This window comes from Delphinapterus leucas, chromosome 13 (genome assembly GCF_059928025.1).
Source record: "Delphinapterus leucas isolate spDelLeu-1000000601 "Yukka" chromosome 13, BTC_Dleu_Yukka2, whole genome shotgun sequence".
Classification (NCBI taxonomy): domain Eukaryota; kingdom Metazoa; phylum Chordata; class Mammalia; order Artiodactyla; family Monodontidae; genus Delphinapterus; species Delphinapterus leucas.
In genome coordinates, this window is record NC_143141.1 from 74,000,402 (window position 1) to 74,568,199 (window position 567,798).

Genomic DNA, 567,798 nt, shown 5'->3' on the forward strand with positions numbered 1-567,798 from the left:
TGTCACAGACAGCCTCAATTATATAAATAACAAACCTTTTTCATAGGTGTGGAAAAAAAGACACTCTCATTCACTGCTGGAAAGACACCCTTTAGGAAGACAGTATGCCAGTAGCAATAGTTTAAATAAGCATATGCACTGAGTAGGCAATCCCACTTAAAAGAATTATCCTTGAGAGATAACAGGTCTAGGCTATAGCCCCATGGGGCCAAAATTACATCAGTAATTTTTTAAAGTTTATCAGTCGCTAAACCCAGGCTGGTTGCCCCTGCCGAGTGTCAGGCCGGTGCTAGGTGTTTGAGGTTTGCATTTAGAAGGGAGGGGATAACTGCTACTGCGATCGATCGGAGAGCAGGGCATTAAGAGCACATTAAGCCAGAGAATTAGCCTGGGTTAAAATATGGGACATTTCCTCCCTCATCTTCTTTAAACCTGTTACTGAAAAAACTTTTAAATGCCCACTGCCAGAACTGGGAGATCAATTCTTATGTTAAAAAAATAGGAAATATTCTCCTCAGAAGCCATGTTAGAAAATATGAGTTTTCATAAGAGCTTATGGTTTGTTCATATACTAAGGTTGAGGTGTATTAAGTTCTTCTGGAATTAGCCTGGGGAATTAACAGCATACATCAACACTCTTTCTATGAAAGTTGAGGTGTATTAAGTTCTTCTGGAATTAGCCTGGGAATTAACAGCGTACATCAACACTCTTTCTATGAAAGTTGAGGTGTATTAAGTTCTTCTGGAATTAGCCTGGGAATTAACAGCGTACATCAACACTCTTTCTATGAAAGTTGAGGTGTATTAAGTTCTTCTGGAATTAGCCTGGGAATTAACAGCGTACATCAACACTCTTTCTGTGGGAAGATGTTTTTGAGTATGAACCAACCACCTTACAAGCTAATATAAGTGTGATCCAGTTACTGTGAGAACAATAAATATTGCACAGTACCCAGTTCTGAGAGAGTCAAGAGCAGTATATTATGAAAAGCTGTCACTGCCACGTTCCTAGTACTCTGCTCTCTGAAACAAGTCACAGGACTATAGAACACCCAGGAGCTGATCAAACCAAACAAAACCTTTTAATATTTTCCTCTAAATTAACCAATGATTCTCTGAGACAAGTGACTGGACATTATTTTTCTCCCCATAGCTCCCCTCCCCTTTTGCACCTGCCAAGGAAAAACAAAGAAGACAATGTGAAAACAATTAAAAGGATTTAAAAATCATTTTCTCTTTACTTTTATTACAATAAATATTTATCAGTAACAGAATTAAACAATTTTAAGTTAAAACCTACTGCATTACTTTTGTGTTTCACAGCAGCAGAAATAAAACACAAATCCAGTTGAAAGGGCAAGGCTTCCAGAATCCAGTGGCAAGAAACAGTCAAGGTCTTGATTATCTGGGCTAGCAACAGGATCACCGATGACACAATACTAATGGTGAAATGCACAGTTGTACTCTATTTGCACATCGAATTATCTAAGACTTCACAACATTCCAGCTAAGGAATTTAAGCAAACTGTGAAGCCCCATTTCCCATAAGAGCTAGATTTTCCCCCCCATCAAGCCCAAGAGCACAACTGCTCCAAGGGCTGCCCTCTGGCCAGGAATGGGCCCATCATCATTCAGACCCAGAAGCCTCAACTCTGGTGGAAGCAACCATCTTTCTCAAAAGCTTTCTGGCTCACACAGTCCCTGGTGAAAGGGAAGGGGAAAGTGACATATGTCAAGGGCCTTTCTTGGGGACTTAGATGAATGGAAAGTAGGAAAGACTATGGCTCCAGATAAGGAAGAGGCTTCACAGAGTTATGGGCTACATGCAGATTTAGTCAACATGAAGAAACAGTCTAGTGAAGGCTTACCATCTTGCTGATAATCAAGAGTAGACTGCATGTATATACGAATATATCATACATATATGTGCACAGAGAATATGTGTACATATTAAATATGCATATATACACACACCACACATAACCAGATAAAATAAATGCTACATTATTTGCTATGAACACAGCAAGTGCTAGACAGACCAGTTACTAACATGTTCAATTAAACTACCTGAAAGGGAAAATAAGACTTTGCGCTCCTTTCATCTTCTCTAATATATTCCACTTGTAGCAAACACATTCCAGTTACTTAAGTGGTATTGTTTCTAGGTACCTGAGAAGGGATGGAATCAGAATACTACAGAAAGCAACCCGCAACAGGACCAAGCTAAACAAATCAATAATTGATTCTGCCAGGATTCCTGCCGCCTATTCTTAGTCACAGGGCATGAAACCTTACTCAGAAAAGTATCGATTTCATTTCCTACAACTGGCTACAAACTTAATCTATTCTGTTAGATGGGAAGGGAAAGGGAGAAGGCAGGCAGCAGGGAGTTTACACCTCAGCAGTTGCTCGCTGCCTTCCCCTTTACCCACAGGAAATGCTACTTTAAAAAACAAAACTGAAATTTGGAGTTTAATACTGAATTCTGCTTTCTTGGCACATTCCAGAAAGAGGAAATGATTACACGTAGCCGGGTCTTTGTCTCCTGAATGGCTGCTCTAATGGGATAAGTTATATAAACAAAATAACCTATAAAAAATATTCATATTGTGGGCAGTCTTAATTAGTACTTATTAAACTAAGTCTGATACTGAATGATACCAGTAATTCAAACAGATTCATAATGCAGCATTCATAGATCTCGTAAAATAAAACAGGATCCTCCTATAACCTGATTAGTAACATCGAGTACTAAACTAAACATGCTTCTGGCCAAGAACTTACTCTTCAGGGATTAAAAAGTGCTTCTCAAGAATATCAGAATCTAGAATTCATGGTAAATTGTCTGCTTCAATAAAAAGCCAGAATCAATTCCTATTCTAATTATTACCCATAGAAACTTCTCAAGAGAAGCCCTTAGCCTAAGAGCCATAAGGCACCCACAGCATTTAGCCACTCCTTGCATCTTCACTACTGCCTCTAATTACAATGTAGCATTAGGTACACCATGGCCATGATCCAATTCACATGCTTTCAAAATAGCACTCCTCTGATTGAACCTAGCTTTCTACGAATGATTCTATGGAGAGCAAGACAATGTTAATGGCCTGTGGGAGACAACACTTCTGTTGTGTCCAAATGGACTCTCCTCAAGACAAGGCTTTGTTAAATTATTCTAGAATCACTCCACGTGCCATTTGCCAATTCTGGGGACCAGGCCTTTCTGACCAAATGCAACACAACCCCCTCACTCAGGCCACCTGTGAAAAAGGCTACAAACGGCAAAACTTCTTTTGCTACCCAAAATATTAGCTCATTTAAGATCTGTCTGTAAGAAGAGCACGTCTCTGCTTAAAAACAATCAATCAGCTAGATTACTATCTCTTGCATTTTTATTAAAAAGGAAAGCATTACTAGCATGTTTAAAAGGTTACGTTTATTTTGCACTGTAGAAACCCTGGAAATAAATTAGCCAGTAAATCCAATTCCCATGGCTTCACACAAAGGAAGAAGTAAACACATTGCCACTTTCTCTGGAAAAGTTAGACAACCACAATTTACCATATACCCTAAAGTAACTGCCTGCCAATAAGTCAGTCATTTGCACCACTGTCAAAGATGAAAAGTAAAATATACAAATCACATGGGTTACATAATTAATAAAGGAAAATCAGAAATTTACTTAAGCTTCCTAAAATGTACAGGGCATCACGCTTTCAAGTTTCACAGTGATTAATTTAACACCATTTTACTGTTAAAACTGTCACTTAAAATGTACATGTCAAAGTGCTTCAAATGCAGCACACTAGTTAAAATTCTTCCTGGAAGGTTCGACTACCGGCAGCTCACTTAAGGTTATTCACCCACAGGGTGTTCAAGAATGGGCATGCTGCCTTACAAGGACACCTCATAGGACAAAGAAAATTCTAGTCTGACTTCACAAATTTCCTATAGAGTGCTCAGGCAAGTCCAGAACTGAGGTCAAGATAAAGGCCACTCTGAACGTAAGAATCAACACAATCAAAGATTTCTGTATCTGTTTTTGGCTTATTTGGGGACCCGACATCAAATGTTCTAGTCCATCAGGTTTACTTTGTTCCCTCTGGCATGTTCCCAGTCCTTGACTAGTCAAGAGAGATAAGGCCGATCGAGGAGATGTGAATGTGGCGAGATCTAGGGGCGACAGAGCAAGTGGGCGTCTCTGTCCTAGACAGTGGCTAGTTAAAAACCCAGGTGAAGAATGAACAGGACGAGTTACAAATAGGCTTCTTGTTAAAATATAAAGGGGAAAAGTAGCCTTTGATTCAAACACCTTCAGGTTATCTTCTTATCCTCCATAACTTAGAGAATCAAAGTCTGCTTTGGAAAGCAAGGTACATTCCAAATGTTTTTAGACTGACTACAAAATAAAATAATTCTTTGAAAACTGAACACTTAGGAGTCTTTCAAATTCACATTTGAACCTGAAGTTAGTAATGACTAAGTTGTGACACTTTTAAACTGTGCACTGCAGTAGGATCATTGGGCACTAAAGTGATCTCTTCTTCCCCTTAAAGTGGATGCTATGCCTGCTTTCTCCTTTGCATGTTCCCCCAATGCCCAGGCTCTAGGTCATGACCAATATTCTTTTGGTAACTTTTGAGAATTTGGGCAACCCTAGACATACACTCCTCTTCCCAACAGCTCTATATTTAAAAAAATGAAATGCTGGTAATAGTACTATAACATTCTAGGCCATAATCAGCATTGAACCTTCTTTTAAAAATTACAATTAGAAGTAATTTAACCATGATATTATTAAAATGCCAGGGGAGACTATTTAGTTCTTTATGTGGAAGTTATTCACTCTATTACCCTTAAGACTAGAACCCATAAACTATGTCTACTACACATTAAGGGAGGAATGTTGGTTAAATTGTGGCAATTTTAAACTGTACATTACACTAGGATCATGAATGCTGTTGAAGGATCATAAAAGGCAGCATTAACATACTCAGGTATTTTTTAAGATTTTTCTAATCCATGCCCCCCTCAAATACAGGGGAATTACTTTCTGACAAGCATAAAGGACATTTTTCATACCAAAACCTGAAAAGAAACTTCTTACAGGTCTAGGTAATTTTGGTCAGAAGAAACACAAAGCAAACCTCTGGCCTGGCTAAGGCACTCTATTCTGAAATGTACAGAAAACATGCATGTATGACCAATCATGCCACTGCTCCCCAAAAGGCAGCTCAGCGTATGCTGGGAGAAAGGCTGGGGTGTGAACGCACTCCAAAATATCATGCATAAGCCTAAAAGATACTTTATACTTCGGAAATGTTATGATAATTGGCAATGATGTAAATTCACAAGAGCTCTTTGTAATGAAGTCCTGCTTCGGCTGCTGTATCACTACATAACAAATGGGGGCTTTTATGACGCACTTCAAGACAGCAGACTAAACCAAGAAAAAGGGTCAACGGTACACTAAAGATTCACAAGTCCACAGTATTCTGTAACAGTTAATTACTCACTTTTCATCTTTTATCTTCTTGACAGCCATCTTTCATCAAACGATGCCAATAAAACTGACTATAGCATAATTCTTAACCACCATTGGGAAATATGTTATAACGTATAGGCACAAAACAATTTTCAAATAAACCTGATGCAACAGAAAAAGAGCAGAAACACACTTTGAGGTAAAACAGCCCCAAAATTACAGGACATGACCCTATGCCAGAAGTAAAGGGTTTCTGTTGTTGTTGTTGTTGTTTTTACTATACTGTACATGGTAAAGAAAGCCTGTGGTCCACATCTGTCATTTTATAAATATTTATCAGTTCTTTTATAATACGGATTAACCTCATTTTTGTATACAAGGTCAACAAAACAATAAAATGATTAGCTCAGAACCTTAAAACAAAGCTTTGTTCCAGGCCCAAATTAACACTTTATCCAGTTCAATTTTACAGATGACACAGAACAAGGTATACAAAAAATAGTTACTTTTACTTAATTAGTTCATTCTCTGACCTCCATGACGGCAATTTATTAGCAAACATGAAATCACTACCCATATTTCCCTTCATCAATTTCTCACCTATTTTCAGAGTTCATTTTTGTCTCAGAGAAAGTCACCAAATATACCTCAACCTTTACAATTTTTTAAAATGAGTACAGAACCATGTGTTAGCTCCTTGATCCCTCATTTCTAATGACCTGAATGACAATGATTAGACTTTACACATTTAAAAACTGAAATATCAATTACATAGTTATTTTTACAAAGCAGCAGACTAAAATCCAACAGAGGAATACACTATAATTAAATTTGACGATGGTCACATTCATAGATAAATAATGATTATGGATTTAATTACATATCAACACAGTGGTGCCTATTTTATCCAAGTGCAATCCATCCAAAAAAAAGGGTTTAAGATACACTCTTCATTCAAGCACAAACTCCATTCAGTGGAAAATAAAAGAAAATCAGCCAGTAAACTTCATCACCACCAAATTAAATGGAGACAAAATAAAAAAAGAAATAGAATATCCACATTCATGAAAAGGTGTGATCATAAAACAACCATATTAAAGTCAAAGAGATTTTTATGTTTGTCAGTAAACCTAAAAAATTACTCCAAGTCACATAAAGGGAGCACATACTCAGTAAGGCATATATATCAAAAATTTTCTTCAAGTGGGGAAGTGAGCAAGTTGGGAAAGAGAGAATTTCTATTTCCTTATCCTGTATGAAATAAAAAACACAGCACTCTCTTCCACAGAAAAAGACAGAGGGAGAGAGGAAGGACAAATTAAATCAGAAAACTAATTTCATAGTGAGGTTCACAGTAGTAATTTCATAGTGAGGTTCATGAGATTCCTAACTCCTAAGAAAATTTTTCTTATAAGGAAGTTTATCTGTGTTCTTCACAAGTAATTACTGTAAGACTGGGACTGTCACATGCATTCATATGATCAGAGTTCATAGGCACCAAATCTCAGCAACTTGCAGCTGAGGGGGAAAAAATGCCACATTTAAACAACGAGCCATGCCAATGAGTGAGCTGTAATTACAATCCATTCTCTACTAAGTCCCAAGAGAATATTTTTCTTTAAAAGAAAATTAAACCATTTATCAAGATCCGTTCCATAACAAAGAGAGTCAGAATACTAGAGAATCTAAATAAATATATATATATATATATATACACATATATATATATATTTTTTTTCTTTTTTAGCTCTCTTAGCACATGAGGACAAAAGGCATTTCCATGGGAAAGAGAAACCAGTATTTGGCAACTGTATATTGTTTTGTAATCATTTGGCATCTCTTGCTGAAGGTGACTTGCTCTTATCTTTTCCCTATGTTGGATTTGGGCTATTGATAGCTTCCATAGCTAAAGACCTACTACTAGGTACCAAATATGAAAACATATTGGGTCTTCTGAATGTTATCAGTGTTCCTAAACAAATTTGGGGGTTTTAAAAATAAAAACCAAGGCATCTTTAACTCTGTATAAACCAAAACATTATGGACTCCTGAAGCTAAAATTACTAGGAACATTTTGCTGGTCTAATGTATATTATGTTTAACCAAAACATCACATATCTTTATAAAAAACAAAATAAAAGAAGCTGGGAGTTAGTAGGTCCAAAATTCCACAAGTTCAGATCATATGTATCACTCCTGCTGTCCAAGTACCACACACACTGAGTTCCCATGTCTGTTAAGCAGATCAATTTAGTTCAATGGTGATGGATGAAATATTTACAAGCATCTTATTTACAGTACTTCTTTCTGTAGATTACAGGCCAATATTCTTTTCTTCCATTCCTAGTCAATCCGAGTTTGGTTTCCTCAATGAGAAGGGGTAAATCTGAAAATGGTTGCTCAGCTGCTTTACCTACAGAAAACCAGAACATGAGGCAATGACAAATACATATGTAGTTTTTTAAAAAAAAGCATATAGAATTCACCCTCTGGAGACAACAATTTACCGGCATGGCAAAAATCATCAGAAATGAAGAGGTTTTCCTGGACTAGGATAGCTGCAGAGCTAGCTGGCTGAATGAGTACTAGAACTACCCTGGGAGAGTTAGGACTTAAACTTGGGTCTGCCCAACTCCAAAATCTAGTCTTTCCAGAACCCTCCAGACCACACAGCCTTACATTCAAATCTACTGAAAAATTATAGGGTTAGTTGACTTATAGTATCTATCAGATCAAATATTTACATATATGGTTAGAGTCAATGTTCACCTTCTTGTAACACTTGTAGGTAATCATTCCTAATCTGATGAAACAGTATAAAACTAGATCTGCAAATTTTTGACAGTTTAAGCCGTATTAGTTAGGGTATCCCTAGTGGGTAGGCAAAAGCAAGGTAATGTGCCAGTTAGCAAATATGGTTTATTTAATCCTTCTTATTTCCATTTTTCTTCTTAATATTTACATTTCAATAGTTCAAGTGAATGTTTTTGTGTGGTCTAACAAGTTTTATCTTCTGGTCAGAAGTTGTAGAAGTGTTAAGAGAGCAGAAAGACAGACCAAAAAAAGACGCTCCTGGAATTTTTTTCAGTTAGCTTGAGCTTATATTTATTTTCCAGATTTTTAACAATGAAAATGTACTGCTTTTGTAATTTAAATGTGTTTTGGTTTGGTTGGGAGTGTGTATATGGTTTTCTAAAGATATGCTTCTGAGGGTTATAAAAAGTTAAAACAATTATGAAAGACACTGGTTACTGTGCTCTACTTCATGCACATGACTGATGAAATATCAGAATAAAGGCCTCAGAGCGTTGATATAAAGCATATAACGTTAAATTTGCACAAACAAAAACATAAATGATTATGTCTTCATGTCACAATTCATAGACTTATCATGGTTTCTTTCACCTATTTTGTTCCAACAAATGTGGGCTACTTTGGGGAGAAACACTAAAGGAAGAAACATATGCAAGGTATAAGAAGTTGTTATCAAGCATGACAGGTGACCCCGTTTTAAAAATATGTCTGACAATACAGAAGTAAAGACATTTTGTTTCTCAAACTGATTCACAGCAGGGTTCCTTTCAAAACAAACATACCAAATAGAAGTATTTTTAAAGCCACAGAAATATGAATATCCTATCACATGACCCGATTGCTATGAAATTATCCTCAGGAAAAAAGCAAATGAAGGAAAAAAATATTATTCCAGATAGTTCACTTCAACTTTATTTATAATAGTGAAAATCTGGAAACAACCTAAATGATTAAAATAACTGAGTCATGGTTATTTAAGTAAACTGATAATTATTAAGTAATCTCCTCAATGGAATATTGTACAGCAATTCAAAATCATAGTTATGAGACCACGCTAAGATATGTAAAATAATTAGAAAAGAATGTCACAGTGTGAGGAAAAGGAAACTAAACTGCATGGTTCTGATTTTCATTTTATTATACCTATCTTAGTCCATTTGTCCTGAAACCCGTTTCTTATTTTAGAAGAGAATATTAAGGTTTGCAGAATACTTCTTAAATCTACTCTCTTCTATATTTTCCCTTATAAAAATGCCCCTGAAGCTAAAGAAGCAAGCATAGAAATAGATAAACAACAAATAAGATGATTTTGTCCTGTATATAATTAAAAGCACAAAAGAGTTTATAATTCTTTACCAAGAAAATGGTTTACATTTCTTCTCACTTATAAACAAGAACTAATTCCTCACAATAATTATCTAGCTTTGAAATTATTTGTAGTTACTACGACATATTAATTACAGAAATGATATATGGCATCACGCACCTGGATATTATCCAAAATTTAGAGAATATCCCAAAATTCTTCCAGCTACTATATTAAGCAAGTTTCTCCTGAAATTCTCCCTCACCTCACTATTTAAGAATCAAATGGAACCAATTTTGCTCTAGATTACTCACCACTCGTACTCCATAATGGATGTGCGCCAGAGTGAAAGCAGTTGTTAATGTAAACAGGAGAATGCTCTCGATGTAAGAGGCCACTCCTACATTTACCACTATGACAACCAAGAAGAGAGGAACCAGAAACCAATTCAAAGTTGGGCACCGGGTACTGCTCATTTGACAAACAATCAGCTGACACTTGAAGGTATTAAAAAAAAAAAAGAGAATGAAAATTTAATTAGCAAAGCACGAGTCACTCCAACATTTAAAAAGCATTCAAGTACCTGTACATTACATTATTATCAAATTCAGTAATTCTCAACTGCTCAGGAGCCCAACTGGACCTCTACCCCAACCTCCAAACCCGTGGACCCTCAGACTGTGTGTCAGAAGAGACTGGAAGATAATTTAGTAAGGATGCTACAGAAGGCATTCTTCTACCGGGTAACAGTTTGGATAAAAGAAATTTCTCCCAATTTTAAGATTCTATGATATACGACAACAATTTTCTCAGAACACCCTCCCACAGCACCACACAACTAAATTTCTTCATGGTGATGAGGAGATGCTACCTCCAATCCAGACATGTTATCAAACAACACCTCAAAGCCTCTTTGGCTCTCTTTACTTTCAACACCTTACTCAAATATAGTTTTATTCCTTCAGAGATACATTTTATATAATGCATTAATGTTTTCAGATCTTTAAACCCTATGAAATCAGTATGACTTGGGACAGTAAACACAAGTTACGCACATGGAAACATAAACTCAGTGGCTAAGTTAAAAAATAAAAACTTATTAAGGACCTGGCCTGAGCTAGAGCACAGGCTTCCTGGCTGTCAGGACTAACAGGGTCTTTTCTCAAGTCCTCCTGATTTTTCCTCCCTGTCTGCCCTCTTGCTGGGCCAGAGCAGAGAAGGATTTTTTAACGTATGTAGTATTTATTACAAAGTTTTTTATTCTATGTTATTAATTTAAAAATCAGTTGATTAAAAAACATGTGTGTGTGTGTGTGTGTGTCTGTTTCCTCCCTCAAAAACCCCTTCCAAGCTCCCTAAATTAAGCGTTAGATCTGCTGCCATTTCAACCACACTATAAATAATATTTAGAGTCTGAAGGGAATCATTCCATGAATTCTTCAGCAGGCAACCAAAACAAAAAATTTAAATTATGTCATGGTTCCAAAATACTACAGCAGTCCCCAAATCCTACTGGTTTCAAACAAAAAAATAAAATAACTTTCAGCATGTCTTTGAGGTTATTAATTATTCTTTCAAATTTCTGATATAAGATCTTTAAATTAAAATCTGCTTATTCTAATACTATATAAGGTTTCTCAAACTATTGAATTCTGTCAAATATTTCTTATATGTATTACGATTTTTGAAAGAAAAAATCTTACTGTGATATTGGCAAAGGCTGTTCCAACCATTAAGTAGAATACTCTAGGATGTAACTCTAAAATATCTGAAGGTGACCGGAGGATCCATGCTGTAGACAAAATGAATAGCAAACATGGAGAAAAGAAGGGAACCATAGCTTCATAGACTGAATTGTGTTTCAAGGTGTTATTTTTATAGCTTCTGAAAAAAAATCAAGTAATACAAAGAACATTATTACATATAAAAACACTGTACTTGTATTTCATAGTTTTCAAAGTACTTTCACACTTATTCTCTTATTTTTATTCACAATAACCCCATGGCACAGGTAGAACCAACATTATTAATCCCATTTTAGAGACAGGTTAAGTGAGGATGTGAGAATTTAAATTTACATAACTTGCTACCAAGTGGCAGGGCCAGGACTAGAATGGAAGTCTTCTGACCCTTAGTCTCACTTTTCCCTCTGGAATGTAAAGATGAATAAAACTTGGACTGTGTCCTATGAGATTATATTTTAATAGGAAAAATAAAATGAACACAAAACAATACTAGAAGAGTACCTCATGGTGCTACTATGATACACAACTTAAGAGTGAAAGACTCTGAAATGAGACAGTCCACAGCATATCTTACTGGCTCTGGGCACACAGGTGGTACTCTCATATATGTTTGCTCATCTGAACTGAACCCTCAAGCCTCATCCCGGTTCTGCCACTAATTACATAACCTTAGGCAAAATACTGCCCAATCAGGAAAGGACCTCAACTTTAGAAAAAGAGGAAGACATGACTCAAATCATCTCTAAGGCCTTCAGAGCTTTAAATTTTATGGCTTCTATGAATGACTGCCAGTGGCTGTAAAGAGGGAAGATTCATAGAGCTTGGCTTGACATGGATAGGACTGTGGAAGACACATTTGAGCACTGAAGGATGAAGTGGCAAGTACAAGAAAGTGTTCCAAGTAGAGGAGTAGAGGAAAGAGTGGGAGCAAAAGTACTGAGGAATGAAAGAACAAAATACATTCAGGTCACATAAATGGACTCAGTGTGGCTGAGCCAAAGTGGAGAAGTGCATACATAGATCAGAGAGATGCAACTCCACCAGGGCAACTCCCCTCCCAACCCCTACACACTCCTCAGGCCGGAATTTCCATACGGCGCTCTTTGAGAAGAGACGGCATAGGTCCAGGATTTGGTCCTCAACTACACAAGTTGAGAAGTTTTATTGCATGATCATGCTAACTAAACTTACACATAATCAATTTATAAAAACTTATAATCAATTTATAAAAAGAACGTAAACCTATCAATATTTGACAGGAACATACTCCCTCCTGATTCACTCACAAAAAAATGACAAATTAGAAGACTGTTTGGTGAGCCCAAAACTTTTACAAAAAAACTAGTAGTTCTGGGCTATGGTTGAATTGACTACGCAAGCCACCACAGACAAATTATCCTAACCTCATTCTAGATTCAAAATACAGGTTTCATGACCTTTTCAAAATGCCCAGATTCCAAAAGAAAGAAATCCTAAAATTCACCTAAATAACAATTTCTAAAGATTTTCATATTTCTTGCCCAATTAAAAAATTAAATACTTACCTGAAAAAGTTTAATAAACTCATTGGAAGAGTCACGCATAATGCACAACCTAAAAGGAAGAATATTTAAATTATCATGAATTATTATTCAAGAGTCATTTTTATAATAATCAAATACATACAAATTATGTAATATTTTTAGACCCAATAATTTTCAGGTTCAGGTTTACTTCTGTAATGAAATTAAACACATTTTTAAACAGCATTTACAACTGGAAAAGTGGCAGTACGGTTTGGTGATTCAGAGCAGAGACTCAAGGAGCCAGAGTGGGTTGAATCTCAGTTGTGTTACCAACTGGTCATGTGACTTCAGGCAACTTTTCAGTGCCTCAGTTTCCTCTTTTATAAAATAGAGATAATAGTAGTATCAACCCCGTAGGGTTTTGAGAATTAAATGAGTTATTACATGCAAAGACACCTGGAACAGTACCTGGTATATAGTAAATTGCACAGCCAGTATAAGTTATTTATTGGAAGAGGGGACAATTAATAAATCCTGCTGCTTCCTTTACACTTATCTTTACCTCCCTAGCATTCTTAATTTCTCCCCCTACCCTATACACTAATTCTTTTCCCTGAAACCTTAAAAGGACAGCCTTCCCAAGAAGGCTTACCATTGCTTCTGCTGCTCTCATTACCTACTTATCTTACTCTGCTATTTCCTATCACTCACCAGACTTTCCTGTTGCCTTCATTTCCTCAGCGCTCATTCATTCTGCCTCCCTTCTGCAGAAGCTGTACTCTTGAAATTTATCAAGCTCTCCTAATAGTCAAATTCAGTATCCTTTCTTCATTCCTGACTTCTAAGTAAGATGACTCCGCTGACTATCCACTAACTGAAATTCTTTCCTCCCTTGGCCTTCGTGATTCCATTCACCCAATGTTCCTGTTAGCCATCCAACCATTACATTTGGTGTCCTTTTTTGGTAATCTACCTCCTGCATATTCCTAACTGGATGTTTGACTGTGCATCTACACTCCCTCAGAGAATCTTCTCTTCAGCTTTAACCATAAGCTACCTGCAGATGACTCCAAAATCTAATTATGTATTCTTGGGCAAATCAGACAATCTCTCTGATCTTCAGATTCCACAGGTGTACCATGAGGATGGTTTAAATGATTTTCTAGTGACCCCTGAATCTGATTCTGTGATCTATAGAGATGTAAAGTTCTAATCTTTCTCTGTTTCAAACTCCAAGTCAATATATGTGGCAACTTTCTGGACACTTCATTTGGATATTTCCTTGTCACTCAACATATTAGTCCATTCTGGACTCCTGGTGACTAAACTTGGCTTGGGGGGGCAGGGGCAGTGGTCAATGCAGCTGTGACCTTAAGGATCAAAGACAGAAGAACATTCCTTCAAAACAATTCCTAAGGCATCTTGCTAAAAACAGATGAAAAGGGGCTTCCCTGCTGGCATAGTCGTTAAGAGTCTGTCTGCCAACGCAGGGGACATGGGTTCCATCCCTGCTCCGGGAAGGTCCCACATGCCACAGAGCAACTAAGCCTGTGAGCCACAACTACTGAGCCTGCGCGCCACAACTACTGAAGCCTGCGCGCCTGGAGCCCATGCACCGCAACAAGAAAAGCCACCCAATGAGAAGCCCATGTACCGCAACAAAGAGTAGCCCCCGCTCGCCGCAACTAGAGAAAGCCTGTGCACAGCAACGAAGACCCAATGCAGCCAAAAATAAATAAATAAATTTATTTAAAAAAAGATGAAAAAACTAGAATTCACCGAACAGAAATCTCATCTCAAAAGATGAATTACTCTACTACTTTCAAGCCCAAATGGAACAAAGTTCCCTGAGTTAAAAGATCTTAGAGGGAGTGGAAGAGAAGACAAGATGTCCTCAATGTCCTCAGAAATTTTTAGCAGCTCATTCCATGTCAAGCTGGGAAGCACACTGTTAGGGAGCCAGGGCTAAATGAATTAAGCCAGAATCATTTGTAGCTTTCAGGTGTTGAAAATAGGCTGAGAGAAACCTGCAAAAGATTTGGGACCAAGAATTTTTTAGTTTAAAACACCCTAAAATAGCTTTAGCTTAATTAAGTGCAGTAAGCGTGTAGAAAGCCTGAGCTCTATGTAGGCTGCCAAAGAGAAATACTGTATCTTCTATTTCTTCTCTAAATAACACTCGATGTACTTTCTACAAAGAATATTTAATTGTTAAATACTTGTCTATTAAACTCTATATAATGATAGTGATAGAACCCATACATATGTAGACCTGCTTTTCTTATTACCATAGGAAAGCCTAGACTTCATAATATAGGAAACAATAGCTATAGAAAAATCAGAATAGAATTTATAAAAAAGGATTGATTAGAATGAGATGAACACCAAGGATAACATGGTCACAACAAATATTTTGGTTCCTCATATTTCCAGGCTTAAATAAAAACTTCAATAAAAACCAAGACAAAAAATACTTTAACAAAAGTAAAAAAGACAAACAACAAACAAGGGGGAAAATGTCATTTATATCAAAACAAAGATTAATATATCTAATAGATAAAGAGCTTCTAAAAATAAAGGAAGTGGTTAACAATCATAATGCAAAAACTGACTAGAGATATAAAGAAAAAAGAAATATAAATGGCTCTCAAATACTAGAAAAGTTCATCCATAAGAGAAATGCAAATTAAAACTATATAGATATACCATTTCTTACCTATCACAGACTGGCAAAAATCCAAAAGTTTGACAACATACTACATTGGTAAAACTAAATAACAAGTACTTTCATTCATGGCTGATGGGAATTCAAAAATCAGATAACCCATACGGAAGGGAATATGGGAATATTTAGTGAAAATGCATACATTTGTCCTTACTAACAATTCTACTTCTAGAGACCTCTTCCAAAGTACCCTGGGAAAAATATGAACAGACATATATATGTACAAGACGATTTATTGCAGCAATTTGTACAACAGCAAAAGACCAGAAATAACACAAATGTCCATCAGTAGAAGGTTGTTTGAACAAACGATGGTACATCCACACAATGAAGTATTGTACCAGGCGGCTGTAAGAAGAAATGAGGAAGATCCCTAAACATCACTATGCAGTGATCTCTAAGATATACTATTATGTGGAGGGGGGAAAAAAAAGAAGCACGTGTAGTAAAATATGTATAGTGTGCTACCATTTATCTATGAAAGGGGGTGATAACCCCCCCACACACACACTTACTTATATTAAGAAAGAAACAATGAAAAGATAAACCAAAAAATTTAAAACTAAGAATAGTTAACTATGAGGGAAGAAAAGGCTAGGGTAGTGATAGAGACCAGACTTCTTTGACTATGTCTTGTTTTATATATAGATTTGACTTTGTAATCATGTGAATACGTTACATAATTATAAAGGAAAAATAAATTTTAAAAGAAAAAGTAATCCATAAATATCAAAAGTAAAATGAAACTAACTTAAATGTACATATCCACAGATGGTGGCATAACCACAGAATGGGGACTTTAGACTATAATAACCTGACTGGGCATTCTCTAGTGGGATAAACCATAGGGCAAATGGAACTGCAAAAAACCAAAATCTTCAACAATTTCCAGTAATCATATGTCACTGATTTTGGAACTACATTCTCAGACTGTTGTGGGTATTTTATGGAATAACACAAAGGTATAATTATTTTGTGTCGTTGAAAGCAAAGACTTTTGTCAGAGTTTAAAGGACATACAAATATAAGATCAACTAGGTTAAGTAAAAGATCTGTATCGTCAAATATGATTTGGAATTATCAGTATGAATTTATGAGGTACTTTATCAAAAAACAAACTTTATTCCCCTGGCTATCCACTGAATGAATGGATTCCTAAGCAATGATCACCAGCGACTGTTAGTACCACTAGGTGAAGAGTTGAGGCAGAACTTGGGAAGAGATGGAACAGATGTACAATACCTCATCCCTCTAGTCATTACTGATACCACAGACAGAAAGACAACCAGCTATCGTGTGCCCCCTAATGTGATGCAATAGGAAGTACCATTACCTAATAAGTATTGCTGCCAAAAATTATAAATTACAAAGAAACTTATATGCCTATTAAAGTACCCACTTAACATTCAAAAATATATCTCCTATGTCAGAGATTCCATTTTATCTTTAAATAAATATTTAAATGTAAAATGCAGCACACCCGCCACAGGACAAGCTGCATAAATCAGAAGATTCACTCATGAACGATAGGTGGAGATGAAAAATAGCTCGCCTTTTCAAGGTAAAGAAATCAGTTTATAGAGGCACCCAAAAATGAACATTTGTTAGATTACAGCAGGGTTCCTAAAACATCTGCAGTCCAGAGCCACAGAAAATCCCCAAACTACTCCTTTTCTGAAAGCCAGTGTTAATGCTCCATCTTCTCAGCTGTTTCTAAGCCTTCAATTCCCATTCTGTAACCAAGGTTCACAGACAGACGGAGGGAAGATTAATTTTTAGATAAGAGAACAGAGCAACAGCCAACAAGTTTTTTTCTTTTACTCTACAAAGGTCTTAGTGTCACTCCTGGTGCCCCAAATAACAACCCAGATTCCTCTTCCTCTCTGCCTCTCTCCATAAAAACACTCTCCCTCCACTCAATCATCCTGTACATATCCCCTTTGGCTAAAATCAAAAAGGAAACATTACCATGATCATTACCATGATAAAAACCTTTACCTAGCATTCAAAGGCTTAAGAAAAAGGTTATCTGAGAGGAACAGAAGCTCAATTTTTGGAGTGGATGTGTTATAAAGTAAACTCTGTGTTTTGTCATTCTATTTCCTCAAACTAACAATCTTCAATTTTGAGATAAGTACTGAAATCAATACCTAACGTCCAACTAAATGTGGATCCTCCAATACAGTCTAGATTAATTTGAATAGTTAGTTTACAGGGTTTGTGTGATCTATTTCGGTATTGCCTTCTGAATAGAAATAACTTGGTGCTGAACAAAAACAAAACAAAGCAAAACAAAGCAACCTTATTTTCCTTAAGGGTTTGGCTGAAACCCTACAGGGTTGCGGGGTTCTGCTTTTGCTGCAGGGCGTGAGGGCAGGCGGGGAAGTGCTGCTGGTTATAATCAAACACTGGCTTTGATAACAAAGCGATGTTACAACAGGCTTCAACATGGAGCTTCTTACCAATGATCATTGCAGTGAATAGGTCTCTATATAAGAAATTAAACAGGAAAGGTTCATACCAGGCCTCAACTCCCACAATCGCAGTCACTATGTAGACAAAGGAAATAGTCTGGAAGGAAAATGCAGACAAAAATATACAGAGCATTAACAGCTGGAAAGATCAGGGAGTCAATAACGCTTTATGCAGCATAAGTCTAGTAAACAGCTTTAGTAAAAGCAAGAAGTATGCTTAAATTTGATATGGTGGCAAGTCTTGCCTTTAAAAATAGTTTTTTCAGCCAACAACACCATAAAATAACTAACTTCTAGACAATGCAAACAACCGGCCTCATAAGGCACCTCGTAAATTGGTTTAGCCACACGATGTTCCAATTTGCCCACCCAATCATTTTCTTCAAACACACTCCAACTTCTGATTCTTTACTGGAGCCTTAGGTGTAGACGGGCAAAATGGCAACACAAAAAGCTGGGATTCTAAGGCAGGGAGAGTTCATAGCAAGCCTATAAAGTAAGAGGAAAACAAATCTCTCTACTCACTGAAAAGTTGGCAATGAAGACAAAAAGCCAACAATTTAATTATAAGCGCCTTTCTTTACAAAATCAACAGTTTCAATGAATGTTTGTTAAGAAACCGTTCATTTTTTGGTGTAATAATGGCATTGTAATTATGTTTTTTAAAAAGAACTCTTACCACTTAGAGATATATAGTAAAATATTTATCACATAATGCCAGGATTTTCCTTTAAAATAATTGGAAGGAGGGTGAGGAAGAGTACATGTGAAACTAGACTGGCCAAGTGTTAACTGCTCAAGCTAAGTAACAGGTACATAAGGGTTCACTATACTATTCTCTCTACTTTTGTACATATTGGAAATTTTCCATAAATAAGTAAAAATAATATAAAATAAAAAGGAAAAAAATGTCAAAGCACCCATCAGTTCTAACCAGAAAAGCAAAAGGTCAATAAAGAAGGAATAACAAAAACTTTCCCCAAAATTCATGGCAATGTTGAAAATTTAAGGAAGAACCCATACTTACCACCTGGCTAACGTCATATCCCCATGGCAGGAAAAGAATCCCTGTGTTATACTTTTCCCAGTGGGACAGGATGAAAGAAAATAAAACTACCCATAGCAGGAGATAAAGAACAAAAACAGTGACACCCGATGATCCTCGTCCAAAAATGGAATACACAGTTACAACAAAGTAAACACATGACCAACTATCCAGGCCATGGTCAAAAAGCTCCCCTAACGGGGTGCTGGAATTGGTTCTACGGGCTTGCTTTCCATCCACACCATCTGCAACAAAAAACACATTACCACAGGAATAGGTCAACAACTGCACCAGTCTGGAGAAAGTCTTCTTTAATAAAATGGAGAGAAACAAAACAAAACAGACGAGCATATCATAGGAATGTTAATTAACTAAATTATAACTATCAGACAGTACTGTAAAAATCCAACCTTTAGTTGCTACAATGCAAAGATTTCAGAAATAAAACCTGTAATTTCTCAAAGCTTAATCTAAAAATTAAAATGTTAAATCACATTGAATGGTGTCTATTTTAGATCTAAGGAAGAAGCATTCTAGTTGGACTCTGAATTCCTCCAAATCTGCGTAACAACTAACTGAGCTGTTCCACTAGCCGCAAATTCTTAACCCTCCAGAGAATATTCAATAGTTGTTCATTATAATTTATCTAACCATTCCTTGCTCTAAGATCCAAAAACACTCTGTTACTTCAGTCATAACACCTGTTTCATCTTGTTTGATATCACAGTTACTTCTTTACAGATTGACCACCTCCATAATTTTAAGTGCTTTCCAAAAAGGCTTTGCAACACAGTAGGTGTTGAGTAAATGTAAGAATAAATTTATTGGGCTTCCCTGGTGGCGCAGTGGTTGAGAGTCCACCTGCCGATGCAGGGGACACGGGTTCGTGCCCCAGTCCGGGAAGATCCCACATGCCGCAGAGCGGCTGGGCCCGTGAGCCATGGCCGCTGAGCCTGCGTGGCCGGAGCCTGTGCTCCGCAACGGAAGAGGCCACAACAGTGAGAGGCCCGCATACCGCAAAAAAAAAGAAAGAAAAAACGAATAAATTTATTGAATAAATTGAACTTATTGAATAAATTGTGAGATTGGGATTGACAGATATACACTAATATGTATAAAATGGATAATTAATAAGAACCTGCTGTATAAATAAATAAAATTCAAAAAAAATTTATTGAACTGTACAATGCACTATTTTTTAAATTAATTTTTATTGGGGTATAGTTGATTTACAATGTTGTGTTAATCTGCTGTATAGCAAAGTGAATCAGTTACACATGTACATATGTCCACTCTTTCTTAGATTCTTTTCCCATATAGGTCATTACAGGGTATTGAGTAGAGTTCCTGCGAAGCACTATTCTTGATGCTCTGAAGACTATAAAAAATCTTAGAATAAACTAAGTTTGTGCCCCCAAAGAGTTTACAATTGAGAACGGAGACAAAACATGACAGTTACAGATATGATGTATCACAAACCAGAGAAGAGTATAGAAAAGGGACGAGTTCTCTTCAGGCTAAGATAAGCTAGACTGGCTTTCCAGACAAGATGAAATCTGAGTGGGGACATAAAGAATGAGTTGGATTTCGGTAGACAGGAGATAAAGGAGTGTGTCATTTCAAGAGGAGGGAGTGCTATCGGCAAAAACACCGAGATGGAAAAGCACATGTGTGTGCAGAGAATGCCAAGTACTTTAATTTGACCAGAAACTAGTATGTGAAGATGGCAGTCTAAAGAGGCTAGAAGGAAGGTCTGAGCCAGTTTAAAGGTATCAGAGAGTCTGAGGAGCTACTACAATTACCTGAGTAGAGGATTACAAAGAGAAAAGCAATGCAGTGCTTCAGGAAGACCCACTTGATATTGGTGGGAAGGACAGGCTGGGAGAGGAACCCTACTTAGTAGGCCTAAATTGAGATGGAATGCAGTGGGCATAAAAAGCTGGAGGAAGGCGAGATATTAAGAAAATAAAAATGACAGTGCAACCAAAGAGGAGAGGTGAGGCCGAAGGACAAGAAGACCATCTCCAAAATCTCCCGTCTGTGTACCTAAGAGAGTGGTAGTATTAACAGAAATAAGAAAATCTGAAGGAGCAAGACTGATAGAAAAGAGCTGAGTACAGTTTTAGATGCTGAAATTGAAGTGTTAGCAGGACATCCATATGGTAATGTCGAACAACTCAACCTAAGGATACTTACTAGCAACTCAGAAGATAGATAAGGGCTAGATACTAACACGGGAGTCAACTCAATAGTGTTAAGGATCAGGATTACCAAGGGAATAAGGAAGGAGAAAGAGAAAGAGAAATCACGCTGGAACACCTTCACACAGGGGCACACCTTCACACAGGGGCGAAAACAGAGGAGCCGGAGGGGTAGGGGGGTGGGGGGAGAGGAAGAGAGAATGGTACAACCTAGTTAAAAAGGAAGAAGAGTCTGAATTATAAAAATTCCTCCTCCAAAGAAACAGTTTTGTTAATTAAGTGCATCAGAACTAGACTAACTGTAAAGATTCAGATTCAAGGAATTAAAAATTCCTTATCATTACTGTGTTTATCTTGCTCACAACAGTGTTATCCCCAGTGCCTAGCTCAGTTTGTGGCAAAGAGGGCCTTTAAAAATGTTGTTGAAGGAATATATGAAAGGATGAATCTCAAACTCTGGCCCAAACACTGTAGATCTCTGTTATATAGGATTGGGAACCTTTCTGCCCCCCAGTAGTTAAAATATATCCTAAAAGTCTTTTCTTATTATTTGCTGGCTTAATTTCCTATTCTCAGTGCAACTTCTGTGCAGTTATTACAAATATTATATTCATGAACTACATATTAATTAGGTTTTGTACGTCTTCTCACTGAACCCGTTCTAGCCCCATAAGTCTGGGGTCTAGATAAGTCTCACAATGTTTTTTCATAAGAAAGGCAATTCAGCGCATAACCTATATATTATGAAAAAGCCACCAGCAGAACCAACAGCAGCACCCTGTGATCAAACGCTGATATTTCTGCAGCAAAGCATAAGAATAGTCACACTAGTAGTATAAATGAAGGCTATAAATTGTTGCTTCAAGGCAGGTTTTGCAACAAACAGTTCATGTTAGATCAGGATTTTTGCCAGAATTGTGGAGACCTGAAACAGGTAGATGGTACAGTACTTCAAAAGACTCTTACGGGGACTTCCCTGGTGGTACAGTGGTTAAGAATCCGCCTGCCAATGCAGGGGACACGGGTTTGAGCCCTGGTTCGGGAAGATCCCACATGCCACGGAGCAACTAAGCCCATGCGCCACAACTACTGAGCCCGTGAGCCACAACGACTGAGCCTGCGTGCCACAACTACTGAAGCCCACACACCTAGAGCCTGTGCTCCGCAACAAGAGAAGCCACCTCGGGACTTCCCTGGTGGTGCAGTGGTTAGGAATCCGCCTGCCAGTGCAGGGGACACAGGTTCGAGCCCTGGTCCCGGAGGATCCCACATGCTGTGGAGCAACTAAGCCCGTGCGCCTCAACTAATGAGCCCATGTGCCATAAGTGCTGAAGCCCATGCGCTTAGGGGCTGTGCTCCGCAACAAGAGAAGCCACCGCTATGAGAAGCCCGCGCACCGCAACGTAGAGTAGCCCCCGCTCGCCGCAACTAGAGAAAGGCCACGCGCAGCAACAAAGACCCAATGCAGCCAAAGATTTAAAAAATAAATTAATTTAAAAAAAAAAGAGGGGCTTCCCTGATGGCGCAGTGGTTGAGAGTCCGCCTGCCGATGCAGGGGACACGGGTTCATGCCCCGGTCCGGGAAGATCCCACATGCCGCGGAGCGGCTGGGCCCATGAGCCATGGCCGCTGAGCCTGCGCAGCCGGAGCCTGTGCTCCGCAACGGGAGAGGCCACAACAGTGAGAGGCCCGCGTACCGCAAAAAAAAAAAAAGAGAAGCCACCTCAGTGAGAAGCCCACGCACCGCAACAAAGACCAACACAGCCAATAAATAAATTAATTAATTAAAAAAAAAAAAAAGACTCTTATGACATGCTGTTAAAAGCCAGAGAACACAGGCCTCTCTCCTTTTCCCTATTCCTCTTGCAGTCCTTGGCAACCAAATCCTGTAGCAAAAAAAAAAATTTTGTTTTTTTGGCCACACCGCACGGCATGTGGCATCTTAGTTCCCGTGCCCGCTGCAATGGAAGTGCGGAGTCTCAACCACTGGACCTCCAGGGAAGTCCCAGTAAAACCAACTCATCTTTAATAACAAATGCACAAAAGCCTCTGTCTAAATGTAGATCTTTTAACTAAGTTTTTGCCTAATTCTTCTTGATTTCATTCTCTTCCTTCCCCAAACTCTTGCAGCTCTGGTCATCCACCACATCAGCATTTAATCCTGTACCAAATTACCCTGGTTTTATGAATACAAGTCATTTTTATCTGAAGAGACCTAAGCAACTTTAAGTCAGGGTCTGCTACTTCACATTCATTTAAAAACCACATACTGAGTACCTCCTATGGAGCAGGCACTGTTCTTATAACACTGGGTACACAGCGAGCAAGATAAAGTACCCACCCTCAAGGAACTTACATTTTAGAGCAGACAACATACAAGGGGGTCATATGGTTTTAAGTGCTATGGAGAAAAATAAAGCAGGGAAGAATAGGAGAATGCAGGACAAGTCACACAGATGATCCCAACGAAACGCACCCTTGGCAGAATACATGGTGTAACCTTGCCCAGTGGACTTCCCTGACCACGCCCCCTCCACCAAATGAGAATTGATCACTTCTATATTTGTTCTCCCACTATGCTCTATTACAGCATCTCTCTCAGTATTCTGCAGTTATTTGATATGTCAGTACTGCTTCCCAAACTCATGGCAAAAATGATATCTTATTCCAGGGTTGGGAAATATTTCTTGTAAAGGGCCAAACAGTAAATATTTTAGGCACTGTGGGCCAAATGGCCTCTGTTACAGCTACTCAACTATGTCTCTGCTGCAGGAAAGCAGCCACAGACACGTAAAGGAATGAGCATAGCTGTGTTCCAGTAAAACTTCACTTACAAAAACAGACAACAGGCGCTTCCCTGGTGGCGCAGTGGTTGAGATGCAGGGGACAAGGGTTCGTGCCCCGGTCCGGGAAGATCCCATGTGCTGCGGAGCGGCTGGGCCCGTGAGCCATGGCCGCTGAGCCTGAGCGTCCGGAGCCTGTGCTCCACAACGGGAGAGGCCACAACAGTGAGAGGCCCGCGTACCGCAAAAAAAAAAACACAGAAAAACAGACAACAGGCCAGATTTGGCGTACAAGTGGTAGTTTGCCAACTCCTATCTTATTCTTTGAATTCCCAGCAAATGACAATATTTTTCACAGAGAAACTCAAGAACGTATTTACCAAACTGAACAGGGTATTAATAAACCCTAGTTAAAATGAATTAAGCACAGGAGAAAACGTTTGGTGCTATCCTTGCTGACAGTTTCACCAGCCACTGACTATTTGCCAATTTCTTACCTAGAGTGTAGGCTACGAAGTTGAGGATGCCCACCACAATCCAAACCCAATCAGGTACATGCTTGTGACCCGGTGCTGTAAAGGAAAGCAACTCAGATTATAACACAGTCTAAGTACCATTGTTCTTACCATAGCCCATACTGCCAATGAGAAATGTTTCTATTTATTAAACAGAAGCTGAAGTGCTTTACAATATATTTCGAATGCAGAACTAGGTAAATATTAGAATGTATCAGCAAACTCTGACAAAACAAAAGTAACTGCCCAACCCCTCATAAACAATAGGCATTTACTTTGAGCTTTAATCGTAACTCAAGACTGACTATCTTCACTTGAAAATTACTTATGTGCCTAGAATGAAAAATCGTGTTTTTGGAATTCAAAAAATGCTTGTGTTTAATCTGATCCTTGTTGTTTATGATTATACTACAAACATGTATTAAGCTTTCAACCTATACTCTCTCACTAAATTATTAATTAGCTGAACAAAAGACCTTTTGATTTGTGTCTAGGTAAATTACCTCAACTGGATGATTCTGGCAACAAAATCGTTCTGAAATGTCTGGACCTTACTTTTCCCCCCCCTAAGATAAAACAAGTGAGATTCAGCTCTGGGTTCTAGTCCTGGCTCTGTGACCAACGAGCAGTGTGGCCCTGAATATACCATTTAACCTTCCTGTCTTCCACTTCCCAAATATACTGGGACTAGATGGTTAATCTGGCCCTTCAAGTTGTATGACTTGGAGAAATACATATATTTACGTATTTTTAGTTCTCTTAGTGACTAAGTAAATAGTCTTATTTAGTCAGAGAAAATACTATTTCTAGTTTCAAAGATAAACTTTTGAGGCTGTTCTGAGGATTAAAATACAATTTTAAAAAACCCCACAATATCAAAACCATGCTTAATGAAATTTAAGCATGGTAATGGTAACGATCTTGAATTACCATTTTATTACATATACAGAAGCTATGGCTAAAATTTTCAGTTGATAAAGTCAGGCATAGGCAGAGTTTCAATATTCATAATTCCTATAATATCAAAAGTCATTAAGTGTTTGAAACTCCAAATTCTCCTACGAAAACAATGTTGTCAGTGATTGTTAATTTCTCTAGGTCAGTGCACAAACGTCTGCTGAACCCACAACACAGATGAATTACAGCAGCGGTCCCCAACCTTTTTGGCACCAGGGACCGGTTTCATGGAAGACAATCTTTCCGTGGATGGGGGAGGCGGTGCTGGTGTTTCAGGTGGTTAATGCGAGCGAGGGCGAGCGGCAGATGAAGCTTCGCTTGCCCGACCCTTGCTTACCTCCTGCCGTGCAGCCCGGTGGCTAACAGGCCGAGGACCGGTACCGGTCCGCAGCCCAGGGGTTGGGGACCCCGGAATTATAATACTAAAACTCCTGACTACATCATTTATAAGTATTCTTATTGGAAAGTATCTTCTAACTTAGAATACAAAAAATACTCATCTACCTCCATCTTTCTGTTCTTCTCAACTCCATCCACCAGCTGAGCAATAAGAATAAACTGTTTCCCACATATCCCCCCTCATCCCAGATGTGCTCCAGATTCTCTTGTCCAGCCGGGGCAGAAGCTGGGGTGTGGGAGGAAGTAAGGTAGCAGTGGGTCTGAAGAAAGCCGTTGGGAATAAGCTGAAAACTGCCTCCAAAGGCGCATTTTGCCTCCCATCCTCAGTAAGGGCCCAGACTTCTGTCAGTAAATATCTAAGGTCTAACAACCATTTTCAAAAGAAACTGGGAGTTATTAAAGGTACGTACAAGTGCTGAGCAGAGGAAAGAGAGACCACATTGCCTTTAGAAAAAGGGGATTTTTATTCCATACCTAGAAAAGGGAAAGGGATATTTCTGGAACTGGTAGGTATGCTGGGCCTTGCTTATACTCATTTTCAGGCAAAACTTCAGAGTCCTACTTTTCCATCTTCTTATAAATCCCATTACTCTTTATTTACAAAAACCTCATTGCTTTTTAGACGACATATCTAAATTCAATAGCCAAACTGGTTTCTAGAACTTATCAGAAACATACATAACAGATTGTGAAAACATAACTTAGCCTTTACACCCAATTCTAACATTTTACAACCCTTCTAATATTCAAAACTTTTCAGAAATGCAAGCATCTTAATAGAATCAGAAAATAACCATATCTCATTTTTTGCTATTTAGACATTTAAGATTTTATATTAAAGTAATAATCTTACCTGAAGCATAAAAGTCAGGATCAAAGTATGCCATAAGCAGAAAATTGAACACAACCAGCAGAAAGCCAGAAAAGGTTATCAGATTTGGAGCCAGCCAAGTAGGAAATACCTATTTGTTTCAAAATAATTACAGAATAATTAAAGTAGAGAAATCTCTCTGTCTACTACATACCACAACATGCAAATGTGTCAAAACAAAAACTATAAATTTGAAAGACCACATACACAGGAATTATATATATATATATCAAATTATAAACCGTAATCAGTTAATAGAAATAAGTCTATTTTCTATATTTTAAATAATTCTATAATCAACAAACTTTTATAATCATAACATTATATTTATTTTAGAAAAATTTAAGAAGCATTTTATAAATATGATAGATCTAGAGTATAAGCTTATACTTCAATGATGAGATAGATCAAAAGGTATGCGACTAAAGGAAAGGAGGATGGGAGAGGCAGTTTCTCTAAACGTCTTACTGAACTGACAGTTGGTCTGTAATACTCCATAAAATAGTTTAAAATATTTAAAACTTACTAAAACCTAAGTACATGCTTATTGATCATCTTACCTTCACTACAGTGTTCCAAAATGGATGCATGACATACAGAGAGAGGGGGTTGGTATCCACAGCACTGTACTGTTAAGAAATGAAAAAAAATATTCAGAGTTAGTCCTTGCATACCAGCAAGTATTTAGAACAATGTTTCTCAAATGAAGATAATAGCACAGGGACTTCCCTGGTGGCGCAGTGGTTAAGAATCCGCCTGCCAATGCAGGCGACACGGGTTCGATCCCTGGTCCGGGAAGATCCCACATGCCGCGGAGCAACTAAGCCCGTGCACCACAACTCCGCGGAGCAACTAAGCCCGTGCACCACAACTACTGAGCCTGCGTTCTAGAATCCGTGCACGCCAACTACTGAAGCCTGCGCACCTAGAGCCTGTGCTCCACAACAAGAGAAGCCACCGCAGTGAGAAGCCCGCGCACCGCGACAAAGAGTAGCCCCCGCTCGCTGCAGCTAGAGAAAGCCCGCGTGCAGCAACGAAGACCCAACACAGCCAAAAATATATAAATTTTTTTAAAAAAGAAAATAATAGTAAAAAAAAAATCTAGAGAATATATCTAGTTATACAATGTCCTCTTCTAAATAACAGAACTGGAGAAGCAATCTGAATGGGGCAAAGATGGCCAAGCACATCTTTGTATAATATTTATAATATTACAATGTTGCAGCAGAAAATTTTATATTGCTTTCAAGTGCTCACCTATTTGCGGGATAATGAGCACACTGTGTGCATTCACACACTGACTTTCTCAACCTCCTTCATCCCTCTCAACTAACGGGAATCTAGCTGTTTTACCCTTGACACCATTACTAATGCACTTATTAACGGTACAACCTTGGGTAAGTTACTTAACCTCTCTGTCTTAGTTGCTTCACCTGTAAAATGAGGATCACAGCATTTACCTCAAAGGATTGCCATAAGGATTAGATAAACTGATAACATACAGGAAGTGCTTAGAGCAGTACCTAGCCCACAGTTAGTGCTATATAAGCATTAGGTACCATTACTGTGTTTTGAGCACCAAAGGAATGACAGATCCCTTTACAGCTGGAAAATGGATTGCTTAAATAAGCAAAGGAAGAAAACAACAGGTTAGGGTGTTCAAATGTATTCCCCAATTGTTGAGCTATTTAGTAAAACTTCAGAGAAAATTTTAACAAAATATATGTATGTAATTATGTAATACTTTTAAGAGTCATGTTGATGACTTATTCATCAGAGACACAGACACACAAACACATACACACTGGAGTGCCTGGCACGTAGGAAGCATCCACTAGGTGTGGGGAAGAAGGGATACAAAATAGGTAAGGGACAACTTAATTCTCACCCTCAGGGAGTGGGAATACTACCTAATTCAACAAGCTGTCATTTAAAAGATGTCATACTAGTCAAATGCCTGAAAAAAGTTTCAGCTGTGCTTTGTATTTGTTTAGTATGAATATATTGGGTTGGCCAAAAAGTTCGTTCAGGTTTTTCTGTTACGGCCAACCCAAAAATAAGTAGTAAGCATCTGAGCAACTGATTTTTTAAAAAATCATAATTAAAGATCAATATTTCTTCCTGAATGTTTTATGGATATGCCGGAAATATTTCTCATCAGTGTTTCAAGATTTAAAAGTGTGATGGAGCAAAAAAGTAAATAAATAGAAATAATTTAAAATACTACTAGCAAAGAGAGTTAGCTAGTAAGTCAAATGTTTACTCAACAGAATCCATGGCTGAGTGCCTCCATTTCTCCAACTCATTCTGATGAAATGCGACATCCTGGACAAAAGATCTGAGACAGACAGTGGAAAGAAAATGGTGAAGGAGAACACTGGCCGGAGAAGCTCTGCAGCTGCATCCAGGCTCTCAGCTGGAGCCTCCTTAAATGAGTATTACTGTTCTTGCTAAAATCAACTTCTACGTGCATGGTTCTCTACAGCCTGCAAAGCTTTTCCACATGACAGATACCATGACACCTGAACCTCTGTAGAATGAAGGAGTCCCCAGTTGACAGGACTGCCTGAATTTAAGTTTTCAGACCTGAGGCCATGCAACCAATATGAACCCTGAAAAGCTGCCAATGACAAGGCGGGAGGGCCACGGCCTCCTCCATTTCACCAAAGTCCGAACCCAGACCCACATGACGTAGCCAGCAGGTCAGATAAACTGGAAAACCACACATTTCAAGTCCACCATCTACTGCAAAGTACAAAAGTTGTAAGAAGTCCAAATCAGAAGAAAACAATTTGACATCACACGAATAGTTAATACGATGTACAAAGTACAATGCTCTTAATTCAAATGTTTGCTGAATGACTCTCATTCAACAGCTTTCCATAATTTGAATTTACGTCTAAAAGAAGGTCATTTACTCATGGTATTTTGATTTGAAAAGCTGCTCTTTTTAAATTCTGAAGTTTTTTCTCTTTTTAAAATCTCTTTATTTCCACTATTATAACATTTCACCTTTTTTTTTTTTGGCCGTGTTGGGTCTTCGTTGCTGCATGCGGGCTTTCTCTAGTTGTGGCAAGCTGGGGCTACTCTTCGTTGTGGTGCACAGGCTTCTCATTGCGGTGGCTTCTCTTGTTGCAAAGCACAGGCTCTAGGCGCGTGGGCTTCAGTAGTTGTGGCTTGCAGGCTCTAAAGCACAGGCTTAGTAGTTGTGGTGCATGGGCTTAGTTGCTCCACGGCATGTGGGATCTTCCTGGACCAGGGATCGAACCTGTGTCCCCTGCATTGGCAGGCGGATTCTTAACCCCTGCGCCACCAGGGAAGTCCCCAAATTCTCAAGTTTTAACTCTAAATTTCTATTTCAGGAGACCAGTAGAAGTATGAAAAGATTATAGAACTCAATACAAATAGGTCAGTTTGCCTAACTGCATTTTTTACCTTTAATAATAATAGCAGATAAGCTTAAGTATAACAAGGAAATCTAATATGAGATTACAAAAGGTAGCAAACAGTAAACCTAAAGAGCACTCTGTGCTCTAGCCTTACACACTTGAGTATTTTTCAAGGTCACATATCACTTGGTATAAACAAAGAAACTTGAAACTGTCTTGTGAATCAATAGGAGGAAAGAAGAATGAGTCACACCTTCCACATGCCTGAAAAAATAAGTAAAATTTTAAAGGAGCTAAACTAAATTTAGTTAATGCCTGTTAAATATATTATTTTCTATTGGAATGATGTTTTGGTATACACCAGAATATCTGAACAAGGTAATAATCACCTGTTTAAGGCCTGCAGGACTTGCTTGATCTACAATCTGTTGGGCCAGACTAATCCAGTGCCCTGGAGAAAGGCTTGAGAACCACAACCTGAGTTTGAGAATCATTCCAAGGCAGAATCTCAGAACCACAAGAGTTCAGGAGATATCTAGTTCTCACGTGCCTGCCCCTCACCTATGTGAATAGGTAAAACAGTCATCTGGCCTCTTTTTTTCTTTAATTTATTTTATTTATTTATTTTTGGCTGCGTTGGGTCTTCGTTGCTATGCGCAGGGCTATCTCTAGTTGCGGCGAGTGGGGGCTACTCTTTGTTGTGGTGCGCGGGCTTCTCATTGCAGTGGCTTCTCTTGTTGCGGAGCACAGGCTCTAGGCGCGTGGGCTCAGTAGTTGTGGCACACGGGCTTCAGTAGTTGTGGCTCGCGGGCTCTAGAGCACAGGCCAGCAGTTGTGGCGCATGGGCTTAGTTGCTCTGCGGCATGTGGGACCTTCCCGAACCACGGCTCGAACCCATGTCGCCTGCATTGGCAGGCGGATTCTTAACCAGTGCGCCACCAGGGAAGTCCCTGGCCTCTTTATTTATTTTTTAATTTTTGGCTGCACTGCGCAGCATGCGGATCTTAGTTCCCCAACCAGGGATCAAACCAGCGTGCCCTGCAGTGGAAGCGTGGAGTCCCAACCACTGGACCGCCAGGGAAGTCCCTGGCCTCTTTTTAAATGCCTCTGGTTACCAAAAAACTCATTACTTCTAGAAATAGCCCAATCCAATGTTAAAACAACTTTTCTATATGCTAACAAAATCCTCCCCTCGCCCCATATTTCCTGTCATGTTTTCAATTTCCCTAACAAAGCTAAGCAGACAAGGGTCCAATTTTTTTCCAAACAATAATGCTTCAAACATTTGAAGATGGCTCTGCCTGTCACACCTAAATCCTCTCTTCACCTGGTTAAAAAATCTCATGTTCCTTTTGCTGTTACTCTCTTGCCAAAGTTTCACTCTCTTCATCATCTAGGTCTAATTCTCTAGACCAGAGGTTGGAAAGCTTTTTCTGGAAAATGCCAGAGAGCAAATATTTTAGGCTTTGCAGGCCAACTGGTCTCTGTAACAATACCCAAAACTGCCACTGAAGCAGAAAGAAGTCACAGAAAATAAGAAAACAAAGAGGCATGCTGTGTTCCAATAAAACTTTATTCACAAAACAGGTGTCCGGGGGCTTCAGTTTGACAACCAGTGCTCCAGACAATCCATTTTGTTGTTAAACCAAAATAAAAGTGTGATCCAGGGCAAAAGGAATATTTCAAGTGGTGCATGAGCACAAAGGAGAACATGACTATAAGGTCTTCTTCCTCAACAACTTATTTCTATAACAGATGCTCAACACAGTATTAATTTCCTGAGGCAACAAAGTCATACTGCAGACTTACACACACCTTCACAGCCACCTTACCCCCTCAGGCCTTTCTTATACAGACTGCAAAGCCACCTTTCTCTGCGTTAATATGACGCTGACTGTTGGAAACTAAGTGTAAGACCCTATATTTACCATTTTAACATTTCATCTTGCTAGAGTCCACTCATCTTTCTAGCTCCTCCGATCTCCTCAGGGTCAGACTCAGTTTTCCAAGGTACCAGCTCTGCCCCCAAACTCTCAGCATGTAAAGCTGTCATGCTAGCAATGCCTTCACATAAGTCTCTGTAAAAATGCTGATCAAGGTAGAACTTCTAAACATTCCCCTCAAGATTGCTATTAATACATTTAGTCATTTTTATTTGGGTGCAGAATTCCATACTGGCATCTATGGCAATTAGTCTATGTCACCCACGAGAAAAGATTTTCATAAAGTCTTAGTGAAATCCAGAATTATCTTAGATAATATTCTGTCAAATATTAGAAAGTTTCAAGGCTTTTTTATTTTTAACTTCAGTACAAGTCAGGAAATAAAGCAGAGTTCATTCTTCATTCATTCATTCAGTAAAGTCAACAAATAATTGTGACTGAGTGCCTATGATTGTGCCAGGCACTGTGCTAGGCCACCAGAAAGAGAATGGTGAACAAGACCAAAAAGTTTCCTATGTTCACCAAGTCCAGTCTAGGGTGAGACGGATGCTAAGCAAGAAAACAAGTCGTAATCACAAGATGTGACCAATACTGTGAAGACAATAAACAAGGTGTTTGTATCAGAGGACCAGGGGGCTGGGAATGTGCCTAGTCAGGGTGCTCAGAGAAAGCTTTTCAGGGGAGGGGACACTTAAGCTGAGTCCTAGAAGATGAGAAGACAGGTAAAGCATGTACAAGACAGAACAGTGAGTCAAACAAGGGAGATCCTAAAGAGAACACGCTGCTGGAGATTCCATTTATATGAAGTTCAAAATCAGACAAAATTAATTTATGGCAAAAAGAGGTCATAATAGCAGTCTGGTGAGAGGGACTAAATGGGGGCCCTCCGAGATGCTAAAAATAATTCTTTATCATGGTGGTGGTTACATACATATACAAAATTCATCAAATTGTGTACTTAAGATCTGTGCGTTTGTATATAATTTATACCTTAAAAAGGAGAAAGAAAATAAAGAATATATGTGTGGCAGTGTGCGTGTGTGTGTGTGTGGTGTGTGTGTGGTTTATAGGTGTTAGGAGGGGGGCGTGCGTGCCAGATGCCTTCTAAGCAGAGAACAAAATGTAGAAGGACCACAAAGTGGAGGGAGGCCAATGGAGCTACAGCGTAGTGAGTGAGCAAGGAAGAGTGGTATGAAATGACACTGGAGACATGGGCAGACACCACCCAAAGGTCCACAGTGAGTTTTATTTTATCACAAGCCCAGTGCATATCCTGATTTATATTATTAAAGGAGGCCACTGTTTACAGTGTAGAAAATGGACTGGAGGGGGGCAAAGGTACAAAATAGTTATGAGACTGTTACAGTATACCAGGCAAGAGACGATTACGGGTTAGGCCAGGAGCAGTACAATGACTCTAAATTACTTCCAAAATATGCTATAAAGTGCCCGTTTTTGAGAAGGGCATTAGAAATGTGCCTCCTCTTAATTTAAGAAGGAAATTGGCTCTAACAAAAGGAAAACTATGGAAGCACTTCCCTGGACCTAAAAGTGTTTCCCTTATACATGTACTTTAAATCCTTTCTATATACTGATAAGAAAACTGACTGAACTGACACACCCTTGCACTAAATACAGAGTTTTGGACAACTTATTAATTAGACTGAGGCTAGTATCCCATCTAATACTAATACAGATGGTAATACTCTAACATCTATAAACAGATGCAGGTTTCCCTTGCTTTGTCTTCTAATCAATATAAGGAGGATAAGTCTCCAACTATCAAATGATTTTTAATTCAAAGCCTGTCTTTACCCATTTGAAATATAAACTTTACACTTATAAAACATATTTTAGTTAACCACGGAAATCCATAAAGTATGGATTGAGTACAAGCTAATAATAGTTTATAAACAGCACTTATCGTTAATCATTTCAGATGTAAGCAAACTCAAAATGATGTTTCTGACTTTTTCAAATGATTCCCCAAATTCTTGAGTTCCAAATCATCCAGGTTTTTAGGAGTAAAAGGCAGGATAGTCACAAAGAACCAATTTTAGTTCACAACTGGGTTCACAGTATGAAGTTACTTATTGCTCATACCAACTTTGCAGACATAATGAAAGAAACACATCATCAACCTTTCTTAAGAACTCAGGAGAGAGAAAAGAAATGTCAACTCTCTTCTCTCCCCCTGCACAGTGAAGCTCAGTGTCTGGTGTGGTACTGGTATGGTATGGAGGTCAGTCCCTTGCTGACAGGTCTCATGACTCAATCATGTTTAGGCTTAAGTCTTTACAGGGGCAGGATCCATTGTGGCCAACATGTGCTCTACCACTCCTGGAGCAGAGTTCTTTAGCAATGGCATTCCAAGTCTCTGGGCCAGTCACTTAAGCAAAAAACATAAAACAAAAGATCCCAATTATTAGAAATTGTTATTTACGCAACAAATATCAAGGCAGTCAGAAGAGCTACCTTCACATACAAACGTGGGACTCACTGAGCACTGGTATTTAAAGAAGCAGTTAAGAGAACGAAGAAAGCTTCCCGACCTGATCCTTTCTGCCTCTGGCGCATAGTAGGAGTTCAGTAAACATATCTGAGTGTTTGCACATATGAATGAATAAATGCATGAACTACTCTGCATGTTTAATGGCAGTACAGAGTGACTCCCTCAGTGATGAGAGGAACTCTTTTCCCCCGGGAACTAGTCTACAGCAACTTTTCACTTCACAAGGGGAAGTTGCTCTTACTCTCCCCCTACTAATAACACCATGTCTACATGTGTATGTTTTATAGTTTCCAAAGTACAATAACATTTGTTCTCTTATTTGATATTGTAAAATAGATAAGGTAGATTATTCCTATTTTACAGATGAAGAAGCTATAAAATTCAGGGATTAACAGCTAATACACAGGAAGGTCTAAACTGTAAATCCTTTATGAATCATCTTGGAACATTTCTGCGAAATGGGTCACTTTGCTTTAATCCAGACTACCCGCTCCTGGCTCAAGTACAATCATGAGCTACCCAGATCCACTACACTGAAATTGTTATTGACACAGTATCCTCCAATACACATTCTTCTGTCTTCCAATTTGTGGCGGACACATCCTAAGGTAATCCCCAGAGAGTCAAGCCGTTTTATAATCAATCCCCTCCTATTGATGGTTCAGTCGTTCCCCTGAGGGTGGAACCTGTAACTTGCTTCTAACGAACAGAATATAGTGAAGGTGATCGATGTCACTGCCTTGACTGAGAGAACATTATAGGGCAAAGGTGATGAGATGTCCCTTCCATGATATAGTTCATTACCTAAGACTCCATCTTAACAGTTTGGAGAACAGTCTCCCATTGACCTTGAAGAAGCAAACAGCAATGTTATGAACTGCCTATGGTGAAGGCCATGTGGCCAGAAAAGTGGGCAACTACTAGGAGCCGAGAGCCTCAGCCCTACAACTGGAAAGAACTGAATTCTGCCAACAACCACATGAGCCTGGAGGAGGACCCCAAACTCCAGATGGGAGCACAGCCCAGCTGACACCTTCACTGCAGCCTGGCGAGACCTCAAGCAGAGGAGCCAGGTAACTGGTGCCCTGACTCACAGAAACTGTGAGACAATAAATGTGTGTTGTTTTATGCACCAAGTCTGTGGTAATTTGTTATCCAGCGATAGAAAACTAATATCCAATACTGAAAGCACTGCAACATCCTCTTTTCTAGTAAGAGATACCTTGAGGCTCCTATCCACAAAATCAAGACTACCTGATACTTGAGGGTTAATATATGAACATTACGGTAATATAGCTTCTTACTCCTTTACATTCGTTTCTTGGTTTTATTAACTGCTCTTCAATATAATGGAATACTTCTCTGATGAGGTGCTTCTCAAAATGTAGTTGCCAAACTGAGTGCAAATTCTTGGGCCCTACCCTAAATACACAGAATCAGACAGCCTGGAGGTAGGGCCCAGCAATCTGTCTTTTAACAAACGCCCCAGTTGATTCTGAGGCACCCTCAAGTCTGAGGGCCACTCCTCTGGTGAAAACAAATGTGAATGACACTCCTGCAAACTCCTCAGCTGAAGGAAAAGCCACACCATCAGCTTAGTGGTCAACACCTAAACCTCCTGATGGCAACTTCAAATACTGCACTGCGAGCAAGAGACCAGGTATAATAAAATTCAGCAGGTACTCACTAAATGCAAGGCACTGTGCTTGTAATAATCTACCAAGAAAGAAAAACACCAAATCGAACTGAAAATGAAAAAGGGGGGGCATTATATTAACCCTAAGACAGAAACTGAAAGTTTCTTAAAGTACTTTTTAATCAATACAAGACTTTAAGAACTACACCCACAGAGGACATGACTCAGTGGACAATGAGATCCCATTTCCGTGAATACTGTCATTTATATCTGCTAACGAATCAGAGGAGAGAAGGTGGTGAGAGACGACTGGAGAAGAACTAGAGCAGTAAGACAAGAACAAGCATGTCCTGATGACAAATGTTTGCTTGCTAGACTTAAACAACATATAATAAACTAACAAGAGATGAGAAGATAAGACAAAAGGAGGGGTCGTTTAGTGAAGGGACTTGAAATCCTTGCTGAGGAATCTCGACATCAAACACATGATAAATATGTGGGAGGTACTGCAGATTCATAAATAGGAAAGTGGTATTTGAAAAAATTTACTTACTCTTCCTTTGCTGAAACATCCTTTCTCTTGGTATAACGTCTTTGGGTGTGAGTATGTGTGTATATGTTATACGACAGTTAAACGTTCACCAGCAGAGAAGCACAAATGTCAAGTTTTATTTTTTATTTACTTAACACTAACACAGCACTAAGTGCCAGGCACTTTACAAATATTAACACATTCAATTTTGACAATGATCCTATGAGGCAGGTGCTACCCCATTTCACAGATGAGGAAACCCGGTTAGAGAGACTAAGTTATGCTCAAGACTGCAAAGCTAGGATGTGGGTTCTATTTAACTCAGTATCAGTCCCAAAGCTAATTAGTTAATCAAAAGCCATTTACCGCAATTAGACCTAATAGTGAATGAAATGTTCTTAATAGTCAACTAAATAGAAGACTAGCAAATACAAGCCCACTTGTCCCTACGAATAATTTAAAACTGGGGGAAGAGAAAACAAAGTCAGTTCTTCCTTTTTCACTGTACATTTTCCCCAACTGTAAACATTAGACACAAACCCAATTAAGCACGTCACTGAAGGTCTTTATTCTAATGTTTATATCTTTTGCACAAAACACCCAGTAACTACAAAGCAGAGTTTATACGTCATTCTTAGAATTGAGAGGCAACATAGCATGAAGAACATGGACTCCGGACACAGAATGCCTGGGTTCAAATCTCAGCTGTGGGACCTTGAGCAAGTTACTTAAACACTGTGTCTCAGTAAAATGGGGTAAATAATAGTACCTCTACCTCACAAAGCACTTGTGAATATTAAATGAGACAATATATGTAAAGCCCTTAAAGAACGCCTGGCATATAGTAAGTGCTATATAAATGTTTGCCATCATTATCATTATCACTATTGGGTATTTACAATGACGTTGCTCTTGCCATTGCAACCTCCCCTCATTGAGCTCATTAGGCTCGGCCTGGTGCCTCACACACCTTCCACTTCCTTGTGCCTCTAATTTAGCATGATCCGCCCAGGCTCTGTGCCTTGGCTCCCATCAGACTCTGACTGAAACATCTTTCCCCTCTCCCCCTTATGTGCCGGGCAAATTCTTATTCAGCAGAGAAGTTCTTGACATTTAAGCATTACAGCAGTTACAAAAGCAAGCCATCAGCAGTGAACTGATATTTCAGAAAGTAGTTTAAGAACCAATTCGTTTCTTCCAAATAGCACCTAGAAATGGAGTAACCTTCTACCTAACAATCTCTCTCTCTCTCACTCTGCAGAAGTTTCCCATCCATTTTCCTCTCACTTCTTCTGAAAGATTCCTGTCTCTGCCAACTGCAAAAATAATTCTTCTATGAGACATTTGTAAATCTATATCTAAGACAACTAAAATACTTTTCAAGCCTTACTAATGTACTTACAAGTGGGAGAGGCCAGTTTCCCACATCTACTCAAGGAGACCAAGGCACAGCTAAAGATAAGTTATGCTTGAGTTAACTGTAACATATCTAGCTAATGCCATAATTAACACATTATATCGTAGTCGGCCTGCAGTCATAACAAGTGAAAATCAAAAGATCAGGAATTTCTCATGTTTCCCCTGTGACTCTGGAGGAAACTAGACTCTGTTCTAGTCTTTGAAATCATTACAGAAACAGTCCTCTAATGGGGGACATTTCATCCACAAATGATATTTATCTAGAACATGAAATTTTCTTTGTTTTAATTCCAAGTCCAAAAACCACACCTTCCAAGAGAAGTCTACCCCATGGTCCTGTCCAAGAGAATTGCCCTGTGCAAAAGATTACTGTTATTCTGCCAGATTCAGCATCATTCATCATTTAAATTATAACTTTGCTTCTGTTCTGTAAGGACAAATCTCGTATGAGTTAGGTTACTGATGAGATATTAATAAAATACCTCCTCACTGAAATATCAAGAGGATTAACTCTTAGACTCAACAAATGCTGGGTGCCATTATTACCAATGAGTTAATGCTTCACAAAACCCCTATCTCAGTGACTCCACCCAATCATCCTACTAGAACCTGAGTCATCCCAGACTCCTCCGCATCTTTTACCTTCACCCCTTCCAGCTAGTCAGTTACTGCGTTCTGTCAATTTAAAATCTTAAATCAAGCATCACAATCAAATGTACATAGGGGGGAAAAATGTACATAGGGATCAGGCAGGTAAACTGAACAAAGCAGACCTGCGTGGAGCACAGGGACTGGTAGGGAAATGGCACACTAGAAAGCAAATACCCTTTTTTTTTTTTTAACATCTTTATTGGAGTATAATTGCTTTACAATGGTGTGTTAGTTTCTGCTGCATAACAAAGTGAATCAGCTATACATATACGTATATCCCCATATCTCCTCCCTCTTCTGTCTCCCTCCCACCCTCCCTATCCCACTCCTCTAGGTGGTCACAGACCACCGAGCTGATCTCCCTGTGCCATGCGGCTGCTTCCCACTAGCTATCTATTTTACATTTGGTAGTGTATATATGTCCACGCCACTCTCTCACTTTGTCACAGCTTACCCTTCCTCCTCCCCATATCCTCAAGTCCATTCTCTAGTAGGTCTGTGTCTTTATTCCTGTCTTACCCCTAGGTTCTTCATGACCTTTTTTTTTTCTTAGATTCCATATATATGTGTTAGCATATGGTATTTGTTTTTCTCTTTCTGACTTACTTCACTCTGTATGACAGATTCTAGGTCCATCCACCTCACTACAAATAACTCAATTTCGTTTCTTTTTATGGCTGAGTAATATTCCATTGTATATATGTGCCACATCTTCTTTATCCATTCATCCGATGATGGACACTTAGGTTGCTTCCATGTCCTGGCTATTGTAAATAGAGCTGCAATGAACATTTTGGTACATGACTCTTTTTGAATTATGGTTTTCTCAGGGTATATGCCCAATAGTGGGATTGCTGGGTCGTATGGTAGTTCTATCTGTAGTTTTTTAAGGAACCTCCACACTGTTCTCCATAGTGGCAGTATTACAAATACCCTTTTTGAAGAGGGCAAGCACTATTCAGCTTCAGGAGATTCTTGTCAGGAAGAAGTTCAGGGCCTATGTTATCCACTATTTTAGTTTTTCAAGAGAATCCAGAAATCTGGGCTTTTATGGGGAAGATACTAATTTTTGAAACAAAGTAGGTGTGAGCCAAATTAAATATATCTGCTAGCCAAATTCAGTGGGCAGGTTAACCAGTTCTGACCTCCTTTAGATTCCCATCTACCCTTCTATCCCCACTGCTTTGATTCAAGCCTTCCTCATTTCTGACCCAATTTTATTTGGGAGGATCCTAAAACGTCTCCAGATCACCCCTACCTCCCCTGCTCTCCATTCATTTTCTAGTTGCCAGGGTGAGCTTCCTAAAATTAAAATCTGATCCTGTTTAAAATTTGTAAGTGGCTCCCCAAACCTATAGCATTACCATGTACCTAAGAACCACCTGAGGTATGTGTCTAACATGAATATCACAGCAACCTACCCGATCTGAACCTCCCAAAATGGACCTAGAAATTGGCTAAACACTTTCCCCAGGTGATTCTAAAGCCAATAGTCCTTGGACCACAGAAACAATGATCTACAGGGTAAAATCCAGAAATCCTTTACATCAAATCATCTCCCTCTGAGGGGGCCCCGCCTCCCTCTCCAGTCTCTTCTCTGGACACTCCACCACTAAGTCCCAACACCTAACATCTTATGGTTCCCAGAAAATACTCTCAGGCCTCAACCCCTGTGCACTCACCCCACTGCTCTCCAGTCCTGGGATGCCTTTTCTCCCCTCTTCACCTGGTAAGAACTGGGGCCTACTCAGCTTCATCCTCTAGACTGAGCTCTGCCTTCCCCTCCATCCCCTCTCTGAAGCCTTTCTCAGCTTTAACCCTTACTCCCTGGAGCTGCTTCCTTCTCTCCCACAGCACCCAACACTTACCTAACTGTATTTATTAATTATTTATATCTGTTTATTTCTCTGCCCATATGCCACCAAACTGAGTTCCTTGAAGTCGGGAATTCTAGCTTAGCTTAATTTTGCAGCCCCAGTGCCATGTCTGACCCAGAGCAGGCCCTGAATAAATGCTCACTGAATAAACAAAATCAAACTGCATGAACCAGTAAGGGTGCAGGCCAGATTCCAGTTCTTTAGCGTTACCTTCAAGATGTATGCAGCCTCTCCTTCCCACCTAAATTCACAATTATCACAATTCCTGTAATCAGGCTATTGTTGACAGTCAAGTTAATTAACTACCATAAGAGCAGAAACCAATTCATCATAAAATTATATTCTTGAAACCAAACAAGACATTGCACAGAACACTTCCTCCCCGAAGCAAAATGATATGATACAATTTGAAACTAGCTGCTACGCTATCAATTAAAACTAAGCCTTCCTTAGGTCAGATTAGGTACCACAACAGAAGTTCCACCCTTAGATAAGTGGGGAAATCCTTCAACTGAAGATAGGGTAAGAAGAGAGGAGGAATGATAAGCCTCATGAGAGCGAAATCCCTCAACATAACTGTCTGAAGGTAGCTTAATAAGCAACAGAGAACAATGGCGGTTAAACTTTCTACATCTTCACATTCAAAATACAAAAGTATCCTTCGAATTTCCAGGAGGTGCACAGCTCCATTTTACCACACTTCCAAAATGGTTTTTATTCTTTTACACTTGCATTCCTTCAACAAATATTCGTCAAATGCCTACTCTGTTCATGTGCCAGACCTTGGTCACATTGAACAAGAGGGCTGTAGGATGTGCCCTCCCAGAGCTCATATCCTAACGGAGAGGGCAGACACTCAACTAATTATTCAACTGTTTGATAAGGCTGGGGTAACACAATGAAGAACACAAGTGTTTAGAGAGCATATAACACAGAATCCATCCCACGCTTTCTTCTATACTCAAAATCAATTGTCTTAACAGTTTCTTACTACAGAAACCTAATTACTACTCTATGTGTGCGCTCCTTTCAGGAGTTATTCTGAATAACCGCCAGGTTTCCAACTGTAGCTCCTCAGATGTACCTCTAGGGAAGATAAAGAAATTAAACTGGTTCAAAAGTAATTTTTCCACCAGCTGCTTTTATAGTACCAATTTTTCTCTACAACTCTTTGTTTTAATACACAGGGTCACATCAGGGAATAAAAATCTCTTTTGAGTGTTTTGGGTCTTTACCCATTTATGGGATGATCTTCCTCAAAAGCTGTTTTAATGCGATCAGCATTTACAAAGCACTCACTGTCGAAGCCCACATAATGGGAATGGGTGATCTTCAGGAAGCAAAGGTCTCTAGGTGCAATTCATGTTCCAGTTAAACTGACCACACAGACTTTTTTCCTTTGGACCTTTGGATTCATATTTTTTTAATATGAACGCAGTACTGAGTAAAGAACCTTCTACTAGAAGAAGTTTAGGTTATAAATTTGTGCCACACACCCCCACCCCCAGTTTTTTAAAGGAAGCCTCAATAAACTACGTTTTAGTGAACATTGGATGCTGGCTAAATTGACCTTTGTTTTCCAAGATGATAGGAAATCTGCTCTCAGACACAGGAAGTGAGTCAGATAACAGAAGAGGGAAAAATAGGAATGGAAAAATCACACTAAAATTTTCTGTAAATTAGGACACCTATCTAGTCGGAAATACAAATCTAGGAAAGACAGCTTATAAAAAAAAAAAAAAAAGAAGATTCCCTATTACAGACAATGCTGCAAATGAAACAGCTAGGCTATTGGCACCTACTAGAAAGCCAGATCCTAGTAAAGAAGAAAAAGTTTTATATTTATGTAAAAAGTTTTTTTACAATATTTACAGTGCAGAAGAGGTAACAGAAAGGTGGTAGAGCTTAAGGGAAAACAAGAGGTATCTAGGTTAACAACCTTCTTTAGTGAAAGCCCTGCACTGGGTTAAATTTCGACTTAAAATTTTCAGACAAGTCAGCACCTCAGTTCAAACTGGTATGGCACCACATTGCTTGAAAGCAGAGGAACGTACTATGTGACCTTGTAAGGTCTCTTAAAGTTATCCCAATTCCAGTTTGACAAGATCCACTATGACTCTTCTCAGTTATTCATTCATTCCACAAATGTTTACTGGATGCCTATGCACAGAAGCACTGTGCTCAGGTCATGGTGATCCATAAGACAAGTCTAACCACTTGGGTACTGCATCCTAATGGGGAGACACCTAAAGAACTAATTCCATAAAGGAGCAGAGGGTACTGTGAGAGCACACTTAAGGGAAATGAGATACTTAGGGAATGCTTCTCTGAGGAATATTTAAGATGTGAAGATGAACATAAATGGGCAGCTACATTCCTGGCAGACGTAACAACATTACTTGAAGATCTGAAAAAAAGGGGACGAGGGAGATGGCTGCTAATGTTGGGAGGGGCAGACAGTGAGCAGCATGACATGAAGCTGATGATACAGACAGACAAGGGCCAGGTCATTCAGAGCCATGCAGATCATGTTCTGGATTTTTGGACTTCATTCCAAGAGCAAAGGGAAGACAATGGAGGATTTTAAGCAAAGGAGTGATGTGACCAGATGTACATTTTTTTAAAAGATCACTACGAAGCATAGAGAAAGAACTGGAAGGGCAAAAGTGGATGTGCGCAAGCAACCATATCAAGTAGTATTGGATTATAATCCAAAGTGTAAAATAAATATCCATGAATTCATACTGATATAAATAAATCACTGAATAAATATACATTGGGAAGAAAAGATAAATCTTCCACGCAGAAATCCAAATAAATTATGTCAACACTCTGCCCTCAAGGAGGTGCAGCATAACTCTCCACTCCTTAAGTGAGGGCTGCGCATACTGACTTCCTTTCAAAGAGAAACCTGACAAACACTACCTCAGCAAGGTGATCAAAGTCAACATCAACAGTGGTAAGTCATGCCGATGACATGATGACATGTACTCTTCTCACAACGAGAAAGGCACTTCAACCCTGTGGTCTTTCCCCCCAAACCCCATGACCCTTGTCTAATCATGAGAAAAACATCAGACAAATCCCAATTGAGGGACATTCTACACAATACCTGACCAGAACTCCTCAAAACTGTCAAGGTTATCAAAAACAAGAAAAGTCTGAGAAATTGTCATAGCCAAGAGGAGCCTTGAGACATGATGAGTAAATGTGATGTGGTACTCTGGATGAGATCCCAGAACAGAAAAAGAACATCAGGTGAAAACTAAGGAGATCTGAATAAAGTATGCGCATGCGTTAATAATAATGTGTAAATATCGCTTCATTAATTGTGACAAATGTACCATAAGATGTTAATAACAGGGAAAACCGGGTGTGGAGTATATGGGAACTCTGTACGTACGATCTTCACAATTTTTCTGTAAATCTATTCTAAAATATTCTAGAACCATTCTAAAATTAAAAGATTAAAGTATATCTGGGGAGAGTGGTAATGGAACCATCTTCCTACTTCAGGCTAAAAATGACAGAACATACAGGACCTGGTGATTCACCGGCTGGTGGGTGGGGTAGAGGACTCAGTAGTGAAAGCGACTCAGGTAGCAAGGACGAAAGGTTACTGCCCAGATGTGGGGCTTGGGCAACTGACTGGACGGATAGTGGAGTCATTCACTGATAAGGGAGTCGTGGAGGAGAACCGTACGTGAAGGAAAGTGAACAACCAGCATTTACTGGAGGCCCATTATGTACTAGGCGCTTCTCCAATTCTCATAATCATTTTGCATCGTAGAGACTATTATTTGGCCCAAAGCCAAATAAAGAAATTAGATTCTGGTATCAGGTTCGGTATCAGGTTTATATGTACTCCAAAGCCCGCGCTCTTTCCACTACACAGTTCCAGTTCCTGCCTGTGCACACGTACTTCACTGGCCGCCCAGGCGCCTCTTTGCTGGGAGTGGAAGCGAGCGCATCAGCAGTTTGGCCCCAGCAGTCACTCTCCCTCCCCGGGCCTCATCTGCCAAATGATTCTCTCCATCTCCGGAGTTGAACGCAAGAGAGCCGAGTAGAAACTTCTTCATTAAAATGAAGACAATTAAGACACCACAGAAGGGAACTGCATCACCTCTCAGGGGACTAAAAATAATAATAATAACGAAGTAAAGAAGCGAAGGGAATTCTCTCGCTCCACTCTCGTCGACCGGTCTCCTAAGGAAAAGGCAATCCCCCGGGAGGGTACCGAGTCGGAGCGGCGGGCCTAGGATGCTCCCACGCTCCCCGACCCCAAAGCCCCAGCACTCGGCAGGACCCACGGAGAAACTCCCGCCAGCCTGCCCGGAGCCACGCGGCACAAGGTGACACGGACCGCGCCGGCCCCTTAGGCGCCTAGGAGAGGCCGGGACCAGCAGGGAGAGTGGCGTCCGCGGGGCCCGCGCTACCTTGTATTTATCAAAGCCGGCCAGCTGCTCCGGGCTCACGTATTCGTAACCAGCCATGACGACGCGAACACTAGCGCCCACTCGGCAGCGACGCTCCACGACGAGATGGGGAAACACGAGCACCACACCAGCTGGGCAAGACTGGGAAGACCTGGGCTGGCAAAGGAGCTGGAAAAGCCGTGCTCCGCCCACCGCGCACGCGTAACCACCCCAGCCACTTCCGCCGCCTCCCAGAGCGCAAGCGCAGCCCCCACTTCTCCCCGCCCACCGAGGGGGTGTAGCTAGCAGGCTCACGCGGTTCCCCCTTCGCGCAGTCGCAGTCCAATCAGCGTAGATCGGGAGCCACTAAGTTCCGCCTTCTAGGCTTCCTCGTCGCTTTATTAGCTAGCGTCAAAATTGGTGAGTTGAGGTAAGGCAAGAGGGGAGGTGAAAGGTCAGTTTCCCAGGAGGCCTTGCTCTTCGTCTTTGGGGTGTGCTGGCGGTGATGTGGCATCTGTGCCTGGGTAGAGATTTGGGGTTACCTTTTTAGTCTTGGGGGGGTGGGGTAGGGTGATTGCGTGCGAATCAGTTCAGCAGTACCTCAGGAAAGAGGGCTTAGTTCCCCCAAGCCGTGAAGTAAAAGCAGACAAAGCGTCTGTGCCCAGCCCGCTTACAGCTCCTGGCACAGTGCGCTGCACGCAGTAGCTTAGTGAACGTAATTTGCTGTAGAGAAGCCAGTGAGAGGCTTTTTGCAGTCGGTAAAGGGGCGTGAAAGAGCTTTGGAGACAAGCCCCTAGGGACAGCGTTGTTTGTGAACCTTGGGCACACTCCGCTCTATTTATTGCTCTGTTCCAAATGAAGATTGCCAGTGTCTCCCGACCAGATAAAAACACTGATCCCTGAGTCTCTAGGGGTCCTTAAATGCGTTTGCAAGAAGTGCGTTTACATAACTGGAGACAATTATGGAAAGAACACTAGATCTATGGCTAGTGTGTATCAGACTAATAATAAAATTGAATAATGGTAATAGTTGCCAGCATTTATTGATCGCCTTATAGGTGGGGAAATTTACATAGCGTATCACCAACCCCTGTAACAACACGGTGAGAAACGGAAGGCATTTTACCCACTTTGCAGATTAGGAAATCAAAACTCAGACTACCTAACCTGACCAGGATCACTTAATTACACAGCTCGGAAATGGTCAACCCAAACTTGGTCTCTGGTATGGAAAGCCACCACATAAGGGAGCCTCTCAATCTCTCTGGGACTCTGAAACAAGGGCAATTATTTTGAGATCTCTTATGTTCTTTGCATTCATTCATTCAACAAATACTAATTGAGGACTCAATATATGTCAAGTATATTATTGTTTCTGCATATGTCTTACCTTCTAAACTTTAAGATTCTCACGAGATAGGGACTTGCCTGGTGGCGCAGTGGTTAAGAATCCACCTGCCAATGCAGGGGACACGGGTTCGAGCCCTGGTCCGGGAAGATCCCACATGCCACGGAGCAACTAAGCCCGTGCACCACAACTACTGAGCCTGCACTCTGGAGCCTGAGAGCCACAACTACTGAGCCCGTGTGCCACAACTACTGAAGCCCACGCACCTAGAGCTCATGCTCCGCAACAAGAGAAGCCACCGCAATGAGAAGCCCGCACACCACAACAAAGAGCAGCCCCCACTCGCTGCAACTAGAGAAAACCCGTGCAGCAACGAAGACCCAACACAGCCAAAAATAAATAAAGATTCTTACGAGGTAATAGATATAAAACATCTATCATCATACTTGGGGCATGGTAGATGAGCAATAAATTTGGGTATTATTTTCCCTCACTTGCTCTAAGGGGAGGATTTGTATCTTATACAACCTAATTTTCCCCATGTCCCATCTCTTAGCAGCTTGCAAATGGTACATGGTCAACACATTCTGTTGAATGAGTGAGCAAAGATCTCTGATACACTGTGAAGTGCCCAGCTTTGAAAAGGACATTGGAAATGTGAACCTCCCTTTAAGAAGGAAGTTGGCTCTAATGAAAGGAAAACTATGAAACCACCTCCTTATAAAAGTATTTTCTTTGTGCAGGTACTGTATTTAAATCCTCTCTGTGTATTAATAAGAAAACTGAATTGGAATTTTAGACAAATCTGTTAATCAGACTGAAGCTATTCTCCCAAGTAATACACTATAGATTTCCTCTATTATGTGTTTCTTTTAATCGATATGGAGAGAGAAAATACTTGTATGATTTTTAATTTTTTTATAGAAATCCACTTTATTTTATTTTTGGCTGCGTTGGGTCTTCGTTGCTGCACACAGGCGTCCTCTAGTTGTGGGGAGCGGGGGGTACTCTTCATTGCAGTGCGCGGGCCTCTCATCGTGGTGGCCTCTTGCGGAACACAAGCTCTAGGCATGCGGGCTCTAGAGCGCAGGCTCAGTAGTTGTGGCGCACGAGCTCTAGAGCGCAGGCTCAGTAGTTGTGGCGCCCAGGCTTAGTTGCTCCGCAGCATGTGGGATCTTCCCGGACCAGGGCTCAAACCCCTGTCGTCTGTAGTGGCAGGCGAATTCTTAACCACTGCGCCACCAGGGAAGCCCTAAATGATTTTTAATGTAAGACCTGTGGTTACGGATCTGGCATATAAACTTCATACTTGTAAAAGATATTTAGTTAATTGTGAAAAGCCATAAAATGTGACTTGAGTACATGCACCTAATAGTAGCTCATAAACTGCAGTTATTGTTAATCACTTCAGATGAAGCAAATTCAAAGTGACACTTCTGATTTTGTAAAATTTTTTCCTACCTCTCTAACATTTTCTTCAAAAGCAGTGTTTTAAAAAGAGCAGCTTTTAATTTTGTGAAAGCAGTTACAATTTGCTGCCTCTCTTCTGCAGAAGATTGTAACAAGTTTGAATCAATTATGAGTCAGTCTGAGAATTTCTAAACTAAAACATAACACAGAACTTTGTTTATACTTTGACATCTGTTACATACTGGCTGTGTGATCCTAGACAGCTTACTTCACCTAAACGTGTTCTTTCTCTCTTTTTTTTTAAATCACATTGAGTATTTATTTATTTATTTATTTATTGGCTGCGTTGGGTCTTTGTTGTTGCGCGCGGGCTTTCTCTAGTTGCGGTGAGTGGGGGCTATTCTTTGTCACGGTGCGCGGGCTTCTCATTGTGGTGGCTTCTCTTGTTGCGGAGCACGGGCTCTAGGCGCACGGGCTTCAGTGGTTGTGGCTTGTGGGCTTTAGAGTCCAGGCTCAGTAGTTGTGGTGCATGGGCTTAGTTGCTCCGCGGCATGTGGGATCTTCCCGGACCAGGGCTCGAACCCGTGTCCCCTGCATTGGCAGGTGGATTCTTGACCACTGTGCCATCAGGGAAGTCACATAACATGTTCTCTTTTTTAAAGAGTGGGCATTAGACTAAATCTCTAAGATCCTATTTATCTCTGAAATTTAATTAAACTCTATCATTTAACTTCTCTAAGATGAAATCAACTGATCTGTAAAGTGATCATAATTCTTGTCCTACCTTATAGTTATTTCATAGAGCACGTGAAGTGGTATGGCGTAAGCCTGTTAAATTAAGCCCATACAAATATAAGATATTTTTCCAAAACCCCATGAATTCTGGACCTGGGTGAGTTTTACCAGGTACTCTCACCCAGGAAGAGAAAATTGTCGAGTAAACAAGTTTGCCTTTGCAAGTGAATCACCTTCCCGTCTCCTCTTTCCTGAATTCCATTCGAGGGCGTATTTATCCCTAAGGCAGCCCAGAGCTGCCAGGGACCACTTCATATTGGCCTGGCCAGTCCCTTCTATACCCCATGCTGTCTCTTCCTTCTGCACCACAGTACCGAGCACAGTTTGCTATTGCTTGCTTCCTTGGTCTGCCTCCTCATCCACTGAAGTTCCTCTCTTCTTTATCTCATACACTCAAGGTCAGGCTTTTTGCCTTCCAGAATAATGATCATAAAAGATATTTGTGCTAGAACAGTGTTATCAATTTCCTAATATAACCTGGGTTGGGGTGTGGGGGAAATGGCATAATTCCTACAATTCCTGTTTTACTTAGTCAGAAGTAAGACGGAGTCAGATAAATGGAGATATCTAGAAAATTGGGAGTTAGTTAAGGACTAATACAGTTAGTAACTCCAATATAAGTTATTAAAGACATAAAAATAGTCAAGACTTCCCAAGGAAGCTTGTAAAAAGATACTGATTGGGTTTTTATTTTTAAACAATGATAAAGCCTTATATTCATAAACTCAAAGCAGTTTGACATCTCATTAGATCATCCTAACAACCCTGCACCGTGGCTGGGTAGTTGTTCTAATTGTACAGAACAGAACAACAGAAGAATTACATTTGGGCAAGTTTTTGGGAAAACTTGCCCAAAAGTTTATGGTAAAACTGGAATAAGAGAACAGGTCATCAAACTTCTAGTTGAATAACTTTTCCACTGCACCATGCTTCTACGAGTTACCATGGTAAGATGTTTTAAAAAAGAAAATTCACAGGTTAGTTTTTAATCAAGTCTGGGGCGGGGGGGGAACTAGGAAAGAACCGAACAGAGTCATTATGTTGCTCGTTGTTTCTTAAAAATGAAATTCCCTGGCTAGCGTAAACCTTCTCAGGTTGGGTTTTGTCTGCCCGGTTTTTGCTGTGTTTTACATTTTTCAAAAATAATCCTACTAGATAAGAATGTACTGAGTACTGTATTTGAGTGGGACAATCAAATGCTTTATCACAGAAAAGGGCTGTGCAGTATACTGAGTTTCAGCATAAAGTACGGCTGCTCTGTACCTTCTACTTCCCATGTCAGTGGAGGAGGGTATTATCTCCATGATTCCGTGACTCATCATCCCACCCACCTCCATTGGTTCTCCAATGGTTCTCTGGCCATTTTTGTGCTCTTAACCTTTGAACACCACCAAGTCAGTGGTGTCAATAGTCACTCAAAACCAAAAGAAGCAGTGTAAAGATTCAGAGGGACCTGGAGGCCCAGTGTGATATGAGGTAAGAATAAAATCCAGACCCTCTATATACTTGCCATTCTTGTTTTGAAGATGAGTGATTATTTCTCTTGTAAATCCATTATTCATGAGCATGACTATTAAATAAAAGGAGAATTATTTTAAAAAACTGATCTCAGCAAAGTTTTACAGTGGGCAGAGTCTTATAGTCAGCATTCTCTGAAGTTCTGATAGTGACCCAACATCTGTATTTTCTGAGTAGAGAGATAATTGATACCTCTCCTACACACACATCCTCCTTCCCATTATTGCTACACTAAAATGGAAGTAAGAAATAAATAAATAAATATTTTTTAAAAATAAAATAAAATGGAAGCAGAACTCTAGGTAAACCAAGTACTAATCATTCAGATGGGTAGCCATAGTGGTTTCACCCCTGTCATGCCTCTCTCCTTATTCCTGTTTGCCTCATCTAAGGTCGGGCCTGTAAATATAACCAAATGTAACCACTATTCTTTGGTTTTTTTTTTTCTTTCTTTCTTTCTTCAATTTGAACATACAGCCAAGCAAGGGACTCCATTTTTGGGTAGGGATCATTTTTGTCCTCATGAAACTTTGAGATAATTGGAGTTGAGATGGATGGTTACTTAGTTTGGGTGGAAGAGAAAGATACTAGCAAAAACAAAACAAAACAAACAAACAAAAAACCCTAAGAGGAGCAAGTGAGTAGGAAAGTTTGCTGTGATCCATTTTCCTGTAAGAATCCTCAAAAACCTGGGGCAGGGATTGAGGTAATAGTTGCCAACATAGATTATCTACTACTGTAAAGCTTTGAAATCTTTCATGATATACCCAAGGCTGTGCAGCCTGCTTGACTAGAACTCTAGCAGAAGTTAGGGAACAAGACATACAAATATGAAACAATGTATAAAAATAGCAACTTCATTATCTCTTCATGTGTCCTTGTTGAACATTAGCTGTGCACCAAATCCAGATACCATGACATACCTTGGAGATAAAAAATTGGATAAAACATGGACCCCAGGCAAGGAGTATATTACTACATTCTGTGAATGGCTGGTCTTATCCAATGCCCTGGCTCTTCACAGATGCCCCCTTTCTTCCTTCCTCCTCTCACCCCTCCTCTCCTTTTTAAAAATTCGCTGTTAAAGTCTTGGACAGAGAATTGACTTGAAGACAGGAAACAAATGGTTGGAATCAAAAGAAAATTAGGTAAAGACTTTGAGATTTCGTAGGAATTGACTTTGTATTTTGATGGAGTGCAGAAAAAACTCTGAGTATACTAATGACACGTAGCCTTTCATAAGGAAATGTTGTATTGGTGGGCATAAGCTGCAAGAAAACACACTTTAAAAAATTGAGCAGGGAAATTCCCTGGCCGTCCAGTGGTTAGGACTCTGTGCTTTCACTGCCGAGGGCCCGGGTTCAATCCCTGGTCGGGGAACTAAGATCCCACAAGCCGCACAGCCCAGCCAAAAAAAATCTTTTAATTAAAAATTTTTTTTTGATTGAAAAAATTTGAGCAGATGCCAAAGTGATTTATTGCCACATAACAAATTGCTCAAAACTTAGTAGCCTATAATAACAACCATTTTATTTACTGATAATTCTGTGGGTGAGCAGTTTAGGCTGGGCTTAGCTGGGCAGTTCTGCTGGTCTTGCTGGACTTATTATTCCAAGAGGTTAGAAGTAGAAGCTACAAGGTTTTCAAGGCTGAGGCTCAGATGTCACACAGTGTTACTTCTGTCTCGTTGTACCGGACAAAGCAAATCACAAGGCCAACCCATATTAACGGTAAGGGAAATAGATTCCACCTCTTAATGGATGGAATGGCAAAGTTACCTGGTCCTGAGGCCTGCGCAGAAGGATGGGAGGAGTTATTGCGACCCTCTTTGCAAACAATCTACCACTTCAGATTAGCTGCTAAAAGACAAGACAGTAAATTTCATTAGGAAGAGATTTGGAAACCACTGAATGATGCTTGAATTATTTTAAGATACTCAGAAAAAGAATGACAAAAGAAATTAAATCAGTAGAACTCCTCGTCACAAGGCTTAGTCAAGCTGTCCCTTACTTCCAAACCTCCACTCATGGTTCAACCCTCTCCAGTCTGGTTTCCAAGCCCACCAGCTGCACTGAAATGGCTACTTCCAGGCTCCTCCACTTACTTGGTAAATCAAATGGGCACTTTCAGTCTTATTTGATTTTTCATCAGCTTACATTGCCTACTGTTATTTCCTTGAAACTTCCTCCTCCTTTGATTGCTTCGAATTACTCTTGTCCTTATTCTCTCTTTCTGACCCCTGACCCCTCCTCCCAACACACACACACACACACACACACACACACACACACACACACACTTGATCTCCCAGAAGTACAGGATTATTCATAAATCCTCAACCACTTCAGGCTGTACTTTTAAAGCTTCTGTTCCTTTGTTGATGCCTGGCTAACTCCCTGTCAGTCTTCAAGACTCACCTTAAGTTTCATTGCTTCCTTCCAGCCTACGCCTACCTCCCCTCACTAAAGACAATCCTGTTCCTCTGTGCTCCTACAGCATCCTGTGCATACCTCTTCCTTCATACTTACATGTTATGAAATTATCTGTTTTCTTATCTGTTTTACTGGACTATAAGTGCCTGGTGGGTAAGGACCACATCCGTATACTTCTGAACCTAGCATAATGCCTAGTCCTCAATAAGCCCTCAGTAAGCTTTTGTTGAATTAAATTGATGGAAGGAAATAAAGACATATTACGTTGCTTTTTTTATATTGTATAATTCCATTTATATGAAATGTCCAGAGTACGCAAATCTCTACAGACAGAAAATAAATTAGTGATAGCCAGGGAATGGGGGTGAGGAGGATTGGGAATAAGTACTAACAGGTATGGGGTTGCTTTTCGGGGTGATGAAAGTGTCCTGGACTTAGGTCATGGTGATGGCTGAATAACACTGTGAATGTATATGAAAAACCATTGAAATGTACCCTTTAGATGGTGAATTTTATGTTAAGTGAATTTCATCTCAAAAAAAAAGGCAAAGTGGATTATTGGTGTTATAATAAAAAGAAAAGCACAAAATAACACATACATACTTCTTTTACAACCAAGGGAAAGACAAAGGAATATCATGAATTCGGGATTTTTAATTAATGGGTTGTTATCATTTTAGGTAAAGCTCTTTCAAATTTAGTACTTTAAAAGGCATATCAGCCAGCACATTATAGCAAGTTGTACAAAGATAAAACTGTATAACTATAAAGTTCTAAAATATAGTATAAAACTATAAATTTCTACCATTTTATAAAGTAGGAGGGAACAGGCCGTTGTGTTACCAGCGTGGCTGTTAAGGATAAGCTGTGCTTTATTGGTGGGGAGATAATCATAAGGGTTTGGTCTAAGCATCATCACATTACTCATATTGGATTTCTCTTCCTAGTTTGGCATGAGAATAGGAATAGGAAAGGCTAAAGGGATAATTTGAGAAGCAAGTGCTTGAAGTAGCTGCCAGCAAGTTCCCTCTTGAAAGCAGTAGGCAGATAATCAGGAAAAAGTGAATTAACAGCTTCTCTAGAGAAATTGAAATAAAGAATGGTGGCATTAAGATGGACTCGAGAGCCCAAATTGCTGTGAAGGAATAAGCCTTGCAAATAAGAAAATAGGTAAAAACCAAAGGGAGGATTAAGTAGGATAAAACACTTCTTATAGGTAATTTTTTTAAATCCCATCTTTGTACAGGCACTGCCCTTTAAATTTTATAAATTGCTAGAAGTAAAGCCTTTTCTTTTAGAAATGAAAGCCTAGGTGTGTATTAGAAGACATACTTTTCTCATAAGAGAAGGCATCTGTGGCTGGGGTCCCTGAGGCGGCTGTCGCACTGTCCCCTCCCTGGAGAGGAATTGCTCTGGAAAGGTGCCTGAGAAGCTGAGGAGGAGCTGGACAGGGACAAGACAGGAGCGAGGTGAGGCCACATGGGAGACCATGGCTGACAGAGATGTTCCCCGAGAGGCTCCAGTCCAAGGCAGGAGCCTCTTTTCATTTCTCTCTCCTTGTGGCTCCAATAAAGTACAGGTTTTGCAGAGCAGCCTTGTGGGTTGAGGCCACTTCCTTCCTGATCTGGGCTTTTCCTGTTGTCTTCCAGACTGAAAAGATGCTTCTAGGGCCCATCACAGGGCTGTCAGGAGGAATGCCTGGAGCTCTACCTTCACTTCCTGGAAAGGTCTAGATTGTTACTGCTATATCTGAGGAGTCTTGGTAGGAAACATTTGAAATTCATTAGTGTTCAAATTGCTGATCATTTGGATTACTTTTATTTCTATTTTATATGTTGACACCTTGATCTCTCTAAACCTGGTGAGGAGAATTCTCCCTACTTTATCTCACTGAGCGCGTCCCAAGCTCATCTGTGCTCTCCACACTGTTCTGACCAATATCTTCTGTCCTCACTCTGACAACAGAGTGCAGACCAGTACTCCAGCCCTGGCCACCCACTCCTTTCACGGAATTGCTCCTAACCTGAAGATGTAGGGTAGGAGCTGGTACCAGCGGGAGGGATGTACTCTGCCCTTAATGACTCTTGGGTTTTTATTTTAGGATGGAGATGCTGGGGAGAGACATGCACACATTACGAAACAGACCAGATGCATTAGAGTTTAGCATAAATGAGCCACTGTGAACGGAGAGGAGGGTGGGCTGGCAGCAGTGTCGAACACCGGATGGGACTGTGGGGGACAGAGCAGGAGCTCATTTCCTACGTGCATTTTGGCTGTTAGACCTCTGTGCATGTGTTTTAAAAAAAAAGTAGAAAAATAATAGAAAAAATAGTCAGCATTCACTTTTTGTCTTTAAATATTAAAATGATTCAAACTGGAAGAAAAAAAGACATCTATGTGGGTTTTTGTTTTTGACACCTATGTGTTTTTAAAGACATATCGTATATTGCATCATATATTTATATATAATATATATATACATATATTTTAGCAGAAAAAGCGTAAGGATGAATCAAATGCTGTCTTAACAGTCAAGGTCAAGACCGGGAAAGGTTCCTCATCCCTCTGTCTAGCGTCATCATCTTCATCATTATCCATCTTAACTGTCACATATAGAGAGGAATATACTTGACATCCATACACCCACCACCAGTAATTAACACATGTTAATCTTTTGCCATATGTGCTTCATAGCTTTTTAAAAAATGTTTCAGCTAAAGCTCCAGCTCTGCACCATCTCTTTCCCATTTGTTCCCAGAGTTAGCCACTATCTTGTTGTTGTTTATTATTCCTATTCCTGTTTTATACTTCTATTACATATGTTCATATCCAGATTCAATATAGTACTGTTTTTTGTGCTTGTGTGTGTGTGTGTGTGTGTGTATGTATATACTTAAATAGTATCCCGCTGTTCCTAACCTCTTACAATATTTTTTACACTCAATATTGTTTTGAGGTTGATCTATATCAATACATATAGATCTAGTTCATTTTAATTTCTGTGTGGTTTTAAAGTATGGAAGTAAAGCTATCTACAGTTTGTTTATCCATTCTACTACTGACAGATATGAGGTTGTTTTCACTTCTTGGGCCATTCTTTAATACATTTCCTGTCTAAAATTTTGTTTGAATTCACAGACTCTCAAGAAAAACAATCTGAGAACCACGTTCAAGTAAAAAACAACTTCTTTGCATATTTCTTTTTGTGTGTATATTTGAGAGCAACATGAAAAGTTGAGGTCATTTCATTATTTTAAAAAAAAGGAAATCTAACACTTTTTCGGTAAACAACTCAAAAGCAAGGTATATAGTTTGGTTCATTTTATGACCAGAAAGGGAGCCATAAGTACTTTCAGTCTCTAAGTTACACATTTCTCAATTGTTTTACATTTTTTTTGACAAGCCAGCATTGCTCTGATAATCCAAAATCAGAGCCACTTTAATTTTCTTACGTTGTTCGTTTGCTTACTTTCATATACATATATATTATATATATAATTTTTTTTTTTGGCCGCGCTGTGCTGCTTGCAGGATCTTAGTACCCTGACCAGGGATCGAACCTGGGTCCACGGCAGTGAAAGCGTAGAGCCCTAACCACTGGACTGCCAGGGAATTTCCTTACTTTCATATATATTTTAAAATTTTATTTATTATTTATTTATTTACTTTTGGCTGCGTTGGGTCTTTGTTGCTGTGCGCAGCCTTTCTCTAGTTGGGGCGAGCAGGGGGCTACTCTTCGTTGTGGTGCGTGGGCTTCTCATTGTGGTGTCTCGTCTTTGTTGCAGAGCACGGGCTCTAGGCCCGTGGGCTTCAGTAGTTTTGGCATGCAGGCTCAGTAGTTGTGGCTCGTGGGCTCTAGAGCGCAGGCTCAGTAGCTGTGGTGCACGGTCTTAGTTGCTCCATGGCATGTGAGATCTTCCTGGACCAGGGCTTGACCCCGTGTCTCCTGCATTGGCAGGTTGATTCTTAACCACTACGCCACCAGGGAAGCCCTACTTTCATATTTTTAATGTAGATATTCTGCTGTTGCCCAAACACAGTAGGCTCTTAATTGAATACAGAATCCTATTTGGTAGGATTTTTCTTGAGCTCTGAGATAAAGGTCCAAACTAAATTCTACCCAAGATACAAGGAGAGAGAGTGGTACCCAACCTCACTTTTATTTGACTTGGGTATTGTGTGATTAATTTACTTCCCACTGGCAATTGTGACCCATGAAATGGCCTCCACCTAGCTCATTAAACCAATTAGACTTGAGGAGGCTGGATTTTATCCGGTAAAGAATATTTTAAAAGGGAATAACTTGGGGGCTTCCCTGGTGGTGCAGTGGTTGAGAGTCCACCTGCCGATGCAGCGGACACGGGTTCGTGCCCCGGTCCAGGAGGATCCCACATGCCGCTGAGCGGCTAGGCCCGTGAGCCATGGCCGCTGAGCCTGCGCTCCGCAACGGGAGAGGCCACAACAGTGAGAGGCCCGCGTACCACAAAAAGGGAATAACTTGAGTGTTCTAAGAATACTTGAGAATATTCTTAAACTTCTCTGTAATGCATTTAGAGAAGTGCTTTTTAAAACTGTAATAATAATGGTTATGAGTGCTACCCACATGCTACAAAAAGAACAGTGTTTTGTTTTTGTTTTGTTTTTTTTAACATCTTTATTGGAGTATAATTGCTTTACAATGGTGTGTTAGTTTCTGCTTTATAACAAAGTGAATCAGTTATACATATACATATGTTCCCATATCTCTTCCCTCTTGCGTCTCCCTCCCTCCCACCCTCCCTATCCCACCCCTCTAGGTGGTCACAGACCACGGAGCTGATCTCCCTGTGCTATGCGGCTGCTTCCCACTAGCTATCTATTTTACGTTTGGTAGTGTATATATGTCCATACCACTCTCTCACTTTGTCACAGCTTACCCTTCCCCCCTCCCCACATCCTCAAGTCCATTCTCTAGTAGGTCTGTGTCTTTATTCCCATCTTACCCCTAGGTTCGAGAACAGTGTTTTGAAGGAATGGATGTGGTTGCCATTCTCTATTTCATTTAAAGAAATGTTTAAAAACACATGTAATAAAGATGGATATAAGTGTGTTATGTGCATGCTACTTTGACAAGAGTATTATTTCAAGGGAACTGGAGTAACTTCAGAGAGAAGGAATTCAGGAAGATGACTCATAGAGTTTTATGAAATCCTGGGAGCTCTTCCAGTTGTATGTGCACAGATTTGACCTTAAACAGCATACCATAAACTTTGAGAACTGCACTAAGACGTAGACCATCACCCAGGTCCCAGACTGGCCACTGGGTGGCACATATATGCAGTAGATATGAATAGCATCACAAGCCTTTGAAAAAAGAACTGGTATTGAAAATACAATCCACAGTAGATTGGTCAGAACTTGTGACCTGAACCAAACTAGGTCAATTACCTGCTAAAACAAAAATATCAGTATTTTTCATAGGATTTAAACGAGATCCAGAGTGTCATAACATAATATTCAAATATTATGTTCAAATATTATATTCAAATATTATGTCAAATTATCCTATTTGGTAGGATACAATCCAAAATTACATGGCATATGAAGAACCAGGAAATCTCAATTCACATGGGAAAAAACAATCAACAGACATCAATGCTGAAATGACATAGATGTTGGAATTATCAGAAAAAGACATTGAAGCCACTATTATAAAAATGTCATGAGGGGGACTTCCCTGGCGGTCCAGTCGTTAAGACTCTGTGCTTCCAATGCAGGGGGTGTGGGTTTGATCCCTGGCCAGGGAACTAAAATCCCACATGCCAAAAAAAAAAGTCATGAATAAGTAGGAACACTCTTGAAATGAATGAAAAGATGAAAAGTCTCAGTGAAGAAACAGAAAGTTTAAAGAACCAAATGGAAATTTTAGAACTGAAAAATACAATAACCAAAAAATTTTTAAATGACTGGGCTTTGTATTAGTTTCTTATTGCTGCTGTAACAAATTACTACAACTGTAGTGGCTTAAAACAAAACAAACATAGTAACTTACAGTTCTGAGGGTCCGAAGTCTGAAATGAATCTTATAAAGTTAAAATCAAGGTGTCAGCAGGGCTGCAATTCTTCTGGGGACTCCAGGGAAAAATGCATTTTTTTTTTTTTTTTTTGCCTTTTCTACCTTCTAGAGGCTGCCTACATTTCTTGGCTTATGGCAGCCTTCATCTTCAAAGTGCATCCCTCCAACTTCTGCTTCTGCTGTAGATTTCCTGTTTTTTGTCTCTCACATTCCTGTTTCTGTTTTGTAAGGACCCTATGATTACATTGGTCCCACTCAGATAATTCAGAATAATCTCCCTATCTTAAGGTCTTTAATTTAATTAACATTTGCAAAATCCCTTTTTGCTGTTAAGGCTACATATTCACAGGTTCTTGGGATTAGGAAGTAGACATCTTTGGGTGGTCATTCTGTCTACCACAGGCTCAGTAGCAGAATAGAGATGACAGACGAAAGAGTCAGTAAACTTGAAGATAGATCAATAAAAAATTATCCAATCTAAACAACAGAGAGAAAAACAATTGGAAAGATGGGGGGGCAGGGGGAGTCTGTGGGAAAATCCAAAAAAAAGTCTAACATTTGTGTCATTAGAGTCCAAGAAAGAGAGGAGAAAGAATGTGATGCAGAAAAATATATATATTTGGAGAAATAATGGTTGAAATGCTCAAATTTGATGGAAGATATAAAAGGCTCAGTGAATCCAAAACAGGAGAAATTTAAAGAAATCCCAGTCTAGACACATGATAACAGCTAAAAACTAAAACAATGAAAAACATCTTGAAAGCAGCTGCAGAGAATATATTACTTACAAGGGAACAATGAATCAAATGACTGTGGATTTTGCATTAGAAACCATGAAAGCCAGATGGAAGTGGAACAACATTTTTTGAGTACTACAAAGATCATCTAATTTACCTCCTTCATTTTGTTGATGTGAAAACTGAGGTCTGGAAAGATGAAGTGGTTGTCTTGAATCTCAAGTCTCTTTGATCCCATATCTTAATATAATGACCATTTTTCCACTGTCACAGTTTTCCTGGCTTTTCTCATGTGTTAATCACAAAATTTAAAAACTTGCCTTAACTAGCTCAAGCAAAAAGAGAAATAATTAAAAGAAGTTGTGGTCTTTCAAGATCAGGAGTGCAAATAAGCATCAAGAATAAATTAAAGTTGAAACAATGGACCCGCTTCATGTTTGTCTTTGTTTTTATCTGCACGTTAGCTTCATTGTTCCTTTGAGCTCAGATCATTTTCCCAGTTCACATGACAGAAAACCAATAGCTGCTGAGTTTACATGTTGGAGGTCCAACCTCAGACTCTCCCTAGGTCCAACTTCCCAAACTACACTGGAAGAGAAAAGTTGTTGGTGTTAGATGTGCACCAAGGACTGTCCTGGTGGGGTGGGGTTTGGGGGGCTGGACACCATGACCTTGTATAAAATGACTACTTCCATAGTAAACCTGTGAATCAGGGTGGAGGACAGTTTCTAGGAATTGGTTCAGAAAATAAGTGGAATATAGCAGAAACAATAGGTTTTCAGTACAAGTACTGGCTAACTTTTGTTCTTGGCACACAGTTCTCTAGGGCTTCTAACAAAGTGTTCAAAAGTATTTTCTGGGTTTACTGACTTTATAAAATCTACTTATGCGTATATTTTGACATTAGTTAAATGAAGTTTTTCAGTTTTCTCTCACTAGATTATTGAAATAAATCTTTTTATAATCAGTACTGCATGGTGTTGGTGAGGAATGCTATTCCTTTCTTATCACATTTCCACAGAAATGGAGGGAACTTCCATTCCCCTTAAGGATATATAGTCTCTGTTTCCTCTCCCATTTCCCCAAGCAAAAAGTGACCTATCCGATGGGTAAGATGTGGAGAATAAGCTCTGAGTCCTCCCTCTTTTGGAGTGGCCAGTCCTCCAGACTCATTCTCAGCTCCCCCATCCCCACAAGGGAGACCTGGAGATGCCCCGCTGTGTCAGTGACTGGGTAAGTAAATTCTGTTCAAGGAGGATGTATTGGGAAGTGCATCTGGCTCACATCCAAACCACCATCTCCTACTCAGCTTTTCCAGTAATGAAGCTAATTTTGATCTCTAGCTGTCTGACTCCTATGTCTGCTTTTCCATTAGTTACCTCTTTGCAAATTTTAACATGTAGTTGTTCACTCAGAGAAAATTGTTCTTCTTTCACGGAGTAATATTACCACCTTGGAGCCTTTTGTGATTTATATAAGACATCTCGTATTTTTCACATTCAAATTGGACATCTTGTCCTATATGGTTTTAGGATTTCATTTCATGCTTAGGAAGGCCATCTATACCTCCAAGTTATAAAATGATGCTCATAGATGGGTCTAAATAGATAGGGCATGTGCTTAATAGATACTTAAATTTATTAACATTTTGATATCCTTAATTATACATTAAAATCAGCAGGCTCATGACTTAGAGGATTTGAAATTTTTTTATCTTTAGAAGAAAAAATTCTGTTCCACTCCAATGTCATAGTCCTCCCCATAGGTTTCTTCACACACGCACACACACACACACACGCACGCGCGCGCGCACACACACACACACACACACACACACCCCCACACACGTCGGCATAAAACTTCTCAGAAGCCTTGTAGGGCTCAAAGGTAGCATTGGAAATGCCACGAGTTTCTTCAGCTTCTTTAAGTTGTGCCCTTGAGCAAATACTTTTAACACAAATGCTGTAGCAGGGTTTTCTGAACTATCTCAGACAGCAAGTATGGGATCTCATTCTAGGATCTAAAGTTAGATGCTTAAATCATAGGAGATCCGAAATTATCACTACTCTTTCTGAATCACTTTATACCAACCACTTCTTAAAATTTTTTGATGTCAGAAATATCCTTTGTTTTTATGAAGACATATATAGCGCCTGGATTTTTGTTAAAATACTTCTTATTGTCATATATTTCACAGGTCATACATTTTATGGCATCAAACAATTTTAAACATACACTTTCTGTATTAGAGCTTTCTGCCTCAGCCAAGAATTAGCTGATTAGCTCTTACTGAAACGGTACTGCGTCAAGATTTCCAACTGGGTAAATAGCTGTACATTTTCCCCTCCTCTCTGCACACTGTCCCATGACATGCCCTGACACTGACCAAGGCTTGGTGGCAACCAGAAAAAATACTATATTCCATAATAACTATCATAGTCTTTGTGCCCAAATCTTATTTTGGCAAATGCACCAAGACACGTGTAGTCCACACCACCACTGAATCTCTAGGAACTAGCATAGCGTCTGACACCAGTGCTTAATAAGTATTCATTTAATGGATATATGAGCGAATGGATTCACAACAGAATTTCTTTAAATTTTCTGTACTCCTATGACATTGAAAATATAGTTCGATTTATTAAATGGGAGTTATACTATTTGTAAGGAACATATCCACAGACCCATAATCATGGCAGTTTCCCAAACTTAATTTCTGGACTACAAATTTGCCTCCAGACTAAGGTTTCAAATTCTTAATTGTGGTCTTCATGGCCCTTCACAATCTGACGCATTCCTGCCTTTCCAGCCTCATTGATCATTATATTCCTTCAAGAGACCTTCCCAGAAAAACCAAGTTTAAATGTCCCTCTTGGTGCTTTGTATCACCATGTTGTATATCCCTTATATTAATAATGTAAAATTTGACTTTTTTGTGTATAGTTTGAGACGGGGCCAAACAGGTATTTTTTGCATGTGGATATCCGGTTGTGCTATTCTCCCATTAAATTGTCTTGGCACCGTTGTCAAAAATCAATTGACCATAAATGTTCGAGTTTATGTCTGGACTCTCAGTTCTATTATATTGATCTACATTTCTATCCTTATGCAAACACTGTCTTCATTATTATAGCTTTGTAGTAAGTTTTGAAATTGGAAAGTCTAATTCCTCCAACTTCTTTCTTCATTTTCAATATTATTTTGGGTATTCTGAGTTCTTTGCATTTCCATATGAATTTTAGAATCAGCTTGTCAATTTCTGTGAAAAAAGCCAGCTGGGATTTTGATATGGAGATTGTGTTGAATCCATAGTTAATTTGGGGAGTATTGCTGTCTTAACAGTATTAAGTCTTCTGTTCCACCAACATGGAATGTCTTCCCACATATTTAAATTTTCTTTAATGTCTTTCAACAATATTTTCTTTTTTAGTTTTCAGTGTACAAATCTTGCACTTTTGTGTAATTTATTCCTAAATATTTTATTCTTTTCGATGCTATTGTCAATTGAATTGTTTTCTTAATTTCATTTTCAGATTGTTCACTGCTCGTGTATAGAAATACAATGGATTTTTGTATGTTGATCTTGTATCCTGCGACTTTGCCGAACTTGTTTAATTAGCTCTAATAGTTTTTTAGTGGATTCCTTAGGATTTTCTAGATATAAGATCATGCCCTCTGTGAATAAAGATAATTTTACTTTTCCTTTCCAATCTGGATGTCTTTTAGTTCTTCTCTCGCTAACGGCCCCAGCTAGAGCCACCAGTACAATATCTCTGTGATCTCTTTTGGCTGCTCACAGGTCTTCTTTAGTTCCTTGTAAATCTCAGCTGTGTTCCAAATGGTCACATTTGCTGAATTAAGGACTTCTAGATAAGTAAGGTATTCATGAGCTGGCTTTCCAAAGGACTGCTTGATTCTTATGCACGTACTTTCCACAAACACCTATTTTCACGTTATATGCATTTCCCCTCCTCCTCAGGAAAAGAAATATCCTTGAAGAACTGTCTTCCTTGTGGAATCAAATTCTATCTTATATTATTTTAAATTTATTTTTTTAGCCAGAAGGTCCTATTATTCTATATTTAAATTGACCTATCTTTTCCTCTCTATCTAGATTCCCTAGATTCAGAGTCAGAAGACCTGGCTTTGAGCTTCAGCTCTGCCATCAACGAGCTGTGTGACCTTTGGCAAGTCATTTCCCCCTTTGGCTCCTTTTCCTCTTCTGTAAAGTGAGAGTTGAAGTGGATGATATATAAATTCAGGTCCCTTCCCATTCTAATAAACTATCTTTTAATAGTTCTAATAATTTAGTGCCATGTCAGGTGGAAAGAGAACAAGAAATGAGGATTCAATTACTCAGCCATGAAAAGAAACTAAATTGAGCTATTTATAGTGAGGTGGATGGACCTAGAGTCTGTCATACAGAGTGAAGTAAGTCAGAAAGAGAAAAACATATACTGTATGCTAACATATATATATGGAATCTAAGGGGAAAAAAAGGTTCTGATGAACCTAGGGGCAGGACAGGAATAAAGACACATGTAGAGAATGGACTTGAGGACACGGGGAGGGGAAAGGGTAAACTGGGATGAAGTGAAAGAGTAGCATTTACATATATACACTACTGAATGTAAAAAAGATAGCTAGTGGGAAGCAGCTGCATCACACAGCAGATCAGCCAGAGCAGCTCGGTGCTTTGTGACCACCTAGAGGGGTGGGATAGGGAGGGTGGGAGGGAGACTCAAGAGGGAGGTGATATGGGGATATATGTATACATATAGCTGATTCACTTTGTCATACAGCAGAAACTAACACAACATTGTAAAGCAATTATACTCCAATAAAGATTTTTAAAAGGGCTTCCCTAAGACCTAAATAGACATTTCTCCAAAGAAGACATACAGATGGCCAAGAAGCACATGAAAAGCTGCTCAACATCACTAATTATTAGAGAAATGCAAATCAAAACTACAATGAGGTATCACCTCACACCAGTCAGAATGGGCATCATCAGAAAATCTACAAACAACAAATGCTGGAGAGTGTGTGGAGAAAAGGGAACCCTCTTGCACTGTTGGTGGGAATGTAAATTGATACAGCCACTATGGAGAACAGTATGGAGGTTCCTTAAAAAACTAAAAATAGAATCACCATATGACCCAGCAATCCCACTACTGGGCATACACCCAGAGAAAACCGTAATTCAAAAAGACACATGCACCCCAATGTTCATTGCAGCACTATTTACAATAACCAGGTCATGGAAGCAACCTAAATGCCCATCGACAGACAAATGGATAAAGAAGATGTGATACATATATACAATGGAATATTACTCAGCCATGAAAAGGAATGAAATTGGGTCATTTGTAGAGATGTGGATGGATCTAGAGACTGTAATACAGAGTGAAGTAAGTCAGAAAGAGAAAAACAAATATCGTATATTAACGCATATATGTGGAACCTAGAAAAATGGTACAGATGAACCAGTTTTCAGGGCAGAAATAGAGACACAGATGTAGAGAACAAACGTATGAACACCAAGGGGGGAAAGTGGCAAGGGTGGCGGTGGTGGTGTGATGAATTGGGAGATTGGGATTGACATGTATACACTAATATGTATAAAATGGATAACTAATAACCTCCTGTATAAAATAAATAAAATAAAATTCCAAAAACATTTTCAAAAATTAAAAAAAAAAAGGAAAAGGGCTTCCCTGGTGGCGCAGTGGTTAAGAATCCACCTGCCAATGCAGGGGACACGGGTTCGAGCCCTGGTCCAGGAAGATCCCACATGCTGCAGAGCAACTAAGCCCGTGCGCCACACCTACTGAGCCTGCATGCCACAACTACTGAAGCCCACGTGCCTAGAACCCGTGCTCTGCCACAAGAGAAGCCACCACAATGAGAAGCCCGCGCACTGCAATGAAGAGTAGCCCCTGCTCGCCGCAACTAGAGAAAGCCTGCACGCAGCAACGAAGACCCAACGCAGCCATAAATAAATAAATAAAATTTATATTAAAAAAAAGATTTAAAAAAAAGAAATAAGGATCATATGGGATAAAAGTCTAAGCTACATTTATTCTTTAGTAACCTATTAGTTTACATAGTAAAGGAAGTTTTAAGATAACCTGTTTGGATGCAGTTAAGAGAAGCCTAGACCTTTGTTACCAAAGACTCTATCGACATGGCCTGGAGGGCTCAAAACACAGAGGAATGGAAAGGGAAGTTCCTTTGCTCAGGGTACAAACTGGGACCTCAGAAAAGCTGCCAACAGAGATCAAAACTTACTGGTTTCAAATTAACATTCTGTATATAGAGGGATAAAGGCCAATAGCCTTATGGTTGACCTTGGATTTGGGAGTAAGCAGGTGGCAGCAATAAGTATCTGTTTGTCTGAATCCCACACTAGGTCTAAGCCTGTGGGTGCTTCCAGACAACCAGTGACACCTGGGCAAAACTGAAGGACTCTGTACCTGGTTGGTCCTTAAGAAAGGAGTTGAGACTGTAAGATTTGATTTTTTTATTAAGATATTTTACCATTAGAGAATACAAAATTTAAAAACACAGAAAAATAGAAAAAACATAGCAAATCCTACCATTTAGTGACAACTACTGTTAATGTCTTGGTGTGTTTTATCTATTTTTTTTTAAACATCTTTATTGGGGTATAATTGCTTTACAATGGTGTCTTAGTTTCTGCTTTATAACAAAGTGAATCAGTTATACATATACATATGTTCCCATATGTCTTCCCTCTGTTTTATCTATTGATTGATTCATTGAATATAAATATTACTTAAGGCCTGTGGTGAATGGTGCCAAGCCCTGGGGAGCACTGAGGTCAACACAACAGACACTTCGTTGATCTGCAGCATCTCCTTCCAGTCTCTTCCTGGGCATTTTTTTTGTACATGCAGAAACGATTCAAAGTTCTCTAAAGTTACAGGAACGGTCTAAAAATATTGTATAAGAAAACTCACTTCCTTAGTTCTGTTCGTTGTTTTATATACTTTGGACATCTCAACTTTCATTGAATCAGGAAGATGTTATCTCCCTTGTTGTTCTCACTTGTCATGAACTCAAAGGGGTTAAGATGAATAGGGTACCAATTAAGAAAAATTACGTTATGGGAGTAGAATCCTTAGGGGTCTCTCCATCTCCAGCTCCATCAACTTTCTAATGTTCTCTGAGTCACTTTTTCCTTCGGTGTTTCTGCTTCTAGGTGGAGCGTCTTCTCTCCAAGCAGTCTGTCCTTGCATCTCCTAACTGGAGGCCACCACTGCTCAGTCTCTGCCCAGCACAGAAGCGGCCCACCTCCAGGGGTCTCGATCCCACCTCTTTCTTCTGTCATTCCCGGTCCTCGAGAGGCCCTGTTGAGCACTGCCAGGCCCACCTGGCTCTCTGACTGACCCCCTTTGGCGACACTAGCAGATACTGTTGGTGTCCGTCTGAAACCACCTGCAGCTGCAGTAGACAGTTTCCAACTTGCTGATAGCGCCCCACCCCAAGCACCTGTGTCTTCTCTCTGTGGTTCTCAAAACAGATTCTTCACCATTTTCATGTTTTCGGAAATCAATTATTTACAAAGTCTTTGCTCCCATGCATGTATGTGCTCTATATGTTTGCTGTTCTTTCAGCAGTGACCTTAGCCAGGGGTGGTGGTGAAAGTGGAAATGTACTGAGGCTAGATTTCTACCCTAGGTGCTGTGTGTGTGTGTGTGTGTGTGTGTGTGTGTGTAAATCAGCTCTTTTTTTTTTTTTTTAATTTGGCCTCACTGCATGACATGTGGGATCTTAGTTCCCCAACCAGGGATTGAACCTAGGCCCCACAGTGAAAGCACCAAGTTCTAATCACTGGACCACCAGAGAATTCCCATCTTTCTTTTTTGAATTAAAAAAAAAAAGCACGCCTATGGTTAGAAAATATGTATATCAAACAGTACACAGACCCATTCAGACTCTTAGTCTCATTCCCAGAAGCAACAACTAGTGCCAGATTTCTGATGTATTCTTCCAGAAATATTCCAAGTATAAAAAGCACAAGTATCTAATATAGATTCTCTTTTTTTTACATAAAGGAGAGTATAACATACACTTTAAATTTCACCATATATATTGGGGTTCACTCCAAATAGATCTATTTTACTTTTTTTTCCATAAAAATGTTCTGTTGTTTGGAAATGCCATAATTTACTTAACCTATCCCTTTTGGACATTTGGGTTGTTTAACTCATTTGCTATCACAAACAACTCTGCTTTGAACATCCTTATATACATATTTTGTATAAATACACTTTTGTCAACACTGAAGATTATCAATATCTTGTCTTTTGATAACTGGTAGGTGACAAAGAATATTTTCTTATTTCAATTTGCATTTCTTATATCTTAAGTTGGATGTTTTTATATGTTTATCAAACTATTGATATTTCTTTTTCAGTAAACTGCCTGTGTTGCAGCAAAAATAGAAATGAAGTTTTCCCTCCTCTGAGAACAAGGAATATAAAGGGAACAGTGAACAGGCTAGAGAAGAAACATAACCTGGCCTGAAAGAGTTAATCACTCCTTGGTTTACTTTAACTGTCACTAATTTGTAGTAACTAGATTTGTACTTTACAAAGCTAACCTCACTCCCTGACACTATGTAATTTACATTCGTCACCTATCACCCCTAACTGTGTGAGTTACATCCAGTGCGACTCACTCCCTATTATGTCCTGGCACTTACATTCTATACGCCCCTCATAACAAATCACCCCCTATAATTTTCGCATTTCAGAAACAAAGTCACCGGCCGATAAACCAGAGGCAAACGGACACAATTACCAGACTGCTTGACCCCAATTACCAGGCGGCCTGACGCCAGCTATGACTGTTTTGAAATAATGCAAAGGAAAGGAAGAATGCAAGACCTTTGATCCTTACCATATACTCGGACTATGAGCCCCACACATAAAATCTTCCCTGTTTCCCAAGGAGTGGAGGCACAGCTCTTGAGGCGCTAGCCTGCTGTGTCTTCCCTTCTCCCTGGCAGAAAAATAAAGCCATCTCTCTCTTCCTCCAATATCTGTCTCCATATTTCTCTTCAGCCTTGGTGCACAGGAAAGCCGATATTTCGGCAACACCTTTTCCTGTTTTTGCCCATTTTCTTAATGATGTGTAAGATAAAAAATTCCTGTGTTAAGATTAGCCCTTTATTCAATCACCGTCCTACAAACATGTTGTCTTTTGCTTTTTTAACCCAACATTCTTTTCACCCCAAATTTAAAACTTTGTATACAGTCTAATTTATTTCCTTTCTGGCTTCTGGGTTTTGTGTTGTGTTTAGAAAAGCCTTCCTCACTTCAAAATTATTTTGATAATTTATCCCAGTATTTTTCCAGATTCTTTGTTACATTTAAGACTCCAGTCTATCTTGAAATTATTTTAGGATAGCAATCAGCTCTAATATTTGCCTTTTCTAACCTTGGCTCTTTGATCAATGACCCAGCTTCCTGGGAGTTCCAGAACAATCCAGATTTCCCAGATCCTTGGGGATGTGACTGTACCTGGCTTGATACATGGTTGGTTGTGACCTAGGGCCCCCAAGTCCTCTCCTGCTCACTGAGTGCTTGGCCCAGACCCCAGGAGGGAACCTGGGCAGGCCTCTCTCACTGGGGCATGTGGGCTCCAGGTGGTCCCACAGTGACCTGGACACCCATTTGACTGTAACATGGGCTGTAGCACTTCCTCTGTAAATTCCTCTGGCTCCCTTCCACTCTTCCCTCCCATCCCATCTGTGCAGGGCCCTGCCAGCTCTTCTCTGAGGAAATTTGCATCATGCAGCAGCGGGAGGCCCCTTGAAGACTGCTTCACTGAGCCATGGTCTGCTCGGCTGCCCCTGTGCTACTCTTGGCCATGACTCTCCCTCTGATGGGATCACCACTTGCCCGAGAGTCCCAGCCTGTGAGTAAGACTGGGGTGAGGGAAGACTCAGGGAAGATCTGCAGAGGTAACGACAGGGGCCTCTGGGTGTGAGAGGCAGCAAGATGTGGGATGAAAGGATGGATGGAGGCGAGAGGGTTGGAGGGAGAGGAAGTAATGTATTTTTAAAAGAGGCTGGTTTGTTATAAGATCTCCGAGAGTTCAGCCTTATTTTTCAGGGTGTGGGGATAGCTTTTGTTTCTTTATTTGAATTCCCATGAACACCAGCGATGCCTGCTGCACTTTGGATAAAGGCTCTTCCAGTCAGGCTTGCAATTTAAAAACGAAAATAAAAACTTTCCAAACTTGGGAACCATTGGCATAGAGGACAGGAGAGAATCTGAGGAAAGGCAGCAGAGTTAGTTTAGCACTTTATGATTTGTGTTTTCTCCCAGGTGGATATCTCTATCATCTCTATCTCTAGCCACATCCTTATCTAGATCAATATCTGTTTTTAGACTGATCTCCTCACCCACACACAGTTTTGAGAGAGGGAGGAGTTGGTGAGGAAATAATTTACAGGCACCAGAGACTAAGGTATTGCCTGCCACTCACCCTCATGGCAATGCCTATGGAGGGAATAAAGCCCCCAGGCCTCTGGGCCGCAGGCAGCTCTGCCCAGCGCCCCCAGCCCCCTCTGGAGCTCCAGACCCAGCCATTCAATTAGCCTGGAGGCATGGGGACAGGTACATTCAGGAAGGAATTAAGCAAAGCATGTTGACTCTCCAGGGTGTGCCTGGTTCCTGGGTTCAGGTGGGCTTTGCAGGCCTGGGCGGGATCCCTGGTGCTGCATCCCTGCACCTCCTACCAGAAGCCTGCTTTCCCCTCCTGAGGTGCCTGCTTGATTCCAGGCAAAAAGAGGAGCTTCAAAGAGACCAAGTCCTTCCAGATTAGCCAGGCTGGCCCCTGAGCAGCTTGGGGAAGAAGGTGTCCCCGGGAGAAATGCGGAGCCAGCTCTCCTCAGAGGTGTCTCCCCTGTGCTCTGCTCCAGGGACAGGGTCAGGCTGGAGGGGAATCAGGACAGCAATTGGACCAAGAACGTGGAGCAGGTGGTGAGTGGACAGACAGGAGGAGGAGGAGGGAGGGGGACGGGGAGCCTGGAACGAGGCAAGGAAAGAAAGAAAGGTCTGGAAGAGGGCACAACCGGGGGCTTAAGCGGTGTTAAGAGAGAGACTGGGTCTGGCGCTGGTCACACAGGTCTGAACGCAGTTCTCTAGCTGTGAGGCCTTGAGAAAATCCTTCCTTTTAGAGAGTCTTGCCCACGTAAGGGGGTCGTTGGGAGGGTGATATGAGACAGCGCGTGTGAAGGCACAGTAGCTGGGTGAGCAGTGACCACCTTCCTGGGTCCTGTCTGCACCTGGACAGGCTATGGGAGGTGCGATGTGCTCTGCTTCCTGGCGGGGACAGCGAGGTATGGGGCCCAAAGGCCACAGGCCCGTAGCTGCCTCTCCTCTCCAGCTGTCCCCTCTCTCCTGCAGAATCGGTCCTGGTCTCCGTCTATGTACAGCTATACTTTTCCAGTGAGCGCCGGCCGGTGGCACTCTCTGGGCCCCTGACTCTCCCCACCGCCTCGGCTTCCTCTGCCCCAGTAACTCTCACTGGCCTCAGCCTCACAGCCGGTGGGGTGGCGGGAATTCTACTGACCCCTGCTTCTCAGTGGCTCTTAGCTGTTTGCATGGGAAGGGGGTTCAGAGTGCAAGGAGCCCAGCCCTCCCGCAGCCCCCTCGTCTGAGATACTGTGAGCTCCTCCCTATTTCTTGGAGGGTCTGTGTGGCCCAGCTCCTTCCTCACCTCCCATCAGACAGACCTCCCCCTCCTGCCCCACGTCCCATCTTCTAAACTTTGGCAGAGGCCTAAGGGGCAGATGACCACGGGCCCGGGCTTCACCACTGCCACCTCTGATGCCTTTGCCCCACACGCGCCGCTGCTTTGAACTCAGGCTGAGAAGGCGATGCCTGTGACCTTGGGATTGCTCCCGACACCCAGGCTTAGAGCCTCACAGGCATCGTGCACTGGGCTTTCCCAGACAGCCTGCTCACTTCTTATCCCCCTTCCCTCTGTCACAGAGTGCGATGCCACCCACAAGGGGTGTAGCTACTGTGCTTGCCTCTCCGGGTACCAGTGGAACGCCAGCATCTGCTCCCATCACCGGCCCTGCCAAACCCCCGTCAAGCGCCGGCCTTGTGGCTGCCTTGTCTTCAGCCCTGCTGAAGCCGGGTACTGCCAGCTGCTGCCACCTGGTGAGGAGGGTTGGGAACGTGAAAACCAATGGCCCTGAGTGAAAGGAACCCTCTCTGTGTTTTTTCCTCTCTGATCCCCGTATCTCTGCCAGCTAGTGGCTCCTCTGGGTGAGAGAAAATGCCAGGCATCATAGCAGATCACAGGCCCTGGGCCTGGGACAGGAAGAGGGAGATTCCAATGAACAACAGGGCTCCGAGACAGGTGGACAAAGAGAGGAAGTTCCCTCCCTGGGGGAGGGGGAGTCCTAGGGCAAAAAGCTTCCCCGTTTGGTTCCCACTGACAGTTAGGGTCTTCCAGGCTGGATTGCGGCAGCCACAGTCCTCCAGGGACAAAAGAGAACAGAAAATGTTAGGTGGGGAGGAGGGAGGAGGGATGGGCTTCAGAAGACGGGGAAGGAGGGAGAGCTTAGCTGCCTCAAGGGCCACAAGTTTCTGCTCCGGGGGTCCTATCTTTTGCCTCCCGCAGTCCCCGCGGCCCTGAGCCTCGACTCCTGGCTGCAGACGCCTGGCGACACCCTGCACCTGACCCTCCTCACAAGCCAGGAGACCACCAAGCTGAACTGGTTCCTGTGGCCCACAGGGAGCCCCAGCCCCATCCTCCTGCGGGCAGGGTCACGTGAGTCCTTGACCTCCAGCTGGAACCGGGCTGTCCTCAGCATTGTCAACATCTCCCGTAAATGGGCAGGTAGCCCACCTGTCCTTCCCTCCTCTCTCCTCCCCTTCTGTTTTTCCTCCTCCCTCTCCTTCCTTCTTGTCTTGTCTTCTCTTCTTTTCCCTTATCTCCATTTATTCACTCTGGGGAAACTAAGGCTAACAGGCCCATTGATGTGAAGAATTATAATGAGAGAACGCTGAAAGCGTGGTCTCAATTTCAACTGAGAACAGATGCAGGTTTTTCTTCACGATGTTGAAATGGCAGCGGGGGGCGCAGGAAGGGCATCTACTGGGGGCAGAGGGGTTCACCTTAGGATGCATGGCTACAGGCTAATAACAAAGGGTCAGGATCTCGTCTTCCTCCTAGAAATCCTTTGGGGGACAGGGATCTTTCCTTCTGGGGTTAAGCTGAGGCTGGATGGAGAGGGCAGACCTAGGGTGTGGCTGGGGAAGCAGCAGAGACCCTGTGGCGCAGGTGGGGGCCAAGCGGCCGGGAGGTGCAGCAGGTGTGTGTCTGCAGGTGAGTACGTATGCTGCTTTGAGGCCCGGGGATTCAGGTGGGAGCTGCACCAGATGGTGAGGGTGCCCCTGCAGGTGACAGATGTGGCTGGGCTCCCAGACCAGCTCTCCATCTCCTGTGCCACCTCCCCTGGCTTCCAGCTGAGCTGCTGCATCCCCAGTGCCCACCTGGGCTACACGGCTTCCTGGAGCCCCAGAGACGGCAACGAAGGTATGGAAAGGGGCTGCTTGGCAGGGCTCAGGGGAGAGGGGGCAGCTAGTTGCCCCCAGGCAGCTGGCTCTCCAGCTCCCTGGAAGCAGAGGTTGCAGTTCAACCTGGGCGTTCAGGGTCCAAGTCCAAATCTGTTTTTACCTCAATTCTGTTCATACAACAATAAGCACACGTGTGTAGACAACTTTTGCATAATGCTTTCATTCACACGATCTCCGTGAACTCACACGATATTATTCTGTGAGGTTCATTTGATGATGGTCCCATTTTACAAACGAGTTCACTGTGGCTTCAGGGCCTGGAACTAGTAAGAGATGCCCAGGGAGGGTCCCCTTCCCCCCAAATCCAAGCTCTTCCTTCAGTAGTTTGATGCCCACATACAATTCAGCTCAGCTCCACTGCTTCATCCACTTCTGAAATTGCTAGAAAGACTGCCGAGGCACCTCTCAGACCCTGGGGTCTCGGTATGTCCCTGGCCCAGTGACCGTTCCCTTCTCTTGTCTCCCCCTCAGCCTCCTTATTCAACACGCCGGACTCCCAGTGCTTCGTGCTGGCTGTTCAGCGCTGCCCTGCAGCCAACACTACGTACACTTGTGGCCTGCAGGGCCCGGGACTGAGCCCTCTCGGGGTTGCCGTCTCTGTCACCGTCATCCAGGTACTTGGGGCTTGGGGTCCAGGTGGCTGACCTCTCACCTGCTCGTCCTGGGAGCTGCTTCCTGATGTCTCCCTGTGCTGGGCAACAGGGCCAGACCCCACACACTGCATGGGTTTCTGCCCAAGGAAAGGCTCGGGCTAGACTGGGTTGCTGAGCCTTCCCTGGTATCATTTCCAGGTGGAGACACCACCCGCCCTGAGGACTCTTCAACTATTGCCTGGAACGTCACCAAGACTGGCCATGTGGCACAGGCCCCGTGTCCCGGGAAGAGGAGGGGCATGGTGAAGAGGCCTTGTAGGCCTGAGGGGGTCTGGGGGCCCATCCATAGCAGCTGCACGGACACGGGGCTCCTGGCCTTGCTTCTTAGAGCCCGGGTAAAGCTTCTGACCCTGCTGCCCACATGCCCCATCCTCCACGACCTATCCCTTCCTCACTCAGGACCCAACTTTAGAGTCCTTTCCCCCAGAGACCCAGCCCGAAGGGTATTCAGGTTCTCTGAACTGGAGCCCTGGCAGAGCCAGGAAGCAGGTGTGGGCCCCTCAGAGCGGCCAGAGCTCTCATGGCAGGGAGGGTGCAGGTCCCAAGCCTTAATCCCAACAAGGGTCTGCTCCACAAAACTTGGTGTCAGTTTCTTCCACGTGGCTCGCTCCCCTCTCTGCTTCCTACTCCCCTGGGACAGGGCGCGGATCTGGGGAGAAAGGAGGTGGACTGGGGAGGAGGTGGCCCCTCCTTCTAGAGGGCTCGCCCACACCCACCCCCCCTGCTGTCTTATCTGCCTCAGCTGCTGAGGGCAGGCCAGGGCTGGCCTGTGGACGAGGTACCACAGATCTTGGCTCAGCTGCCGGAGCAGGCAGTGGTGGTGATCTCACCCACCAACTTATTGGCACTGGTGGCCACCATGACAATCCTGGCCAAGGTGGTGGCACATGCCAGAATACAGCTCAACGGCAGTGCCCTGGAGGTGAGATCCTTGAGCCACATCAGGGGCCATCTGGGTAGTGTGGGCTGGCAACTCTTCACCTCTGGGCATTTCTGTCCCTCTGACATCACCATGGGCTGTCAGATGGCAGACTCTTCTAGAGTCCAAGTGTCTGCTCCTCTGGTCCATTTCTCCTCTTGGATACCAGTCTCCAAGGCCACGGAGTGTGGAGGAGGCCTGATGCTGGGAACACATGGGAGGTCAGGGAAGGCAGGGAGGGGTGTGGAGACAGGAGTTCAGAGGCCTTCACGCACATGCAGATATGCGGATATGACGTGAATCCCCCCGTGCCCACACACAAGGTACCTATGTGGAGATACTCAAACGTACTTGGCTTTGCTGGACTCACCTAAACCAGCTCTCAGTATAGGCATCAGTTGCTGACCCAGAAGCTGCAACCAAAAGAATAATCAGGGACAATGACACTACACTGCACACCCTTTGTGTCTGGGAATATGCATCACATGGGGGCGCAGACATGCAGGTAGCCCTCTACTTCAGAACGCGTGCCCTCTACCTCTGGGCAGCATTCCTAGCTTTACGGACCTGTAGGGGTCCCCTTAGGACCTGGGTGGCCTCAAGGGATGGAAGGGGGAGAAGGGTCATCAGACGGAGGGGTGGGATGTGCATCAAGGGCCACATACTTGAAGATGCCCCAGCGGTTAGCTGAACAGCCCTCCATTCTTCCTGTCCAGAAAGCCTTCCCCAGAGGAGATGGGCACAGCTAGAAGCCAAGAGAAGACTGGGGTTTTAGGGCAAGCTCTCCAACAACAGAGAAAGCACCCCAGGCAGAGGACACATTCAGGTTCTTGGGCTCCTGATTATAACCTGGACTCCTGGTGACTCTGGATTGTCCCTTGTTTCTCCCTGAAAATCTGCCTCCAGTTAGCATTTGAAGGGAAAAGGTAGGATCGGAATGCACGGGAGTCACTGTAGCTGGGAGCAAAGTTCTTAGGATTTTTGCTGCCCGGGCAGGAGGGCAGGTGAAAATGTAAAAATGGATACAACCTCGTCAAAGGAGAGCTGGCAATAATAATAATTGCCCTGCAGTTGGGCCTTTCCACCCCTTCCTAGGCCACAAATGAAACCTACATCCCAGAACACAGCAAAGGAGGAAGTTAAGATGCCAGGTGAGAAAGAAGCATTCTTGGGAGCAGCGTGACCAGCGTGGAGTGAGGCCGAGTGTACAAAGGGCTTTCCAGCAAAGCTCTAAAAAGAAAACTCCTCTTCATATACCTGTCCCAACCTAAAGGGTGGAAAAAAGACTTCTCCAAGTAGACATTTCTAGAGGGGCTGAAGAAGGTGGAGGCCTCGGAAAGCAGATGGCATAGCTCCCACTGCTTTTCCCAGAAAGCTGAAGGGCATGTCACCACCACCAACCCTTGACTCAGTTCACTCTGAAAATTCCTTTTCACACTGTCGAATTTTTAATTACCCCGAAAAACCATTGTTTTGAAGGAACTGCCATTGGTGGGTCTGGTGTCCAGAGGAGAGGGTAGCTTGCAGAGGCTTTAGGGCGAGCTCTTTCATGTGGAAGACAGAAGCTCTGAGTGACCCACAGGCAGAGCCGTGTTCCTTCAAGGGTGTCGAGGGTGTGTCCTTGAATCCAGGGATGGGTCCTGGCCAATCCTCTGAACCCTTCCCGCCTCCCAGAGCTCAGCCCTTGGGAAAGATAGGCTTCTGTTTTCATTAGTCACGCTCATCTCTCTGGCAGCTTACCTGTTCCCCACCTGTGACTATCCAAGCAAGAAAAGTATGAAAAACTAACTAAAGCTACCTAATGAATAAGGCTGCCTTTGCTGTAAAAATAATCAACAGATATCAAAGTTCAAAATAATTACAAGTAAAACTGTCTCAACCAGTTTTTAACTAATCAACAGTTCATGTTACAGATATATTTGATAAAAATGATCTTATTTTAACTATTCAGTGATTTCTTGTCTGATTATTTCTTCTCTATAGATACAAAGAAAGGATAGCTTAATTGACAGGAACTCTGATCTTCTAAACATTGGAGGCCAAGGGGAGAATTTGGTTCATTTCTTTTCAAAATTTAGGAAAAGGTGAAGTTAATAGGTCCCTCTTTCTTTAATCTCTATAAAATGTAAGTTTCATAGACGTATGCATGTATACAAAAAGTCACTGATATGAGAACATTTGTAAGAATGTGGTATAAGTTTTAAAGTAGAGAGAAAGATAACACAGACTGCCAAGAATTAAGGAGAAAAGATGGCAAACACTGACATTTAAAAAATGACAGGATCAAGCTAAGACTAGATATAGAGAAGAAATATTTAAGAAAAGCCTTTAGAGGACACCAAGATATCTAGCTGAATTATCTTACAGAATCCACAAGAGGATGCTGACAGGACTCTGAAAATTTTTTAAAGTAAATAAATGAAAAAAATCTGACGAATGTTTGTTAATTTAAAAATTCATGGATATTTTTATAAAGTGGAATGAGGATGTTTTCTTTCGAAATAAAAAAGTGATATACTAACCACATGCCATTGAAAATATTTTTCTTACATACACTATATCTCCACTTAAGGATTTGTGTGAATATTTTAATTGTGTATAAACCAGCTCAAGTATTTCTCTAAATGGATTCAATCATTCTTTCAGATAGAACGTACCAACTCGCCAGGACAACTGCAATGTCTCTGCGCCTCATGCTTGTTCCAGCCCTCACCGGAAGCAGCAGCTACTGGAATCCCGTGGGGGCTTTGCCTTGCTAGTTTCCCTGGCAACAGAGTCAGGTCTCAATGCCACTTTCACTTTTTAAAATATTTATTTATTTTTAAATTAATTCATTTTTTATACAGCAGGTTATTAGTTATCTATTTCATACATATTAGTGTATATATACACTTTCACTTTATTAACAATTTACAGTCTTAATTGTTTTAATTATAAAAATTTTTTTTGAAAAATTCAAGTAATATAGAATAGAAACAGCAGATTCCTTTCCTGAGTATGCTTCTGTAGACATATGTGTTCTCGTTTTCCTCCTCAAATGATTGCACACACTCAGTGCATGCTCTGCTGCTAAAAGCACACCTGAGAATGGATCAATGAAATGACATTAAGCCTTTGTTCACTTGGCTCTCACCATAAAAAAAAAAAGGAATGAAAAAGAATGCTCTGGAGGTAAATACAAGAAGGTGAGATAGAGCAGCAATTCCATTTCTAAAAAGAAGGCTTAAAGAAATAAGTAAACAAGTGAACAGATAAATGTACAAAGGGTGTGCACTCTAGTGTGTTTACATCCTCAAAAAAGAGGCACTTGGTAAAACAAATTAGGATATATCCATACAAAGGAATGCTATGTGGTCATTAAAAATGATGACATATAGCTACACCCACTAATATGAAAAAATGCTACATAGCTAAGTAAAACAAAAGGGTTCCAGAACACCATTATACCAGGCAATTATGTTCTATATGTCCACATAAATACGTACACATTAAAAAGGAGAGATATCAAAATATAAACAGTGGGTATGTCTACTTGATTTTTCATTTTCTTCTTCTACTCTATATTGTTTGAATTTTTTACGATGAGCATCTCTTTTTATATTGGAAAAATGGTTTTCAAAAGGTTTTCCTAGGGGCTTCCCTGGTGGCACAGTGGTTAAGAATCTGCCTGCCAACGCAGGGGACACAGGTTCGAGCCCTGGTCTGGGACGATTCCACATGCCACGGAGCAACTAAGCCCGTGCACCACAACTACTGAGCCTCCAAGCCACAACTACTGAGCCCGAGTGCCACAACTACTGAAGCCAGTGCGCCTAGAGCCTGTGCTCCACAAGAGAAACCACCACAGTGAGAAGCCCGCGCACCACAATGAAGAGAACCCCCCCCCCGATGCAACTAGAGAAAGCCCGTGCACAGCAATGAAGACCCAACGCAGCCAAAAATAAAATAAATTTATTTAAAAAAATTTTCTTCCTGAACATTTTGCATATTTAAAAATAGAATATTGACAAGCAAAGAAACACAAACAAAATACGCCCTGGAATTTAAGTTTGTACAGAAGGATAGACTATATTAGGGGTTCCTGGGGAAGCTGTGAACTCCCTGTTTGGAGTTCTGCTTTGGGAATCAATTGATCACTGACGGTTCTTTAAGTGTGGAAGGGAAAAGGGCTCCAATTTGAGTATGACATTGAGTACAAACACTGTCAACATGTCTAAATGCTTCTTCTCTTTCACAATAATCTAGTTATTTTCAGAATAATATGTCTACTCACTATTTTTGTCCTCCAATCCCCACATTCTCCCATTTCCTCTCCATCAATGATCCCTCTTCATTGAGGAAGCACAATAAACCAGTTCAGAGTCCCCCCAAACCACAGCGGATATAGGCAGAGGGACTCTGAGTCATCCATTAAAATCTGAGAAAGCCCGGGAGACCCTGCTACCGCCTTTTACTCCTCAAGAAAGACCGGAACTTCAAAGGCCTTGAGAAATAAGCAAAACTGAGAAAGGATGGGGGAGAAGACAGGCGGAGAAGCAAACAGCTAGGGGCAGGGAAGAGTGGTGGGGAGAGGGTGGGGAGAAGTTGGGGAGCTGACCTTCTGAAATTTGAATGAAAGAAGATGAGGGCAAATAAAGGCTCCACTCTCAATTGGTTATTTGGTGGAACAGAGGGTCTAATTAAAGTTTTACATGAAAAGAGAGACACTTTTAAGTTGGGATCTTTAAAAACATAACCAGTTTAAGATATTTAAGAACAAACATCAAGAAGGTGTCTATAATCACCACAGCCAAGGATGATCTTTTGTAGCAGTCATGCTAATGAAAATAACGTGGCTCTCTCTATACATATAAAATGTTTTGAAATAGTACATAACTTTAACCTGTGTGCTCCTCTCCAATCCAATTCCACTGTCCCCTACCTAGAGGTAACTTCTGTTCTGAATGTTTTCCCTTACCTTAAAAAAATTTTTTTTTAATTGTGGTAAAATACACATAAAATGTTATCATTTTAATGATTTTTAAGTATACAGTTCAGTAGTGTTAAGTACATTCACACTGTAGTGCAACCAATCTTCAGAATTATTTTCATCTTCCAAAACAGAAATCCTATACCCATTAAACAACCCCTCATCCCCCCTCCCTCAAGCCCTGGCAACCACCATTCTACTGTCTTTATGAATTTGACTGTTTTAAATACCTGGGACAAGTAGAATCATACAGTATTTGTCTTTTTGTGACTGGCTTGTTTTACTTAGCATAATATCCTCAAGCTTCATCCATGTTGTAGCATGTGACAGGATTGCCTTCCTTTTTAAGGCTACATAGTATTCTATTGCATGTATATACACATTTTGTTTATCCATTGGTCCATCAGTGAACACCTGAGTTGTTTCCAAGTTTTAGTTATTGTGAATAATGCTGTTATGAACATGGGTGTATAAATATTTCTGAGACCCTGCTTTCAATGCTTTTGTATATATACTAGACCTGGAATTGCTGGATCATATGGTAATTCTATTGGGTTGGCCAAAACGTGCCTTTGGTTTTTAAGTAAAAATAGAAGACACATTTTTCCTTTTCACCAAGAACTTTATTCAACAATGTATTCACCCTTTTATTCCACTACCTTCTGCCATTTTTCAGGCAACTTCATAATTCCATCTCCCCAAAACTTTTTATCTTTTTGAGCAAAGAACTGTTCCAGGTGCCTTTTACAGTCTTCCAGGGAATTGAAATTTTTTCCATTAAGAGAATTTTGTAAAGACCGAAATAAATGGAAATCCGAAGGTGCGATGTCTAGTGAATACAGAGGATGAATCAGAACTTCCCAATCTTTGACAGTCTTCGCCTAGTCATCGAAGCAGCGTGCGGTCTTTCATTATCCTGATGGAAGATTATGCGTTTTCTGTTGACTAATTCTGGACGCTTTTTGTCAAGTGCTGTTTTCAGTTGGTCTCAATGGGAGAAGTGCTTGTTGGAATTAATCGTTTGGTTTTCCGGAAGGAGCTCATAATAGAGGACTCTCTTCCAATCCCACCATAAAAACATCTCATTCTTTGGATGAAGACTGGCCTTTGGTGTGGTTGGTGGTGGTTCATTTCGGTTGCCTGACAATCTCTTCCGTTCCAGATTTTCGTACAGTATCCACTTTTCATAACTCATCACAATTTGTTTTATTGATGAAAACAGAACGTTTTCATTACGTTTAAGTAGAAAATCCCATGCGGAAATATGGTCAAGAAGGTTTTTCTCACTTAACCTATGTGACACCCAAACATCAAAGTGATTAACATAATCAAGCTTGTGCAAATGATTTTCAGCACTTGATTTGGATATTTTGAGTATGTCGGCTATCTCCCGCGTGGTATTATGTTGATTGTTCTCAATTAATTTCTCGATTTAATTAATGTCTCAATTTGATCGCTATCAACTTTAACTGGTCTACTGACCATGGAGCATCATCCAGCAAGAAATCTCCAGCACGAAACTTCTCAAACCACTTTTGACATGTTTGATCAGTCACTGCACCTTCTCTGTACACTGAAATTTTTTTTTTTTTTTTTTTGCATTTCGGTTGTGTTTTTACCTTTCCTGAAATAAGCATAATATGCCGAAAATGTTGTTTTCTTCCATCTTCAATACTAAAATGGCTACACAAAAATTTACCAATTTTGATTTTTCTTAAATGCACGCTGATGTGACAGCTATCACGTACAATCTAACAAAATTGTTTTGAATGAAGTTAAAGACAACTAAGTGCTACTAGAGCCATCTTACAGAAGAAAACCAAACGAACCTTTTGGCCAACCCAATACCTTTAATTTTTTGAGGACCTGTTATACTATTTCCCATAGCATCTGCACAATTTTACATTCCCATCAACAGTGCACAAAGGTTTCAATTTCTCCATATCCTCACCACTTGTCATTTTCAGGTTTTGTAATAGCAGCCATCCTATTGGGTGTGAAGTAGCAGCTCATTGTAGTTTTGATTTGCCTTTCCTCAACAATCAGTGACGCTGAACATCTTTTCATGTGCTCCTTGTACATCTTCTTTAGAGAAATATCTAATTTTTTAAATAAATTTATTATTTTATTTATTGTTTCTGGCTGCGTTGGGTCTTCGTTGCTGAGCGCTGGCATTTCTCTGGTTGCGGCGAGTGGGGGCCACTCTTCATTGTGGTTCACGGGCTTCTCATTGTGGCAGCTCCTCTCGTTGTGGAGCACGGGCTCTAGGCGTGTGGGCCTCAGCAGCTGTGGCACGCAAACTCAGTAGTTGTGGCTCGTGGGCCCTAGAGCACAGGCTCAGCAGCTGCAGTGCATGGGCCTGCTCCGCAGCACGTGGGACCCTCCCGGACCAGGGATCGAACCCATGTCCCCTGCACTGGCAGGCCGACTCTCAATCACTGCGCCACCAGGAAAGCCCTTTTGTTCATTTTAAAATTGGGTTTTCTAGCTCTTGAGTTGCATAGTTCTTTATATATTCTGGATATTAACCCCTTATCAGATATGATTTATATTTTCCCCCATTCCATAGGTTGCTTTTCCACTGTGTCCTTTGATGTACAGAAGTTTTTAATTTTTATGAACTCCAACTTTTTTCTTTCCTGTTCTTTTGGTGTCATATCCAAGAAATCATTGCCAAATCCAGTATCATGAAGCTTTCCCTGTTTCCTTCTAAGAGTTTTATAATTTTGGCTTTTATGTTTAGGTCTTTGATCTGTTTTGAGTTAATTTCTGTATATGGTGTAATGCAGGGGTCCAACTTCATTATTTTGCATGTGGATATACAATTTTCCCAACACCATTTGTTGAAAAGACTGTCTTGGCACTCTCCTAGAAAATAATTTCACTATATGTGAATTTATATATGGGTTCCTTTTTAAACTATTAACTAAACCCCAGATTTCACCAGTTTTTTTTTTTATTAGTGTCCTTATTCCGTTTTAGAATCCAACTCAGGATACTACATTACATTCAGTTCTCATGTCTCTTTCACCTCCTTTGGTCTGTGACAGTTTCTCAGTATTCTTTTATTTTTCATGACTTTGATAGTTTTGAGTACTGGTGAAGAATTTTGTAGAATGTCCCTCAATTTAGTTTTGTCTGACGTTTTCTCATCAATCGACTAGGTTATGAGTACTTGGAAAGAATACCACTAAGGTGAAGGGCCTTTTTGATGACCTCATACCAGGAGGTCTGTGATATCCACATGACAGCACCGCTAACAACCTTGGTCATTTGGTTAAACTAGTGTTTGCCAGGTTTCTCCACTGTTAAGGTTGCCTTGTTTTCTGTCTTCACACTCTATTTACTGGAATTGAGTCACTAAGTCCAGCCCATACTCAAGGGGGGAAGAGCATGATCCACCTCCTGGAGCCTGGGGTCTACATATATTATTTGGCATTCTTCTGTAAGATTTCTTTTTTCTTAACTGTTTTGGAAAATATTTTCACCTTGTACACAGGCATTCTAGAAATGTACTTAGTTTTGCTTATTTTTAAAACTTTGCTGTGGATGAACATTCGTTATTTACAATATTTTGCTATTAGAGAGAGATGCTGCTATCAACACTCTTGTACATGTCTCCTGGTACTCATGTACAAGTTTCTCCAGGAAATATACCCAAGTGGAAAAGCTGGATTATAAACCATGTATCATATTCAAATGTACAAGATAATGCCAGACTGTTTTCCAAAGTGGTTGTATCAGTCTACACTCTCACCAGCAGTGTATAAAAAGTTCCTACTGTTCTACATCCTTACTCACACTTGGTATTCTCAGTCCTGTTCATTTTTGTCAGTCTAGTAGGTATAAAATAATACCTCATCATGATCTTGGTTTGGTTTTTCTTGATTACTAATGAGCATCTTTTCATGTTTATTCTGCATTTGTACATTATTTTCTAAAAAAATACTTGTTAATATCTTTTGCCATATTTTACGATGTTATCTTTCTTCTTCTTTCTTTTTTGGCCTCACTGCACGGCATGCGGGAGGGATCTTAGTTCCCCAACCAGGAACTGAACCCGAGCCCCCTGCAGTGGAAGCCCAGAGTCTTAACCACTGGATCACCAGGGAAGTCCCTATCTTTCTTCTTTTTGATTGACAGGAATTCTGTATACACCCTGGATCCTTTGTAAAATATATCTATATCATATATATCTTGTAAAGTATCTATCATATGTATGATAAGATATAAAAGATATATTTTTGATAAGATATATATATGTACATATATATGATATATATATGCACATCCTTTGTAAGTTATATCTGTATCTTCACCCCATTTGTGGCTTGTCTTTCCACTCTATCATATAAAGAACAAAGGTTCTTATTTCAACATAGGCCAATTTATAGATCTTTTCGTTTATGATAACACTTTAAATGTCTTATTTAAGAAATTCTCCCCACCCCAACCTAAGGGTCATAGTGGTATGTTTTTTTTCTAAATTTTAAAAAGTTTTTTTTTTTTTTTTTTTGCAGTATGCGGGCGTCTCACTGCCGTGGCCTCTCCCGTTGCGGAGCACAGGCCCCGGACGCACAGGCTCAGTGGCCATGGCCCACGGGCCCAGCCGCTCCGTGGCATGGGGAATCCTCCCAGACCTGGGCACGAAACCGTGTCCCCTGCATTGCAGGTGGACTCTCAACCACTGCACCACCAGGGAAGCCCCTTAAAAAGTTTTTTATCTTTTATATTTAACTTATCTAGAGTTAATACTTGTGATATGTAAATATAATGGTTTGCAGTATTAAAAACTCACATTAGGTGGAATTCACCAATGAAATCATGGGGAAATAAAGCTGGGACTCTCAAATAACCTTTTAAGAGGTTAGCACTTGCTCCCTTGCCCAATCTGTCCCTGAACTAGAGTATGATTCTGATTGCCAGTAACTTTCACAGACCTAAATGAAATTCACATGAACAGCTGCAACTGGGACTTCTGCTTCTGCAATGCACTAGCATACATGCTATTTAATGCAGTTCGGTTGTCAAAAAACTGAGAGGATTTTTAGTATGTTGACCAAATTTTTGAAATTTCTTTACATTTCATTAAACCCGGCAAACAGAAACATCTCCAAACGATAAAATAAATTTATTTCAATTGGGCACTGGGGAAAAAATGGTGTTATTCTAAAGCAGGACTTTCTTTATGATCCTAGCGGCTTCACGGGTGACTAAAATGGTTAGAAGTTACAAATGAGTAATCCAAGGCAAAATCTGTCCCTAAGCAAGAGAACCATCTTTTACCGCTAATAAAACAATGCAAATGGTTCTCTGATACTTCTCTACTTTATTAAGGTTAACCAACATGGTATTTATATATCTAAACATTTACTGTAAATTTTCAGTGATGTTTAGATTCTAAATTACCTTTCCATAATTAAGTTAAATTTAGGCACATTGGTATTTTATAAAAAACATTTATCTTTAGGTCACAAATAGGAATGAGCTATAATTTGCAAATGTTACAAAGGTGATTCCAAATCTCAGCTAAATTCTTTCCAAAATTGCAACCACTCATTCAGTCTTTCATAAAAATAGAGACCAAACACAATTGCTTAAACTTATCACTGTTGAGAGATTCTGGTAACTAAGAAATTCCTGAAAGAGTAATAAGCCGTGATTATTGGAAAGCTCAGAACACTGGCAAGGCTTAACTGCAAAGTACTTAACAGAAGGCCACAAATTTTGTTTTCCTAAGAGGAGCTAGGAACTACAGATGTCACTGAGTAGTGCATTGAAATGGCATTGCCTAGGGTGAGTGCTGCACAGAAACTCCAGGTCACCTCTTCTTGATCTATTATTTTGGATAAGCTTCCACTATCATAGCATGGCCCTGTAAAGGAAAAAAAGTTCAATTAGAGCAATCAAATGCAATGAATCCAGCCAGAACAATGGGAAAAATATAGGCTTTGGGACTTAATCCTGGCTCTGCCATTCAAATACTGTGCAATCCTGGGAAAGTTATTAGCCATTCTGAACCTCAACTTCCTCTCTAAAATGGGGTTCATGGTGCCCACTTCAAAGTGTTTTTGTGAGCATTAGATAGCATACAATGTATGTATACACACACACACACATACATGTATACACATGTGTATCAGGGTCTATCTAGAAGAGTCTGACTCCTAGTAGATGCTCCGTAAGTGGTTACTATTAAAATAAGCCAGAGGGGCTTTTTTAGCGGTATAAAAATAAACGCAATACAGTGAATCCAACAACAGCCTTCTCTCTCTCCTAGACAAGAAAACTGAGGCTTTGAGAGGTTAAGTTACTCAGCCAAATCCACAAAGCTATTAAGTAACAGGGTCAGGACTTGAAACCAGATGATTCCAAAACCTGGTCTCTTCTTTACTTCTCTATGCGGGTGAAGATGATGATTTGAGGTTCCACAAAGGCAAAAAGGTAGAAAATCCCTTTCCTAGTACTAGGCACAGTGCTATATCCAAGTTATCTCCCTAGGTGAAACCTAGTATAGAAATTAATGACTTCATGAGTCTAAATCCTATCTGATAATCATAGTCATTCTATCTTTTGGACTGCTATCAAACTAGTTAATAGCCTAACTAACCTCCCTGCTTCTAGATTCAATTCAATCCCCACAAATATTAAACAACTATTATTTATAAGGCACCAAGCTGAACACTGTGTGGGTATGAAGTTTTGCTACACGGTCTGTATCCTCAATCTAATATACACTGTAGTTCAAAACAAACTGCTAAATACCTTGATACAGGCACAAGCAAACAAAAGAATATGGATGGGAAGGATTGACTGACTTGGGGTTGTCCTAGAAGGGCCCATAATAAGGTAGAATATTCCTTCTTCTGTTTTATTTCAACTGTGTTGTTTTCATGTTCCAAATCTTTTATATTGCACTAGATCAGTGGTTCTCAACGGCACTGATTTTGCTCCCTCCCCTCCCCAGAGGACATTTAGCAATGTCTGGAGATATTTCTGGTTGTCCCAACTGTGTGTGTTGGCAGGGGGGCGGGGGTGGGGGTGGGGAGTGAGGGGGGTGGTTTGCTACTGGTATCTAGTGGGTAGAGACCATGTTAAACACCCTACAACACACAGCACAGTCCCCTCACCCGCAACAAAGAATTATCTGGCCCAAAATGTTACTAGTGCCAGAGCTCAGAAACCCTGATCCACAATGATGGATTCCTCCTTTGATCTAATCATGTTTGTAGCACGCATTTGGCTCTTGATGAAACAATGCCAAGTTTAATCTAGTTTCTAAGTTGTATCATCTCCTTCTTCACTATACTGTAAACTTCTAGAGGTAAGTAATAATACTGGATATTATTCTTTGTTCATCCACAAAAGCACCTAGTATTGTGTTATTAATCCTCTATGTGCTAGATTAAAAAATTAGGGAACAAACACTCAAACCCAAAGGACGTTAACCTATGTGGACTATGCACTGTGTACAATGCTATGCACTAGTTACCTCCCGCGTTTAAATTTGGCATAGAAAGATAAGAGGGAGGGCTCCAGTCCTGATTTACCATGGTGTTCTGTAAATGAAGTTACAACAGATTAGAAAATACTTCTGATTGTGAAGTCTAAAATATTCCAACCTAAAAATAACTGATCTCTTGCTTCTTCAAAGTCTCTGAGAAAAAGCCATAAATAAAGGCTTTTAAATGTAAGATGTTTATACTTTTACATCTGATTCATCTTGGTCGGCAACAGATAGTTTCTGTTATCTGGAGAAAAATCAAATCTGTTTCCATCAGGGTTGGAAAAAAAAAAAAAGATTACATCCAGCCTTCCTTTTGGATTTTATTCCCACGTGAAATGCTATAGCAGGTAGGAAGTTTCGTCAGTAACACAAGTAAAGCAGATAGAAAAAAAATCTGTAGAAAACCATAATTTTCCTCAGCTAAACAGCAATACGTTATCCAGAGGCAAATTAATTCTCCATTAAGGTATAGTTCAGTTCTCAAGAAAGACTTGGAGAGATTTTATGGATAACGTCTCATGGTGACTAGATAAATGGATAAAATTTTATTATTAAAGAAGAAAATATATCAAAGTGTGAATAATGATAGTGTCTGATGAGGGGATTATAAGTGATTATAATTTTATTTTCTAAATACTTTTTGTATTTTCATAATTTCCATAAGGAGCATATATAACTTTTTTAAACAAAAAACATAAACATTATTTTAGGGGAAAAAAATAACTTGGATTTAAATAGATTCTTCCTTTCAAAGTACTATCAGAATTAAAGTTGTACTCCCTCCCCACAAAAATGGGCTGCTTTTTTCCCAGTTGTCTGTCATCAGAAAAATCACTCTAAGACTGTTTCAAATTAAGCTAAATCAAACATTCTTGGATGAATTTGTTTTGTTTCCAAGAAAATGACTTTCTGGAAGCTCCTATGAAGCTTCTGTGACATACCTGCCCTCCAGCTGCACAGGCGGCAACTAACCCATACTGGCCTCCTTCCTTCTGTAATCTGTTGGCAGTTGCCATGACCAACCGACAGCCAGTGGCTCCAAACGGGTGCCCCAGGGAGAGTGATCCACCCCAGATGTTAAACTTCTCCAAAGGAGGCGATCCAACCTGGCTCCCACAAAAATGGACACAAATATAAAGATGAGTTTACTTAAGAATCAGACAAGGCTCGTAGTTAACAGGTAGTAATGGCAATAAAGGGAAGTAACTAACTTAAGACAAATCACAAGTTATTTTACTGCAAAAGAAAGAGATTCTAAATCAATTCTGAAAGCCAAGGGCCCACTTATTTTTCATCTAACATCAGAATGGATGAACAAAGACAACCTAAAATTTTGCCTTTATTTTATTTTTTGTTTTTTAACATCTTTATTGGAGTATAATTGCTTTCCAACGGTGTGTTAGTTTCTGCTGTATAACAAAGTGAATCAGCTATACATATACGTATATTCCCATATCTCCTCTCTCTTGAGTCTCGCTCCTACCCTCCCTATCCCACCCCTCTAGGTGGTCACAAAGCACCAAGCTGATCTCCCTGTGCTATGCAGCTGTTTCCCACTAGCTATTTTACATATGGTAGTGTATATATGTCAATGCCACTTTCTCACTTCGTCCCAGCTTACCCTTTCCCCTCCCCGTGTCAAGTCCATTCTCTAAGTCTGCATCTTTATTCCTGTCCTGCCCCTAGGTTCTTCAGAACCATTTTTTTTTTTTAGATTCCATATGTACGTGTTAGCATATGGTATTTGTTTTTCTCTTTCTGACTTACTTCACTCTGTATGACAGACTCTAGGTCCATCCACCTGACTACAAATAACTCAATTTTGTTTCTTTTTATGGCTGAGTAATATTCAATTGTATATATGTGCCACATCTTCTTTATCCTTGCTTTTATTTTTTTCTAAAGAATTTCCAGGAGGTATTTTTCAACTAAGAAATAAATATATGTAATGAAACACAAAATTCTTCATAAGCAGCAGCAGCTTTCCTCTTCATATATTTTTTTAAACCTCTTCATATTTTTATTAGCAGGTATTAAAGCTCCAAATATTAAAGTGCTTTGGAAACTCAAGCTGTGTTTTGGCTACGCTGCACAGCATGCAGGATCTTAGTTCCCCAACCAGGGATCGAACCCGTGCCCCCCTGCAGTGGAAGCACAGAGTCTTAACCACTGGACCACCAGGGAAGTTCCTCGAGCATATTTTTAACCAGAAACTTACCTTGGCTTTTCTACCCATGTAGTTTTGTGCAAACCAGTCAGAATCCATGGCTTTCAAATTAGCCAAAATCTGACCCTAGAAAGGAAAATAACTCAATAAGGACCTTGTTAGTAATGTCCCTCAAGGCGTTCTTTGAGTTTGTCTAACTTTAAAGCTAAGCAAATCTTTAAATCAGTTTTCAGTGAATATTTCCCAAAGAAACAATCTGGTACTTTTGAAGGGCCTCAAAGTGACAGCTTCAAAAGGTATGTTTTTTAGCACTGTGTGTGTAGCCCTGGATTCCTCCCATCATGCCCTTCCCAGCAGTGTAAGTCAGTACTTCAAATATAAAGCTCCACTCTTGTTTTACTCATATTAAATGATTATAGTCCTTTGATATGTGTCTTTAAAGTGACTTACTGAGAAAGCTTCATGAAATTCAAAAGCATCAATATCATTCATTGTTAATCCTGCCTTTTCTAAAACTTTTGGAGTAGCATATGTTGGTCTGAAAAGAAAAAAATAAGTGATACAATATTAAAACTTTAATTTTTAACCTAAGAGCTCCTTCATATTCCCCAAACTGAGTTCTACATAATTATCAGAGTGTCTTCCACTCACTCACTGATTCTACTGTACAAATATTAAGTGTTGGTGATACAATATTAAACTGAACAGACATGGCCTCTGCCCTTTGCAGTTGATATTCTGGACTCAGAGAAATAGATAATAAGCAAGTAAACAATTAATGAGAAGGACAAATTAATAATGTGAAGAGCTAGAAGAACACAGAGTTCAAAGGGCAGAGCATCAGAAGGGGCATGGCTAGTTAAAGGACATAATGGAGGCTAGTGAGGGTAGAGCCTCGTGAGGGAGGGAGAGGAGTCTAAACATTAGGAGGCTTTTATAAAAAGCTATTCTGAAGACTGTTGCAGAGTGTGTGGCAATATGAAAAAAATGCTTATGACATCTTAATGTAAAACAAGAATACAAAATTGTATATATATTGTAATTATAAGTAGAAAAGTATAGGAAAAAGTGGAAAAGACTCCAAAACTATAAAATGATAAAGCAACATAAAAGATTATTATTATTTAAAAAACCCAACTCACAAGCCAATTATGAACTCAGGGCTTAATGTACTTTAAAATCTATGTAAGAAACATTGGTAACCAAGTATTTTTCATTATAATCCTAGGATACACACTGCTACCTACCCAAGTAAAAGCTGATCTTTTGGATCCTGAGACACGTACACAAAATCCCTAGGTAAAAGAAGAGAGGAGTTAGCTTTAGTACTAAAATAAAGAAACCAGAGGTAATTTATTTGAACACTTACTTTACCTCAAATATGCCTTCGGTTTATAACCCATGGCCAGAGCTTTTTCCTCTGCCAAAATCAGCACTGCAGATGCACCATCGGTCTGAAATGTTGACCGGAACAAAAATGTTAAATTCTGCAGCCTCTCTGGTGGTCTTTATTCAGCCACCTTCTATGCCGTTCCTAAATCTACCAACCAGTGACACTTATACAGTGCCTCTATATAACAAAACCTTTCCATTTTATCCATCGTTAGGTCACAATTCAAACACACACACCGACCCACTTTTGGAAGACGAGGGTACAAGAGCCTATTCAGAAAGTACCGTAATTATCAAAATGGATGAGGAGAATAGGTAACTCTAGAAATATGTGTTCATGATAAACTAAAAGTTTTTTGCTTTTAGTGCAGAATATGAGGAATTTTATGAATTAAAACAATCTCCAAAAAAATCTCTTATTTACTGATTTATTTTTACACTTTCTGGACTGTTTCCCAGCTGCTTCCTGCCTGTGGCTTTGAGGTGATTTTCTTCTATTTATAGACTATAACAATCGGAGAAGAAGAAATAGGTAGATAGCTGAGAACATAAGAACCATGGCCTTCCCTCTCTGGACCTACCCCACGTGCTTTCTTCCAACTGACAACTGAGAAGTTGGGGGACAAAGAAGTACCACTCACAAAAGCCCTTTACCATTGCTTCAAAAAAAAGAGCTCAAAAAAAAAACAAACCCAAAATTCCAAAGGAAAGGAAACTACTCCCTAGAATTTGCAAAATCAAAACAATTTCTACCACATCAGACCATATTTTTACAACTCAGTAACTGTGAAGAGGCTATGTAGCCACTACTGATAGGCGGGCATAAAGTCTGGAAACACAGGTGACTATACATAATGATATCACATCAATAACATATTCAATGTGCAGTTGTGCAAAATTGCAGTGAATGTGGTGCGTTAACAAAACCTCTGAAAATCCATGTATTTGTGATGCATTACCTCTGACGATTCGTGTTTCTGACTTTTGATGAATAAACCTGAACCTTTTGCACACCCCACAAGTAATCAAGGGGGCTCAGATCTGCCAAGAGTGTAACCCATACCATATGGCCCTATCATCCAACTTGGTTTTGGAAATAATCACCTAACCAGCCCTTCACCACTCAGGCTTTACAGAGTGGTACATCATCCTGTTGGAACCACTTCAGGCACCCTTGCCCGAGCTCAAGAGCAGGCATTAAATCATCATTTACCAAAGTCAAATATGTCAAACATTTGCCTATGTTTCTAGACTGTATACCTGGGTAGAGGAGTTACACTGTCAAAGAAACATTGACCAGATGAACTCTATCCAGAAGACTACACCCAAGGTAGTAGGAGAAGGAAAACCACATCTCCCAAGCAGAAGCAGAATCAGCAGGGACATTCAATTGAGGAGAAGAAAAAAAACCCAAGCAAGGACATGAAGCTACCTGCATATAAGTAAAATAACAACAACAGAAAACGAGGGTAGATTTATTCCACGATGCTTATAGGAAAGTAATTTGGAGGCCGGCATAAAACATAATTTTCTAACAATCAGAGCTAGGAGATGTATCTCGTCACTCTCTCTGCCTACTTTCCAAGTCTTATGCGACTCCCTGAATTCATATCCTATGTTCCAACCAAGATTTTCCCCAAAAAGGTCCTTGCTCTCGTAACTAACTCCTGATTTTGCATTTGCTGTTCCTTTTGCCTAGAATGCCATTTATACACTACCTGAATTGGCTTGTACTCTTCCTTCAAGATTCTCTGAGCAAGGGTCACCTCCTCTAAGAAGCCTCTTTGACCCACCCATCTATGTATCTTCCCCAAGAGTCTATGCTTATAGCCTTCACAGCACTTTCTCACTACATTACAATAAACGGTTCTTTTTATCTCCAGTGCCTAGCACAGGCAGGCAAAGTTTTTTGACTGCTGAAGTGCCTGAAGAGAACAGCTTTTTTGTAACAGGATGGTGACTGGGTCAGGAGACTTCTATGGCTTTAAAAACTGTAATTCTATTTTAATATTATCTTTGTAATGAGGAAGTATATTTTTAAGTCTCTATTCATAATACACACAAATAACTCTATTTCAGGCTTTTCTATTGAGAGTACACAAATATAAAAGATCACTAGTAAACACATATACCACACATAGTTACCAGAAAAGAAGAATTTGCAGCTGTCACTGTGCCATAGGGCTTGATGAATGCAGGTTTTAGTTTGGCCATTTGCTCCAAGGAGGAAGGACGAATGCCATTATCTTGAGTAACTGTATCTTTTCCTATAAAAATATGAAGTTTTTAACTCTAAGGCACAGCAAGCATTATATATCTTCTCCAGAGAAATACACTTTAAAAATTACAAGAACAAATAAAATGTAAACCACAGATATTCACTAAAATGAAAGCCTTTTATAGTTATCAAGGTATTACCAAATTTGAAAATAAATTCTTAAGAATTTTGGGAAATAATCTAAATGATTTAACATTAGAAAGGATACCCTATTTTCTTAAGATATTCATTCACATTTGGCTCTTCTATACAGAAGAGATATGAATGAAGAATTTTAAAAACAGGCATGCACATAAGAACTAAAACATATCTGCAAGATCTAAAGGAGACATAAAAATTTCTCTTTTTAAAAGTTTTACCAGGGACTTCCCTGGTGGTCAAGTGGTAAAGAATCCACCTTCTAATGCAGGGGACACGCATTCCAGCCTTGGTCAGGGAACTAAGATCCTACGTGCCTTGGGACAACGAAGCCTGAGCACCACAACTACTTAGCTCGCGCGCCTCAACGAGAGAGCCTGTGTGCCGCAAACTACAGGGCCCATGCGCCCTGGAACCTGCGCCCCACAACTACAGAGCCCACACACCATGGAGCCCGTGCACCACAACTAGAGAGAAAAAACCTGCAGGCCACAACTAGAGATAAGCCTGCGCGCCGCAACGAGGAGCCCACATGCCTCAACAAAGATCCCGCATGCTGCAACTAAGACCTGACACAGCCAAAAATAAATACATAAATAAATAATAAAATAAAATCTTAAAAAAAAAAATGTTTACCTACTGTTACAACAAGGATTGAAACTTGAGCCCATGTTTAAGAATAAAGGCTGAGTGTCTTGGAAAGAGAACCATCATATTTACTGGAAAGTCACTCGGGGTCTTTGGAGTTTTAGAAGAAATTCAGAACTCCCTAACAAGTATCAAGAGCATTAAGAGCATTCTCCTCTACAAAGTGAAGCAAACTGTTTTACCTGGTACTTTGAAGGGCACGACATCAGAAAGGAGTCCTTCACCCTGTGCCTTTTTGGCCAGGCTGTGTGAGCGCAGTGCATACTCATCCTGTTCCAGCCGAGAAATAGCAAAGGCGGCAGCCAGTCGGTCCGCAGAGTGGCCCATGGTCTCATTGGTGGAGAACTCGGCCACTGCTGGAAGCTGGGAAAGGAGATATTCAGGACCAGGCACACTGTTAACAGGTGCTATACCACACCCAGGGTTACTTGGGAAAGTTAAAGTCTACTATCAATCAAGACTAAGACAAGGGAAGTTCTTTCTGAGCAGGGCATCTCTAAAAAGGCTTACAAATTCAAATCTTCGAACCACTATTTTTTCTTTCTTTCCATCTTGACCAAATAATTAACCCTTCCCTGTAACTAACAGGATCTGCAACTGCTAGAGCATAACTGAACCCATGCTGTCTCCCCTAAGTCTAAATCTCTGCAATGGGATGCTTCGGCAACACAAGTCTTTATGTAAGCGTTCACAATTCTCACCTCGGGTGACAGGAAATTCAATCTGAATTTAGAGATTAAAGACAGTCGCTGACCCAGAGTCTTGGCCTTACTGAGATCCAGCATCATCTTCCTCATTTTCCTTGAGTGGCGAATAGGGACGTCAGACATTAACTCTACACCGCCGGCCACGACCACGTCACACTGGCCGGAAGCAATCAAGCCGACAGCTACAGGGCACAGGGCACAGGTGCATGAGCATCTCTTGTATAGATAAACAGGCCACTGGTAATTTAAGCTGCTTTTCCTTTTTTTAAATTTAGGCTTCTTGATTTAAAAATTGTATGATAGTTACTAGCATTGTACAACATGTGTAATTAAGGTTTTTAACTCTTCAGAGGCATTAGGGTAAGTTTTTGAAATGACTAAAAATACATTCAACGCACTGGAGAAAAACAAGTTTCATTCAGGCTGTGTGGACATCAACTTCCGGAAGTATCCACCGGACCAACTCTCAAACAAATCGTGTTCTAAACCAGAACTTTGGGCATATTTTATATGCTCCCAGCTTTAGTTTCCATAATGACTTTTTTCCTATAAAGAGAATTTCAATTTCTACTAGAAGCTAGAGAAATTCTGGCTTTTAGATAGCAGACAGCCCCTTTCCCTCTTTATGGCCACTGGCAAGTACTGTGTCACTTTACCCAGAAGCGGTCCCATGCTGCGTGGAGTGGAGAATGCCCCCATCCCTGCCTCTGGCTTCATCCCCTGCCACCCCTTAGGTGGCAACCTGGACTTGATGTCACTAAGAGAGCACATGATGACCATATCTTTCATGTTTCCTGTCTTTTCACAATAAGGGTTGATGCTACAAAATGTCCCACAGATTTGCTACGTTTTTTAGGAGAATTTCTAACTAATTATAAAAATGCCTAGATGTTGGGAAAAAGTAGAGGAAAAGAGTTGTATCACCTAAAGCAGTGACTTATCACTGTGACAATGGTAGAGGGAGGAAGGCCACAATCTTCGTTGGGGAGTATCATTATTAGAATCACCTAACTAAAATCTAGCAGGTTATAAACTTCTCATGCCTCAAATCTGGAAGTATCCCTCCAATAAACAATCCCTGAGATAGCCAGCCACACTAGTGATGGAGAAACTACAAGAATGGTTGTGGTCCTCAGGTACGGAGGGCAGGAAAAAGGGTTGAGAACTACTGTCAAAAATCAAAAAATTTTGGGCTTCCCTGGTGGCACAGTGGTTGAGAGTCCGCCTGCCGATGCAGGGGACACGGGTTCGTGCCCCGGTCCGGGAAGATCCCACATGCCGCAGAGCGGCTGGGCCTGTGAGCCGTGGTCGCTGAGCCTGCGCGTCCAGAGCCTGTGCTCCGCAACGGGAGAGGCCACAACAGTGAGAGGCCCACGTACCGCAAAAAAAACAAAAACAAAAACAAAAACTTTAAACATTACCTTATTTTTTGAAACACACAGATCATTTATTTCTGTTAAGAGTAGTTTTTAATGATCATATAAAAGACAAAGGAGAACCAACATGTACCTTCTGCGGTCAAAAAAACATACCTGTGGTCATGGCTTGGTTGGAAGAGATGCAAGCCATGGTGACAGTGTGAGCAGGAGTCCTGTCAGAGAAGCCAGCTCCAAGGGCAGCCTTCAGGAAACAGAGTGAATGAAAGCATCACTTAGGAAGGCAGTGATTCATGTAAATGGCACTTTAAGCGATACTTCACTGTATGGTACATCAGGGAAGGATTTGAGGTCAATAATCCATAGAGTAATATTTAAAATAAAACTAAGCACATCACAGAAATGGTTTACTAATTTTTTGTCTAGCTATTAACTGACAAGCACTCTGCCAAGTTCCTTGTAGCCATTTTCTAGTGTGGTATACAAGCCTACAACAGTCTTGCAGTTCACCTAATTTCTTAGCAATGCTTTTCTCAGAGCTTTAAGGACATTAATATGTAATTTGATTTTAACTTGTTTAAATTTGCAAGTAAACCTAAAGTAAACCTGCTACACACAATTGAGGGAATGATGACCTATATCATGGTGTGGGGCTCTCATGATCTATGTTCCTGCAGTTATAAGGCTTAGTAGTAAAGCAAAGTCATCAAACATGAAAATCATTTCTGAAGAACTGACTCCTCATGAACAGATTCCCACACAGGTCCCTGCCTGCTTACACGCGTCTCTACTTTCACTGACTGCCTGACATTTCAGACAGCACACCGTGATCCAACGCAAAGAGGAATTGGAAAACACGCCAAACACGCAAGAGTTCAAGTTGATGAAAGAAATTTTGGAAAACTGCCTGAGCCTCAAGTGAACCTCTGATAAATAAGGGTTAACAGTTAACAACTGGAAATGAGAAAACTGGTCAGGATGATGACACAAGAGGTGCTTCAAAAGAGAGTAATTTGAGGGGCCTTGAGAAAAACTGAGGCCCTCCTTTAATCTAAAAATGGACATGAGGACATCTATTATTTTATTATACTATTTATTGAGTAAATTATGCTGCCAAAAAAACAATGAATGCCTGATTCCATTTTTGTTTATGTAAGTAACTAATGCATAGGTGCAAAAATAAAATACTTACTTTTATAATATTAAATTTTCACTTTAAAAACAAAGCTCTCAACAGCTCATCTCCCCCACCATCATTTACTATAAAATTCTGGTTCCTATTAAGGGAATTAATTTTTAGTGGCCTTTTTCTCAAACTATTTATCCTCAGAATACAAGATTTTCTATAATTTGGTAAGGTTAACATGTTTCCAAAGCTGGGATTAAAGGGTTCTGCTTCTTAACTGATTTTTGTCTTCATACTTATACTACCTATACTAGTTACTGCATTTACCACCATTCACCATAATCCACAGGGACAGAAATGTGTTACCGTAGTGTACATGCAACATGACCTTACTCTGGTCTTTCCAGTGAGGCCTGATACTAAGTGCCCAACACTCTGTTGAAAACTACCCGCTGGCAACTGCACCTCAGCCTCTCAATGTAAACCAACCCAGAAGGAAGAGAGAGGCAAGTCTCCAAGGGGAAGGGGAGGAGAGCTTCCCGGTGGGGCAAGTGTAAAGGGCACTGAGGTTGTAATGGCCTGATCCTCACGTGGTCCTTTCTAGCCTGTGTCACACCCTTGGCCCCAGATGACTCTCAAGATTGAAGGAACTTTAAATAGAAGTGGTTGATGGTGAACCTTGTCTACATGTTTCTGTTTAAAGTCTGAATAGCTCTCAAGGCAGGCTTAGGCTCTAGATACTACAATGAGGGGAAAGGAGGAAAATGCCTCTTAGTTAAGTTGGAGAGCAGGGAAGTATGCTGAGGCCTTTCAGTGAAGTCAGGTTCATGGGAACTCAGCAGCAGAAGCCTTTCAGGATTTCATTATTACACTATTAATACAGACAACAGGTGCTTAAAGTTTTCTAGCTGGAAGTCACAGTAGCCTTTAGGTTACAAAACAACTATAGAGAGACATACTTATAATATATCCCCTCAATTTAGCCTTTAGTATTAGTACAGGGCTGGGAGAAGAAATCTACCACATGTCAATCAATAGCTGAGATTTGCATATGGACATAAAATTTCCAGAAAAAAATTTAGAAAAAAAAAGCATTATGGCTTTAGCGTTGGGATAGAATAGAAATATAGAGAAAACTGAAACAAATTTAATATTTACTTTTTAAGCACTCTTACAAGAGTCACTTTGTTTTTTTCAGAATATAAAAGTTGAAAATGTTGATATACTCATGAAGTTGTCATATTTGATACATTTAGAAGTGTGAAGGTCCAGGAAAAACAAAAAAATCAGGACGGGAAAAAAAACCCTCTTCCTGTTCTTTTTTTTTTTTTTTCGCGGTACATGGGCCTCTCACTGTTGTGGCCTCTCCCGTTGTGGAGCACGGGCTCCGGACACGCAGGCTCAGCGGCCACGGCTCATGGGCTCAGCCGCTCCACGGCATGTGGGATCTTCCCGGACCGGGGCAAGAACCCGCGTCCCCTGCATCGGCAGGCAGACTCCCAACTACTGCGCCACCAGGGAAGCCCCTCTCTTCCTGTTCTTAATTCTTTCCTGCCTCCCTTACAATATACAGTAGCCGATTATGGCGGACTTCGGTAACACCAGGCCTTGAGCAGTCTTAACATATACTGATGAGTAAAAAGGGGGGACAAAACAAATACTTTCAGTCCTGCTCGTTTCCCCTTCTCTTGGCTGACAGTGGTGAAAGTTACTGACCTTCCAACTACACTGAACACAATAATATGGCAAGCACAAACCAGAAATAAAGAAAACGCTTAGCACACTGAAATGTGCTTTGGAGCCAACTTTACCCAAATAGCCACTTTTGAATTGAAACAAAGCCCAGAAAATGTTTCTGGACTATTCATTATGAAATGCCTGTAGAACATGCTGCAGAAGTTCTAAGGCCTGTCATATCTCAGCTGCCCAATAAACACTACATGGCACTTTGCCAACTAGGGTAAAAGTAAACACCTGTGAAATAGTTAAAAAAAGAAACTGCTCTATGTGCCATCTAGTCAAAGGGAAAAAATGAATAAGCAAGGCTACCTCCAACAAAAACCGTGTTATGAAATAAGTTCTTTGTAAAATGTTGAAATTTTAAGTTAGAGGCCACAATATCTAGCATTACTAAAAGTCACATCAACCATACTTTGTCAAAATCTCTATTTTCCTAAGAGAAAACAAACTAAAATATCACAAACCAGCTTAAATAATTGATTTGGTATATAGTATAAATATATTCTAGTATAGTGTACATCATTTGATTTATACTATAATTCTTTTAAATACAAAATAATTCAAGTAGTAAAATCACATTTAAGTCAAATATAACTTTAATGAATTTTAAAAACTTTTAAAGAGTAAATTCTATTAATTAAAACTCAAATTGATTCTCCTATCAATCTTTAAACAGTACAAAGTTTGTTTTACTCACCTCTCTAGCCACATTGCTTGTTTTCACTTCCTGTATAACTGTGCCGAAGATGATATAATCAACAACATCCTTTGGGACACTGGTCCGATGCAACAAACCCCTGCCAGCAGAAGTCCGAAGCAAAGAAACATTTCACACATTCAAGATAGTGCCATAGATCATCACATAAAGCACTACAGTTAACTTTGGTTAAAAGGTTAACTTTGGATTTAAGAGTAGAGATTGGATCTTTTCCTTAATTTGACAAGCGTGTGGCGCCTTAACAAAGAAATTAAAGTCTAATTTAAAAAGTCAACCTCTGATGCTCAATTTAAATAGGAAGAATCATAAATAATTTGGAATATAATCTATAAAAGTTTTAAATCACTATGTTGTACCCCTGAAACTAACATAAGATTATAAATCAACTATGCCCCAATAAAAAAATTTAAAAAAAATAATTTGAAATAGGATAAAACAGATACATAAACCAAAGTTTTCAGTCAAAAATCAAAGAGGGAGCTTCCCTGGTGGTGCAGTGGTTAGGACTCTGAGCTCCCAATGCAGCGGGCCCGGGTTCGATCCCTGGTCAGGAAACTAGATCCCACATGCGTGCTGCAACCAAGAGTTCGCATGCAACAACTAAGGAGCCCACCTGCTGTAACTAAGACCTGGTGCAACCAAATAAATAAATAAATATTTTTTAAAAAAAGAAGAAAAGAGAAACAAATAGAAAATTAAAGAGTAAAATCCCAGTTATGTTAAATTTGAAATATCAATATAAACACAATTTAAATAACATATATTTTTCTAGTTCTGATCACTGATAGAGACTAGAAGCAATAACACTCCAGTAGGAATGAGCACATCTTGAACTCAGACTTGGTTTCTAAATGCCATTTACTAGCAAAGGTATTAACCTTTTTTTTTAAATTAATTAATTAATTATTTTTGGTTGCATTGGGTCTCTGTTGCTGTGTGCGGGCTTTCTCTAGTTGTGGCGAGCAGGGGCTACTCTTTGTTGCGGTGCGGAGGCTTCTCACTGAGGTGGCTTCTCTTGTTGCAGAGCACGGGCTCTAGGCGCGCGGGCTTCAGTAGTTGTGGCTCGCGGGCTCTAGAGCGCAGGCTCAGTAGCTGTGGCACATGAGCCTTGCTGCTCCACAGCATGCGGGATCTTCCCAGACCAGGGCTCGAACCCGTGTCCCCTGCATTGGCAGGCGGGTTCTTAACCACTGTGCCACCACGGAAGCCCTAAAGGTATTAACTTTTTTAAAAATGACTGAGGCCAGGTCTAAGGCAAGAAAAGTACAAAGTGAACCTCTCTGATCTTTTTTGTGCCAAAAATAAGAAAGCACTCAAAGATTAATGGGACCATAGCAAAAACAGGACCAAGGGTGTACACATTTGACAAAATTCATAAAACTATACACTTAAAAATATGTGCATTTTATTGTATGCAAATTACACTCAAAAAACAATATTATACTAAAAAACAAAGGGGCCATAGAAGCCAACTTGAAGGAACTCCCACAGATAAACTATGGGATAATCTGAGCTTCAAAAAGAACAGTGACCAAGCTTGGCTTTAACACAATTAATAAATAAAAATTTATAAGTCCACATCACTTAAAAAAAAAAAAGGAAAGCTGTTCTTTACAGAAAAATAACAACCAATAAATACAGGAGGAATAAAAGAACGATCAAAGTCATAATTTTGTAATCTCTAATGTAATAACTAATCCAGGCAAAAATTATCAATGAATGCTAAGACCATTTGGTCAAAGGTTGTTGGGGAACAAGATGTTTACATGGTGTTAAGGTATCACTTTACAGGTGACTTACTAATTGCAGAGGAAAAAAATACACCTTTATAATCAAGAGATCTAGTGTCTGATCGCCATGGCCGAGTGATTAGATTTAACATTACACATCATGCGCCTCTTAACATGATGCAATACCCATGCACTTTACCTATGAAGCATTCTTCCCAAACAATGTTCAACCTGAATCTGATCAAGCTTAGAGATCTAACTTCCAGTTTACAGGAAATTCAGAGGAAAGTTAAATATTACTACGAAGAAACATCCAGAATGTGGGACATTCTACAGGCCAGCTGGCCTGGTCTTTTCAAAAAGTCACTCTCGTGGCGGGTAGAGTGGAGGGATATCCTAAATTAAAAGAGACCAAAGAGACATGTTCATTTGTAATATGAACTTTGACCAGGTCCTGGTTTGGAAAAAAAAAAATGAAAAGAAAGGGCATTCTTGGAACAAGTGTGGGGGATTTGACTATGAACTGGATACTAGAAGTTATCATACAATCATTATCATCTTAGCTATGGTAATGGTATTGTGGATAACAGAGAAGGTCCTCATCCTTAGGAGTACTAGCTGAAGAATTTAAGGCTGAAGTATCAAGATGCCTGAAACAATGTCAAATGCTTCAAACCATATAGCTATAGAAAATATGGCAAAATAATAACACTTATTAATGCTAAGTGAGGGGTATTTAGGTGTTCACTTTCAATTTTATTGTACAGTTGACATTTTTTAAGACAGAAAGTTGAGGAAAAACCTGTAAATCTCCAGCCTGGGACCATAATCAGAAACAGCACCATTATCAGGAATGGGAAAGTAAGCTGGCTTCAGGGAAAAGATAATTTTTATTTTTTACATGCTGAGCTTGAGATACCTAAGAAAACAGGTCAAATTTAGAGATTTGGAAGTCCTCTACATAAAAAAATAAAGATTAAGTAGATGAGATTTTTAGGGAAAAGCATGCACGCAGAGAAATGCAAAGTTCTAAGGACTAAAACTTACAAAATACCTTTAAAAACGAGATAGAAGAAGGGATCCAGTTTTTTAAGAAGTAGAAAAGAATCAGTCAGAAAATGGAAGGAAAACCGTAACGGCGTAACATGAAGTCAAAGGAAGACAGTTTCAAGTACAGCTGACAGTGTCAAATGCTACAGAAGACAAAGTCATTGAGGTCTGAGAAAACATTGGTGCGTTTAGTGATTACACAGTCATTATTAAGAGAAGCTTCCAAAGTAGTTACTGTAGAGCAATGGGAATGGAAGCAATTATGGGATTAAGGAGAATAAATGGATAGTCAGAAAAGAAAAGCAACTGCTGCTTTCATTCATTCTTAGAGGCTGGCAGGAAGAGGACAAACAGAACAAGATGGGCAAAAAGGTGCAAAGAAGGGTTTTTTCAAACTATGAAAGACCTGTAGCTGCTTAAGGACACACAGGCAAAGCATCAATGAATGATAATGCCTTACATGTTGACTCTCATCAAATTATTCTTCCATCTGAATCTCATGCAACCACATCTAATTTTACATTTTTATTTGGTTTGCACAGGAACCTTCAGGGCTCATTCTAGGCTTTTTTCTAGATAAATAACCACATCCCCATCCCCCCAGGGATACCAAAATCTGAGGATGCTCGTGTCCGTTAAATGAAATGGCAGAGTACAGTTGCTCCTCTGTATACACAGGTTCTGCATCTGTATTTGCATTATTTGTTCAGCTATCCTCGTACAGTATGAAGTTTCTAAGATAATCATCAAATATATGTATTGTATTGACTAGCCTGATCAATCTAGCCCCACATTGTTTACAACCGGCAGCTAGCTAGAGTACTCATTAAGGAATACTGTCATGCCAAGAAATAGTCACGCCTACAAAATAAAGGTCGCTGACATCCACCAGCTGCTTGAATTTGTGTAGCACATATGGCTAAAACGAAGAATAAATGAATCTGATAAAATCTACTGTTTTTTCTCACCACATAAAAGTTAACATATCTTAGATATGGAAATTCCATTAAGCATGCTATTTCAAGTGTAAAAACTGAAGAAGAGTACTTTTAATGAAGAACTAAAATGAAACTGCATTTACTTACGAAAGCGCTGCTCTAGCCAAATCATGTGGCATCAGGTCTTTATATCTGGGGAAAGAAAATAGTTTAAACCAAAAGCCTAGAGCTTTAATAAAAAATGTTTTTCATTCTGTTTGAAATACCTAAAGAAATAATCTAACATATGATGCTATAAATGCACTTAACATCATTCCAAATGAAGAAATAGTGTGACTTTGCTATTTGTCAGCCTTAAAAGTCTGGCAAGCCTTGACTCCTTTAGAGCTGGCTAAGAAGCGAACAAGAATCTTGCCTACTGTCGTATTGTTCAGCATGACACATGTTAAATATTTAACATTTAATATTTTATTTAATAAAATATTTTTATTTAAACCCCACCTTTTAAGTTCTCCTTTATTTTATTTTATTTATTTTTATTTTTTTTGCGGTACGCGGGCCTCTCACTGTTGTGGCCTCTCCCGTTGGCGAAACACAGGCTCCGGACGTGCAGGCTCAGCGGCCATGGCTCACGGGCCCAGCCGCTCCACGGCATGTGGGATCTTCCCAGACCGGGGCACGAACCCGCGTCCCCTGCATCGGCAGGTGGACTCTCAACCACTATGCCACCAGGGAAGCCCTCCTTTATTTTATTTTTTAAAAATTCATTATTTATTTTGTGATGCCTCAAGGGACATGAGCAATATATTAGGACTTTTAAGAAAATTTTGTTTTGAAGTAATTTGAGGTTTACAAAGAATTGGAAAGATAAAACAGAGTTCCTGTATACCCTTTACCCTGCTTCCTCTAAAGCTAATCTTACATAACCATGATGTACTTGTCAAAACTAAGAAATTAATACTGGCACAATACAATTCACTAAGCTACTAACTTTATCTGGACCTCACCAGTTTTTCCACTAATGCCCTTTTACTGGTCTGTTCCAGTAAAAGGGTATTATGCATTTTGTTGTCATGCTTCCTTAATCTATGCATTTTTTTGTCATGCTTCTATGCATTTTGTTGTCATGCTTCCTTAATCTCCTCCAATCAGTGAAGTTTCTCAGTATTTCCTTATCTTTCTTGACCTTGACACTTGGAAGACTAGGGTTATGGATATGAGGGAAGTGTATCACAGAGGTAAAGTGCGCTTCCCACTGCTTCTTATCAGAGTGTACGTGATAGCAACATGACTTATTACTGGTGATGTTAACTTGATCACTTGGTTAAAGTATGGTTTTCTTCACTCTTTTTCCCTTTCTGAACTCAATTTGTTAGAAATGAGTCACTACTCTGGCCCTTACTCAAGAGGAGAAGAATTAAGCTCTACTTCCTAGTGGAAAAAGTAACAAAGAAATTATGGACACATGTTAAAATCATCACAGTAGTTAATAAATGCTTGAGGGGAGAGAGTTGAGGCTATGCAAATAACTTGTTTCTTCTTAATATTTCTCACCCACTAATTTTAGCATTCATTCGTAGATCCTGGTTGCAGCAATTATTCCTGTGGTGTTCTAATGGTGATTTATTTATTTATTTTCCTCATTCCTTCTGCATGTATTAATTGAAATTATTCTTTAAGAAAGATTTGTCCTTTCTCTTTTATTTTTTATTCAATCATTTATTTATATCAGATTGAACTCATAGATATCTGATGTATTCTTTGGGTTATGGTATAATACCATGATAACTTATTAATTAAATTGTTCCAGGTTTTGTCATTGAAAGTTATTTTAGGTTGGTCCTGTCTCTATTTTTTTTTTTTTTTTGGCGGAGCCGCATGGCTTGCAGGATCTTAGTTGCCTGACCAGGGATTGAACCTGGGCCCCTGGCAACGGAAGCACCAAGTCCTAACCACTGGACTGCCAGGGGATTCCCGGTCCTGTGTCCTATTGACATGCTCCATTTTTTTTAAAATTAATTAATTAATTAATTTTTATTTTTGGCTGCGTTGGGTCTTCGTTTCTGTGCGAGGGCTTTCTCTAGTTGTGGCAAGCGGCGGCTACTCTTCATTGCAGTGCGCGGGCCTCTCTCTCACTATCGCAGCCTCTCTTGTTGCGGAGCACAGGCTCCAGACACACAGGCTCATTAGTTGTAGCTCACGGGGCTAGCTGCTCCATGGCATGTGGGATCCTCCCAGACCAGGGCTCGAACCCGTGTCCCCTACATTTGCAGGAAGACTCTCAACCACTGCGCCACCAGGGAAGCCCTATTTTTTTTAAGCACTTCTTTACTTTCTGGCACTCCAAAATGCTCCAGGTGCATCTTGTATTTTTTTTTGGCCCAGACCTAGTCATTCTTCTAGGAAGCCTGGTTCCTTCTACTGAAGAATGGGTATTTAGAAACCAAGATGTGGATGTGAACTCTGTTTGTCTATTTAAATTTAAAAAATAAATTCCCTTTATTTTATTTATTTATTTTTTTGCGCGGTACGCGGGCCTCTCACTGTTGTGGCCTCTCCCGTTGTGGAACACAGGCTCCGGACGTGCAGGCTCAGCAGCCATGGCTCACGGGCCCAGCCGCTCCGCGGCATGTGGGATCTTCCCGGCCCGGGGCACAAACCCGTGTCCCCTGCATCGGCAGGCGGACTCTCAACAACTGCCCTTTATTTTTAAGTCAAAGATTTAACCATTGGATTAAATAAGAATATTCATTCTTTAAATTCCTAAAAATTAAAACCTAAAAAATCCAAAAATGTTTTTATTTTTACTCTGAATCACAGAAGAATCATCGGTAGTTTTAAAAATCTTTCATAGGTAAAACCAGTTCCCTCAAATTTAGAGCAGAATAACTTGGGAAAAAGTTGTGTGTCAATTTTAAAATGTCTGAACCATAATTATTCAGCATTTTACAATCTTTATTCTCATGCTCCTATACCCCTCTCTACCAGGATGCCTGACAGACTCCCAAATGTCACTGCTGCAGTGTGCTCCTAAGAGTGCTTCCAAAGTGCTTCCTGCCTCTAAGAAAAACTTGGTCTTTCAAATATCACTCAAGTTGAAAGCAAACCTTCTTCAAATTAAACAGGAAAAGATCTTTTTCTACCTAGAAAATGATCTTCTATTATAGAAGACTCATTTGTCACCTCAATCATAAGATTAACAATATGACTTAACTATTTGTCTTCTTTATAAATTCTTCCTTCTATATTATTTTTTGGTCACTTTTGTTCTGTACATGAATATTACCTTAAAATTTTTATTCTTTCTTCTCTATTAATTATATTTTCTTACGTTACTCAATGCTCTTCTCTGTGTCACTAAATTACTCATGAACTTTATCTTCTTTCTCAATTAGGATCCTAAATTAAACTAAAACACAATAATAAAACACAACAAAAGGAATAAACCCTATGCTAATGTGCTGAATATCTCAAACTTCACGCAAATACCAATTATCAAAGCAAATGTTTAAATAATGTAAGTAAATATAGTTGAGCGTGTTTGTATTTTTTTTAACAGCTAGTAAAACAGTTGGAATCAAACTTCTACACAGTATACAAACAGCCCTTCCTAGCCAAGAACTTTCTTCTCTTGATGGAACTTTCTTTTCCTACCGTGTTACTGCTGAGTACAGGGAGGATCCCCTCTTATCACTTCCCTGCCGCTAAAGCTTCAGATTCTTACTCTTACTGCTGTTGTGTCAGTACAGGAAAGTTATAATACTATATTGAGAGAAGAGGGAGAATGAAGAAACTTCACCAGCATTCACTTATATAAGAAAAATACTCTCTAGGTTCTAAACCATCGTTTAAAAATGAATGTTTATCGTTTGTGTACGTATGCGCGTGCACACATACACACACACAGGTCTGTATCTTCCACAAATGGTGCCATTATACACACTGCTCTGAACCTCGCTTTTTACACCTAACATATCTTCAAGATCTTCCCATATTAGTACAGAAAGGTCTCGTTATTTTTAGCAGATGCCTGGCATTCCCTAGCAATATTTTTCAGTTAGTAACTGTTACTTCAAAATACAAACAATAGAACAATCTAAACAGAATAGAACCAATGTTTCATTTAGTTTGCACCTAGTTCCCAAAGTCCATCGTCAACTTTTGGACAGCCTGGGCCTCACTTGGGGACAAGAAAGGAGGAGAAAAGTCTAGGGAGAATAGCAGTTTGGTTCTGGGGAACCTGGGGGCTGGTCTAGGATCATTCTTATTCCATTTATTTGGGGTTGTGCTGTACCAGGGTTTGGACCAGTCCATCAACTCCAATTCTGACAATTTCCAGGAAACCAAAGCCACAGATTAAAGGCCCTTCAGAATGCCCATGGGCCCACATCCTCCATATTCAAACTTCTGAAGAGGCACAGAAACAACGTACAGTACTTCTCTTCAGATGAGGAAAGGATATCTCTGTTAGAAGCAAACTGTCTGGTCCCACACTAGGTGTTTAAAATATGACTGGTTCAGTCTAACACTACATGAGGCTTACTCAGCAGAATGGATAAAAAACAAATTTTGTCATTATTTCACCACTGGCTTGACTTATTCTGTATTAATTTCATGAAAATGTTTTTCATATATTAGTCCACTAGCAATAGTATTACCTACTGGGTTACACTGACAAAGATCCCTTTTGAAAGTGCCTTAAAAAAAGGAATAAATAAAGTACATGGGGTGATGGATGTGTTAATTAACTCAACTGTGGTAATCATTCCATAATGTATATACATATATATATATATATATATATATATAGTTTTTTGAATATGTATATATATACAGTTATTATTTGTTAACCACACCTCAATACAGCTGGAGAGAAAAAAGAAAAAGACAGAAAGAAAGAACATGTAGCAAAATCATTTCATACTTACGAAGTGCCTGACAGCAAAAATGGAGTGCGGACACCATCTACCACCACAATGTTCCTCATGTTGGGTTTGGCTAAGGTTTGCTTCGATTTCGCCTGGACAGCTTTAAGAGAAAGTTCAAAGAACAATTAACTAAAATATATGAAGTCAGGGATTTCCCTAGCAGTCCAGTGGTTAAGATTTCACCTTCCAATGCAGGGGGTGCGGGTTGGATCCCTGTCAGGGAGCTACGATCCCACATACCTCGGGGACAAAAAAAACACAAAAACATAAAACAGAAGCAGTATTGTTAACAAATTCGATAAACACTTTAAAAATGGTCCACATCAAAAAAATCTTAAAAAAATAAAATAAAATATATGAAGTCAAATGACTTTTTACATTTTTAAAGACAGACATTCTAAGAAGAATTGTATCATTCAATGCCAAGTTGCATTTATCATTTACCAAACCACTTCAACTAAAAAAAAAAAAAGATTAAGAAATTAACTAGCATTTACAAATTTCCAAAAAATATTTAAATACAGAGATTATACCTAATGATAAGGTTGTTTATGCCATTAACAAATTGTTTTTGGTTTTTTTTTTTTTTTTTTTTTTTTTGCGGTACTCTGGCCTCTCACTGTTGTGGCCTCTCCCGTTGCGGAGCACAGGCTCCGGATGCGCAGGCTCAGCGGCCATGGCTCACGGGCCCAGCCGCTCTGCGGCATGTGGGATCTTCCCGGACCGGGGCACGAACCCGTGTCCCCTGCATCGGCAGGCGGACTCTCAACCACTGCGCCACCAGGGAAGCCCTTTTGGGTTTTTTTTAATCAAATGTTTGACAATCTATTCCACTGAAAGCAACCAATTAAGTCTGCCCTTAATATTAGAAGTTACAATGACTGATATCGTTTAGTCTTCATATAGCTTAATATTCTTGCTTTTCTATGTAGAAATAAAGGCATTTGGTTGGTGACTACTGCCATTCTACAAAAACCCAGAATGCTTCCTGAATTCTGGCTCAATTTGTCTAGTTATTTTCTAACATCAAAAGAGCAACCTTGGGGCTTCCCTGGTGGCGCAGTGGTTAGGAATCCGCCTGCCAATGCATGGGACACGGGTTCGAGCCCTGGCCCGGGAAGATCCCACATGCCGCGAAGCAACTAAGCCCGTGCACCACAACTACTGAGCCCACACGCCTACAGCCCGCGAGCCGCAACTACTGAAGCCCGTGCTCTGCAATAAGAAGCCTGTGCACCACAACGAAGAGTAGCCCCCGCTCGCCACAACTAGAGAAAGCCCGTGTGCAGCAACAAAGACCCAACGCAGCCAAAAATAAATATATAAAATAAATTTTAAAAAAAGAGAGCAACCTTTCTCTAATGTTTTAATTAAAAAATAAAAACATGAACATATCCTGGTGGTTAAAAGAAGAGAAAGATAAACATAACTAAAATATGGAGAGTAAAACTAAAGTTCCCTCTTTATGTCCTCTGCTGCCATGTAATTTCCTTCCCAGAGGTAGATACTGCTAATTTGGTGTATATACTTTACCACTTTTTTTCTTTTTATGCATGTACATGCACACACTTGTGTATTATGTTTACTTTTCTGACTTAACAATATAGCTGGAAGATCTCTGTGTTTGTGTACCTACATGTGTCTCATTCTTTTCTTATTGCTGTTAATGTTGAAATTCATCTCCTATCACCATTCCTTCATTACCAGAGATAGAGAAAAATCCTAAAGAATTGGGAATAAAATTTTAACAATCACCTTACCACAACCACTTATGTCACAGAGAGCTACTTATGATAAATATCTACAACCAACTTTAAGAAAATAGTAGTGAAAGCTAAGAGTCATGATAAAATGGGGTACAAAGATTCTCCTCGCAGCTCTAATTGGTTGGTGAAGGAGATAAAGGCACGTGGAGATTATCAAGGAGACTGTAGCAAAAACAAGCATGTGGTGCTAATGGCCAAAATAAAGGCAGTATCATTGTGAATGGAAAGGAAGGGACCAATACAAGAGATTTTATAAAGGAAGACTATGTATTTTGGTGACCAATCAGATATGGAAAGAAAGGAAAACAGGATTATAAAGGAAGCTTAGAGACTAAGAAAACCTAGTTATTCTACACAGAGTAAGAACTGGTTTTGGAAGAAAAGTGACCTCAATTTTAAACATGCTAACTCTGAGGTGATGGAGAGACACCCAGGTGGATATGTACATTTGACAGAGAGCTAGAAATGCAAAACTAAAGCTCCAAAGAGAAGTGAGGTGTAGCTGGGAGAGCCATGATATATATGCATTTTAGAATACAGAAGAGGCAGATGCCCCCTTGGTCTTGCCTGCCACTCCCTTACGTTGTACTCAATAAATCTCGCTTTCTACCCTCACTTCTGGCTTGGTAAATTCTTTTACCACCCATGTTGCCAGCCCCATCGTCACACTCTGTGGGCATTTTGAAGGCCAGTACAGGGATCAGACTGCTCTCTCCTCTCTCTGCCTTTTCTGATCCGTCTTCCAACAGGTAGCGATCGGCCTGCTGACTCAGGGCAAATGGCCATGTCTACTCCTTGGTGGAACCCAAAGGCCTCCAGGACGAGACTCCAACTTGCTCTCGCCCTAAGGGGTACATTCTGGAAATGGTCTTTTCTCCTCTTCAACACTGCCGATGGTCTGAGGTCTCTGGAGACCGGGGACTGCGTATCCTGGCCAAGGCGACTCTTCAGCGGACCTAAAACCCAGTCCCATACCGACCAACCGTCCCTGCCTAATCGGGTGGCAATGTCCTTTGGCCCTAGCCTTGGTACTCCTCACTTCCAATGCCTGGTGCAGTCGGCAGCAGCGGCTTGGCGAATCCAGGCATGCTGTGAGATTCCCCTTCTCTTTCCATCTTCCCTTGAGGACCGTCCATCCTGATCCACCAACATTTCCAGGTACTTCAAGTGAGTCACTACAAAAACGATTTCATTCCATCAAGCTACAAATGGTGACAAGACAAGGATTCCAACCCCTAGAATCAATATAGTTGACTACTCTTGAACAGGCCTCCCCAAATTTCTATTCACACACAGCCCCATAGCTGATCAGCAAAGCCAACTGGGACCCCACATCGCCCCTTCTCAGCACAAGTAGCATGAGATGATATTGTCACCCAGATGTCAGTGATTTGACTTTGCTGATCTGTTGGTGGGAAATATGGAGCTTAACAATACAACAGCCATCTTAGGTTGGGGAGGTCCTTTCAAGATAAGACAATCACACCCTCCCCCAATGGAAATTACCAACAGTCGCAAGCAGTTGGTATACCAGGAAGATTGAGCTATGACATACGCAGCCCTAACCACCATATGGGTAGAACATTAACCCAAGGGTGACCAAAAGAGACCAAAAAGAAGCCCAGTTTCTCTTCCCCCAGGGAAGACCCCCTCTTGGTCTCGCCCGCTGCTCCCTCGCAGTGTACTCAATAAATCTCGCTTTCTACCCTCAAAAAAAAAAGAAGAAAAGCAGAGACATATTTTGCAGTGCCTGCTCACCCATAGCCCCCTCTAAATGGAGCTGCCCTGCTTAGAGTCCCTGCAAAGGGGCAATCATAGACGTCATGTCCCTAAGCCCACACCCAAAGCTGGTTAGATTCAGGGTGGGTACTACCTGACTACCTGAAGTCAATCCATAGAGTGGCCAACCAGTAACCCACGTCATCTACCTACAAGTGATAAGCTGCATCTGATTCTCTCTCACAGGAATCTAAGCAAAGCATGGAGAAAAATACCAATTAGTTGAAGCTGAAAAAATGCCATGAGGAAGAACCAGGGTGATAATAAACGGAAATTATTTTTAAGGCAGAGTTATGGGGCAGCAAAAACCCTGAGCGAGCAAAGAAGTCAGCAAGAGGAGTGAAGAAGAATATATATAAAGAGAAGCAGGAAGGCCAGGAAAGTGACACACCATGTGGCCATGACTGAGACAAAGTGGCTGCCCCTAGAGCTGCTTGGTTCCTAATACCTCCCTACCTGTAGTATTCAAGCCCTCTTATCCTTAACTTGAGTGGGCCCCTTACTCACAATAAAAGACACTTGGTTTTATGATCTCCCTACATTTAGAGGGCAGAGAGAAAATGTGGGACAGAGGGTAAACTTGAGAGGTAGTAGGAGACTGAGGAGAAAACAGTACATGAAAGCAAAGGCAGGAGAGTATCAAGGAGCAGAGGATGGTCAAATATTTCAACACTCAAGGAGAATGAGGACTGAAAAAAGGCTGCTAAGTTTGAAGATCTGCAGATTACTTGTGACTGACCTTGGACAGAATAAAGTGATGAGAGGAAAAGTCAGATGACATACCATCACATCATTCCACTTTTTAAGAACTGACCGCATGGTTCCTTTTACACACTTTCAGATAAAATTCAAATTCCTAACTCTTCTAACAAATTCCTTGCTTTACTTGGTTCCAACTGAATGATCCAAAAACGTTCTCCGCCACTTCTCAACATGTAGCAAGATGAGCAAGCCCCCAGTCCCTCACAGCCTTGACTTCATTGCACACCCCTTGCCTTCATTCATACACCCTCCCATCTGAGTGGCTCCTTTCTGTCCATCTAATCCTTACCTACTCTTAAGGCCTAGTTCACATTCCACCTCCTAAATAAAGCCTTCCCTGATAACTACAGCCACCTGTAGTTCCTGCCTCTTAACTTCTAGGGCAACCTATGGGGCAAAAATTGGCCAAACAATTTAGCATATTATAAAGTAATTAAAGTAATACTGGAAGTCACATTTAAAAATAATATTCATTATATATTGAACAGTCACCCAAAGGACTCTAATTCTGTTTCATGTGCACACTGGCTCCTAATCACTTCAGAATTTTCTCAAAGGCTCTTTTTTATATATTCCACAGTGCTATGCGCACTCAGTAGCAATGTACTATAAGAATCTGAATAGGGGGTTAAAATATCTGGGTGCTAGTCCCTGCTCTGCCAAAAATTTCTTAGTTGCAAATATGGGAGCTAGATTAGATTACCTCAAGCACTCCTCCCAACTCCAAACCTAGTATTCTATGGCTGACATATACATTCTGTATTTCACATACATAATTAAAATCAAAGCAGAGGGCTTCCCTCGTGGCGCAGTGGTTAAGAATCCGCCTGCCAATGCAGGGGACACAGGTTCGATTCCTGGCCCAGGAAGATTCCACATGCCACGGAGCAACTAAGCCCATGTGCCACAACTACTGGGCCTGTGCTTAGAGCCCGTGACCCACAACTACTGAGCCCGCATGCCACAACTACTGAAGCCCATGTGCCTAGAGCCTGTGCTCCGCAACGAGAAGCCACCAGAATGAGAAGCCTGTGCGCTGCAATGAAGACTAGCCCCCACTCGCCGCATCCAGAGAAAAGCCCATGCACAGCAACGAAGACCCAACGCAGCCAAAAAAAAAAAAAAAAAATCAGGGCTTCCCTGGTGGCACAGTGATTAAGAATCCACCTGCCAATGCAGGGTACACAGGTTTGAGCCCTGGTCCGGGAAGATCCCACATGCCACGGAGCAACTAAGCCCGCGTGCCACAATTACTGAAGCCCACGTGCCTAGAGCCCGTGCTCCGCAACGAGAAGCCACTGCAATGAGAAGCCCATGCACCGCAACGAAGAGTAGTCCTCGCTCACCGCAACTAGAGAAAGCCCGCGCACAGTAACGAAGACCCAACGCAGCCAACAATAAATAAATAAATAAACAAAAAAACCTTTCATTTAAAAAAAAATCAATCAAAGCAGAGAGAAGACATGCCATGTATTATACCATTGTTTTATATATATGTATGTCTGTGGATATAGATATATAGATAAACAGATGGTCCTTGACTTTCCATGGTTCAACTTATGAATTTTTAACTTTAGGATGGTGCAAAAGCAATACACATTCAGTAGAAACCATACTTTGAATTCTGAATTTTCATTTTTTTCCCAGGCTAGCAGTAAGTGGTATGATACTCTCTCATGATGCTGGGCAGCAGTGAGCCATAGCTCCCAGTCAGTCACACAATCACAGGGGTAAACAACCAATACACTTACAACCATTCTATACTCATACAACCATTCTGTTTTTCACTTTCAGTACAACATTCAATAAATTACATGACATTCAATACTTTATTATAAAATAGGCCTGTGTTAGATGATTTTGCCCAATGTGTTCTGAGCATGTTTAAGGTAGGCTAGGCTAAGCTATGATGTTTGGTAGATTAGATGTACTAAATGCATTTTTGACTTACAATATATTCTTTTTTTTTTAACAAACTTATTCATTTATTTATTTATTTTTGGCTGCATTGGGTCTTCGTTGCTGAGCATGGGCGTTTCTCTAGTTGTGACAAGTGGGGGCTACTCTTTGTTGTGGTGCGCAGGCTTCTCGTTGCAGTGGCTTCTCTTGTTGCAGAGCACAGGTTGTAGGTGCATGGGCTTCAGTAGTTGTGGCACACGGGCTCAGTAGTCGTGGTTTGCGGGCTCTAGAGCACAGGCTCAGTAGTTGTGGCGCACAGGCTTAGTTGCTCTGCGGCAGGTGGGATCTTCCCGGACCAAGGATCAAACCCACGTCCCCTGCATTGGCAGGCGGATTCTTAACCACTGTGCCACCAGGGAAGTCCTGACTTACAATATTTTCAACTTATGATGGATTTGTCAGGATGTAACCCTATTGTAAGTCAAGGAAGATGCATAGTATATATAGCCATTGAATAAGTCAAAATTTCCATCAGACACATTTCCAGTCAATCTGATGACTGCAAACATCAATAAACCTGTATCCCTCTATTCTAATTCCTTCATCCTAACAGCACCGTCAAGCATATTCACATGCAATTCAAGAGGAACTAGTTACAAAATTATTGCAACCTAAAACCTGTTCAGCATGGGTACATTCCCACTCCCTCCCCTCAAATCAGCTGGTTACATTCCTTTGTCTTATCATGTGCCCTCTTGCACCACTATCACCATCAACGTTAACAGAAATTGCTAGGACAGTGTTAGACACCAGGGACTCTAAAAGGCTTAAGTCTCAGAAGGGCTCACAACATAGTTGGGGAGACAGAAACACAAAACACTTTAAGAGCAATATGAAAAAGAATACTCTATGTGCCAGAAAAATGCCTTCCCTCTGTTGGTATGCAATGTGACCTTCTTCTGGTTGGCAAAGAATCAGATCTATCTGTCTGACTGCAAAGTCCTGGGTGAACATTAGAATTAGGGAAAAGGTGAAATGAGATAGAAAGGAATTATTCTTTGTGAGCCTATACAAATCTATATTCTAATTAGAATTTAGAGGCCACAGAAAATATATTTGTGACATGACAACGTGAAACTTTTCTAGGTGAGATTAGGCAACAGACCCCTGATAATATACTTATGTAAAACAATATAAAAATATCATCTTGTACATATATATATATATATATATTTTTTTTTTTTTTTGGCCGAGCCACGTGATATGCGGGATCTTAATTCCCCAACCAGAGATCGAACCCATACCCCCTGCAGTGGAAGCACAGAGTCCTAACCACTGGACCTCCAGGGAATTCCTACCTTGTACTTATATTGAGCTTACAGTTTTCAAAGTGCTGTGAAATATCTTCATAACTACTTGAGGTTAACAAGACTAAAATTATTATTCTTTTTTAGATAAAGAAACTAAAGCACAGGGAAGTAAAGTGATCGGTTCAAGGCCAAACTGCCCAGAAAGAAGTAGAACTGGAACAGAGCAGAGGTCTTCTGAATCCTAGTAAGACGCTTTTTCTATTAAGCTATTATTCAAGTAGAAACACCATAATAAAACCAAAATCAAAAGTCATAGTCAATACAGGACCCAGGCAAGGAGAACCTGTCTGGGGATTTTTAGCGCTGGCCAGTGAAGATACATACCTACAGTAGGTTCTGCAAAAGTATGTATTCAACAGTGAAGAAGTCTTTACCAAGGGTCTAAAAGACCATGTAAAATCAACAAATTTCCTTCCTTTTTCATTTCATACTGACTGAACAACCTTCTGTTATTAACTGGTTCCACAGTCACACCTATTTCACGCACGCATCCTCTTGCACATGGACTAAGAGGATATTCATTAACAGAGAAGCCTGTCACTGAAAGTTTGAAAAGTTACCTTTTGGCTCCACAGCAGTCTCCAGAGTGTTTGTACGCTAATCATCTCTAGGACTGACAGCCAGTAGCTGATTAAACTGACCAGTAAGGTTCATGGAACCTCCGTGACTCCATCAGGCTCCATATCCCAGAAAGCAGCCTCCTGTCAACATCCTCGAGCCCACCCTACACCATGTACTATTGTTACTGATTGGTCCTACATTGTTTTAATTTAAAGGCAACAGTGATGTTCATGTTGCTCAAAAAAAGCAAACTAGTTTTGGTTTTTATTCAAAATTCACAAATTTAGATTCTAGAATCTAACTTCTAAATCAGACTTTTTTTTTTCTTTTCTTTCTTTCTTTTTTTTTTACAAATTACTGTACCTGCGGCAGCTCGTAACTGGGAGGAACAGCTCAGAGGTCTCACAGCTGGAAGACAAAATAAAGTGTTTACAAAAAGCAGTACAATTCCATGTCTGTGCAAGATGCTTACACAACCAAATCTAATCTTAAAAAGAAAGTACAAATGAAACTTACAAAATCTGAGGGCCCATTGTGATGTACTGGGAAGATATTTTAAAGTGTAAGTCAAGAGGGAAGTCATTCTTAAATCTAAAAAGAGAAGAAAAAGACTTTCTGGGTTATTTGAACAATTTGTAGCTTAGAGTGTAGTCTATGATCTCTGATATCTCATCCATGACTACTATAAAATACTTTAAAATTTACTCTATTACCAACTACCCTTCCTCTAATAATATAATAGCTACACTGACATAGTATACAAACCACTAATCTAAGCAGTAACCCATCTAATCCTCACAAGGACCTATGAAGTACGCATGATTATTTACACCCTTCGTAAGAGATGAGAAACGGAGGCATACAGGGATTGAAAGACTAGTAAGAGGCAGAGCTGTGATTTGAAGCCAGATAGTCTAGCTCCAGAGTTTATGTTTTTCTCTAGGGCCAAAGGAGTAGAGCCTGCTGGACATGATCATGAAGCTACCAATGTGAACTTCCTGATTTTGATGGTTGTATTGTGATTATGCAGAATGCCTTATGGAATGTTTGTATTTGAAGGGGATACACACTAAAGTATTCAGAGATAGTGCAGTATCACATCTTAACTGCTGTAAGAAAAAGAAGTTCATACACTGCACTTGCTACTTTTTTATAAGCTTGATATTATTTCAAAATAATAAAAATATAAACCCCTCTATATTAAAATATATTAAATATATTAAATACTTCCCTAAATTCCCAAAAATGAGTTCCTACAAATCAGTAAGAAAAAAATTGGCAAAGGATATGAACAAACTGTTCACAGAAATAGAAATATCAATACAAATGGCTCTCAGATACATGAAAAGATGTTCAATCCTCATTCATAAGGGAAATACAAATTAAAACGGCACAGAGGTATAATATTTGACTTAAAGGTCTGATATTCATCATGTGGTAGCCTGCACACACAGGCTCTCTCATATACTGCTGCTGAGGGTGTAAACTGATGGCACCTCCACAGATGCATCACTATGGAGGGCAATTTGGCAATTATTGTAACTGTAAAAAACTGCAACTGCACCTAGCTTTTGATCAGTAATTCCACTTCCCTGAATTTTTATTTACATAGTTGGTCTGTGTAAACAAAAGAATACATCAGAAATGATGAGATGTCACTTTTGAGATTAGGCTGTTAAGAGATCCTGCAGCTCCCGTCTTGGTCCGTCTCTCAGATCACTCGGTCTAGGGGAAGCCAGCTGGCACCTCAGGAGCAGCCCGATGAAGAGGCTCTGGTGATGAGGAACTGACACCTCCTGCCAACAGCCATGTGACTGAGCTTGGAAGTGAATCCTCTAGCACAGACAAGCTTTCAGATGACTACAGCCCTCGCCAGCATTCTGACTGCAACCTCATGAGAAAGTCAAAGTCAGAACGACCCAGCTAATTTGCCCCCAAATCCCTGACCGTCAGAAACTGTATGAGATAATCAATTTTTACTGTTTTAAGCTGCTAAATTTTGGAGTAATTTGTTAAACAGCAACAGCCAATATAAAAGCCTTGTTTAACTTTTCTTAGGTCTTCATTGACTAAAAAGAGATGCCCTGTGGCTTCCAAAAAGAAAAAAAAAAATCACATTTACCAAATATATGGATTGGAAAGAGATGGAGGAGTCCAACCTCTAGGCTTACCAGCCTAGGTATACTCAAGGGACTCTGGCCAGGGAGACACAAATTGGCCCATGAGATGGGCACCACTTTTCCAGAAGCTACATTTGATGCCACTTGAGTCTGGAATATAAACCCCCATAAGTAAAGTTCCTCTTGAAATAAAATTCATGAAACTAGTCAAGAAAATATTGATTGAAAAAAAGGGGGACCTTGCTCTAACAGATATCAAAACTTTCTATAAAGTACCAGTAATTAAACAGTTCAATTCTGGCACAGTAATAAATGAAACTAATCAACAGAACAGGATGTAGCAAGTTCAGAAGCATACTCATGTGTATGAAAATTTAGTATGTAATAAAGATAACATTTCAAATAAGTGGGAGAAAGGTGAATTACTCAATAGATTTGTTGGGTAAATGGCTAACCATTTGAAAAAAAATTAGATCCATAGCTCACACTTATAAGTACAAATTACAGATGCATTAATCTAAATATATATTTTTCTAGCTTACTACAAGAATATATCAGAGAATATTTTTATAATCTTGGGGAAAGGCTTCCAACATATGGTATAAAACCCAGAGGCCATAATGGAAAAGAATAACTAAAAGAACTGATTAAAGAAGCATTTAAAATATCTACATAGCAAAAGACACTAAAATAAAGTTAAAAGGCAAACAATAGATTCAGAGAAAGTATTTGTAACATGGAAAACAAAGGGCTAAACCCCATACTCCATAAAGAACTTCTACAAATTACAGGAAAAAGAGAAACAATCTATAATGGAATCTGCGGTTTTCACCCCAATATCCATTTCACACCATTATGTAGTTGTCACATGTGGTTTACATGGGACTGAATCCAGCTCAACTCCAGGGTTTAAACCAATCAGAATAATCTCATTCTCTTTGGTTCAGGCAACCAAGGCCTAAAATAATCGTGCATGGTATTGGCCTTGACCACTGGTATCGATTTAGGGATGGTCTTAGTCAGTCTGACATTCAAGTCTTCTGCCTGGAATTCTGGAACATACATCTTTCCTTCTGAGGCTTGGCATGGCTAGAGCAGTTTGCAAACATGATAAAAGCTAGTGTAAAGGTAGAGCTGGTCTCAAAGGAGGACAGAGCTGAAAATTCAGAAAAAAGAAACTAGAGCCCTGATTGAATCATATCTGAAACCCACCCTCCCACTGTGCTTTTCCGTTCTGTGAGTCAACAAATCCCCTTTATTAAGCCAATTTAAGTTTAATTTTCTGTTATTTGCAGCTGGAAGGCTCCTTCCTGAAACAGGACCAAAAGGAAAAATGAGCAAATGAGCAATTCACAGAAGAAAAAAAATGTCAAATAAATAAAAATTTAAATGTTCAACCTCACTAACAATAAAATTTTTTTAAAATTAAAACAAGGTCATTTTGGGGTTATTAAGTGGCAAAAATTAAAAATATGGTTAGCACACAATTCTTGTGAGAATGGATTTATTTAAGCACTTCCATATACAGTTGATAAAAGTATAATTGGTAAGGCCTTTTTGGAAGGCAATTTTTATTTCTCTCTCAGATTCTGAATTGTGAATTTCTGAGCCTAGTAATTCTTCTTATTGGTCTTTAAGCAACAGAAATATTCAAGTTGTATATGTAGCAATCATAGATCTCTAGCCAATAGAAATACTCAAGATGTAGATGCACACAGGAGGAAATGGTTAAATAAATTATAATATTACAAACATACCATGGAATACTGTTCAGCAGTTTGTAAGGAAAAATGAAACATAATGACATACATGTATATACTGACATGCAAAGATGTCCACAACATATATTAAATGAAAAAGCAGGCTGCAGAATAATATATATATAGTAAGACTCCATCTTATGACAGAAAGAGACGAAAATCCGTAAGGCTGAATCTATATATGGAAGAGATAAAGAGGGACTTTCATTTTATATTCTTCTGTCTTCTTAAAATTTTTTTTACAATGAGCATCTTATTTTTAATGTACAGTATAATTCTAGTTTTATAGAAAATCTGCATATACTAGTATCTTGATAGATGAAAACATACAAATGCATTTTAAAAGTCCAGAAAAATACAAAGCAAATGTTAACAGTAGTTATCTTTGGGTGGTGGAGTTATTGGTATAGTTATTTTCTTTAGACTTCCTGAAGTTTCTGGGAAAAAAATTAAATAGAATATACATCCCATCAAAAATTAATAAAAAGTAGAGACAGATTTCAAAAGAAAGAAGGACTAAGCAATATATGACCTAGTTATTGTCATCTGCTTTAAGCTTTAGGAAATACATTTTGACTCAAGGATTTGGGGAGCCTGGGTAGGCTTGAGTAGGGTGTGCAACTATAGAAAGATGCATGAAGTTGCAGGAACCTAGGAGCAAGTAACATGAAGAAGGGGCTAAACAAGTAATGAAAGCAAGATGGAGTGGCTCTAACAGCTCATTATTACAGTATCATTAAGACACAGTCCACAATATCCTTAATAGCACAAACACTAAAGGCAAACCGCCCAATCCAAATCCTGGCTGTACCCTAGTTGTATGACCTTAAGCAAGCTACTTAATTTGCAAAAAGGATTCTTGATGACCTCCAAAGGCCAATTTCTTTCTCTGTTTTAGGAGTAAGATGTAGATAATTCATCTGTAAGATGCACCTGTAAACTGTAGATAATTAAAGTACTTACTTCACAGGTTGTTGTGAGGTGTATATATATATATACATATATATATATATATGGCACTTAGAACAGTGCCTGATACATAGTAAGGGTTATACATGTGTTTGCTATTAATTTTAGTGGGTGATGGTAAGACACAGAAGCATAACATTTCTGCCCTTGATGGAGCTTATGATTTTGCTCAGAATACAGGAAACAAAAAAAGCAAGAGCCAAAAGCGTGACCTAAATCAGGGGATGGCAAACTTCAACCCATGGGCCTCTAGCTAACAACAGATTTTACATTTTTAAAAAGTTGTAGAGCAAAACAAAACAAGGAATATGTGACGGAGATCAATGTGGATTGTGAAACCTAAACTCTTTACTATCTGGCCCTTTACAGAAAAAGTTTGCCACTCTTGATCTAAACAGTAAGTGCTACACCGAATTAGATGCAGAAAGAGCATTATGTGGGCAGGAGGCAAGCTTTGAACTGTAAAAACCTTATGAGCTGGAGGGCCTTTGGAGGTCATCAAGAATCCTTTCTGCAAATTAAGAGATCACCGCTCAAGCAGTTTCTGCTTAAGGTGTTCACAGTGATGGGGGATTCACTATTTGACTTGAACTTTAAACAGAAACCTCTCTTCTTTCTTTCCATACTCCTCAATTCAGTCTCAACTTCCCTGCCATTTCCCCCTGCCTCTTCCTGCTCCCTCTCCTGCGGAACAGTCAATCTGGTTTACAGTGAGACTTAAATTTATGGCCGAATCCTGGCTCTGCCACCTACCAGAAAATTTACATAATCTCCGAGCCTCCCAAACTTCATCTACAAAATGTAAATAACAATTTTGGGATCGTGAAGATTAAATGAGAGGATGGTGAAAGGGCCTAGAGGGCCCTCAACATTGCTTTTTGTAGTCAATCACTTGATTCCAGGACTCAAGCCTATCTTTCCAGCACAAAAACAGCTTTCAGGCAACGCAGAGCTCTTGACTAGAAGTTAACAGACCTCTAGGCCTATTTCTACCACCTGTGGCCATGGGTAAACTCACTCACCCTGATTCATGGGCTTCACCGATAAAGTGAAGGGCATGATGAATGACCGGATGAATGACCGGTCCCCTCAGGATTAAAAAATAATCTTGAGCCCTGGATCTCGGAGCGGGACACAGGCATGTCTCAGCTCCTCCCACATTCGAGTCCCGAAAAAGCCAAACGACCGAGACTCACCCTCGGTAACATAAAAGGGGTAAACCCCGGGCCCTGTACCGAATCTCCATTGCCGCCGGCCTGGCTCCAGGCAAAGCAGGCGAAACAACACTGGAACACAGGCCAGCGCTTTAAACCGACACAAACACAAGCCAACAGTTCGTTAACATGCGGTGATAAATTAAAAGACACAGGCGACACCACTGCTCTGAGCTACAGACCGAAGGCTAGGCCAAATTACTGCCCAAATTGCACTGGTACGGGAGAGCCCCATTGAGAAGCTTCCTTCCGCTCCCTCGAACTCCACAGCCCCAGGGAGAGGAGGAGGCCGCGGGCGTAGTAGGTGGGAAAGGAAGTGCAGACCTCGCCGGGGAAAGGCCAGGCGGAAAGCCGAGGGCACGCGCCTTCTCACCTTAGCTCGCGTGGGCTCAGACTCCTGCTGCCAGCAAGGTTTGGATCCGAGCGACGGGACCCGACTGGATCAAGGGGCGGGCCCTGCCGAGAAAGGACCCTTCAACCTTCCCACCGGCTCCGCGGGCTTCGCAGGCCTTCCGGGCTGCCCTCCGGCTGCCTGACTGGAAAATCCAGAACTCTGTCCCTCTCTTCCCTGACCTTCCTTCCTCCCCGCAGAGAAGGTGTCCTTTCCGCCCGGTTAGCCAGAAGCAAAGGGCGAGGTTAAGGAACCGGCGGCAGCTCGCCATAGCGGTTTTAGTCAGGCAGTACATCGGGCACCTGGCCAGAGCCAGGCTACGGAAAGAAAAGTCCTCTGCTTGGCTCCCCCGACTTGAAGCGCCTTCCACTTTCGTCCTCTCCTGCTCAAGATGGTGGCTTCCCGGGCAGTTGGCAGCCTCAGCCGCTTCACTGCCTCCAGGATGCTCCGTTGCCCAGGTGAGGCCTGGTTGAGGGCGCCCAACAGCCCCGGGCAGAACTCCTACGGAGACCCGAGCTTCCCCGGAGCCTCGTCTCCCCATCGCTGCCACCTCCCTGCCCCGGCCCAGGGTCCCAGCCCTGGATAAGGGGGAGGGATGCTGCTCTGGGATCTGGTCTCTTGTTCCCTGGCGCAGGGACTGACATTTCCTCTCTCATGAGTCCTGCAGCGATTTCGGGCTCCATAAGCCCTAATGTTTCTGAGCCCTGTCCACCCGGTCTGGCACTTTCCGCTGGTCTCCTCATTTCATTTAATGATGGCCTTGAGCCTGTTCCTACGAGATTGGGAGGACTAGGAGGACTAGGACAGTCCAGTCTGTCACATCTTTGTGGCTCCATTGCACCTTGCCTGTAACAAGAGGCATCTTAAAACCGTGTGTGAAATTAACCAGCCTTGCAAATTACTGCCATTCCCTGCCCCTTTTCCCCAAAACCTTTTTTGTACCTATTACCACACTTCAATAGGAAGCTCAACTCTTGCAGTTCCAATAATCCCAGTATGAACGTATAATATATTGATTTTCAAGGGGTAGGTTCTGCAATTTGCTAGAAGAAGCATTTTTTAAAAATTACGTAGATACTCTCTTAAGGAGCAAGGTGTTAGATAATTTTACAACTATTTCTACCCTTGTTTCTGACGATACCCAGTTAGCTTGCATTAGCTCTATTGTCTTTTTGTCTTCAAACTGGCAGTGAAAGAGTTAAAGTGGGTGACTGTGGAAAATCAAGCATTTTCCTTCCATCTCAAATCTTAAGGTGAAATGTGACTTTTTATTGCATGTTGTACTTAATATCGGTTACTTAATTAGAAATATAATTTATAATATGCCTTCCTCCTTCTGAACCCCCCGGGGTAATACCGCATGCTGTTTTTGGAGGAGTGCCTGGAATCTCCCTTTACTGTAAGGGACTAATTTCGAATGATTGAATCTCTTCTGCTTTCTTATTTCGACCAATGTTTTTAGTCTCCACAGGACTGCTTTGTGTGTGTGTGTGCGCGCATCAATCATAAGATTACAGAAAATTGAAATGCTGTGAAGACTGGGGAAAGGGATTAAGAAAAAGAGAATCACCCATTCCCTTACTACTCACATACCTACTGTTAGCATTTGGTCATGTGACCTGACAGTTTGTCTATTTTCCACATTTTTGGTTTAACACTTTAAAAATATCAAATGTATATTTTTGAGGTTCCCCTCCATTGATTTTAAGGTAATGCAATTAAAAGCATTAAATTTGGAGTCTGACTTCTGGGTTTGAATCTAGCTCTGCCTTTTACCCTCTGGTGACCTTGGGCAAGTAATTTCTGTGTCTGTTTTCTCATTTGTGAAATGGGGAATAATACCACCTTGTGAGCTTTAAAGGAGTTATTTTAGGTGTAAAGCAGTTTTTCGTGGAGTAAGTGCTACTAGTAACGTTAATAAATGTTAGCTGTTATAACTCTTTCCTGCCCTGAAGAACTATGATTCTATTGATACAGATATGAGACTTTTTTAAAGTAATTTTTACATTTTACATGTGATAAAAGGTTACAAGCCTAGTTTTTCTATATTTTTTATAGAAATATATATACACACGTGTGTATATATTTTGCATTGTGTTTTAACCTATAAGAAAATATGGCTTGGGGAAGGAGGGTTAAATTGGGAGATTGGGATTGACATATACACACTACCATATATAAAATAGATAACTAATAAGAACCTACTGTATAGCACAGGGGAACTCTACTCAATACTCTGTAATGACCTATATGGGAATAGAATCTAAAAAAGAGTGGATATATGTATATGTATAGCTGATTCACTTTGCTGTACAGCAGAAACTAACACAACATGGTAAATCAACTATCCTCCAATAAAAATTAATTTTAAAAATTAAAAAAATATAGCTTATTATAGCTATTGCTCCTTTTAGTAGCAATGTATAAATTTTGAAAAAAAAGTCTAGAAAGTGAATTTAAAATTACCTGCACACCTGGATTGCCATTTAGACTCAACAGACTAACCCTAACCCTAACCCTAACTGAAAGTCTGTGCCAAGGCATTGCCAAACATTTAATGAGATTATGACGTTTAATGATGGATGATTAAAATCTCTTGATGCTGCTTTGTATTTCTTGAAGTTTTGACCCATTCCTGCCTGAGTGCTATAATTCTGAGTATGACTATCAAATGAAAATCACATCTTGACCAAAATATCTTGTTTATTTCCCACTCTTACTCTAAATTCAAATTCCTGATTACCTAAGTGGTAGAATAATTTCACAGGAAAAGAATTGGAGGCAAATACCTTAGTAGATGGTGTATATTTAAATTTGACTCTCACTTCCTTAATCCTGTCCCTTCCCCCGGTACTAAATATTGAGAAAAGCTGTTGATTGTTACAACAAAAGTAACACTTTCATATTTGAAATTTGTGTTAGAGTAATCCAGCTCTCTGCACTGCTGTAGTCTTCGATCTTGTAGGTATCTTGTTAGGTATCTTCTCGAGTTAAATTATTTAAATGATTACAAAGTAGGCCAGAGGTTTCTCTCTCTTTTGCTGGCACAGGAAATATAGGCTAAAGTTCACCCAGCTGCTCTACAGCAGGGGTCCCCAACCCCCGGGGCTGCAGGCGAGTGCCGCCTGAACCATCCCACACCCCACACCCCCACCAGTCCGTAGAAAAATTGTCTTCCATGAAACCTGTCCCTGGGGCCCAAAAGGTTGGGGACCACTGCTCTAAAGTAAGCTTTCCTAATTAGGAAGTGAGGAAGGCTGGATTCCAAAAGCAAAGCTACCGAGTACTTCAACTTGATTTAGTTGACTGTGGTTTGAAATTGTTTTCCAGACATGATTGTACATTTGCTGGTTTTTTCTTTGTTTCTTGTCTCTATTGATTTAGAGGAGGTTTTGTGTATGTCTATATGGGGGGGGGGGAAAGGTAGGTTAGTGGATGAGAGTTTATGGTTTACAAGCTAATGAGCTCAAACCTGTTGTCTCAAATATTTGGTCTTCACAATTACAACCCACGTCCAAGCCCCTTCACCTGCTCTGTTTTCTTTTTTCCTTAGGCACTTATTTTCTAACATATTTATTTCCATATTTATTTTTATTGTCTTTTATCTGTCTTTCCACCCCATCTTCTCCCACCCTGCATTCCTGATCAGTTCCTTCTCACTAATTCAGTTTACCCTGTTCTAGCTAGAATTGCCTATTATCTGGCTCCCCTCCCACAGAATTTCTACTTTATAGGGAAACTCCTTTCTATGCCAGGCCTGTTTTCACCTCCTCCACAAAGACAGGGATTTTTGTCTTTCTGTTCACTCTAGGCCACACTAGATTTTTGTTGTGGAATATAAATGACTATGAGATGATGTTGGAGGAGATTACAGTTTAGTTTGGGGAAACACCTGCTACAGATGCAACGATTAGAGAACAAAACAGTGAGTAATAAAGATAAAATTTGGGCAGGGAAGGCAAAGATCCTTGTAGACAGAATCTCAAGATAAGGCTTTGTGGAGCCATGATACAGATATAAAGAAGGAAGAGTCACAAATACAGATGACACAGATCTCAAATGATGGAAAAGCAAAGGGAAGTTTATCATTAGTGAAGTAGAGGCACTGGAGATTGAGGAGATGGCTGGCTTCTCTTATCTTAATTTACTTTGGTGTAGGACTTTGACTTATAGGTACTTTTATAATCATTACATCACTTTTACTCTATCTTTATAAGAACACTGAAATGCTCTGAGAGACTTGTACATGGTCATACAACTAGTAAATAATAAACTTGATGGTCGAACCCACAGCTTTGGACTCTCGGGTCCTTTGTCTTTGCACCATGAGGGCTGACTTGGGTTGCTTAAAGAAAAACAAATGCAGACAGAACCAGCGATCACCCCACTCTGGTTCTGGTGCCATCTAGTTTTTTTTTAAAAAATAGTATGTTGTTTTGCCTTTGAAAGCAGTATAAAGCTGCTTTTTCCTGTGCCTTCGCTTCCCCTCCTTTAAAGAACTGCAGGATAGAGAGAAACATGGAGCCCCTAAAGCCCCTTGATTTTATTTTTCATGACACTGGAAAGTCCATCTCTCCATAGAAATGCAAGAGGACCTGGCTGGAGAACATGCTTGAGATATATTTGGAATACATTTGGAACTAACATGGATCGCTTTGTAGATTACTTATTTCTTAGTGTAGTTGTTTCCTATTGTGGCCCTAAATTTCCACAAGCTTAGTGTCTGAAACAATAGAAATTTATTATCTTACAGTTACGGATGTCAGAAATGAGTCTTACTGGGTTAAAATCAAAGGTGTTGGCAGGGCTGTGTTCATTCTGGATGCTCTAAGGGAAAATCCATTTCGTTGCCTTTTCTAGCTTCCAGAGGCTGCCTGCATTCCTTGACTTCTTCAAAGCCAGCAAAATGAGTTCTCGTGCTGCCATCTCTGGTTCTTTTGCCTTTTCTCCTCCTTTGTAATTTCATGGGGTGTACCTGAATAATCCAGGCTAATCACCCTGTATTAAGGTCAGCTAATTAGCCACCTTAATTCCATTTGCAGCCTTTATTTCCCTTTGCCATATAACCTAACATACTGGGTTTCTGGGGACATGGGCATCCTTGAGAGGCCATTCTTCCACCTACCACATTTAGTATCCAGATAATCATTTGACCTGATAATTGAAACAAAAAGATACAGCAGTGGTCACAATAATGGCTTAGAACACTTTGTTTTGTTGTGGTTGCTATAAAGTCCAGCTTTGTTATGTATAGCAGGTACTATGGAAATTCTGTTTTGTAAAATAATTAATTTTGAAATATCTTTTTCTTACAGGTTATATTTGCCGCAGCTTTACAAGGTCCTCTGCTTTGCTGAGTAAGTTTAATTTCTCGTTGACATGCTTACATTGCTTTTTATACTTATTTAGCAATAAACATGTTTACAAATAAATTTTCCTTCTCTTTTTAGCCAGAACCCATATTAACTATGGAGTCAAAGGGGACGTAGCAGTTATTCGAATTAACTCACCCAATTCGAAGGTACCTAATTCAACTTGCTGCAGTTTATTTCTACTCACTACATTCATTAATCCAGTCCTGAATGGCAAAGAAAGAAATCCACCAATTTGGCAGTAATCTTATCACAGGAACTTACAGTTTTGATGGTTAGAGTTTGAGAAATTGCCCAAGGAATGCAGTTTTCTGCAGCAGAGGTCCTTGTTTAAGAATTCCTCCTAGTTGACTTTAGTTAATCCAGATTAACATCAAGGATTAATAAAATTATCCTTTTGTTACACTGTAGAATGATAAGGTGGTTTATTAGATAAGAAGCAAATTATAAGCTTTGTTTATAAGAATTAAAACTGACCTACCCATCTTAACTATGAGGTTATTAAATCGGCTTCCTTAACCTGCCTGACATAAGTCATTATTCATAGTAAGTTGGCTGGGTTAAATGTCGTTAAGTTTCCTACGGGACCTGAATGACCCGGTGCAGTTCATATATTAGAAATCAAGTTCTGTTCAAAGTGGAGCTTCATTTGTTTTTGGCAACTTCAAAAAAGCATGCAGCATTAATCCAGTCTTTTGCCAAGAAGAGCTTTACTGCAGGAACTCATGCTTTTCCCTCACCTACAGTTGGTGTAAAGATTTCATATTTCAGAAATCTTATTACCAGAGGCCTCAATGAAGTAGGAGGGCCTAGATGTAAGCAATTAACAACTATCACAAATTAAGGAAAGTAAGAGGCAGTCCCCCTCACTAGAGTAAATCTTAGCATTTACTGAGCAATGATTCAAACTTAAGATATGTTTTGTAAGTTGACCATTTTTCCTGAACACAAAGATAACAGATGCCTATAGTAGGACATTTTAAAGCAATAAAGAGGAGAATAACAATCATTCATGTTCCAAACCCAAAAATAACCACTCTTAACATTTAATCCAGTTTCAGCAAATAATATTCTAAAAATTAAGATCATACTATATGTCTAATTTTTTTTTTTTTTTGCGGTACGTGGGCCTCTCACTGTTGTGGCCTCTCCCGTTGCGGAGCACAGGCTCCGGACACGCAGGCTTAGCGGCCATGGCTCACGGGCCCAGCCGCTCTGCAGCATGTGGGATCTTCCCGGACCGGGGCACGAACCCATGTCCCCTGCATCAGCAGGCGGACTCTCAACCACTGCGCCACCAGGGAAGCCCTATATGTCTAATTTTGATTTCTTTTTTTCCTTAACATTATACAAATTTTTTCCATGCTGATAAATGTTTGTAGACTTAATTATAGCCTGCATATGATTGAAACTTAGGAATATGACCTCCTCAGGAATATGAGTTCCTCCTTTAAGTAGAAATATTTTTAGAGGGAGGGGTGCTTACAGTTGCCCAAAGCAGCTGAATAGACAGCTGCTGGGTTGTTTGTTTGTTTGTTTCCCTGGCTCTTTCTTTTAATAGTATATTTCTCCTGGTTAAACGTATTTCCTGTAATCAAAATAGCATTTGATGGTGATTTGCACATCTATTACTTCGAATTTAAACCCTTAGATTTTTATGTATTTCCCTTTGGTAGGTGAATACTCTGGGTCAAGAAGTGCATTCAGAGTTCATAGAAGTAATGAATGAAGTCTGGTCTAGCAATCAAATCAGAAGTGCTGTCCTTATCTCATCAAAGCCAGGGTGCTTCATTGCAGGTGCCGATCTCAAGTAAGTTTTAGGAACTTTGAAGTCACCTTTTACCTTGGCTAATGGTATGTTTTTTTAGGCCTAATCATTTCTCATTTTAAAAGAAGGTAGAAGTAAATATTCTCTGCAAGTTTTTTTAAAGTTATTTTCATGAGTTTAATAAAGTTAATAAAAAAGAAGGACTTGTTGCTTAAACCTTATAAAACTGAATACAGCCTTTCTTTAAAGAAGTTGAAGTAGTAGTTCAAGGAGCAATGTTTGAGTAGAATGAAAATAAACTAACAATGAGATGCCCTTTTTTTCATCCACCAGACCAGCAAACATTTAAAAGTTTGAAAATATATTAGCAAGGACTTGGGAAAATGAGAAAGTTAAATATTACTAGTAGGAATGCAAATTGGTATAGCCACTTTAGAGAGTAATTTGATAAAATTTAGTAAAACTGAAAATGCACACATCATATATTCAAGTGATACCTCTTCTAGGTATATATGCTAGAGAAATCCCACCCTTTGGTTTTAAGGACCCATGCATGCATAGGGATGTTCAGTCCTGTGTAGTTTTTTTAAAATAGTGAAGAATTTGAAACAAGCTAAACGTCAGTCATGAGGGAAATAGATAAGTAAATGTGGAATATTCACAAGATAAAATACTACAAAAACAATTCAAAGGAACTAACTAGATCTACAGCATAATGTTAGAACTCAAAAACATAATGTTAAGTTAAAAAAAAAGCAAGTTACAGAATGTTTGATACTGTTTATAGTTTATATAAACATTTAAAAACCATACATGAATACGTCTCTGTATTATTTATGGATACAAATATGTAGTTGGTTTGAGGAATACACTACAAACATGAAAATGGTTGTTTCAGGGTAAATGAATTGGCTGGTAGAACTTCAGGGGTCAAAGGCTACTTTACCAATACAGCTAATATTTTCTTTTTTTTTTCAATGATATAATGTACGTATATATAACTTCTTTAAAATTCTTTAAAGCAAAAGTAAGGAGGAGAGATGATACCTTAATATTAGTTTACTGGGTTAAAATGTTAACAGTTGTTAATTCTGTCAAAATATGGGTATTTGTTATATTTGTTATATTATTTTTTGCAGTTTAGGCAATGATAGCCAGCATTATTGGCTTAGTAATTTGTATGTATGGTGTTTGTATATTTTTAAACTTTGTTCAATATTGTATACCCTTCTTTTTTTATGTATAGTAATTAGAAATTCATAAATATTCTGCTTGTGTATGTTTATTTTTTAGAAAAAGCAAAGTTATCTCCATCAAGTGCTTTTTCTTCTAGCTTGGTTATTTAAGCCTAGTAAGACACTGATGTACCTGGTAGTAGCTACCTAAATCCATAGGAAAATACTTGTAGCTTGTGTGAGGCTAGCTGAACAACTCCCAGCATATAAAATGACAGAAAATTCGTTGTCTTTGGTCAAAAGTAAAAAACCCACAGCTTAAATGTGTTCAGAAACAGTAAGTAGCAAATGAAACAAACTGAAATTAGAGGACATTGAGGACAACATTATTGTAATAGAGGCCTTTTTTTCTGTCATTCTGATTGATGTTTAATCCGAAAGCTACCTGATAGTGAAAATGTTTAATCTGCTTGTGAAAATACTTACCAGAAGATGATTTTTTCACGTACAGAGCTTTGTAATCTAATGATTTGTTACCAAAACAAACACAAATTATTCAACATGTTTTGTTTCATGTTCTCTGAATCCAGAAATTTAACACTCTTTATCGAGAGATGATGTCACTGATATTAGTGCTATCTGAGGCAAAATCATTCTTAAACTTCTGAGTGTTTGAAGATTCACTACCGAATATTGATATATGATAGGATAAGGATATGGTGGATGAAGTATTGAACAAAAAGGTTATGGTTTTATCTTTGGTTTCTTTTGGTTCTCTTCTCTCATGTTTACTGCAGCATGTTAACTGCTTGCACGACCTCTCAAGAGGTAACACAAATATCACAGGAAGCCCAGAGAATGTTTGAGAAAGTTGAGAAGTCCACAAAGCCTATTGTGGCTGCCATCAATGGATCCTGCTTAGGAGGAGGACTTGAGGTACAGATTTATTCCAAAGTCATTGAGACAACGGTCCAGCTCATTGTTGGGATTCACCTGCTGCAAACCTTTAGCTATTATTTTGCCTTAAAACAAGTTGTTGAGGGAGAATCAGCTTTGTTTTTAGTTACCAAATTTCTGGATAGGTTTTTATCCTTATTCTCATGGCACAGAGCAAGTGAACCAAAGTGTCATGTTTTCATTTACAAACTGAGAAGATTTTGAACTAGATCTCTAAGGTCCCTATCAATTGTAAAAAACCTTGTTAAAGTTTGCAAGGCAAAGATTGAGAAGTGTGATTCATGCTGTTGAGCTACTGAAGTCTAGTTGAGACACATAACGCATAATGTACGTCAAGTGTTTTGTGAGTAGTAAAGATGGTAAATAACACAAGATTTGAGAGAAGAGATGCTTACCAAGCTGGAGCATGTAAGAAAGAAGGAGGGGAAAAGAAAATAACATTTATTGAACATTTATCAGGTGCTGGGTTCTATACTAGACACTTTCACGTGTATTAATTAAGGAGACCTGTGTCTGGTCCTAAAAGATAGGCAGAATTTGATTAACCAGAAAGTAGTGGGAAAACATTCCACATGTGGCATGGTGTGAGCAAAGACAAGGATAAACAAAGCCTAATTAGGGCACCATAAGTAGGCCTGCTTGGTTGAAGAGTCTTTACATCGTACAGGGTTTCTTAACCTGGGGTGCATATATAATTGTGTGTGCATTTTTCTGTTGAGAGCTTCCATACCTTTCAGCAGATTTTCAAGGAGATCTGCAACCCAAAAAGAGGTTGATAACTTAGGGGAAAGGTATGAAGTAAGGCCAGAAAGGTAAATTGTAGAAAGCATCAAATGCCAGCCTAAGGAATTTCAGTTTATTCTGGGGGCACATTCCTGCTTTATGAGTAATATTTAGACCCTCACATATCCTAAGATGTTACAGAGTTACATTTTTTAACACTCTAATTTTCTTTCATTTGTTTGAAGCTTGCCATTTCATGCCAATACAGAATAGCAACAAAAGATAAGAAAACAGTTCTGGGTTCCCCTGAAGTCTTGCTGGGAATCCTACCAGGAGCGGGAGGCACACAAAGGCTACCCAAAATGGTGAGTTTAAGATACCCATGTGAACTTGAGAACCTCGGTCCTATGTGACCCTTTAGATCTATTTCCTCTGTACAAAAGGTATAATATGGGTATTCATTGTAAAATTTAGAAACCGGACTTCCCTGGTGGTGCAGTGGTTAAGAATCTGCCTGCCAATGCAGGAGACACAGGTTCAAGCCCTGGTCCGGGAAGATCCCACATGCCGCGGAGCAACTAATAAGCCCGTGCGCCACAACTACTGAGCCTGCGCTCTAGAGCCCGTGAGCCACAACTACTGAGCCCACGTGCCACAACTACTGAAGCCTGCACACGTAGAGCCCGTGCTCCGCAACAAGAGAAGCCACCGCAGTGAGAAGCCTGCGCACCACAACAAAGAGCAGCCCCCGCTCGCCGCAACTAGAGAAAGCCCGCGTGCAGCAAAAAAGTCCCAACGCAGCCAAAAATAAATAAATAAACAAATAAATAAATAAATAAAATTTAGCGCTTCCCTCGTGGCGCAGTGGTTGAGAGTCCGCCTGCCGATGCAGGGGACACGGGTCCGTGCCCCGATCCGGGAAGATCCCACATGCCGCGGAGCGGCTGGGCCCGTGAGCCATGGCCGCTGAGCCTGCGCGTCCGGAGCCTGTGCTTCGCAACGGGAGAGGCCACAACAGTGAGAGGCCCGCCTACCACAAAAAAAACAAAAATTAGAAACCAAATACAATGTGAATATATGGGATCAATAACATTTTATTCCTGATATTTGTTTATTTTTTCAATTCTACTTTTTTATTTTTTCAATTCCTTGATCAAAATGATTGATCAGGGTCCTTTGTTAGTCCCTGAAGAAGGGAAGAGATAGATAAGATACATGTCTTGCTTTCTGGAACTTACAGTTTAATTTGTTCCTTCTCTGCACAGTACGATCTTACCAGTTTTTCAAATCCCTGGGTCTTATTTCATGATAAGTGTTAAGAGGCAGACCTTTCCCCTGATTTGGATGATCTCACTGTTGTATTCTATAGACCCAAAAGAGGCCCATCAGGCTTTTGAATTCTTAAGAAGAAGGGAAGGACAGTCAGACCTGGAGGCTGCAGAGCAATCTTAACATCAGACTCAAGGGCTCCCTGAACCTCATAGCCTCTGGCACTGTGGGTTCTTCAGGGAAAACAACACTCAGCAGAAATACTCTTTGCAGAGAAGTTGATAGGAGTTGGACATAGAAAAATAGGAAAGTTTATGGTATTTGTTTTCTGATAATAAATAGTGTGCATTCCTTCATAGGAATTGCCAAGAGGATTTACTGAAAGAATGAATAAGCCTATATGTGTATAGAAAATATTGCTGTTTCTTTTGTTTTGTTATAGTTGGTTCTTGAATGTAGCTAGAAGCTGTTCTAGCACCTACATACAAAGCCCTAGTTGAGTTCTCTTTTTGTTAAGTCTAAGATTCTTTCTAAAGACATTGTCAAAACTATGAGATTTCTCAGTCTCTACTAATTCCGGTATAGGAATTTTAAATATACAAATGATAGAGAAGAAACTCAGAATGACATAAATGTACAATTCTAGGAAACATGACATTCTTTCTCCACTTTATCAATCCATAAGACAGAAATCCTACATATTGAATTAAAAGAAGAGATATAAAGACATTTTTAACTTCAGGCGGAGGTTTCTAAAACTAAACTTTACCTAAATGTGTATCAGTATATAAAATTTCGTTGATAGATACATAACATAAAAATCTGGTTTGACTTTTCTCATTTTAATATTTATTTTGCTCAGTTGGATGATTTGTAAATTGTAATTGTCACTCTGATTTTTTTCCACCTTTGCTCTAATCCTTGCTTGCTTGTTAGGTGGGTGTGCCTGCTGCTTTTGACATGATGCTGACTGGTAGAGGCATTCGTGCAGACAGAGCAAAGAAAATGGGACTGGTTGACCAACTGGTGGAACCGCTGGGTAAGTGCTAACATGCTTCAGAATTGAGCCTTATGAAGTTATTTATTTTCTTAAAGAGTTAATATCTTGAATATTGGTTATAGTGAAACCCAAACACTTAAGAAATGAGTCATTATTCTGAAGAGTGAAGTTTTCTAAAAATAGCTAATACTAAATCATTTTCAACATCACCCTAATTTCTATTTTACGTTATTTATAATTGGGACATCAGGAGTACAGAATTGAATCAAGTCATTATTTTTGGTTCTTAAATTACCTGTGTCATTATCCATGATAACTATTCTTCAGTTTTTTGTGTCTGTTTTAATAATATAATAAACGTGTATGAAACAACCAACCTAAGGATATTAATAATGGACATCTACTAATGTGCTGCTTCCTCCCATACAATTTCCTTGCCTCTTCTCATCCAAAGAAACCACTATTCCAGACTGTATGTTCATCACCCTCTTACATTTCTTAAAAATCAGCATTATTGAGATGTTATTTACATGATAATAAATTTACCAGTGTTTAATGTACAGTTCGCATTTTGACAAATGTATATAGCTATGTGAACACCACCACAGTCATACAATAGAACATTTCTAGTATGTATCTTTTTGTGTCTTTCATTTAGCATACTGCTTTTGAGATTCATCCATGTTGTTATATGTCAGCAGTGTATTCCTTCTTGTTGCTGAGTGTCATTCCATTGTATAGATAAACCATAATTTTTTTATCCGTTCACCAAATGATAGACATTTGAGGTGTTTCCAGTTTAGGGCTATTCTAAATAAAGCTGCTGTGAACGTTCATTGACAAGTCTTTATGTGGACAAATATTTCATTTCTTTTGGACAAATACTGAAGAGTGGATTGGCTGGACCATATGATAGATGTGCTTATTAGCTTTTAAGAACCTGTTAAACTGTTTTTCCAAAGTGGTTGTACCATTTTACATTCTTACCAGCAGTGTATGAGAGTTCTAGTTACAACCACTTTGCGCGCTCAGTCTTTTTAATTTTAAACGTTTCAGTAGGAGTGTAGTAATATGTCATTGGGGTTTAATTTGTATTTCCCTAAAGACCAAAGATACCAAACTTATTTCATGTGTTTATTTGCCTTCTGTATATCTTCTGATAAAGTGTTCAAATGTTTTGCCCATTTTGTTTGATTTAGCTGTTTTTCTTATTACTGAGTTTTCAGAGTTCTCTATATATCAGGATATAAGTCCTTTATGAGATTTGTAATTTGCAAATATTTTCTCCCTGTCTGTGGCTTGTCTTTTCATTATCTAAGAGTAGAAATTCTTAATTTTGATGAAGTCCAATGTATCAAAGTATTCTTTTATGGATCATGGTATTGGTGTTTTAGAAATCTTTTCCTAACAAGATTGCAAAGATTTTCTCCTATGTTTTCTTCTGAAAGTTTTGTAGTTTAGCTCTTATATTTTGGTCTGTGCTACTTCAAGTTAATGTTTATGTTTGGTGTGAGGTAAAGATTGAGTTGTTGTTGTTTTTGTTATGTGATTATGAATATCCAAAATGTCCTGGCACAATTTGTTGAGAAGACTCTTCTTTCCCATTGACACCTTGACACCTTGGTGGAAAATTAGTTGACCCTCTGTGTTTGGGTCTATATCTAGGTTTCCTATTTCCAATTATTTATATGTCTTTACTTAAGACAGTGTCACACTGTCTTGATTATTGTGTTTTATAGTAAATCTTGATATCTGACAGTGTGACCCCACCCTCCACCTTGCTTCTCTTCTTTCAATATCATTTTGCCTATTCTAGTTTCTTTACATTTACATATGAATTTTAAATCATCTCATCCATATCTACAAAAACATCTGCTAGGATCTTGATTGGAATTCCATTGAATCAATGTATCAATTTGGGGAGAATTGACATTTTAAAAATACTGAGTGTTTTCATTATGAACATAATATAACTTTCTGTTTACTAAGGTCATCTTTAATTTCTCTCAGTAGTGTTTTATACTTTTCATTGAACATATCTTGCACACATTTTGTTAAATTTGTACCTATTTCATACTTTTGTGCCATTATTTTTTAACTTTAATTTCTCATTAATTACTAACATATATAAATACAAATGATTTTCGTATGTGGACCTTGTATTCTGTGATTTTGCTAAATTTATTTATTAGTTCTACTAGGTTTTTCTGTAGATTCCTAAGGATTTTCTACATAAATAATCATGTTATCTACAAATAAAGACATTTTGGCTTCTTCCTTGCCCATCTGGTTGGTGTTTCTTTTTCTTGACTTACTGCAGTGGCTAAGATCTTTAGTACAATATTGATTTGAAGTGAAAGCAGATATTATTAACTTGTTCCAATCTTAAGAGAGACATTCACCCTGATACTGTAGGGTGTATAATGTTACGTAGGTTTTTCATATATACCCTTTATCAGATTGCAGATGTACCTTATTTATAGTTTGCTGAGAACTATATTGCTTTTTCTGCATCTAATGAGATGATTGTTTGGGTTAGTCCTTTTAGTTTATTAAGTAAAGTCATTTACATTGATTTTTGACTATTGAATTCATTCCTGGAATAAACTTCACTTGGTTGTGATGTATTATCCTTTTTATAAGGTGCCGGCTGAATCAGCTAAAATTTTGTGAAGGATTTTTATGTCTGGTCATGAGAGATAATGGTCTCAGGAATAATATTTTTTTTCTTGTGATATTATTGCCTGATGTTGATATCTGGGTAATTCTGACTTCATAAAATGAGTTGGAAATATTTCTTCCTCTTCAATTTTCTGGAAGATTTTGCATAGAATTGGTATTATATTTTCCTTAAATCCTTGATAAAATTCACCAGTGAAGTTATATGGACTTGGGAAGCTTATAGCTTCTTGGGAAGGTTATAACCTATGAATTCAATTTCCTTAGTAGATATGGGGCTATTCAGGTTGACTATTTCTTTTTTCTTTTTTTTTTTTTTTTGGCCTTGCCACGTGGCTTGCAGGATCTTAGTTCCCTCACCAGGGATTGAACCCAGGCCCCTGGCTATGAAAGCACTGAGTCCTAACCACTGGACCACCAGGGAATTCCCAGGTTCACTATTTCTTTTTTCTTTCTCTCCTTTTTTTCTTTTAATTGGAGTATAGTTGATTTACAATGTTGTGTTAGCTTTGGGTGTACAGCAAAGCAAATCACCATACATTTACTTATATCCACTCTTTTTTAGATTCTCTTCCCATACAGGTCACCACAGAGCATTGAGTAGAGTTCCCTGTGCTACACAGCAGCAGGTCCTTATTAGCTATCCATTCTATACATAGTAGTGCAGGTTCACCATTTCTTTTCTTTTTTTTTTAAATGTTTTTAAAATTTTTATTTATTTAATTAATTTTTTTGCTGTGTTGTGTCTTCATTGCTGCGCACAGGCTTTCTCTAGTTGCGGTGAGTGGGGGCTACTCTTTGTTGAGGTGTGCAGGCCTCTCATTGTGGTGGTGTCTCTTGTTGCAGATCACGGGCTCTAGGCGAGCAGGCTTCAGTAGTTGTGGCATGTGGGTTCAATAGTTGTGGCTCACAGGCCCAGTAGTTGTGGCGCATGGGCTTAGTTGCTCTGCAGCATGTGAGATCTTTCCAGACCAGGGCTCGAACCCATGTCCCTTGCATTGGCAGGCGGATTCTTAACCACTGCACCACCAGGGAAGCCCCAGGTTGGTTCACCATTTCTTGAGTGAGCTGTAGTTGTTTGTTTTGCAAAGATTTTGTCCATTTCATTTAACTTGACAAATTTATTTCAATAAAGTTGTTCAGGGACTTCCCTGGTGACTCAATGGATAAGACTCCACACTCCCAATGCGGGGGGCCTAGGTTCGATCCCTAGTCCGGGAACTAGATCCCGCACGCATGCTGCAACTAAGAGTTGGCACGCCACAACTAAGGAGCCTGCCTTCTGCAGCTAAGACCCAGCACAACCAAATAAATAAATAAATATTTTTTAAAAAGTTAAAAAAAATAAAGGTGTTCATAATACTTTATTATTATTCTTTTCATATCATTACACTCTATAATGATGCTCCTCTTTCATTCCTGATATTGCTAATTTGTGTCTTCTGTTTTTTCCCTGATGAGTCTGGCTAGAAATTTGTCAGTTTTATTGATCTTTTCTAAGAATCAGCTTTTAATTCCATTGGTTTTGTTTGCTGTTTTATTGATTTCAGCTGTCTTATTATTTATTTATTTCTGCTTGCTTTTGGATTTAATTTGCTCTTCTTTTTCTAGTTTCTTACTAGAAACTAGTTTCTAGTTTCTTTCATTGATTTTAGGCCTTTCTTCTTTTCTAACATAAGCATTAAAGCTATATATTGGGAATTCCGTGGCGGTTCAGTGGTTAGGACTTGGCACTTTCACTCCTGGGGCCTGGGTTCAATCCCTAGTCGGGAAACTAAGATCCTGCAAGCCGTGCGACACAGCCAAAAAAAAAAAAGAAAAAAAAAGCTATACATTTTCTTCTTGGCATTGCTTTATCTGCATGTTTTAATGTTATGTTTTCAATTCCATAAAGGTCAAATATTTTCAGATTTCTCTAGTGATTTCTTCTTTGGCCCATGTATAGTTTAGAAGTGTGTTGTTTAATTTCCAAATATTTGGGGATGATTCAGATATCTTTCTGTTATTGGTTTCTAGTTGAATTCTGCTGTGAGCAGAGTATAGTCGATCCTTATTATTTGAGGTTCCCTGTCTGTGAATTTGCCTACTCACTAACATTTGTCATAACCCCAAAAGTAATACTCGTGGTTCTTTTGCAGTCATTCATAGACACGTACAGAGTGGCAAAAGATTCAAGTCTCCCAACGCACATGTTCCCAGCTGAAGTCAAACAAGGCACTGTCTGCCTTCTCATTTCAGCTTTTATAAAACCAGCAAGTGTCCTTTCCATGGTCTATTTACTGCCACGTTTTCCTCATTTTGTACTTTTTGTTTGTGATTTTGCTGTTTAAAATAGTGAGAGCTAGGAGTGGAAAAGAATTGAGTCAGAGTGAGGGAAAATGTCTTTAAGGTTTCTCTTTACTCCCCCAGTAAGGAGGCCTTAGCAGAGGTACCTGAAGAAGACCTCGGTAGAAGGTCCCATATAAAGAGACTTAGGAATGAAGGCACATGGGCTCGGAATGAAAATGTGTGTAAGAGCATAGCCAGTCAGGGAGACCTGAGTCATTGACTGCAACTCCCATTAAAGACCGCAGTGTGTCGGCTGGGCACCAAGTCTGGTATGGGAAGGACAACTTTCTCCATGAGGCCTGCGAGGCCTGTCATTGCCTATGCTTGAACCTGAAATATCACATAGGTTTTTGGTTAGGCCTGGACCCCTCAATTTCTGCAAATAGTCATGTGGCCATAACAGGTATTTATAATTAGCTACTTCTACCCATTCCATATTTCCTTTGCCCTTAGGGAGTACATCAGCCGGTCATGATTCTTTGTCTGGTAGGGTGACCTTCATTCCTAAAAGGTCTGGGCCACTAGCAGTCCTGCATGAACTGGGTTGTTGTAATTTTCCACTAACTAATTGTAGGTCACAGTAGCCCTAAGAGACACCCCAAGAGATCTCCCATATTTGAGACATCCTCTCCCTTACCTTCATTGTAGTAGCAACCCAACTTCCCCTGGTAATCAGGATTAATCACCCCAGCCAGTACAGTAATCCCTTCCCTGCCTGTTTCAGAAGCATGAGGAGCCCAGAGTGGCCAGATGGCAGTCTCATCTTCCAGTTCAATAGAATCATTGTTATGTCTCCTGATGGACTTTGGAACTAAATCCTCTAGACCAGCAGAACCTAAGGTTGTAGGACAGAAGCACATTCTTTGTTGGTAGATCACTAGGGGTAGCAGCAGAGCCATCTCTATATGTACTTCTGGATTCCTGGACCCGTGAATCCTTGCTATGGAAGATACGACACCGTATATTGGAGGTTGATTTAGAGCATATACAGGATCCTAGGTGATACTGCCCTAGCCTTACAAAGTATTACCACCTACCTAGTGCTCTGAGTCTTTAAAAGTCTATTCCACCATTCTCTCAATCCAACTGCTTCACGGTGATGGGGCACATGGTGAGTTCAGTACATTTCATGAGAATGGCCCATTGCCACACTCCATTTACTGTGAGGTGAGTTGCTCGATCAGAAGCAGTGTTGTGTGGGATACCGTGATGGTGGATAAGGCATTCCATAAGTCCACAAATGGTAGTTTTGGCAGATGCATTGCATGCCAGGAAGGCAAATTCATACCCACAATAAGTGTCTATTCCAGTAAGAACAGAGTGCTGCCCTTTCCATGACGAAAGCAGTGCAGTGTAGTCAGTCTGCCAGAATGTTGATCACCTTGGGAGAGTCCTGGTATGAGACAGTCAGTGTTGGCCTGTGCTGCTGATTGGGCACTGAACAGTGATTGTACCCAGGTGGCCTTGGTGAGTCGTTGTTGCTAAGCCCACACACAGCCTCCATCCCTGCCGTCATGGCCACTTTGTTCATGAGCCCATTGGGCAGTGACGGGGTGACTGGGGAAAGAGGCTGACTGGTATCCACAGGATGGATTATCTTTTCCACTCGATCATTAAAATCCTCTTTGAGATCACCCCTTGTTGACCATTCACATGAAACACAAATATTTTCACATTCTTTGCTGAGTTTTCTCTTTCCCAGTCAGCTGGTCATAGGGAACTTCCATGAGGCCATAGGTGTGGGCTGAGAGAGAGAAGCAGGAGTAAGGGTATTTTGGCCACTTCCTCATGCAACTTGTACCTTTAGGGTCTGCTCAAGCCCAGTCTCATGTATACCACTTCCATTTGATAATGGAGAGCTGTTGCGCACACCCAGCTTTATGGCTTAGTGGGTTAGACAGCATCCATTTCATGACAGGCAGCTCAGATCACATAGTAACTTGGCCCATGGTTAAGCTTAGAGTCTCCACTAAGGCCCAGTAGGAAGCCAAAAGCTGTTTCTCAGCAGGATAGTAATTATTAACAGAGGATGGTAGGGCTTTGCTCCAAATTCCTAAGGATCTGTACTCTGATTCGCCTGTACGGCCTGCCAACGACTTCAGACAGCACCTCTGTCTACCACTGATGCTTCAAGCGCCTTCAGGTCTGAATCGTATGGTCTAAAGAGCAGAACAGCTATTGTCCTGAGCCCAACTCAAAACTAGCAGCCTTCAAGTTACTCAGTAAAGGGGCTAGAGTAGCACATCCAAAAAAGATGTTGCCTCCAAAATCCACTAGGTGTTGTGCCTGATTTTTGCGGTAGGAGGGGCCAGATGCAACAACTTATCCTTCACCTTAGAAGGAATGTCTCAGCACGCCCCATACCACTGGACCCCTGGAAATTTCACTGAGATGGATATGTCTAGAGTAGTTGGTACTTCCAGCTCACCAGGTCCACTCAGCATAATATCATCAATGTAATGAACTGGCATGGTATCTTGTGGAAGGAAAAGTCAATCAAGGTCCCTGTGGGCTAAATTATGACTTATGGATGTAGAATTGATCACTCCTGAGGTGAGACAGTAAGGGTATATTGCAGGCCTTTCCAGCTGAAAGCAAACTGCTTCTGGCAGTCTTTACTACCAGCTATCAAGGAAAAAAGCACTTTCCAGATCAGCAAATACACAAGAGGTAAAAGGAGATGTGTTAACTTGCTCAGGCAGTGAAATTGCATCTGGAATACCAGTGGCAGTTGCCGTTACCACCTGATTAAGTTGACCACAGTCCACTGTCATTCTGCAGGAGCCATCTGGTTTCTGCACAGGCCAAAAGTACGTAAATTGAATGAGGATGCAGTGGGAATCACCACTCCTGCATCTTTCAAGTCCTTAATGGTGGCGCCAGTCTCTGTAGTCCCTCCAGGAATGCAGTATTACTTTTATTTTACTATTTTTCTGGGTAGAGGCAGTTTTAGTGGCTTTCACTTGGCCTTTCCCACTATAGTAGTCCTTATTCCACAGGTCAAGGAGCTAGTTGCTGAGGATATCTATTTTAATCGTGCATTCTGGAAGTAACCAAAGGATGAGTTCAGGAACCCACTAGGCCCACTGAGATAGAACTGAGCTAATAATCCTTTTATCACATGACCTTATAAACCCCTGCCCTGTCTGGTGGATCACAATAACATTTTGAGTCTTTTGCAGTTACTGTCAGTTCCGAGCCAGTGTCCAGTAATCCCCCAAAAGTCTGATTATTTCCCTTTCCTCAAGGTAAATGACCATAGAGTCCCTTTGGGGAAGATTAACAGTATAATTCCCTCAAGGAGCTACAACCTCCCCTTTATTCAAGAGGTTCTGGGTCTTTAAACTGGCTCATTTCTGAGAATTGATGAGGGCGATGACTTTCTCTTTCCTTTCTTTTTTTTAAAAAAAATTATTTATTTACTTATTTTTGGCTGCGTTGGGTCTTCGTTGCTGCGCACGGGCTTTGTCTAGTTGTGGGAGCGGGGGCTACTCTTTGTTGCGGAGCACGGGCTCTAGGCGCACGGGCTTCAGTAGTTGTGGCACCCGGGCTCAGTAGTTGTGGCTCGCAGGCTCTAGAGCGCAGGCTCAGTAGTTGTGGCACACGGGCTTAGTTGCTCCGTGGCATGTGGCATCTTCCTGGACCAGGGCTCAAACCCATGTCCCCTGCATTGGCAGGCGGATTCTTAACCGCTGTGCCACCAGGGATGTCTGATGACTCTCTTTGGTAATTCACGTTATTCTTACATTTACTAGACCTAGAATTCTTCTGAATCCAGTGGGCCACCCATCATCTGTTTCTTTCCTAGGAATGCCATGATCAACTAGCCAACGCCATAGGTCTCCACAAGTCAGACTATTCTGATTACTATTTACTTTGGCTCTGCTCTCCATTTTGGTAACCATGCCCCATTTGCTTTTGGCAATTGAGTGTTGCTCCTTGGCCCCTGCCACCCCAGAATCCCATTATCCCCACTGCATTTAGGGATCCTAGTTGATGGTAGCAGTTCCCACTGTAATTTCTGACCTACAGAGAGGAGCAACCACAGAGCTCTTCAGGGATGCTGGGACTCCCCTCCTAAATTGATTTCTCTTGGTCGTGGTGAAAGGTGTGTCCTCTGACCCTTCCAGGGGAGCTGAGCAGGTCCAGCATGATAAATCCAGGCTAACATTCCAGTTTCCTTAAGCCTTTTGATATTTCCTCTACCATACCAACATGGTTCTGGCATTTCGGCTTCGTTCAGTACTTCTTGTTTTCTATATGTCCCATCTCTTTTTTGTTCCCTTTTTCTTCTTTCTGCTTTCCTCTGGATTAATCTTTTTTGGGGGGGCGGGGGGGGGCGTGCCACGTAGCATGGGGGATCATGGTTCCCCGACCAGGGATTGACCCTGTCTGCCCTGCAGTGGAAGCACAGAGTCCTAAACATGGCACTGCCAGGGAATTCCACCCGGATTAATCATTTTTTATCTTCACTGTTGGACTTTTACTTTGCTTTACCCTTTTAATGGTTGCTCTAGGGTTTACAGCATACATCTTTTTTTTTTCCTAATTTATTTATTTTTATTTATTTATTTTTGGCTGCGTTGTGTCTTTGTCGTTGGACGCGAGCTTTCTCTACTTGCGGCGAGCGGGGGCTACACTTTGTTGCAGTGCTCTGGCTTCTTATTGGGGTGGCTTCTCTTGTTGCAGAGCGTGGGCTCTAGGTTCACGGGCTTCATTAGTTGTGGCACACGGGCTCAGTAGTTGTGGCTCGCGGGCTCTAGAGTGCAGGCTCAGTAGTTGTGGCGCATGGGCTTAGCTGCTCCGCGGCATGTGGGATCTTCCCGGACCAGGGCTCGAACCCGTATCCCCTGCATTGGCAGGCAGATTCTTAACCACTGTGCCACCAGGGAAGTCCAGCATACATCTTTAACATGTAATCTGTCTTGATATATCATTTCACATGTAAGGTAAGAACCTTTAAAGGGTATACTTTCATTTCCCCCCCTTCTTTTGCTATTCTTGTTATACTTCTGCATGTATTGTACATTCCTTAGCGTATTACTATTTTTGTTCTAAACAATTATCTTTTAAAGAGATTTAAAAAATGAGACGATTCTTTTCTGTTTACTCATATATTTATCATTTTTGGTGCTCTATTCTTTGTATAGATCCAAGTTCCCATCTGGCTTGATTTTCCTCCAACCTGAAGAACTTCCTTTAACATGCTCTATAATGTAGGTCTGCTGGCAGTTAATTCTCTCACTTTTTGATTTGTTTGAAAAAGTCTTCATTTTCGAAAGGTATTTTTGATAGGTATAGAATCCCAGATTTCCAGTGTTTTCCTTTTGGTACTTTATAGATATCTACATTGTGTTGTCGCTTGCATAATTTCTGAGGAAAACTCTGTTGTCATTTTTATCTTTGGTCATCCATATATAACGTGTCTTCTCCACTCCTACCCCAATCCTTCCCAAACTGCTCTCAGGTTTTCCCTTTATTACTGATTTTAGCCATTTATTTATGATGTGCCTTGGTGTGTGTGTGTGTTTTAAATGTTTGCTGTGCATGGGATTCATTGAGCTTCTTAGATAGTGGGCTTGGAGTTTTCATCAAAATTGGAAACTTTTTGGCTATTTCTTTTTTTCTTTTTTCTTGCGATACGCGGGCCTTTCACTGCTGTGGCCTCTCCCACTGCGGAGCACAGGCTCCGGATGCGCAGGCCCAGCGGCCATGGCTCACGGGCCCAGCCGCTCCGCGGCATGTGGGATCCTCCTGGACCGGGGCACGGACCCGTGTCCCCCGCATCGGCAGGTGGACTCTCAACCACTGCGCCACCAGGGAAGCCCTTGGCTATTTCTTTAAATATTTTTCCATCTCCCCTACTGCTTTTCTTTTCTTTGTTGTTGTTCAGGGTGATTTTTCTTTAATTTTTATTTTATATTGGAATATAGTTGATTAACAATGTTGTGTTAGTTTCAGGTATACATCAGAGTGATTCAGTTATACGTATACATGTATCTATTCTTTTTCAAATTCTTGTCCCATTTAGGTTATTACAGAGTATTGAGCAAGGTTCCCTGTGCTATACAGTAGGTCCTTGTTGGTTATCTATTTTAAATATAGCAGTGTGTACATGTCAATCCCAAACTCCCCATCTATCCCTCCCACCCTCCCATCCCCCCTGGTAACCATAAGTTCATTCTCTACATCTGTGAGTCTGTTTCTGTTTTGTAAATAAGTTCATTTGTATCAATTTTTTTTTTTTAGATTCTGAATACAAGCAATATCATATGATATTTGTCTTTCCCTGATTTACTTCATTTAGTGTGATAATCTCCAGGTCCACCCATGTTGTTGCAAATGACATTATTTCCTTCTTTTTAATGGCTAAGTAATATTCCATTGTATATATGTACCAAATCTTCTTTATCCATTCATCTGTCAATGGACATTTAAGCTGCTTCCATGTCTTGGCTATTATAAACTGTGCTGTGGTGAACATTGGGGGTGCACGTATCTTTTGAACCATGTTTTTCTCTGGATATATGCCCAGGAATGGGATTGCTGGATCATATGGTAACTCTGTTTTTTACTTTTTTAAGGAACCTCCATACTGTTCTCCATAGTGGCTGTACCAATTTACGTTCCCACCAACAGTGTAGGAGGGTTCCCTTTTCTCCACACCCTCTCCAGCATTTATTGTTTGTAGATTTTTTGATGATGGCCATTCTGCTTGGTGTGAGATGATATTTCATTGTAGTCATGATTTGCATTTCTCTAATAATTAGCTATGTTAAGCATCTTTTCATGTGCCTCTTGGCCATCTGTATGTCTTCTTTGGAGGAATGTCTATGTAGGTCTTCTGCCCATTTTTTGATTGGGTTGTTTGGTTTTTTGATATTGAGCCGCATGAGCTGTTAGTAAATTTTGGAGATTAATCCTTTGTCGGTCACATTGTTTGCAAATATTTTCTCCCATTCTATGGGTTTTTTGTTTTGTTTATGGTTTCTTTTGCTGTGCAAAAGATTTTGAGTTTAATTAGGTCCCATCTGTTTATTTTTGTTTTTATTTCCATTAGTCTAGGAGGTGGATCAAAAAAGATGTTACTGTGATTTATGTAAAAGAGTGTTCTGCCTACGTTTTACTTTAAGTTTTATAGTATCCAGTCTTACATTTGGGCCTTTTATCCATTTTGAGTTCATTTTTGTGTATGGTGTTAAAGAATGTTCTAATTTCATTTTTTTTACATGTAGCTGTCCAGTTTTCCCAGCACCATTTGTTGAAGAGACTGTCTTTCCACCATTGTATAGTCTTGCATCCTTTGTAGTACATTAATTGACCATGGGTGCATGGGTTTATTTCTGGGCTTTCTATCCTGTTCTGTTGATCTATATTTCTATTTTTGTGCCAGAACCATACTGTTTTGATGATTATAGCTTTGTAGTATGGTATGAAGTTAGGGAGCCTGATTCCTCCAGCTCTGTTTTTCTTTCTCAAGATTACTTTGGCTATTTGGGGTCTTTTGTGTCTCCATACGAATTGTAAGATTTTTTGTTGTAGTTCTGTGAAAATTTGATAGGGATTGCATTGAAGCTGTAGATTGCCTTGGGTAGTATAGTCATTTTGACAGTACTGATTCTTCCTATCCAAGAACATGGTATATCTTCCCATCTGTTTGTGTCATCTTTGATTTCTTTCATCAGTGTCTTATAGTTATCAGAGTACAAGTCTTTTGTCTCCTTACCCTTTCCTGAGACTTCAATCTCACATATTTTAGATCACTTGATATTGTCCCAAAATGAAACTCTGTTTCTCTTTTTCAGTCTGTATATTTCTCTTGCCATGTATTCAAGTTTCCTGATCTTTTCTTCTTCACAGTATAATTTGCTATTAATCTCCAATTGCCTATATTTTTTGTTTCAGATATTGTTTTTTTCTCATATTTAGAAGTAATATTTGATTCATTGTTACATCTTCAATTTCTCTTCATTATGTTTGTTTTCCTCTGCCTTCTTTAACATATGGCATGAATTTACAGTAACCTTTCTAACATTGTGCCTGCTTATCCTATCTTTTCTCTTTTTTTTGTGGTACGCGGGCCTCTCACTGTTGTGGCCTCTCCCGTTGCGGAGCACAGGCTCCGGACACGCAGTCTCAGCAGCCATGACCCACGGGCCCAGCCGCTCCGTGGCGTGTGGGATCCTCCCGGACCGGGGCACGAACCCATGTCCCCTGCATCGGCAGGTGGACTCCCAACCACTGCACCACCAGGGAAGCCCTATCCTATCTTTTCAATTCTGCACCTGTTTCTATCGGTCAGTTTGTCTCCTAGCTGTAGGCCATGTTTTTTCTTGCTTCTTTTCATGCCTTTATGTTGGTTCTTTCCCTGGCCTCAGGTAGTTTCCTCTCATGCATGTGCAGAATGATACTTCGCCTTAGTTTCAAGGGGCCCCTCTGTAGATCTCTGGAGCTCTCCTTTTGTGTAGCAACTGCTCTCCAGTATTCTTCCATAATTCCAGCATTACATGATGACTTTTGTGGACCCTGTGCACTTTTGTCATTCAGAAGTTTGGGGCTTAGTTCCACGGAGGCTGAAAGTAGGGCAAATGTCTTAAGGTGGAGAGTGGTTGCATATTGTTGCAGGCTTCTCCCTCTACTGGGATTTTGTTCCCTATACACCATAAGAAGGCACAAGATCGGCTTTTCAACCTCAGCCACCTCTCGCTCCAGTGTGGCTCTTACAAGCCTTTGACTGAGAGCCTGGTAGGTGTCTGTTTTCATAGCTGTGTGAAAACAGCCTTTGGCTCTTTTGAGTCTTTGTCTCCTGCCTCCAGCAAGTTTGGTATCAGGCTCTGCCTCAAGCAAAAAATCAGGTGCATGTTTTTGGCATGTCCCTCTTTCTGTACAAGTACTGCATGTGCTAAACATTATGACACTATAAGAGATTTCACTCTAGCTTCCAGCCTCTTGCACCACCTTAGAACTTCACAAATGTTCCATGCGGGAAAACTAGCTTTGCGTCTGGTTTCTTCTAGTACTGACTTGTTGTGTGTGACCACCAAAAACTCTGATCATTTCACTTTCCCTCAGTAGCATCCTTCTGCTTGAGCCAAGTCCAATCTTCAGCCCACACCCAAAAGCATCATGTACCCCCAGGAAAGACAATGTCCAGCAATCATCAGTTCACATTGGACAGGCTCTTCCCTCTCTGGAATTCTGTTCATATAACCTTTGTTGCTTCCACAGCTCTCCAGTGTCTTTACAAATGTGATTTTGCAATTGATCTTTTGTTTTCCAGTTTTGCAGCAAGAAAACAGGCCTCATGAGACATAATACATCCTACTCAGAGGCTAGACTTAAATAGGGCTTAAGACTTGTTTTCTACCAGGAGGAGGTTGTTGCACCTTCGCTCGGTGTGACTTCTCTTTTTGAGTCCATAGTTCATGACATTGCCACCTACCAGTCTCTAGTCAGACTTAGAAAGCTGCGCTGAAAGTGGGTGCTGGAGCCTTCGGCTTTGGCCTGCCTGGGTTTTGCCCACCTGGGACTGATCCAAGCCTGATTTACATTCCAGTCTGTTGTGTTCATCTTTACAGGACCAGGAATAAAACCTCCAGAGGAACGGACAATTGAATACCTAGAAGAAGTTGCAATTACTTTTGCTAAAGGACTAGCTGATAAAAAGATCTCTCCAAAGAGAGACAAGGGATTGGTAGAAAGTGAGTGTCATTATTAAAGAACTAAGGCAAAGCTTCTTTCCAGTGAATTTAATTTTATTTTCTATAAATCTGAAATGAGGAAGAGGTAAGTGCATTATTTACTCTTAAGTGTAAAGTCAACCTTAAAGGATGCAGTAACTCTGCTCTAGGCTCAAGTCCTGGACTTTACACTGGTTAAAGACATTTTTTTAAAACTTTTTATTTTGGAAAATTTTAAATAATACCAAATTTTAAATAATACCAAAATAGAATAATGTAACAGTGTAATAAACACCCATGTACCCAACACCAAGCTTTAATATTTATCAGCTAATGTTTAAAGAAGTGCTTAGGTTGAAATATAGATTGTTCATATCAGAGTAAAGAGCAGTTCTTTCAGATAGCTAGAATCACTGCATTTTTATGGAGTTTACAGAACAAACTAACAAGGGAGGCTGGGCTCTTTCCAGTAAGGATCTAAAAGCATTTTACCTTACAGAATTGACATCGTATGCCATGAGTATTCCATTTGTCCGGCAACAGATTTACAAAAAGGTGGAAGAAAAAGTACGAAAGCAGACCAAAGGCCTTTATCCTGCACCTCTGAAAATAATTGATGTGAGTCTTTACCCCATACTCCCACATTTCTCATGTTTCTTCCCTTTGTCTAGAGCAGTACTCTTTATTGCCATTCTGCACTATGTTTGCCAGTACTAAAGTTCTTCATGCTGCTATCAAAGTACTTACCAAAAATAACACAAGAGCATAGCAAGCTATGAGGATTTATATAAATGGATATTTGGGGAAAATTAGAGCCAGACATACTTTTTAGTTGATGAGCTTAAAATTACCAGTTATAAACCAAGAAAGGAACCTATGTCATATCAGTATAACAAAACCAGTAAAATATTGGACATTAATTAAGAGGTAGTTGAAACAAAATTAATGGCTGTATTCTGTCCTTAGTCAAAACCATTGTCATTACCTAAAATGTCTCATTGACTTTCCATTGCTGTAATTATGAAAAAGATGTAATGATCAGAGAAGTTCTGGAAAAGCTCAAGAAGGATGATTAAAATGATCACAGAGTTGAAGTAACATCTGTCTAAAGGTAGACTTTAAAACTTACAAAATCTTCAATCTGGAAAGTCCAAGATCAAAAGAGCAATAATTGAAGACAAGATCAATAATCAAAGATTTCAGAATTGGAGAATGAATTAGTCAACAGGTATATTTTGAGCCAAAGACACCAAAGTATATAAAATATGAAATGTGGTCCCCTACTTCCATTCACCTCACACAGTCTGGGTTGGGGAGATTAAACACATATATGTGGTAAGGCAGATGGCAGGATGGGGGCAGTATGCAGCTGCATAGGGTTAACGCCACCTAACTGGGACAGAGGAAGTTTGCTAAAATTCACTGAGGAGGGAACGATCCCTGAAATTGTTAGAGAATACATGATGAGAAAGCCAGGTAGGATGGGCATTTTGAGCAAGGTTACAGAAGCTGGAAAGCATGAGGCTCTTCAAGGAACATCAAATCAGATCAGTTTTTGTAGGAGGATAATGCAGTGTCTTCAGAAAGGCAGACCAAAGGTGGATTTCAAAAGGTAGACAGTAATTAATTAAGAAATTTCATCTTTGTCCTATATAGATCATAGAGAACTGTTTTCATGGCAGTGAGTAAAAATGCATTAGAAACAGAGACAAAGTAGATCAATGAACTAGGAAACTGTTCTGGTAATTCAGACTTGAAGTTTGAATAAGACCCCGAAATAGAATAGTAAAAGCAACAATACGAAGGTAGTAAGAGACTTGCCAAAGAGAGTTAGGAGTCAAGGTTTAGAAGTGTTGAGATTAGGTATTCAGGAAATTCAAGCAACAGTAGTTTAGACAGAGAAGTCAATTAAGGATATAGATTGATTGATTTGGGTTTTCTTTTTAATCACCATTAAATTATGGTGATTGAATACAGGGTTATTTCTTTTATACTTGCTATTGTACTTAGGTTAGTACTTACCCCAAATGTTAAATTGAATTTCATGGAGTTCATGATTAATGTGGTAAACTAAATGATGTTCCTGAGGAAGAATAAATAGAGGGGGAAATGGGCTGCAAGTGGAACTTTGGGGACCTGCCCACATTTGGAGAACAGGAGAGGAGCCGGAAGAATAATTCAAGCAGGAGGGAAGGGAGTTAAGAGGAAAAGGTAAACCTATTATTGGACTCAGAAAGGGGTGATGACAACTCTTTCTCTGACAAAATAACAGGATTCAAAGGATAAGGAGGTGGAGTTTGAGCTGTGGAACCTCTGTGCTCTTTTCCTATTCTGACTTCCTAATTCTCTTTCCTTCTGTTTTATTTCCTTCCATTGTATACTAGGTTGAGCAGTAGCCTCAGAGATGGACAATTAAGTTAGTCTTAAGCAATAAGGCACTCCGTCCTCTTCTCTTTCTCACTCCAGTCTAGACTTTTGACTTGCTCTTTGAAGACTAACAACACTAGCCACTTTTTTCAGCATTACTGTGTATCTTGCCAATCGATTCCAACAAGGAACAAGTACTTTATCTGTTTTTTAGGTAGTGAAGACTGGGATTGAGCAAGGGAGTGATGCTGGCTATCTCTCTGAATCGCAGGTAAAATTATTTCCTTTCAGTGTTTTATTATTAGAGACAGAAAAAGTGAGATCCACAATGCTGTGTAAAACTGAAAAAAGATAAAGTATTCAAAGCCTAGTAAAAAAATGCTTTCTTCAAGTGGTTGTCATTTCTTACGATTAATCTCAGTGAGCAAGTAGGTGCTAAGAAAACCATAGTAGTCCCCAGATATTTGAACTTGCTCTCAATAAGGAGGGTATAACTAGGAAAAGCAGGGGCAGAGTTAGAATCCTTTCAAAAGGAATCATTTGGACTTTTTGTTCTGTAGTTGGGCTGGTTTTGTTGTGATAAAGTGAGTACATTGATACAAAAATATGGTTCTTGTTAGAGCCTGGAGATAAACCTGTGAAGCCCAGCCTTCCTTTGGTGAATTAGGAAATGAAGGGAAATGTTTTGCACCCACTAAGACAAGAAAACAGAGCAACACACGAACCAACCTCACCCCTTCCACTTCCTAACAAGTTGGTGGTATTGTAGATTTTAGTTGTTTGGGTTGTTTTGAAGTTTTAAGCAGTCACTGAAGGATGATTGCTCTTCAGTAATAGAATAAAAGATATCTGAAGAGCTCAGGACAAGTTCCAGAGAAAACATTTCTTATACTGGGTTGCTTACTGCAGTGCACTCTGATTGATTCTTTTACATTGTCACCAGGTACACATATACATATGTACAGAAAGATTGAAGCATATTTCCCAAAATAATTAGCCTGAACGCTGTACTCAGTATTTTCTATTTATCCTACTTATCACAACCTGCTAAATTCAAGACCACTGATAGATTTCTACCCGTGGTTTGAAAATCACTGGTTTATTGAATAGAACCTACTTTGCCAAGATTAGTAGAACATCGTTTCATGTTCTCTGCAGACATGAAGGCAACAGTATTAGAGGGATTCCTTCTTTTAAGTGCTGTTTGCAACCATGTAATCGTACCAGTAAATTCTAGTAATATTGATGATGGTAATAGCTAACATTGAGGCCCAGTCATTTTACTAGTGTTTTCATTTACTTCCCACAACAATACTGTAAAATACGTATTGTTTTTCCCATTTTAAGGATGAAGAAAGCTTCACAACTGGGAAATGGCAGGGCCAGTCTTTAAACTCAGTTCGTTCAAATACAGACCCTAAATCTCATGCTTTTTCCCACTAAGTTGAGACTTGTTCTCTGTAAGTGTTAAGGTCCTTTTAAAGTGGCAGATATCACATGGGGCAGCCTGCTACCCTGGAAGGAGAACTGGAGTTGGGAGTCATACTGCCTGGGTTCAAGTTCTGTTTCTGCCCCTTTGAGGCAGTGTGGCTTTGAGCGAGGTCAAGTTCTGAGCCTCCTCTTCCCAGTCTTTAAAATGAGAGAGGTGGTTGAGATGATTTGTCCATTTTGGCTCTGACACTCTAATTCCATGAAAAAAGTTACCACAACCTCTGGTGTAGAGAATCTGAGAGCTCAGTTGTATCCAGAACCTTTCAAAGCAGTAGTTGGAAGTGGAACAGATGAGGAGAGTTAAAGAAAGATGCTCAGCAGGAGGCCAACTTCTGCAGCTCAGGACCTGAGGCTTTGCATGTGTTACCTCTGCTCTGCAGAGAAACTGACCCCAAAGAATCCACGTCTACAAGACTGAGAAGTTCTACCTTTTCTTCTTCCCTTTTTCCAGAAATTTGGAGAGCTTGCAATGACCAAAGAATCAAAAGCCTTGATGGGACTTTACCGTGGTCAGACCCTATGCAAGAAGAATAAATTTGGAGCTCCGCAGAAGGAGGTTAAGTAAGTCAGCTCTACATAGGAAGCCCCTGTGGGTTTCAGCACATGCTACGCTTGTCGATGTCTCTGAAGATCCATAGAGCTAGATTTATGCCTTCAGTCTTGCCCTAAACCTCTTCTGTCCTGAGCACTTTAGATCCCTATTCCTACGAAGGATTTTTTGGCTTTCAGAGTTCTGCCTGTGCTGAGTTTTCTCCTGACCTCTCTAATGTCTCCTGTAGAGGCATTTTTGTCTCACTATTGATGTCCCCTAGAAGTATGGTTTAGGTTTCCCCTTCCTAAACCAAATACACACACTATGTGCTGTTTAATGACCTTGTCTCTCTCTGTGACTTGAGATACCCTCTCTGGGAACTCACACTTCTCCCTCATTAAAAAAAGTAAAGCCTCATTCTAGTCGTTAAAGTCTTGTCCTTCCTTTAGCTTACAGCCTAAGCGTTTGAGAGCCTACTTACCTGTTTCATATCTATTCTGTTCAGCGAGCCTTTCAGTGTTAATGCTGCCTAAATGGCTCTTCAGCGTCTTAAGTTTAGTAAATGCCCCTAAACTCACCCCCTTGCTCCGTGGCTCTTAACCTGGGCAACGTTGCCACCAGGGGACACTTGCCAATCTCTGGAAATATTTTTGGTTGTCACAGCTGGGGAGGGAGGGGTGGTACTGGCATCTGGTGGCCAGAGGCCCGGAATGCTGCTAAACATCCTACAGTGCACAGGACAGCCCCACAACAAAGAAGTATCCAGTCCAAAATGTCAGCAGTGCTGAGGTTGAGGAACACTGTCTACCTGAATTACAGAGAGGGATTTGTGAAAGCAGCTAATGTTACTACTTTCTCCAGCCGCTCACATTTAATGAGATTGCAATCCAAAGCAGAAGAGGAAATTAATAAGAAGCCCAGGTGAGAAGACAAGATTCTTGCCAAGAGGGCTGATTTCCAAATTAGAATATGAAATACAACTGTAACTGCTTCTCCAGCACACGTGGTGATCGGTATCAGTCGGGTTGTCTGTGTACCACCTAATGTTGACACTATCTTGCATTCAGTGGGTGAGATGAATTACTTCCACGCTGCAGTGGAATGATGATATGGCCACTTAAATCTGAATCTCTTCATACATACTACAAAAATTACTCTTAAATTTTAAATTGGACTTCCCTGGTGGCACAGTGGTTGAGAGTCCGCCTGCCAGCGGTTACACGGGTTCAAGCCCTGGTCCGGGAAGATCCCACATGCCGCGGAGCAACTAAGCCCCTGCACCACAACTACTGAGCCTGCACTCTAGAGCCTGCGAGCCACAACTACTGAGCCCACGAGCCACAACTACTGAAGCCCGCATGCCTAAAGCCCGTCCTCCGCAACAAAAGAAGTCACTGCAATGAGAAGCCTGTGCACCACGATGAAGAGTAGCCCCTGCTCGCTGCAACTAGAGAAAGCCCGCGTGCAGCAACGAAGACCCAACGCAGCCATAAATTAATTAATTAATTAATTTTAAAATGTTTAAATTATAAAATGTTTACTCTTAAGCTGATTAGCCACTCCTGACTTCTACTCTGGTCTGCATGTAACTCTTACTGTTATATGCAGATAGAATATAATACCACCTGGAGAAACTGTTATTGTGTACCAGTACACAGAAAAGACAGGCAGCATGCATGTGAAACTCATGTAGGAAGAAATAAGAAAATGAGAATCAAAATACTTAAGCTTACAAAAATTCTCCTCCCAAAACAACCACAATGCAAAACTGTAGCAGAATGCTTCCAAACTTGAATTATATATCCTTAAATAAATATTTACAGATAAGAAAAGAATCACTTTGAATCAGAAGTTCAAAAACTCAGAATTAAATGGGCAGAAAAACAGGATGATGTAAGAGTTGACCTAACTTGGGAAGTAAATTGAAGAAAAGGTAACATCATCTTAGAAATGAAGAATAAATTATAAGGTACGCAAGGCAGAATAGGTTGAACCGAAAATTTAATAAAAATCATTGAAGAAAGGGCATCCCCCTTCCTGCTTTCCCAGTTGTCAGTAATAGTCCAACTTCTGTCTCTCTAGGCCCCTTCTCCCTTGCCTCGGATAATAATTTGAATTCCTTATGTATTTTCTCTTTTTATAAATTAATTTTTTATACAAAGAATACATTCTTAATCTCCTTTTTTAAACTATTATAAGGAAGTTTGAATAATAGATGACTGTTTTGTGTTTATGGTTTGAATGTTTTAATATAAAAGGAATCCTTCAGTATGAATCCTATAATAATCCTTTTTAGTCAGTGGTACGACTTGGAGACTATGTTTGTGGGTACATACCAGTTAACTTGTTCCTTTTCATCTTCTACTGAAAGATTGATGACTTCCAGTTTTTCATTATTGTAAACATTGTATGACTGTTCATCACAGCATATCATCTTGTGCGTAAGGGCATTTCTCTAGAGCAGATAGTAGAATTACTGGGTCGTAGAAGATGCAATTTTTGGTTTTAATACATTTGACCTCCTATATAGGGCAAAGTATATACTTCCATCAACCATGCATGAAAGAACAAAATTTTTTATACCCTCACTGTTACTTTTAAAATTTTTGCCAATCTGATGGGGAGGGAATACATTTTTTTTAATTTTCATTTCCCAGATTATTAGGGAAATTGGGCATTTTATTGGCATTTTGTTTTCATTTTCTATGAATTGCTTTATATAAACCCCTGCCCATTTTATTGGGTTGTCTTTTTTAATTGATATGTGTGTTCTTTATATTTCCCCAGTAGTAATCCTTTGTCTGCTATACCTGTTGTCATTTTGTCAAGCAAATTTTTAATTTTGGTGCAGTAAATACATGAATAATTTTTTCAGCTCCTATTCTTTATGTTTTTCTACCCTATTTTCTCATGTTCTCCAGTTACTTAACACTCACCATATAAAAATGTGTATTATCACAAAGCTGCATTTGAAAGATACTCCCAGGAGTTGAAGTTAGGGTGCCTTTTCAGGTCTTGAATATGATTTTTGAACATTATAATCAGAATTGTTTTAAATGAAACAACTCTAATTTAGGTCTACGGTGTTGTAAACTTGGGCTTCTTTTATGAAGGAAGTTCTGAAAATTTTTTTTAGTTACTTATGGGAAAATGGCATATTGTTCCAAAACTATGGAAAACTAAAAAGAGTCATCAGACATGATCTCTATCCCTCAAAAAGCTTAGAATTTAGTTGAGGAGACAAAAATGATGTACGTGAAGCTGTTCCAAAATACTGTGGGGTAAGCCAAATGGTCCTGATAAGTTCAAGGGAATTCAGGGGTGGAAAAGGCAGTAATGTGCATGTATGGAGGTGTTTGAGGGAGAGGTAAGGTCTGGAAGCAAAGAAACCATCCAAGAGGCTTTTGAACCAATCCAGGTAAGGGGTGAGAAAGGCACACATTTCAAGAGAAATGAAAGATGACTGGAAAATGGCAAAATCACTAGCAAGTAAGTAGTTGGTAGAAGAGAGAGTAGTCTTTAGGCCTATCACTGCAAGTTGGCTTTTGTTTGAAGAAAAATACTCGTTAATTTAAGCGTAATCCATGTTGTTTTGTTTTCAGTGATCTCAGGTATGATTGAAGATCAGTATAATTCTGTCTCCTTGGGTAGACCAATTCTTTTAGACCTAACGGATTTTTGCATTTAACTTTGAAAATCAGTCATTTATGAAAGATATCTTTTTGTAGGTAAAAATTATTTTAAATACCTTATTGTTGTCCCTGCTTTAGTTGGTTTATTGGAAGATGACCTGGGCAATCTCCCACTTTTACTGAATTAATTAAGCTTTATACCAAAAGTCATTTCATCCTTTCCTTTCAGGCAGCTCGCCATTCTTGGCGCAGGGCTAATGGGGGCCGGCATTGCCCAGGTCTCCGTGGATAAGGGCCTACAGACTATACTGAAGGATGCTACGCTAGCCGCGCTGGGGCGAGGACAGCAGCAAGTGTTCAGAGGGTAAGCCTGCTCTCTGCCTTTGCTGGGAGAGTAGCGTGTGTTTTGGTTTTTGCCGTCACCGTTTCCTTTCTCCTGAACATGATCTGTATTGGATACTCCATTGTTAAGTCTCATTTCCTTTGCTTTTTAGACATGCTAATTCCTTCTTTCACTTTTTTTTCTCTTTTTTGCTGTTGTTGCAGACAATGTTATTATAAATCATTAACATCATTGGAGTCTGAGTGCAGAAGAGAAAACCTTATCTATTAGACGTTTTTAAATGCCATATGGTTTATACTTTGGTATCAGACTAGAAAGTCTCATGTTTGTGAATTTTAATTGCTGTATTGTTATAGAATATTGAAACAGCATGACTGTGTCTATAGAGAGAACTGAGATAAGGATATGAGGAAACGTGTAACTGCATCTTGAAGGTAGGGCTGGGATCAGAACTCATGAACCTCATATTTCTTGACTGGCGTTACCATAGAGAAGCAGTTAACTGATTTGGCTCCACAATATCTGGATCTTATGGACTGTGTCTCCATCTTACTTCTGAATTAATAAACGGGGACTATTATTCTCTCTCCTGCCCGTCCCTCCCTCCTCTCCCCCACCCCACACACATACTGCCTGTTGTGCAGAGGGGAAAAATGGAGCAGCACCTTGGCCAAACTGGGAATTCGTTTCAGCTCATTTCTCTGCTCCAATGTAATAGACTGTCTAAGGCTGGCTGAACTTTGATGGTCTTGCATGTGACTTTTAGTTGAGTTAGTTTTTTTGTTTCTTAAGTGGATTATGTAGCTTAAGTGTGTTTTTACCCCTTTTCTGCTCATATATTGCTACCATAATACTGTGCAGGACCTGGCAGGTTTAATCATGTTGGCAGATAGCAACTATCTTAATGTAAGATAGCAAGGCATTGTAGTAAAAGATTCTGACCCCCCAAAATGGCATGCGCTCGATAACACCATTGCCCTGAGGCCAGCACGCGAGTGTTCCCAGAGTTTCATACAGTCACCAAAATGAGAAATTGCTCTAAAATAGCTTTTCCCCTTCGATCTCTTTTGGATCCAGCTGTCCCGGCTTTCCCTTTTTGCATTAGAAACATCGGGCTCTGGTGAGTGCGCCTCACTGTGCTGCTGACTTGGGACATACATATTTCTTGTCCTCTCGGGAATAGTTTCATTAGGCATTAGAATTAGAGCAACTAATAATGTTTTTAACTCTCACAAGAATCTTGCTTGCTGACTGCTGACACGGTTGTCAGAAACCAGGATATTTGAATCCATACTTTTGAGACTTCAACTGACTACTTCTTTGAACTTACCTTGTGGCTTTAATTTTTCTTTTGGTTAAGGAAACTAGTGAATGGGGTGTAGCTTCATTCTTCTTTCAGAGGAAAACTCTAGGTCATTTATTCTGAAAGTGCAGTCAGATTAAAACCTAAGAGAGCCTATTTTCCCTGGCAGTAAAAAACAATCAGTTAAGTGTCTGAGTAGCAGGAATCCTTTTTAGCTCCCTGTGGGGAAGAAGAAACCTTGAGTTAATATTTTATGTAATCAATATGATGTGCTACTAGGTACTGACCAGGAAATGGATTAAGAATATACGACATAATGCTTGGTCTCTGTCCTCCGGTAGATCACAATTACAGAATAACAAAATGATATGTAAGCAAGTATAAACTCATGGTCTAGGACCCATGTTGGCTGTTTCCCCTATTGTAGGTAGAGAATTACTAGAGCTGCTCTCTTGTTTGCCATTTTAGTGTTCATGTTTACTCCTCTTGGCAAATTTAACTGTTTTATTAGTGATACCGTTTATGCAGGTTGGGCGTGTAGAGGCATCTTTTAGTAGAAAGAATATGGATGTGGGGGTCAACCTGTTTGAACCCTAGGACCCTCCCTTAACTCGCTCTTGGACCACAAGTCCCTCTGAGTCTCCTTGAGCAGCTCAGCTCCCTCAAAATGGGAGCTACCTCACTGAGTTGGTGAAAAACACACAGCACACTATCTGGCCCATGGACACTCAATAAATGTTAGTTTCCTGTTCTCCTCCTCTGACTAGGAATGTGTTTTTTTCCTAGACTGAACGATAAAGTGAAGAAGAAAGCACTAACGTCGTTTGAAAGGGACACCTTTTTCAGCAACTTGACTGGGCAGCTCGATTACCAGGGTTTTGAAAAGGCTGACATGGTGATTGAAGCTGTTTTTGAGGACCTCAGTCTTAAGCACAAAGTGCTCAAGGAAGTAGAAGCTGTAAGTAAGGGGCCTGCTGTACTGAATCCTGGTGTTGTGAGTGGAGAACACAGAGACAGGGTTTTTTAAAGGAACTATAGGAAACTTGTGGTTCTTTTTATAGGGCCATTCATTCCCAGATGTAAGGGGTTTTGTATGTTTGTTTGTTTGTTGGAGGCGTGAAGTAGAAAAGAACAGCTTTATTGCTTTGCCAGGCAAAAGGGGACACAACAGGCTTGTGCCCCTCAAAACTGTGTCCCCCAAATGTAAGTTTTTATGTGAACCCATGCACACTGTAAAAAGGGCAAATCAAAGTCCTAAGAAAAGACAAACAAGTAGCTTATTAACTTAAGCACAGGGTTCATTAGCCTTATATGGGAGTTCAGTCACCCAAATGTACAAATAACCTCATGGACTGTAGCCAGACGTCTTGACATCATTGGTTGGCTGCAAGCTATAACTAAACTAATTCAGGTCTAGGCAGCAGAGGAAATAGGGAGAAACAGTTTCTCCAGGCAGGATTCAGACGCTCATTTTGTGGAAATGCTACTCTGGTCTTGAGCCCAAATGCTGTGCGTAGTCAACTCTTGATATGGGATGATATGAACAAAACAAGTACTTGAACTGGGTGGTATGAAGAAAGAGGAAAGAAGGAAAGAAGAGATGGCAGTAATCCAGGCAGGAGGTAGAACGGGGTACAGTTAAATAAACAGAGTGTAGGTTAGTAAATGGTGTAAATAAAATGGCACTGACTTTGCAGCATTCTGGGGTATCTTGAGTAGTGGGCTGTACTCCTCCCTTCCATGGGAGGACAATCTCTGCTCTACTAAAGAATGAACCTAAGGAGGGTTTAGAAACTAAAGACAAGCAGCTCAGTTTGGGATGGATTCCACTTGTGAAACACACATTCCAAAATCTTTTCTTTAAGCAGAGTGTAATGTAGGTTCAGCTGAGGGAGTGAATTCAGAAGAGCTGGGTAGGTGTGTGTTCTCTCTGTGCAAGGTGGCACTGTAGCAGAGAAATGGATACAACGTTCCCGGGGCTTTGGGGGCCCTGCTGGGCCAATGGAAGGTAGACTGAGGGGCGGCAAAAACAGACAGAGCCGTTTACCACTAAAAGAGCATTTGCCACCTGACTGGGTGATGGTATTTGCTTTTGGAAAATCAGGATTTGGGAGTATCTGAGTGTAGAAAAGTTTGTTAGTTTTAGCAGTTGGGAAGCCAGTGGTCAAGGAAAAGAAAGAGAAAGAAGAGGGATCAGATCAAGAGAAGTGCAGACTATGAACAAATCGATACAGTAGTTCCCATTGAAACATAAAGGTTAAGGGAGAAGAGAAGGGAAAGAAAGAAAGAAAAGAAAAGGGGTTTTATATGTCCGTGAAGTCCATGGACTGCGGGAAAGGGAGGATATTCGGGGAATCATGAATTTTTAGCAGATAGTAAGAAAAGAATAAGAAGATTATTGCTAAAGGTAAAATCCAAAGTGCTACGTATGTTGTAGTTATTTATGTAACATGTCACAGGCCTTTACCTTTTTAGAGAAGCTAGTGAAATCATCTAAGGTAGGAGATACTCAAAGAAGTTTTTCAGAAAGGGTGGAAAAGAGCAAGGTCCAGAAAAGATCTGTATTTGGAAAATCAAAGAATTTCAAGTGAAAGATCTTTAGGAAGCCATCAAGTCCATCCTCTTACCTGGCCTCTCCTTTCTTTACAGGAAACTGGTAAAGCTGAATCTACATGTGGTATTCCTCAGGGATTTAAAACTTCACTTCTCTTCCTCTCCACAGAACTAAAGAAACTCACTCCTTTGATATCTTCATAATTCTTGTCTCCAGACCTTCACTGTCTTGCTTGTCTCCTTTACTGTCTTCACCATGTCTCAGTGTTCTCTTGGCGTGTGACAAACCACCGCAAAAACAATGACCTTTTCACAGTTCTGCAGTTAGGGCAGGGCTCTGAGAGGCGGCTGGCCCTTAATTCCACGTGGCTTCCCAGTGGGGTCACTCGTGGGACTGCATTCAGCTGAAAGCTTGGTTGGGGCGCCTCCCTCTCCCTGTGGCCTGTCCTCGCTTAGTGGTCGAGCCAGAGCTTCTCTGCAGCATGGCTGCTGGCTTCTAAGAGAGCAAGGCAGAAGTCAGTGGACTTCATAAGGCAAGTCCTGGAACTGGCAGAGCCACTTCTGCTACTTTCTATTGGTAAAAGCAAGTCATAGGCCAGCCCAGATTTAAGAGGAGGGGAAAGAGACTGTGCCCCTGGATGGGAGGAGAGACACACATGTACAAGAGGGGAAAGATTGTTGCCAGCCATCTTTGGAGACATTGGTTTGCTCTTCATAGAGAATTTTACCACCAACATTAGACACCATACCATTAATAATGCAACTTGAGACTATGTTAGCTTTCTGATCATCGGGCTCTACTTTTGACCCACATTATACTTTTGTTGTTGTTGTTGCGGTACACGGGCTTCTCACTACTGCGGCCTCTCCTGTTGCGGAGCACAGGCTCCGGACGCGCAGGCTCAGCGGCCATGGCTCATGGGCCCAGCCGCTCTGCGGCATGTGGGATCTTCCCGGACCAGGGCACGAACTCGAGCGCCCTGCATCGGCATGTGGACTCTCAACCACTGCGCGCCACCAAGGAAGCCCCTATACTTTTGATTAAATAAAATCATGGGCTCTTTAACACAAGTTTACTGCCAAGCCCAGGTCTTGCCCATTAGGTGCCTACTCAGTTATTTTTTTCTCTTTCTTCTCTTTCATAAAATCTTAATGCAGTACTTTACCTTCATCCTCATTATAATTGATCTTATTTTGCACTCAGTTTTTCAGCGTGTTGAATGTATCTTGAATCTTGATTCTCAACTCTGATGTTAGGATTCTGCCTGCCCAGATTTGCACACATTTGACAGATGTGCCTTCTATGTTTCTCATCCAAGTATCTGAATTAAAATATGAATAAGCTGAGATTGTGGGCAGAATGCTGAGAGAATCTCCGTTAGACACTATTCTGCAGGTTGATAAAGCTAATAGTTGTATTCATGCACTGTAGATATAATTATAGTGCTGTACCATTTCTTAGTAACACATGTGTAACATGAAATAGGCATGCACATTATGGTTGGTTCTCTCAAAGGTGAAGGGTGGGCGGGGCCCAAGTGTCACTCATTGGCTTTGCTTTGGTCTCCAGTCATCTCCCAGGGCTACATGACACATTCTTAAATGCTTTTCTCCTGCAGGTGATTCCAGATCACTGTGTCTTTGCCAGCAACACATCTGCTCTCCCAATCAACGAAATTGCTGCTGTCAGTAAAAGACCTGAGAAGGTAAATTCTGAACAGAGGAAAACCCTGAAATGTTTTACTGCTTCAGGCTCATTGCTGAAGGCTTAGAATATGAGAAGGGACTGGTATGGATTATGAAGTGGATGAGGGTGAGGATGCAGTCCCAGAAACTGGCACAAAAAAGCTAGTACCATGACCAGTGTGAGATGCAGGAACAAGTGAACTACAACTAAAATATACCTTTATAGGTGATTTGCATCCCTAATGGGTATTATTATTCAGGTTCAGACTATAAAACCTACGTTTATTACATTTGGGTATTGAAAGATAGACCCTAAAGTAAGAAGAGATGTTCCAAAATAACACTTGAGCTACAGAGCAGACTCTGGTGACTGTCGGGGATGGGTTTGGTTCCAACTCCAGATCCAGAAATGGAAGGTCAGGGGCTGTGGTGGGATGTGTCCAGCCCGGTTTGCTTAGAGCTTCTGCCCAGGACATGAGGGGGTGGATGTAGAAGCACTTAGAGTGAGTATCTGGAATGATGCCTAGAAATCTATCTTTGGGCTTCTGCTCTCTACCAGGGAAATCAAGTGAAATCATTCAAGGAGAAATAAAGCAGTTCGCCTCTCTGGAGGATACCGGCTAGCCTCAGCGAAGCAGAACCAGCCAAAAGTAGGCAGGAAATATAAAAGGCCTTTAAGCAGCTGAAACTGTTAATACAAAGTCCATGTACTAAAAACACGAAAGTCTTTTTACTCCCATTCTAATAGCTTGCTAACTCAAGGTCATCTTGTTCCCTAGCACGCAGCAGATTAGAAGTGGTGTGGGCCTGATAGAGGCAGGTTCAGTGATGGCAGGAGGAGGTCGTGGGGAGAAGTGGCAGCTGAGGGAAGACACAGACGTGGAGTAATGGCAGATAGACAGTCTGGCCACGTCGTAGTCACTCACAGCAGCTCCTCAGCACTGGAGGGCAGCAGAGGAGCCCCTGTTGCTGTGCCTTTGATGCTAACCGCTTCACACTTAGCAGTCCTCGCCCCCAGGGATCTTGAGCAGCTTTTAGCACCTGCTTGCCTAGGTCATTCATGTAAGAGGAAGGCCACAGGGGCACAAGTAGGGCGACCCACCTCGGTTTGCCCAGGACACAGGCCCTCCAGTGCTACAGCTGAGAAAGTCCCAGCAGTCCAGGACACAGCTGGTGCCACCTTTTGGCACAGCTTCTTTGAACGATGTCAGTAGGTCTTGCTTGGGGTAGTGATTACGTGGGTAGATACACAGTTGTCAGAAGTCATCAAACTGAACACTTTAAGATCTGTGCTTTTTTTTTTCACTTTTTATTTTTTCATTTTAACATCTTTATTGGAGTATAATTGCTTTACAATGGTGTGTTAGTTTCTGCTGCATAACAAAGTGAATCAGCTATACATATACGTATATCCCCATATCTCCTCCCTCTTCTGTCTCCCTCCCACCCTCCCTATCCCACTCCTCTAGGTGGTCACAGACCACCGAGCTGATCTCCCTGTGCTATGCGGCTGCTTCCCACTAGCTATCTACCTTACGTTTGGTAGTGTATAGATGTCCATGCCTCTCTCTCGCTTTGTCACAGCTTACCCTTCCCCCTCCCCATATCCTCAAGTCCATTCTCTAGTAAGTCTGTGTCTTTATTCCTGTTTCACCCCTAGGTTTTTCATGACATTTTTTTTTCTTAAATTCCATAAATATGTGTTAGCATACGGTATTTGTCTCTCTCTTTCTGACTTACTTCACTCTGTATGACAGACTCTAGGTCTATCCACCTCATTACAAATAGCTCAATTTCATTTCTTTTTATGGCTGAGTAATATTCCATTGTATATATGTGCCACATCTTCTTTAACCATTCATCCAATGATGGATACTTAGGTTGCTTCCATCTCCTGGCTATTGTAAATAGAGCTGCAATGAACATTTTGGTACATGACTCTTTTTGAATTATGGTTTTCTCAGGGTATATGCCCAGTAGTGGGATTGCTGGGTCATATGGTAGTTCTATTTGTAGTTTTTTAAGGAACCTCCATACTGTTCTCCACAGTGGCTGTATCAATTTACATTCCCACCAACAGTGTAAGAGGGTTCCCTTTTCTCCACACCCTCTCCAGCATTTATTGTTTCTAGATTTGTTGATGATGGCCATTCTGACTGGTGTGAGGTGATGTCTCACTGTGGTTTTGATTTGCATTTCTCTAATGATTAATGATGTTGAGCATTCTTTCATGTGTTTGTTGGCAGTCTGTATATCTTCTTTGGAGAAATGTCTATTTAGGCCTTCTGCCCATTTTTGGATTGGGTTGTTTGTTTTTTTGTTATTAAGCTGCATGAGCTGCTTATAAATTTTGGAGATTAATCCTTTGTCAGTTGCTTAATTTGCAAATATTTTCTCCCATTCTGAGGGTTGTGTTTTGGTCTTGTTTGTGGTTTCCTTTGCTGCGCAAAAGCTTTTAAGTTTCATTAGGTCCCATTTGTTTATTTTTGTTTTTATTTCCATTTCTCTAGGAGGTGGGTCAAAAAGGACCTTGCTGTGATTTATGTCATAGAGTGTCCTGCCTATGTTTTCCTCTAAGAGTTTGATAGTTTCTGGCCTTACATTTAGGCCTTTAATCCATTTTGAGCTTATTTTTGTGTATGGTGTTAGGGAGTGATCTAATCTCATACTTTTACATTTACCTGTCTGGTTTTCCCAGCACCACTTATTGAAGAGGCTGTCCTTTCTCCACTGTACATTCCTGCCTCTGTTATCAAAGATAAGGTGACCATATGTGCGTGGGTTTATCTCTGGGCTTTCTATCCTGTTCCATTGATCTATATTTCTGTTTTTGTGCCAGTACCATACTGTCTTGATTACTGTAGCTTTGTAGTATAGTCTCAAGTCAGGAAGACTGATTCCTCCAGCTCCGTTTTTCGTTCTCAAGACTGCTTTGGCTATTCGGGGTCTTTTGTGTTTCCATACAAATTGTGAAATTTTTTGTTCTAGTTCTGTGAAAAATGCCAGTGGTAGTTTGATAGGGATTGCATTGAATCTGTAGATTGCTTTGGGTAGTAGAGTCATTTTCACAATGTTGATTCTCCCAATCCAAGAACATGGTATATCTCGTCATCTATTTGTATCATCTTTAATTTCTTTCATCAGAGTCTTATAATTTTCTGCATACAGGTCTTTTGTCTCCTCAGGTAGGTTTATTCCTAGATATTTTATTCTTTTTGTTGCAGTGGTAAATGGGAGTGTTTTCTTGATTTCACTTTCAGATTTTTCATCCTTAGTGTATAGGAATGCCAGAGATTTCTGTGCATTAATTTTGTATCCTGCTACTTTACCAAATTCATTGATTAGCTCTAGTAGTTTTCTGGTAGCATCTTTAGGATTCTCTATGTATAGTATCATGTCATCTGCAAATAGTGACAGCTTTACTTCTTCTTTTCCGATTTGGATTCCTTTTATTTCCTTTTCTTCTCTGATTGCTGTGGCTAAAACTTCCAAAACTATGTTGAATAAGAGTGGTGAGAGTGGGCAACCTTGTCTTGTTCCTGATCTTAGTGGAAATGCTTTCAGTTTTTCACCATTGAGGACCATGTTGGCTGTGGGTTTGTCATATATGGCCTTTATTATGTTGAGGAAAGTTCCCTCTATGCCTACTTTCTGCAGGGTTTTTATCATAAATGGGTGTTGAATTTTGTCAAAAGCTTTCTCTGCATCTATTGAGATGATCATATGGTTTTTCTCCTTCAATTTGTTAATATGGTGTATCACGTTGATTGATTTGCATATATTGAAGAATCCTTGCATTCCTGGAATAAACCCCACTTGATCATGGTGTATGATCCTTTTAATGTGCTGTTGGATTCTGTTTGCTAGTATTTTGTCGAGGATTTTTGCATCTCTGTTCATCAGTGATATTGGCCTGTAGTTTTCTTTCTTTGTGACATCCTTGTCTGGTTTTGGTATCAGGGTGATGGTGGCCTCGTAGAAGGAGTTTGGGAGTGTTCCTCCCTCTGCTATATTTTGGAAGAGTTTGAGAAGGATAGGTGATAGCTCTTCTCTAAATGTTTGATAGAATTCGCCTGTGAAGCCATCTGGTCCTGGGCTTTTGCTTGTTGGAAGATTTTTAATCACAGTTTCAATTTCAGTGCTTGTGATTGGTCTGTTCATATTTTCTATTTCTTCCCGATTCAGTCTTGGCAGGTTGTGCCTTAAGAATTTGTCCATTTTATTGGCATAGCGTTGCTTGTAGTAATCTCTCATGATCTTTTGTATTTCTGCAGTGTCAGTTGTTACTTCTCCTTTTTCATTTCTAATTCTATTGATTTCAGTCTTCTCCCTTTTTTTCTTGATGAGTCTGGCTAATGGTTTATCAATTTTGTTTATCCCTTCAAAGAACCAGCTTTTAGTTTTATTGATCTTTGCTGTCGTTTCTTTCATTTCTTTTTCATTTATTTCTGATCTGATTTTTATGATTTCTTTCCTTCTGCTAACTTTGGGGTTTTTTTGTTCTTCTTTCTCTAATTGCTTTAGGTGCAAGTTTAGGTTGTTTATTCGAGATGTTTCCTGTTTCTTAAGGTAGGATTGTATTGCTATAAACTTCCCTCTTAGAACTGCTTTTGCTGCATCCCATAGATTTTGAGTCGTCGTGTCTCCATTGTCATTTGTTTCTAGGTATTTTTTGATTTCCTCTTTGATTTCTTCAGTGATCACTTCGTTATTAAGTAATGTATTGTTTAGCCTCCATGTGTTTGTATTTTTTACAGATCTTTTCCTGTAATTGATATCTAGTCTCATAGTGTTGTGGTCAGAAAAGATACTTGATACAATTTCAATTTTCTTAAATTTACCAAGGCTTGATTTGTGACCCAAGATATGATCTATCCTGGAGAATGTTCCATGAGCACTTGAGAAAAATGTGTATTCTGTTGTTTTTGGATGGAATGTCCTATAAATATCAATTAAGTCCATCTTGTTTAATGTATCATTTAAAGCTTGTGTTTCCTTATTTATTTTCATTTTGGATGATGTGTCCATTGGTGAAAGTGGGGTGTTAAAGTCCCCTACTATGAATGTGTTACTGTCGATTTCCCCTTTTATGGCTGTTAGTATTTGCCTTATGTATTGAGGTGCTCCTATGTTGGGTGCATAAATATTTACAATTGTTATATTTTCTTCTTGGATCGATCCCTTGATCATTATGTAGTGTCCTTCTTTGTCTCTTCTAATAGTCTTTATTTTAATGTCTATTTTGTCTGATATGAGAATTGCTACTCCAGCTTTCTTTTGGTTTCCATTTGCATGAAATACCTTTTTCCATCCCCTTACTTTCAGTCTGTATGTGTCTCTAGGTCTGAAGTGGGTCTCTTGTAGACAGCAAATATATGTGTCTTGTTTTTGTATCCATTCAGCCAATCTGTGTGTTTTGGTGGGAGCATTTAGTCCATTTACATTTAAGGTAATTATCGATATGTATGTTCCCATTCCCATTTTCTTAATTGTTTTGGGTTCATTATTGTAGGTCTTTTCCTTCTTTTGTGTTTCTTGCCTAGAGAAGTTCCTTTAGCAGTTGTTGTAGAGCTGGTTTGGTGGTGCTGAACTCTCTCAGCTTTTGCTTGTCTGTAAAGGTTTTAATTTCTCCATCAAATCTGAATGAGATCCTTGCTGGGTAGAGTAATCTTGGTTGCAGGTTTTTCTCCTTCATCACTTTCAATATGTCCTGCCACTCCCTTCTGGCTTGCAGAGTTTCTGCTAAAAGATCAGCTGTTAACCTTATGGGGATTCCCTTGTGTGTTATTTGTTGTTTTTCCCTTGCTGCTTTTAATATGCTTTCTTTGTATTTAATTTTTGACAGTTTGATTAATACGTGTCTTGGCGTATTTCTTCTTGGATTTATCCTGTATGGGACTCTCTGTGCTTCCTGGACTTGATTAACTATTTCCTTTCCCGTATTAGGGAAGTTTTCAACTATAATCTCTTCAAATATTTTCTCAGTCCCTTTCTTTTTCTCTTCTTCTTCTGGAACCCCTGTAATTCGAATGTTGGTGCATTTAATGTTGTCCCAGAGGTCTCTGAGACTGTCCTCAGTTCTTTTCATTCTTTTTTCTTTATTCTGCTCTGCATTAGTTATTTCCACTATTTTATCTTCCAGGTCACTTATCCGTTCTTCTGCCTCAGTTATTCTGCTACTGATCCCTTCTAGAGTATTTTCATTTCATTTGTTGTGTTGTTCATCATTGTTTGTTTCATCTTTAGTTCTTCTAGGTCCTTGTTAAATGTTTCTTGCATTTTGTCTATTCAATTTCCAAGATTTTGGATCATCTTTACTATCATTATTCTGAATTCTTTTTCAGGTAGACTGCCTATTTCCTCTTCATTTGTTAGGTCTGGTGGGTTTTTATCTTGCTCCTTCATCTGCTGTGTGTTTTTCTGTCTTTTCATTTTGCTTATCTTACTGTGTTTGGGGTCTCCTTTTTGCAGGCTGAAGGTTCGTAGTTCCTGTTGTTTTTAGTGTCTGTCCCCAGTGGCTAAGGTTGGTTCAGTGGGTTGTGTAGGCTTCCTGGTGGAGGGTACTAGTGCCTGTGTTCTGGTGGATGAGGCTGGATCTTGTCTTTCTGGTGGGCAGGTCCACGTCTGGTGGTGTGTTTTGGGGTGTCTGTGGACTTATTATGATTTTGGGCAGCCTCTCTGCTAATGGGTGGGGTCGTGTTCCTGTTTTGCTAGTTGTTTGGCATAGGTTGTCCAGTACTGTAGCTGGACGTTGAGTGAAGCTGGGTGCTGGCGTTGAGATGGAGATCTCTGGGAGATTTTCGCCGTTTGCTATTATGTGCAGCTGGGAGGCCTCTTGTGGACCAGTGTCCTGAAGTTGGCTCTCCCACCTCAGAGGCACAGCACTGACTCCTGGCTGCAGCACCAAGAGCCTTTCATCCACACGGCTCCTTAATTTGGGATGATTCGTTGTCTATTCATGTATTCCACAGATGCAGGGTACATCAAGTTGATTGTGGAGCTTTAATCCGCTGCTTCTGAGGCGCTGGGAGAGATTTCCGTTTCTCTTCTTTGTTCTCACAGCTCCCAGGGGCTCAGCTTTGGATTTGGCCCCGCCTGTGCGTGTAGGTCGCCGGAGGGCGTCTGTTCTTTGCTCAGACAGGACGGAGTTAAAGGAGCCGCTGATTCGGAGGCTCTGGCTCACTCAGGCCGGGGGTAGGGATGGTCACGGAGTGCAGGGCGAGCCTGCGGCGGCAGAGGCCAGAGTGACGTTGCGCCAGCCTGAGGCGCGCCGTGCGTTTTCCCGGGGGAGTGGTCCCTGGATCCCGGGACCCTGGCGGTGGCGGGCTGCACAGGCTCCCCGGAAGGGGGGTGTGGATAGTGACCTGTGTTCGCACACAGGCTTCTTGGTGGCGGCAGCAGCGGCCTTAGCGTCTCATGTCTGTCTCTGGGGTCCGCGCTTTTAGCCGCGGCTCGCGCCCGTCTCTAGAGCTCCTTTAAGCAGCGCTCTTAATCCCCTCTCCTCGCGCACCAGGAAATAAAGAGGGAAGAAAAAGTCTCTTGCCTCTTCGGCAGGTCCAGACTTTTCCCCGGATTCCCTCCCGGCTAGCCGCGGTGCACTAACGCCCTGCAGGCTGTGTTCACGCCGCCAACCCCAGTCCTCTCCCGGTGCTCCGACCGAAGCCCGAGCCTCAGCTCCCAGCCCCGCCCGCCCCGGCGGGTGAAAAGACAAGCCTCTCGGCTGGTGAGTGGCGGTCGGCCCTGATCCTCTGTGCGGGAATCTCTCTGCTTTGCCCTCCGCACCCCTGTTGCTGTGCTCTCCTCCGTGGCGGCTCCGAAGCTCCCCCCCCCTCCGCAGTCTCCGCCCGCGAAGGGGCTTCCTAGTGTGTGGACACTTTTCCTCCTTCACAGCTCCCTCCCGCTGGTGCAGTACCCGTCCCTATCCTTTTGTCTCTGTTTATTTTTTTCTTTTGCCCTACCCAGGTACGTGGGGGGTTTCATGCCTTTTGGGAGGTCTGAGGTCTTCTGCCAGCGTTCAGTAGGTGTTCTGTAGGAGTTGTTCCACGTGTAGATGTATTTCTGGTGTATCTGTGGGGAGGAAGGTAATCTCCGCGTTTTCCTCTTCCGCCATGTTCCCGGAAGTCCCACTAATGATTATTACAAAGAATATGTAATGAAGGTCTGTGCGTTTTGTTGTGTATAAATTATGCGTGGTCAAGGCTAATTCCCTTTGCTCGGGAGTACAGTTTGAATCAGGCCCTGTCTTTCTAAGTATTTTAGACATAAGTAGAAGGATAATTTAGAGGTTAGAAGCAACTTTTGGATTGATAAGTTGATGTAACATGCAAGTGACCCGTGTGTTACACAACGGGAAGTGGGCAGGCTGTGGAGGCAGGCCGACCTTGCTGGCATCCCACTCTGCCATTTACTGACTGACCCTGAGCTACTAATTTTAACCTCCTGATGTCTTTCTTCCTCATCTAGGTAATTAGACTGACTAGTTCACCGTGGATTAAATGGAAAGGATAAATGATAAGTGTGTTAATGAATCGTGGACAGTAAGCAGTCGGTCAGTGGCAGATAGCAGTTAATACCTGGTAGCTGAAGTGGGGAGTGGAGGCAAAACTATAAATTAATGGATAGACTTCTTTCACAGTTCAGTTGTGAAGACTATCTAATCGTTAGCTTAATGAGGCTGTTCTCAAACTGTAGCATGTATCAGAATCACCTGGAGGGCTTCTTAAACACAGATCTGGGCCCTGCCCCCGGAGTTCCTCATTCAGTAGGCCTGGGGAGGCCCTGAGAATTTGCAGCTCTGACATTCCCAGGTGATGCTAGTGCGGCTGGTCCGGGTACTTGGCTTTGAGAGTCACTGGTTTAATGAGCCCTGAGGGAATCTGAGTGTTGAGAAATGTTATTTAAACCCAGTAAGGTCATCCCTGGGTGTCTGTGGGGGATTAGTTCCAGGACCACCAGGAGATACCAAAATCCACAGAAGCTCAAGTCCCTTATCTAAAATAGTGTAGTACAGGGAATACGGGCAGCCCTTTGTATCCTCAGGTTTCAGATCCAAGGAGTCAGACCAGTTGAATCTGATTCAACCAGTTGGATCTGCGGTTGGTTGAACCTGTGTATGCGAAATCTGTGGATACGAAGGGCTGACAGTATCCTGGTGGCGAGATGCATCGACGTAAAATCCAAATATATCTCTGACAGTCCAGCATAGTAAGTAATTCTTCTGCCTGTCTCCCCCCACACCCCATAAAAAGTGGACCCTCTCACCCAAACCATCAGCATCATTAATATAAATGGAACCCTCATTCATTCTTCCCCAGTAAATCTAATTTGGCCTTTAGCTGCGATTTTGGCATTAACTGTTGGTAGGATCCATTGCCCTTAGTGAAAAGCCCTAGAAGCAGATGGAAGAGAATTCCAGTTAGCTCTCCCCTGGACATACTGGACTTTTAACCAAAGAACCATGGCACCAAACCACTTGACGGTACCAAGCAGTATTCCTATATTACAACCGCCTTTCTCTGCAGTGCTTTCCTAGCAAAAAAAAGAATGCTATTAGTTTCCCCTCTCAGAGTTCTTAAATCTGTCGGTGTTTTGGCCCCCCTTCCCAGGTGATTGGCATGCACTACTTCTCTCCTGTGGACAAGATGCAGCTACTGGAGATTATCACAACTCAAAAAACTTCTAAGGACACAACTGCTTCTGCTGTAGAAGTTGGTCTCAAACAGGGGAAGGTCATCATTGTGGTTAAGGTAAGGAGCTGTGTGTCAGAGCAGCAGATTCAGAAAAGTTCCATGAAGACTCCTTATATTTCCAGGTTTGCTTGTAACTCTTCAGTTTAAATATACCAGCTTTTGATATGATTTCCCCTTGGTGGTCTACGGTATGGACAGTGGTGGACCGCTGAGTCAGGGGCTGGGACATGGCGGGTTCTCCCAGCCATTCCAGACCTTTCAGATGACTGTGAGACTGTCTGCTGTGCTTGTGGATTCAAGCCAGGCTGCCCCTGGCTATGGCTTCCCCTGCAGTTTAATATTAAGGATTCTGATGGAGATTATAAATCACCTTGAGTTTTGAAGTGGCTTCCGGGGGAGAGAGACCGCTTTCAGACCTGGGAAATGGCCACAACTGAGGGGCCCATGAGCTCATATTCTCTCCCTTGGCAGGACGGACCTGGCTTCTATACCACCAGGTGCCTCGCACCCATGATGTCTGAAGTCATCAGAATTCTCCAGGTTGGTATCAATCTCAGAATGTTTGAGGCATCTTCCACTCTTTCAACTAGTTTTCCAAACTGGTAATGTTAAGGTGAAGAGCAGGCTTCCTTCTAACACACTGACTCCTATCTCTTCTCCAAGGCCCTTTGGTGCCCTCTCTTTCCACACACGGCTGGGAAGTCATGGGCTAACACTGCACTAAAATGGGCAGAATTTTATCTCTGCTCCCTTAGCGTCCTCCCTGCTCCAATAAGCCAAAGGCCCCCGACATGCTCTGTGCGCGGTTTCTGCGTCCCCAACCAGAACAGGGCCCATTTGGTCGGATTGGTGCTACACCCGCTTCTGCTGCACGCAGACCCCTCCAGTGGCCGTACAGGTTGGTCACTGGTGGGAAGCGCGTGCACTCCTCGCTGGGGTCTTATCAGACCTGGGCATCACAGGACTCTACAGTACTGCTCCTCGGTAATGTCTCTTCTCTCAGCATCGGGAAACTTAGCCCTGTCTGGCGTGGAATCTCGTTATTCGTGAGATCCAGGATTGCAAACGAGAAGGAAATGAATAATTTGTTCATCTCTAGACTTCCTTAAAATTCTGTAGGTTAGGAAAGGCTCGGACTTTCCCCTTGTGGCTCCCAAGCCTCTTTGTGCTTCCCTGAGTGAAACAGTCCCATTCCTGGGCCTGGCGAGGCGGCACCCGGAAGAGAAGTGGGTGCTGCCCAAGGCCGTTTGTGAGGGCAGCACAAGGAGCCCTTAGGGGAATCTGGGACGGCCCTCCCCTGAGGTGCGGCTTTACTTCCAATCCAGGAAGGAGTTGGCCCTAAGAAGCTGGATTCCCTGACCACAAGCTTTGGCTTTCCTGTGGGCGCTGCTACACTGGTGGATGAAGTTGGCGTGGATGTAGCAAAACACGTAGCAGAAAATCTAGGCAACGTGTTTGGGGAGCGGTTTGCAGGTGGAAGCCTAGAAGTGCTGAAGGGGATGATATCCAAGGGCTTCCTGGGTGAGTAGCCGCCGAGAAACGCCACTAGCATCGTTCGTGACAGAAGGCCCGCGTGGAAGAGTGTGTTTTCTAAACATAGAGCCCACTGTCATAGGGAATTTAAAAATGATTTCATGGCCACCTCTTTTTAGGCTGGGCCTGTAGATTATGGACAAAAGGCAGAACTCTGGACTTCTGAGGCTCTGCCGTTGCCCAAGCTATGCAAAATTGACAGGCATTTCATCCTGCCCAAGGCTTCTACTACACCCGTGATACTGCAGGAGCATTGTGTCCAGGCTTTCCATGTTGTCTGACCACCTTTGTGGAGGAAGTAAACCTCTAAGTAGAGGCAATTGAGGCCCACCAGAGAGGTGGCTTTCTCTCTCGGCAAAGTAGCAACAAAATCAACACTAGGACCTGGGCATCCTAGGACCTGGTGTTGCATACCTGGACATTAAAACTCACCCACCTGGCCTTTCCTACCCAGATACACAGATTTCCAAGCTCCAGGACACACAAGCTCTTTTTTCCTTCGCTGTCAACTCTTCTGACAAACACCAGTTTCTAGAGTAGGCTAGACCTACAAATTCAGGAATACGGAAAAGAGGCTAGAGCTTTATAACGGACTAGCGGAGAAGAGAACTCTCAGGCCCGGGCTCTGAGAATTTGTTAACTCTCCCTTTTCTCGCTTCGTTTAGGTCGCAAGTCCGGGAAGGGCTTTTACATCTACCAGGAGGGTGTGAAGAATAAGAATTTGAATTCTGACGTAGACAGTATTTTGGCAAGTCTGAAGATGCCTTCTCAGCCTGATGTGTAAGTTCATTTGAGGGGCTGTTGGTGCAGAAGCGTGTTTCTCACCAGCCCGAAGCTTCTTGGACCCTCTGCCATCATTTTTGTTATGATCACCATACGTGACCAGAAAGAACATTCCTGATGCTTAACACTTTTTGCCCTTCCACATTCCACCTCGTCCTCTACCAGGCCTCAGGGTAAGGACTGCAGCCCAGCCTTGGGAGGACCCCTTGGGAAGCCTTCTCTCTGAGGGTCCAGAGAGCAACTAGAAACACGCTTCTCCTAGGCCCGCTCACCCTCCACGCTGTTGTTACCGTTTGTCAGCAGCCTCTGCTGTCAGGAGATGCCGTCTACCCCGCCAGACCCTGTTCTCAGCGCCCGGCTTCGGGTTAATTAGGGCAGGTAGCCCTCTGCTGTCTTCTTCCGAGGGCAGCACCTTCTCTAGCATTGCAGGTTCACAAGGGCTGGCCCGGAGCTCCAGCAGCACCAGCCCTCACTCCCATTCTGCACCGGGGCGCCTGCGTCCTCCCCTCCTACCCCGCCCCTCCCTGAATGTCTCTCCCTGTTGGCAGCTCCTCGGACGAAGACATCCAGTACCGCCTGGTGACCAGATTTGTGAACGAGGCTGTCCTGTGCCTGCAGGAAGGGGTCTTGGCCACGCCTACAGAGGGAGACATCGGTGCCGTCTTCGGGCTTGGCTTCCCCCCCAGTCTTGGAGGTCGGTCTTGCAAGTCAGGAAGGTAGCTCGCTTCATCCCGGAGCTCGTTTCACCTCTCCTTGAACAATGTCCTATATTTCTCCTTTTAGGGCCCTTCCGCTTTGTGGATCTGTATGGCGCTCAGAAGATAGTGGACCGGCTCCGGAAGTACGAGGCTGCCTATGGAAAACAGTTCACCCCGTGCCAGCTGCTTGTGGACCACGCCAGCAGCCCTAACAAGAAGTTCTACCAGTGAGCAGGCCCTGAACCCTGCTCACTCACCCACTAACGCCAACCGCGGCAGCGCTGGTTCTCGACAGAGTGGCATCTAGGTTTATCAGAGTAACCAGAGGAAAACAAATTCTGGCGTTGGGTGTGCGCCTGCATTAACGTGCCTTCAGCTGTGAGCATCTCTCCCTCCCAGGGAAGTCTGGCTGTGAAGCAGTTTGTACTTCACGCTGGAAGGTGGAACCCTCTGTGCTCACGAATTTGTAAGCCCCGAGGCCCCGAGTAGCAGCGTCTCTGGAGCCATCCTTGCTGCCTGTTCCTCCCGGGAGACCAGTGGTGGCCAACGGTGGTGAGGGCAATTCTGCACCCAGCCAAATACTTAACGATAAAAATCACTTTATCAGCTTCTCTGCCTGCCTACTGCTTTCTCTTCTGTGTTTGCCCTTGTGGTTTAACCCCCTTTCCTCGAGGGGTGAGCTGGAATAAAGCCCTGTGCTGCGGGGTAGGAACGTACTGGGGCAGCACCTTAAGAGAGAAACTGCATTGATGGAAAGTGGGTTTTATGAGCCTAAAGCCTTTTAAACCAACTGTATTGAGATGCTTTGGCTGGGCGGCTTCTTACAGTGGGGAGGAGGCCCTGTAAGCAGCACAGTGGGAGAGGTGTGCAGGGCCAGCCTGTAACTCCTTTCCCTTGCACAGTTTTGCCCGGTTCTTTTCCTGGTGTGACTCACTCATGCGCACCTCAGGATGTTTGCGGAACGTTGGCGTTAAGCAGAGGAGGTGACGTTTTCCTGGCCAGTGTATCCTGCACGTCTTGGCTGCCCCAGAGCACAGAAGGTGGACGATGCCTGCACAGTGATGACAGGCATCCCGTGTGACCCACCGCCACCTCCCCTCTGCTAGAGCCTCCACTCTTCCCCTCCCCCTGCCCTCTGTGTGGAAAGTTCCTACACTTGTGTTCTGGCAGAAGCATTGCCCAGTCCAGGTAAACAGCTTTGGGCTCCTCACTGGGTCTGGCAGAAGGATCCACACCGTGTGCGTGCAGAATCATAATTCAAGTCCCATCACACGGCACAGTCTCATCTTTGAGATGTCACCAATTCCTCCTGCCTCTGCTCCAGCTGCCAGTACTTCAGATATCCCCCTGGATGGCTCTGCTGTGGAGACTGGCAGGCGGGGAGCTCAGCTCCAGTTCTACTCAACACTCAACAGTTGGTTGCTAGGAAGCCAGACTCTAAAACCAAGGCATCTCCAAGTTGGGAGTTTTCAGGTGACCCATAGAAGGTAGAGAGCTGATCCTCTACACCAAGGCCATTAACAGGCTTCTGGGGGGTGGGGGGGGTGTGTGTGTGAGCAGCCTCAAGGCAGGTATTTGGACAGGGCGGGAAGTTAAACCTGGGTAGTGGCTTGGAGCTTTGAAGTATGACCTTTCCACTTAGCAGCACTAGGTAGGTGTGAATTATGTTGAAACATCAGTGGGACTTGAGGGTTCTTGTAGTTGAGGGGCTGGTGAGGGTTTTTCAGAAGGGAATGAGGGCCGCTCCACCAGCTGCCTCTGAGGAACAAGTGGGCCGTGTACACACAGCGTTTCTGAAGTCCTCTCCTGCCCGCGGGCACATACATCGTGCCAGTCGGTCCCCACGGCCCTCTGAAAGAACACAGTTGACGCCCAGAATTCCACCTGCACTACTCTTCAGTGGTCTAGCATTTATTTCACTAGCCCTTGAGGATTCACTGAGTGATTGGCAAGGAAACCCAACGTCTCAGCATCCCAGTTTCTGTGCTCTACTTCCTGACTCCGCTTCCCTCAGCACTGAGGCAGCCTGCTTGGGATGAGCAACAGCCCGGCTTCGCTCCTCTTAAGATAGAAAAACAGAGGAGATAGTATCTCGGTAAGGCAGCCGAGAAGGCGATAACCCCTGGGCCTGACACTGGGAGGATTAGTGCGCTTCTGGTAGGTGAGACGGGGACGAGCACAGGGGCTGGGTGGTCGGACACGACAGCCAACCTGCTCTGGGTGCTGGCAGATCACCGTGCTCGAGATACAGGGCGCAAAGACCTGCTTTGAAGCAGGTGAACAGGTGCGAGAGGACTGAGCTCCAGGAGGAAAAAAGCAGGTTTTCCCAAGCCATCGTGCTTTCTCTTTCCTCCCCATCCCACCTGTGCCAGTGACAGAAAGCCAGGAAGGGACACCATGTGTTTGCCAGGGTCAGGTGATGGGGCAGGAGACCGATGGGAGTGATGGAAGGCCACTTGCCTCAAGTATCAGGGAGCAGCTGCCCTCAATCCACCTGCTCTTGCACAGAGTCTTCGTGGACTGGACCCAACAGGCAGGATGCAGGGCTAGTTGCAGTGAGCTCGCGTCAGAAGCCAGTGCGCTGGAGACGTGGGGGAGCATCTGCCTCCCTAACTAACTAGATAAGCAGGTCGAGAGCAGAGCTGTGCTCTTCCAAAGCCATCACCCAAGAACCGGAGCCTCTCAGGTGTGGTGGCACAGGCTTGTACTTGATACACCTGTGTTCAGGGCCAGGGGCCCAACACACAGTGGAGCAGAGGGGAAAGGAGGGCATCCCCGAGATACAGAAATAGGCACCCCGACTCTGGGGCAGCTAGGCCAAAAGCCCACAGAGCACAAAGGAGAGAGGGCACTTGGGGAATCTGTGCTTAGATCATGGACCATCTTCCCTTGTCTCCAGCCTGCACCTACAAGCTATGAAGTACGAGCTATCAGTGGAGCTCTGCAGCAAGACGGAGGGGGCTGTTAGGTCACCACGAAGGCCCGCTTTTGAACCCCCGTGGGAATCGCAGCAATGTGTCACCAGGCCCGGGTGTGCACCGGCGCCTCCAGCCCCTTCCCCGCGTACTCTGCACACTGAAAGGCAAGATGCATGCAGGGCTCTGGCCCAGAGGACCCCGTTTCCAAGTGTGTCTCCCCTGGATTCACTCTCCGTGGCTGCTTAGCAGCCTCAGTCTTGGCATAGGTTCTTCCTGCAGGCAGGCCCCGCCTCTGGGAGTGCCGTCACCCTGCAGACCCATGGCTGGTCCCCCGGGGCCTCCGGGCCAAAATTCCAGTTGTGCAGCCCTGAGCGGGGAAGTCAGATCTTGGGCCGCCAGCCTTTGATGAACTGCATGATCTTCTTGACCTGCAGCTTGGTGAGGTGAAAGTCATCTGCCAAGATGTCCTCACTGAGCTGCACGAAGATGCTGCCATCAATGCGCTCTCGGGCAAAGAAGCTCACCACGTCCTCCGAGAGCCCGATGAAACGCAGACTTCGCGAGACCTCCTCCAGGGAGAGTGCAGACAGGTCAGCGGGGGGCTGCCAGGAGGAGGCATCCCGGCCGCCCCAGCCTGTGGCCCCATCCTGGGGACTGGCCAGAGGCCCTTCCAGGCGCCCCTGGGTGAGAAGGAGTCGTGCTCTGCCTGCCTCAGGCCCCTGCAGGGCCACGGGGGACAGGGGGGCGGGGACCTGCCGCAGCACCAAACCTTCAGGCTCAAAGGCCTTGGGGGGTCCAAGTGGCAGAAGACCAGGCCCAGGCGCCCTCACAGCTCTGGGCTCCTGACAGCGCAGCAGCTCCGGCTCTGGAGAACTGCCCCGGCCCAGCTCAAAGGGATCAGAGGGCTCCAGGGCAGGTGTCTGCGGCTCAGAGGAAGAGAAGGAGGAGGTGGGACAGCAGGAGGAGGCAGCCGCCGAACAGGCCTGGCCTGGAGGGCCCGGGCCCGGGGAATGAGCGGGGCTGGAGGTAGCCAGGGGACCTGAGCTGGCTGTGGGCCCAGAAGAGGAGGCGGCTGAAGGGCCTGGGGGGTAGGCAGGCCCGGAAAAGGGGTTCAGAGCTCCAAGGGGAGCGAAGCGTTTCTGGGGGTGGGAGGGCTTGAATGGAGGCGGGCAGCTGTGGTAGGTCTTGACCGGGGTGTCGGCCCCCCAGAGAGAAGCAGCTCCACTGCTCAGGGGCTCTACAAGGGCCCGGGAGGCCTGGCTGGGCTGCGTAGTCGAGGGCAGGGGTCCCGGGCGTGGGCGGCTGGGGGACTCGCCCACCTTGCAGTCTCCCCAGGTGCATGGGTAGCAATAGAGGGAGTAGGTATCCGGTGACGGAGAGCCACTGCCACTGCGGGAGCCCGCCCTGTGGGCAAAGAGACAGACACAGATGGAAGGGTAAGCACAGCAAGAGGGAAACGCGACAGGGCCACACACACACGACACAGCGAACCACTGCTCCACCAGGTCCCAGAGGCCACTGCTCCGATCTCAGCAGCGCTGGCCCGCGCCCCAGCCCCTGAGGCCTGCGGCCCTCTGAGATTGCCCAATTCTTTCTCCCGGCACCCCCCTCCCCAGGAAAAATTAAACTAAACTGAATTACGTAGAAAATTTTCAATAGCAAGGAGCACTCCACCCTGTGGCAGAGCCCACTCGGGAGGGAAACAGAGCAACACTCCCAACCGACTGTCATCATTTAGGAGAGGAGCGAACTGAAGCAGGAAGCCCGGACCCCAGGGCCCCCTCCCTCAGGTGCTGCTCAGAACCTCTGAACCCCGGTCCTGAAGTCCTCCTCTTCCTCAGCACTGGCTCCCCTCCCCACCCTCCCCTGCTTCAATCCACCTGAGGAGGCCGAGGACCAAGAGAAGGAAGTGGCTCACCCATCCTGGAGGCCAGAGGAGTAGTAGGAGAGGCTGGAGCTGGGGGAGTGGACAAGCTGCAGCTTGGGGAAGCGTGGGGGCACCGGGGGACTGCCCGAGAGCCGGCCATTGGCACTGCCACCTCGGGGGGGCACAGGAGGGGCATTGAGCAGGCGGCATTCCTCCTTCACCTGCAAGCACAGGGCCATGACGCCACCCCCGGTCCCCAGGCAGCTGGGCCAGGGTGGCGTCTGGGACTGACACTGCCCCACTTTGCCAAGAGCCTGCCTTGCCTTACACCCCAGCTCCTCACCCACCCACCCACCCCTTCTCGTCTCTCCAGCCCGTTTCGCTCATCGAGAGCCGACAACACACACACTGTCTCCTGTGGCCTTGGAAATCCACCTTGAATGTAAGAAAAAATAGAGAAGTAGATAAACAATCAGTTAAGTAGACATATTTCCTCCTCAGGGAAAAGGAGAGAAATAAGAAGAAAAACGTGTAATGAGGAGAAGAAAGGGAAGGAAAAGTATCTGCCATCTGGCTCCCTGCCTGATAGGTCAGACACTCAAAAGTGGACTCCATGGGATGTTCATAGGTGTTGTCCATAGTCTGTGGACAAGCTCGGTTGGAAAATTCTGTGTTAAACACAGATAAACGGGCTTCCTTCGTGCAGGACTTCTCAGAGCCTTTATTATACCAATACTCTGCGGCTCCAAAGTGAGGAGGGGGAAGGCTGGGCATCACAGACTACATTTTCTAAACTTACGTCACCATAGAACCTTCTTTACACTGGACAACTTAAAGGACTCCTTGTTCTGTGGAACCTTCTGGGTAACACTGTTCTAGGCTCATCCCCAATTCTCTGAGGCTGGGGACCTGCTGGCATCTTCGTCCCCACAACTCCCCTGCTCACCGTCCCTGGTATCCCTTCCTACAAATGCTCCTGCGTTTCTTTCCTCCTTGTTTTCTCCCCTTTCCCCACCTCGGCCACCCTCTGTCATACACTCCGGGGGGCTGGAGACCGAGATGCCAAGGCTGGGGCCCAGGAGAACGAGCTTTTCAAGCCCAAACCCTGACCCCTGGCTGGCCACCTCCCTGGAGAATGGGGCCCACAGAGCTCAGAGCCCGGCCTTCCCCCCGCCTCCACCGCGTCCACTCACCGCCTCAGATTTGGGAGGCACTGGAGGCGGGGCCGCCTCGGGCTCCAGGCGGGGCGGCCCGGCGACCCCGAAGGAGATGAGGTCGGGCCCCGGGAGCGGCCGGGTCCTGCCCTCGGCAAAGCCTTCAGCCGCCTGGTGCGTCCACAGCTCCTCGTAGGGGATCTCGGCGGGTGGCGCTACGGGCTCGGGCGCGCCGGCCCAGTCGGGACTCACGTACTCCTGGTCGCCGTCGCCGGGCGGGCCGGGCGGGCCGGGCGGGCCGGGGCCGGAGGCGGGGGCGCGGACGGGCCGGAGGGCGCGCGGGGGCGCCGGCAGGCAGAGGCGCGCGCGGCGCGGGCTGGCGCAGTCTTCGGCCAGCTCGGCGGGCGCTTCGCGCACGGCGTTCGAGTACTCGTCGGGGTCGAAGCGCTCGCGGCAGTAGGAGGCGCTGTCGCGCACCAGGCGCTCGACACGCGGGTCCCCGGCCAGCAGGCCCTGCGGTAGCGCGAAGCGGGGCGTGTCGGTGAGCAGCAGGAAGTGCAGCGGCGCCGGGCCCTCGCGGCGCAGCGCCAGCCCCAGCACCACCGTCTTGGAGATGATGCTGACCAGCTTGTAGCAGTGGCCCTCCCGCACCGGGTGCAGGTCGTAGGGGTTGCGCGGCGGCCGGCTGGGCACCAGCACGTTCACCGGGAGCCGCACGCGCTCGATGATGGCGCGCACCGTGTGCTCGCCCTCCTGCATCTGCAGCTCCAGCGGGCTGCGCGTGCTGAAGCGGCCCTGGCACTGGAAGGGCAGGCTCAGGCTCTCATTGGTGCGGTGGTTCATGCAGATGAGGCAGGGCATCTTGCCTTTGATGGGCCTGGCGCCCCCGCTGCCACCCGCGGCCCCCATGCCCCCCGGGCCGCCGCCGCCGCCGCCGCCGCCCACCCCGGCCAGCGCCCCGGCCCGGCCCAGCTTGCGCAGCAGGGTGGTGAAGCGTGAGCGCTCCTTGGTGGTCTTGGCGCACAGGATCTCCGCCTGGCCCATGAGAGTGAGCTCGTCGCCGGCGTGCAGCGTGAAGTTGTACACCTCGCTGTCCTCGCTGAACTCGCCTGACACCACCTGGGGATCCCAGAAACGGCAGGAGGCCTTAGCCAGGGCCCCAGGAAAGCCACCGGGACGGGACCCAGGAGGACAGTGCTCCTCTTGGGCCTTTCCCAGGGCTAAGACCAGATCAAGAGCAGTTGACTGAGGACATTCCATCCTGGAGGGGCCACGTGGTGGCTGTGCAGCCTTCAGTGAGTTACCTCTCGGGGACCTTAGTTACTCTTACTTGGAAGAATTGCTGTAAGAATTAAATAGACTATATGTACAATGAAATACTTTGAAAATACTCAGTATATGGCAACTTTTGTTATCATTTTTTACAATTAGGGCGATAACAATCCTCCACCTATTCAACAAGACTACTCTGAAGAGAAATGAATTGATGGATAAGCAGAGGGTTTATAAACAGGCAAGAACCGCCTGTACGTAAGTGGGGGACCGTGTGCACTATGTGCCCCACAGCTATACTACCACCACCAGTGGCTGAGAGGATGGCTGCCCTGAAAGACATCCCAGTCAGGCTGTGACCCTCCACACACACTTCCTGCTTCCCCACCTTTTGCAGGAAGCTCCAGGAAGTTCATACACCTAGCCAGAGGCTTTCAAGGGGCTGTCAGAAGCCACACTGTGACACTTTTACCTCTTAGAGCTCAAAGGCCTCCCTCCAACCAGGGTCAGGCTTGCCCCCGAGGATAATGGAAACCTGGGGGCACCGTGCCTGGTGCAGAAAGGACTAACCTTGACACTGAAGGTGATGGCTTCCATCACAAATATGCGATCAGGGAAGACGCTGGCCACCTCCTCCACGCTGCTGAAGTACCTCACTGGCTCCCGAACATCCCGGGCCTGCTCCAGGAGCTTGAACTTCCCTGCACAGGAAGGAATGCAGGCTGCTGCTAGGGTGGGCCTGCTGCTGGGAGCCTAGCCTGTATCCGGAGAGGCCCCACTGTCCCCGCTTCTTGTTCCCCTCATCTCAGCCAGGCTCTCTGGAACTCAGGTGGTCAGAAGGGCAGGTTTGCACTAGTGGAAGGAGCTGGTCAGCTGATTCAAGCCTCAGCAGGGAGGTGAGCACAGATTCCTAGCAACTAGAGCCCAGCCCTCACCCAGTGGACAGCTTGTGGGTGTGTGATAAGGCTAGCAGCCGCCTGCCCAGAGAAACCCAAGTGCAAACTGGCACCCAAACACTTGGACACAGAGCTATCCTCGGACCAAGCGTTAGTGTGGCGTTGGGGGTGCTGATTCCTAGCTTGGTCCCAGCCCCACTCTGATTTGCTATGACCCTAGACAAATCCCTTCCCTTCTCTGGGGCTTGAGTCCTCAGCTGAGGAGGCTGGAGCAGATGCTCTTGGGCCCCACCTGGATCTGGCATTCTACGTATCTGCGGTGGATTGCTAACCCACACGGATGCAATGCGCAGACGAGGGGCCCAGCCCCAGTCTTTGGAGATCCAGGGAGAGCAACTCTGACTCCTAATCTGTTCCCAAATCCTCCTCTGATCCAATATCCAGCCCCACTGTCCCAGAGGCCTCCAATCTGAGCCCAGCAAAGCCTCCTCCCTCGGATGAGGTCTTCCCAACCTGCATTCCAGGGCTATGTTTTGGCTGGCTCAGCAGATGCCCCCAGCAGACACAGACTTTAAAGAATGATGATAATCCGTAAAGCTGACACCCCTCTGTGTAAACTGTCTAACCTCACTGGCCACACATCTTTTATGCGCCCACCTGTGTGAGCACAAAGACAGGCTGTGAACCATGCTGGCATCTGGACAGATGGCCTCTTCTTAGCCCTTACACAAAAGGAAGAGAGTCTTGTACAAGCTGAGAGAAGACAAGGTGGCTCTAGCTTCTGTAATGTCTCTGGGGGCTGCTGCAGTCATAGTCCATTCATTTATTCATTCCACAAACATTTGCGGAGCACCCACTATGTGCCAGACACTAGCCTTGCCCCGACAGGGGGTGCACATCTGGGTAAGATAGTCTGCCCACAAGGAAATCCAGATATAGTGTGTGATGGCAGGATGTGACAAATGCTACACCAGACTCATGACAAAAGAGTGAGAAGACCGCTGAGTTGGGGGAAATCTACCTGGCAGTCTGAGGGCATCATAAGAATGAAAAGAGTTTTACAGAATGGACATTCCACATGGAAGAAATAGCATGAGCAAAGACATAAAGTCACGGAAGCAGACTGCCTGCCCAAAGTGGTGAGTGCCTGGAGGGTAGGACTTGAGGGGGGGTGATGACAGGGGTGAAGCAGACAGCAACTGGGTTATGAAAGGCTCTGAATGCCATATGGTAGGACTTTATTCCGTAAGAATGAAACCCCCTGGAGTGTTCTGAGCAAGGGAAAACCAAGATCAAAGTTTTACTCTATAAAGATAACAGGGACACCATTCAGGTAAATAACTCAGTAACGAGTTCCGGAAAAGAGCCAGGGCAGCAACTGAGGGAATAACAAAAATGAGCGGACCAAGAGGTACTTTCAAGGTAGGGAGCCTCCTCAGGCTGTGGTGAGGAGCTCATCAGACTGATGAGAAGGTGGTGGAGGAAGGGGCTCGGGTCACCAGCTGGTCAGAAATGGAGACGGCAGAGCTGTCAACCAAAACTGAGACCCTGGAAGGAACGAGTTGTGGAGCACCGGCCAAACTGGGGAGGCCAAGTGAGGCCCTGCAGGGGGTGTTCCTAGGGCAGGCGAGCGTGTGGGTGCAGTGCTTGAGGATGCCTAGTCAGAAGTAACAGACAGAAGGTCACCAGCCCACAGGAAGCAGCGTCAGCTGTGGGGCAGGCAAGATAGCTCAGGAAAGAGGAAGAACAGAGGATCTTGACCCTTTGGGGACCCTCTTCCCAGAGAAATCCCACAGTGTAACCCTAGCAGGAACACACAAAAAAGCATTTTGTATATGGTACAGGGGGGCGGTTCTTGAAGCCCCCAAAGCCCAACCAGAAACCCGGATTGAGACACCCACTCCCTAATGCAGAGTATGAAGAGCAGAGGGCCAGGGGCAGAGCCTGCAGCATCAACATCTATGAGCAGGAAAAGTGATAACCCAGAAAGAGAGGGGGAAATGCCCAGGAGAAAGCTGGAGGGAACATACCCCACGTCCCATCCTCCATCCTTCCCCAACCACTCTGAGACCCTGGTAGGAAGAGGCCTCGGATGAGCCACAGCCCTAGAGGGCAGCAGGGATAAGCTGGGGAGCGGACCTAGCAAGGAACAGTGATCTGCAGGTCAGAAAGCAGGAGTCACAGGTCTGCTACCATCCAAGAAAAGTAGCCCCCATCCCTCACCCAGTCGCCTCCCCAATATCCACACACAAACCCCCCAACTCCAAGCAGCCAGGCAGGGAGAAGTGCCCACTGCCCCCTGTGGGGAGAGCTGGAGCCAAGTCAGGGCTAGAGCCGGGGGGTGGGGGAGGATGTGGCAAGGAAGATCGATGTAACCATGGTAGCCGGCACCACCCCCTCCGCCGCAGCCTGAGCCCAGCACCGGTCATCGCTGCCGGGAGGAAGGAAGGTAGACCTCCCGGGAGTGATGCTCCGGCCCCTGGAAGCCTTTTCCTCCCTCTGCAGCCCCACTGGGGGCAGCTTCCTCTCCTGCCTCCCCCTACAAAAGACCCGAGGTCCCCTGCGGCTCTAGGGACCTGCCGCACCCTGGCCTGCCCCTCCTCCCTGTCCGTGAGTCCCAGAGCACGTTTACGCAGCCCCGACCGTCCCTTCCAGCCTGAAGCAGGGTCTTGTTTGTCACCCCTCCCTGCCAGCACCTGACCCATAACAGACGCTCCATAAAGAATGGTGGGTAAATGCACAGACCTGGGAGTCGGACAGACCTGGCTGAATCCCAGCTCTGCCACCTACCACCTGTGTGGCCTTGAGCAAATTATTTAATCCCCATGGGCTTCTGTTTTCCCACCTGTAGAGTGGAAGCATACTACTTGGCTCAAGGGACGCATCTGCCCGGTGCTCCGCAGGGTCCGCGGCCCGCGCGGGGAGAGGCACCGCGCAGAGGGCAAGGCGGGGAGCGGGCGGGGTGGGGTGGGGGGTCGTCCCGGAGGAGTCCGGTCTCCCCGCCTCCCCGGGCGGTGGGCCTTGGCCTGGAGCCCGGCTCTCCAGCAGCGGCCCCCACGCCACTCTCTGCAGGGCATCGCCCTGAGCCCTCCTCCCCTCTCCCTCCACCGCCTCCCGCGGCTCTCTCAGCTGTCTGCCCCGCCCGCCTGCCCGCGCAATTATTAATTCATTGGGAGGAACCAGCTCGGAGCTGTGCACTCAGAGCTTCCTCATTAACCCGCCGTTGGCCCAGCCCCTCCCCCTCCTAGGGGGGCCTCGGCCACCCAGCCCCCACCCAGGCGGGGCCCGAGCGGCCCACCGGAAAGAGGGAGCTGGGGATGCGACACCTCGGCAGGCCAGCTGTCACCCGCCTTACACAAGGGCACCGAAAGAGATGGGGGGAAAGGGCCAGGAGCCCCGTGAACGCAGAGTTCCCCAGGAGGCTCTGTACCTTGGTTTCCCGGATTTTTAATGACACAACCGAAATGGCGCAGTAAGTCACATTTCTGTCAGTGAAGGCTTTTTCCAATCTTTGCTTTTTTTTTTTTTTTGCATCGAACCTGTGCCCCCAGCAGTGCAAGTGCCGAGTCTTCACCACTGGACCGCCAGGGAAGTCCCCCAATCTTTGCTTTTTTTATCCCAAGAAGAAGACCTGGGACCTCTCCCTGGACCAAGGCCAGATACCCAGGCTGGGAAGTTTCTAGCTTGGGCAGGCCTCCCCAAGGGCTCCAGGCCAGGTCAGAAAGACACTTGAGACAGTTTCCTCATGTTTAAAATGGGCTGTGGGGCTACAGGAGTACAAGGTGCACAGGGCGCTGTAAAGAGCAGAAGCCCCGTAAAGGGTTTAGTCCTGTCCCACTGACTCCGGGGAGACCCAGGCAGCGCCAGAAGGGGAACAGCATACCTGTGAGGAAGGGACTGTGAGCCTTCCCAGCTCAAAGTATTCCAACCTTTGTTGGGGGGTGGGCAGCAGATAAACACAGAACCGGGCTAACTACTAACTCCTGGAGCTTGATAAAACTTCCTCACCGGGTTGCTGTGAGGATGCAATGACAACAACGCTCTGCCCAGTGTCTGAAACGCAGCACGGGTTTAATGTGCAGGAGCTGTGGGATCCTGGGCTCACGTGGGGGCATCTCGGGGATGGGGCCACCAGACTCACATCCCTCCCACACAGGGGACAACAACCCTGCTTTCCTGATGTGGCAGCAAGCAAGAGCCCAGGAGTCAAGATACCTGGGTGCTAGCCCTTGCTCTGCTGCTTACTAGCTGTGTGACCCTGGGCAAGTCACTTCCCTTCTTAGGCCCTCTGTTTCATTGTGTGTAAAACGAAAGGGCTGTACTTTCTTTTTTCAGCAGCAGAATCCTTTCTTCAAACAAAATCTTTAGGACATCAGCATCATATATATCACAGATAAAAGTAGAAATTCACTGCAGAATCTTATTTAAAAGCCTAAAATTTTAACATTCACTTATGTCAATCAGTGAAAACAATAAGTTTAACACAAAAATTGGGAAAAACAGGATTAGAGCAGGCAGATACAGCCACATAATCAGCCTGAGCATCCCTTTGTTTTTGAAGTCTTTTGGTTGCACAGTACTGAGAGGATCCTAGCGGGAGATACTCTCTTTGAGGGTCTGTGCAAAAAGTGTTAATGAGGCAGAGGTACCACCTGTATGTAATGGTACATACTGAAGGTCTCTAGTCAGGGTTAAGGTTTGATTTTTAGCAGTTTGAGGGTGTGGGTACTTTTTTTTTTAACATGAGTTTCAAATCTATTTTAAAACAAAATGGGAATCAAAGGTTTGCAACCAGAAACCCAGGGCTCCACAAAACAGTATGGAAACCACTGGGCCCTAACTCTAACCCTAACCCTAATCACCACCCTGCCAGCCATGACCTCGCTCACCCTTGTGGCTCTAAGGGAAAGCCAGTCACCAAGTTTCCTCCAAGACCTCCCCACCCCTACCCCCCTGCCTAAACCTCCCACCGGCTCTGTGCCATCTGTCCCTGGCTGGGCACACCTGGGTACTGCAGGGGGATGTCAATCTTGGGCCCGATGACATAGTGACCCTCCTCCAGGGTGTGGGCTGTCACCGTTGTCCACTGGCGGCAGGAGTGAATGAGCAGGATGTCTCGCTCACTGACGCCCTCGGCATACTCCCCTGAGAGGGGAAAGGAGGATAGAGGAGGAAGGACAGAAAAGAGAACATTAGGAGGGGCAGAAAGAATAGGCAGGGTGACCTCCTACCTCCTCACCGAGACTCCACCGGGGACAGCTCCCCACGATCCCTGTCCAGATCAGCAGCGCTCAAGGGACAGGCAGGCTGCCAACTGTGACCTCGGGGCTGAATCAGGCCCCCTCTCTCGGGGCTCAGGCTCCCGATGGGGCCCCAGCAACCGGCCCAGCCTCCGTCCTGCATTCATCATTCGATTGGACTGCCTGCTGTCCCAGGCCCTGTGCGGGAGCCAGGGGCTCCCAGCGGATGAGCCCAGCCTCTGCCCTCCAGGAGCCCTTAGGCCCAGGAGGAGGTGGGAAGAGATGTGAACAGAGAATACAGGCCAAGTTTGAGGCGCTGAATGGAGGCTATCCGAGTTCTCACAGAAGGGGCAGTAAACTGGCTGAGGGGGAGTGTGGGGCAGGAGGGAGGATGAGACAGTGCTGAGCAGCAGACACTTGAGCTGGGCCTCAGAACCACCTGAACTGAGACCAGCAGAATTCTCAGCCCCCGAGTCGGCTCCTAGGCCAGGAAAGGAGGGCCTTGGTGGGGCACAGAGGGGGCCGAGAAGGGGCCGTCCATGGTGAACCCCAGAGCTATGTGGGTCACGAGAACGGCAGGGCTTACAGGAGCTGACTCCTGCCTCTCTTTGGGCTCTTTTCACCCACTGCCACAGACAGTCTCCTGCACACAAGGGACCTCAGAGAGAGGAGACAGTCTCAGATACCCCCTGATCCCACCTCAGAGAAGCTGCTTCTTGGCTCACCCTCCCTCGGCCCTTCACCCCCCCAGTCTTTGGAACACAGTGATGAAGGCCAGAGGAAAGGGGTGGGTTTAGAAGAGTGATGGGGGCTAGTCCTGGGGGAAGCATGGGGGCCAAGCCATCGGGAGGGGCCTGGGCCCCAGAGGCTCCACCCCCAGCACCGGTTTCCAGGAGAGCAGAAGGGCTGGCCCAGCTTCCAGGAGGCCTTTGAGCCGTCTCCTGGTTGCAGCTGGTGAGTAGGGTGGGGGTGAGGGATGCCTCCTTCCCAGCCCCTCAGACACAACTTAATATCTGCCACCCAGCCAAATGGGAAAGGTTTACTCTGATGGCTGGGGACTCCCTGAAGTGTGTGCACTTGGTCAGGGGAGGGGAGTATGTGTTCAGGACCTGCAGGAAGGGCCTGGCTTCCATCCTGTGTGTGTGGGGGGGTGAGCCTTTCTCCTCAATTCCTCACCTGAGGCAGAGGAGGCTTTCCTACTCTGTAACCTCCTCTTAGAGCTCTCCGAAGCCCCAGGCTGCCCTTCCTAGGGATGCAGGCCACAGTCACACAGGACACACACCAACAACCATGGGTCATGGTCACCAGTAGTTGAGCCAGCACAGCCACCTGGGCCACAGTGATAGGGGCTTGCTTATCACCTCAATGACACAACTCAGTCCCATGGTCCCACTAAGGGGCCCCTCCCAAATGCACAGCACACAGGGACCTTCAAGACTTCAAGACATACTTTTGATCACATATTCACACTCACAGTTTTGATCACATAAGGTGACCACAGCCATAGCCACCATTGTCACAGACAGACACCAGGCAACTGGGCCATCACACCAGTTGCTCATTCCCTCATTCATTTACTCCTTCCATAATCTTTGTTAGGCAGGATGCCCTACCTCAAAGAGCCTGCAGCCCAGTAGAAGGACAATAAACTGACCATTACAACGGGTTACAGTAGGAGACAAGACAAGGGTGCCAGAGGTGTCAAGGGAGCCCAAAGGAGGCCTGCCAGATTGAGGAGCTCAAAAAGGACCCCCCCCGCGGGGGGAAGATGCCAAAGAGGATGTGTGGGAAGTGGCCAGGCACAACCTAGGGCCAGCGTATTACATTCACACGCAGACACACACAGCCTTGCTGTTGACATGGGCAGTCTCGGCATCACACGCCGATGATCCAGGAAACAAGACGTTGGACTGCCAGGCAACCCTGCCCGACGGCCCAGGCATAGACGCTCTCACCGAGCCCGCTCCTGGGACACGGTGACGCTCACTGTGCCCACTCCTCGCCGCCGCGGGTCGGAGGACTGGCTGCTGGCCCCGCGGAGGGGAGAGGAGAGGAGCCTGTGGCCGCGGACTCCATTAGCATTCAGGGAAGCGAGTGTGCCAACGCGGGCCAAACCCCTATTCTTCTCACACACAAAACCCCCGGCCTGGCTGCCAGCCCCGGCTCCTGCCCCTCCCCCAGCCAAGCAGCCCCTCTTCCCCCAAACGGTCCACTTGCTCGGCGCAGCCGCCGGGCGCCCCTCTCGGGCCCGCAAGCATCAGCAGTGCAGCCTGGGCCCCCGGGTGCCAAGGAAAAGTGGGGCAAGATGTGGGGAGGTCCGGGGGCTCGGGGGCCCGCCCGGCGGAAGGACTCGCTCACTCAGGCCCAGAGGTAGTCTGCCGGCCCCCGGGGACCGGAGGCTGCTCCCCAGGCCGCGAAAGGAGGGTGCGAGAAGGGTCCCAAGAGGGACAGAGCGGGGCTGGGGGGCGGCGGCGGTGGGAAGACAGAGTCCGAGGCCCAAGGGATACGGGAGGATCGAGGTGAGAGGCCGGAGACAAAAGGATGGAGGGGGGCGCGGCCCGGGCGGGGGTCTGAGGGCGGCGAGGGAAGGGGGTGCACCGACGGGGCGGACTTGGCGGCTCCGCCGCGCTCCCGGTTCCAGCTGGGTCGGAGAACTCTGTCCTGGGCCCGGCCCCAGTCCCTGTCCCAGGTTTCTGTCCCTGTGCCCGTCCGTGGGGCCCAGAAGGAGGCGGCCCCTCGGTTCGTGGGCCCCGGCTCTCCGGGGAGGCGCTCCGGGAGCAGCGCGGGGCCCGCGCCGAGGAGCGGGAGGGCAGGAGCCGCATCCTCACGGCCCCGGGGGAGTCCCCGATGGCCCCGTGGCCCCCCAGTCGCCCTTCCCAACACCCCCGGTACCTGGCCCGAGGCAGGCAAGCGTGGGCAAGCGGCAGCGGCTGACGATGAGGTCGAGTGGGAAGGCGCCCATGCTCCAGCGCAGGCCCGCCAGCCCGGCCGCCAACTTCTCCATGGCATGGGCGTCCCGGGGGCCGCCGTCCCGGGGCCCCGACGGCCAGTGCCGCGCGGCCCGGGCTTCCGCGCCCGCCGCCACCTCCTGGGGCCGCCGCGGCGCTCCCCGCCTGGCGGCCCGGCCGGTGCTGCGGGCGTCACGTGGCCGGCCTCCCAGCGGGGCGCCGGCCCCCGCCCCCCGCCCCTCGCCCCACCCCCCGGCCCGCGCCCGCAGCCGCCGCCAAGGCCCGCCTCTACGCCCGCCCGGCTCGCCCGCCCCATCCCCGAGCGTCCAGGTGACAGCCGGGGACCGAGACCCCCGGCGGGCGCCAGGAGGGAAAACGTGGACGCGAAGCGCCATCCCCGGGGTCGGTGGTGGGGGTCGGCCTCCCCTTCCCCGCCGAGCGTGTTCGGATCCCCCTTTCCTCGCCCGCTGGTGCCCCGGCCTCCGGGAATCGCCTCCGGTCCCGCTCGGGGTCCTGCTTCACTTCCCAAAGCTTCTGCCGCCGCGATCCCAGCAGCTGTTGCTGCCTCTAGGACGTATATCACCTGCAGCTTCACACATCCTGGCGAGGCCGCCTAATTAACCCCATTTTACTGATGAGCAAACATACTCAGAGAGGTCGAGTAGCAGCTTGATTTGAAGCTAGGTTTAACTGCAAATCCCACAGCCTTCCCAGCTTGTCGCCGAAGCCTAATACCGCCCCCTCCGCCCCCACTTTCCAAGTTCCCGGCGCCTTCTTACCGATTGTCACTAGTCCGTGAGCCAGATAGCTCCAGCATAGACATAGGCTGGTGCTGAAAGGGCTCCATGGACTCTCGTCCTCAGCCTCGGTACCCCAGAGAGATTCCCCCCTCAACACACACACACAAACGCTCTCTTCGGAGGTGACTGACATCCCACATCAGGTGACCTGAACCCCAAGAGAAACGGCACCAGATAAGATGAACACAACTTCTCAGAGGAAGAGACATTTCAGATCACTGTTCAATCTCCATCTTTTGCAGAGGAAAGAGACGGAGACTCCAAGAGCAGAAGTGCTTTGCTCCAAGGTCACACAGCGGGAAAGAAGCAGAGCTGTGACTGGAAGGCAGTTTGTCATCCAAACTGGGACACTTTTGAGAGTGCAGGAGGTGCTAACAGGGATAGGTTTATAGGCATAAACCAGGACAGAGGATGTAAACCGGGACCAGACCATTCGGTCACCCTGTCTCTGAGAGAGGCCTCTGAGCCCTGATGTAGACGCCACATCTGCAGCTTCTAGTCCTCAGCATTGCTGGTTCACCTCAGCTCTAGACCTCAGTTTCCAGCTAAGCCCCTCTATCCCCACCGAGGCATTCACAGGCATTCCATTTCAACAATCACACTTGAACCCAGTCCTCTTTCCTTTTCTATCCCAGCTAAGGACATCACCTTTCACCTGGTCCCCCAACCTGGAACTCTTCTTAATCCTTACATGCAACTAACTGGTCACCAAGTCCTGGCAATTCTGCTTCCGCCATTTGTCGTGTGGCCCTTCCTCCTCTCCAACCTTGCTGTCCCAGCCGGACTTCAGTTCCTCCTCTGATCTTTCCTCCAGGCCACACTTCATATTTCATACCAAAAGCCGTGTAACTCTGGATTTTGGCTGCGTCAGGGACCACACAGGTGTGAGAAATCAAGCAGAGCTACCTAAGTGGTTGGACCCACCCCCTAATTGTTGTAGAATGTTCCAGAGCCTTTCTAGGGCTTTTTAACTGGTGGCAAATCTCCAGGGACCTCTATGTGCACATACATACAATCCCTTGATTTGTTCAGGGCTCAAGAGCCATGTAGGAAGGAAGTCAGCTTCACTTTGAGTCAGAACCGCTTAGATCTTTCCTTGGGCTGAGATTGCTGGAAGACAGCTGGCAGCACGGAGAGCACAGGATGCAGCCCGAGGGAGGAGGATACTTAACAGAGAGGCCAGAGGGAGCAGCTGGGTCTGGAAGTGAGAGGGCTGGGGGCCTAGGTGATGTGTGAGGCTGTGCCTGAGCTTCACCCTCTGGGAGAGTCTGTGTGGGGGACAGAGAGGGCTGAGGGGTGGAGGCAAGAGCTGGGTCACTGGGATCCCAGCTGCTCTGCTGTGGGTTCCCCCTCTGACAGGGCTGGTGGTGACAAGTAGAAGGGAAGACATACAAGAGGTCAGTGGTCTGAAGGAGGAGGCAGGGAGGGGGGCACGGCCCCGGCAGAGGCCCACTGTTGGTCCAGAGGCCAGCCTGTGGCAGAGGTCGGCCAAGCTGCCCGTGAGTGGGCAGAGTGGTCAATGGAGTAGAAAGATGGTGGAAGTGGCCAGCAGCAGCTCAGGTTATGTGTAAAACAAACCCACTCCACCCCACCTAGGACGGATGGCCTTCTCCAAGCCCATGAACTGGGGGAGGCCAGAAAACATTTGGATAAGCACCTCTGAAAATTCTAGGAAATGTATCCAATTTTTCTTTCAGAAAATTCTAAATGTAAACTAGAGATAATAGTATTATGAATCCCCCTGTACTCATCTCCCAGCTTTAACACTTACCAGCCCACAGCTGATCTTATTTCTGTTTATTTCCCCTCCTTATAGAATTTTTTTTAAACAGCTTTATTGAGTTATAATTCACATACTATAAAATCCATCCATTTAAAATGTACAATTTCGGTGTTTTTGGTATACTCACCATATTTTGCAACCATCACCATGATCTAATTTTCAAACATGTTCATCTTTCCTTTAAAAGAAACCCCTACCCATTAGCAGTCAGTCCTTTCCCCAGCCCTTCTCCTATCTGTAGACAATCGCCAGTCTACTTCCTGTCTCTATAAATTTGTTGATTCCATACATTTTCATACAAATAATAAAATGTGTGGTCGTCTGTGACTGGCTTCTCTCCTTTAGCAGAAGTTTCAAGATTCACCCATGTTGCAGCATGTATCAGTACTTCATTATTTTTATGGCTGAATAATATTCCAGTGTGTGGATAACCACATTTTATTTATTCATTAATAAGTTGATGGACAGTTGAGTTATTTCCACCTTTTTGGCCTCATGAATAATGCTGCTATGAACGTTTGTGTACAAGTTTTTGTGTAGACATACGTTTTCACTTCCCTTCCTTGTGGTGGAATTGCTGAGTCGGATGGTAACTCTATGTTTAACATTTTGAGGAGCTGCCAAACCGTTTTTCAAAGTCACTGCACCATTTAACATTACCACCAGAAATATACTGGGTTGGCCAAAAAGTTCATTTGGATTTTTCCATTAACATCTTACGGAAAAAACCGAACGAACTTTTTAGCCAACCCAATATGAGAGTTCCAATCTCTCTGCATCCTTGCCAAAGTGTACTGTCTGTCTTTTTAAGTCTAGCCATTCTAGTGGATATGAAGTGGTATTTCATTGTCGTTTCTCCCCGCCCCCCCACCCACCCACCCACCCCCCACCATACGCAGGCCTCTCACCGTTGTGGCCTCTTTCATTGCGAAGCACAGGCTCCGGACGCGCAGGCTCAGCGGCCATGGCTCACGGGCCCAGCCGCTCTGTGGCATGTGGGATCTTCCCGGACCGGGTCACGAACCCGTGTCCCCTGCATCGGCAGGCAGACTCTCAACCACTGCGCCACCAGTGAAGCCCTTCATTGTGGTTTTGATTTATATTTTCCTTAATGACTAATGGTTCTGGGTAACTTTTCATGTGCTTATTGGATATTTGTATTTTCTTTGGAGAAATGACTATTCAAATCCTTTGCCTTTATTTGTCTTTTTATTGTTGAGTTGCAAAGCTTTTTATATTCTGGATATAAGTCCTTTTTCAGAGATATGATTTGTGAATATTTTCTCCCATTTGATGGGTTGTCTTTTCACTTGATGATATTGTGTGCATCACAAAAGTCTTTGATTTGATGAAGTCCAATTTATCCATTTTTTTCTTTTGTTGCTTGTGCTTTGGGTGTCATATCTAAGAAAACATTGTCTAACTCAAGGCCACAGAGATTTACTCCTGTATTTTCTTCTAAGAATTTTATAGTTTTAGCTCTTACATTTAGGTCTATGATCTACTTTGAGTTAATTCTTGTGTACAGTGCGAGGTAAGAGTCCAACTTCATTCTTTGGCATATGGATATCCAGGTGTCCCAACGCCATTTGTTGAAAAGGTTATTCTTTCTCCCATTTAATTGTCTTGGCACCCTTGTTAAAGATCAATTGAACATATATGTCCTCATAGAACTTTGAAAAGATCTTAGATATCATTTCCTCTATAAATATTTCAATATGTATATCTAAAGAGAGGAACCTTTTTTTTTTTACAAAATTTAACTGCAGTGATATTATACAACTAACAAACTAACAATATTTTCTTAGTATCACAAAATATGTAGTCGATGTTCATATTTTCCCAACTGTCTTGTTGAAGAATTTATTTACAATTTATTTAATCAAGTTCCCAGTAAGATCAATACATTTTTTCCTTGCAATTTATTTGTAGAAGAAATTGGACTCTTTGTCCTATAGTGTTTCTCACAGTCTAGATTTTGTTGATTCAGTCCCTGTAGGGTAATTTCATTTGTTACTTTGTCTGTTGATTTTCTCTAAATTGGTGGTAGACTGTAGGTAGTAAATCAAATTCAGAAGGTTTGAGTTTTGCTTTCTTGGCATTACTATGTTATAGGAGGTGGTGGTCCTTCTGTCAGGAGGCACACAGTGTCAGGTTGTCTGTTTCGTGATGTCAGCAGCCATTGTTGATAGTTGCCTAAGTGTCACCTTCCCTTTAAAACACCTAATTTCCCAAGATAGGACCGACTCATCTTTTCTCAGTGTGCACACCACACCACTCCATAGAATGTATTGCGTTGTACTATTAAATACACCTCCCGCATTTTATCTATTCACATGTGATCCTCCACAGGGACTAATATGTATCTGGCTTACAGCAGGCATCAACAGATAAGGCAAAATGGCCCTAGAGCTGAGAGGATGACATTTGAAGTCCAATGGCTGTACAAGTGACTTAATCTCTTTTCAGTGGTGGCAAGAGCCAACTGTCAACATTTCAGGAATTTCACAAGTGGGTTATTAAACACAGCTCTTATCAAAAATTAAATTATAAAAAGTTACAAATAAACAACTTACATTAAACAACCATAATAAATAATTAAAACTCATTACTTCCTCATTTTATTACATTTTACTATTTTCTATGCTCTAAAGGTCATTTTTGTCTATTGTTTCTGTATGGTGGCAAAACTATATAATGGCGTGCTACTGTTCATCTCTTCCCAACTCTATGTTTGGTGATGTCATGTTGATAGCTTGAAATTGGCCATAGTGGGATTATTTACACCATGGAAATTGGTAAATGCTATGAATCAGGTTTTTTTTTTTCCCTAGAGAGTGGTTATAAAACATTTACCAGTACACCATTGTCTCTCACTGTTAAATGGGGATAAAAATAATACCCACTTCATGTAAGATGTACATAAAGCACTTGGCACAGTTTCAGATACACATTTTAATAAACGGTAGTCATAAATTTTATTACTGGTATCTCATCTCACCTCTGGACTGGGGAGCTGAGGGTAGCTGTACTTTCATTAGGCATTTCTAAGGCAAATATACCATGGAGTACTACACACTCATTAAAAATTGTGCTATGAAAGTTAATAAACAGAAACCTCATTTAAAATGTAGTCGGGAGGCCAGAGGGGTAAGCTCTCACGCCCTACCGTTCCAGTGTCAACTGCAGACCCAACAGGAAGAGACTGTACCTTTGTATCTCTAATGGGAAGAAGGTTACCACTTTACTACCTAGCAGAAGGAAGAATTTCTCCCTGCCAGGAAACAGCCTAGCCATTGAGAGCCTGTCACAACTCAGCTAATGAAAAGCCACTACACTCTGAATTCCCAGTTTCCTCCAATGGACTCTATTTATAAGAGCTCCTCCCAACTCCCCCTTCTCCTCTATAAAAGAGTTTTCTCTCCTTTGTTCTCCAGACTTGCCTGTGGTTCCTTGTAGATTGCATGTCCCAAATTGCAATTCTTTTATAAATTTATTTATTTTATTTTTGGCTGCGTTGGGTCTTCGTTGCTGCACACGGGCTTTCTTTCGTTGCCGTGAGCGGGGGCTACTCTTCATTGCGGTGTGCAGGCTTCTCATTGCAGTGGCTTCTGTTGTTGCAGAGCATGGGCTCTAGGTGCGCGGGCTTCAGTAGTTGTGGCTCCCCGGCTCTAGAGCACAGGCTCAGTTGTTGTGGTGCACGGGCTTAGTTGCTCCACAGCATGTGGGATCTTCCCAGACCAGGGATCTAACCCATGTCCCCTGCAATGGCAGGCAGATTCTTAACCACTGCAACACCAGGGAAGTCCCCCAAATTGCAATTCTTGCCAATTCCTGAATAAACCCATTTTGCAATGAAACAGATGAATTTAATAAGGTTGAAGGTCAATATATAAAAATCAACTGCATATTCTGTTCTTAAATTCATCTATTAGTTTTTATAGCTGTTTCGTAGATTCCTTGGGATTTTCTGTGTACCAGATCATGTTGTCTACAAATAAAGACAGCTTTATTTGATCCTGTCCAATCTGTAGGCCTTTTATTTTGCGTCTAACTGCATTGGCGAGGACCTCCAGTCCTATGTTGAATAGGAGAAGTGGAAGTGGACATCTTTGCCTTGTCTCCGATCTTAGAAGGAAAGTCTTTGGCCTTTCACTATTGAGGATGGTGTTAATTGTAGGTTTTTTGTAGATGACCTTTATCAGGTTGAGATAACTTACCCACTATTTTATTGTTTTCTGTTCACCTCCTCTATTTTTTGTTCTTCTGGCTCTTCCTTCCTTGCCTCTTAAAGAAGTCTGTTTCATTTTTTTCTATTGGCTTTTTAGCTATACTTTTTTTTTCCACTTTTTTTTTTTTGGTGGTTTTTCCAGGGATTACATTATTCATTCTTAAATTTTCACAGTCTATATAGAGTTAGCAGTATACTAAATATAGAAAACTTGTAACATATAGATCCATTTATCCCTTCTCCAATATACATAGCACTGTATGTATACATTGTATGTATGTACACACATTTACATGTATTTCATTAACCCCACAAGACAATGTTGTCATTTTTAGGTGTAAAGAGTCATACATATTATAATGAAATGAAGAAGAAAAAACAGACTTTTATATTTACCCACATATTTACTTACTGATGCTCTTTATTCCTCTCTGAAGACCCAAGTTTCCATCTGGTATCATACACCTTCAGCGTGTAGGAGTTCCTTTAGCATTTATTGTACTGCAAATCTGCTGGCGATGAATTCTCTTTTTTTTTTTTTTTTTCCTCTTTTAACTGAGAATGTCTATTTTCCCTTTTTTCTGAAGGATGTGTTCATGGGATATAGAATTCTGGGTTGACTTTCTTTTTCTTTCAGCCTTTAGAGATATTGTTTCACTTTTATTTGGTAAATAAATAGTTCACTCTCTAGGGGCTTTATTTAGCTGATTTTTTGTATAAAGTCCAGAGTTTATCTTTTTTTTAATTTTTCCCCCTGTGGAGGTTGCTTTCATAGGATTTACTCAACTATTACCAGAAGTGGAAGTGCCCCAACCTTATTTTTCTATTAAACTTTTTATTTTGAAAAGAGCTAGACCTATAGAAAGGTTGTAAAAATATCATAACAAACTCCCATGTGTCTTTCACCTCGATTCACAATATAATACGTATTATTCTTTTCTCTTCTGAGCCATTTGAAAGCAAGTTCAAGACATCACGCTCCTTTGCCCATGAATACTTCAGTATGTGTTTCCTAGGAAGTAGGACATTCTCTTACACAGCCACAGTTCAATTATTAAATTCAGGAAATTTAATATTGATACATAATATTCAGTCAACATTCAATGTTTTATCCCAATATTGTCCTTTTTATTTTTATTTTTTTTTGCTTTTAAGACATTGGTATTTTGAAGAATATAGACCATTTGTTCTGTAGAATGACCAGTTTTGCCTGATGCGTCACTGTCAGGAATACTCAGCGCACCATACCAGAGGGCAAGTGATGTCGGTTTGTCCCACTTTTTGTGATGCTAGCTTGGATCACTTGGTTCAGGTTGTGTTTGCCAGGTGTCCGCACTATAAAGGCACCTTTTTTCCCTTTGTGATTAACAGAGAATTGGTGGGAAGACGTTTGTGGCTGCTCACAACATCCTGTTCCCCAGCACACTTGCACCCGATGATAGCATCCATTGCTGATTCGTGACTGAGCCAATTATTACTGTGATGTTTACTAAGTGGTGATTTCCTAACTCTGCCATTCCTGAAACATGTATTAGTTGGCATTCCACTACAAAGAGGAGCTGGCCCTCAGCCCCTTATTTATTATCAATTCATGAATTCTTTTAAATTCTTTATTTTGATGCTCAAACTGTCCTATATTTGACCAAAGGGAGCATCTTTCAGCTAGTTCCTGTGTGCCATTGGCATGCACCCATAATTCTTTGGAATTTTCCTTACTTTCTGAAACAATAGGATGTTCCAGGGTCATTCTGCCCTTTGCCTGCCCAGCTCTGGAATCAGCCATTTCTTCAGGGACTACTGCTTCCTTTTAGTGATTTCGGGACTGTGTTCCCAGCAGCACCATCTGTAGAGTCCAGGTGATAGAGGCTTTTCAGAGTTGAAAACAACTAAGAAGTCTGTGTTGTCCTCTGAGGGAAATATGTCCACGATTCTGTCCACTTGCTACATAGCTCTGTGGCTGGAACACCATAATCACTTCCCCCTCTGCTAGCAGGCTGGATAGACCAAAGAACAGCCTGGAAGTATTCCTGTTGATGTTTGAAGCACCATATGGATATTGTCACCGCGTGTTCTTTTTTTTTTTGGCCCAGCCACGCAGCTTGTGGGATCTTAGTTCCCTGACCAGGGATCGAATCTGTACCCTCGACAGTGAAAGCGTGGAGTCCTAACCACTGGACCACCAGGGAATTCCCATGTCATCGTGTGTTCTTATAAAGGGCTGGGAATATTTATTTTAAAGCCATTCACTTTTTTCTTATTTATTTATGGCTGTGTTGGGTCTTCGTTGCTGCGCGGGCTTTTCTCTAGTTGCGGCGGGCAGAGGCTACTCTTCATTACAGTGCGCTGGCTTCTCATTGTGGTGGCTTCTCTTGTTGTGGAGCATGGGCTCTAGGCACAAGGGCTTCAGTAGTTGTGGCTCGTGGGCTCTAGAGCGCAGGCTCAGTACTTGCGGCGCACGGGCTTAGTTGCTCCGCGGCATGTGGGATCTTCCTGGACTAGGGCTCGAACTCGTGTCCCCTGCATTGGCAGGCAGATTCTTAACCACTGCACCACAAGGGAAGCCCGACATTTTTAAAATGAGCTCAATTTGTTGACTTTCAGCCCTCATTTTGTCATCGTATAACACTGTGTTAATTTCCTTCTCATAAGTTCTCTACAGTTAAGAATTCATTGAAGACGTTCTTTCTTATTTCTGTGGTGTGAACTATAAAGTGTCTTAGAATCCTGCAAAGTAGAAAAGAACCACAGTTTGGCTGACCTTTGTAATTTACCTAATGTAGTTCATTAGGCAAAATAATGTAGAAAGGAGCCTATTCAAGGGGTGTGTTTTTTTGCATGTTTATATTTTATCATAAAAGGAGAGAATGTTATAGGGATAAAGAAGAATTGGAACCCATTCCTTATCTATAAGTTGTTCCTGAAATGCTCCTTCCAAAAAATAAATAACTCATGAAATATTTATTTCGGGAATTTAGAATTTTAAGTTTTGGTCAATAGTGAACACAGTAAATCAAACTATACGTCTTATAAGTTGGGTATTTTGTTAGTTGATACACTTTTTTTCAAGTAAATAATACATGTTTATCCAAAACAAATAAAACATTTTGACTCTAAATAGTATTTTAAATAATATTAGGAAAGAAGTAACAAATAATCAACATGTTTCATTATTTTCATTATTCCATATTTTTCATTTTGTAAAATTTCTTCTAATTAAGCTTCACCATCACTAAGATGTCTTTAAACTGAAGCTTCATTAGCCTTTTCATCTCTTGCTGTTAAATGGTGGTGTTTATGTTCACGACTTAAGCTTCAGAATCCTTTAAAAATGACTTTATTCAAATTGTTTTCTAAAAAAGAGATTTTGTGCTACTTGTTTTTCATACCATTCAGAACCACACTTGCCTGAATAAACATTTCAGATGGCCTTGGTATCATCTGGGCCCAAGCGACAGCAAATAACCAAGGAAAACTGTAGAAATTGTCCAATGTCTTTTCTGTGAATCAAGTCAACGAATTAGCTGAGGCTCCTACAGCTTTGCTTTTGTTGCTGAGACAGACTGTCCAATAATTCCACTGATATTCCAATCTGAGCAATAAGACAAATAGATCAATGGAAGAGAATAGAGAGCCCAGAAGTAGACACAGGCAAATATAGTCAGCTGATCTTTGACAAATGAGCAAAGGCAATTAAATGGTAAAAGAAAGAATAGACTTTTCAAAAAATGGGGCTGGAACAACAGGACATCCACATGCAAAAAAGAGAGAGATAGAGAGAGAATATAGACCCAGACCTTACACCCTTCACAAAAATTAATTCAAAATAGCCCATAGACCTAAATGTAAAATACAAAACTATAGAACTCATAGAAGATAACATAGGAGAAAACCTAAGTGACCTTATGTTGGGCGATAACTTTTTAGATGCAACACCAAAAGCGTGATCCACGCTTTTGAAAAGAAAAAACTGGTAGGTTGGATTTCATTAAAATTAAAACCTCTGCTCTGCCTATCTGAGCAATAGAGTCTGGATAATATTCATGGGTCTGAAAGATGTGAGCTTCCTTCTCCAGACTTAAGATCTGACGTTTTGAAGATGGCAACACAACACGGTTGATATTTTTATAACCGGGCAAGTTGACTTACTACAAATCACAAATTTACCCTTACCACTTGCTTTGCTGCTGTTTTCACCAGTCTTCTTGCCACCAACCAGCCATCAGGGATGGAAGACGGCAACTGAGAGCCCTGGGCTTACTGTCAAGCCAAGAAGCTTCCAGAACTTGTGGGAGAGCTCCCACTCAGTCACTCACACAGTGACTGAACAGTTGGTAGGAATGCCTTCTGGGGAAGTTGGATTCTTGACCATGTATGTGAGGGTTTATTTCTGGGCTCTCTATCCTGTTACATTGGTCTATATGTCTGTCTTTATGCCAAGACCATATTGCTTTGGGGTTTTGTTTTTGTTTTTTACTGAGGTATAACTGACATATAACATTATTAGTTGCAGGTGTATAACATAATGATTCAATATTTGTATACACTATGACATGATCGCCACAATAAGTATCGTTAACATCCATCACCATACATAGTTACCTATTTTTTTTCTTGTGATGAAGACTTTTAAAGTCGTCTCTTAGCAACTTTCAAATATACAATACAGTATTTTTAACTGTAGTCACTATGCTGCACATCAACAAAATGAAAATGCAACCTACCAAATGGGAAAAAACATTTGCAAATCATGTATCTGAAAACCCCAAACAACCCAATTTAAAAATCGGCAGAGGATCTGAATATATATTTTTCCAAAGAACACACTACAAATGGCCAACAGGTACATGAAAACATGTTCAACATCACTAATCATCAGGGAAATACAAATCAAAACCACAGTGAGCTATCCCCTCACACCTGTTAGAACTGCTGTTGTAAAAAAGATAAAAAATAACAAGTGTTGGCAAGGATGTGGAGAAAAGAGAACCCCCCGGGCACTGGTGGTGAGAATGTAACTTGGTGCAGTCACTGTGAAAAACAGTATGAAGGTCCCTCAAAATATTTAAAATAGAACTACCATATGATTCGGCAATTCCACATATGGGTATTTATCTGAAAGAAAGAAAAACACTTACTGGAAAAGATATCTATGCCCCCATGTTCGTTACAACATTATTTACAATAGTCAAGACATGGAAACAACCGAAGTGTCCATCGATGGACAAAGAAAATGTGAACTATGTATATATATATATATGATAGACATATACACATACATACACAATGGCATATTATTCAACCATAAAAAAAGAAGTCAATCCTGCCATTTTCAACAACATGGAGGGTATTATGCTAATTGAAAAATACCATATGATCTCACTTATATGTGGAATCTAAAACAAACAAAAAAACAAATGAAAAAACGAGCTCATAGATACAGAGAACACATTGGTGGTTACCAGAGGCAGGGGGCTGGGGGGTGGAGTGAAATGAGTGAAGATGGTCAAAAGGTACAAACTTCCAGTTATAAAATAAGTCCAGGGGGTGTAATGTACAGCATCGTGACTGTGGTTAATAACACTGTACTGTATATTTGAAAGTTGCTAAGAGAGTAGATCTTAAAAATTCTTTTTTTTTTTCACGCGGTACGCGGGCCTCTCACTGTTGTGGCCTCTTCCGTTGCGGAGCACAGGCTCCGGACGCGCAGACTCAGCGGCCATGGCTCACGGGCCCAGCAGCTCCGCGGCATGTGGGATCTTCCCAGACCGGGGCACGAAGCCGCGTACCCTGCATCGGCAGGCGGACTCTCAACCACTGCGCCACCAGGGAAGCCCTTAAAAATTCTTATCACAAGGAAAAGAAAATCTGTAACTATGTCTGGTGATGGGTGTTAACTAGACTTATCGTAGTGATTGTTTTGCAATATATACATACATTGAATCATAATTTTGTACACCTGAAATGAATATGTTATATGTCAATTATACCTTCATTGAAAAAACAGTATGTTGTTTAATTTTCATATATTTGTAAAATTTCCAGTTTCTCTTCTATTACTGATTTCTAGTTTCATTGTGGTCAGAAAAGATACTTTTAAATATTTCAATCTTTTAAAATTTATTGAGACTCGTTTCATATAATGCTATTTTATAAATGACCAGAGTCTATTCTATTTGCTTTTTATGTGAGCACTTATTATTACAATATTATGGGAATCTAAATTTTAATAAAAGACATTTAATCAGTTCTAAAAAACGGACTTGTAAACTCTAGTCAGTTGTGTATAACATACCTCTATGTGGTGCAGGGTCAAGTCCCATACTCAGATGATATTATAGTATACACATGTCTCATATTATTTTCTAAAGTACTGCTCTATTTTTACAACAGATATCAAGGAGTGAAAGTGGCCCTCCACTAGGGCATGGACTTCCAGGGAAGGTAAGTGCCCAGGTATGGGAGTCAGACCAATATGGGAATGGGCCTGAGTTTTTCTTTCTGCTGGTGTGATTCTGACAAGTTACATAATTTGCTGAGCTTGTATTTATCCACTTGCCAAATGCGGACAACAACACATACCTCTTGGAGTATGTATCCTAACTCAGGATTAGGTGAAATCAGATTAGCACAGGGAACTCTACTCAATACTCTGTAATGGCCTATATGGGAAAAGAATCTAAAAAAGAGTGGATATATGTGTATGTATAACTGATTCACTTTGCTGTACACTTGAAACTAACACAGCATTGTAAATAAACTATACTCCGTTAAAAAAAAAAGGAAGATGAAGAGGACACTGGCTCTGAGACTGAGGAGAGCAAGTGAGGGAGGGAGAGAGCAGTGTCCTGGGATCCAAGTGAAGGAGGTGTTTCAGGAAGGAGTGAGATTAATGAGTCAACATCTCAGATTCAGCACCGCTCTGACCTCGGCAAGAGCTTTCCTGATGGGGTGATGGGAATGCAGCCCTGACTTCATTGAGCAGAGAGGAGAAGGAGCAGGGGCATCTCTGGACATCTGTAAATTAAAGCCCTGCAATATGATTTCTAAGTGACCTGTTTGTCCCTCAGTTGTCCTTGCTTTCTTGAGAATTTTGCTATGCATTTAAAATTACATTTATCCTGTATTTCTAGGTGTCTGCTGTATTGCCTGTTTCAAAGCACATACGTGAAGCTTCATCAACTCTCGTTTATGCGTTCATTCACTCACTCCTTTAACATGATTTACTGGGCACCTTCTACGTGCCAGGAACACTTAGGCACTGGAGATCCAGTGGCAAACCAGGCAGATTTTATCCCTGCTCTCAGACAGCCTGGTTCCTAGCCTGGTCCCTTTCCTCACTCTTTTCACATGCTCCATCAGCTCTGTAACATCCATCACCTATCAATATTATTTCTCCCACTTGCGTTTCTGGAGACCACGTCCTCCGGGTCCACTCGAGATCGGTTGCTTCCTAGGCCAGCAGCACCGCCCTGCAGGATCTCAGGTCTCCCTCTTTCCTGGTGTACTTTTTCATTTTGCTAGAATATATCCTCCAATAGATTCCTGAGGAGGCGAGTAAGGGAAGGAAACATTTACCTCTTTGCATATTTGAATACATAATTTCACATTTAACAGGTAATTTGAATGAGTCTAGAATTCTACATAGAATATCCTTTTCACTCAGAATTGTTTTCGAGGTCTCAGTATTACTTTAGGAACATTTAAATCATTCAGGTCCTTGATTCTTTTGTATGTGACCTGCTTTCTCTGTTTTTTTTTTTAAATTATTTATCTTTGGAATTCTGAAATGTCATGATGACATTCCTGGGTGCAGGTAATTTTTTGTTTTTCATGCTAGGCCTTTTCAATCTGGAGACTAAAATCCCTCAATTCTAGGAAGTTTTCTTATATTCTCTCTTCGATAACCACCTTCCTTCAGCTTTCTTCTCTATTTTCTTTCTCTAGACCTCCAACTAATCAAATTTTGGCTTTTAGATTGGCCTTCTAAATTTCTTATCATTTCCTCCTGTTTTCCATTTCTCACTCTTTTTTGTGTTTTACTTTCAGGAAGATTTCCTTGACTTTTATCTTCTAATTCTCTTGAAACTTTTATTTCAGTTGACAGTTTTTATTTTAGAGAATTCTATCTCATTCTTTGTTTCTTTTTTTATGACATCCTAATCTTGCTTTTTGGATACAATATCATCTCATATCCAAGAATATTAATGAAAGTGAGTTTGGGATTTTTCTTTGATTTTCTGCATTTTTTTCCCCTTTGTTTCCTTTTTCTGTTTTTTGTTTGTTGTTTTATTCTCTCATTTACGTTAATGTGAAGAACTGAATATCTGATTGAATGCAAATATCTGTTAAGTCTGAGGGTCAGGAACGTGGATTTTTATTAATTTGTCTATACGTTTCTGTGTTTAAATGATCTCATATATATATTCTAGGTAGATTGGAAACTTCATGTATATTCATCTATCTTGATGACTGGAGACCTTCAACATAGAATAATCTGCAATGAGACTAACTTGTAGTTGGTGAATCTCCAGTATTTGTGAGTCTTTTCTTTTGGGACAGGTTTTCCAGAGAGGACATTCCAAATCTTTGGCCTGGCAATGTGTGTCTGGCTGCCAAAATTCTGGGAAAGGGAGGGGAGAAGGAAGGAAGGAATCTGAAGAGCTCATCGTTCAAGATGCAAATATTGGGACTTCCCTGGTGGCACAGTGGTTAAGAATCTGCCTGCCAATGCAGGGGACACAGGTTCGAGCCCTGGTCTGGGAAGATCCCACATACCACGGAGCAACTAAGCCCGTGCGCCACAACTACTGAGCCTGCGTTCTAGAGCCCGCGAGCCACAACTACTGAGCCCGTGAGCCACGACTACTAAAGCCCCTGCGTGCCTCAAGCCCGTGCTCCGCAACAAGAGAAACCACTGCAGTGAGAAGCCCGAGCACCTCAGTGAAGAACAGCTCCCGCTCGCCGCAACTAGAGAAAGCACACATGCAGCAATAAAGACCCAATGCAGCCAATAAATAAATAAATAAACTAAAAAAAAAAAAACGCAACGCAGATATTCACTGAACTCCTGGTGTTCGACCCTCTGACTCACCTCCACCTTTCCCCAATGCCCTGTGTCCTCGTCTGGAGGTTCTGTCATTCCATTTCTGCAAATAATAAGCCTCCAGCAAGAGTGGCAGCACTCCTCAGCAAGAGGTGGGCGGGGACACCTGGGGATCCCATTATTTCTTACACAGACTTTCTACCCATCCCCATTTTTAACCCATCACCACATGTTTATCTTCTCCATGGTCCCTGGTACCGCTAAACTCTGGAACTCGTGGGATTCAGGGTGAATCTGCTCGCTTTTTATTGGCATCCACCTTTGAAAACACTTAGGTTGTAACTTCTGCTCTAGAATAGTTAGCTCTGTTTTCCATTTCCCACTTTTTAAAGACCTAGGTCAATATTTGCATAAATATATTTTTTTATTCTTACAGATATTTCTTGCCTTTTTTTAATTTGGTTTTTGTAGGATTGATTATACTTTGTAAATTCCTTTACTCCCATCTTATTGGAGGTTGGGAGAGAGAATTTAATTTTGTGTGGCTGTGTTTACCGTAAATTCTTGATGACGGATCTCAGACTGGTGGGCTCTGGAGAAGTTTCTGGTGCACAATGAAGAAATGCAGTTCCCAGGAATGGTCACAAGGTGGCTCAATGGCTCTATTTAATTTATAATTTCTCCGTAGCCATCCCTGCCAACTCGCAAGAGTTAAGAGTACTTTGAGTCTTGGTTAATCCGGCAGAGGGGAACCACAGAATCAGAGAATATTTACATTGGACTGAGTCTCCGAGGGCTTCCTAGCCCACCTCCTCCAAGGCAACGGAGATCCACGGAGTCATCCAGCTTATCCTGTGTCTGGAGGTAGTCGCAGAAATAGATTGGGCTTGAATTTTAAGGTTCTTTTATGGTTATATTTGAAGTTGCCTTTAAATTGGAATACAAATGTGAAAGCATGAAAGTCGGGGTGGGAACAAGGAGGCCAGAGAAAGATGGAGAAGGCTGTCACTGGTTCACTGATCACACATCCTGAGCTCCTGCCGCTTGGATGGCAGCGCGCTAAGTACTGTGAAGACACAAAGGAGATGAGACAGGGTCCCTGCCCACCAGAGCTTACAGCCTGGTAAGGAGATGAGCCAACAGAAGACAATTAACCACAACCAAGGAAGTCTGCAATACATGCCCAGTGGGAATGTAGCTCAAAAGTGCTACAGAATGGATGGAGAAGGGCAAGGTCACTTCCCTGCTCAGGAGTAGGGAATATCCTTGCTGGTGGGACTTGGGCTGGCCTTGGAAGAACAGTGTAGATCAGCCCTTCTCAAATTGGAATGTGCATAACAAGCATCACCTACGACTCTTGTTTCAAGATACGATTCTAATTCAGTACAGCCATGTGTGTGTGTGTGTGTGTGTGTGTGTGTGTGTGCCCGTCTGGCATTCAGATTTTGCATTTCTAACAAGCTCCCAGGTGATTCCAATGTGGCTGACCTAAAGACCACACTTTGAGTAGCAAGAGTGTAGGCACTGGTTCATGAACTTGGCTGCACATGGCAATCACACAGAAAGTCAAACAAGAAAACCACTAACAGTCTCACCCTAGAGATCCTGTGTTAATTGGCCTGAGGTGCAACCTTAACATTGGTATTTTTAAAAGCACTTCCCAGATATTCTAACGTGCAGTAAAGTTTGAGCATCACTGACACCAGGGGCATTTATCATTCATTTTGTCCGCCCAGCACCTGAATCCCCGACCCTTAGAGTCAGAGCCCACCCCCACTTTTGAAGCTGAAAACAAGAGATACTCCCTTTCCCTCACTTGCCTGGAATTTGGGCTCCGCCAACCAACCCAGACTTTGCAGCGAAAGCTACTGAAAACAAAGAAACAGAGGCTGAACTATATAGACTTAGCAAAGATTTTGCATTGGTGGCAGCTATATTGTTTCAGTGACAATTCTTTTTTTTTTTTTTTTTTAATATTTATTTGGCTGCGAGGGATCTTTTAGTTGCGGCATGCAGGCTTTCAGTTGGGGCATGCGGGATCTAGTTCCCTGACCAGGGGTCAAACCCGTGCCCCCTGCATTGGGAGCGTGGAGTCTTAACCACGGGAACACCAGGGAAGTCCCTATTTCAGTGACAATTCTTGGGGCCTGATGCTCAGCAGCAGGGACTGTAGCACCTTAGCAGACCAATTCTGCTAAGCTTGATTTTGAGCATTGGTCTTGGCTGCAAAGCCTCTCAGACTGGTTCTATAGTCCTGAAAATTGTGATATCATTTAAACACACACACACACACACACGGCACCCTTTATGGTTAAATATAATACAAACTTTAAAACCCACATAGGACAAATGTGTAGATTAATGTATTGCTATAAAGCAAACACCCTTGTAAACAACATCCATGTCATAAGATAGGATTTTGCTATCCCCAAAACCCTTCATGTCCCCCTACAATGTATAACTCCTCCCTCCCCAAGAATACCCCTCCCTGACTTTTAATCATTTTCTTTTTTTTTTTTTTTTGCGGTTCGCGGGCCTCTCACTGTTGTGGCCTCTCCCGCTACAGAGCACAGGCTCCCAACGCGCAGGCTCAGCGGCCATGGCTCACGGGCCCAGCCGCTCTGCAGCATGTGGGATCTTCCCGGACCAGGGCACGAAGCCGCCGTCCCCTGCATCGGCAGGCGGACTCTCAACCACTGCGCCACCAGGGAAGCCCCTTAAAATTCTTTATATTATTTCTGTACTTCCCTAAACACATTAAGGTTTAGTTTTGCCTTTTTTTTTTTTCCTTTCCATCTTTTGTTAATTTACAATCTCTCTCTCCATTGGAACTTAATTGTTGAAGAGACTGGATCAGTTATCCTGTAAAATTTACCAGTCTGGATTTTGTTGACTGATGTAGTTTAATATATTCCTCTGTCCTTAGATTTCCTGTAAAATTGGTAGTTGGATCTAGGTAAGTTTGACCTGAGGTTTGATCTTTTTTTTTGGCATGGCCTCAGCATAGAAAGTATTGTGTTCTTTGTCAGAAGATACATAAAATGTCTGGATTTCTCTGAACTTGCACTGGAGACATTTCCACTTTGTACTTCAATGACAATTAATGTTAGAAGTTCCTGAATTTTTTGCTACAGATTTTTTCCTAAGCAACTGTTATTCTCCCTTTGACTAGATGCAACAGGAACACACCACCTCTTTTTATCTTGGTGCTGCAAGCTTCAGACCTAAATTCGATGTCCCAGCAAAACATTCTGACTTGGAGCACTCACATCCCCTACATGACTCTTGATCTTAGGGAGTCACACTGATCTCAAGTCCACCTAGGAAGTTGGCATGAACTTTGCTCCCCGCCCCTGTATTTTGACTTATTTCACTACTATTATTCACTGCTGTGGCCATTATTAAGTAGCAAAAGTCCCCCTCAAAGTACATAGCCTCAGACAGCCAATTAAGAGAATCGTGAAAAGCAACTTCATTTACTTCTAGCCAAGAGATGGTGAGAAGTAGGAGGAAACAAAATTAACAAGATGGTAAGGGGTAATACAGGTTTCAAGAAAAAAAGTAGTAAACCGTGCTAAGTACTTTTCAAGGGCATTGTTCCTTGTTCGAGGTACCAAGGTTAGGCTAAACGGCTAGTTAACTCGATAAGCTAAGGTTACCCTCCAGCGTTCTGTCTTTCTGTTGGCTCTGGCACGTTTGTTTTATTGCCCCCATTATAATCAGTATAACCAAACCTTAGGACCTTATCCTGAGAAACTGTGATATGGAGAAGGTGAAAATAGACTGAGCACTGGCTTGGCTTCGAAATCCAACTCCAGCACCAACTGGCAGTGCAACCTGAAGCACATTACTTCACCTCGAGACAGTTTACTTCGTACAAATGGTACTACTTCACCAGGCCGTTGACGACATAACCCAAAGAACAGTGCCACAAGTACCTAATCCACTTCCTAGTAGGCAAGAGACAGTCTTTCTCTTTCACATACTCCCCTGTATATTAAGCCTGCCCTCTGCCATCATTTTGGTCTGGTCTTATTCAAATCGCAATAATTCAGCAACCTTCTGTCTGATCTCTAGAACCCTTGTTTCTCCTCTTCCAGCCCACCTCGACTCGCCTTCCTCAAACACACTGCCCTCGCCACTCTGCAGGGCTCACCAGGACTCCTACTGCCTATCACATTGTCCAGCTGGACTTAGTCTGCCACACAAGCAAAGCTTGTTTCTAATGCGCTCATGGTCTCTTCTTAACCTCCCCTTGGCCCTAGCCATTCAATCCACATACTGAGGACCAGTTCATGTCCCTCCCTCCTCTCTCAAACACCACCCCTACTACTCTCACCGACTGAACTTGCTCTGCTATTAACACAGCACTTAAATCTGGATCACAACTATTTGGCTCTTGTATATGTTTACCTGATCACTAATTCCTTTTGCTTTCTAAACTAGGTCATAAATGTAAGGGCAGAGGCCATGGTCTGTTTTCCTATACCAATCTTAAAGGCAGAAATCATAGGCCCCACCCGAGACACAAAACTCCGTGTTGATGGGAGTGAACGGGAAGCATTACCATCACTCTAGGTGACCCTTATAAAAACTGCACTATGAGAAAACCTCTATATATCCTTCCAGCAGAGATAATCTTGTCAACGAGTATTTATCTTTATTTATTGACTAATAAGGCCTTAATACAGGATCAAACATTTCTTTCATCAATACTACATATAAAAAAAAGCCAAAGTTGTTTTTTATGGTTCACAAAAAAGGTAGGAAACACTTTACATTTTTCAGATAAGAGGACAGTCACTGCTAAAACAAGGATTCATCCTCCAGTATGGCAGCCCTACCTTGGTGCCCCTGGGTCATCGGCTGGCTTCAGTTGTAGTTGGCCTCTGGCACATTCTAGCAAGTGTTAGCTGGGGAGTGACTACGGTTGTGCACCTGATGCCAGGATGATTCTGCTTTTAAAATGCAGTTTCTTCCAGTGATAGCCCTTGAAATTGCCTTCCCAGCATTCCCTAGTTGAAAAAGTTATTCTCCTTCTACTTCTGCTCCTCTAATATCCAGTTTGCTATTCTGCACTATTTTCAGAAGGAATCCTCCATCTTAAACTCCATAAATAAATGAAAACGAAGCCACGCAATTGGAAATCAAGTTTTGTTTTTATATGAACAGAAGTAGACCATCTAGAAATATTTCAGTTTATTTAAATTGTTAAGTAGAATATGAAACCGAATTTGTAGCTAGTACCAGAGAATGGACTTAACTGTTTGGTGTTGAATGAGAACGGCTTCTACACAGGATCCCAAGAGACTTACAGAAAAGGGGGCAAAGCCCTATTATTAAGCAAATAAAACTCATGTTTCAAACAGGTTATACAAAAATTGATTTATACTCCATTTCCCTTTTTTTGATATTTAGAAAGTGCAGATTTAACAAAAGGTAGCCATATCCTTTCTATGTACAATGCCAATTATAAGTATGCAAACAACAAAACTGTCAGTCTGTTACCCAAAAATCCCAGTGTTTAGCTCTCAAACCTTAAGTCACTGAACTGAGTAAGGATTAAAAGAGGGTTAAAAATAAAAAAAGCTACTGCCACATTCCAGATAAAGGAAAGCAACAAACACATTAAAATTAATCTAACAACAGCAGGTTTAACCTAAAACTTTTTGAGAAGCTTAACATCATGTCATTATTACTTTTAATGGAAAATTAAGGATTATTTGGCAATGCTGCTTTTACTAGTAGTAAACAATGATAAAGTGAGGCAAAAAACCTAACAACAACCACCAGTGAGGCATATAAAATCACTTTTAGGGCACTATCTGAAAATTCATGGATGTTCATAGCAGATACGTCCCTATGTTGTTTATGTGAGCCAAGAGGTCATTAAAATGCTATCCACGACACAAAAAGACTTTTCAATGGAAGCTGCTGTCCTAAACTCAGCCTCTGCTAGAAATGAATCATGCTATTCACAATTATTTCAACAAAGGTATCATCTTAGGATGCTAGCAGCATAGCAAACTTAACTTACCCGATCCTAATGATAAGCAATGAGGCAAAACTAGAAAAATGAAGTGAAAAAATGACAGGGTGAGAGAGAGCTACAGTATCTTATCTTCACATGAAAAGCCTTTGTTGTCCTTTTTCCAAATCCATGGTAATACAAGTTTTCCAAAGGGATGTGAAGATAGGACTTAAAATTAATAATATTCTAAAGTACTTCTAAATCTTAAGGTAAAGACAACTTAACACTGAAAGAATGTTCTTCGAAGGCCAAATCTCAATATATTTGGCAAACATGTTAATAAATTTCACTCCTCCTTCCCACCCTTTTGAAACAACCTTGACTGGGCTACCAAACTGCTAGAGGAGTTGCCAAAATGGAGACTATTCAAATTTAGGTTAAGAGATTTATTCTAGGAAAGTGAATAGGCTATACACCTAATTAGAAAGACAAACCACAACACCCTCCAAACACTAGTGCATGCAATTAACTCTTCCATTTCATAAACTCAGTGGAGAGACAGGAAGGGAACAAAGAGGGAAAGAGAAGAGGAACATGAAGTCGAACAGCAAATGAAGGAATCTGGGACAGAAGCTTTAGGGGAGAGAGAAATGAGGGGAGGACACAGTTAACTGACATTTGATAACAGGCAGTTAGAATTTATCTTTCAGTTTACTTAGCAAGTTAAATCAGTGCTTTATGTTAAACTCGACAAACCTGCTAGTTTACCCCTTTCATTTTTAAATAAATCATACCACAGGGTAGTGGGGGAGAAGCAAATAAAGCAGCATGCAGGAAGAGACACAAGGAAAAAGTGGCCAAGGAAAAGAACCGGTGGCAGGAATAGTTTTAATTATAAAGGCCACTTAAAATGAGACTCCACAAACCAAAGCTATCATTTCTGCATTATCCTTTGTCCTCAATTAACTACTTTGAAAATTACAGCCAAGCAGACCACAAACATTATAATGCTTTATGTTTCGATGATATGTCTCCTGCACATGCTTCCACCAAAACAAAAAAAGGAAAAACCAAAGAAGTTCCTTTCCACATAAGGCACAGGACAAAATTAACCCCATTTACATACACAAGGCGAAAATGAGTGTTTTCCTGGCTTTTGTTTCTTTTGCTATCACATGTCTATAGATTATAGGGACTCAAGCACATTATCCATGACAGAAAATTCCACTGTTGTACAAAATAAAATTGTTAATTCTAACTTTTATTCTTATACAATTTGCAGAATAGAGTTGAAATGATTGCTATAGGTTTTAATGTTGATAAGAACTGGACTATAATACAACTGAAATGCAGTGGTGAGCTGAGCAAGTACATTTAAAAATGAACTCACAGACATGATTTTTCTATACATTTTTTTGTTTGAAGAAAATTATAAAGTCAGCAAGCAGTCACAGATGAAAGAACAAATAAAACAGGTGGACTAGGAGTTAAAAGATGAGGAACAAAAATATCTGTTGAAGAGTTAAAAATGGACAGAGTGGTTTATTTTGCAGCAGGAAGAGAAAACAGGGTGGTGGATGGCAACTGATGGAACAGGAGAGCGTTCAGCAACATTTGCTCTTCCAGCCTGTCACGCCTCCTCCACTGCTGATATCTACGTTTTCACTGTTGGGCTCTTTTACAGGGGTCTGGAACAAACACACAAGGAAAGCAACCCGTGAAAAAACACTGCCATGGATAAATCAAGATTTAACAGCAATATTCTCATAAATGTTAATTTATGTAACAGTGCAATTACAGTCACATGAGATAGGTTTTCTCTCCCATGCAAAGTAAAGAAATGGAAGTTTTGTTTTTGATCTTCATTTTGCCTTTTTCTTCCAAGTTGTGAAATGTCTTGAGGCCTCCTGGCTTTCCTTTGTAGAACTTCTGAAATCTTCTCTGCCCTAACTCTTGTGAAGAGAGGTATATTATCTCCTGGCCTGACCCCTGAGTATTTAGTACTTAAAAAGCATCATCAAGCATATGTATAAAACCAATGTTGGATCATGTCTAACTTCAGAGAAGTGAAACAGCCCCTTTCTGTTTAGTTTTACTTGCCTTTTGAGATTGGACCTTGTATTTCCATAGCATTGCTTTAAAAAGGCAATTTTAACCATGATACATTAACATTAAGTGGAGGGAATAGGGTGGGGCAGAATGCAAAGTTGTATAATTCATGTTAAAAATGGATACAGAAAAAAATCAAAATGAGAGACACCAAAATGTTAATAGTAGTAACCCTTAGGTGGTGGGTTTATGAATTATTTTATTCTCCTCTTTGTATAATCCTGCATTACCCCAACATCCTAAATATTAACTTGTATAATCAGAAGAATATACTGTTTTAAGTGGACAGCCTACACTGTATGTGTGAAAGCGGAATTCATTTTAGGGAGAGCATACCTACAGCAAAGTATACAAATCTAAACTGTGCTTGATGGATTTTTAATATATGCTGTGAAACCACCAGATCGAAATATAGAACATATATAATATGCCCCCAGAAGGCTCCCTTGTGTCCCTTTCCAGTCAGTACTACCCTCCTAAAGGTAACCAATACTCTGATTTCTACCACCACAGATTAGTTTTTTCTGTTTTTGACCTTCATATACATGGAACCATATTTTATGTATTCTTTTGTATCTGATTTCTTTTTCCTTTTACTCAGTGTCAGCCTATGCAATTTATCCTGTGTGATTTATCCATGCTGTTGTGTAACAGTGTTCATCATGAATGGAATTTTAGAAGCTAGGATATAAGTGGGAACTTATTTTCTCATGGAAACAATATAAAGTTAAGGTAGCTCAAGGGGAAAGAACTAAAATAATTTCTAAAACTCACATAGCCCAAGAGAGGCCTGCTTAATTCTTACTGAGGTGAAATTTCTACTTGCACTTTGAGCTAACCCACCTAATCTCACTGCCTTATGGAATTCTTCTTTTCACTGTATGTTAAAGATGCAAGTTTTGCATTAAAAAGGTCTTTGTGAAAAATGCACAGAAGAGAAATAGGCAGCTCAGCATCTGGCCACAGAAAAAAAAGTTGCATAGGAAGTACTCTTTCTCTGGGACTCCTGGGTATGGGTCAGTTAAAGATATATGGGTGCTTATAGCCAGGGAGGTCACTACATTTATTCAGTTAGCATATCACTCACAGTCTGTCCTTGCACCATTTAACTTAGACCCTTGAAACAGACTCTCAAAAACAGGGCCAATAACTAAATAGCAAAAGTGGGCAAAAGAATAAACAAAAAAGTTTACAGAAAAGGAACACAAAGGTGCTTCTTAAACATATCTTTAAAAATGCTCATCTTATTCATAAGAGAGCTGCAAATTAAATCTGTGTTTTTCACCTGTCAGGTTGGAAAACATCTGGAAGTCTTATAATTCACTATGTTGGTCAAGAGTTTGAGTAAACAGACATTCTCATATATTGCTGGCAGGAGTATAAAAGGGTACAGCCCTCAGGCAGAAGGTAGCAAGCATGTATCAGAATTATAAATGTACTATATGCTCTTTGGCCACTTCTGGGAATCTGTCCTTCAAATATACTTGCACATGTGTAAAATAATATAAAGATTATTCACTACAACACAATTTATGAGATCATAAGGCTGAAAATCACCTAAATGTCCCTCACTGGGAAACCTGTTTAATTATAATAGACTACTCAAAGGAGCAGCACTCAGTTATTTTAAAAATGGAATTATTTTACTTATATTAAGTGCCAAACAGTGCAGAGCATGTTGCCTTACGTGTTTTTTTTTTCTTTAAAAAAAAAAGGGGGGCTTCCCTGGTGGCACAGTGGTTGAGAGTCCGCCTGCCGATGCAGGGGACACGGGTTCGTGCCCCGGTCCGGGAGGATCCCACATGCCGCGGAGCGGCTGGACCCGTGAGCCATGGCCGCTGAGCCTGCGCGTCCGGAGCCTGTGCTCCGCCATGGGAGAGGCCACAACAGTGAGAGGTCCGCGTACCACAAAAAAAAAAAAAAAAAAAGGTGGGGGGGAAGGATGGGAATAAAATATATATATTCATATTTACTCATATATTAGTAACTAAGAAATTAATTATGGGTTACCCATGCGGGAGGGATGAGGAGTTGGGGGAATATAGTCCGCGTACCACAAAAAAAAAAAAAAAAGGTGGGGGGGAAGGATGGGAATAAAATATATATATTCATATTTACTCATATATTAGTAACTAAGAAATTAATTATTGGTTACCCATGCGGGAGGGATGAGGAGTTGGGGGAATATAGTGAGAAACTTCTCTGTATGTTTACTTTTTATTTTAAATGTCTGAATCATGGAAATGAATTATCTATTCAAATAATTAAGTTTTAAATGTTTTAAATTGCTTTCATTCTAAAGTTCTTTTTTCTTTTATCAACTCAGGAGAAAAAGCACTGCACAGAAGGTTGCTAGTCAGGAATCACTACTGTATTTTACATCTTTTAAAGCAAGTTTACATTTGATGTTTTAACTCATAACTTTATCACACCGAAAAGTGCATGTATGTGTACGGGGAAAAAATGCTGCCTCACAATTGGGCCTGCCTACCTGGGGAAGACTCTAGACTGAGATCTTTATTTATTGGTGCATCCATACCTTTTAACCTTTAATATGATAAGGAAGATCTACCTCACTGACACACAAATTATATGCCTATATAGCACGATTTTTTTGAAATGCAAAGATTTGGAAGAAGATCAAGGGATATAATACAGAAAGAAGTCAGAAACAATGGAGAAGACCAAATTTCCAGAAAGAGAAAAAACACAGAGAACACGGGTATTTCAGTAAGTTTTGTGATAATTCCTATAAGTACTGAAATAATTTTTCACTGTAACCCACCAATCTCAGAAATACAAAGTATTATACTTTCCACCAATTAAAGTATTTTTCTGTTATTCCCTTCATTTAATTAAAAATACAAATGTTTTTTCGTAGTCTACCTAGTATTTTTCTGTTCTACTTTAATTTTTGTTTCTTACAGGAATATTTTTAAATAAAAATATATTTCCTCAAGGAATTCTAATGGGTTTTTACCTATATCCAGTTGTGTAAAAATATTTTTTAATTGTTTTTATAACTTTAAAAAGAAGCAAGTTAAAATTTCAAAACAAAACTGTACATGAAGTAAAAGTGATTCTGTCCTGTATCCCCATCCCCTTCCCACCATCACACTAGAGTACTCACTACTTAGAGTCTGGTATATATCCTTCCAGATCCTTATTTGCTAAGTATAACCAAATGTGTGTGTATATATGTGTACATGTGTTTTTTGGTACCATATATAATTTTTAAAAGATCATTTACCACACATGTTATATCCTAACTTGCTTTTTATTACTCAATATATCAATACATTATAGATATCAGACATGATATGCAGGATGTCAGCAGATGTGGACAGGCACAACTTTTGTAGTTACTCTCAACAGCAATAAGTGATAACTGTTTTTTCTAGTTTGAACACTATAGTAAACAGATTGCTCTCCCCTCAAAAAAATTAAGTTGCTTGGTTCCTCAGAAATTTCATTAGATTTACACTCGATAATACCACCTCTATTACAGCTTAGATTTATATGTGTGTGTGTATGAAATTTGAGGGGTTTTTTTGGGGGGGAAAATACTGATATCTCAAGTATAAAAACATAAAGGTTACCAGAAGCAATTAAATTTTCTCCTATACAATGCTTGCTCCTCCTTCAGGACTGTGTCAGATTTTCTCTATTTTACTTGCATTTTAAATACACCATAAGATTGAATAGAGAATTCAGGACTCATAACCTTAATTCATAACTGTGTATTTTATCTACTCATTTGAGGGGAAAATATGAAAATCAGGTTTCCCAATTTTGCTACAAGTTACTTGTACTGGCAAATTTTGGGATTCACGAATTAAACCCAGAAAGTAACCTCGAGGTAAAATCCCCCGAGATCAATTTTCAGTTTTTTTTTTTTTTTTTTTTTTGGTACCTTACAAGTTGAAATGATTGGGTAAATGAAATTTGGGGGCAGACTTACTCTATTTATTCAGTATATAGTATATACATGCCCTTCACTGGCACATCTGAGAAATGACTATATAGAAGAATAGTGATTTTGTAGCAATAACTACATCATAGATTCACCTCTTATCTTAATTTTTTTATCTATGGGAATGCAAAGGATATATAAGAGAAATGAAACAGAAGAGCCATAACACCATGGACCAGACAAAAAGTTGGAAAAAGGTGTATGAAATTAGGCTACAGACTGAGTACTGGAGCTCAGGGTGTCAACTGTTACCACTGACTAGATCCTAGAGATTTCTAGATGGCTGCCTGTTCCTTCCAGTTCCTTTCTTTACTTTGGAGGATTATATATTGGTGATGGGTAAACATTTAGAAACAATACCACCCAAACCCAATTTCTGTATGTAAATCTAGTACTTTAGAAAACATGAAATGCTCAAATGTGACACCAGGCACCTTAGCAGTAAAAAAAAAAAAAAAAAAAAAAAAAGAAAAAAGAAAAAGAAAAGAAAAAGAAAAAAGAAATTTACCTTTCGAAGGATATCTTCAGCTAATGTGAGGAACGCCTTTTCGATGTTTATATTTGCTTTTGCACTAGTCTCAAAAAATCTAATACCATGCTCTCTTGCAATCTAAAATAGAAGCAAAATATCATCATAAAATTATCAAGTATAGGTTACCAATTGATGACTTCAGCATCCTAAAGGAAACAGTAATATTATTCTAAAGGTAGTAATCTCAACTAGGTTATCTAAAATGAACAGATTATTTCAATGGGTCAAGACTCAAATGGTCAAGCTCCTTAGAAAACAAACAAACAAAAATTCACTCAAATGATAAGCTATCATTTCCTATAGCATTTTTAAAAGGATGCAAATAGCTCAAGTGCACTCCACTACCACTAACGTAAAAACAATCAAATGCAACACCATCTTCACAAAGAAAGGGTAGCATATTAGTCTCATTCAGAGCTTTTTACCTGTTCTCCTTTTCCTTTAGGTACAACTCTTTTATCATCCATATCACACTTGTTTCCTAGTAACATTCTTTCCACATCTTCATTGGCATGCTAAAATGAAATAAAAATTTAATTTACACACTACCATGAATTATGCCTTAATAAAAATGACTTTATAGGAGGCTGTCTAGTTTCTAGAAATATTCTCAACAAGAAAGGACATATGCAAAAGATCTGAAACTGTCATTTCTTACACATAGTCTAAATCCAAGCTGGATCACGATTTTAGATAATGTGTATTACCCTATAAGAAACCTTAGTTTAAAATTCTATAGAGCCCTTAGAGTCTCAAAAAGTCACATTGCTAGGGGAGTCCATGCACAAAAATCAGTTAAAAACAAATGTTGCTCCACTGAAATCCTAATGAAATCTTTTGCACAAATAGGAAAATCCATCTCTAAAATTCATGTGGAATATCAAGGGACCCTGAATAGCCAAAACAATCTTGAAAAGAAGTACAAAGTTGGAAGATTCACACTTACTTCCTGATTTCAAAACTTACTACAAAGCTACAGTAATCAAAACAGTGTGCTCCTGGCATAAGGACAGACATGGACAAAAAGAACAGAATAGAGTTACCCGAAATAAACTCTTGTGTACACCATCAAATGATTTTCAACAAGAGTGCCAAGATCATCCAATGGGGGAAAGGACAGTCTTCTCAACAAGTGGTGTTGGGAATACCAGATATCAACATGCAAAAGAATGAATTTGGACCTTTAACTTACAATACCATACTCAAAATTGGATCAAAGACCTAAATAGAAGACCTAAATCTAGTAAACGCTTAGAAAAAAAACATAGGGAAAAAGTTTTATCACCTTGGAATTGGCAATGATTTCTCAGATATGACACCAAAAGCATAAGCAACAAAAAAGAAAAAACAGATAAATTGTACATCATCAAAATTTAAAACTTCCATGTGTCAAAGATCACTATCAGCAGAATGAAAAAGCAACCCATGGGATGGGGAAAATATCTCAAATTGTCTGTCTTTGGCCCAATACACCTTTCCCTGAAATATCCCTGCAGCAACACAATTATGTTCTCTGGACACCAAAAGTAATTTATGAGACTTGGTTTGTCTTAAATTTGAATCCATCATATTATTTCCACCAGCCCCATCCGCATCTGGATACCTTCTACTCATCTCTTCAGGTCTCAGCTTAAACATCACTGCCTATTTCAAGACTGTTTGGCTATTCTGGGTACCTTGAATTTCCATATGAATTTTAGAATCAGCCTGTCAACCCCCTCCGCTATCCGAAAGAAGCAGCTGGGATTTTGACAGGGATTTCACTAAATCCTCAGAACACTTTGGGCAGTACTGCCATTTTAACAATATGGAATCTTCCAATTCATGGACATGGGATGTCTTTCCAATTATTTAGATATTCTTTAGTTTCTTTTAACAACATTTTATGGTTTTCAAAGCTTTGTGCTTCTTTGGTTAAATTTTTCTTATTTTTTTCTTTTTGATGCTATTATAACTAAAATTATATTCTTAATTTCATTTTTTGATTATTTGCTGCTAATGTATATAAATACAACTGATTTTTGTATACTAATCTTGCTTCCTACAACCGTACTGAACTTGTTTATTAGTTCTAATAGTTTTATTTTTTGGTGGAAGTGTGTGGATTCCTTAGGATTTTCTATATACAAGATCATACCATTTACAAATATAGTTTTACTTTCCAATCTGGGTGCTCTTTTTTCTCTTTGCCTAAATGCCCTGGCTAGAACCTCTAGTAGAATGTTAAACAGTAGTGGTCAGAGCAGGCATCCTAATCATGTCCTTGATCATAGGGGAAAGGATGATGTTGTCTGTGGGATTTTCACAGAAGTCTTTTAGATTTTGCCAAATGGGGTTTTTTGCGTGTGTCTGTTGACAAGATAATATGTTTTTTGTCTTTTATTAATATGGTGTATTACATTATTTCATATGTTGCATTCCTAGGTAAATTTCTCTTGACCATGATATATATAATCTTTTCTTAAATGTTGCTGGATCAATTCAGCTGTTAAAGTTTAAATTTCTACAACACATTAAAAATTAGACAAAGTCTATCTCTTATATATCAGAAAAACAGATTTTTTTTTTAATGGCTGGGTTTTACGTATGTTAGTTCTCATGCTGGGAAACTTAAGCCATCCAGCCTACCAAGTTAAATGTATGAGCCTGTGGTATAATAAAAAACATATTTTTGGTCTTTGTTCCTATTCCTGGCACGGTGCTCCTAATTTGCTGAGTGTCTTTTGTTATTCATAACAAGCCTCTTTCTGTTTACCTAAATTTATGCTAATAGAGGACTCTCGGCAGGGCCTCTACAGAGTTTCACAATGGAGGCTGATCACCAGAGGAACCAAACACTGAGGGTTCAGACTTTTAACCCCCACCCGCCACGAGGTGAAGGGGGCTAGAGATTAGGGTCAATCCCAGAGGTCAGTGATTTAATTATCATGACTATGTAACGAGGCCCCCATTAAAACTTGGAAACAATGAAGTTAGGGTATCTTCTGTGTTGGTGAACACATCAAGGTGCCAAGAGGGTTACATGTCCAGAGACAGCCTAGAAGCTCTGCATTCTCCAACCCCCATACACTGTCTATGCATTTCTTCCATTTAGCAGTTCCAGAGTTGTGTCCTTTATAATACAATTGTAAGTATAGCTCTTTCCTGAGTTCCGTGAGTCATTTTAGCAAATTACTGAACCCCAAAATGGGTCATGGGAACCTCCAAATTTGTAGCCAAGTCACACAGAAGTGCAGGTAGCCTGGGGGACCCAGGACTTGCATTTGAAGGAAGAGCAGTCTTGTGGGACTGAGTCCTTAAACCTGTGGAGTCTGACACTAAGACTGAGTAATCAGTGTCAGAACAGGATTGAATTGTAGGACATCCAGTTGATGTCACAGAATTGGAAAATCGGTTGCTGCTGGAACACTGCATAGTCTCTGTATATAAATTGCTCTTATTACACATGCTACTTGGCCAAACAATAAAATAAAGGCTAAGGAAATTTTAAAATGGAGGCTTTGTTTTTGGTTTCAAAATCTGTCTCATTAACAGATTATTAAATACTAACAGACTTCTTGTAGCAACAGAAAAGTTAGTAATAAGCCCTTAGGATTGTTACCATTGAAGATATTATTACCTTGGGTCTAATACTGGCTTAAGACTTGGTCTTTGTGTTTCCAGCCAAAAGTTGCTTTAAAGAGGTTTTTTATTTTTGGCCGTGCCACACAGCTTGTGGGATCTTAGCTCCCCGACCAGGGATCAAACCCGGGCCCCTTGCAGTAGAAGTGCAGAGTCCTAACCACTGGACCGCCAGGGAATTCCCAAGAGTTAGTCTTAATGAAATTCAAAGCATAGAAGGTAGAAATAAGACATGAAAAATAATTCCAACAAGAAGCTACCTATGCTGCAGCACAGAAACAGGCATGCTTTGACACACTACCTTATAAAAACTGACATCTCCACGTGCAATGACATGGCACTATTTTCTTGGTTAGCATTTCACTGTATTAGTACTCTGTATCTTTCAAAATGTCTAGAAGTGATACGGTATTTCCATAACTTAAAAATACGTTTTTATTTATTTATTATTTATTTTTGGCATGCCACATAGCTTGTGGGATCTTAGTTCCCTGACCAGGGATTGAACCCGGGCCACAGCAGTGAAAGTGCCAAGTCCTAACCCATGGACTGCCAGGGAATTCCCAAAAATACGTTTTTAAAATTACTATTGAAACTGTAATTCATTCATTCAATAAAAATTCCCCAAGAAAGAATTCATTTAGACAGGTGTGTAAAACCACTGGTAGCTTCTAGTTGGGGCTATCTTACAAGATGACTGTATAGAGTTTCTGGGTGATCTGGTAATTGCCTTGGATGGGGTTCAAAACAGATCTGCCCAAAATTTTAAGAAAAAGGTAGGCAAAAAAATAACATTACCCTGTAAACAAGTAGAAATATTCAACAGTAATGATAGCAAACACTATAAGATCAACTGGAATATTTATTCTTCTTAACCAAGGACACAAATGTGTGTTTATGTAGGGTTTACGCAATTTCTAGGTCTTACCTCATCTATGTTTCTAAGCCATTTGCTGATGTTTTCAAAACTTTTACCATTGGTGATGTCATATACTAGCATGATGCCCATTGCTCCTCTGTAGTAGGAGGTTGTGATGGTGTGAAATCGCTCCTGGCCTGCCGTATCCCTGAAATAAACAACCAATAATTTGCACTGAGCATTTGATATTACTAAGTTCTAGATAAAGGGCAAAACAGTAGAATAGTTTGGTAAAATAGAGATTAAAATCCACTATATAACACAAAACAAAAGAGAACCACCACTCATTTAATTCTCAAATAGTATACAATTACAGTTATTTGTAAACATATATATGTGCAAATACTTTTTAGTCTAAGGAAATTAACAACCTACCAATACTGGATGAAAATCGGAAAGGAAGAAAAAAAAAAAAAAGAAAAAAAAAAAAATCGGAAAGGGAGAACAGTACAAAGTGACATAAAATTCTTTTTAAAGTTATTTAAAGACGAATACCAGCAAGTGTGATAAAAACTCTTGGAATTCCATTTATTTAGTGATGTAGTTCCACAATGTAATACAAAAGCTTGTGGAATTTTGAGAACATTAAAGGACTACACCATAGTACAGCCACATTTATCTTTAGAATCATTTACAAAAAGTTGTAAAGATAACCTCATTTATAAATAACAGGACAGAAATACGTAAATAGTAGTATTTTTCAATGCTTTCAAGCCAAAGATTTAAGATATTTTGCTCCTGTAATTTTTCCCTCATTCGCATCACCAATTTCTTTTTATGGATCATTATAATTAGCATATGTACATGTTTAAGTCTCCCCCCCCCTTTCTTAAAAAATTTATTTATTTTTGGCTGCGTTGGGTCTTTGTTGCTGTGCGCGGGCTTTCTCTAGTTGCGGCGAGCGGGGACTACTCTTTGTTGTGGTGTGCGGGCTTCTCATTGTGGTGGCTTCTTGTTGTAGAGCACGGGCTCTAGGCGTGTGGGCTTCAGTAGTTGTGGCACGCGGGCTCAGTAGTTGTGGCTCACGGGCTCTAGAACACAGGCTCAGTAATTGTGGCGCACGGGCCCAGGTGCTCCGCAGCATGCGGGATCTTCCTGGACCAGAGCTCGAACCCAAGTCCCCTGCATTGGCAGGCAGATTCTTAACCACTGCGCCACCAGGGAAGTCCCTCCCCTATCTTTTCTAAAAAAAGCAAAATTCAAACAAACAAAAAACCCCACTCTCAACCCCACATCCCTCCAACTAACACTGCATTTCTCTGTTCCCCTTCCCAGCAAACTTCTTTTTAAAACTTTTGTTTTAAAATAACTACAGCCTCACAGGAAATTTCGAAAACAGTACAAAGAAATCCTGTGTACCCTTTACCCAGTTTTTCCCGATGGTAACATCTTACATCATAGTACAAAAAGAAATTGACACTGGTACAATCTACAGACATTATTAGAGTACTGCTCTCTGCAATTTTATCACATGTATAGAGTTGTGTAGTCACTGCCACAAAGAAGGCAGAAAACTGCTGTATCACTCACTCCTCTCTCTACCTCCTATATAGTCCCTACACCCTGGCTAATAATCCGTTTTCCATTTCTCTACTTTTGCCATTTCCAGAATGTTATATAAATGGAATCATGCATAAAGCAACCTTTTGAAACGGTTGTTTTCACTTTTTCCAGCATAATGCCCTTGAGATCTACCCAAGTTGTTGCATGTAATACTAGTCTGTTTCATTTTATTGCTGGGTAGTATTCCACTGAATGGGCTCATCACAATTTGTTTAATCACTCACCCGTGTAAGGATATTTGGGTCGTTTTTAGTTTTTGGCTATTACAAATAAAGTTGCTATGAACATTCGTGTACAAGTTTCTGTGTGTACGTAAGTTTTCGTTTCTCTGGGATGAACACCCAGGAATGTTACTGCTGAGTCAGATGGTAAGTGTATGTTTAACTTTATAAGAAGCTGCCAGACCTTTCTAGAGTAGCTATACTACTTTAATACATTCCCACTAGCAATGTAAGAGACCCAGTTTCTTTGCATCCTCATCAGCATTTGGTGCTCTCACTATATTTTATTTTAGTTGTACTAATAGGGCATGCAGTGATATCTCATCATCATTTTAATTTGTATTTCTCTACGGCTAATGATGTTATACCCTTTTTCATGTAGTTATCTGCAATGCATATATCCTCTCTGGTGAAATGTCTATTCATGTCTTTTGCCTCTTTTCTTTCTTTTTTTTTTTTAGCTGCACAGTGCAGCATGCAGGATCTTAGTTCCCCAACCAGGGATCAAACCCGTGTCCCCTGCAGTGGAAGCACAGAGTCCTAACCAGTGGACCGCCAGGGAATTCCCTCTTTTGTCTATTTTCTAATTGGATGGTTCCCCCCACCCCTTTTTTTTTTTTAACTATTGAGTGTTGAGAGTTCTTTTTACATGTAAGTCCTTTGTCAGGTTATGTGGTTTGGGAATATTTTCCCAAAGAGTCCGCCTGCCGATGCAGGGGACACGGGTTCGTGCCCTGGTCCGGGAAGATCCCACATGCTGCGGAGCGGCTGGGCCCGTGAGCCATGGCCGCTGAGCCTGCGCGTCCGGAGCCTGTGCTCTGCAACGGGAGAGGCCACAACAGTGAGAGGCCCGCATACGACAAAAAAAAAAAAAAAAAAAAAAGGTATACAGGTTTGGAAGGAAGACATAAAACTGTCTTTGTTCACAGATGACATGATCATCTATGTGGAAAATCTGAAAGAACTGGTCAAAAAAAAAGTAGAAACAACCTAAATGTTCATCAACTAATGAATGGGTAAATAAAATGTAGTATATCCATACAATGGAATATTATTCAGCCATAAAAAGGAACGAAGTACTGATATATGCTACAACATGGGTGAACCCTGATAACATTATGTTCAGTGAAAGAAATCAGACACAAAAGATCACATATTGTAATATAATTCCACTTATATGAAATATCCAGAACAGGAAAATCTACAGAGACAGAAAGTAGGTTAGTGGTTACCCTGGATGAAGGGTTTGGGCAGGATGGAAAGAGGCTGCTAAAGGGTATGGGTTTCTTTCCAGAAGTATAAAAATGTTCTAAAATTGTGATCATGGTGAATATACCTTGCAAATATACTAAAAAACTATTTAATTGTATACTTTAAATGGGTGAATTATAAGGTATGTGAATTATGTCTCAATAAAGCCATTACAAAACAAATAAACAAACGGAAAACATGACTAGGCTTAAAAAAAACAAACTAAAAATTCCAATGGCGATCCATTATAACCAGAACCAATCCCAAAATCCTTACCCTGAAGTTTACAAAGTATTACAGGATTTGTACTTTTCACCAGCCCCCCCCCCCAAATTTTGAGGCACTCTTTTCCCTGACAGCTAGAACCACATTTTTTCATGTCTCCAAATTCACAAGCTTGGTCTCACCAGAGAGCTTCTGTACTAGCTGTGCCCACAGTCCTGTACATGGTTGGCACCTCATCTTTGTATTTTAACCATCACCTTATCAGAAGCCTTCTCTGCCCATCCAATTTAAATAGTCATCCAGTCTCTCTCTATTCCATCTCCTTGCTTTACCTCTCTGCAAAGCACTTATTACAGATTTATTTACTGTCTTCCATGTCCTCTAAAATGTAGGTTCCATCAGAGATTTGTCTGTCTTGTTCACTGCAAAATCCAGAGTATCTACATGGTGAATAAACACTCAAATGTTTGTTAATGAGTCAGTATTTCAGAATCTTACCTAGCAGTCCTTTATTATATTTTAGAATCAAGGCATTCCAATTTAGTTATGTGACCCTCAAAAATGTACATTTTTAAAAATAGTGCTTATATGTCTAAAAATATGAGTAGCAAGGAATGTAAAAGAACTACCAGGGCTTCCCTAGTGGCGCGTGGTTGAGAGTCCGCCTGCCGATGAAGGGGACACGGGTTCGTGCCCCAGTCTGGGAAGATCCCACATGCCGCAGAGCGGCTGGGCCCATGAGCCATGGCCACTGACCCTGTGCATCCGGAGCCTGTGCTCCGCAACGTGAGAGGCCCGCGTACCGCAAAAAAAAGGAACTACCAATACGTTAATATTCCTTACATTTAATCACAGTGTGCATTATATGTTCATATATCTGACACCTATCCATTTATCCATCAATTCAAATATATACTGAGGGTCTACCATGTGCTAGGCATTATGCAAGAACACACACAGAACGTGGGTCTGCAGTCAGATCCAACTTTATTGTCAGGTTCCAATCCTTCCAGCTGAGTGACCTTGAAGGTATTTAACCTCCCTGGATCTTTGGGGTTTTTTTTTTTTTTACAAACAAAGTAGTAGGGATAACTAAAGTAAAATTTTATAATTAATTTGTATTTATTATAGATAACCCCAAAGAATCTATAGTATAAAAATATGCAAACATGTAATAATATCATTATATGTGACCCAAAATTTAATTGTGCTTTTAAAATGTCCTAAGTCAAAACCATCTCTATAGAGATGCTCTATGTCTATGGTATTCAGAGCTCTCTCAAGTTAATAGTTGTGTGTGTTTAAGCTATAATCAAAATTCCTTCACAAGCAAAACCCTGGCTTTGCCTGAAGCCTATTTCTGTATGAAAGTAATATAATATGTTTTTTTATTTAGCCAAGTTAAAGATTTGGCTGGACTTTTCAATTTTCTTAAGAGAATCTCAGCCCTGTCATACTAATTTCTGGAATTACACTTCTTCAGAGGGTGAAAAGTGTCAAGAAGACAAAAAGTAAAGAGACTAGGGGCTGATGCTGGGGATGGTGCAAACAAGTGAAATTTTAAACAGAGTAGAGGAAGTGAAGGGAATAAGGAAGTGAGCCATGCAAATATGTGGGAGCAATGGTATTCCAAGAAGGGGAAAGAACAAGTGCAAAGGTCCTGAGGCATGGTTGAGGAATAGAAAGGAGATCAATGTGACTGGAATGGAAGGGGTGAAGCCAGACTAGCAGGAGATCAGAGAGGTGGTGGGGCGGGAGTGCAGATCATGTAGGATCTTATAGGCCTCGGCAAGCATCGCAGCTTTTCCTCTGAGTGAGATGGGAAGTCTATTGGAGGGTTTTACGAAAAGAAATAACTTAATCTGGGTTTAAAAAAAAATTGTTCTGTCTACTGTGTTAAAAATGGGTGTGTGTGCAAAAGCAGAGTTAGGAGGTAATGTAATACCTATCCAAAAAAATGACATTTAAGAAAAACCATCTAATAGACTTGCTATCAATTCTATGTTGCATCCTTAAATTAGGTTAGACTACTAAAAGGCCACACACACAGACACGCACATGTATGCATTTGTATTTATGTATTTATATACCTTCTTAGACACAATTTTATCTCCATTATCTCAATATTATGTCAACAAATTAGAATCATTACAAATAGCTTTATGAAAACTTATAGTGTATTAGTTATGACCTGTTCTTTCCTGCTTTCTTTACATTATTTCTGAAAAGAATAACTTACTTTTTTTGTTGGTAGCCCTCTCTCCCTGCCCTTTTTGTGTTGGACACCAAGAAGTTTATAGGTAAATTTTACAAATTAAGCATAGCAAATGAGTTGTCCTTTAGAGACAGTATATTTACATTTTTCTCAATTCCAAATTCTTATGTTATCTTTTATTAATCTATTTAGTTACAAGTTGCCTTAAAACAGATGTAATTATAAATGTTTTCATGAAAAAACAATAAAAATTTGTCCTATCACAGTAGAAATAGTTTAGTTCTTTTGTAAATCGCAAAAAGAAGTATAAATTAACTAATAATTCTATCCCACTAGGGAGGGGTTAAAGTTTCCTACCTAAAATCCAGGCTAAAAATGTACTTATCCAGGGCTTCCCTGGTGGCGCGGTGGTTGAGAGTCCGCCTGCTGATGCAGAGGACATGGGTTCGTGCCCTGGTCTGGGAAGATCCCACATGCCGCGGAGCGGCTGGGCCCGTGAGCCATGGCCTCTGAGCCTGCGCGTCTGGAGCCTGTGCTCCGCAACGGGAGAGGCCACAACAGTGAGAGGCCCGTGTACCGCAAAAAAAAGAAAGTACTTATCCAAGACAAAGAACATACAGGACCGGGCTTCCAGTAGTGTCTAACAGCTATAATGTAGGAGGGATAGAAAACTTGCATTTCAATTTTTATCATAAGTAATAACAATTTAGGGGAAAAAATCTTCCACAGCATTCTGCTATGAATGTCACCCCCAACACTGTCTAACATTCTTGGAACACTGTTACACCCAGGTATTCATATGGCTCACGTCCCCATTCATTCACACTACACAACTAGCAAATTATATACACACTTCAGTGTCAAATCTATGACTAGATTCTCCACCAAGAAAAAAACACACTGCAAAGAAACTACTTAGCTAAATCTAAATCAATGGCACCTGGAGAGGAAATTTTATTTTTATATTATTATGCTGCTTAGTTATGAAATACTGATAAAGATATTGAAATATTAATGGCCCTTCTGAAAAAGTAATCATGATTTCAAAACAAAATCAGAGTTTTTGTTTTCACTGATGGCATACTACTCCATCTGTTCTTTGATTTTTGTCTCCTCCATCTCCCAAAACTTCTTACAACCCCTCTTCCTTCTTTTTATATGCTCTCCTTGCTAAGTCTTTTAAAATTATCCTTTTCCTGGATCCTCCTATAATACCAATCCCTACCAATTGTTAATGCAATCAACAATTTATTTCAAAGCAGAAAGGGAGTCCCTGCCTCACTACCTCTAGGCTAATTGGTGACCCTCTGCCCAGGGCTAAAAATAGCCACAGCTGCTAATTCATGGTCAAATTATTTTTAGGTTTGCATAAAACCTAAAACACATACACCCAGGTCTAAAGACAGCAGGTTGACTCCAATCAGCAAAAGCAGGTGTTTATTATCTGAAGAGCAATTAAACACTGTATATATTCACATTACCTTTTTATGTCCCATATTACAGGTTTTTGAGCCTGTTTTCAAAACCACTTGGTCTTCCTCTCCTATTAAAAATTTTTTCTTCTCAGCCTATGTAGTATAATCAGATTTCTGAAATTATGAATCAATGGCAATAGAATTTTCCTTACATAAAATGACAGATGCACAGCTAAGAGAATGTTGTAAAATCCTATTTTTTCCCACTGACATATAATGAAGGGAGTGATATATTCCCAGGAACTAAAAGAGCTTATTTCCTTAATTGTTAGTCCCACACACAGGGTCAAAGAAGCCGTGTGCTCTGGCTACTATTATGACAGTTATTTTTAGTCTGGACACTGACAGTACCAGAACAGGCCAGAGACAACATGAAGCTGCTCGGGCAAGGCAGAGACCCCAAATTTCGTAACTTTGTGCTTTTGGTAACATAATGAAGTTATTTACTTTATAAATTAGGATGTTAAATTTCTCACATTGAGTTTTATTTTAACAAGGCCTGGATTTCCTCACAGATATGCAACTTCTCTACACCCAAAATACTGTGAGTTTAATTTATGCTCGTCTTCATCGCCCAAAACGGGTCAAAAGTCAAAAGCCTGATACCTACCCTTGCAGAGCTTACATTACAGTGGGGACAGGAACAAACAAGTAAATAAATATGTAATTCCAAATTGTGATAAATCTTAACAAGGTAAACAGGGTAGAGTGATGAAGAATGACGTAAAGGGGAGGGAGGAAGCAATCTTGATAATCAAGGAGGTCTTCTCTATAGAGGTGATGTTTAAGGTAAGTGAGAAGTGAAGTATGAACAGAAACCAATCAAACAAAGTCATTCAGTCAACAAATATTTATTCAGCATCTGTATCTGCCAGGGTCTGTTGTAGGGGGTGGTTACATGACCACAAATCAGACAGATGGCATCCCCACCCTCAAAAAGCTGACATTCTAGTGAGGGGAACAACAATGAACACATTTTTTAAATATGGTAAACTTAGATACTAAAAAAATACTATGACAAACATAAACTAAGATAAACATGATAGTGCCTAAAGGACTGGGGTGGCTTTAGTTTGTCATCATGCAGGGCCTCTCTCAGAGGCTAACAATGAACTGAGATTGAATGAGAGAAGGCAGCAACACAAAGATCTGATAAAAAGCATTCCAAGCAGAAGGAACAGGTGAATAACAAGGGCCCACAGATGGGAATATGCTTGGCATGTTCAGGAGAGGAAAAAATGACCACAGTGGCTGGAGCAAAGCTGGTAAGAGATGAGGTCAGAAGGGGCAGTAGCCAGAAACTGGAGTTTTCAAATTCATTTCTGTTGAAATGGGAAGCCTCTGGAATGGAGTTGTACTTCAGAATGCTTAGTCTAGCTACACTTGGGTGGGTTAAGGGGGGTCTACAGGGTATGTACAAAGGTCCTAAACTGGAGAAGAGCTTGCCATGTTCATGGAATTGAAAGGAGATCAGCTGTGGGGAGAGACTATATTACAGGGAGCATAAAAGGAGGTCAGAACAGCAGGCAAGGGACCACTCTGTAAACTGTGGAAAGGAGTTTGGATTTGGAATTTCGGCTTTCATTCGAAATGCAAAGGAAAGTCAAAATGGTTATAAATAGGGGAAGGAATGACAACCATGATCATATTTATATTTGAAAAAGGTTACTAAGGCTGTTACCTGGGAAAAGTACTGGAAGAAGGCAAAGGGGAAGTAAGGACCTGTTAGAATATTAAAAGCCTACTGCAATGGTCCAAAGAATAGGTAATGGTGGCTTGAACTAGGGGGTAACAACGGAGACATCAGATTGTATTTGGATTCTAGACATATTTTAGAGATAGAATCAACAAGACTTGCTAAATTGGATGTTGGGGTTAAGGGAATGGGAAAACTCAAAGACGGCTCCCGTGTATCCGGCACTTTATGTAGGTAAATGTTTAATTTCTCTACAATATGATACTAACTGGTTTCTGGTAACTGTGCTGATGTTAAAATCTGCTGCTGGTACAAGATACAAATGTTGACAGTGGCAAACATTTCTGACCCCCCCGCCAAAAAAACCCCCAAAAATAACAACAACAAAAAAAAAACCGAAAGAAAAGGCAGACTTAAAGTAACTCACTATGACTGTTTCCCTGGCAGGACCCACTACTCTACGGAAAATGCAGATAGCAAAAGACGCTCCGGTAGAAACTTTCTAGAGATCTGGGGTTTTAAAAACCACAGCTAGCTGCTTCTCAGCCAAACAAGCTACTTTCAGGCCCACATACAAGTGCCTTGGACAGGTGAGACCCTTATGTAACAGTTAAACTAAAAGATTCCTAGAAAGAAATGAGTGAAGACCATTCGAGTAAGAAAAATAAGACAAAGCTTTAGCACAGACTAAAGAAAGTTTCCAAAATTAATATTCAATCACAGAACAATTTTTCATGCTGAAACAAGAACCTGAATATATTCATTCAAACTAAAGAGAGATAAAAATCACTGTGCTTTTTAGTAGCAACTGGAAGCAAAGTACTGAAGTTGAGAATAGCATTTTGAATTTTGGTATCATCATAAGTTAATAGTAATGGGGTTTTTCCTCCTAAAAGCTTTCTTGAATCACTGCAGCATATCCCAGCAGATCTCTTAACCTGGAGCTACATAACTTTTTTTCTCCCTGGAATATTAACATGCATATCAACTCAAGCAAAGAAAACAAAATCAGCTGGCCTAATGCTAACCTCTTGAAAACTATTAATCACAAATTTTAACCAGTCACTCATTCCTAATCTTTACAAGAAAATGGATATTTAAAATTAAAAGCAGGGCTTCCCTGGTGGCGCAGTGGCTAAGAATCTGCCTGCCAGTGCAGGGAACGCGGGTTCGAGCCCTGGTCCGGGAAGATCCCACATACCGCGGAGCAACTAAGCCCGTGCACCACAATTACTGAACCTGCGCTCTAGAGCCCGCGAGCCACAGCTACTGAGCCTGCATGCCTAGAGCCCATGCTCCGCAACAAGAGAAGCCACCGCAATGAGAAGCTCGCACACCAGAAAAAAGAGCAGCCCCCGCTCGCCACAACTAGAGAAAGCCCGCGTGCAGCGATGAAGACCCAATGTAGCCAAAAATAAATAAATAAAAATTAATTTTAAAAAAAAGCAGTCAATTGTATACATGAAAACCTAAACTACATCAAATTTTCCTTCTAAAGTGTTATAAACTCTAAATTATAAATGTTGCCATTTCTCTGCTATACTTGATTTTATAGGTACACTAGAAATCTTTTCTAGATTAATCTTGAAGGCTACACTGGAGGACTTATTATTTCAAAAGAGCACCTTCTGAGGAAGGCTCTCTTTTTAAAAACAAGCATTACGTGTTACTCTTTACTTCTAAAAGCTACAGAAACTAAAATGGTAAGAGGAGGGAAAAATGTTTAAAGCCACAGGTCAAGAAACAGAAGGGAGAGTCTGTGGAGGACAGAGTGTAGGAGGAGGAACAGGACATATTCAGTAGGGCAAAGGTTTTATATATTGTATAAAGAAAAATATGTCTTAAAAAATATTGTTTTGTACACTCCTGTTTCTGTTATATACACACACATATGTATATACACACATATGTATATACACACACATGTATACACACACACATATGTATACACACATATGTATACACACATATGTATATGTATATTGAGTCACAGAGTCACAATGTAAAATGTATCTTACCTACTGTCAAAAAAGTTTGAGAATTATTGGCTTAAATAATAATTGTATCCCCTATACAGAGGGGATACAGTTAAGAAGAGAGCCAATCAGTCTGGCAAGGCCTAGGAGGGCGCTTGAAACACAAATGTTATATAGGGACAAGGTCGGAATAAGACGTGAGGGGCTGGTTGAAATTCAGAATAAGTAATTGACATCCTTTCCCTTGAGATCACTTTAATTATAATGAAATAGAATATGAGGCATTTTTCATTTGCTGGGTTATTTCCCAGTTAAAGAAAAGAAAAAATCAATGATCATCAAGTGGGTTGTGCTTCAAAGAGAATCATTAAATTTAGGAAATGCTTTAAAATGTCCAGATTTTATTTAAATTTGTATTAAATTTTAAAGATGTTATAAAGATTGTACTTCTAATTACATGGTCAGGTAATGAAGACATTCTGGTTAGACATACCCGACTTCTAATTATACCTAACTTTTTGAAACTGTCTTTTGGATTCTGGGACATTGTTCTCTCCTAATTCTCCTTTCTAACTCTCCAACTATGGGTTTGCAATTTCCTTTGCTAACTTGTTCCTCTGCTCAAAAATGTTACCATTCTTAGGGTTCTAGCCTCAACATGGGAGATCCCCAAATAATAATACCTATGATTTCTTGAACATTAATTATGCACTGGAGACTGCTCTAAGTGCTTTACATGTATCACTAATCCTCATAACCACTCTATGGTATGTCCTATTACAGTAAAACCAAAGATTAACATGAATTCATATTTAACACAACTGTTGACTGGCAATGAAGAAAGAAAAACGATAGTTACTGAAAAGAGCAGCAAAATCAATTGACAAACTACTATTTATAGGAGGCAGTATAGCAATTAAGAATGTCACTCTCAACCCTACATTCTGAGCATGTAATGCATCCCAGCTCTGCTATTTACATGCTGTATGACCTTGGTTAAATTATTTCAAAATGCCTCCATTTCATTATCTATAAAATAGGAATAACCCAAGAGAAAAGAAAGCATTTGCCTATACAAAGATCTGTAGCAGCTTTATGGTGAATAAACAAGTTGTGATTTATCTTAACAATGGAAAACTACTTAGCAATAAAAAGTAATGAACTTATTGATACACATAAAATCATTGATAGTTTTCAAAATAACTATGCTGAGTAAAGAAGCCAGACCCCTCCCCTCAAAAAAGACAAAGAAAAATAACACATTACATGACTGCATTTGTATACAGTACTAGAAAATGGAAACAGGTCTATAGTGACAGAAAGCAGAAAAGTGGTTGCCTGGGGACTGGGGATAGGAAGGCAAGATTACAAAGAGGCTTAAGGAAACTTCTGAGGTGATGAATATGTTCATTATCTTGACTATGGTGATGGTTTCACAGATTTATATATATGTCAAAGCTTACCAATCTGTATACTTTAAATATGTGTAGTTTATCATATGCCAGTTATACCTCAATAAGGCTGTTCAGGAAAATTTTTTAAAAAAAGGAATAATATATCTCTCACAGGGTCATTGTGATCACTTAATATTCACTGAAAAATGCTGCTATTATAATTTTAAAGTCTATGATTCATACCTGAATACAAATTTAAAGAATTTTATTGCGCTTCTATGGGGCAAATCCTATACAAACTAATGAAAATAATAATGCCTATAAAAAGTTATAAACACATTAAGTACATTTTTAGCTTAAAGACTCTCCAAACAACAAAAAGATTATATTAATTTTTATATAGTGTTTCTGAGCAAAGTATTGTGCTAAAGGCATTACCTAGATTATTTCATGTAATCCTTATAACAATCTTTTGAGATAGGTGATATTATCTCCATTTTACATATGAAGATATAAGGGCCTCACAGTGGTATGTAACTTACCCAAGTTCATACCGTAAGTAGAAAAGGTAAAACACTCAAGCCAGATCTCACGGACTCCGAAGTCCATGGCAACAATTTTTTTTTTACATCACTGAAGGAAGGTCACCTGACTACTGGCTTAGAATGGGAAGTTTCCTAGAATTTAAACAGTTGACAAGGAAGGATTTCACTGCCTAACCTTCAGGAACTTAACATTCTACTACATAAAGTGAATAAATTAGCATTACTTACCATATCTGTAGCTTGATCTTCTTTCCTTGTAATTCAACTGTTTTGATCTTAAAGTCTATTCCTACAACATAGAAAAAAAAAAAAGGTAAATTGTATCTATGGCTCTGAACATGGCTATACTAAAATTAATTGGTGTAAAAACACACTTTCAAAATTTGTTTGTTTGGTTCTGGAAATTTACTATGTATGCAATTCTGAGCAAAAGTGTCCAACTGTAAACCTGTGTGATATAAGATCCAAGACAGTAGAAGAAATAGTTATATACAGAGATTTTATAATTAGGAAACTAAAAAAATATTTTTTAATATCTAATATTTTAATGCAAAAGAATAAAAAGATGTTTCCTATTAGCAAAAAACATACCCTTCACTAGCTTCCACAAAAGAATACTACCAGGGATAAAGAGGGTCGTTTCATAATAATGAACAGGTCAATGAATTAGAAAGTGTAAAAGTACTAGATGTATATGCATCTAGTAACACAGTGTGTCACAGTACATGAAGCAAAAGTATTATAGGTTCCCCAGGATCTGTCTGCTCTTTAACTAACTAAAATCTTCAACTTGGCCCTTTCAGTTTGTTTCCCATACCCAATTAAAAGAAAAAAAGAGGGCCATTTGTCTGACACCTACAAACCTCAGACTATGTCTACAGCCCATATTTTTGTTTCTCTAGGAATTACTGAGAAAATCGTCCTAAAATGACCTGGTTGTCAAGAACAACTCTGAACAGGAATGAACAATCCCAGTTAGGCATAGAATTTGTTAATTAATCTTAATGACAAACCTGACAACCAATACTATTTCAGAAAACTTTCCTGAATAGAAGTGAAATTAGGACAGTCTGAAAGCTCTAAACCCTTTGTGATGGAAACCAGGTAACACTGGAAAACTTCCAAGAATTTAGACTGTTTTAAGCCATCCACCTAACTGTTCAAGACAGAAACCTCATCCTAGAGTCCATGAGTTTCCCTCTCCATCTCATGTTGTCTATCCTCAAAATAATTAGCAGCAGTTGAAGCAGTTCTTCATTCTTTTCTGCACAAAAACTCTGCTAGTGTTCCTACCTCTCCGGCCACTCATCAATCTTCATTATTGGTTCCTCCTCATCTAACTTTTCTAAAAATTGGAATGAACGTCTTTTCCCTGATTTTATGGCTTTAAATTCCATGTACACACTGGCAACTCTCAAATTTTATATCATAGCCCAGACTGCTCCCCTTAACTCCAAACTTAAGATACCCAACTGCTTACTGGCTATCTCCAAATCTCATCTTTCACAAAGACTAAAAGCAAAAGTCCCTAAAATAGTCCATAAGGTCTTACACATTCTGCCCACCTCCCCCCTGTTCACTCTGACCTCAGCATTTTCTATATCATCTTTTTAAAAAAAAATTTACTTATTTATTTTTTAAATTTTGGCTGCACTGGGCCTTCACTGCAGCATGCGAGATCTTTAGTTGCAGCATGTGGGCTCCTCAGTTGTGGCAGGCGGCATGCATGCAAGATCTAGTTACCCGACCAGGGATCAAACCTGGGCTCTCTGCATTGGGAACGTGGAGTCTTACCCACTGGACAACCAGGGGAGTCCCAGCATCTTCTATATCATCTTACTCTGATCTAGCTAACGGTACTGGCTTCCACAAGTTGTTCCACACACAGGTCAGGCAGATTCCCACCTCAAGGCCTCTGTATATACTGTTCTCCCATCCTGGAATACTTTCTTCTCCATCAGAGCTCCTTTCCCTAGCTAACATATCCTAAGCTGCAACTCTTCCTCATGCCCCTTACCCCATGTCCATTATCTGTTAATACTCCCTTAACCCTATTCCTTACTTTTTAATCTTTAACATTCCTTAAATATACTGTATATATTTACTTTTTCTTTTTCTGCCTCCCTTTGCCAAATATAAGATCCAACAAGGGTAGGGATTTTTATCTGTTCAATTCTATTAAATTCCCAGCACCTAGAGCTATGCCTGACATATAAGCAGGCATTCAAGAAATCACTGTTGAATAAACAGATAAATGACATTTTCTAGAGAAAATAAAAGGGTCCCTGAGAAAAGACACAGATACTTCACCTTTAGGGTGAAACTCACCACTTGACAAGCTCCATACTTGCCTACTTAGCTTCCAGTCAGCTTTTTAGAGCTTCAGGCAAAAGCATGAAGGACAAAGTTCCAATGAGATATCAAAATAAAAAAGCAAAAACAAACAAAAAAGGAAACCTGGAGGAAACAGGGGCAATACAGAGGAAAAGATATAGTTCTTTTTATCTTCTCAGAACAAGATGGGGGGGTGGGGGGAAGAAACAGTAACCTGAACCAGAAAACTCCTGGAAATTAAAAAGGCAGAAATAATATACTCAACAGAAAGGCTGTAAGGGAAAATTAAGATCTCTCGAAAAATACAACAAAATGACAAAGAATGGAATGTATGTGAGATATGACAAGTCAAAAGATCATACCAGGAGATCTGACATCTAACTCATAGAAGTTCAAGAAAGAACAGAGAAAATGACACACAGAAAATAGTAATCTAAAAATTATGCAAGAAAACTTAACAGAATCAAAGGAATCTATTTTAGACTGAAAGACTCACCTAGTGCCTAGCATAATGAATAAAATAAGATCTATACCAAATTATATCACCATGAAATTTCAGGGCTAAAGATAAATTTCAGGAATAAAGATAATATTATAAAAGCTTGCAGAGAAACAAACCAGGCCATATTAAACAATCAAGAATAACAACTCTGAACTACTCAACGGCAACACTAGAATACAAAAAGGTAAATAAAAGGTATTCTTGGGGGCTTCCCTGGTGGCGCAGTGGTTGAGAGTCCGTCTGCCGATGCAGGGGACGCGGGTTTGTGCCCCGGTCCGGGAAGATCCCACATGCCGCGGAGCGGCTAGGCCCGTGAGCCATGGCCACGGAGCCTGCGCATCCGGAGCCTGTGCTCCGCGACGGGAGAGGCCACAATAGTGAGAGGCCCGCGTACTGCAAAAAAAAAAAAAAAAAAAAGTATTCTCGGGCTTCCCTGGTGGCGCAGTGGTTAAGAATCCGCCTGCCAACACAGGGGACATGGGTTCGAGCCCTGGTCCGGGAAGACCCCACATGCCATGGAGCAACTAAGCCCGTGCGCCACAACTACTGAGACCACACGCCTAGAGCCAGTGCTCCACAACGAGAGAAGCCACTGCAATGAGAAGCCCGTGAACTGCAACAAAGAGTAGTCCCTGCTCACTGCAACTAGAGAAAGCCTGCGCGCAGCAACGAAGACCCAACGCAACCAAAAATAAATTAATTTAAAAAAAAGTATTCTCAACCTATATCCAGCCAAAATCAAATAAGAGTAAAAAAAAAGGCATTTCTAAAGATGAAAGATCTCAAAATATTTAGCTCTCGTGCATCTTTTCTAAGACAGCTACTAGGAGAGACTGCTTTACCGAGAATAGGAAGAAAAAGAATCCAGCAAAGAGAGTGATATAGGGAATTCCCTGGTGGTCCAGTGGTTAGGACTTGGTGGTTTCACTGCCGTAGCCTAGGTTCAATCCCTGGTCGGGAAACTAAGATCCCGCAAGCCATGCAGCACACCCCTCCACCCCCCAAAAAAGAGTGATGTAAAGGGCAGTTCAAACTGGTCTAGAGAAGCAACCAGTTCAGGAGAGAATGAGGAAAGAAAACAACAGGACAGAATAAAATGCTAAAATGCAGAGAAAGTGCCAAGAGGTATGCCTCCTAAGAGAAGGAGGGGATGAAATGGTATTAATGGAATTTAAATGAAAAGACGAGTTCAGAAGGTCTGGCAATTCTGTTGTAGAGTTTGGGATAAAGTATGAATAGTGCCTTGAAATCTAAGCATATGTAACAATGAAGGGACTGTAAACTCAGTAAAAACAGAAAACTGTCCAAGAAAGGAAATGCAATTATAGTACAGTACTAGGTTTAGCAGTTACAAAACGTGTTATAACTATTTGAGAAGATGAAGGGAGAGGAACCAAGAATGCCTCATGGTATTAAAAGTATTCCAATTCTCATCTTCCATAACAACAAGAGGAAATTTCTCAAATTAGTCTTTTTAAAAGTTAAAAACATATGACTAGGGAATATGGGGTTGAATATCAGAAGTAAAGGCCAAAAAATGTTTGGGAAAGGTAACACTCAAGTGAGCATGGGGCAAGGATTTATTGTTGCTGCTGCTGTTGTCATAGGCCTTAAAGTACTAACTTCTAAAACTCTGTAGCTATTACATTAATAGAAACAAAAATTAGGTTAATAGAGGAGGAGGTATGTTTACAAATGTTCTCTCCACTACACAAACACTCCGACTTGATCACCGAACTTCTAGCATGGCCCCAAGCCACCCCTACACAGTCTCATTCCTTCCAGCCTTTTTTCTATAGTCACTCTCAAAAACAACTTTTACAACTGTGCACTTTTCCCAAGTAAATACCTTAGTCACTCCAGCACGTACTTTCCACACCCTCAAACATAGGTTGGAAAAACCTATATTTAAGATAGAGTAGAAAAGTTGTTTTTTTTTTTTTTTTTTTTTGATAGCCGTTGCGGAGCACAGGCTCCGTATGTGCAGGCTTAGCGGCCACAGCTCACTGGCCCAGCCGCTCCGTGGCATGTGGGATCTTCCCGGACCGGGGCATGAACCCGTGTCCCCTGCATCGGCAGGTGGACTCTCAACCACTGCGCCATCAGGGAAGCCCTAGAAAACTTTTTGATACAAGTTAAAGATTAGGGCAAAATCAATAACTCAGCTGCCAAGAGAAGCTAGGAAAACCTATCACCCTTTAAGATTCTGCCAGGAAGAATCAGATTCTCCTGCAACACTATCATTTGTTAAATTACCACAGACTAGAGCAAAATCATAGGGTTTGATCCAACCAGCGATTCTTTTCCAGATTTTGCTTACATAAAAATATACTAGAGGAAATCCCCACTTTTTACAGATTCCTGGGACCCAGTTCAAAGGAGTATTTCAATTTACCACAGTCTAATTCGTTTATCAATTTTCAGTTGCTCAGGAAAGTGAGAAACAATATCAGGCAAAACATTTGCCTTAATGATGTTGCACCATCCAGTGGCAAGAAAAGTAACTGCAACTTCTAGTCATTATAAATATCAGTTTTCCAAAGCTTGGCTTCTGATGACACATCAGTAGTAATTAATGCAGGCAGAAACAACCTATATAATCAACTCCAGATAACCAAAGTTCAACAACTTATAGCTAAATGATCTATATCTGTGGTTTTTAACAGGTGAAAATCAAGTGTTTTCACCACACCAGGAGAGGAAATAGGAATCGCATACCTACAATCCTTTGAATGTAGCTTAGTCTGAAATTTAAAAGACCTAGTCGTAGCTCTGTCATTAACAGCACAAATTTTGAAAAGGCCATTTTCCATAATGGACATCTCCATATGGATATGAAAATGGAGAATGCAAAAAAGTTCCCTCTAAAGATCCTTTCATTTAATAGTAATAGCTTAGTAAACACTTTGAGAATTTACAATGTGCCAGGTACTGTTTTAAGCCCTTTGCATAGATAACTCATTAAGTCATCAGAACAATCCTAGTCCATACTATTATTTCCATTCTACAAATGAAGAGTGAAATAAAAACCAATAGCAGCAGCAAAAGAAAAATCAATTAACACTAATATTCACTGGATAATTAAATATTGTAAGCATTTCACATATACTATCTCATTTAATATTAACAAAAATCCTCTGAGAAAGTACTAATATGCCTATTTTATTTTACTTTGGCTGTGCCACACAGCTTGCAGGATCTTAGTCAGATCAAGGATCACACCCAGGCCCCGGCAATGAGAGTGCCAAGGCCTAACCACTGGATCGCCAGGGAATTCCCCTAATATGCCTATTTTATAGAAGACAAAATATACAGTAATTTACTTAAGGTCACAGAATTAATAGGCGGCAAAAACCAGGACTCAATTCCATGTCTGTTTGATTGCAGACCATACATGCTCTTAACCTATTTTCTACTGAGGTAAAATTCACATAACATAAAATTTACCATTTTAAAGTGAACAATTCCGTATATTCGCAATATTGTACAACCAGCACCTCTATCCAGTTCCAAAACATTTTCTTCATCTCAAAAGGAAACTCCATACCCATCAGTCAGTGGCTTTCCATTTCCCCTCCCACCACTCCCCTGGAAACCACCAGTCTGCATTCTGTCTCTATAGATTTACCTATTTTGGATATTTCATATAAATGAAAGCATGTAACGTGACCTTTTGTGTCTGGCTTCTTTCACCTAGCATAATGTTTTCAAGGTCCATCCACATTGTAGCATGTATCGGTCAGTACCTCATTCCATTTTATGACTGAATAATATTCCATCATATGTATATACACCATTATCTGCTTATCCACTCATCTGTTGACGGACATTTCGGCTGTTTTCGCCTTTTGGCCTTGGTAAAGTGTTGCTATGAATATGCATGTATATGTGTTTATATGAGTACCTGTTTTTAATTCTTTGGGGTATATACAAGAAGTGGAATTGCTGGGTCATATGGTAATTTTGTTTAACTTTTTGAGGAACCACTGTTTTCCACAGCAGCTGCACCATTTACATTTCCACTAGCAATGTATGAGGGTTCAATTTTTCTACACATCCTAACCAATGCTTATTGTTTTCCTTTTTATAAGTCATTCTAGGGGGTGCATATGAAGTGGTGCCTCACAGTGGTTCTGATTTGCATTTCCCTAATGACTACTGATACTAAACATCAGTTCATGTGCTTGTTGGCCATTTGTATACCTTCTCTGGAGAAATGTCTATTCAAGTCCTTTGCCCTTTTTTTTTTTTTTTTTTTTTTTGCGGTGTGCGGGCCTCTCACTGTTGTGGCCTCTCCCGTTGCGGTGCACAGGCTCCGGACTCGCAGGCTCAGCAGCCATGGCCCACGGGCCCAGCCGCTTCGTGGCATGTGGGATCTTCCCAGACCGGGGCACGAACCCGTGTCCCCTGCATTGGCAGGCAGACTCTCAACCACTGCGCCACCAGGGAAGCCCCCTTTGCCCATTTTTAAATCAAGTTATCTTTTTGTTGTTGAGTTGTAAGAGTTCTTTATATCTTCTGGAAAACAGAGTCATATCAGAAATATGGTTTGCAAATATTTCCTCCATTCTATAGGCTGTCTTCACTTTCTTAATTACCTTTGATGCATCAAAGTTTTTAATTTTGATGAAGTCCAATTAAATGATCTATTTTTTTCTTTTGCTGCATGCCATTAACTACTGATTTTAATTTTTGAAATGTATGAGACAGGATAAGTTCCTGGGAACTGAGAAATTACTGACAAAACCAAAGCTAACTTCAACTCTTCCAACTACATCCTAAGATGTAATAAAGGGATAACACAAGCATTTCTAGTGCAATGTAATATATATGTCTATATATGTATTATCTACAAGCTATTTCACACTATAGTAATGTGTGTTACAGAAGAATAAACCACACTTACTATATACTTGACACTAAATGAAGCAGACAAAATCCTCTGTTGAGGGGATTTACATTCCAGGGAGAGGAGACAAAAAAAAATAAAATACGTGAGGAGAGTGTTTCAGGCAGAAGAAACAATAAGTGCGTAGGGTCTGAGGTAGAAATATGCTTGGCATGTTCAGGAAAGATAAGTAGGAGTTTGGGTACAGTGATAACGAATCTTCTGATCCATGAACATGGTAGAGCTCTCTGTTTATTTGGGTCTTCTTTAAGTTCTCTCAACAGTATTTTGTAGTTTTCAGTGCCTAGGTCTTGCACATATTTTGTTAAATTTATCCCTACTTCATTTTGTGGATAATACCGTAAATGGTAATTTTAAGTTTTATTTTCCAATTGTTTTTTTTTTTGCTAAATATAGAATACAATTTATTTTTGTATTGACCTTGTATCCTGCAACCTTGCTACATGCACTTATTAATTACAGTTGCTCTTTTTTTTTCGGGGGGGGTGATGGTGGCTTAGAATTTCAATGTATATAATCAGGTAGTCTGTATAAAGGCACTTCCATATCATCTTCCTTTTCAACCTCTATGACTTGCTTCTTTCCCTTGCCTTATTGTACTAGTTAGGACCTCTACTACATTGTTGTTTTGTACTTGATCCTCAAAAGAGAAAGCTTAGACTGAAAGTTTCACCATTAAAGTACTGTGTTAACTGTACATCATTTAGTTGGTTGAGGAAATATCCTATTCCTAGTTTGGTGAGGTATCATGATGCAAAATGAGGCTGCATTTTGTCAAAGGGTTTTCTATACGTATTAAAGATGTTCATGATTTTTCTTCTTTATTCCAGTAAGGTGGATAATTAAAATGGATTTTGAATGTGAAGTCAACATTGGATTCCTGAAATAAATCTCACTTGGTTGTGACATATTATTCATTTTATAAGTTCCTGGAATTGATTTGCAAGTTAGATAAGGGTTCTTATATACATGTTCATGAAAGACATGTCAATGATCATTAGGAATAGGTCTTATCTTTATATGGTTTTAGTATCCAAGATAAAGCTGGTCCCATAAATGATTTGGAAGTGTGCCCTCCTCCTATATTTATTGAAGTAGTTTAAGATTGGTATTTTCTCCCTTAAACATTAGATAAAATGCATCAGTGGGCTTCCCTGGTGGCGCAGTGGTTGAGAGTCTGCCTGCTGATGCAGGGGACACAGGTTCGTGCCCCGGTCCGGGAAGATCCCACATGCCGTGGAGCGGCTGGGCCCGTGAGCCATGGCCGCTGAGCCTGCGCGTCCGGAACCTGTGCTCCGCAATGGGAGAGGCCACAACAGTGAGAGGCCCACGTACCGCGCAAAAAAAAAAAAAAAAAAATGCACCAGTGAAGCCATCTGGGCCTTGAGGCTTCTTTCAGACAATTTTAAACTAAGATTCAGTTTCTTTTTATTTTTTTACTATTTTAATTTTTTTTTAATTTTTTGGCCGCACTGCACAGTATGTGGGTTCTTAGTTCCTGGACCAGAGATCAAACCTGTGTCCCCTGCGGTGAAAGCGCTGAGGCTTAACCACTGGACCGCCAGGTAAGTCCCTCAATTTCTTTAATATATGTCTACTTAATCAATTACTAAAGAGGAATGTTGAAACATCCAGCTATGTAATTGTACATTGCCTATTTCTCCTTCCAATTCTGTCAGGTTTTGCTTCAGGTATTTTGAAACTATTAGGTATATAAATATGATAAATTGACAACTTTATTGTTCTGAAAAGTCTGTATTACTGTAAAGTCTGTATTTATCCCTCACTCTGAAATCTATTTCGTCAAATGTTAATAGTCATTTGAACTTGTTTATGATTAACAGCTTATTAGATATCCCTAATTTTTTTTAAGTGGTTGCACTAGCATTTATAATATACATTTTTAACTTAGGACAGTCTACCTTCAAACAGCATTATACCACTTCTGGTATTAATATAAGACACTTAGAGCAGTATACTTCCATTTTCTCCTATTACTGGGCTATTTAAAAAATCTTTTTTCTTCTACATGTTATACTTCTACGTTTTCTAAATGTTATGAATCCTATAAAACATAGAAATCTTTGCTTTAAATAGTCAACTGTCTTTGAAATAAACTAAAATGAGAAAAAAGTGTTTTATATTTCCCCACATATTTACCATTTCTTAATCTCTTCATTCCTTTGTGCAGATCTGAGTTTCCATCTGGCATGATTTTCTTCAGCCTGAAAAACTTCCTTTAACATTTGTAATAGTGCAAGACTGCCGGCAAGAAATTCTCTCCGCTTTTGTATGGAAAATGTCTTTATTTTGACTTCATTTTTGAAAGATATTTTTGTTAGGATTAAATTCTAACTTGATAGTTTTTTCCTTTCAGAACTTTCAATATGTAATTTCACTGTCTCCTGGCTTGCATTGTTTCTTTCTCCAACTCCCCAATGTGGGGAGAACTGTAGATTTAAGAAATTTTTTATTTTGAAATTATTTTACAAAAAAGTTGCAAAAAATAGCTCAGAGTCCACATATACCTTTCATCTAAGCTTCTCCTAATGTTAACACTTACATAACCATAGTACATTTATCAGAAATAAGAAAGTAACACTGGTACAATGCAAACTACAGAACTAACCCACCAGTTTTTGTTTTCTGTTTTTTGTTTTTTACTAATGTCACTGTATTCCAGAATCCAATCCAGATTCCCACTTTGTATTTAGCTGTCATACGTCCCTAGTCTCCTCCAATCTGTGACAGTTACTCAGTCTTTTCTTGTCTTTCATGACCTTGATACTTCCGAAGAATACTGGTCAGGTATTTTGTAGAATTCTCCCTCAATTTGGGTTTGTCTGCTGCCTTCTCATAATTAGAGTAAGGTTTTGCATTTTTTGATAAGAATACCACAAAACACCACAGATGTAATGTTTTGCCTTTCTTGGTTCATTATATCAAGTATATATTGTGGATGTCTTCTTTCTATGATATTAACCTTAATAACTTAGTTAAGGTGGTATCTACAGAGCTTCTCTCCGCTGTAAATTTGCTGTTTTTCCCTTTGTAATCAATAATTTCTAAGAGAAAATACTTTGAGACTATGCAAATGTTTCTCATCGTACCTTCACCCGGTGATTTTACCTTCCATCACTGGACTGCCTGTGACAACTATTACTGCAGTATTTGCGTAACGGTGATTTTGTTTCAGTCACGGTTTCACACTTATTAATTGGAATTCTTCATTTATGATTTGTCCCTTCTACCTACCAACCTATCTGTTTGTTTTATACATACCAATATGGACTAATGGCTATTTTATTCTATTGGTAGTAATGCAATATTATAATTATTTCATTACAGCTTTGGACATTAGAAGCTCTTTCAGGTTGGTTCTTACATACTTTTTTTTTTAATTAATTTATTTATTTTTGGCTGTGTTGGGTCTTCGTTGCTGCACGCGGGCTTTCTCTAGTTGCAGCGAGTGGGGGCTACTCTTTATTGCGGTGCGCGGGCTTCTCATTGCGGTGGCTTCTCTTGTTGTGGAGCACAGCTCTAGGCACGTGGACTTCAGTAGTTGTGGCCCACGGGCTCAATAGTTCTGGCTCAAGGGCTCTAGAGCGCAGGCTCAGTAGTTGTGGCGCATGGGCTCTAGAGCACAGGCTCAGTAGCTGTGGCGCACGGGCTTAGCTGCTCCGCTGCATGTGGGATCGTCCCAGACCAGGGCTCGAACCTCTGTCCCCTGCATTGGCAGGCGGATTCTTAACCACTGAACCACCAGGGAAGCCCGGTTCTTACATACTTTTGACATATCCCATCCTTTTCTGAGCACTTCTTCATTTTCTGGCACCAAAGATGCTCCCATATATCCCGGTTCTGGAAGCAGTCAGTTCTTTTTAAGAGTCCTGGTTCCTTTTGTTGAAAAACTGAATGTAGAGTCCAAGATCTGGGCACTAGGCATGCTCACTGCTTCTTCTAGGCATTCCCAGAGGACAGAGTGAGAAAATATATTTATGTACACTAATCCATGCATATACACACACCTGTATTTCCACAACCACCTGCATGTATAATATATAAAACCATGAGTTCATACTGATAATTCTGATTCCAATTCAACATCAGAGAGTTCCTTCTAGTCTTCTTCCTTTCCTTAACCTCTTTAATAGTAGAAACCTGGCTCTCATTATCTAAAATATATTTACTTATATGTTCATTCCTAGTATATACATAGTTTCCAACTTGCTAACCCATACCACCCTTGTGAGAAATCAGAATCACCAAAATGCATGTTTACAGTCCTTCTTATCTTTAGTCTTACAACAGCTAATCAAATACTGTTTTCTAAAGGTATTTTGATTATTCTTTTCTTCTTCCTCAGTGTGGTTATTTGCTCATTTGTTGGCTCATATTGTTTCATAAAAAGTCAACAGCTGTTCTTATCTTTGTCCCTCTGTATATGTAATGTGGTCTTTTTTCCCTCTGGCTTCTCTAAGATTTCTCCTTGTAACTGGTTTTTAGCCACTGGACTAGCACGTGTCTCAGTGTGATTTTCTCTATGTTCATCCTACCTAGGTTCATAAAGTCTATGGGATTATAGTTCTCGTCATTACTTGGAAATTTTTCAGCCATTATTTCTTCAAATACTTCTTCTGCAACCACAGGACCCCCACCTGCCGTCCTAGAGTCCAAATGCACATGCATGAGACTGCTTGATAATGTCCCACACACCACTGAGGCTCTCTCCTTTTTTCCCCCAGACTTTTCCCCCTGTGTTTCATTTTGCACAGTTTCTATTACCTTACACTGATCTTTTCTTCTACAGTGTCTTTTCTTCTTTTAATCTGCTGTTAAGCCCATCAGCTGAATTTTTCATTTCAGATATTGTGTTTTTCAGTTCTAGGAGTTCTAATAGGTCTTTTTTACATCTTACATTTCTCTCATGTTCATGCTTCCTTTAAATGCTTCAATGGGTTTCTTACATGTTGAGTTTTGTTCAGGTGGGCAGCTAAATTAGTTGAGAATCAGCTTAATCCTTTTGAGGCCTATTTTTCAGCACAGTTTTAAGGTGGGACTTGAGTAGCCCCTTTTCTAAAGTTACTTTGGCCCTACTCCTAAGGAGTACCGTATCTGGGGACTCTCCCAAATGGTTCTGATATTCCACAAGGTCTCTCCATTCTGGCTGGTCAAATCTAGAAATGCCTCACAACCCAATGTTAAGTCCCAATACTTCTACCAAGTCTCTGGTAGTTGTTCTTCCTCTAATAGTTAGTTGTTCTTTGCCCAGCCTATGGAGCTCCACCCAGCTTAGTATCCAGCCAAAGAGTCAAAGGAACTCCTCTGCAGATTTCTGGATTTCACTGTCTGTGTAACCCCATCTTCTATGGTAATCACCCCTGCAAATTCCAGCCTCTCAAGTCTATTCTCTGACTTGTACCTCCTTGGCCCAACAAGACTGCCTCACCCTGCTTAGATTCTAATTAACTTAGATTCTAACTGGAATCTAGTTTCAGAAAGAAAGCCTGTGAGATTCGCAGGGCTGAATTTTATTTTCCTTCTCTCAGGGAATGCAGTCCTGCCCTGCCTGTTGTATGTGTTTTGTCCAAGTTCCTCCTTATTTATGGCCAGAGGGCTAATCTGGTACCAGTAAATTACTCTGTAATGTCCAGAAGTAAAAGTTCTCAACAGCTTTATTGACTTTTAAAGGTTTAAGCAATCCTTAATCTTTTCTAGGATATGTTCCAAATCATTTGAGAACCTAATGAAAATCATGGATCCTTTGCACATGCCCTCACACCAATGTGCATATATACAAAATTTGTAAGTAAAATTTCAGGGAGTTCATAGCCTCTGCCCCAGTCCCTCCACCTTCTATTGTTCCAGAGGGCTGTAACTTATAGTATTGGTACACTACACTATCATTCTTTCCAGGTTTTAGGGCCAATTTTTATTTACTGAAAACTTGCTAAGTGTGAAATTGAAGTATTTGAGCCAAGGAAGTTTTTTTTTTTAAATCAAATGAGACGCTTTTTTTTTTTAAGTTTATTACGAAGTTCAGAAACAATCCAGCTATTATTCTTTCTCCACCTGTGACAGATAATATTTCTCACGTATCTTCATGAAGATATACTGGCAGTCTGACACTACGGAGTGAAGAAACAAAGCCAAAGTTATCTGGACTTTGTACCCGATTTCGTAATTAGCTTTTTTCATTATATAATTATTAAAAGGCGAATTATTTTCTTTTACTATCCCAAATCTAGCCACCAGCAAGAGCAACACTGATACTGAATTATAAATATATATATCTCATATACATACTTATTCACCATTCTTCTCTAACTGCTGTTAAAAGCTCGCATTCTTCTAAGATACAAGCCCTTAGAGTACAAGCCAGCTCTGTCAGGCCAGATGTATATGAATAAATCACCTCAGAAGTCACCCTAGTCCTATGTGCTCACAATAAACACCTGTTGATTTAAGTAATGGAAGAAAGTTGAGAGGGTAGAGACAGAAAGGTGAAGTGGAAAGGACAGTATTTTGGGGTACTTAATATCTAATTAACAAAAATCAATTGACCAGAATGTTAAGGGTTTATTTCTGAACTCTCCACTCTAGTCCACTGATCTGTATGTCTGTCTTTACACTAGTACCACAGTGCCTTGATTACTGTAGCTTTGCTTTAAGTTTTGAAATCAGGTAGTGTGTCTTCCAACTTTGTACTTCTTTTCAAGGTAATTTTGGCTACTCTGGGTCCTTTCTATTTCTACATGACTCTTAGGGGCCACCTGTCAACTTCTGCAAACAAGCTAGCTAGGATTTTGATAGGAATTGCACTGAATGTGTAGGTCAATTTGGGTAGTACTGCCATCTTAATATTGTCTTCCAGTCCATGAGCAGTGGGGTAATCTTTCCATTTACTTAGATCTTCTTTAAGCTCTTTCAACAGTGTTTTTTCAGTGTGCAAGTGTTGCAGTTCTTTTGTCAAATTTATTCCTAAATACTGGTTTCTTTTGATGTCACTGTAAATGGAATTATTGTCTTAAATTCATTTTTGGATGTTTCATTGCCAGTGTATATAAATACATTTCATTTCTGCATATTGCTCTTATATCTCATTCACAGACTTTTAAAAACCAAAGTAGCTAAAGTATCTGTACATTATATTACCTTAAAATTACATTACAAATGCCAACAAAAGTCATTCTAACAAAAAATAATTTCATCCAAGTAAACCAAAGAAGCTGACATCACATGGTAATATATAATAAAGCCCAAGAACTGCTGTATCTGTAAGTCAGGATGAAGAAAGTCTTATTTGTTATGCACTAATTTTAGAGACACTCCTCTAATTCATAAAGTCATTAGGATTCTCACAAGTAATATAGTTGGAAAAGACAGCTGGGAAATCTGACAAATTCCACATCAGTTAATAGACAGTAATATAAAAGCAAGAAAAGCAATACCACAAAAACAGAAAATTAACATGTTTCTCTATGCACAAAAGATGTGATGCCTTTTCTCGACCTGCCAGAGTAAGTTTTCCTATTTGAAAATTTAAAGTTTCCTTTAATATCTATATTTGTAATACCCATGTGGCATTTTAAATATTTACTTAGAATTTGCATTTTACCACCTACCAAATTTGGTAAAAATGAAAAAAATATAACCAATTCACACGTACATCTCACACAATTTCTGAAAACTCAAACGCTCTGAAAAAGTAAAAAACACAACGCACTTACTATGTCTTAATTATTTTGAATTCAAAATTAGTGTAGTAGAAAGTAATAAGCTTTGCTCTGTTTCACAGAAGTCATAAGATTTGTTTCATTGGAGTCATACATTTCCAGAGGTAGTTTTAAATTTGGCATGTCTAGTTAACTCCTTACTTTCTAGTTAACCTTGAGTCCCTAATGAACTTCCATTCCTTTATTCCTGAGCTTCTTTTATAATGCTCCTTTGACACTTTTCTAAAAAGGAAAGAGAAACTTTTTTCATGTCAAAGAACTGAGCAAGTAGATTCTGTGATAAAACACCATTAGCTGCTTTTGTTGCTACTTCCACTACTCAAAATTTTGGAGGCACCTTCCAGAAGCTAGTGTTCTCTAGAAAATGGCGGTATCTTCATATGTTCTTATTTGGTACCACAGCATCAAGAGTAACTCTGCCTCAAATAACTATCATGATCCCTCCGAAACTACTCCAATCATACTGATGATCTGTTAGGTTATACACTACACATCAATAAGCAAATATAAGGTTAGGGCTGACAGTGAATTAACTTTAGGAATTAAGAAAGGCAGTATGGACCACAGTGATTAAGAGGATACAGACAAACATGCCCTCTGACTCTGTCATGTACTAGCTGTGTTGCACTGGGTGAAACTTTAACCTCTCTAGACCTGTTTCCCTCATCCACAACAGGAATTAAAATTTCTATCACCAGTATGCTGTGAGGATTACATGAGGATTAATGTGTAAAAAGTCTAGGATGGCACATAAAAAGCCCTCAATGAAGCTATTACATTGGTTCTGAACATTACTCTAGCTACCCAATTTCAGCCTTCTCCCAGTCTTAACGCTTTGCCGTTAGTGAGTCAAACTGTCTATCTTCTTTTTGGCCTGCCCTTATCTTATTCTCCTGATACCTCCTTGATCCAGACCAAACTGTATTCCAAGCAGCATCTCAAGTCAGCAACATTGTTCTCAATTTTTCCAGAACTTGTTCACTCACCTTCTAACCCTTTGTTGCTTTCTATCTTCCTTCCCCTTTTATGGATATTTGCAACTTTTCAAGTATTAAAAGGTTTTCTAAATCATTAAAATGAGTTCATATACTATCTTTAAAGGCCACCAAATCTCCAGAATCTAGGACTTGTTGATCAACAGTTTCAAACTTATTAATGCATAATGCTTATTACTCTCTAAGTAATATGACAACTTGTTATTTAGCCATGAAATTTTTACATCAGAATAATACTTTGCCATGGCATTTGTTTATTCTGTATTAGATAAAACATAGCCACTTTAAATTCCTGCTAATTCACTTGACTTCGCCAAATCTTTAAGTCCTCCTCCCCTTTAGATTTCAGATGAGGTTTTATTTAATGTTTTTCGTTTTTAGTCTTTTTTTTTTTTTTAATGGATTTATTTTTGGCTGCATTGGGTCTTTGCTGTTGCGCGCGAGCTTTCTCTAGTTGCGGCAAGCAGGGGCTACTCTTCCTTGCGGTGCTCAGGCTTCTTATTGCGGTGGCTTCTCTTGTTGCAATAGCTTCTCTTGTTGCGGCAGCTTCTCTTGTTGCGGAGCACAGGCTCTAGGCGCACAGGCTCAGTAGTTGTGGCGCATGGGCTTAGCTGCTCCACAGCATGTGGGATCTTCCCAGAGCAGGGCTCGAACCCATGTCCCCTGCATTGGCAGGCGGATTCTTAACCACTGCGTCACCAGGGAAGTCCTCCTTTTTTTTAGTCTTAAGAAACAAAAACAAAAAAACCTTTCAGGCAACCCTCTTCTCTAGCTTATTTATCAGAGAGACAAAAACATCTGCTTAAACAAGTTAAATCTGTGCTGATCCACTCAGGACACTGCCAGCCAAAGCACAAAACCATTTCAATTCCAACAGAGAGCCAGGAGGAGGTGGATGGGAAGGATCTTCAAATGGCATCAGGCAATAAATGACTTAATGGAGGGGATGAGGACTGTTTTCCCTACTGGAAAATAAAGGATAGTTCTACTTTTGGCACTTAAGAATTTAGGAGGCATGGCTTGTTAAGAATGTTTGATGTGGGGAAAGGGGATGTACTAATAAAATTTAAGCATAATGTTCTCTAATTCCTTAGCAATATTCCACTTTCAATTATCTCATCTTGGCATCTTTTTTCTTCTACTGTCTAGGAAGCCTGTACTCTCACGCTGCTGCATGTATCTGCTTCAAAATTTAGAACCAGGCATGCCTCTTCAAGACCTCCAAATTAATCTCAGTTTCCACTCACAACAAATATGGGCCCCAACTTCTTATTCCTCCCAGAGGTCCCTGGCTTTTGTTACTACTTTTGTTTTATCTAACGTTTATATACTGCTTACTATGTGCCAGACACAAGCACTTTACACCCATTGACTCATTTAATCCTCATAGTAGCTCTTAGGGTTTTGTGGATGAGAAAAACTAAGGCACAAGGAAGGTAAGTAATTTACCCAAGGCTAATTTACACATGGCTAAGACTGGCTTTTTAACTCGTCAGTTTGACTCCAAAGTCCACGCTCTTAACTATGAATGCCACCGCTTCCGTTTTTTACCTTGAAAAATAAAATCTGTAACTTACAGAATGCCTGTGCAAGAAATCAGACCAATGGTTCTCCCTCCTTTATAGGACCAATCTTATGTTGTTTCCAGAGGTGACAGATGACAAAGAAAAGGTGGAAAGATTTAAGAGTCCTCAAGATCCAATCAATGTAACACTACCACTGCTATACAGCCTTTCACTTTACTGCTCCCTTTTGAAGCCCCAAAGTAGTGCATAAGTTATTTTGCATATCAGTTAAGTCACTTTCCTCCAAATCTCTTAAAGAAATGTTGCTTTATTCTCTCACAGAGGCACTACTGCTGGTACACTGCTATTTCTCTATACGTAGGACTGCACAAACCATCTCTCAGACCATGCTAATACAGGAACCACAAAGACAATCCATATAAACCCCTTAGTACGGTTCCCAGCACATTAGTTAGCCTAAGTGTTAGATCATATCACTTTTATTACAGACAGGAAACGAAGGCCAAGATATGAAGTCATTTGCCTATTAAAAAAATTTACTGTTACCAAAGCTAGTTTTCTGTCTCCAGTACAAAGTTCTGTCTACTACTATACTACCAAAAGATTACTACAGAGCAGAACAAAGAAAGTATTCCAGTTTATAGCCTCTGGAATTAGTTTAAAAATCCAAGGATTCATTCAGTCACTCAACTCTTAATCTCCCCATTCCATAACTTTCATCAACTGCTCTTTCTTCTTCTACTCTTTGTGCTACAGAATGATGATGATAGGCACAAATCTAAGAAGTTCAAGCCCATTTCTAACTCATATTGGTTTATATCAACCTCCCATTAATTGGTTACCTTGGTTCTCTTTCACTGCAAACACAGAATAAGGAATTGTTTTTCTATTTGAGGGTTCCTAGACTGCTAAAAACATTCTACTAATACACTGTTAAAATTAACTATTTCTAAATCAAACAGAAATTAACAATTGTAATAACAATATAGAAAGCATTAATTCCAAACTTCCTGAAAGGAGTACCCTCATTTGCTCTTTACATTTCCTGAAACGTGTGATTCCATGATTCCATGCATGCCTACGGAAGTCTTCCTTATCTACTGATAGATTCCAAGTCACAAGGCTGTAAAAAGAAGCTGAAGTTATAACACCATGAAAATACTAATAAATACACAACTTACTAGCATCTATCCCTCAGCCATCACATAGACATCGTTGGTATGTCTCTTACCAGATGTTCTAATAATATAGTGTAAACTTAATTATAAAGAGAGACTGGAAATCCAGTAAAAGATGCACTGAAAAATGATAGGGAAGAAATAAGTCACTGACAAACAAAGGAGTGGATAGTTAACATATAAACAGAAATAGATAAGGATGGCAGCACAAGTGGGCCTAAAATTAAAATTACATGAACAGGGACTTCCCTGGTGGTGCAGTGGTAATGAATCCACCTGCCAATGCAGGGGACATGGGTTCAAGCCTTGGTCCAGGAAGATCCCACATGCTGCGGAGCAACTAAGCCCGTGTGCCACAACTACTGAGCCCACGTGCCACAACTACTGAAGCCCGCGTGCCTAGAGCCCGTGCTCTGCAACAAGAGAAGCCACCGTGATGAGAAGCCCATGCACCGCAATGAAGAGTAGCCCCCGCTCACTGCAACTAGAGAAAGCCCATGGGTGGCAACGAAGACCCATCGCAGGCAAAAATAAATAAATTAAATAAATAAATTTATATTAAAAAAATTATATGAGCAAAGGATTAAGAGAGTCCCTTGAAGAAATGAATAAGACTCTTAACCTTTTTTTTTTGAAGGTGTTATGTATGTTTATTTTTTAAACAAATTGTAATAATAACAGTATGTTATTGTGTTACTTTTTTGGGCGAATTGAGGTAATATCACTTCAAAATAAAACAGTTTGAGATACTGCCATGGATTTAATGTGTTTTTCATAGTTAGAATAGCTTCTTTGTTGGATCTCTCTGCCCTATTTTAATCTCCTGTTATTCCATATTGTTTAAACGTGTTTTTAATGGCTTTTTATGTTCATACTATAAAAGTCAAAAGATTCAAGGATTTTATTTATATACTTTTGTCAGAAAAAGTATGCCAACACTTCCAACGTTAGATTCTTTTTCTCAGTGCTGAACAGTAATGAGGAATCAAAATTATAATCTAAATTTTGTCAAATACAAGACAAAACAAACTAGGTGTCATAAGTTTTAATTTTATTTCTCAACAACTTCCCAACATTTTTGTCTGTTTTCCATTACTTGTTAGGAAATTTCTTTTACTGTTTTGAATGGATTCCCTTAAGTGACTTTCCTCAGTACCATTATTTCATACATTACCCTACCATCTGACTTTTCATTTTGTGTCAGTCTATCCTACTAGATTATAAACTGCGTTAGGATGGACCATACATAGAAGCAATGAAGGAGGTAGACCACCAGGACTCAAACTTCTTGTGCTGAGGAACCCTTTATACTTCTAAAATTACTAAGGAGCCCAACAAGCTTTTGTTTATGTGGATTACATCAATTTATACTTACCACATTAGATACTAAAACTAAGAAACATTTAAAAATATTTATTAATATATTTTAAAATAACAACAAACCCATAAATAACATATTTATGAAAGATAACTATATCCTCCAAAACAAAAATAAACTGTGAGAAGAGTGGCATGATTTTACAGCTTTGTAACTTAATGTCCAGCTTAACAGACCTCAATTTTCACATCTACTTCGGCATTCAGTCTGTTGCAATATGCTCTTCTGATTGAAATGCATGAAGAATATGAAGTATATGAAGAAAGTCTAGTTGCATGCAGATATGTAGCTGGAAAAAGGAAGAATATTTTAAGAGCCTTCTCAGATCACCCTAGATATTCTTCTTCTTTGACACTACCAAACTCAACAAGTGGTACTTTCTTAAAGATTTGTTGCAATGTGGAACCTAAAACCATGTCAATGAATTTTTCATATTCTATTACATTAAATCCATCAGTTACTTTATACTTTGAGTGGATCTTTTTATCCACGCATGATTGTATAACATATAAAACATTAATTTTTTGGAAAACATCAGTTCACTAAGCTTAAGAACATAAGTTCCAAATGTTGACACATCTCATTACAGAATATGAAAAAAATCATATTCATTAATATCACCACGGACTTCATCAGGAGAATCTCTAAGAACTGGAAAGCTGTCAAGCTCATGGAGGCAGACCCAAGTTTTCCAAAATTCTAATTTTCATTTAAAAGCATGAATTTATCATTGGCAACAAATACTATCATTTCATTCATTTGAGAAAGTATCTGCCAAATACTCGTTTGAATAACCATATGATGCCAGTTTTCTTTCAAGTATAAATCGAGTTCCTAAAAAAGGTCGCCAATTTAAACAATTTCACAAGTGCTTTTCCTTGAGACAACCATCACTGTCACAGAATGAGGCAGAAGTATTTTACATTTACTTCCCATTTTGTCACAGAAAAAAGATGTGTGCTCATGCGTCAAGATTTAATAAAACTGAAAATTCTTTCCGCTTCATCAAGGTCATTTTTAAGTGAAATTAAGCTTTGTTTTCTCCTGTTTGAGTCCATGGTGGTGAAGAATACAATAACTAACTAGGCCAGCTTGGTGCCATTGTCTTAGTTCACACTAAGACCAGCAATTTTACATACCATTGTTTCTGTACCATGATGAAAATGGCAAATAACATCTTAGAATTAATATGAAAATACTTTTGACTATCTGTCAAAAAAAGATCCCCAGGTGGGGTCAGTGGAGATCCAAATTTTGAGAACCATGGAGGTACACTAACATCTGTTGATAATTTACATGCCATACGATGTTAGACGCTTTCATTATGTATTTCGTTGGTTCCTTTTTAAAAAAAAAAACAGATAGGGAGGACTTCCCTGGTGCACAGTGATTAAGAATCCGCCTGCCAATGCAGGGGACATGGGCTCGAGCCTTGGTCTGGGAAGATCCCACATGCTGCAGAGCAACTAAGCCCGTGCGCCACAACTACTGAGCCTGCGCTGTAGAGCCCCTGAGCCACAACTACTGAAGCCCGTGTGCCACAACTACTGAAGCCCACAAGCCTAGAGCCCATGCTCCGCAACAAGAGAAGCCACCGCAATGAGAAGCCTGTGCACTGCAACAAAGAGTAGCCCCTGCTCGCCGCAACTAAAGAAAGCCCGCGTGCAGCAATGAAGACCCAACGCAGCGAAAAATAAATAAATAAAATAAATAAATTTATATATATATAAAATTAATTCCAAAAAGGAAAAAATAAATCCTTGAGGTTCAAAAAGATGTACAGTCACTCTATTAAGTGACTGTGAAAACTTAATGTTTTTTAAAATGGTAAAACACACAGATAAAACCAGATTTAATACTGTTTTGCTCAAATCACAACTTCATGATTTGATCTAGTCTTCCCCACCATATCTTATTGAGCTCTCTAGCCTATCCTTCTGAAGCAAGCTCGAATTTCTGAACTTCCCAGAAGAGCCAAAAACAAGTCATTTACACTCTGTGAAAAAGCCAGGAAGTCAAGCACAGAAAAAGAGAAACTTAAAGCCAAGAAGACCAACTTCCGTGATAAAGCCAAGGATGCGTAGCTTCAAGTTCAAGGGCCCAAGCATTAAAAATCAAGGAGCTCTCATTGAATACTTGTAGCTTACACGTCCACTATGGCTCAATATAACAGGCAATGAAAAGTAAAGAGAAATCTAAGACTAACACGCAATGAAGTACAATGCTCCACACCAAGACTGTTACCAACAAAGCTATCTGAGCACTCAAAGTTTTTTGCTATCTAATACATTAATATCTTCAAGATATACCTCAGAAAGTTTAAATTATGGAAAAACATAAATCTGTAAATGCTGGAACACTGTAATCCAATAGTTCCAGGGACAGTTAGGATTATGTTTTTTATTTACAGAGGCAAAGATGCAGTTTTACTGATGCTACTAGGTAGGTTCTTGCTACTGGTGACAGGACCACTAGCTTCAACCACGGTCCTGCTGCAGAAAATTTAAACCACTTCTATTAAAGCCAATTTTGGGGGCAAAAAAATTACAAAGCATCTCAATGCTGTTTAGAGGGAAAAAGAGGCTGCATTAGACACTAAGAATGTATTAGCAGCTCAAATTTTTTTTAAAATATATGAGATGATAGACATAATAGGCATAAGGCAAATCAGAAATTCTTAAATTTAAAATACAAGGAGCTGCCTCAGTAGTCCTGTCCCCTAGCTATAGTGTACTGTATTCTCTCTCCTCAACAACGAATCTGCATGAGTTGATATGCTAACTGCTCTGCAAAAAACCCTTTTATTAAAAAACAGTAAATAAAACATACACACGACTCTTTCTTTCCCCTGACTTCTACAGATGAGGTATGAGATATCATTAAGTTTAACTGGCCTTTATTAAGCCTTGCCCACATAGTCAGTCTGAGAAAATGACTCAGCAAGACTCAGCCCATATGAGTTAAGCGATTAACACAACTAGGTTAAACACACATTTCTCTAACATGCTCAATTTACAGATAAAGAAAGAGGCTCAGAGGTTAAATTACTTGCTCAAGCTCACAAAGCAAATTAACCATGATTAGAATTCTGTCCCCCGGCTCAATATTCTGTCACATATACTTGGGCACTTGGGCACAAAAGATTATTTCCAAAAAATTAAAGGCTCTTTGTCAGCCACCAATAGGCACATTCACATATACTCTCTCATGATCCTTAAAGATTAAATCACTCAATACACAAACAAGAGTTTAAACACACCTTTGTTAAGTCTTTCACTAGAAAACTCCAATACATTTTGCACATTGTCTGGGCCACTCATCCTTTTAAAGCTGAATCTAACCACATCACATACCTGCTTAGACCTTCACTGGAATTCAAATCTTTAGCATGGACTACCAGGCTCCGGATGATCTGGCCAACGCCTACCTCTTCAACATCTACTGCTCTGCTCACCTTACCTGACTCATACCTGCAACACAGACCTTTTCGTTCTTTGAACTAGATAAGCTTCTTTACTCACCAAGGACCTTTTCCTGACTATTTCCTCTGTCTGGAATGTTCTTCCTTCTCTCCTCACTCTTTTCTCCTACCTAACTTCTAATAATATCTCCGATAACAGCATAAATTCCAATTCCTCAGGACCAAATTCCATGAGCTGTCTCCCCATTCCCTGAAACAGATTAAGAACCTGTTTATTCTGATTTCACAATATATTTTGTATTCACAGTAATTATCTAATTAGAGATTACTCTGGTTTGGTGTTTTTGTTTGATGAATATGCATCACATCACCCCCACCAAATTGCTGCAAGTATGGTGATCATTAAGTCTGTTTGACCAAAACAGTCTTCATTTGTCATGTTTCCCAATGTCCTGTCCACATTTACTATGTCTCAGATTTCATATTTTTAACAAAGCTGCGTTAAAGTATGTGGAGAGGGTTTGGCAGACCTTGAATTGGTACTAACTTCTGCCAAGGTCTTACCAAGTAGTTATGTGAGACAAATGTCCAGTGTAAACAGTTATCACTTTTTAACACATGGTTGCATCTAAAAAGATAACCAGTGATAACCTGTTGCTCTTTTCCAACCCTTTACAAATGCAAAATAACTGACATTTCCCTTTCCAGCATAGCAAGCTGACAAAACGTAATAAAAGGCAGCCAGTTCCCTGTTTTGTTTTTGGTTTTTTTGGGGGGGGAGGGGGGTGGCACACCACTCTGCTTACAGGATCTTAGTTCCCAGACCAGGGACTGAACCCAGGGCCATGGAAGTGAAAGTGCCAAGTCCTAACCACTGGACCACCTAGGAAGTCCTAAATTCCCTCTGGTTTTAACAGATGCTGGGAAGAGAATGTTTGAAGCTGCTGCCTCAACAAGATGCAAGAAGTCATCAGGTCACCAGTCAGTGGGATAAATGGGTAACATGGAAAATTAATGTGAAATGTTCTTTTATAAAGTATACAGAGAGTAAAAATGTTTTTGCTACGATAATTTTATATTATACAAGTATATATATAATCAATCTATATATTTTGCAGTAAGCCCTCTAGGCAGCAATTTACTCAGAAAAAGTTTATGTTTAAAGTGATAATACTGACAAGAAGAAACAAATCTGACGCAGCATCAGCATTTAATTCAGAAGGTAGTAGTTACTGTAACACTGTGTCTGAGGATGACAATAACGCATGCAGCTACAAAAGATGCCATTACAAACATTCTGTGAAGCATGACTTAATTTAGGTCAAATGACCGTTCCTCTAAATTAATTTTTCATTTTTTCAATTCCAAGTTTTTTGTCACTCAAAAAAATTTTTAATGAATCAATAATTATTAATCTGTTGGCTTCATTAGCTGAATAACTTGACAAAGAGATAGTCATGTTTCAAACAGAAAAACCATCATCCCATTAATGGCATGTTTTACTTAGTCCAATTTATGGAATGAAAATTAAGCTTTTGGCACTGAAAACAGAATAATGTAATTTGAAAACTACATGTTAAGAAGTTAGTTATACATGAACGCTATGGCAAAATGGTTATCTGTACTTTTTTAAATTTTGAAAATACTGTATTTTCAAAGTCAGTCCCAGGGTCATTACAAGTGCTTTCTAAAAACACCAAATAAGCCTTTACGTGAGCAACAGGAATAGAAATCACTTTAAGGCACATGGCAAAAAACTGGAGACTTTATTCTAAAGAGATTTTGTTTCACAAGCGGACTCATCATGAAAACACTAGAGAATTAGAACTTGAGCAACTACTGGTTTTGCCATACTCCCATTTGCTAGGCACACCTCTCCCCTATAAAGTGTTGTGGGTAAATAAATACTAATAAGAGTAAAGCTTCTGTAGGCTCAGTCTGTTGAAGATGAAACATCTGATACTACTGTGAATGCTACTGTGAATTGAGTTAAAAATATATGCAACATTAAAGACAATTTTTTTTCTCTTAGTAGTAATGAGGATACAAATTCCAGTGGAGTACAGATGTCATGGTAAGACAGTATTTCTACTAAGCTTAAAAAAAAAAAAAAACCTATACAACAAAAAATATACTTGGAATGATTGTGGAACACATTATTCATAACTGCAGGGACTTCCCTGGTGGTGCAGTGGTTAAGAATCCTCCTGCCAATGCAGGGGACACGGGTTTGAGCCCTGCTCCGGGAAGATCCCACATGCCGCAGAGCAACTAAGCCCATGCGCCACAACTACTGAGCCTGCGCTCTAGAGCTGGCGAGCCACAACTACTGAGCCCACGTGCTACAACTACTGAAGCCCTTGTGCCTAGAGCCTGTGCTCCACAACAACAGAAGCCACCGCAATGAGAAGCACGCGCACCGCAACAAAGAATAGCCCCTGCTCAAAGCAACTAGAGAAAGCCTGTGCGCAGCAACAAAGACCCAACACAGCAAAAATAAATAAATAAATAGATTTTAAAGAAAATTAAAATAAATAAATAACTGCATATAAAAAGGCTACAATATTCTACCAACTGAAAGACAAGCTTTAGATGTTAAACCTTAGAAATACACACAGTGACTCAACTATAAAACCTGTGATCAAGCTGTTAATAATACATATGAATGAACGGGCAGCATGTGATTTGTTACATGTCCTCAATCATATTTTAGAAGTGTTTGAGCCTTTAAAGAACTACTTCATGAATCTAAGTATCCTACAATGGTACTGAACTTTTTTTTAATAAATGAGCCTTCTAAATTTTGGTTGCATTTTTAAAAATCAGCTGGAAGTATTTAATCAAAGTATTTAATGAAGTGAAATGCCAAAAACATCTTAAGGCTTTTTGTTTTGTTTTTTTTTGGCGGTACGCGGGCCTCTCTGCCGTGGACTCTCCCGCCGCAGAGCACAGGCTCCGGACGCGCAGCCTCAGCGGCCATGGCTCACAGGCCCAGCTGCTCCGCAGCATGTGGGATCTTCCCGGACCAGGACATGAACCCGTGTGCCCTGCATCAGCAGGCGGACTCTCCACCACTGCGCCACCAGGGAAGCCCCATCTTAAGGCTTTGAAGCCTTTGGCAAATTGCAGTTCTTGAAAATGAGGTTGCAAACAGGGAAGTGCCAAATGAAATTTCCAATTATGTATTTGCAATATATAAACCCTAAAATACAACTCAGAGAACTGCAGAAAACTCTATTTGAAAAACACAACCATACTGGAAAAACCACATTCTTCACAGAAGTACAAGGGACATGGCATTAGAGACACAGTTAATAGTTAATAAAGGTATATGACTATGACACAAAGACTATTCTGCCTTGATTATCTTTTTAACAATCAAATATTTGATACTAAAAAAAAAAGCGTTACTTTCATGAATACATTCTTTTTTTTTCAGACATTTTTAAGAATTAAAAATTCTTATTTTTAAAAATAGTTTTGGAATAAATAAAATCAGTGTCAAATATTTCAATAAATTATGTAACTATTTTCTGCACCCCTTTCACTCTCAAGACTTCAGTCTGGATGATAAATTACATGGTCACTCCAGCCACTAGGCATACTCAATTTTGTTCACTCTCCACCAACCTAGCACAGTGCCCGTAGTGAGTACTGAATACATGTTTGCCAACTTACTGAAGAGCTCATCCCTTTGATCTTTCCAATAGAGTTTATATGGATTAGTAGAGACCTCACATAAATGAATTCACAAATAAGGGGAGGAAATCCCCATCCCCGCCCTACCATTAACTACTTCAGTTAAAGATATCAGTTACTAGTTACCCAAGTTAGGTCCCTTGATCTCACCAATCATGTCCCCAACACGAATCACACCAGATCTTTAATATCTTAATTCTCACCTTCCCAGCTCGGATCCTCATCATCTCTCTCTCTTGGATTCTACCTAGCATTTTGCCAATCTGTCTCTCTGCCTCCATTAATTCCCATGTTAATATTTTGGTATATATCTCTTTGTGTTCTTTTTAACACACACATCAAAGTATATATACAGTCATCCCTCGGTATCAGTGGACACTCAAGTCCCTTATGGTTGGCCCTCTGTAACTCGGATACAGAGGGCCAACTACAGTACACTTCTTAAAGAGAGAAAAATGTCATACTTTAAATCTGAAGTCATTCCCCTACTTGATGATATCTTAGAAAATCCAAACCCCTTAACAAGACTTTTGAGGTCTTCTACAATCTAGCCCCAATTTATGTCCTGTCATGCCTCGAATTCTAGCCTCTATGTACTACCTGCAGTCCCCAAACACACCATGTACCAATGACTCCTCCATTCCTATATTCCTATATATTCTGGCTCCAGAATGTCTGGACTCAAACTATCATATTCCACAATAGGAAATCAACACATAATGTCTAAAATTAATAAATACAGAAGTATAATCATATGATTTAGAAATATGACTTAAAAAAAAAAAGTCAGGAAAATGCTTGCTTAATCATGGCCATGTTAACACAATTCTAGCTAATGAAATGTGAAAGTAAGCCGGCCAAAGGGCTTCTGGTCAGAGTTTTTATGCTCCTAAAAGAAGATAAAATGGGGGAATTCCCTGGTGGTCCAGTGGTTAGGACTCGGCAATTTCACTGCCGGGGCCCGGGTTCAGTCCCTGCTCAGGGAACTAAGATCCCGCAAGCTGCGAGGTGTATCCCACAAGCGGCGAGGTGTGCCCCCCACCCAAAAAAAAAGAGAAAAAGAAATGAGAGAAAGGCAGTTTTTGCAACCAAACACGTAATAACTGATTCATTCACAGATCAGACCAACAGGTAAAACGTTACTAGAGAATAAGATAGTTGCACCATCTCAAAGCATCTCCCTACCTATCATTTATTAATTACAAAGGGGGAAAGTGCCCTTAATGGAGAAATCTGGCAGGCTCTATCTTACCCAAGGGCTCAAACTTAGTATCTCCAATAATAGGACAAAATGACATTATGCACTGAGATGTGATGCACTGAGAAAGACACATCACCTAGGTAGTATTTTTGCCAAAATGTTTAATTTGAATCTATTCATGAGGAAACATCCAAAATGTGGGCCATTCTTAATAAAACATTTAGACTCATTCAAAAAAGTCAATGTCACTATCTTATTTATTCTCGATTAACAAAAGTAAAGAGACAAGACAACTAAAGTCAATGCATAATCTTGAATTGGACTCTGGACACCTACACCACCAACCACTCCCCAAAAAAGGCAAAAATGTTGAGGCAGTTTGAATAAAAACTATAAAGCATATATTACTGACTAATATTAAATTTCTTGGGTGTAACTACGAGGTTGTAGTTATATAAGAGAACATTCTTGTTCTGAGGAGATACGTACTGGAGTATTTAGGGGATGAAGTGTCATGATATTTGCAGCTTATTTACAAATTTTCAAATCACTTAGCAAATAAAAGAAATACAAATGGTATGAGTGCACAAATGCAGCAAAATGTTAATAATATAGAAAATCTACATGAAGGACACATATGTGAATAGTTACACTATTTTTTCAAATTTTCAGTGCATTTGCAAGTTTTTAAAATAAAAAGCTGGAAGGGAAAAAAAGAGACACAAGGGGCTTCCCTGGTGGCGCAGTGGTTGAGAGTCCTCCTGCCAATGCAGGGGACACAGGTTTGTGCCCCTGTCTGGGAAGATCCCACATGCCGCGGAGCGGCTGGGCCCATGAGCCATGGCCGCTGAGCCTGCACGTCCGGAGCCTGTGCTCCGCAACGGGAGAGGCCACAGCAGTGAGAGGCCCGCGTACTGCAAAAAAAAAAAAAAAAAAAAAAGAGACACGAGGAAGAAATTGTCCCTTTTCCTCTGGATGATGTTATGACTCAGTACGTCTGGAGCCTAAAATTGCTGCATGTATCTCTATACCAATGAAGAGAACTAGCCTGAGGACAAACTGACTGAGTGGCAGGATGTAAAGATAACTTGGGTTCTTGGTGAGGATGCTGAGCATTTAACAAACTAACCCTAAAAGTGACACATCTTCAAACATTTTGTTGTTGCTTAAGCCAGCTGGGTTGGAGGGGGCAGGGAAAAGCAAGGAGCTGTTACCTCCTAATACATAAATGTACTGAAAAAAAGTATTGCCATCAAAATTACATTAAGGATGTGGAACAAAGAATTAGCAGCAAAGAAGAGGGACATCACAATACTTATCCTTTCTATGCTATACATTCTAATGCTATGTTTTTAAGCTAATAGGCATTACTTTAAATATAAAATTTTTAAAAAATATTATTCAAATAAAAACAGATGCACCTGTCACTGGAAATCACTTTCCTGACCCAGGAGTAAAGGCACTTACTACAGTGATTTACCACACGATAAAAACATTCTAAACCAAAGAAAATGTCCTATATAGAAACCAACTCCATCCCTTTTCTGAAAGCTCCTAGAACCTTAGGCTGGTGGTAGTTAGATTTTGATACTCCAGTGAGTCCCATTTAAGGGGTATGATGTTTGATGCTGGGAAGAGCAATGGCTGCTTAAAATTATCGACAAAAGAGATAAGTGGGAAAAAAAAATCTCAACTACGTATCAGCTCTTTCAACCTAAAAATATGAAGTTAAATTCTTTGTCTATAAAGAAACTACATCTAATCTGTTTATAACCATCCCCAAAATTATGTACCCAAAGAAATTACTCTCACAAAAGATATTTTTCTTCTCATTTGTGTGTGTGTGTGTTTTGATAACTACTTCTATTTTTTATTTATTTATTTTTTGCCTGCGTTGGGTCTTCGTTGCTGCGTGTGGGCTTTCTCTAGTTGTGGCGAGCAGGGGCTACTCTTCGTTGCGGTGCGTGGGCTTCTCATTGTGGTGGCTTCTCTTGTTGCAGAGCACAGGCTCTAGGCGCATGGGCTTCAGTAGTTGTGGTGCACAGGCTCAGCAGTTGTGGCTTGCAGGCTCTGGAGCGCAGGCTCAGCAGTTGTGGCACATGGGCTTAGCTGCTCCGTGGCATGTGGGATCTTCCCAGACCAGGGATCAAACCTGTGTCCCCTGCACTGGCAGGTGGATTCTTAACCACGGTGCCACCAGGGAAGTCCGAAAAGATACTTTTCAATAAAGTTTTATGAGTCAAAAAATGGTAGCCCTTGTACCAATATTTCAGGCCTGGCCAGTATTGTTTTGTTCTAGGTTTTTAAAAATGATTTCACTTTTGTAAAAGTCTGTTATTTCCAGCTTCTCTGGTATAATGTACTGGAAAGAATATGGGCTTTAGAGTCTGAGAGACCGGGATTAACAATTCTCGTTTCACCACTTACTAGCTGTGTGACCTTCTTGGCTCAATTACTTAATGTTCCTAATCCTCAATTTTCTCATTAACAAAATGGGGATAATACAAATTTCCTCAGAGGATCAGTGTGAGAATGAACTGAAATAATGTACAGGCATATCTCATTTTATTGCATTTCACTTTATTGTGCTTCAAAGACATTGCGTATTACAGATTGAAGGGTTTCTGGCAACCCTGTGTTGAGGATGTCTGTTGGCATCATTTTTCCAACAGCACTGCTCACTTCCTCCTGTCTCTGTGTCACATTTTGATAATTCTCGAAATATTTCAAAGTACTGGAGGTTTGTTCCAGACCACCACAATAAGGCAAATGCCACAATAAAGCAAGTCACATGAATCTTCTGGTTTCCCAGTGCATGTAAAAGTTATGTTTATACAACGCTGTAGTCCATTCAGTAATAGCATTCGGTCTAAAAAAATGTACATACCTTAAAGATACTGTATTGCTAAGAAATACTAACCATCATGTGAGCCTTCAGCAAGTCACAGTAACATCAAAGATAGCTGATCACAGATCACTATAACAAACACAATAATAATGAAAAAGTTTTGAAATATTATGAGAATTACCAAAATATGACAGAGACACGAAGTGAGCAAATGCTGTTGGAAAAGCAGACTTGCTCAATGCAGGGTTGCCACAAACCTTCAGTTCGTAAAAAGTTAAGAATCTGTGAAGAACAATAAAGCAAAGCACGGTAAAATGAGGTACGCCTGTACTGAGTGCGCTTTGGACATGACCATGCTGGTATGGCCTGAACTATGTATGCTATACAATCTCAACCTAGTTGTGATGTGGGGTTTTTTTTGTTTTGTTTTTTTTGTGGTAAAAACAAGTACCAGGGCTTCCCTGGTGGTACAGTGGTTAAGAATCCACCTGCCAATGCAGGGGACAGGGGTTCGAGCCCTGCTCTGGGAAGATCCCACATGCCGCGGATCAACTAAGCCCACGCACCACAACTACTGAGCCTGTGCTCTACAACCCATGAGCCACAACTACTGAGCCTGTGTGCCACAACTACTGAAGCCCGCATGCCTAGAGCCCATGCTCCACAACAAGAGAAGCCATCGCAGTGAGACGCCAGCACACTGCAACGAAGAGTAGCCCCCAGCTCACCGCAACTAGAGAAACCCGCAGCAAAATAAATAAATAATAAATAAATAAATAATAAAATAAATTAATTTTTTTAAAGTACCATAAAATTTACCATCTTAACCATTTTTAAGTGTGCTGTTCAGTAGTGTTAAGTATATTCACACCGTAGTGCAACAGATCTCCAGAACTTTTTCATCTTGCAGAACTACGTGCATTAAACAACGCTCCTTTGCCCCTTTCCCCCCAGCTCCTGATAAGCACAAATGGTCTTTGGGTTCCTTCCACCTCATGGCTACTGTAACAAGTGCTGCTATGAACACGGGTGTGCAAAATCTCTTCAAGACGCTGCTTTCAATTCCTCAGGATCTATACCCGAAGGTGGGACTGCTGAACCATACAGTAGTTCTATTTTTTAAATTATCTGACTAGTTATGATAACTGTAATCCTAAAATACTCACGGTTTTTGCCCCAATAAACCTTTGGAATATCTACCATGTACTTCTCAAATTTCGCATTTTGGTTAAAAAAACTTATCATCATGCCTGTGAGACATGCTCCTAACTAGCATATTCCGTAAGTTAGTGGCACCGGTTCGCCCAGCCAGTGGTAGCATCAGGATTATGTGACATGGATCTAATCCTGCCACTCACTACCCCATCTACAGGATGAAGTACAAGCTTACTGCCAGATCATATAAGGCCCTTCACAGGCGGCACCACATAATTTCTAAACACTTTATGCTCCAGACCCAAAATGTTGATAAACAGGGAACTGGTTAACTAAATCGTGATACATCTAACGGAACACTATGCAGCAGTTTTAAAAAAATGAAGAAACTAATCATGAGGAATGATCTCCAAGATACACTGTGGAGGGAGGAAAAAAAGTAAAATACAACTATTTCTGTCATGTATTTAATAGTACAACCTTGGTTCTCAAACTTCAGCTTGTATGGAAATCATCTGGACGGCTCCGTCAAAATACAGATGGCTGCGGACTTCCCTGGTAGCACAGTGGTTAAGAACCTGCCTGTGAATGCAGGGGCCACAGGTTCGAGCCCTGGTCCGGGAAGATCCCACATGCCGTGGAACAACTAAGCCCGTGTGCCACAACTATTGAGCCTGCGCTCTACAGCCCATGAGCCACAACTACTGAGCCCACATGCCACAACTACTGAAGCCCGCACGCCTAGAGCCCATGCTCCTTAAAACGAGAGAACACACCGCAATGAGAAACCCATACACCGCAACCAAGAGTAGCCCCCGCTCGCTGCAACTAGAGAAAGCCCGTGCACAGCAACCAAGACCCAACACAGCCATAAATAAATAAATAAATTTATAAATGTCAGACGATGCGTGTGTTAAAAAAAAAAAAATACAGATGTATGAGTCCTACCCAAGGAATTTCTGATTCAACAGTTGACAGGTAGAACGTGAGAATTCGCATTTCCAGCAAGTTTCCCAGTGATGCTGGTGCTGCCGTGAAGAGGTCCACACTTTGGAACCAGTGTCTTCACAGTCACTGCGTATTTTAAAAAATGGATCATTCTTTGTTCATTGCAGCACTATTTACAATAGCCAGGACATGGAAGAAACCTAAATGTCCATCAACAGATGAATGGATAAAGATGTGGCACATATATGCAATGGAATATTACTCAGCCATAAAAAGGAACGAAATTGAGTTATTTGTACTGAGATGGATGGACCCAGAGTCTGTCATACAGAGTGAAGTAAGTCAGAAAGAGAAAAACAAATACCAGATGCTAACGCACATATATGGAATCTAAAAAAAAATGTACTGATGAACCTAGTGGCAGGACAGGAATAAAGATGCAGACATAGTGAATGGACTTGAGGACACGGTAGGGAAGGGGACAAGGTGAGAGAGTAACACTGACATATATACACTACCAAATGTAAAATGGCTGGCTAGTGGGAAGCTGCTGCATAGCACAGGGAGATCAGCTTGGTGCTTTGTTGACTACCTAGAAGGGTGGGAAAGGGAGGGTGGGAGGGAGGCTCAAGAGGGAGGGGATATGGGGATATACGTATAGATATAGCTGATTCACTTTGTTGTACAGCAGAAACTAACGCAAGACTGTAAAGCAATTATACTCCAATAAAGGTATTTAAAAAAAAAGGATCATTCTTTATCATCTTTAAAGAAAATCAACCCACCACAGATTGTTCAAATTCAATGGCTGAGGAAAGCCAAATATGGTCTTAAAAGAAAATCATCCACTGAAGCAGATCATGGCAGTTATGTGAGAAAATTCAACTGACAAATAGCAAGGAGGATGAGCCAAGCTGTAATAGTACTCCATGGTACATTTCAAAATCTACAAAACAACATATGTACAACTGCATTGCATATATCATACAATACCAAGCAGGCACACTGACACCACTGCTTTCAGGAAGATGTGTTTTACAGTAGAAGAGTCAAGAGCAAACTAACAAAAATTTTTAATTATTTACTCTTGAAATTAAGTTACCTATAATGCTTTCCTTAAAATTAATGTTTTAAGACCTCCATTTCTTCCCTTCTAGCCACTCATTTCCATCAACCAACAAATTCACCTAACAAGAGATGATAAAACAAACTGTATTTGAAAATACAGTTCTCTAAAAAACTCTCACTCAACTGAAGCAATTTTAAACTCAGTAGGTTTGCTAAAATTCAATAGAAGATCAGGAAAAAAGGCAAATGTTTGAAGAAACAAATCCATTCAGCAGGGGCTAAAGTATTCCAGGGGGCTCACGCATTCCAAGAGACAGAATGTCAAGGATGAGGATGTTACCTCAGACTGAAGCAAGTTTTGAAAGGCAAACTGTGCTTAATTAAATCACTGCTGGAGTTGGAAATCATCATTTAATAGAAAGACCACAACCTAGGGCAAAGAGTAATAGCATTCATATATATATATATATATATATATGTATGTATGTATGTATGTATATCTTCATCACTAATGACTTAAACAGTGCCTGCTAAAAAGCATAACGTAGAAAAAAAGTAAAAATCAGCTCAAGAAAATGTGTTGGGGGCTAAAGAAGAAAGTTTAAAATAAGTCCTGTAATCTGTGGCACCTACATATAGACATCTTACTAAAGAAAGTTTTTCAGAAGAGAAACTGAAGAAAAATTAGAGGGGGAAGGGGCTTCCCTGGTGGCACAGTGGTTAAGAATCCACCTGCCAATGCAGGGGACACGGGTTCGAGCTCTGGTACAGGAAGATCCCACGTGCCATGGAGCGACTAAAGCCCGTGCACCACAACTACTGAGCCTGCGCTCTAGGGCCCGTGAGTCACAACTACTGAGCCCACTCGCCACAACTACTGAAGCCCGCATGCCTAGAGCCTGTGCTCCACAATGAGATGCCCAAGCACTGCAACGAAGAGTAGCCCCCTCGCTGCAACTAGAGAAAGCCCACGCACAGCAATGCAGACCCAAGGCAGCCAAAAATAAATACATAAAAATAAATTTTAAAAAAAAGATGAACCAAAATTGATAGGACCACTTTGTAAAATTGTTCAGTACTATCTGTGAAAGCTAGTACCTACCAAAGCTAAATATATGCGTACACCATGACCCAGCAATCCCACCCCTAAATACACACCCAAGAGGACTGTGTGCGTATTTTTAAAAAAAGAAAAAGAAAAAAAAATTAGAGGGGGAAGTCGTGATATTATAGTGTATAAATTAGTTATTTGAGTGTATCAGGTTAACACTGAAATTATTTTTATTCCCTTAAGCACCCATTGATCATCAGTCACAAATAACCCACAAAGGAAACCGTCCACCTGTTGCTTAATTTATAGTTACCTGTGTTATATAAGATATTACTATTAAACACTTTTATTAGAATATTTTATTGTACAGAGAAATACAAACTGCTAAACCCTGTCTGACTTATCCAAAAAGCCCGTTATTCTTTTTTTTTTTTTTTTTTTTTTTTGCGGTACGCGGGCCTCTCACTGTTGTGGCCTCTCCCGTTGCGGAGCACAGGCTCCGGACACGCAGGCTCAGCGGCCATGGCTCACAGGCCTAGCCGCTCCGTGGCCTGTGGGATCTTCCCGGACCAGGGCACGAACCCGTGTCCCCTGCATCGGCAGGCGGACTCTCAACCACTACGTCACCAGGGAAGCCCAGCCCACTATTCTTGAGGGAGGCATATTAAGTTAAGAGCATGGCTGACTTCCTGGAAGTCCATCTTAGAGCTTAGGTTTAAGCCAGTTTCATTAAGATGCTATTTATGGTCCTGACATTCAGAAATCTGTGCAGGCCCTTTTTGAATCCATTTAAAATAGAGAAATTACTTCTGTAAATGTTTCATTCAATATGAAAAAAAAATCCTTATATTTATCTCCCAAAACTGGTTCACTCACATTTTAAAGGATAATCCTCCAACAATCCTAATACTTGAGAACTAGTGAGTAAATCTTAAATTTACCTCATCCAAGCTCATAATTTTGTTTGGATTATATTCACCCTCAGGCTTCACTTTTCCATCAATGCATCCCAATTTTTAAAATTCTTTCTGAATACAAGAAATAATTTCATTTTATTATAATAAAGCATTTATCTAGCATCTTGTGGAAAAATTATTCCACAAAAGTTAAACTCTGATTATACATACATAAGGCAACAAAACTCATTTTTTATTATGTCTCCAAAATATATCAAACTTTCTACGTCAACAGAGACTACTGAAGATAAAAGAACTTCTAGGAAATTCCCTGGTGGTCCAGTGATTAGGACTCAGTGCTTTCACTGCCACAGCCGGGATTCAACCCCTGGTCGGGGAACTAAGACCTCGCAAGCTGTGCGGCACGGCCCAAAAAAAAAAAGGAACTTCTCATTGGCCATAATCATCAATTCACAAATCTGTAACTGTATCGTATGGTAATACAATCTTTAATCTTTGTCTTAGTTTTCAGCTCTCCTACCTAAATGTCTATCTCGTCTCATTTCTGCTGGCTGGACATGTCACCTGCATAAAAACAAAAGTCTGCTGCTTCTTCAGGGTCTAATAAAATGGAATTAAAAAACAAAGTCAGTAAGGCACTAAGAAAACACTAAGTACTATGTGTGGCTTTAATTTAGGTGATTTGTGAATATACTATTTGTTTTCATCTGGATTATGTTCAGAGGTTAATGGAAGACTAATCTCTAGATACATGTAAGTGTTACCACCTGACTGTTTAAAATTCTGTATCTTAAAAAAAACAAAACAAAACTTTCTTTCATGAGGTATAGCAAACATAACTTTGTAAGACAAGAAAACAGTAAAGGGCATAAAGCTTGTATTTCCCACAAATATGAAATGTCTTAGAAGAGCAGCAAAGATATTGAGAATCAGATTCTAACTTAGGTGCTGAGAAAGTAGTGGTATTTTGGTGCACTTTTCAAAATTCTCCACTAGAACTTAAACACCACAAGGATAGGCACCAAGTTGTACTACTCACCACTGCATCTCTGGCGCTCAGAGAGTGCCTGACACATTGTAAAACCGCAACAGCAAGTGCAAAGGCTTATAGCTTAATTTCCTACTTTATTTTTGAAAAATGACTACGGCACACAAATCTTTAATCTATTTTGAATCAGACACCACTTCATACACAAAATAAACTATCTAAAGAGACATAAAAGCAAATGTAGCAAAATATTGGCAATTGGTGAATCTAGAGGAAGGATATAAGAGGATTCATTATAATAAGTATCTTTTCTGTAGGTCTGAAACTTTCCAAAAGAAGAAAAAAGTTTTCAGAATTCTTACTCACTTAAGCAAAGAGCTAACACTTGAACAGTTATTTTGATATTATATTTACCTTCCACAGCACTCGTGTCCATTTATTATGCTGAATATATATTCCCACACACAAAAATATGCAAAAAGACACTACTGGATTTTTAAAAATTCACACGTATCCATTAATGTCTAATTTAAGGAAGGCAAAGTTAGTAAGACTGAGAATATACAAAGAGGTAGAATAACTCTACTCACACTTTGTAGGGAAAAATGTTTACTAGTAGGTTTCAAACCAGCTAAAAATCAAGCGGGCGATACCTTATCATTCAATGCCAAGTGCTATAATATATAGGACCCACTGCAATCCTCTGACAGATTATGAGTTTGCTGAATCATTTGTTGGTCAGTATTCTATAAAACAGTATACATCGAGAGCAAAAGACTGAAATTTAAGACTACAGTCATACTCTGTTCAAAAAGCAAAAAATACTCTCCCTTCCCCCCAAGTAAATCAGCCAAGAATTATACATCTAAATTAAAGCTCTTTCCTTTAAATGGTGCTGTTGTGAATACTCTGATTCCCTACTACATTCATTTGACTATCCTAAATAACAAAAATATCAGTATTTTGAGGATGGACTAGATAGTTACAAGAACAGTAGCAAAGTATCATCCATCCCTAATCCTACTGGATGTTATTTATGAGTTAAAAAGTGGAGTCAAAAATCATTTGGAGTCAAAAATTACTTCAAATTCCAGTTAAACTAGAAGAGAAAAATCTTTCTGACCCCTTCTCTCCAAAATCACACCAAAACTTCAAGGAAAACAAGAAATATAAAGAGTTTACAAATGGATAGACATTGTAACTAACCACAATAGATGAAGAAGTTTATGACCTCAGAACCCACTGAAGAAGATACCAATGAGAAGCAAGCCAATTCACGTCTAAATAGGAGGTTTAGCAATAGGAGGTATTAGGTACCAGGCAGAAAGTAAAGGCTGATTGAAGGTTTATATAAGGACACCCCAAGACGTAGCCTCCATTTCACATAACCAGATATTACCACTCCTCAAGACCTAGCAGGAGTCTAAAGATTTATTCTCTAGAAAATCTGAAACTGACACACTCTGAATTCAGGAACAAGAGGTTCAGTGGAGTGTGGAGATGAATCTAAAACCAGGGAGATTAAAAAGCCCCACCCATGTTTACAAAGCTCAGGAACATTGTTTCAAAGACCCATTCTTTTTTTTTTTTGGCACTTTAAAAAAAAATCTTATTGAAGTGCAGCTGATTCAACGACCCATTCTTAATTATGAACATATGTCCTGAAATCACCAATCATTTGAGAAAGGCCTCTAAAATAAAATACAGAGTAAAACAAACATGGGTATGGAAAACTTGAAGGAAAAAGAGAGTCAAGAAGAAAATGTCAAAAAACCTATCTTCCAAGAAAGATACCGTATTTATAAAACAGGAACAGAATGCTTAAAAAACAAATTTTAAGGAATAAAGCAGAAAAAGCACTAGAAATTTAAACATACTACAGCTGAAATAAAATCTTCAATAGAAAAGATAAAGTCAAAGAAATCTCCCAGAAAGAACGAATTAGCAAAGCTAGAAAATAGAAAATTATACCATCAATCCAGGAAGTCCAACATCCAACTAAAAACAGAAAATAAAGGGAAGAAAATCACAGGAGGGAAAAATGTAAGAAAACGTGAAGAAGTTAAGGACCTGGAAAGGCCCACCAAGTATCGAGAATGATAGATTTATTTTTAAAAAGACCCACCCACTAAGGTGCATGATCTGTTACCAGGAATTCAAAAAAATTAAAAAAACTTCCAGAGACAAACTAGGCCATAAACGATGGATAAATTATCAGAATGAGGGCTTCCCTGGTGGCGCAGTGGTTGAGAGTCTGCCTGCCGATGCAGGGGACGCGGGTTCGTGCCCCAGTCCGGGAAGATCCCACATGCCGCGGAGCGGCTGGGCCCGTGAGCCATGGCCGCTGAGCCTGCGCGTCCGGAGCTGAGCCTGCGCATCCGGAGTCCCGCAACGGGAGAGGCCACAACGGTGAGAGGCCAGTGTACCGCAAAAAAAAAAAAAAGAATCAGAATGGTATTGTACCTGCCAACAACATCAGAAGCTAAAAGACAAAAGTAATACTTTCAAAATCCTAAGGGAAAATTATTTTCAAACCAGAACCCTAGGCCCTGTCAAACTTTCGATGGAGTGAAAGGAAAGAATTTAGACATTATCAAATATGGAAAGTCTCAAAAAATTTCCTTTGCCATGTTCCCTTTTTGCAAGAAGCTACTAAAGAATGATATGATCCAAGGCAATAAATTAACAACAGTATCTCACATGAGAGAGGCTAAGGGAACGGAAGCAAGAAGGAGAAAGGCCTAGAAGAGAGGCATCCAGGAAGAAATATATATATATATCTCTAATGGCTTGACTGTGTAGAAAGTCATTCTGAGAGGTTGTTGAAGGATGTAGGAAGACTTGATAATGGGTAAAGGAAATTAATCAAATAAAGAGAACTTTCAACTTCAGAGAAAAGGAAACGGAGTCGTAACAGACTATTTGGCTTGATAGGGAATATTCACATGGCCATATTAATGTAACCACTGGATATCAATTTAACAAAAAAAACTGGGATAAAAGTGGGATGAGATTATAACAGGTTAAAATTTTCATCTAATATTAATACTCAAGAGATGGCTGTATACCTTATATTTTGAAAATATAGGAGTATATAACAGAAGAGGTAGAAGATGCTTCTAAAGAAAAGGACTGAAGATGGAGAGGAAATGAGTCAGGAGACTGCTTTTTTTGTTACTATAAATCTCTTAGCAGTTTACTTAACTTCAAATATGTGTACACATCACTGGTAAAAATTAACTTTAAAAAGCTTTCAAGGGACTTCCCTGGTGGTGCAGTGGTTCAGAATTCACCTGCCAGTGCAGGGGACACAGGTTCAAGCCCTGGTCCGGGAAGATCCCACATGCCGCGGAGCAACTAAGCCCGTGCGCCACAACTACTGAAGCCCACGTGCCACAACTACTGAAGCCCACGTGCCTAGAGCCCATGCGCCACAAGAAGAGAAGCCACCGCAATGAGAAGCCCGCACACTGCAACGAAGAGTAGCCTCCGCTCACGGCAACTCGCGTGCAGCAACGAAGACCCAACGCAGCCAAATAAATAAAATAAAATGTATAAAGAGCTCATAAAACTCAATAGTAAAAAAGAAAAAAGAATGCAATTAGAAAATGGGCAACTGATGTGAACAGATATTTCACCAGAGAACACACAGATGGCAAATAAGAACATGAAAAGATTTTTCAACACCTCTGGCTATCAAGGAAATGCGATTTAAAACAACAATGAGATTATTACTACACACTTATCAGGATAGCTAAAACACAAAATAGTAAAACCACCAAATGCTGGTGAAGATGCAGAGAAACAAGATCACTCACACGCTATTGAAGGAATATAAAATAGTACAGCCACTCGAGAAACAGTTCGGTAGTTTCTTATAAAACTAAACATGCAATTACCATATGACCCAGTAATTGCACTATTAGGCATTTATCCCAGAGAAACAAAAATTTATGATCATACAAAACCTTCTACACAAAAATTCATAGCAGCTTTATTTATAACAGCCAAAAACTGGAATCAGCCCAGGTGTTCCCCAATGGGTGAGTCGTTAACCAAACTGTGGGGAATGCATACCATGAAATACTACTCCATAATAAAAAAGGTACTACTGATGCATACAACTTGGATGAATCTCCAGGGAATTAAGCCGACTGAATAAAAGCAAATCCCAAAAGGTTACATCGTATATGGTTCCATTTATATTACATTTGTGAATGACGAAATTTTATAAATGGAGGACAAATTTTTGGAGGAGAGAAGCGGGGGTGGAGGGAGGAAAGGGGTATAGTTAAAAAAGAACACAAGGGATCCTTGTCCCTTGGAACTGTTCAGTATCTTGACTGTGGTGGTGGCTACATGAACCTACAGAAGTGACAAAACTGTAGTGAATTTCATACACACACAAATGAGTACAAGTAAAACTAGAGAAATTTGAGTAAGACTGGTGTGCTGTAACAGATGACAATATCCTGGTTGTGATATTATACCACAGTTTCACAAAATGTTACCATTAGGAGAAACTGGGCAAAGTGTACAAGGGATCCTTCTGTACTGTTTTTTACAACTGCATGTGAATCTACAACTGCCTTAATAAAAATGTCAATTAAAAAAAGCCTGCATAAGCATTGCTACTGATATGAAAGAAACAAATCAATACTGTCCTCTGTTCTGATTTTGCTACATTGTACTTTTTGGGTCTCCAGAATAATGTTTTTTTCCATTTTCTAATGTTTTACAACCTTGGATGCTCTGTTTCTGGGTCATGCTGGAAACTTAGTGTTCCATCACCAGTTGCTATTTTCCCCAAAAATATGATTTTTCATCTCTGGAAAGAAGGATAAATATCAAGCAATCACTTTTGTTTGTAACTCAAAATATATGGTACTACTATCTTCAAATATAATGTTTTTTCTCATTTGAGATGTACCTTCCGATGAGTTTTCTTCACCAAAATTTTACTCTAGTCATCTTTTCAAATTCCTTTTCTTATGACCCAAATTTAAAGGACTTAATCCATTAACCCCCAATATTTACCTCTTTGAAGGAAGCAAATCCATGACCTTTTCAAGACTTTTATCAGTCTTTGGGTTCAGACAATGGTCTCAACACTTTAGAGCTCTTTTACGCTCTACCTTTATGACTGAACCATCTCCATAAGCAGTCTTCCCATGCAGATCTCTTAGCTATTCACAAATTTATATTTTGTGCTAAATAACGGTCTCTTATTTGTAAATCAACTCAACAAGCCCCTATTTCTCGGTTAATCACAATTGCTATCACAGCACTGGCTGGGCAACTCTGTACTGTTAAAAGTTGAAACAGATTGACAGTATTTCTCCTATCATTCTTTTCCTTTACAAACCAAACAGGAATATCAGTATTTCCTTTGCCACATCTCGTATACCATTATACACGATAATTCTTGAAAATAAAATAATCATTTCTAACACTATCAGCTCAGCTCTGCTGTGTTACGCTCTGTTTGCAAAAGACAAGTAACCTGAACAAACCCCTTGGTATTTGGTGCCGAGACTTGTTACTTTCCCACTTCTGTCAAAACAAAGACAAAACAACAATAAACCACTGTAACTCCACTTTTCAAATTAAAACTGGTGAGTAGGAGAATGACCCCATCATTAATTTTTTCAAACAAAACAATGAAATTCTCAGGATGAGAAACACAGCCATGAACAAGATTGGATGTGGATTTTAGTCAAAACTCTTTCACTAATTAGCCATATAATCTTCTGCAAGTTACCTCCCCTCATCAGTCTCAGTTTCCTGACTCAGTTTCCCTGGTGGTGCAGTGGATAAGAATCCGCCTGCCAATGCAGGGGACATGGGTTTGTTCCTTGGTCCAGAAGATCCTACATGCCGCGGAGCAACAAAGCCCGTGCGCCACAACTACTGAGCCTGAGCTCTACAGCCCACGAGCCACAACTGCTGAGGCCTGCCCGCCTAGAGCCTGTGCTCTGCAACAAGAGAAGCCACTGCAATGAGAAGCCCACGCACCGCAACGAACAGCAGCCCCCCCACTCTGCTCACTGCAACTAGAGAAAGCCTGCGCCCAGCAACTAAGACCCAACGTGCTAAAAAAAAAAAAAAGGAAAAAAAAAGTCATATTAGGGTACTTTCCTGTATTAATATTCCAAGGAGATCTATGTAGATACACACAACAAAAAGACAAACCTGCCTTCAGTATCTGAAAGTACAGACCGGTAATAATAAAGCATGGGAAAGTACCTTAAAGGATCCTCTTGACTCAATGACCACTGGTTAACAGTAGTTATCACATGAAACAGTGAGGGGCTGTCTGTGATTAAATGCTCTTTTAGAGAGCTGTGTCAAGTGGCAAAGAGTTTTTTGAGGGCTTTTTGGTAGTAAAATATACGTAACATAAAATTGACCATTTAAACCATTTTTTTAATTGCAGTAAAAAAAACACATAACATAAAAATATACCAACTTAACCAGTTTTAAGTGTATAGTGTAGTAGTGTTAAGTGTATTTGCATTGATACACAACAGATCTCCAAAACTTCTTCAGCTCATAAAACTAAAACTATACTATATCCATTAAACAACTCCCCATTTCCCCCTCCCCCCAGTCCCTGGGAGACTATCATTCTACTTTCTACTATTCTACTTTCTGTTTCTATGAAGTTGACAACTTTAAATACCTCATATAAATGGAATCATGCAGTATTTGTCCTTCTGTGCATGTTAACCATTTCTAAGTATACAACTCAGTGGCATTAAATATATTCACACTGCTGTGCAACCATCACCACTATCCATCTCCAAAACTTTTTTATCTTCCCAAACTGAAACTCTGTACCCTTTAAGCAATAATTCCCCACTAACTGAAATTCTGTACACATTAGCCAATAACTTCCCATTACCCAGTTCCCAGGCCCTGGTAACCACTATTCTACTTTCTCTATGAATTGACCTATTCTAGGTACCTCACATAAATGATTTTATGCAGTATTTGTCTATTTGTGTCTGACTTGTTTCACTTAGCACAGTGTTTTCAGTGTTTATCCATGTTGTAAAATCTATCAGAATTTCACTCCTTTTTAAGGTTCAATAATATTCCATTGTATGTATATGCTACATCTTGTGTATCCATTCATTGGTCTATGCACATTTGGGTTGTTTCCACCTTTCGGCTACTGTGAATAATGCTGCTAAACAGACAATAACAAGTGTTGATGAGGATGTGGAGAAATAAAAGCCTGGTGCAGTGCTATGGCAACATAAAACTGTGCAGCCACTGTGGAAAACAATATGGTGGTTTCCCAAAAAATTAAAAATAGAATTATGGTGTGATCTAGCAATGCCACTTCCAGGTATATACCCAAAAGAACTGAAAGCAGGGACTCGAACAGATAAGTCTATGACAAAGTTCTTTTTTTTTTTCCCAAAGTTAATTTTTGATGTCAGTCATCCTTATGGATGTGAAGTAACATCACATAGTGGTTTCGATTTGCATTTCCCTAATGATTAGTGATGTTGAACATCTTTTCATGTGTTTACTGGCCCTTTGTATCTTCTTTGGGAAAATCTCGGGATAGTTCTTAATCAATCCTAAAAATACACGTTCAAATGAAAGAAATTCCTTAGGCGGGCTTCCCTGGTGGCGCAATAGTTGGGAATGCGGGGGACACAGGTTCGAGCCCTGGTCCGGGAAGATCCCACGTGCCGCAGAGCAAGTAATCCCATGTGCCACAACTACTGAGCCTGCGCTCTCAAGCACATGAGCCACAACTACCGAGCCCACGTGCCACAACTACTGAGCTCACGCGCCTAGAGTGGGAGCTCTGCAATAAGATAAGCCACCTCAATGAGAAGCCCGCGCACCGCAGCGAAGACCAACACAGTCAAAAATAAATAAATAAATAAATTTTTTTTTTTTTTTTAAAGAAAAATTCATTGGGCACGCTGGCATTCCTGCAGCATGAGCCACTGCCTGGGTGTCACAGCAAAGTCCTGTCACGTTTAATATGAAAAAGGTTTTGCTCAATTCTCTAAAAAGCAGCCTCTCATATAAAATGGGCTCATTTCAATTAAATAAACCAATTCTGCATGTTAGTGGAACCATCCTACTCTTCCAACGCTTAGTAAAAACACTCAGAAAGACAACAAAAAGGGTGTGTTCATTATACCTCTCCCAGAGGCAAGAGCCTCTACCAATTTAAATTTTTTTTTTTTTCCCCGGTATGCGGGCCTCTCACTGTTGTGACCTCTCCCGTTGCGGAGCACAGGCTCCGGACGCGCAGGCTCAGCGGCCATGGCTCACGGGCCCAGCCGCTCCGCGGCATGTGGGATCCTCCCAGACCGGGGCACGAACCCGTGTCCCCTGCATCGGCAGGCGAACTCTCAACCACTGCGCCACCAGGGAAGCCCACCAATTTAATTTTTTACGTGGAATCCAGAGACTCCGTTTCCCAGTGAAAGACAGTCCTAACAGAAAAAGTAATATGAAGTCGAGGGGTGGAGGGAGGATTAACAACACCAAAAGACAGCACTTTCAGTAAAACAGCCCACTAAAAATTTCTGCTTTGGGACGAGTCCAAGTAACTACCATATCACGAAAAGGGTAATGCTTTCCTGAGCTCATACTGCCAACAGGGTTATAGCCAAATAAACCAATGAAATCTGCTCATCCAAAACCAGTAACTCTCTTTAGCAAATACTTCAACAATCTGAATTTCCAAGACCAGTTTTACCCTAAAATTACTCTATTAGCCAAACAGCTGATTTCTTATATAAAATCTGACCTCAATCTACTTCACATATTTAATGCTCAGAAAGTAGGTAGACAAGAAATGTTAAAACAAAACTAGCCAATTCTAGAGGATGCTGATTGTACTTACTACCTGTCTGTCTGCCTGCCTTCATTCACTATTTACCATGCGCCCATTAAATGCAGGGACTCTTCTAGGTCCTTAGCATCTATCAGCTAAAAGACAAAGCCCTCTGTCCTTATGCAGCTTATATTCCAGTGCCCTTGGATTCACTTTGCGATTGGTGAGTGTGGAACATACCAGTAATCTGCTTTTACAACTCTGTCTGCAATAAATCTGACCATAAACATCATACACAATTTCTGACATAGATGTGTGGGAAGTGAAAATATACAGAAAAATTTAAATACGGTAGTCTGTGTAAGCACTGTAAGTAAGCACCATAAGCCTGTACAAATTGCTTCTTCCAAGAATCAATAGCCAATAAGTAACTGAAATGACTGTGCCTAAAATAATGAGGGCCAGCGTTATACTGGCAGTTTGGCCCTACTGAACACCTGCAAGGTAACTACTTCTGTCCAAACCTCAAGAGGTTTTAACAGTCAAGTGACAACTCAAATTTCAGTATCATTCATAATTAGAGAGTGCTCTAGATTTTTTAAAAAGCAAAGCAAAACAAAAAAAATCCTAGTCAACTGATGAAATTTAAAATGTCCTAAAAGTAGTACACATTCCAAGTACCTCCAATTATCTGCACACTAGCCAGCTGGCTAGTTTACACTGTTTAAACATGCACTGTCCAATGTGGCAGCACTAGCCACACGCAGCACCTGAAATGTGCCCAATCTAAATTGAGATGAGCTGTAAATATAACATACACTCTGGAGAAAAAGAATGTAAAATGTCTCAACTATTTTTTAATCTTGATTACATAATAAAATTATAAGACTGGATAACATGAGTTAAAATATAGTATTAAATACTTCTTTTACTTTTTAAATGTGGCTACTAAAAAATATTATCTATGTGACTCACATTATATTTCTTTTGGATGCACTGGTGTAAGATGCCAGCAGGCTTCTAAAACCTGCACACAGAGCTAATACATGCAACGTGTCGGAGCTGCGCTCAGGATTTTACACCCATGTATTTATCCGTTTCTCAGCTTACACTGTTCAATATATCTTATATATCAAAATATCATACATATCAAACACTTTTATATCAAAATATTAAAGTTTCAGAATCTAAAGTGCAATTGTTTAACAGAGCACTAACAAATATTTGTGTGAACACTGCATGCAGGGCATTCAATCCATAAAGTAACTTGTTCTGCCTCACTTCAGCAGCAGAAGGGTCACAAGTTCCACATATAGCTAATATGCATGCACTGTGCTCCTACAGTGTGCCTGGCACCATGCTAGGTGCTTTGCTCTCAATGACCCATAAAATCCTCACAACTACCTTATGTGATAGGTCCTATTATTAACACTATTTAAAGAAGAAACAAGCAGACAGAGATTAATTAACTTGCCAAAGTTCCATAACTAGTAACCTGTGGGACTAGGATTCCAACCCAGCAGGTTTGATCCCAAATTACTACACATTTTCCCTAGTAAAAAGACTACACAAGGAATTCCCTGGCAGTTCAGTGGTTAGGACTCCCAGCTTTCACTGCAGAGGGCGCAGGTTCAATCCCTGGTCAGGGAACTAAGGTCCCACAAGTCTTGCGGGGCAGCCAAAAAAAAAAAAAAGTAAAAAAGAAAGACTACACAAGAAGATTATGTCATTATCTTACAGGATTGGGCTTTAGTTGAGGGTATGCACTCATTAAAAAAGACAAGAGTAGATGGAGTTAATGTTTTGCTTCCTACCCTCCTCCACCCCCTACCCTTCTCAATGAAAGGTTAAAGTTGACCACGTGAATTAAATCCCTGATCTTACTACAGGTTTATTCAATGCTCCCTTTTCCAGAAAGGCCCTACCCACCCCTGTGGTCCAATTCCTATTTGTCCTTCAGACTTCATTTTAGACACCATCTCCATGCAAGCGCCTAATTTGGGCTAGTCACCCCTCCTTCCCATGCTTACCCCCACTGTAGCACTTTCCACACTCTATTGTGATTGTCCTCACTACACTGCTCCTTAAAAGGTCTATTGTGTTCACTTATCTATCCCCAGTCCCTAAAACAGTGCCTAGCATTAGGTGCTCAATAAATATTTACTGAACTATCTAACTACCTGACCCACCCAGATACAGCTAAAAGTGGAATATTAAAAGTAAACATAGTGGTAGGAAGTGCTAACCCACAGGCAGAGAACAAGTTCTAAGTTTCGTGAAATTTATGACAGGTCTAGAGAGCAGTATGACACTCAGGAAATAATGATTACAATGACCCCCTCCCCCCAAAAAAGGGAGTAAAATCAAAACGTAGTTTAAATGATCACTTGCTCAATTTAAATTCAGTAAAATTTGTTTTATGAGAATGAATTAAGTAGCTGACAAATATTTATCACAAGAAATCCAAATCAACGATTCCAAATGCTATAAACTGTTTGAAATCAGCTTAATTGTGACAACTGCCAGAGTTCAAAGACTACAGTTGCTTTTTTAAAAACTCATCTTAATATAAAACTAGTTACACTTAAAAATGGGTTTCATTGCACTGCCCCAACGCTGTGTTCTGGGCCCCAAGTGACAGAGACAACTATGTGTCCTTTAAGATATTTATTGTGTGTGGGGGAAAAAACGGATTTCGCATACAACCCATTTAACACAATTCGTGTTAATGCACTAAATTGTCTCAGCAGAGTCAAATGGGACTTTCCTAGAGCGTTCCCTTTTCTTTTCCTAAACGGGAAACCGATTTAAAAGGTCAATCTTTAGCTCTTATTTTCACACTAAATAATTCTGAAACATGAGGTGAAAAGTACATTAGAAGTCCCAAGGCTATGACTGGCAAGACACTTCCCTGTAAATTCTAGCGTAAACAGAAGGGAGAACTTCATTCTTTCGGGTTCGAGGACAGAAGCTGACCGTCTCCATTAGATTACTGCTTCTGTTGATGTCTCGAACAGCTCTGTGAGCAAACATGCCAGAGAGTCCCACCCCAAGCACGAAGAGCCTCCGATTGTTTGACACATCAATGGATTAGTCAACGCCGAGCAACTCACTTTTCCCTTCTAATTTGCCTTAATTATTCCTCACACAAATCCTCAAGTTTACTTTAAGACCATATGGAATCTTCTTTGCCCTGAAGTATGAATCCAGGCCTTTACCAAATGACTCCTAGTGCTTCAGTCCCAACCACCAAAATAAATCCCTTACAAATATCGTACAGCTAGTAACGCCACACAAACATGGAAAAAGCCAATCCAGACGCTTAAAGAAATAGGATTCTGGAACGCTGTTAATGCTGCATATTTTGTAACAGCAGGCACCGAGCAGAGTGAGAGACTTGAAACCAAAAGACCGGATGCAAAGCTTGGGAAGACCCCGCCCCAGAAAGCTCGATGCCGATTCAAACAGTAACTTGGGTCTGTCGCCTGGAATCAGAATCACTGAAACAAAGGCGTATATTACTGGAAGCAAGATGTCTGGAATAAAAGAAACGGTTTGCAGATGCAGAGACCGCACACCACCCTCCCACAGGTCTTACCTATGGTGGAAATAAAGGTGGTATTGAAGGCATCATCCGAAAAACGAAAAAGGACGCAGGTCTTCCCCACTCCCGAGTCCCCTATCAGGAGCAGCTTGAAAAGCAGGTCGTACGTCTTCTTCGCCATTGGGAGGAGCGGCACAGGCTCTCGCCGCCGGCGGCCCCAAGGGATCGGTCCCTCTCACTACGGCCAACTCCTCCTCTCTCGGGCGTTCTCAGGCCGGAGGACCGGGAAAGCGTGGGAAAAAGGAGGGCTCGAGAGGGCGCGGGCGACCTAGGAACAGCCTCGTCGAGAAAGCCCCGACGGTGGAAGCGTCCGGTGCCTCCGAGGGCGGCGACCGCGGCTCCGCAGCCTCTCCCAGCCGCTCCGCCCGGTTCCGGGGAGTCGGTCGGGACAAAATGGCCTCCCCTCCCCCCTCAGGGCTGCTCGGCCGGGACGCTCCCACGGGCGAGCAAGCAAGCTCAGCCGTCGAAGGAGAGCGGCGGGCGTGAAGACAGTATCCCTCGCGAGCAGCCGCTCCGCGCTAGGACGCGGCGATGGCAGCGAAGGAGGACCCGGAGCCGACGAGCTCAGCTACATAGCCACAGGAAGCCGAGCCGCCCCGGCCAGAGCCACCTTTTCCCCGTGCCCTCTCACGCCGGCGTGCGCGCTGCCTGAGACGCACGCAAGGACGTACGCCCGCCCTCCCCTCGCGCCCTCGCCCTGCGGGCCGCCTCTGCGCACGCGCACCAGAGGGCGTGGGGGCCCGCGGGGGCGCAGAGTGGAGCTCTAGGTCTCCGAGCCTCAGTCTAAGCCCCGACGGAGACTAGAGAGGGGAGGGGCGAGAGAGGGCGAGGCCGCGGGCGCGCTCCCTGCGGCCATCTGATAGGGTGCGCGGCGTTACGAGCACGCCCCGCGGGGGGGGGGGGGGGGGCGCTGCCTAGTGACTGCGCAGGCGCGGCATGCTGGAGTAGCCCTTTGACATCCACCGTTTTCCTCCTCAGGTCGCTCACCGGGCTCAGCTGAGGATGCTTCGGGCCGCGTTTGGCGCGTGTGTTTCGCTGAGAGTCTTGGCGCAGCCAAGAGCTTGGGTCGCCGTGTGTTCCTGTGTAGCTGTAGTCGTAAATGTGAGAAAAAGTAGCGCCCTGGGTCATTTAATAGCCTCTTTGCTAAAATGAGGCGCATCCTGAGTGCCCTCTCTCGTGGCTAGTCGGGGCCGGGGAAACTTTAAGCTCCGTCCCTGTTTACTTAAGTAACCAGAGTTGGCGTTCGAGAGAGCAGGAGTTTGAAATGGGAAAAACTGGCCACGCTGCTCAAGTTGGGATGATGTAATCTGCCCTCCAGGGCGAGGAGTAGAGGGCCGAGGAACACTTGGGTGCAGGGCCAACCTCCCCACCAAGCGGAAACGCCGGTGCTGTGCTCTACGTGGAGAACCGGCTCCAGAACTTGGACACTTTTTTTTTATTAATTAATTTTTTTATTATTTATTTTTATTTTTGGTTGCGTTGGGTCTTCGTTGCTGCACGCGGGCTTTCTCTAGTTGCGGCGAGCTGGGGCTATTCTTCGTTGCGGTGCGCGGGCTTCTCTTTGCGGTGGCTTCTCTTGCTGCAGGACACAGGCTTTAGGCGCATGGGCTTCAGTAGTTGTAGCACTCGGTCTCAGTAGTTGTAGCACGCGGCCTCAATAGTTGTGGCTCGCGGGCTCTAGAGCGCAGGCTCTGTAGTTGTGGCACACAGGCTTAGTTGCCCCGCGGCATGTGGGATCTTCCCAGACCTGGGCTCGAACCCGTGTCCCCTGCATTGGCAGGCAGAGTCTTAACTACTGTGCCACCGGGGAAGCCCTTGGCCGCCCTTTTGCAATAGAGAGAGCCCAATAGCACCATGCTGAGGAAGCGGGGCCCCTCCCTGCCGCCAGAATCGAACCACCAATGTACCAAATTGAGAGATAGTGAAGCCAGCCCCAACCCCGCTGCCTTTTCCTTGCACTTTCTTTTCATATGCCTAGCACTCTTCCTTCCCTCTCTTTCCATCAGTCTCAGGTATACCTTCCCTTTCTTCTTTCTTTCTGTAGTTTAAATGTTCATACTCCTGCCCTACCTTTCTTAGTGTGTCTCATGGCTCCGAAGCACACCTAGGATGTGATGGCAGAGTAGTTGAACCTGGTGGGCTGGTTCAGCCCGATACAGGAGAAAACCCTGAGACATCTGGAAAGCAAGAAACAGGGATTGGGGCTTCCCTGGTGGCGCAGTGGTTGAGAGTCCGCCTGCTGATGCTGGGGAAGCGGGTTCGTGCCCCAGTCCGGAAAGATCCCACATGCCGCAGAGCGGCTGGGCCCGTGAGCCATGGCCGCTGAGCCTGCGCGTCCGGAACCTATGCTCCACAATGGGAGAGGCCACAGCAGTGAGAGGCCAGCGTACCGCAAAAAAAAAAAAAAAAAAAAGCCACAGGGATTGCGAAAGAAGTAAAAACTGCATTTTTATGCCCCCCCACCACCAAAATGTTTGTGTATTTAATATGTAATTAAAATTAGTCTTTAGGCAGTAGGGTAATCGTATTTCAGTCTCCCATTCTTTGAAGACTTGTCTTAAATTCTTCTTTTCCAACTACCCCTAAAGCTTCGTTTCTGAAGATGCCTGTCTTCTCTAATCTCACCCTCCGCTTTGTTTCTGGAATTGCTCTTGTCATTTAAACCTTATTCTCTATGAATCATTCTTTCTCCAATTGGGAATGTCTTATTAGGAATAATGCCACAATTCTAAAATAGCCTAGCCATGCAAATCACAAAATGAGCTATGATCAGTGCTTCACAGGTTTGTCATCAATTCAGTCATAACATTTAGGAAAATCATCAGTATTAATGTGATTCTTCCTTTCAAAAGAACTACAATTAACTCAAACCCCAATGTTGTGAAGCATTTTAGAAAGTTATGATTTTTAAACATAGAAAGCCTAATTAGTTCCACTACATAAATGTTGGGGACAGTGGGCAGCTAAAAATGAAAAATAATTTTTTTTTAATTTCTTTGTTTATCCCAGTTGTTTCCAACAGTTTTATCAGTTAGAGACTTTTCTGCATGCACTCAATATTCTGGAACTTTAGTAATTAATTATACTATTAATGAAGTTTATTTAGTATTGTATCAGGATCCTAGAAGTTTAGAGCTGTAATATCTTTTAAGTCATAATTCAACTCCTGCACATAATTTACAGATGAGTCTAAGGCTCAGGGAGGTTAGGGACTTGCCAGAGGTCACACTGGCAGTGTCAGAGCCGGCCACTATATGCGCAAGGGAAAAGGGAAGAACACCTCTACAGGACATCATACTGCAAGAAGGCGAGAATTGGAAGGCTCAGCAAGTACTTAATGTTTGGCTTCCCTAAAATTAATTAAAGGTTTTGCTGCAGTGAGGCCTAAACCTCAAGCCCTGTCTACCACTGAAGGCCACTAGAGTGATCAGGCATGATCTCTGACTCTAGAAAATAAGAATAAAATGGGAGTCTATGTAGGCCTAAAGGTATACCTAGAGTTGCGAAGTAATATTTGATAATAATTGAAACAGTGAAAGAAAATGCCAATTTAGTAGTAATAGCTTGGGGCTTATACCTGTTTTTAAAATTGCTCTGTACAGGGCTTCCTTGGTGGCACAGTGGTTGAGAGTCCGCCTGCGGATGCAGGGGACACGGGTTTGTGCCCCGGTCCGGGAAGATCCCACATGCCGCGGAGCAGCTAGGCCCGTGAGCCATGGCTGCTGGGCCTGCGCGTCCGGAGCCTGTGCTCACAATGGGAGAGGCCACAACAGTGAGAGACCCGCGTACCGCAAAAAAAAAGAATTGCTCTGTACAGAATCTAGTCCAAATATATGCAAAGCCAAGAAAGAAAATAGGTATATTTATATGTTCATACCAGTAATTAAGGTATTGTCTCTGTATTTTTCTAGAAAGTGCACAGCTGGCCAGTTCATGGTTCCAGGCTTCAGCTTCAACTTTCAGAACCTGCCTTTACAACATGTAAGAAATCCCTGCATGAAAAGATAGTGACTCAGGATTGTCTTTATCATTCTTCCCACATATATTTCCCAGTCTCTCTCCCTGATTTCTTCCTCTTTAATCTCTCTGCCCCTTGCTCTCTCTGTTATTGTTAAGAATGAAGTCTTCCCAGGGACTTCCCTGGTGGCACAGTTGTTAAGAATCTGCCTGCCAATGCAGGGGACACGGGTTTGATCCCTGGTCCGGGAAGATCCCATATGCTGCGGAACAACTAAGCCCGTGTGCCACAACTACTGAGTCTGTGCTCTAGAGCCCGTGAGCCACAACTACTGAGCCCGCGTGCCATGACTACTGAAGCTCGCGCACATACAGCCTGTGCTACGCAACAAGAGAAGCCACTGCAATGAGAAGCCCGCGCACCGCAACAAAGAGTAGCCCCTGCTCGCCACAACTAGAGAAAGCCCGCGTGCAGCAACAAAGACCCAACGTAGCCGAAAATTAATTAATTAATTAAAAAAAAAAAAAGAATGAAGTCTTCCCTTGAATGGTAGCCCCACTGCTAAGTCATCACCTTGCTGTAAAACCTACCCCTCCAGTTCCTGGGACTTTGCCTATTTACTACTGCCTAGTTCCTGTGTTCACAGTCTCATTCTTCCCCAGGGCCTTCTTAGAGGAAGGTCTTTGTTTGACCTTCCTGATGCTAAGTACTGATTGCCCAGAGGCTACCACTGTTCTTATCACCATAGCCTGCCAATATTCTGCTCTGCCTTCATATCTTGATTTAGTCCTACCTCCTGTTAGAGAATTACTGCCCTATGAGCCTTCCCTAGCACATTGGATGTGTTTGTTCTAGTCTCCAGGAATATCTCAGTTCTGAAATGCTGGCCTCCTCACCTGGCACTTAAGGAGCGCCAGGCCCTAGCCAACGAACTTTATTTCCTACCCTATCTATCTTCCACATACTAGTCTCTAGACAGGCTGAACTACTCATCTTTCTCACAGTTACTCTATATCTTCTTGATTTCATGCTTAGTTTACTGTGGTTCTCTCCATGCAAAGTGCACACCGCTGCTCACCCCACCCACATCCCTTCAACTTTAATGTCCTCACCATAGCCTGTCTTCCCCAGCACACTCTCTAAGAAGGAACTTGTTCCTCCTTTGAACTCCCTAGCACTAAAAAATCAAGTATGTTTCCTCCTTTTCATTTCCACAAATAATACATATTTACTTTTAGAAACTTAAAACCTGCAGATAAGCAAAACAAAAATTTTAATTCTTAAAAATTCTACCCCAGAGATAACCACTATTAGCATTTTGGTGAATAGCTACGTGGATACTCTTCTTCCCATAACTCTTTATTTAGACATTTCTTATGACACATTTTCCACATTTTCTGAAAGACATTTATGTACATATCGTATTTTCTCAAACTGGAATATCCTTGAGGGCTGTGACTGTTGCATACATCACTTTGCACAGTGCCTTGAATATATCAGAACATCAGAACATGTTTAGTGAAGGAAAAAGCAAATGAAATTCAGAGATAGATTCACTTTTTTTTTTTTTCCTGGAAAACAGTACTAATTTGGAGAAACTTTCAAAATGCTGGGGGTGGGGAGGGATTGAAAATTCAAGAGAAGTGAATGGGAAGATAATACCTTTGGAACAATATTTTATTAATTTTAGAAAATACATGAAGAACTCACCTAACTCCATTTTAGAGTTTATTTCTATGAACAAGAAATACTGTTAGGACTAATGGAGCAACTGTGATATAGTGGAATGAACACTTAACTTGGAATCAGATAACATAGACTCAAGAACCAACTGTGTGGGCTTCCCTAGTGGCACAGTGGTTAAGAATCCGCCTGCCAATGCAGGGGACACGGGTTCGAGCCCTGGTCCAGGAGGATCCCACATTCCGCAGAGCAACTGGGCCCATGCGCCACAAATACTGAGCCTGCGTTCTAGAGCCCGCAAACCACAAGTACTGAGTCTGCGAACCACAACTACTGAAGCCCACGCGTCTAGAGTCCGTGCTCCCAGCAAGAGAAGCCACCGCGATGGGAAGCCCGTGCACCACAACAAAGAGTAGCCTCTGCTCGCCGCAACTAGAGAAAGCCGGAGTGCAGCAATAAAGACGCAACACAGCCAAAAATAAATAAAAATTAAAAAAAAAAAACCAACTGTGCTACTGACTAGCTCTGTGATTCATTTAACCTCACTAAACCTCATACATCAAAAGAATATAGTACCTCATGAGACTGTTTTAAAAATTAAATAAGATAATGTAAGTAAATGTACTTTATATAGTGTAAAACACTATGCAAATATAAATGATTACTATTATTACTAAGAGATAAGAGCAATGAATTGCACCATAAGGAAAAAGCAGAAAATTACAAGTAAATTTAGAATACTTATAAATGATCAAAGCAACAAGCCATCCTGGACCAAACATGGTGCCAAAGGAAGTTGAACAAAGAACAGGAATAGGTCAGAAGGAGAATGAAAGATTAAAACAGGAAGAAACAAGAATTGGAACTGACAAGCTGTGAAGATTTAATGGAATCATCAAAAGGAGACCAAAAGAAAGAAATACAATGGCTGAAGGCAGCAGACAACTGCCCCCTAAAAAAAAAAACTTCCCACCATCAACTCCAGCGGATGAATCTCTACTGACTTCTGTTGAAGCAATTGGTCCAGCACAGTGGTTATAAACATGGGCCTCGAGTTGGCTGGACCTAAGATTCTATATCTGTCACTTTGTTAGAGACCTTGGGTAAGTTACTTAACCTCTCTAAACCTGTTTCCTCATCTGTAAAGTAGGAACAAGATAAAAACTACTATAGGGTTGAGTGAGGATGAAATAAGACATAATGTTTGGCCTTTAGTTAATGTTCAGAAATGTTATTACCACCACAAGAACTGAGAAAACTTTTTCTGTTTGGGGATCATTGGCTTGCTGAAAAAAGCAAATCTAGAGGGACGTAAGTTAAATGAGACAAGTAATGCATTCTGTTAATCTATAGGGATCTCCTAGAAGGGAAAAACTTCCCCTAAATCCATCTTTGCAACTCTATGCCTCTTCTAAAAGTGATTATCGGTCAAGCAGGAGCCCTAACCACACTAGGAACTGTATATTTACATTTACATATTAAAATGTAAATATGTAAGTTAATCTCTTTTTTTAATGTCTAAAGGAAAACAAAAGAATCATCTAAGGCAAACGATGGTTATTTGCTAATAATTGGCTATTCAACTATATATTAAAGTAATAACTGCTCATTCATTTTTTACTTAGAAAATGGAGAGCACCAAGAAATGAACAAACATAGTGGTTCTCTTTTAACATGAAGAGGTGCATAGTAAACCCCCAGATGGATCAATACAAAAGAGGGCTATAAGGCACACTTCCGCTGTCAAAGGAAAACTGGGGTATTTATTGTAGCAGCGGTCAGAGCTCTGAAGAGCAAAAAAGGCTTTAGGTAAACTGAGAGAGAGAAAAGGGCAGAGAGCACAGGTTATGGCAACTTGACCTGCCTGAGACGATTGGAAAAAACCCGAGAAGCCACTAAAAGTTAGGACAGAATAGAGTTGGAGAAAAAAGGCACTTCCTAAAGGCAGAACCCAGGGGAGCATTGGCAAAGTGAGGAAAGAGGTCTGCTCAAGGAAAGACTTGGAACCCCAATGGAACAGAAACTTACATATCTCTCCAGAAAACCGTATCTCAAGCATCAAGACCTAGAGGATTCATCAGACTTAAAAAGACAATGACAAGAGGGGAATGCTTTAACCCTTTGCCAAGACAAGAAGTATGAAGCTACACTTAACATAAATTCGTAGACTCATGGCATGGTATAATGGAGTCACAATGATCTGATTTTTTTTTTAATTTATTTTTGGCTGTGTTGGGTCTTCATTGCTGCACACGGGCTTTCTCTAGTTGCGGCGAGCAGGGGCTACTCTTCGTTGCGGTGCGCGGGCTTCTCATTGAGGTGGCTTCTCTTGTTGCGGAGCACGAGCTCTAGGCACGTGGACTTCAGTAGTTGTGGCACGCAGGCTCAGTAGTCGTGGCACACAGGCTTAGTTGCTCCGCAGCATGTGGGATCTTCCCGGACCAGGGCTTGAACCCATGTCCCCTGCATTGGCAAGTGGACTCTTAACCACTGCACCACCACGGAAGTCCCCACAGTGATCTGATCTTGAATCGTTGTTCCATCTCATTTTAGCCGGGTCATCTTAGACCATTTCTTAGCATTCCGAAGGTCAGTTTCCTCATCTGGAAACTGAGGTTATCAGTAGCTACCAAATTCAAGCTATTGTAAAGATTAAACTAATCTATGCAAAGAACCTGGCAGGAGAACAATTGGTTCATTAAATACTGATTCTCTTCCCCCATAAGATGTAAACCATCTAAGGAAGCACTGTTGTATCTCCTATAATACCCAGCCCAGTATCTTGCCTGTAATAGGGGCTCAATAAATATTAATTAGGTTGAATTCTGTCTGCATTAGAAAAAAGTTTGGAAGTCATCTAAACTGATTTCTGCTCTGTGAAGAAATGCCGAAACCAACCTATGGCCTGTCCAGCCTCTGTGTGAACACTGCCAGTGAGCTTGCTGATGCCAAGAAGGCTGAGATTGCAGGCCTGGATATTTCAGACGGAAGAGTGCACTGAGTCTAAGTGTGCTTCCATGTTATATCATCAACTTGTTTTAATTCTGTCCTCTGGAGCAACACAGAATAAACCTTCCCCTATATTCACTTGACAACTCTTCAACTATTTAAAGATAGCATTGGTATTTTCCTCTAAACTGCTCCAAACTAACCCTCTTCAAATAAGATGACCCTCAGATAACTGTTAGTGCCACCATTCTGATTTGCACATGTCCGTTTTCGAACGTGGCATCCATAATTGAACACTGTGCTTGAGTTGATAACGTAACCCTGTGAAAATGCCCAGATCAGGCTATTACCTTATTATAGTAGTAAGGGCCAGTTGGGATACTCTGTGAGGCTGAGGTGGTTTGGTACCTGACTGAGAGGAAACTGCCTTCCCAGGGAATTCCCTGGTGGTTAGTCCAGATGATAAAGAGTTGGCTTGGGTTTGAAAATTGGCTAATATGACAACTCAGACCCAAGTCAAGTTTGTTATCACTTCAGTTTACTAATAAATTAGCAAACTTGCAAAGAACAATGCCTTCCTAGTTCCCCACAGAAATATGCCCCAATTCTGGTGATCAGAGCAGGCTTTTCAGAGGGAGAAAACTTGTCTAATGAGTTCAGTCAGGACTAAGTTTTTGTAAGATTAGGCTTGGGGAGGGGCTGGGTCAGCATTCAAGGGTCTACCATCTACCACGTAAGAAAACTCCTGTTGGGGACTTCCCTGGTGGTCCAGTGGTTAAGACTCCGTGCTCCCAGTGCAGGGGGCCTGGGTTCGATCCCTGGTCGGGGAGCTGGATCCCGCATGCCGCAACTAGGGCCCTACATGCCACAACTAAGAGCCCGCATGCCGCAACAAAGATCCAGCATGCTGCAACTAAGACCTGGCGCAGCCAAATAAATAAATACATATATACACAAATATTTTTTTTTAATAATACTTCAAAAGAAAAGAAAAGAAAATTCCTGGCGTACTATTGGGCCTATAGCAGGCCCGCCCATGGCTTACCCCACATGCTATTGAATACCTTATAGCAATATTAAACTACTAACTAACTACACATTCAGCAACATAGAAAACTGAAACAAAGGAAACAAACTGATTTATAGTACAATGCCATTCATGTAAATTAAAAACATGCAAAACTATATTTTATGAAGTTTCATAGGTATTTAGTAACACCCATCCAACATTAGAGAGGGAACCTGTGGAGGGAGAGGACATTGAGAAGGGAAGAAGGGAAAAATATAAAATGAGATGAAACAAGAGGGGGAAATTCCCTGGCGGTCCAGTGGTTAGGATTCAGCGCTTTCACTGCCATGGCCCAGGTTCAATACCTGGTTGGGGAACTAAGATCCCACAAGCCACACAGAACAGCCAAAAAATAAATTAATAATACATAAATTAAAAATGTCTCTTCAGATCATCTCATGTCAGAAAACGTCTTTTCAGACATTTTTTCAAAGAAGACGTACAAATGGCCAACAAGTATGTGAAAAGATGCTCAACATCATTAGTCATTAAGAAATGCAAATTTAAACCACAGTGAGATACTACTCCACATCCACTTGGATAGCTATAATAATAAAGGGAAAATAACAAGTGTTGACAAGGATGTGGAGAAATTGGAACTCTTATTCATTGCTGGTGGAAATGTTAAATAGTACAGACACTGTGGAAAACAGTTTAGCAGTTCCTTAGTAAATTAACATAAAATTACCATATGACCTCATAATTTCATTCCTGGGTATACATCCAAAAGAAGTGAAAACAGGTGCTCAACAAAAACTTGTACATAAATGTTCTTAGCAGGACTATTCACAGTAACTAAAAGATGGAAACAACGCAAATGTCCATTAACTGACAAATGGATAAACAAAATATTATTTGAATAAAGTACTGATACATGCTACAACACAGATGAACCGTCATTACACTACATGAAAGAAGCCAGTCACCAAAGGCCATATTATATGATTCATAAGTATGAAAATATTCTATTTTCACATGTATGAAAAGGAATAAAGTGTGATTCCATTTACATGAAATGTCCAGGATATGCAGTCTCACAGAAACACGAAGCAGATTAATGGTTGCTGGGGGAAACGGGAGCAGCTGCTTTGTGGGTATGGATTTCTTTTTGCGGTGATAAAAATGTTCTGGAAATAAGTGGTGGTGATGTTTGCACAGCAAAAATAATAATAAATAAATAAGGACTTTTAAAAAAGTGAGGAAGGGGTTAACATTGTACATGGAGACAGAGGAAACTGATACTGATTGATACTCCTTATAGATCTCAGAATAATAGTAAAGTGAGAGGAAAAAACCCTAAATATTTGGTTTGGTTTGATAAAAAGAACACAGATTCTGGCTGTTTGCTTTTATGCCTAACTCACACATAGCGTAACAATAGTCATGCAGATTTTAAATTTTGTGGCAGATTGATTTGATCACATTTATTTGATCATGGAAGCTCAGACTTCATGGAATTGCCTGTTCACAAAGCTTGTACTCTGCTCTCAGCTGTCCCTTGTCAGCCCTTGCCCAGCCCTGTCTGGTCCCAGCTTTTCAGACTAAGCACCCAGTTATTTGCAGGCTGCCCCACCTCTTTCCCAGAGCCGGAGAGAGGGTAGAAGCTCAGGGTATCAAAAGCCCTCATGCTACATACCAATTGAATTAGACACTGCCAAGATAATATCTGAGCTCAGCCATCTCTTTTGTCCAAAATACCCCCAGGAGGAAGCGAGGCTCTCTCCCATGTAGCTTGTGCATCCAGCATTCCACTACCCTTTGCCCTACCTCAGGGCTCTGGTGTCCCTGACAGCCACATGGAGATCCTGTTTCTTTGCCTTGTTCTTACCAGTGCCAGTCCGCCACCCCTCACCCATATTCACACTCCCTTCCTTGTGTAATGGACATTTGACAGGTCTTTAGCTGCCCAGCCTTGAACCCCCTTCTTTTTTTTTTCTTTCTTTCTTTTTTTTTTTTTTTCCGTTACGCGGGCCTCCCACTGCTGTGTCCTCTCCCGTTGCGGAGCACAGGCTCCGGACGCGCAGGCTCAGCGGCCATGGCTCACGGGCCCAGCCGCTCCGTGGCATGTGGGATCTTCCTGGACCGGGGCACGAACCCATGTCCCCTGCATTGTCAGGCGGACTCCCAACCACTGCGCCACCAGGGAAGCCCAAACCTTCTTTGACTAAGAAACTCTCCACCGTGAGTTCTCAGTACGCAGAGCCCTCCTCCCACTATCTTCTCCTCCCCAGCACCCACCCCCACTGCACCCCCAAACACACAGCTAGGCTGTGGGGACATGAGTGGGGCTCTACCAGTCTCAAGCGCCAGCCCAAAACCTTGACACAGGGGCTTAGGACACAAAGAAGCAGGCGCAGTGGGGTGTGTACTGAGAAGGCAGTGGGGTACAGCAGGAGCACCTGGTTTCCAGGGCACCCGTAGGCCCCAGAGCTAGGTGTATCCTCCGACCAATGCTGGCCCTGCTGCCGGCTGCAGAATCTCTTTAGTGTCTAGAGAGGGCAGTGATGACCTCATTGTCTGGCCTCAACAGACTGCATGTGTGGCCTGTTTCTGTGCCCCAATTCCTTAGCCTGGTTCTCCAGCCTCCCCAGTAATTCTGAGAGCTTCCCAATAGCCCTTGAGTAAATTTATTTTCTGCTTCTATTTGCCAAAGTCAGACTGTGCTGCAACCAAGATTCCTGACGGACACACTTGTTTCTGGTAGAACTCCTAGGGTGACTCCAACTTTGCCTGATATTCTCACCATGTCCACTTTCTCTTTCCTATCTTCTGCTTCCCTTGCCACTTGGACCTGCTCAAACTTTGCCCCTGTCTGCCGGTCTCTCTCCCAAGGCTGCTGTACTTTTTTTTTTTGGCTGCACAGCACAGCTTGTGGGATCTTAGTTCCCCGACCAGGGATTGAGCCCCGGCCCTCAGCAGTGAAAGCACAGAGTCCTAACCACTGGGCCTCCAGGGAATTCCCAGGCTGCTGTACTTTTGATCCCTCTTCCCTGTGTCTCCACTGCCTTCCTCCAGCTCCCTCCCTCGGGCTCAAGCACCCTGTGCTCCCAGCCCATCCTGAGGCCTGGACAGCTGGGCAGTCATCCTAACCCTTTTGTGATGTCAGCACTGGACCTAGTACTGACCAGGGGAGAGAGTCCTCAGATAGAAGGAAGGGTCACCAAGAGGAAAGAGGGGCACAGGCAGAGAGATGGGAGGGTAGCAGAGACATTTCTTATTTTTATATTTTAATCTAATACTATAAGTTATCATTTACTGAGTTCCTACATTGTGCTGGCCCTTTACATGCATGACCTCACATTAATACTCTGAGGTGGGGATTATTATAATCCCCATTTTCAAATGAGGAAACAAGAGTTTAAAGGAATAAAGAGGGATGGAATGAGATGATGCCTGGGATCTCCTTTAAAATAATTGGAGGGAGGTAGATGAGTAGGATGTGGATGAGACAAGTTGCCCATGGGTCGATAATTGTTCAAGCTGGGTAACAGGTATATGGAAATTCATACTGTTATGTCTAACTTGTATATATTTGAATTTTTCCATAATTAAAAGTATGTTTTGGGCTTCCCTGGTGGCGCAGTGGTTGAGAGTCCGCCTGCCGATGCAGGGGACACGGGTTCGTGCTCCGGTCCGGGAAGATCCCACATGCCGTGGAGCGGCTGGGCCCGTGAGCCATGGCCGCTGAGCCTACGCGTCCGGAGCCTGTGTTTCGCCAACGGCAGAGGCCACAACAGTGATAGGCCCGCGTACCGCAAAAAAAAAAAGTATGTTTTGTTTTAAGTTAAGAAACTTGATCAAAGTCATACAAATAATAAGTGATAAAGTTGGGTTTTGATCCCAGGCCCTCCTGACTTCAGCACCTGCTCTCTTAACCTCTGCACTGGATTCCTGGCAAGGTACCTAAAAAGATCTAAGGGGAACAGATTAGTGATTTTCAAAGGATTCAAAGGGAATTCAGAAGACTCGACTAATTTCTGCTCCTGTTCTCTAGGTACATTAAAGCAAGAATCAACAGGGTATGGTCGGGTTATTAATTCCCCACGCCTACAGCTTATTATAAAGAAGATGCCCCCATTTTCTCTGCCTGCTTCTGAGTAGGTGCAGAAGCAGCCCATGAGAGAGCCTTTGGCAACCAGTTTTCTAAAAACACCCAGGCAACAGCTGTCCTTGGCTGTCACCTGACTTGCCAGGCCCTGAGTCAGCACCACGCCCCCACCCAGTGGCCCTTCCTGAGCCAGATCTGACTTGCCCTTTCCTGGCTGGGCTGAACTGGTTGGGCCAGCCCAGCCCTGCCCCATCCCAGCATCCTCTTCAGTGGGTGGCTTCTTGCTCCCTGACTCTCACCTGGGGTTCCCACCCTTGCACTGCCCCTGTCAGCTCTGAAGGGAGCTGAAGACCACCACCGAGCTGTTGGAGATACGGACAGGGCTCAGGAATCTATCCCTGGGTAGAAAGGATGAGCTGGGCCCCAGCATCTCCCACCATCTACCAAAGATAGTCTTCCTTTGCTTGGTGACTCTGGGATTTGCTTTAGGAGGAAAGCAGAGGAAAATACAAAGACACCTCCCCTCTCCTACAGAGGAGGATTCCACGCCTAGGCTCAAACCCAGAAGAGCCCAGGGCTGGGGTGACATGAAGACCAAATTCTTGGTCCGTGTTTTTGTGGAGAATGCTCAATGTCCTCTTTTTTTTTTTAATTAATATTTTAAATTCATGTATATTCGATTTACAGTGTTGTGTTAATTTCTGCTGTACAGTAAAGTGTCTCAATTATACACATATCTACATTTTTTTATATTCTTTTCCATTATGGTTTGTCCCAGGATATTGAATATAGTTCCGTGTGCTATACAGCGGGACCTTGTTGTTTATCCATTCTATATATGACAGTTTGCCTCTATTAGCCCCCAAATCCCAGCCCATCCCTCCCCATTGTCCTCTTATTATACCCATTTCTTGGTCTAGATGTGAAGCTACAGCAAGTGCTGACACGATATATTCCCCAGGTGTTGGTGCCCTGGCATTGGCCCCATGGCTAAGTCACTAAGGTTAGCTTTTCCCCCATGTCAGCTCTATCCTTCTGGCCTCCAGGCCAGCCTGTTCTGAATCCTGGCCCTGCCACTTAGGCATTCATGACCTTGGGCTAGTAACTGACCTCTATGAGCCTCAGTTTTTTGGTTTTTAAAAAATATTTATTTATTTGTTTATTTTTTGGCTGCGTTGGGTCTTAGTTGCAGCGCATGGGCTCTTAGTTGCTGTGCGTGGGCTTCTCTCTAGGTGTGGCGCCCAGGCTCCAGGGCCCGTGGGCTCAGTAGTTACAGTCTACGGGCTCAGTAGTTGCGACATGCAGGCTCTCTAGTTGTGGTGCATGGGCTCTGTAGTTACGTCACAGGCTTAGTTGCCCTGCGGCATGTGGGATCTCAGTTCTCCGACCAGGGATCAAACCTGCGTCCCCTGCATTGGAAGGTGGATTCTTTTTTAAATTTATTTATTTTGTTTGTTTACTCTTGGCTGCGATGGGTTTTCGTTGCTGCCTGCACTCTTTCTCTAGTTGCGATGAGCGGGGGCTACTCTTCGTTGCGGTGCATGGGCGTTTCATTGTAGTGATTTCTCTTGTTGCAGAGCACGGGCTCTAGGCGCGTTGGCTTCAGTAGTTGTGGCTCACTGGCTTAGTTGCTCCACGGCATGTGGATCTTCCCGGACCAGGGATCGAACCCGTGTCCCCTGCATTGGCAGGCAGATTCTGAACCACTGCACCACCAGGGAAATCCTGGAAGGTGGATTCTTAACCACTGGACCACCAAGGAAGTCCCAAGCCTCGGTTTTTATGTCTGTAAAGCAGGAATAAAATACCTATCTTGCAGGTTTATTGTGAGGGTCAGACAATGTTCTGTGTGTATAGCACTTAGTAGGTGCACAACACCCATCAGTTTCCCTCACTCTGCCTGGGGATTGGCTTCTGCTCAAATTGGACTGACATCAAAGTTTTCAGGCCTGAAACCAAGTACTGCCCCAGCTCTTGTGTCTCATTTCTGGGTACTCAGACCTGCTTTCCCATAATTCCCACATGGGCCAGTCGTTTTCTGATCATCTGCCAGCCCAGACCACACTACACCACTGTCCTGACGCCACGATTCTACACACTCTTAATTTGTTCCCTTGGCTACCACCATGTAGTCACACCTGATTATTTCTGTGTCACCCACTAACTAATGAGCTTCTTCTTCCCTTTCTTTAGCTTCAAAACTCCTGAATGTGAGTGTTCCAGAAGAATGTTCCTTCTCCCAGCACCATCTCCTTGTGGATACCCAGTTTCTAAGGACACTCTCTGCCTTGAGTCACACACCCAGATAAACAGCTAGCTCTCCCACTCCCTTCTCCCCTAGCTGCTCTCTGGCCAAAGGAAGTGTGTTTCAGCTCTCTTACCAGGATCAGGGCTTTGTCTAAGTGCGCCAGTTTTCAGTCTCTCTGAAAAACTGTATTGGGAGCCACAATCAGGACAATATTCCAGGCAGGATTTGACTTGGTATGGTAGAAAAGACCCACCACATCTTGTGGTGTGCGTATATACTGTGGTTAATGTAACCTAAGTATATATTGGGACTTTGGCAACTATATCATAGTGTTGACTATTTTAGGTTTGTGGCCAACTGAAAATCCTAGACCTTTATTCACGAACTGCAGGTGTCTCCAGCATTTTGTATTGTTACAGTTGACTTTATAAGATTTAATTTTAGTATTACATCTGTTTATCTCTACTAACTGTCATTTTGTTATCAAGATTATTTTGGTTCATTAACAAATAAATTGCAAGGTAAAAAGTGGTAGAGAGGGCAACTGGTACAATAAAAGAGACCTAACATATCAACCAATTACAGTATATAGACTTTGTTTAGATCCTGATTTGAACAAATAAACTGCAAAAAATACTTTTTTTAATATTTGTGAGACAATTGGAAATTTGAAAAATGGATATTTTATGATCAAGGAATTATTGAGTTTTCTTTTTAGGTGTGATAATAGTGTTAGAATTTTGTTTTTAACAAATAGGATGTCTGGGATTTGCTTCAAAATAAAATGAGGGAACGGAAGTTGGGGTGGGAGAATAGGAGAAACAAGATGGACCATGAGTTGAAAATTGTTGAAGCTGGATGATTGGTAGATAGGGTTTATTATACTATAATGTCTAAATCTGTGAATGTTTGAAATTATCCTAAAGAAAAATTAAAAGAAAATTATTTTGAATCTTGCCTCTGTCATCGAATGTATTAACTGCGCTTAGTCCTGTAACCTCTCTCCATCTAATAAGCATGATTTCTGTATCTGTATCTAAGTAGTTAATAAACAGGTCAACCAGGTCAGCACCAAGAGCAGATCTCTGTGACCCACCAAGATCTACTAGCTTGACTCATTCGTCAGTCCTTTTTGGAAATGGCTGATCAATGAAACGTGACTCCAACTAACTCAATTATCCAGTCTTTGTTTACAAAGGTATCATGAAAAACTTATCTAGTGCCTTGCAAGAATCAAAATGCCAAATGCCAAGCATTACCCTTATCTGCCACTTTAGCAATCTATTTTTTAAATTAAGAGTTTTGATCCATTTGTTTAAGTGAATTAATGTTAGTTCCAAGTATCCATCTTTCTTTTCCAAAACACCCAAATGTGACTTGTTCTAGATAATCCAATTCTGAAATTGAAAGCATCAACAGTAACTCACTATAGTTTGTCCCCTACCATAATGCTGGGCCAATATGCCCCCCTTTCCACACACATGACCCAGGCCACAACAGTCAAAGTCTAATCCTGGATTTTTGTTGGGAAACACATTTTCTTTCCCTGCTAAATTAGGTTGTAATCCCATATTCACTGCTGGCCATCCTGCCATCACTTGGGGAGAGTCTGCCTGAGAATGAAGCCAACACAGAGGAAAGCAGAGCTGAGGGATGGAAAGATGGATTACATCATTTGAGTCTCTAGATTTGGCTATGCCTAAAGCCAGCAACCCCTGTAATTTTCAGCTACATGAGCCAATACATTCTATTCTTTTCTTAAACCAGTTTAAACTGGATTTCTGCCACTTGCAAAAGAAGTCCTGACTAATAGAGTGTGTGTTGTCGGTTGAGCAATGGAATGCATAATCTAAAATGCTCCATTTTGTATAAGAAGTTTTTGTATGGTCATATGGTATAGGCAACATTTTTAAAAAACACCTTTATTGAGATATCATTCATACACCACAAAATTCATCTATTAACATATACAATTCAGTGGTCTTTAGTATAGTCAGAGTTGTGCAACTATTGCCACCATCTTATTTTAAACCAACTTCATCACCCCCAAAGAAACTGCATCCATTAAGCATCATTTCCCAGCCCCAATTCCCCCCACAACCTTCCTTTAACCCCTACCATCCACTAATCTACTTTCTGTCTCTATGAATTTGCCTATTCTGGACATCTCATATAAATAGAATCATACAATATGTGGACTTTTGCAACGGGCTTCTTTCACTTAACATAATATTTTTAAGGTTTTTGCATGTTGTAGCACATGAATAATATTTCATTCTGTGGAAATACCACATTTTATTTATATATTCATCATTGATGTACATTTGTGTTGTTTCTACTTTTGGTTATCATGAGTTATGCTGCTGTGAACATTTACGTACAAGTTTTTGTGGGACATGTGTTTCAGTTATCTTGGGTACATACCTGGGAATGGAACGGCTGAGCCATATGGTAACTTCCTATTTAACTTTCTGAGGAATTGCCAAACTATTTTCCAAAGTAGCCACACCATTTAAATTCCTACTAGCAGCATATAAGCATTCTAGTTTCTCCACATCCTCAGCAACACAAGTTATTTTGTCCTTCTTATTTTAGCTATGCTAATGGGTGAAGTAATATCTTACAGTGGTTTGGATTGGCGTTTCCCTAGTGATTAATGATGTTGAGCATCTTTTCATGTGCTTATTGCCATTTATGTATCTTCTTTGGAGAAATATATAGTCAAAACTTTTGCCTAGTTTTGACTTGTGTTGTCTTTTTATTTATTTATTTTTTGCGGTACGCGGGCCTCTCACTGCTGCGGCCTCTCCCGCTGTGGAGCACAGGCTCCGGACGCGCAGGCCCAGCGGCCATGGCTCATGGGCCCAGCCACTCCACGGCATGTGGGATCTTCCCAGACCGGGGCGTGAACCCGTGTCCCCTGCATCGGCAGGTGGACTCCCAACCACTGCGCCACCAGGGAAGCCCTGTGTTGTCTTTTTAAATAGTAAGAGCTATTTATGCAGTCTCTTATCAGATATATGATTTGCAAATATTTTCTCCTATTCTCTATGTTTTCTTTTCACTTTCTTGATGGTATCCACTGAAGCACAAACATTTTAAATTTTGATAGAGTCTAATTTACCTTTTTTTTTCCCCTCTCACTTATGCTTTTACTATCATGTCTAAACAAAGCATTGCCTAATAGAAGATCAAGAAGATTCACTCCTATTTTGTCTTTGAAGTGCTTTATAGTTTTGGCTCCTACATCTAAGTCTATGATCCATTTTATTTATTTATTTTTTAACATCTTTATTGGAGTATAATTGCTTTACGATGGTGTGTTATATGATCCATTTTAAGTTAATTTTTTTTTAATATGGTGTGAGGTAGGGGTCCAACAGCATTCTTTTGTGTGTGGCTATCCAATTGTCCCAGCGCCATTTGTTACATGCTTTCCTCCATGGATACAACATTGTTTTTGTAAACATGTTTTACTTAGAATAATATTAATGTAAATTTATATTCTCTGATCACACCCCAGTTGCTTTTGTCAGCAATGTGACGTGCTGGAGATTGGGGATGAGGGTGATTTTTCTGTAGGTGATTAAAAATTTGACTAGAAGGTGATGAGCATGTCCACAATGATGCCCAATGCTAGTATGCATCATAATCACCTGAGGAAATTTTTTTTAATGGGAATTCCCAAGCCCCACCCCAACCTACTGCATCAGAATTTCCTGGGCACATTCTGTCTCTTACACATATAGAATCATAGAACATTAGAAATGGAAGAGCCCATAGGGTCATAAATTCACCTCCTCATTTTTAAGTTGATGATTGGCTTTGCTCTCACTCCCTCTAAACATCAAGGCCAGCCTGAGCACTTTGTATCCTCCCCAATACATTCAAATCCAACAATACTTATGATTAATAAGATTTTATTGAAGCCTTCATGGGAAGATGGAGAAGAGGATTACTTCACACACCACAATGAAAAACTTAATTATATCCCTCCATTTGACTAGCTAGACCTGTTCTTCCGCCCAAAGTTTTCTCCCTTGCTACCCTATTGTCAGGTCTCTTCTCTGCATCTCTCCCACTATGCAACTTAATTTGAAATTCCTCCTTTTTTCCCAAACCGTTCAACTATGGTCTCAAGGTTTTTTGTTTTTGGTTTTGGTTTTTAAATTATTTATTTATTTATTTGACTGTGCCAGGTCTTAGTTGTCGCAGGCGCGATCTTCGTTGCCGTGTGTGGGATCTTCGTTGCGGCCTGTGGGATCCTTAGTTGCAGCATGCAGGAACTAGTTCCCTGACCAGGGATCGAATCTGGGCCCCCTGCATTGGGAGCAAGGAGTCTTAACCACTGGATCACGAGGGAAGTCCCTGGTTTCAAGTTTATACACACTCAACAAAGCAATAGTACAATAGCTACCTGAAAAGCACCGACTACTTTTCCTCAAGCATTCTCCTTGGGAAAGTGGGAGGTGTCTCAGTTCATCCCATGGTCATAGAGCCATATAATCTGATTTATCATATCATATCTCGTGAAGGCTTATTAAGAACAAGACACTGGGCTAAGTACCTCATGAAAATGACTTAATGTCACGTAGCTCATTAATGGCAAATCTGGTATAGAACTTTAATCGTAAGGGTCAAAGCACAACTTCTAAGCCTCTCATATTCACAGTCTTCAATTTCTTTGGCTTCACAGCTCTGTGAGATACATGAAAATTTTCTATTATTTCATCTTTTAAAGATAGAGAAACTGAGGTCCAGTGACTATGCAGCTCAGTTAGTGGAAAGTTTTGATCTGGGGTCTAGGATTGTTTATCTTGAGCAGGTTTTGTGAAATTGTGGCTGAAATCTCCCTGGGAAGCCACAATGGAAAATGTAACCAATAGGGGACACTGTGTAATCCTCAACACTGTAACATGAGATCAAGCCTAAAGGACTGAGGCATTATTACTGATAAGGAGCACGGAGAAGGAAGAATGGGGGAGGACAGACTGTCAGTGTTTCCCCTACAGTGACAGGAAAGGGATGGCAGCGTTGGGCAAGGCAGGATCCTGTTTGGCAAGGGACGTCTGTCCCCATGTGGGAAAGCATGACTCATCGGGGTGCCACAGCTCAGTGACACAATCTCTTAAGATCTTCCAAGTCACTTTGTCCGACTCTGTATTTACCAAGCAACTCTCAGATCTACTTTTGGCTTCTAAACTCCGCCTTCCCACAGAGTAAAGAACGTGCTGACTGGGGTTTCTTCAGGCCTATTGTCAATTATATTTTACAGGATGAATGAATAATGCTGTATCTGGTCTCTCCCTCATGAGTTTGGTTTAGAGTGAGTTTATTCATTCAATATTAATTCAACAAATATTTATTGAGTGCCATCCATGCAGCAGGTGTTGGTCCAAGCCCTTGTGATACAAGTCAGATAAGATCCCTATCCTCATGGAGTGCACACACTTATGAGGGGTACCACGTAACTGAAAAGCAAACAAATCAATAGATCATTTCAAACTGTGACACTCCTCACCTAGGATTACCGAATTCCTTCCCACAGGCTCAACTATACCTCAAGTTCTATAAACCTCCCCCTCCCATTACTCACTTGGAAGACTTAAGAGGCTTTAGCCCCATCTCAGAGGGTTCAGCATCAAATTTCCTTTCTAGTCTGACCTGGACCCTGAGAGGGTATGTTTCAATGAGATCCATTGCCTCCTTCACTGCTGGAGGTCTAGCCCCTGGACTCTCATGAGTCCAGGGGCTAGACCTGGACTCTCACTCTCATGATGCTCATGCGCTCCTCTACCTTCTTGAACATCTGAAATGTATTAATAGTAGCTGTTTTAATGTCCTTATCTAAAATTAGCAGTATAATTTCTGGATCTGTTTCTATTGGTTGATTTTTCTTCTGCTTGTTTGAATGATAGGTAATTTTTTAATTGGATGCCAGATATTTTGAATCTTATGTTGTTGGGTACTAGTATATTTTTTTTGTTTTAGGATTTTTTCTTTTAGATATTTCGGTAGTTAATATGGGATGCAGTTGTTACTTGGAAACAATTTAATCCTTTTACTGTGTGCTTTTAAGCTTTGTTAGGTGGGTCCAAAACACCTCTTAGATGGGAGCTAATTTGGCTTGGTATCTATGCCCAGTGTGTTGGGAGGTCTTTCTATTCTGGCTGGTGGGAACACCAAGTCTTCAAGGGTTCTCTCTCTCTCTGTGGTAGCCTGGAAACTCTCTCCAGACAGTGAGCGGGGACATTGGTAGGACTCATCTCATTTGTTTTCATTCTCTCAGGGATCACTGTCCCGTCTGTTACCCAAAGTCTTAAGACCATTGTTTTATATCTTTTGTTCAATTTTATAATTGACTAAGGCAGAGGATAAATCTAGGTCCTGCTACTTCATCATAGCCAAAAGTAGACATTGCTTTTATTCTTTTAAGTGATCCTTTTTATTGAAACATACCAAACATACATAAAAATGTACAAATCCTAAGTGAATGGCTCCATTAACTTCCACAAAATAAACACACCTGTGTAACCAACTCCCATATTAATAAATAGAACATCACTAGCACCCCAGAAACTTCATGTTCCTTTCCAGTCATTACCTCTCTTCCCAGAATAACCACTGATCTAATATGTAGCACCACAGTGCATGTTTTTGAACTTTATATAAACGGAATCCTGTAGTATGTACTTTATGTCTGGCTTCTCTCACTCAACATATTTGTCAGATTCATTCATGTTGTTATGTGAAGCAATAATTAATTCATTTCCGTTGCTGTGTAACATTCCATTTTATGAATATACCACCTTATTTATTCTACTGTTGATGGGCATTTGAGTTATTTCGAGTTTGGGGGCTATTATGAATAGTGCTGCTATGATCATGTTTGCACATATTTTTTGTGTACATATGTATGTATTTTCAGGAGTAGAACTGCTGCGTCATAAGCTAGGCATCTTTTCTACTTTAGTGGATACCACCAAATAGTTTTCCAAGGTAGTTATCCCAATTTACATTCCTTCTAGGTTTATATGAGAATTCCAGTTGCTCCATATCCTCACCAATACTTGCTGTTATGTCTTTTTCTTTTTAGCCATTCTGATGGATTTTACTTACACTGCCTTTCAGAACACGCTACAGACATAATAAAACTACCAGGTGGAATGAGCTAACAGTGCACCAGTTTGAGACTCCTGTATATAAGGATTTCTTCTCAATGGCTTTGAGCATTCCTAAAAGCATTCGGTTGTTACATTTGTGTCCATCAACATTATTTGAGTGAAATTTGTTTGATGATTCACCAGGTGAAGATATGGTGGGAGGGAAGGCAAACAGGGGCATTCTTGGCAGAGAAAGCAATAAATGGAAAGGAAGTCATAAAAGGACCTGGCTCAGGGCTACCTGGTCCAATTGTACATGATTCTTAGAATCGCTTTTCACTTCTTTGTCTGTGGGAATGGCACCTCCAGGAATTATGCAGTGCACAACTCATCAATCTGTACACAGCAGCCATGCCTCTAATGGTCAGGGATGATACAAAATTTGCTGTGACTGGAGGGCAGGGTGGGTGGGGTAGAGAATCAGGAGAAGCCAGATCCAGAACTGAGACAGTATAACTGACTCAGATTTTGACAGAGGCTTACTTTAAACCTCCACCCTGCCCCCGCCCCTACTAGATGAGGGATTGTACAAGCTTCCTCGTCTTGGATCCCTCAGCCTCTGAGCCAACAGGGCTGCCACTGAAGTGGGGCCGGGGTGAAACCCAAGCCAGGAAGGAGAAATGCTGAGTGTGCTCCAGCTTGTCTTGCTACATGGCTCCGGTCTCAGCAAGTTGAGGAACCAACGCCCTGTCCTTCCTCTATGTTGGGCTTCCTCTCTTGCCTGCAGCCTCAGCACACCCCTGTACCTGGGAAAATTGGTAACCCTGGACGGGACACTGTGCCCACCTACCTGACACCTAGGTTTGTGTCACTGAGGCACTGGAAGTGGTTTCTGAAGGCACAAGAAAGCGAAAGGAACATCCCAGGTCCCCCACATACCTCCCCATGACCTGCCAGAGTGAAGGGTATCCCTCTGAAAGAATGATACTTTTTGGGTCGACACTCTGTCTATAAGCCCTCATTACACTTTGTGTGTGTGTGTGTGTGTGTGTGTGGTATGCTTGTTAAGGGCATTAAATGGTTAAAGTAGGGCTACCTGTTGGGTTAGAAGGAACTATCCACCGTCTGTCAGAGAGGGCAGGGTCTCTTCTGGAAGGAGAGGTTCATGTTCAAGCTCTGCCTTTCTTCCAGTTACTCGGACAAAAAGTACTTGGACAATATATTCCTTAAAGTAGAAACTGGGACTGATGGAAGGGTTCCAGGGAATGACAGAGAGACTCTCTCCTGGCTCCGGCAAAAAAAGGAGTAGCTCTAGAGAAGTAAGTGGTAAGGTTAGGGAGTCTGGGATTGACATGTACACACTGCTATATTTAAAATGGATAACCAACGAGGACCTACTGTATAGCACAGGGAACTTTGCTCAATATTATGTAGTAACCTAAATGGGAAAAGAATTTGAAAAAGAATAGATACATTTATATGTATAACTGAATCACTTTACTGTACAACTGAAATTATCATAAAATTGTTAATCAGCTCTACTCCAATATAAAATAAGAAGTTTAAAAAATAAAATAAAAATAAATTGAATTAGAAGAATAGCAAAAACTAATGATAATGTTATTAGAAATTAATCAGGCAAAAAAGATGGAACATCCCCAGTAAAGCAGTATAAAAAAAAAAAGAGGGGCTTCCCTGGTGGCGCAGTGGGAAGACCACTGTTGTGGTCTCTCCCGTTGCGGAGCTCCGGACGCACAGGCTCAGCGGCCATGGCTCACGGGCCCAGCCGCTCCGCGGCATGTGGGATCTTCCCGGACCGGGGCACGAACCCGTGTCCCCTGCCTCGGTAGGCGGACTGTCAACCACTGCGCCACCAGGGAAGCCCAAGGTCAACTTTTAAATCAATCAACAGGTGTACACACTTAAAATGTGTTCCCTGTGTCTTGAGGCTTATGAGGAGCAGAGAACAAGAGACACAGGGTCTCCCCTCAAAGAGGCTACTAAGTAATCAGAGAGAGAAGAATAAGGCATGTGAAACGCCTAAGGAATAGTACAACTGATATGATTTTGTGTTTCTATTTTAAGCCAAAATGAAAATTAGCATGAACTCCCTGAGCAGACACCAGCTGGGCAGCAGTGAGAGTGTGAAGCATCCCAGGAGGCAGGGAGGAGCTGTCCTGATCCTGGACTCAGAATTGTTTCCAATTCATCCGTAAGTGTTGATGATCCATGTGTGAACTGTCAAATAAACTGTAATATCCCTAAAAAAATGAATAAACAAGATAATGAAAGACCATATCTAATTAAATGCTAATCTATGTGGGCTGAGGGGATCCACATGTACCCAAGAGGTTCCAGCTTCTAGGAAATGTACAATTCTTGCTGGACAGAGCCTGAAGGAAGGGTAGGCGTGGGATAAACAAGCAAAGGGCATTCTGGACAGGTGAACAGTGTGAGGAAAAGGCAAAGAAATATTCACCTTCCAAATCACTCCCATTTCCATTGAATTTTAAAGTTTTCAAAGAAACTTAATAGCCCTGCTCTTTTTTTGATCTTCTCAGCAGCCTCAAGCATTTGACAGAACAGAGATTCCCACTCACAAAGAAAGTGAAAACTGGAGTCTGTTGATTTTGTTTGCTCAGCCTCCCTATCTCCCATTTTCTGCATCTAGCATCCTGGTTTTCCTTGGAAAAACATCTCTCTCCACTCTCAGACCAACCAGTGTTCTGACTCCACCCCTGAATCCAGGGTGGGCCTAACCAGACCTGGTCTACTACTGAACTACCACCACAGTAGTTCAGGGATGGGCATGTGACCCAAGTAGGCCAATGAGACTCACATCCAGAACCTTTGCTGGAAAACTGGGGAAGAGAATAAAGCCAATGCAGAGGAAAGCAGAGCCAAGAGACCATTTTCTGTTGACATTGTTTGGGTGTTTGGGTGTGTTTCGGTGTTTAGATCCAGCTGTGCCTGAAGCCAGCATTATCCTAGGATTTTTCTGAGAGGTAAGCCATTACATTCCCTTCTTGTTCTAAGCCAGTTTGAATCTTATTTCTTTTACTTGCTACTAACAGAGTCCTGGCTGATTCAGAAAGCTTAGACCATATATTTAAATTCTGATCCTGTGCTCTTAAACTAAGTATAATAACTGGAGTGATGGTAGTGTGGGAAAGGATTATTAAGCATGGTGGGGTCAGCCTGGTAGGGCCTGACTAAAAGACATGCTAGGAAGTTAGACAAGGAATAGGGAGCCTCAGGAGATTCTTGAGAGAAATATCATATGATATTGCTTATATGTGGAATCTAAAAAAACGATACAAATGAACTTATTTATGAAACAGAAATAGAGTCACAGATGTAGAAAACAAACTTATGGTTACCAGCAGGGAAGGGGTTTGCGGAGGGATAAAATGGGAGACTGGGATTGACATACACACACTACTATATATAAAATAGATAACTAATAAAGACCTACTGTACAGCACAGGGAACTCTACTCAATACTCTGTAATGACCTATATGGGAAAAGAATCTAAAAAAGAGTGGATAGATGTGTATGTATAAGTGATTCACTTTGCTATGAAACTAACACAACGTTGTAAATCAACTCTTCTCCAATAATATTTTTTTTAATTCTACAAAAAAAAAGATTCTTGGGGCTTCCCTTGTGGCGCAGTGGTTGAGAGTCTGCCTGCCGATGCAGGGGACACGGGTTCGTGCCCCGGTCTGGGAAGATCCCACATGCTGCGGAGCGGCTGGGCCCGTGAGCCATGGCCGCTGAGCCTGTGCGTCTGGAGCCTGTGCTCCGCAACGGGAGAGGCCACAACAGTGAGAGGTCCGCGTACCACAAAAAAAAAAAAGATTCTTGAACAATTTAAAAGAGACATTTAAGGAAAATACTGGTACAGTCAGTGTTCTGTTTCTTAACATGGGGAATGGTTATAGCCCACATACGTTCACTCTAAATTATGCATATATGTTTTTTACTCTCTTCTGAATAAAAACATGATATAATGTGTACCTTTGAAAAATGAAAAAGAAAATAAATAATGTGGAGGTGCTGATTACAGAATGGAATGGAGAAAAGAGACCTTGAAATCAGAGATGCAGGAAGGAAGCTGGTAGTGAGATGGAGGCTTAGGGTAAGGAAGGATGGCATAGAGCAGTAGGAATACGGATGGAGGGGGGTGGAGAGGCGAGAGATGCTTCCTGCATGAATGAGGGCATGAGAAAAATATAGCTCCAAATACTGGTAATGATGACAGAGACAGGGTAGTTGAGAGGGAAGGACCTGGTTGGGAATATTAAGGGGGCGTGTATGTGGTTACATTTTGAACTTGTTCAGGTGGGAACATCCAAACTGTGGGTCTGGGGACTTCCCTGGCGGTCCAGTGGTTAAGACTCTGTGCTTCCACTGCAGGGGGCACGGGTTCGATTCCTGGTTGAGGAACTAAGATCCCGCATGCCATGAGGTGAGGCCAGAAAAAAGGAGACAAACTGTGGGTTTGTAATATCATTTGGTTGGAAGGAACAGAAGCTTCGTTGAGTTAGCTCGAGTGGGGAACTGGGAAGTCAAAAATGGAGGCTCCTCCCTCTGTATCTCTGGGGCACATGTGGTCTTTCCTCTGCTCTTCTCTGCATCTGCCGACCAGGTCCTTCTGCTTCCTCGGAGGGAGGGCCCACCTGGCAGAAGCTGGAGTGCCCTGCGAACCCCACAGGGAGGCAAGGCCACTGTGAAAGAAGCTGAGTGAAGGCACCAATGGAAATTCTGTCAAATATGTCTAGAAGTGACCAACTGGGTGACGAACAGTTCCTGATGTGGACAAGGTGTAAGGTCTGTGTTCAAGGAGAGCCACAGAAAAGAGAGCTTGGTTTTAGCCTGGGAAAAGGAAGCAGCAAGGTTAAGATCTGATGTGTCCAAGGATGCTAGAAGGCCTTGCGGCCAGTAACATTCTCTACCGGACTCTTCCCTTCAGCTCAAACAGACTCTCCCATCCCCAGCCCACCTCCAGCTCCCCTACACCTCCCTTCCTTCGGTTCAAACTCCTTAAAAGCTGCTCATGCTCCCTGGCTCACCCCCTCCGCACTCCTCCACCCTCAGCACCATGCCTGCCCTGTTGGCTCTCCTTAGAAGTGTGCTAGCAAGTTCTCCAAGGACTTTCTGGTCGCCATATCCAGACAACAGATACTCCCCAGCTCTAATCTTGTTTCATTCATTTGTTGTTCATTCATTCATTGATTCAAAGAATATTTGTTAAGAGCCCTGTGTTGGAGGTACGATACTGAGCAAGATCCATTAGGCAGAAGTTCTCTACAGAGACAGTGTCTACTTCTTCCTCCCAAAATGCCACGTGCTCATATATGCACACATGCACACGCACGTGCACGCAGGCACACGCACTTGCTTTTTCTGCTTACATCCTCCCCAGAGCTTCCCACTAGGGACTCAGCTGCCAGGCATGTGATCTTTGAGGGACACAGACAAATGGGAAGGAAGTTAGGCCAGTAGCCTAAGGAAGCTGGGGAGGAAGAGGGGCCAGACAGCCTGGAGGGGCACCCCAGGATGTACACATCATCACCTGGCCATTTGCTAGTGGCCTGGGGAGTGTGTAACTCTGAATGGCAGGCACCCAGTGGAGAAGGGCACATGGCCAGGATCTCAGGTTCTGGCCACTTCAGGCAGTTCTCGAAGCAAGACCCTTCCCAGAGGGCCAGGGAGGCACCCAAGGGACTGGTTGCAGCCTTTGGGGAGACAAGCAGTCTGGGCACATGCCTGCTGCATCATACTCCTTCACTGAATCCTGGCCTTGCTCCTGGAGCATGCAACTCCTAGAACTGTCCCCATGAGGAAGGGAGTCTCTGGGCGGGACCCTGAGTTCTGGGCTGAACACTGGCACCCTATAAAGTCGAAGAGCCAGCCCGTCAGGGAACCCCAAGGGTTCTGGTGATGGAAGGTCCCAGAATGTTCCTTTCTTTCTCTTCCTAGGGAATTATATAAAGTAAATGAAGAATAAAGAGGAGAAGGAGAAAGAAGATGGGGGAGGGAGAAAAGGAGTAGGAAAGGAAGGAGGAGGTGGAGAAGGAAAGCATTTTTTATTTAAAGCACAGCCCTGGGCTTCCCTGGTGGCTCAGTGGTTGAGAGTCCACCTGCCGATGCAGGGGACACGGGTTCGTGCCCCAGTCCGGGAAGATCCCACATGCCGCGGAGAGGCTGGGCCCGTGAGCCATGGCCACTGAGCCTGCGCGTCCAGAGCCTGTGCTCCACAACGGGAGAGGCCACAGCAGTGAGAGGCCCGTGTACCGAAAAAAAAAAAAAAAAAAAGCACAGCCCTGATCATAGTATTTCTCTGCTTGAAATATTTTAATAACTTCACATTGCTCATTGGATAACCACATCCCCCCTCCCTCTTCTCCCCCTCCCTCCTCACCCCTTCCAGTCATAGGAGGCCTGAGAGGATGTGTTCACACAGCTCTTTTGGGAAATTGCCCCATGGGGTTGCAACAAGTGAAACAGAGGGAGCACAACAACGGGCCCATCATAAGGAGCATTGAGAGCTACGAGGAGGGGGGTTAAGGGGAATTCCCTGGCGGTCCAGTGGTTAGGACTCTGTGCTTTCACTGCCGAGGGTATGGGTTCAATCCCTGGTCGGGGAGCTAATATCCTCCAAACCGAGTGGCCAAATAATTAATTAATTATTTATTTTTTTAAAAAAGGGGTGTTAGTCCTAGGTCTGTGACTATAGGACCAAGGGAAAATCATGGTCTAAGCCTCCTTTTCTTTACCTGGTCAGTGGTCAGGGAGGATAAAACCTGCCCTGCCTGCCTCACTGGGTTACTGGGAGGCTCAGGTGAGATAAAGAGCCTAGAAACCTTTGTGAATTATCAAGTACTGAACAAATAAGGGATTGTTCCTACTATTGAGGAAACTACCTTGAGAAGTGTCAGAGGCCCACTCCTTTCATCTCTCAGCGCTTTTCTTTCTAATAATCCTTCATGTCATTATAACACCTTACACTTTTCAAAGTAGTTTAATATATATTGTGTCGTTTGTTCTGACACCATCCCTGTGCAGGGGCCGGGCAGGGCTGCCCCTTGCTGGGCATATAAGGGCAGAGGCTCAGAGGGGTGAAGTCACCAGAAGGTCCGGTGTCACCGGGCAGGCATGATGTGGCCGAGCCAGGCCTGAGCTCAGGTTTCCTGACCTCAGCGTGGGGACTGCTCTGCTCCCAGCACGTACTGATGTTGTTTCTTTAGATTCTAAACCTACAGAGGGTACAGGCAGGGTCTTCTTAGGGGATGAACTTCCCCATGGCAGGCATCACGGCCTTTGGGTGGGGCTATATCAGGGGACACTTGAGCTTTTGCCAGTGAGACAGGCTTGGTCTTTGAAGATCTACTCGCCCTGGGCCCTTGGGAATTTGCCCAGGCTCCTTTGTCACTCCTCTGTGTCAGTGGTCAGCCAACCACCAGAACAGAGGTGGGTCTTTTGGATCATTTTGGAATCCTTCCTCCAGGTGTGATTCTAACCACAAAGTGTGCTAATGCCTAGTGCCACACAAACATCATTCTCACAACCAGGGAGTGTCAGCCCTGTCCAGCCTCTGGGGTAGGGCGAGCACAGAAACACAGGCCTGCTCCCTGACCGGGAGCTGCTCACAGCTGGAGAAACAGCAGCGCATGGGAAATAACAGCAAAGAGGACGACGTGAGCACCCTCTCAAGGGGGTGACACGATGACCCTCCTGGATAAAAGACAGTGTGAGCACAGAAAGACAGAGACCTCTGGGGACTGGGAGGCTCCAAGGCAGCTTCCTGACCGGGGACACCCGGTCCCCCTCCCCTAAGTCGGTCTCCAGTCAGACTGAAACATTCTTGCTGTTCGTGAATCACAGCAGGAAAGTGCCTCTGCAACATTCCAGGATGCGAAAGCCAGGCCCTCGGTCTGACTGCTGATTGGTGGTGTGTGAGTCAGGGGAAAGGGCACCAGAAGGGCAGTCTCGAGATGCAGGACTCTGCGCCTTGACCTACACCAGAGCCAGAGGAGGCGAAGAGATTCGGGTGTTTTTCCTGTCAAGGTCAAATGCCCGGGTGGCCCCAGTTTGGCCTCAACTCAGGTGTCCCGTGTTTCTGTTGTAGGATCCTCCCCTCAAGTCGGTGATGATGGCGAGCATTCCAGAGGGAAGGCGGCAGGCAGTGGGAGATACGATCTGAAATTCAAGAAGGAGAGCAAAGCTAGAACGATAGCCCACCAGGTGGGCAATACGTCCCACCCCACCACAACCTCCACTTCCTTCCCCTGAGTCCCCGAGGGGCTGAATGAGACGGAGAAGAGTGATGGGAGCTGTTCCCACGACATTTATAATAGTTAAAAAAAAAAAATCAGAGACATCCTAACTGTTCAATACGGAGAGTGACCTGAAATAAATCATAAACTTAAGTAGCCATCCAAAACAATAAAGCTTTTAGAAAATAATATAGAATGTCTTTGTGATCTTGGGGTAGAGGAAGAGTTTTTAAGTAAAATGCATAAAGTGCTAATCAAAGAAAAAAATTGATAAATGTGTCTGTCTATGTGAAAATTAAGGAATCCTGGTTATAAAAAGGTACCACCAAAAGAAAGAAATGGGGACTTCCCTGGTGCTGCAGTGGTTAAGAATCCACCTGCTGTGAAGGGGACAAGGGTTTGATCCCTGGTCTGGGAAGATCCCACATGCCACGGAACAACTAAGCCTGAGAGTCACAACTACTGAAGCCTGCGCACCCTAGAGCCCACGTGCCATGACTACTGAGCCTGCGTGCTGCAATTACCGAAGCCCACGAGCCTAGAGCCAGTGCTCCGCAACAAGAGAAGCCCACGCGCCACAACGAAGAGTAGCCCCCCGCTCGCAGCAACGAAGACCCAACACAGCCAAAAATAAATTTAAAAAAAAAATGAATGAAATGGCAAGCCACAGAGAAAATGCTTGCAATGCATGGAAGCGATAAAAGGCTCAAAGCCAAAATATAAAAGAACTCTTATAAAGCAGTAGGAAAAAAGTGACCCAGTAGAAAAATGACCAAGAGACCTGAAGGGGCAATTCACAAAATAAGACACAGAAGTGCCATGTCATAAGCATGTGAAAAGGTGTTCAACTTTATTTGTTGTCAGGGAAGTCCAAATCAAAACCACGTTGCGATACCAAATATCTAAAACTGAGAACGCTGGTGTTAAGTGTTGGTTCTGATGTGAAGCCACTGGAACCCTCATACACTGCTGGCAGTGCATATTGTTATTCCCACTTCGGAAAACAGTTTGACGTTATCAGCTGAAGTTGAAGATATGCATTCCCTGTGACCCAGCAATCACACCTCTGGGTGTATGTGCAACAGAAATGTGTCCACTGTGATAGGAGACATGAGCAAGAATGCTCATAGCTGCACACCTTGTAATAACCCCAAACTGGAAACAACCTAAGTATCCATCAAGAGACAATGATAGTTTGTATACTCACACAACAAAATATTACATGGTAGTAATGGATGAACAACAGCCAGACACAACAACGTGGATGAATCTCTCAAATAAAAGAAACCGGAAAAAAGCCAGACACGAAAGAATACACTCAGGTAAAGCTCAAGAAAGGACAAAACGAAACCACAATCTTTAGATGGTAAAAGAAAAAACAAGAAGCAAGCAAATGATTACCATGGAAGTCAGGAGACAGGTTGCCTTAGAGAGGAAGGAGGGAATTGTGACCGCAGAGGGTCCTGCAGGGGATTCCTGGGATGCTGTCAATGTTCTGGTTTTGGCCTGGGTGGTGGGTACCCGGCTGTTTTATGAGAATTCTTTAAGTGGTATATTTATGTAATGCAACTTTCTGAGTGTGTGGTTTATTCAACTGAACTATGTGAAATTGACAATATTCAACCCTTTTTAACTTAATAGTTAAACCTACTGGCAATTTCATATGGTTCAACCTAATATTTCATAATTAAAAATAAGTTAAGTAGCCATTCAAAATGATGGTCATGAAGGCTATTAATAACTTCATTCACTCATTTACCCATCCAACAGATATTTCCCGGGGGCTTGTTGTGAACCAGGCATATTTCTAGGCACCGGGATACAGAATAAAATTTGGTCCTGGTGCTCACATTCCAATGGGAAGATAATGTATAAACAGATACTGAAACATCTGGAATGTCATATTGTGATAAATGCTATGAAGAGAAACAAAGCAGAATAAGGATATAGAGAGGGATGAAGAGAGATTTTTAGGAAGCACGGTTAGAAAGGCTTCTCTGAGGAGATGACATTTGAAAACTCAGCTGAATGAAGTGAGAGAGAAACCATGTGTAGCCATGGGAGAAAAAGCCTGTGGCAGAGGAAAGAGCAAGTGCACAGGTCCTACGACTGGAATGTGCACGGCAGGATTAAGGAACAAGGAGACCAGTGTTACTAGTTCAGAGTGAGGGAGGGGGAGAAGATGAAGACACGAAACGGGGGAAGTAATGAGGGACCCGTCACAGAAAGCCAATGCAGCTTTGCAAGGGACTTCGGATTTTACTCTGAGAGTGATGAGAGGCCATTGGAAGGTTGAGAGCAGGAAGTGGTAGGATTTGATATATAGTTTAGAAGGAAGACTCTGGCTGTTCCGTGGAGGAGGTAGTCTAGGTGGGGTGGAATTACAGATTCCTGTTAAAATGCTACCACAGTGTCCAGGCAAGAGATGAAGGTGGCATGGACTAGAATGGCCATTTTGGAGACAGAATCAATAGATTTTGCAGATAGAACCCAGATAGGATTTTTCTGATGGATGGCATATAGGGGAAGAGGAAGAAGCGTCAATAATAAGTATAATATTTTTCTTAAAAATAGGATGCGCAATTCTATATTTGATCAAAACTCTTCAAAACATGTTCTTAAATTACTTCTATGATGAGAAACTTAAATACAGCAGAGCCTAAGAAATGCAGTTGGGGAGATGGGATATTTTCATAGATGGATGGATAACACCATAAAAAAAGCAGAAGCTAATTGCCACAGGAGGTAAGGAAAGGAAGAGACCCCAGAGGCCTGGAGGAGGCAGGAAAGTCTTTACTGAGGAGGCTGGAGTTGAAAGAAGGTGGAGTTAGTCCAGGTGAGAAGCAGACTGAGCGCTGCGCCTGGGGGCCCAGTACAGGGTGGTAGAAAGAGCAGGAGCTTTGGAGTTAGAGAAATTAGGCTCAAGTTCAAGTATTGCCACTTACCACTTGGGTTAGTGTAAAGGTTAGATAAAACAACTGTAACTCACCCATTAGGTGCTCAATACAGGGTAGCTTCTAAGGAAAGCTCTTTTTTAATATTCAGATTTAAAAATTTTTCAGATTTTTCTATTTTTTATTTTGAGGGTTGGGAGTGGGGAGTTAACTCCCCATTCACTAGAAATTACAGCAGAGACATGAGAAAATAAGCTACTGGGAAAAGAGGAGCTATTAGTAATCTAGACTTGGACATAGCTGGGAACCCTTGAGTGAGATACTCTCACACTGAGAGCCCAGAAACTTCCTGTTCATCTAGGGATGGTGTCCCATAGTCATATCTCCCTCTGCTGGTAGATTTTGGTGTTGCAAGGTAAACCCAGATCTTGAATTACTTGCATCTGGAAATTTGCAGGCCCCTGGGAATATTGAAGCGCTAACTCTGCGTTCTTGGTATGGTCTCACCCAGACTGTTACTGAGACCATACTGGAAGAAGATAATGGATGGGAATCCCCCTGGAAAAAAGAACTTTCATTGTCAAAGGAAATGAAGCAAAGGGAGCTTCTTCCTCCTACCAAGCCAACGATGGGTATGGACTCTTAGGAAACTGTCATTCAAACCAGGACTGAGCAGCAACTGTTCTGCCATCTTCACGGTAAGCTGTCCCCATGGCATAGGGGAAAGACCCCCAGGGTTTCAGTTTTGGAGTCTGAAGACTGACTATGCCACTTGGTGACTGGGTTTCCTTCCTTGGTCACTTAATTAGCCTAAAGCTTAAGAGTCCTCACAATATGGGGATATTAATATTTTCCCCTTTCCTGGGGTTGATGTGAGGATAAAGTAATAGAGATGATCATACTCTATTCACTATAAATCACTCTACAAATATAAGAGTTTATTACTGTCACTTCTTTGTCTTGCCTCTCCATTTTCTTGCCCTGAAGGTCTTACCTAAAGTATACAGAGTTCTGTGCTAGATATGGGGAAAGGAGACACAAAGACAAAAATCACAGCTCCTGTCTTCAGGGGGGCACACATATGGTGAGGGAGACAGATTCAATTAACCACATTACTAGTCAGACTACGAGTACTATAAGACTAGTTAAACAACGAGCTATAGAATCATGAGGAAAGGAAAGATTAATTAGAAAGTAGAATCAGGGGAGTCAAAGAAGGTTTCCCAGAAGAGGTGATATTCATATGAAGCACAAATTCATATTCATTCATTCATATTTATTTTGTTTATTTATAAAAATATTTATTGAGTATAGCTATGTGCCAGGAATTAGACTACAGATGGTCCCCAACTTATGATGGCTCAAATAATGACTTTTTGACTTTACAATGGTGAGAAAACGATACGTATTCAACAGAAACAATGCTTCAGATTTTGAAGTTTGATCTTTTCCTGGGCTAGTGACATGCAGTATGATATTCTCTCCTGGCTGAGTAGTGGCAGTGAGCCACAGTTCCCAGTCAGCCACGTGATCATGATGGTAAACAACTGATAAACTCACGACCATTCTGTACCCACACAACCTTTCTGTTTTGCACTTTCAGTACAGTATTCAATAAATTCCATGAGATATGCAACACCTTATCATAAAATAGGCTTTGTGTTACATGATCTTGCCCAATTGTAGGCTAATGTAAGTGTGCCGAGCATGTTTTAAGGTAGGCTAAGCCATGGTGTCCGGTAGGTTAGGTGTATTAACTGCATTTTTGACTTAAGATATTTTCAATTTATGGTGGGTTTATCGGGATGTAACCCCATCATAAGTCAAGGAAGATCTGTAGTAATTGTGGATACAAAAATGAATGAAACAGACATGTGTTGTCTTCATAGAACAACAGAGGAGGTAGATGAATAATTATTTAATTACAATTATGCTAAGTTCTATAAAAGAAATACAGGTGGGGAAGTCAAGAAAGGTACCCTAAGGAAGTGACATTCAAGCTGAGAGCTGAAGGATAAAGATCAGGTATCTAGGCAAAGATGGTGAGGATAAATGTTCTATGCAGCAGAAACAGAATGTGTAAAGGCCCTGTGGTAGGAGTTGGAAAGAAGGTGAAGAAGGCCATTGGAACTAGAATACAGGGAGCAAGGAGGAAAGTGGCCTGAGATGAGACAGGAGATATTGGGTAGGTACCAGGTCATGTGGGGCCTTGGGGGCTGCATTAATGATTTGGACTTTAAGAGCAACGAGAAACATTGAAAGTTTTAAAGCAAAGGGTGACATGATTAGACATGTGTTTTTAAAAGAATACTTTGTAGAGAATGGATGGGTGGAGGTAAGAGTAGACCTAGGGAGACCAGATTGGAGGCTATAGTGGGAGGCCAGGCTAGAGAAGATGATGGCTTGGATTATGATATTGGCTGTGGAAATGGAGAAGTTGATAGATCTGAGAAATATTTACGAAGTTGAATTGATAGGATTTGGCGTTTGAATAGATATGTTGAGGTTGGGGGAAGAGCTGTTTACAGAGCTAGGGACCATTCTTGGAGCAGCAAGTTTGGAGGGGAGGACGATGAGTTTGGTGTTAACAAGTAGAATTTCAGGTACTTGGGAGCTATCCAAGTGGCTATATCAATTAGAGAATTGAATATATAGAACTGGAGCACAGAGAAGTCTGGACTGGAAATACAAATTTAGGAATCATTTAGATACTAAGTGAAGCCATAAACTGTAGTGATCGCTAGAGGGTGGCACTGGAAGAAAAAGAAGACTTAGGACCACTCAATGGTTAGAGTTGAAAGAAGTCAGTTGGTTAAGGATTGCTGAAAAGGGAGATACAGGATGTGAACAACCTTAAATGCAAAGGACAAAAGGAAGGAAAACTACTATTTCTTGAATGTCTTTTATGTTCTGGGAGTTTTCACATGCATTATCTTACTTAATCCTCATGTAAACGCTGTGAGCCAGGTAAGCATTCCTATCCTCACTTTTTCTACTGAGGAAATAGCTGTTCAGAGAAGTTGAATAATCTAGTTACTGTCACACATATTGTAATCAATGGGATTCCCTCCCGTGCTGGAGGATCTGGGCAAGTGCCTTGCCAGGTAGTAACATTGGGTGGGGAGCGCAGGGCCAGAATCCCTTTTACCCAGCACTATAGTGCCAAGCAGGTAAGCCAAAGCAGAGGAAGGGTAGTCCAAAAAGCAAAGCCAAGTGCAACAGGAAAACAGTTCAAGAGCCAAATGGTCCATTCAGAAGTCAGGTTGCTGGAGCCAAAACCTCACCCAGTAATTGGTCCAAAAATCAAGTGAATCACAAGCAGTAGAACTTGATCAAAGAGAAGGCTAAGGAAGGCCAGGAAACTTCAGAACTGGGGAAGCCACCAGCTAAGCCTCAAGCTTCCAGTTGAGCTGGCATTTGGGTCCTGGTTATTCGAAGATGGGGAAGAGGTGAGGAGACAGGTTTTGTAGAGTTGAAGAACTAAACAAATAGGCCCTCGAGAGAATAACATGACTGGGAACGTTTTGTGGAAAGATTCTTCTGGCGCCTCTGTGAAGAAGGGCCTCAAGGTGGGAGAATATGGACACCTCGGATGCAATGCATAGACTCAACTCCCCTCTGCAGAGTGGAGCATGGGTAGGACACTGGCTGGGTCCCTGGGCTTGAGGAATTATACTTGATTTGTATCCTAGAGGAAAAAATATGAAGACCCCAAAGTGGAACACCAAACACAGGCCTGGTCTGTCCAGGATTCTCAAGGAATCAGGAGCTGTCAGGCAAGCCAAGCCAGGACATATGCATGTGTTAAGGGCTTGCTTAAAAATGAGTCTTCTCATTGGTACAGAACTTCAGGAGGATCAATGGTTTCATTTGAGCCTCAAAACCACTTTAAAACTAATTGTTTTAAATAGATGAGGAAACTAAGGCTAGGGCAAGGTAAGTGACTGCCCAAAGTCACACAGTTGGATGGAGATTAGAACTGCAACTTGAGTCCAAGTTTTGTTTTATGCAAATTCTGTGTCTCTCTCTGTTAAGGAAAAGAGATTGGTCAGGGAAGGCTTCACAGAGGAGGAGGTGCTTGAACTGCCCACGCAGCAGGGCACCAAGTACAGAAGAGTAACAGGGTCCTCCTGGCAAAGTCACAAAGATGCAACACAGCACAGCCAGAAGGAAACGAAAAATGGTTCCTAGAATTGTGAGCTCCTTGAGGACAGGAAGGTCCAGCTCCTAGAATAAGGCCTGAGGTTTAGCAGGTGCTGGGTGACTGTTTGAAGGAATGAATGTGTGGAACACAGAGTCTCTCTAGGAAAGTAGCTGGAAGTGAGGCTGGGAAGTGGCAGGAGTCAGAAGACGGAGAGGCTTTTATACAATATGGAAGGCTGGTGTTGGAGGAGGGGAGGGACGAGGGTGCATGTGCGGAGAGGATGTGAGGAGAGAATCAGCTGGAAGCTGGTTCCAGGAGACAGAAAAGGAAGGCCAGAAGTAAACCAGGGTAGGGAGAGGAAAGGACAGAGTCAAGAAACATTTAGGAATTAGAATGCCTGGCAACACCCTTAAGGGGAGGGGTGACATGTACGAGTCTGCCGGCAGAAAGGCAGGAGCAGAAGAGAGACAGGGGATGCTGGTTGTGGAGGAAACAGGTGTGGGTAGCGGATACCCCGCATCCCCCCCAGCTAGGCTGCAACCTCAACAGTCACTCCTGGGGCAGAACGCCAGAGAGGGAGGGGCCTACCGGACTGGAGAAGTCATTAGCAACCTGCCAGAACCGGGTTAACAAAGGCAGGACTACAACTCCCAGCATGCTCCGGCCCAGTGGGGTGACGGCGGGCGGTGGCTGCGCTGCACCCGTCTGGTGCGCACAGGACCTGGGTCGGCACCGGAGCCTGTCATTCCGGAGGGGTCTGTGGGGGTGCGAGCGGGCATGCACCCGGGTCCCCAGCGCACTGGCGGCGCAGGGCTCGCGATTCCCGCCCCACGGCCCCGCCCCTTGCCCCACCCCAGCCGGGCGGCTTAGCTGGGGCCGCAGCGCGGCGGCAACATCACTCTCGCTGCCGCTGCTCCGCCCCATCGCCTTCTGTTTTTCTCTCTCATTCTCCGGTGGCGACGGCGGGGAAGGAGGAAGCAAGGGCAGCAGCAGCCGCGCTGGCTGCAATGAATGATCCCCCAGCTGGGGGAGAGGACTCCAGGTGAGCCTCTGCCCTCGGGAGGGCCGGGACCCCTGGTCGCCCAGGACCTGCAGCCCCCCCGCCATGGATCCCTAGAGGAGGAGGAGGACAAGGAGAAGACAGCCCTGCCGCCCACCCCCATCCCATTTTCCTCTTCCTTTATCTCATTGTTGCTGTAGCTGTTTACGGCAGGGCTCCCGCTGTCCCAGCATGGGGCGGGCTCCGGGTACTGCCATTCGGCCGGCGCTGCTCCCGCTGCTGCCCGGCGATTCTGCCTAATTCTCCCTCCGCAGCTGGTGCAGCGAGGACCGGAGAGCGGTAGAGGCCCGGACTGCAGCAGCGACGGGGCCACCTCCCAGCATCCCCACCCTAGGAGTCTACAGGCGGATTGAAGAACGGCGCCTGGGGGCTGGGCCGGCCCCGCCGATCCGGACCTAGGGAGGACAGCAGGACCGCCTAGGCTGCGGAGAGGGGTGGGGGGGTCAGGAAGGACAGAGCAGCAAGATGGCCAGTAAAAGCAAGGCCAGTGAGGCCCTGAAGGTGGTGGCCCGGTGCCGCCCCCTCAGCCGGAAGGAGGAGGCTTCTGGTCACGAGCAGATCCTGACCATGGACGTGAAACTGGGCCAGGTGACACTGCGAAACCCCCGCGCTGCCCTAGGGGAGCTGCCCAAGACCTTCACCTTTGATGCCGTGTATGATGCCAGCTCCAAGCAGGCAGACTTGTATGATGAAACCGTGAGGCCCCTGGTAGACTCGGTGCTTCAAGGTTTCAATGGCACCGTGTTTGCCTATGGACAGACCGGCACGGGCAAGACCTACACCATGCAGGGGACCTGGGTGGAGCCCGAGCAGCGCGGGGTCATCCCCAATGCCTTTGAGCATATCTTCACCCACATCTCGCGCTCCCAGAACCAGCAGTACTTGGTCCGGGCCTCCTACCTGGAGATCTACCAGGAGGAGATTCGGGACCTGCTCTCCAAGGAGCCTGGCAAGAGGCTAGAGCTGAAGGAGAACCCTGAGACAGGCGTCTATATCAAGGACCTGTCCTCCTTCGTCACCAAGAATGTCAAGGAGATTGAGCACGTGATGAACCTGGGGAACCAGACCCGGGCGGTGGGTAGTACACACATGAATGAGGTCAGCTCCCGCTCCCATGCCATCTTTGTCATCACCGTGGAGTGCAGTGAGCGTGGCTTGGATGGCCAGGACCACATCCGTGTGGGCAAGCTCAACCTCGTGGACCTGGCTGGAAGTGAGAGGCAGAACAAGGCAGGCCCCAACGCGGCTGGAGGGACGGCCACGCAGCCCACGGGTGGTGGCGGTGGTGGAGGTGGTGGTGGTAGTGGAGAGAGGCCTAAGGAAGCCTCCAAAATCAACCTCTCGCTGTCTGCCCTGGGCAACGTGATCGCTGCTCTGGCGGGCAACAGGAGCACCCATATCCCCTACCGGGACTCCAAGCTGACCCGGCTGCTCCAGGACTCTCTGGGGGGGAATGCCAAGACCATCATGGTGGCCACCCTGGGGCCAGCCTCTCACAGCTACGATGAGAGCCTCTCCACCCTGCGCTTTGCCAACCGGGCCAAGAACATCAAGAACAAGCCCCGGGTGAACGAGGACCCCAAGGACACGCTGCTGCGGGAATTCCAGGAGGAGATCGCCCGCCTGAAGGCCCAGCTGGAGAAGAAGGGGATGCTGGGAAAGCGGCTCCGGAGGAAGAGCAGCCGCAGGAAGAAGGCCGTGTCAGCCCCGGCTGGGTACCCTGAGGGGCCGCTGATGGAGGCCTGGGTGGCCGAAGAGGAGGATGACAACAACAACTACCGTCCGCCCCAGCCCACCCTGGAGTCGGCCCTGGACAAGAACATGGAGAATTACCTGCAGGAGCAGAAGGAGCAGCTGGAGGAGGAGAAGGCGGCCATCCAGGATGACCGCAGCCTGGTGAGCGAGGAGAAGCAGAAGCTGCTGGAGGAGAAGGAGAAGATGCTGGAAGACCTGCGGCGGGAGCAGCAGGCCACAGAGCTGCTCGCAGCCAAGTACAAGGTAAGAGCCCCCGAGGGAGCAGGGGCTCTCCAGAGGTCCCCAGAGGGATCTGGGCTGGCAGGCTTTTCTTTGAGGGTCTGTGACCTGGCCGGAAGCAAAGTGTCCTGCCCTCCTGCCAAGAGCTCCCCTGGAGAAGGCAGGCGAATTTCTGTGACTCTGGACTGCCAGGCAGAGCCTCCCTGGAGCACCTAGGAGGACGCACACACACACACACACACACACACACACACACGCACACACGCACGCGCGCGCACACACACACAGAGCAAAGCAGCAGGCAGTCTCTCAAGCCAGTGAGCTTGGACTGGTCTGACCTGCTGCCTGTCAATCTCTGCTGGTGGCCCCCAGTACCGGTCAGGTCCATGGACAGCCAGGCGGGCACTCAGCCCCGTCTGGGTGTGGGTTCTCACTCTTGCCTGGCCACCTCCCTCATGACGTCCTCCCTTTGCAGCACCATCAAACCTCACACCATTTTAATATCTGACGTTTGGACACTTCACAGTTTACAAAATGCCCCACATACCTGATCTCATTTGATTCTTACGGTAGCCATCCGGGGTCCTGCTTCTTAAACCCCCATTTTACAGGTGAGGGACTAAGGCTCAGAAGAGTGACATGACTGAGGTTCCATCCTACACAGTGGCAGGGCTGAGCTGGAACCAGTGGCCCTTGGGCTCTTTTAGTTCTTGGATGGCGAGGCAGGATTATACATGGGTCCTGCTCCCTGTGAAAGTGGTCCAGTGGTCCCCTGGGCCCATTGCATAGAATCTTAGGAAGGAGATCACGCAGAAGGTTGGAAAGAGCGCCGGGGTCTACGCTGGAGACCTGGCATCTTGGCCTGGCTCTGCTACAGCTCATTGAGTGACCTTGTGTACGTTGCTTCTTCCCTTCCTCAAGCCTCAGTTTCCCTTTTTGTAAAACAGACCGTTGGCCTGGGTGATCTCTGAGGTTCTTCTGATCTGAAAAACAAACCAACTGGCCCCCACACCCAGGCCTCATCCTAGTAAGTTCCAATTCCCCATTGCCCTGAGAGATATCAGGGCCTCGGCGTCCTTCCTGAGCTGCTCCCTTCCCTGGGGAAGCCTCCAGGCCCCGTTGGAACTAAGCTGCAGAGGCCCCCTGCCTGGCCAACCACAGACCTGTTAAGTTTCAATGCTGCAGATGCCATGACTCAATGTTCCAGGCATTTCCAGGTCCCTGGAGTCCTTAACACTGAGGGTTGGAGGAAGAACGCAAGGAACCGTGAGCTGGTGACTTGCTGGGGGGAGCAAAACATTACCAGTTCTTAGTCCCTCTCAGGAGTGTGGGCTGGGGTGCAGGGAAGCCCTGCCTGGGAGGGAGAGTGGCAACGGCTGGAAGAGGGACAGATGAGCTACAGGCCATTGTCTGTGTTATGGGAATGTGCTGCTACACCAGGGGCTCTGGCCTTGCTTATTTAGTATGTAATTCACCTCCAGGAGCTCAGCAAGGGTTATGCTGAGCCGCTTCCTCAAAGGGATTGGTACATTTGGGGTCCTCCTGGGAGAAGCAGGATGTTAAAGGCAGGACAGTTAGACTCAGCTCTCCCAGGAGGAAGGGGATCCAGGCAGTCTAGTGCTTCCCACCAGGAAATCTTACACGGGCAATCTGTCACCAGTTTCATTACCAAGAGCCCCACCACCACCCCTTACTCCCTTCCCCACCCATCCTTAAAGCTGGGGGTCAACGGAAGCTAAGAGAGGGCACTTCAGCCCTGAGCAAATGGGTAGAAGGGATGAAGCGAAGGATCCAATGGGATCTCCCATTGTTGGCCACTCCCTGGTTCCCTCAGTAAGGTTCTTGGATCTAAAGCAATGTGGGGCATGGATAATGGGACTGTCAAGAGATCAGGGCGGCCAGAGCCAGAATTCTTGTACCAGAGGCATAGCCCACAGAACCCCCCCCATCTTACAGCTGCCAGGGGCCTTGGAAAACTGAGGCCCAGACTTGCGCAGGGCCACACAGGTGAGTTAAGGAGAGCCAGACTCTTTATACTTGGTCCGGCTTCTTTCCATTACACCAATGTCCTGATGTTGTTACCTGTGCTACTTGATAATCAGAGTAATTCATTTTTATGTAACTCTTTTATGTTTTAATCTCATGGAATCCTCCCAGCAACCTCAAGAGATGAGTATTACTATCTCCATTTGACAGTGATGAAAACCAAGGCTGGCGACTGTCTCCGTGACATGGGCTAATAGGCAGGCGGAGCCAGGACTGGAACCCAGGTCTTCTGATGGCCCCAGACCTGTGCTCTTTCCAAGTCTTCACGGATTCCTCCACATTTGATCTCTGTGTGACTCGGGGCAGAGGGCTTTGCCTCTCTAGGCCTCAGGTTTCCATTGGTCTGATGAGGGGAAGTCTGACACAGCTTCCTAGGGACTGGGTGAAATAGTCATTATGTGCCAGGCTTTCAGGGGGAGGGTTGCCTGGTAAATTCCAGGGGGGGAATGATTCCACATTCTGTGACTTCTTGTCACACCCAGCCCTGGACGAACAGCAGCCAGCAAGCCCTGAATGGAGCCTGTATAGAGGACCCCGACCTCCCTATAGTCCTTAAGGGACTGCTGGTTCAGTGTTGGATGTTTCTAGGGTAGAGGAAGCAATTTGAGGGCTCTTGAGGGATCCACTGGGTAATGAGGGGAGGAGCATATGAGAGATGATCCCAAGCCTGCCCATTTCACAGGGTTGTGCTGAAGATTAAATGAGATCATTAGTGTGAAGGCATTTGAAATATGTTGAAAGCACTACATCAGTGGAGGGCATTAGCAGCCACTGGGTGGCTTCTGTCTGCCAAGCAGGGGTCCAGTGATCTCTAGGACTGACATCTTTGTCGTTGGCTTAACGCTTTCCTTCCCCTGCCATCCCGGCTGCCTTGCCATAGCCCTGCAGCCCTGGGAACAGAGCCAGGCGAGAAAGATCCGGGAGCCCTCCGAAGGCGGGAGCTCCGGTCCCCCCTGGAAATTAGCTGAGCTTCTGCTCCCCATCTGCAACACACTCCGGCTCCCACTTTCTGAGTTTCCACAACTCCCCTTGTCACCTCCCTCATTCCCTTCTTCCAGTTCACACCACCCCTGGGGGCAGCGGAGCGGTAGCTGATGCGACCCAGTGCCCTCATTCACTCTCTCTGACTCATCTTACAGTCTGTCTCGCCTGTTTTCTCTGCCCGCCACCTCTAGGCTCCCCGTTCCCTTTGTTCTCCCCTCACTGTGTACAAACACCATGCCTGTCTCCTTGGGGTCTCCTTTGATATTTACCTCGGGCCTCAGGGGATGGGAGGGTGTGCAAGTGTCTGAGGGTTTGTGATTGTCATTAGTGCCCTGTTTATCAGTAGTCATTAGCCATCCATACTTACCTCGTGTCTCCGGGAGGGGGGGCTTGATAGCATACTAGACCTGAGAGGTAGGGAGAGTTGGTAAAGTCACAGGCAGACCCACAGCTGAGGTTATGCCTCTGCACAATGGCAACTCCAGTGTTTGTGCACAATGCACATACTGCAGTGAGGACTGGGATGCCCGTAGCTTGATCTGGAGAAGGCCCACTTTAATTGTGCAAGGAACACTTTTTTTTTTTTTTTTTTTTTTGCGGTACGCGGGCCTCTCACTGCTGTGGCCTCTCCCGTTGCGGAGCACAGGCTCCGGACATGCAGGCCTAGCGGCCGTGGCTCACGGGCCCAGCCGCTCCGCGGCATGTGGGATCTTCCCGGACTGGGGCAGGAACCCGCCTCCCCTGCATCGGCAGGCGGACTCTCAACCACTGCGCCACCAGGGAAGCCCCGGAACATTTTTTAATGACTGTTTTAATTTTGAGCTTAAGTTTTTGAGGGCTCGGGCTAGATGATTTCTAAAGCTTTGATTCTATCTTTAGAGGGAAAGAAGAGTATGTATGTAGGGGAGGCAAGGGCTGCGGATGAGACAATATGCAGGCTGGAACTGACGGGGGGACTGGAAGAGGTAGAGACAACAGCACTGCTTGTTGATCCCCAAGTAAGTAGGTCTGGAGGGAGGGGGCGGGGTGCTGCTTGGCTAGAGCCCAACTCTCTCTGTGGTGGGTATGGGAAAGAGACCCTGCAGAAGCTGCCCCCAAAGCCAGAGGGATGAGGTCACTACAGAGAGTACAGACCGCACTGAATTTTTACTGTCTATTTGTGGGCCCTCTTCTTCCTCCTATTTCTCAGCATTGGCATTAACCATAAACAGTTATGCAAGAGGTGTTTCAAGCCCGAGAAACAACAATAATTGCAAGAGTAATGCCATTTACTTAACACTTGCCACGAGCCAAGCGCTATACCATATATGGTATACAAATTATCTCATGTAATCCCTACAAGCATCTTCCATGAAAGGTGTTATTACTGTTCCCATTTTATACATGAGAAAACTGAGGATTTATGACTTGCCCAAGGCCTTATGGTTTGTATATGGCAAATCTAGTTGAGCCCAGGTTGGTTTGACACAAACTTGGATCCTCTTTTATGCTTAAAGAATCAGGATCATTGGGCTGGGAACTGGTTTCTGGGGAGGTGGTGAAAAATGACAGGAGCTGGTGTAAACGTGTTGAGTTTAAGGTGACAAGAGTCCCGTAGGCAGCAGGAGGTGGAGCAGGGGAGTTTAGAAGCAAGCACAGGACTGGAAGTGGAGTTTGGGGGCTCATCTGTAGAAGAGGGCTCAAATGAGCCCCCTGGCCCTCTGTTCTGGATGCTCTCTCCCTTTATGTAAGTGACTCCCAAATCAAGGTCTCCTGTCCAGGTCTTTGCTGACCTTTTTTTGTAGAGTGCTGTTTTCGGAGCATGGATATCAGAGTCAGGCAGGCCTGGGTTTAGTGATTTACTAGTTCTGAGACCTCAGTTTCCTCATCTATAAAATGGGATAGTAACAGTACCTATGTCATAGTTCTATTGAGAGGATGATAATCGACATTAAAGCACTTTGCATAGTTCCTGGCATGTAAGTGTTCGTAAATAATAACTTTATTACTGTTATCTTCAACTGCTTAATGGATGTTTTCACTTGACTACCTTCCTGATATGTTAAACATATCACATTTTCGTCTGGCATTCAAGGCCTACCAGAGTCTGGCTGTAATATATGTCATCAATCTCACCTGCCTAAGCAAGAGATAAGAGAACCTAACAGCCAACTCGTCTACCCCATACTTTGAACTCAGGATGTACCTCACTGCCCTTCTGCTGATTGCACTGTTTTTGTATCCTCGATTATCCTGGTAACCAGGGAGTGGGAGTTACAGGAGCAGGTTAAGCTCAATGTAAAGAACTTCTTAATAGTTAGAATCGATCTACTTCTAGAGATAATGGGCTCCAATCCCTGGAAGTGTCCGAGGAGAAACTGAATGTCACAGTTGCTCTAAAGGGATTCAGGTACCAGAAAAGCCATTGAACTAGGTGATCTTTAAAGTCCCCTCCTCTTCAAAGTCCTTAATTGTTAAAAGTAGTAAAAGTAGTATTTTTTAAAGCAAAATATAAAATGTTCGGTTCATCTTTTTGAAAATTAAGGTGACAGGATTTAAATGTTAATGAAGGAGATCAACCAATAATAGAGATATTTCCAGCTCTCTATCATGGCCAATTAGAGAAAGACAATGAGAAGCAGAAAATAGAAGAAAATGGGAGGAAAGACAGGAAAGAAGTAGAGGGGGACAGTGAAGAGGGGAAAGAGAAATTGAGTCACAGAGTCGGGAAGAAAGAAGGAGAGAGAGTGCGTAAGGGGTGGACAGCAGTGTTTCTGGGGAGGAGAAACCCCAACTGGGAGAGAAAATGCCCTGGAGGAGAGAGTGAAATAGCATCGTTCCACTCTCCTGATCTTAAGGTTAGTCTCCACATAGGGCTGTGTCCAGTCTCTAGAGACTCCCCAATAACCTGGGGAGCGTCTACGATCCCAAAACTGGCCTGGTTCCTTCCACATGTCCCCAAGGACACCAGCCCCACGCCAGACACTCTGAGACTTACAGGGCCGGGTCGTCACGGAACTGTGCGCACCCGCACCTCCATCCCAGCTGAGTCCTCCATGATCCTTAAGAGAAGTAGCCTCACCATAGCAAGTGACCAGAGCTCCAGGCTGGGTCTGGTATCTAGGTCAGAGTCCATGGCCTCTTGGCACTGTTGGGAGCAGTAACTTTCATTCCTTTGTCTCCCTGGTGGGTGTGGTCAGTTAACAGAATTTCCATGAGCTGGGGGCATTTGGTAATATAAAGGTTGGACCGGCAGGAAGCGTTTAAGACTAATATATTTGCATCAGAGGTTCTGGGATTCAAGTTATGTTGGGGCTCAGCAGGCCTTTTGGTCCAGTGTTGGGTGTCTCTTGCTGTGTGTTGGCTGGCGGAGTGTATTATCATATTGCCCTTAGTCATCTCCAGCCCCCGGATAGCGCAAGATTGGATGAAGTGGCTGTGATAATGTTCTCATTGTGCTCTGAGGACTAGGAGGAAGGGCCTGGAATTCAGCGGGAGAAGGGTACCCCCTCCCATCTGTGCCCTGCCAGCCTGCTGTCCCTAGCCAGTCTGGGGCACTTCTGGGGCCAGCTGGGCCTGAGAGCTGCTGAATCAGGTAGCCTGAGTAGATAAGAAAATGGTCTCGCTTCCCACCAATCCAGCCCTTCAGCCATGGGAGCTGCACAAGGCAGACTCCTGTGCTCAGAGCTTATAGGGCACCTGTACCAGTGCTTTGGAGTATATCTAGAATTTTTAATACCCCGAGGAATTCCTGGGCATTAAATCCTGGTCAGACTAAAGACTTACTTTCTAGTTGTCTCCTTTTCCTCTCAGATGTACTTAACTGAGGGGTGCCAGGCCCTGGGTTGAACTGTTACTGCGGTGGTAGGTAATGGACCTGCAGGCTTTCTCCTTTCTTCAAGTGAGCCAGCAGAATAATAATAACAACAACAATTGGAATAATAACGGTAGCTACCATTTCTTTAGTGCATGTTTAATGCCAAGTACTCGCCATACTCTCACATTGTTTGATTCAGTCTTCACAATAGCACCATGAAGTAGTAGTGTTTTAATCTCCATGTGACAAATGAGGATACTAAGGCACAGTAACAACGAGGGAACCATCCAAGGTCACATGCCTGTGAGGTGTTAGCACCAGCATATGAGCCTATGTCTGCTTGACTCCAAAGCCCACGATCTTCCCCTCCACACTGTATCACCAACTCAGAAAGGAAGGCTCCATGCCACATCCCTGGCTGGTAGGCCCCAGTGGGAGCACTTGTCTGCTGAGATGCTTGACTCAACTCTGTCCTCCCACATGATGCAAACCCCCAGCCTCTGACCTCAGCCTAGAGCCGTTCGTTCATATAATCGACAAGTCTTTTTTAACACTATGACCAAGAATACAAATCAGTAGATAGGGTTAACTTTGTCTTTAAATTGTTTAAGTTTCTGGAATGAATCACAAGAACTCACCAATAATGGTTATCTCTAGGGATTTTAATAGGAAGGGGGCTTTTATTTTTCGCTTTATAGTGTTTTTACAACAAGCATATATTACTTTGTTAATTAAACAAAAACAAATCTAGAATTTTTAAAGGAGAGAAATATATAAAAGAAATGTGTTAATACATGGTTGGAAGATTGGCTTAAGTGAATAATTGAGGGGAATCCAGAGTTGATAATAATTCTTAATGATACCCAATTATTGGTAATCCTGTGACTTTGGACAAGTCACTTCCCCTCCCAGGGACTGTAAGAAATGATCAGTAGATGATTCCTTGCTCTCTGCACCCTTTGCCTATTCATCTTGGAAGCAGTGGGTCAGGAGCCCAGGGTGAGAGACAGCCTGGATGAGGGGCAGTGAGGGCTGGAGAGGAATGACCAAGCACTACCTGGAAGCTGGAGGCTGAATGACCCAGGATCTGTAAAATACTGAATCTGCACTTTATGGATCCTTAGGTCTTATCCATTGCTGGCTTTGTTGCGTTCTGTTGTCTGGCTGGGTTTGCATCCCTGGTGCTGGAGAGAAACCCTTTAGCACAACACAAATAAGTGAGGGAAGTAGGGGAGAAAGACAAGGTAAGGATCAGATCTGAAGTGCTCATGGTTTTCTCACTCAAGTAGATGGGCTGACTTTTTTCTTCCTGCTTGTCTCCAGGGTGGACTGAAGCATTTCTGGGCATCCTTACCCTGTCCAGGGCAAGGCTGGAAGTAGAGTCCAGCTTACCTCACTCCCCAGCCAATATGTTTCCTGATCTCTAATTGTTCCTTCTTCTTGATGAGAGAATTACTAGCATTTGAAAGACCATTTATGTAGTTTTTTGAGCCATCCAAGGAGACTCAAGGCAGGAAACTCGGACGCGGTTTCCTGATTTATGTTCCCCAAGGCAGAGAACCACTGAAAATAGCACTATTCTTCCCCTCACCATTGTCCCTTTCATTTCTTCTTCCCTTACTGCTGGTTCCTTGAGATCTATAACCAGTGGCCACAAAAGGAGAAACAGGTCTGTGATGGTAGGCATGGCCGTATTTCCTAAGAGGTGGGAGCCAGGATTGTTGCAGTAGTTATTTTGTTTTGCTCTTTGTGATGAGTGGTGGGTAAATGTCAATCAGGTACTGGAACAGCAAGTAACCACTGACATTTGATTGTACATTATCATTTACCAGGGAGTTCCACATCTATTATGCAACTCACCATTCTTACCCAAAGCCTGCAAGGTTAGTGGGTATTTGCCCCATTTTACAGATGAGAAAACTGAAGTCCAGGAGCTGATGCCCTAGATTTCTTAGCAAATAGGATGGTAGAGTGTGTACCAGGATTCAAGTTCTCTGACTCTCATGCCCAGTGCCCTTTACATCTTTCCACCATGGAACTTGTGAGGTGGCCCTTCCCGTGAGCATTCGGGTTTCAACCTCTCTGGGGGACCCTAGTATTACTGGCGACCTCCCCCCACACACGCAGTTAAGAGCTCTATCCCGCTTATCTCAGAGGCCCCTATAAGAACTTCACACAGGCAGAAGCGTCTTCAGCAGAACCCTGCCTGTTTCATCTGGAAGAGAAAGAAATGGTGCCCTGAGCTTTCCTGATGGTTCCTGAGTTGGCAAAGGTGCTAAGACCAAATGTTGCTTTTCTCCAAGGCACCTTTCTGCCTGAACCCAGGAGAAAGCTGTGGGACAAGAAAAAGGACCCTGGACTTGGAATTAGGAAGCTGCTCTTTAAATACTACTTCTGCCGCTTACTGGCTCCATAACCTCAAGCAAGTCACTTCACCTGTCTGAGCCTTAGTTTCCTTTTATGTCAAACGGGGATCATACTCGTTATCTCATAAGGTTCTTGTGATGGTGAAATAGGATGATTAATGCAAAAAGGACCTAGCCCAGCCACAGGCACATGGCAAGTTGCATCTGAGACTCCTGTCTCCTGCAGAATGTCATAGATTAGCTGGCAGTGGCAGCGCAGAGCCTGTTTGGCTTCTCTGTAAAATCATCCTTGATGATATCTCCTCAGAAGGGTGGCTGTCTGGGCCTGGCTGTCTCCATTCTGGCTTTCCAGATCAGCACTTAATGAGTGCTGGGGTCTCCTTCCTCCTCCTGATTTTGCACTACAGTTGCTCCTGGAATGGGAAAAGGTGAGCCTCTCACCTTTATCCCAAGCTGTATCTGCAAGCTGACATGGTCCCTGTGGTGATCTTGGCTGTTAATTGTCACAGCAGCTGACCTGCCTCTCATACCTGGAATCGAGGACCCTAATCGAGTTGGGAAATTATTTGGAGAGTGCATAGTCAATATAGGAGCAGACACACATACCGATTCCGTAATTATGAGACTCCAGGCTTAGAATTCTCCATCTCCGGGCCTCAGTTTTGTCATCTGTAAAGCAAAGGCGGTAGGGGTGATTCCCTGAGGTCACCTTAGTTATCCGGTGATTCGTTTCCCTCTTGCAAGAGTCAGACCGTGTCCTTGGAGCTCCCAGCCCTGTCTTTTCCACCCCACAGCCTCTGCTGGCCTTTTAGTTACAATGGACATATTTAGAACCAGTAGAACCAAACCCAGTCCTGTCCACAGGCCCCACCCACCTGGACTCTTTTGCCCTGAGACATCACAAGGGCAGCATTAACTGGGGCAGCTAAGAGCTCTAGGGAACTTTTCCTGGGGACTAGAAACCCCATATTCTGCTTAGTACCCTCCCAGCCTGAAGTGGGCCCAGGGATTTGAGGCATCCCTGTCCCTCCCTGCCCTCCTTAGGTGATTAAAGTTAAAGACAGAGATCTCTGAGGAAAAGGAGGAGACGGCCACTGGTATCCTCCAAGAAATGGGGAAAAGCAAAAGCAAGAGCAAAAAAGCTGTTTCTAAGCAAAGAACTGCAGCCGTGCATGACATATTTCAGAGCGGGGGGATGAAACAGGCAGCAATGAACTGAGACTGGGGAGAAGCGGGCACTGAGGCCCTGCACCTGGATTGGGGCCCACCCCCAGATTTCGTGCCAGGACCAGCCCCGTGTTCTAGCACAAGGCAGGTTCTGTCAGGCAGGCTTGGCTGACAGTGTGGGCTGGGCCGGTGGGCAAGACTTGGCGAGAAACCAGTAAGGCACATTCGGTTGTCATTTAAATCACATGTGTGTCGGGCCAGGGTTAGGCAGAGAAGCATAGGGGCAGTGGACAAATGGAATGGGGTGATACGGGCAGTCAGGCATCGTCCAGGAACTCTCTTCATGGAGTCCAGGGCCTGGCCAGAAGGAGACATCCTGAAGTGAGATTTCCAGGTCCAAGGAGGAGGTTTAACACGAAGCCTGATGAGTAAGAATCAGCGCAGAAACCAGTCCTGGGAATCATGTCATGGGGGTGGCAGTGGGAGGAGGGTTGGAACTTGGAGGCCCTGGTAGTCTTGGCTGACGCATCAGATTCCGGGCCTGATTGGCAGCTGAAGTTCTGCCTGACAGTGTCCAAATGGGTTTCTTGAGCTAGGTGTGGGCAGCTGGAGAAGGTGTGGGCCGAACAAACAAAGAATTGTTTTGAATCGGGTCCATCTCCACACTTTAAAATCACCAAAAATAAAAAAAAAAAGCATAAAGGAGCATTTTGTAAAAGGAGAGATCAGACCTTTGCAAGTCTACCGCAAAGGTATAGAGAATATAAAATAAATGGGAGGCTCAATTTTATATCTCTTATTAAGTAAAATTGAAAATCATGATAATACTCCATGACTATGACATTGTAATAAAAATGGTTCCATTATTTATTGCTGGCAGTGGTTTAGAAAGGTAACTTGACAGTATGTTCTAAGATATACGAAATGTTTACAACCCTTTGTCCACTCCTGAAATTTCCTTCTAAGAAAGTCTCTAAAAAAGCAAAAAATTGGGAATTCCCTGGCAGTCCAGTGGTTAGGACTCAGTGCTCTCACTGCCGAGGGCCTGGGTTCAATCCTTGGTCGGGGAACTAAGATCCCACAAGCCACGCTGCTCGGCCAAAAAAATTATATGCACAAGAGTGTTTATTGTAAACATTAAGCAAACAACCAAAATATCTTATAATGGGGGTTAATTAAATATATTATAAATCATCCACTCTAAACATTATGCAGTCATTAAACATATAATCATAAACCTTATGGAAGTAACAGGAAATTCTTGAGATATTTGATGAAATGGAAATAGCAGGACATAAACTTATATTTATACCACGTCTATAGATGTGAAAAAATGATGTGTGCATATGGAAAAATCTGGGGAAAAAAGCAATTTAGTTAGCTATGAGGAGGAATACATGAATTTTTTTCCCATTTTGTTTTATTTCTGTGGTTATTTGATGTTAGTGCAATTTTTTTTTCTGAAAGTGGAGAAAGACAATAAAAGGTTAAAAATGTGTCCAGAATCCTTTAATGAACTGTGAGGTATTTAATCCAGTACCCCTGAGATAATACATTCCATACATTTATTACCTTCTGTAAACAGAACTCTTTGTTCTAAAACTCAAGGTACAAGCTCTTACTCTCTGTACCAGGGATTGATTGGAAAAGCCTGGAGCTTTCCTTTTCACACCTGTTTTGATGGTATAATTTCCAGGTCCATCCTCTTAACCTTTCTTTGTCTTTGCCAACTAAAGAGTCCTATTTTTTTTAAGTCTCTTATAATAGCCCTTGCATGGTTTTAGCTGCCCTTCTCTGGATCTTTTCTCTCCTTCAAGTCCCCGGAGATGCAGCAAGGGACTACACACAGTACTCTAGATTCAGCTGCATCATAGTTTTATATTAGGGTAGAATGATTTTTGTGTTGTTTCCAAAAAGCCTTGGTGATGGTGCCTGGCCAGATGCTCTTAGCTTTTTTAGCTGTGGCAGCATATTAAGCCAACGTCTTCTGGGAACAATAGAGAATTACTCCCCCTCTTTTCTCTCTGTTTTGGTTTATAACTGATCGCTCACAGCTATCATTTAATGAGTAGAGCGAAGATTACTTTTTCCCAAAATGTAAAACTCTAACTCAAGCTCATCTGCCATTTTTTGGTCAGCTCACACGGCCTAGAAATTCTGCTTTTTACCACCTGCAAGAATCTGGGGGCATCTGTGAAGTTGGTATTTTACCTGTACACCCTTTCTTGCATGATTTCTGATGGAAATCAGTACCCCCATTTAACATTTGGACATTTTTCCACCTAGAGAGGTGCCTGTTTATTTCTGTTTCCTTTCCCTCATCCCCCTCTCGTTTCTCTGTCTCCTCACCCCCTCCCCCATGTAACTTTGAGTAACCTCTGATGTAGGACCTTGCCAGGAGCATTTTAACCTCTAAAGTTCTGGCCACTGGCTTCCCCATGGACTGAAATAATCTATTTTGTCCCTGAAAGAACTCTTGGAGATTAGTCAGACATGATTTCCTCTTGCTGGAAACACGTTGCTTTTCTTTTAGCAGGTTCTGCTTCCTAAAGCACACCACACATTGTCTGCAGTAGGAAGAGCATGGGCTTTGGAGCCAGGCAGACCTGGGTCTGGATTCTCCATTTAAATTGAACAGCTGTGATGTGACCTTGGATGGATTACTTAACCTCTTTGAGCTTTCGGCAGAAAAATGATGGTGTTAATAATATGCCACTTAAAACATGTTGCACAAGTCACCTGGGGGTCTCGGATGCTGAGTCACTAGGTCTGCATAGGGCCTGAGATTCTGCATTTCTAACAAGTTCTCAGATAATGCTGATTCTGGGGACTGCTAAAGCAGTGATTCCCAAATTTGCACACTGGAATCCCCTGGGAACCTTTGAAAACCACTGATGCCTGGACCTCACCACCTGCCCCCTCCATTTCCAGTTTAACTGGCAGTGGGATGTAGCCTGGGCACTGAGCCTTTTAAAAGCTCCCCAGGTGATTCTAATGTACATCAAAGTTTGAGACTCAATGCCTAAAGGGTTATTAGCAGAAGTAAGTGTGAGACACCTGGCGCATAGCAGGTGCAAAGAAAAGGATGGTTTTCTTTCTCTTGGTGCCTTGCCCTGTGTTTCTCTCTCCATCCTTATCCCCAGTCTTTACATCAGGTAGGAGAAAGCAGGGCATCAGCTGTCGCCCTGTGTCTTCCTTACTAGAGTCTCCTCTAGAGCATCTGGCTTGGGAGTTCTCAGTGCCACTTGTGAGGGAAAGGGACCAGGATAACCCTGCCATGTGGCCTGGCACTGGGAGTTTCAAAAGCGCCCCAGGCGATTCTAATACGCAACCTATTTTGAGAACTAGTGTCTTTCTATTCGGTGGCAAAGAGTGAAGAACACTAGGGCCACATAACATGCCAAGGGAAGTGTGAGGACTCAGGGCTGGAGCAGGCAAGTGTGTCCTAGAATGGGGGGCCAGGCCAGATACCAGGTCCCCCCAAATGCCATTACAGTTAGAGGGATCAGTTGTCCATGGCCTGCAGCGGTCGGGGGCTTCCTCTGTGGACAAGGAAGCTTCCTCCTTCCTCCCTCTTCACACCCAGCCCATCCCTCCTGCCAGGCTTCCCAGATGCCCAGACCCTGCTTCTCTGCCCCGTAGCCAGTGCATGTGGGTTGACCAATTGAAGGAGAAGCTGAGGTGAAGCTCCAGTTCTGCTCTGGATGAGTGAGCCCAGAGAAAGGACCTGGAAGCCCCCCCTGAGGCTACCCCAAGGAGTCCTTTCTGTTCATCAAACATATTGAGCATTTACTGTGTGCCAGGCACTGTGCTAAGTCCCAAGACTCAGATCCGAGTAAGACATGATTCCTGACCTGAAGGAGCACACAGAGGAGACAGGATGTAAACAAATGATGGGACAATATGGGAAAATAGTAGGAAAGTGTCCTAGGTATTGAGGAGGCCTACGGGAGGAAATGTGCAGAGTTGAGGGGATCAGAGAAAACTTCCCAAGATGCTCAAGCTGTGTCTCACAGGGGAAGTAGCCATTTTCCAGGTGGATGTAAAGCGGGGAGAGAAGCCTGGTCTTGTGAAAAGGCACAGCCCACTCAGGGGGCTGGGATTCTTTTGGCAAAGCTGGAGCACAGAGCACATGTGGGGAGTAGGTGAGACCAGCCCACGGGGCCAGTAACTGCTACAGACTTTGTGGTTCATCCTGCAAGGAATGGAGGCCCTTTCAATAGTTTGCAGCAGAGGAGAGGCACGTTCAGACTTGTGTGGTTGGCGGATCCCCTTGGGTGTCATGTGGAGAGGGCTGGAAGGGGAAACTGAGGTGGGGGGAGATCCTGGCAATGATCCAGGTGAGTCATGGGGACCACAGTGAAGTGAGCCGTTGTGATGAGGATGAAAAGGAGGGAAGAAGGTGAGCTGTACCCAGAAGACAGACTTGATGGGATTTAATGACTGGCCAGATGAAGGGGCTGAGTGAGCTGCAGGGTGGGGACTCAGGTGAGGTGGGTAAGGTGCCTGGGGCACACAATTTAAGGAGTCACTCATGCAAAGGGTGGACAAGTGTGACCGTGAGAGAGAAGGAGTCTGTGCTGTGGAGGTGGGTGGATGGTGAGATGGTAGCCAGGAGCTGGGCCTGGGGGAGGTGCTAGTGCAGCCCTGGCTACGCTGCCATGGGGAGGGTGCCTTGCTTGGTAACAGCTCCCTCTGAGGCTGCGTGGGGCGGCTCTGACTGGCCCTGCTTCACTCCGTGTCCTCTGTCACCCTCACACAGCCCAACCTCTGACCCCGCGAAAGCAACCTTCGACCCCTGTCCTGCTCTGTCCTCCGTGACGGATGGTACAGGGACCCCCTGCTCCCCTATTCTGCCAGCACACCGTGCTTGGAGAGCCCTCAGGCAGGTCAGTGGCTCAAGGTGATTTCAACCTTCCAGGGGGCCTGGGATGAAATCAGTGGACAGCTGGCATGCCCTGGGCAGCACCCTCTGACTAGCAATAATGAAAATGCATTTTTTAAAATTAATTAATTTATTTATTTTTGGCTGCTTTGGGTCTTCGTTGCTGCGCGCGGGCTTTCTCTAGTTGCGGCGAGTGGGGGCTACTCTTCGTTGCGGTGTACGGGCTTCTCATTGCGGTGGCTTCTCGTTGCGGAGCACGGGCTCTAGGCACGTGGACTTCAGTGGTTGCAGCACGTGGGCTCAGTAGTTGTGGCTCGCGTGCTCTAGAGCACAGGCTCAGTAGCTGTGGTGCCCTGGCTTAGCTACTCCGTGGCCTGTTGGATCCTCTCGGACCAGGGCTCGAACCCGTGTCCCCTGCGTTGGGAGGTGGATTCTTAACCACCGCGCCACCAGGGAAGTCCCTGAAAATGCATTTTAATGTAGTCACAACTTAAACAGTTTCCCCTACTCCTTTATTATTTAAGCTTCAGATTCAACCATCACCTATGGAATGTCTGTGCCAAGTGCTGGGTCGGGCTGGGGGTGCTGCACACAGCGCAGGGGCTCAGTGGGGAGACTGGCGTGGAGCTCAGATCTCACCCCTGTTAACTAGCTGCATGGCCTGAGGCTAGTTCCTCTCAGTTTCTTTACTTGTTGCCTGGGGTCTCTCTGGGGGTGAGGATGGAGACACCTGGCAGGTAGCGGTAGCACTCAGCAGATGTTTGCTGTGGCTTTCCTTCCCGGAGCAGAGGCGGCTCCAGGGTTATGGACGTGAGAGGTGACAGATAACTCGGCCGAGACCTTGCAATTGGTGGGTAGAGCCCAAGTCTTTCTGGCCGTCTCCAAAGCTCATGCTGCTTCTGGGGCCCCATGCGCCCCTTAGTGCTGCAGAGTCTTCTCCCTTTGGCTTTTCTTCTGTTTTCCAGCTGAAGATTAGAGCCTTTCCTGCTGCCTGTGTGAGAACCCCCTTCCTGAGTCAGGAGCCAGTTACCTAAAGGGCCGGGCTGCCCAGTGACTGTATCCGGTGTCTCCCCGCCTCCTAACACCAGCTGGGTCCTGTTGCCAGGATTAGGTTGCCACCCGCACTCCCTTCCCAAGCGCGGTGAACCAGCCTTCCGTATATCCAAAGCAAAGCTTCCATATCCAAAGCAAACAGAGCAGGTGCCCTGTATTCTCTGAGGGATTCCCTCTCTTTGTCTCACCTAATGGTCCTGCTGAGAATGGGAGCCTTGTGCTGGGGCCCAGGAGGCTGGAGGGGAAAACTTCATTCTTGCTGAGGGTCATGAGGCTCCTTCTGGGACACATCTTCTGTCCCCTCCTGGAAGGACCACAAAACAGAGAAGCCAGACCTCTCAAGCTGGGGCTGCTGTGGCCCTTTGAAAAGCCCCAAAGCCCATCTCTTCAGCCCTCTGTGTCCGCAGGCCATGGAGAGCAAGCTGCTCATCGGGGGCAGGAACATCATGGACCACACCAACGAACAGCAGAAGATGCTGGAGCTGAAGAGGCAGGAGATTGCTGAGCAGGTAGGGCAGGGGTCTTCAGGTCCCTGAGTTGGGTGGGAGGGGGCACATGGCCTTGAGGTCGCACGGGGGTGCTTAGGGCAGTGAGCCATCGTGGGCTCGGGATCCCTGGAATTACAGCGCTGAGAACCTAAGGCATGCTGCCCTGCATCCCGTGGGTCCACTGCCCAGGTGGTGGCTCTCCATGAGGACAGCCTCCGTAAGGCACCTGGTACTAATTTCTGGGCCTTCCACAAAGGTGTGAATTCTTTGCCAACTGCAGGACTGTGTCCTAAATCATCAAGAACCACAGTTTGTTCGTCTTACCAATCAATTGTGATACTACGTGGGAGAGGCTGAGGCAGCTGGAAAGCCAATATCTGGGCATCGGTATACGGGGTCGACACCCCTGGAATGCCCCAGCTGTTAGGGCTGAGGTCTCCTTCCATAGGGGGTAGTGCCTTGGCAAAAGCGTGGCCATATGAGCTGAGAAGAAGGTTCAGAGAGGCTCCATTGAGGATGGGGTGGGAGCAATGGATGTGAGCCATGGGGTGCTCCCTGCTGCCTCCTGGCGCCCGTGGTCATGACGAAGCCAGGTTCCGTGAGAGGCAGAGCTCCCCAGTACGTGCTGCCCCGCTGAGTCCTGCGCCCTGCCTTGGCCTAGAAACGCCGCGAACGGGAAATACAGCAGGAGATGATGCTCCGAGACGAGGAGACCATGGAGCTCCGGGGCACCTACACGTCCCTGCAGCAGGAGGTGGAGGTCAAAACCAAGAAACTCAAGAAGGTGAGATGCCACACAGAACTGGGTCAAGGTGTGTAAGGGCCTGGCAGCCTCTGCCCGAGACGTCACCTGCCCAAGGGGCGTGTGCTTTAGCGACCCCTCCCCACTTTGCTTGGACTGCTGACCCCCTGAGTTACACTCCGTGGGTGCTGGGTGAGGAGCGGGGGGGAGGCGGGGGTCTGGGTGGGGTGGGATAGAGCCTTTCCTCCTGGGCCAGGAGGGGCTGGACAGGCTGGGAACACTTTTACTTCCACTCTCAGGGTTGCCATCCTCGTGGTCCTGGGTAACTTCCCCCTTTACTCTGGTGTCACCAGTGAGTCACAGTTTGGATAACCAGGCACAGAGCAGGCCAGGGGAGTGGTGGGGAAACCTGAGGAGACTTGAGCCTGGGAGCGCTCAGAGAGGGAGCACAGGGCTCTCCAGGGATGAGAATGTTGGCCGCCAGGACCCTGCAAGGTCCATGGCCAGGGAAAGGCGTGTGCATGAGCTGAGGGCCTAGGGCAGGAAGCGGCAAATTCCAGTCTGGATTCTGGGAAGAACCTGAAGAGCCCTTAGATTGCTGAGGTGGCTGCCCCAGAGCAGGCCAGGCAGAGGCCCAGCTCCAGTGGCAGTTTCCAGGGACACCTTTCAGTGGGTTGGGAGTGGGACAGGAAGGTTGGAGCTGCCCTCCACACCCCTACTTTTTTTTTTTTTTTTCTGTACACGGGCCTCTCACTGTTGTGGCCTCTCCCGTTCAGACTCCGGACGCGCAGGCTCAGCGGCCATGGCTCACGGGCCCAGCCGCTCCGCGGCATGTGGGATCTTCCCGGACCAGGGCATGAACCCGTGTCCCCTGCATTGGCAGGTGGATTCTCAACCACTGCGCCACCAGGGAAGCCCCACACCCCTACTTTTGAGAGCCGCTGGAGAGGCAGGAGTAGGATGGGTCACCTTGCAAACTGGCTGTGGCTCCCTTCCTTCCCTGAGCCCTGGACGGCAGTCCTGATACTTGCATCCTGATTCCGGCTCTTCTGTTACCTCGTTGTATAACCTTAAGCAAGTCTGTGCCTGAGTTTCCTCACGTATAAAAGGGGTTGTTGGATCAGAAGTTCCCTCGCATCCCTTCAGATTTGAACATTGCACGATGTGGACAGGAGCTGAGAGAGCAGGTTAACAGGCCACAGTGTGGGAGGGACAGGGCAGCCTTTAGAATAACCCATTCCGATGGATGGTGGGGCAGGAGGGAGCTTCAGAGGTGGGCCCTGGGCTCATCCTGGACCGAGCTGGTGGACCCTGAGCCTGCAGCTGTCGGGACCCAGGCTGGGTGAGCGGAGTGGAGTCACATTGGTTGCCACACTGCACGGCCTCTGAGCTGCACCTGTCCCCACCCAGCTCTACGCCAAGCTGCAGGCGGTGAAGGCGGAGATTCAGGACCAGCACGATGAGTACATCCGCGTGCGGCAGGACCTAGAAGAGGCACAGAATGAGCAGACCCGGGAGCTCAAGCTCAAGTAGGGCCCCTCCTCTATCCATCTGGGGCTCTCACAGCCATCCCTCAGGCCCTGGGCCTCTCCCTGACAGGCTCCTCTCTTTCCTGAAGGCTTCATTCCAACTGTCTCCTCACCCATGTCCATGTACCTTAGGAACAGAGTGTGTCTGAGGGATGGGGGAGGGGCCCATTGGAGTTCCCTCTACCTCCTGTTTCCTCCTTCCTCTCCTCGGCCTGCATTTGATGCACCCCACAAAGTGCATGCCGGGTGCTGCCCAGAAGTAACTCCTAAGGCCCTGAGTCTATAATCTTTGCATTAGAAACTGTGATTTTCAAGCTCTATTATTTCTCTAGGGATTCCCTCCCCCCGACTTTTTGGTTTTTCCACCTTCTCTGTTCCCTCTGCCTCTTTGCTTCTTTTTTCTCATCCTTCAACCTTCATATACACTGTGCGGTCTCACGTGGCCCCCTGTCTACCTCATTCCTCCTCCCAGGTACCTAATCATCGAGAACTTCATCCCCCCTGAGGAGAAGAACAAGATCATGAACCGGCTTTTCCTGGACTGCGAGGAGGAGCAATGGAAGTTCCAGCCCCTCATGCCCGGTGGAGCGTGAGTCTTTCACCAGCTGTCTGGGCCTAGGGACTTGCCAGCTCGCCCCAGGCCCGGGGTAGCCAGGGCCCTGGGGGAGACGGACATTTTAGTGGATTGGGGAGGGCTGGGAAGGATGCAGATGGAGGATGGGCTTCCCAGGACCTAATGTTGGGGTCTCCATGAAGGAAGGAGTGTCAAGTACAGTGTCTCATTGGTCTGGGATGCAGAAAATACTAGCTGGCTAACATTTGGCCAGTCTGGTGAGTATTCATTTGTCAGATGCCAAAAACAGCAACAACAGATAATATTGCCAAGCACTAACTATGTATTGGACACTGTAGGAGACTCTGCAGATGGAAGGTAAATCAGACACAGTCAGAGCTCACAGTCCAGTGGGGAATACAGAAAAGTAATCAGATCAAGAAATGAGAGAGATGTGAGGTCCTTGTAGCCTCACTCAGCTGGGTGATTCAGCATTTCCACCTGTTTCCACATCCTAGCTCTTAGGTAACAGAGCTAAGTGCATTTAGCTCTGGGTGTGCCTTTCCCTCTGCTGGTGACCATGAAGAACAAGACTGGATATTCAAACCCAGCAGAGTGACTACCTCACCCAGCTGGACCACTGTCCCTTCATTGACAATCTGTGTACAGAGGTGTTCAGGAGGCCTGACACCAATGCACTTCCCTAGAGATTCTTTGCTCTATCTATCCTAGGAATATTAACGCCAAGATAGGGCAGGAGTCTCCCCAAAGCTGGGGTGGGAAGCTAGCTGTAGAGGTCTACAGCTTCTCACTGGAGCAGCAGATGCCTACTTAATTTGTCTACTTTCTGAAGGGCTGATCCTACACAAGGCAACACTACACAAGTTTGTAAGTGGCAAGTTCATGAGTAAAGGACTTTTCAATGGCATCAGTTTGGATTTAAATCCACCTTTCCAATCTAAGTGGAGGCCTGCAGTAGTACGTCATCTAATGCAGAAGTTCTCCACCCTGGCTGCAACTAGAATCACCTGTGAGCTGGGCTCCAGAGGGTCTGATTTAGAGGGTCTTGCGTGGATCCCAGGGCTTAAGAAAAATTTTTTTCAAGGCTTCCAGCTGATTCTGCAGGAAGCTAGGTTCAAAAACTACTACTCCAGCACCATCTGCTGGAGGAAGACGCTGGTGAGGCTTCTGCTTTGTAGAGTTATTTTGTGCTTACAGAGTTCTTGAGTTTAAAGTTTGTAGGTGGAGGAATTTCTTTACATTGGATAGAGATGGGATGAGAGACGCTCTGAGAAGGCGTGTGTTTTTAAAAAATTTTTAATTTCGAAAAGCAAGAATAGTACAAAGAATTCCCATATCCCCTTCACCCAAACTCCCCGGTTGTTAGCATCTTGCCACATCTTGCTTTATTAATCCCCTCCCGTCAACCATTTGAGATTAAGTTGCAGACAGTCAACCCTTTACCCATATTTCCTAAGAGTGAGGACATTCTCTTACATAACCACAGTACAGTGATCAGATTCAGGAAATTCTGTTACCTCAATAATGTCCTTTACAGCAATTCCCCCACCGGCTCACCTGCGATGGTGCATTGCATTTAATTGTCATGCCTCTTCCATCTCCTTTAATCTGGAACTGAGAATGGATCTTGATTTGAGTTTTGAAAATTTCATGCTTCAGAGGAGTTTATTCATTTCTCAAAACATTGTCCCTGCAGTTTTTACTTGACCCCCTAAGCACACGATCCAGACTCCAAAGCGTGGTGGGTGCTTTGCCTGAAGCTAAGATAAGCTTTCTGCTTAACGTTTATGAATTTCCATTCTTTGTTCTGTTTTTTTTTAAGTTTAGTTTCTTCCTTTTACTCGAATAACTTTTAAATTAAAAAACCTTTTAAATAACTTCTTTCTTTTTTTTTTTTGCAAAAATAAAATGGTTTGCATACACTGAAAAACCATTCACAGATTTTTAAAAATAAAACAGCTATCTTAAAATAGCACATGTTAAATAATTTTTAGAGTAGATACCAGTAACAACTTTTTTCTTTTTCTTTTTGTGGTACGCAGGCCTCTCACTGTTGTGGCCTCTCCCGTTGCGGAGCACAGGCTCCGGACGCGCAGGCTCAGCAGCCATGGCTCACGGGCCCAGCTGCTCCGCGGCATGTGGGATCTTCCCGGACCGGGGCACGAACCTGTGTCCCCTGCATCAGCAGGTGGACTCTCAACCACTGCGCCACCAGGGAAGCCCAGTAACAACTTTTAAAAAGAAAGAAGTCCTCCAAAATATAGATTGGTATCTTTGCTTACTGTTGAGCTATTGCCTTTCCTAGCCTCTTATCCCTCTCTTTGCTTTAAAGGAGAATTTGTGCTCTTTACATGTTCTTTTCTAGGCCTCAGAACCAGAACCTTTCTGGGCGGAGGGAGTTGCCTGTGATGTTCTTTTCCCACCTTTCCCTTCTCTTCTGATTCCCCCCACCATCCTTCTTGCTCTTGGAAAGTAATGCAAAGAGAGAAAGATTCAGTGTTTTCTTTGCCATTAGGAATCCTAAGAATTCGGCTCTTTCCTCAAAAGCTGCTTGTGGGTAATTCCCTGGTGGTCCAGTGGTTGGGATTCCACACTTGCACTGCAGGGAGCACGGGTTTCATTCCTAGTCAGGGAATTAAGATCCCGCATGCCACGAGGAGGCCAAAACAACAAAGAAACAAATAAACAAGCAAAAAAACAAACAAAAAAAAAACGGGCTCAAAGCAGGCAGTGGACTTTAGCTTACGCTATAGTGTTTTCTTTCCCATAACTCTTCAGGAAGAACTGGTCTCGACATACATACCCCTTTGACTTAAATCTGCACACAGTTGCTCCCCAGCCTGCATTTGTACATCTCTATTAGCAGTGCTTCTAACTAGATCCCAAATAGACTGTGTTCCCTTAAAATTTTATATTAAAATTGTAAGGATATAAATACATTTACAAGCTTTTTCAAAATTATGGTTAAGTATATTCACAACTTAAACATGCTGTTTTATACAGAATATATATGTACCTCCTCAGAATACAGAGAGTATATATTTTGTGTAGAAAATATCAAAATATATCTGGGTAAAGGGTCAAAGGTATTAAGGCAATTGTGACATCCCAGTGTTCTCCACTGTGCTTAAATACGGTTGATATAAACAGGTATTATAGATTTCTTTAAGAAAAATTCCAATAAATAAATTACTTCAAAAAGACATTAATAAATACCAGGTAGTCAACTACATGCTATTCTGAATTACTACTAAGATTATTTTCTTTTTCCTAATGTCACTTGTCCATTGTCTGATAACTGCAATAAATAATATTTATCTCAGAACTTAAAAAAAAAAAATCACAAAAATACAAAAGAAAAGTAATAATAGGGCATCCCTGACGGTGCAGTGGTTAAGAATCCACCTGCCAATGCAGAGGACACGAGTTTGAGCCCTGGTCTGGGAAGATCCCACATGCCGCGGAACAACTAAGCCCGTGCGCCACAACTACTGAGCCTGTGCTCTAGAGCCCACGAGCACAAGTACTGAGTCCGTATGCCACAACTACTGAAGCCCGCTCGCCTAGAGCCCGTGCTCCGCAACAATAGGAGCCACCACAATGAGAAGCCCACGTACTACAAAGAAGAGTAGCCCTCGCTCGCCACAACTAGAGAAAGCCCACACGCAGCAACGAAGGCCCAACACAGCCAAAAATAGATAAATAAATAAATAAATTACAAAAAAAAAAAGAAAAGTAATAATAGATCTAGGAAGTTTTTATACAAAACAAATTTTTAAAATTACTTTCTACTGGGACTTCCCTGGCAGTCCAGTGGTTAAGACTCCAGGCTTCTACTGCAGAGGGCACGGGTTTGATCCCTGGTGTGGGAACTAAGATCCCACATGCCGCACGGTGCAGCCAAAAATCCTCAAGCTCTGACAGCTCAATAAATTCATTTTTAAATAAATTCAATCTCAATAAATTCATTTTTTAAAAAATTACTTTTGTATAGCAGCAGTTGGTGGTTAAAATAAAGTAAAAACAATTCCCTCCTAATTGGAATTCCCAAGCATGATAGTGACTCAGCAACAGAGAGCCCCAGGGTAGCATCACAGTGTAAGAATCACTGGCCTGGATCTCTGAGATCTTTTGCCCCAAGCCCCTCCTTTCATAGCGGAAGGCTGAGGGTGGGCAGGTCCTTGGACGCAGCTTCCCGCATTTCAGGGAGCCCTGTGGACTGAGACTGTAGAACAAGCTGCCTCTCTGGGAGGATTGGGTCCCACTGTTTGCAACATAACTTAATCAGGGCTGAAAAACCTCTTTCTTCCCAAAGCATATTTAACTAATCAAGGCATTGTCCCATTTGCTCAATTCAAGTGTGGAATATTTTGCTTCAGTTTGGCCTGTGGTGTGTTGGGGATTAGAACACTGAAGGCTGCTCAAAAGGAGAGGAAAAAAGCATTGTTGGAAAGAAATTACCTAAAGTCATACCGTCCCTTTAGAAAGCTTTTGTTGGAAAAATGTTTCCCCTCTTCCACTAGCTGCAAGCATTTACCCTACACACTCTTCCCCGAGCCTCTCTTTAAAACAAGGAGTTATTGTCGGGGAGCTCTTGAAACACACTCTGTATCAACTTATTCTGGATGTCTATCCCTTTTTCTTTTTTCTCCACTATCTCTAGGCCACTGCTAGTTGATGCACAATAACTTCAGGTGAGGTCCCTTCCACAACCACAAACACTTTTGTGTTAAAGTTACTTTGCAAAACACATTTCTGCAGCCAGCTCTAACCACAACTATTTTACAAATATGACCTTTTATTTTTGGTTACTCATCATGGACCTTATTTTTAATTGTGTTTATACAAAACTGTCTTCTAAGGGTTGTATATTTGGCAATGTCTGTAGCCCATGGTTTACAGTTCACAAAATTCTATTCGTAACTTTAGCCACTTGCCTTTTGCAATCCCTGCTATCCTAGATTCTTTTCAAAGTATCATGGTGCAGTAGAAAGAGACTGGATTTTGGATTTAGAACGTTCTGAATTCTAGTCCCTGCTCTGCCTTGAGAAGGTTTTTTTTAACCTCTCTGAACCCAAGTTCAGATAAAAGTCGGGATAAAAAAAAAAAAAAATCCCTGCAGGATTATCAAGATTGAAGTGAGATAGTGTGTGTGGTGCGTGTTGGAGGTGGGGTGGAGGGTGTTCCAGGCCAGTACCTGGCACAGAGAAGATGATCCATAAATGGCTGCAACAGTACCAGTAAGCCAGTATGATAATTGTGGGCACTCCAGAGAAACCAATTTGCCATCATGCCTTACAAGTGCCATAGAAGGACAGTTTGGTTTGTTGCTTTTGTTCTAGATTTTGATCTTTAAATCAGGCTGCCTCCAAATTTAGAGAGAGAGCAGAGCATTCCTTGCTCTAAATAGAATCAGGATAGAAAGTTAAACTGGTTTCCTTACAGAGGCAAAGTTTACCTCAGTCAGAACATGCTCAGCTCTGAGTTGAGTCCCTAGATTCATTCACAGGCCTGTGACAGCTGAAAAAGAATCTGAAACAGGGAGAAGTTTTTGCCTGCCCAGGCAGGCCGTGTGCTGTGTGAAGGGGAACTGAGAAGAAGAGTGGGATTTCAGACATGCAGGGGGATGCTACAAGGTGGACAGCTCACTTGCAGGGAAGGAGGGATCCAATCACGGAGAAAAGTCAGATTTGCTGTGTCAGGTGCTTGTAAAGGACCGAGAAGGAAAACACACCCTATGATGCTGGCTGCCGGTTTTCAGAACAGGAGGGGAGAAAGGTGGTGAGCAGACAGAGCTGGTAATGAGATTGGGGTCAGCCTCTGAGATGGGACTGAGAGAGAACTTTTTAATATTAAGAGGAAAATATACATAATCTCGTGATAGAAGCTATGTGGAGGGAGGGTCGTAAGAGAACTCTGAGGATCTACGACGCACAGGATAGCTGTTGTGGGTTTCTTTCAAGAGGGGTGGATACTTGCAGAGCCAGGCCTCCACTCTAGGCTGTCAGCCACAACCTGCTTACTACAGACGGATCAATCATGGAAAGTAGGCCTGAGGCAGAGGAGAGAGTAGATGGGAAGCTTGGTGTCCCAATTACAGACTCCCCTCCCCCACCCCCTTCTTCCCACCTGCCACCCAGAATAGCCCTGGCATCTTTATTGGGTCAGGCTGCCAATTCACCCTGATCCACTGCTCTGCTCACCCAGCCCTGTCCCCCTGTGCTGTTCCCAGAGCCTGCAGCCTTCAAGGCACACTCAGGCCCAGGCTGTTCTGTGTGCGCTCCCGAAAGACAGCGTGGCATCCTAAAAAGAGTATTTGGGAAGAATCCATTCCGAGTCTCTTCCTAATTGTACGATCTTGGACACAAAGGCGCTTTCGCTTTTCTGAGCCTCATCTCCTTGTCTGCCCTGCCTGCACCTCAGGAGGTTGTAAAGTTCAAATGGGATGCACAGATGCACCTTACAAATGATAAGTTGTTATTTTACTGATTCTCCCGCTCCCCTCCCCCGGTGCTGCCACCTCTCCACACGCACAGCCCGCCCACCTTCCAGAGGGTCTATAGCAGCAGAGCCAGCTGGGGCTTCTACAGCCTCATCTTCCTTGTTTTCATCTATGAAGAGGGGTCGGCGGGGACCCTAAGTGGGATCCAGCACTCTTTTATATACACTTGGTAAAAAAAAAACCCTGGGAATGTGGTTCTTGTTACTCTCTGTGGCAGAAGGCGGGCATTGTTCCGTCGGCGCCTGCACGGCTTGTTCTCCTATTCAAGGACAGAATGTCCTATCTCTGAATTACTCAGCCTGTTTCTTCTCTTCTGTTTTCTGTCTGCCTTTTGGCTTTTTTCGTTGCTCATCTGTATCCCTGTTTGAAATTAGCGAGTGGAATTGAGAATTGATAATCATCACAGCTGCCACGTGTTGAGCCCTTGCGGTGAACTGTGCTAAGTGCTTATCTTGTTTAATCTCAGCAATTCTGTAGGATATCGATGAGATGTCTGAGGCTCAGAGATACTAAGCTGCTTCCCAAGGTAACAAAGTTGTAAGGGGCAGAGCCAACATTCAAACTCAGATCTACCTCACTCCAAACCCTGTATTATGTTCTTTAGTGGAAATAACTTGTTTTCTTTCCTATCTTTGTTTTGAATAATACAATACCTCACACTCATTAAGTTGCTGAGAGTAAAAAGTCTTAACATACCATGAGTTGGCCAGGATATAGAGCAATGGGAACTTTCTCGTAGGTATATAGCCACTTTGAAAAGCAATTTGGCAATTTGGTGAAGCTGAAAATGCACATCGGAACCATTCCGGTCCTGGGTATATACCCCAGGGAAACTTGAATATGTACTTCTAGATACCTACACAGAACTCTTCACAACAGCACTGTGTTAAATAAAAGGGAGAGAGAGAAAAAAAAAAGAGAAAAAAAAGAAAGGGAGAGAGAAAAAGGAATTGACCTAGATGTCTATCAACAAGAGAATATATTAAAAAAATAAATATATATATAACATATATAAAATGCTATATTGAAACCTTAAGATAGTCAATATAGTTAAACTTTAATCATCTAATCTAGAGCAGCATGGATAAATATAAAAGACATGTTTGTTGGACACAAAACAATATAGTATGTATACCATACAGTATAAAACTTAGGCATACAGATACCATATATATTGTTTATGAATAGCCACATATATAAATAAGTATAAAAATATGCCTGACATTGATAAACACAAAACTCAAGAGAGTGATTAATTCTGGAGAAGGAAAGTGATGGAGTCTTAAAAACTGTGTCTACATTTTATTTCTTAAAGATTTGGTGTTAAGTATAATAAAATGTTAAGATTTGACAATGCTGGATGATAGGCGAACAGATATATATTATTTTCCATGCTTTTCTGAGTATTTGAAATAATTTATTAGATATAAGATTAACAATACATTGTAAAAAATTTAGATATTGCAGAAAGGCATAAAGGTAATAAAAATGACCCATAATCACTCCATCCAAAGACAATCATTGTTAACATTTTGTTGAATATCCAGACTTTTTTCTAAGCATCCACGCACGTACACACACTCCTATAAAAACAAAACAAAAAAAGTCATCTTTTTATCTGCTTTTTTATTTAATATGTTGTGGAAACCTTTTCATGTCTACACAGAGCCATAAGACGATTTAAATGACTACATACTATTCCTTCACTTGGCTGAATAATAAACTGGTCCCTATTGGTGCACATTTGGGTTGTTTCTAATTGTTTGCATTTGTAAATAATATTGCAGCAAACATCTCTGCTTATAAATTGTCCCTATCTCTGATTATTTCCTTAGGGAAATTCCTAGGACTGGGAATTTGGGTCAAAGAATATGCACTTTTTAAAAGCCAAGCCTGGGAGTTCCCTGGTGGTCTAGTGGTTAGGGTTCAGTGCCTTCAGCACTCAGTCCCTGGTCGGGGAACTGAGATCCTGCAGACCACGATACACGGCCAAAAAAACAAACAAAAAAAGCCAAGCCTGAGTTTTGTATGTTTTATAAATGATACCTTTATTGAGATGTAATTCACATATCATAAAATTCACCATTTTAAAGGGTATAATTCAGTGGATTTTAGTATATTCACAGAGTTGTATAACATTACCACTATCTAATTCCAGAACATTTTCATCACTCCAGAAAGAAACCCCAAACCCATTAGCTGTCACTCCTCATTCTCCCCAGTGTCCCCATCCCTAGGAAACCACCAATCTACTTTCTGTCACTACGGACTTGCCTATTCCAGATACTTGATATAAATGGAATCGTATCACATGTGGTCTTTGGTGTCTGCCTTCTTTCACTTGGCAAAATGTTTCCAAGTTTCATCCACCTTGTAGCATGCATCAGTCCTTCATTCCTTTTTGTTGCCAAATAATATTCCATTCTATGATATTCCACATTTTGTTTGTTTATTCATAAGTCAGTGGTCATTGGGGTTATTTCTACTTTTTGGCTTTTATGAATAATGCCTCTATGAACATTTATATACAAGTTTTTGTGTGGGCGTGATTTCAATTCTCTTGATTATATGTATCTAGTAGTGGAAGTACTAGGTCACATGGCAACTCTATGTTTAACTTTTTGAAAAACTGCCAAACCGTTTCCAAAGTGACTGCATCATTTTATATTCCCAACAATGCGTGAAGTTTCCGATTTCTCTATATCTTCACCGACATGTGCTCTTTTCTGTCTTCTTTGATTATAGTCATCCTAGTGGCTGTGAAGTGGTATCTCATTATGGTTTTGATTCACATTTCCATAATGACTAATAATGTTGAGCTTTCCCTGTGCTTATTGGCCATTTGTATATTTTCTTTGGAGAAATGGCTGCCCAGATCCTTTGTCCATTTTTAAACAGGGTTATTTGTCTTTTTATTCTTGATCTGTAAGTGTTACTTATATATTCTAGATACAAGTCCTTTATCACATTTATGAGTTGCAAGTAATTTCTCCCATTTTGAAGATTGTTATTTCACTTTTTTTATGATGTCCCTTGAAGCACAGAAGTTTTTAGTTTTCAATGAAGTCCTATTTATTTTTTCTTTGGTTGCTTGGGCTTTTGATGTCATATCTAAGAAACCATTGCCTAATCTAAGGTCATGAAGATTTACTCCTTTGTTTTATTCTAAGAGTTTTATAGTTTTAGCTCCTACATTTAAGTCTATGATTAATTTTGAGTTAGTTTTTTATATATGGTACAAGGGAAGGGTCCAACTTCATTTTCTTGTGTGTGGATATCCAGTTGTCCCTGTAGCATTTGCTGAAGAGACTGTTCACTCCCTGTTGAATGGTCTTGGTACCCTTATAGAGAATCAATTGACTGAAAATATTGGGCTGGCCAAAGAGTTCGTTCGGCTCTTTCAGTAACATCTTATGGAAAAACCTGAACCAACTTTTTGGCCCACCCAATATGAGGGTTTATTTCTAGATTCTCAATTCTATTCCATTGGTCCATATGTCGGTCCTTCTGCCAGTATCATACAGCCTTGATTACTATAGCTTTGAAATAAGTTTTGAAACTGGGAAATGTGAATCCTCTACTTTTGTTATTTTTCAAGATGGTTTTGGCTAGTTTGGAACACCTGCAGTTCAAGCCTGAGTTTCTAATCATTTTATTGTGTTAAATCCTATGAAGGAAAATGAAAAGCAGAACCACTAATTGATGGTTTTATATAGTGTGTGAAGTCAGTCTACGAGTCTGACAGCTAAAAATAAGATTGGATTTCCTTTCTTTTTTCCAGCCTTTAGTCAAACCTTTTCACTGTGGAAAATAATTGAAGCAACAAGAGTGGAGAAATATGTGTCTCTTTGTGTTATACTATTTTGAGTTGTCAGGTTGTATTAGAGCAAAGAAAAGAAAATTCCAGAACCTGCAGTCTGCAGGGCCTACTGACTACCTGAATGGTGCTTAACCCATCATGATATCATTTTCCCTTTGTGTTCGGAGGAAATAGATTTAAATATAGCCTCTTCCCTACAGCAGTAACAGCCAAATGAAGAAGCGGCCAACATCTGCAGTGGGCTACAAGAGGCCTATCAGCCAGTATGCTCGGGTTGCCATGGCAATGGGGTCACACCCCAGGTATAGGGTAAGAAGCTGGGAAGTAGAAGGGGGGAGGGGAGAGAGCGCCCAAGGGAGGTGATGCTCACAACCTCTGCTTCCTCTACCTGCCTCATCACCCTTGCTACTCCCGTTATTTCCCAAGTGCCCAGAAGATGCAGGCATCAGGGCCAGTGCTCACGTCTGGCCTGATATTCCCACCACAGGCCGAGAACATCATGTTTCTGGAGTTGGATGTGTCCCCTCCAGCGGTCTTTGAGATGGAATTCTCTCATGATCAAGAACAAGACCCCCGTGCATTACACATGGAGAGACTCATGCGGTTGGACAGCTTTCTGGAAAGACCTTCCACATCTAAAGTCCGAAAGTCCAGATCCTGGTCAGTACCATCACGGTCAGAGTGGGCAGTAGACTTAGAAGGCATGGTAACCCCATGGGCTGGTTGAGGCTGAGGAGGGTTTGGGTTGTACCCAAAGGGCATGAAGGGAGAGTGAAAACTGGGGCTGTGGGAGCCAACTTCCTACAGCGAGAGGATGAGGGAAAGAAAAGTCCTCACTTTTCTGTTTCCTGCACTTCCCCACCCTCCGCTCTCGCCCACCTCATCCCCTTCCCCTGCAGGTGCCAGAGTCCTCAGCGGCCTCCACCTTCCATTGCACACGCCTCGCTGGCCTCCGCTGCTCTGCTCCCCACGACAGCGCTAGACCACGAGTGACAACCTTCAGTCGGGCTGCCCATCCCCCAGACCCCAGGGACGGGGCAGCCAACCCTGGATCATCTCGCCTGACGCTCGGTGTGCGTGCGTGCGTGCGTGCGTGTGTGTGTGCGCATGTGCATATGTGTGCGGGGCGAGAATCTGGCAGACCGTGCCGCTGCTGGCTCTTAGCCTCCTTTATTTAATTAATGTTATTTATTCGTGGAGCTCAGTTCTTCTGGGAGAGGTGCCCTCACCTGAGCTTGCCATGGTCGCCGCACAACCTCCTCGTCTCCTGACTTTAGACCCCCCGCCCCAATCAGACCTCATGCTCCTCCCTGTCAGTTGCCCCCAGAAGGGAGGGCGGCAGGGCCTGAGAAGAGAGTGCTTTTTCTACCCAGCGCGCTCCGTAATCTCCCATCTCCTCCTGCACTGCCGGTAAGCAGCTCCTGAGCACTTTCTGGGACTAGAAAAATGCTAGGTGTCCACCGAGGCCAAGAGACGTCCATCCTGGTGGTGTTGAGCCTGTGCTTCCGGTGGACAGAGACCGCTCTCCACTTTCTGGGTCGCAAACAACCTGTTTCGGTTTCTTGGGCTCCTTTTCAAGGACTCCAGTGACCTCAGCCACACGGTCCATGCTTTTCAGCTTTGGCAAGAGCTCGTGGCTTCCCAAACTCTGCTTCCTGCCCACCTTCCCAACACGTGGATGCGAATTGTGAACCCACCGGTTGCTGCCTCCTTGGGACCTTCAGGAAATGGAACAGTAATAGAGACAATGTGGACAGTCATCGAGGGACGGCCCTTTGTTTCTGTCCCCTCGGAGAACTAACCTTGGCCAACAAGCAATCAGGCCAGCTCCCCATCTTCGAGATGCTGCTCCTTCCTGCTTTCATCATTTTCCTTGCGGCTGCCTGGATCCCCGTTCACAGTGGAAGGGATCAGTATCCTTCTCCCTCTGGCTAAACAAAGGTACCACAGAATCTGTTGCTTTTCCCCCTCACTGAGCACAGGAGATGGAGGCCCAGGCGCAACCTGCCAACTCTGCCTGTTACCCCTGTTTCTGAATCACGTTTGTTGGGCACTGTTTTGTTGACAAGACTGACCCTTTCTTCAGCATTGTGCAAATTGGTCCCTAGGGAAGTACTCCTCACTTTCCTTTGTGACAACCCGGTATGTCTCCAGGTATCTCGAGTAAATTTCTACCAAAAAAAGAGAGATTAATTTTCATTGACTTACCTTTTAATTGTATATTTTAGTGGAAGGGTAAAGAGGTAATCATGAATGAAAACATGTGGTTTGGGATTTCAAAACGACCTGATAATGGAGTCTCCAGTTCCTAGAACATGAGGAGTTTTGTCACTGGGGGAAAGGCACGAAACTGACATGAAATTGGGGGCGTGGGAGGTGGCGGTAGGGGCCGACTACCTGGTTTTTCTCTTTCTGTCAGGAACTGAAAGCTTCTTGCACAGTTCAAGTTCTACTCTAAGGACCAAGCTATGGTTTAGTTTAATTCAGTGATGCTGTCATCGCTGCTGTAACTACGGGACCAGGTAGCTGGGCCACTCAGTTGCCCCTTGCTTCTGTCCTTCAAGGAAATAACATTTCTCATCAGAGCCCAGGAGATTATTTGAGACTCAGGATTCAGATCAGAGCTTCGGCTGTGGCTGGGACAAGACCAGTGTGTAGAAATTTCCCAGGGGGCCTGGGCACAGAGGGACCTCCAGTCCTGCGCTGAGCAGCCTCTCCCACTGACCTCTTTCTCATTTGTGGATGAAGCCGCACGTGTTAGCCCCGTTCATCACCTGGACACATCGACTCTGCATTGTCTGGTCACTTGACCCTCACAGTCTTATAGCACAATATACCCAACTTCTTCACCCCCAGTCTGAGGGCTGGGCCCAAGGTGTGGTCAGAGGAGGAGCTCCTGCCTGCAGTTTTGTGTACGTGTGTATGTGTGTGCGTGTTTGTGTGTGTGTTTACCTCCACGGGGGACACTCTACACTCAGTGTAAGATATGCTGGGAACAGGGCCACCGGGGTGGCTGGATCTCAGTCTCTCTGTCTCTCTCTCTCTTCTTTTCCTTTTGATGTATCAAACACTTGGTTGACAAAGTAAGGGCCTTGATTAGGACCAAATTTCCGTGTCTGTTGCTATGGTCTTTATTTAGGACAACAGTTAACAGTGCTGTGGCCCATTCTTGTCACTCTATACACATGACGGTACAGGACATATGTAATATATAAATATATATATAAAACGTTACCCTCTGTCTTCTCGGCTTAGGATGAGATCTCTCTGTTGAGCTGAAATGCACCTGCAGCTCAGTGCTGCCAGCAGCCTGCAGGCTCCAGCCCTGTTCTAATTAACGCAGTCGATAATAAAGGAATGAGTATCGTTACAGAGTTGGTTGCCTGCCTTCTCTTCCCTCTGACTCTTTCTACTTCTCTTTTTATGTTCTCCCTTCTCTCTCTTCCTTGTTTTTTCCAAGAGGTGTTCAAGAGTATTTGGAGCCCAGCTGCAGTGATCAGCACCTGGGAAAAGAACTGGCTGCTTAATAAAAGGGGCTCCGTCTGAGCATCAAGGCGGAGGGGGCAGGGCTCAGGCTCCAGTCTGAAGTCTGTGCCCGAGCTGTGGCAGCAGCGGTTCGTGTTCTAAGCTAGCGGTCCCCTCCCAGTTAATTCTGAGCTATTAGCAGATTTCAGAACTGCCTGTCCAGATTAGCTGTCAGTATCATTTAACAGCTGTGCCCCTTCTGCTCCTCCCTCCATTTATCAGCCAAGAGAGATTACAACAGGCAATAATGTGTGTAAAGCACATCGATATGACTGGCACATGGTAGGTGCTGAATTAAAATAATTCAAGACTAGCTTCCCCTTATCCTGTCTTCCCAGGGCCTCTTTCCCTCCCTCTGGGTTCTAGTTGTCGGCTCCCTGTAGCGTGGAAGTCTTACAGGAAATGAGAAGTAGTTGCTGCTAAAAAACACGAAGCCCAAGGAATTCCCTGGCAGTCCAGTTGTTAGGACTCGGCGCTTCCACTGCCAGGGGTCCGGGTTCGATCCCTGGTCAGGGAACTAAGATCCCACAAGCTGCGTGCTGCGGCCAAAAACAAACAAACAAACACGAGGCCCTGACTCCTGGGAGAGCACTGAGGTTAGCCTGGTGCGCAGGGCATGGCCGCGTGCCCATTGTGGCACTGACGCTTCTCCTGGAGGGGCCTCCCGCCTCTGTGTCAGCTCCAGCCCTGAGATCCAAAGGGGTTCCAGGGCTCTGCTGCTTGAGGGATTTGCCAGGTGTTGTTAGGTACTTTACACACCCATAGTCGTTTAATCCTCCCAGGTGGGAATGGTTGTCACTGGTTTACTGATGAAATTTAGGGAAATTAACTAACTTGGCTAAAGACGTAGGGCTAGTGATGAAGCTGGACTTCCAGACTCTAAAGCCTGTATTTTTTGATTCTGTGCCTCTAGTGCACCTGCGCCTCAGGACTGATAGGCACCTACATGTTCTACAAGTAGTGCAAGCCAGGGACAGAAGGGCAGAGTGGTGGGAATAAAACCAAATCACCCTTAATCACCCTTAACCTTGAGGTCCTATTTTAATACCACTCATTCCTCCCGTTAGCCGTGGGCTCACTTGTGTGGCTGAGATAGGCGGTTCTAGAGTTCCACGGACCAGCCAGGGGTCTGGAACTCACCCTTGGCTGGGGTCCCCTTGCTTGTCAATATGGCAACTGCCGTATTTCTCTTCTTCCTCCAAGCCTGGGCACCTGACCTCCAGAGTTACTTCTTTCTGTTTTCAGACGCCTAGGTCTGGGTGTGTGTTAGTTAGAACTCTTGGCCACTACTAAAGATTCGCTTAAGTTGGCCTGAACGAAATAAGGACACAGAAGCATGCTGTGGACACCATGGGCAAGGACAGAACCAGTTCTCAGGAACGACCTAGTGCCAGGGACTCAGACCCCACAAAGACCCTCTCTATCTCACTGTACTTTCTGTGTGGAGTTCATGCTGTTTCCTCAGCTGCTCCAGTCTGTGACTTAGAATATACGCCTGCCAGCAGCTCTCTGTTTACATGACTCAGTCATTCGGAGAGACTTAGAAGTCCCAGTGCCAACTTCATGGGGATGTGATTCCAATTCAGTGGTTTGGGTTAGATGGGTGGGAACATGGTATATGAACAAGACCTCCAAGAATCCTACTGCAGTACCCATGTGTACATGGGGTGGTGATGGTGGAAATAAAGATATTCCTCAAAAAAGTTGATGGGGGTAGCAGTTGGGGTGGAGTGTGCTCTGGGAAGTCAACAAAACAGATGTTCACAACCAGTGTATTCATCACCCAGGATGGCTTAAGAAAAATTTGCTCTGGGCTCATCCTTTCTTTCTGGCCACTTTTCTTATAACAGATCACCTGCACCAAAAATACCACCCTCAGAGGTTCTGCTTTATTAGATCCAGGATAGATCCATGAGGTGGACACTGCAAGTTGCCTTTCCAATATCCATTTTTCCCTTCCTCCTTACTTACAAAATAATTTTGTTCAAGGAGGGCAGTGCACCCAACTAAAAATACTCATATTCCCAGACTCCCTTGCACCAGTGGGTGGCCATGGGGCATGGTTTTGGCTGAGGAGATGCAAGTAGAAGTTGGCTAGGGATTTCTGGAAATGTTTTTGCTTTTCCTATTATAGATATCACCCATTTCTCCTCTTCCCATATCCTCTTCCTGCCCAGAATTCAAATGCACCTCCTGAAGTACATTCTTTCATTGAACAAATATTTACTGAGCACCTGTTACCTGTATATTCCAAGTACTGTTCTAAGTGCTGGGAATACAGCAGTGAATAGAACAGACAGAAGCCCCTGTCTTCACAGTGCTTAATTTTAGGGTGGGGAGAAAAACATTAAACAAAAAAAAACTATTGCAGGGTCAGATGACAATGTGAATGGCCAAGAAAAATAAAGCAGAGAAGGGAGACGGGGAGTTCTAGGTACTGATGGTGGTGGTGATGGAAAGGGATTGGGGGGTTGTAGTCACCCCCTTATTAGTCACTTACTAAGAAGATGACATTGGAGCAAAGTCCTGAAGGAGGTAAGGAAGTGGACTCCAGGAGAGGGAAAGCAAATGCAAACTTCATGGGTGAGAGTATGTCAGGCTTGTTCAAAGAGCAGCAGCCATATTGCAACCCTGAGGCAACAAGCATAACACGTAAAGGTTGATGGAGTGGAGAGACCGTGAGTCCCAAGTCCCCGGCAGGGTTTGCGCTGCTGCATCACTTCTAGACTTCTAATGGTGCCAGACAAACTCCCAGGGGTTTAAGTCAGTGTTAGGGGGGACTTGCCAGGAATCTGCATGTGAAATGGGATTTGCCAGGAACCTGAAGGTGATTCCAATGAACACTCACTCAAGTATGAGAATCTTAGTTGCAGCCATTTGTGATTTTGTGTCATACTCCTTTGGGCCTGCCCTTCAAGCACCGGCACTGGGGCCACCTGCTTGTGTAAACACCAGGACTGCCCTCGAGGGTGGTAGAGGCAGAGGGCACAGAGCCACTGGAGGGCACCTCGGAGCCCCTGTGTTCAACCACAAGTCCTTTCTTTACAACTGGCCCGGGGGAGGCTGCTACCTTGTTTGGTCTAGAAAACCAAAGGGATTATTTGTTAACATCCAAAGCTCCCATTTTGCAATAAGAAAAAGTAGACCCAGAAAAAGAAAGTGATTTCCAGAAAGTCACACAAATGGTGTGCAAGCTGGGCCTGGAGAGCATAAGGACTTATTTGCTAGACACACTCGTTATGTTTTTTTGTTGTGTGTTTATTTTATTTGGTTTTTAAAAAATAATTTAAAACTCACAGAAAAGTTGTGGGTATCACACTAAGAATTACCATGTACTCTTAGCCCATAGACCTCATTTAAGTTTTGCCAACTGACCCTAGAATGACCTTTATAGCAAAAGGATTCAATCCAGGATCATGTGTTGTATTTAGTTATCATGTCTCTTTAGTCTCCTATCTAGAAGAATTCCTCAGTCCATTCTTGACCTTTATGCCGCCTTTAATATTCTTTAATATTACAGGCCAGTTAATTTGTAGACTGTCCCTCGATTCAGGTTTGTCTGATGTCTCCCATGATTAGATTCAGGTGATGCACAGAAGTGATGCTGTCGTCCTTTTACTGTATCCCATTAGGTGGAACATGATGACATGGCTTTGTCCTATTACTGGTGATGTTAAGTTTGACCATTTATTTATTTATTTATTTATTGAAGTGCCTTTTTAGAAAAAATTTCATTTATTTATTTATTTTTGTCTGTATTGGGTCTTTGTTGCTGCGTGTGGGCTTTCTCTAGCTACGGTGAGCGGCGCTACTCTGTTGCGGTGTGCGGGCTTCTCGTTGCAGTGGCTTCTCTTGTTGCGGAGCATGGCCTCTAGGCACGCAGACTTCAGTAGTTGTGGCATGCGGGCTCAGTAGTTGTGGCTCACGGGCTCTAGAGCACAGGCTCAGTAGTTGGCGGCGCTTGGGCTTAGTTGCTCTGCAGCATGTGGGATCTTCCCGGACCAGGGCTCGAACCTGTGTCCCCTGCATTGGCAGGCAGATTCTTAACCACTGATCCACCAGGGAAGTCCCAGTTTGATCGTTTATTAAGGTGGTGTCTGCCAGGCTTCTCTATTGTAAAGTAGTCACTCTTTATCCATTTGTAATTTTCTTTTTAACATCTTTATTGGAGTATAATTGCTTTACAGTGTTGTGTTAGTTTCTGCTGTATATCCATGAGTAATTAATAAGCATCTTGTGAGGGGATATTGTGAAATTATGTAATATTCCACTCCTCTAAATTTTACCCATGGTTTTAATGTCCATTGATAATTTCCTCCTTGAATTAATTATTCCTGTATGGTTGCCAAACAGTGGCTTTTGACTTCCATTATTTTTCTTACATTTATTAGTTGGCATTAACTTGTTAGAAGCTGCTTTCTCTTCTCCTTATCTCTTTGTTTATTTATATCAATATGGACTCATGGATTCTTATTATATTCAGTGGGTTGTAATCCATTATTACTATGATTTGTTTTGACACTCAAATTATCCCAGATTTGATCAGTGGCAGTGCCTTCAAGCTGGCTTCTGTGTTCTTTTGAAATGTTCCCATTATTTTTTGAATACATTCTTACTTTCTGGCACAGAAAGATATTCCAGACTTATCACAAGAGTCCTGATTCCTTTTAATGGAGAATGGTACACTTATTTCTAATGGCAGTCTCTACTCCCAGGAGTTCTCAATGGACAGAGCTTGAATTAAAAAAAAAAAATATATATATATATATATATATATATATACAGTATATACAAAGTTACACATACACACACACTTTACAATTGAATTGAGTTTGCGTCTGAGTTCACACTGATTCCCCCAATTCCAACCAACATCTAGAGTTCCTGTTTTTCATCTTTATAACTCTTTTCTCTGACAGTTGAGAAACCTGGCTCCCACTAACCTCAATATACTGTATTTACTTATTTGCCCAATTCCCTTGTTTGTGGCCAATTTCTTGACCCACACAGGGCTGCCACCCTGCTCAGCTGTCTTCCTCACATGAGCGCCAACATCTCCACCAGGCCGTGGTCTGCACAGCCATGCCTAATGATGTAATTACTAAGGAGGGAGGAAACAAAGGAGGGAACTGGGAAGTGAGGGGTGGGGAAGGAGACATGATATTTGAAGCAAAAACACTCCCATTATTTTATATCCCTCTCTGTGTGCTGCAGCAAATCTAGAAAAGGACAAGATGATGAGAAAAGAAAGGATGTGAACTGTCCCTACTCTAGGGGTTTGCAAATTGAATAGTCAGGGAGAAATTCTTTCTGAATGCTAAGAGCGGAAACACCCAGTGTGCTCACCACCCAGGCTCACGGTGCACACATCTGGCTTCCACCTGGGGCTGGTCCTCACTGGTGCATTGGCTGTAGCATGCCCATCTCCCGTGTGCCCCTAGGCAAGTCATCCAACTCCCTGGTTCATCTAAATGATGACCTTTCCCCACCCCACCCCCTCACCAGCACTTACTCATGATAAGAGGCGCTCCAGAATTTACAAAGAATAAAGAGCCCTATAAATGTAATGGGTTATTATTATAGTTGTGTCGGGATATCAGATCAGCTGCCTAAATGGAGATCCCAAATAACTGGGGCTTAAACAAAACAGAAGTTTCATTACTCTCTCGTATATTAACATGGCTATACGTGGACCACGGCTGGTTTGCTGACTGATAGGGCTGTTCCATGGGATTAGAGACCTACACTCCTACCTTGTTGATCCAACATCTTTAGAGTGTTGTCCTTGTCCACAGGGCCAAGATACTCATCACTACATCTTCGCCCAGGTACCCAGGAAGGGAGAAAAGGAGGAGTAGAGGGCATGCCCTGTTCCTTAATGTGAACCTGGAAGTTGCATAATCCCATTGGCCAGAACTTTCTCACACCTACCTTCAAGGTCGAATCTTTGTCTTTATTCTGAGTGGCTAATAATCAGAGGTTTTATTAGGGCACAGCTGTATGAATTGGCTCTGTTTCTGGTCACAAGGTAATCCCTGTATTTTCTGGGCTCCTCATATAATGACCTCTGCAAAGTCCAGATGTGTCTCTGCCACAGACAGCAGAGCCAAGATTTGCAGGACTTGGGCCTTATACAATTTTGGAGAGAGGAAGGATAACTCTTACCAAGAAAAAGAGAGAAAATAATGAAACAAAATTAGGTATGGGAGTGAATACGTAGAATGAGAAAATAAATCACAAATTACACAATTTAGAAGCTGACAAATACCACAACATCACAAATATTATTTAAATACCTGACAGACCTCTCTAAAACTTCTCCCCTGCATTTTCCGACTGTGCACTTTTTGGATGTGTCTGAATACAACAATAATTTTATGCTATTTTCTAGCCAAAAAAAACAGAAACATAATTCAGTCTTTCTTTTAAAATGGTTGACTAAAATTTTTTATATTATTGAGAGTTTAGGAAAGTTTCTTTCTGCTTCAATTCATTATTGGTAATGTCATATAAATTTTTAGAATTATGATTAACTTTGGGAAAACCTCTATAAAATTTCTTTCATATATGCACTAGAGGATCTCAGGGCATTTCAAGTTATTCGTGTGTGTGTGCAATAACTAATCTTAGATACTGTTTGAAATAATAATGCTCATTAACCAGTTTGTTGACAATGTCCTAATTGTAATGGCTTATTATTAATTTTTTATATCTTCATAAGTCAGCATTTGGGGGGATGCAGAAAACATACAACATACACACAGATGTACTAGCTCTTTTAGTACTACAAGACTGTGCCCGTAAACACAAGAATTCCTATAAATTCTCTTTTGCACGAGTTCCATCAAAGAGAGGGAAAAAATGAATGGTGTGTTTGTGATTATATGCACTATGTCATGTACATTCCTGACAGAAGGGAACTTCCATGTTGATCAGGGACTGATGAGAACCAAACAGGCCACTTACACTGTTTTGCATGTCTGGCAACTGCAAGAGTTTTCTACAGACCAGCTTTTGGCTTTGTAAATTTCAGACCTTGTCTCTCCTTCGCTACCCACCAACGTCTGGTGCCAGGCACTGGGGGACTCTTTGTTATCAGTTTATGGTCTCTGGCCCCTAACCTTCATGTTTCACCACCATAGTGGGTGAGTTGGCAGAGTGAGTGATGAGAGGATTCCTGGCAGCCCTTGCTACACTAGGTTAGCTAGCAATATTTATCTATACATTTATCTATACATCTAGACTGTGAACCACCTAAATATATCCCATTAAACCAAACTAAATATGTCCCCAACTCAACTTCCTTCCTTTTAGCTAGAACTAAAAATGCATGCAGCCATGTCTTGAGGGTATAAGGGAACTAGGAATGAATGGAGACAGTGGTTTTAAGTGACTACAGTAAAAATATCTTACTTTTAGAAATTTTTTTTTCAATTTTATTTATTTATTTTTGGCCGCGGGGCTTGCAGGATCTTAGTTCCCTGACCAGGGATTGAACCTGCGCCCTCTGAAATGAAAGCTCAGAGTCCTAACCACTGGACTACCAGGGGACTCCCCCAATTTTATTGAGGTATAATTGACGTACAGCACTGTATAAGTTTAAGGTATACAGCATAATGACTTGACTTACATACCTCATGAAATCATTTCCACAATAAGTTTAGTGAACATCATCATCTTATATAGATACAAAATTGAAGAAATAGAAAAAAAATTTTTTTCCTTGTGATGAGAATTCTTAAGATTTACTCTCTTCACGACTTTCATATATAACATAGAGCAGCGTTAATTGTATTTATCATGTTGTAACATTACATCCCTAGTACTTAGTTATCTTCTAACTGGAAGTTTGTACCTTTGACTACATTTATCTAACCAGGTTCCCCGCCACCTCCCCACCTCCCTGCAACCCGTAACCACAAATCTGATCTCTTTTTCTATGAGTTTGTTTGTTTCTTCGTTTTGCAGTATAACTGACCTACCACAGTATGTTACTTCCTGGTACACAACATAGTGATTCAATGTTTCTATACATTTCAAAATGATCACCACAAAAACTCTAGTTACCATTTACTTTTAGAATTTTTAAAGAAACATACGCCTATATGATTACACTGTCAGGGCCTGTCACTGGACCCTGCAAGCAGGGTGTTTTGGGGTTTAAGCTTCAGTATCTTCATAGTAAATCCACCTCAGCTCCCTTAGGTGTAGGCAGAGATTTTATGGCAGTGATTCAAGATAGGAAGCAACTTTGCATTCCCCTTGGTACCCTAGCCCTGCTTTTCCTGCTCTCCCCTCCATACCACTTCCCCTCCAACGTGCATTCTGAAGACTTCTCTCCTTCTGATAAAGAGAATTGGCAACAACAGTATCACCACGGATAAGTTCCTTAATGTGAACCTTTTTTAATTATAAGATTAAAACCTGCCAAGTCAATAAATCTGAAATAAATAAATGAACATATACACATATGTTCACACGCACATGAAATTAAACAATACCTAGGTAAATAATTTTAATATTTTGATCTATGTATTGAGCCACTATTAAGAATGGGCAGCTAAGAGCTACCCAACCCACTTTGGGACTGTGCCCAGCTCCTGTTCAAAGGCAGCATTCATGGAAGGCTGAGCTTCTCCAGAACGTTGCTGCTTAGCCTGTGGGGTGTATGTGTGTATGTGTGTGTATATATGTGTGTGTACACTCATATGGGTACACACAGGTATACACACCCATGCTACACATCAGGTACTGTGTAGAATGTGTGCTCTATTTGGCTGGAAATCTTCCCTTTCAAAGATGCTTTTTGGGACTTCCCTGGAGGCGCAGTGGTTAAGAATCCACCTGCCAATGCAGGGGACCCCGGTTCGAGCCCTGGTCTGGGAATATTCCACATGCCGCGGAGCAGCTAAGGCCATGCACAACTACTGAGCCTGCACTCTAGAGCCCATGAGCCACAACTACTGAGCCCGCGCACCACAACTACTGAAGCCTGTGTGCCTAGAGCCTGTGCTCCGCAACAAAAGAAGCCACTAAAATGAGAAGCCCGCGCCCCACAAGGAAGAGTAGCTCCCGCTCACCACAACTAGAGAAAGCTTGTGCGCAGCAACGAAGATCCAGTGCAGACAAAGATAAATAAATAAATAAACTTACCAAAAAAAAAAAAAAAAGATGCTTTTTGAACACGCGCTTTCTCACACCGCCCTGTGTTCGGTCTCTCTCCAAAGAGGATGAAGAGTTTCTAGATCCCACATATTCACACAGACATTCATTTTTGATGCCAAGCCTGTGTGACCTCCCTTTCTCAAGCCAGTGCCAACCCTGGAATATAGCTGATTAAAAAAACACCTTTATTTAAAACAGCCATGAAGTCTGATGACACAATTAGGCTGCTCTCACAGGAGGGAATTTAAATGCCTGGGGCTGGCCTTCCTTCCTTCCTTCCTTCCTCTCTACAGTTCTGTCTGTCTCTGTCTCTCTCTCTCTCGTCACTGGAGCCAGTGGCCCACAGGGGGGAAATCAGTACTTTAAAAAGAAAACAGGGCGGGGCGGGGGATAAATTAGGAGTTTGGAATTAACATATACACACTACTGTATACAAAATAGATAACAAGGACCTACTGTATAGCACAGGGAACTATATGCAATATCTGGTAATAACCTATAATGGAAAAGAATATGAAAAAGAATAGATTTGTATATATGTATAACTGAATCACTTTGCTGTACACCTGAAACTAACACAACATTGTAAACCAACTATACTTCAATAAAATAAAAGAAAAAAATCTCAAAAACAAAAAAACAAAGAAAACAGAATTTTTTTATCTTTTGAGAAAGAAATGATAATATATTTTACCTGTCTACATTTTTAATGAAGAATGAAGAACTAATAGTTCATAAGTTTACATGTAAAACATATAGTTTTTTATGTAAAACTAATAGCAAACATATAAAAAGTTCTGCAATTTGGCTGGTTTTGTACTTGGCTGGTTAAGATACTCTTAGAGAGAGAGAAGAAATGGGTTTGCGGGAAAGAGATAAAGAAAGATGTGAGAGAGTTATCCAAGGCCATCATCTAGAAACCACTGTACCAGGAAAGGACCACGAACAAGAGCGATGAAGTGGTGGGAGATGAGCAGGAACCAGCAGAAAGAGCTTTTTGCTCAGGCACCAGACAGAACCCTCCAGGATCCTTGGAGCTAAAGCAAGTGGAAGCTGCCCTTTGAATCCTTTTGACTCATGCAAGTACTTCAGTGCCATCTCTGCAAAGAAAAACAGGTTTTCTGCTTTTATTATTACATATTTAACTTTTGAAACTTCATGCTGAGAAAAATGGTTTATTTCCCCAGGGAATTCTAAAAGTTTTGCTAGCACTGGAAGGCATGACTTGTGTTTCAGAGATCCTCTTCCCAACCGAACAAGGCTGTCTGTCAGAGGAGCAGTACGACAGTTCCCTTAGATCTGCAGAAGCTGCTTGACTCATCTTTGTTTTTGCAGAGAGATCAGGGTTGTTGTATGCCACAGTAGTTGCTCGTGGCCCTTTCCGCTTGTCAGACTCAACCCACATTCTGATTGCATTTCATTCTAGTTGCAAGAGATGCAGTGGAAACGGTAATAAAAATCAGTTCAGTGAAAACGACCCAAAGGAATAAAGTGATTTTTGCCCTCAGTTCATCAGGGAAGAGGCGGTTGTCACTCCCAGCCTCTTCTCAGCAAGCAGAGCCCCTACCAACTCCTTACAGCTCCCAGGGGAACTGCAGATCCCAGGCCGCCCACAGTCAATTTGCTTTACAAAGAGAAAATAATTCTTCGGGAGCTGTAGAAAGCCTGCATTCCTTCTGAAAAGTGGGGGGAGGGAGGGTAGCAGTGAAATATTTTAAAAGAAAGCTAGAGAATGGAGAGGGATATGATATCCAAAAATACTCAAACTAATAGGCACTCACATACACCCACACACACTTATTCAAACCCCTGTTCCCAATTAGAAAATGGAATCCAGTTTAGGAATGATAATTTACAATATTCTTCAATTCATTAGTGAAATGAAGGATTATAATCATGGCGTTTCAGAAAGGAAGGGAGATTCATTCATTCATTCATTCAGTGACTACTTGCTGAACACCTACAAGGAGTAAGGCGTTATGCTAAGCATCATTCCATCAATAATTCCTCACCACCGCCTAGCTACCATTTCTCCCCGTTTCCACTGCTTGCTTCCCCTCCCCCATCAAATCCTGCTCAGGATGCTGCAAGTCTCCTAACTGGTCTGTCAGCTTCTATCTTTGCTTCCACCTTCCCTCCTGCCTCCCATGGTACGTTCTCCACACAATAGCCAAAAAGATATTTCATAGCAAAGAGTTTATATTTAAAACGTAAAATAAAATCATACGACTCCCCTGCTTAAAACTCTCCAATGGCTTTATGTTACCCTTTAAAAACTAGGCTTTTTACAACCGTCTATAAGGTCCTACACAATCTGATTCCCGTCTATACTTTTTTACAATTTTGTATCACTCTTCCTCCCTTCAAAATACTCTGCAGCTACACTGGCACTTCTAATGTTTTATTTTGTCCCTCAGATATGCTATGCTTGTTCCCTGCTCAGGGCCTTTGCACTTGCTATGTCCTTGTCTTGGGATGCCCTTCCCCCAGACTTGTAGATGGCTGCCTCCTTTTCACCATTCAGGTCTCACATCAAATGTCACCTCAGTGAAGTTTTCCCTGGCCACCCAGTCTAAATTGGCTGCCCTTTCTATGCCATTACGGTTTTAAATTTATTTACTAAAAGCATAGCACTTACCATTATCTGAAGGTATTTTATTTATTTGACTGTTGAGATAATAGTTCTCAGTGTGGTCCCAGGACCAGCAGTTTTAGCATCACCTGGGAAATTATTAGAAGTGCATAGTCTCAGGCCTTACTCTAGACCTACTGCACTGGACATTCTGAGGGTGGAGACCAGAGATCTGTATTTTTACAAACACTCCAGGTGATTCTGATGAAAATTAAAGTTTGAGAACCACTGGCTTATAATGATTACTGCTTCTCTCCCTCGTTCCCCCCGCACCCCCCCCCCCCCCCCCCCCCCCCGCCAAATGGACATCCAAAAGAATGGAAATCCATCTGTCTTGTTCAGCACAGAGCTACTAGCACCAAACACATGGCTGACACTCAATAAATCATTGAATGGTGACAGACTGAATGAATGATTGAACTGGTGCCCTGAGTTCTGTGTCTCAGGGGCCACATGTGACAGACTTAGCAAACAGCCCAGTGGAACCAGGCCCCAGGGATATGCTCACCGTCTTCCACAAGAGCTTTTATCTGTATAACACATTGATCTTGCAGGCTAGATAAGCCTGAACAAGGAGCTCTGAGGTTAAAGAAATGCTTGAAAACTATGGTTCAAAATGTTATTAATTACAGTTTGGAAACTAGGAGCATGTTCCATGTTCAGAGAACCAGACGGTTTGTAAGTTGTATCCAATTAGAGGGCAAGGATAATATCCCTTTCTGTACAGTTCTTACCACATTAATCCTGGAGCAGGCTGCTGATTGACGAAGTGGCTTTGTCTTCCCTCAGTCTTTCTGCTTTATATCAATCCTGGAATTAAAAAAAAAAAAAAGCTCTAAACCAGTTAATCCTGCCTCCAGCAGTTTCTAAAAGCTTTCAGGTTGAAACACCAGGTCAACCCCCAGCCCAGATCAGGGAGGAAAAACACCGCCTTTGCAAAGGACATTGAACTTTAGAAAAGGTTAGATCAACAAGGAGAACAATGGAAAGGCCTTGGGAACCTCTTAGAAATAATAATACTCTGGCTTGCAGCAAATATTATGGGCCAGGCACCATGCTGGGTACTGGAGTTACAAAGACCAACAGAGTAGCGTTCATGTCTTCAAGGAGCTTGCAGTCTGGAGGAGGGACAGGCACGATGGGCATTTAGGTTGCTTCCATGACCTGGCTATTGTAAACAGAGCTGCAATGAACACTGGGGTGCATGTGTCTTTTTGAATTATGGTTTCCTCTGGGTATATGCCCAGTAGTGGGATTGCTGGGTCATATGGTAATACTATTTTTAGTTCCTTAAGGAACCTCCATACTGTTCTCCATAGTGGCTGTTATCAATTTACATTCCCACCAACAGTGCAGGAGGGTTCCCTTTTCTCCACACCCTCTCCAGGATTTGTTGTTTGTAGATTTTCTGATGATGCCCATTCTGACTGGTGTGAGGTGATACCTCATTGCAGTTTTGATCTGCATTTCTCTAATAATTAGTGATGTTGAGCAGATTTTCATGTGCTTCTTGGCCATCTGTATGTCTTCCATGGAGAAATGTCTATTTAGGTCTTCTGCCCATTTTTGGATTGGGTTGTTTGTTTCTTTAATATTGAGCTGCATGAGCTGTTTATATATTTTGGAGATTAATCCTTTGTCCGTTGATTCATTTGCAAATATTTTCTCCCATTCTGAGCATTGTCTTTTCGTCTTGTTTATGGTTTCCTTTGCTGTGCAAAAGCTTTGAAGTTTCATTAGGTCCCATTTGTTTATTTTTGTTTTTATTTCCATTACTCTAAGAGGTGGATCAAAAAAAATCTTGCTGTGATTTATGTCAGAGTGTTCTTCCAATGTTTTCCTCTGGAAGCCATTTTTAATCATCTATGTCACTACACTACAGGAATTAGAATAAGGATTTCTAAAAACTTACAAAAATATTACATATAGAGAGAAAATTATACAAACCTCAAGCATACTTGCCTGATGAATTTTCAGATACACTCACGTAATCATCTAGATAAAGGAACAATGATTCTAGCTGTCCAGAAGCCCCCCTCATCCTGCCTGCCAGACTTTAGCCCTCCAAGGGTAAACACCGTTCTGCCTTCTGATGGCATCCATCCCTGTGGTCTGCTGTTGCCCTCTATACAGATGGAATTATACAGCACGTACTCAGTTTATGCCTGGTTTCTGTCACTCAGCATTACGTTTGTGAGATTCATCCATGTTGTTACACTTCGTTGTGGGGCAGGCATTCTCACTGGGCATTTTTCAACTCTAGGCCTCCCCACCCCAAGATTCTGAAATGGGCCATGTTTCCCAGACTTATTTCATTGCAGTCTTAGGTTGGGATTCTCAAAAACAGGCTCTGAAACCAGAAAGTAAATGCAAATAGTTTATCGGGAATTGATCTCAGGAAGCACCAGTCACGGAGTGAGGAAGGAAATACAGAAGAGAGGAAGCCAGGCAGAGGAGTTAACCGGCAACCCGAGCTCAGCCCCACAGGGTTCTCCACCGGGTCCTCCCCGGGAGTCCTCCATGGAGGTCCTCCACTGGGTCCTCCTTGGGGGCTCCTGCAGGGGTCCTCCACTGGGGGTCCTCTATGGGGTCCTCTATGGGGTCCTCCACTGGGGGGATTGTGCAGCATTTGTTACAGAGCTGTCCCCCAGAGAAGCAAAGAAACTGGGGTATTTATACACCAACTCCTTTCAGTTATTGCTTGAGAGCTGAGTACATTAACAGCCTGGTAATTGCACCCTGCCCCCAGTGTGGGTTAAACACGCGCCTATGGCCAGAGAAAGCCTAGAGGCACAGGGTTGCAGGTGCCGCAGGAAACAGCCGTCAGAGGGAGGGAGGTCAAGGGCATGGGCGCAGCACAACCGTCACAGCTCGTTCCACCCTGACCTACTCATATCCCACATTAAGTCCATTTTGTCACGGACACTTTAAAGTGGTAGCCAGCAGCGATATCTAAAATAAATTTAATTGACAGGAAGTTTGGGAGGGAGGCTCAAGAGGGAGGGGATATAGGTATACATATAGCTGATTCATTCTGTTGTACAGTAGAAACTAACACAACATCGTAAAGCAATTATAATCCAGTAAAGATGTAAAACAATAAATAAAGTGTGGATAGTATAAATGAAAAGTAATTAATTGACAGATATGTAGCACCTATCAAAGTGATAAAATTTTTTAAAAAGTGGCAGCCACAAAGAGTGATTTGGGGATGTGGAATGAATATTTTCATACTTTGACGGTAGAACTCTGTTTATTTTTGGTAGAATGAAATCTGGCAATATCTGTTAAAAACAGGTATTCCAGAGATGATGGACGTTCGTTAAACCTATTGTGGTAATCGTTTCATGATGTATGTAGGTCAGATCATTATGTTGTACACCTTAAACTTATGCAGTGCTGTGTGTCAGTTATATCTCAATAAAAATGGGGAAAAGAGAGGTATGCCATTGCAGCTAGTGGATAAATAAGTTCTGGAAATTTAATGTACAACAGTGATTATAGTCAATGATACTGTATTATAAACTTCAAAATTACTAAGACTAAATCTTAATTGTTCTCAATACAAAAAGAAGTGATAATTGTGTGACCCGATGAAGATGTTAGCCAACACTACTGTAGTAATCATAGTGCAATATACAAATATATCATACCAACACATTGTACACCTCAAACTTACACAATGTTATATGCCAATTATAGCTCAATAAGAAAAATTTTTCATGAAAAGAAAAATTGAGGCTAGTTCATAGAACCAGCCTCAGTTCCTATACCGCACTTGTCCTGCGGCTGTACTGTTATTTTATTTATCACCTCCCTCTTCTCCCCCTCATTCTGGATCCCCCCTCATCCTCAGTCAACATTTTGCTGGTCTCAGTTACTTGCCTTCCATCCTTGAGGACTATCCGAAGTCCGTCCTTGAGGAGTCTGAGTCTTTGGTTACCAAGCCTTTGCCTGAGAACCAAGTGCTCCAATCCAGTAGATCCTCAAATAGGGGGCCATGCTGGTGTTTTGAGCCTCCTGGTATCAGTGTGAACTCAGAGCTTTTGAAAGATCTGGATATTCCCTTTCCCCCATTGTTCAGTTATTCTAGTAAATGACCATAAGTCCTTTTGTGGAAAGATTAAGGGAATCACTAGTGTATTGCTGCAGCATTTTAGGGTTCTTCCTCAAAGGGACTTGGCATCTCCTTCAATTGATGGCCTCTAGGTGTGAGAACAGGCTCAGGTCTGGAAACTGTGTAAGGGATTGTGATTTTCCATCTTAGTGGCTGACCTCAGGTTTCTACTCACTTGTACCAGTTTCATATTCTTGCCTAACAAACTACCACAAACTCAGAAGCTTAAAACAAACCCCATGCTATTATCTTACAGTTTCCCTGGGTCAGAAGTCTAGGCATGGCTTAGCTGGATCCTCCACTCAAGGTCTCACAAGGTTGTAACCAAGGTGTCAGATGTGCTACGTTCCCTTCTGGAACTCTTTTCTTGATGGAGCTCCTTCCTGGAGCTTAGAGTACTCTTCCAAGTCGACATCGTTGTTGGTTGAACTCAGTTCTTTGCAGTAGTAAGACAAAGAGGGCTGCTTCTGGCACAGGTCCGTTCTCTTATAGGCAGTTCACCTTTTAGCAGCTTGCTTCTTCAAGGCCAGCAGGAGGATCTCTTTGTCCAGTTGGCTAAGTCTTTCATAATGTAACCTAATTAAAGAAGTGACAATCCTATCACCTTTGCCATACTCTATTGGCTAGAAGCAGGCCATAGGTTTTCAAGGGCAGGAGATTATACAAGATATGACTAATGGGGGGAGGTGGCTCACCCTAGTGTGTGTCTGTGTGTCCACCACATTCAATCTTGGTCTTTTTTTTTTTTTTTAATGTAAGTTAGGCAATATCCTTATTGTCTCCCCATCTATCTTATTCCCAGGAATACCATGGTCTATTAGCCATTGTCCCTTGAATCTGGGATGATCTTGTGACTTGCTTTGACCAATAAAAATGGCAAAAGTGATATTGGGCCTGCTTCAGAGCCTAGGCTTTGAGACGCCTTGCAACTTTGGCCTTTGCCCTCTTGATATGCAGAGATCGCCACTGGATGAGGAAGGCGGTCTAGCCCAGGAAAGGAAAAAAAGCCATGTGGAGGAATACCAAAGTGTCCCAAGCCAACAGCCAATGCCAACTGCAAGACACGTAAGTGATACCAGCTCGGACCTTTCAGCCCAGCTAACTCTGCAGCTGAATGCAGCCACATGAGCGAGCCCAGGCAGAACTAGAAGAGGAACTACCCAGCCCACCCACAGAGTCATGAGAAATAACAAATCACTGTCGTCTTAAACGACTGGTTTTGGAGTGGCTTATTACACAGCAATAGGTAACTGAAATACGTATTTCTATACCAACTCCGGTCAATCATTGTTTGGCGGTTGCTCTGAGGCATTAAGACCCTGGCTTTTCTGGTCTGCCTTGCTCCTGAGTCAAGCATGCTCCAGTGATCAGGGAAAGCTCTCAGGCAGAGTCCCAGATGTTTGCAGGAAGAAACTGTCAGCAATTATAGGAACACTGAGTGTTGGGTGGATATGACGGGAGACCAGCCGTGTTTGTTACAACCTCAGAATCTTTTTCTCCAACTTGTAAACATTACGTGGAATGGGGGTGGGGGGTGGGGAGCAGGAGGTTTCTTTGAGGAAGCAAGAACATTGGAGTAGATGATGCTTCTGGGAGACACCACCAGCTAGAGGAAGAATTTGCAGAACGTAGGGCTGGGGCTATCAAAGACTGAGATTGGGAGCGTACCTTGTTCTTTTCAACTTCTCTGACTGTCTAAGAGCTCGAGTTCTCACAGCCTGCTGTCAGACTGCATGCCTAGAATCCCACCTTTTATTTGCTCTCCAATTCCTCTCTGTTGCTCTCTGCCTTCCAGTAGGCAAGCTCACTTATTATCCCTTGCCGGACTCCTCACTAGCCTCCTACCAACCCAGCTGTCATTCTCACCACTCAACACCTACCTGTCTCCCAGCTGCTGCCTCTGAGGTCCCCCACTGACTCCAGATCCTGTCCTGTTCAAATCTAGTTCACTTGGCATTTCTGCCATATCCCATATCAGTATCAGTGCTTTTCCTGTATTAGAACTTCTAAACCTTAAGGAGTTTTAAAAAAGGATTTGTCAAAAAGGATCTCATTGGGTGAGATGAAATTACAGGAAATTTCAGGTGTGATTTCCTCCATTTCTGCGTTGCAAGGGAGATTATATTCAAAGTTGCAATAGAGGTGATATCCTAGGCTGCAGAGTTGTTCCCAGGTACCAAATGTGGGTGAATTAACATTTCAAAACACCTTTGGAAGGTTACCAAAAGAAATCTTCTTTTTTTTTTTTTGTCTGAGCACCCAAAAGGATGGAAGCAAAGTTTGTGTATATATTAAGATAAGCTGTGCTCCTGTATTTGGAGTATAAAGAAGTGGTTCTACAAGAGACTGACCAAAGAGATTTACTTCCAGTTTACTAAGGCCACAAGAGCAAAAATTACAGTGCTTTGTATTAGGTATGCAAAAACACTCAGGGTTAAAATATTCAAATGCAAAAAAACTCATTTTAGAAGAAAACCTGAGTCTTACAACGAAGAGTAGCCCCTGCTCGCCACAACTAGAGAAAGCCTGCACTCAGCAACAAAGATCCAACGCAGCCAAAGATAAATAAAAATAAATTTATTTTAAAAAAAAACCTTAGTTTTAAACCAAAGATCAGAATACACAGTGTATTATTTACTGCTCCTATGAATTGCAAATGGTTGCAAAAATAAATGAGCTTGTTTCATTTTCCTCATCTTCTTTTTTTCTGCCTCTTATGACAGCTAGTCAACATTTTTGAGCATCTACCAAAACCTGCCATTCATCTGATCTAATCCTCAGAACAACATCCGCTATGCCAGTTAGTTCTAGTTTAAATTCATGACCACACATCCCAAAAGGAGTCTTCAATGCTGCCAAGCAACCCTACTCCACTTCCCCAGCATGTTCTCTCACCCATTCTCCAAAACAACTACTTCACACATTCTCTGCTCTCCTCAAATCTCCCACATCCTCTTCCGCCTCCTCAGTCTTGCCTACCTCTCCCACTTCTTCCCAGATTCCTCTCCATCTCACTCCATTCTAGATCTTCTCTGTATTCCACTGATACACCAAACCCTTTCCTCTGCCTTAGGGCCTTTGAAATCCCCCTTGCCTTACACTGGAATGCTCCACACCCTCATCCTCACAGGGCTAGTTCCTTCTTGTCTTTCTTGTCTTTTGTTTCAGCTCAAATGTCAAATTCTCAGAGAGGCTTTCCTTGTCATCTAAAAATGCTCCCGCTGTCTTGCACATCAACTTGTTTTATTGTCTTCCAGACATTTATCAACATCTGATGTTGTCTTGTCTATTTATTTCTCCCCTATCTCCACTTGAATAAAGCTCCTTGATAGCCTTACCAGGTAGGGCCTTACCTACCTGGTTTACTTCTGTATTCCCAACATTCAGATCTGAGCCTGTCACATAATAGGCTCAAAATGAATTTTCATTGAGTAAACTATCCCAATATTTGGTAGATGGGGAAACTGAAGATTAGACAATCTAAACAAATTGCTTAAGTTCACTCAGGTAGTAAATGACAAAGTTGGGACTTGAACCTAAATCTTTTTAGGTCCAGGCTGTATCCCCATCTATGTAAAAAATCTCTCTTGCTAGGATGAACATTTTAAAATGTATTTGAGGACTTCCCTGGTGGTGGAGTGGTTAAGAGTCTGCCTGCCAATGCAGGGGACATGGGTTCGAGCCCTGGTCCAGGAAGATCCCACATGCCGCGGAGCAGCTAAGCCCGTGTGCCACAAATACGAGGCTGCGCTCTAGAGCCCGCGAACCACAACTACTGAGCCCGTGTGCCACAACTACTGAAGTCCGCACGCCTAGAGCCTGTGCTCCACATCAAGAGAAGCCACCGCAGTGAGAAGCCCGTGCACTGCACCTAAGAGTAGACCCCGCTCGCCACAACTAGAGAAAGCCTGCGTGCAGCAACAAAGACCCAACACAGCCAAAAATAAATAAAAAGTAAATAAATTTATTTTTTAAAAAATGTATTTGACCTCTGAGGAGTACTTATGAATGTGGACAGCATTTAAGACAACATCAGAATGAATAGTCAAATTCCTCAGGCAGAAAACCAAGGAGATGCTGAGGACATCTGGCTGGACAAAGCCCGTGGTAACTAAGGAGCAGCACAGCCTGGTTATTCCCAGCTTGCTCCTGGCTGGCCTCCAATTCCTCTGCCTTCCTTCCTGCTTTCTGCATCTCTGAATCTCTGACCACCTGCAGTTCAGTACAGGGTCTGGTCTTCCCTTCATGCCCACCAAGTGAGCTACTTCATGCCTCTCAATAGCATCCAGATTTATGCTTTAGAGAAACTGGAATAGGATATTTTCCATGGGGGTCTATCAACTAAATCTGTGTTTATACATCAGTCTTAATTTTCAGGAAGTTGCCTTTTTTTTTTTTTTTTTGCAGGAAATGAAAACCTTGTATTGACTCTTCATTGGTCCTTAAATTGACTTATAAACAAGAGGGGAAGAGGAGGAAATGAGGAATCTTTTGGCTGTTGCCTTAATCACCATTCAGGGAAATCTTCATATATAGGCTAGAGTCTCTAGGAATGCTAGATTTAAGGGATTATTCACTGGATTTTCTTCAGAAACTGAGATCTAGACAGGTTATTATAGTATCAGTTATTGAATGTTTATATACCTGGCATTATTCTGAGCTCTTTATGTGTATTTTATCTTTACAACAAACTTATGAAACAGATACTATGAATATTACACCCATTTTCCACATGAGAAAACTGAGGCCAAGAAAGATTTTTGTTTTTTTAATTTGCCTGAAGTCACACACTTATGGGATGAAATGAGGGTTTCATACACTTAATCTGACTCTGGAGTAGAGGTTCTTAACCACCACCTGTTTTTGTGTTTGCTTGTTTGTTTACTGTGGACTCCTTTGGCAGTTTGTTGAAGCCTACGGACCCCTTCTCAGAATCTCTTTTTTTTTTTTTTTTTTTGCGGTACGCGGGCCTCTCACTGTTGGGGCCTCTCCCGTTGCGGAGCACAGGCTCCGGACGCGCAGGCTCACGGGCCCAGCCGCTCCGCGGCATGTGGAACCTCCCGGACCGGGGCACGAATCCGTGTCCCCTGCATCAGCAGGCGGACTCTCAACCACTGCGCCACCAGGGAAGCCCTCAGAATCTCTTTTAACGTGTAAATAAAATACATACGATTACAAAAAAAAAAAAAAAATTACATCGAAATCCAGTGATCAGCTTATTAGAAAAATGAATTTGTGATATGGTGGTATAGGTGCTTCACTGTTAATGCCTCACATAACAAGATATAGTGGCAGGTCTAGTAATACTGAAATTGTGAAGTTATGATAAATATAAAAATATTTCTGTAATATAATATGAAAATATCTGAGGTTTCTGTTCGTGACAAAGTCATAGGTGACAAATCAGTTTAAATTTAGTGAAAATAAAGATGTAATTTTGTCTAAACTAATGGACCCCTCCCTTGGACCCCAGGTTAAGAAACCTGATCTAGAAACTGAGGACGTAATGTCCCCTGGAAGACCAGTTACAAAGCCCTCCTAACTGGTTTCCCTGCTTCTAATCTCATTTACTCTCCCTGCCCCATCCACTCTCTTCACAGGTTGTCATTCTAAAGGGCTCCTCCTTGGGTCCTTGCTGGACACCCTCCCCAGACCTAAGCCCCATAGAGTTTATTACCTTTTCATCTATGTCACTTTAGGGTTTTGCATATATGTTTATGATTGTATGTATGACAATGTATGGTATCTAATTTGTTTATGGGTCTTTTTTACTTTAATATGAGCTTCTTGGGAGTAGGGGCTGTGTCTTGCTTATTTATTTATTTATCTGCTTTTTAATTTAATAAAATTATGTTGAGCATCTCCTATAACAAGTGCTATTCTAGACACTGAAAATATAATAATGAACATGATAGACACAGTCCTTTTCCTCCCTGTTTTGCCATCTTGCACTCATGTTTGGTCCTCAGTGTTTGGCTCATGGTTGAAAGATACTAAATTAATCTGTTTAAGTTGAACTGGATTGATATTTCAAGGTCGTATTTGTCCCTAAGAGAAATATTTCTTGAGACATTCCTTAATCTTCATATCCTCATATAAATTGCCAGGTATACAGCAGACACTGAATAGTCAATTCCTTTCCTTCCCTTTCCTCTTGCTGTCCTAATCACCAAGTATGCTAAATCTTGTTGCATAGTAGAGAAATGGAAACAGCTGGGTACATAAAATTTTGCAGGAAGGAAGAAGAGTTGAGAAAGTCTACTTTTGTCCTCTTTTCTGGTCAGGTATAATACACAAGATACAATAACTAACATTTATTGATGGCTTACAATGTACTAGGTGCTATTCTAAGCACTTTACATCTATTACCTCATTCAGACCTCATAATAACCCTAGTAGAGAGAAGTGAGGCTTAAAAAGTTGAAGTGGCTCTCCCAACTTCTGATAGTCAGGTGAGGGGATTCCAGCCCAGTCAGTCTGAGTCTGTCACCTCTTTCTGTGTGCAGCCACAGCTGTTGACCAATGTAGAGTCAGAGGCAAGGACTTTGAACAGGATCCACCTACAGCCTGCCTCCTGGTCATGACCTAAGTCAAGGCGAGCATGTTTTTTCTTTTTTTTAAAATTATTTTATTTATTTATTTATTTTTTGCTGCGTTGGGTCTTCATTGCTGTGTGCAGGCTTTCTCTAGTTGTGGCGAGCGGGGGCTACTCTTCATTGCGGTGCACAGGCTTCTAATTGCGGTGGCTTCTCTTGTTGTGGAGCACGGGCTCTAGGCGCATGGGCTTCAGTAGTTGTGGCACACGGGCTCAGTAGTTGTGGCTCGCGGGCTCTAGAGTGCAGGCTCAGTAGCTGTGTTGCACGGGCTTAGCTGCTCCGTGGCATGTGGGATCTTCCCGGATCAGGGCTCGAACCCGTGTCCCCTGCATTGGCAGGCGGATTCTTAACCACTACACCACCAGGGAAGTCCAAGGCAAGCATGTTTGAGATGGCAAACTGTTTAAGGCTGATGTCTGTGTCTAGGGTAGAGCTAACAAGGGCTTCAGAAGACCTGTGCTCTGGTGCCTTCATGCTACACTATTTATTTAATATTGTCTTTTTAAAACAACTATTTCCCCCCAGAATTAATGTTGGTTCTACTATCTGTGAGGCTATAAGAAAAAGTTTCTTAAAAAGAAAATTGTCTTTAGATTATCATTAGACAGAATTGGATAATTCTACCAAACTGGGGTATTTTTAAAAGTTAATTGTAGGGCTTCCCTTGTGGTGAAGTGGTTAAGAATCCACCTGCCAATGCAGGGGACACGGGTTTGAGCCCTGGTCCAGGAAGATCCCACATGCCATGGAGCAACTAAGCCCAGGTGCCACAACTACTGAGCCTGCTCTCTAGAGCCCGTGAGCCACAACTACTTAGCCCGTGTGCCACAGCTACTGAAGCCCACGTGCCTAGAGCCCGTGCTCCACAACAAGAGACGCCACTGCAATGAGAAGCCCATGCACCACAACGAAGAGTAGACTCCGCTCGCCACAGCTAGAGAAAGCCCACGCATGGCAACAAAGACCCAACACAGCCAAAAATAAAAATAAATAAGTTAATTAATTTAAAAAAAAGTTACTGGTAAAGAACTCTGATTACCATGTACATTATTTACCTACTCTAGACCCAAATTGAAACGTAAAACAGAAGTACAAGGAGTACCTGAGTATCTTTAAAAAAAAAAAATTATTTATTTATTTTTGGCAGCGTTGGGTCTTCGTTGCCGCGCAAGGGCTTTCTCTAGTTGCGGCGAGTGGGGGCTACTCTTCGTTGTGGTATGTGGGCTTCTCATTGCGGTGGCCTCTTTTGTTGCGGAGCACAGGCTCTAGACACATGGGCTTCAGTAGTTGTGGCACATGGACTAAGTAGTTGTGGCTCACGGGCTCTAGAGTTCAGGCTCAGTAGTTGTGGCTCCCGGGCTTAGTTGCTCCACAGCATGTGAGATCTTCTCCACCCAGGGCTCGATCCTGTGTTCCCTTCATTGGTAGGCAGATTCTTAACCACTGCACCACCAGGGAAGTCCCCTGAGTATCTTTTTAACATACAAGCAAAAGTAATTTTAAAAATATTTTTTTTCCTTCTCTGTTCAAAAGATATAGAGTAGCTGAATGGATTAAAAAACAAGACCCAAGGGCTTCCCTGGTGGCACAGTGGTTGAGAGTCCACCTGCCGATGCAGGGGACGTGGGTTCGTGCCCTGGTCTGGGAAGATCCCACATGCCGCGGAGTGGCTGGGCCCGTGAGCCATGGCCGTTGAGCCTGCGCGTCCGGAGCCTGTGTTCCGCAACGGGAGAGGCCACAACAGTGAGAGGCCCACATACCACAAAAAAAAAAAAAACAAGACCCAGTTATATGCTGCTTACAAGAGACTCACTTCAGCTTTAGAGGCACACAGACTGAAAGTGAAGGGATGGAAAAAGATATCCCATGCAAATGAAAGCCAAAAGAAAGCAGAGGTAGCTATACTTATATCACACAAAATAGACTTTAAGCCAAAGACTGTAGCAAGAGACAAAGAAGGTCGTTATATAATGATAAAGGGATTGATTTATCAAGAGTATAACATTTGTAAATATTTGTGTACTCAACATAGGAGCACCTAAATATATAAAGCAAATATTAACAGATCTGAAGGGAGAAATATACCACACTACACTAATAGTAGAGGACTTCAAAATCTCATTTTCAACAATGGATAGATCATCCAGACAGAAAATCAATAAGGAAACATTGGACTTAAACGACGTGTTAAACCAGATGGACTTAACAGACATTTACAGAACATTCCATCTAACAGCAGCAGAATACACATTCTTCTCAAGTGCACATGGAACATTCTCCAGGATAGATTATATGTTCAACCATAAAACAAGTCTTAATACATTCAAGAAGATTGAAATCCTACCAAGTATCTTTTCCAACCACAATGGTATGAAACTAGAAATCAGTTATAGGAAGAAAACTGGAAAATTCACAACTATGCTGAGACTAAACAGCATGCTTCTGAACAACCAGTGGGTCAAATAAATAGAAAGGGAAATTTAAAAAAATACCTTGAGACAAATGAAAACGGAAATACAATGTACAAAATCTTCTGGGATGCAGCAAAAGCAGTTTCAAGAGGGGAGTTTATAGTAAACTCCTACAATAAGAAAAAAGAAAGCTCTCAAATAGACAACCTAACTTTACACATCAAGGAAATAGAAAAGGAAGAACAAACTAAGCTCAAAATTAGAAGGGAGAAAATAACAAAGATCAGAGCAGAAATGAATGAAATAGAGACACTAGAAAAGATCAATGAAACTAAGAACAGTTTTTTAAAAGATAAACAACATACGCAAAACTTTAGCTAGACTAACCAAGAGAAAAGAAAGAGGACTAAAATAAATAAAATTACAAATGAAACAGGAGACATTACAATTAATACCTCAGAAATAAAAAGAATCATAAGAGACACCTATGAATAATTACATGCCAACACTTTGGACATCCTAGAAGAAATGAGTAAATTCCTATAAGCATATAACCCACCAAGACTGAATCATGAAGAAATAGAAATCTGAACAGACTGATTACTAGTAAGGAGATTGAATCAGTAATCAAAGATCTACCAACAAAGAAAAGTCCAGGACCAGAAGCCTTCACTGGTGAATTCTACCAAACATGTAAAGAAGAATGAATACCAATCCTTCTCAAACTCTTCCAGCAAATGGAAGAGGAGGAAACACTTCCAAAGTCATTTTATGAGGCCAGTATTACTCTGATACCTAAACCACACAAGGACACTACAAGGAAAGAAAATTACAGACCAGTATCTCTGATGAATACAGATGCAAAAATCCTCAACAACGTATTAGTAAACCAATTCCACAGTACATTAAAAGGATCATATACCATGATCAAGTGGGATTCATTCTAAGGATGCAAGGGTGGTTCAATACCCACAAATCAATGTGATACAACACATGAACAAAATGAAGGATAAAGATCATATGATCATTTCAATAGATGCAGAAAAATCATTGGACAAAATTCAACGTCCTTTCAAGATTAAAAGTGTCAATAAACTGGGTATAGAGGGGATGTACCTCAATATAATAAAGGCCATATTTGACAAGCCCACAGCTAACATCATACTCAATGGTGGAAAGCTGAAAGCTTTTCTTCTAAGAATAGGAACAAGATAAGGGTGCCACTCTTGCCGTTTTCATTCAACATAATACTGGGAGTCCTGACACAGCAATTAGGAAGAAAAAGAAATGAAAGACATCCAGATTGGAAAGGCAGAAGTAAAACTGTCACTATTTGCACATGACATGATTTTACATATAGAAAAACCTAAAGACTCCACCAAAAAACTATTAGAGCTAATAGACAAATTCAGTAAAGATGCAGGGTACAGAATCAATATACAAAAATCTGTTGCATTTTTAAACACCAACAATGAACCGTCAGAAAGAGAAATTAAGAAAACTATCTCATTTCCAATAACATCAAAAAGAATAAAAACTTAGGAATAAATTTAACCAAGGAGGTGAAAGATCTATACACTGAAAACTATAAGACATTGATGAAAGAAATTGAAGAAGACACAAATAAATGGAAAGATACTCTGTGTTTATAGATTGGAAGGATTAATGTTGTTAAAATGTCCATGCTTCCCAAAGGGATCTACAAAATCGATGCAATCCCTATCAAAATTTCAATGGCATTTTTCACAGAAATAGAAAAAACAATCTTAAAATTTGAATGGAACCACAAAAGACCCTGAATGGCCAACACAATTTTGAAAAGAACAAAGATGAAGGCTTTCAGACTAGATTTCAAAGAGATAGCGAACAAAATAGCATGGTTTCAGCATAATAACAGACACATAGATCAATGGAACAGAATACAGAGCCCAGAAATAAGCCCATACATATATGGTCAATTAATTTCTGACAAAGGAGCTAAGAATATATACTGGGGAAAGGATAGTCTCTTAAACAAATGGTGTTGGGAAAACTGGATAGAAAGTGAGCCTTGCATTAGACAGACTTGGCTCTCCAGCAGGGATGTTCCCTGATGAGGTAGTTAAAGATTATGTGAACTGGGGGTTCAATGTCCAGGATTCTGTCCAATGTATAATAGCATTATTGTCTACCTTGAGAAGACAGTCAAGAATCCAGGTCATGTGGATACAGAGGATAGGATAGCAGGGGTCAACAGCTAGAACTATGAAAACCTGAGGAACTGGGCTTGAGAATTGCCAGTCTTGACTTCTTGCATTAATGGACCATTCTGTGAGCAAGGAGGTGAAACCAGAATGATTTTTCCCTTATTTCATCCTGCCAGAGAGTGGAAAGTCAAAGGCTCTGACTTCCTGGCCAATGATGAGTTCCTACAGATGTATAAAAGCTAGTGCCATCTTTCTTAACAATGATAAGATTTCCAATAAGAACTTCATGAAAAAGAGTTGATTCTTTACAAAACTGTTCTAGGGACATTTTTGCCAATGCCTGCTTCATAAAAGATGTTGAAAATATCATCTCTATCCCTAAGGGGCCTGACATGTGGTCCCTGGTCATCATGATGGATGCCACTTTCCAGCAAAGGTGCTCTCAGAAGATATTGACCATTTGGACCCTAGTCTGATCAACAACAAGGATATATATTTATATTTATATATACATAACATATATTTGCTTTTTTTTTTTTTTTGGCGGTACTGCACAGCTTGCGGGATCTTAGTACCCCGACCAGGGATTGAACCTGGACCATGGCAGTGAAAGCCTGGAATCCTACCCACTAGGCCACCAGAGAACTCCCTTTTTACTTTTTTTTTTTCCTCATAATATATATTTAAACATATGTAAGGAGGCAAAGATAGGGGCCACAGACACCCAGACTCTGGTTTACCCTCCCTGAAAAAAAAAAATGGAAGAGGAATATGCTCTATTTTTTTCTAAATGGTTATACATAAATTATGCTAACATCATTTACTGCATAAAACTTCCTCACTGATGATGTCACTTTTATTATATACTAAGTTCTGTTTATACTAAAGCTTGTTTCTAAATTATCTATGGTATTTTGTTCACTAATCTCTGTCAATTTTGGAACCAGTTTCTCTAGTTTTGATTATTTTTTCTTTTTGTTTTAAACAAGATTATTAGTCCTCAAAAATATGTTTTAAAATCTGTGAGACAAATCTTCCCACATTACTCTTCTTTAAAAAAAAATTGTATTGGTTAATTTTAACTTATTGTTTGAGATGAACTTTAACATTATTTAGTCAAAATATAGCCAAATAAATCTCCCTAAGATATTATTTGGAATTAAAGAGCATTTAGAATAGCCTTCTTATCTAAGATCATGGTTTATATATTTATTTACTAAGAGTCTTATTTTAGTTCTCTCAGAAATGAGTTGTTTACTTTATATAGGTTATGAACAGTCAAGATATTTTTTCTTCACATTAGTCCTAACTTTTGGTATAAGTGTATAAAATATGTACACATGGGTCCACTTATATGTGGATTTTTTCAATAAATATAATACCTGTGTTTTTATCTTATAGATCTTTAAGCGTGGGGAAAATTTGTGTTTGATTAGAGATCATAATAAGTGGAATCAAAAGAACTAGTGTTTGAGTCCTGATTCTATCCAAACTGTTTCAGCTTCCTGCCCTTGGGTGAGTCATACTTATCCATTCCTTTGTTTTTGAGGCAGAGATAGCACTTCTTGGGGAGGTTGGTGACCCTAACCCCCGCATTGTTCAAGGGTCAACTGTATGCGTATACACATACACTCTTTTGTAGCTATTGGGAATGGAGGTTTTCAAACTTTCTATCAGTTATTACTGGTATATAGAACACCTGTTAATTTTTTTTTGGTGGGGGGGGCCACGCCTTGCGGCTTTCAGGATCTTAGTTCCCTGACCAGAGATTGAACCTGGGTCCTCGGCAGTGAAAGCATGGAATCCTAACCACTGGACTACCAAGGAATTCCCATTTTTTAAAATAAGTTTTAAATTATAGTAAAATGACCCAAAATTTTCCGTTTTAGTCATTTTTTTAACATCTTTATTGGAGTATAATTGCTTTACAATGGTGTGTTAGTTTCTGCTTTATAACAAAGTGAATCAGTTATACATATACATATGTCCCCATATCTCCTCCCTCTTGCATCTCCCTCCCTCCCACCATTTTAGTCATTTTTAAGGGTACAATTCAGTGGCATTAAGTACATTCATACTGTTGTGCAACTATCACCACTAACCATCTCCAGAAATTTTTTCATCACCCCATACTGAAACTCTGTACCCATTAAACAGTAAGTCCGCATTCTCCCCTACTCCCAGCACCTGGTAACACTTGTTAATTTTTACACAAGGGTGTTTAATCAGGATTCTTAAATGAACTCTTAAGTTTTAAATTAAAATCATGTTTTAATTTGGATTTCACTGATACTCATGAGCTAGATATTGTTTATTATCTAATTGAATTTCTTCTTTTGTGAATTGTCTATTCATATTCATTCTTTTTAGCAAGAGGCACTATAGTGTGCTTCTTCCCGTGGGATAAAAGCAATTCGATTCAATACATTTTATTGTTTTATAGTTAAAAAAATTATTTTAGTTTTTTATTTTTGGCTGCATTGGGTCTTCATTGCTGCGCGTGGGGTTTCTCTAGTTGCAGCAAGCAGGGGCTACTCTTCGTTGCAGTGAGTGGGCTTCTCATTGCGGTGGCTTCTCTTGTGGAGCACGGGCTCTAGGCGTGCAGGCTTCAGTAGTTATGGCTCGTGGGCTCTAGAGCGCAGGCTCAGTAGTGTGGCACAGGGGCTTAGTTGCTCCGCGGCATGTGGGATCTTCTTGGACCAGGGCTCGAACCTGTGTCCCCTGCATTGGCACGCGGATTCTTAACCACTGCGCCACCAGGGAAGCCCCTCAATACATTTTAGATTGCTTCCCATGGGGCAAGCTATTCTCCATTGACTATGAATCTGTTTATATTTTGACCTTGGGTCCTTTCTCTTTCCACACAAAGTACATAATCCAGTACACTTCCAGAAGCTTTGCCCATTGGGAAGATTTTCCCTCACTACTATCTTTCAAGAGTACTTGAGTAGACTGTCCTGCAGCTGAGGTCCATTTTCATCTTGCTCCTACATACCAAGCTGACCCATCCACGAACCGAGCTTGGTTTTCTCCTCCTTTGTCAGCTGGTCACAAGGAAACCTCCCATGCAGCCACAGTGTGAGCTGAAGGAGAGGTGTCAGTGCAGTAGTACTGTGTGACTTGGTGACCTGGACCCCCTGATTTGTGTAGCTTACTTATGCTCTCCAGCCTGCTTGTGCCCAGTCCCAGATGGAACACTTCCATCCTACAGTGAGTTGCTATTGGACCCATCTGACATGATTTGGTAGAGGTGACTGACAGAATCAAGCTCATAGTAGACAGTTTTCTGGCTGCATGGTCAGGAGCTCTATCTCTACTGGGGCTCAATGTCATGCCAGGAGTGTTTTTTTAAAAAAGTGTGTACTTCTTCACCACACTTGGCAATTGATTGATTTTGTGGTGGTCTGCAGTCATCCTTTGGTAACCAAAAATAATATCTATTTTATCCCCTCCCTTTTTTTCATCAAATGGGACCATACCATGTATATGATTCTATACCTTGCCTTTTTCACTTTAATATTTCTTAGATCGCTTTCCATGAATGAGTAGCAAGGGTATTTATCTCAGTATTATTTATAATAGCACTGAAATGTTAATTAAAGGAAATGTTAACTGGAGGAGATTGGTTAAAATTATCATACATAATCCAAACAATAGAATTATATGTAGCTCTTTAAAATTATGCTGTATGTTGGAGTTTGAGGTTGTTAATCTACCCAAGTTTGGCAAAAAATTGAAAGATACATAGAGGAGGTAATAAGATGGGGATAAAAATATCTCCTTCATAATGATAAAACTGTTGTAGATAAAACAGCTTAGATGTGAGGGCCAAATGGGCTTGCTAGCACTTCCTGTCCCCAATTTCCCCAAGTCTAGACCTTAGGATACCTCATCTTAGTGAAAGTTTAGCTATGCAGAGAAGACATACTCAATCAGATACAGTGCCTCATAATGGTCCAGGACAGGCAGGAAAGCAATGGGAGTGAATTCTTTATAGCCTTTCAATAGATTAGCTACATCAATCAAGAAATGTGGATCAATGGCTGTCACTCCCCAAGTATACAGGCACCTCATGCCTCTTCAGACTACGGAATGAGTAAGAGATAGAGCAAGGGACTTCCCTGGTGGTCCAGTGGTTAAGATTTCACCTTCCAATGCAGGGGGCTATGGGTTCAATCCCTGGTCGGGGAACTAGGATCCCACATGCCTTGGGACCAAAAAAGCAAAAAGCATAAAGCAGAACCAATATTGTAACAAATCCAATAAAGACTTTAAAAATGGCCCACATCAAAAAAAAAAAAAAAATCTTAAAAAAAAGAGAGCAAGAGGCCAGATGGTTACTCTAGGGCATTTCCTCCACATGGAAATACCAGGTATTGTATTACCGTATCTCCAGTCCTTCTGGGTCCATATTTATTAAAATGGAAATACAGTCTGTGATATATTTTAAGCATAAAAATATGATTAAGCAGCATACATAATTCCATTTTCATTAAAAGATATATATGTCTATGCTTAAAATAAATATAAAATTGTCATTATACATGCTATTTTGTCATAAACAAAATATGAAAATAACCTGGGTGATTTTTTTTTTTTTTGTGGTACTCGGGCCTCTCACTGTTGTGGCCTCTCCCGTTGCGGAGCACAGGCTCTGGACGCGCAGGCTCAGCGGCCATGGCTCACGGGCCCAGCCGCTCCGCGGCATGTGGGATCCTCCCGGACCGGGGCACGAACCCATGTCCCCTGCATCAGCAGGCGGACTCTCAACCACTGCGCCACCAGGGAAGCCCTGGGTGATTTCTTTGTGGTAGAATTTAAATTTTCTTCTTTTTATTTTGTAATACCCTATTGCTGCATTGCCCACACTCCTTTCCAGTGTACATATCTTCCAGCTGCTGTGAGTATTGACAGCTGAGGGCTCATAGCTGCATTTTTCTCTAGAGAACTGCCCTTGGTCAACAAGAGTTATCTTTCCTGGAAATGCTTGGGAGGTTACAACTGACCTCCTTTCTCACCAGGGAAGGCCTGAGTATAAGAGTGTTTGATGAGCAGATACAGAAGCCTCACCTCATATCTCAAGGTGGGATAATTCTGTGGGGACATTAATGCTTGGCTGAGGTACCATGCTGAAACCACATCTTCCCTTAGTTTTTTTTTGGGGGGGGTATAGTTGATTTACAATGTTGTGTTAGTTTCAGGTGTACAGCAAAGTGAGTCAGTTATACGTATACGTATACATATATCCACTCTTTTTTAGGTTCTTTTTCTATATAGGTCATTACAGAGTATTGAATAGAGTTTCCTGTGCTACACAATAGGTCCTTATTAGTTACCTATTTTATATACAGCAGTGTGTATAAGTCAATCCCAATCTTCCAATTTATCCTTAGCTTCTTTTCCTATCATGTTTCCTTCAAATCCTTATAGAGTTCTCCTGAGAGCACTTCAATAAATCAATTGCACAAGGGGTCAAGTCTCAGTCTCTGCTTCTACAGATGTAATGAATATCTATGGACTTTTTATGAGAAATTTTGTAAACATGAAAAATAGTTATTTTTATTTTGAAAATGAAAGTCTCATGTGGATTCCAAGATAGAGCATGACAGGCTTGGGGCTGGATATCTGTAGCCTGAAAACTCTTGACTTCATTTTCTGTAGTACCCTAAGCTAAAGTTTGTAAAAGCAGGTCATTCACTTTACCACACAAGAGTCAGACCTCTATTTTATATTTATTTATTTATTTATTTAGCGGTACGTGGACCTCTCACTGTTGTGGCCTCTCCTGTTGCGGAGCACAGGCTCCGGATGTGCAGGCTTAGTGGTCATGGCTCAGGGGCCCAGCCGCTCTGCGGCATGTGGGATCTTCCCGGACCGGGGCACGAACCCGTGTCCCCTGCATCGGCAGGCGGACTCTCAACCACTGCGCCACCAGGGAAACCCCCAAGACCTCTATTTTTTAATGTAGAGGAGAGTATTGTTACACTTAGAAGGGCAGAAGAGTGGGTGGAAGCTGTGGAGGTGGAGACTGTGAGCGTAGGCCACGCTTTCAAGATATTTATGGGTGAAGAAGAGAAAGAAAAATAATTTGGTAGGGTAAGGTGGTAGGGTAAAGAAATTTCTTTATTTAATCTGGAAGGATCTTGAGTAGGTTTGTAGAAGATGGTGGAGGGGAGTCAGAGCCAGAAAATTTTTTTTAAAAAGGCGTATTTTATGAACTAACATTCCAAAGATGGTGAGAAGCCTGGGCTCCTGTATACAGTATGGTATGTAGTGTACTGAAGGAAGGATTAGCCTATAGTAAGGAGAAGGTTAGGATTAGCAAATTTATAGGTAAATCAGGGGCTGAAGGGAGACAGGGTGGGACTGCAACTGGTGGCCACTAATTTTTATATGATGTATGAATCAATATTATAAGTCAAATGAAAAGACAAAAGCAGAAGTAGGGCTAAGAAATTTGACTTTATTAGGAATTTTGGAGGGTGTAGTAATGGGGGAGGGTTGGGTTTTAAGAAGAACAATCTGGCATCCTTTGAAGAGTGGGTTTGAGTATGGTGGGAGTAGAGACAGGACATTTAGGGAAGTCCAGAACTAGAGTGGGAATGATATGAGAGATGCAAATAGGCATAACAAATTGAATCAATACACATTGGGACAAAAATACTCTCTGGGGAATTATATATAATTTAATAATAATAATGATAATAATAACCATTCAGATCTGTGGAAGATTAAAAAGTAGGAACTGCAATACCACAGTCCCTACCCTTGAAATTAAAATCTGGGAATGGAGCTCCAGAAAAGCAAAGTAAGGACAGTGGGAATATCTGTCCTAGCAGGATTTGAAAACAAGCTGAGGTAAAGTGCCCAGGCAACAGGGCTAGATGGCAACTCCCAGTCAACAGCTGGGAAAGGAGAGGTGCTTCTTGAACTGACTATTGACCTACGCTTTAGAGTGAGATGGTGCATACCTTGCATGTTATGGATAGTGCCATGAGTTACTAAAGGAATTTGTGAAAAAATATCTATTATGAATTGCTGATATGGGGCTGTCTGATTAATGACTGAAGGAGAAAAATAAGGAAGTATCTAGATGCCTCTCAAACTCTCTATTAAGACTTTGTGTGCGTGTAACAGACCCCTTTTAAAACTTGAGGAAAAGTTATGAATCCTCTTCTCAGAAAATGCACAACTAACACACAAAATATTGCCCATAATTTTAGGGGGTTCATAAACTTCTGAAACCTATCCATGGACTCCAAGTTAAGTATTGTTCTCAACGGTCTTTTCTCCCACTAAACAGCTCAACTCTCAGTCCTATTTTAGAAAATAGTAAGTTAGTAGATCGGAAGCAGCTTCTGGAAGCAGGTGGATTTGGGAGATTAGTAGGCGTTACTACACATTCCTTACTTTTTTAAGTATAAAGACATGCAAATGCGACGGAAGATGCCACATTCTGGATCTTTCAGGAGGCTGTTATGGACACTACAAATAATTGTTTCTGACCACAGATACAGCTGAATCATTCAGCAAATATTTACTGGGCGCCTGATATGTACAGGCACTGTGCCAGGAAGCGAGCTCACCAAGATAAAAAAGACATCATTTGTGTCCTTGATGAGACATTCACATGTAAAAGCGTGAATGTAGTTACTGGTGGCCGTAAAATAAAGGTCACCTAAGACTGAGAGGCATTCTGGAGAGACGGAAAGGACTCTGAGCTTGTAGTTTGATTTTTGGCTTCACCATATTCTAGACTCGTGAGTTTGGCGTCACTCAATCTCAAATTGCTTCATCTATCAAATGGGGTAAAAAAAGTGGACGAAAATTGTTGTAAATCTTCAAAAAGATAACCTTTCTAAAAATGAACGTGGACAAATAAAAAATGAAAGTTCGAGGCTTATTGAAAGTGATAGTTGCGAGGGTCCCCGTCTCTATAGCCACCGCGGCGCCCCGCACGCGGTCAAAATCCACTCAATAAACCTTCCGGGCCCTATCAAGTTCCGCTTCCGCAGGCAGGTTTTCGCTGTAGGCAAGAGCGCAAGACGCCCGACGCAGCGTAGCGTCGGACCTCCCCGATGCGCATGCTCTCTAAGCGAGGCGGAGCGCGGAGGGCGGGGGAGTGGCCAGGCGCGGCGGCTGGCCGGCTCGTTCTCCCTGCATCCCCGCGCGGGAGGCTGGGGCGCGCGCGCGCTCGTTCGCGCGGCCGGCTGCGTACAGTAGTGACGGCCGCGCGGGAGCGGTCACATGACCGTAGCGGCTGCCTGTACAGTAAGGACCCAATATGGCAGCGGCGGTAGCACTGGTAACGGCAGCAGGAGGACCGGCCGCCCCATAGACCGCCCCCCGCGCACCACCCCCGCCGCTTCCTCTGCTTGGGTGCTCCTCCGGCCTGACTTCCCCTTTCTCCCATCTTTCCCGGCACCGCGGGAAAAACAGCGCAGGGCAGAGCAGGCAGGGAGGGCGGCCGCAGCCCGGACACGGGAGCCTCCCAGTCAGTTCAAGACCCGACATGAGGGAAAAGGGCCGTAGGAAGAAGGGCAGGACCTGGGCGGAGGCCGCCAAGACGGTAAGGAGGAGGGAGCGGACGGGAAGGCTGGGAGGATTTCGTTCCCTCGCCGCCCGCCGGTTGCAGGGGAAGGGAGGTCAGTGGCCCTGCGACCCGGCTGAGGGGGCACAAAACCGCGCTGTGAGGGCGGAGGTTAGTGTCGGGTTTGTGGTCCCTGTGGGAATGGAGGCGCTCGGCGGAAGAGGGTCACCGCGGGGCTGTGGCTTCTCCCTGCGTCCGCGACGAGTCCTCTTGGTGTTTTGAAGCTGCCTCTCGGGGTCACGACGCTCTCGCCCCCACTCTGTGGTAGCCCCCGCCCCGGCATGGGGAAGTCTCTTGGGCTTGCACAGTAACCGGTGGTTCTCCCTTGTGTGGCTGAAGAGCCCCCATTGGATGCAGATAGGAGAAGGCTTGTGCGTGTACCCAGCCCCGGAAAGAAGAGGGGAGCGCTGGAGCTGGGTAGAATTGACCCGCTATAGCAGACACGCCGCCTGACCCCGGGCCCCTTGCCTGTCTGGGCTCCCGGCTCAGGCCGGAGGTCACGAGGCTCTTGTTTTACGTTTGTTGTTGGAGCTGAAAGTGCAGGAGGTGTTTAGAAACGAAGTAACAGGTGGGACTTGTAGAATTTTTTTTTTCTGTTTCCGTAGAGACCTACTCTGAACAAGGCAGCAATGCATGGTGGGACCTGTAGTTTACCCGGCCTTGACTTTTCCGTAGCTAAAGTGATGGTGGCCTCACGAAGTTGTAATTAGTGGATAAAACCATCTTTTTTTTTTTCCTTCTAAATTTATTGTAACGAAATTTAGAGGTAGGTTTTAAAAAATAGAGTATTGAGGATGAATGAGAAGTTATGTTTTATGAAAAAGTTAAAAGCGTCCACTATGTGGAAATGAAAGGTTTGGAAAAGTAAGGTTGCAGCAGAAAAGTAATAGGATATAAAACAGCATTTTAGTGTTGGGAAGTGAGAAGGACTGGAGGCATTATCTTTAATGGTGAATCATGTCAGTAATACTTATTCAACATGGAGAGCCCTTCTAAATGAACCTTTATTATGTGTTGTGTTTTATTTTTTAAAGGGGAGTTTTCTGAAAAGTAATAAATGTTCACTGTGGGAAAACTTGTGGAAAATTATAGAATTTTAGTATAAAGAAGGAAATAAATCATGTATTTCACTTCTCAGAGCTCTGTTAACATTTGGTATATTACCGTCCAGTCATTTTTGTTTATTTCCCCCAATCTGGGTCCTATTGTTTATTCAGCCTTACACATTTGTTTTGTAAACCTTGTGCATTTGTTTTGTAAATGTTTTGTGTTAGGGGGTTGATGAGTCTTCAATTTGTATGTGCTTTAGTTGGAACTGTGAAAGAAAGTGAATAAATAAAAGCACATTTTATTTGTTGGGTGTCTTCACTTAACCATATATCTTCATAATTGTGACTGCTGGTCGTTTCTCTCCAAAGAAAAAACTCTAGAAATAGTTTTTTTGGGTGGTGGGGAAATTGGTCCTTCACAGAAGACTATTTTACTTTGTTCTACTTGATCAATACTACCTCAGGACCTCTTTTATTTAAGGAAGGATGGTAAATTTTATTTACAGGTAAGCAGATCCCAACTCTAATTATGTTAATTAATTTTAAGTCTCTAGAATGTCATGAGTGCTTTTTGAATTATCTCTTTGGATAAAATAATCATTGAGAGATTGTGACAGGAAAAATTTGCATCTACTGTTTAGATTTTCCTATAATAAATTAGTATATTTGCTCATTTATAATAAACATTTCAAGCCTTAACTAGTTATGTGGAAGTACTTAAAAGATGTAAAGACTAGTTTAATCAATAGAGCTCTGAGTTCTGAAGGGATTAGTATATTAGTGGCTTGGTATTTTTATTTGATTCTGGCAAATGTATAAGACTTCAGTCTAAATCAAAATGAATTTTAGAAAGAGAATGGTGACACTAAAACTTTTTTTCTTTTTTCTAGTAGCCGAAATCTAGAAAACACTATTCTTTTTTTTCTTTCTTTTTTTCTTAACATCTTTATTGGAGTATAATCGCTTTACAATGTTGTGTTAATTTCTGCTGTATAACAAAGTGAATTAGCTATATGTATACATATATCTGCATATCCCCTCCCTCTTGCACCTGCCTCCCACTCTGTCTATCCCACCCCTCTAGGAGGTCACAAAGCACAGAGCTGATCTCCCTGTGCTATGCAGCTGCTTCCCACTAGCTAGCTATTTTACATTTGGTAGTGTATATCTGTCAATGCTACTCTCTCACTTCGTCCCAGCTTACCCTTCCCCCTCCCCATATCCTCAAGTCCATTCTCTATGTCTGAGTCTTTATTCCTGTCCTGCCCCTAGGTTCATGAGAACCACTTTTTTTTTTTTAGTTTCCATATATATGTGTTAGCATACGGTATTTGTTTTTCTCTTTATGACTTACTTCACTCTGTATGACAGACTCTAGGTCCATCCACCTCACTACAAATAACTCAGTTTCGTTTCTTTTTGTGGCTGAGTAATATTCCATTGTATATATGTGCCACATCTTTATCCATTCATCTGTCAATGGACACTTAGGTTGCTTGCATGTCCTGGCTATTGTAAATAGAGCTGCAGTGAACATTATGGTACATGACTCTTTTTGAATTATGGTTTTCTCAGGGTATATGCCCAGTAGTGGGATTGCTGGGTCATATGGTAGTTCTATTTTTAGTTTTTTAAGGAACCTCTAGACTTATTCTCCGTAGTGGCTGTATCAATTTACATTCCCACCAACAGTGCAAGAGGGTTCCCTTTTCTCCACACCCTCTCCAGCATTTATTGTTTGTAGATTTTTTGATGATGGCCATTCTGGAACACTCTACTCTTTTTTGTTTGTTTTACCATCTATAAAATGAAGGATTAAAGTAAACCTCAGTGTTGAAAAGGTTGCTGTTTGTAGGAGGAATAGGTAGAAGTAAATGTGAAAGGGATAGACAAAAGTAAATCTTTTAATATTTTCAGATGCATAATAATGAGATCAGAAAATTAGTGGTTTGACAAATGGAAAGTTTAACTTTGACCTAAATTAGGAAACTGTGTATATTTATAAGATCAAGAGGACCAGGAGAAGTAAGTCTTAAACTTATTTCATAGGCATTAAAGTCAAATGTTCTAGTAACAGTTTCAGAAAGGATATATTAAAATTATTTACTGAATATAGGCAGTATCTGCTTCTTATTTCATTGTGTTCTTGGTACCTGCATTGTAGAGCTATCCTGTTTTAGGGAGCATTATTAAAATGGGGTTGTATTCCTGACCAATGATATAGCAACAGATAAATAAAATTATTCATTCAATAATATATATGTATATATACATACACGATTTGGGGTGTTGTGTGTATGTGAGAGAGCTATACAAATTGATATGATTGCTATGAACAATCTGAAAAAGCAAAATAAGATTCATAATTATTATAAAATTATGCCAAAAGGCTGATTAAATGTAGAGTGTAGACTTGTAAAGTGTAGACTTCCAATAACTAAGGACACCAGACAGAGAAATAATGGGGTTGAGATTCAACTGAACTTGAATGCTCATTCACATTCACTACACTGGATTGTGTCCCTACTGATCTTATATTTGTTTCATATAAATACACTAGTTATAAAAAGCATTATTCAAGTATTTAATTAACAGTCTTACATGTTTTACATTTTATTATTATTATTATTTTTTATTTTTGGCCATGCCCCATGGCGTGCAGGATCTCAGTTTCCCAACCAGGAACTGAACCCGGGCCATGGCAGTGAAATCCTGGAATCCTAACCACTAGGCCACCAGGGAACTCCCATTACATGTTTTAAATTTTAAAGGTGGCAGTGATGGTGGTGATGAAGTGATTTGGATGAGAGATCTGTAGCATAGTGTTTGGTGCAATTTAAATAGAAAAATTTGTAGTAAGCCTGAGATATTGAGAACCATTACATTGACTTTAGAACTATGTTCAAAGTTCTGCTCATTCTTTTTAAAAAAACAAAACAAAACATTGTATCATGTAAACATTTGGTGACATCCCTGAGGAATTTAGCTGTTTTTGCAAAGCAGAGCTTTCGAAATAGTATAATCATAGTATATATACTATGTATATATAGTATACAGTGTATATACATAGTATATATACATAGTATATAATAGTATATATAATGGTATAATGATGATACCATTTTCTTTTTGATTTTTCTCTTGTCACCCACCACAACTAGGGCAGCTTTAAAAGGGAAAAATGTTCTTTTAGGACAAGTTTGTTGTGATTGCAGATGCAAAAGGCAGAGAGGCAGACCTTAGAGATTGCACTAGAGGTACCTTTGCGTATCTTTGGGGAGTGAAGTGGTCAAAGTATAAGTGAAGTATGGGTGTTAGAGATGAGGAGCACAGCAGATCTTTAGCATGTGATTTGTAGACTGAAGAAAAAGTGGTTTGTTTTTATGTTTGTATTTCTATGTAGACTTTACTTAGTGGTTAATACTATTTTGAAAGCACATAGGTTTTTATTTATGTTATTTACCTAAAGTCATTTAACTTTAGGGAATAAGTTGGAAAATAGAAAGTTTCTATTAAAGGAGTAACTCATATGCTAATTATTTTATGGAGGAAGTATTGAAAACAGAAAAGAATTACTTAAAAGTAAAATGATAAAATATATGTAATGATTAGAAAGAAAAACATCTGAAAATACACTTTAGAAAAAACAGACGTATTAACTTAGAAATTTTCAGTACTCTTAATCTTTACCATGAGTAATTTTCTTCTGCTAGGAGTATGGCCGGGCCTGGTAATATCTTCTTGGATCTATATTGACTAGGCCAGAGTCCTTGTATGTCTGTATTTGTATTATATTTATATTAGAATCTTCAGGAGAGAGTTTGCATCTTGGAAAAACATATTAAAGAAATCTATTCTTTTGTAATGTTGTTTGTTTATTTATTTATTTTTGGCTGCATTGGGTCTTCGTTGCTGCCCACGGGCTTTCTCTAGTTTCGGCGAGTGGAGGCTACTCTTCGTTGTGGTGTGAGGACTTCTCATTGGGGTGACTTCTTTTGTTGTGGAGCATGGGCTCTAGGTGCGTGGGCTTCAGTAGTTGTGGCACGTGGGCTCAGTAGTTGTGGCTCGCAGGTTCAAGAGCACAAGCTCAGTATTTGTGGCGCACAGGCTTAGTTGCTCAGCAGCATGTGGGATCTTCCTGGACCAGGGATTGAACCCATGTCCCCTGCATTGGCAGGCAGACTCTTAACCACTGCGCCACCAGGGGAGCCCCTACCTTATTATTATTATTAATTTTTTTTTTTTTTTTTTGCGGTACACGGGCCTCTCACTGTTGTGGCCTCTCCCGTTGCAGAGCACAGGCTCCGGACGCACAGGCTCAGCGGCCATGGCTCACGGGCCCAGCCGCTCCGCGGCACGTGGGATCCTCCCAGACCGGGGCACGAACCCGTGTCCCCTGCATCGGCAGGCGGACTCCCAACCACTGTGCCACCAGGGAAGCCCCCTACATTATTTTTAATTTCAGCTTTATTGAGGTATAACTGACATAAAATTATAAGAGATACATTTATGAAATTGCTGTCTGCAAGTCTGTTTGTGCTCAGTGATTTGATGTAACATTCTTTGCTTGAGCGATTTTCATTCTTGCCTTAATGTTGAAGTAAAGTTCCCCCTGTGTTTTGCTGTAGAATTTTGTATTATTTTCGGTTCATCTTTCCTTCTGTCCTGTTCTCATGATCCTGTCTTGAAAGCCCAGAAATTAAGGAAAAGGAAGGGAAAAAAAATCTTTTTTTAACACATATTTCTGTGAGAGGTGCTGCTGCTGCATCTCCTAGAATTATGACAGGAGCTGAGAAAATGATGTCAGATTTGCAGAAGTCCTTGCTGTTTCCTCATCCACAAAATCTACTTTTAAAAGGCTGTACAATTTTGCTGTTGGTGAAAGGGCATTATATTTTCACTACAAAAGTTGTCTGGGAGGAGGCCACTGTGTGTGGAAGATATAACTACAGGGAACTGATCAGTAAGGTTTGTTAAAACCTGCTATCTTTGTCCTTTTTACAAGAGCCTCTGAATGCCCCTCTAGTTCTGTTTTCTTTCTTCCCATATCTCATAGAGGCCATCCTCATAGTTTATAGTATTGTAGTATTGTGCAATTTAGTATTTTTAGTACAGTTTGATTTATCATGTTTTAGTGTTTTTTAAAAGGTTATTGAATATACTTAGTTTTAGAACTCTTTAGATATGACTTAAAAACAATAGTGTTTAAATTGAGTTACTGTTACAGTTATATAGGCTCGTTATTTAAAAAAAAATAGAACAGCAGTATGTAGAGATTTAGTCTTGAATGAGTCACTATACTGAAAATAGGGATTAAGTGAAAGTCTGCATACACAAATATTGAAAATAATTTAGTTACCAAACAAATTAACTATAGTTATAGTTGATAGTCTGAATACAGCTTTCTGTACTTTTAAACTTGTATGTAGAAATATGTATAAACATGTATACCTATCTGTATTTTATATACAATTCTTCAATTTGCATCCTTTATGAATGTCAAGAATGCCTTTTAATGCCACTACTTATGTATCTGTTTCATTCTTCTTAATGATTTCTTAATATTCCATTGTTTTTAGATGTACCATCATTTAAAATAGTCATTTATAGTTTTTTTTTCCCTTTTGTAACAGATACTTCAGTATATATATCTGGGCGTATGTGTATGTACATTTGTGTGAATGGAATAGTTAAGATAAAGAGTTTGTGAACTTGAGTTAGTGGCAGTTTATATTCCCCTCCAAAATTTTGAAGGTTCTTGTTTCTTCCCACTTTTCTCTGTTATCCAAGAAATCTATCAGTCTTTGCCATTTTGATATATTAACAAAGCATTTCTTTTGTTATTTTGTTTATTAGAACTTGATGGAAATGTTCTATATCTGTGCTGTCCAGTGCACTAAGCCACTAGTCACATGTGGCCATTGAGCACTTGAAATGTGGCTAGTTTGACGAAGGAACTGAATTTTGAATTTTATTTAATTTTAATTCATTTAAGCTTAAATAGCCACATTTGTTTAGTGGCTACTATTATAGAGTAACTTCCTACGCTTATTGACTGTTTGTATATTTTTCAGTAAACTTGTCTATTCAGATCTTTTGCACTTTTTTTTTTTTGCTTCCTGGTCGTTTTTATACTAATTTCTAAGAGTGCTTTGTAGGTTAAGGAAACTGGCCCTTTGTCATATGTGTCACAGATCTGTTTCCCATTTTTGGCTTTTGACTTGATTTATGCAGTTTTTTTTTATTCTGCCGACATTTTTTAATGTTTTTTAAAATATTTATTTATTTATGGCTGTGTTGGGTCTTTGTTGCTGCGCGCAGGCTTTCTCTAGTTGCGGCGATTGGGGGCTACTCTTCGTTATGGTGCACAGGCTTCTCATTGTGGTGGCTTCTCTTGTTGCGGAGCACGGGCTCTAGGCGTGTGGGCTTCAGTAGTTGTGGCATGCAGGCTCAGTAGTTGTGGCTCGCGAGCTCTAGAGCGCAGGCTCAGTAGTTGTGGCACACAGGCTTGCTCTGCGGCATGTGGGTTCTTCCTGGACCAGGGCTTGAACCCGTGTCGCCTGCATTGGCAGGCAGTTTCTTAACCACTGCGCCACCAGGGAAGCCCGACATTTTTTCTGTTAATGTAAATAAGTTTTCCAATCTTTACCTTTCGTGCTTTCCTAGGTTTTGAGTCCTATTAAGAAAAGCTTTCTTAAAGATTATAAGTTGAGTGCTTTTAAAGAAAATGATTAGCCGTGAAGGTATATCTTCCCCAAATAAAATACATATTTTACTGTGAACAAGTAGGAGGAAATTCAGTTTATATATGTTAGTAAGTCTGTGCTCCTTGAAGGCAGAGACTTCTAAATGTTTCTACCTGCAGAGCTTAACTTGCTTTCTTGTACGTGAGTGCTAAATCTTTGTTCACCTTTTTTTATTGGATATAAAAGAGAAGACACTGTTCTCGCATTCAAGAGAGCACAGTGTGAGTAAAATTAGTCAACTATATTAAGTACTGTTTGCCAGGAAAACCGGTTGAATATCTTTTTTTCACAAAAAAGAAAGAAAGAAAGTTATTTCAAGACACACCAAGGTGTTTGCCTCCCAAGACCCTTTTGAATTACATTTGGACATAGGGAAGTTTCTGTGATAATTCTTACTTCTGACCTTGCTTGACAAAAACTAAAATAGGTTAATGGTAAATACAGATGTACTTAGTCCTGGGCATCAAGGGACATTGTAAACCTTATTAATTATAGCGTCTTCTCAGTAATTTGATCTATGTTTTAGTAAAAAGTTATGTTGTGAAAGACTTTTCATTTGAAAATTCTTTGGCTGCTGACATTTAGCAGTTGATACTACATTTAGAATGGACTTTCATTGGAGTTCACAGCTTGGGATGGCCCAAATCATCTTGAATCTTTAACCCACTGATGTCTGAATTATTCAGTAGCTGGTTTAGCCATATACAGTTTCAAATAAAGTGCTTAATGGTGTTAGTGACTTATTCTAAATAGTAACATAAAAATTTAAATGTGTTGCTATTGATTTATAGTGATTAGTTTCCTATCTGATTTGAGTGGTTCTGACAAATTTTGTAAGTTTAAATGGATGGTACCCATGAAATGGGTTGATATTTTAGGAAAGGTTTTCTCTTTTACATTGTTTGTGTGTGGGGGAGAGAGAGAGAGGGAGAAAGAAGATGTCAAAAAGAGATGGATTACAAGATAAAGGTAATAGAAGAACACTTTTCATGCATATCATTAATCACCTATGAAAGACACAATGAGGAACATAGGACTGTTTTTTTGGCTGAGTGGTGCAGCCTGAGGGAGCTTAGTTCCCCGACCAGGGTTCGAACCTGTGCCCCCTGCATTGGGAGCGTGGAGTCTTAACCACTGGACCACCAGGGAAGTCCCAGGACTATTTTTAATGGCAACTTGGGAATAACTTTAACAATCTGGATCTGATCTTTATTGAGTTTATTATGTCAGCTTGAACAAGTTATTTAAACCAGTGCTCAAACATTAATGTGTAAAAGAATCATCTGGGGAGCTTATTATAATGTAGATTATTATTCAGTAGGTCTGCAGTGTAGCCAGAGATTCTGCATTTGTAAAAAGTTCACAGGTGATGCTGGTGGTTTGGTCTAAGAGCCACATTTGGAGTTGTAGGGATTACACTAAGTGTTCTCAATTTCCCCAAACTGTAAAATAGAGATAATAATAGAATTTACCATTTGAAGTGTTAGGTGATTAGGCTAGAATGTGTGAAAAGTTCTTTGTACAATGCCTAGTATGTGGTAAGCACTGTTTGTTAATATTACTGAAAAATTAGTAAATGTAGATCATTTTATGTTTCTGAATGGGAAAACTAAATATTGTAAAGATGTTATTTCTTAGCAAATGGGTGCAGAGGTTTGAAACAGTTCTAATGAAAAGCCTCTAACCTCAGGGACCCCATTTGCCACTTGTTTCCCAAGGTCAGTGTGGAATCACACAGAGACCTAAACTAGCTATGGACAAGTTTGGGAACCCACTGAAAGATCCATCTCATGCTTTAGGAGATTCTGCCCCAAATCTCACTCTCTTGACTTATACTTTGTGAACTGCTGTGGCAAGGAATGGCAGGCAGCCTCTGGTTGCTGAATGGCTCCTGGCCAAAAGTCAGCAAGAAAACAGAAAGGGACTAAAACCTGCCAACAAGTAAGCTTCGTGGTAAGCCTGGAAAAGAATACAAGCCCAAGCCTCAGATAAGTTCACAGTCCCAGCTGTCACTTCAGTTTCAGCTCAGTGAGACCTTAAGTAGAAGACCCTGTTAACCCATGCCCAGAATCCTGACGCAGAGAACTGTGAGATAACTTTGTATTGTTTTCACCTTTTATAATAAAATAAAATCAAAAAATAAATTTGTGTTGTTGAGGCTGTATAATAGCAAACTAAAAGTATTACTGAAATTTGGTGGAGGAGGGAACATGGTAAGGTTGGTCTCAGGGAGGGTTTGGCCTGGGTATTCAGGGGTAAATATGGATAAGGGTATTCCAGGCAGAAGAAAGGCTGAAAAAATGCAGCATATGTTGTATGCATGCTATTTACCTTTGAGTATTGTGAAGTGTAGTAAAAGAAAAGGCCAGAAAAGGTAAGCTGGGACTAAAATGTTGTGAGTTGTACAAATTGGGTGGACAAATATTTTTATTCTAGGAGTTGTAGAGAGTTTTTATGCAATAACATCTGTGTTTTGGGCCATTTGTGGGGTGTATTGTAGAGAGCTGAAGAATCTAGCTATGGTGAGGTTATAAGGGTTAGAGTGAGGCTCTCTTGAGTTAGAAGGATGGGCGGGAGTACACATTTTTTTTTTCTTCTCATTTTATACCTATTCTCTGTACATCTATCCCACTTACAGGTCTCCAACAGAAGCCTATGTATTAAGTTCTGCCAGTCTCCTGAAGTGTTCATAAATACAGGAGGTTCTGGAATGCTCTTCAACACAACAGAATTGTATGATTCTTGAGAGGAAAAAAGAAAGTAAATTCTTTCCCCAGTTATTCTAGCTCATGTTGATTTTTCTTTTCTCTGAATTCTCATGCCACTGTTCTTTCCATTCTACTATCCTGTGTGCCGCTGGTCTTCAGGTTTGTTGAGGTGGTAGAATCAGTCAGGAATCTGTGTTGCACAACTCCAGGGGGAACCATTCATATTTACATATTGTATTTATGTGAATATTGCTTCCTGGAGTTGTGCACCACAGTGGCTCTGGGTTCCATGATGCTTTTTGTGAAAACATCATTAAATATTTGTGACAACACCATTAAATATTGATATATTTATTTCTGATAAAAGGTAAGAATAGTTTTGCCAGGAGAAAACCTATTACAAGTTTGTGATAGGAAAGTCACACCTTGAGAACAGATGGGTGGGCGGCAAGAAGGGCATCTTTTCCAATCTTTCATTTAGTATTGGATTTACTTCATGTGTATTTCCCAGGTCTGTTTCCTGGCAGACAAGAGGTGGTAGCAAATGACAAAGGTTTAATGAAAATGTTTCCTATTAGCTGTATATTTTTTGTGAACACTTATTACCAGGTTGAGAAAGTTCCCTTTTATTTCTAGTTTGCTGAGAGTTTTTGTCATGAATGGATGTTGAATTTTGTCAAATGCTTTTTCTGAATCAATTGATCATTTGCTTTACTTTTCAGACTTTTAATATGGTGGATTACATGGATTTTCAAATTTTGAATTGCCTTGCATTCCTGGGGAAAGAAACCTCACTTGGTTGTGGTGTATTACACTTTTTATACATTGCCAGATTGGATTTGTTGAGGACATTTATGGTTATGTTCATGAGGGATATTAATTTGTAGTTTTCCTCTATTGTCTCTGTCTGGCTTTGGTATCAGGATAGTGCTGATCTCATAAAAAAGGAAGTCTTCCTTCCTATTCTATTTCCTGAAAGAGATTATAGTTGATCATCACTATTCGTGGATTCAGTACAGTTGACCCTTGAACAGCTCAGGTGTTAGGGGCGCCAACCCTCTGCACAGTCAAAAATCCTTGAGTAATTTGTAGACGGCCCTCCATATGAGCGGTTCTTCCTTATCCATGGTTCCTCATCCATAGGTTCAACCCCCTTGAATCGTGTAGTACTGTAGTATTTACTGTTGAAAACATTGCACATATAAGTGGACCTGTGCGGTTAAACCTGTGTTGTTCGAGGGGCAAGTGTATTTGTGAATTCACCTGCTTGCGAAAATATACTCCTAACCCCAGACAGTGCTTGGCACTTTTGTCCATTCATGGACATTTGCTGAGTGGCAAAGCAGTTGTCACCTGACACTGAGGTCTCTGCTGAAGTTGAACAAGGTGATCTTCTGCCTTTTCATTTCAGCTCTCATAGTGAAAATGTGTCCTTTTTGTGGTCTATTCAGTGCAGTGGTGTTTGCATTTTTGTGCTTTTTGTTGCTGAAGTGCTGTCTAGTATTCTTTTTTTTTTTTCATCTTTATTGGAGTATAATTGCTTTACAGTGGTGTGTTAGTTTCTGCTTTATAACAAAGTGAATCAGTTATACATATACATATGTTCCCATATCTCTTCCCTCTTGCATCTCCCTCCCTCCCACCCTCCCTATCCCACCCCTCTAGGTGGTCACAAAGCACCGAGCTGATCTCCCTGTGCTATGCAGCTGCTTCCCACTAGCTATCTATTTTACGTTTGGTAGTGTATATATGTCCATGCCACTCTCTCGCTTTGTGTCTAGTATTCGTAAGTGCAAGAAAGCTGTGATGTGCCTCATGGAGAAAATACCTCTATTAGATAAACGTTGTTTAGGCGTGAGTTGCAGTGCTTTTGGCCATGAGTTCAAAGTCAGTGAGTCAATAATATGTATTAAATATCTTTAAACAGAAACACACATAAAGACAAGGTTATGTATTGATCAGTTGCCAAAAATATGACCAGAGGCTTGCAGGAACCTAACTCTGTATTTCATCTAGGAGCGGTGCTTCAGTATTTGCTAATTTAGTTTTCATGGTGACTTTATAGAACATAACTATTGTGAATAATGAGAATGAACTGTATGTAGAACTAGTGTTATTTCTTCTTTAAATGTTTGATAGAGTTCACCAGTGAAACATTCTGGGGTCTGGAGATTTCTTTTGTGGAAGCCTTTTAACTATAAATTCAATTTCTTGTATAATTGTAGAGCTATTCAGGTTATCTGTGTCTTCTTGGCTAAGTTTGAGTAGTTTGTGGTTTTCCAGGAATTGGTCCATTTCATTTAAGTTGTTGAGTTTATGTCTGTAGTTTGTAGTATTCCCTTATCGTTCATAGAGTCTGTAGTAATATATTCCCTCTTTATTCTTGATAACTGGTAGTTTGTCTTTTCCCATTTTTTTCTGCTAGAGATTTACCAGTTTTTTTTTTAATCAATTGAAAGAACCAGCTTTTGGTTTCATTAATTTTTTTCTCTTTTTCTATTTTCACTCTTATTGATATTTACTATCTTTATTATTATTAGTGGTCACTTTTCATTCTCCCCTCCTACCAGCCTCTGGTAACCACTAATCTACTTTCTGTGTCTGTGGGTTTGCCTATTCTGGACAGTTCATGTAAATGGAGTCATACAGCATGTGGTCTTTTGTGTATGGCTTCTTTCACTTGGCATAATGTTTTCAAAATTCATCCATATTGTAGCATGTATCTTTTTTATGGCTGAATAATATTCCATCATATGGATATACCACCTTTTATTCTCTTCATCAGTTGATGGTTATTTGGATTGTTTATACTTTTTGGCTATTATGAATAATGCTGCCATGAACATTTCATGTACAACTTTTTGTGTCAACATATGTTTAATTCTTTTTGGTATATAGGAGTGGCATTGCTAGGCCATATGTTAACTCTGTGTTTAACTTTTTGAGGAATTACCAAACTGTTTACCGTATCAGCTGAACAATTTTACAGCACTACCAGCAATGTTTGAGGGTTCTAATTTCTCCTTGCCAACACTTGTTGTTTTCCTTTTTTTCCCTAAAATAATTATATCCGTTCTAGAGGATGCGAACTGTATTTTCCTAATGAATAATGATATTGAGCATCTTTTCATGTACTTACTGGCCATTTGTATATCTTTTTTTTGAGAAATATCTATTCATATCCTTTGCCCATTTAAAAATTGGATTATTTGTCTTTTTGCTGATTTCTAAGAATTCTTTATATACTGCATACAAGTCCCTTATCAGACACATTATTTGCAAATATTTTTTCCATTCTGTGGGTTGTTCTTTCACTTTCTTGGTATGTCCTTTGGCACACAAATTTTTAAATTTTGAGTAAGGGTTTATTTTTTTAATTTAATCATTAGATAATTTCTGTTTCTCTGTTTTCATGTTTACTCTTTTGTTATTGATTCATCCAGTGACGTTTTGTTTTGGTTTGGTTATTTTTCAGTTGAAAAATTTCCGTTTGGGGCTTCCCTGGTGGTGCAGTGGTTGAGAGTCCGCCTGCCGATGCGGGGGACGTGGGTTCGTGCCCTGTCCAGGAGGATCCCACATGCCGCGGAGTGGCTGGGCCCGTGAGCCATGGCCGCTGAGCCCGCGTGTCCGGAGCCTGTGCTCCGCGGCGGGAGAGGCCACAATAGTGAGAGGCCCGCGTACCACAAAAAAAAAAAAAAAAAAATTCCGTTTGGTTTTTCTTTATATCTTCTACTTTGCTGAAACTTTGTATCTTTCCCTTCATTTCAAGTGTGTTAACCCTTGGAGCATTTTTATAATAGCTGCTTTATTTATTTATTAGGTTGCACCGGGTCTTAGTTGCAGCAGGTGGGCTCCTTTGTTGTGGCTTGTGCTTTTTTTTTTTTAAATTGAAGTATAGTTGATTTACAGTGTTGTGTCAGTTTCTGGTATATGGCAAAGTGATTCAGTTATCCGCATCTATATTTATATACTTTATTTATTATTTTTGGCTGCGTTGGGTCTTCGTTGCCGCGTGCGGGCTTTCCCTAGTTGCGGCGACCCAGGGCTACTCTTTGTTGCGGTGCACGGGCTTCTCATTGCGGTGGCTTCTCTTGTTGTGGAGCACGGGCTCTAGGTGCACGGGCTTCAGTAGTTGTGGCTCACGGGCTCTAGAGTGCAGGCTCAGTAGTTGTGGTCCATGGGCTTAGTTGCTCAGTGGTATGTGGGATCTTCCTGGACCAGGGCTCGAACCCATGTCCCCTGCATTGGCAGGTGAATTCTTAACCACTGCGCCACCAGGGAAGCCCTATATTTATATATATTCGTTTTCATATTCTTTTCCATTATGGTTTATTACAGGATGTTGAATATAGTTCCCTGTGCTGTATAGTAAGACTTTGTTTTTTTATCTACTTTACATATAGTAGTTTGTATCTGCTACTCCCAAACTCCTAATTTATCCCTCCCTCACCCCCTTTCCCCTTTGGTAACCATAAGTTTGTTTTCTGTCTGTGAGTCTGTTTTGTAAGTAAGTTCATTTGAGTCATATATAATAGCTGCTTTAAAGTCTTTGTGAAACTTTTCCAATATCAGTGTTATTTTGATTGTGTCTTTATTTTCTTTTCCTAAGCAAGCTGAGATTTTCCTTGTATACCAAATTTAGATTGTATTCCGGCCATTTTGAATATTGTATAATTGACACTCTGGGTCTTGTTTAAGTTCTGTGGAGAATGTTAATAGTTTTGTTTTAGCAAGTAGTTGACTGAATTGGGTTCAGGCCTCAGGTTCTGACCTGTGGGTTGTCTGTTCTGTGGGTTGTTGTTTCAATGTCAGTTAACTTTTCAAAGCCTTTTTAGTGATGTTTGGATTTGTCCCTGTGTGTACCATCAGTGGACTGTCTGGGATTTGGGTGGTGGTCTTGCCCATGGGTTGTGAAACCATGGCCTGTGGGCTAAATCCAGCCCACTGCCTGTTTTCAAAAATAAAATTTTACTGGAACGCAGCCATGCCCATTTGTTTATGTATTTTTTGTGGGTGCTTTCATACTATAATAGTCATAGTTAAGCAGTTGCAACAGAGACTGTTGGGCCCACAAAACCTTAAATTTACGATATGGTCCTTTATAGAAAAAGTTTGCTGATCCCTCATCTATCCCATAGTCAGTTCTCAAAGACTTTCTGTACTTTTTAGTGTTCAATCCGTGTATCCACAGCTCAGGTGTTAGCCAAGGAGTTCATAAGCAACTTTAAGGGATCACTTTCCTGAGTTCTTTTTTCTGCAGTCTTCCCACTATTTTCAGATTCCCTGGGGCCTCCCCTTTTTCATTTATTTGGCCAGAAATTTGGAGCTTTCTTTTATCCCACTCCTCTGTGTACTTCCTACAACTATGCCTCCATCAGGCCAAGCAGCAGGAGACGTGAGAGGGAAAAAGAGCATAGTTCCTTTGATTGGAGGGGAAGATTTCCCTCCTTCAGAGTTATGGGCATCTGCTTTCTCCGTTGCTGTTGTTGCCACAGGATTACTTGGGGTTTGAGGTACAAGAGAACAGGGAAAATTAAAAATAGAAGAAAGAAAGAAAATGAGGAAGTTTCTGTTCTGTCTCTGAGCATTTTGAGACACCTGTCCTCATGGAACACACTCTTTCCACACTGATGCCCATTTCCAGGTTTTGGGCTGTGTTGAGTTCGGATTGAGATACTGGAGGGAAAAAATTGCTAACATCATTGCCAGTTTGGAGGTACTTTGCATTCAGGTGTTCCTCAATCTGCCTGCTACTATTTATTAATACTTTGTTGGGACTTCCATGGTGGCCCAGTGGTTAAGAATCCTCCTGCCAATGCAGGGGACACGGGTTCGAGCCCTGGGCCAGGAAGATCCCACATGCTGTGGAGCAACTAAGCCTGCGAGCCACAACTACTGAGCCTGTGCTCTAGAGCCCGTGAGCCATGACTACTGAGCCCATGAGCCCTAGAGCCTGTGCACCTAGAGCCCGTGCTCCACAACAAGAGAAGCCACTGCAATGAGAAGCCCTCGCACTGCAACAAAGAGTAGCCCCTGTTCTCCGCAACTAGAGAAAGCCCGCGTGCAGCAGTGGAGACCCAACGCAGCTATAAATGAATGAATGAATGAATAAAACATACATACATACTTTGTTAGATTTGATTTACTAATATGTATTTTGTTGAGGATTTTTGCATCAGTGTTAACAAGAGATAATTGGTCTGCAGTTTTCTTTTTTTATAATGTCTTTGTCTGGTTTTGATATTAGGGTATTGTTGGCCTCAGAGTGAGTTAGAAAGTATTCCCTCGGGTTCTTCTGGAAAAAAAATTGTAGAGAATTGGTATAATTTCTGCCTTATAATGTTTGGTAGAATTCACCAGTGAATCTACCTTAGCCTATTTTGAAGGATTATTAATTAATCATTGATTTTTTTAGATTGTCTGTTTCTTCTTGTCAAGTTTTGACAGATTATGTCTTTCAGGGAATTGGTCCGTTTTATCTAGGTTGTCAGATTTGTGGGCATAATATTCCTTTATTATTCTTTTACTGCACATGGGGTCTGCAGTGATGTCCTCTCTTTCACTTCTGATACTAGTAATTTTTCTTCCTTTTTTTTATTTTAAAGCTTTAGGCTTACTGACTATATATAACTTTTCAGAGAACCAGCTTTTAGCTTTGTTGATTTTTCTCTATGGTTTCCTGTTTTCAGCTTCACGTTTCTGCTCTAATTTTTATTATTTCTTTCTTCTGCTTACTTTGGATTTAATTTGCTCCTCTTTTTCTAGTTTCCTAAGATGGAAGCTTAGATTATTGAATTTAGATCTTTTTCTTTTCTAATATGAATTCAATGCTGTAAATCTCTTCCTATGCCCTGCCTTTCCTGTATCTCACAAATTTTGGTAAGTTGTATTTTCATTTAGTTATGATATTTTAAAACTTCTCTTGAGACTTCTTCTTTAACTCATATGTTATTTAGAAGTGTGTTGTTTAATGTCCATATAGTTTGGGATTTTTCCAGGTATCTTTCTGTTACTGATTTCTAGTTTAATTCCACTGTGGCCTGGGAGCAGTCATGGCACGATTTCTATTCTTTTAAATTTATTGAAGTGTGTTTTATGACCCAGAATGTTCTCATTCTTGGTGAATGCTCTAGTGATCTTGAGATGAAACCATTTACTTTGCAGAATCCTTAGCTGCTCCATTCAGGTTTTATAGCTACATTCTTTGGGAGTGATAGGGTGGAATATGCTTTATTCCAGGGTCATCTTACCTGGAATTGGAACCCATCCTATATTTTGGAGTATTTCCTGTGGAAAGATTAGAAATACAGTTACTTGTAATTTGCTATGTGGTATACTGCTTTATTTAAGGGTTGTACTAATTTATAATGCCACCAGCAGTACGTGAGATTAGTTTTGCCCCATAGTGGATACATTTTAAAGCTAACATTTTTTGTGTAGAAGTTATAGAGAGATAGCTGGGAAGTTCATCTGTAATAGAATAATATTGCCTTACATGGCTAGAAAAGTTTAAAATATAAGTACTTAAACGTATACATATTAACCTGAAGTTTTCCCTATAAAATTTGGATTTCTCCCTCTGTTTACTTTGTCACCGCACCCTCCCTTTACCAACCTCCCTTTGTAACATGAAGTTTTTTTTGTTTGTTTTAAAATTTCCTTTGAAAGGTAGACAAAATGGAGATGAAGAAGACATGGCTGCTGTAAAGTGAAGGAAGGCTCCAAACTAATGTACACTGGGGTGGGGTGGAGATAACATTTTCTTCTGAAACCTTTTCTGACTTTCTCCATATAGAGACCAAGGGACATAGTATTGTTATAAATATTGTCAATTAAAAAAAAATCAGGTTCTTAGCTTTGTAAGCTAATGGAAGGAGTGGTTCTTTGGTGAGTGTCTTAGGTTGGCTTAGGATAGGATCAATTTGCAAACACCAAATCTCAATGTTATATCATTGGAGATTTAATACATGGAACATTTAATTTAGTTAAATGTTTATTGAGGACTTACTATATGCCAGGCATGTGGATGTAGCAGTGAACAAAACAGGAGAAAAGAAAAGATCCCTGTCTGTATGGAACTTAATTTGTGGATGGGGGTGGAAGACAGACAACATGATAAATAAATAAATTATATGTTTTGTTAGAGGTAAGTGCTATGGGAAAAAAATTAAGCAAGATGGCTGGGGAATGCTGGGCGAGTTTGGAGTAGTTTGCAATTTTGATTGGGTATTCAGGCAAGGCCTCACTGAGAAGCTGACTTTTGACCAAAGATTTGAAGGAGGTGAAGGAGCAAACTTTGCAGATACTCAGGGAAAGAGCATTCTACACAGAGGGAGCAGTCAGTGTAAAGACTGAGGCAGGAGTGTGCCTGTCTTGGTCTAGGAACTGTGAGGAGGCCAGCGTAGCTAAAGTAATGTGATTGAGGAAGAGAGATGTAGGCAATGAAATCAGGGAGGCAACGTGTTTATTGCTAGGGCTAGACTGTTGCCTAGAATTCTTGGTAGATTTTCCTATCTTCTTGTTACAATTTACTTTCCAGCTCCTCTCATACTGAATGTCCTGCCTAGATGACTCAAGGACTTCTGGAATGATTCTGGATTGGCACTGGCCTGTGGAAGGTAGTTTCCATGGGGTATCATCCTTCTCTGTTGCAGGGAATAGCCAAGGTTTCAACAAAAAAATTTGTAAAGTCCTTCAGAGGCTTTCGGAAAATTATGACATTTTTATATTAAGTTTTAACACAGCCATTATTCAGAATATATTAGCTTCCTGGTTTGTTCAGTGTTCTTTATGCTGTATTTCTACAGTAAATTACTTCTGTCTGTATTACAGCAACTAGGATCTATATGTCTGTTGGATCAAGTATTGTTGAAATTGTGTCTGACTTCCCTTCTGACGGGATAGCGGTTTTACTGTTAAAGTATTGAACACCTACCACATATATAGCAGAAGTAATGCTAGCTAACTCAAATCAAAACATGATAACAAATAGGACAAAAAAAGGAAAACGGGCTAATTTTACTAAGCACTTGTGTATGTAAATTGTAAATACAGCAATATAATAAAACAACACCACGATTAATGAGAATTAATTATTCCAGGAACGCAAAGCTCCTTTGTTTTTAGGAAATTATCATCAAATTATTAGGTCAAAAATGAGAAAACTATATGTAGAGCTGTCAAAAATGAGAAACTATATGCAAAGATGGGTACTTGCCCAGCTCCCTAGGCAAGGATTTTATTTTCTAGACTCCCTTGTATGTAGGTGGTGCCAAGTGAATTTTTTTTTTTTTTTTGGCAGTACGCTGGCCTCTCGCTGTTGTAGCCTCTCCCGCTGCGGAGCACAGGCTCCGGACGTGCAGGCCCAGTGGCCACGGCTCACGGGCCCAGCCGCTCCGCGGCATGTGGGATCCTCCCAGACCGGGGCACGAACCTGTGTCCCCTGCATCGGCAGGCAGACTCCCAACCACTGCGCCACCAGGGAAGCCCCGCCAAGTGACTATTTTTAAAGTGAAATGTCAGCATAAATAATGTGTGTCACTTCTGGGTCAAGGTATTTAAGAGCAGGGTGTGCCTACTGAATAGAAACCAGCTGCACTGAACTGTTAATAATTTAGTTCACAGATGAATAACTGTTTATAACTGAATAATAACTTGCGTTAAGCTAATGAAATTTTGGGATTTGGTTATAGCACCTAGTGTTACCTAACAGGTATGAGCTATATGATTATCTCACATGTCAAAAAAGCAGTTATTTAAATTCAATATCTGTTTAAAACCTTTCAATTAAAAGGAAGTGTTAAAACACATACATACCCAGGCAGGTAAGCTTAAGTAGAATTTCTTTCTCTATATGGGTGACTTAGATATAATTGACTCTGTGTTTGGTTTACTTAAATTTATTTTCCTCCTAAAATAGTAGTCTTGGGAATAGTGGAAATAAACTCAGCATATTGCCCTTTTTTAAAAAAAAAATAATATGACACAACAAAACTTCCATTACCTGACCACTTTTTTTTTTTTTTGAGTTTGGGCAGAAAGATGCTTTTATAACATAAAGACTGTTTTAGCCTAACAGCCAGCATGATAATGGTGGTGAAACACTAGAGACAAACAGTGGAAAAATTAGAACTACGACAAGAAAACTTGCTATCACTACTTTTATTTAGCATTGTTTTAGAAGTTGTAGCCAGTGTAGTTAGGCACGAAAAATAAATGAGGTGTAAGGAAGAAAAAAAGTATTGCTGTTTGCAGATATTATGATTGCTTATTTAGAAATCCCAAAAGAATCAACTAAAAATCTGTTAGAGATTTACATAAGAGTTCTGAAAGGTGATTGTTAAGTAAACATATAAATAGAGTTCCTATATACCAATAATTAACAAAAATATTATGAAAAATATATTTAGTAATATGTTGAATAAGAAATATACAGAGTCTAGGTGAAGAAAATAAAAATTCTGGGAAAGGATGGAAAAATTGAAGAGAGCCAGCGTGCACCTGGATTGGAAGAATCATTATGATGAAGATTTTAGTTCTTGTCAAGTAAATTTATAAAGTTAAAGCAATTCCACTCTGACAAAACAAATCAAAAGTTCATTTGGGTTAGAATATATATACACAGACACACATATATATATATATATATATATATATATATGTATTTTTTTGCAGTATGCGGGCCTCTCACTGTTGTGGCCTCTCCCATTGCAGAGCACAGGCTCCGGACGTGCAGACTCAGTGGCCATGGCTCATGGGCCCAGCCGCTCTGCGGCATGTGGGATCTTCCCGGACCGGGGCACGAACCCATGTCCCCTGCATCGGCAGGTGGACGGACTCTCAACCACTGCGCCACCAGGGAAGCCCTAGAATATATTTTTTTAAAGAAGTGTAGTGAGGCATAAATTATATTACTAGAGATTAACATGTATAGCAAAGATACAGTGATTAAAGCAAGATGGCAATGATGTGGAACTAGAAAAGACTGGTGAATAGAATAGATGTGAAAGCCCCAAGGCAGTCGGGTATATCTAAGAATTCAGTAAATAGGTAATGTTGAAATCTAATCATCTTGAGAAAAAAACTTATATCCCTGCTTCATACCGTACATTAAAACAAATTACAGAAGGGTTGACATTTATAGGGCTGTATAAATGTATATGTATACAAGTAATGGGTGTGTGTGGCAAAAATCCCCAGTACTTAAGGGTATAAAGACTTTTACCTCTCCAACTCTCTTTCCAGTGGAAAACACTGATAATGGTTTCTAAGATAAATGGCTAGAAAGTTTCTTCACATATGTATAACACCTCCCCCCCCAAATTGAGGAGTCAAATGGTATCTATAATTCTGCAACTTGCTTTTCTCACTTAATAATGTCTGAATGTCTTTGCATATCTGCACATAGAGTGCTACATTGTTCTTTTTCCTCATAGTATTTCATTATGAAAAAATTAAAACACAACAAATTTGAATGAATTTTACAGAGAATACCCACCATATACCACCACCTGGGGATTCTACCACTAACATTTATTATCTATCCACATTGCTCTTTAAAAAAAATTGTGGTATAATACACATAACATAAAATTTACCATTTTGATCATTTTAAAGTGTACAGTGTTAAGTATATGCACATAGTTTTGCATAAACTCTAGAACTTTTCATCTTGCAAAACTGAAACTCTCCCATTAAAGAACTTCCCAACCCCCCCTTCCCACAGTTCCTGACAGCCACTATTCTACTTCCAGTTTCTTTGAATATCTTACCTTATATAAGTGAAATCATGCAATGTTTGTCTTTTTATGACTGACTTATTTCATTTAGTGTAATGTCCTCAGGGTTCATCCATGTTGTATCATGTATCAGAATTTCCATTTTAAGGCTGAATAATTTCATCATAGGTATATACTACATTTTATAATTGATTCATCTGTCAATGGACAGTTGGTTTGTTTCTGCCTTTTGGCTATTTAATAATACTGCTGTGAACATGAGTGTACACAGATATCTTTGAGATCCTGCTTTTGATTGTTTCAGATATATAACCCGAAGTGATATTGCTAGATCATATAATAATTCTATTTTTAATTTTTTGAGAGGAACCACCAAACTATTTTCCATAGCAGCTGCACCATTTTACATTCCCATCAGCAATGCACAGGGTTCCAGTTTCTCTACATCCCTGCCAGTAGTTGTTATTTCCTGTTTCGTGTTTTTTTTTTTTTAATAGCAGCCATCTTAGTGGGTGTGACGACATCTTATTGTGGTTTTGATTTGCATTTCCCTAATGATTAGTGATTATTTTTATATGATTCTTGACCATTAGTGTATCTTCCTTGGAGAAATGTCTTACTCAATCCTTTGCCCATTTTTTTTTCTTTTTTCTTTTATTAATTTTTATTAGAGTATGGTTGCTTTACAATGTTGTGTTAGTCTGCACTACACAGCAAAATGAATCAGCCATATACATACATATATCCCCTCCCTTTTGGACTTCCCTCCCATTTAGGTTACTACAGTGCATTAGTTAGAGTTCTCTGTGCTACACAGTATGTTCCCATCAGTTGTCTATTTTATACATAGTATCAATAATGTCTGTGTGTCAGTCCCAGTCTCCCAATTCCTCCCACCCTTTTCCCCTCGGTAGCCGCGCATTTGTTCTCTATGTCTGTGTCTCCATTTCTGCTTTGCATATAAGATCATCTATACCATTTTTCTAGATTCCACATATATGCGTTATTATATGATGCTTGCTTTTCTCTCTCTGACTTCACTTTGTGTGACACTCTCTAAGTCCATCCACATCTCTACAAATGACCCAATTTCGTTCCTTTTTATGGCTGAGTAATATTCCATTGTATACATGTACCACATCTTCTTTATCCATTCCTCTGTTGATGTACATTTAGATTGCTTCCATGTCCTGGCTATTGTAAATAGTGCTGCTATGAACATTGGGGTGCATGCATTTTTTATTTATTTTATTTTTGGTTGTGTTGGGTCTTCGTTGCTGCATGCAGGCTTTCTCTAGGTGCGGTGAGCGGGGACTACTCTTCATTGTAGCGCGAGGGCTTCTCATTGCGGTGGCGTCTCTTGTTGCAGAGCACGGGCTCTAGGCATGTGGGTTTCAGTAGTTGTGGCACGTGGGCTCAGTAGTTGTGGCACGTGGGCTCAGTAGTTGTGGCTCATGGGCTTTAGAGCGCAGGCTCAGTAGTTGTGGCACACGGGCTTAGTTGTTCCGCGGCATGTGGGATCTTTCTGGACCAGGGCTCGAACCTGTGCCCCTTCATTGGCAGGTGGATTCTTAACCACTGCGCCACCAGGGAAGCCCTCTAGTTCTCTTTTAAATAAAACCTTGACTGTTTTGTCTCTGAATAAGTGCATTTCACTATGTGTAGACAAGAGTAAGAGACTAAAATAACTAGGAATGATTTATATATGTATACACACACATACATATACGTATATAAAATAAATTGCTGAAATTACCCTTTTTAAGTACCTAAGGTAATTGAGAAGGAAGAGTGTCATTGAAATGCTAGCAGACTTCATGGATGAGGAGAGATTTTTATCTGAGCTTGGTTCGTTTTTTTTTTAATTTTGGCGGTACGCGGGCCTCTCACTGTTGTGGCCTCTCTCGTTGCGGAGCACAGGCTCCGGACGCGCAGGCTCAGCGGCCATGGCTCACGGGCCCAGCCGCTCCGCGGCATGTGGGATCTTCCTGCACCAGGGCACGAACCCGTGTCCCCTGCATCGGCAGGCGGACTCTCAACCACTGTGCCACCAGGGAAGCCCCTGAGCTTGGTTCTTTTGAGCAAGGATGTAGAACTCCAGATTCTGTTCGACATTTGGGAAACTCTACAATTGTAAGACAATTGCCTTGTCTTGGTAGCTTCAAGGCGATGCTTTGGCTAGTTTCTGGGAATATTTTGTCACATAGTTCTGTAGTTTACAAAGCTTAAATGAAAAATATCATGTGAAATTTTTGTTGTTGTTGTTGTTCGCTATAGTATGGTTAAAAGCTTTTTGTGAGTAGTAGGCTAATCATTGCCAGTGTTCACCATAATTTGCTTTACTGTTATGAACCCATGTGTATGGATTCAGAATATAGATTTGTCATTTACTTCAGGAGTTCCTAGTCTTGATCTAGGAATGAGTTCTGTCTCAGGACTGTTTTGAAAGTGGTAGAAAACCTATCCCAAAGTAGTAGAAGGAAGAAAAGGGAATTTATTGGTTTATTTCTGAAAAATATGGAGGAAGAGCTTCAGGTATGCTTGCATTCAGTCTTTAAATAATTGCATTGTCAAGATTTTGTTTCTCTCTCTCTCTTTCCCTCTCTCTCTCTCTGTTTGTCTTGGGGGTGTTAGAAAGCTGTTAGCTTCAGTCTCACACTATTCAAGTTTAAGTCCAGTAGTTGCTGGGGCAAAAAAAAAATGTCTTTTACCTGTTATTCTGCTCCTTTAGCCTTAATTTGAGTGTTGTCCCCATTTCTAAACCTGTTAACTGTGGTCAAGAGGTTGGTTTCACGCTTTATTGTTAATCTTGGCTCCCACCATACAGATTGAGAATGGAGGAGGGGGTGAATATGCAAAAGAAAACCAGGGTCTTTTACCAGAAGAATGTTGAATGGTAGGTAAGTTGCTAAAAACACAAATCTACCTTAGTCTTCATGGGGTCTGTGGACTCGCAAAAACTAACCATAAAAATTATATTTTTTTTTCTGAGAAGAGTCTTCATAGCTCTCATCAGACTTTCAAAGGGGTCTGCACCCATGAGAAAGGTTAAGTATTTTATGGGTCTGGGGAGAAAAGGGCATATTAACTGAGGATAGGTACATTACCAAAGGTGTACATGAGAATCATTTTTGAAAGACAGTGGAATTGGATTAAACTTAATCCAGTGAAAATAGTATGTTGAGGAGAGTAGAGTATAAATTTGGATGTTGTAGATGACTTTTAGGTGATGGAAGTATAGAATATGTTCAGATATTTGTTGAAATCAAATATGGTAAAAAAAATCAAGTAGTTTAAGAGAATAAGTGAAATACATTTACATATAATAAATTGCTTCCTTTTTCATAATTATACCTTTCATTTACTTCTTTGGTCTAGGTATTAGAGTTGTGCTTTCCTTCTTGGTCCAAGATTTTTTTGGCATAGGGATTAAAAACAATTTTAATGACTTTAGTGGGGTTTTTGTTTTGTTTTGTTTTTTGGGGCTGCACTGTGAGGCTTGTGGGATTTTAGTTCTCCCACCAGGGATTGAACCTGGGCCCTGGCAGTGAAAGCGCTGGACTGCCAGGGAATTCCCTTATTTTAGCTTTTGTAATTTATGATTTTATTGCATAAGAATCAGAACATGTTTGAACACTTTGTGGGTTTTGTAATTATTGAGGTGTCCTAATAGGCAGTTTTCCTAACAATTCCATTAGTGATTGGGAGAAAAAGTAGACTTTTTTGAAGAGTTTAAAGTTCAGTATATCTTTGAAATCACGCTTACTGCTTTTATTATTCATATACTCCTATTTCTGTCTTGTAATCATAAATGAGAATTGTAGTAGATAGAAAGTTGGGATAAGAGATGCACCCTAACTTTAATTAGGATCTATGATTGCTATCCCAATTCCATTTTTTAGTGAATGGTGTAGCCCACTTCATTTTATTGGAAAAATTTTTCAGGGATGGCCTAATAACCCTAGAATTTGGAACCTACTTTTTAGCTTAGACATAGAATCCTTCGATTGAAATTCTTTTGTAGCAGTAACACGTTGTATTTATAGAGTTCTACTACCAGCCTTGGTTTCCTCCTCCTATTCCTTCTCCTTTGTTGGCTGAACCCTGTATGAAGTCTTGATCCTCCAATGTGGACAAGAGTTGGGCACGTTAGAAATGTATATAAGCAAAGGAAAATTACATGTTTTGAGCTGATAGAAATGTTTTAAGGAAATGTCTCAATATGCAGGTCTTTTAATTTTTTTGTTAGGGATTGTTTATTTTTGTGAACTATGGACACTTTAAACTAATTTCCCCTTTTCTTTCCCCTTGATTATCTGGCTAGTAATGTGCCTTGTGGAAAGTTTAAAAACAAAAGTGTAAAGAAGCAGGAAAAAATTATCTTAAAATTAATTCTATCACATAGAGGCATATCCTTAGTCATTTCAGGGTCAAAGTTCCTTTTGGAATTTAATGAAAGCTGTGAATCTTCTCTCCAGAGAAAGATACAGACACTAAATACCGTACATAACTCTAAAGGAGTTCATGGAATCCTGAAGCCAGCTGTGTATCCTATGGGCCTAGACTGTAAGTTAATAACTCTGATCTAAGGTAGTACCATCAGCATTTTGACATTTATTTCTAGTCCTTGTGTTTTTTTCTTAACTGAAATCTTAATTGTGTAATCAGTTTTGCATATCATAGGCGTTTCCTCATCACTGAAAACTCTGCTTACAGATATCTTTAATGACAACATAATATATCATTGTTTTCAATTTAGAAATAATTTATTGGGTTCCTCTTATGTTTCAGGTGTTGTCTAACTGGAGGGCCATAAAGATAAAAAGGCTTGTGGTTTCTGCTTTGCTCTTGAACTACAGATCTCTTTATGAGGGGAGTTAAGTTGATTTACTTTATTATCTTAACATTGGGAATTTAGGTTGTTTACTTTTACAACTGTTAGAAATAGTACTACAGTGCTCACCTTTGTGCCTCGCTCTCTTGTGTATTTCTGTTATTTTGCTTTTGTAGATTGCTAGAAGAAAAGTTGCTGGGTAAGAGGATGTCACTCTTTGAAAGACCCTTCAAGTTACATGTTCACTAAATTGCTTTCCAGAAAGTTGTGTTAGTTTACTTTCCCAGCTGTGTAGTGTGTAAGGGCCCGTCTTACTCAACCCTCGAAGGATTGAATATCACCAGTTTTGAAAATTTTTGCTGTTTTGTTAGATGACAGATAAACTTTCAGATATAGAAAGGAGCAGAGAGTTATGTCAGGTACAGAGAGCAGCATGTGGAGAGGTGGGACGTTGGCAGTGTGAGTGTTGCAGGACACTGGAAGACTCTGTTATGGTTTATTTCTTACACAGCTAGTGCTCCATATTAAACGGACTCTTGTTACCAACTTCTCAAGGTAGAGGCTGGCAGCAGTCTCTAAAAATGACTTAATACAGGACGTTTAATGGAATAAGCTATAGTCTGCTACAGTGCCTGGTTCCAAGGCCATAGGTTCATCATTTCCCTCCAATTCCATGTATTCTAGATTTCCTTCACCCTTGGCCAGACTTCATCTAATCTAGGTTGCTTGCCTGGTAGGGTGACCCAGACGATCGTTCCTGAAGGGACTGAGCCCCTGTTTGCCTTTCCCTTATTCATGCCTTTGCCTTATGCTGCTGTTGCCTGTTATTACCAGGCTTGGAAGTGCTGAGAACCACCTAACTAGTACGGTTAGTTATCCCAACATTATAGTAACTCCTTTTTTTTGCCTCCTGGTCCATCAGCATGAGGAGCCCAAAGTGACCAAGAGTTGTTAACTTCAGATTCAGATTAAAAGCCCTCTGATTAAAAATGTTTCCCCATGGGAATAAAGATGTCTAATTCTAGCAGAGCCTAAAGTTGCAGGAATGGGAAACGAATTCTTTTATTTGCTCACTAGGGTTATAGGAACCAATCCTATTTCTATTCACACCTCTGTACTGCACCTTTAGGATGCATTTACTGTATTTTGGAGGCCATTCCAGTGTCCTCTCAGGCTTACTGCTTCTTGGTGATATCGTGTATGGTGAGATCAGTGCTCACTGCCCATTGTTAAATTTTGTTCATTGTAAAGAAAAGAGTCACTTGGTCTGAGGCAGTGTTTGCCCCATGTTCGTAAACTAGGTACGTTTGGCTAGTGGTGCTGGCTGAGGCACTGAAGGCAGGGAAGGCAAACTTATCAGAATGGTTGTCAGTGCCAGTAAGGACAAACTGCTGCCGCTTCAGGGTGGAGGAGGTCCAGTGTACTCAACTTGCCATCCAAATGCTTAGCTCATCTCTTTGAGGGATTGTAACAAATAGGGGGCTCAGAGTTTGCCTTTGCTGATGACAAGTTGTGGACACTCAGCAGCAACAGTAGCTAAGCTGTGTCAGTTTTGAGAGAAGAAGGCTATGCTGATGGGCTCATGCATAGCCTTTGTCCTTGTCACCATGACTTCTTCCTTTGTGGGCTTATTGTACATGTACGGGGTGGTTTAAGATAGGATCTGGAACATTTATTCAATAGCAACTCCACTTTCCCCAGCAGTTGGTTTAAAGTTGCTAACTGCAGTAAGATTGCTAACTCTCTTGCCCTTCTGGACTGCCCTGTTGCTTTTTGGGCTCCCTTGGTATAGGAGAAGTTCCTGAGGCAGGAAAGTGGAGAGACTTATGGAACCTTGAGATAGGCTACTATCAGCATGAGTTGGACACTGTGAGTTTAAGTGGGAATTGCCTACAGCAGCTGAGGCTGAGTTCATCCGTGGGCTGAGGAGTTGTGATACAGGGTACCAATTGTTTCTGCTGTATACTATACAGAAGAAGGGAAGCAGCCCCCCAGTCCATCATGAGAAGACTGGTTGAATAAATTGTGGTATTTTCATATAATGGAATATTATGCAGCTGTAAAAAAAAGCTTTTTATATAAACATAAAGACCTCTAAGATGTATTAAATGAAAAAGGTCATGTATTGGAATATTGTATATGCCTTGCTGCCTTTTGTTTGCAAAAGTGAGAAAAAATATATTTGTGTTTGTTTATGATTGCTTTAATGCTAGAAGGATATACAGGAAACTAATAAGTGTCTGAGGAGGGGATGGGCGAGAATGGGAGGGAGATGGGACATGGGGGAGGAGCTAGGGGAGAATGGGAAGGGATGGAAGTTGAGGGGAATGAAACATTTTACTTTATGCCTTTTTTTTTTTTAACATGTTACCTGGTTTTTGTTCATTTGTTTTGTAAGTGAAACCACCCTGATGAAATACTTATTATTAGGTTTGAATTTTATCTTCCATGTGACTATATAAACTAAAACTTCTTTGAGCTAAACTAATCAAATAGATATTAAATATTCCCATGCCTGGCAACTTGTCAGTCAGTTCTCAGCTTAAATGTTGCATGGTCATTGAGCCTGACCACTCAGTTGAACCCTCTCTCTTCCCATTCACTGTCAAACTTGTCACCCTGTTTTATTTTGTTTATTGTACTTATCACTATCAGAAAAAAAAAATTTTTGCTTACATATATATATATATATTTTTTTTTGCGGTATGCCGGCCTCTCACTGTTGTGGCCTCTCCCGTTGAGGAGCACAGGCTCCAGATGCGCAGGCCCAGCGGCCATGGCTCATGGGCCCAGCCGCTCCGGGGCATGTGGGATCTTCCCAGCCCGGGGCACGAACCCATGTCCCCTGCATCGGCAGGCAGACACGCAACCACTGTGCCACCAGGGAAGCCCTGCTTACATATTTATCATCTGTTTCTACTACTAGAATACTAACTTCTCTAAAAGCAAGGACTTGCTGTATATTTTCCACCATTTCTTGGCATCCCATTTTTATTTTTGTTTGTTGGATACAATGGATGCGCTATCTTTTACCCTAAGGATTTATTTATTTAGCAAGCAGAGAACTTATATTCTTTCTTCTCCTCACTTCCCCTACCTACCAGCTCCCAACTCTCTTCACTGCCTCTGTTGTTTTGATCATTTAAGGTATTAAAACAGTCTGATTCTCAGATATGAGTAAGTTGAGTTTAATACAAATCATAACTTCCATCCTAACCCATTTTCAGTTTTTTTTCCCCTTAATTTGTGCTTCTCTTGAATTTCAGGGAGTGTGGTAAATTTTTCACTATTCATACATTTTGTTTTAATTTCTTTAAATATCAGCTTATTGAGGTATATGCCACCTTTATTGAGGTATAATTTCCGTGTAATACAATACATGCATTTTAAGCATACAGCTGACTTCTTCCTGACAAGTGTATACACCCGTTAACCACCACCTAATTTCTACTCATTTCCGTTTGTGGATTTGACAAAGCTTGTTAGTTGATACATAAGTGTTTTATTATTTTGTAAGTTTCCTCTGTATTTGAAATATTGCATAATAGGAAGAGTTAAATCTTCTTTACCTTTGTTTCTTTATGTATCTTTTCAGTATTTCTTCTCTCATATTACAGTTGTCCATTTTTCCCTTCCCCTACTTGCCCTCTACCCTAGTTGTGAACTGCAGGGCTTGTTTCTTATTCATCTTTGTATCTCCAGTTTTTGGCACTTATGAAGCACTTAGTAAATGTTTGTTACAGTAAGAGTTAATTTTAGGAGTAGTATGGATGTATAACTGATTGAGAGGCAGTATAGCTTGATGCTTAGAAGCAAAGAAGCTTGCCTTCCATCACTTATTAGCTGATGTGACCTTGGGCAAGTTACTTATTTTCTCTGTGCCTCAGTCTTCACATCTGAAGAAAATGCCATAATGGTTATCTACCTCATAGATTTATTGTAGAGATTAAATGAGCTAATATATGTAAACACATCTGAAGAAAATGCCATAATGGTTATCTACCTCATAGATTTATTGTAGAGATTAAATGAGCTAATATATGTAAAGTACTTAGAACAGTACCTGGCACTTAAATTCTAGATTAGTATTAACTGTTACTATTATTAATTCTTCAGAGTTTTGGGAGAATTAGGTGCTGAGAATTTTTTTTTTTGCTTGAACCAGGGAGTGTGCATAACACTGTTGGATAATCAGGTGAAAAGAATCTAATCTAGCAGATCAGAATGACTTGATAGAGCTGTTCAGAATTGAAGGACCTTTAGGTAAAGCTATACCCCTGAGTTTACAAAGCCAGCCTCTGTAATCTCTGGATATCCGTAGCTACCTTTCTGTATAGATATGTATTTAAATAGTCTCAGTCTATTCTTACATTCAAGTTTCTGCCCCTGAATCTACAAACATATTTGCTTTTGCACTCACCTTTCAGCCTTCTTTTTTGTTAAAAAAGAGGCATTTTTACTCTTGTCTAAAGGCAGTGTTGCTCCCTGTGTTCTTAATTCCACCAGGCAACCATCACATGTTTTAGACCTATCCTGTGATAGGCACTAAGGGGTGCTAGGTGAACAGGACAGGTGGTCCCAGTCCTCGCGCAGCTTATGTACCAGTGGGCAAGACAGATGATTTAAAATGCAATTATAATAAATACAGTGTGATAAGCACTACTGAGGTGTATGGAATTCTGCTGTAGGAGCATATTTATTTTTGGAAACCATGGAAGGATGAAAATGCCCAAGGAGAGTAGAAATTGAGACAAGAAGAGAATCTTGAGAAGGATCAACATTCAGAGATTGTGGAGAATGAAGAATTGCTGGTGGAGAGGTAGGAGGGAAACAAGGAGAGTCTGGTGTCACAGAAGCTAAACAGAGGAGTGCATCTCAGGACAGAGGTAGTTAGTGATCAACAGATACTGCTCAGCAGCCAGGTAAGGTCCTTTTCCCTCTTTCCTTTTCAGATATTTGGCTCTATCCGTATTCCTTACGTCTCAATTCCATGCTTCCTTATTATGATCTGTTCAGCTCCTGAACTTCTAGTGTTTGTTTAGTGAGTTTGGTAGGTGAGGGATACTGCATCCTCTGAATTCATTTGTTTTCTAGTGTCAAATTATAAGTAGCACAAGTTTGGATAAAGAGAGATTTGTCAAACTCTGAATCTATTTGCCTCTGGTATTGGCATGGGGAGAGTCGGCATAGCTAGGGATACCTCTGTTTCCTTTTATCCTGGTTCAGTGAAACTTGTTCAGGTCCATTTGACAAAACAATTATTCTTTGATTCCATGTTTTCCTTCAGTGTTCTGGGAAGAGTTGTTTTAACTCCTTGTTGCCACCTATGGACCTCCCATTGAGTGCTGACCCCCCGCCCCCCCCATTTGTTCGGTAGCATAGTCTCATCACTTCTCATTCTGCATGTTTCCTGGGGGACCTCATTCACTACTGTGACATTAAATTAAAGCTTTTGGACAGTAAATAAGTCATATGACACTGAAGTAAATCTGTAAAGATTACCATGTCTATTTTTAAAGATTTATTTATTATTTATTTAATTTATTTTTGGCTCTGTCGGGTCTTGGTTGCTGCACGCTGGCTCTTTGTTGTGGTGCGCGGGCTTCTCTCTAGTTGTGGCGTGTGGGTTTTCTCTCTCTAGTTGTGGCATTCAGGCTTCAGGGCGCGTGGGCTCTGTAGTTTGTGACACGCGGGCTCTAGTTGGGAAGCGAGAGCTCAGTAGTTGTGGCCCGCAGGCTTAGTTGCCCCGCGGCACGTGGGATCTTTGTTCCCTGACCAGGGATCGAACCTGCATCCCCTGCATTGTAAGGCGGATTCTTTACCACTGGACCACCAGGGAAGTCCCAAGAGTACCGTGTTTTTATATGTATATTTTAAATGTAAAATAAAATTTTCCAGACTACACAAAAGTTAGCTTCTACATATCTGTGTATATGAATGTAATGAACTCGTAAGTGCAGCAGTAATTGAAATACTGCTGTTATTTAGGCGAGAATTGAACCCAAATTTAGGAGCTGTTTACATTATTCTTGAATACTCAGAAAGTATAAGTTTTGTATCCTTTTCTTAGCTGGATGTAAGAATCTACAAGTAAAGAAATAGGTGTATTAGGTACACTTTAGAAAAACAAATTTATTTTATCATACTTTAATTCTGTGTAGTGTTGATTTTAATTCTTCTGAACAGTTATTCAGTTTGCCATAAAATAGTTCCTAAAAATTGTTTTGTAGATTAATGAACAATTCCAATGGAATGATGTTTTGTTTGATAAACACTGCCCTCCTGTGGTTAAAGTAAACTAAATGTTTTGTGAAACTACTATAGTCTTTCCACTTAAATTAACTCCTGGTAAAATAATGTAATAGTAATAGCTATACAGTAATAGTGTTGTAATGGTAATGGAGTATGGTATTTTTGCTCAGAAATATATGTGGCCATTTTGTTTTCCTCTCCATCTCTCCCTCTTGGGTTTCTCTAGTGTGCCTCTGTACATTTTTTCTCACTGTTTATGTACAATTTCTTATAATTAAAAGAGTTAATTGTAAATGGAAAGATGGAGGAATATTAAGCTATTGAAGGGAGGGAAACTGCACTTAAACATAGACATGCTAAAAGAAATCAAAAGAAAAGACCAGTGAGTTATAAGACGTGAAACTAATAAAAGCCTCCATGGAAAAAACAGTAATGAAAAGATGAAGAATAAAAGGGAAAAAGTATTTGCAGTAAATGTGACAGTAAAAGTTTTAATATATTTAATAATTTAATATGAAAACTAGAGCTCATACAAGTGGTATATATACAAGCAGACAGTGGTTATGAATAACCAGTTTACAAGTGAGGAAATACAGTAATTAAAGCACAAAAGTATATTAAAATTCATAATGGTATTCCATAAAATGGTATTCATAATATTCCTAATGGTGTGTCAGATAAACAAACAAAAAAGCCCCATTCACTTTTGGAGTATACTAGAAAAACTAGCTAATTATTCTGATAATTAATAAATAGGACAGAATCAAGCACTTATCCTGCTTTTTTCTATATGAGTTGTATGTACTTCAGATAACCAACTAGTAGATGGAGGAAAGCATTTATTTTTAGAAGGATTCTAGCTTATAAATGAAGAAGGAAAGATAGGCTATCACCATTTTTCAACACCTAAATAATGAGTCTGAATAGTGGCTACTAATCAGTGGTTACTAAAGCAATTAGGTTGGAATGCTGATGGGAAACTTTGTAATGGGTGGATCAGGAGGACATCTGTTCCCCTGATTCATCTTGACATCTCAAAAAAGAGACCACAGATATTTTGTGTGTTCTCGTGTGTGGGGTGGGGGGAGGGGGAGGGGAAGTAAACAACACTGTCTGTGAAGTTCTTTTGGTAAAACAAAATCTGAATCTGAGCAGCCCTCTAGGTAATTCTAATTTTCAGGAAATATGAGGGACAGAGTACCATACAATTAGCAAAATACAGAATGTGGGAAACTATAGTACAGTTTTCTTGGTTTCTTCAGTAAATAAATTGGAAGAAAACAAGGAGAAATCCATAGATTAACAGAGACTTTAAGACATGTGTTAACCAAATGTGGTATGTATGGGTCTTCTTTGGATACCGATTTGAACAAACTAACTGCTAAAAGTGTTTTTTCCCCCATGAAAATTGAAGACATTGTGTAAATAATTTGATAATGAAGGAACTATAGTTACATTCTGAGGTATAAAATGGTATTTTTATCTTTAAAAAAATGAGTCCTTATCCTGTATTTATGTACTAAAGTATTTATGAATGAAATGTTTGAGATTTGCTTCAGGATAATCCACTTTGTAGAGGTAGAGTGGCTGGAGGTATAGATGAAACAAAGTAAGCCATGTGTCGACAATTGTTGATTGCAGTGTTCCCAATAATTTTTTTTTTCAAAACAATTTATTTTTTAAATTTTTTGGCCACGCATCAAGGCCCGTGGGATCTTAGTTCCCCGACCAGGGATCGAACCCACACCGCCTGCAGTGGAAGTGCAGAGTCTTAACCACTGAATCGCCAGGGAAGTTCCTCTCTACTTTTGTATATGTTTTAAAATGTTCATACTAAAAAGTTAAAAAGTAGAATACTTAAGTCTTTAGTTGAAAAACATTTCTCTTTCTCTCCCAAACTAAATGATTTATAGTTTTAAATATTGAGAAAATTTAGCATAAACAATTTTCTAAATTAAAATTAATTTCAGATGCCTAGTATATAAAGGTACTAGTCATAAACTTTTTTTTTTAAGGAAAGTAAACATCCCTTAAGCAGTTTTAACTAACTGGTTTCTTCTATTTTATTTCTTGAAAAAACAGTATACCTAGAAAATCAATGAAATTAATTTTCATTAAAAAGGCACACAGAAATTTTAGGTCTCTATTTCCAATAGCTTAATGTCCTATGTCAGCATACTTAAGTATTTTTATATAAATAGTAAAATTCACCCATATTAAAATAAAGTAATTCCTTGCTCTAGATAATAAATCAAAATATTTTTATTATTACCATTACCATGGATAATATAAATGTTTTAAATTCTAAATAGAGTTCATTCTGATAGTGGATTAATAGTTACCTTTCTATTAAGATTTGATATGCCAGAGAAATTTTTATTAATTTCCATTTTGTAGCTTCTTGGACAGAAAGCCACCAGTTCAGATGAACAGTAGGGCAGCCACATTCCCCAGTTTGCTCATCACCACTTTCTGGTAGAGTTGGGATTTGAACTCTGATATTCTGCCTTATTATGATGAATTAATCAAAATATTTTTGCATATGAATGTAAGTACCTTATTCTGTGATATTTTGTGCTTGTTTTTCTTGCAGAATAGCTTAATATCTAGTCTTTATATTTGGATATCTGTAATGTAAATAGGATTTAAAGAACATATAAGTGACTTTATAGGGACTGAAGTCTTGGCATTTAACTTAAAGCTATTTCATATTTTTGTAAATTTTAGTTTTTGTCTAATGTTTAGTATTATTGGCAGTATAGGGCATTGTTAACTACTTGTGAAAAAAATAGTGGAAAAATTAAAGGGGCAGCCGGAGAAAAACATGCTATCTTTTGTATTTTTCATCCCCCTTAAGAATACCGGTGAAATTTTAGATCAGGATATCAAATGTGAACTGGAAAGGTTTTTGTCATATAATTTATTAGTAATAACAAAAGCTACCATATATGTCACTTGTGCTAAGTTAAGAATACTGCAGAATGTTTTACTTAATGTTCCTGTCTATGAGGGTGTTACCACCCTCATTATACAGATGAAGGATTAAGATTGAGAGCTTTTAGTCATCAATATTATGTCTTAGAGCTATTAGGTGCAGGCTATTTGAGCTCTATACACTTTGAAGCACTTTCATATTTTGCATTGATTAAACTTTTTCCCCCCCGACTGAAACCTCTTAATTATGTTAATAACATCCTTTACAGAGACCACCAAAACTGAGTCTTAGTCAATCCATTGTATGCTGGTTTGGAGTATTTGTTATAAAAACTTGAAATGTGGAAGAAAATAAAGCAGATCCCACATTTGTAGTATTATGTAAATTTGTGTCATACATTTTAGTATTCAGGATTTCCTAATGATAGTAACAGAGTAAAATTTAATTGCCAGGTAGATGATTATATCAGTTTCCCTAGAAATCCCTTGTATTTTTTGATTAAGGCAAGCATAACACCTGTCGCACAAAGTGTTTTTCTTGTATCAACTCCAGCGTTTTCCAGTATGGTTTACAAAAATCTCTATATCTTCCCACTTTTCTTAAGCAGAAGTTGCAGCAACAGAGTTCTTAGACTTCAGTGGCGTATGTTTTCTTCCAGTAACCAAATGGGCTGTTTGAGGGGGAGTTCTGTGTTAGAAGTGAATCGGCCTGGAATAGCAACTAAATATAAAGCCTCACTTATACCCACACCAATGCTTTTTAAGTCTTTTAAAAATTAATTAATTAATTTTTGGCTGCGTTGGGTCTTCGTTGCTGCGCGCGGGCTTTCTCTAGTTGTGGTGAGTGGGGGCTACTCTTCGTTGCGGTGCGGTGGCTTCTCTTGTTGCGGATCACAGGCTCTAGGTGTGCGGGCTTCAGTAGTTGTGGCATGTGGCTTCAGTAGTTGTGGCTCGCAGGCCCAGTAGTTGTGGCGCACAGGCTTAGTTGATCCACGGCATGTGGGATCTTCCCAGACCAGGGCTTGAACCCGTGTCCCCTGCAATGGCAGGCAAATTCTTAACCACTGCGCCACCAGGGAAGTCCCTACACCAATGCTTTTGATGCATTTTTGCTTTTGTCCAATAGGTTGTGCATTTTCACTCTTTTAATTTGTTGGCAGAAATAAATTTTGTTTAGGTAGAGTTGTAATTTTATCTGACAAATCATTGAATATACTACTTTCTGTAATGGAAATAAAAGGAATGTATTTCTGATGTTCAAACAGACCTCTGGTTTTTTTTGCGTGTGATGTAGCTATTAAATTTTATAATTTTATTTTATTTATTTTTTGGGGGGGAGGGGTGCGTGGGCCTCTCACTGTTGTGGCCTCTCCCGTTGAGGAGCACAGGCTCCGGACGCGCAGGCTCAGCGGCCATGGCTCACGGGCCCAGCCGCTCCGCGGCATGTGGGATCTTCCCAGACAGGGGCACGAACCCGTGTCCCCTGCATCGGCAGGCGGACTCTCAACCACTGCGCCACCAGGGAAGCCCTATAATTTTTTTTTTAATCTGATTTTTATTTAGATCAGATAGCTTATTTCAAAAAGAGGAAATATGAAAGTCTAAAAACGTAGGACAAGTTCAACTTCATTAGTAGCTAAAATTAAAAATTTTTTATATATTTTTTCAAATAATTACCAAGGATTTAAAAAGTAATATGAATGTTGGTTAATGGTTAACAGTAGTGAAACTCCCGTACACATGGTGGAAAGCAATTTGGCAATATTATATATTAAAATAACTTTATACAGCAGTTCCAGTTGTTAGAAGACTTTGAAAATAGTCAGAAGCACTTGGTGGCATTTGTTACAGTTAAAGGGAAAAAAAAAGGAGACAATAGCACACATTTATTGAGAATTTTATATATCCTCAAATTCTGAGCTAAGCAGCTCAAAATAAAATATTCTATTTGTCTCCCATGGCCACTCCATGAGTTATAGATGTTTTTCTTGTTTTGATTTTACTGATGAAACTAAGACCCAGAGATTAACTTTCTAAGGTCACAGAGCTTTAAATTTTAGAGTCAGGTATAAAATTAAGATCTGTCTCACTCTAAACATGTGTTGGTAACCATCGGGAAAGAGTGCCTCTTTAAGCAGTCTAAATGTGCAACAGTAGGAAATGGATTAAGTGATTCAGTGTGTATATGTATGTGTGTGGGTGTATATATATGTGTGTATATATGTATATATATCAATCAGTGGAGTATCATGCTGCTATGAAATATATCAATAATAACTGTTGCAAGATTTACAAAAAGGGCTTTTAAAAAGAGGTACAAACTGATATATGCAGAAGGATGTCAACTGCAAAATGTTATAGAAAAAACCTGTGGAAGGGACAGCCAAAATGTTAAATCCTATTCTCTCATGGCAGAATCCCCCTTTGCATATAATTTGAGGTGTGGGGGGAGTATGGTCTAAATTTTCTAGAATGAATATGTATTACCATTGGGGGGGAGGCCCTTGTTGCTTTATATATGGTATATATGACTGTGTATAGGTTTAACTCAGCACATGAAATGAATTTCTGTGTGGAATACTGTGAAATATCACTGTAAGTTGGTGGAACACCCTTGTCTAGAGTTTGAGAACCACAGTTTGAGAAATACAAAGAATCTTCCTAGGCCCCACCAGGATCTTGTTTTTCAGTTTTATGTTCTTGTTCACTATCAAAGACACAGCCAGGAACCCACCTCTTAAGATATTGACTTAATTATAGATATATGTGGGGGCTGCCATTTGCATTAAGCTAGTTTTGTCACGTTTCAGAAAAGACCTGTGAGAAAAAGGTCTGTATCTGATCTTTGTACTTGATGGTCACAATCCCCATCTTAACCAAAATGTCAATCATCGTTTCTGCAGTCCTCTTAGTTTTTCTGCCTCAGCAAGTAAGAACCTTCCCATCATTCAGCAGAAGCATAGTTTTCATCATTCCAATGCATATTTTAGTTGACAAAAGAAAATTTTTTTCCTCATTGAACTCTTTGCTTTATATAAAGCTTTATTAGTACCCTCTTTAGTGTGGGGAATTAAGAGTTCTGACATCTTAAGTTTAGGCTATGCTATTCTCTTGAGTCTTACTTTCCTTTCTGGTAAAATTATAACTAAACCTGCTCTGCTGTTTCTTGGATTGTTGTGAGGGGCATATGAAATAGAATGGCTACATGATGTTTGTAACTGTAAGGCAGTTGTATGTAGGAATTAAGAGCAAGATGTAAAATTTTTGTATGTATTATCTGGGCAGCACCATAGGAAGATATGTCTTTAATGTTTGGGGTGAGCTCGAGTTTTTCTTTGAAAGGGATATCAGTCTTTTGTGTTCTTTTTTGGCCATCTTTTATGTGTATATCTCTACGTAAGAACTCTTTTTATGTTACGTAAATTGGTACAACATTATGGAAAACAGTTTGTAGGTTCCTCAAAAAATTAAAAATAGAACTACCATATGATCCAGCAGTCCTACTTCTGGGGATATATCCGAAGGAAATGAAATTACTGTCTTGGAGAGATATCTGCACCCTTGGTTCATTGCAGGATTTTTCACAGTAGCCAAGACATGGAAAAAACGTAAGTGTCCAACAACAGATGACTGGATAAAGAAAAAAAAAATATATATATGTATGTAATAATATTATTCAGCCATAAAAAGAGGAAAATGTACCATATGCGACAACTTAGATGAACCTTGAAGGCGTTCTGCTAAGTGAAATAAGTCAGACAGAGAAAAATACTGCATGATCTCATTTATATATGGAATCCAAAGAAGTTAAACTCTTAGAAACAGTGTAGATGGATGGTTACCAGGAGTTGAGTGGTAGGAGAAATTGGGAGATGTTGGTCGAAGGATACAAATGAGCAGTTATAAGATGAATATGTTCTGGGGATCTGATGCACAGCATGATGACTATAGTTAACAATACTGCATTATATACTTGAAATTTGCTTACAGAGTAGGTCTGAAATGTTGTCACCACACACAGAAAAGGGTACCTGTGTGAGGCAATGAATGTGTTAATCAACCTTAATGTGGTAATCATTGAACAATATATATGTATATCAAATCATCACATTGTACAGCTTAAACTTACGTAGTGTTATTTGTCGATTATATCTCAGTAAAAGCTGGGGGGAAAATCTGGCTAAAGTAATAAAATGCGTGTGTGTGTGTGTTTAGCAGTGGTGGTGCTTGTGAGTGTCTGAGTGTATTTTAGAGTGGTCAGGAATATCTCTGAAGAAGTGAAGTGAGGGAGAGAGTCCATGAATCTCTGGGGAAAAACATTGCAAGAGGAGGGAGCAGGTATAGAGACCCTGAATAAGGAATGAATTGGTTATGTTTGAGAAAGGGCAAGAAGGTAATGTGAGAAAAGCAAGATGTAGAGTTTCATGTAGAATCTTTTAAACTGTATTGGGAATTCAGATTTTATTTTAATTTTAGTTAATTTTTTTAAAAAAGTGACAGGGAGCTTAAAAATCAGAGGAATATGGGCTTCCCTGGTGGCGCAGTGGTTGAGAGTCCGCCTGCCGATGCAGGGGACACGGGTTCGTGCCCCAGTCCGGGAAGATCCCACATGCCGCGGAGCGGCTAGGCCCGTGAGCCATGGCCGCTGGGCCTGCATGTCCGGAGCTTGTGCTCCGCAACGGGAGAGGCCACAGCAGTGAGAGGCCTGTGTACCGCAAAAAAAACAAAAAACAGAGGAATATGTAATTTAAGTTTTAGGACGATTACTTAAGTGTCATGTGAATAGATTGGTGAATCATATTAGGCATAACTTTGGCTGCCTATAACAGTTCCTTAAATGATTTGGAAGTTTATTTCTCTTTCATGCAACAGTCTGAAGGTGTAGTTAGTCCACGATTCTTAGGGTGCATCCTTATCTGTATGGTTCAGAATGGCTTTGTCACCTCCTCCACTTTAAAATCAACAGGGTGGAGGAAGGGCCAAAGAGGGATGTGTCCCTGCCTTTTGAAAATCTGGGTTTTTGAAGTTATCACTCCCTATCACTCCCCCTCACATTCTGTTGTCCAGAACCTGTATTCCACACCAAGATTTGAGGAAGACTGGAAGAAGACCCCCTGTCCCCAGCCCCCACACAGTGTCTTTTCATATATAGCTATATAATATTCAATTGTGTAGGTATACCAGTTTTGTTAATATCTTATTATTAGATAAGAAGCCTTTAAACTTTTTTCTTTATTGAGTAATATAATGAATATTTTCTTATATTATCAATAGATTGTGTGTACATTTCCATTTCATGGTGTTCATTTACTATTGCCATGTTTTTGCTATCCAAAATAGTAGGGGAAAAAAACCATTGAAAAGTGATTTTTTTTGTATTTAATTGTTAGTGAAGTCAGACATTCAATATCGTTTTTCCCATAAATTTTTATTATGGGATATTGAATGTGTACACAAAAGCCACCAATAATATAATATCTTTGTACCCATCTTGTAGCTTCTATAATTATCAACTTATAGCCAGTCTTGCAATACTTAAACTCCTATCTAAATTTCTTCTTGTGTAATTTTGAAGCAAATCCCCAACATCATATAATTTCATCTGTAAGTATTTCAGTATGCAAATATTTTTTCATATGTCTTTTATCCAGTTGTTTTAACTCTTTTATGAGCTATCTGCCCATGTCCATGGTGTATTTTTTTTCATTTTCAGTAATTTTATACAATTTTATAATAGTATATAGACAGTAAATACAGGTCCAGTTTTCTGTATGGGCCTTAATTTGGATAAAGGTAGTAAGTTAAATTTTGGACATGTTAAGTTTGAGATGGAACATCCGAGGTTGATGTTTAAAAGCAGTTATAAACGGACTGTGCTGCTTCTTTTCATTTATCAAAATAGGGGTGATTGATGAAGTCTTGGGAATGGATGATTTTATTCAGGGAGGGTTGGAGTGAAAAGCAAAAGCTGCAAAATGATGCTTGTAAAGTATTTAAGGGATGGCCACAGAAAAAGACCAAGAAGAAACATTTTGGGAAAAAAAGTCTGGAGAGAGCAGTGTCTAAGGAGGGAAAGGTTAATAACATTTATCTGATGTAGTATAGAGCTCAGGGAGGATGACAAACAGAAGTATATTTGTTGGATTTTATGATTAAACAAATGAAAAAAGAGATGCAGACCAGGACACATTGAGCTGTAGGGTGCAGGATAGCCCTGAGTTTGAATGCCGACTGCCACTTGTCTTGCTGCATTATGTTTGGAAATTTGCTTATTGAGCATTAGTTATCCCACTTTTTTTTTTTTTTGGTGGTACGCGGGCCTCTCACTGTTGTGGCCTCTCCCGTTGCGGAGCACAGGCTCCGGACGCGCAGGCTCAGCGGCCATGGCTCACGGGCCCAGCCGCTCCGCGGCATGTGGGATCTTCCCAGACCGGGGCACGAACCCATGTCCCCTGCATCGGCAGGCAGACTCTCAACCACTGCGCCACCAGGGAAGCCCTATCCCACTTTTTAAATGGGGGTAATAAGGCTTGTCTTTTAAGGTTGCTGAGACGTTTAACTGAGAGAATGATCTGCACTTGTTTGTGTCTTCTTTATAAATGGTAGTTGTTGACATCACATTTTGATACCTTACTGGCTGATCTAGGATATCTGACTTCAAGCGGTTTCTGTTACACAAGTCCTGTATCTGTTGTTTTTGACTTGCTGTACTAATGGATATTCTTTTGATAGTATAGTATAGATTATTCAGAATTGGTTCAATTTTAGCTTTCACTTGCATTTATTAATTGCCAAGGGTTCTAAGAATAGAAAGTGATTTAGGTATAAGAGAGTTTCTACCTAAAATTTGGATTAAAAAAAAAAAAAAAAGGAAAGAAACCAGAATTGACTTATAAGAAGTCAATTTAAAGTAAGCCTGTTAGGACTCCCCTGGTGACACAGTGGTTAAGAATCTGCCTGCCAGTGCAGGAGACACGGGTTCGAGCCTTGGTCCGGGAAGAGCCCACATGCACGGAGGCAACTAAGCCCGTGCGCCACAACTACTGAAGCCTGCGCGCCTGGAGCCCGTGCCCCACAACAAGAGAAGCCACCACAATGAGAAGCCCTCGCACTGCAACGGAGAGTAGTCCCCGCTCGCTGCAACTAGAGAAAGCCCACGTGCAGCAATGAAGACCCAACGCAGCCAAAAATAAATAAATAAATTTAAAAATAAATAAAATAAAATAGAAGTCTGTTAGTGGCAAATACTCTTCGTTTCCCTTTAATCTAAGAATGTCTTGATTTCCCCTTCATTTTTGGAGGATATTTTTGCTAGATAGGAATTTTGGAATTAAGTCGTTGTCTTTCAGCACTTAAAGATGTTCTTCACTGTTTCTGCCTTCCATAGTTTCTGATGAGAAACCCACAGTCAGTGGAATTGTTTTTCTCCTAAGTGGAAGGTTGTTTTTCCTTGGCTGCCTTCAAGATTTTAAAATTTTCTTTAGTTTTCAGTAATTTGGTTATGATATATCTGGGTACAGGTTTCTTTGAATTTATGTTGTTTGAGATTCATTGATTCTCTTGAAATTGTAAGTGTATATCTTTCACCAAATTTGGGAAGTTTTCTGCTGCTATTTCTTTAAATATGTTTTCTGTGTGCTACTCTTTATCTTCTCCTTTGGGGACTCTGATGACATGAATGTTAGACCTTTTGATATTGTCCCATTGGCTTTGTTCATTTATTTTTTCTATCATTTTTCTCTCTGTTCATCAGATTGGATAGCTTCTATTGCTCTATCTTCAGGTTTACTGATTCTCTCCTCTGTTATCTCCCTTCTACAGTCGAGCCCCTCCAGAGAATTTTGGGTTTACTTTGGATATTGTGTTTTTTAGCCTTAAATTTTTATTTGCTTTATACACCACATAGGCACACACACAATAATGTAATGAATCTTACTTCTCTGCTGAGACTCTTAACTATATTTTTTTCCCCCCAAGAATCATCTTCCTGGCTTCTTGAAGCATGGTTATAGTAGCTGCCTTAAAGTCTTTGTCTGAAAATTCCAGAGTCTGTAGCATCTTGGGTTTGTTGTGTGTAGGTTGTCTTTTCTCTTGTGAGTTATTGAGATTTTCCTGGTTCTTCATATGTCAAGTAATTTTGGATCATATATTAGACATTTTGATATTAACGTTATGATACTCTGTCTCATTTAAATGCTATGGAGAATGTTGTTGTTGTTATTACTTTATTTTTAGGGATGGGAGGATTTTTTTAAGCAGGCATTTGGTCTTGTTAGGTTCAGGTCATAAGTTTCTGCCTACCCTTCTGTGCACTAAAATTCCAATGACTAGTTTTCAAAGCCTTTGTTTCTATCTGTCCCGCATGTACACCACCGAGTGGCAAATTTGGGAACCTGATAGTATGTTTAGGGTCAGATCCACATAGGCATAGTTCTTGGGTGACCCCAGGAGTGTTTATAGAACTTCATGGTGTCACTTTCTTGAGCTCCTTTCTCTTTGCAAGTTCCCTGACACTTTCTGGCTCTTAGAGACCCTTCTTCCTTGTCCTGTGGCTAGATAACTAAGGTTTTCATTTTGGTGTTTTGCTGCACACTTCCACAACTGCATCTACCTTTGATGCCAAGCAACAGGATGGTGGAGAAAGAATATAAACCATGGGAATTCCCTCCACACTCATGGGATCGGAAGGGATCTGCTTTCTTGAAGTTTTAGGTCCCTGTCCAGCCACTGCTGGTATCATCACTGCCACAGCTGCTGCCTTTGGATTGCTTGGGGGCAGGGTCTGAGAGAAAGGGAAAAAACACTCAGAGGATTGTCCTCCCTTTTAGGGGTCCCCTTTACTGCTTTTTGGACAAAAAAAAGAGAAGACTTCTCTTGGAGCCATTTCTGTCTGCACTTACTGTGCAGTTCTGAGTTTGGACTGCCCTTGAGTCTAGGCTGAGTGATCCTAGGGGAAACAAAACCAGGAAACTCACTGCTGGGTTAGTAGTACTTCTAATTTTGGTTTCCTCCCTGAAACCAACTGCTACCATTTTCAGAGTCCTCAGATAGCTGCTCCATGCATTCTGTCCAGGTTTTTAGTTGTATTCGGGAGAGACAGGATAATTTATGCTTATTACATCATCTTCACCAGAACCAGAACACGGATACCATTTTAATTTCATTATAACTGTATTGTTCTTTTGTTTTGGTTAAGAAATTACTGAGCAACCAAGATGTACTAGACTTTGTTTGGAGATGTAAAGATGGATAATCTTTAAGGTGCTTCCAGTAAGTCCACAGGTAGTCATGTGATGAGGGAGTGGAGGCAGAAAGTAAACATAATTTCATATTATGCATTAATAATAATTGAATTATTAATCTTATCTTTTTTGATCCATTTCTGCTTCAGGATTTGACTTACGGTTTGTGACTGAAGGAGAGAATATCCTATTTACGTTTCATTAATTTTCCACTTATTATCCAAGAATTTAAGGGCTGTAAAGTCTCTGGATTTGTATATGCTGGAGGAAATTAATACATAGCTATAATAAATATAATTTATATATGTAATTATAATAAGAAATTAAAATAAGAAATAATTTACTATTATATACTTGTTTCTCAGGTCTTAGAAAAATATCCCAATACACCCATGAGTCATAAAGAAATTCTTCAAGTTATCCAGAGAGAAGGACTAAAAGAAATCAGGTGAGTTATTTAAGTATTATTAGTAATAATTATAATACTTGATTAGAATATTTTATAGTATATAGCAGTCTACTTTAGTCCTGAAGATTGATTATTTAGTAATAACTGCTTTGTTGATTTATTCAGCTCAGATCTTTGGAGTTTTCAGTCATAGCACAGTTACAAAACCAAAAGTAAGTTAGAAAAAAATTCGTAGAAGGTTGCTATCTCCACACCCATGCACTTTAATTCTTAGGAAGGCCTGGAGCCATCTTCAAGCCTTCATCTATCAGTTCAGGCTTTTGATTTAATAAGCTTAGTCATTAGCAAATTTAGAAGTCCTCTAGTTCAGGGAGAATGGTAGATGTAAACAGTCTAGGAAAAAATAACCTTGGCCAAAAAGAATTAAATGGAAAAGATACATAAAGCAGTATGTGTTTCAAGTAATAGTCTTACTATGTTCAAATAAAACAGCCTGGGGTCAATTAATATAGGACCAAAGATAGAACACACTTTAATTTCTAAGAGCTTTATTATATTACAAAAGCACATAATAGTCACTGTTCATAGTCAAGACCCTCTGCCATCAAGAAATATTAAAATTATGTTCAGTATATTTTATATGTTAAGGCAGAAATCTGGGTGTCTACATTAGAGATATTTTCATTAAGAGAAAAAGGTTACAGTGCTACTAGTTATTCTCACCTGGGGGTGGTATAGTGCAGGGGTCCCCAACCCCACGGGCCACAGACCACTAGTGGTCCATGGCCTATTAGGAACTGGGCCGCACAGCAGGAGGTGAGTGGCGGGCGAGCGAGTGAAGCTTCATCTGTATTTACAGCCGCTCCCCATCACTTGCATTACCGCCTGAGCTCTGCCTCCTGTCAGATCAGCTGCGGCATTAGATTTTTATAGGAACCCTACTGTGAACTGCTCATGCGAGGGATCTAGGTTGCGTGCTCCTTATGCGAATCTAATGCCTGATGATCTGAGGTGGAGCTGAGGCTGTGATGCAAGTGCTGGGGAGCGGCTGCAGATACAGATTATCATTAGCAGTGAGGTTTGACTGCACAGAGACCGTAATAAATCAATTGCTTGCAGACTCATATCAAAATCCTATCAGTGAGTGACAAGTGAAAACAAGCTCAGGGCTCCCACTGATTCTGCATTAAGGTGAGTTGTACAATTATTTCATTATATATTACAATGTAATAATGGAAATAAAGTGCACAATAAATGTAATGTACTTGAATCATCCCAAAATCATCCACCACCCACCCCACCCCCTGCCCCAGTTCATGGAAAAATTGTCTTCCATGAAGCTAGTCCCTGGTGCCAAAAAGGTTGGGGACCCCTGGTATTGTGTAATACCCATAGCGAAAGTGTTTAGGATTTTGGGGGGCTATTTTTGATTGTCACAATGATGAGAAAGGAGGGAGCACTATGGCATTTGGTTATTACTCTGAGGAAAAAATTCTACTAACGTATTCTAATATTTTTTTATAACACTATTGGGTTTTATAGAACGGGAATGAGCAAGAGATTTCATTTCTTTTCATAAAATTAGACTATTCATAAAAATTTCATAAAATTTTCTATTCCTAAAAATACACACTGGGGAAATAGACCAGGAAATCTTATGTAAAGAGATCAGACTCGGGCTTCCCTGGTGGCGCAGTGGTTGAGAGTCCACCTGCCGATGCAGGGGACACGGGTTCGTGCCCCGGTCCAGGAAGATCCCACATGCCGCGGAGTGGCTGGGCCCGTGAGCCATGGCCGCTGAGCCTGCGCATCCGGAGCCTGTGCTCCGCAACGGGAGAGGCCACAGCAGTGAGAGGCGTGCGTACCGCAAAAAAAAAAGAAAAAAAACAAAAGAGATCAGACACCATCAGTGCCCTAGGTCTAAATGACAATTGCAGGATCATCTACCTCTAACACAGTAAGGCTCTGACTTTAAACTTGTCATTATTATTTCTAGAGAGTAGGCAAGAACAGTAAATAAGAAAGAATACTAAATAAATAAAGAACAGAAGGGGAAAAAAGAGCTTAAAAAAAAAATGTAGCAAGATGGTGGAGTCATCAAAAATAGCTTCTGACTTCACTTAGTAACAACTCACAAGAAGCTATTCTTGGTTAAACTATATTGTGGTGATACAGTTACGTGACCACAAAGCAGTACTTTTAAAGTCACCAGTGACTTCCGTTTTGTCACCTCCACTGGACTTTTAGTTTTGCCTCTCTTGTTACCTCTCAGCATTACTTAACACAGATGACTACTGCTTCCTTTTTGAAACTCTATATCATTACCTGAAGTGACCAAACATTCCTACTTTCCTTTCTTGCTCTGCAGGCTCCTTCTCAGTTTATTTGCTTATTATCTTCTCTCTAACTGAAGTGCAATCGACATTCCCATAGCTTTTTTGGGGTCACTTTTGTTTTGTCACTTCCCAGTTGTGTAGGGAAGCTAATTCCCACCTCAGCCTTTGTACATGCTGACCCCTTTACTTAGTTAACTGTTGTTTTTTTTCAGGTGTCAGCTTGAAAATGTCTCTTCCAGAGAACTTTGGCTGACTTCCCAATCTAGATCACATTTTCCGTTTTTAGTTTGGTATATAGTGTTCTGTGTTCTTTCTTTATAGCACTTAAGATTTGAAATTACATATCGCTTTGGTCTTTCAAAAAAATCATGTAGCTTCTCTGTAGCTTACATTAAGCTAGTAGCTCCATGAGGGCAGTGACATTTATCTCCCCCCCGCCCCCGGCTTGGCACGTAACAGGCATTGCAAACCTACTTGTTAATGAATATATGAAGTATCAGTGATTGGAAAATGACATTCAAATGTAGTTCTAGCTTATCCTCTTGCTGCATGATGTGTCTTAAATGGTAGTATTAAAATCTTTAGAGTTTTCAGGTACATTATGGAACGAAGTAACTATGCTTATTGAAGATGTGCTCTTTTTTTTTAACCAGTCTTAGCATTTAATTAACCAGGAAGGGGGATTATTGGGAGGGGCACCCCTGTAAAAATGTACAAAAGGTCTGTGGGGCTATGTGGAAGGGGGAGATAAATATGTACATGGAACCCCGCCTTCCTTTAGCCCCTCCTCCCCCAGCCCTGAGAGGGCATGAGGACTTGGGTGGTAGGTGAAGAGGAGGGGGGGGCACTTTGGCCTCTGGTTTAGTGAGCCTTTGGGGAGGCAGGCCAAGGGCCTGGGGGCCCTCAGAAGCGACGATGGTAAGATGTGCTCCTTTTTACAGTTTTATTTTCATTCCTTAATCCTCAATACAAGACTTTTCAGCTATTTTTCCCTTTGCTGTTTTCCCTCTGCTCCCCCATTTTGAAGATTCTCGCTTGATTTTGATTATTCCATACTATATTGTTTTATTCTAAAATGTATTAAAATGGAAGCAGCTCAAATGTCCATCAGAAGATGAATGGATAAATAAAATGTGGTATATACAGTCAATGTAATATTATTCAGCCTTAAGAAGGAATGAAATTCTGATACATGCTACATAGATGAACCTTAAAAACATGCTGAGTATATGTATAACTGATTCATTTTGATGTACAGTAGAAAGTAACACAACATTGTAAATCGATTAAAAATTTTTAAAAAATATGAAAGAGAATGTATATATGTATTTAAAAAAATGCTGAGTGAAATAAGCCAGACACAAAAGGACAAATATTGTACAATTCCACTTACATGAGATACCTAGAATAGGCAAGCTCCTAGAGACAGAAAATGGAATAGAGGTTACCAGGGGCTGAGAGTAGGGGAGAATAGGGAGTTATTGTTTAATTGGTAGAATTTCTCTCTGGGATGATGAAAAAGTTCTTGAAATGGATAGTGGTAATGGTTGCACAACAGTGTAAATACTCAGTGCCACTAAATCGTACACTTATACAAGTTACCATTTTAGCCATTTTATTATGTATGTTTTGCCACAACCAGTCAACAAAAAGAAGTATTAAAAATGAAGTGATTGGCTCCTGGTTGAGAAGGATTGAGGTACTAGTCCCTTTAAGAAGTTAGGTGATAAGATTGAAAATCATTTACCCCAAATATGGAATTTTGAATGAATTAATTAGAAACGTACAGTATTCTTAGAATATTATAACATTTAAATTAAATACTGTTTTATAACTGTAAAGCATATAAGCATCTTAGAAAACAGGGAGAAAAAAAAAAGGGTCCTTGAATTTTCCCCCTCATAATAGCTTATGACTTCGTGTATTCCTTTTTTTTTTTTTCCGGATACCTAAACGAACTCCTTTTAAAGATAGAGTTTCCCATGGGAGTCATAGGGAAGATATGGATTTTGTTGTTTCAGGTGAAAGGAACGTTTTGAAGTGTTCTAAAAGGAGCTTAGTTCTGTTTAGAACAGATAAGGAGATGTGAAAAGGGTTGAAGTAGCCCCTAGGAAGAAGAAAAGATAGAAAGATTTTAAAAGAAAGAAGAATTTGGGACTTGTAGGTTGTAGCAGTTATTGGTAATTTAGATAGATGCTCTAACTACGGTATTTGGTCATTCCTAAAGAAAAAGAATTTAGTTTCTGTACTGTTTGCCAGTAAATAGTTATTTCAGAAAATTAAAAATGGTTTTTAAACAATTTGTTGTGGCATCTCACTTCCTTGTTCAGTTTTCCATGTCTGAAATATAGCCTAATTGTTCTTTCTCTTAACTTACATAGTAATGATAACTTAGCAGTAGTTTTCTAGGGTTGAGCTCTTTGACACAGAATTGCTAGTTCCAAATGTGAAGTACTGTTAGAACGTTTTGAAAAAATTCTGTAAGCTTTTAATCATTTGTTTTTACGTAGACAGTTTCCTTTTTAAAAAGTCAGTATTGTTGACTGAATAGAGTTTTTTCGAGTTTACTTGGTTGAAAAACCCCCATTCACATTATAGCTGATGTGTTATTGAGTCTAGATCATGCTATACATTTATGTGAATCTAAATATTGAAGGAATAGTTATTTTTGTTTCCCTCTCAAGATACTACAAATGAAATCAAGGGTTCAGAGAGACAGATGTATCCACTTCATACAGTTTGTGTACTTCAGTTTCTTTCTAAGGGAAATTATTCAGGTTTTTTTTTTTTTTTTTTTTTATTCAGGGTTTTATTTTATCTTGAATCAATGTAACTTGTACAGTAAATGGCTGTCATTAGCCATCAGTGTTTAAAATAGCCTTTCAAAAACTTAAGATGTTTCCTTTTTGTCTGATGATGTCTTAAGATATTTACAGTTTACAGGAAAACTGTCTCAGCGCCCCCCTTTATTCCTGTTTTCTCCTGATTTGAGTCCATACTTCTTCCTGTGATTACAAACTATCCCATCGGTCATGAATACAAACCCCAGAGGTAATTCAAACTCCAGCCTCCTGAGTATACTCACACAGCTTCATGGAGCTGTTTCTGGACTTTGGGGCATTCTTTTTTTTAATCTTTTAAAATTAAGTTTGTAAAAAAAAAAAAAAAAATTAAGTTTGTAAAAGATCTCTGCATCTTTGAGCTATAGTTCTGTAGTTCTCAGGGTCCAGTCAGCAGACAGAAGCTACATGGTTTGAACAGGGAAGTTATTAACTGGTTAATTTATTAACTGGAAGTTAATAACTGGTAACCAAGAATTAACTGTTGAAAGGTAAAGATAACACAGAAGAATACAGTAATAACAGATACGGGAAGCAGCTGCTACCTGTAGGGCTGAGGCAGCGTGCCCCAGGAAGGAATAACTTTCAAGGAGGCCCCTCCATGTCCATAGGGGTTGTGATTCAGCTCTCCCTGGAGAAGGTGGGGCTCTGGTCCAGTGGATGACAGAGTTCACTGGCGCCATAGCCGGGGGTGGCACATAGAAAACTGCCTTCTGGGTAGTAGAAGAACTTGCTGGAAAGCCTCCTGCTGGCTTCTCAACTGGCGAGCCAGCTGAGGCAGCAGCAGAATTTTCTGGGAAGGCACCCACAGGCATTCTGCTGAACATTGCTGAAGGGTGAGCACCATTGAGTGTCCCTCATATTGCTGGGTGCTGCAAGCCATGAGAGCAAGCAGGCAAGAGCACACTAAAACTGGAAAGAAAAGGCCCCCTTTTTTCTTTCTGCAGTGTTCTCCCAGCACTGTACTGACAAAACTAACAGTGAGCCAGCTGGCAAAGGAGAAATGTTTATAGAATCCAACTCCATTGTCACAGAGAAGGGCAAAGAAGGTTGGATTTGGAGCTAAAAGTCAATAAATCGGTAACTGGCACAGAAGCCTTCAGTAGTTTTTCCATAGAATAACAGAGGTCATTGACTGGTCCCGTGTACCACTTTTGTTTACTTGATTTCTTTCCATCTGCACCCCAGCTAAAGTGATGCAGTGCTGTTGCGTGTATAGGATCTGAGATTTCTTATCTTTACTCAGGACATTAAGCCAGCATTTATCTTCCTCTCTTTATGAAAAAATCTTGACAATCTTTTACAATCAACTCAGTTATTACCTCCACAAAGCTGATGGCCTTTTCCTCTGCATTTTAACATATCTTCCCCCTCTCAATATTTTTCTTTTTTTTTAAATATTTTTCTTTTTTAAAGGAGAATTATCACCTTATATTTTAATATTATCCTCACTTCTCTTACTAGATTAATTTTTTATTAAGATTTATGATCAGTTTCCGTCAGAAGAATAGGCTCTCAATACCAGAGACAAATGGGACTTCACTATTTTAATTATTTTATTCATAGAATTACAGAGAAAATAGACGAGAAATAGTTATGCTTTTAAATGGAAAATTCACATTCTTTATACTTATGGTTTAAAAAATTGATAAATTTGTACATGGGAGAAAGTAAAAAAACGTAAGAACTGAGGTGACTTTAGAGATTATCTGATTCCAACGTATAATTTTGGATAGAATGGGGCCCCAAAAGCCAGTGTCTCCAAATTGGAATTTGCTTTTTCTTGAAATCCTCTCCTATTATTGTTTTGTTCTGGGTTAAGCTAAAATTGTATTATTCTAAACTTAGAGTATATGTAACAAATACATAAATTATGAAACATAATAGTAAAAACACTTGTGAAATGTCCTTATCCCCAAATATCATTGGAGTTGCCTCTGTGCTTCTACACTATCCCATTCGCTTCTCTTATTTTGCTGTTATGAACTCCCAGTACTATGTTGAGATAGAATGGTGAGCACACACTTCTTTGCCTGCTTGTTCATAAGGGGAAAGCATTCCCTCTTCTGTATTCTGGAAGATATTTTGTAAAATTGGTGTTAGTTCTTTAAATGTTTGGTGGAATTCTCAATTGAAAACCATCTGGACTTCGAGGTTTCTTTTTCAGGAGATTTTAAGTAACAAATTTGATTTCTTTAATGGTTATAGGACTATGCAAATTATTTGTTTCTTATTAGTTGAGTTTTGGTAGTTTGTTGTTTCTGAAGAATTTGTCCATTTCTTCTAAGTTGTCAGATTAATTTGTGTAAAATTGTTTGCACTGTTCCCTCACTGTGTTTTTTATGGTTGCAGAATATATAGTGACATCTCTGTTTTGCTCTTTTGGTTTTTTTGGGGGTGAGGGTGGGGCTGTGCTACATGGCATGTGGGATCTTAGTTCCCAACCAGGGATGGAACCGCCAGCAAAGTCCCCTGTTTTGTTCCTGATATTGGTAATTTTTATTTTCTCTCCTGTCTTTGTCAGTCTTGCTAGAGATTTGTTAATTTTATTGTTTTTTTTTCAAAAAGAGACCAGAATTTTGTTTCACTGCTTTTTTTCTATTGTTTCTGTCTTTTTTTTTTTTTAATCATTTTATGGTTCAGGTTATGGTCTATCTTGGTGCATTAAATATTCCATACATGCTTGAAAAGCATGTGTATATGTTTTCTTCTGGGGTAGAGTGTTCTGTAAATGTAAGGTCATTTTGGTTAATAGGGTGTTCAGATGGTCTATATCCTTACTGATTTTCTGTCTACTTGTTTTACTGATAATTGAAAGAAGGGTGTTGAAGTCTCCAGGTATAATTGTGCATTTGTTTATTTCTCTTTTCTGTTATTTCTGTTTTTGCTTCAGGTATTTTACATATTTGTTGTTAGGTACATATGCATTAAGGGCATTAAGTTTTCTTAGTCAATTGACCCTGTTTTCATTCTGTAATTACCCTCTTTACCCCTGATAATAGTCTTTGTTTTGAAGTTTATTTGGATACTAATAGAATACCTTTTTTTTCCGTTTTGGTGGTGAGGCACGAGGCTTGTAGGATTAAGGATCTTAGTTCCCCGACCAGGGATTGAACCCAGGCCCTTGGCAGTGAAAGCACGGGGTCCTAACCACTGGGCCACCAGGGAATTTCCTAATAGAATACTTTTGATTAGTGTTTGTGTGATATTTATTTTTTCCATTCTTTTAATTTATCTGTATTTTTATTTTTTAAAATAAATATTTATTTTTGGCTGCATTGGGTCTTTGTTGCTGTGTGTGGGCTTTCTCTAGTTGTGGTTAGCAGGGGCTACTCTTCATTGCGGTGCACGGGCTTCTCATTGCGGTGGCTTCTCTTGTTGTGGAGCACGGACTCTAGGCACGCTAGCTTCAGTAGTTGTGGCTCCCGGGCTCTAGAGAGCAGGCTCAGTAGTTGTGGCGCACAGGCTTAGTTGCTCCGTGGCATGTGGGATCTTCCTGGACCAGGACTCGAACCCGTGTCCCCTGCATTGGCAGGCAGATTCTTAACCACTGCGCCACCAAGGAAACCCTGCTGCCTTCTTTTGAACTGAGTATTTTGCACTGTATTTTATTTATTGACTTTCTGTCACTCTGTGTGTGCGTGTGTTTAAAGTGGGTGTTCTAGAGATTATAATACATATCCAATCTTTCACAGAATTCTTGGGATTGATATTTTACCATCTTAAATAAAGTGTAGATGCCTTACAACCATTTAGATCCCTTTATCCATCCTCTATATGTTATAGTTGTCATATGTGTTCCATCTTATACATGAAATTACCCACCCGACAATATTATTAGTTTTGCTTTCAGGCCATAAATAGTTGAAAGACTATTTTTACCCAGATGTTTACCGTTTCTTTTGGTCTTCCTTCTTCCCTTAAGTTCCACATTTCCCTCTAGTATCATTTCTCTTTAGCCTGCAGAACTTTCCTTTTAGTATTTCTTTAAGAGCAGTTCTGCTGGTGATGAATTCTCTTAGTTTTCCTTCATCTGAGTATGTCTTTTTTTTTTTTTTTGGCCTTCATTTTGAAGAATTTTTTTTGTTGGATATAGAATTTGGTATTGATAGTTCTTGTCTTTCAGTACTTTAAAAATGTTGCTCCACTGCCTTCTGGCAGAAATACATGCTGTTTGAATCATTGCTCTCCTGTAAGCAGTACATGGTTTTCTCTGGTTGCTTTCAAGATAATTTCTTTATGCTTAGCTTTCAGCAGTTTGATTTTTAATGTGTCTAGGTGTGGGTTTCTTTGTGTTTAAATCTGTTTAGCATTCACTGAGCTTCTTGAATCTGTAGCTTTATGTCTTTTGCCAAATTTGGCAAGTTTTCAGCCATTCTTCAGATGTTTTTTCTTCACCACATTCTTTCTCTTCTTCCAGTGTTGGGATTACCTCTGGGTATTTTACCACAGTTCCCTGAGTCTCTGCTCATTTTTTCCCAGCCTTTTTTGTCTGTATTTCAGATTGGATCACTTCTGTTGCTCTCTTGTCACATCACCTGACACTTTTCTCTATCTTCTGCATTCAGCTATTGAGCCCATCCAGTGAGATTTTTTCAAATTTCTGATGTTATGTCTTTTAATTCCAAATTTTCTGGGTTTTTTGTTTGTTTGTTTTTGTTTCTTTGTTTGTTTGTGGTACGCGGGCCTCTCACTGTTGTGGCCTCTCCCATTGCGAAGCACAGGCTCCGGACTCACAGGCTCAGCGGCCATGGCTCACGGGCCCAGCCGCTCCACAGCATGTGGGATCTTCCCGGACCGGGGCACAAACCCGCGTCCCCCGCATCGGCAGGCGGGCTCTGAACCACTGTGCCACTAGGGAAGCCCTGGTTTTTTTTTAATAGTTTCTGTTTCTCTGCTGAAAACCTGTCTTCGCATTAATTTCAAGGTCATTTATCCTAACCTCATGGATATAGTAATAATGAATGCTTTAAAGTTTTTGTCTGTTAAGTCCAGCATCTGGGTAATCTCAGGATTGGCAGCTGTTGATTGTCTTTTCCCTTGAGAATTTGTCACATTTTCCTGGATCTTTGCTTATTGAGAAATTTAAGGTAGTATTCTGGACGTTTTGAATATTATGTTGTTTTATGTTCTGTTTTTCTGTTAAAAACTTCTGGAGAATGGTGATTTCTTTGTTTTTTTAAAGTAGGTAGCCCAGCTATTCTGACTATTCTGTTACCTTTTGCAAGTTTTAGTTTGATAATCAGTTCAGTTTTCAAAGCCTGTGCTCTGCTGTTCTGCATCTGTTCCATGCATGTGCCACTCAGGGTGAGTCTGAGATGTGAGTAGTGGTTCAGTTCTTAAAGCCTTTGCTGTGTTAATTGGGAATGTCCTAAGTATACACAGCTCAGGGGTGAGCCCAGGCCTCATGTGGAAATTAGGGGACTCCCTTGTCTGGTTCTTTTCTCTCAGGAATTCCACGCCTCCCCCCACTCCCCAATTCTTAGAATTTTATCTGTCCCCTACAGTAGTACATTTCCTCAACTAGGACCTGTTTTTTAGGCAAAGTGTTGAGAAATAAACCCCAGAAAATTCACTCTGTGAGAGTTTAGCCAACTGAAGTTAGAGGGTATAGTCCACATGACTGCCCTCACTTATTATACCAACTGCATAGTTCACGGGTTTCTAAGACTACTCTCAGGGCTTGATAATTTGCTAGAGAAACTTGTATAACTCACTGAAAACAAACACTTGGTTTTGGGAAGGATACAGATTAAGATTCATCAAGGGAAGAGACACATAAGGTAGAGTCAAATCTAGTACCCAGCACAGAGCTTCCAGTCATCCTCTCCCCGTGACTTAGGACAGTGTTAATTGTCAACATCAGTGTGTGACAATAAGCACAGAGTATTGCCCCAAAGGAAGCTTACTTGAGCCTTGATGTCTAGAGTTTTTATTGGGAGCCCATCACATTACTCAGTTTTCAGTGTCTAGCCCCTCTAGTGGTCAACCGATACCATGTGACCCAAGCCCCCACCCTAAATCACATTATTGGTATGTCTCAGAGCCCCCACTCCGAATTACAGTGTTACTATCTGGCTGGCCCAAGGCCCTCATAGGGCCTAGCAGTTATCTCTTAGAAGCCAAGGGCAAGGCCAGCCTTCTCTATGGGTATGGGTAAATTCTATTCTATATATTCTCATATGAGTTAGGTTTTGACTTCCCAATGTGCCAGCTTTCTTAATTTTCAGTGTTTTAAGTAGTTGCTTTTAAAAAATTGACGTGTAAGTCACATACCATAGAAGTCACCATTTTAAAGCATACAGCTCAGTGGGTTTTTTGTTTGTTTTTTAAGTATATTCACCCAAAACATTTGCATCACCCTGAAAAGAAACCCTGTACTGATTAGCCACTCCCCTTCTTTGTCCCCTGCAATTCTCCGCATGCCTCAGCCCTAGGCAATCACTAACATACTTTCTGTCTCCATGGATTTGCCAATTCTGGATATTTCGTGTTATGAAATCATACACTATTTGGTCTTCTGTGACTGGCTTCTTTCGTATGTTATAATGATTTGAAGGATCATTCATGTGGTAGCATTTATCAGTACTTCATTCCTTCATTGTGGAATAATATTCCATTGTATACATATGCCACATTTTGTTTACCCATTCATCCATTGATGGACATTTGGTTATTTTCACTTTTTGGCTATGATGAATTATGTTACTGTGAACATTCATGTATAAGTTTTTGTGTGGGAAGTTGCTTTTTACATTTTTGTCCACAGTCTTTTGTTGTAACTAGCCAGAGAGAGAGAGACAGAGAGACAGATACAGGCAGACAGGCAGACAGACATGGGCAGGCAGGAAGGCTGCCTGGCTATTGTGGGCCTGCTTTGTCTTCACCAGCACCAGAAATTCCGGTCAATTTTAAATCATGAAATTGGACTGAGCTTTAAATTCATGGAATCTTCCATGATTAACCACAAATTTCAAGTCAGAATCATGGTATTTTTCTTTGGCTTAGAATAGAATTCTAGATTTTGGTGTAGCCTTTGTTTTCCAGTCATTTTTAAATTGCAGTAAGGGGGGTGGTATCACAAACAGTCTGGTGTAGGCCATTTAACACAGCTGTTTTATGACTAGGTGTTTGGAACCTCAGTGTTGACTAGTTCCATAATTGGAGCCTCTTTTTCCTACCAAATAAGTAAGTGGATGTGAATAGTACACAATAACCCAGTATGAATCCATTGGCATGGTTAAATGTTTAAGCATTGCTCTGTCCGAATGTGTAGTCAGTCCTCAAATGGAAATAAACCTACCCCAAATACTTACATCTGATAATTACTTTATATCTGATAATTACAAGATGATATGTAGTCTGACATTATTTTATTTTATTTTTTTTGCGGTATGCGGGCCTCTCACTGTTGTGGCCTCTCCCGTTGCGGAGCACAGGCTCCGGACGCGCAGGCTCAGCGGCCATGGCTCACGGGCCCAGCCGCTCCGCGGCATTCCCAGACTGGGGCACGAACCCGTGTCCCCTGCATCGGCAGGCGGACTCTCAACCACTGCGCCACCATGAAGCCCCTGACATTTTATATATCTATGAAGAATGCACTGCAGCATTTAGGAGTTGAAGGGATTAAGGAGACGAATAAAGAGGATGTTTTAGTAGATTATGCAAGATGTGGTGGTTTGGATTAGGATGAAGAGAATAGACAGATTTGAGATCATGTTTCAGGACTTGCTGATGGATTGGGTATGGGAGGTGTAAGGAAGGAGGAAATAAAACATTATTTCTAGGCTTCCTGATTGTACAGCTGCCATTTACCATAGAGAGGAAGAACAGAGGAATAAACTGGGAAAGTGAAGAGGGTTGATTAGTAAAGAATTCGTTGAGTATATTTTGTAGATTCAGAAAAAAAGGTTTGAACCTTATGAGAGGTGAGGGGACGTATTCAAGTGTGGGGACTGGTTTTGTTATACTTGTCAGGACAGCAGTTAAAGGGTAGTAATGATCTGGAGCTGTAGAGTAGGTATCTGTTTTCAGAGATTAATATTTAATACCTGTTTCGGATGTTGATGAATAAATAGTTCCAGGTATGTTATAGAATCTAAAAATACATTCTTTCCCTTCTGTGGTAATAAACTTTAACCTACGTTATAAGTCTAGGTTTGTAAGTTAGGTACTGAAGACAGTTTTTTTAATGTAAATTTTTACTTTTGGAAAATTCCAAACTAAAACAAAAGTATGTATCCTCCAGCATAAATTATAAATAGTCCTCTCACCCCAGACTGTTTTGGGGTGAATTTCAGGTATTTTATTACTTCGGCATTCCAGTATGTATTTAACAGATAAGAACTAGAGAGACTATTTATGTACAGTTGGATATTCTGGTTTATTTTTAAAAACAGAGCAACTAAACATACACGTTAAGCATACATACTATTGATAAAACGTACACAATAATTCGTAGTACATAAATCAAGTGCTTATGTACACTTTGAGACCATTCCTGCTAATCCTTAAAACGTTATCACTTGTTACTACTTCTATCCTTAATCTGTTGTACAACAAGTTTTTCCTGCCAGTCAGCTGTGGCTGCCATTATTGTTTACAAATGTGCTTTTACAGTGTTAAGTTTAGGACTTCAAGCCTTCCTTCTGAGGTAACCATTGCTTTTAATAACTACCACCACGCCCCCCACCCCCCCAGAGTTCTTTTACCTGCTTTGCTCATTCTGTTGGCTGTATTATCTTGACTCTTTTTAAAAAAATCAGCTAATAGAGAAAGAGTTTTTAGGAAAGAAGAAAATGGTATTCATTTCCTGAGACCCAATTCTTTTACTCCTTTTTGTTTTTTTTTTTTTGGTCTTGCCATTCATGAGTAGAAGAGGAAAGAGAAAGAAAAAAGATTCTGGGTGTTCATGAATTTATTATCCACAGATTGAGTATATTCTGAATTAGACCATTTATGAGTTGTCCCAAGGGTTTATGATACATAATAGTAATTTTGGTGAGGCCCATATGAATTTGAATCCTTTACACCATAAAATTCGTGTGGGTAAATAAGTTGTGCAGCTAATAAATGAGTATAGCCAACTGCCTAGCTTTTAAATAAGGTTGAGCATTACTTATTTGTCACCTCTGAAACAAGCCAGGAAGTATTTAAAAGCATTGGTTCTTTATGGGAAAAGACCTGGAAAGGAAGACTAAGTGCTACTAATATAGTAGTATTGGCAGATTTGGGGACAAGCACGTCACTTGGATGTGCATTCCTCACAAATGAAGCCTACCTAGTTCTATTACAACATTATGCCCCTGATTAATTACACCCCCAAATGGGTAATCTCTTTTGCATTCCTCATCTTCTTCTCCCTCCTCAACCTCTTTTCCAAACCAGTCACGTTATTTTAGTCACAGAATGATATAGCTGGAAAAGATAATAGGATATTATAGTCGTATACCATTTTATTACTGAAGAATTAAGGCCCATAGAGATTGAGACTCAGCCAGGGTAGGACAACTAGCTTAGTGAAACTAAAACTCAGGCTTATTACTTACTTTTGTTCTTTTCTTCAGTATATACTGCCTCTACATCTATAGTTCTCCCTTCCCTTCTGACTAGTATATTTGCTCTGTTGTTTTTTAAATAAAATTTATACCATGTGCTAACATAGAACATTAGGTTAGTTGCTGTCTAACTGTAAATTGCTTTCTGGAAGAATTTGAAATAAAAACCCCAGCCATTGTAGTAACTTGGCTTCTGAAAGGGCCAGTACATTTTTAAAGAACCTATCTTATTGGAACATTTAAATAGATCTTTATATTGTTGTCTTGCAGAGCTCAAAATCGTTATCTAGCAAGGAGTTTTTCTTATGTCTCAGTCTTGTATCCCAGGCAAACTCCTTTAGAGTTGGAATTGTAAAAATCTCTGGGAACCATCTAGCTAAAATCATGCTCAATAAACATTCGCCAGATTAAAATTTTACCTCTTTGGAGGAGTCCCAGCTGCATCTGATTAGTATTAAATGCACTTACTTAGGAACAAAACAGTCTCCCTTACATGGTATTTAAGTATGTCTTAGCTCACCTCCCACCAAAAACTAATCCAATTACCTAATTTTTTCCCTCACCTCTTCTTATATAAAAGTATATAGCAAAGGAAATAAAGTCAACATTTTCTACTAGTTTTCAGCAGAAATCATCGCCACAGAGCAGATCATTTGACTGTCTGCAAAACTGAATTGCCTTGAGGTGATTTCACTAGGAAGAGCTCAGTTTAAGAATAAAGAACATTATTAATTAAATTGATACCATATTTATCTAAGGTTGGCTGATACCTTTGTGTTCAGCCTGCATTTTCTTTACCTGCTAGTTGCAGTCTGCTTTCAAGCCTGCAAACCTTGTAGGGATGTCAAAAGGATTAATTATGAAAAAACAAACACAAAATGCTTGGATATTAACAGAAAAGAGTATTCTTATCTATTGTTATTTAGCTTCATAATGAATTCCATTATGGAACAAAGGGAAGCTAATAAACCTTAGGGTCTATAGCTGATGGCTTTATGATGGCTCCTTGAAATTTGAAATGCATGGGAAGGATATTAAAGAATGGGGAATATTCACAGGATCCACATTAACTTTAAGCTGCTGTAATAGTTTTACTCTGCCACGTAATTGAGGTGCTGCAACTGTTATCTGAAATGGTTTAGACTGTTGATGTATTTTAGACACTGATATTTGGGACTAACTTGTAAATTCTAAAGAAGAAATTAATATTTTATGTAGCAAAGTGTTGGGGAGGGTACTAATTTGAAGAATTGTATGTTCTGGGAGGGGAAGGGAGAGTTTATTTTTTGGCTTTATTGTTGCTTTGTAAAGAAAAATTAAAAGCTCTTTTTTTTTTCCTTCTTTCATTTTCTTGGGGTGCATTCCAACTCCAGAAGGTAAGAATTACTTTATTCTAAAGAAGTATTATACAGTTATAAAGCACTCTTTTACAAGTTTAATTTAACTTTACCCTTGGTTGCATGATTTTTACTTTATAAAACTAAATAATTAGTCTAGAAACTATTATAAATAAGAGTGATATTACTATGTAAATATTGGCTGTATGTGCTTTTTTTTTTTTTCTTCTCGCAATTTATTATAATCATTGTTTGGTCATATTTTTAGAAACCCAATCTACATTTAGTTTTATTAAAATCATTATTTGACTTTCTAGCATTAGGATACCTAACATTATACAGATTAATAAATGAAAATATTTCAGAGATTGGAAATGTGTGAGCTAACACTTGCTGTTTGGCTATAAGGTTGAAATGCATGTTTACGCTCTTACTGATTTAGAGAATATTGGTAAATCCTTTACGGGATTGACACGTACTTAAAACAAGGCCCAGAACAGGTTAAAATTCATAGTCTGGATCTTTACTGAATTGGTTTTTTATCTGTGTTTCTGTAACATTTTAAGTACACCTCTGTTATAGCAGTTCTCATGTTATATTATAGTTACTTCTTATAATTATCTCACTTGCCTGTGATACTAGACAGTAGAAACCATATCCACATGTTTTCATTTCACTTGGACATGATATGCTTGGCTTTTAGTTAGAGCTTGATAAATCAGTTTAACTCCAATTAAATTTGTATTCCATTAAGTTTGTTTACAAGAACCTATTCATTTTTGAGTATTAGTTTATGGAAGAAACCTTAATTCAGGTCATACAAACAGTTAGAATTATAATTTAAAAAATTTTAAAGTAGGTAAGAAAAAATTTTTTGTTTTTGTTTTTTGAGGGGGGCTTATTCTTGATTAGGTTATTTAGGTATGAATAATAGGAACCAAATGTAAATAACTTAAGCAAAATGGAAGTTATTTGAAGAATGTGGGGTAGCTCACAGGCTGAAAGGAAAGAAAGAAGCTCTGAAATAAAGAGAACTAAGGTAGCTGCAGAGATTAGGTAGCTCAAACTAATGGATGGGCTCATCAAGGCACTCCAGCTGGGATGAATTAGTCTATGTCTACTCTGCTCAAGGTTAAAAATTCAAAGAAGAGTGAACTTGGCTGGCCTAATGTCCAGGGATGGTGAGGCATCTTTGATGGACAGTCCTACAAAGACTATTTCCAGTGGGGTAAGGCATAGTTCTCCAAAGCAAGATTGCACATTCTTTCCAGAGGAAGAGAGAATATATATTGACCAGGCAGAAACAACAGATGTCCACTACATTGCTTACTGTAGAAGATAAGAGTACAGCAGAAAAACTTAAGCCACAAGCAATTGTAAGAACTCGTTGGGTTTTTTAAAAATAAATTTATTTATTTTATTTTTATTTTTGTCTGTGTTGAGTCTTCGTTGCTGTGCACAGGCTTTCTCTAGTTGCCGTGAGCAGGGGCTACTCTTTGTTGTGGTGCGCGGGCTTCTCATTGCGGTGGCTTCTCTTGTTGCGGAGCACGGGCTCTAGGCACGCAGGCTTCAGTAGTTGCAGCACGTGGGCTCAGTAGTTGTGGCGCACGGGCTTAGTTGCTCTGTGGCATGTGGGATCCTCCTGGACCAGGGCTCGAACCTGTGTCCCCTGCATTGGCAGGCAAATTCTTAACCACTGGCCCACCAGGGATGTCCGTAATTGCGATATGTCTTGGTGTTGGACTATTTTGAGTTTATCTTATTTAGATTCACTGAGCTTCCTGCATATGTAGGTTTATTTTTCACCAAGTAAGAGTTTTTCAGCCCTTAGTTCTTTGAATACTCTTTCTCCTTTCCTTCTGAGACTCTGATGATGTAAACTTTGAATCTTTTGTTATTATCCCACAACTCCCTGAGGTTCTGTTAAATTTTTTTCAGTTTTATTTTTCTCTCTGTTGTTCACATCAGGTAAATTTTATTGATCTGTCGTTAAGGTCATTGACTCTGTCCTCTCCATTCCACTATTGAGCCAATCTAGAAGTTTTATTTCATTTTCAACTTAATTTAATTTTCAAAGCCTTTGCTGTGCTATTTTGGTCTTCTTGTTTTATTTGGTGACACAGAGTCTCTTAGTGATCTCTGCTGCATCTTTCTGAAGGAGTGGGAGGAGTTTCCACAGAACAGGCTGCCTGATGGCTCTAGGTGTAGGGAAAAGGAAGCCTCCAGCTTGTAGGGACAGAGAGGCTTCCTGGGCTGGGCTGCTTCTTGTGGTTTGATCCCACTCGCTGGTGCCACCTTGCCCTTCCTATTTTATTTTATTTTATTATTTTTTTTTATATTTATTTATTTTGCGGTACGCGGGCCTCTCACTGTTTTGGCCTCTCCCGTTGTGGAGCACAGGCTCTGGACGCGCAGGCTCAGCAGCCGTGGCCCACGGGCCCAGCCGCTGTGCGGCATGTGGGATCCTCCCGGACCGGGGCACGAACCCGTGTCCCCTGCATCGGCAGGTGGACTCTCAACCACTGCGCCACCAGGGAAGCCCTGCCCTTCCTATTTTAGTCTTTATTTTTGAGGATTGAGGGAAGATACTCGCAGTCAAAGCCATTTAATTATATGAGCTTTACTGTAACTCTTAAGTTACTTCTGTGAGTTGGAAAATGCCAAGAATTGGTAAAATTCATCGATCAATTGACTACTTCAAAACTCTGAATCTCGACATAAATGGCTATGTCAAGACCGACAGCTCTTGTTCAAAAGCAGAAAATAATTGTAGTCAATAGCTTTGGCTATTTAGGTGTATAAACTACATTGCTAAATGAACAAGAATACCAAATAGAACAGAGATAGAAAATTAAACAAATTCTTATTTTTTTGATGTACCTAATCAAATTTGTTAAATTTTATTCTTTCCCTAGCTCATTTCTTTCAGGACTATTTCTATAACTTATACTGACAAGTATTTTATTTTCAGTTCCTGTTTTCCTCACTAATTCTTTTACCTCAAATAATATGTCCTCACGTGTAACCCTCTGTATATCTTTAGTTCAGAGATGTATGGCTGTTTAGGAACTTGGCTCAACCAGTTAAGAAATGTTAGCATCCTGATGAGCTGAAATAAAAGCAGTTGATATTTCTTTATACGCAGTAGTTAGAGTGACAAGCACTATGTTTGTCTTAAAGTCTACTTTTTCTTACCTCTTTCTCATCAGACTGAAAAGCAACATGCTGTAGTGAACGAATAGTGGAAGTGGCCATGGACTAAATAAGATAGGAGTCAAGTACTTTATGTTCCATGTATTTACTTTAAAATAAGTCACAGAAACACTGGACTCTTTTTTTTTTCCCTCCCCTTTTGAAGTGGTTTTGCTCATTTCTTACTGGTAGTAGAAAAGCCATGCTTTTTAAAAAACAGTAGTGGGAAAAAAAGACAATAATAGGAAGGTGAAGAGAATGAAGATTTATAGTGAAGTATTAAAAGGATAGAGAGAGTACATAAGCACAGTTTCTGAAGAATCATTTTTTGTTTCTATGACCTCCCTCTCCATGCTATTCCTAGATTACTCTTACTTGTTTCGTGCCCTTTCACTGCTCTGTTAATCCATACTTCTCATTTTGTGGTCCCAACTGGGCCTCCTTCTCCCAGAATGCCTGTTTGAAAGTTTTCCTACGTACCCTTTTACCCTTTCTCCAGTGGGTTTATTTCTGTTTGTTTCATGGCATGTTTGGGGAGGAAAATAGTGTGAAGAAACTAATTCACTAAAGGATAGATAAGTGGGATGCTACTCTTTAAATTTAAAAACTACATTTATGTTATTTCTTTTTAAAAAGTAGGTTAGTTGTTAACCCAAATGAACTTCTCATTGGAAGAATTGCAGGTAGTATGACCAAGGGAAGGCAAGCAAAAGATTTTAATGAAAGCGTTTGTAAGAATACAAAAATTTTCAGTGAATTTAAAGCCTACCAAGACTATTAATTTAATGATTTCTAAACTTACTATTTTCCATCATCAGGGTGCTGTTGAGTTCAGTTTTGTTTTGTGTACTCTGTCAGGTAAGCATGCCACAAATCAGCTGTTGATTTTAAAGTTATGTGGTGCTGATTTGTTTTAGCTAGTATGTGGATAATGATTACTGTGTGTGTGGGTAGATACACGTATATCACATGAGCGAAAGATTCTTATAAGTTTATTTTTACATTTAATATTGACCTGAAATAGGGTTTAGTCAAGCATCTGTTTGGGGAACTAGATAATTCTGCATTTCTTTTAACCTTGAAAGTCTGAGTCCATTATTTAATCCTACTGAAATTCAGGGGATTGAACTTCGAAGGACAGAGTGTATAATAGTTGAGTCAGGGATAGGGAAGCTGATTATGTCTTAGTTTTGACAAGGCTGTTCTGTAGGAAGGAGTGCAGAAAAATGAAGAGATTGGGATTAAAGTCAAGATAAGGCAGGGTTATCTATTGCAAAGTGTAGTATGTCTAGGATTAAATAAATTAGGCTGACGATGTCCCTTAAAGCTCTTTATCAAAGGCTTGAACTGGGGATAATAAATGTTGGAAGACATTGGTGAATTTTGAGGATGGATTGTAAAAGTTTTTTATATTAAATTTGTTTAGCTTGGTTGCAGGGGAGGAGATGCCAGTGAGGAGAAGAGAGACCAAAAATCTGAAAAAGACTTTAGGGTTTCATGAAGAGTCTTAAAGTACTTGAAGGGCTGTCATATGGATTAGTGAAGAAATAATGTTAAATTTGTTTCCCCTGCTTACAAAGATAGTTTATTACAAGGTCATTTTAGCAAATTTAGACAGTAGAGAAAATCACAGAGAGGAAGGAAAAGATCCTCCTAAATTTTTCCACCATGATAACCACTGATTTACATCATAAAATCAGGGCTAAAAAATGGAAGATGTATTTGGCTTAACTTAAGGCAGAATTTATGAATATTTGGAAATGCTTGAGGACATAGTGATTCTCCACCACATTATATGCTTGTGCAAAAGACTGGATGATTAACCTGTTTATGACGTTTTAGGAGGGGATATATAAGCATCTGTAGGTAAATGGACTAGATGACCTATGAAGCTCCTTGTCAACCTGCGGATTTTATCCGATTCTTGTCTGTAGGTATTTGCACCTGAGAGATGGTTATGTAAAGTGAGAGTAAGGTAAAGAATGATTAAAAGTTGTAGGATTTGGGGCTTCCCTGGTGGCGCAGTGGTTGAGAGTCTGCCTGCTGATGCAGGGGACACGGGTTCGTGCCCTGGTCCGGGAAGATCCCACATGCCGCGGAGCGGCTAGGCCCTTGAGCCATGGCCACTGAGCCTGCGCGTCTGGAGCCTGTGCTCCGCAACGGGAGAGGCCACAACAGTGAGAGGCCCGTGTACCACAATAAAAACAAAAAAATGTTGTAGGATTTTATTCGACCCAGTAATTCCACTTCTGGGTATATACACAAAAGAATAAAAAGCAAGGACTTGAATAGATAATTTTACACCAGTGTTCATAGCAGCATTATTCACAGTAGGCAAAAGATGGAAGCAACCCAAATGTTTATTGACAGATGAATGGATAAACAAAGTGTGGCATATACATTCAATAGAATATTTTTCAGCCTTTAAAAAGAAGGAAATTCTAACATATTCTACAACATGCATGAACTTCAGGACGTTATACTAAGTGAAATAATGCAGACACAAGAGGACAAGTATTGTATGATTTCACTTACATGAGAGACCTCAAGTATAAGTCATATTTATAGAGACAGAGAGTAGAGGGTGGTTGCCAGGAGCTGGTGTAGGGGGGAAATGGGGAGTTATTTAATGGGTGTAGAGTTTCAGTTTTGCAAGGTGAGAAGAGTTCTGGTGCTTGGTTGTGTAACAGTGTGAATGTACTTAAGTGAAAGTGAACTACACTTAGAAGTGGTTGAGATGGTAAATTTTATGTTATCTGTATTTTACCACAATAAAGTTGTTGGATTTTGTTGTAATTTGAGTAGGGTACATTTTTATCTAATGTGGGAGAAACAACCACTGTATTGTATTAGTAGGAAATAATAAGACATTTGCCTAAGGTAGAGGGGATGAGCAGAAGTACTTCTTTAAATTTTTGTAGAAGGTAGTAAATGTTTATCTTGCCCTGTTAAATTTAAAATCTAAGCAGTGATAGAAGATTGTAGAAGAATGTGAGTGTGAATTTTTTAAAATTTCTGCCTACAATGTGATGATACAGAATTGGTATAACAAGTGAGTAAATTCTTTAAGAGTGCCAGAAGGACCTGTGGAATTAGGAGAGCTATAGACAAGATAAAGAAAGCTAAAGATTTTTTACTGAGAGTTGATGGGCTTTGTATGTTTATGAACCCTTTTGCAGACTTCACTTACAGTTTTATTTGTATCCTCAAGCTCCAGAAAGAAACTAAAAATGAAAGAAAACAATAGTGAAAATGTCCAGACTTTCAGTGGAGAAATTTGGCGTGATTAGTTATGGGAAAGGTTATCAGTTAATTTTTAGAAGATATCTTTAGTAAGTTCTAAACCTAAGTTTCTGATTTTGTTCAGTTCCTGAATTGATAGCAAATTTGCATTTGTGGCTAAAATTTTTACATTACTGAACATTTAAAATCTGTACCAACTTGCCTCATCTTTCTGGTGGGAGGGAAATGTTAATTAATCATAAATTAAATGATAATATAGTGTGTGTGTGCGCACATGCACACACGCACACGCTAGGAAATAAAGAGTCATATCGTTTGGCTGTGCCCAGTCCCAGTTCTTTTTTTTTTTTGCGGTACGCGTGCCTGTCACTGCTGTGGCCTCTCCCGTTGTGGAGCGCAGGCTCAGCGGCCATGGCCCACGGGCCCAGCCACTCCGCGGCATGTGGGATCCTCCCGGACCGGGGCACGGACCCGTGTCCCCTGCATCGGCAGGCGGACTCCCAACCACTGCGCCACCAGGGAAGCCCCCAGTTCATTTATTTTTACATTAAAATGTAAGAATGTGTGCTTACGGAAACTTCCACTTTTTTTTTTTTTATATCACCAGCACTTACCCCCGTGCAGTTACACGGTAGCTATTCTGTAAATGTTCAATGAATGAGAAACCAAGTTCGCTTCTTTTCCACATCATCTTTTTTTAAAAACTTTATTGAGGTGTAAAGTACATACCATAAATTTCACCCATCTTAACTGTACAGTTCAGTGATTTTTAGTAAATTTACTGAGTTGTGCAACTAACACTGTAATCCCCAGTAAGATTTTTCATACGTGTATACAGTTAATACTAGTTCCCACTGCCAGCCTCTAATCTACTTTCTGTCTCTGTAGATTGCCCATTTCTGGACATCTCATATAAATGGAATCATATAATATGTGGTCTTTTGAGGTTAATCCATGTTGTAGCACTTACTAGCACTTCATACTTTTTCATTGGTCCATATTGTTTTTATAGACTTCTTATATATATTGCATATTTTTAGCTTTTTATTTATTCATTTGGGTTATTAATTTTAGGCTTAAAAGTTGCAAAAGCAGTACAAAGAATTTTTATATAACTTTACCTAGATTCCACAAATGTTAACATTTTATGTACTTTATCTGTCTAGTTTGTGTTACTGAAATGTCTGAGAATTGTAGACATGCTGCCCCATTCACATTTAAACACTTGAGTATACTTTCTAAAGGCAAGTATATTCTTTTACATAACCACAGTGTAACTATCAAAATCAGGATATTAATGTAATATTACTTTCTAATCAACAGGCTTTATTTAAATTTGATAATTCTTCCACTGATGTCCCAATCCAGGATCACACATTGCATTTACATTTAGTTTTCATGTTATCTTTACAGTCTCCTTTAATGTGGGAACATTCTTTTAGTCTTTGTCTTTCATGAGCTTGATATTTTTGAAGAGTTCAGACCAGCTATTTTGTAGACTGTCCTTCAGTTTGGATATATCTGATGTTTACTCATGATTAGATTCAGGTTGTACATTTTTGGCAGGAATGTCACAGAAATGATATGTCATTTTCACTACATCGTATCAAAAAGTGTGTGGTTTCAGTTTATCCCATTATTGGTGTTGATTACGCCAGTCCCTTATTTTATGTGATGTCTGCCAAGGTTCTCCACTATAAAGATATAATTTTTCCCCCTTTGTAATTAACATCTTGTGTGTGGAGGGAGATACTTTGAGACTGTGTAAATATCTTGTTTCTCACTGTATCTTTGCCCACTGGTTTTAGCATCTCATTGTTAGTTATCTGTTGCTGCTTAACAACATTATCATAGATTTAGGAGCTTAAAACAACACACATTTATTATCTCAGTTTCTGTGTGTCAGCAGTCTGGGCGCATGGTTTTACTGGGTTCTCTGCAAGGCTGCAGCCAAGGTGTTGGTTCTTATCTGAAGGCTTAATTGGAGAAGGAACCACTTCTAAGCTAGGTGGTTGTTGGCAGGTTTCAGATCCTTGGGGTTTATCAAAATGGGGTGATTCAGTTCCTAGCTGGCTGTTGGCTAGAGGCTGCCATGGGTTCTTTGCCACTTGGGCCTCCCCATGTATACTTCCTTAAAGCCAGCAAGGGAGAGTCAGAGTCACTTTGCAAGGATACTGCAGTCTTTCTCGTAACGTAGTCACTGTTCTGCCTGCTCTGCTGTATTCTGTATTGGTTAGAAGCAAGTCACAGGTTTCACCTACATTAAGGGGAGGGGATTACACAGGATATACCAGGAAGTGATGATAACTGGGGGTCATTTTAGAGTATGTCCACCACAACTTCCACTGATAATACTTGCCTGCAGTGTGGTGGCCACATATGGTGATTTTTCTAATTCCATCATTTCTTCCTTGTTAGTTGGAATTACATGCAAAGAATTCTCCCCCATTCATTGATTTGTTCATTTATTTATATTAGTATGAACTCATAGATTCCTCTCTTATTCTGTGGGTTATTATTTTCTACTATATTCATTTATTTTATTGCTTAAGTAGAAAGTAACAGTTTAATCCCTACACAAACAGCATTAAGAGAAGTCTTTAGCATGGGTGCCTAAACAGATTTGTAGTATAATGAATCATTTATCAAACATACTTTAGGTTAAAGGTAAATTTTAACATGTAAGCTGTTCTGTCATAGGTTTGCAAAGCCTTTGTAATTCTATTTGAAAATATACTTTGATGTAACAGACTTTTCGCCTTATTATCAAAATGTCATGATTGCATTTATATTGATGTTCTTCAAGGGAATAGCTGATTTTCCCCCTAACAATCATTACCCTATAATTGAAATGATTACAAGTTTTGGTGATACAATCTAAACATACTCATTCTAAAACCACTGAATCCTCCCAGCCCCTTCATCTTTGGCTTGTCTCTTGATCTTTAAATGTTATATATAGGTATCCCTATTCTTTGCATTTGTGGGCATCTGTGACTGACTCTCTTTTTGAGTGTGTCTCTTCTTGTACAAAATACTTGGTCAACAAATACTTTGCTATTCATTGTGTCTTTTCTCTTTGGAAGTCTTGCACTTCAGTCTATATATAGTCTCCCTGCCCCCTTACCTGCTGTTCTAATTTTTGTTTTGTTTTAAATAGCATGCCCTGTGAAAAGGAAGTGATTTTGTAAAAGAGCCTTACTCTGTTTCAGAAGTTATATTGTTTTAGTAATTTATTCATATATTTTGGACTGTTTAATATTTTTGTAAAAATGATTCCTGATGACCAAAAAAAGGTCAATCAGTAATGAAAAAAATGTACACTAGAAAAGTATCCTGAAATTCACTAGCCAGGACTAACCACTGTTTATTGCATTTAATTGAAGAAACTAAGAAAATTGCTCATTTTTTCACTGAAGATTATAAATATACTTCATTTAGGATATTAATTCCTAAATAATCTCTGAAGTTGACGGAAAAGAAAATAGAAAAATTCTGAAGGTGTGTTGTCATTTTTAAAATGAAAGTTGAAAAAAATAGAAAGCATTTGCGTTTCTCTTATATCACTATAATTGCAGCTGTTTACTTTTTTTTCTCTAAACATTTCTCCATTCCTGAATTTTTTTATTTCTTTGTTGGCTAGATTTAAGTTTATGGGTGGTCTTTTCCCTGAGTTCTCATGGGCTTAATATCTTTCTGTTGCTTCGTTGTTTGAATGACATCTTGGCTGGATATAAATTTTTTACTGTCTGGTATTGAGTATTGCTAAGAAGGCAGATGTTCCTTGCATTATACAGGGCTTATCAGTCAGTTTTTGCTGCCTAAGTCTTAATTTCAGTGGTTTATAACGAATAGTTCCTTTTCTTCTTCATGTCTTTAGAGGAGCTGGGGCTCAGTTATTGTTGCCTAGGCTTGGCTCTAGGCTGTGGGTTCTCTGTTCTCCTGGAATCAGTGGCCTGCTCTTGTGGCAGTCAGGAGTAAGTCAGACTATGCAAGCACATGTTAGCTGCTGTTTCTGTCATTTCTGTTATCATTTCATTGATCAAGTCTTATGGCCAAGCCCAACATCAGTCGGGCAGGGAAATAAATATATTTTCTTTACTGTAAGGTGGCATGATACAGGGAGTGAATGATGAATTAAAAACAGTAATTCATTCTGCCACTTTTGCTTTTCATGCCTAGGTCTCAGCTTGATTCTTTCTTAGTCCTTGAAGTTTAAGATTTAGAAAAAAGTTAAGATAAATATTTCTGAGTATCTTGGGTACTTGAGTTTGTCTGTACAGGTTTAGTAGCACTTTGCCTCTTCTTATTCAGTATACACTGTGTATTCATAAACATATTTTCTCATTGGTAGGAGAGAGTTGTCACCTTTGAGTATCCTACACTTCTGCATCCTTTTCATATCTCTGTCAATATGAATGCTTTCGACCTAGATGCTTTGTCAGTTAAGGTATTTTCTGTTGTAAATAACAGGAAATGCAATGTAAACTGGCTTAAACATCAAAGGAAATTAATTGATGTAAGTGAAGAAAACCTGGCAGAACTTGATCCAGGTGCTCTGGCAGTTTGATCAGTTTCTCAGCTCTGCTTCCTTCATTTTTGTTCCATTTTCATCAGGCTCATCCATCATAGTTGCAGAATTGTTTGTAGGTCCTGGAGCCTATATGCTTTCGGGTTTGCATATAGAAGAGAAGAGAGAATCTGCTTCCCAGAGCTTCAGTGAAATCACATGCTGTTGAATCTGGCTGGCCCACAATGGAGTCACGTGTTAAATTAAAACTTTTTCCTTACAATATATGTAGTTATAAATGATATGTATTTAGGAAAAGTATTGGATTCTATATAACATTGGCATGGCTTCCTTAAACAGGGTACATTGAGGCTGAAATCTGAAGAGTGAATTAATTGGAGCTTGCTAGGAGAAAAGGTGAGGGTTATCATTACAAGCAGAAGCATTAATTAGTATTAATTAGTACAAAGGCCAAGAAGTCAGGAGGATTGTAAGTTACAAAATGGAAAGAAGGCTAGAGTAGGCCAGAGTGGAGATGGGGGAGGTGGGTCAGGTCACTTTGATAATTCTGGACTTCATTCTAAGAACATTGTGATATCATGGATGAATTTTAAGCTGGGCAGAGGTGGCACGATCATACTTGTTTTTATTTACTTATTATTATTATTTTTTCTTTTGGCTGGGTTGGTTGCTGTGCGCTGGCTTTCTCTAGTTGCGGCGAGCGGGGGCTACTCTTCATTGCTGTGCGCGGGCTTCTCATTGCAGTGGCTTCTCTTGTTGTGGAGCACAGGCTCTAGGTGCGCGGGCTCAGTAGTTGCAGCACGCGGGCCCTAGAGTGCGTGGGCTCAGTAGTTGTGGCATGTGCGCTCTAGGGCGCATGGGCTTCAGTAGTTATGGCACGTGGGCCCTAGAGTGCGCAGGCCTCAGTAGTTGTGGCTCACGGGCTTAATTGCTCCGCGGCATGTGGAATCTTCCCAGACCAGGGATCGAACCTGTGTCCCCTGCATTGGCAGGCAGATTCTTAACCACTGCACCACCAGGGAAGTGTCCCATGCTTGTTTTTAAAAGGTCACTCTGGCTTCAGAGTGGAGAATTGATGGGGGTGAGAGAAGTTACTCTCATTTGAGATAGGTAGGGAACACTGGAACGTTATGAAACTGGAATGGGGGAGCAAGTTGTTAAGGTAACTACCACAGTTACTGAATCACTTCTCTGTGGCATACACTTTATATATGAATTGAGATTCTGCACAAATTACAGATTAGATGGTATTTCCTCAGTTTCACAGATGAGAAAATTAAGGGTGTTTACAGTGACTTGCCCATGGCCACACTCAGATATAAATTCACATTGGTATGAATACATAAATCTGGCTCTTTTGGCCACACAGTGATGTCTCTTTTCATGAGTTACTATGTTGTTTCCTCTGAGCAGTGTGATTATAGACCTCAGGTCTTTTCAGCCCTGCTGGCTACTGCTAAGGAACCACTTTTACTGCAGAGAGAATTAAATAAGGCTGTTGACAGCATGACTGAAGTTACTTTTGTTCTTGGGCCTTATGTATGTTTCCTTCGTGGGGTAGATCAGCATAAAATTACAGCACTGCATTTGTTCCTTTCCTTGAGAGCCGCCCCCAACCCCTGCCCCAACGCCAGTCTCCTGAGCATGGACAAAAAAATTAAAAGCTAAATTATCTCATGATAGTTATGTAATATTTTGAGGTGTTCTTGTTTCAGCTGCTACAGGTGTCAGGACTTAAGCCCATATTATATTTACTTGACTTTATGTCAGTATGATCTCCTTAGTACCAGTGTTTTGTCACTCATGAAGGTGATGCCTATTCCTTCAAGTTATTCAGTTATTTTTATTTAATTATATCATTCTGGAGTTACTTCCCTTGAAGGTATATTCCTGCCATCATGGGCAGTGTAGCCTATTTTACTTTTCTGCCATTGCTTCATTATTAATAAAAATAAACTCTGCAAGGATTCTCTGGTATTTTATGTTTTCTTGAAATCAAATCTATATTATTGTTTTAAACAGTATAGTGTTCTGTGTATCTTGTGGGTTTTTTGAAACTTTATTTCCTTCAAAGGAAAATTACATTGGATTTGCAAGGAAAATATGATGGTGTCTGTATCTCTGTTACCACATCTTTTCACCAGATGTACATGTGTGCCATTTGCTTTCATTTTTATGGGTTTTACTGTAAGGAGTTTTTTTTTGTTTTGGTTTGATTGAGTTGGGATTTTTTTGTTTGTTTTTTTTTGGCTTTTTGTTTGTTTGGTTTTGTTTTTGGTTCTAGGTACTAAGCCCTAGAAGAGATTGTTTCTTTCTCTCTGACCTAAAGTACTTTATATATACAAGCCTGTGTTCTCGATTCTATAATTCCAAAATCCTTGAAAAAGTTTTTTAGTCTTTTGGTAACAAACCTCATTTGTCAACAACACCTTCTCTTGAAACTGACATGAAACTATATGTAGTCTTTGTTTCTCCCACTTAGTGTGAATATTCATGTGTTTCACTGTGTTTGGTTATGGGATTGCTGCCCCTAATCTCTGGTGATATTACATAGTATATGGCATATCATGTTGCCTTTCTAAAATCCAAACAGATTTTTATGTCTGAAACATTTGGCCTTAAGTGTTTGGGGTCAGGGATTGTGGACTTAGGTCTGTATTGGTAGCACTGGTTACAGGTGCTTGTGGCAGTTTATTCCCTTGTCTGTCTTTCCCATTAGACTTTGAACTAAGAAAGCTTTCCTCCTTGGCCCCACAGACCCTAGTTTATTGTGTACTTAGTAAACAGTACTAAACAGAGTTGGTACTTAATATTGAAATTGAATACCAAAAATTGGGGCAAAGCTTTACCCAGATAGTTTATTGAACTACAGATTATAGCATGTTTTCTTTTCACTTGATTATATGTTCTTTTTAAACAGTCTCTTTCCTGTTCTGCTTCTCTTTTCTTTCTTCTTACTGGAATCTTGGCTTCACCATTGACTAATCACTGTGTGATCTTGAACAGCTTACTTAACACCTCAATACATTCATTTGTTCATTTGTAAAAATGGTGTCATAATTTTGCTTACCTCAAAGTATTGTTGTGAGGGCTAACCAGAATGCTTCCTGGAATTTAGCACTCCTTTTGCTGTTAATGTTGCTGTTATTGATTCATATCCTGTTGGTTACCTTAGTAACATATGGTGAACCATCCTCTTACTGACTTTGAGGTCATTTTTAGTGTTTTGATGCTTTTAACAGTGCTGGAGTTAATCCTTGCATAGATGTCCATAAGTCTTTGTGGCCTTATTTTTGTAGGATAGATTGAAGTGGGAATGTTGCATCAGTGGCCCCTAATATTTTTTATTTTAGTGGATATTTGCGTGTTACTTTCTTAAGGCAGAATTGAGTCTATATTAAGAGTCTATATAAGAGTGCTCATTTCTATATAAGAGTGCTCATTTCCCCATAACCTTACCTGCAATGGATTTTATCAATTCATTTTTAAAAAGTAATTATAAACTCATGGGAAATTATAAAAATAGTCCCATGGATACCTCACCCCGCTTCCTCCAGTGGTAATGTCTTATATAACTACAGTACAATATCAAAACCAGGAAACTGACCTTAGTACAGTACTGCTAACAAAGACCCGAAGATATTTGATTTTTACGAGTCTGACCAGTGGTGTCTCGGTTTCATTTGTTTTCCTTTAGCCACTGTAAAGTTTGGGCAGCTTTTCATGTATTCTGTTGGCCATTTATATTGCATTTTCATATCCTTTATCCATTTTTTTCTAATTGGTTGTTTGTATTTTCCTAGAAAGCTCTTTTAGGTATGCTTTGTATAGTTTTGTTGATGATTTTTTTTCCTGTACAGAAATTTTTATTATTAAGGTTTTCTTTTGTGGTTTGGGTTTTTTTCTCTTTTATGTAGAAAGGTTGCTCTATCCTGTAGGTTATACTGTTTTCCTTCTACTTTTTATATTTTGGCCTTTAATCCATTTGGAATATGTTTTTATATAAGCTGTGAGAATTAAATAATTATTTAATTATTAAATAAACTATTTTATTTAGGACTCTCTCGGTTGTTTGTGACTTAAAACCTCAACAAAATTCCAAAGGTGGGACTGGCTTAAGGCAAGGCTGGATACAGTGGCATAACTAATATTGCTAAAAAAAAGAATGTTGCTGTTTTCCTCTTTGCTCAGCTCTGCCTTTTTGGGTGTTGAATTTTCCTCTATAATCCTTACCTAGCCCTTCCTTTCTCTCTCCTTTGTGTTGCTCCACCCAAATTCCAGATACTCCCCTCATGGTCATATGACTGAAAGTCTTAGGTATTATTTTCTCATACTGCTCAGGGGAAGAGAAAGATTCTCACCACAGGTGACCGTGTCATAACTCAGTCTTCTTCCTGCTACACAGAAATAGTACCTTTTACATTTATTGTGATCTGTTTCTATATTTTCTATTTTGTTCCACCAGCAGTCTGTAAGAGTGAACATTTGCCTGTTTATCCTGTCCCAGAAACACATTGCTTCAATAAAACTCTAATTTAATTATTATTATTCAATAATTATTCAATTCAGTAATTCATTATTCACTAATATTCTAATAATGTGCTTAGAGTACATTTTAATATCTTCTTAAGTCTCTCATCATTTATTTCCCAGAAATTTCTTGGCAATTTTTATATGTTTGTTTGATACAAACTTGGGAGTTTTGACTAGAATTGCATTATATGTATTTTTAACATGGAAATATCTAAATTAGATAAACATAACTGAAAATCAGCCTGGAGATACTCAGTGTTTTTCTTTTTCTTTTTTTTTTTTTGCGGTACGCGGGCCTCTCACTGCCGTGGCCTCTCCCGTCGCGGAGCACAGGCTCTGGACGCGCAGGCCCAGCGGCCATGGCCCACAGGTCAAGCCGCTCCGCGGCACGTGGGATCCTCCTGGACCAGGGCACGAACCCGTGTCCCCTGCATCGGCAGGCGGACTCCCAACCACTGCGCCACCAGGGAAGCCCTTCTTTTTCTTTTTAATTAATTAATTTATTTATTTTTGCCTCAGTTGGGTCTTTGTTGCTGTGTGTGGGCTCTCTCTAATTGTGGCGAGAGGGGCATACTCTTCGTTGTGGGGCTCAGGCTTCTCATTGTGGTGGCTTTTCTTGTTGCAGAGCACGGGCTTTAGGCAAGCAGGCTTCAGTAGTTGTGGCTTGTGGGCTCTAGAGTGTAGGCTCAGTAGTTGTGGCACACGGGCTTAGTTGCTCCGCGGCATGTGGGATCTTCCCGGACCAGGGCTCGAGCCCGTGTCCCCTGCATTGGCAGGCAGATTCTTAACCACTGCGCCACCAGGGAAGTCCCTCTTTTTTTTTTTTTTTAATACTTTATTTATTTACTTATTTGATTGGCCTGGGTCTTAGTTGCGTCAGGCAAGCTCCTTAGTTGCGGCTCACGGGCTCCTTAGTTGTGGCATGCAAACTCTTAGTTACGACATGCATGTGGGATCTAGTTCCCTGACCAGGGATCGAACCCAGGCCCCCTGCATTGGGAGCACGGAGTCTTAACCACTGTGCCACCAGGGAAGTCTCCTCACCATTTTCTTTAACAAAAGGTTTTCCTTTATTTTCTTCGTTGTCCTCCATCTTTTCAGTTTATTTTATTTTATTTATTTATTTATTTACTTATTTATTTATTTATGGCTGCGTTGGGTCTTCGCTGCTATTAGCAGGCTTTTTCTAGCTGCGGCGAGTGTGGAGCACGGGCTCTAGGTGCGTGGGCTTCAGTAGTTGTGGTACACAGGCTCAGTAGTTGTGGCTCGCGGGCTCTAGAGCGCAGGCTCAGTAGTTGTGGCACACGGGATTAGTTGCTCCGCGGCATGTGGGATCTTCCCGGACCAGGGCTCGAACCAGTGTCCCCTGCATTGGCAGGCGGATTCTTAACCACTGCGCCACCAGGGAAGTCCCCATCTTTTCAGTTTTTGACCCTCAGCACCTTCACAGTACCAGAAGACAGTGGTCCTGCTCTCTCCCACAGAGAACCTTATCTTTAGATACCCAAGATATCTAGCAGCCTCTTCCAGTAGGCTTCTTTGGGTTATTGAGTAGTACCAGCAGAGAACTGAGAAGGGAGATACGGAAATGTGCGAATAAGTTGCCTTATCCCTCAGATATTGTGAGTTGGTTTTTTTTTTTAATTTAAGGATGCCACACATTTCCATTTATATTGCTATAGGAAAATGAAATTGCTTACAATTAGAAAGGAAAATGATATATGTATATTTTCAACAGATAATTTATTATATACCTAAAACTCTAGAAAATATGATAAATGTATATTAGAATTAGTAAACTTTTAACCAGGTTTCTACATAGAAGATGAATATTCCAAAGCCTGCTTTATGTCTTTTAAAGTGATCTCATGATAGGTCTAAAGACCATCGTAATATAGATAACTATGGAATCATTATATTTTACACCTGACACTAATACAATGTTACATGTCAATTATATCTCAATTTAAAAAAAGGGAGCATGGAAATGTGTTCGTTCCATAATGCAGATTCAGTCTGGTGCAGCAGTATGCAGGGAGATTAATATTATTTATTTCTGTGTGTGTTTTCTTTTTCTTCCCTGTTTTACTTCTGGACATTTAAGGCTTGGGCTAAATGAAATAGATTAAAAATTTTTTTTTCAGCTTTATTGAGGTGTATTAACAAATAAAATTGTAAGTGAAATAGAATCTTTAGAGAATATATTTGTGATGCTTCTGTGAGAGAAATTTGTCTTGACTGAAATGTTAGATGCTAAATTGGGATTAAGAGAATTATAGAATTATTTTTTCTTTAGATAACTGGGAAGGAATTTTACATCCATTTTCTCCATGGCAGCCTTTCTCGATTTATAGACTTTTTATAGTTTATAAAATGTGTTTATGTCAAATGAGTGTTGATTTGTTAATTTTATCTTAATTCAGTGTTACATAGGATATTCAGAGACAGAAACTAATCATTGTGTTCTCTCTCTCTCTCTCTTTTTTTTTTTTGGCAGTGGAACTTCCCCTCTTGCATGCCTGAATGCAATGCTGCACACAAACTCCCGAGGTGAAGAGGGCATCTTCTATAAGGTTCCAGGTAGAATGGGAGTGTATACTTTGAAGGTAAATATTTTTGTTAGTCATTTTAAAAGTGAAAACAGGAAGTAACTACATGTAATAAATAATACTTGCATCATAGAGACAGAATTCTGTTCTTGAAGAGCTTACTTTCAGGAAGAGGTAAAATTTTCAATCCTGTATCCAATACATTTTTTTTTTTAATTAATCTGTAACCATCTGTAGGTAGATTGGAGAAGTAACTTCATTTTTCATTCTTTGCCATAGTATTAGTTTGAAAGGATGAAATGAAAATGACTTCCAGTGACTTTTAAAGGGTGTCACATATTTAAATAATAATGAGTATTACTGTGGAGTATACAGCCTTGATGCTTTATATTACTTTCTGATTTAATTCTCCATTACAATTCAGAGTTGTGTTTATTATTCCTTTATTATGATAGAGAAAGCCAAAGTTCAGAAGATTGGATTTTCTTGCTCAGTGTTGGCCAGATAGTATCAGAACCAGAATATGAATCCATATCTGACGGAATTCCCGTGTTCTTTTACCATAACAGGCTTGCTAAGTTCTAATTTCTGCACTAAAAAGGGACCTTGACTTATCAGTGTCCTTTCGGTTACAAACAGAAAAACCAACTCAAATGAGCTTGAGTGAAACAGAGAAGTTATTAGTTCACATAACTGAAAATTCTAGGGAAACTCAGCCTGAATTCGGGAGCTCAAATGATTGTCATCAGAGATGGGTCTCTCCGCTTTCTTTTGGCTTCAGTCTCAGGCAGGCCCTCTTCTCATCGTACATGACTTCACTCCCAGCCCCCACTCTGCAATCTGTAAGTCTGGAGAGAAGGGATCTCAGGAACTGAAGCAGGAGCCCTTTAGTTAGTTCTGATGTGGCTTAATTGGTTTGGCTTGGCCCATGTGCCTATACCAGAATGATTGCCGTTACCAAACATATGGAGTCTTCTGATTGGCCGCTCTTAAGTTCATGATCACCCTTGATGTGAAAGTGTGGTTAAGCCCTCTCAAGCCTGATGAATTGAGGCAAGGGTTGTTTCCCAAAGAAAATTTATCAGCAGAAGGAGAATTAATGCTTGGCATGCAATGACTATGTCCATGTGTATGGGGACTCTGTCCCCTCTTACCTTTTTAGTTTTGGCTGTAGTCATCTCTGTGCTCACTGGTTGTGTGTAGCCCACTAACATTAAAAAGATCTAACTTACCCATAACACCTCCTTTTAAAACACCTTGTTGAACTTCACAGGGTTACAGGGATCTAGTCCCACATAGAGCTTTCTGTGTTTCTTTTAGGTTTTAGTTGTTCTAGGCCTTCTATATTGTTAATAACATTTATTAAATGCCTGTTCTATACCTGACACTGTAGAGGCTATAAAGAAGGATAAACTATGGTCCCTGATCTCTTGCAGCTCACATAGTTACTGAAATAATTGCATGCTCACAAAACACACAGTGCTGTAAAGTACTGTGAGAGCATAGAGAAGTAAAGATGAACCTCGAATAAAGGGATCTGGAAGATTTAGTTTGTTTTTCTGTTGTTTTAAAGTTGTAAAATTTGAGTTGAACTTTGGCAGATAAATAATAGAAGGAAGGGCCTTCCAGGACAAGGGACTAGCTTAAGCAAAGGCACAGGTAAAAGGATTCAGAATGGATTTGAAAGTAAATTGGAGTGGTTAGACCATAATCTGTGTGTGGGCTAGTGTGGTAAGGAGTCAGGATGGGGTAAATGTTAGGTGAAGAACAAACTTTGGAGGCTTTTGAAAACCTAACTGAGCGGTTAAGAAAGAGAAGGAGGGAGGGTAGGTATGTGTTGAGGAAACGGCAGAGGTTTTTTTGGAGAATAGCATGATCAAATCATGTTTAGGAAGATAATTCAAGTAGGATACACTTAAGAGTAAAGCAAGAAAATTTGTCAAAAGGTTGGTTATGATTGTTTGGAAGAGATAATTGGCCTAAACTGTGAGAGTGGTGAAAGAGATGGAGGCAAGGAACATTAGGGAAATGAAACGTAAACTATTTGGAGTGGGTAAAAGAAGGGGTGCAGTGATTCTAAGATTTGGGGCATGAGTTGATCCTGGAGGGATCACAAGTTTAAGAAGACAGTTAGGGGGGGCTTCCCTGGTGGCTCAGTGGTTGAGAGTCTGCCTGCCGATGCAGGGGACATGGGTTCGTGCCCCGGTCCAGGAGGATCCCACATGCCGCGGAGCGGCTGGGCCCATGAGCCATGGCCGCTGAGCCTGCGCGTCTGGAGCCTGTGCTCTGCAACGGGAGAGGACACAACAGTGAGAGGCCCGTGTACCGGGGGAAAAAAAAAAAAAAAGAAGACAGTTATATTTGTATTTAAAGTGCGTGTTGAACTTACAGATCAAGAGGTCTTGTTTGCAACTAACTCTATAAAAGTTTCCTGTATTTTGAAGGAAAGGATATGTATTTTAAGAAAGTGTATAACATGTGAAATGGCACTAGAGTATAAACGTAAGTGGAGAAAAACAGTTCCTTATTAGATCAGAGGTTACTATCTTGACTGTAGTGTTGTGAGTACTAGTTATAGGTAGGAGGGTCATGTGTCAGAATTACTTTTTATCTGATTATAAAAATAAATTATGTGGGCAAACAAAAAATATATTGAGAAGAAAAAAGAATCATCCATAGTTTTATAACTCAGAAATAACATTCACTAATGTGTTTATTTATATTTCACATACTACATAAATACATAGTAGCTAATATTTATTGAGCTCTTATCATATGCCAGGCCTTGTTCTAAGCATCTTATATTTATTAACTCATTTAATTTCAGAATGATCTTTTAAGGTAGGTACTGTCACCCCATCTTATAGACAGGGAAACTGAGGCATGAGAGTTTAAGACTTTGACCAAGGCTGCATAATTAGGAGAAGATAAAGCCAGAATTCAAACCCCCAAAGTCTTAATTTCCTAGTTCTTGATCTTACAACTACCCTGTTATATCTCTCACATACTGTGGCTGACACAGGTGTCCTTTCTGATTAGCATTCTCACTGTCCAGTGCAGAAACCAAAGATTTGTGTGATTTTTTTTTTTTTTTTAAACCATTCCTTTTGTGTTTGACTCTTGCTACTTACCAATTTTTGGAACCAGTTAGATTCAAATAATGCACTATCACTTGCTATCCAGACTTTTTATAATACGTAATGGTACTTACATACACACAAATATATATATATATATATATATATTACATGGATGATGGGTGTACATACATTTTTAAAAATTGTTATTATATAGATTTTATCCTGAACATTTCATCATTTACCTGGATTTAAATATACCAAGTTTTTTGTCCAGTTTAAGCCTCTGTGTTGTGCCTGCATAAGATTGTCATGTATATTTTTTATCTTTGAGTATGGATGGAAGCATTAACTAATTTGACCCAAAGAAGAGAGATGACAGGAATTCAGAAATTATTGCTGGTTCTGCTACTGAATTTTATAATACTAAAAATTAATCAGCACTATTAAAAGTCACAACAATGCATATCAGAAATTTAATTCCTATTTGCTGAAATGGTAATGATTAATCCTAATTGGATGCCTACATTTTCAGAAAGATGTGCCGGATGGGGTGAAAGAGCTATCAGAAGGTTCAGAAGAAAGCAGTGATGGTCAGTCAGATTCCCAGAGTTCTGAGAACAGCAGCAGCAGCAGTGATGGTGGCAGCAACAAGGAGGGAAAAAAGAGCAGGTGGAAAAGGAAAGGTAAATCCACCTGATCCCTCCATAAAGTACTGAATGCTGTAGGACAAATGCCCTTGTTAATAGTTCCTCGTTTTCTAGACCCCACGTCAGTTAGTCTCTTTCCCTTCCCAGTTAGATCAGTACTGTCCCGTGGAATTTCCTGCAGTGATGGAAGTGTTCTGCACCTACGCTGTCCAACTCAACAAAGTAGCCACTAGCTACATGTGTCTTTTGAGCACTTGAAATATAGCTAGTGTGACAGAGGAACTGAATTTGTAATTTTATTTTAACTAAAATTTAAATAGCTACATGTGGCTAGTGGCCATCACATTGGATAACATGGCTCTGGGTTTTACCGGGGTTTATTTTTAGCTCTTGGCTGCCCGTAGCCTTTTTTAGGATGCTCTTATTTTATTTACCTCTCTAATGCTTTCTTTTAAAATTTGATGACTTAATTGCTCTAAGAACTCTCTCCTTACTAGGAAAATAATGCTTTTCATTTCTACTGGCAAAGACTAAATTTAGTCTGCTGGTCTTTGCTCTCATCTCCTGCTTGGTTTCTGCTTCATAGCTTACCCAAAAACTTTCTTTAGGGAATAATATCTTTGTTGCTGCAGCTTCCCTGGGATGAATTTTCCACTTAAGGATACATTTTATTACCTCTTCTTCTAATTATTTGTAGCTTCTTGTCAAGAGTCTTTTTGAAGAGGGCAAATCGTTTTTACCCCAATATTGATAAATTTAGCCATACATGGTGGGGCAGATTTTAAGCCAGCTCATGCTGGTTCCTTTATAAGGACTGATATAGTGATATTCCAGAGCAAAATAGACATCCAGGAGTTTCCCTAGCTTGGATGACCTCTTACGTTTGAGTCATAGGTGAGTTGCCTTTGGATCTAGAAGTTGGAGTGATGCTTGTTGGAATACTTGACTCATTAATTTTAAGTACCTCTAGAACTATTGATTTTGAACTATAACAGAAAAATCATCTTCTTTATTATCATTTCTGTGTTAATGTGTGTGCTACTCCTGGAGAAGATTTAGATAATTGGTGACATTATCTGTGCTCTCTCATACAGCTACTACACTTGCAAGTTGGGCAAATTTTGAAACCAGAGGATCCTAGCTTTAAGATCACAACCACTTAGAGAGCAGCTCAGACATCATGTGTTAGGAACAAATGGAATAAAGGCAAGGCAAGGTTGGGACCTGTGACCAATATTCTTGATATGTGTTTTTTAAAGTAATTCCTGTCAGTGGTGAAAGGAGATGTGTCCAGGACTTTACGTTTCTCAGAGTGTACTAAAGACCTCTTTTTTTGGAAGGATGGAGCCAAAAGTATTAAGGGCTCTGTCTCTCCTCGGCTTCTCCCCAGTTTAAATTTTTCTTTTTAAGTTTGGGAATTGTTGATGTAGGATTAGGAACCAAGCCAAGTCATCAGGCAAGAGAGACAGATTCATAATTTCTGGATGTGGCTGGAAACAGGGAAATCGATACTAAAGGAGGTCATACTAGTAAACTGGGAACAAAATCTTGGTTGTGGAAGTCTTTGCTTTTCAGTAGCTCATATGCTGCAGTGGCTGTTTGTTTTTGTTTTTTTAACATCTTTATTGGAGTATAATTGCTTTACAATGGTGTGTCAGTTTCTGCTTTATAACTGCAGTGGCTATTTGAAGTAGTGGTTGTTACGTGGTTGTGAAAGGCGCTCTCTAAATGTATTATGATACAGGAGGATTTAAAATAACAATAGAACCCCATTGTCCGTAGCTTAATGGGTAGATTAAAATAGTATAACCTTGCCCCACACTTGGCATAATAATAGAAGATATTAACAGCAAGGTAATAGCAAATTCAAAATTGTGGTCCACATAAACTATTTTTGAACTGCCTCTGATTCATTCTTCTTCTAGAAATTGTCACAATATTACTTAGCCTCAGTTTACATTAAGATGAGATGTTCAGTAAAGATCTTTTCTGATTGTAGCCTATTAAACTGAGTATAGAATGGCCTTTATGTGGCGTTTGGAAGGTGGAGATGAGAGGTGCACATGATGGCATATGGACATGCTAACTACTCTAGCAGCTCTGATGGTCTTCAGAAATGGATAAATGCTGAGCTAGCAATAATGAAGAATGATTTAGTCTCTCGTAGGATGTGCTTCTCTCATTCATGGGTCATGCATATGACATAGGCATAGAAATGTAAAATTTTAGGTTTATATTATATATTTATGAATGTTTTTGTAGTCCAGTGCAAGTTAAAATGGAAAACTTGTAGTTAGCAGTGATAGTAGCAGCATGCTGCACAGCTCTAAGTCAGTTGCAGTTATTAATAAAGGTAAAACTAACTAAATGTGCCTATTGCTTTTTCTTATTTAGGGCTTTTACTCTCAATCTGACATCACTTTATTTCAAATGCATGGTAAGACAGGAAGAACACTGAGATGGTATCAAAACCCACTTCCTTTTATGCACAAAAATAAAGAGCTCTGACAGCAAAACTGATACTTCTAGTTGGAAATCGATAGAAACTCTTGATATAGGTATACCTTTTAGCCAGATAGGGACAGAGAATAGAACTTTGAAATTCAGTCCAATGTTAACACTGGTTTATTGATTTCTGTGTAAGGTGGAAGAACTTAGAAGTTTGTAGTTCTGGTTCCTAATTTTCAGACAGGAAACAATGTTCAGAGACGAGCTTTTTGGAATTCCAATCCAAGGTAAGATGGAATAACGCCAGAAAAATGATTAAAATCAATTTTTCTGTTGCTTTTTTGTAGGACTGTAGCTAAGTGAAGTCTCTGCCTTTCCCCTAAAATATAAATACTGCAGCATGCAGCAACTGCAAAAGCATTATTTTTATCTTCTGAAAAAAGTTTTGTTAAATTTTGGTCTGCTTTCAAAATGTCAAGAAAAAAATTAAGTGAAATATGCTTTTTCACTTATAAGGTGTTACTAATTCTTTCCAGGAACATGAGCTCATGTTAATTTTACTGCTTCAGGAATTTGATACATAGTGTGTTTGGAGTTACTTAAAATACCGTAGACCTGTCTGCCCTCTAACAGCATTTATATATGTGTTAAGTTACTGAATAGTGATGATTATATATAGAGAGAAATGTCACCTTTAAAAAGTATACTGGAGAGAAAAACTCCTTTGGGCAAAGTTAACTTACATGGTGAGAGACCTTTGGGAGAGATGCTCTCTTCTCTCCTGGGGTGATTAGTGTCTGAGTTGGAGGTTTTAGCTTTGTCATGTATTAAAGACAGCTACACTACTAGGACTTGGATAGTTAGGGTACCCAGAAGCAAGGGAAGGTGTTCAGGTAAGGCCTCTTCATCTTTGGTTAGGGGACTGTTTGAATATAATCAGGAGCCACAGCCTGCTCAGTTTGGAGTAGACTGTACTTGGTGTGAGGAGAAGGGATTTAGAACTAAAACGGTCTGTTACTTCTGGAAATGAAGTTCCTCTAAAGAAAGACTACTGTGAAAATAAAACTCTCCCTTAAGAGAAGGATTGCTGTTTTTGACCATGCACACTTTCAACTATTAATCCTTCAACTATGTAAAGCTCAATTTCAATTTTGATATTACTACTCCATTATTTCTGATAGTGTCTCTCATACTTCAGAGGGGCCCATTGAATGTCTTCAGGAGAAACTAAAATGCTAAGTCAGAGATTATTTACTAAAGCTTTTAAATTCAAATGCATCTAATATGAATAGTCCATTACCCTTTTGACCTTGTTCAATATGATAATCATTTGTTGAAATGGAAAATTCCCAGTGCTATAATGTATCTGAAAAATGGTACCTTCTGATCTTATACTCAGGGGATGGTACATATGTATCCAACAGCCTGAAACTACTTCCAGTAAACTGTGTAAAACTGGCTTTAATAAGCCTCAGTTCTAAAATTTGTTTCAAATATTTTTCTGAAAACTCTTAAATTTGAGTTTAAAAAGATCTCTCTACTAGGTCGCTGTTTGGTTTTTGTGTGTGACATTTTTGGTTTTTTAAATCAAATAATTAGTGCTTTTGATCAGAACTTGTTAATCTTTTGTTATGTCTATATGTTTATATGAAAGCAAGCATTTTTGTTTCTAATCAGATACTAAATACGTTCTTAAATGAGTGCTTTTGACTCTGTTGCGCCATCCACATTGGAGGACTAGTAGTTCAGGATATAATCTTGAGAACTGTTTTTTAAGCAGTTAGTTTATTTGCAGAACCAAAGAGTTTTAAGCTCTTTGGTTTTCAGGAGTTTTTGGTTCTTTTGGCTCATCTCATTTCCATGTAAATTTTAGAATCAGCTAGTCAGTTTTCACATGCCCCCACTCCCATTAACCTGCTAGGATTTTGATCGGGATTGCATTAAAACTGTATGTCAGTTTGGGCTCTGTTGCATGTTTACATTAAGCCTTTCAATCTATGAAAGTGATATTACTGCATTTTCTGCAGTTTTCTTTCATTAATGTCATATAATTTTCTTTGTAGAGGTCTTGTACATCTTTTATTAGATTTATTCTTTGACATTTTTTATTCTATTATAAATGGATTTGAAATTTTTTCATTTCATGATTGCTTATTGCTGATATATAAAAATAAATACAAGGACTTCCCTGGCGGTCCTGTGGTTAGGACTCCACACTTCCACTGCAGAAGGCACGGGTTCAATTTCTGGTCGGGGAACTAAGATCCCACAAGCTGTGTGATGTGGGGGGAAAAAAAATACATATAGTTAATTTTTGTAAATTGATTGTCAATGTCTGTGAAGGGTCTAGGATTCTGTCCTTTTTGTAAGCTAACAAGTTAGCTTTGTATTGGTTCATGCACGTTGACAGAAGATGCAAGACTCCTGGGTCAGAGAAAAAGGACTTTATTACTCACAGCATAGCAAGCAGTATGAACATAGCATATTTGTTGTGTTGGTTCCTCTTTATCTCCAAGTCTTCCATGGTTGATGAGATAATGGGCCCAGGTGCATGCTACTCATGCTGTTGGTTTGTATCTTAGCCAAGGAACACTGAGGTTGAGGAGTTCAATTCCTCCTTCCCTCCCTCCCTCTTCCCCTCCCTTCCTCCCCTCCATTTTTATTGAGATACAGTTGACATACAACATTGTATAAGTTTAAGGTGTACAGCATAATGATTTGACTTACATATGTCATGAAATGATTACCACATTAAGTTTAGTGAACATCCATCATCTCATATATTGAAATAGATAACAAAATTAAAAAAAATTTTTCTCCTTGTGATGAGAACTTTCAGGGTGTACTTTCTTAACTTTCATGTATAACATACAGTGGTATTAATTGTATTTATCATGTTGTACATTACATCCCTAGTACTTATTTATCTTCTAACTGGAAGTTTGTACCTTCATCAGTCCCTGCAACCTCCCCACCTCTGGTAATCACAAATCTGATCATTTTTTCTATGAGTTTGTTTTTGAAGTATAGTTGACCTACAACACTATCAGTTCCTGGTACAAAACATAGTGATTCCATATTTCTGTATTTCAGAATGATAACCATGATAAGTCTAGTTGTCCTCTGTCACCAAAGATATTATACCATTATTGACTATATTCCCCATAGGGTAGGATATATTACATACCTGTGACTCATTTATTTGGTAACAAAGTTTGTACCTCTTAATCTGCCTCACCTGTTTCTTTCTTCCCCTCACCACCACTCTCCCCTCTGGCAACCACCTGTTTGTTCTCCGTATCTATGGGTCTGTTTCTGGATTTTGTTTTTTGTTTTTTTGCTTTTTGTTTTTTGTTTTTTGGCCACAATGCACGGCTTACAGGATCTTAGTTCCCTGACCAGGGATTGAACTCGGGCCATGGCAGTGGCCAAGTCCTTACCATTGGACTGCCAAGGAGTTCCCATTCTGTTTCTGTTTAGTTTTGGTTGTTCATTTGTTTTGTTTTTTAGGTTCCACATATAAGTGAAATCATACAGTATTTGTCTTTGTTCTTCTGGCTTCATTTAATATAATATGCCCTCTGGATCCATCATTGTTGCCACACATGGTGACAAGATTTCATTCTTTTTTATTGCTGAGTAATGTGCCACGTTGTGTGTGTGTGTCTGTGTGTGTGCATGTGCTGTGTGTTTGTACGTACATGCATACATACATAACACATCTTCTTTATCCATTCATCTGTTGGTGGGCACTTAGATTGCTTCCATATCTTGGCTGTTATAAATAATGCTGAAGTGAACATAGGGGTGCATATATCTTTCCTGATTATGTTTTTGTTTTGTTTGGATAAATACCCAGGAGTGGAACTGCTGGATCATGTGGTAGTTCTATTTTTAATTTTTTGAGGAATCTTTGTTCTGTTTTTCCATAGTGGCTGCACCAATTTACATTCCCACCAACAGTACATGAGGGTTTCGTTTCTCCACATCCTCGCCAGCACTTGTTATTTGTTGTCTTTTTGATGATAGCTGTTCTGACAAGTGTGAGGTGATACCTCATTATGGTTTTGACTTGCATATCTTTGATGATTAGTCATGTTAAGCATCTTTCCATGTGCCTGTTGGCCAACTCTGTGTCTCCTTTCAGGGCTTTTAAATAGTAAGTGGAAGCAAGCCTACTTTGGGAAGAGTTACTGCCTTCTCTCAGAGTCACTGACTGTAAATACAGCATCCAGGGACTTGCATTCTTGGCATACCCAGCAAGTACTTGTAGCAACACTGAGGGCACGTGGTGGATTGCCTCTCCCAGCATTGATATTGTATCCAGCAACATTTCTAAATTATTTTCTAATCTAATGGTTTATATATAGGTTTATTCTTAGGATTGTCCACATATGCAAACATGTGATTTATGAGTAGTGGCAGTTTTATTTTTTTGCCATGTTATACTGGCTAGGGCTTCCAGTAAAGAGTGACATAGGAGTGGTAACGTCAATCATCCTTTTCTCTATATTTATAAGGTAAAGTTTTGAATATTATGCCATTTTCAGAATGACGTTGACTACAGTAGGTTACTGTAGACACTCTTTATTAGATGAAGTTAGTTCCTTTCTATTTGTAGTCTAAGAGATTTTATAACGAACAGTTGTTGAATTTTATCAGTTGCTTTTCCTTCATCTACTATTTCAGTAGATATATTTTTTTCCTTTATTCTGTTAATGTGGTAAATTATGTTGGAACTCTCATATATTGCTGGTAGGAGTATAAATCGGTACAACCACTTTGGAAAACTGTTTCTTCGTATAGACTATAGTTGAACATGCATCAGAATCACCTGGAGAGCTTATTATGATGCAGATTCCTGGGCCCCACCTTCAGAATTTCTGGTTCAGTAGATCTGGACTGGGATCTAGTAATTTGCATTCTAACAGATTTTTAGATAGTTATGGTTTTGTTCTTGGTACAACACCTTAGAAACCGCTGGTTAAGACATTGTAGTAATAAGAGCAAAAGACTAGAAATTACCAAAATAAGAGTCCAGCTGAAGAAATTATGGTACATCTGCCAGTGGAATCTTTTGCAGGTGTTAAAAGGAAGATCTCTTATGTTCTCTTCTGTTCTCTTCCCCAGGATATATTATATTGATTATATTTTAAAAATCAAGGGTATGGACAATTTCTAGTACATGGTTTATTTTGCTTAAAGAAGTGAGTTAACATATTAAAATACACACACACACACACACACACACACACTATGTTTTCACCAAAACAAAAATGCAAATAAAAAACAATGGAAGGATAAAAACTAATATAAATTATTTCCTTTAAGGGAAAGGAGGTAATAAAGTGGTGTAGACAGGGGAGGGAGCTAGACTTATATGAAAGTAACTTGTTTTATAGTTTAACATAATTAAGCCAATTAAAAATTTAAAATGCACTTTCTAGAAATATCAAACAACTTAAAGCAAACTCAAGTATATGTCAAATTTGAACATAATGACATAGGTAAGTTACTGTAGGATATGTCTTAGGTGTGGGAGACCAGACTCAGAGAAATCTTAAACTGTCTTCAGTAGTCTTCTTTTCAGTAATTATATTGATATGATTTCTTTGAAATTAAATCTATAATAGAAAACAATAGTTACAGTAATATTATTAGAAACCAGGATTATCTGGGAAGAAAAGCGATAGAAATATAAAATCAGAAAAGTTAAGTGACAATGCTGTAATCATAAATTCCGATTTATCTTTTGCATGAATTTTAAAAATTTTTTCCTTTGAAAAAAATTCTTTTTTTTTTTTTTGTTCCAGTCACTGAAAAGTTCTAGAACCAGTGGTAACTGAGTAGCATCAAGTGCAGTGTTTTAATACCATTTTCAATAAAAAGGTATCAGGTCTCCTTGGAGAAGGGGGTGTTCCAAGTCTGGGCAAAAAAATTATGCAAGATTTGCCTAGGACTCTTTCTGTGCCAGATAGCAAGGAAGTGGTTGGATACTGCTGGGGCCATGTCCCAAAGATGGTTTACAACTTGAAGGAACTCCCACTACCCCAAAAGTGCACAGTTTGAGTGCCAAATTTTTAATAATTGCTAATGATGTAAACATTTCAAATATGTAAACATCTATGAGTTGATACTTTAAAAAAACAAAATCCATTTTAAGTGCTGTATTACTTTTCTGAGGCTGCTGTAACAGATTACCACAAACCAGGAGCCTTAAAACAACAGAAATTTATTTATTTTCTCACAGTTCTAGAGGCCAGAAGTCGGAAGTCAAGGTGTCAGCAGGGCTATACTCTCTGCAGAGACTCTAAGGGAGAAGTCTGTTCTGTGTATTTTCTAGCTTCTGGTGGTTGCTGACATACTTTTCCTATGGCCACATCCTCCAGTCTCTGCCTCTGTCCACATGGCCTTCTCCTCTGTGCCTGTCTTGTGTCTGCCGTCACTTGTCATTTGATTTAAGGCCTACTGGAATAATCCACGATGATCTCCTTATCTCAAAATCCTTAATTAAATCTGCCAAGACTCCTTTTCCAAATAATGTAACATTTCCACGTTCTGGGGGTTGGGACATGGACATGACTTTTGGTGGCCACCACTTAGCTCACTACAAGTACTCACTCATTCTGAAACTATACAGAGTCCAAATCTTAGTTGTGCTCCTTACTAGCTGTGTCCTTTGTCAGGATAATTAAATTTCCAGATAGGGAAAATTTAGATAATACCATCACAATATGCAGGTGTGTATATTTATTTATTTATAAATGTATATCCTTGAAATTTTTTTTTTTTTTTTGCATAGAAAAATGTCAGCAAGGATGCCATCCCAACTATATTATTTAGTTATCTCAGAGGATAGAATTGGAGGAGATTGGGTGGGGGTATAAAGAGAAGTTGTACCCATCTTAGAGGGTAGTTACAAGAGTTCAATGAAATTCTGTTCAAATGAACCTAGCGGAGCATTAGGCACATAGACGATGTTTAATTCATGGTTGCTCTAATAAAGTTATGTGTCTTGGAGACAATGTAGACACTAAAAGGAATTAAAAGAGATGAGTTTCTCAACATGTGTTTAAATCTTATTTGCTGTTCGTAGTTCTGAACCTTTAATATTTAAAAGTTAGAGTAAAGTTTAAGTTTCATTAAAGTTATGAGACCAGTGCTTGGCATTAAGTACTGGGAGGTATTTATCATTGGTGGGTCCTGGAATTTTCGTGATTTATTTCAGTTGGCTTTGAGATACATTTATGGATTCATTTGTTAGAAAGGGCTTTTGCCTTAAAGGGAAACATTCCAAACAGTTTGCCCTGTTAATTACAGATAGCTTTATTATCTCTTTTCCAGGCTACAAAGTAGAATTCTTATGTTCTTTAATAGGGTCATTTTGGCTTGGTCGTTTGTTTTGTTTATTTTCAGACAGTTATTGGGACAGGTGAGGACGTGAATAATCTCAGATTTCTGCAGACCATTAAAAAGAAAATAAATATAGTTAAATATTAATAGTTGTTAGTTTTATTTTTATAATGTCCCTTTAAAAACATTGGTGAAATAAAAAAGACAGACAATATCAGATGTTGACAAGGATATGGAGAAATTAGAACCCTCATACATTTCTGGTGGAATTGTAAAAAATGGTTCGACCATCTTGGAAATCAGTTTAGCACTTCCTCAAAGAGTTTAAACGTAGAGTTACTGGAAAAAACAGCAATTTCACTTTTAGGCATGAACCCAGGAGAATTGAAAACATCTGTCCAACACAAAATTCTGCTAACGAGTGTTCGTAATGGCAAAAAGTGGAAGTAACTCAAATGTCCTTTTGAGCAACTCAAATGTCAAATCAGCTAATGAATAACAAAATGTGGCTATGCATACAATAGAATATTATTTGATGATAAAAAGGAATAAAGTATTGATACATGCTCTAACAGAGGTGAATCTTTAAAACATGCTAAGTAAAAAAAGCCATTCACAAAACAGCACATATTGTATGATACCATTTATATGCAATGTCCAGAATAGGCAAGTGCATAGGGACAAAAAATAGATTGGTGATTACCTTGGACTAGGGCAGTGGGTTAGGGGAAAGAGGAGTGACAGCTAACCAGTACAGGGTTTTTTTAGTGGGTGATGAAAATTGATTGTGATGATGGTTACACAACTTTGCAAATATATTAAAAGCCATTGAATTGTGCACTTTAGGTGAATTGTATGGCATATAAGTTATATCTCAGTGAAACTGTTATTTTAAAAAATTGGTCAACATCTAAGTGCACTAGGATATGGTTTCTTTTTGTTGCTTAACCATCTCAAGAATTATCCAACTCCATTTTTTGTATTGTATATTACGGTGAATTTTTTTTTTTAACGCCACGCTTACTGTATGTCAGTTCTTTCCCATATATAACCTGATTATAAGGGTTGGGATACAAAGTTAAAGCTAACTATGATAGGTCTTAAGATAGGTCTTAACATTGTCTACTGTTGTCCTCTTTAAATGTTGTCTACTGTGCATTCCTTTCTTAGGACATCTAAGAGTCCATTGAAATGCCATATTCCAAAACTTATGTATTCCAGTGAACCATGTTTCTACATTCTTATGTCAGGTAGCTACCTGCCAGCATTACTTCATATGGTATCTTTAGACCCGTTAGCCATACCATGAGATGCCATTTTGCTATCCAGGCCCTTTCAGTCCAGCTGCTTTGAAAGAAGGCATTAGTAAACATGGATTCTTTGAGAGTCATCACTAGCAGTAGTGATTATTATTTTTATTATTAAGGGGTCTGAATCAGCAATTTCTTTTGTTATCTCGTATCATAAATAATACACTGTTGAACTTTATAGAACATAAAGATCTAATTGCTATTTATTGTAAGAGGTATAGGCCCTTGAAGGGAAAACCCTCATTTACGTAATACTAAGGTTTGGCTAAGCTCTGATGAGGTATAAAACAGCTGGTGATGAAGTAAAGAGTGGTTACATCCTGTGCAAACCTACACTGATTCCATCAGAGAAATCCTAACGTACCCTTTCACATGGGTAGACCTAAAACTATTGATGTAAGAGACGAAGGAATATAAAAATTAAAGCTATGGTAGTGTTTGAGGTGGAATGGCCTTATTGCCTTCCATTTTAAAGATAGGGAAAACTGGAACCCATTCTATCAATCCAGGGCTCTTCCACAATATCATGTTATTAGATTTACCTTAAGAACATAGATACTGTCCAATGGGCTTTAGCATCTTTTCTAAGTTTTATCTTAGTTGATGACTCATGGTTTATATTCTACTTCCTGCTTCTTCAGTCAATTCTATTGAAAAATTAAAGAATGAAAAGTAATGAATACTAACATCCATCCCTTCCCCATCCTATCATCCTTCACTAGAGCTTTCTGAGGAAATAAACTGAAAAGGGAGGCTGTTTGCAGTAGAACTCCAAAAAGAAGATCCTTCCCAAAAGTGTTTGGTCACAGTTCTTAATACAGGTAGCAGCATATGATTGGGGAAGGAATGGTGCTTGATATCAACTCTAATAACAAAACTTTTCATTGTCATTTTCCCCCCTAGTATCGTCCAGACTGTCACAACCATCCTCTCCTCAGTCAGGCTGCCCATCACCCACCATTCCAGCAGGTAAAGTCATTTCTCCATCACAGAAGCACAGCAAGAAGGCACTAAAGCAGGTAATCGTGCTATTCTATTTATCAGAATTATAATCTCCTACATTAAAAATACATGATTCTGGCAGTCAGTGAAAATTTCTTGAAAGGAGAAATTTTGTGTGGTTTCCCACTTTGTATTCAATAAGTTATGCACCTCTGTGTTATAGGTTTATGGTAGATACTCTTTTTATCGCATTTTAAAAGTTCCTCATTAGTTTCCAATTTGCTAAGAGGGGTGTGTGTATGTGTGTGTGTGTTTAAATAAGAGTAGGTATTGAATTTTTCAGGTTGAGTTTCTTCAGCATTTATGAAGATGATCAGGTAGCCTTTCTCTTTAAGTCAACCAATATATAGAATTCCAGGGCTAGACTTTCTAATGTTAATGTATTGTTAGCTCTCTGGAATAAACCCTATATGTTTTTTATATAATTTTTAATATGTTAATGGAATTTTATTATTTAAGATTTTAGCTTCGATTTTGTTATTTTCTTGTACTATCCTTATACAGTTTTGGAATCAGGATTGTTCTTAGCATCTAAAATAAGTTGTATAGCCCTCTATTATTTTTCTGATTTTTGGAAAAAATCATAGAAAGTATTTTTTTCCCTGAAAGTTCTGCAAATCTCACTTTTACAACTGTTTTCCTAGCATTTCAATTTCATCTACTACTACTGATCTCTTGATTTTTCTGATTTTTGAGCCAATTTTGGAAATTTACTTTTCTTAGAAAATGCTCCATTTCACTTGATTTTTTTTCAAATATTGGTATAAAGTTGTACATAGTATTGTTTTTTATGTTTCTCTTTTGTTCATCAGTGTTGTTCATTTGTGATGTATCTTCTTTTTATTCAATGTTACTTGCCGACTATTTTATTGGGCTTTTCAAAGAACTTGCTTTCTATTTTTTGAAATGCAAATTATCAGTAAATTTAAATTTGACTAATAATTAAGGACACAGACTAATTTTATCCTCAGATTAGTATATATAATACAGCTTAATTATAACATCAAGCACAAGCACTGTCAAGTATGTGGGAAAATGACTACTTGTAGTTTGCTGGTGGAATATAAATTCTTATAGCTACTTTGGAGAGAAATTTTATGTTTATTAAAATTTTAAATGCATATCCCCCATGACTAAGTAGTTAAATATTTGGGAACTTATCTTAGAAAAATGCATGTATTCATACATACTTACATACACACACACACAGGAAAATGTTTGCATTAAAGTTTGTAATAGCAAAAACTTGCAAGTGGATATATATATATATATGTGTATATATATATATATGAATTCCTTAATAAACAGCGGCATATCCATATGTTAGAAAATTATACAGAGTTAAAAGTTTACCTTGTAATTAAGTTTTTCTGTATGCATAGACATGGAAACATCACCACACTATAATGTTTAATCATTAAAATCAAGTTGTGTTACAACATTCATTAAAAACATACACATAGCCACATACATACCCAGAACAATAGTATATTTTTAATGGAAATATGAATCTGTATATACACAGAAACACATACATACAATGTAAGTGTAAAAAAAGCTCAATAAGGAAAAATAAATTGATGACTGTGGTTATCTTTGAGGATTGGGGAACAAGACTGAGTGGTGGGCAAAAGAGACTTTAGCTTTATGTTTGAATTAAATGGTAAAAATGTATTCATGTCGTAACTGTTTAATTAAAACTTTAAGGGAATTCTCTGGCAGTCCAGTGGTTATGACTCAGCGCTTTCACTGCTGGGACCCAGGTTCAATCCCTGGTCAGGGAACTAAGATCCCATAAGCTGTGCAGTGCGGCCCTAGATAGATGATTGATAGATAGATAGATAGATGGATGAGATAAAATTTTTTTAATTATGGGCTTCCCTGGTGGCGCAGTGGTTGAGAGTCTGCCTGCCGATGCAGGAGACCCGGGTTCATGCCCCGGTCCAGGAAGATCCCACATGCCGCGGAGCGGCTGGGCCCGTGAGCCATGGCCACTGAGCCTGTGCGTCCGGAGCCTGTGCTCCGCAACGGGAAGGCCACAACAGTGAGAGGCCCACGTACCGCAAAAAAAAAAAAAAAAATTTAAGTAGGTCTTAAAGTGTTTAAACCAAAAGTGCTTTTATTAAAAGATGTCCAAAAATTTGAATAAGGTTAATTACAATCTGCCTGGGTATCCTGCAGCACTTGTAATTTTACACATTCTTTGCAAGAGTTTAAGAAGTATGAGATGCACTTTGTTATAAAGCAGAAACTAACACACCATTGTAAAGCAGTTATACTCCAATAAAGATGTTAATTAAAAAAAAAAAAAGAAGTATGAGATGCCTCTTTTCCACAGAGAAAAGGCAAGTATTTTAGTAAAACTTGTTAGCTTATTCATGACATATATACTACTCTGTATTATTCTCCTGTAATCTCAGGAGTCAAATACTGTATTTTCTTTAAGGAATACCAGTATGAGAAATTATATAAATTAGATTGTTGGTATGTAAAGTAAGGCCTTGCCTCCAGTATATGTTTTTCATATTATTAGGTGAGAAAACTTATTTCAGTGTAAGTTATCCTTTACCCCAGTGAAGGTTTGTTTTGTTGTTTGCTTTTTAAATTTTAAACAGAATTAGAACAGGGTTTGTAAGGTACTGAGGGAGGGGAAAACCGAGTACAGTTCTGAAACAGAGAGGCTGTAAGTTATTTTGTTTTCATCATATATCTGAATTTACATGATCATAGCAGAAATAGATAAGATCAAGTGGTTCTATTAAATTTTGCCTTAACTTAGAATGACCTAGGTACTGTGAATAGAAAGGAATGAATACTAATGGCTGCCACACAGGAAGCTTACAAACATTTTCTGTTCTGATTGCAAAGAATGAGAGACAAGCTGTAATCAGTGATCAGACAGCACTGACATTATGCTTCTGCCTCACCTATTATAAATGTTGTAGGTGAACGTAAGCCAGATACCTGACTCTCTCAGTTTCTTTTCTCCACTGACAGCTTAGATCAAGGAGATCAAGTGTTGCCACTGTGCTTGCATGGCATAGCCAGAGGTATATGTGAATGTGGAAAGGAGAAAACCATATTGTGAAAAGGGAATGGAAGACAAGTAGGCAGTTATTCCACACTTTTCTACATGATGGTCGTGAAGGTTAAAGCTTAAACTGGCATTTTAATGAGGTCGTAGATGTTCAACTTTTTCCTGAAATGTAGTTTTACTTTCTTAGTTTCTGTCTTTTTTTCTTTTTAAACCCTTGAGTTTAAAAATAGCCTTTATATATCTTTATGATTAAAATCTGGGAAGCTATTTGTCTTTCTGTTCATTCTAAATAGTTTAGTATATTCTCTAAACTGAGAACATCACAGAAATTAAAATGTTCTGAAATAACCAGAAGGAATCACACTGTTCTTAGAACCCATGTTTTCCAGTCTTCCTTCCCTTCAGTTTACTGCATTGCTATAAATTGCTGAGATTTATTTGGTCATTGGGCCAAATCTTACTGCTCTTACCTGACATCAAATTCAAGTAGTTATTTACAACCTTTTGTTCAAATGCAGAACCTCTGAAACATACGTAAGCTAAATATTTACATTTCTACATAAAGTTGATGCAAATGGGACTCTTCTGGGTCCAGGGCTTAGAATTCTGTTTTCAGAATGATTGAAAACATCTAATTCTCTGCTACTACAAGTATGAGAAGTCCATGGCTTACTGGTGATTTTTAAGCTTTAAAAATGTTAATGACAATTTCTCACATTTATTTAAAGGAGAACATTGGTAAAAAAAAAAAATATCCAAACTCTTAAGGATTATTTAAGCCTTGCGTTTAATTAGTTTAGATTTTTGTTTACTTTGATGGATTTCAAAGAAATTGGATAATCAGCATACTCTTCTTCACCACTTAAAGTCATTTTTCTGTTATTACTAAAAACTGATTTGTTTTGTTTCTTACAGTCAGTTTTCTCTTTATAGGCTCTAAAACAGCAACAGCAGAAGAAACAGCAGCAGCAGCAATGCAGGCCAAGCATGTCCATCTCCTCCAACCAGCACCTCTCTCTGAAGACTGTCAAAGCAGCCAGTGACTCTGTACCTGCCAAACCTGGTAGGCAGACTGAATGTCTTTTCAGTGAAAGTTTCTTTTTCCAGTATTTTTGTATACCAAATTCATATACTGTATCCTTTATTTTTTAAATTACTGTATTATATTACTGCCAGATCATCAGTATAAATCCTTCTAGGGTAGAGGGGGAAATTTATGCAGAGTAATCATACAGTTGTTAAAAAATACATCCTTGGGATTTGCATGTTAGAATAAGATCAATGACTAACTTCCAATATGTCTAAACTAATAATATTTGAAAGCCTCTAATTAGTAACTTTATAAAGCTGATGTTTCCAAGATGCTCACACTGAACTCTTCACTGGTTCTCTTCTTTAAAAATAAAAGGTTTTCCTAAGAATTCTTGATACATTTGGGTTTCCATTGGACATATCCAGAGGCCTTTGGATTTTTTGTTGTTGTTGCTTATTTTGTTTTGAATTTAAACTGGTCTAGATACAGGCTTTGTATTTTATTACACAATTTAGTTTGATGCCAGCTGATTATATGAGTTGGCCAGATTTAAACTGTCTTGCAGAACTTTGCATTTTTGTTAGGAAGGAAATTTACCACCAGAAGCAAATAATGTGCTGGGAGGAGGAAAGGGATTTTATTTTACTTTTTGACTCCTAATTCTCAGACTCAGAACACATTTGAAGGGTCACATTGCCGCATACATAACTCCTTTGGTTAGCATTGAATGATTTAATTGTTCATTTGATTGATTATTTGTTTCTGTTTATACCCTCAGGGTCATATTTTATATATTTTTTTAATATATTTTTATATATATTTTTTCCCCTAGTGATATGGGAAGGAAAGCAATCTGACGGACAGTCAAGCAGCCCTCAGAACTCAAACTCTAGCTTTTCTTCTTCAGTTAAAGTGGAAAACCCTTTGCTAGGCCTGGGAAAGAAGTCATTCCAGAGGTCTGACAGGCTTCACACAAGTAAGTTAATTTACAAAGACCTCAGTTCTCGCACCTTAAATTTTCAACTCTGTGTTTGAAATACATCAGCTGTTTGGCTTAATTGCTCCTTCCTGTTCACCTTTGAGCTCTTGACTGTTTTCATGTTCTTCCTATCCTGTCTATCAAACTTCATTTCAGAATAAGATCTGTTATCAGCCATTTTGTGGTTTATTTCTCTTTCTGACAAGAGGTTTCTTTATCCAGCATTATTTACCTTTTACCTCTGGGTACAGAAAGGTAGAAGGTCTTATAATTAAACATGGCAAACTGAACCCCTTTTCCTGCTTCCTCTAAAATCCCACTATAAAATGAGAATATGGAAATACAAAAGATTAAACCCATTAGGGTGAAGAAAATAAGGAGATAACAGATGGACAGGAAATACCAACAGATTTTGAAAGATAAAAAAACTGGATGGAGTCTTTCACAGAGCTGAGGAGCAGATGCCAGTAGTCAGCAAGCCAGCTGAGCCTGTAGAGCACCAGAAAGGTTTATGAATTGGAGATACCATATCAAGGATTGAGATATCTTTCTCATAGTAGAGAAAGATGAAGCATAGGGTTGAAAAGAAAAACCTTTGAAAGTTAATAAGAAGAAGTTTGATGCCTCAGCCTAGCAGGAGACAGGAGATTTATTTTGAGGTGAAATTAAATCATCTAGACTTGAAATTCAGAGACAACACACATAACTGGGGACAGATAATGAGGCAATGTACCGGACTCAGGGAAATCAAGTAAAATACAAATACTAAATAGTGATCCTCCTGCTTGCTTGGTTTCCAGAATGTTAGTAGTGAGGCATATTTCTACCTCCATTACTCTGTTCCTCCTCCCCACCTATGCTTCAGCAAGAGATTGTGGGATTGGTACCTAAAGAAATTGAATAGCCTCAGAAAAAAAATCCCCAGGCAAATTTATAGATTCACAACTAAAAGAGATCATCTTGATCATACTTCTGTGGAGCTCACCAGTCTACAAGATGCACCCAGGCACCCAAAATTTTCAGTCTTTTTAGTGCCTCTCTTTTACTTGTGATTACTAAGGATCACCTTTGAAGAAAACCTCCGTCATGAGAGAATCTGAAATACAGACTCAGAAGAAACAGACAGTTCAGGAAGGAGAAAACTTAATAAACAAATAACTTTAAAAACTATAATATCCACAGAAAGAAAAGATGATACTGCATCCATGAAAGAACAGAATACTATTTTAAAAATCAGAAAATAAAGAGTACCAGGATATTAAATAACATGGTAGCAAAAATTAAAAAATTTTAATAGAAATACGAAAAGTTAGAGGTGAAGACATTTCCCAGAACATAGGTCAAAGGAGAGAGAAGGTAAGAAAGTAGGAACACCAATCTAGGCTGTCCAATGTCTTAAATAGTAGGAGTATCAGAAAGGAAGAACAGAAATTGAAAGGAAGGTAAATGGTAAGAGAAATAATACAAGAAAATTCTGTAGAATTGAAAGCCACAGATTCCAGACTGAAAGTACGTGATTCCTGTCAAGAAACATGAACATAAAGAAACCTGTTCCAAGACCATTCTTTTGAAATTTCAAAACGTCTAGGATAACGAGAAGATTCCAAAGAGAAAAAAGTAGTTCACATATAAAGATTCAAGAATTGGGATGGCAGACATGTCAACAGCAACATAGAAGCTAAACGATAGTGCAGCAATGCCAACAAAATTCTAAAGGAAAGTTATTTTACATTCATTTATATAAAACAGACCCTTCCAAAGTATTAAGTATGAGAATAGAATTAATATTTTCAGACAAGTTCTTTGTAAAAATCTGGTTTGAATCTAGGTGGGATTGTAAATTGGTACATTTTTCTTAGAGACAGTATCTGCCTTAAACTGAATATGCCCTTTGAGCATCAGTCGCACTGCCAAAGATTAAAAATATTCATTTATTGGGACTTCCTGGTGCTCCAGTTGTTAAGACTCCATGCTTCCAAGGCAGGGGGCATGGGTTCGATCCCTGGTTGGGGAACTAAGATTGCACATGGTGTGTGGCGTGGCCAAAAATTAAAAAAATAAAAATATTCATTTAGTCAACAAATACTTATAGAAGGTATACTAATATGCCAAGCACAGGTTTAGGGCCCAAGAGATGTGGTGATAAACAGAACAAAGTTTCTTCCTTATAGAGCCAATATTCTACTTAAATTCAGTTAAAGTCACAATTTTAGTGTCTTCATTCAATTGCAGTTGAAACGTGGAGTTACAAAATTAAAGTATGGGCCAAGAATTTCTGACTTTCATAACACAACTAGGAAAAATTAACTATAAAAAAAGAAGGCATGGTATATTTAAGTTTGACCTAATGGCCAAGAAATAAATGAAAATTCATCTTCTTTCATGCAAATAAGGTTGTATGAAAAATAAATGAGTTAATACATGTCAGTGTTTAAAATAGTGCCTGACACTCAGGAAGCCCTATATAAATGTGTTTACTGCTGCTGTCATCGATCATTGTTGTTATAATTACTACTAATATTTCAAATTTATGGAGACCTGCATTTTTGGAATACTGATAATGAACTTTATAAGTGTACTGTAGTTATTCAGCACAGAATTCTGTGTAGATTGGATCAAGCTTGTTTATCTAAAAAATAGTTCAGCCTTTTCCCCCCCTTGTTTTTTGGGCTGCTTTTGGTATGGCTTGATTTATTAATAATTGAGAGAGATGTGTTTAAATCTCCTATCCTAATGGTGGCTTTGTTCAGTTCTCCCTGATGTTCTATCAGTTTTCATTTCACATATTTTGAAGCTACCTTATATTAGATATTTTCAAGTTGAAAATGTTCTTGGTGGATTGAACCCCCCCCCTTTTTTTTTTTTACCTTGTCAATCTCTGATTAAGTGTTTTACTTAAAGTGTCTTTTGTTTGATATTACTAGTGGTGCACCAGTTTTCCTATGGTTAGTTTTTGCCTGTTACATTTTTACTTTGTTCATTTCTATGTCCTTGTACGTTAGGTATATCTCTTTACACAGCATATAGCTAGCTGAATTTTCTTTATTTTCAATTCAGTATGTAAATCTTTTTTCTTTGGTGAATTTTATCCATTTATATTTATTGTGATTGTTAATCTATTTGGACTTGTTTCTACAATCTTATTTTTTTGTTGATCGTTGTCCTGATTTTTTTGTTTGTTTGTTGTTTCCCTTTTTTTTAAATGAATAACAATTTTTTTTTTTTGGCTTGCCTCGACTTTTTTTTTTTTTAATTTTTATTGGAGGGATTTCCCCGGCAGTCCAGTGGTTAAGAATCCGCCCTTCCCCTGCAGGGGGCTCAGATTCCATTCCTGGTTGGGGAACTAAGACCCCACATGCTGCTCAGTGCAGCCAAAATAAATAAATAAATAATTAAAAATTTTTTTTTATTGGAGTACAGTTGATTTACAACTTTGTGTTAGTTTCAGGTATACAGCAAAGTGATTCAGTTATACGTATACATACATTCATTCTTCTTTAGATTCTTTTCTCATATAGGTTATCACAGAATATTGAGTAGAGTTCCCGGTGCTATACAGTAGGTCCTTGTTGGTTATCTGTCTTACATAGTAGTGTGCATGTGTTCATCCCAAGCTCCTGATTTATCCCTCCCCACCATATTTCCCCTTTGGTAACCCTAAGTTTGTTTTCTATATCTATAAGTCTGCTTCTGTGTTGTAAATAAGTTCATTTGTATTTCTTTTTAATTATATTCCACGTATGAGTGATATCATATAATATTTGTCTTTGTGTTTCTGACTTACTTCACTTAGTATGATAATCTCTAGGTCCATCTGTGTTGCTGCAGATTGCATTATTTCATTCTTTTTTATGGTTAATATGTCATTGTATATATGTACGATGTTTTCTTTATCCATTTCTCTGTTGATGGACATTTAGGTTGCTTCCATGTCTTGGCTGTTGTAAATAGTGCTGCAATGAACATTAAGGTGCATGTATCCCTTCGGGTTGTGGTTTTTTTTTTTTCCAGATACATGCCCAGGAGTGCAATTGCTGGGTCATATGGTAGTTTTTAAGTTTTTTAAGGAGTCTCCATACTGTTCTCCATGGTAGTTGTACCAATTTATATTCCCAACAACAGTGTAGAAGGGTTCCATTTTCTCCACACACTCTCCAGTATTTATTGTTGGTAGACTTTTTGATGATGGCCATTCTGCCTGGTGTGAGGTGATACCACATTGTAGTTTTGATGGGTATTTCTGTGATAATTAGTGATGTTGAGCATCTTTTCATGTGTTTTTTGGCCATCTGTATGTCTTCTTTGGGGAACTGTCTATTTAGATCGGTCCTGTGCCCATTTTTTGATTGAGTTGTTTGTTTTTTTGACATAGAGCTGCATGAGCTGTTTGTATATTTTGGAGATTAATTCCTTGAGAATTCCTTGAGACTGTCTTTTCTCCATTGTATTTGCTTGCCTCCTTTGTCATAGATTAGTTGACCATAGGTGCATGGATTTATCTCTGGACTTTCTGTCCTGTTCCATTAATCTATATTTCTGTTTTTGTGCCAGTACCATGCAATTTTGATTACAGTAGCTTTGTAGTATAGTCTGAAGTCAGGGAGCCTGATTCCTCTAGCTCCATTTTTCTTTCTCAAGATTGCTTTGGCTATTCTGAGTCTTCTGTGTTTCCATACAAATTGTAAACATTTTTGTTCTAATTCTGTGAAAAATGCCATTGGTAATTTGATAGGTATTGCATTGAATCTGTAGATTGTTTTGGGTAGTATAGTCATTTTGACAATATTGATTCTTCTAATCCAGAAACATGGTATATCTCTCCATCTGTTTCTGTCATCTTTGAATTCTTTCCTCAGCATTTTATAGTTTTCTCAGTACAGGTCTTTTGCCTCCTAAGGTAGATTTATTCCTGGGTATTTTTTTCATTTTGATGCAGTGGTAAATGGAATTGTTTCCTTAATTTCTCTTTCTGATCTTTTGTTGTTAGTGTATAGGAATGCAAGAGATTTCTGTGTATTAATTTTGTATCCTTCAACTTTACCAAATTCATTGGTGAGCTCCAGTAGTTTTCTGGTAGCCTTTAGGATTTTCTGTGTATAGTATTGTGTCATCTGCAAACAGTGATAATTTTACTTCCTCTTTTCCAATACAGATGCCTTTTATTTCTTTTTCTTCTCTGATTGCCGTGGCTAGAACTTTCAAAACTATGTTGCATAAAAGTGGCGAGAGTGGACATCTGTATCTTGTTCCTGATCTTAGAGGAAGTTCAGTTTTTCACAACTGAGAATGATGTTAGCTGTGGGTTTGTCATATATGGCCTTTATTATGTTGAGGTAGGTTCCCTCTATGCCCACTTCCTGGAGAGTTTTTATCATAAGTGGGTGTTGAATTTTGTCAAAAGATTTTCTGCATCTATTGAGATGATAATATGGTTTTTATTCTTTAGTTTGTTAATGTGGTGTATCACATTGATTGATTTGCATATATCGAAGAATCCTTGCATCCCTGGGATAAATCCCACTTGATCATGGTATATGATCATGGTATATTGTTGGATTCGGTTTGCTAGTATTTTTATATGTTGTCCATTTTAATTCCTTCATAGTTTTTTTTCTCTCTCTGCTGGGTTTCATATACATTCTATTTCTGTTCTATTAGTTTTAGGTGTGCAACATGATTTATATATGTATATAGTGCGAAATGATTACCACTGTAAGTAAACATTCATCACCTCACGCAGTTACTTTTTTTTTACCTTGTGATGAGAACTTTTAAGATTTATTCTTTTAGCAAAAAAGTGGCCATCTTGATTTTCTTCCAGAACTATGGAAGTACTTTATAACAATTTAGCACTGATCGTTTTCTATTTGGACTTAAATAATATTATTATCTGACGTTTCGCTTCTTTGTTTTTAATCTCACAGATCAGGCACTAGAATGCTGTTGTTTTATGCAAGCATGTCTATCTTTCTCCATTGTATTCCAGCCCATCCATCTGCAGTGATTTTCCTTCCTGTAGTACAGGTTTTTGAGAACTTTATTTAGAGCATGTCTCTTGGTAGAAAATGCCCTCAATTTTTGTTTATTTCTATAAATATCTTTGTTTTATGTTCATTCTTGAAGGAGAGTTTAGTATACATATCATTATAGATTGATGGTTATTTTCTCTCAGCATTTTATAGTTAACCCATTTGTTACAGATTCCTTCATTGTTAAGATGCTTGCTGTTATTCTGTTCCTTTCTAGGAAATCTTTCCCTTCGTATGGATGCTTCCAAGCTATTTCTTGTTCTTTGATGAGCAGTTTTACTAAGCATGGATTTCTTTTCATCCTGCTTTGAATGTGTTTTGCTTCTAGATCTTTAGGTTTGTGGTTTTCATCAGTTCTGGTAAATGTATTGCTGAAAATTATTCAAATATTTCCTTTTCCCATTCTCTTAATTTCTTCTTTCTGGGTCTCCAATCAAGCACACATGTATTAGACCTTCTCATTCTGTCATTCATGTTTCTGCTAAAGCTCTCAAAATGTTTTATCTGTCTTTTCTATATTCTGGATAAATTATTTGGCTATAATTCCCTCCTGTTTAATCCACTCATGGTATCTGATTTCAACAATTTTTAAAATTTAGTTTTTCAAAGTCTTTTTGTTCATTCCTGATTATTTTAGCCTCATCTTTACAGTTACATTCTTTACTTCTTTAATTATTTTATACATAGCTATTCTGTATTCTATGTATGTGACAATTTCAGTGATAGCAGTACTTCTAGGTCTAAATCCTTTATTTCTGGTTACTGCTTATTTTCTGTCATATTGGCATACCTCCTGATTTGTTAGGGTAATCTTTGTTAGGCAGTGCTGGATTTTAATTTGTAGGAATCCTATGGGCCTAAGTTAAGGGGAATCCTTTCCTATCAAGGGAGATGACTTTTGTTTGTGCCAGGAGCCAGAGGTTACCCACATCCAGGACTGTGTAACTTTATGCAAGTATTCCTAATTGTAGAATTTATGGATCTTAGATTCCTATGCACCTTAAAATTTTGCTGTGTATTGTTAAATTTTCTTCTAATAAGATTATACTGATTTCAGCCCCACCAGCATTATTTGAAAGTGGTTTTTGCTTTTTCCGTGACTAGTCCCATCGCTATACTGCAATATTTGCCATTTGATAGACAAAACATGTTCATTAATTTAACTGACATTTCTTTAAATATTAATACCTTAGCAGCTGTTTATGGTTAGTCAACTATGAATTGCACGTTCATTCCTTTTGCTCATTTTTCTCTTGGTGATGTTTATCTTTTTCATGTTGATTTATAGGTGCACATTTAACATCAAGAATAGTAACCTTCTGGGACTTGCCTGGCGGTCCAGTGGTTAAGACTCTGCCCTTCCTTTGCAGGGAGCATGTGTTCGATCCCTGGATGGGGAACTAAGATCCCGCATGCCGCGTAGCGCAGCCGGGAAAAAAAAAAAGAATAGTAACCTTTTGTCATGGCTTGCAAATATTTTTCCAAGTTAGTCTTTTTTTTTTTTGGTGCAAAAGTTTTAAACTTTGTACTCAAATCCATCAGTGTTTTGAAAGACTGAAACCTTCCTGTTGTGAACAGATTTTCTGTTGACTGCTAAGCTATTCAATCATAACATTTTTAGCTAATGCAAATAAAATTGATGAAAATAATTATCACGGGAAGGGAAAAAGAGCCTCATTATGATTTATATATATATTTGAATTTTTCCATTTTTTAGTCATTCTGTGTATGTGTTATTATAAACTTCCCTAGTTCCATTGAGAAATGTTCAAGTCTCAAACATAAAATATATTTTTAGTATGGGAAAAGATGTACTTTTACAGACTTTATTCCATTTTTGCAGGGAAGATAACTTATATTCTTTTATCCTTTATGAACGAACAAAACTTGGCTTTGTTTATTTCTGAGAACCTTAAATGTTACCTTCTTCACAGTGTGATATTCTAAAGTACTTACAACCATGGTTTTTTTGCACTGCAGAGGAAGGTATAGTTTAGATAGAAACAGGAATGTGAAGGAGGCCCAAGTGATTCTTTTCCATATTTTTATAGGGCAAATGAAGAGGACTAAATGTGCTGAAATTGATGTTGAGACACCAGACTCCATTCTGGTTAATACAAACCTACGAGCACTAATCAACAAACACACCTTTTCAGTCCTTCCTGGAGATTGCCAACAGCGACTGCTTCTACTACTTCCAGAGGTGGATCGACAGGTGCGTTCTTTCAGGCATATCAGCAGTTTTATAACGCGTCTGGGGCTTCCTTCAATCATTACCTTTAGAACTCCTTAAGACTTTTTAAATGGCTTTTGTGTGTACCTGTAAAGAAGTGATATCAAAGGTGTTAAACAAGAAATAGTATTTCTTAATAGGTTGGCCCTGTAAGGCTCATAAAGGAAAAGAACCCTCTTATCAGAAATGTCAAGATTATGGAATAAAATTTGTCTAGCTATCATATTAGGATGTAGACATCCGCAGAATATAGTTCAGGAGGAAGAATTGTCTTAAGGCATTACACTGGGGTTTTTGAATGGATTTTTGATGGGATTAAGAATGTTAATTATTTTTTCCTTCTTCTGTTAAATTTTTCTAAAACAAACATTTATTGCTTCAGTAATAAGTTTTGAAATCCAATATAAGTTATACTCCTTAAAAAAACAAAACAGTACCCAGAAGAAATGTCAAAGGTTTGGAAGAGTCTAGGCAGGGACCAGAGAGATTTAGGTTGGTCAGGAATAAGGCAAAAGTCTAAGACTTAGGCTTTCATCAAGGAAGGAGTGACTAGCAAGTCACTCCCCCTTTTGATCTTCTGTTTCCTCCTCTGCAAAAGGATCATTATGATTTTGTGAGGTTTGTTCAATTCTGAGATTTTTTTTTTAATTAATGATTATTTTGAAGTACCTATGTTCTAAGTAATCTGTTAGGCACTCCACTTTTTTCTAATTATTATAAAAACATTATGAGAGAGAGTTGTTTTCCCTGGTTTACAGTAAGAAAACTAGATATATTCCCTAGTCTATAGAAAAGTCAAAACTAAATCTTTCTCATTCTGAAAATCATTCTTCTACTAGACTATATTGATATCAATTTCATACTGCTATGAATCAGCACCTGTGAAAGGTCAGATTCTATTTCTGAGGAGTTCAGATAAGTCAGGTACACTACCAGCAGTAGGGACAAAGAAGTAAAACTGATCCTTCCCAGCTGCTGCTCTCCCCACCATAACACTCCTTGGAGAAATTATAGCTTTGGGGATGCCCAGTTCTTGGTTAGAACAAGTTAGGAGACTGAAGTTTTGGCAGAGTTTTTAGAGGGCTTCTCTTCTTGCTAAGGATTGCTCTCATCTTTTTTAAAGACTCAAATTTTAGGTTGGGACTAATAACACAAGACCTAACAGAGGATATATCTATAGAATACTAGTGTGGGTTCCTCAGAACTGTCTTTTGACTAATGGCCCTTATCCTGTCTTAGAAGGAGAATTGGCACATGTAATTTCGGAATTAAAAGGGACCTTAAAACTTACCCAACTTCCCATTCCTGTGGGGTATTTTTAGTAGGAGGTTACTTGCCTGTCTTTTTCAGTTACTGTGGTGGAGGACATAGTAATCTGAGAATATGGAGTATGGAGTTTATTAGTGAAATTATTAGTGAATTTATTAATGAAATTCTGCTTCATTGTCAGATGAAATTTGGAGTTTATCAAAAATTCTGGTTATTACTAGCATGAAACATTGGAAACCATCTTTTAGTGTATGGAGTACTCAACAATGAACAGTCGAAAAACATTATTTAGACCAGAGAAAGGAATGAGGGAGGGGCATGGATTAAAACATCTCTCTTCAGATATATTTGAAGGCCAATCTTTGGAAGAGGTAAACTTCTTCGTTTCTCCAGGAAGCAAATTTGTGGTTAAAATAACATTTTTTTAAACAGTTGGAGCTATTAAATTGTAGAATGGATTGACTTGTCTTGGAGAAACTTGCACAGCACTGGAATATTCAAGATGTTGGATGACCTGTCCTCATAGGGAAGCCTGTTACTCCTCTGCCAAATCTATAGAGTACAAATCAGCAGCCAGCAAACTGTAGCCCACAGGCCAATTTCAGCCCACTGCCTGTTTTTGTAAATAAAGTTTTATTGGCATTCAGCCACTCCCATTAGTTTCTGCATATTATCTATAGCTACTTTCTGCCACAGTGTCAAGAGTTGAGTTGTTGCAACAGAGAGTATATGGCCTATTTGTAGTCTATCTCTTAATAGGAAAAGTTTCCAATTTCTGCTCTAGGGCAAGGGGAAAATAATATTGGCCCAGATAGATTTAGAAAATAAAGTGAGTTGAGTTCCTTAATCCCTAGGATGTCCAAATAGTTACCTAAATTTTCTTCAAAAAATTGTTTATGACTTTAAGCTTAAATTTAGTCTTTTAATCCATCTAGAATATTTTTTATATTATTCTGAAATTGTGGCTCAGCGTATTTTCTACCGACTAGATGGCCAGTTGTTCCAGCAGTACATATTTATATAACCGTCTTTTTCTCTCAGTTTGAAATACCATCTTTGTTACATATTCTATTCATTTACAGGCAGTTTATATTTATAGGCACTCTCTCCTCTTTCACTCATTTCTTTATTCACTCTAATGCTAGTAATAATTGTTTTGATTGCAGTGGCTTTGTGTGGTATGCTTAATAATTGGAAAGGCAATTCCCCCCTCTCAGTTTTTCATATTAATTTTTTTTCCATATGAATTTTAAGATCTTTTGTGTGTTTTTTTGTTTGTTTGTTTTTTTACCGGTATGCGGGCCTCTCACTGTCGCGGCCTCTCCCGCTGCGGAGCACAGGCTCCGGACGCACAGGCCCAGCAGCCATGGCTCACGGGCCCAGCCGCTCCGCGGCACGTGGGATCCTCCCGGACCGGGGCACGAACCCGCGTCCCCTGCATCGGCAGGCGGCCTCCCAACCACTGCGCCACCAGGGAAGCCCAAGATCATTTTATTAATGAAAAATCTGCATAGAGATTCTGGTAGAAATCTAGATATTAACTTTGGGCAGAATGACAGTTAATAAAATCTCTAATGCAGAGAAGAATCTTAAAACCTTTTGGCAAGACATCACAAATCAAGTCAGTGAACAGATAGATTGGAGGAAATATCTTTAAAGTACGTGGCAGTTTTGCTATGTATAACATGCAAAGGATTCTCACAAGATAGTTAAAAATAAGCATCCTCATAGAGTAATGAGCAAATAATAGGAATTGGCATTTCACTAGATGGCAAATCTAAATATTCAATAAACATGCAGAAAGATACACAAAACTCTAGTAGTCAGGATGAAGGAAATTTTAATCATTTCAAACTCATTAATAGGCAAAAATTAAATAGCATGTTAATATCTCTTGTTCACAAGATAAGGAGTATGCTCGTGTATTTCTAGTAGAAATGCGAATTATTTTATTAGCCTTTCTGGAAAATAATCTAATAGTCTTTTAGTTACACACACACACACACACACACACACACACACACAAATATTTCTTTGCTTTCAGAACCTATCCCATAGAAAAGAGCACTAGTATATTCATCTTTACTGGAATGCTTATTGCAGCTTTGTTGATTATGGGAAAGCACTGGAAACAAAATATATGTTTATGATCAGGACATTGGTAAATGTATTGAGGGACATTGATACAGGGAAACATCTGCAGCTATTATAAAGGAGCTAAAACTATGCCAGTTGACTTGGAGAGACTTCCACTTGTATTATGTGAGAAAAGTAAGTTTCAGAGCAGTGTATGTAACTTGGTCACAGTTTTGTAAAACAAGTAATGAACGTCTCAGAAAAAACCTCTTATGTACGTATTTGTTTGCAGATGATTCTTTGAGTATAATTAACCAGTGGGGAATGGAATTGAAAGGAGAGGAAGAAGGGAGGAGAGGTAAACAGGAAAGAGGTTTTTTAGAAAAAAAGTAACATTGCATTATAAAATAGAAGTGTCCATAATAAGCAGCATGGTATGATACAGTCGCGTTTCTGTAAAATTTGACTTACACACATTCTTTTCTAAAAGGACAGGAACGTCAAATTCCGCATGATACAATTGGCTTTCTTTCTAAGCTTTCTGTGGCTTATTCTTTGACCCAGGTTGGTCCAGATGGTCTGATGAAGTTAAATGGCTCAGCCCTTAATAATGAGTTCTTCACTTCAGCAGCCCAAGGCTGGAAGGAAAGACTTTCAGAAGGTAAGTGTTCAATTTTACGTGTCTCCTAGGATGTGTATGCACTTGGAGGGCATATTTGCACCTCTGAGCCTCAGTGGGTATTTGCCCAGTTTTGGAAAGCAGGAGATAGAACATTTCATAAGGTAGAACTAGCTATTCTATGTGAAACACATTGCTAGACTTTTATTTAGAGCATGTAACCAGGTTTGGCTCCAGGAGGAGTTCAGCAGCATGTTTCTTTAAGGGTTTAAAGTCACCTGGTAAACTAAAAAATATATAGACTTTTAGGCCCTATTCCTAAAGATTCTGTTTCATTAATTCTAGCTTAATGCCTAAGAATTGAAATTCTAATAAGCAGAATATAGAATTAGAGTTATTTTATGGTGCTGTGAATCATGGTTTGGTAAGCAGTGAGATAACTTCTTTCTTGCTGCCTAATCTCAATGAAACTAACAGTAAAAAGAATCTAAGAGACTAAGAACTTTCTAAAAAACTGCTTTGAGAAATGTTTAACGTACTATAAAATTCACCCATTTGCAGCATACAGTCCAGTAGCAGCCAGAGCATTTTAATAAATGCAGGTTATGATCAAGAATTGCTAACTGTGGTTACTGCTTTGCCATGTTTCTAATTCTGATCTAACAGATTTATAGAGGGTATATTACAAAGCATAAAAAAGTGATTGATTGACTGTTTGCGTAGCGTGTAGTATCGGTCACTATTAGCAGTTCTTAACCCTGGCTGCTCATTATAATCACTTGTGGTATTTTTTTAAAATACAGACATCCGGGCCCCAAAAACAATGATTTTGTTTTGCCTGCACTTCAGTGGGTTTTTTTAATATCTCTACTTTTCACTGTAGTTGTTGACTTTTCCCTTCCTGTTTTTCTTTTTAGGGCAAATTCTGTGTAGAAGGGATCTCTTACTGATTACTTTGAACCTTTCTCTTTCTTAAAGATTTCCTTGAGCAGAGACCCCCTTTTTCTGAAAGAGTCAGAATCACATGAGCACTTTAAGACATACCTGTTACCAGTACTTTCTTTTAGAATAATTTGGATTTATGTTCCCTACTCCCCAACTTTTAAAAGTAGATATTATCAACAGTGATACCTTGATTATTATGTTACTTTTCTTTTTGCATATGAGCAGTCACTGCTATACCTATAGTCATGCGATCATACTTCGTGAGCAGCAAAAACTTTGAACACTGTGTACATGTGAACAGAATTCAATACAATTTATTCCTCATTCTATCAAGCACAGTAGACACAACCAAAGAGCAGAAATTCAGAAGTTCTGGGTTGGATTCTGACAGCCAGATCCCTCTTCTCCCACTCATATGCCTAGGACTGTGATATCCACTGTCCTCTAACACTTTTCCTTTCCCTCTTCTTACCCCAGGAGGTCTTAAACTTCAAATCTGCCATTTCCACTTCTTATTCTCTAATGTCCTGGGTATTAGAGAATAAAAAAACAGCCTGTCTGAGTCACAGGTTTGACGATGGCCTACCAAGCACATTCATTGTTCTCTACTGATGGAGTGGGAAGAATTGAGGTGTGGTTGGTAGTTTTGAAAATAAATGGCATATTCAGAGCAGCTGGGTCTTTGGCATATTGAGTATCTTGTTGCTAGGGCACTAGACTCGTACAGTTTCTGGAACAATTAGAAAACTGACACCTCCAAAATAACTCCCTACTTTTTTTGTTTTTTGCCACACCGTGCGGCTTGTAGGATGTTAGTTCCCCAACCAGGGATTGAACCTGGGCCCACGGCAGTGAAAGCACAGAGTCCTAACCACTGGGCCACCAGGGAATTCCTACTACCTACCTTTTTACTGGAACCTCAAATGTCTTTAAGCAGGGCCATAACTGTTCATTATGCAGTTAGAGCTAAAAGGCCTAAAACACAGGTTGCCTTGGAGAAACAGAACTTTTTAATAATAAAGTGTCCAGTGGCATTATTTACTGAAAGCCTATGACCAGATGACTATTTTTCCAGTGGAAAAGAAATGACAGACTCAAGGTTTGTAAGAAATCTAGAGGGACTATGATATTTGAAGCAGAGGTGAGGGTTGCTACAAGGAAGGCCCAGAGAAGTGGCCAGTTAACTTTAGCTGCGCACTGGCAACTACATGGAGTGGCGTGCAAGGGTTTTTATTTCACCTGACGGCTCCTAGGTAGTTCCCCTTACAGTGAGGAATTTTGGGGAATTTCTGTTACTTTCATGTGATAGTATTCTGACTCCTGCATGAGTCTGTCATGATTTACAAATAGTTGAAAGTAGCAAATAGCATATTTCTATTGAATATCTTTTTTTCCCCCCCCTTGGTACATACAGGTGAATTTACACCTGAGATGCAGGTGAGAATTCGACAAGAGATTGAGAAGGAGAAAAAAGTAGAGCCTTGGAAAGAACAATTCTTTGAAAGCTACTATGGTCAGAGGTAAATATCAAGACAGGTTCTATAAACCAGTGTTAATTCCTATACATACGTCATGTGGTGCTTCATCTTATTACCTTTCCAGAAAATCTAGTCTGCAATTTCCTTCATTTTTTTCCACTAGTTCTTTTTTACTAAGAAAAATATTTTTTTCTTACGAATCTTAGGTACACAGAGTTGGATTACTCATAATCCTTGACTCTTTTTTTTTTTTTTTTTAATATTTATTTATTTATTTGGCCGTGTCGGGTCTTAGTTGTGGTGCGTGGGTTCTTCATTGTGGTGTGCAGGCTCTTCCTTGTGGCACACGGGCTTCTCTCTAGTTGTGGCGTGCGGGTTTTTCTCTCTCTAGTTGTGGCGCATGGGCTCGAGGGCGCATGGGCTCCAGAGCACACGGGCTCTCTCGTTGAGGCACTCAAGCTCATTAGTTACAGCGCACGGGCTTAGTTGCCCCGCAGCATGTGGAATCTTAGCTCCCTGACCAGGGATCAAACCTGTGTCCCCTCCATTGTAAGGCAGATTCTTTACCACTGGACCACCAGGGAAGTCCCAGTCCTTGACTCTTAACACGTTACCATTGTAGATGGCGTGGTTTCTTTTATTTATTAAAAATAAAAAAAAAAAGATTTTATTATCTTGAATTAGAGCCCTTACTTTGAATAGATTGGTTTTTCTTCCAGTAACTTTATAATACATAAGAATACTGAAGTTCTATATATTTTTTATTGTAGTCAGTTATCCCACAATAGGATAATTTATCCAGAATCACTAAGGAATCCTGTAATATGGACCATTGTATTCAACGTGTAATTAAGCAGCCTTTCTTCTGTAGAAGGCACTGGGAGATATTCATAGCTGAATCAAGATACAGACCCTTTTCTCAAGGGGCTATATAGTCTGAGTCAGTTTTTTTCCTAACAGAAAAAAAATCTTAAAATCTTAATGGGGGGATTTCCCTGGTGTTCTAGTGGTTAGGACTCGGAGCTTTCACTGCTGTGCCCCGGGTTCAATCCCTGGTCAGTGAGCTAAGGTCCCACAAGCCATGCGGTGCAGCCAAAAAAAAAAATAAATCTTAATGGGGACACTTAAATAGATGACAGTGGAGCTGTATTGTTTGAAATAGAATTGAACACCCGGAGTTTTAATTGTCTATTAGTCTCCCTTCCTACCTAATGGCAGCCTTTAAGGATACTCCATAACCATAGCTTGAGAACGAATGGCTCTTTTCCTTATCTCCATGTAGTGTTCATTGATCCCCTTCATGGTCATTTCAGAAGTGATTCTTAATGAGATGAAGAGCGCCATACACCAATTTTTCTACCTTCTTGGTATGAGCTTTGAGCTTTTCTACAGAAACGAGGGTGAATGCATTTAGACCATTTTTATAGGTAGCAGTTATTCCATAAATATTGTTCATTCCCTCCTTATAAGATGGAGCATTACAGCCATTCTTGGGTCTTTCTGTTTTTAGCTATTACTTTTTGCCAGCTTTTTGGAAGGACTATATTTGATTACTGTCCAGATTTGTCCTCAGCCATTCCATCTCAGGGGTGCGGTACTGATTATTGAAGTCACCAAAGAGGGCTATCTTGTTTTTGCTTGTTGTAGGAGGAGTCTCTAGTGACCCCTACAGCGTAGCCTAGCTCTTAGCCAGGCCACACTGTGGAAGTCTCACTTGGTCTTCACTCCCAGGATAGCTCAGAGGCACTTGATCTCAGAATTTTAGAGCTATACCAAGTGAAATTTAAACAGGCTTTCCAAAAACTCAGAGTTCTCGTTTTCAACCTCTAGCGAATATTGACAGCCACCTCTCCTACTGTCTCCCCTGGGTCCCTTAGATTTCTTGGGCCAGCCTTTCTGCAGGTACTGCAGAGTAGAGCTGATCACCGTCCAAACCCACAGTCCCAGGGTACATGGGTCTTTGTCTTCTTTAACTTCTCTGTGAGTAGTCTGTGATCCATGCCTCTAGGCAGTGTAGCCCCTTTGTAAGCAGAAGTAATAATAATTAACATTATATTGAGCTTTTATTATGTGCTAGGTGCTATTCTAAGTACTGTACATGCATTAATTTAGTTACTCGTAATAGCAACAACGTACAACTAAAGAAACTGAGATACAGAAGGCTAGTCACTTACTTATTACATGGATAGTAGGTATCAGAGCTAGGATTTGAATCCAGGCACTCTGGCTCCAGACCCTTCACTAATATTAATAATAGTGAAGATGATATATGAAAATTACCTACTAAGTGTCACAGGTTCTTCTAGGCATTGCCATACACTGTTATCTCATATTCAATAACATAGGCCATTTCTCAACTACAATATTTCTTTCTTCCACCTTTTAGTTCTGGCCTGAGCCTTGAAGATTCAAAGAAATTGACAGCTTCACCCAACGATCCCAAAGTAAAGAAAACCCCAGCTGAGCAACCAAAATCCATGCTTCCTTCAGAGGCCTCTCCTGTCAATATAGTCTCAGTAATTCCCCAGTTAGTGTCTAAAGAAGAAGTACTACAACTGCCATCACCAGTCAGAAAAGAAGAGCATGAAAGCCAAGATAAGATGCAGCCAAACTCCAAATCCCCAGAGCCCCTGCTTTCCTCAGCTCCCAATACAGATGAGCTTAGCAGCGTCCCTCCCATCAAGTGCCCAAAGGATGAGGCTCTCTTGGAGCAAAAGCTAGTTGCCTCTGCTGAACAGAAGTCTGAGAAAGAGAGTCATCTCACTACAACTTCAAATTATAACAAAAATGAAAGCCAAGAAGCTTTAGTTACATCCCTGAGCAAACCCAAGAGCCCTGGGGTAGAAACAACAGTAGTGAAGCCCATAGTAGAAGCAGGTCTACAGGAGACCACTATGAAAGAGCCTCCATCAACTCTGGCTGATCACAGCCCAGAAAGCCTCAAGAGGAAATCTTCTGTCACCCAAGAAGAGGCCCCTACAAGCTGGGAGAAAAGACCACGTGTCACTGAGAATCGCCAGCACCAGCAGCCATTTCAAGTCTCCCCACAGCCCTTTCTCAGTAGAGGGGACAGGTTCCAGGTGCGGAAAGTACCACCTCTCAAGGTAAGAGAGTGGGAAGAATTGAAAAAGAAAGATGGTCTGAACGCTAAGTTTTTGGTTGTACCTACTAAGTTTCAAATATTTGTGGTATTTCTTAATGCAGAAGCAGTTGTATATATTTGATATGCATGTAACTGTGGTCATACACGAGTAAAATTATTAAGAAACAGGCATTTAGAACTGCATCCTTATATGTATATATATAGCTGATTCACTTTGTTCTACAGCAGAAACTAAGACAACATTGTAAAGCAATTGTATTCCAATAAAAAAACATCATAAATAAAAGAACTGCGTCCTCACAGATCCTTTTTGGGGTTTGAATACTTATTCAGATATCTGAATATCTAATGCAGTCCACCCCCACCCACACCCCTGCTGGCTACTCTTGTATTTTAAGACAGTTATGGAAAGTATTTTGTCTCATGTGACAAAATAATAAGTATAATAATAAACAGGAGGAGGTCATTGATGTGATTAAGAGATCACATCTTTGTATCAAGAGCCATGATATTTAACACTTTATTGACTGGAGACGTATTACGGCCACAGGCATTAGTTTCTACAAAAATCCCCAGTCAATAATGTGTTAATTATTGCTGCCATAACTGATTTGATGTTCTGAGAGCCTGGAACTACCTTTTAGTTCCAACCTTTTAAAGGAAATGTGTGTGGCTGCCATGAGTCACCACTGGTCACTTGAGGGACCTTAGTAAGATGGAATAGCCTTGCTAAGCTCTACTGCTTAGGATATGTGATTAACTTGTGTTTTAGCCCTATATTGCTGCATATCAGATCTTTTAAATTTCTATAGCAGTGTCACTACCTTAGTGTGTACTTGGGCTTGTGCCTGATATCAGTTTGCAGTTCATTCTTAATTTTATTAATAGTATTTATTAACACTGTTGTGTCTACTATGAACCCAGGCACTGGGTAGCATTCATTCACATTAGAATATAAGTAAAACAAAATAAGCCAAATAGAAATACTTTTTTCCCTTTTTTATTCAACTTAGACTAACCAAAGTCCTACCTGGAACTATCCCTTGGAAACACTCAGTTCCTAGTACTTGGCCTGTTTCATGCACTGGGAGACTGTCTCTCTCATTTTGTTTGTTTCATGCACTGGGAGACTCTCTCTCTCATTTTGTCTGTTTCATGCACTGGGAGACTCTCTCTCTCATTTTGTCTGTTTCATGCACTGGGAGACTTCTCTCTCTCTCTCATTTTGCACCATAATAGTATGATGTTCTTCATTACTTTTTAATTTTAAGATTTGTGATTGCAGCACTTAGGAATCTCTCCTTTTTTCTTTTTCTTTTCTTTTTTTTTTTTTTGATATTTTTCTACCATTAGCATACACTGTCATGCTTTGCTAGAGCTTCTGAGTTTTATGATAATCACTTGTATTCTTCTTATAAAAATATGAGAAACCTTTCTTTAATGGGGGTCAATTAGAACTTATCTCTAAACCTGAGCGCTGAGTTATAGTCTAGGTTTTACTTTATATAAATGACGCTGGGTAAGAACCATCATTTCTATTTCCTCATCTTTCTGCTAATCCAAAGAGACTCTACACTGAAAACTTAAATCCATTGTGACCAAGTTAATGTTATTTAACTTCTTTCCTTTCTTTTACTTCTTCCTCATTTCCCCAAAAACTTTCCACCAGAAGTTGCTTTAGTAACACTCTTACCTTAGACCCTATCTCAAATCCCATTTTCTTAGACAAAGCTTAATGTAATTTATAACAGAACAAAATCTTTTAAACAAAACTTAAATAGAAAAACAAAATTTGAATTTTATTACAAATGTTATATATATATAAAATTATATATGCACATGTATCTATTTTATATATGCATATCTACAATATAAGATGTGTACATATATGTATATAGAGAGATGGACAACTCAGACATTATGTATTTTCCATTCAGTATACAATTATAACAGAAAGAATCTAATTCCTTTGCTATACCAGGGTAGGGCTTCTCAATAAGTTAAATTGTTGAATTGTTATCAGTGCCTAGAAAGCTTGTGTGGTTTTTGTACTTTAAAAAAAAGTATAACATCTCATTTATTCTATATAAACGGGTAATAGGACTAGTTACCTAAATAACTGAAAATTCTCATTTTTAAGCATTAAAACTTTTTATTTTAACCACTCTTAAGGATTGTCCTTATTTAATCAAAATGTTATTAATGATATTCAGTCATTATGATAGGTATCCTTTATTGTGCTGGATATGTTGTTATTCTCAAGATTATTCTAATGTAAGGTTGCTTGTTCCCTATATATGATTCCCCTGCACAACTGTGCTTTTTACTTTCTTGTTTTTAATTTTCTAGTTTTATCTGTTTTTCCCCCTATTAGTTGTCTCTGCTAGATGGTATTACCAAGGGGCAACAGTTGCTTCTTTCTTATTCTGGGCAGCTTCTAAAATACTGTGTGCAGTTGGATGTAAAGTAGATTTCAGCTTTAAGAGAGAGGTTGAGTATATCTCATGATGAGAAATATGTGGGCTTTGTGACAGGTCTAACTTCTGAATGACAGAGAATTCTTCAGGACTGCTGACCTTTTTAGAAATGGGTATTGCAGATAATGAAAAATCTTTAGTGACTTTATTAGCCTCAATTTAAGGAGTTCCAGAAAGATGACATGCATTTTCTTAGAGCTCAGCGGCTTAATATGTTTTTAATTACATGTCCTAGGACATCTGTAACAGTTATTTGCTCTTTTAAATTCTGCCAACTATTAGAAAGGCCCAGATACTGGTTCATTCTACTTAATTCCAGTAGCTTTCAAAGTATTGTTTTGAACAGGAGTCAGATTCCTTTCAGGTATAATATTTTATGATATGAAAATCAGTTGTTTCAAACCTAATGATGCATCAGAATCTCGTAAGAAGCTTTCTAGAAATGCATTTTTTCTTTAGGAGTTCTAGTTTGTAATTTTAAGGACAGGACTGAGAGGATGTATATTTTTTAAAAGCTCCACAAATAAGTATAATGCCAGCAGGGGGTGAGAATGACATTGGTTAACATTACAGACATTATATACATACCCCGTCATGTGGGTGGGCAGAGTGGATCACACACTGTCTTCCTTCCAGTGCGGTTTAGAAGCCTCTGTAATTTGAGATAATTCAGCCTATATGCTTAGCTGTGCAAGTGTGCGTGTGTAAAAGAGAAGAGAACAAGAGTTTTCCTCTGGACCTCGGTAGTAAAGCCAAGAAGTAAAAGACAGTAATGGTGTGCTACTTCTTTATTTCTTCTGTTTCTGTCTTCTCGCTTTTACACACATTTTAAAATGTAGATACCATAGAAAGGTCTCTATCTTAAATGACCAGCTGTTATGAGTAATAATGACATTAAGAGAGAGCTGTGTTGTAAGAAGAGGTTTGAGGCTTTGGGGTGGGAGTGGATGTCGAGGGAGGGGAGTCCTTGGCACCAGTAGAGGAGGTGAAAGGATCCTGGAGACAAACCTTTGTGACTGTCCCCATGGTTTGGTCTCTTAGCCACAGGCTTCCCGTCCTTGTCATAGGGTTCACCCTACTCAGAATTTGTGTTAATGAAGTTTGATTGCTCTCATAAATGAAAACTAAGCTCTGTTGTTTTTTTCCCCCCTAATTCTTTCAGATCCCGGTCTCCAGAATCTCCCCCATGCCGTTTCCTACATCGCAGGTCTCTCCCAGGGCTCGTTTTCCAATCTCCATCACTAGTCCTAACAGAACAGGAGCCAGAACTCTCGCAGACATCAAGGCAAAGGCCCAGCTGGTCAAAGCACAGAGGGCAGCAGCTGCCGCCGCAGCCGCAGCTGCTGCAGCCGCCGCAGTCGGAGGGACCATTCCCGGACCTGGCCCAGGGGGTGGACAAGGCCCAGGAGAGGGGGCTGAAAGGAGAACCGCTAGAGGAGGGAGTCCAGACCCAAACAGAGTCAGTGAAACTGGAAAGGGCCCCACACTGGAACTGGCAGGAACTGGAAGCAGGGGAGGTACGAGAGAGCTTTTACCCTGTGGTCCAGAGACTCAGCCCCAATCTGAGACCAAGACCCCAGGCCAGGCACAGTCTCACAGTGTCTCTGGAGCACAACTACAGCAAACCTCCTCAGTGCCTCCACCATCTGCCATCAGTGGAGCGTGCTCAAGTGTCCCGTCACCAGCCCACGCTAACACACCCCCACCAGCTTTAGGGAAAGTAAGTAATGAAAAACTGAATCCCACCAGGGCGGCAGCCACGGTGGCCTCTCTTAGCCACCCACAAGGGCCCAGTAATGGTAGGCAGGAGAAAGCACCTCCTACTCCAGCAGATCCTGCTGTAATCGCAGGTGCCTCACCTGTTCATTTTGCAGTCGATGGCACAGTTGAGCCCAAAGCAGGTTCTAGTAAGAATACACCAAACCCTCCAGCCTCAGCAGAGATAAGTGCTAGTGCTTCAGTGGACATGACTCCCTCCCCTTTAACATCTTTATTAGCAACAGCCTCTTTAGAGAAGCTTCCTGTACCCCAGGTCGTTGTAACCATAGCACCTACTGGATCAGCTCCATCCTCGAGCACTTTGCCAGCAGCTTCTAGCCTTAAGACCCCAGGAGCTTCTTCAAGTATGAATGGACCCATTTCAAGGCCAAGCTCTAATATCCCTGCTAATAATCCTTTGGTAACTCAGCTGCTGCAAGGCAAAGATGTTCCCCTGGAGCAAATTCTGCCTAAACCTCTCACCAAAGTTGAAATGAAAACCGTTCCACTAACTACAAAAGAGGAAAAGGGGATGATGGTAGGAGCACTCGCAGGTACCAGCCTAACAGAAAATAGCACCAGAGAGGAAGTTAATGAGAGACAGTCCCATCCAGCTACACAGCAACTGGGTAAAAGTTTGCAAAGTAAGCAGCTCCCCCAGGTTCCAAGACCCCTTCAGCTCTTTTCAAGTAAGGATCTAAGGGACGCTAGCATTGACACACACCAATACCAAGAAGGACTAAGTAAAGCAACCCAAGATCAGATCCTTCAGACACTCATCCAAAGGGTTCGGAGGCAGAATGTTCTCTCGTTTGTGCAGCCCTCCCAGTTCAACTTCACTCACTCAGGTTTCCAGTTAGAGGACATCTCCACAAGCCAGAGGTTTATGCTGGGTTTTGCTGGCAGAAGGACATCCAAGCCTGCAATGGCAGGTCACTACTTACTTAACATTTCCACCTATGGCCGGGGTTCAGAGAGCCTTAGGAGGACCCATTCTGTAAACCCCGAAGACCGATTTTGTCTAAGTAGCCCCACTGAGGCCTTGAAGATGGGATATACAGATTGTAAAAATGCAGCAGGAGACAGTAGCAGCGGTAAAGAAGATGATACTGATGAGGAAAGTACTGGTGATGAGCAAGAATCTGTCATGGTGAAGGAGGAGCCACAGGCTTCCCAGAGTTCTGGCAAGTGTGAAGCAAGTTCAGGACCCCACAGTAGAGAAACCCTATCCACCAGTGATTGTTCAGCTAAAAAGAATGTGAAGGCAGAGATGCCAGTGCCTGAGCAAACCACTTTAAGCAAAGAAAATTACCTGTTCGCTAGAGGCCAAACATTTGATGAGAAGACCCTAGCCAGAGATTTTATTCAGGCAGCACAGAAGCAGATGGCTCACGCAGTGAGAGGTAAGACCGTGCGGAGCAGCCCTGAGCTTTTCAATTCTACTGCTCTTCCTCTACCTGCAGACAGTCCTACCCATCAGTCTCTACTCCTTCCACCACTGCAAACCCCAAAGCTGTATGGAAGCCCCACACAGATTGGGCCAAGCTACAGAGGCATGATCAACGTCTCCACCTCATCGGACATGGACCATAACTCTGCTGTACCGGGGATGCCTGACTGTAGCCAGGTATCTAGCAATGTCGGTGATGTCATGTCCTTTTCAGTGACTGTCACAACCATCCCTGCTAGCCAAGCTATGAATCCCGGCAACCACGGCCAGACCATTCCTGTTCAGGCCTTTCCTGAAGAGAACAGCATAGAGGACACACCTTCGAAATGTTACTGCCGATTGAAAGCCATGATCATGTGCAAGGGGTGTGGAGCCTTCTGCCACGATGATTGCATTGGCCCCTCCAAACTGTGTGTCTCCTGCCTTGTCGTTCGGTAATGAGACCGGGAGGACACACTGTAAAGAAGGCAGGAAGGGGGAAGGGTTGACAGATGTGGTTTTTGAGTTCTTTTGGAATCACAGAAATAAACTAGGTTTCAGTTGTCTTAAGAGACAAGTGTTACTTAATCAGGAATACAGAGTACAGATCTTACATTTTAGAGGAAAAGCACCTTGTATAGTAAGTCCAAGTCAAGACTTTGTGAATTTGTGACAAGTTTGCACTTACAAAATCATGTAAATATGTCACATCTTGTTTTAACATTTTTCCAGGTGTTTAGGTAATAATGTATCACTTTGACTTCAGATTGATGTTCCACTTCACGTGACTTTGAAAAGTTTAATGCCATGCATGGTGAAAGGAAGCGATTTCCCTTCTGCCCTTTCTTAAGAGGCTAGGAAAAGAAAGGAGTGAGGGAATGGTCTGAAGAAATGACCACTCATGTTGATTATGTCTTGACTGTCTGACCGCAGGCTTTACGTAGGTTATTCAGCCTTCACAGGATTTGGATTCAGGGTTTACTCAGTCCCTTTACCTTAGATGGAACCTTCTCAAGTTCAAATTTTTGATAAGGTATTAATTTCACAGGCAGTACTTCAGACTCTGAAAATTCTGACTTGGTTCTTGGCTTCCATAAACGAGTACTATTGCCAGGCACTCTGCTTGCAGTTTGTGGATCCCTGCTGTTCCCTAATCCCACTCCCTTGCCCTGAAGCAGCGTGCATGGTCCATGAAAAGTTTGCCTCGCAGGGCCCCTTGGGTTACCATCACCTGTGCAGGGCAGTAATTCCAGCAATAATCTCCGAGGATTTAGTCATTCGTGGGAGCTTACAAACAAGTTTGAAATACTAGTATAAAATTAACAGAAAAGTGTTAGTGATAGGGTGATTTGAACTATGTGTTTTGTTGGGTAAGCAGAGTGAAGGTGCAGAAACTGTTGAACTGAACATAAAGAACTTTGGAAAACAATTTTAACACTAGAAACAAAGTAGCCCCTCTCATCTTCTTCTCTCCCAACCTGTTACCTAATGTTCTACAGTTAGCTGTTGCTACAGGTAGAAAACCTCATTAATACCACATTTGCCCATTCTGTTAAACCTGTTTTGACCTCCCAGGCATCTGAGGAATATGGGAGTAATCTTGTATATTACTCTGAACATAACACGTGTGCGTGCGCACACACACACCGTAAAAGTCAGACACTTTTCCTGTTTTAGAAAACATGTCCCCTTTCTTGGACTACTGCTCTCTACACACTAGAAATTTCTAATGTAAAGGGGCTTTAGTGAATGACTTAGGGAACATCTAGAAAGGAAAAGAAATCGGCTGCAAATTTTTGTTTGTTTATTTTTTGTTTCCTTTATGTTGAATTCTGTCTCTAGTGACTAAAGAATTTTTGAGTACATACATTTAGGTCATGGTTAAAGAACATTAAAATAAATCTACAATTTACCAGAATTCGGTATTAAAAAGTTGGGGATTGTCAATGTGTATCATTTGCATATTGATTTCAGATCTCCTAATTTCACGTATGTAAAGGACATACATTATTAGTGCAACCTAGTACAGTCATAGTTGTACTTAATATTCAGGATGTGATATATACAAAATGCAGAACAGTTTTTTGTTTGTTTGTTTGTTTTTTGCGGTACACGGGTCTCTCGCTGTGGTGGCCTCTCCCGTTGCGGAGCACAGGCTCCAGACGCGCAGGCTCAGCGGCCATGGCTCACGGGCCCAGCCGCTCCACAGCATGTGGGATCTTCCCGGACCGGGGCACGAACCCGTGTCCCCTGCATCAGCAGGCGGACTCTCAACCACTGCGCCACCAGGGAAGCCCCCTGCAGAACAGTTTAGACTCGTTAACTAAGTCACATTCCAGATTAGGGGCAAGTAGGCAGTAGTAATCTTAGCTTTGCACCCATTCTGCTACCCACCCCTCCCTACCTCACCTCCTGCATTATACATACACTCTTTTAATACTTTCAAACCCCATAAGAAACTATTTACTTCTATTTTTTATTTTTTGTTCCTGAGTTTTTTGTGACCCAAAGCAAATACAGGATTAATATCTGTGTTCTAGTTTCAACCAAGATAATTTGATGTCCTTCTAACTTCCCTTTTTCTTCCAGCACACACATAGCTAAGAGGTAAGAAATCTGTAAGGATCCAGGGATAAGGAGCAAGTTCTCCAGCCAATAACCAGTACGAGTCAGAAACCATGGTTCTGTTCCCAAACTTTCAGTGCCCTGGGTAATCCCAGGGGGTGTTAAAAAGACCTATTGCTAGCTAAAACTCTCCATTCCCAGCTTCCTCACTCCCCACTTGAGTGGCAGGACTGAGGGGTGGTCTGCTGCCAGAAGTGGTTGACTGTTTCAGAACCGACCCCACGGTGAGCACGAGTTAACCAATTTGGATTTTCAAAATGATTTTTCTTCTTCACACCTTTCCTATCATAGAAAGTCTCTCCTCCATGGTTCTCTTAATCTGAGGATGGACAGACTAACCAGGAAAGGAGGAAAGGCATCAGGGATTTTCAAGTCCATTTAGAGAGCAAACCACATCGTGCCTATTCATCTTGACCCAGGCTCTTGCAGGTAGGTCCTAAGCATTACTATTCACCAGATTCTCTTTACAGATAATACCCAGCTAATAAAATACTCAATAAATCGTCAACTAGGTACACTGCCTCACTCTTGACTAAATGAGAGAATAGTTAGATTCTCTTAGATTGGTAGAAAATTGAGTGCAATCTATCGGTTTCAAAACGGTTTCACATAGAAGGTCATTCATCTTGTGCTGACTGAGCTAAGAAAAAAGAAAAATTACAATCTGGCCCTTTTGAAAATGAAGCAGTGGGAACAAGAAAACCTTTAAATTATTAGAATATGGTATTCCAGTACCTTTAAAGCAGTTTTTATCTTAGGTTTTCAGTTACTTTACCTTTCAATTCAGTCTGAAATGTTTCTAATAAGTGCTAAGCTTATTTTTATGGTATTAAGTTGCACTGTTTCCAGTGACTAGTCAGGCATTATGCCTGATGCTTATGCCTCCAGGGTATGCTTCTCAAGCCTTCAGATAACCTTCCACTTCAGGTCACCTTGGGGAGGTGGCATTAACAATATATCATCTCAGTCTTACTTGGGAATGTTCTAAGTTGTCTAGTAGAGAAGACTCCCTAAATTTTAAAGAATTTTTATTAAAATTCTCCATCCTATTAAACAGAAAATAAAGCCAAATAACCTGGAGTTGTTTGCCCTACGTAACCCCTGTGTTGAAGATACTGAAGCTGTCTGTGGTACCCCATGTAACATCTTTAAGAATAAGGTCCGGCAGATGGGAAATTTTTCTTGGGGCAGGGGAAGCATACTTACATGGGCTGGGAAGGCACACAGTGTAGACGTTTCAGGAGTTATCACAGATTTAAATAGCCAAAGGAGGACGTCATTGCCTTCCAGGTGAAGGCATAAATTGGTACATTAATAATTGGACCGTTTACCATCCTAATTGCTCTTATTGCCTTTCTTCACCTAAGAGTCCTTAAAGAACTCTTGGGTGAAATTATTTGTTATAATGAGGGGGTCTTCTCTGGTCATTACATCACTCTTTGTTTCTAGAGCTCATTGTCAGTAAGCAGTACCAGGGTTGTTTTCTCTGTGACCTACAGATTTCACAGCAAGGAGAGAAAAGTCTCCCTGTTGCATTACAACAATGTGCTAAGTAAAAAAACTTGGCCAAGGGTACTTTGCAGCTCAATTTATAGAATAGTCCAAAGAGACTCCGAGAAACATGATGATAGGCTGGGATCTTTCCTACTGTGTTTCAATACCTACATAACCTATTGAAAGAGGACAATAGGTAAAGCAGTTCCTAAAGTTGGAAGTAAGACCTTCATAGATTCTTGGTTACTTATTTTTTTTAATGCTTTACATTTGATACAACTATTAAAGATCAATTTTAAAAATAGCTTTCCAGTAATATATTTTAAGTAATATATATTTTAATATCTATGTAAAAAGTGACAGTGGGAGACTTTGAATTTCTCATATAAGGTATGTTTAATGTAGGGCCTCACTGTTAAGGCACAAATTATTTCAAAGGAAGTTACTCTAAAGACACTCAGATTATTTCCAAAAAAATGCAATAAGGGGAAGAGTTTTGGAGTTTATTTTTTATTTTAAAAGAAAATTGACTTATTTACCACAAGCTATTTTTTTTTTCCTTCTGGCTAAAAGATTTGTACAGACTGGTTTGGTAAATGCTAAACTTTTGTGTCTTTTGCCTTTTTAAAGGAATTGTTAACATTGGAATTGAGGGTATGTACAGAGAAGTTGGTGTCAACACCATTTAAAAAGTCATATTTTTTCACAAATATAGAAAAATCATTTTACATAAGAATTTTAAGTATTTGCAATAAATATATGTATATAGATTGTATGTATTCATATATTCTTATTTTTCATTTTATTATTAAGTAAAAGATAATTAAAGTGGAAATAAAAACCTTGGAGTTTTCGGTGCATCTTGAGGTCTGACATACTTGTGAAAGTGGTGTGGGTAAGGGCCCTCAGTTGTTGCCTTATACTACTATTGGAAGATTACCAACAGATTGCATAGAAGATAGTAAAATTAGGAATTTGGTGATAAATCAGGGTAGCGTATTTCTTTCAGAACTCTAGTAAAAATATTAAATTCTCCTAATATGCCTGTCTCTGTGCTTTCACCCTTGAACTGTTCTCTCTCCTAACCACCTAATGTTACTGGGAAAGTAAAAACAAAACAAAACACAGTGCGTTGTTTTTTAATGTGCCCATTGTTTGCTTCTAAGACAAAGAATGGCAAGAAAATATCTCGGGGTGGGGGTGGGGCGGGAATAGGTTTTCCTTTCTCCACAGTGGTTAATAATTCATTAGCAAACATTCATTTCCACCACCTTCCAGGCCATAGGGTTTATGTGAAGAAATAATATCGTGAAGATAATAGAAAAGTTTTTTTCTGTTTCCCTTCTTTGAGAAGTGAGTTTTATAGCCAGTTTTATGTCCTTCCCAACTGATCTGGAGATAGAAGGGCTAAGAGAACTTGAATGTTGATCTCCCTAATGTCAGGAAGAGTGTTTATGGAAATGAGGACTTAACCAAAACGTTAAGAGAGGTTAACCATACCTAGAGATAATCGAGTCCTGCTGTCCAAGAGAAGTCATTTTGTGATTGTAAATATTTAGTTTTAGGATATGATTGAGGAAGCAAACGGATACCTAGATAGTCTCTGGGAATAAAGGTGTGTAGCCCGTTCTTTAAAAATGAATAATATATAGCTTTATTGGTGACCTGAAAGGAAATAAGGTCAGAGTTTGAAGAATATCTTAATGACCCATGAAACACTTTTAATTATAGTTCACTAGTTCTCCCCATAATTGCTCAGTTGTGGTTATTTTAACTGATAAAAACAGCAATTTTTGGAAATTAGGATACTTAAGAATGCTTCCCGACCCCCGTAAGGCCACGCTCTGTGGCATGCTGGATCTTAGTTCCCCATCCAGGAATAGAACCCGTGCCCCCTGCATTGGGAGCACAGAGTCCTAACCACTGCACCACCAGGGAAGTCCCAAGAATGTTTTTTAAAAGACGGCCTTATTATTTTTCAAAAATTGAAAATTCAAACATAGGGCTGCCCAAAGACATTGAGAATAGTTCAGATGTCTAAGAGAACAGCGCTAAATCTTTGCTGAAAATACACTATCTCTAAAGGAAAAATTTTAAGTCTCAGGGAACATCTGCATCCTCGTGATTCCCATATATGGTAGATACGAATGAAGGTGAAATATTTAAATGTGTGTGAACCAGTTCATGATGACTGTTTACAAAGACCACCCCCCCTCAATTTTTAACATGTACTTTCTGTTATTTATTCCTACCTCATAGGAAGTAAAATTCATATTCAGGTAATGACATAGGACCCTAAGGTATAGTGGGACTGCAGTTAATCGAGAAAGAGCAGTACATCACGACACAGCTTCAACTTGGATCCCCAGCTTTCCTTTATTTACATCACAGAGTCTTAGAAACCTGTGTTCATCGCTCTTAACACTAGTTGACCAAGAGTGGTCTTCACAAATCAAATTTCGCATGTTTCTAGTTCTTGTACATAAATCATGTTACTCACTCATTCAAATACCTTTTGAACATCTGTGTGCTAAGCACTGTGCTAAGGTTCTGGTTAAGCAAAGGTAAAGAAAAGCAGTCATGTAAGTTGTAAAAGGTCTTCCTAAAAGTAGTAACCATACAGCACATGTCTAGTTCACAGCTCAAGGAGTAATATATGCTACGTTATTTCCCAAGACGCGTTAGAAGTTTAAGAGTAAATGAACTACGAAATAGAAGCATTTGAGGCACTTGGCAAAACATGAAGAAAGAAAAGAAAGGCATTGCCCCTACATGAAATTAACAGTGTGGAGTTGAGCCAGGTTGATAAAATTTACCTTTTTTTTGACAACTGTCACTGGAAGATCTAGAGATTAATCAGAATTTCAAGGAATCTCTTGGTAATACCTAAATTGAGAAAATCAGGCCGAAAGCAATCCCTTTCAATGAATACTGTTCAGTATGTCAGTAAAGATATGTAATGTATTGAATTGCTTCATCTTATGTTCAACTAACCCTTTCAAATAACAATTTGGTAAATAATGCAGCTTTCCTGTCAAACCCAAAATAAGCTAAAGGGAATAAAAAAACATAACCTTGATTTTCATCTTATAGACTGGTGAGAAGGAAGTGTATTCATTTAAAATTGTTAGATGTTTCAACCCCTTTTTCCCTCCATAATGGATAAAATTACCGTTCTTTTTCTTCTAATACTGTAGAATTGACTTTTTTTTTTTCCTTTCTAAGTCACAACTTGCATTAAAAGAGGCTTCAGCTGGACACTACCCCTTATAAAGTGGCCTAAATCCTAATTCTTTAAGACTTTCTGGTAGAAGGGTTTTAAAAGGATAAATGAATATATTTTGTCAGTGCTTATTATTGAACTTTCCTTACCTGGGTTACTGGACTTGCAACTTGAATTCTGTATTCCAAAATACCCATGTTCACCTTTTAGTCAAAAATTATGAGGTGTATTCCACCATGTAATACAGTCTCAACTCTGTCCAGGAACTAGGAGGGCAGATATCCTGTGTTTTCCTTATACTTAGTGACATAAAACAGAAGATTGGGTTTCTTTCATAGGGACTGTATAAATGAAGGAATCTCTGTACCTCTGTGTATCTTTCAGTCTTAACCTAAAAACGGAATCCCTACAAAGATTTCCTTATAACAAAAAGGACAGACTAACCCTGGAAGAGAGAGATGATGAGCTATGGAGATGGGCTGTGACTAGATAGTAGGTTGTCCTGAAGAATAACTGCAAACTCAACTTTCCTGGTTCTTCAAGCTCAAAAGAAACTAAAGGGAATTTTTTAAATCCTGACTTTCATCTTGACTACAAAACCTATCGAGTGCCTAGGAGAGAAGAAAGGTAAACCCAAGACTGGATATAAGATAGATTTAAGTAAACGTGGAATTATTCTTACCCTTTTACCGAATTTTTATTTTTAAGATTTGGGTTCCCATAATGTAATGAATTGCCATCAGTGGACCATGGAATTTGATGTGAGGCATTTTGTGGGCTAAGTAATAGTTTTCTGTTGAACTATATCGTCTATCTAGTGACAGCTTTTGCCACTGCTCAGGATTTAGGAGTGTGCACCTGTGTCTTAGTGACACAAACATTGGCTCATAAATACTATATTAAACCAACTTGAGTCAGCACTTTATTAACTTTAATCATGGATCCCTTTTTAAATACTTAATATTTAAAATTCAGATTAGCCCAATAAGAAAGCAATGCATTTAATGTCAAAATGTCTGAAGGTAACAATTACACACAGTCTATGTCCTTCCTACGGAAAGTGTGGTACATAAAATTTTACATTTCTTGGGTCAGTTCTTTTCAAAACACCAGTGTCTAATGTTTTCAGATACCTAGAGCTTGGGAAAGCTGGAGTTGGACTTGGACCCCAAGTCAGCAGTTGTTTTCATTTTAGGTTTTCAGGCATAGCAATTTGAAGTGACCCCATCTGAACCTATACGTAATCACTTTGAACAAGCTTTAAATTTGGTCACCTGCTTGTTGCATGAGGAGACAGATTCTGGGCTGGGCAGGACCTGACAATTTGTTCTCTGATAATAAACTACTGATTGAAGAGCAAGTTTGTTATTAGAGACTTCACGAAATTTCTAGAACCCATGAAAGATCTAGAGTACATGATAAGTGAAACTCTAGAAATTAAAAACCTTTCTCTTAGCCATAAGTGCTATGACCTATTTTTTTTAAACCCGTCTTAATTCTGTGACTCATTGCATCATACCTTAAGAGAAATCAGAATGGAAGAAATGACCTTATGTTGGTCTTACTTTAAAATCTTTGTGCACATAGGCCTTAGCACTTTGACAGATAAAGCTCTGCCTTTTAGCTCCTTCTCACTCTTGTCTTTATTCTTCCCACTTTTAGACTGTTCCTTTTATTGGTCGTATAAAACTACCTTCAGAATTGAATGTATAATAATGTTTCTGCACATGGACAAACTGTATTTTAATGACTCATTTTATGTGTAATAAAGGCATACAGTTTTACTCCAGTGACTGTGCCTTTTCTTTTCCAAAGAAACCAGACACCATATTGAATGACTTACCTGCTTGTTTCCCCTTCCTCTACCTGATTGCACAGTTGTCCCTGGGTCCTGGCTAAATTTGGGTACTACAGAGAATGCCAGTCTCTTCAGGCAACATGCAAAGAGAGTTAAAGAACTCAACATGAACCATAAAGAGGGAATGTATTTCAAAAATTAAAAGGACACCTATACTACAAAGCTACAGTAATCAAAACAGTGTGGTAATGGCATAAAGACAGGCATAGAGGTAAATGGAACAGAATGGAAAGCCCAGAAATGAACCCTCAAATATGTGGTCAAATGATTTTTGACAATGGTGCCAAGAGAAGTCAATGAGGAAAGGGCAGTCTTTTCAGTAAATGTTGGGAAAATCTGATATCCACATGCAAGAGAATAAAATTGGACCCTTCCTCTACACCATATATAAAAACTAACTCAAGTGGATCAAAGACCTAAGAGCTAAAACTCTTAAAACAGGGAAATCTTCATAATTGGATTTGACAATGATTTCTTGGATATGATGCCAAAAGCACAGGCAACAAAAGAAAAGATAAATTGGATTTCATTAAAAATTAAAAACCTGTGCATCAAAGGCCATATCAACAGTGAAAAGGCAACCCACAGAATGGGAGAAAATATCAGTATTTGCAAATATTTCATATATTTAATTTAAAAAATCAGTATTCAAAATATATAAGAAATTCCTACAACCCAACAACCAATTTAAAAAGTACTTGAATAAAGGACTTCAGTAAAGGACTTGGATAAATCTCCAAAAGATACATACAGGTGGCCAATAAGCACATGAAAAGATGCTCAACATCACTAATCACTAAGGAAATGCAAATCAAAGCTACAATGAGATACAACTTCACACACATTAGGATAGCTATATTGATCGTCAAAAAATAAAACAGTGTCAGCAAGGATGTAGAAAAATTGAATGTGCATTGCTGGTGGAAATGTAAATAGGTGCAACCACTGTGGAAAACAGTTTGCTTCTCAAAACAATTAAACGGAAGTACCTTATGATCCAGCAATTTCTGGATATACACCCAAAAGAAATGAAAGCAGGAACAGATATTTGTACACCAATGTTCATAGCAACATTATTCGCAATAGCTAAAAGGGGAAACAACACGAATGGATAAATAATGTGGTATATACATATGAGGATATTATTCAACCTTAAAAAGGAACGAAATCCTGACACATAATTCAACATGGATGAACCTTGACATTATGCTCAGTGAAATAAGCCAGACATAAAAGGACAAATACTGTATGATTCCACTTATATGAGGTACCTAGAATAGTCAAATTCCTAGAGACAGAAAGTAGAATGGTGGTTGCCAGGGAATGAAGGTAGAGGGGGATGGGGAGTTAGTGTTTAAAGTTCTGGAGATGGATGGTAGTGATGGTTGCATAACAATGTGAATGTACTTAATGCCAAGTGTACACTTAAAAATGGTTAAAACAGTAAATTTTAATGTGTCTTTTACCACAATAGAAAGCAAAAGCAAAACGAAGCTCAAAGTGGTTAGAGAAATAAAACTTGTGAGACATTTTCTGGACAACATGAGAATGTTTTTTGTTTTATAAATTTATTTTATTTATTATTTTTGGCTGTGATGGGTTTTCATTGCTGCGCGCGGGCTTTCTCTAGTTTCAGGGAGCGGGGGCTACTCTTCATTGCGGTGCGTGGCCTTCTCATTGCGGTGGCTTCTGTTGTTGCGGAGCACAGGCTCTAGGCGCACAGGCTCAGTAATCGCAGCATGCGGGCTCAGTAGTTGTGGCTTGTGGGCTCTAGAGCACAGGCTCAGTAGTTGTGGCGCATGGACTTAGTTGCTCTGCAGCATGTGGGATTTTCCCAGATCAGGGCTCGAACCCGTGTCCCCTGCATTGGCAGGCGGGTTCTTAACCACTGCACCACCAGGGAAGTCCCAAGAATGTCTATTTTAAAAAGGCTTTAAGGAAATAAAGAATGTAAGTTCCACCAATGGAGTTAAAAAAGGCCCTGTAGCACTAGAGAAACTAGTGATGACCTTAGAAGAAGCCATGTATCTTTGAAGGAAGCAAAGACCACCCTGTGCAATGACTCAGAAAAGTGTCCTTGGACCTAAGAAGTTATAGCTGAGAATAGAACCAAGTACAACCAGGAACCCAAAATGTATCATCAGTGCTGAAGGTTACCAGGAATTGATGACAAGAAGCAAGCACTTTTAGAAATAAGCAAAACTATTAACCGTCCTCCTCTGACATATCAAGCAATTCTAGTGAAGAGTAGAATTCTTGTAGTGGACATCTTTTGTTGATCTGAGAGGCAAAAAGCTACTTCATTTTTTAAATGTGCGCTTTAAAATTTTTTACTGAAGTCAAATACCTCTCTATGTGAGCTACTTCTGTTTCTTTGTGAATTGTCTCAACAGGACTTCCCTCAAGTTTCCTATTAGAGTGTTCCATTAAAAAATTTTTTTTTAATTGAGGTATAGTTGATTCACCATATATTAGTTTCAGGTGGACAACATATTAATTCAAAATGTTTATAGATTATACTCCATTTAAAATTATAAAATATTGGCTATATTCCCTGTGCTGTACAATATATCCTTGTAGCTTAGAGTGTTCCATATTTTCCTCAGTAAGTGTTCTTCATATAATAAGGATATTAATTTTTGCAATGTTTGTTGCACATATTTTTCCTACTTTCATGTCCCCCATTCTTGTTTACAGTCTGTTTTGCCATACAGAAACATTTAAATTTTCTGTAATTAAATTGATCATTCTCCTTAAAGACATTTGTTTTCATGATGTGCTTAAGAAGCCTTTTAACAATACATTGTTTGTAAAAAAATTTAACCCCTGCTTTTTTTTCCTAGTTCTCCTTACTGTTTAAATTTTTTTAGCAGTTCTATTAAAGTATGACTGATATATAACAAACAGTCCATATTTAAAGCATACAGTGTGATAAGTTTTGACATATTTTACCACCACAATCAAGATTATGAACACAGTTGTCACCTCTACAATTTCCTTGTGCTGCTTTGTAGCCCCTCCAGCCCTGCTGACACCATCCCCAGGCAACCACTGATCTTTCAGTCACTACAAATTAGTTTGCATTTTCAAGAATTTTATACAAATGGAATCATACAGTATGTTTTTGTTTGTTTGTTTTGTTTTTGTTTTTTGGCTGCACTGCACGGCTTGTGGGATCTTAGTTCCCCGACCAGGGATTGAACCCAGGCCCTTGGCAGTAAGAGTACGGAGTCCTAACCGCTGGCCCGCCAGGGAATTCACAGTATGTATTTTTTACTGCTTGGCTTCTTTCACTCAGTACAGTTATTTTGACATTCACCTGTGCTGTCACCTGTATGAGTAGTTCATTTCTGTTTATTGCTGAGTAGTATTCTATTGTGTGGATGCACTACAGTTTATCCATTTACCTGTCAGCGGACATCTGAGTTGTTTCTAGTGTTCGGCTATTACAAATATAGCCACTGTGAACATTTATGTACAACTCTTGGTACGGATATATGCTTTCATTTCTCTTGGGCAAATACCTAGGAGTGGAACAGCAGGACAATACGGTAGGTGTTATGTTTAGCTTTTTAAGAAGCTGCAAAACTATTAATATTTTCCGAAGTGATTGTAGTACTATTTTAAATCCCCACCAATGGTATAAGAGATCTAGTTTCTCCATATCCTCGTCAACATTTGGGTCAGTGTTTTAAATTTTAGCCATTTTAACAAGTGTGTCGTGTTATCTTCCTAATGACTGATGTTGTGGAACATCTTTTTATGTGCTTATTTGTCATCCATATACCTTTTTCCATGGAGTGTCAGTTCAACCCTTTTGCCCGTTTTTCCAATTATTTAGTCCTTTGATTTCCATATGAATTATAGAATCGGATGTCAGTTTCTATACAAACAGCATTTTGATTAGGATTGTGTTTATGATATACATCAACTTAGAGAGAATTGAGATCTTAACAGTATTTCACCATCAACCCATTATTCCATTTATTTATATGTTCTTTAGTTTCTCTCAGCAATGTCTTATAGGTTTCAGTACATAAGTCTTTTGTATCTTTTGTCAGCTTTAACCCTACATTAAAAAAATTTTAATGATATTGTAAGTGGCAATTAAAATTTTTTTCAATTTAAAAATTCAACACAATTTTTGAGTATCAGTTGGTAGATATGATGAAATGATAATTGATGGAAAACATTCAGTTTATATTTTTATGCTGATTTTATATTCTACCTTGCTAAACTCACTTATTAGTTTTATGATCACTTATTAGCTTCTTTGTACATTCCATCGGATTATAGATGACTGTTATCTCCAAAGACAAAAAGTTTTATTCTGGATAACCTTTCTTTTTCTTACCTGACCTCACTGGCTAGAACCTGTAGTACAATGTAGAATAGAAATGGTGAGAGTGGAAATCCTTTTTCCTTATCTTACAGAGAAAGCATTTAGTATTTCATGTTAAGTATGATGTTAGCTAGAGGTTGTTCCTAGATGCCCTTCATCAGGCTAAGGATGTTCCCTTTTATTACCTGCCGAGAGTTGGGGGGTTTTATTGTTGTTTTTTTTTTTTAAATCAGGAATGGATGTTGGATTTTGTCAAATGCCTTTTCTTCATTTATTGATTTGATATGGGTTTTCTTTTTCAGTTTGTTAATATGATGAATTACATTGATTGACATCAGAAAATTCAACCAGCTTTGGATTCATTGATTTCCTCTATTGGTTCTCTGTTTTCTTTTTCATTGATTTCTACTCTGATACTTATTATTATGTTTCATTTCTTCTGCTTATTTTAGGCTTAATTTGTTCCTTTTTGTCTAATGTCTTAATATGGAAGCTGATGTCATTAATTCAAGAATTTTCTTTTTTTATAATGTGTTTAGTACTATAAATTTCCCAAGTACTGCTTTAGTAGCATTCCAACAATTCTGATATGTTGTTGTTTTATTTCTCTGCAGTTCAAAATACTTTCTAATTTTGATTTCTTCTTTGACCAATGTGTAATTTAGAGGTGTGTTATCTAGTTTCAAGATATTTGAAGACTTTTCAGATATCAACCTCTTATAGATTTCTATTTTAATTCCATTGTAGTCAGAGAACATACTTTGTGTGACTTGAATCCTTCTAAATCTATTAAGACTTGTTTTATGGCTCATAACATTCTGTGTATTTTTGAAAAGAAAATTGTGTTTTCTGCTGCCATTGGGGTAGTGTACCATAAATTTCAATTAAGTCAATTTGGTTGAAAAAGTCCATATTTTTACTGATTTTTCTGTCTACTTGCTCTATCAATTATTGAGGGAGGAATATTGAAATTTTCAACTACAGTGGTAGATTTCTCTCTTTCTCCTTGCAGTTCTTTCAGTTATTGATTCATATATTTTTTTAATAAACTTTTTTTAGAAGAGTTTTAGGGTTACAGCAAAACTGAAGGGAAAGTACAGAGAGTTAATGTATACCTGCAACCTCCCTACCCACCAACTACCAACATCCCACACCAGAGTGGTATATTTATTAAAATCAGTTGAAACATCATTATCACCCAATGTCTGTAGTTTACATTAGTGTTGTACCTTCTATGAGTTTTGACAAATGTATAATGACATGTATCAACCATTATAGTGTGGTACAAAGTGGTTTCACTACCCTAAAACTCCTGTGTACTCTACCCATCCCTCCCTCCCCCACTCCCCCCAACCCCTGGCAAACACTGATCTTTTTTATTGTCTCCATCGTTTTGCCTTTTCCAGAATGTCGTGTAGTTGGAATCATAGCGTATGTAGCCTTTTCAGATTGCCTTCTTTCAGTAACATGCATTTAAGTTTCCTCCATGTCTTTTATAAAATTTCTTTATCCACTCATGCATTGATGGACAGTTAGGTTGCTTCCATATCTTTGCTATTGTAAATAATGTTGCAATGAACTTGGAGGTGCATATGTTCAAGTTAGTGTTTTTGTTTTCTTTGGATAAATATCAAGAATTGGCATCGCTGGATCATATGGTAGTTCTATTTCTAAATTTTTGAGGAACCTCCATACGGTTTTCCATAGTGGCTGCACGAGTTTACATTCCCACCAACAGTGCATTCCTCACCAACACTTGTTTTGTTTTTTGTTTTTTTTTTTTTGCGGTACGCGGGCCTCTCACTCTTGCGGCCTCTCCCGCTGCGGAGTACAGGCTCCGGAAGCGCAGGCTCAGTGGCCATGGCTTACGGGCGTAGCCGCTCCTCGGCATATGGGATCTTCCCGGAACGGGGCACAAACCCGTGTCCCCTGCATTGGCAGGCGGACTCTCAACCACTGCGCCACCAGGGAAGCCCGTCCAACACTTGTTATTTATTGTTTTTAATAATAGCTGTTCTAACAGGTGTGAAGTGATATCTAGTTGTGGTTTTGCCCTGCATTTCCCTGATGATTAGTCATGCTGAGCATCTTTTCACATACCTGTTGGCCATCTGTATGTCTTCTTTGGAAAAATATCTATTCAGATCTTCTGCCCAGTTTTTAATAAGGTTGTTTGTTTTCTTGCTATTAAGTTGTATGAATTCTTTATATATTTTAGATATTAACCCCTTATCAGATATATGATTTACAAATATTTTCAACTATTCAGTAGGTTGCCTTTTCATTTTGTTGATGATTTCCTTTGCTGTGCAGAAGCTTTTTAGTTTGATGTAATGAACTTTAAAAAAAGTCTAGTTTGAAGCACAAAGCTGAGCTATAACTTCTTTGTTTTAGCCAGTGTCCGTGCTTCTCTTTCCTAGGGCAATAAGCTTCAATCTCATTGTTTGACTGAAAGGTGCCAGGGGTGGGGGGAGGGTGTACAATGAGTTACTGAGAAGGGACAGTACATTATTATCCAATAACTATGGATTGCATGTATTAATTAGATTGAAGAAAAACTTCAAAACACCGAGATACAGGGTATTGAATGGAAGTCTATCCATGTGTATGTTGTAACTGGAATTTTATGACAGGGGTGAACTGGAGGAAAAAAATTATAGATCTCAATCTTCTTTTTCAGTTCTGCATAGTAGGTGTTCAGTAAATCTATGTTGAATTAAATAGAATTCTTCATTTGCAATTTAAAACTTTCTTTTACATTTGAGAGATGGAGAAATAAAACAAAACAAGAAGGGGAAGGAAGGTTTTTTAAAAGTCTTATCAGTGAGAGGGAAGAGTTAAATAATTTCAAATTATATTAAAATTATTAAATTTAAAAAGCTGAAGGGATAAATAAAGGCATATCAATGTTACATACTCTTTTAAGTGTACTTACTTGTTGGGAATTTTAAAAATGCTCTTTTAAACATCGCCTCTCCTCAATTTATTTGCAAATATGTATTTTAGACAATTAGATACATAGTGCAACTTTTCTGTTTACTGAATCAATTTTTCTCGATTTTAATATTTTATCACAAATAGTAATGTTTGCAATCAAATATCTATTGAGCATTAACCATGTGCTTGAGGATTGCGAAAGAGTGGTCCCAGAGAGAAGGACGGGAGAGAAGATTATGGCGAACGTACTTCATTAAGTATGACAGAACGTCACATGTCAAAGTTAAGTGGGCTCTGGTCCTCTGTAAAGGGGGACACCTGGGCGCTTCTATTATTCATGGCAATACCTCCATCCATGTCACACATCTACAATTCATAAAGTGCTTTAAAAAATTTATCCCATTTCATCTTCATCACGCTCCTGTGAGGAAGAGATTATCATGTTTATTTAACATACAAAAATCTGAGGGCCAGAGGGGATAAAGGTCCTCAGTTATACAGAGTCTGCGTGGCAGAGTTGTGCGGGGAACCCCGGTTTCCTGAATCCTGGACACCAGGTGCGCCACCATCCCGCTTCTGTGACGGGGGGAGCATGCCCTACCATGGCTGTGGCCAGCCTGCTTGATTTTGTTCCCCTTCTGGTACTGCCATCTCCTAGGGAGGAGTCCCAGGCTCCTCCAGGGGAAAGAAAGCTCTGCAATTTGGCTAAATACAGCCTGGGAGAGGCTGCATCTCATTTGGACTAATTATCTTGTCACCCAACAGAAGAACAAAGAGCGAAGAATTTTCAGGCCTCATCATTCCCGTTCCTCTCACCAGCTGGGGCTTCCATGTAAAAGGCCTGACCTCTGGCCTGGAGGAGCAGACGTGCCAGCCGACGGAGGATTGTCAGGTTGCCCCGAGGGAGGCCATGGGAGACTGCTTCAGCCTCCGGCACAATGGCTCTATTGAGACCTGGAAGCAGGCTGGCCTGGCGAGAGCGACCTCCGTCCTGAAAATGCCCGGATGAGGGACAAAGAGCGAGGAGAGGAGGCCCTTGGTGAACCACGCAGCCTGACATCAGCTTCGTGCTCCATTGATACCCATTTTGCAAAGCTCGCCTTGTTTGTCCATCTAACCAACACTCACATGCTGTGTGCAAGGCACGTGAGGAGTTTATTAAATATCATGCCATAAGGAAGATACTCTCACTGAGTCCCTAAGAGTTGAACCGAAAACCAAACTTAGAGAAATTCGAGAGAAGGAAAGTACTTTGGTCAAGATATATGCTTACATCATTAAGGTTTGGGGTCAAGAAGAGTTTCATTATTGAAGGCCAATAGGGGCAAGTCTAAGCAATGAAATGTTGTCTCAGTGTGGCTTTTATTAAAGTCTTACTTATATTAGGGAAGTGCTACAGAACCCATGGCACCAGCCGGTGACAAAATTTTTTACATGAAGAATGATGCTTAATAGAACACAAAAGTCTGTCCACCACCAGTACTGCAAGTGCTTCTGGTTAAGTTACTTTCCGTTGTGGGTGACTTTATGATAGAGGCATAACATCTGCGGGTGGGCTCGAGCAAACTGTTACATCCGAGAATCTGGACCAGCACATCTAACATCTGAAACAGGTTCCAAGTAAAACACTGCACTGGAAAAAAAAAAATGTGTTGCACATTTCAGATCAGATGTTTGCACATTTTAAACTCAAATTTCATTTCTAAGAAAAGGCGTGTAGCTCACTCAGCCCACGGGACGTGAAATACAGAGTTCAAAGGTTTTACGTCACAGTTTGGATCATCATCCAACCCATCTGAGTAGAGACATGAGTCATACATCCAGCCTGTGGCTGGTACTGGCTAGTGGATATTCAGACTTCATCATCAACAACAACAGCGTGCATTTACTGACAATCTACTCTGGTAAGGTGGATGAGCATGAAAAAATAGTCTTGAATTTCACAAACACATTCTAGCTTCTCTTCAGACGGTTGTACTGCTCCACCACAGGATTCTGCTTCAGAGCCCAGCTGTGAGACAGGAGCTCCCGCCTCTACCCAGAAGCTGGAGGAGAGAGAAGTAGGCTAGAATCCAATGCAGTGCTTCTGGAAAGCAGTATAGAAGGCAAAGAAGTAAACAGAGCTGGGGAACCAGGGCTCTTGAAGCCAGGAAATTTAAGACTAGCCCTTTCCATTCTTTCTGTGCGTGTTCTCCTCCCCTCCCCTGTCCTGCACCCCACCCCCACTCCTTTGGTTCTCCTCCCTCCCTCCCTGCCTCCCTCCATCTCCTTCTGGCTTCATTTTATTTTACCTCACTCTTCCTCATCCTCTGCTTTGTCCAAAATTTTGTTGCTGAACATATGTGAGAGAAACATCAGATCAAAAAACCAGTCACTCTGGAAGCCTGGACCACCCTAAAGACCAAATTGGGTTAATTATGCCCAGACAAGCTTTTAAAACACTTAAGAAAACCAAATGAACTGAAAACTTGCGTTCAGTGGCCTTGAGATAATGTGGCTTATTTGCATATCTTGGTAGGGTTTTAAAGACAAGGTCTCTTCCCGGAGCTTTTCGTTTGAAAACTTACTTCTGTAAGAGAATCAAATATAAGCTCACCAAATGCAGGTATAGTGCTGGATACTCTGAAGCAGACCCCAGCTCAGTTCTCTCTGCCCCTGAGAGGAATGTGCTTCTGGAGAGGAATGTGTTTCTGGATGGAGAAGTTGGAAGAGCCTCCTCCCCTTTCCCTGCTCTGACACGGGCAAGTGGCATAGGGCACAGAACAGAAGGGACAGTTTTTCTAAGACTTGTAAGGGCGATGCCTTTCTCTCCCTTTGTAGCCAAAAATAACAGATTGTGGACCAAGCAAGTCCCCTCTAGACCATGGTTTCTGAGTCTTGGCATTCTGAAATCTGGGGCCAGGTGAGACTGTGTTGGGGGCCGCCCCGTGCACTGTAGGATGTTTAGGAGCATCCTTAGCCTCCACCCACGAGAGTAGCACACCTGCCCCCACCCCCCAGCTATGACAACAAAAAATGTCTCCAGACATTGCCAAATGTCTCCTGGGCAGCAAAATCGACCCTGGTTGAGAATCACTTCTTTAGAGAAGAGAAAGGAGTATTCTGTTCCAAAATATGCAAAGAAGATCTCAAGTGTTTTAAAATGTTTAGGGAAAGATGATTGTTTAGAAAAAAAATATGATGATAGCTTAAACTTCATAGCTTCCAAGTTGCTCTAAGCTGTTATTTCTGCTAAACTATAAGCTTCATGAGGGCAGGAAGAACATGTATCTTATTTACTGCCATAGCCCTAGGACCCAGTATAGTGGCCAGGACATAATAGGTGCTTAATAAACATTTGTGGCATGCACCATTTAATAAGCAAATATGACATGCCAAGCACCAAGACATGTTCATATATCAACCCTAATCCTCACAACAACACTAATGGAATAGGCATTTAAAGTAAAACTCTTCAATAAAGCAAATTCAGATATCACATAACTGTTGTCTCCCAACTCCTGCCCTTCTCCCAGCCTCTGTCCTCACATGGGATGAGCTAAAGTCCTTACTTTGGGGAGGGCCTTCTCTGGGGAGGTGGGGAGGCAGAGAGTGAGTCCCTGTGTCCTCAGTACTCTTCCAGCCACATTTCCCTGGATCCAAAAGACACAATGGGTGCCAGAGAACTAGGAGATTCCTGGAATTATTGCTGCTGTCCTGGGAACTTTAGCCAGTCACAGGACGCATGCTCGTCCCCATCAATATTTAAACCAGAGTAAACAATGCACGGGGGCACCAAACCACAGCTGAGAAAGGATTTGGTTTACATAGCCAGAACCCAAATCCAAGTCATTTCATTAACTTCTCAAAACAGGCCCTTGCGTTTTATAAGACTGACTTCTTTTGCCCACCCGTCATCTTATGATGGGGTGAGGTTTTACTGTATCATCTCCATGGTACAGACGAGGAAACTGAGGCTTTACGAGATTTCATGTCTTGTTCAAAAACACAGCTACTATGTGATAACCCAAGATTTGAGCCATGCAAGGCTGCGCAGACTCCATACTCTTTCCACATATACTCTTCCAGAGCAGAGCTGGTGATGGCCATTCTTGCATTCCACGTGTTATAATTCCCTGAATGGTTTGTGTTGGAGGGGTCAAATTCTCTATTGTGTGGGCTTGGGAGGGGCAGATGAACAGGACCTGGTTTGGAGCCAACAACCTCAAAGCTATGCCAAACTGGAGTGCAGCAGGCATCCCAGGATGAAGAGCAGGCAGGACTGGACTGGCCTGGTAGGAACAGGCAGAGGCAAAAAAATGCAGTGTCTATTGTGGAACTGTACAAGGTGAGGCAGAACCGAGATCAGCTGCTTGCTCATCGCTCCCGTGGTAGATGGGACCACTTAGTGGATCGCTGCCTTTTAAAGAGGTCTGAGCAGGATGCCTGGTATCAGATAAGCCAGGGGTCTTGGCAACTTATCAAGACATGCCCCCCAGCCCCGGGGGAAGACGTGGTGTTGGGGAGCGTGCATGTTAAATTACATGCATATACAAATGTTTGTGGGGAAGAAAGCTGGCTGGATACAGGAGTGAGCTAGTGTTCCTTACACATATTCTTTTTTATTTTTTAGAACTCTCTCATTCTTTTTCTTTTTTTTATACATTTATTTTTGTTTATGATTTTTGGCTGTGTTGGGTCTTTGTTGCTGCGTGTGGGCTTTCTCTAGTTGTGGCGAGTGGGGGCTACTCTTCTTTGCCGTGCGTGGGCTTCTCATTGCGGTGGCTTATCTTGTTGCAGAGCGCGGGCTCTAGGTGCACGGGCTTCAGTAGTTGTGGCACACAGGCTCAGTAGTTGTGGCTCGTGGGCTCTAGAGCGCAGGCTCAGTAGTCGTGGCGCACAGGCTTAGTTGCTCTGCGTCATGTGGGATCTTCCCGGACCAGGGATCGAACCTGTGTCCCCTGCATTGGCAGGTGGATTCTTAATGACTGTGCCACCAGGGAAGTCCCTTCATTTATTTCTTAAGGAATGGAAATTTAGTAGCATATATTTTTTAAAATGTATTCAGATACTGATATTTGCTATGTTCTAAGGTTAATTCAAGACCCTAGGGACATAAGACACATGAGGTTTTTGCTCTTCTGGCACTGACATTCCGATGGGGGAGTACAGTGGGAAAGGAACATACATGTAAACACACTAATTCCACTTAGGAATAATCATATCCCTGAAATTGACACAATGCTTTATAAGTTCCCAAATTATTACACTTATTGTTCTGTATAGTATTGTGAAGCTCATTATAAATGATACTCTTTCTATTCCTCTGGGTCCTTGATAGACTGTGAACCTTAAGTGCCTGTATCTTTTTAGCAGTGGCTCTTATCTCTTAAGCTATTATGTTTTCAACGGGCTGGTTTTTGGCCATATCACTTTTTTCCCAGCAATGTTAAATTATACGAAAGATCAATGAGTCAGTTGTGTCATTGATTTGCTGCAGTTATTAAAGAGGCTAGAAATCCCAGGTAAGATGCCTTTCGGATAAGGGGGCTTTTTTGTTATGGTGAAGATGTTCACATCAAGCATGTTGTAACAGGCTGAATAATGGTCCCCCTGAGATGTCTACATCCTAATCCTTGGAACCTGTGAATGTTACCGTATATGACAAAAGGGAAAAGGGACTTTGCTGGTATGATTAAGTTAAGGATTTTGAGCTGGGGAAATGATCTTGGCTTATCTGGATAGGCCCAATGTAATCACAAAAGTCCTTATAAGAGGGAAATGGGATTGAAGTAGGTTGAAGGCAATGGGATGATGGAAACAGAGGGGAAAAAAGGCTGTGTATGGTGGGGCCCCCTGCCAAGGAATGAGGATACCCTTTAGAAACCGGAAAGGCAATGAATTCTCTCCTAGAGCCTCCAGAAGGAAATAGGCCTGCAAGCCTTGACCTTTAACCCTGTAAAACTCATTTTGGACATCTGACTTCTAGGACTATAAAAGAATCATTTTGTGTTATTTTAAGCCATCGAGTTTGGGTGATTTTTTTTTCAGTAGCGATAGGAAACTAATAAATGTGTGTTTCCACCTAGACCACTCCCCCAGTGGAAAAATGTATGAATCCTTCTCATTCCGTTTCCATCTCTTCTATCTGATTGCAGAGCAGCCCTCTATTTGGAAAGCCAGAAAGACACGGTTGTCTAGAGAAGGAAGGTCATGTAAAAGTGGGAATCTGATCTCCTTTTTCCCCAGCTGCTAACTCCCCAGCTGCTAACCTTATATCCTCTGCCTCCTGCCTTGTTTTAAATTCTCACCTCTTTGCCTCTCTCTACTCCCAGTTGAGAGGTGCTGCATCGACCTGGACAGGCTAGAACTGGTCTGGAATGACCTGAACTAGTCCTGATGTCTATTCCCTAGCAGCCAAACAAGGGCTCTGTAAAGGATAAATGAGTGAATGAATACACAGGGAATTCAACCAGTCAGCAAGCATTTATTGAGCACCTACAATTTGCCAAGCACTGTATTGATACCAGAGAGCCAAAGATAATTAAGCACATTCCCTGATCGTGAGAAAAGACAAATGTGCACACCATTAATTACAAAGCAACATATAAAATTCCATAATAGAAGGATTGAATATGCCATAGCAACACAGGGCAGGGATTAATTCTGACTAGCGGATCAGAGGTGGCTCCATACAGGAAGTATCATCTGATCAGGGGCTTTGAAGGATGCGCAGGAATTTCAACGAGAAGAAGGAATACATGTTCCAGGCAGAGGAGAAAAGTGGTGAAAATGCATTGTTTAGCAGCCTGCAGTCTGCCTCATGCAGCCCTCTCCTTTACGTTACAGGTGGCTGTGCCCCTCATGTGGCTCCACTAACAAAATAACACTAAGCTTCATGGGGAAAGAGTGTGGGTAGGACTCACGTGTGGAAACCAGAAATAGGCAATTCATGATAAGGGACAATTTCCTTGTAAATATAGATTTACTGGCCTCAAATTAGCGGCCACCCAGCCTTGTTTAAATTCTTCTATTCTAAATCCACCTTTTAAGTCTTATTCCCTATTAATATACAACCCAGGGACAGTTGAGTATTTCTCCCTCCACACATGTGTAGAAACCACTATATAACTGTTCAGAAATGTATTTTTAAAATTTTGAGTACAAAAATTTTTACAGAAAACACGGGAATTTGATAAATGCCTATCTTGTATGTATCATTTAAGCTTTTCTGGCTTTTGTCAGAAAACTTACCAAAGTTAAATACTAACAAAGTTAGGGACTTCCCTGGTGGTGCAAGTGGTTAAGAATCCACTTGTCAATGCAGGGGACACGGGTTCGAGCCCTGGTCTGGGAAGATCCCATGTGCCACGGAGCCACTAAGCCCCTGTGCCACAACTACTGAGCCTGCGCTCTAGGCCCTGCGAGCCACAGCTACTGAGCCCGTGAGCCACAGCTACTGAGCCCGTGAGCCACAACTACTGAGCCCACGTGCCGCAACTACTGAAGCCCACTCGCCTAGAGCCCGTGCTCCGCAGCAAGAGCAGCCACCGCAATGAGAAGCCCGCGCACCGCAACGAAGAGTAGCCCCCACTCGCCGCAACTAGAGAAAGCCCGCGTGCAACAACAAAGACCCAACACAGCGGAAAATAAATAAATAAGTAAATTTATTTTTTTTTAAAACTAACAAAGTTAAACACTGACTTATCAAAGTGAGCCTCCCTCCCTCCCACAGAGACTGGGAGAAGGGGCTCTAACTTCGGGTATTGCTGGAACAAGCTGTAACTTCCTTCGGCAACCAGGAGCTTTCTTAGGCAGGCCCTTCTAGTGGGGCTTAGGGTCACCCTAAGGATGTGACCTTGAGCTGTTAGATACCATGTTAGTGTTTGTTCAAGTCCTTACAGACCAAGCTTGAGGCCCCTTGGGAAAGGGCTCAGAGGAGCCTGGCTGAGTTTGGTGAAGGAGGGAATTGGTGTCACCATTCAGGTGCCTTGTCTCGCCCCTGATGACTTTCCAGGTCCAGGTCCCAGTCCTTTGAGAGATCTGCATCTATTTTGTTGCTCTTGGGAGCCCTGAGATACCTCTGTATTCTCAAAATAAATTTTCCTTCATTTAAGCGAATTGTCTGGAATTCTCTCCTCAAAAGGAAGCAATCCCTAACCAAGACAAATCACCATTACCTGTATCAACACAGTCCGCATACTTGTCATTTTTAATGGGTCAATGGCCATTCCTTCATGTTAATGTCTCGTAGCCTGTTTCGCAATGACTTGCGTCATTTCCAGATTTTTACGCTTACTGATAGACCTACAAGGAACATGTGTAAGAGTTACTTTTTCCTTCTTAAGTAAGGTCAAAAGGTGGAATGACTTTAGAGCTCCTGTTACACTGCTTCCAGATCCTCTCCTGCTAAAGTGCCACTGGCCTCATTTCAGGACATCAGTTTTCCCACAGCCCCATCTAAACAATTTCATTTCTATTTATTTTGGTTTGCGTGATGATGCCTTGGAATCATTTCGTTGGTATTTTAAAATTGCTAATGTGGTTTGATGAAGATTACATTACATAATATATATGCAGACCACAGCACAGAGCCTGGCATATAGTAAGCTATTATTATTACTGACCTTATATATTTGTGCTTTTTCTTATGTATTTGTGTCAAGGGTTGTTTCTCATTTCATCCACACGGCAGCTCTTGCCCAGTCTGTGTGCTGCCTCTGGCTCCGCCCTCGGGCCTCTTCCCTTTTCTGGCTCTGTTCGTGATTTCAGTCACGTGTGTTTAATGCTATCTGTATGCTGGCAGCTTCCATTCATACCGCCAGCCTGGACCGCTCTCCTGTACTCCACACGTGTCTCACTGCCTTATTCAACATCTCCACTTGGACGTGGCAGCTCAAACGCAGCCCCTGAAGCTGACCTCCTGTTCCCTGTGAAAGCTGCTCCTCCCATCTCAGCCAACGGCAGCACCGTCCTCTCAGGGGCTCAAGTTAAAAACCTTTGAGTTTTCCTCGACTCCTCTTTTTCTCTCACACTCCACATCCAGCCTCTAAATCCTCTGGGCACTATCTTCAAAATATACCCAGAATCTCGCAACTTCTCCCCACCTCCAGTCACCACCCTGGCCAAGACACCATCATCTCTCACCTGCAATCTCTCACCTCTCACCTAAGTGACCTTCCTATTTGTACAGTTGGCCATCCTCAGCATTTCAGCTTTGACCTCGGCCTTACTCCTGATCATGGGAAGTCTGCTGTCGTCCCAATTTCATGGTGAGTTATCACGATGTGCAGTGCAAGAAGAGGACAGCTCATTAAAGGTGAGAAAACCATTCGCAGAAGCTCTCCAGCAGGGCTCCCCTCACTTGCCCGTCCCTAAACCAGTCATTGGCAAGAGGAATGGGATCACCGCACCGTCTGAGACTCCTCGGGGGGGTAAGGCTGTCTCCTCTGACAGGTAGACCCCTGAGCAGTACTGAGGCTAGATAAGGGGACAACTTTGTTGAGGAAGAAATGGGGGACAATGTGGGACTCTGTGACTCTGTCACAATGTGGGAGGTCAGAGAGTCAGTAAAAGAGTCCAATTACTTTTCTGATCTGCTCAGTGTGGGTGGCCCCGGGGCCCACGGGCCTTGGGCGTATGCAAAGGAGCAGAGGTCTGCTCATGACCAAGCAGGGAGAGGCAACTTGGGTGTCTTTCGGCTGTTTGCTTATTGTATTGGTTTCCTAGGGCTGCTGGAACAAATGACCACAAACTGGGTGGCTTAAAACAACAGAAATTTATTCTCTCATGGTTCTGGAGCCTGGAAGTCTGAAATCAAGGTGTTGGCAGGGCAATGCTCTCCCAAGGCTCTAGCGGAGAATCTATTCCATGTCTTTCTCGAGCTTCTGGTGTCACCAGCTATACTTGGCTCATGGCCGCATCACTCCAGTCTCAATATCTGCTGTCACATGGCCTTCTCCCTGTGTGTCTCTGGTTTCTCTTCTTCTAGGGACATAGCCGTATTGGATTAAGGACCCATCCTATGCCAGTGTGGCCTCGTTCTAGCTAATCACATCTACACCGACCCTGTTTCCAAATAAGGTTGCATTCTTAGGTCATGGGGTTAGGATGTCAGCATATCTTTTGTGCGGGACACAATTCAACCCGTAACACTTATATTTAGAATATTAATTAAAACTTAAATTTTCTTTATTTCTTCCTTTCCAACCTGGATGTCTTTTCTTTCAGTTTCTTGCCTAATGGTGGGGCTTGACCTCCCCAGGTAGCACTGCACTAGCTGCATCCCATAAATTTTGGTATGTTGTACTAAATTCTCTTTACAAATTATTGTATGTTGAGGCTTGACTTGGGCTTACTATGTAGGTAACTAAAATTTTGAAGATAAAAATGTATAAAATGTGTTTCTCACCTTTAAAGAGTGAGGGTAATTTACTGAATAATCAACTAGTAGCCATGAATTAAGAGCTATAGTGTTTATAGAGTGTATAAAGACATTGTGTATTAAATTCCTCTTTTTTCTTTTAGCTGTTCATGCCTAGGTTACGGCTTACAGTAGTGCTAATGGGGTCAAAACTCCACCCCACTGCATACCTCTCGTCAGATGCTCAAATTGCAGTTGCTGTGCTTAAGAAGAGGAGCCTCAGTAGACCTTACAATTGTAAGACTATATGTGAAATTTTTATTTTTCATTTCAGTGCATCACTGTTTCAAGTTTTATCTGCAAGCCAGCAACTTTTTCTTTAATCACCTCCATTTTACAGAACCATTGTTTAAGACCCATGAGTGGGATTAACTCAATGATAGAGCATTTATAGCCTTAGGATTCCTAGGGATCAGAAGAGCCAAAGGCAGAAAAGGGAAGCATCACAATGAGACTGAACCTCCTATTGTTTCCCTCTGAAAATATAATTCTCATCACCTTCTCCCAGCTCTCTTCCCTGAAATGCCCAGCATCACAGTGGTACTAACACTCTTCCGGTTCACAGGCATTGCCCTGCATACCCACAGGCGTTGGCTTCCTCTCTCCAACAAAGGCCTCCAAATCTCTCCTTCTGCCTCAGGAGCTGGCGTTTCCTCCTGCTGCCCTCTTTCCCCAGGGGAAGATGGTTTTGCCGTCTTGCTGAGTTCACTGTAGGAAAGCTTGACATTCAGGCTAATATTTCTCTGACTGCGTTTCTTTGCATAAACACCCGTTGTTTATGCAGTTGCACCCTGGAGTGGCCAGCTGCTGGCATTTCCATCCTGTGGTATTTATAGGCTATCATCAAGGCTCCCCTCACCTCAGAGGCTGTGAAAGGAAGTTGGCACTTTCAAGCTTACTTCTCCCCAGGTCCACATACAGGCAGAGGCTGAAACCTGCTGCTCTGGAGCACAGCTCAGGATGAGGCGCGAATCAACTCCCAATCTAGCTCCAACAGAAGTTGTCCAAATAAAAGGTCAGAGTTTGAGCTCTTCACACCACTTAGCCCAGACATCATCCGTCTCACGCTGTCAGCAGCGCATCTCCCAGCCTGTTGCTTAAGCAACAGCTAAGGGGCTGCTCGTCTGCACTTGCACCGCATCAGGCCATTGACAAGCTCCTTGAACAGGCAGCTCGGTGCCGCCAGCCAGCCCGTGTCTTGTGGACTTCACCGGGGATATTTTTGACCTTTCAAGGTTAGTGAATACTCAGCAGCTATATTCAGTTCTGTTATTGTAGGTTTCAGTCCTGAGTACAGTTTATCATCTTGTAATTCAGAGAAGAAAAGGAACAGCAGAAAATTAGCTTTTAATTAACTGTTACACTGTAACACATATTTTTTTAAAGTTTTATTTTATTTTATTGGGGTATAGTTGCTTTACAATGTTGCACTAGTTTCTGCTAAGTGAATCAGCTGTATGTATACATATACCCCCTCCCTCTTGGACCTCTCTCCCCGCCCCCATCCCACCCATCTAGGTCACCACAGAGCACCGAGCTGAGCTCCCTGCGCTATACAGCAGGTTCCCACTGGCTATCTGTTTTACACATGGTAGTGTGTATATGCCAGTCGCAATCTCCCAGTTCATCCCACCCCCCCTTCCCACCCTCATGTGTCCACACTATGTCCGTTCTCTATGTCTGCGTCTCTATTCCTGCCCTGCAAACGGATTGTCACAACCCTCACAAGTTTTATTTTTTGCATATTGTTTTGCTTTTCATATTTTTAGCTATAACGTGTAGATATTTTCTACACTTAATAATATAATTACTTAATAACATTTAATAAATATTTCCCTAAATTTCTACAAAATCTTTCTAATAATATTTTTTTTTTTTTTTTTTCTGGTACGTGGGCCTCTCACTGTTGTGGCCTCTCCCATTGCGGAGCACAGGCTCCGGACGCGCAGGCTCAGCGGCCATGGCTCACGGGCCCAGCCGCTCCGTGGCATGTGGGATCTTCCCGGACCGGGGCACGAACCCGTGTCCCCTGCATCGGCAGGCGGACTCTCAACCACTGCGCCACCAGGGAAGCCCTCTAATAATAATTTTAATGACTGCCTAATTCATTGAGTTGATGTGTATCACAGATGACATAACGCTTCCTTACTTGTTGCATTTTTAGATTTTTGCAGAAGTTAGTTGAAGATGCCAGAGAATGCAGAGCTCCACAGGGGGTTAGTGAGGGGTGCCACAGAGAGGGGTTCTGGTGTTCACGTCATGTGAGGGCAACAGGCATCTTGGGGATGGGCTTCTAAGACAATGCCCAAAACAAACCACTCACCTATTTTATCAGAGACTAACCCTGGTTCTGTGTATATCGACTCATGTTTCATCCTTTAAAAAAAAAAAAAAAAATGGAAAGAAAAACATGTTGAGACATGTCTCACCTTTAGTACTGGATCAATCAAATGGTACCCTGGAGTCCAAAAGCCAGAGCCTACTGGTCACCATGTGGTGAACCTTTTATTTGGCCCCAGGACGAGTGTGGCTGCCACGGGCATTTCTGCTCGGGGTTTGTGGAGTGGGTAGTGTACAGGCTTATTTCATAGTTACAGCTGCTTGGTCCTGCCCAAGCACCTGGCCTCATTCTGCTGGTCAAGGGAGAGTTAATTAGCCTTAGGTCTGTGATTCTCAAACTTCAGTGTGGGGCTTCCCTGGTGGCACAGTGGTTGAGAGTCCGCCTGCCGATGCAGGGGACGCGGGTTCGTGCCCCCGTCCGGGAGGATCCCACATGCCGCAGAGCGGCTGGGCCCGTGAGCCATGGCCGCTGAGCCTGCGCGTCCGGAGCCTGTGCTCCGCAACGGGAGGCCACAACAGTGAGAGGCCCGCGTACTGCAAAAAAAAGAAAAAAAGATGAAAACTTCAGTGTGGTAAGAATCAACTTGAGGAGGAGCACTGGAAGTATAGATTCTTAGTGCCCACCCCCAGAATGGTAGGTCTGGGGTGGGGGCCTAGGAACCAGCATTCCTGACAGGTCCGCCAATAATCCTGATACCATGGTCAACAGGGTATGAGACACACTGCCCTAGGACGTAGCTAAGGACTTGTAGTCAAGACTGCTTTCTGCCTGGAACCTACTCCTGATGCTACAGCTGGGTCCCACTGGTGTCCTCTGCCTCATTCTCAGAACATGGGGCTCTGCTTAGCTCCTCTGCCCCTCCCCAATCCTGGCTGGGCCCAGTGACTGGCTCACAGACTCCACGACACTGCCTGCTGGAATATGGTTCACGACCTCTGCATCGCAAGCACCGTTATACTGCTGGGCTGTCTGCAAACTCACCAGCTGACCACTTGAAGTGACGCCCACCAATCTGCAACCTCTCCTAGCTTCCAGTTCCCTCCCCTCCCCAGCACACACACCGGATACTGTAGGGGCCTCCTCCTCTCTCCCAATGCTGGGTCCACTCCACGTGCCCCCTCAACATCAGCCCCCAAGCATGTCTGATCTCTGGGTCCCACTGCCTCTCGGCCAGGCCCATCCTGCCTCTGAAGGAATTGCTCTCCAGTCAGAACTGAGAACAGACGTGCCAAGAGCTGTTCTGAATGCTGCGTGGGGCAGCGGCTGAGTCTACTTCCAGCTCCCATTTTTTCAGCCTTTCGGGGAGACAGCATGGGCATCCCACTCTCAGTCAATCGAATCCTTCATGGATCACCTCCAAAGTTACACTTTTCCAGGTCTCCACGGTGCCCTTGTCTGTGCTCCTGACTAGGATGTTATGATATCTCTGGGCTTAAGAAGTCCACACTGGGGGACTTCCCTGGTAGCACAGTGGTTAAGAACCCACCTGCCAGTGCAGGGCACACGAGGTCAATTCCCTGGTCCAGGAAGATCCCACAAGCCGCGGAGCAACCAATCCCCTGCGCCGCGACTACTGAGCTTGCGCTCTAGAGCCCGCGAGCCACAGCTACTGAGCCGGAGTGCTGCAACTGCTGAGGCCTGTGCGCCGAGCTCGAGCTCGAGAGCCCGAGCTCGGCAAAAAGAGAAGCCACCGCAGTGAGAAGCCCACACACCGCAACGAAGAGTAGCCCCTGCTCGCCATAACTAGAGAAAGCCCACACGCAGCAATGAAGACCCAACACAGCCAAAAAAAAAAAAAAAAGAAGTCCACACTGCACTACACAGGGGACTCTTGCTCTTCTCGGTCATCAGCTCTTTAAAATTTATAAGCAGATGAACATGAGATGAAATATACGGAGTTAGTGTTCTCGTCCGTCTGCAGAGCAAATGAATGTGATATATTTAACGATGCCTTCTAATTATTCTGCTGGATAGTATTTAGCCATGAATAGTAAGCAGTAAACTCTAGTTACAGGGATATATTGCTGATGACTCAGGTACGTGTTTACAAATGACACCCGACCTCTGATTCATAAACGAATAAAGTTTGAATGTGTAGTTTATTGTCTGTCCGTGCAATGGGCTTGTTTCACCACTAGGAGGCAAAGGTGCGGTGTTCCTGTCTTTTTCTGGGCTGCTTAAAACTACCTGGGAAGGTGCCAGAGAGCAGAGGGGTTCTAGGCTTCCCAAGTTCAAAAGAGGGTGGGGGGCGGGCAGTGAAGGAAGCCACTGAGAAGGGAAAAGAAGGAAACCGGCATTTTCTGATGGGCTGCTGTGCGCTAGATTCTGTGTGAAGCACTTACACATACACGTCTCACTAATCCTTTTAGCTACGCAATACATAGATGAGAAAACTGAGAATCAGGGAGGTAATATGACTTGCCCAACAGAGCTAAGACTAGCAGAGCACAGATTTGAATAGAAGGCTGTCTTGACACCAAAGTCTGTGCTTTGACATACAAATAGTGCCAGAAAGGAAAGTCTAGGGTGCCTCACTGAAATTTGCCTTTTTAAAAAAAAAAAAAAAAAAAGCCAATAACCAGCTCTGTTCTTATCAGCTGTGCCCAAACCACAGCTGTTTGTGTGCATTTGCTTACCAGGAACGCTGCTTTGGGAGCTTGGCATGGTTCCTTTTTTCCCCCAAAAGTAAAATAGTCAACTGTTCTTGAATCCTTTTAGACTGACCTGACATCCCAGCCTAGGGCTCCAGAAACGGGTATGAATGGCTGCCATGCCATCAGCCCTGACCAGGCAGGGGCATTGGTGCCCAGGTCTCCTAGTCCCATGCTCTCACAGGTCTGGCACCACACATTTTGGTCAAAGTTGCATTGATCTATTTTTTTTTTGAGAATTATATATTGCATTATTATTATTATTTTTTGGCTGTGGGATCTTAGTTCCCCGACCAGGGACTGAACCCACGCCCCCTGCATTGGGAGAGTGGAGTCTTAACCTCTGGACTGCCAGGGAAGTCCTGCATTGATCTGTTTTTATCCAGTTATGTACATCATTTAAAAAACATATTATGGACAACTCCACTTGGTGGTATATACCCAAAAGCATTGAAAACAGGAACTGAGTAGATATTTGTACACCAATATTTATAGCAGCATTATTCACAATAGTCAAAAGGTGGAAACAATGTAAGTGTCCATTCACTGATGAATGAATAAAAAAATGTGTATACATTCAATGGAATACCATTCAGCTTAAAGAGGAAGGAAATCCTGACACGTGCTATAGAATGGATGAATCTTGAGGGCATCATGCTAAGTGAACTAAGCCAGACACGAACAGACAAATATTGTATGGTTCCACTTATCTGAGATACCTAGAGTAGTCAAATTCGCGGAGACAGAAAGTAGTACAGCGGTTATTGGGGCTGGAGGGAGGGAGAAATGGAGCATTAGTGTTTAATGGGTACAGAGTTTCAGTTGGGGATGATAGAAAAGTTTCAGAGATGGACAGTGGTGATGGTTGCACAAAAAAGTGAATGTACTTAACACCATATAACTATACACTTAAAAATGGCTTAAATGGTAAATTTTATGTTAAGTTCAGTTTACTATGATTTTTTAAAAATTAAAATAATATCTCACTGAAAATCTCAGTTCAAAGTTCGTGTCGCATCCTTTAAAGCAGCCTTGTCTCCCACTGATAACAGCCAAGGGAAAACATCTGTGGACACAAGTAAAAGCCCTGTTGTCCGGCTTGGCAAATGGGAGACCCCAGCAAAGGCTGCCTCTCTCTCGAGCACATCCTTGAAAGCTCCTGAGAGCCCCTCCCATCCCACCCTTCCATCAGACTTGTGTCAGACCCCAGCCTGGATAATCACCGTCATATGCTGCTTCTGTGTGAGGCTGCCAACCTTGCCAGGGAAAAGCTGAGTGCCAGCTGGCTGCACTTCTGATTCACGCTCTCCAACTCAACAGGGACTTCTGTACTGCTTGGAAATCCCATGTTTCCCAGATCAAATGCAATGAGTAGCTCATTTTTCACTGTGACTCTTCCAAATTCTTTCTGCTTTCTTTAAGCTCACCATTTTCAACATCCCCATCATGCCCACAGCAAAACATCTCCCTTTCTCCTTACTAACTTATTCTGTTCTTCTCCATCTGGTCTCCACTCACCCTTTTTGTTTTGCTTGGAGCTAATGCCCCAGGGCAATGAGTGCCTTCTCTTGACCCTCTCCATTCCCTACTGTGACCCAACATCAATGACTTTATATTTCAGGATCTGAATAAAGTTTGCCTGTAGGAAAGTTTCTGTTAAGAAAAAATTTTTTTGAACAGCATTGCCTTGGAGGATCAAGTGTGATCTTTTGCAATGGAGCTGACTTCACCAGCGCTCCCATGCCCTCCTCTCCAGGGCATTGATGCTCAGTTCTTCTTTTATCCACCGTCTTCTCACCTACAAACATACTCAGTGGTGAACACCCTAAAACACACTTTCCCTTGACCCTGCTAACCATTCGGGTTGTCATCCAACTCTTGTCTCCCTACCACCAAACTTAATGAAAAAGTTATCAGAGCCTGTCCCCGCCCTGTGACTGTGCTCTCTGCTTCTTAGAGTCTGTGCTCTGTCCTAAATTCTCACTTTGAGACCCCATCCCCCCACCCCACCTGCCTTAACCCCTGCACCATCACAGTCAACACTTGTCGTCCAAGCCCTGAGGACCACATGTCTCCTCTGTTCCCTCTGGTCGTCCAGTTTCTCTGTTGTTTGCTTCTTCTCCTCTGACGCCTACACATTGTTCTCTAAGTTTCTGCTGCAAGGCCTCTTCCCAGACACTTCCGCCTCTCCAGCTGCAGCCTTTTCCATGGATGGCTCTCAAATCTAACCCTGACTGCTCCAACAAGCTCACCCCTAACATCCACCTGCTTATTGGCCGTGGCCACTTGCATTTACCTCACCCTATCGCAGGCTAGATCCTTCTCTTTCCTTCCCTGCTCCAGCCCATTTCTCCTGGTCTCCTGTTCCCGTGGTCAGCATCCTCAAGTACTCTGTCTCCCAGGCTTTAAGCCCCGTAGTTCTCCACGACTCCTTCCTCCCACCCAAGTCAGTCACTAAATTCCATCAGTCCTGTCCCTGCAGGGTCCCTCACCCCTGTCCTTTCCTTTCTGCTGAGCCGTTGAAACTCCAGCCAGGCTGCTTGCTTCCTGCCTTCCCAACTCCGATTCTGTCTCCACGCTCCTGTCACTGTGCGTTATCCTAAAGCACAGCCAGGCAGACCATTTAAGGTGCAGCCGCTCCTGGCTCCAATCTCCCTTCCTACCAGATCTCTTACTGTCCCTGCTGTGTGTCCTCGGTGCAGGTTACCTGGACTCCTCACCGCTACCCAAGTGCCCCAGGGCTCCCCCATCTTTGCCTTTTGGCTTCCACTGTCTTCTCGGCCTGAAACGCCTTATCAAGTCATCATCTCTGACAAAACCCACCCTTCAAGTCCCAGCACAAGTGATCCTTCCAGCTGGACATGATCTCTTCCTCTTCCTGACTTTGGTAGCACCGGTTTCCTGACTTAAATGTTCTGCCTTAGAGCACAACCCTCTCTGTCTCTCCTTTCCTCCTGCTCCCACGCTGGGATGCAAGCTCTGTGCAGCGACAGCCTTGTCTTAGTCATCTTTGTATCCTCTTCAGTGTCTTCTCTAAAGTAGATGCTCAGAAACGCTGCTTGATTTGAATGGAGAAGATGCCCTTAACTTCAGATGGGGGGATGAGGTGATATGTCTTCTCTCAGTACCTCTCTCCGGTTTCCAGCAACAAAAACACCTTGGCGAGGTCACAGGCAATGCACATTCCCTGTTTTTTGGTCTCCTGCCAGAACCGTCTTGGACAAGAGGCGGGGCACGTCTGGGTTTCTCAGAATTACCTTGGCATTCTCTTCCTGAGTTGCCGTCTTTGGTGGAGTTACAGGCAGCCTAAATTACCCTCTCCTAGTTTAGGGACTCCGGGTCAGCCCTGGGTCCCTGGTGGGTTTGCTGGACACTGCCAGGAGATGTTCGTGCTCGTGTCAGGCTTGGAGGGCTCCGCCCCCGCCCCCCGCCCCGCCCCGGCCGAGTGTGGTGGGCTTTCCCGTTGTGCCTCCTTCAGGAAGGAGAGTGAAGAGCAGAGGGAGATAATGGGGCTGAAAGCTTATTACAAGGCTGACTCGTAAGAGAGAAGAGAAACTCCATAATCTCAGCTCCTTCATGCAGCTATTTCTGTGTCTGCATGTTCCTTCTAGCCTTGTCCATATGCAGAGCCTGTTTTTACATGTAGTAATATTATGTGTATATATATATATATATATAGCCTTTATTTTACTAATTATGAAATCATAAACACTTTCCTATGATTCTATAGCTTTTCTAATAATTCTTGTAATGGCTCCACAGTATTGCCCAGGCAATAATTTGTCTATCCTCTTTACTAGACATTTAGGTTATTTCTGATTTCTTTTTACATTTGAGGTGATACGTATAGGTTTTATCTTATGTTTAGTTATTTCCGCAGGATGAATACCTAAGAGTGGGATTACAGAGTCAAAAGATAAACATTTTTATGACTCTTGACTCTTACTCGCATATTGCTTTCCAAAAGGGTTGCAGTGATTTATAGATAACAGTATTTCAGTGGTACCGTAGCCCATTTGATTGCTAATGCCCACTCAGATCAACACAGGCTTGACTGCTTATTATGTGGGAGGCACTTACATATTTATTTATAAATTGAAATCTCATCCTAGAACCTTAGACTTTCAGAGTTGGAGGACATCTGCTCATTTTACAAAGGAAGACACGAGACCCAGAGAAACATTATGTGCAGTGTTCACGGTTGCATAGTTTGAAAACAGTAGCACATTGCATGTAGTAAACCTGAATCTGGGGACCTTGAGTCCGCTGCACTTTCTACCCCGCCCAGATGGTGCAGTTTGGATGTTTGTTTATTTCCTGTTAATGAGTGGCTGAGAAGTGACAGCGTGTGGTTGTCCTCCGGCCACCACCAGCCTGACAGTCTCTCCCACGGCATGTGTTTGGGCAGTAGGGGTGGGAAAGCTCTGGACCTTTAAGTCCCCACGGCTAAGCCAAGATCTCCGCTGAGTAATGAAACACTTAAAGGTGCTGTTTTCTGAAAACGGGGCTCCTTTCCCCCTCTTGCAGTAGTTCCTGCAGACTGTGGCATGTTAAGCGTGAAGCAGCCTGTGATGTCCTGACCCTCGCCCTCCCTCCATGCCTTTGCTGACTCTCCTACCTTCTCTTGCAGTGCCGGGAAGAACCTCGCCCTGGCTCTCTATGTGCTTATCCTCTCTGACCTTCAATACCAGCTCCTCCTAGAAGGCTTTTTTCATCTTCCTGTGTATCAGTTATCTATTGCTGCCTAACAAAACCATCCCGAAACTTTTTACTTTCACAATGACTTATAATTTCCCTATGATTCTGTGGCCTGGCTGAGTGGTTCCTCTGCTGATTTGGCCTGAAAACCTTCACTCAGTGTGGGGATATGCAGGCCTGATGGGCCGAGACATCCGGCAGCTGGTGGCTACCATCTGGGCACCTTGGTTCTCCTTCACGTGCCTCTCCTCCACCAGTGGGCTGGACCAGTTGCCTTGACGGCAATGTTCCAGTGTGCAAGCACTTCTCCAGCCTCTAGTTGTGTCCTGTGTGCCATTGTCCCATTGGCCAAAGCAAATCACAAGGCCAAGCTCAGAGTCCCTGGGAGAGGGAGACGCACTTGATGTGTGTAAGGGGTGGCGTGATGCACTGGCTCATCACTCTAACAACCTACTACAGTTCTCCCTCTGTCACAAATGGGTCACATCCCTCCCACGTGCAAAATACCCTCCTCCCTCCCAGGGCCCTGGAGTCTCATTCATCATGACCCCAGGCCCAAAGTGTGGGGTGTCATGATCTGAATCCGGTCCAGGTACGCATGAGGCTCCTCAGGTGGGGTTCCTCAGATGGCTCCTCTTGATCCAAGGACTGGTGAAATGAAAAGATAAACCATCTCCTCCTCTCTGTTCACCCAATGTCTCACATGATGGTGAGACGGGGCCAGGACAACCTCCGTAAACACTCACATCCAAAAAGGGGAGGACTGGGAAATCCAGAGTGATTCTGCAATTCCACGGGGAGCAGGGTGCATGGCCCTCTGCTTTGGAGGTAAGGGATGCTCCTGCCTTAGGGTCCCATTACCTCAATGGCAGTGATCCCTCAGCTGACTGTTCTCTTTGGCTCTCAGCTTTGCTCTCTGGGCTTTTGGCTTCACCTTCTGAGACACATTTCTGAGTTGGTGAGAGCTGGCCTCTTCGTGGCTGAGGAGCTTTCCCAACCTGCTTTCTGCCCTTCAGGAAGTTTGGAAACTTTACTTTCTGTAAAGTCATGAAAGAATGCTGACTGGTGGGAGTGTGCTTTAATCCATGTTAGTCTCCATATAGAAAAGTCTTTTCTGTCACAATCACACGCAATACCTGCACCCCAGCCAGGTGCAGACCCTCTGAGATCCAACCCAAACCTGAGGCCTCTTAAATTAATTATCCTGTGTTCTGACCAGGAGCACTGGGTTGGAGGAACTTGAAGTCTAGTTGAGGGAACAGAATGGGCACATAGGAAACAACCCAAACTACAATAGGGCCTGAATGTGAAGGGGATACAACATAGAAGCAACCAGAGAAGAGTGAGGGTAACTCGAAGGAAGCAGCCTCCTCAGAGAAGGTGAAGCTTGAGTTGGATCTTGAAACTGTGTGTGGACAGATATTGATGGAGATGGTGAAGGTATGAAGCCAAATGAGTGCGGTAGGACGTCAGCATTTGAGGTGTGGAAGAGAGTAAGCAGACCGTGGGAGTAGGAAACAAAAAGCGTTGGGGAATAAGTGAGGTGATAGATGTGCCTTTAAAAGCCTCAGCAAATCAAATCCAGCTGTACCCAGTAGGTCATCTGAGATTGCTTCTGTGGATGAGGTTTGTTTCTGGAGATTTCCTCACCCGACTGTGAAGTGGTTTTGCATTGGAAGCAGTTGAAGAGCTGGTGCTGCCGATATAAGGGAGGAATAGAGAAGGTGGGGTGGCTGCCCCCAGGGGGAGCCCCGGGCTCAGCATAGCAGTGGTGGGAAGCTGCCAGCAGGGAGAGGGCCATGGGGTTACCCCGTGTTCCGCATGGTTTGCTAAAGCTGCAGTGGCTCCTCCAGTTCCAACTGGGTGACATTTTTCCTGTTTGCAGTTTGGGCTCATTGCTCCTGCATTTTTACAAAAGATGGAAACGTGTCAATGTGAGGAAAAAGAGGAATTTTCTTGGCACACAGTGGTTCTAACCTATATTGGAAGCACCTTCTTTTAAAAAAATTGAAGTATAGTTGAGTTACAATGTTTTAGGTATTTTATGTATGTACATATATATATATATATACACAGACACATATATATATTCTTTTTCAGATTCTTTTCCACTATAGGATATTACAAGATATTGACTATAATTCCCTGCACTATACATTAGGTCTTTGTGTTTTTCTTTTTTATCCATCTTACATATAGTAGTGTGTATCCGTTCTTCCCAAATTCCAATTTATCCCTCCCCTCTTCCCCTTTGGTAACCACAAGTTTGTTTTCTATGTCTGGGGTCTATTTCTGTTTTGTAAATAAGTTTATTGGTATCATTTTTTTTAAGATTCCACATATAAGTGGTATCATATGGTATTTGACTTTCTCTGATTTACTTCACTTGGTATGATAATCTCTAGTTGCACCCATGTTGCTGCAAATGGCATTATTTCATTCTTTTTTATGGCTGAGTAGTATTCCATTGTATATATGTACCACATCTTCTTTATCCATTCATCTGTCAATGGACATTTAGGTTGCTTCCATGTCTTGTTTATTGTGAATAGTGCTGCTATGAACTGGAAGCACCTTTATTTAATATGACATGAAATGAAGCTAGAGTCCCCTGAGTAGGCCTGAGAAGTCCTAACAGTGGTGATCTAGGCCCTGAAAGAATTCGTTATGTGGAACAAGAAAAGGCACTGGGCTGCTCGTGAGCTCTGAAATGCTGAGATGAGGAACATAACTGAGCAGAAGAGTTAACCCCAGGACAAGGACATTAGTGAATGTTGAGAAGCACAAGAAGATGGAACAGCTCAGCATTAGTGACAAGAAAGCAACTTCCTGTTCCCACGTTCTCCTCTCCGGTTCTAGGGAGGGCACAGAACTGGGGCCTAGAAAAGAGAGGGGAACACATAGCTCTCTTCTCTTTCCTCCTTCACATGAATGCAGGGACCCTAGAAGCTTGTATTTCCAATGTCTGAGGCTGCCTGGTAACATTCTGGAACGTAAAGCAGCTCAGCCTCCCCCAACCCCATCACCCATGCAGCAAGAGCTTGGACAGCATTCGAGCACGTGAGGGCACAAGCGAGCTGGCAGAATCGCCTCTTTTCTTCCACCCTGGCTTGTTGGCCAACGCCCTTTGCACCCGTCCTGCAGCCAGAACCTCTCAAATAATTAACTTTAACATGTAGAGAAGCTCAGTTGTTCTCCACTTTGGCTACATGTTATATTACTTGCGAACACTTAAAAAAAATTCAGTTCACCTAGGGTGGGTCCCAGATGTAGGCATTGTCGCAAAAGCATACCAGGTGATTGGGATGTAGCTAGATTGAGAAGAGCTGATATGACTAAACTTGAGCCAATTTAGAAAGTTTAGTCAACCCAGAATTTGTTGATCTTTGGGGTATCTGAAAACAGCACATAAATAATTAGCCTTTGGTGAACTAGCAAAGCCTAGGAGATTTGGGATACTGTGTCCTCTGGGTTGCCTTCTTGGGGTAATTCTTGAGGATCTTTTGCGGGGTGTCACTTAGCCTCTGGCCTCCTGAGCTTCCACAATATGGCAGAATGGATGAGGCCTGTGATCGTAAGCACACAGAAAATACCACAGTGGAATATCCAGTCCAGTCCAATCTTCATCATGACCCAGAAGGACAGTTTTGTTGAAACACGGTACTGCATCCGTGATGTAAATCTTAGAAAGTTTCCTTCATAAAGGTTTTCCATGCAATTTGTCACAGACTCTCAGAATCCCTGGGATACTATGGAGAGTATGCACAGCCCTGTTCCAGCACTGCCTCTCCTCCTGGTCATCCCATCCCCAACCAGAGTCTCCCAATTTGTCTTCTGTGTCACCTTCATACCACAGTGGACAAGACTGAGAACCGGTGATTCAGCCTCTGGGGGAAAGGATTTCTTCATTGCTACTCACCATGCAAAATAACAGTTCCTATATATTTCTTTCAAATCTGCCTCTTTCAGTCACTACCAGCTACCCTTTACTGCTGGTATTCTAAGATCTGGCGACTGCATATGTATTCCAGCTATGCACACCTTAGGCACATCACGTCTGAACTTTTTTTAAAAAATTTATTTATTTATTTTTGGCTGTGTTGGGTCTTCGTTGCTGCACGCGGGTTTTCTCTAGTTGTGGCGAGCAGGGGCTACTCTTCGTGGTGGTGCGCAGGCTTCTCATTGCAGTGGCTTCTCTTGTTGTGGAGCACGGGCTCTAGGCGCATGGGCTTCAGTAGTTGTGACACACAGGCTCAGTAGTTGTGGCTTGCGGGCTCTAGAGCCTGCATTGTGGCACACGGGCTTAGTTGCTCCGCGGCATGTAGGATCTTCCTGGACCAGAGATCGAACCCGTGTTCCCTGCATTGGCAGGCGGATTCTTAACCACTGTGCCACCAGGGAAGCCCTAAACTCTTATCTTCCTCTGAAGGCCAGAGTTTGGTTTTTGCTTGCCATTATGTAAAGGACACGTTTTCAGCTTGTCATTTTAATTACTCTCTATTGGACCCTTTCCAGTCCTGTTATGTAATCTGTAAGTGCCAGAACAGAATGACACACATTATGGTGTCAATTTACTGTAATTTGACATAAGGATGGGATTGTGATATTTTGTTTCTAGTATTCTTTTCTTTTTTTAACATCTTTATTGGAGTATAATTGCTTTACAATGGTGTGTTAGTTTCTGCTGTATCACAAAGTGCATCAGCTATACGTATACATATATCCCCAGTTTCTAGTATTCTTATCTGCATGATATTGGGGGTTTTGGTGGGGGATGGGGCAAGACAGTAAACTCATGACTTCAAGGAATAGTTTCAGGTTCGTGAAATTATTTTCTTTGAATTGATATTACCTTCCTGTTGCCTATGCTGACACTCAGCTGGCAGGTGTCGCCCTCCTACACAGTTCTGTACATCCTTCTGCAGATTGATTCCTGCTACTGTCAGCTCACTACCTGGCTAAACTTGGTGTTACAAACGACCTTGGAGATTCCACTGCGTGCCTCTTCCCCGAATCATCTATCATCATGGAAATTAAGACTTGGATGTTCAGACTACAGAATGAAAATGGGACAGGTTCTAGCATTGATTTTTAAAAATATTTTTTCCTGTTTTCAAGAAAGTACACATTCATTTAAGACATTTTGAAAATATAAACAAAGAAAATGAAAATCACTCCTAATCCTACCACCCAGAGATCATCTCTGCTAATATTTTGGTTTATAGTCTTCATTCTTTTATTTAGGGAGTACAACACACACAGAGACACAAACTCTTTCCCTTTATCTTTTTAAAATATGGTATTTGAGACACGCAAAAATATATGTAACATTATGCACACACACACACCAAGAAAAAAAAATCACAAATAATTGGCAATAATGTCAATTACCTAAGTGCTCTCTCAGCCTACCATTTCCTCCCCCAGGATAACTATTTTCTCAAAGTTTGCGTTTATTATTCCCTTGCTTTATAAAAGTAATTTTACAAATTGTTTGGCCTTACTTGATTTTAAGATTTATAAAAATGGTATCATATTTTTAAAAAATTTATGTTATTGAAGTATAGTTGATTTCCAATGTTCTGTTAAAATATGGTATCATATTATAATGTCTCTTGCTTTTTCTCTTTTTTTTTTTTTTTTTGCCGTACGCGGGCCTCTCACTGTTGTGGCCTCTCCCGTTGCAGAGCACAGGCTCCGGACGCGCAGGCTCAGCGGCCATGGCTCAGGGGCCCAGCCGCTCCGCGGCATGTGGGATCTTCCCGGACCGGGGTGCGAACCCGTGTCCCCTGTATCGGCAGGCAGACTCTCAACCACTGTGCCACCAGGGAAGCCCTCTCTTGCTAATTTTTTTCACTCAAAAAATACATTGGTTCACTTTACCATGTTATTTATGTATAGTTCTTTCATTTTTGCTGTTTAATATTTCCATTGTGAAGATATACACGATTTATTTATTCATTCTTCTCTTACTGGACATTTGGTTTGTTATTAGTACCTTGCCCGTACAAGCAGTGCTTGTACATGCCTTTTGGTGCACATGTTGAGAGTGCCTTTGGGGTGAAATTGTTTGATATAAAGTATGCAAAATTTCACCTTTATAAGGCATTGCCAAAATGGTTGCACCAATTTACATTCCCAGCATTGGTGCATAAGAGTTCCCAACTGACCAACCTCCTGACTGACATTTGAAATTGTCAGACATTAAAACTTTTGTCTTTCTCATAGGTGTGTAACACTGAGTATTAATTTGCATTTTCCTGAATACTAATGAAATTGAAGATCTTTTCATATGTTAACTTGCCATATGTGTTTGCTTTTCTATAAAATGTCTGCTTATATACTTTTGTCCTTTTGTCTACTGGGTTGTTTGTCTCTCACACATAATTTTAAGCAAAATTGGAATCATACTACACATACCATTTTACACTTTTCCAAGACATGAAACATTCTTTTACATTGTGATTTTATGGCTGTGGCATCTTCTTTCTCATGGACATCTCATAATTTAATTAATCAAAGCCCTGTATCTTTTTTTCCCCCAATTTTTGTTTTTAGAATTAACTCTGGTAAGATATCCTAATGCATAAATGTAATTACACATCACTGAATGTTTTCATAACATAAGTTGCAAGAATTTGGATTTCTGGGTCAAAGGATGTCAATATTTTAAAAGTTTTTTTTTTTTTTTTGGTACGCGGGACTCACTGCTGTGGCCTCTCCCGTTGCAGAGCACAGGCTCCAGACGCACAGGCTCAGCGGCCATGGCTCACGGGGCCGGCCGCTCCGCGGCACGTGGGATCCTCCCAGACCACGTGGGATCCTCCCTGACCGGGGCACGAACCCGTGTCCCCTGCATCAGCAGGCGGACTCTCAACCACTGCGCCGCCAGGGAAGCCCTTAAAAGATTTTGATATGTATTTCCAAATCACCTTCCAGAAAGGTAAAATTTACATTTCTTCAAAAAAGTCTTTAACACTGGATATTAAATTTCAAATATTTTGCTAATTTAATTTGTAAATATTAGCAATAAAGGTAATCAATATTATCAATTAATATTAACATTATTAATCATTAATATTAATAATTGATATTAAAATATATTTACTGTCCCTTGTGTTTTTTTCTTTTCCTGGTATTGATTCCTTTTTCCCCAGTTTATTGTTTGCATTAGACTAAAGTTATATCTAAGTACTATGTTTGAAATTCTTTGGTTTACTTCTTTCTCCCACTTCTCTTGTGGTATGTCACCCACTTGACATACAATTGGGTTCATTTGTTTCTATTTGCATTTAGTTACAGATTTTAATTTTTCCCTATGCTGCTGCATGGTATGTGGGATCTTAGTTCCCCAATCAGGGATAGAACCCACGCCCCCTGCATTGGAAGCACGGAGTCTTAACCACTGGACCGCCAGGGAAGTCCCTCCCTATGCTTGTCGATTTAATTTTATTATTTGAATGTATGTAACATTAGCATGCTTCCAAATGCCAAAACTACACAAAAAGATATACTCAGAATTGTTCCTCCCTCCCCTATCCTTTCCACGCCCTTCCCTTACCCAGTTCCTTACAGGCAAGCAATATCATTGTTTTCTGGTTTACTGTTCTTGTGATTGTTTTTACTCAAATAAGCAAATCCATTACATTTTCTTATTTCTTGTCTTTATTACACAAAAGGTAACATACACTACATTCACTTTTGTACTTTGCTTTTATAACTTAATGACTTACCCTGGCAATTACTTCATATCGGTTCATAAAGATATCCTTCATTGCTTCCCAGTTGATTCTGTGCAATTGTGCTTCCCTATTGATTGTACTCCACCAGTCTTCTGTGTTTGGGCATTTAGGTAGTTTCCAATGTTCTGCAAATACAATTAATGGTACAATGAAGAATCTTACATAGGTAAGGGTGCCTATTATTTTTGGAGATA

The 567,798-nt window shown here is 41.2% G+C and overlaps 8 protein-coding genes and 1 pseudogene across 22 annotated transcripts; 5 read left to right on the plus strand and 4 right to left on the minus strand.

Moving 5' to 3' along the window:
• Window positions 1-1,209: 1,209 nt before the first annotated feature.
• On the minus strand, window positions 1,210-45,405 carry SELENOI (selenoprotein I). Of its 6 annotated transcripts, XM_022574261.3 has the most exons (10): window positions 45,221-45,403; window positions 27,386-27,454; window positions 26,808-26,916; window positions 24,581-24,655; window positions 19,082-19,344; window positions 18,043-18,151; window positions 12,895-12,943; window positions 11,309-11,489; window positions 9,920-10,102; window positions 1,210-7,898 (listed from the first exon to the last, which is right to left on the minus strand). In XM_022574261.3, exons 1-10 carry the CDS (start codon window positions 45,275-45,277, stop codon window positions 7,800-7,802), a joined length of 1,194 nt encoding a protein of 397 aa, XP_022429969.1. In that variant the 5' UTR covers window positions 45,278-45,403; the 3' UTR covers window positions 1,210-7,799. The 6 variants fall into 6 exon arrangements, 5 of the variants coding, with proteins under 5 accessions (XP_022429969.1, XP_089779501.1, XP_089779503.1 ...); XR_016395505.1 differs by lacking the exon at window positions 1,210-7,898 and having other exon boundaries at window positions 9,992-10,102; window positions 11,309-11,397; window positions 18,102-18,151; window positions 45,221-45,404; XM_089923375.1 differs by lacking the exon at window positions 1,210-7,898 and having other exon boundaries at window positions 9,992-10,102; window positions 11,309-11,397; window positions 45,221-45,404.
• Window positions 45,406-64,235: 18,830 nt separating this feature from the next.
• ADGRF3 (adhesion G protein-coupled receptor F3) lies at window positions 64,236-74,997 on the plus strand. The gene is made up of 9 exons (XM_089922501.1): window positions 64,236-69,442; window positions 70,452-70,512; window positions 70,939-71,079; window positions 71,527-71,709; window positions 72,104-72,385; window positions 72,875-73,084; window positions 73,597-73,755; window positions 73,917-74,113; window positions 74,521-74,997. The coding sequence occupies exons 1-9, from the start codon at window positions 69,359-69,361 to the stop codon at window positions 74,995-74,997; spliced, it is 1,794 nt and encodes a 597-aa protein (XP_089778627.1). The 5' UTR covers window positions 64,236-69,358.
• Window positions 74,998-84,778: 9,781 nt separating this feature from the next.
• On the minus strand, window positions 84,779-122,784 carry HADHB (hydroxyacyl-CoA dehydrogenase trifunctional multienzyme complex subunit beta). Of its 2 annotated transcripts, XM_022574267.3 has the most exons (16): window positions 122,683-122,784; window positions 116,763-116,837; window positions 116,610-116,654; window positions 108,110-108,209; window positions 103,329-103,373; window positions 99,443-99,542; window positions 96,036-96,123; window positions 94,498-94,685; window positions 93,979-94,159; window positions 92,878-92,999; window positions 90,715-90,794; window positions 90,588-90,635; window positions 89,791-89,878; window positions 89,392-89,466; window positions 88,115-88,279; window positions 84,779-85,541 (listed from the first exon to the last, which is right to left on the minus strand). In XM_022574267.3, exons 2-16 carry the CDS (start codon window positions 116,827-116,829, stop codon window positions 85,506-85,508), a joined length of 1,428 nt encoding a protein of 475 aa, XP_022429975.1. In that variant the 5' UTR covers window positions 116,830-116,837; window positions 122,683-122,784; the 3' UTR covers window positions 84,779-85,505. The 2 variants fall into 2 exon arrangements, with proteins under 2 accessions (XP_022429975.1, XP_089779499.1); XM_089923373.1 differs by lacking the exons at window positions 116,610-116,654; window positions 116,763-116,837; window positions 122,683-122,784 and adding an exon at window positions 108,293-108,542.
• Window positions 122,785-123,028: 244 nt separating this feature from the next.
• Window positions 123,029-176,874, plus strand: HADHA (hydroxyacyl-CoA dehydrogenase trifunctional multienzyme complex subunit alpha). The gene is made up of 20 exons (XM_022574264.3): window positions 123,029-123,158; window positions 128,016-128,057; window positions 128,151-128,221; window positions 129,749-129,882; window positions 131,813-131,951; window positions 132,941-133,060; window positions 134,901-135,003; window positions 149,550-149,672; window positions 150,151-150,269; window positions 152,233-152,289; window positions 153,961-154,070; window positions 157,903-158,037; window positions 160,106-160,277; window positions 163,492-163,578; window positions 173,164-173,304; window positions 173,719-173,787; window positions 174,573-174,768; window positions 175,446-175,560; window positions 176,112-176,257; window positions 176,347-176,874. Exons 1-20 carry the CDS (start codon window positions 123,092-123,094, stop codon window positions 176,490-176,492), a joined length of 2,292 nt encoding a protein of 763 aa, XP_022429972.1. The 5' UTR covers window positions 123,029-123,091; the 3' UTR covers window positions 176,493-176,874.
• GAREM2 (GRB2 associated regulator of MAPK1 subtype 2) lies at window positions 176,831-192,769 on the minus strand. The gene is made up of 6 exons (XM_022574262.3): window positions 192,501-192,769; window positions 189,373-189,513; window positions 184,043-184,173; window positions 182,240-183,319; window positions 181,098-181,267; window positions 176,831-180,583 (listed from the first exon to the last, which is right to left on the minus strand). Exons 1-6 carry the CDS (start codon window positions 192,610-192,612, stop codon window positions 179,560-179,562), a joined length of 2,658 nt encoding a protein of 885 aa, XP_022429970.2. The 5' UTR covers window positions 192,613-192,769; the 3' UTR covers window positions 176,831-179,559.
• A 20,784-nt stretch (window positions 192,770-213,553) lies between these two features.
• Window positions 213,554-289,047, minus strand: RAB10 (RAB10, member RAS oncogene family). Its single transcript, XM_022574270.3, has 6 exons — window positions 288,364-289,047; window positions 238,328-238,388; window positions 225,548-225,686; window positions 221,424-221,513; window positions 220,975-221,076; window positions 213,554-216,072 (listed from the first exon to the last, which is right to left on the minus strand). Exons 1-6 carry the CDS (start codon window positions 288,488-288,490, stop codon window positions 215,989-215,991), a joined length of 603 nt encoding a protein of 200 aa, XP_022429978.1. The 5' UTR covers window positions 288,491-289,047; the 3' UTR covers window positions 213,554-215,988.
• A 208-nt stretch (window positions 289,048-289,255) lies between these two features.
• LOC149747794 (uncharacterized) lies at window positions 289,256-328,207 on the plus strand (annotated as a pseudogene). The gene is made up of 5 exons (XR_016395507.1): window positions 289,256-289,470; window positions 292,281-292,350; window positions 313,513-313,639; window positions 323,062-327,790; window positions 328,063-328,207. The product of XR_016395507.1 is annotated as an uncharacterized LOC149747794 (transcript).
• Window positions 328,208-328,273: 66 nt separating this feature from the next.
• Window positions 328,274-361,937, plus strand: KIF3C (kinesin family member 3C). Of its 4 annotated transcripts, none has more exons than XM_022574268.3 (8): window positions 328,274-329,806; window positions 346,487-346,588; window positions 347,229-347,351; window positions 348,720-348,838; window positions 349,311-349,427; window positions 359,935-360,043; window positions 360,222-360,394; window positions 360,634-361,937. In XM_022574268.3, exons 1-8 carry the CDS (start codon window positions 328,274-328,276, stop codon window positions 360,725-360,727), a joined length of 2,370 nt encoding a protein of 789 aa, XP_022429976.1. In that variant the 3' UTR covers window positions 360,728-361,937. The 4 variants fall into 4 exon arrangements, with proteins under 4 accessions (XP_022429976.1, XP_022429977.1, XP_089779514.1 ...); XM_022574269.3 differs by having other exon boundaries at window positions 359,938-360,043; XM_089923388.1 differs by lacking the exon at window positions 359,935-360,043.
• A 36,687-nt stretch (window positions 361,938-398,624) lies between these two features.
• ASXL2 (ASXL transcriptional regulator 2) lies at window positions 398,625-528,268 on the plus strand. 5 transcript variants are annotated; one of them, XM_089923385.1, is made up of 13 exons: window positions 398,838-398,935; window positions 418,761-419,012; window positions 444,825-444,907; window positions 478,935-479,043; window positions 482,599-482,749; window positions 494,728-494,843; window positions 498,797-498,926; window positions 499,729-499,872; window positions 507,956-508,119; window positions 512,047-512,143; window positions 514,461-514,566; window positions 516,911-517,628; window positions 521,267-528,268. In XM_089923385.1, the coding sequence occupies exons 3-13, from the start codon at window positions 444,852-444,854 to the stop codon at window positions 523,748-523,750; spliced, it is 4,275 nt and encodes a 1,424-aa protein (XP_089779511.1). In that variant the 5' UTR covers window positions 398,838-398,935; window positions 418,761-419,012; window positions 444,825-444,851; the 3' UTR covers window positions 523,751-528,268. The 5 variants fall into 5 exon arrangements, with proteins under 5 accessions (XP_022429980.1, XP_089779511.1, XP_089779512.1 ...); XM_022574272.3 differs by lacking the exon at window positions 418,761-419,012 and having other exon boundaries at window positions 398,625-398,935; XM_089923386.1 differs by lacking the exons at window positions 398,838-398,935; window positions 418,761-419,012 and adding an exon at window positions 398,952-399,067.
• The last annotated feature ends 39,530 nt before the right edge of the window (window positions 528,269-567,798 follow it).

Bases quoted from the DNA above. Each gene is read 5' to 3' on its own strand.
- SELENOI (XM_089923375.1), bottom strand. From the start codon at position 45,277: ATGGCTGGTTACGAATACGTGAGCCCGGAGCAGCTGGCCGGCTTTGAT. The intron at 27,455-45,220 runs GTAGCGCGGGCC...ATTTCTTAACAG, and splicing joins CCGGCTTTGATAAATACAAG to TACAGTGCTGTGGATACCAA. The intron at 18,152-19,081 runs GTAAGTATGGGT...TTTTCCTTCCAG, and splicing joins GATATGACGTTAGCCAGGTG to ACTATTTCCTTTGTCTACAT.
- ADGRF3 (XM_089922501.1), top strand. From the start codon at position 69,359: ATGGTCTGCTCGGCTGCCCCTGTGCTACTCTTGGCCATGACTCTCCCT. The intron at 71,080-71,526 runs GTGGGGTGGCGG...CCTCTGTCACAG, and splicing joins TGGCCTCAGCCTCACAGCCG to AGTGCGATGCCACCCACAAG. The intron at 71,710-72,103 runs GTTGGGAACGTG...GGAAGGAGGGAG, and splicing joins GCTGCCACCTGGTGAGGAGG to AGCTTAGCTGCCTCAAGGGC.
- HADHB (XM_022574267.3), bottom strand. From the start codon at position 116,829: ATGACTTCCCTCTTGACTTACACTTTAAAATATCTTCCCAGTACATCA. The intron at 96,124-99,442 runs GTGAGTAAAACA...TGTTTCCTGAAG, and splicing joins CAAGCAATGTGGCTAGAGAG to GCTGCCCTTGGAGCTGGCTT. The intron at 89,879-90,587 runs GTAGGTAGCAGT...TTTTCTTTTCAG, and splicing joins AAAGATCAGCTTTTACTTGG to ACCAACATATGCTACTCCAA.
- HADHA (XM_022574264.3), top strand. From the start codon at position 123,092: ATGGTGGCTTCCCGGGCAGTTGGCAGCCTCAGCCGCTTCACTGCCTCC. The intron at 163,579-173,163 runs GTAAATTCTGAA...CCCCCTTCCCAG, and splicing joins TCAGTAAAAGACCTGAGAAG to GTGATTGGCATGCACTACTT. The intron at 176,258-176,346 runs GTCGGTCTTGCA...TTCTCCTTTTAG, and splicing joins CTTCCCCCCCAGTCTTGGAG to GGCCCTTCCGCTTTGTGGAT.
- GAREM2 (XM_022574262.3), bottom strand. From the start codon at position 192,612: ATGGAGAAGTTGGCGGCCGGGCTGGCGGGCCTGCGCTGGAGCATGGGC. The intron at 183,320-184,042 runs GTTAGTCCTTTC...TGGGATCCCCAG, and splicing joins CCATCACCTTCAGTGTCAAG to GTGGTGTCAGGCGAGTTCAG. The intron at 180,584-181,097 runs GTGAGCCACTTC...CTTTGCCCACAG, and splicing joins TCCTCTGGCCTCCAGGATGG to GGCGGGCTCCCGCAGTGGCA.
- RAB10 (XM_022574270.3), bottom strand. From the start codon at position 288,490: ATGGCGAAGAAGACGTACGACCTGCTTTTCAAGCTGCTCCTGATAGGG. The intron at 221,514-225,547 runs GTAAGACCTAGA...ATTTCATTTTAG, and splicing joins GGCTTAGAAACATAGATGAG to CATGCCAATGAAGATGTGGA. The intron at 221,077-221,423 runs GTAAAAAGCTCT...CTTCTATTTTAG, and splicing joins CTAAAGGAAAAGGAGAACAG to ATTGCAAGAGAGCATGGTAT.
- KIF3C (XM_022574268.3), top strand. From the start codon at position 328,274: ATGGCCAGTAAAAGCAAGGCCAGTGAGGCCCTGAAGGTGGTGGCCCGG. The intron at 329,807-346,486 runs GTAAGAGCCCCC...CTGTGTCCGCAG, and splicing joins TGCTCGCAGCCAAGTACAAG to GCCATGGAGAGCAAGCTGCT. The intron at 347,352-348,719 runs GTGAGATGCCAC...GTCCCCACCCAG, and splicing joins AAACCAAGAAACTCAAGAAG to CTCTACGCCAAGCTGCAGGC.
- ASXL2 (XM_022574272.3), top strand. From the start codon at position 398,879: ATGAGGGAAAAGGGCCGTAGGAAGAAGGGCAGGACCTGGGCGGAGGCC. The intron at 499,873-507,955 runs GTAAGTTAATTT...ATATTTTTATAG, and splicing joins GTCTGACAGGCTTCACACAA to GGCAAATGAAGAGGACTAAA. The intron at 517,629-521,266 runs GTAAGAGAGTGG...TAATTCTTTCAG, and splicing joins GGAAAGTACCACCTCTCAAG to ATCCCGGTCTCCAGAATCTC.